The sequence below is a fragment of the Stegodyphus dumicola genome, chromosome 11 (assembly GCF_044657685.1).
Source record: "Stegodyphus dumicola isolate Sdum_Otavi_A_Nest chromosome 11, ASM4465768v1".
In the NCBI taxonomy this organism is placed as follows: domain Eukaryota; kingdom Metazoa; phylum Arthropoda; class Arachnida; order Araneae; family Eresidae; genus Stegodyphus; species Stegodyphus dumicola.
Window position 1 is genome coordinate 25,399,213 of NC_140778.1, and position 576,716 is coordinate 25,975,928.

General features: G+C 35.5%; 3 protein-coding genes and 2 long non-coding RNA genes across 5 annotated transcripts; all 5 read right to left on the reverse strand.

Annotated features, from left to right (window-relative positions):
* Positions 1-24,842: 24,842 nt before the first annotated feature.
* On the reverse strand, positions 24,843-31,085 carry LOC146993850 (uncharacterized). Its single transcript, XR_015043920.1, has 3 exons — positions 30,815-31,085; positions 27,986-28,075; positions 24,843-24,978 (listed from the first exon to the last, which is right to left on the reverse strand). It is a non-coding gene; the product is annotated as an uncharacterized LOC146993850 (long non-coding RNA).
* A 9,049-nt stretch (positions 31,086-40,134) lies between these two features.
* On the reverse strand, positions 40,135-42,344 carry LOC118205091 (uncharacterized). Its single transcript, XR_015043816.1, has 3 exons — positions 41,942-42,344; positions 40,507-40,584; positions 40,135-40,269 (listed from the first exon to the last, which is right to left on the reverse strand). It is a non-coding gene; the product is annotated as an uncharacterized LOC118205091 (long non-coding RNA).
* Positions 42,345-54,136: 11,792 nt separating this feature from the next.
* Positions 54,137-399,199, reverse strand: LOC146993851 (uncharacterized). The gene is made up of 5 exons (XM_085826601.1): positions 398,990-399,199; positions 153,930-154,018; positions 105,485-105,617; positions 94,895-95,137; positions 54,137-68,098 (listed from the first exon to the last, which is right to left on the reverse strand). The coding sequence occupies exons 1-5, from the start codon at positions 399,060-399,062 to the stop codon at positions 67,914-67,916; spliced, it is 723 nt and encodes a 240-aa protein (XP_085682727.1). The 5' UTR covers positions 399,063-399,199; the 3' UTR covers positions 54,137-67,913.
* Positions 399,200-453,574: 54,375 nt separating this feature from the next.
* On the reverse strand, positions 453,575-464,220 carry LOC118199559 (uncharacterized). The gene has a single exon (XM_085826602.1). It carries the CDS (start codon positions 463,507-463,509, stop codon positions 462,184-462,186), a length of 1,326 nt encoding a protein of 441 aa, XP_085682728.1. The 5' UTR covers positions 463,510-464,220; the 3' UTR covers positions 453,575-462,183.
* A 17,596-nt stretch (positions 464,221-481,816) lies between these two features.
* Positions 481,817-493,236, reverse strand: LOC118184946 (uncharacterized). Its single transcript, XM_035354704.2, has one exon. It carries the CDS (start codon positions 492,548-492,550, stop codon positions 491,174-491,176), a length of 1,377 nt encoding a protein of 458 aa, XP_035210595.2. The 5' UTR covers positions 492,551-493,236; the 3' UTR covers positions 481,817-491,173.
* Between the last annotated feature and the right edge of the window lie 83,480 nt (positions 493,237-576,716).

Consider the following 576,716-nt stretch of genomic DNA (forward strand, 5'->3'; position numbering starts at 1 on the left):
GGTAAACACGCACTACTAAGGACTCATAAGCTCTTCTGCTGAAGTTTTAAGTGGAACTTCCTTTATATACTCTTTTTACCTCATTTACATGCAACACAATACTAAAAACTCATTCTGGTAGGGAGTTGTTAAGTGAGAAGAATTTAGAGGAAAGGGTTTCAAAATTAAAAATAACCCTTTCAACCAAATAAACTTATTTCAAATTAAACTGCTTGATAATGCATGTAAATGGTCAATAATATTTTCTATTATAATAAAAGTTATTCCATCCCTTTTTTCACTACTTGTAGATTAACCATATTTTGAGTTAATTGTGACTATCATCCTTCCTTATGTACGAGTTCATTTTAGTTCAATTTCATAAAGAGCAGTTTTGCTAAAGATGGTTTCTTCAACAAATACTACAATATTCCATTTACAATACAAGGCAGATCCATTTGTGGCTGAGTAGTAAAGTTGCTGATCATTGGTAATTCTGCTCCAGGCAAATGATCTGGCTGCATGAGCATTTTCATGGTTTTCCATATGTGTAACATGGACATGAGCCAGTTTCGCTCTAAAAGAAGGGAAGGGAAACTGGGTCCTCCATCAATGCATCCTTCCTCTTTGGCAAATAGCTCTTATATGCTTTGCTATAATCAAATAAATGAAACCAAACCCATTTGCAAAGCAGTCTGCAAGAAGAAAAACAAGATAAATACTGATTGCAATTCGAGCAAAATTGGCAGATTTGTTCATTGTAGAAATGTTTTGTTGTCTTAAGAATGGAAGACATCTCCAATAGTAGATTGCAGAATCAACTGAAAAGTCTTCTGTTGTAAGGTGTTATAAGCTGTAAAATTTAAACCCTGTTCTTTTATGCATTATAGAATAAAATCTATTTTGGAAGATTAAATACCTTGATATTTATATGTGTAATTATCAAATAGTCTGCAACTTTCACTCAGTCATACATTAAGTCATCCATTTTGGCATAAATGTCTGTAGTCATTTCTTCAACTAAGGCATAACAATATCAAGGCATAAGATGATTATAGTTTTAAATATATATATAGTAATTAGTAGTAATGGTAAATAATACAGTAATTTTGTTCTGAGCAGGAAACATGAAAAATCTGAGGCTTTACTGGGATTCAAACCACAAATCTTCTAGTTGCTAGTTGGATGTACTATCATTTACACCTCCAGGTCATGTACAGGAGACTTAATAACTCATTATATTCACTCCAGCTTAAAGAGTGACTAAGAAGAGGCACAAGATACAATAGACCATATCCAATTGTTGAATTCTTGTCCTCAATATTTTAGTTCAACTGCCGTTATACAGACTCGCCCCCCTATTTGTGGTTGGTGATGGCAGGAAGGAGAAAAAAAATCAGGTTTACTGTGACTGGGATTGGATCTATGAATCTTCTAGTTGGTTATTGGACTTGCTACCCCTTGCATTTTGAGAGCATTTATGAGGAAATCGTGTAATGTACTTCAGTTGAGAAAAAAATTGTGATTTTTAATGAGGCATAGAAATGGCAAGTCTTGGTTTTGCCAATTAGCATGACACTTTAGCACTGTACAAAGTAGTACAGTGCCACAGTACTACAAAGTACTATAGTGGCTATTTAACACTTTACTACTTTGTAATTTATATCATTATTTAATTTTTAATATTACATCTGAGTGGATGTGTGATATTTTTTGCTGAATGTGACGTTTGATAAATACTATGAAATTGATTGCTTTCCCTTAATGCTAGAGCAGGGCTTCTTAAACTTTTTTCAGTCGCGAGACCCTTTTTATCACTGAGATTTTTTTCGTGACCCCAGGACCTCCATAATATTTACGAAAATTTTGTGGGACCCCGTAAGCATTGCGTAAATCCGACACACGCTAGTGAAACTGTTTATTTTTTCACTTGTGCTGTACTATACTATTGGTCACGAACTTTAATTTCTAATTTTAAGACATAGAACAATGTGAAAATTTTAAATAAGCAACAGACGAAATGACAGCGTCACATGCAAAGCAAGTAAAACGAACGTATATATTATAAAAAGGCGTTGTCGAAATGTTTTAGTTTTTCTTTGTCTATATTGTCTTATCTTTATCTATTTTCAGATACATCATGTAAAAATATTTGGTAGTTGTAAAATTATTATTATAAGTTAAAGAAATATCAAAACTACTCAAATTTTTGCTGACCCCCTGCTGCAGGTCCCGTGACCCCCATGGGGGTCGCAACCCGCAGTTTAAGAAACTTTGATATAAATAATGAAACCAAACCAATCACTATTATCAAAGTTTTTTTTTTTTTTTAAATGTTCTTTCGGTTTAAGAAACTGTGCTCTTTCAAAATGGCATTTTCTCCATTGTTAGAAATAGGTATGTATTTATAATCAGTAGTTCTAGTGATGAAGTTTACTACGAAAAAGCCATGAAAACTTTTTGAAGAATATCCTAATTAAAATGAGAACACAGTTGAAGGATTCATTGCAAAATTTAAAAAAAAAAATTCTGAAGAAATGATTGTAATTTGTAGAAGAAACCTTTTTTTTTTTTTTTTTTTTTTTTTTTTGTAGTGTCAATACTGCAGATGATTAAAAATTGAGATTTAAGTAATGGTAGGTTCTGTAATCTAAGAACTGGATAGATTGTTTCACAACTTCTACTTTCTTGAACTCTATGTGTGGAATAATGTGTTAGACTTAGTTAGGTGTATTGCTAAAAACTTATGCAGCATTGCAACTTTACATTCAAGATTTACCATTTCATAATTTCTATAGAGAAAAGTCAACTATATACAAGGTGAATCTGAACAAGTGGCCAAAAGTTTAGGAGCTGACCGAAGGCAGCTATATGAGCAATATTCATCACGGAGCATAAAAGACTAGCTGCTAGGTGGCATTGTAAATAAATGGTATAAAAGGGATTTACAGTGGTCCTATCAATATTCATCACGGAATGCAAAAGACTAGCTGCTAGGTGATGTATGATAAAAGGGGTCAGTCCTGGCACCCAATGGCTTTGCCTGCCGTGGATTGCTGGTTACACGAACTACAAAATTTCCAGGGATTGATTGAGGTGGCCCCATGGCTTGGCCGCTAAGATCACCGGATCTCTTATATTTGGACTATTTTCTGTGGGGCCATATGAAAAGACTAATCTTTGAGTCTTCCATTGAAACCAATATTGATCTAATTGCGATATTCGGGAAATGCCTGATGTCTTTGCAAATCTGAAGCAATCTCTCCTATCCCGCTGGTGTGAAGCCTGCATTACAATGGGCAGAAGGTTTTTTGAGCAATTTCTACGAGTATGTTCTGTTAATAAAATGTTTTCTGGAGTATCTTCTCTTATTCTTGTGTTAATTCTTTAAATATGTCAATTGAAAACTATCTTTTAACTTCTCACCGCTTCTACGAACGATAAATTATAAATATTGCTTGTATAGCTGTCTTCTATCACCTCCCTAAAATTTTGCCTTCTTGTTCAGATTCAATCTGTAAATGCATATTTTACATGTGTAGGAATGTAATGTGGGATCAACACTGCATTGAAGTGACAGTCTCTGCTGAGGTTCAAGAATACAGCTCAGAAAATAGTTTGTTCTGGTATTGGTTCTATACAGATATCCTATAAAAGAAATAATTTAATGGAATTCTTTCCCCATTGGACGCACCAACGGCCAAGCGGTACAGTCGCTGAACACTTGTAGGTTACCAATCCTGGGAAACAAGTTGGCTGTGAGGGTGTTATCTCCATGTGTATATGAGTCAGTTTCCCTTAGAAAGACCTTCACAAAATCATTCCTCCCCTTAGGCAGGTAGCTTTCAAATGCTACCAGACCATGTCCTAACCATCCTTACATGGTGAGTACAATTAGGTACAAGTGTGTGGGGCACCAGAGTTTCACCATTGGAACACTACATTGAACATCTTTTATGACTTAAAATATTGCTAATTCAGAACAAAATGTACTTTTTTAATTGTTGGCTGCTAAAGCAGCTTAACAGGGACCCTGGGGAACTGTATATTTTACCTGGTTTTTCAGATTTCAAGGTTGGCAGGGATTGAAATTTGCTAATTACATGGATTATCCTCACCCTCCAACTAATTCAAACTTTCACGTTTATTTTGCAATAAAATTCTTTCCTCAAGTGTTTTCTTTTAACAGCTTAAAAACAGGCCAATTTTTGTTGACCCTGCATCACAAATGTTATTTTGGTACTTTTCGGTTTCGAGGGCCGTAAAAAATCGCCAAACTATTGTTGATGCCAGTGCTGCCAAAAATAATTGCAGCAGCCCTAATAATTACGGCAAGAAGGGAAGTATAATAGTAAATATCTATCTAAGATTGATAGGTTAATTTCATATAATGCTTTTTAGTCCAAATGGACTTGAGTCCCGAAGGACTATTGCTTTCGTTTTGGCATTTTGCGTCGGACTCATAAATGTCGGTTCACTTTTCAAACTGTTGCCACAAAATGTTAGAGTCCTGCATTATATTTGAAGAAATTAAATAATGAAAAATCTGCATAAATGTATGTATATTTCTCGTATTGTGATAAAACAACGGTACATAGAACAATCGAATTTTGAATGACGTAATCCTACTACGAATATGGGCATCTGGAATCCCAAATTTGAAATTTGGAATTTGTTTTATTATCGATTTCATATTTTGTAAAACTTTAACGAATTTTTGAGTAACAAACTCAACTATTTAAAAGCGAGCAATGGCAACGTTGTGCAGAAAAAACATATCTCCAGCGCGTGAGTCTCTGTATCGGAAATTCTAAAGATATGCTCGTTTTAAAACTATTTTGCGATATTGCTGTTGCACTGGATCTTATGGTTTAAGTGCGAAGAACATGATATTTAATAAAGAAAGGTAACACACAAAATGTTAAAAAACGCCCCTTTGGACGTAATTTAAAATCTGAAACATTTCAGATTTTTTTTTTATTACTTTAATTTATATAAAAATTGCTAAACATAGCTCTGAATGAATAACATCGCTATTTCGCTACTGGCTTATCACTAAAGCATAATTTCATCTCGTTGGTTGTTGAAACGTAAATTTCAATAATGAATGATGCCTTTTCTTTGAAAATATTCTCTGTAAAGTGCAGAATCGCTCACTTATTTGTTTGCCGGTTTTTACAAGGATAAAAACAATTGAATTTTTGTCCATTTTCTTTTACTTTTTAAGTGAAAATAGGTCGATGTGTACATAGATAAATTTCGAGGGGAATTTACTATTGGGATTACCAGACTTGAATCGATGGTACGGAGTTTACCCATGGCGTTATATACAGGGTACGTCAGAAAAATGTATACACACGTCATTGAACTGTCGTAGAAAATTTATTTTACAACCTACAAGGTTACGTTTCTAGGAGAAGTAAGGCTGTAGTCCAGTTTCAAAAATAAATGTTCTTTCTGGTCAAACTGAATGTTGTAAATGGTATTTAAAGTAAACGTTCAAAATGGTGGCCTTTTGCAGTTTTGAGTACGCGTCAGGACTGATTCCATACTCCCCACTCAAGTGTCCAATAGTATTTCTGCGCACACCCCTTGAATCTCGTCCCAAAGTTTGTCAAGGTTACGTGGTTGACGAAAATGCATTTCATCTTTTACTGTGACCCATAAAAAAGGACAAGCGTCATAAGGTTTTGAGTGGTAGTCGGGTATAATTTTGTGAATGAGTTCAGAAGATGATTACACATGAACCGGGATTTAAGGGTAGCATTATTTAGTTGGATGCAGCACAATTTAAACTTAATTGAGCTGTCAACAGGGATAATTGTGTGTACTGGGTTGAAGATGATCCCTACATTACTTGTGGCAATAATTAGATTCATGGCATAGTAACGAGTCGGCATAGTGACGAATCGCTCATAAGCTCGGAACAACAATTATTATATTTTTGACTTTTGAGTTTGTGCCATCATGATAAGTTTCCTTCCTGTACTTAGATATATTTAAATGCTAATTGAGTCATAATTTAAATACTTATCTCTACCTCCCAAATTGGTTGACTCGGATATAGACGTCATGTTAGAATGATGACCAACGGCAAAATAGAAACCAGTTAACCGCGTAAAATATAAATAATTAGTTTGAATGTAACTCACAAATATTTTTAATAATTATAAATGTTTAATTTGCATAATGTTGTATTATCGTTTTTGACAACAGTTTTTATCTTTGGAATACAATTTCTTAAAAATAACAGAAGATGAGTTTTTGACTACGGAGTTGTTGAATAAAATTACATTTGGTGTGGATATGGCAATCTTTTTATCTTTCGTAATTCAGTCAAACATCCTTGAAATAGTAAAATTTTGACTGCATCTAATTACGTTGTATCAACTGAGGATTCATAACAGGTGTATTTAAACAACTTTGATGATCGCCAATTATTATAAAAGGAAGATCAATAATAATTTATCGGTACTTTTCCGTTTTGCCGGCGCAGGCGATAAAGCCGCCAATAATGGTACAACTGATGCCAAAAGGAATATCCTCGCTGGTAACCTTTTAGGCTGCTATCACACGTCGGTTTGTTTCGAAAGAACAACTGTTTGGAACAATTTTTCTGCTTTGTCACAACAGCCAATCACCACAGCTCGCTTTGCGGTTAACACAGGGGAAACTGGTTCTCCATTACAAACAAGCTAACAGCATTCGGCGCTGATAGCTGATTGGTTGAAAACGAACAACTTGCAACTTTTTTCGAAAGGAAGGAAAAAGTCGCACGTCTTTCTTTCAGTAGTAAGCCAGGCAGAAAAATTGTCCGAAACAGTTGTTCGTGTGAAACAAACGCCGTGTGCTATGGGCCTTACGCATCATTTTCAAAACAAATCGCAGCCATTTCTTATCAGATTGATTGTTTCTTTCAATACTAGTATACAGTTACATAGAATTTTTATTGGATAGTTCAATTTTAAGGCCATTCGCGGTAAATAAGTTAATTAGGATGCAATCACACCGCTGACCCGAAGGCGAAAATATAGAAAAGGCGAAGTCAAGGGTTTTAAATTCGTTAATTCTAATAAGAATGCACTACCGAAGTAAAGACTACGGTTTTACATAATTTCTGAGTAAGCTATTCGTACGAATTGAAATAATTCTTGCATTAAAACTTGCATTCCAAATTAACATTTAATTTCAAATTAATGTAAATAATTACTAAGAGAATTACATTTTTGTAGCGTAGTTTACGCGAGATAAGGTTACTTTATGAACCGGCGAATCAGGATGTTGAACCATGAAAGCATAGTAAATTCTTAAATGTCATTTTACAAATGTATTGTTTTAATTTATTGGCTTTTTACAAAATTTTAAATGATATTAAAATGCTTATGCCTTCAAAATCAAAAATTCTTAGAACTAACATTTTTTATGTGTATACTGTATGTTGTCGCCAATAAAGTCTGCTTGGCGAGATTTGCGCGGCGAAACGGAAAAGTACCTATCTTACAATTTTTAACTGCTCAACTCTTGCGCTTTGTTTTATATTTAATTCTGTTCAGTAAGTTAAAGTTTTTTGAAAATTAAATGCCGCATAACAGCGAAACTCAAACTGTCAAACTCGTATTGTTTCCGTGCATCTTCATTTTGGGAAAATAACCCAGAATTACAGTTCATGCAATTAGAATAAAATTTTAATTTATCAGGTATCACTTTAGATCAAACAAGATTTCACTCAGTTAGAGCTACATTAGATGCAAAAGTTCTGACGTTTGTATCTCATATTGTGCGTAAACATCCGGACAACCAACATGTATAATCAACTAAAAGCAAGAATTTTAGAGTAGTTTTCTCTCAGAGAACTCTAAAATGCGTATAATTTTTACAAGAATTGGTGAATCTTCGGATTATGATAACGGCGATTTTTTGGCGAAAATTTGGCGACCAACCCTTCTAGAGCAACCTGCTAGTTTTTTTCTTTTTGGACGCCATTTTGTTTTCACGAAGTAAAGGCGTGTTTTTGTTTTTACTCAAAATTTTTCCCAACAATCTGCTAGCCGAATGACGCTTATGCTAGAACTTTTATGGAACAAAAGTGCTTAATCATGACGAAGATTAGGTGCGAAATTGTTTCTAAGTGATTATTAGCTGAAATCACGATCGGAAGTTTCCCGTAAGTAGTGGAACAAACGTGCACAGAAATTTGTTTTTACAGGGAAAATTTATATATAAAACATGTAAATAATTTTTCTCATAAAATAGAAAAATTTGCACGAAAATTTTGTGAATCTTTGAAGTCGGTAAAAAGGACATGTATGAAATTACCTGATCGCTAAAAAGTATGTACACTTGCATATATCCTTTCCAAGGATGAACAGTTGCATGTATAAAATAAATAAAATATGCAAGAAATTACATTAATTTTCTTTTCGCTCTAAATTATCCATTATAAAAGTCACAAAATAATCTGTGACTGGGACTGTGTACTTCTCAGATTATTGCTAAAGTCCTAGCTAGTAACCTGTATCGCCTTACCAAAATGTCGCCAAACTACCTGTTTACCATATTCCAAAGATTAGCCCAAAAATTACTGTTGGGAGATAAAAGACCGTCACTTACTTTTATTTGAAATGCGCAGTTTATGAGACGGCAACGTAAGCGAGGAATTATTAAAATCCATTTGGCTTAAGACTTCCAATTTCAATTCAAAAAGATGTTATCAGTAGCAGGGATACATTAGATGGTTTGGCTAAACTACACTCATGTCCATAAATTAAGGATAATGCAAAATCAGGCAAAGGAAGAGTTAGAAGCAAAACAAATTTGACTTATTTGTAAAGCTTATTTATTAAACAAAAGGTAAAGAGCAAAAACAGATGCTATATGTTTGATATTAAAAAATTAGCGATTTTTTCTCCCTGGAGCAAATTACAAAAAACAAAAAAAAAAAAAAAAATTGCAAAAAACCAATATTACATGCTTGGTATGATTGTTAATACATTGTATGTCTCCCAGACGATGCAATACAGTCCGTACAACGCCTAGGCATGCTGAGTATCAAATTATCGATCTGATCTTGGGGGATATTACACCAATCAAAAAGCAATGCTCTCCGAAGTTCCGGTAGACATGTAGGAGGAGGTTGAAGGGCTGCAACTCGTCGGCCAAGCATGTCCCACACGTGCTCTACTGGATTCAAGTCCGGTGAGAATGCTGGCCAGTCCATACGGGTGATATCCTCCGATTGAAGGCATTCGCTTACGATGTTTGCACGGTGAGGACGGGCCTTGTCAACTATAAACACAAATTGTGCGCCCATGGCGCCCCGAAACAAACGTACATGTTGTTCCAGAATGACGTCCCGATAGATTTGGCTTGCCATGGTTCCAATTTGAACATGCAGGTCAGTTCTGGAACCCAGAATAATTCCACCCCAAACGAGCACTCCTGCACCACCGTAACGGTGTCGTTCAGTGATGTTTTGTTGATGGTAACGGGTACCTGGAGCTCTCCATATTAAAGTCCGGCGAGAATCAGACTGCAAGCTAAACCTGGACTTGTCGGAAAACATCACACAAGCCCACTGTTGCGGTGTCCACAGTGCATGCTCTTTACTCCAGGCTAACCGCAGGCGACAGTGAGTTGCAGTAAGTGGAACGCATCTGATAGGTCTACGAGCATATAGACCAATCTGCCCTAAGCATCTGTACACGATCTGCCTTGAAATTGTCGTACCAGTGGCTGAAGAGAGCTGACGAGACAGGTCTGAGGCTGTGCTCCGCCTGTTTCTTTTGGCAGTAAATGCCAAATACCGGTCCTCATTCGGCGTTGTAACTCTGGGGCGACCTGTACTGTAACGTCTACTCATATTACCATCATCTTGGAATCGTTGCCAAAGCCTGGAGATGACACTCTGGGCAATTCCAAGTTCATCTCATACTTCCAGTTGGGTACGCCGATAATTCTACCAAGTAAAAAATTATCCAAATGCGTCCTTTATGTCATAACTATTCGGTTATTGCACTGAAATGCTTATAAAGAGCCTGAGAGGAATTTTACTTCTTTGCCTATATTCCTTATATATCACTCTCTTACACTCTCGTCATTGTGACGTACCATCGGTGTCATCTGGTTACTTCTTGAAATTTGCATATGATTCTTGAAGATGTGTGTAGTGATTTTACAGGTGATATATTTATTTTTGAGTTCTATTTCCGCGTGACTCTGAATTATCCTTAATTTATGGACATGAGTGAAGTTAATGAGATATCTGGTAACTCACCTGAAAAACAGCCGCTGTAAGTTGTGATGCACTTTCTCTTCAAACTTTAAAAGATGAAATCATGGCATTGAAAGCAATAGTAGAGCGCACATCCCGTAGTAAATTTCGGTAACGTAGCGAAAGCAGAAAGAGAAATTCTAGCAAATCAAGAGGTCAAAGTCATTATATTACGCTAAATCGCAAACTCAAGATTTGTGCCGGTATCATAGCCGTTTTGCTTAAAAAGCTAAAAAATGTATTTCCCCATGCAAATGGCAAGAAAACTTCCAGACGCCTCCATATCAGCGGCGACGGTTGGTAGTCAAGCGCTACGTCGCTTATTCATTTTGGATAGAAGTACAGGTTTTCGATTCTTGAGTGATAGCGGCGCTGCAGTACGTGGCATTCCTAAAAAATTTACAAAATGTAAGTCGACTCAAGATTTGACTTTATATGCTGCCAATGGTTTAAAAATATGTAGTTATGGCACAAAAATCCTCGAACTCGATCTTGGTTTCAGACGATTTCCCTGGCATTTCATTATTGCAGAACCCAACCTCTCATTGGGGAAGATTTTTAAATAAATTTGGAATTTTGGTAAATATTAAACATCGAAGTTTGATGGAGAACCTCACCAATTTGACTTCTAAAGGATACAGGGCCTTAGGACCTTCTTTGGGATTAGCTGTCATTTGTGATAATGCTCCTTGTAGTGAAATTTTAAACAAATTTCAGGAATTATTTTATCCCAGAATAAGCGCAAGCTCAATTATTTATATTGTACAACACAGTATCGAAACTAAAAATCCGCCTGTCTGTTCGAAAGTTAGACGATTATCACCTGAAAAATTAGAATCTTTAAAAAAGGAATTCAAAGCCTTAATGCAACATTCAACTACTCGGGTTACCATACATGAACAACAATTTGGCGATAAATGAAGCAATAACAACAATTTAGCGATAATCCAAGGAGCATTAAGAGCGTTTAATACCCCTTTCTCATGTCGATTTTTAATAACAGATGGCGCTACGAACGTTGAGCGATAAAGACTCAAATCTGTAAGACTACCTACAGCCTGGTTACTATGGCAACGACGCTTCCTTCCTCTGTACTCGTTTGGCGGGAAAGTGAGTAAGCCATAAAACACATCCCCTCAGTTGAACAAAAGACCTGCTGTCATTTCTTCCGTCTGTGACTCAGACTGCAGGGTATGTTTTGAACAGGAATAGAACTTTTCCACCTTTGTGTTGAATGAAAGATATCTGTGAGATACGTGCAGCAGTCGCTATTTCTTTTCGCAAAATTTGTTCATCACGCTTTTCAATGTTGCGTAATGTTTCATAATTTGCCGTTATTTTGCGGAAGAAAACAAATTTCATCGCGACATAAAAATTATATAAAATGATTTTATACTTGATGATATGTGTATACATATATAGCACGCACATAATATTCCATTTACTCATCCATCCATAATATTTCATAAATTACCATCCATAATATTCCATAAATATGTGTTAGCACTTTCCAGAGCTTTATATATATTTTTTACTTGTATTATAAAATCGTATAACACTCCTAACTATTATTTTTTTACTTCAAAAGTGGATAAATCATTATCAAATTTTTCTAGTACACGAGAAATGGTCTATGTATCCACACACATAAACGTAGTAAAAGATACTATTGTTGATTGAATATCTTTTGGCAGCAATATCAAGATGCAACGAAAATTCGAAATCAATTAATAACATGCATTTTATTACAAAAACACTAGCAGGGCGTATTATTTGCACAAAAAACTTAGTGTGGAAATAATTTGCGGCACATTACCTGAGATCCGCTTTGAATGAATACATAAAGTGTTATAATGAACAATCAGTTTTAATATTTCACTTGATACTGAAATGCATAAAATCAAATTGCGTTTCTATGTTTCAGGTTTATAAAATACAGCTGATAATTGAAGGGGTATCAGGTTTATAAAGTACAAGCTGATAATACATGATAAGGGAGAAGAAATTCCTAAATTACAAAATTGAATATTATATTTTAATAAAGTAAAATGATACATATTATAGATACATCCTAAAAAACGATAATATATATATATATTGTATATCGTTGTATACCGTATATATATATTATGTATTTATATGTATATCTACTCTTTTCCGGATGTAACTGTAATTACGTACTGTGCTGGTTTATCATCTTCCTGTAGCGATGCATTTGGATTTGCTGTGTATGAATCTGTTTCATTGAACAGGAACAAATAGGAAACAGAATATTGAAAATTGAATTTTTTTAAAGCATTAGTAATTTATATATATTAGATTGACTAAAAAGAGTATATTCATGCATAACGTATAAATATGCGAAGTGAATACTTTTTGGCAATCACCTTTCTAGGATGATCATTTTTAAAAATAACCAGTACTGTTGATAACATAAACACCGGTACGATCTATCTGCCTAAGGGAAAGGATGCCTTCGTGGAAGACTTTCTAAGGGAAATTGGCTCCTAGACACGTTACACAGGGTAAAACCACGAAAGCGCAACCAGTCCCTTCGCGTGATTCGAAACTCGGACCGAAATACTGGTGTTCAGCTACTTTACCGCTTCGTGCCTCATTTCAGAGCGGATTCGCTATATATGAAACAGAGTAATGTGCTGTTACCGTATTTAGCAGCCTGCCTTTTTCCTTGACCTACCATAAAAAAATAAAATAGCAAAATTATAACAGCGTCTCTAAAAAGATGCTTTGCTATATTCTCATTAAATCTTTATCATTCTGCGCTACTAAAAACGAAGTACGATTGTTTCAAATTCAAAATTTTATAACATTACTTTACAGAAAGCGATCTCATGTCTTCTAAAAATAAAACCCAACATCTGTTTCTACTCAAGCGCTTACTTTCTAGACAAAGTAATTTCAGTGTAACGTACGTTCAGTTTTATCTAACTTTGAACGGAAAAAAAAAAAAAAAAAAAAAAAAAAAAAAAAAAAAAAAACTATGTACATAACAGGCAACGATATTAACAGCACATAAATTTACTCAATTATATTGGATTACCAGAGGAGGAAAAAATAATTCGATGAGATAATTCTCTGAGAATTCATAAACGTTAAATTAAGAATAAATTTTATAAAGTGTTTACTAATGAATACATGTATTTGCATAGTAAGTTTCCTTTTTTAAAAAATTTTTCATCTTTATCACGTTTATCGGAGTGTCGTATTTAACTTCACAATTATGCTCCGAAATTTCATTGCTGTAGATTGGATTATTACCAATATATAATTCTACTAGTAACCAGAGCCAGTATTAGAGGTTTTTGCTGCTCACTACAATATCTGTGGCTCTTACTTCTGCCACGCGCCGCCAGTGGCTGAGTGTTTAAGAATATTGATTACTGGAAGTTCGACCTGGTTTCTGTTCGATCCCAGGCGAACCAGCTGGCTGCATGGTTTGTTTTCCTGTTGTGCAACATGAATACGACCCAGTTTCCTTCAGCAATTAGGCTCACCCGCGGCCGAGCGGTTAAATCGCTGAACACTGGTAGTTCCGACCTGTGTTCGAATCAAGACGAACGGGCTGGCTACATGGGCGTTTTCATAATCTTCCCCGTGTGTAACGTGTATGGGGAGCTTTGCTATAAACTAAACTAAGCCTTCAGAAACTTCCTCCACGAAAGCATCTGCTATCTGCCACCTCGTGGCTTTGCTATATTCAAAGAGCCTAACCCAATTCTAGCACTCAGTTCCTCTCTCAATTCTAGCGGGCGAGCGCTAAAGTCGCCTATTACTGGTAGTTCAACCTCGGCACATTATCTGAGTTCAGCTTTGAATGAAAACAACATAAAGTGTTATAATGAACGATTAGTTTAAAGATTTCACTTGATACTGAAATGCATAAAATCAAATTGCGTTTCTACATATCAGGTTTATAAAGTACAGCTGATAATTGTAGGAATATCAGGTTCATAAAGAACAGTTGATAAATACATGAGAAGTGGGAAGGAATTCATAAATTACAGAATTTAATGGTTGTAACGAAAATTTTAAGCACGAACGTTCTTCATAAAGTTATGAAAAAAAAGCAGTCAGTACCTTTAGTGCGGATAGTAATCACTACCAAAAATCTATGCTTTTCTGCCAATTTTTTGGTAGTTTTTCAAAACCTTCGGCTCGGAAACTTGGTGGCCCGAGTCCAAACACAGGTCAACCTCATTTCGGACGTCTTGTGCAGAAGTGAAGATAGGACCAGCAAGATGTAGCTGAAAGTCCGAACGTGCGATGTCGGGGTTATATGGTGGATGTGGTGAAAGATCCCTTTCGAGTCCGTACAGAGGCCAGCCGGTGAATGCAGACACGTATGGTATTATCTTGAGGGAACGTTACCTTTCTGCGCCGGAACTCAATTCGACTCTTTTCCTTGATAGCAGCGTCAACATGCACTAACATCTCGTTGTATCCTTTACTGTCAAGGGTTTTACCTTTTTCCATATACTATTTGTGATTAATACCACGGCAATCCCACCAAATACAAAAGAATGATCTTTTTGTTAGTCAAATTACGCTTTACGATGCTGCCGACGGACTCACGGGCGCAGATCAACTAAATTTTTGGCCTATGTTGTTGAAATAAATTTATTTTTCAACACAAGTGACTATCCAGATCACTAGATCCAAAGCATGATCTTTTCGTTAGTCAAATTACGCTTTGCGACGCTGCCGACAGGCTCACCGGGCGCAGACCAGCTCCCTTTTCGACCTATATTGTTTGTGTAAACTTGTCTAACTTTGAAAGAAAAAAAAAAAAAAAAAACTATGTATATAACACGCAAAGATATTACAGAACATAAATTTACTCAATTTTATTGGATTACCAAAGGAGGAAAAAATACTCAGATAAATCTCTTAGAATTCTTAAACGATAAATTAAGAATAAATTTTATAAAATGTTTACTAATAAATACAAGTATTTTAAATAATAAATTTTTCCATCTCTACATATACCACGTTTATCGGAGTGTCGCATTTGACTTTACAATTAAGCTCCGAAATTTCCTTGCTGTAGATTGGATGATTACCAATATACTTACAATCCTACTAGTAACCAGGGCCACTATTAGGGATTTTTGCTACTCAGTACATTATCTGTGGCTCCTACCACACGCCACCAGTGGCCGAGTGGTTAAAATTACTGAATACTGGAAGTTGGAACTGGTTTGGGTTCGATGCCAGACGAATCAGCTGGTTGCATTGTTTGTTTTCACCGTGTGTAACATGAATACAAGCCAGTTCCCTTCAGCAATTAGGCCCTCCCGCGGTAGAGGAATTAAATCGCTGAACACTGGTAGTTTCGACCTGTATTCGAATCAAGGCTAACGGGCCAGCTGCATGGACGTTTTCATAATTTTCTGTATGTGTAACGTGTATGGGTTGTCAATTTCTCTAAGAAAGTTCAACATGAAGGCATCCTACTGTGCTTTGCCATAATAACCTAATCTAAGCCTTCAGAAAACGACTCCACGAAGGCCTGCCATCTTAAGAAGGTAACCCTCGTGGCTTTGCTACATTCAAAGAGCCTAACGCAGTTCTAGCAAGCGAGCCGCCGAACACTGGTAGTTCATCCGGAGTTCAAGCCTCGATAACGAGTTGGATGCATGACCGATTTTGGTGTTTTCCAAATTCACCTGCTTTGGCGTAATCAAACTCTATAATTCTAAACAAACTGACGTTCGGTTCGGCTCCAACGGCTCTAGCACCACGTTCCAAATTATAACTACAGTTCAACAAATAAATGTCTGGCGTATATATTCGAATAACCTAAGTAAAAAAAAAGGGGGCTTTTTAATTTCTTCCACAACCAAGCATGCATGCACATAAAGTGAATAAAGAAAAACTTATGGAGTGCAATAGGGTTCTAATCCATAACATATTTAGTTAGTGATCGCCATCATTGGGAGCTATAAATATGCTATATTGACGGGAAGGAGAAAATTTTACTTCCTGAGTGAGCTAATTCAGAACTAGTCATTATTTCATCTGTCATCTTAAATTTAGGATGTCAAATTACGTGACTAACAAAAACCTAGTATTTATATGAAGCTTGATAAAAATCAAAGTTTTGAAGACGGTATATGTGATCATGTTCGGTTGATTACCATTATGATCAGCAAATAACAACAGCAATTTACTGATGTCTTTCTTATCTTTATATTCAGATGTAGTTTTCAGGGCAACTAGAGAAAATTTATTAATTACTTTTATTATTTTTGATACTTTATACGTACGAAGATACATACTTGTAGGAAGAGAGATATAAATATCATATTCGAACAAATAAAAATAAATCGTGACGTGAAGACCCTAGAGATACGGCTTCTGATTGCTTTTCAAATTTTTACCATATTAGTAACGATATAATCGAATAATCTTTCAAAGATTATTGTTTACCGATTTTAGGTAACAACTAGAAAACATTTTTTCGAACTTATCCTCAAACAAGTTTGCTATTGGTAATGAATACTGCTGTATCATGAATCAGGTACGGCGCTATGCATTTTGCTGACTTTGTACGCAATAAATTCTGTTGTCAAGTGCCCTTCCCACAAAATTCTAAAATTTTATTGCTTGATGCTTCGCTGAATTTTACAATTTTGCTGTACCTAAATTCTGCCGTACCGGCAGTGATCATGATTTCAAATTCCCCCTCCCCGAGATTTACTGTGTTATCTGAACAGCTCACAAGTTGCTAAAAATAGCTATAAAACTGGTTCCACAGCTTTTAGCAACGGCCTCCCGTTGTGCGTTTGGAAACTCAGCTTTTGAAAGAAAAGGAAGGGGAATAATTTCTCTCTGACTACAGTATAGATGAGGTCCGTGACTTTGTTTGAGCTACTGCAGAATGTTCTGAAGTACACTTTTTTCTGTTTCGGCAACATTCATCTTGAGAATTCAACACTTGTTCATTAGCCCTTAGTAATTGACAGAAATGCTTTTAGAAAGTAGTGGGTTCATTGATACCAACAAAATGGTTGGTATCAATAAACTGGGGATACGTTAGTTTCAGTTGTTGGGTTCAAATGAACCTTTCAAATACTAAAAAAGTCCTTTTGCATAATCGAAAGAATTTCATCTGAGAATAATTTTTCTACTTAAAAATGAGTTTTGCAGTACTTTTTAAATACTACTTGTATTTTTATTTTCGAAAATTTTTATAAATATTGTAATTAATTATTTCCAATTTTAATAACTCGCAGAAAAAACACAATTTTCAAGAAATTTTTTTATTATGGTTATTCAAACTTATACTAATATACAGCATCTTTTATATTCCTTATACATTTGACACTGCATGCTTCAACCTGCATGTAAGTTTCTCTTCCTTAGTAACTCCTGACCCAGAGACGTCTCAATGAAAGCCAAATCATGCACAAAATTTTCACCTGAAAAAAAAAAAAAGAAAGAAAATGATAAAATATTTTTAACACCATATTCTCGACCCCCCCAAAAAGAAATTGCAAGAAATACAAATTTCTAACAGAAAAATGCATTTTCAAACAGCTGAAATTGTTTCACAAATTAATAATGCAGATAGCAAATGTAACATATGGCACTATTGCCACTCAGTGCAATCTCTGCATATCCTAAATTCTGCTGGCTGATGTCTTCGTAAGTTCTGAACATTTTTTTGCCTCTAAATTTTGCTGCTCAGTGCCCTCTGCTAAATTATAAAATTTTGACTACCACTGGTTGCATAGGCCCTGATCAAAGCAAAGAGGCAAGATGCTACCTGCTATTGATAAACTGCCTTATGAATACCACAAATCTAAATAAATATCAGTTTTATTTCCAAAACAGAATTATCTCACAGCTAAAGCATTGCCTTTGCAGAAAATCTTCTAAATGGAAATAGAATTGCATCCACATTACATGTGCAGAATCCCAATAATTCATTATAAACAGTTCCAAACCATAGTTAGGCTTAGAACTCACAACAGTATTCTTCTTGGAAGTCTTCCTAAGGAAATGGTAGTATATTCAGGGAACATGTGGGCAAAATCATGACAGTATATCACAAGCCTAATTCTTGACCATACATACTAGAAAGATCACAGAAATTCCTCACAGGAAGCTAGATTCATATAACAAAATTTCATGCAACATATGGCATATGGGAAAAAGCAAGGACATTATAATCACTAGCATAGTTTATACCCAAATGAGCTGCAGATGGTGCACTATGTGCTCACAGCTGATTATCACTAATGCAGATATATATTTACTAATATTTAGAAGATGATGTCAGAGGAATGATGAAGTATAGCAAAATATACAAAACATTAGTCCTTAAATCCAACACATTTTCTGATTTTCATACCATCTAGAATAATAGATTTGACGTTAGGTACAGTATCAGAATTTTGGGTACATGAAATGTGAAATGGTTTTTTATTTTCAGTCACTGTTTCTAGTAATTTGTTCGAAAGTAACAAATAAGCTGGTTTCAGTCTGTCAATGAAATGTTAACTTGTCTGTCCTTAATTAAGACTCGGAAATATTTATCATATTTTTTCACCACAAAAAAATGGTCCCTCAATAAGCAAATTCAAGTGCCTTTTTCACACGATCAGTTCTCACAAACACATGAGAACATGATCTCAAGTCTTTATGCATAAATATTTTATGTTTGTTAGCAGTTGATAAACTGGTGCTGATCCATAAAAGACAGTAAATTTGTTACAAATGGTTCAGGTTTAGTTTTAGTGGTAGGTAGTCGAAAAACTCACATGGTAACCTTATTTGCATAAAATATACCATTTGAGCTACAGAGTGATTAGTATCAGGACATATTGCAACTCTGAATCCTAGAAGGATTTCTGTCCGTCTGATGTTGCTGTGAGCCTTTATTGCATTTTTTTAAGTTCTGAGAAACTGCTCAATTTTCCCACTGCAATGTGGGTGGTATGGAGTGGAACGTAAAACTTTAGCACCACATACTTTTGCAAGGCTCTTGAAAGGCTGCGACTCAAACTGTCTTCCTTGATCTGAGATTATGGAACTAGGCACAACAAATCTGCTAATCCAATGATTGTAAAATGCTTTGACAACCATTTCTCTTGTGATATCTGGTAAAGAAACTACTTCTCCCTAACAGGAAAAATGGTCAATAAATGTCAGATAATACGTCCTACCAGCAGATGGTGGTAATGGCCCAATCAGGTCAACTTGCACAATACTTAATCTAGCATGAGGTGCTTGGAACTCGGCTATTTTAGATTTTGTATGCCTGTTGACTTTGCTCCTTTGACAATTAACAGGACTTTAAGTCTATTCGTGAATTTCTTTCTTTATATTTGGAAAGATAAATTTTTCAGTCATCTCGTTGACAGTTGTCCTGATACCAGAGGAGCAAAATTATGAATTTGATGAAACATTTGTTGTCTAAATTGCTTTGAAATAAAAGGCCTGATACTGGTTGTTGAGCTGTCACATCTTAATGTTTTCCAAAATGCTAATGTAGATGATTTAAATTTCAGTGAAGCACTACCTGTCATTAAATGTTGCAATTCTTCATTATATTCTTGAGCATCTGCTACTGCTTCATAGCCAGTAACTGAGACTACTTCAACTGCAAATAAATTTTCTTTGGCATCAATATGCTGAATATCAGTTGAAAATTCCGATATATACTGAAGTTGGTGTTGTTGTCTGGGTTATGCCTTCCCATTCTTTTGCTTCTACGCATATGACAGTGGCTTGTGATCAGTAAGTATGATGAATTTGCGTCCTTCCGATACATGTTTAAAATGCTTGACAGAAAGATATATTCCTAAGAATTCTCTGTCATAGGTACTATAAACCTTCTGTGCATTATTTAATGTTTTAGAGTAGAACACAATAGGTTTTCAGTCTTGTTCTTGTTCTTCCAATTGCTGCAATACTGATCCTATAGGAAAGTCTGATGCATCTGCACACAAAGGGTAATCCATTGGGAAACACAAAAGGGCACCATTGACTAAATCAGATTTGCACTTCTCAAACTGGTGAATTCCTTCATCTGTGCAGGCCTACCAGCGGCAGAGCGGTAAAATCGCTGAACACTGGTAGTTCGGTCCGAGGTTCGAATCCCGCGAACGGACTGGCTGCATGGACGTTTTCGTGGTTTTCCCCATGTGTAACGTGTATATGAGCCAGTTTCCCTTAGAAAGTCCTCCACGAAGGCATCCCTTCTCTTAGGCAGATAGCCCTAGTGTGCTTTGCCATAATTAAATACACTAAACACCTTCATCTGTGCATGGAACTTTACAATGATCTTTTTTTTATCACCCTTTAACATTTCGTGTATGACTCCTTGAGTTTCTGCAGCATTTTTCAAAAAGCATCGATAAAATTTTATCATGTCCATAAATGAACAAAGCTCATGTATTGTCGGTAATTTACATTGCAGATTACTTCAACCTTTTCTGGCAGTGAACAGGAACCTTCTGTAGTTATGAGGTAACCCATAACTTATGTTTAATATGTAATACATAATGTAATATCCCACCACATTACCCATTTCCAATCCTCAGATGTCCAGTGTCTTTTCTCGACACCACTGAAAATGAAGTCTTGCATGTCGGCAGAACTGAGTGATTTTCTTACAGGCACCAAAACTATGCATTCCTATCCCTCTGCAATTCGCTGCGCATAGTTCTAGCTGAAATTTGTTGGGAAGAGCCTTGGTTGACGATTTGTGATAGTTGAATCCGTGTTCTGCCGTACAATTCATCGGAGATACCGTCGATCACTGTCTTTGAAAACTATGCTCGAACTGCAGTTACATTTTTTAGAGAAGGATTCGAAATCGATGCCCCCACTAAATGTGCACCAACAATAAGCCCCTTTTTCAAATGGTGAACGATCTGCCGCCTTTTTTTCCCCATTTTACTTCATTCATCATGAAAAGCACTCTTACACCTTACTTATACTGGCATTTTAACCAAGTATAATCCACATCATAGAAAAAATTTGGATATTTCATCCCTAGCATGCATTCAGATGAAAATCTGAAAGGTTTCTTATTGATTGGCCAGTGTGTGTATTATTATATTATGCAACATGAGGCAGCATTAACATGTGGAGCTGGGAAGGCTTCTAATGATCACCTTTCTCTCTTGTGAGAGCAGGATGCACTGAAATTTGATGTCCTCATTTTTTAGCATGGTTATGAGTTTTGTAGACAAGTGGATCATCCACGTTCAAGATATAAGCAATCATCTTTCCACGATACTCAATTTTGTATATCTTCTTCTCAAATATCATTGTATGGATGTCCTTCCAGCTGAATCAGGAGTCCTGAATTGTGATAGGATTAATGCAAGCCACTTGTTTGGTGTAGCAGAATCTATCTTGATTCTCCTGGGTTGTATCGTTGTCAGTGTACATGTCAGGCTGGGTAAGTAAGTAAGTAAGTTTTAGGCTTCCCTGCTCCGTGAACTAAATCACACTGCAGGCCTACTCCCCCTTTGGGCACGTCGTGGAGGTTCACCCTCCACTATTATCCTCCAAGGGAGCAGCGCACCACCTGGATAAGACACCAGGCAGCACCGGTCGTCTAATGCTCCTACCAGTCACTTGGGCGAGCCCGTCGCAGCGGGACATTACCCAGCGGACCTGGGGGAAACCCCCGGGCTACTAGTACCACGCTGCGCTAGGACGTGCCAGACTCCGAGGCCGGCCAATAAGTGACCTTTCCCAGAGCCTTCAGAACCACTAAGTTCATAAATTTTATACCCCCGTGGCCGAGACTGCCTAGGTACAGATCCTAGCCAGTAGCTTCGCAGAGTTCTCTACGTCAACCCCCGAGGGGGAATGTCAGGCTGGGTACTGGCATTTCTATTTCCATCAGCTTTTTTGCAGCATCAAAAACCTTCCCACATAGCACAAAAACATCCTTGGGATATCCCAAGGATGTTGCTCGCGGGATATGCGCACATCCTCAGGACATCCCGCAAACCTCCTAAACACCTCCTCCTGAGTGCTTAATGTCACATCCCGGGATATCCTCAGGACATCCTAACTAAGTCCCATCGACAGCGTGCGGGATGTTATTAGGATATGAACTCCTACTTACTACATCCTCAGGACATCCCACAAACCTCCTAAGCACATCCCATTATATCCTAAAAACATCCTATCTATGTCCCATCGACAGCATATGGGATGTTATTAGGATTTAAAGTCCTACTTACTACATCCTCAGAACATCCCGTAATATCCCAATTTCCTCCTAAACTCATCCTTCTGAGCGCTTAATGTCACATCCCAGTATACCCTTAGGACATCCTATCTACGTCCCACCGACAGCGTATGGGATGTTATCAGGATTTGAAACACTAGTTACAATATCCCTTTAACCTCTTAAATACATACTCTCAACTGCTTAGTGTCACATCCCAGTATATATACAGAGGAAAATTCCAGTGAAAGTATGTGAAGGTGCGATGATCTAAAACCTACTTTTTTTTACACAGATAGTCTCAAATCGTTCTCCTATGGTTACTATGGAAAAATCAGAAATGTTGAAAATATTTATACAACTTATTTTGTTTTTAAATCTGAATTTGTGAATATATTAAAACTGAGCAAAGAAATTAAAATGAATTATTAATACAAAATATTAAAACTGAAAATTTTGCTTTTAAGATATTAAAAATCTTTTGATCATTTTTAAACATCCAATAGCCCCCAAATTGAATTATTCATAATTAAATTATTTTACAAAATCAGTTTCTAATTTCAGTTAATTTGTATTAAAAATTGAATAATAAAATTACCCATTTAATAATCTTTACATAAATGAATCATCTTTCTTTAAAACATGTAAGGAATTTATAGTGTTTTGATGACACTGTTGGGAAATTGTTAAAAGGAATAAATTGTATTTTTAAAACTAAATCAATTCCTAGCCTCAGAATAAATAAATATGTTTTCATAACATGAGAATGCTGCAGGCTTTTTTATATATTTAATATTTAGTTGTAAAAATTTGACATTATGTTAACAATTCTTTATATCATTCAAAAGGTAACTCAAGAAGCTCTTCTAAAATTCTATCTTTCTGCTCACACAATTAAAAAAAAGCCCTCAGATTTTAGCATTCACTCAAAGTGGCTAAAAGTTTATGAATGCATAGATTATCAATACAGATGGGGCAGTGGAAATAGCAAAACATTTTATAAGATACTGACACCAGAAAGTTATATATCTTCTATATATTTGAAAAATGAAGAAATATATCATGTAATTATGTAGAAATATTAAAATGTTTTCAATTAGATATATCATGAATTAAATGCATTTTAAATCAATCGGATTAAAAATTAAAGGATTGTTAAGAACTGTGTGTAATGCTTTAAATAGCTTGGCTTGTTAGTCAATAATATATTAGATTTTAAAGGTAAATATGTTAAATTTTGCCAAATGGCAAGACTTGAATGAAAAGCGAAACAAGTTTACGACTGACGATATGAAGTCACATTTCAAAACTAATAGCCCTTTTAGGTTAAAAAAAAAAGTTCTGAAAATAATTTGCAATGGTTCATTGGTATTATTTTATGCAAAATTCAGTAAAATGAAATTTACCCGTTGAAATCAGCACCAAATTAAACTTTGTAAATTCTAGCGCATGTTAAAGGTTGTCTCATCCAGAATTTTATTACTAACCATTCATTTCAGAGCAAAATAAAACAGTAATTGCCATTTATATGACAATCAACATAAAAAATTTAAATCTGCATTTTATGAAACATAGAAAAACTTCAAAAGATCTACTGTTTACCATGCAATTAAGGCATTTTATTCTGCTATCAACTCTACCAATTATTAATCCATGAAGTATATTCAGTTTACTCTTTCTGCTCAATATATTCAATGTAAAATTTTCCATAAATTTATTAATTCATTTTATTTTGAGGTGAGCTTTTATTCAACTTTCAATGTCAACGAGAAATGTTTAGTTCATTTTTTATTCGGTCTCAAAAGAGAAATCCAAATACGTTGATTTATGTACGTGTATTTATGAATCAAAATACATGAGAAATCACAGTGAGAAAAGCACTGTGATTATATATAACAAATAATTTAAACTGTGATTATATATAACAAATGCAGTGAATTATAGTTAAAAAATAATGAAAATATTTATATTTCTGAACTATTTCATATATAACATTTTCAGTTTCGCATATGTGGCAATTTAAGAACTTTTTTACGTATACCAATTTTTTGAAATATCTGCAAATTTTTGTATCTTCAAGGAAAGCTTATTCTTTCACCTTTAGTATATAAGTAATGGTAATTTACCAGATAAAATTACTTAATGGGGAATACAGAAAAATATCTAACCACTTACCTTTGTGACTTCATCTGCAAAGAGACTAAAAAAGTAGTTCAGCTAAATCTGCTATAATAAATATTTATAATAATGCTAAATTATGCAATATCTATTAATATGACAAATTTTTGTAAAGCTATTTATTTGGATGAAAAATAAACACATTCAGAAATTTATGGCACTATATTATGATTAACAGAGGAAAAACACTTTTCAAAATTCAAAATAGTTTTTATTAATCCAATTCATCACATCTTATTTGAATTCATGAAAAACAATATTATATCCATGTATTCTTATGTATATAAGAACTCTTGATAAATTGGATCTCTGTCATTGCCTTTCACAGCACCTAAAATAAAAAAACACTCACAATTACTATATGTGAATATAATTCATAATTAAATTTAAACAAATTACTATTAGAATGCAAATTAAAGGAAGCATTTAAAATATTTTAACGTTTAGTACCTATAAACAGAGTAGCAATTATTTGATTTTTCGATTATAGTAAAATAAACATGGGGGATGCCTTTTAAAATTTTTTATGTCAGAAAATAAACTCAAACCACCAGCTGAACATATGAGCAGTTTTATCAATCAGCCACTGGTAGGTAACCTGGATACTGAATCAACATATAAAGTTGCCAAGATAAAGAGAGAAACAAAATTATGATAATCACATCTTACCTATTCATAAAACTATTTTAAATTTAATGTGTAGGCAAGTCCAAAAAGAGTGAGAATGAATTTATTTTGCAACATAAAGTAAAGTCTTGCAGGAGCAAAAAAAAAACTTGTCTCATGAGATTGGCAAGTAAAAAATAATTAACTGCATCTGCTAACATTTATCTGACAACACATAAGTAATTGTTAGCTACGTGCAGAAAATAAAATCTGATCAGGGGCGTAGCTAGAGGGGGGAAAGGGGGGCATCTGTCCCCGGGTGCAGAATCCAAGGGGCACCAAACTGATGTTAGAACATTTTAGAATTAAATGTTTTCCATCCTTGGCAAGCAGTAGGGGGTGCGAAATCTTCAGTTGTCCCTGAGCGCTGAAAACCCTAGCTATGACTCTGAATCTGATCATGTTAATGCAATTTTAAACTTTTGAATTTAACTGCAGAAATTTACCAAAGAAGTACTTGTAACAGTAGTAAATGAAGATGTAGCTAATCTTTACTGTATGGTACACCTTGGTTTCTGTCTGAAAAAAAAAATCGCAAAGTGGTATTGGTTGTTTGTGAAATGTGGAAGCCCATTGTGTCAAATAAGTTTTTCAGTAACCCTAATGTTGATAATGTTGGCGAAAGTAGCCTTTGGGGGAAAAAAAAAAAAAAAAAAAAAAAAAAAAAAAATTGTCAATAAAAAGGAGTTATTTCTGCAAATATTGCCAACATGCTGTGATAAATTTAGTTTTGGGCTACTTTTTTTAATAGTAAACCTTTTGTACGGTCCCAGGTTTTTGGTTCTTACCATTCTTTTCAATTGCTGTGTTTGGTTGCACGGAAGTGGTATGGTCTTGTATTTTGAACGTGCTATTTATTATTTTGGTGTGGGTACCATCGTTTGAGTATGTCTGAGGTGACTAAGAGACGAAAAATTTAATTGAATTGCTTACCTGGAGGATGGTGGTGGGAAGCCTAAACATATGCCTGTGAAAAAAAAGGTATGTTAAAAAAATGACGTTTCATTTATTTTTTGTCTCTGTGTGTTAATTTTTGTTAGAAGATTTGTTGTTTAATGTTTTTATGTTACGAAATATGTATTTTTGGTAACTTATTCCTCTCTGTTTGTGTATTTTTGGTTGTCTGTGTGTTAAGACAGTGGCAAATTTTTTCTGGTAACTATGATATTTTTAACTTTCTGATTTTCTTAAAGTGAAAATAGATCAATGTGTACATGGACAAAGTTAAGGCAGTGCACAATGCGCAGTTTGTGCAGTTCTCTGTTTTAATAGGTCGATGTGTACATGGACACAGAGTTTGTGTATGTCTAACTTCTTATTTTGGTTTTGTGTAGCGGCCACCTTGAAATTGGTGCCGATCCTCTCAGGTGACGATCTTGATATAAAAAAAAAGAAACGATTCGCCAAGGGTTACAGTAGAGTAAATTTTTACCAAAGATGTTCTACCATAATCACCATTTCAGTGGTTTAAACACTAGTGGAGCAGTATGCAGAGATGAAGATTTGAGTTTTGTTTACAGAGCATGATGGTTTAGGCACTCCAGCCATTACAGTGAACAAAATTATAATAAACATAGCTACAATAATTGATGTATAACACTGCATTAACTAATATATTTTTTATGCTAGTATATACAGAATCCTTAATCGAAGGGAAAATCAGAAGACTGTGCATGCATTTTCCTTTAACTGAAACATGGATTTGACCATACAAATCTCAGTCTTACGGGACATGCCACACTATGCAGATAGACAGTAAAAAGTGCTTGTGTTGTTTTTATTTGTTAGAGGTATGAAATAAATATACTTCTAGATTTTAATTTTTTCTTTTCTTGTTTTACATTTGGATTACCTATCAAAAAGTAAGGAATTTTGATATTATTACAATATCGGAGTTAAAATAACAATTATTGGACATGTTAAAGTAATGAAAATTTTAAATTAGGTTAAAAAGTAACCCTTAATCTGGCATATTTTTTAATTAAACTCTATCGACATTAAAAACAACAAAATGTCCCTCTTTATTAAGGACTTTAATTAACTAATTTTAAATACGGAGCTATGAATGAATTTTTTTCCTTGCATGTTATAATAACTGAAACAAAATTACTCTGATACAGTCAAAATTCCTAAATGCAAGTACATAAAATTTACTTTAGCAATTTAAAGAAATGAGACACACTGAACACATGAATAAATTTCTATCAAAGAATAATTTATTAAATTTGGCCCGTTCCATAGTAAACTTTAACTATTAGCTTACATTATTACACCATGTTATCAGTTTGAAAAGCAAGTAATATGCCAGATCTTGGATGTAAAAGAAATGCACAAAATAATATACAGATTATTGAAAAATGATGTATACCAATGTTTATAGATATGATTAAATATAACAGAAAATTTACTGTCACAACCACATTTTTAAGTGAAATGCATTATTTTAACATTTTACAATATTTAAGGTATGGCATTAAATGCAACATTATGTGCCTGGATATAAGTTAGTAAATTAAAAAAAAAAATAATAATAATCAAAGAATGAATGTCATAAAAAATTTCAAAAACAAGCAGAATTTAATTTAGAAGACCTTTAGACACTTATGATAAATAAATTTGAGAATTCTTAACCCAAAATTAAATTATAATTAACTAAAACCAGTTTGACTGACCTTCTACAAAATTCTTCAGCTGCAATTTTTTCTAGCTTGAAAACCAAATTCTTCTCCACATGGTAATAACATCTTAACCAGTTGAAATTCCTGCAGAAAGTTTGATCAGTAATAGAATTAATAGAATAGAAAAATTAACACAAAAGTATAGAACATCATTTAAACTTAAAATTATTACAAATTTTGGTGCTTTCTGACTATCTGCAAAGCTGTGAAAATTGGCAAAATGGTTAGTTTATGGTTCATATCTACTGCTCTGTTCACAAGTAGTAATTCATATAAGCACTTTATAAGAAACAAGAAATTTTAGGATGCACACACACAAAAATATATACATTGGGTCAATATTCACATATTTTTCATCCAATGGAATACTATTCAGAAATAAAGATAAAAATATAAAGCATGTAAATACATGTGTGTGGTATGCATATTCATAGTTTGCTATTATAGTGTGCATACTCTTGCTGTTGTAGCATAAGTTGAAGCTGTGAGGGCAGATGATAAGAAAGTATCAGAATTTTTCATGTATAAGAAAAGATTGCCCTGACAATAGTATCTCAATTATTTAGCACTGACATTTACATAGTGCATTAGAAATATATAGTAACATATGTATAATAAAAAGGTAATTGCATATTATTAATTCATTTTTTTAAATGCCAAACTTTAACAATTCTTTCACATGAACATCTAAAATCCATTCTTAACTAAAGAATAAATAATAAAACCATGTAAATTTCTTATCAAGCCCATCATTTCCGAAATGTCTACTTCTGAAAGTTCCCAGCATTTCTCAATATATTATTAAATTACTAAACTAAGCATCAATGATCGTCATGTTCGCTAATGTGGCAATATCTTTCACACTTCTTTGTAACCACAAGTAACAAGTAGGCTTCAATAAATCTTTAACTGTTACATGCTACTTTTGTCTAAAATTTGTACAAATAATAAAATGAAATGAGCTCTTTATAATATGCTCAAAGAAATAATTTTGTATGAAAATTTGTATGTTATATATTGGCCTGATTAATGATTCAGGAAATAATTCGGGTTTTCAAAGTGCTTCCAATAATTCAAATTTCAGCTTATGTCAAAATAAAATCTATAACACAAAGATAAGCAAATTTCCTTATGAACAAATGGCCCACCAGCGGCTGAGCGGTAAAGTCGCTGAACACTGGTAGTTCGGTCCGAGGTTCGAATCCCGCGAACAGGCTGGCTGCATGGGTGTTTTCATGGTTTTCCCCATGTGTAACGTGTATACAAGCCAGTTTCCCTTAGAAAGTCCTCCACGAAAGGCATCCCTCCTCTTAGGCAGATAGCCCTAGTGTGCTTTGCCATAATTAAATACACCAACACCTTATGAACAATGCATTTTAACATTATTCAATCACTGGCAATCACACAGTACTGATTGCTTCAATAAACATTACTGTAACTGTGTTATTTAAAAGACTGTAATGTTTTAATTATTTCCTTAATTAAAACATTACAGTCTTTTCCTCCTTCTAACACCAAAAGAAAACCCAGATAAGAAATATAAAAATATCAGTAAAAATAAATTATATTACTGAATGACACTTTACATTAATTACACTTATGCATATATTATTTTATTATAAATTATTTCAAAATCAAAGAAGAGAAGGGGAGAAACTTTAATATTGACATTTCTAAAATAATATAAACATTAATCATTTAGTACAGTTTGTTATTTCAGGCAAAAAGAATTCACTTTTCTGGATAGCATTTATATTTCCATCTCACTTTCAATGAAACATTAAGAGAAATGCATATAATTTAAACACCAGTTTATTTTATTTATCAGATAGATTATGTCAACTCGAAAAAACCTATCAGTAAAATTCGGTAGTAATAATTCTGAATGTTAGGCAACTTGCAAGATTCAACAAAAATTATCAATACTTTTATTATAATGACAATACTACAGTAACATGAACATAAAATTAAACTGCATATAACTATAAAATAAGCCAACATATAATAATGGTGCATTGGTTTCTAAAACAATGGGCTCGATGAAAAAATACATGTATTATGGTAGCTATTCATATTCTTCAGCTTTCCTAATATTCTCATGTTCACTTTACATAACTAAAGTATCTAAAATACAATAAAAATTCAAACAATATTTATGAGAAAATGTTAAAAGCAATCATAAGCATTTGATTGAATGACCATATTTTGTCTTCCTGCAAGTCGAATCTTAAAATGATATGCAGTTTGAAAAATGCTTAATCCTTTTATAAAATATTCAAAAAAGATTAAAAAAAGGTACTGTTCTGTTATCAGGACCGGGTTCAGAATTGTATTTATGTATACTTGTATATTTGTATGTTTGTGTGTCTACACATACACATCTATGCACATACTTACGAACACAGGTTCATACATTTCCGATTCTGGTCCCAATAACAGAACAGTACCCCCAAAAAAACTTGAATTACAAACTAGATTAAGATAATGTTTCAACCATACATATTTTGGACAAAACAATGCAAACTCTTATTTTTATACAATTGTTCAAACTATTTAACATAAATTTATTGCTGCAATAAAATAATAAGCAATCTGATCACACATATTATTTTGAAACTGAATGCATAAACTAGACTAAAAAAAATTCAGTCATAAACATTATTAGATATTTGAAAAGACAGCCAGCCATTGAGATACACGTAATTCACGACAGAATGGTAACAATTCATAAAGCTGTGAAACACTTAACTGTCAAAATGACATAAATAACATAAATTCGAAAAGCAAAAAAAGTAAACATACAAGTATTGCAACTGAACTTACCTTTCATGCAACAAAAATTATCCATACAAGTTAACCTCATGGCGCAGCCATTTTGGATTTCGTTTCAAATCAGACAGATGTTTACGGATTTGCGGAAGAATACGAGGAACTAGTAGTTTGCCGGATACAATGTGCAATGACGCGAAAGAATATAGTTCTGTAGAACTTCCTACATTATTCCGTAATAAACAGTACTATTTCTAATTTTTTCTTTATCTAATTAATTAATTAATAGGGAAATAGTTAAATAATGCCGAGTTCATTTTTAATGAAATGTAAAATTTTGCATGTATGGGACGACCACCTTCCATCCAATATTTCTGAGAATATAAACAAATTTTGGAATCTGAGAGTATCAGTAAATAAATATATAGAATATCGCCTCTCAAACGACCACTTCTGAAAGTGACCAATAGTTCTGAGATTATAAATAAATATTAATATTAAGCATTATTTCTATAAGACGACCATCTCTATATAAGACCAAAGTTTCCAGAATCTTGGATAGTCATCAGAGATGTATCTTTACTGCGAAATTATTGCACGACTGTAATTCAATATCAATATACTTTTATTATAATGACAATACTACAGTAACATGAACATAAAATTAAACTGCATATAACTATAAAATAAGCCAGCATATAATAATGGTGCATTGGTTTCTAAAACAATGGGTTCGAATATCAATAACAGATCGCGCGATTGAAAAACATTTTCTGTCCTGTAATTAGAGGAAAAAATTTTCCTTATGAGGTATTTCTCCCGCTTTTCTAGCGTGCCTTCGTGGTGTAATAGTTCTGCACGCTGGGCCGGTATTTTAGAGGTCCATGGTTCGATTCACGGCGAAGGCGGTTGCTAATTTTTCATCTCTACGGCTTCCCAAAAAATCCTAATGTCTCTACAGTGGCGCCCGAACTAAAAAGGTGTTGGATGAGGTATATCCACACCCAGGATTTAGTGATTGGATCCCCTTAAAAAAAAGTCGGCCTTTAAAAAGAGAAGTAATATAAGGTATTTCTCCCGCTTTCCTAGCGTGTCTTCGGCCCACCAGCGGCCGAGCGGTAAAGTCGCTGAACCCTGGTAGTGCAATCAGAGGTTCGAATCCCGCGAACGGGCTGGCTGCATGGGTGTTTTCGTGGTTTTCCCCACGTGTAACGTGTATACGAGCCAGTTTCCCTTAGAAAGTCCTCCACGAAGACATCCCTCCCCTTAGGCAGATAGCCCTAGCGTGCTTTGCCATAATTAAATACACCACCACCACACCTAGCGTGTCTTCGTGGTGTAGTGGTTCTGCACACTGGGCCGGTATTCCAGAGGTCCGTCCTTCGATTCCCGGCGAAGGCAGTTGCTAATTTTTCATGTTTCCTGCTTCCAAAAAAAATACCTAATGTCTCTATATCCAAATTTAAAAAAAAAAAAAATCGTTTCCGTAATTAAATATATCTATATCTAATTTTACCTTTATTTGTAGTAGGGTTTGTAATCTGTAAGTAATTATACATGTAATTTACACATTTTTTATAAAAAAAATATATGTTATTTAGAATTTTGCAAATATTCTAGAAAATGCTAATCCATTGAAAAAAAAATCTTTTCCATGACTAAATAAATTTTTAAAAACGTCAGAAAAAGTAGCAGTTAAAATTAATAACAAAATAACAAGAATAAATCATCAATCATATCAATATTTTTAATGTACAGCATTTAGAAACAACTTAATAAAATACATATGAAAAATAAAATAATGTCAAGTTTCAGATGTGCAATGTCAAAAAATTAAAACTGGTAAATTTGAGAACAAATATCCTCAAAATGTTTGACAACGAAAGTCCTCCGGACAATGCAGAATGAATGTCCTCAGGATGTGAAATTGGTGAACTCCTCAGGACATCTGAGAATCAACATCTTCAGGACATCCTGTCATATCCCGGGACATAGCGACTTAAATAAGACATCCTCAGGATGTTAAATTACAATCTCCTCAGGACATCTGAGAATCAACATCCTTAGGACATCCTAAGTATGTCCCGGGATATTGCGACTTAAATAGGACATCCTGAGGATGTTTTGTGCTATGGGGGTTCATTCTCATGTTAGCAGACACTTTCCTTACTCTTTCTGGCTGGTGACAAATAGTTTTATTTCTTCTTGGCTCATTGCCGGAATCTGAACTTCCGCCGATCGGCTTATAGCAGCTATCATCATTTAAATTTTCTTGCCTGCGGGGTCACCAGATTTTATGACTTTCATCATCCCCAGGTTGCTGTTCAATGCTATCCGCTTGCTTTGAAGAGTTTGGAAACTTTCATCTCTGGATGCTCATTTTTGCTTCTGCAGGAAATCGTTATGAGCAAGCATTTTAAGGTGTTTGAAGAAATTAAGGTCACATTCTTCAGCAGCAGTGAGAGGAACCACTACTTTCGAATATATATTCCAAGTTTGTGATCTCAGAAACAATAAACTGGAAAAAATTGCTCATTAATAATGCAGAAATCAGCAAAAAATTCAATAAAACCATATGGCACGCTAGGCCTTCCTACAGTGCTCCTAACTGAAGTTGGCGCACCAAACTACTATAGCAGTATCAGGCGAAACACAAAGCGAGGGGAACTAGCAACTTAACGCTCACTGTCTCGGAGTCCTCTCCGCAAACGATATCTATACCCTCTTAAGCAATGTCCTTGCCTTATAAAGCACAAGTTGTAGCATACAGGAAAGTCCCTCATGTCCAATAGAATTCCTGTAAATCCAACGTATCTTTTTGCTTTATAAAGCACATGTTGTAGCATACAGGAAATACCCAATGTCCAATAGAATTCCTGTAAATAAAACGTGTCTTTTTACTCAGTACAATTGTAATTTCACTTTTGATGCTAAGTTATTAATTTCCAATACTTTCAAAAATTTCTAAAGCCTATCAGAATACACAATGTAAATAATTGTATTGGAGATCTTTCTTTGTGGAGCTTTTCCTTGGAGAACTGGAGTTATACTGAAATTACTGATGAATGAAACCAAAATATTTCATTGCAGACAATGTTTACATTGAAAAGTATAACACTTGGTGCAGAAAATGCTCACAACAAGTTAGCAGCTATAAATGAAAGCACACAGGAATATTTGGAAGCATAACTGGATGAGGAAACATTCGGAAAGAGATATCTTCTGCAATGGGAATGAGCACAGGATATGTAATCTTCAAAAGTTGATTACTGAAATAAGGCAGAGTTCATCAGACACATTTTTTTACAGAAACAGTGACTTTGTGGAGGTCATTATAGAAACGTGGTTATACTTAAATTACATATGAATAAAACCAAAATACTTCATTGTAGGCACTGTTTACTCTGAGAAAAACATGGTGCAGAAAATGTTCAAGTTAGCAGCTACGGGAAAAGCACACAGGAATATTTAGAAGCAGAAGTGGATGACAAAACATTTGGAAATGATATCAATTTAATTTTCTGCAATGGCAGTGCAGCACTGGAGATGCTCTCTTCAAACATTGATTACTGAATTATGGTACAGTTATCAGACACATTTTTCTACAGAAGCAGTGACTTTGTGGAGGTCTTTCTTGGAGAAATGGAGTTATACTGGAATTACAGAAGAATGAAACCAAAATACTTCACTGCAGGCATTGTTTTACATTGTGAAGTATAACACGTGGTGAAGAAAATGTTCACATGTTAGCAGCTATGGAGAAAGCACACAGGAATATTTAGAAGCAGAAGTGGACGTGGAAACATTCGGAAACGAGATCAGTTTAATTTTCAGCAATCGCACTGCAGCACAGGAGATGCTATCTTCAAAAATTGATTACTGAATTAGGGCAGAGTTCATCAGACATATACTTATTTCTTGTATTCAAATTAAGTATATGTAGATGTACATCACTTAATGGCTATCACTGTTTACAAGCAGGTGTATACAGTATGGTGGAGAAAATGTTCACAAAAAGTTAGCAGCTGTACAGAAAATATACAGGAATGTTTAGAGAACAAGCATATCAGGCCACATGAGTACTAGAACAAATTCAGAAAAGAAAAGATTTTCATTTTCTGCAACGGTAGGGCAAAAGAAACGATGCTATCTTTAATAATTAGTGGCAGTGCAGCACAGGAGACTATCTTCAAAAAATGACTGCTGAATTATGGCAGAGTTTATCAGACTTGTTTTGCTTTCTACAGAGGCAGTGACTTTATGGAGGTCTTCTTTACAGACATGTGGTTATTCAGAAGTTACTGATGATTGAAACCGAAAAACATCATTACAGGTATTGTTTACATAGCGAAGTATAACATGTGGCGCAGAAAATGTTCACAAGTTAGCATGGATCAAAAGCTATGGATCAAAGCACACAAGAATACTTAGAAACAGAAGTGGATTCGGAAACGAGATGACTTTAATTTGCTGCAATAGCAGTGCAGCACAGAAGATGTAATCTTCAAAAATTGATTACTGAATTGTCAGAATTCATCAGGCTTATTTTTCTACAGAAGCAGTGACTTTGTGAAGGTTTTCCTTGGAGAAATGGACGTATATTGGAGTTACACATGATTCAAACCAAAATACTTCTTTACCGCAATTATTTAAGTTCAGAGGTATAACATGTTGTGCAGAAAATATTCTCAACAAGTTATCAGCTATGGATCAAAGCACACAAGAATACTTAGAAACAGAAGTGCATGAGGAAACATTCAGAGATGACTTTAATTTTTTCCAATGTTAGTGCAGCACAGGTGATGCTATTTTAAAAAATTATTTATTGAATTATGACAGAGGTCATCAAACTTATTTTCTTTTTCACAGAAACTGTGACTTTATGGAAGTCTTCTTTGCATAAATGTAGTTTTACCAAAGTTACTGATGATTAAAACCAAAATATATGATTGCACGCATTATTTACACTGCAAAATATAACATGTGGTGCAGAAAATGTTCACAACAAGTTAGCAGCTATAAATGAAAGCACACAGGAATAATTAGAATGAGAAGTGGATGATGAAACATTCAGAAAAGAGATGCAATGGCAGTGCAGCACAGGAGATTCTAGCTTCAAGTATTGATTACAGAATTATGGCAGAATTGATCAGACGTATCTATTACTGAAAGCAGAGACTTTTTGAACATATTTTTTTTAGAGAAATGGGGTAATATTCTAATTAGGTATGGATTTAATCATAATGCTTTGTTGCAGGCATAGTTTTTATTCAGACGTAGAAAATGTTACGGTGTGCTGGCTTGGCTTGTTACTGATTACAAATCAAAAATAATTTTTGGTTTCCTGATTCTTTTCTCTCCTGCATTCTTTCTAGGAGATGAAATAATTTTATCTGCTTCTGAAATTTCAATTTCTCTTTTTTCTTGTGTTTGTTTTACAGAAGCAGTGGCCTGTTTTTGTTTCTCATTCTGTGCTCTAGCATCAACAATATACTTCGGTTCTCTAAGAGACATTTTTCTTGGTGCTCTTGGATCAACAAGCTCAGGAAGAATACAATTCACGTAAAATTTTTCGAGTTTTGGAACTAAACTGATCCAGAAAGTTTTGTCTTCGGGTATTCTTAATGTGATTGCATCTCCTCTGCACCATATATGTAAATCACACCAATTCCTCTCTGTTATGGCTAACTGCCCTTGAATTTGAAAATAATATTTGTGGCTTTTCGGTAAATAAAGATTATTATCAGCATCCATCCGAAGACCAACAGAATTAGGCTTGCTGAAAAAGTCTGACAAGTCTGCTGAGAATCTGGCTGTATAAGGACATTTTATTTCAAGTAATCCATCTTCGTCTATCAATCCATCTGGCGAAGTACAAAGAAAGGGATATTTAGGATCAATAAAAAGGCCACAACGTCTGATGTTTTTTCCCATGTGCTTTTCCTTGTATTGATTTAAGGCTACTGCTTCGTTAGTCAAGCCATACTTTAATGCTTTAGTTGAAACGTTATCATTATATATGATACGTTTCACTAAAGCAGCACTGAGTGTTGTTGGACGCCTATCAGCAACATCTTTGAAAAAGGATGATGATATTCTTCTTGATCTTTCGTGACGCCATCTTTCAGATGATGACTGTCCACGTGTTACGGCCTCAAGAGAATCTTTTTTTGGAACTTCAATTGATATAAAAAAATTTTTAGCTGCCAATTCATATGCTTCATCGGATAGGTCTGGTTTCTCAGGAAAATCACCATAAGAAATATCCCCACCTTGCTGAATATGTCCTGCTTTCCTCGTATTTCTCTTTTTGTTCTCAGTGTCAAAAAGTCTACGTCTCTCAAGACGTTTTACATGGCGCTTATTTCTGGAAGCTAAGAATTTCAAAGTTGGAGTCCTGGGGCTACTTCCTGTTACAGCTTTTTGTGCATTTTTTTGCCACTGCTGTGCTGGATTTTGATAGGCCATGACAGCAATATTCGCATGCCTGTTCATGCCACCAGCTTTGGAAAAATCAACTCTTTTTCCACCAGATGTTTTACACAGTTGACTCATGAAGCTTTCAACAGGATTATTTGTGGCATTCCAAATAAGAGTACTGCTACACGATATCAGTACTCTTCCCACTTCTGCTTCAATAGCTTGCAACATACCCGAGGAAAAAATTTCATTGTATGTGCTGTCCAACTCTGCACCTTTCTTTGCACAAAAAGCACCACAAGCATCATGCTTGCCAAATACATGATGTGGCCCATTTCTCAAGTCAGATACTAATGCATCAATAGCTTCTTGTGTGTGCTGATAATGGCTAGGTAAAGCATGAGCTTTTATAGCTACTCTAGCACCTCTGACTAACAGTGGCATTTTAATTTTCAGCAATTTACGGGCAGCAATTCCTTTAGCCCCGGGGAAGCGCGCAGTATTTTGCTGAAGTTTCTCAAGAGCTCTGCGATATCTTCGAACAGCATGGTTAGCACATTCTACTTTGATCACCCGTCCTCCATATGAAACGCTTTCGTTCACTTTGGCCATTGTGTTAGCATCTCCATCTCCAACAAGTTGAGTACAACGTATTTTGTGAACACACTGGAGATAATTCAGACCTTCCACAATGGCACTGCTTTCCATACCTGTAGAAGGCCCATTCCAATTTCGCCAACAAAGGTGCACTTTATTTGGCATCTTGCCATCTTCAATAGCACTGCATATAAGGCACACTTTGTTGCGAATTCCAACAAACAAAATTTTCTGGGTGACCATGCCTATAATAACAGATATGCCACTTGAAGCATTGTAACCATGCCCAAAGCTTCTTTTACACCAACCTCCATCAACAATGATAGTTATACAGTGATAACCATCATTATCTTTATCATTGCGAAGTTCTGCCTGCCTTTTCTCCTCTTCTATAGCAGCACACATAGTTTCCTGTGCACATCCCTGTATTATTTTGCCAGTAGTTCGCTCACAAGAAGCAAAGGTCGAGTTGCTCATATACGGAATTTCCATGATGCTAAACTTTTCCTCCTCTTGTGAAAATCCACTGCCAGTAGATAACGCACCTAATACTGCAAGCTGATTTAGGCTGCTTTTCTACATATCAGAACAAATTGTTGCCATTTCCCCACATAAAATTTTATCACATACAAGGTTATATGTAGTGACAAGACCACGTCGAATCACTTTGTTAAAAATAAATGATCCTCCAAGTTTACAATTTAGGGAATGTTGCTCTAATGTCCTAGCCTGCACTATTACAAAAGACATATTGCAAATTGTTCTGCCAGATGGTAATGGATTTGCCTTTCGTCGATCTTCCCTTTCGATAATTAAAGGTGAATCAGGACACAGAAATTCATCATTAAGGTTCTCCTGAAGAGGCTCAGACTCCAAGCTAATATATATATATATATATATATATATATATATACACAATATATATACATATATATAATTAATATATATAAATATTACAAATTAGGTTTAAATTTGGCTTATTTGATGACAGCAAAGCACTTGATCTTCCTAAGAGGAGGAATGCTTTCATGGAGGACTTTCTAAGGGAAATGGCTCATATACACGGGGAAAACCATGAAAACGCCCATGCAGGCAGCCCATTCGCAATTAGGTTTAGGAAATTTAGGCAACAGATAGCAAATAAATTAACAATAATAATACACTGGATTACCAGTATATTACTACAAGAAGATGAGTCATCTTCACAACTGCTGCTTCCATGCTCGCAGTGTCATTTGCTCGTGCAATATTAGTCAGTACTTTGTGTGCCGGAGGTTTCACATGAAGGGCCTCTACACCTGAGTATAAAATGTTCGTGTTCCAGTAAACACTGAATTCAGAGGGGCAAGAATAACTCTTTCATGGTGGATAACTCAGTTACCAAATGACTTTCTAAGGCTCTATTCAAGCCGTTGTATAAATGTCATAATTCCCAACTAACAACGCTTTGTAGTCAGACCTTGCTATGTCACAAAAACTAGTTTGGGCATTAAGCTTGAAGTTTTCAACTTTGTTCCGACTTGATATAAGAGTCGGCCAATCAGAGCATATACATAAAACCTATTGAGAGAGAAAGCTGTAGACACATACATGCATGCACAAATTTAGCTTCTCTAATTGGCTATGGCTTAGACCCTCTCTCGCAGGTGTGAATGGAACTCCCACATTTTGTGCCTTATGATTATGCGTCTATGACATTTATACCATCATGTGAACGGAGCCTTAGGATGGCATACTAAGAAGATGCACTGTCTTGTGGGGATAAGCAATTTATACTCCTAAGCCTAAAAAAAAAACTTGGAAAAAAAAAGATCACGACTTAAATTTGTTGTCTAATTGCTCTAATTTGAGGCACATTACGAGAGGAAAGCAAAGGTAGTAATCAGAATTATTTAAAAAATTTTATCCTTATATTTTTCTTAAAAATTCTGTAAAATAATAAAATTTTTGGTTTTCCTCAAATAAATATATATGGAAAAAATAATAGCCACATAATCACAGATTTCATTTTGTTATATTTTATTAACAAAATTTAAATTATTAAAAATCTCTTTCATGAAGGGAACATAAAACATCATGAAAACAATGAAAAAGAAGCAATATTTAAAAAAGATAGTAGGCTTATTGATGAGGCTCCCATCAAAAGAATCAAACCCCAAAATATTTTCATTTGCTTCAGTGTCCCGTCTCAAAATTTCACTGATTTCAATGAATATATATTTAAAAAAATCTTTTATTTTCAAGTTCTTTCATGCAAAACGTCCAAATTTGGTACAAATCAAATTCATCCCCCTCTTTTTGATAGCTACAATATTATATTTAACAGTTTTAATAGCTATCAGTATGTAAACAACATAATGTAACACCATAAAAGAAAAACATACATGATGACATTTTAATTTTGGCATAGAGAAATACATATTTACCCCAAAAGAGAGCTTGTATTTCTACCTTCTACGTCAGAGTCAATAACTGAAATGTCCAGATCAGAACTGAGAAGAAAAGAACCATAATTAGTTTAATTAAGATACAATAACACACCGACCAAGTATTAATTTGAGAGTCAAGCAACAAAAATCAGCATGATATTTTGAAATATTCACTATTTGAAAATATAACGCTGATTTTGGTTGCTTGACTTCTAAATTAATACATAATTAGTTAACCATAATTAAGTAACTGTAATATAATGCACAGCTAATATCTATTTTAAAAATAAACCAACTTACCTCAGGAAAGCCTGGTTTGTCTTAGGAACATTAGCTGTAACTTCTGACGTAGAAAAGTCAAATTTTTCACTTCCGGACCTAAGAATGAAAGAAATAAACTGCTATAACATAATTAAAAAAAAAAAAAAACATGAATAAATAAATAACACATAACAAATTTAAGCATTAAGCTATGTATGACTACCACCCATCTCAGACAGTGCGACAGATATTGCTGTATACTGTTTCGCCATACCCTGTGTAGCTATTATATCATGCTGTATAACCACAGTTTAGAAAAATTACAAAATGTGTTATTTATATCTATCTAAAATGGTACATTACTACATGATTTGTAAGAATAAATTAGAGGGCTCTGCGAATGAAATTCCTTCCAATTAAAAAATGTAGGAATAAAGAAAATGCAGGAATTGCAAATGCAGAAATGAAAAAGGGATTATATTTTTTGTACAGAATCCAGATGACATATTTTTCAACATTTTAGAAATTTCAATATTAATTTTAGGGGCATAAAATATTAGGCCCCTAAAAGCAGAATATAGTTTTTAAATGTTCAGATAATCTTCCTATGAGAAGAATTCCTTTGAGAAGTACACATCTGAACCACAATTAAAAAACATGTACAAGAACAGAGCTGAGGACTTTTGTTTGCAGAAAGTCTGTCACATAACATATGAAAAGTTTCTTATTGGTAGATTTTTGATCAGACAGATATTTTATTGTGATACAGAGAAAGCATTCACTCCCTTTATACTGGAGATAATTCAATTTGTACAATGGCAAAAAGGCTAAGCAAGCCTGAGCGTATTGGTCCCATTCTTGGCACTAGTTTGGTTTACGCTCAAAATACACAGCAGATATTTTCTAATTACCTGCATCCCATTATCAATTCAATTCAGCTTTTGGTGGAATTTACCATTTGTGACATATTTTTCAAAAACTACACTTCACAACATGCATACATGACAAATACACAGAACCATAAATAAACAAGCAATAATATATATTTATATATAAATTTTACTAAATGATCATAAAATGTTCCAACGCTAAAAGAAAGTTTTAACATCCAAGTAAATGACATAATAAGAAAAAGCAAGTTGAACAGCGAGCACATGAATAAATGTGCATACACCTGTAAAAATATACCATAGGTAACTGACAAAGCATTTCGTAGCAAACATATGACTATAAAATTTCCAATAATACATGTAATGATGGTGAATTCAATTTAGATCGCAAGAACATGCTCATACTTTTGAAAAGATTCAATTATTTCAGCAATTCCTTGTGAATTGGAATTTACCCTTTCAATATTTCCCAACAATTTAGTGTGAATGGAGGAATAAATTGTTATAACAGAATTGAACAATTATTAGCATCCCCTCATACACACACATACAAAAAAAAAAAAAAAAAAAAAAAAAAAACTTACTTTGTAAAAAAATCATCCGGGCAATGATTCTCCTTTGACACAGATGCAGTTGTATCAATAATTTCTGACCTTCAATAAAAAAAATACGCATATTTTACTTCGGAATTAACTTACTACGAAATCATAAACACGGGGTAGTCGATATAAAGAATAAATTATTTCTCACCTTTCGAAAACATCCGCTTGTTCGGAATCTTCCACATCTCGGGAATTTAATTTCATATTTTTTTCTTGAGCTCGACGTTTACGCTGAATTCTGGATCTTTTATTAAAACCAGGATGTTTTTTCGGTCGTCCTTGATATTTTCGCATATTTTTTGCAAACTGACCACAGTACAAATAAATGTAAACAAAACGAGTGCGGAATAGCAATGCAATAGGGTTGCCGTAAACGTCATTCTGCTGACAGTTGACAATGTTTAGTGAAAACTGTGTATAAAGGAATATATGAAACGCTTCTAAATATTATTTAGAAAAAAATATGATTTATAACTGATATCAAAATCAATTACTTCGTGAATTTTTGCAGAAATAAGATTACAATGTTAAATTTTAACTCGTAGCGCCATCTATTGATGGCTTTCCAAACTACACATTAAAATTACGTATTTCAAACTAATTTTTTTAAAATATAATATTTAAGTAAATTTCATTTCAAACCTGATTCTAACATTGTGATTCGAAAACTGACCTATTGCTTTATATTTCTGCCAAATTTCACGCAACATAGTTTCTTAATTAGCGATTCTGCGTGTAAAAAAATTTTTAGTATTGTAATGCTGCTGTAGTAGACCACCTTAAATGTACGCTAAGTTTTTTTTTGGGGGGGGGTTCCCTGGCTGTTAAATCAATGCATTAAAACTTTTTTTATGATCAAAACACAGTGTACACGTTTATAGATTGTGGAAATTACCTTAAAATTCTGTTTTTTTTTTTTTTTTTTCCAATTATTTCGCTTATTTAAGATATTCGGATGATTTTAAGCTACAGAGGTTGTTCGCACGTTTTCAAGACGATTTTGCTTTGTTTAAATAAAACACATCTGATTCGGTATTTTTTCAGCAGCAAATATATTTTTGAAAGTGTAAATTATCGTCTGCTGCTCGACAGTTTTGTTTTCATGCAAAAGACGCTTTTACAGAAGCAGTGAATGGAAGGCTATGCTTGTGGTCTTTCCGAAGAAAATTATTCGAATCTAGTTATTAAAAAACGCCATGAAAGGCATGAGGTTTGGATATCTAACTCTCTATAGCTAATATTGTCAACAACAACAACAAAAAAAAAAAAAAAAAAAAAAAAAAAAAAAAAAAAGGGTCAAAATATATTTTCAATTGGAAAAATTGTTCCAAATACACAATCCAAATAAAAAACGAAATGTTTCGAATGTTGCAAGGGTAAGATCTTTAATGTTAAAAGAAAATACGTGAATTCAAAGGGACAGTTGCAAAATCATTACAATGCTCTGTATCAAGTGTAAAAAAGCGATTAATGCCGATTTGAATCTTAAAAAGGCGAAACAATAATATGCACGAAAAAATTCATATCGCCGAGCGCAGAACGCCCTGCAGAATTCTTCATGAAAAACATTTATCTGAACAAAAATGGAAAAATGCTATCCCGGTAGATGAATTGAAGGTTTATTTAAATGACTTCAATTAGAAGAGATCCATTTATTATCATCAAAGAGGGAAAAAATTCTCTTAAAACATGGTAAGGGTTTCAAAATCGATTTATGATTATTGCTTGTTTTTTCATGTAACGGTAAATTACAGAGTGGAGAAAAATGTTAAAAATCAGTTCCACATATTATCAGGAACAGATATTCAAACCCAGTTTTCATTACTATTACCAGTTTCTGTTTCCTGTAAGCTAGTTTCCGTTAACCATTACCAGGTTTTGTTAACTATTACCCAGTTTCTATTAACTATTCTCATTTTTTCTTAACAATTACCAATTTCTGTTAACTCTTACTAGTTGTTGTTAACTTTTACCAGCTTTACTTGACTAATACCCAATTTCTGTTGTCTATTAGGAGTTTCTGTTAACTAGTACATAGTTTCTGTTAACTATTACCCAGTTTCTGTTAACTATAAGCAGCCTCGGTACAAATTCGGTATCCATGGACCTATTTTAACTTAAAAAAAGTCAGAAATTTGAATAATCTTGAAAAACCTTCTCTTTAAGCCACAGTGCTGGCCCACCAGCGGCCGTGTGGTAAAGCCACTGAACACTGGTAGTTCGGTCTGGGCTTCGAATCCCTGGAACGGGATGGCTGCATGGAAGGTTTCGTGGTTTTTCCCACGTGTACCGCGTTAATACGAGACAGCTTCGTGCTCCACGAAGGCATCCTTCCCTTCCGCATACTGCTTTAGGGCAGAATACGTAAATAATAATAATAAACCCATAGTGCTATCAATCAATAGAGCTGCATAAAGACAAAGCAAACAAACGTACGTTAAAATCTTCTGTTAGTTTCCTAGAGAAAATGGAACAGGAAACGAGTATCAAGTGCCTTTCACTAATATCCTTACTAACTCTCCTGACAAACGCCTCATATCCTTACTAACGCTTTTGGACTTTTAAAAAGCGAATTGTCCAAACGTCGACCTACAAGCTTCCTTAGACTGTGTAGAACAGTGATTCTCAACCACTGTGCCTTGGCACTTTTGTGTGCCGCCAAATTTTAGAAATTTATATAGTAAAAATTATAATGGGTTTAATCCTAGTATACGGTACACATGAGAGTTGGCGAAATTCGGTTTTTAAGACATTAATAAGCGGCCCATTCGTGGTTTTCAAGCCGATTTTGGTGCCGAGGACTTCTGTATTTGAATTGACTTTGACCGAAGAGGAAGAGCTAATTTCGCTTTCTAATAATCGAGAATTTAAATTTAGAATATTTGGAAGAATCAATTAATTCATTTTGGATTAACATTAGATGTGATTATCCCATGATGGCCAAAAAAGCTTTAAAAATATTATTAAAGTTTTCTACATCTTGTTTGTGCGAATTCGGATTTTCAGTACTAACCAACATAAAAACGAAAAAAAGGTCGAGACTGTTAAATATAGAAGACGATATCAGAATAGCATTGTCATTTTTACGACCAAATATTAAATGAAATTATCAAATACATCAATCTCAAAGTTCTCATTAAAAGTATTCTTATTATTAATTTGTAATTAATCCCTTAATAAACGCACTGCTGTTTTTGTAGTACATATTATTTTATTTTACGTTCAAAATTATTATCATAAACTATTTTACTCAGTGTATTACAGGTAAGTAGAAAACTTTTAAACTTATCTTTTTCTTTGTGTGTCGCCAAATTTTGAAATTGTTAAAGTGCGTCGCGACAAAAAAGGTTGAGAATCACTGCTCTAGAAAGATGTTCAAGAGAAGTGGGATAAAATATCGCTTCCGATTCTACAAAGTGCCAGAGCCTGACTAAGGCAGGGGCATACGAAGCAGTTGCCCCGAACCCCCACTTCAGAGGGGGCCCCCAAATCAAATACTAGAAAGTTTATTTTACGTTTGCTTCTTTAATGAACTTTTTCTAAACAAAATATCAGTATAGTGTAAAATCCGTCAGTTTTATGTTAACTTCTTCATCAGTCTATCGTATGAACACAAAAAATCTGTATTTCGCAAATCTATGGTTTTCTAGGGCATAAATCAGAATTTTTTTCCATATTTTTTTACGGCGGAATTCAGCTAAAGTTTTGCAATTACGATGGACAAATTTGGACAATCAAAAGCCTGTATTTTTACATATCGCAAAGTACGATATGTTCACAAAAATACGGGCTTCTGATTGGCTTAACTGAGCCATCGTAATTGCGAAAATTTACCTGAATTCCGTCCTAATATCAGCAAAGAGATAGGAATTTTTTGCAGCTGTAATTATCAGAAAATCAATGAAATAGGCAGAACGATATTTCGTCTGACCATTGGAGGGGGGAGGACTTTATAGCTATTTTAGGTTCTAGTCAGTTTTCTTCCTATATATCTATAATGAGATGAAAAATTTAAATACCCCCATAAAGTTCAGTTCTTCATTCCTGAAGTAGTGAAGCAGAGGCGGGGGGGGGCAAAGACGTTTTTGCGCCGGACCCCAATTAGGCTAAGTCGGGCCATGCAAAGGGCTATAGCCTTGGAAATTATAATGTATAAAGGTAGTGAAAAATAACAGTTATCAAATAGAAAATTTAAAACACAAAGAATTTACCTAGAATATTTCTGTAAATACAATGAAAAATCGTCTGAAAAATATGCTAACAGCCTCTCTATTTCACCATCTAGTATCATGTATTTCCATACATGCTACTAGATGATGAAATAGAGAGTTTACGTGAAATAGAGAGTCTGTTTTCAAAAGTGTTGCAACATAATTTTGCCTCCATCCCAATGAAAGTGCTAAACAGTTACTGGGCTAATATTTGGAATATGGTAACAGGTAGTTTGGCGACATTTTGGTAAGGCGATAAAGGTTACTAGCTAGGACTTTAGCAGTGTACATGGATAAAGTCAAGAGTGTGCGCAATGCTATTTTTGTGCAATTCTGGAATGTTTTTTTAAGTGAAAATAGGTCGACGTGTACATGGATGATACCGTGTATGTGCAATTCTTAAAAACGCGGCAAGCAGTGGGCGATTCTGCACTTTCTCCCTATTTCGCACCTAATCTTCGTCATGATTAAGCACTTTTGTTCCATAAAAGTTCTAGCATAAGTGTAATTCGGCTAGCAGATTGTTGGAAAAAAATGTTGAGTAAAAAAAAAAAAAAAAGTTTTTACTTCGTGAAAACAAAATGGCGTCCAAAACAAAAACTAGCAGGTTGGTGTACCAGGGTTGGTCGCCAAATTTTCGCCAAAAATCGCCAAGTTACCATAATTCAAAGATTAACACAGTTACTGTTTTTACCCGATAATTTTTCCAATTATTAAAAATCACAAAAGCTTAGAAATGTGTAGTAAGGAAGCTTTGATACTGATATTTACTGTGTAAAATCGACAGCTTGGAAAAAATCTTATTTTCCTTATAATTAAACATTAAATTAATTAAAAATGCTTTGCATGATAGTTTAAAGAAATAGAATTTTCATTTAAAAATTGAAAATTTACTAGGGCGGATTTTTTTTATACGTATTTAATTTGGCGAATATTCGTCACCGTATAATGGAATTGAATAAATATTTATTGTTTGTACCTGTCATTTAATTAAGTTTAACAAGAGATTGTGGTGTGCGAGAATATGTAAATTATTACTTATGTCGTGTTTTGTGAGGATTACATATTGTATTATTACAGCTGGGTTTGTTTGTCACCCAAAGTATCGTTGTTTTTTTTGAAAAATCTGTATAGTGCTGCCATCTGTCGGGGACACGGGAACATTTTTTAAATAAGTCCGAAACGAGATTAGATGACTACGTGAAACCGAAGAAATTCTGATAAATAATTAGTAATAGATATACCACAATTTTTATTGTACTAGAAAGTTTAATTACTTTTGAATTTCAACAATGAAGTTTCAGTGCCAAACCGTTACTTTAGTATTAAATTCTTAAGTAAATTATAAGGAAACATTCGGAAAAACTAAGGAATGGTTATTCGAATTCTACAAATTTTCCGAATGCAAAAGCATTCTAGATTCGGTAATTCCAATTTTTTCTTCCTCCTCTCATCATTCGAGTATTTGAATTCTATTTTAGAAGTGTTAAACATTTTAACTTAAAACTTTAGGGGGAAAAAAAAAAAAAGTGTGAAAGCTTTCAGATTTTAACGGTTACTTAAAAGGTTTTTTTAAAGTTTTTTTAACGTTTTTGCTGAGCTTGTAGTGTACCAGTCTGCTGTACACTCACTCCTACTAACCACTCTCTTTTTTCTTTCTTTTTTTTGTTTTATTAAGCATTATTTTCTTGTCACCTACGCAATATACAATTCAACAAGAAAATTACAATAATTTCAAAAGCAGCATAGAAGTATATGTTGAGAATTCCTGATATGCAGCGTTAAGTGTTAGCATAACAATTCTTCTGTTTTTCCGAGTCTTTTTTTCAGCTCATCATAATCAATGTTCAGTTTTCTTACTAAAATGGTTTTACAAAACTTGTCTTATTATTAACGTTTTGTGTGTTTTCTTTATTTATTAAATATCACGTTCTTGGCGTTTACTCCACATAAAATTGGATTCGAAGCAAAATCACGAAATATTTAAAAACAGCATATCTTTAGAATTTCCAATAAACTGTCTCGCGCGCAGGATATATTATTTTTTTTTTTTTTTTTTTTTTTGTGCGGTGTTGCCACTGATCACTTTGAAATCGTTGAATTTCTTAATCAAAAATTCGTTACAGTTTTACAAAATACGAAATAGGTAATAACACAAATTCGGACTTCCTAGTGGTGATGTTCGGATGGAGGACTACGTTCTTCAAAATTTAATGGCTGTGAGTACCGTTGTTTTTTCACAGTGCGAGAGCCATACATACATTCATGCAGATTCCTCATTACTTAATTTCTTTAAATATAATACAGGACGATAATACTTAGTGGCAACAGTTTGAAAAGTGATACAGCATTTATGGTGATTCAACTCAAAATGCCGTTTTGAGACGAATGGAGACTGACGTCTCTTTTGGGCTAAAACTTATTGACATCCACTGAGCTACAGCACAACTGATGCGGTTTCAGGGATCTCGTGACGGTCGTAAAGTGTAGGAATTTGAGCAAGATATATTTCCTGCTTGGCCGAAAGAAGTCTATAGTGCAAAGGGGGTGTAGCAATTTTGTTTACATTGATTAACTCTTTATTTTGATAAAAATGCTTCCTGTGTGATAATTTTCTTCGTATTTCTTTATTTTTATATATTGTAAAGGCCCTTATTTTCGCGGGCCGTAATTTTCGCGAAAATGAACGTATCGGTGATTTCGCGAGTTGAAAATTTCGCGAATTTTATACGAACAGAACCGAAAGTTGAAAAATTTCAAAAGTAAAGTTGAGAAAGTTGAAAAATTCGATTGAATTGTTCGACGTTTTTAAGGCACACCAAGATCCTCTTTTCTAACTGAACTAGAGCAGAGAAATATTCCAGTTTTTGCGCCCGCTAGAGCTCCAACCTTTGGACTTAACTGTAAATGGCGAGTTCAAGCGTTTTCTCAAGAATGAGTTTATTGAGTGGTATTCTAATGAGCTTCAATTTCTAGAGGAAAAAGAATCTGTGAACTTGCGAATATCACGACTAAAACCGATTCATGCTTCTTGGCTTGTGCGCGTATTTAACGGTACTGAAGCCAAACATGAGATAATTTTGAATGGCTTCAAAGAAGCTGGTATAAAGAGTATTCTAAGTGAATGAGCTGCCTTCTATTAATTTTATTGTTTTATATTCGAGAAATATAGTTGTATATTATTCAAAAAATAGTTATAAGAAAGAAAGTTGTCAAGAAAAACCTTGTAACTGTGAAATAAATCATTAAATTTTGGGTACCGTATATACCCGCGTATAAGTCGAGATATTTTGGACAAAAAACAGACTTCAAAGTGGGGGTCGACTTATACGCGGCGCCATAAAAAATTAAAAGAATCGGAAGTTCAAAAATTTCTTTATATAATGCAGTTGTTTTCTTCCCGCACTCAAATTGGACGACTTATCAAATAAGTCACTTACTTGAAGTAATTTCATGATTTAAATTATGTGACGAACTAATCACAGAGCTTTCAAAAAACCTTCTCTTTTAGTATACGATTCTTTTCATGGACACTTTTCTGAAGAAGTGACAAAAGTGACAAAACACCTAAAAACGACTGTGGCTGTAATTCCGGGAGGATTGACATCCGTCATTAAACCCCTAGATGTCTGCCCCAATAAGCCCTTCAATAAGTAAATGTTAGAAACTATTGGGCAGAGTGGATTATTTCCGGTCGACCAACATTTACAAAGGGAGGCAACATTAAAAAGCCCGATATTACATTAATTGCTCAGTGGCTTAAAGATGCTTGGAACGAAATACCCTCTGAAATGATTATCAAATCATTTAAAAAATGTTGTATTAGCAACGAACTAGAGGGCACGGAAGATGATGCTGTTTTTGAAAGTGAAAATGACGACGAAGGCTTTAGTAGTGATTGTAACAATACAGAGTTCGAGACTGAAAATATGTATGATGACGAGCCAATGACGACAGAAGAATTCTATGAAATGTTTGGCGAATCTGACCATGAATCGGACGTTGAAGGATTTTGATTTTGTTTATTTACCAAGGTATTTTTTATCGTATATTTACTTTTTCTTTTCTCAGATGATTTTGAATAAATGTAGTATTTAAAAATTTTTTTTCGAAGTTTCTCGATCGATTTCGGAAGTGGGAGGTCGACTTATACGTGGTATCGACGTATACGCGGGTATATACGGTAAGTGAAAAAATTTCTGATTCTTTAATTATTATTTGAGGCCAGAAAAAAAAAGTATTTCGCGAGGCTTAAATTTTCGCGATTACGACGGGCTCGCGAAAATTAAAGCCTCGCGAAAATAAGGGCCTTTAAAGTAATATCTTCTTCTTTATCATCTTCTTCATCAGCTCCACAGCCTGTTACAGGCCAAGGCTGTCTCTCCAAGTTTCCTCCACCTGACCCCATTCGGTGCAATAGTTAACTCCAATCAACCTCAAATCTTGCTCGACATCATCTATCCATCTAGCGGGTGGTTTTCCTTTTCGTCTTACTCCCTCAGTTCTCGAAAAGGTTATCTTTTTGGTTGGGAAATGCATCATCATATCTAAACATATGTCACAGCCATCTAATACGAGATGCCTTTACGATTCTCACAATATCAGTTTCAACATATTTCCAATATTTTCCATATAGTTCATCATTATAGAGAATCCATTACATGCCATTTTGTTGTACCGGTCCAGAGATCTTTCTCAGGATTTTTCTTTCAGAAGTTGATATCAGGACTTTCTCTGCTCTGTTAAGTGTCCAACATTCACTTCCGTAAATGGCAACAGGCCTTATTAAAGTTCTATATAAATTTAATTTAGTTTTTACGTTGATTAGTTTGGATTGAATCTATTAGCCATAAATATTCTGTTCTTTATTTCAATTTTTATATTATTGCAACTTGTGATCAATGTGCCCACACATTTATATTGTTTTACGGTTTCAAAGATATAACTGTTTACCTTTTTATATAATATTCGATAGTTAAAATTATTTCTAAGAAAGATATCTAATTTTATTATACACCTCTTCCTTCGAAGATTTCAAATTAAAATTTCTCAATCGAACAGGTAACAACGTTTCCTACAGAAAACCCAAGAGGAGTGTTTCTCAAACTGTGTTCCACAAATAGTCACTGAATGTTTCATAAAAAATTATGACACTGAGGTTAGAGAACAACAAAACCTGTTTATCTTACCTATTTACGGGAATAAGGTTTGAAGTCTTTTTGTTCATCTGAATGAGTTATTTGAAAAGATTCTTTGAACTGGTAGCTCGAAGTAATATCTTATTTCCGCGGTGCATAAGAAACTTCTTATATTAATTTCATAGATATATGAAAGTTGCTATTTATATTTCTGGTTTTGGCAACGTAAGTTTTGTTAGGCGACCGCAGACGATTCCAATCGAAATTTTGATATTTTTAACCGTAACTTCTTTAGAATTTTGCCATTTTTGCGTGATGTTTGTTGTTTACAGTAAATTTAAAAATACATCTGGGGCCAAAAATGGAATTGACTCGTGTACATTATCCTGCAATTATTTTTCATAAATTTCGACGTGGATCATCAAGACAAAGTACTTGGACGAACTTAATTCTTTATACAGCGATAAAGCACCATCCTACAGCACTGTAAAACGCTGGTATAACGAATTTAATCATGGTCGACGTTCGCTCCAGGACGAATTCCGTGAAGGTCGTCCAAAATGGGTTGTTGTGCCAGAAAATATCGATGCTGCGCGTCAACTGATAAAGCAGGATAGTCATGTAACATACCGTGAGATTGAGGATCTTTGGGCATTAGTATGACAAGCATCCATAAGATATTACATGTACATCTGGGCCGTAAAAAAGATCTGTTCGTGTTGGATCTTGCATAATCTGAAAACCGCTCAAAAGAAGCTCGTGTCAACTAGTGCAAGGCAATGTTGGAAAAATGCGTTCAAAGTGCATCAAAGGCTGTGTGCTGTAATCACGGATCTATGCATATGAGGTCGAAACAAAGCAGTAGTCGATTGTATGGGTCTTCCAAGACAAGCCAAATGCAACAAAAGTTGTTCGTGGAAGAAGCCAAATGCAATAAAAGTTGTTCTTGGAAGAAGCCAAATGCAACAAAAGTTGTTCGTGGAAGCACATCCGAAGCAAATGGTTGCCTGCTTTTTTGCCATTGCCGATCACGTGGCAACAGTAGCGTTAGAGCAACGCAGAACGGTCAATTCCGAATGGTATAAGTTCATTTGTCGCCCAGACGGTATAGTGGCTAGGGAAGCCTACTACGTACGGTACCTAAGGGCCGGGATTCGAATCCCGGTGAGTGAGTGAGTGAGTGAGAGTGAGAGATTATGGCGCAAAAACCAAGGATGATTATAACGCGCCAAACACGAGATGGGTCGAATCCCGGAGAAGACATGGATGTTTGTAAATGCATAGTGTCGGTGCGGCATTGCGGCACTCTAAATAAAAAACCGAAAGTATGGATTGATGGAAGGGGAGAGGGTTGGGAGACCCCGGATCTCTCCCCCTCAAAATTGGGGGGGGGGTCTGCCTTTCTTTGGAGTAGGCTCTGGCAACTATTGTTCCATGTAATATGGACAAGACAACAACAACAAGACCATTTGTTTGCCAGAAGTCATCGGAGAAATTCGGGGAAAAAAAAAACAACAGAAGAGGCGAATTATTTTTCATCATGACAATGCGATCTCTCACATATCGGCTCAGAAAAAGAATTTTTGACAGGTCAAAACATCGAATTCATGGGTTGTCCGCCGTACAGCCTTGATTTGGAACCCAATGCGTTTGCTTTATTCCCGCACATCAAAAATAAATTTCTTGGTAAGCGATTTGTGACACGCGAAGAAGCAGTTGATGCATTCAAAAGGCATGTTTTGGACTCAATCGGAGTGGAAAAAGTGCTTCGAAAATTGGTTCAGAGGCATGCTGTAGTGTTGTAAGGATTATGTTAATTTATCTTACAGTTATTTTGAGTTACTCTCCTATCTTTTCTTAATTCCAAGCTTACAACTTCCGGCCAGAACGTATTTTTAGAACCGCGTTTGAATGCAAATGAGGAGAAGTATTTAACTATGAAGTTCTACTAACCTCTTGAGAGAGAACCAGTGATTAGGACTAGCGCGCGTCCTCCCTTTTAGGCTACTCTCTCTTAAGCTATTATTACTCTCGGCCGTACCCTTGATAGCTTCGCCGTTATTTAACATTAAGGGGCCAACTTTGTTAGAATTTAGCTTCGGCTATATCTTTTTAGTTAAGTTTTAGTTCTTAGTCTCCTAAGTTCAAGTACGAGTGGAGTATTTATTGTAAAACTCCAAGAAGGAGTTCTGTTAAATTTTATTGGAATAATAAATGGCAATTTCACCCTTCGTACGTTTTGTTCTCTGTCTGACGAACTCGAGCGATTATTCGCTTAGTTCTTAAGGTTTTTCAACTTATACTGTGACTTAAAAGTGCACAGGTTAGAATCTTACAGTGTATTGATCTTCATGAAGAATATTTTTAAAAACAATAGAACCAATTTCGATCATAAACATTCGTTTTTTTCTTATTAGGCCAGAAATATGAATAGCAACCTTCATACGTTCATTTGCGTTGCCACCTACGAATAAATTATCTTACGCAAATTTTACTTAAAATGCTCAGATAATCATGGTTATTTTGCAGAGGTTACTTTGGAGAGAAATCTGTGTGGAAAGTGTCACTTTTCATTTTTATGTTGATAAAGTTATCAATTATACTCACGAGTAACTGGGGGGGGAGGGGGGAGATAAATATGCATTTGCTGTTTTTTTCCTTTTTTAATGAGTAAAATGTGTGCAATTTCTGATACTTTACTGTCTTGGGAAACTTTGTGCTGGCAACAGTTCTTGTTACCGTGAGCGAAATAAAAATAAAAATTTATGAATGTTCAGGCGTTTTGGAAAAAAAAAGAAAAAAAAAAAAAAGAGAGAGAGAGAAACCAGTAATATATTACATTTTTATTGATAAATTGCATAATAAATTACACTCATATCAATAAAAAACTATTCTATTTAAATATATATTCAAAGTAATTATGAGTACCAAAAAATCTGTACAATTATTTGACAGTAAAAGCTTCTATTTTATTTTCGTGCTGTATTTCAGCGAAATGGGAAGGTATGCCTGCTTTCAGAGCTTGTACATGTCTAACCACGATAAGCGCGATCTTCGTAGACGCCTTGGCAAAGCACGCGCTCCCGTTTAAAAGACACATCAGTAGAAAAGCGAGGACATGATTGACTGAATAAAGTGCTCCTACTGATAAATTTGTCATGGTTATGAAAGTCAGAAAATTTTAGTCTACTGTGAGCTATTTTAAACTACGCCAAGTTGAAATAGGGATGAAGTTATGCAAGATACATCAGCATCTATATTGTTTCGCAGCTAACACCATTCATGACTGCGCATGCGTGTCTCGGTTCAGGGGCGGGTGGCGTTTGGCCCCCAAGGACAAATCATTGAGGTAGGAAAGTCTTATTTCCTACCTCCATGGGACAAATGTCCAGAACCGACCGCGTAGCGGGAGGCTATCTGGCGTTTGATCAAGGCCCGAACGCCGGTTCCTGACCCGGGGGTCGGATGTCCGGAACCGGCTGGAAACCACTGTAGGTGGCGTGAACCTTGCAGATCGTCGTAGGCAGTGGAGGAAGGTAGAAGACCCGGCGTTTGATCGATGGGCAGGGACTGTGGGAATTGCTTCAGGGCTTGCATGTTAGCGCCTCCCCCAGCTCAGCGTCAGCCTCCTCGTGGCCTCGCTGGAAATTATACGGTGCCTTGGCTTGTATAGGCTAATGACGCTGAGTAAACCAATCCCAAGGGATCGACTGGTGGGAATTTCTGGAACCGACCATTTATGGAAGGAGAGCCGGGGTTCTCCCAGACCACTGGCTGGACTTGTGTCCTGACAGCTTCGATTTGTTGGGTATATAATCACACTTCACAGGACTAGAACCATAAGTCCATCCTATGGTAGGCGCAGACTTGGCAGGGACCGTACTGGTACTGTCGTGTCTGTTGCCTTCGCTGTGGGAACGCTCTCATGTAGATATTAAGCGCCGTGCCGGAGGGAGGGGACTGCTCCCCGCGCAGCCCTCAGTGTGGTGGATTGTGGCGATGAACATGAGAAGTCCCTGCGGGCTGTTCGGGGGGTTGGCGCCCCGCCGGCACAGTCGTCCGAGGGAGGCTGTGAATCATGTTAAGGTGCTCTAGAAGCTGCCAGATAATGTAGCCCGACTTGGTGTTAATGTCTCGGTTCAGATCGCGAGTACCGTAGAAAGATAATAAAGGCCTTACTTCATTGCCTTTGTGTCTCAGTTATCCTCTAAATTCATTAACAAACAGCTCAAACTGCAAACACAGGATGCTTCTTTTCTTTTATGCCTTTATTGTACATATAATAAAAGAAAGAGTCTGCCTGTGTGTGTGTGTCTTTCGTTCGTGCTGCGCGTAAACTAATAGACCCACAGCTACGAAATTTGGTACATAGTTGCATCTGGACAAGAGTCAATGCACCTCGAAGTGATTTTTTCAAAATTAGAATGAGTTTTTTTATTTGTTTTTTGATGAAAGCGCATCAAATCTATAAGTCTCTCTCATTATATCAGCAACAATGGCTATTGCTGATATATCACTGTTGCCGTTGTTGCTGATATCAGCAGTGTTGCCATTCAGAAAAATAAGGGCAATCATTCTGTGCAGTTTTTAAATTTAATGTTTCTGTTGGATTCTGGACGTTTGTCGATAGAAGGCAACGCGAAGCCTGTTAATTTATTTGTGCATTGGCTCTTGTTATGATAATTAATATTTATATTAAGGGATATTTCATAGTATTTTTTTATATGTAATAGATTTTTATTGAATTTTTTTTTATAAAAATGTTTTACAGAGTAAAATTCGGCGCCCTTTTTAAATTTAATGTTTGTTGTTCCCTTTAGGCATTTTTCCTGTACATGTGAAAGCCAGACGAATGCTGGTCGCGTAGCGACTAGTATTTCAATAGAGTGAGGTATCACTTATAAATTATCATAAGAAATCATTTATAAATTATATTGTTATGAAATCATAATACTATAATTTATAAACGATTTCTTATGATAATTTATAAGCGATACCTCGCTCTATTGAAATTATTATGATTTATAAATCATTAATAAATGATTTATAAACTAGAGGGGCTAACCTAGTTTGGGTAATAAAACTTAAACAAGTTTTTTTTCAGGTAAATTCTTACCTAATATGCAATACTATTAAAAGGAATAAAAAATAAACATCCGTACTTTTGAGTTATGCACCTGCCAGGCATTTTAGCGTCTGTTGAAAGAGAAGCCAAAAGCTCGCCAAAACCCACCTATGTGTACATGCACACAGCGTTGCAGGCACACACAGTGGTAACACACACACACAGTGGCGCACTTGTCAAGAATTGTTTTTAGGTTTTCTATGGGTCTCATGATTTTGAATTAACCGTGGATATCATTTCACGCATTACATCGATTAATAGGTAGTTTCATTCCAAGAAGAAATGGCTAGAGGTGTTAAACATTGTCCTCTTAGACCGCGTCGTCACACTGCAGAAACCAAACGAAGTGTTATAACGAAGTTAAGCTGTAATTCGACGGCTATTGACTGTACTTCGACGGCTATTGACAACATTGTTGAGGCTGTTACATCTCTGACTGACACATCAGGTCCCTCAAGTTTTGGTTCTTGGTAGAGTGAAATCTGTGAGGCACTACGAGGCTCGTGAGGCACTACTAGGCATCTTCGGAGGAGAGTGAGGCACTACGAGCACCTTCGGAGGGTAACGAAAAAAAAAGAGGCACTAAGCTAAACGTGGCAGAAAGCTCATCGTGTGCAATATTTCGAATGAAGCCACTGTTTTCCAGTTCAGCTGTTGGCAGCGAATAAATATCTAATGTAAACAGTACATGATTTCCTTCTACAGCCAATTGAAATATACACATTTTTTGCTGAGTGACACATAAACTTGTTTCCTCGAATTTCATTAGAGATATATTTCGCATTCAATTTATTTAGTTCTTATTTCGCGACAAGGTAAAACTAACTAACTAACTAAATAAATAAATAAATAAAAAACCCTCAAAACATCAATAATATATTCATTTACACATTTTTTTCCTATTAATATCTTCTTTTATATATCTTAACTGGAAGAAATATCGATAATTTTTTATTTTTACAATACTATGAGTGTCGTGGAATATTTTTTTCTAAAATAAGGATATTGTCTAATTCAGTTCTTAACGTATATCTAAAATTAAGAAGTTCTTACTCATTTTCAGTTTAGACTTTTTTTTTTTTTTTTTTTTTTTGCGATAAAAACATTTTTTGACTTAAGTAGACCAATATCTTTCTAATAATTGAGTATGTTCTTCAATTTTGTAAAATTACTAATTTGATCCTAATTTGAAAAAAGACAAAACACTCTCACTTAATTTGGTTATTGTTAATTGACAGTATATTGGCTTGTTCCTCTTGACAAGTCAATTATTCTACGGTCAATAACAATGCTACTTTGGCAGTACTTTGGAATTTGAATTTAATATTTGGAATTTTTACTGCCAACGGATTTTTCTTCACAGATTTTAAATAATTTTTACTAAAATAAATCTAGATAACTTTCTAATTTCTCAGTTTGTCAAGGAGACGGTATAAATATGAAATATAAGTTAAAGGTGCTATGTTTCACCGAATAGCTATACTTCCGTAAATATCTGTGCAAGAAAAATTTTAAAATCTTTGTTTTGACGCAATGCAGCTTTTCAAAGGAGAGGATATGGTAAATGGGTGACAACGTAACGTAAGTGCTTTTTTTTTTTTTTTTTTTTTAGCTTCTAATCCACTAAAAGACATTTGACCACAGGAATACAGTAAGACCGCGCTTAACGCGGGGGATACGTTCCATCAAAGTAGAGCGTAATGCGAAACAGCGCTAAACGAGGCTATCTTTACATGTAAATATTGGGGTTAGGGGAAGATGGTTAAGAAATTGGATAGGTATTAAATTTAAAAAGTATGTTTTTTAAAAAAAAATAAAACCAAACATTTATTTCTTAAAGCCCAAATTAATACCACATTATTATTTCTTGCAAAAATAAAAACAAAATATAAATAACAAAACGAATATTCTTAAAAAAAACAAATAAAATTCTAAGTCAGTGATATTTAGTTAGCCTTCCGCGTTTTCAGTGTTCTGCCTTTTTGTGACAAAAGCATCTAATGTTGTTTGCCTTTTTCTTTTGCGTTGTTCTCTTAAAAGTTCTTCATAAACGGATAGAGCATCTCTAACACCACGCCTTACTTTTGAGCTCCTGTCAAAATTCGGATCATTTTCAATGAATTGATCCATTATTTCAGTTATGGTAGACAAACTCCTTTTTACAAACGCCATCGAAAGTTCTTTTTGCTCTTCTTCTGAATCACTGCTGTCAACATTTTTGTTTTCTTCTTGTTCAGTTAGTTCCTTGAGCTCATCATTAGAAAGACTAGCTGCTGCTTCTTGAATTGAATGTTTCCAATAATAAAAATATGTCTGTACAATACCGCACCAAACAAGAAATACAAGTACACTCTTTCGGATATGTATTTGAAACCTATCGCTGCATAATATTTCGGGGAATCCCCGTATGCTGCGAGCGATTCCGTGGAATCCCCGGGTTGAAATAAAAGAGCGCTAAACCGAAATAGCGCTAAACGAAACAGCGTTAAGCGGGGTCTTACTGTATAGCCCATAAAAGTTACTCTTTCTGCATTTGGACTAGGAGGATTTTTTCCCCCTAAGCTGCTGAAGATTTCCTACCCATTTTGCTCTTCCTAGGGAAATTATAAGTAATTTATTCTGTATCTAGTACCAATATTAATTATACTAACTGCCAAATGAACCGTGGTATTAATATTTTCGGCTAATATTGCAATTCAGTTTTAAAATGGAGTTTGTCTTGTGAGTTTTAACTAATAGTTCATTTTAAGTTACCACTTTCATACTAGTCTCTTCAACCCACGTTTTTCGTGCCAGAACGCAAATGAGACATCGAGCTTTTATTCAGATTAAAGCAAAAAGAAATGCTATTTAAGCAAGAGTTTCATAAGTTAGTTTCAGAGCGATTCTGCCTATTCCAGGCCACGTTGTCCAGTTATTATTAGCGACTTGATTTAAGGGCGTTGAGTGCTTCTAGCCATTCGGTTTTGTCTCGCCGGTTTTCTACAAACCAGAGCATTGCCTCTCCGTTCAATTATTCTCTGAGCCGTCAGGCTAATCTACCACATTATGAATTTGTTCAACATTACGTATTTCTGTTCTTTCATTTCGGAAAGAAATGGTATAAATAAAGCAAAATATTAGAAAGCCCATCACAATGCATATCGTTTTGCATTTTTAGTTACGGTAAGGTTCGTGTTGTTCACACCATACGAAAATTACAGGTCACGAAAATACCTATTTTGAGAAAAAAAGCATTTAAAAAAATATTTAAGTATTAGAAAACATATTAAAATGAATTTCATTTCTTTCTTTTTCTTTTCTTTTTGCGATAAAGTTCGGATTCTGGCTAGTGCTGATGCTATGTTCATACCATGCCAAAATCACGAAACTGCAAATTATTATTTTTATAAAAATATATTTAGAAATACAATAATACCCCGCTTAACGCGGGGGATCCGTTCCATCAAAGTAGAGCGTAATGCGAAACAGCGCTAAACGAGGCTATCTTAACATGTAAATAATGGAGTTAGGGGAAGATGGATAGAAAATTGGTTAGGTATTAAATTGGTTAGGTATGTTTTTTTAATAAAAATAAAACCAAACATTTATTTCTTACAAAAATAAAAACAATATAAACGAATATATTTATAAAAACAAATAAAATTCTAAGCCAGTCAGATCATTCAGTCTATTCTGTGTTTCCAATTTTCTGCCTTTTTGTCAAGAAGGCTTTATGATAGATTGGCTTAATGGCATACTGCGTTCAATTTCGTCGTCAGTCCATATAGACAGTCGTTTTTCCACTTCCTCTATAATGTTATTTCTAAAACGGGTAATCCTAGTTGCAGAGCTTGACGTATTTGCAGTTGCCGATGACAGTATTTTTTCTTTATTCTTAAGAATTGTTCTTATTGTTGAAGTTGCCAAATTCAATGCAGCACTAATTTGAGATTGACTCTCACCAGAATCTAATCTTCTAATCACTTGCATTTAAGTTTCCAGTGAAATGCTTTTTCTGGTTGCTTTCTTTTCTTGTTTTTTATTATCACCCATGATAAAAACTACAGATCATAATATTTGTCACTGTATTAATCGTTATAGTATTATATAAATTTATACTTACAATAATGTCAACAAATGTTTCAAATGATAAAAATGCGTCCACAAAGCAAGAAACACAACTACACTGTTTCGAATATGTTATTTGGAAACCTAGCGCTGCGCACAATTTCGGAGAATCCCCGGGTTGAAATAAAAGAGCGCTAAACAGAAACAGCGCTAAACGAAACAGCGTTAAGCGGGGTCTTACTGTATATAAAATTATTAAAAACATATTAAACCCAAATCGGTAAAGCTGCAAAATGTTTGCTTTAAGAAAAATTCATTTAGAGGCGAACGTTAGAAAAACCGCTTGAGAAAATTTTGGATTTTGTTCTTAGAATATAATAAAACTAGTTTGAAACTACACTTTTTTATTATTGTTATCGGCTATAGACTCCTTAACAGAATATACTTTCAAACTTTTGACCGTCTTCAATACTTTTCCAAAATATCAACAAGATCATTGAGAATTTCTTTGAATTTACGCGAGCCGAACCACTTGAAAAAGGTGACAATTTAAACAAAACTAAAAGAGGATGCAAGAAAAAAAAAAAAAAAAAAAAAAAAAAAAAAAAAAAAAAAAAGTGTAAAGAAAAACATTCTATTTTTAATCTTTTTTGTTTCTTTACCTGATATTTCGTAGGACGGCATACCGAAATAACGAAGTTTGTTGCCTTTTTTTAACACAGCGAAATTTCATTTTTGCTTTCTTCCCCCCCTTTTCTACTTGTTTCATTTTCCTTTGCTGTTTTCTTTCTCGAGTTTTTCTGTCGTAGATGCATTCAAAATTTCTGACTGCTTTCTTGAATCAACAACGTAATTACCTGATTTAATGATTTTTCCCGCCTCCCTATCAACGAATGAATGCTACTGTTGCCAACAGCCGAATAGAAAACACTGGCGTTTAAATTTTGTATTAACCATAACTTCTACACAAATATTATATTTAGGAAAAGTAGATTTTAAAATTCATACACACTATTTATGTAGCATACAAAATATTATGAGTGTAATTGATCTGAAAAAATAACAATACTTCCTCTTTCAAACTCCATTAACGAGCAGCTTTTTTTGTCATCGAAAAATCGTTGATAGTCAAAATCGTTTCTTTGATGTCGAAGAAAATATCACTGCTTTTGCTGAAACTTGTATTTTTTACATGGAAACATTAGGAATCCTTATAAGCAGACTGAGTTCATTGGTCCACGATATCATAACACTGATACAACGTGAAAATTTTCTTGTTTAAGATAAAAGCTTTTTTTGTTGAATGAAGACATACGAAAATGGTTGTTTAGTTTAACCCTCCAAGTGGCAACATTTGCTTTATTTATCTTCTTCTGAGAATGCATTTTATTTTGCTTTCTTAAATATCGGAAGCTTTTCGATTAGCTTAAATGGTATGCCCACACCTAGCCAAAAGCACTGAACTGCAAAACATTACGTTCACACTATGCCAAAATCTCGAAACTGCGGGACTGTATATTCACACTACGCTAAAGTAACGAAACTGCAACATTTTTGGTTCGAAGAAAACAAGCATCTCCCTCTTTTATTTCCACATTTATAATATAAATAGAGTCAGATTTCCTCGGATAGCCCGTCACGAAGGCATTCCCCTTAGGAAGTTAGATTTCCTGTGTTTAGATACTTAGATGACCAATTATTCGCACTTTTTGTGTAAATAATTGGATATATAGGAAGATTTTGGATTTGGTGACTACTCGAGTTTTAAATTTGGGTTACATTTTTGAACAAAATTTTATCTCTTGGTTTATACATGGATACGCTTATATCCGAAATTATGCATTAAAAGTACAATTTTGTTTGATTTGGCATTAAGAAAAAATATAAAATCACTTTCTTGAAATTACAGTAAAGGAGAAAATTCGGTATTTTGGCATAGTGCAACGAAATTATTACAAAACTGAATCATCAATCTTTATAAATAATAATCTTAATGTCATTCGAAATAATACATGTTTTCTGCCTAAATCTTTTGAAATCCCTAGCGATCTCTACGAAACCTTAAGACTGGTCAACGTAGGCAAGTTATTTTTCTAAACTGTATTTCAGTTTTTCTTAACTATTTTGTTCCTACGAAACTCTAGAAATAATATTTACGCATTAGCTAGCTATCACATAAAACGTGCTGTATATAATAATTAATACCATCTTTTTCACCCTCTAAAATTAAAATTCTTGAAGAAAATTGATTTTTTAAAATCGTGGTTTAAGCAAAAAATAATTATTTCTTTCCTTCAAATAAAAGTTATAACGAAATGCGTGATGCATGTCATTACAAACATCTTTCGTTAACTATTGCCAAAATTAACTCTTAACTATTAATTGAAAGCATTAAAATTAAATGTATTTAATTAACATCAATTAGATATACTGGGCTATCCTGAAAGAAATGCTCGAATTAAATGCTTTCAAGCTGAATATGCTTGTTTATATCACAAAGCATTTAGCACCTTCTCGTAGAAGAAGTCTTCAAGTTACAACTTACTTCTTTCGTTTGTGTTTCGTGATGTCAGCATCACGTGAGCGGTGTTCTTGACGTCAGTCAAACAATATTGCTTTTCTGCCTTTGCTTGCTTTGATTAGGGAGTGATCAGAGAGCAAAAGTTTTTATGTGTTTGAATATACAAAATCTAATAAAATACGGTATAGACGAAAATCTGCTTCGGCGTTCGATTGGCCATTAAGCAGACCGAAACATAGCTCTGCCATGTTGGCAACCACGAGGACTGGTTTTAAACACCGTGTAACTATTTCCTGTATGCTCAGTTCAGACGGTGGTATAAATGTCGCATAGTCATGAGTCATAAAATGCGTGAGTCCTGTTCACACCTGCGAGACAGGGTCTGGGCCCTAACCAATTAGAGAAGCTAAATTCACGCATGAGTGGATTGTGTCTACAGCTTTCCTTCTCAATAAGTTTCGCGCGTTCTTCCTGATTGGTGAACACTTATATCCAGTCGGCATAAAACTGAAAACTTCGAACTTTATGCCCAAACCCTTAAACCAGTTTTTGTGATGTAGCGAAGTCTAGTTACCTAGCAACGAAGCTCGTCATAAACCAGTTATGACATTTATACCACTAAATCTGAACGGAGCCCTAGAGATCAGGGAGGTTAGAATAAATGGCGTAAACATGACATCACGAAAGTTAACGCAAGGGTAAGTCAACAATGTGACGTCACGTCTTATCATGGCCGCCGTGTAGCATTTCATTTTCTATGTACTGAATAGAATAATGATTCGGATTAAGCATTAAAATTAGAACGAGAGCTTTATTAACCTTCAGTTATGAATATATGACATAAATAACAGCAATTAGAATGTAAACAAAATCAAGAAGGTGCCGGGCAATGACTACGACACAGTGGCCATGAAGTCGTGACGTCATAGCGTGGTGTTTCACGGCTTCACTTTTATTGCATGAGCCATATGGCATCGTTCAGAGGGTGGCATAAATATCACAGAAACATAATCGTAAGGCATAAAATGCGGGAGTTACGTTCACACCTGCAAGACAGGGTTTAAACTGTAGCCAATTAGAGCTAAATTCGCGCATGCGTTTGGATGTGTCTACAGCTTTCCTGTTCAATAGGTTTCGCGCGTTCGCTTTGATTGGTTGACTCTTATACCAAGTCGGCATAAAGTTGAAAACTTCGAACTTTATGCCAAAGTTCCTAAACCAGTTTTGTGACGTAGCAAAGTCTGGTTACCTAGCAACGAAGCTCCGCTTAAACCAGTTATGACATTTATACAACCGTGTGAAGGAAGCCTATAGAAAGACTTTGTGGGACAAATTCTTCTAGAATAGAGTTTCTGTTCTAAAAGTTTGGACTAGCTTAAACAATGTATCATGGCAGCTAATGTGATTGTTGGCGTGGACATGTTCAGATGTGTTTGGGAACACCTTGGCTGTGACACTGATATTTGGCAGTGGCATCACAAAAAGGTCAGATATAGAATATTTGCAATTGTGACATGGAAACTTCAGAAAATACTATTTCAAACTTTCAAACTACTTCAGCCGTGCAATTAAAATTCTTCTTCCTATAAAACTTTGTGTGTGGCAGTTTCTTTCAGGCTAACCCTATATATTTGGACATTCGATGTTCACATTGGAATCATTGAATCCTATGAATTTTGAGAATGAAGCTTTACTCATATTTTTTCATCTTCCGAATTATGACCTAAGAAGCCGTTCAAGCATTCTAATTGAACAAAAAGTTTAGAACAACGATTCTCAACCGGTGGTACGAAAGCGGAAAATAGGTGGTACACAAAAAAAAAACAAAAAAACAAAAAAACAAAAAAAAATATTTTTAACAATTAAATTCAAAATATATTTTGAAGAAAAAGAACATTTGATAAAAATTTTCTGTGATCGAACTCTAGCAGACGATTTCAAAAATAACACACTTCTTTACTTCTGGCTGAACCGAAAAAAGAATCTTTTCGAAAGAATCGAAAAAAGGCATTTCAAATAAAGCTATCAAATTTTTATTGCTTTTTTGCACAATCTATTTGTGTGAACAAGGATTTTCTTCCATGTTATATTTGAAAAATAGATACACAACAAAAATTAAAAGTGGATCCTGATTTATGGTTAGAGTCAAGTGAAATAAGATCACACATAAAGAAATTGATCTCTCTTAAGCAGACCCAAATTTCGCACTAAATTTTAAGATAAAACTATTATAACTTGAATTTTGATAATTAAAATGGTAACCAATTTTTAATCTAATATTTTTTACGTGTACATGTTACGGTGAAACACCGAAATCTGGAGAATGTCGACTTTCACCGGTGAATGTCAACATTCACATAGTCTCTTGGTGTATGTCCGAAATTTTTTCCAAATACTCTTATTTCTGACTTACACCGGTGAATGTCGACATTCACCATGTACTAATGGTGAATATTGAACATATAAGAATATTATATTTCCTTCTCCGTAATTCATTAGCGAAAAAAACGCACTTGAAACTCAGAATAAGAAGTTAAGAACATAAGAACTTAAAACACACAGTACATTCAAAATGAGAAAGGAAAATAATAGAATTTATAAACTTACCAAATTATGTGATTCAAATCTTATTTATTGCAACAACTTAAACTATTATGACACTTAGAATTGCACAAGAGGCCCTTGCTTTTACGACTGCATTTATTTGTGGAGCACTTCCTTTTGGAATGGCAGCGTGTACATATACTCCTCTCTTTTCGACCTACACCAGAGCATATCTGTGATTGTCGACATACACCGGTGAGGGTCCGAATGTACAAGAATGTAGAGAAATATTCGATCTTTCACCGACGTATTTGGTGAATGTTGACATTCTCCGGTGAAAGTCGACATTCTCCAATTTCTGTCTTTCACGGTAACATATATATGTTACTGGCAAAGTGTGAAACGCCTGCATTCTATAGAATGCCTACGGATTGTATATAAATATTTAATGCAAACAGCCAATAGGTTGTGCAAATGGCAAAATATTTTTTAAAAAATATTTCTTTTGGGAAATTGAAAAATAATCGTTGTATAATATAGTGGTGGTACTAAAATTTTTCAGTTTTTGTTTAGATGGTACATGTTAGTCAAAAGGTTGAGAACCGCTGTTTCAGAACATTAGGCAAAATATAGAAAAATAGTGTTTGATAGTTACAGGATTTGTAGAACAATATATATGAATTCTGATAGCAGCTTAAGATTGACTGAAATTCTTCAATTGTAGTACATTTCTCGAAAGACGAAAATTTTAATAATCCTTTGTCTAAGGAATTCATGGAACATGCATGAGGAGAATATGATAAGAGTTCAATAAATGGTTAGATGTACTGTGCTGCCATCTTGAATCTTGAATCTTCAGTTTCACTTTTAGTGTTAACTACAGAGAGTTTTTACTAATACCTCTGGTGTGCCAATGGCCTTTCGTAAAAATTTTTAAAACATCAAAGGTGCATGAGCACCACGCACGAAGGCGAAAGTGGTCTGAGTGGCAAGTCATTCGAAGGCAAGAGTTGGATCCAGTTCAAAATCTACCTATTTCTTCTTTCAATATTTTTCGTCATGGAAAATTTTTTGAGTAGGTGCTGGATGCATGTTATGTCTGTGGTTCTAAAGGACTCTTAATCCTTTAATCCACAATTCTGTTAAACAAAAAGTGGTGAATAAATTTTTTTGTTGTTCCGCGGGGGAGAGGGTTAAAGGTAGTGATAAATGCTAAAGATTGATCTGATTACAAAATATAAGCTGCATTGCCAAATAAAAGAATGGGAAAAGGCACTCTAAAAAATTTCAAATCTTTCAAACAAATGGTGACTAAAAATTTATTTTTTTCGTAAGCAATAGAATAAAGATAAAAGTTTAAGGTTGGTTTGATATCCAGATAAAACGAGTGCTGCCATTTGGAGAATTATTAACTAGTAAAAATGAATTTTTAAAACGTTTATCCACAAATCTGTCAAACAAAAATTGGGTTATAAATGCTGGGAATTGTTCTGTCAAACTGAAAGTGGTGACAAATTCTATTAAACAAAAAGTGGTGAATAAACTTTTTTGTTGTTCCGCGGGGGAGGGCGTTCAAGGTAGTGATAAATGCTGAAGATTGATCTGATTACAAAATACAAGCTGCATTGCCAGTTAAAAGAATGGGAAAAGGCACTCTAAAAAATTTCAAATCTTTCAAACAAATGCTGACTAAAAATTTTTTTTTTTCGTAAGCAATAGAATAAAGATAAAAGTTTAAAGGTGGTTTGATGTCCAGGTAAAACGAGTGCTGTCATTTGGAGAATTAGTAACTAGTAAAAATGAATTGTTAAAACGATTATCCACAAATCTGTCAAACAAAAATTGGGTTATAAATGTTGGGAATTGTTCTGTCAAACTGAAAGTGGGGACAAATGCCGGCGGATGATTTGATCTGGCGTTCGACAGAAGCAACTCTGCCACTTGGAGAATTATATAAAAGGAAAGAAATTACACTGTTGAAACTTCCACAAGCAATTCTGTGAAACAAAATGTGGTAATTAAAACTTTTTTCTTTCTTTTTTTTCATACGAAGTGTTCAAGCACTTCATTTTTGTCCTTGGAAATATTTCTTCTCGGGGTTCCACATTTTCCCGTTCTGTCTTTAATAAATTACACTTAAAAATATCTTTCAAAATAAACTATATATATATCTTCATTTCGGCCGCTCCTTTTGTAATCTAAGAGCAAAAATAACGCAACGGCCGGAAGGCGAAAAATCTATTTTATAATGGCGACGACAAAACTCATTTAAAATTCATGCATGCAGGAGGTGGAGGAGACTAAAATCTCCGATTGGTGAATCCAAAAGGGTGGAAGAATCCCTTCCGTTGAGGGTTCCGGCGGATCAGTAGCTGATGAAGAAGGGTTCCTCCCTGTAACCCTCGTCTTCCGGTCGTTCCACCGCGTACCGTGATCGGTAGCCCAGTTTGAGGATGATGTAAAAGGAGATGAAAAGCGGTGGCAGCATTCCTACGATGAAGCCCGTGACGTTGAACGGACGACGTTCTTCGGGTGCCTCACTGATGTCACCTGCAAATAAAGACGATTTTTTTTCTATAACCGCAAAAATTACTAAAGAAGGGGTTAGGGAAGGAAAAGTTCTTTAGGGATTTCTAGTACTTCTGTATTAGTTGGTATTCTCCGATACATCATTAAGAATACTATTCTGATTCATTTAGAGCTATTCTGGATTATTCTAGAGATATGAGATTTTTCCTTTTTTCTCTTCTTTTCCCGTTAATGTTCCCTCTTTTCTTGTTGGTTTTTTTTCCGATTAGGTGGATTATGAGATGTGAGTGATATTAAATTTAGATAGCCAAAAAATTCTATCATTGAATTGAGTCATCATATAACTTTAATGTAGCCATACCTTTTAGGCTTGCCGATTTCTTCCAGAAGATCAAATAAACATTTCTGGGTTATAGGAAAGGCGTTTTCTGGAATCTTCTAGAATATCGCCAATTTAGTGATAAAAAATTGCTGCCAAACCCAGTAGGAAGATTTCTGCTCATACTTCAGGTTTTGAGTAAGATATTGTTATAATTCAAACCGTGACTGCGTCATAATTGCAAGATGAACATCATAATACGCAAAATAAGTACTTAGACACATAGGTTTCCACAAAATCGAATAAAAAAAAATAGATAAAATCTTTACATAAAATGCCCCAAATAATCAACTAAACAAAGAGAATATCTTACAAATACCAATATAAAAATATATAAAAACCGAATTATAATAAACATAAAAATTTACAACAGTATATGGCATAAATGTATAATGCAGGGCATATAAATACTTACGTATTATTTAGAAACATTTCTGTTAGTACTATTATGTCGTTAAATATTCATAACCATTTTAATTTTTATGTACAAATATGTGTACTTTAAATTATATAAACTAGTAATTTATGCTTTTAAACTCTTTGTTTTTTAGTAACTACAGGTCAATTAAATTTCAGTTATGAATTAAAAATCCTATGCTTCATTCAGAGAATTAGCTATATGCGAGAAAGATACATTAAATATAAGTTGCGTTCATTTTTTAATATCAAGTCTTACAGGATATGAATGCGTCGTAGCATAATGTAACGTAAAAGACGAAAAAGTTTGGAAAACAATAAAGATGTTTCCTAACATCAGAAGAATCTCTAAGGATGTTTCTAACATCAGAATGGGGGAAGCATGTCACATGTTTATAGTTAGTAACAAGAATATGTTCTTTATACATACAATTTAAGTTTGTATATATAACTGATATACGAGAAGGTAATTCTCTAATAATAACATAGTTGATGACAGCCATAAACAAACTGTATAAATCAAACTGAAACTGCTCTCATTAACTATATTAAAGACCTTATGTTTCGCCTTATTCGAAGGAGAAGTGATGATGTACCCTGCTAAAAAAACGGGACAGTTCTATATCTGCCATTTTACTGGGACGATTCATGAAATTCAATTTGTGTTTTTCATGTCTCGAAAGACGAACTTAGTATTAGATTAGGTATCAGCTGATCGAACATGGTCGAACTGGCTTAAATTGGCTCAAACAGATCTAAACCAGATCAAACTGTTTAAACCGGTTTTAACTAGATTAAACCTATTTGAACCGTATCAAACCTAATTAACCCGGTTCAAATCGGTCTAACTGGAACAAACTGATTTAAAATGGCTTATACTCGATCAAGGAAGATCAAACCTTTTTATACAGGTCCAATCCGGATCAACATATTAAACAAGTTCAAACTGGTCTAAACCGGATCAGACTGGTTTCAACTGGTTCAAACAAGATTAAACCGATTTGGACGCTATTAAAACCGGATTAAACCGGTTAAAACCGGACTAAATCGGTTCGAACCAGATAAAGCTGGGTTGAACCTGTTTCAACCGCCTGAAGCTGGATTAAACCGCATCGAACCGTAACAAACTGTTTTACATCGGATTAAACGAGCTCAAATCGGTTTAAACCGGCTAAAACTGGTTTCATCCATTTCACTAAGTGGATTAAGCCGGTTTGAATCGGATTAAACTGGTGGAAACCGGTGAATCGTATCGAAACGGATTATACGGTTCAAGCAGCTCTACACCAGATTGAACCAGATCAAAATAGATCCGAAATCAGATCAAACCGGATTAAACTGGTTCAAACTGGTCTAAACCGGATCAGACTGGTTTCAACTGGTTCAAATAGGATTAAACCGATTTGGACGCTATTAAAACCGGATTAAACCGGTTAAAACCAAACCGGACTAAATCGGTTCGAACCAGATAAAACTAGGTTGAACCTGTTTCAACCGCCTGAAGCTGGATTAAACCGCATCGAACCGTAACAAACGGTTTTACATAGGATTAAACGAGCTCAAATCGGTTTAAACCGGCTAAAACTGGTTTCATCCATTTCACTAAGTGGATTAAGCCGGTTTGAATCGGATTAAACTGGTGGAAACCGGTGAATCGTATCGAAACGGATTATACCGGTTCAAGCAGCTCTACACCAGATCAAAACAGATCAAAATAGATCCGAAACCAGATCAAACCGGATTAAACTGGTTCAAACTGGTCTAAACCGGATCAGACTGGTTTCAACTGGTTCAAATAGGATTAAACCGATTTGGACGTTATTAAAACCGGATTAAACCGGTTAAAACCGGACTAAATCGGTTCGAACCAGATAAAACTGGGTTGAACCTATTTCAACCGCCTGAAACTGGATTAACCGCATCGGATTAAACGAGCTCAAATCGGTTTAAACCGGCTAAAACTGGTTTCAACCATTTCACTAAGTGGATTAAACCGGTTTGAATGGGATTAAACTGATGGAAACCGGTGAATCGGAAATATTTCTGGCGAAGCCTATTAAAACATGGACACTCAATTAAAATATGACGAACAGATAAACAAACATTACAGTTAAAACAAACAGGCTCATTTTCATCTTTTAAAAGGTAGCTATGTGTCACTCTAGTGTGACCAATTCTGAGGCGAGTCAAAAGAACTTCCTCCTTACGATTTTTGGTTAATTCCCAGTGCTCAATTCTAGGTTTTACATGTCTTAATTTATTCTGAAGATGAACATCCCAAAGTTGCTGCCATTTTTTTCGGATCTTTTGTTTCACAACACAACAGATGTCTGCAAAAGGGATGAGACGACTGGACGGTTCAACAGCACATTTTGCTGTGATATCTGACAGCTCATTCCCTTTTATTCCAACATGCCCGGGAACCCAGTAGTACAGGATTTCATATCCACGATTCATTAAGTTTATATGTATTTTGAGAATATCCACTATTACTGGATTTTGAGTATTAGGAAAAGCTTCTATTGATTTAAGAGCGCTATACGAATCTGTATAAATTATAAACTTTTTGTAGCAGAGCCTTGAGATGTATAAAAGACTATAATATATCGCAGTTAGTTCGGATGTTAAGACAGAGAAAGCATTGTGCAAGCGTCTGCGCTCCATGTGGTCTTTAATTACAAATGCCATCCCGACATGATCTTTTGACTTGGACCCATCTGTATAAACTGGAAGATAACTGCTATATTTGTTCCTGTGCTCCGCGAAGAGTTGTCTGTAAATAATCTCGTTAGTGCTTGCCTTCACATGATACTTAAAAACATCAAGAAGCTGAATCCGCGCATTTTCCCAAGGTGGGATATCAAAATTCTGTACTGCTTGGGGGTGCATATCAGAGAGGGAAAGTTCCTCAATGACAGGGCGAACTCTTAAAAGAAATGTAGGAACACAAGATGGACGTGTTTCAAATAACGCGTTACACACATCATCAAGTAAGCACAGCTTATTGGGATGTTCAGATTGGAATAGAATATTAAAATATTGCAGAAGGGACAATTGTTCACGCCTCGATAAAGTGATGGTTCATTACAGTCAACATACAAGCTCTGGACAGGAGAAGTCCTGAAAGCTCCTGAACAGATCCGTAGAGCTTGATAATGAACAGGATCCAGTTTTAACAATACTGATGACCGGGCGGATCCGTAAACAACTGAGCCATAGCCCAGTCTAGAGCGAATTAGAGCTCTGTAAATGCGAAGCATGGAGCAACGCTCTGCACCCCAGGAGGTGTTCGCCAAGACTTTTAGAATATTTAAAACTTTGGTACACTTTCTTCTCAAGTTTAAGACATGAGGAAGGAAAGTCAATTTTCGGTCGAACATCACCCCTAAAAATTTTACTTCCGGTGCAACTGGAATTACAGACCCATTGAGGTATAATTCAGGCTCAGGATGCGGACCTCGCTTTTTACAAAAATGCACGCACACAGTCTTCTGTTTTGAAAACGTAAATCCTTGTCTTTTTCCCCATTCCTGGATCCTGTTCAAAGCGATCTGGAGCTGCCTCTCTACATGTCTCATATCCGCACCCCGACAGCTAATTTGTAGATCATCAACATATAAAGATCCTGAAATGGTGGGAGGAAGTAGTTTTAATACAGAATTTATTTTTAGGCTGAACAGAGTTACACTAAGCACACAGCCTTGAGGCACACCCTCTTCCTGTTCAAAAATATCTGAAAAAACAGAGCCAATCCTTACTTGAAAAGTCCTAGTGTTCAAGAAATTCTGAATGAAAATTGGTAGGTTGCCGCGCAAGCCACTCTCGTGAAGATCCCGAAGTATACCGTATCTCCAAGCCTTATCATAAGCTTTCTCAATATCAAAGAATACCGAGACTAGGTGACTTCTTCTTACAAAAGCTTTTCGAATGGATGTCTCTAAGAGGAGCATATTATCTACGGTAGTCCTCCCCTTTCGAAAACCACTTTGATAAGGCGATATAATATTATTTATTCTTTTCCAAGAAGTAGACTAGGCGGCTGTTTACCATTTTTTCAAACAGCTTGCATAGGCAACTCCTAAGGGCAATTGGCCGATAGTTGGAGGGATTCCCTGGATCTTTCCCTGGCTTGGCAATAGGAATTACAACAGCTCTCTTCCATGCACTGGGAAAAGTATGCTCCTTCCACACTCTATTGTAAAGCGTGAGAAGGGCATTCAGTGACGTATAGGACAGATGCTTTAGCATATCGTAATTCACGCCATCGAGACCCGGAGACGACCTATGTGTCTGTAACAAAGCTCTCTTTAACTCTAGCACAGTAAAATCTCTATTATAAGGCTCAAATTTGGAAGAGTTGAAAGCGATGGGATTTTTCTCAGAGCGTTGCTTGATAGAAAGAAATGCAGGTGAGTAATTTCGGTTGGAAGAAACGGCAGCAAATGTCTCACCAATAGTATTTGCAATTTCTTCTATGGAGCTAATCATTCGGCCATCTTTTTCCAAAAAGGAAAGTGAGTGGTCTTTATATATGCCGCATGCTTTACGAACTCTTTCCCAAACCCGCTTACTAGGCGTGGAGAATGTTATTGACGACACATATGAAATCCAGGAATCCCTCTGGCTCTGCCTTCTTACTTTTCGTGCATTTGCTTTGGCTCTTTTAAAGGCTATGAGGCTTCACAGAGTAGGATATCTACAAAAAATACCCCGTGCTTTTTTCTGTTTTTTCAGTGCTTCATGACAGTCGCGATTCCACCACGGTTTCGAATATTTTAGTATTTTTCCTGATGTTCTAGGAATCGAAAGCATAGCTGCCTGAATAATAGTATTAGTAACAGCTTCCACAGCGTCATCGATATGCACATCTTCTACCATTTCCTCTGTGAGCTCTGCGGAGGAAGAGAAGAGTTCCCAGTCTGCCCTGTCCAGTATAAACCGAGGGAGTCTCGACATGGGGTTTGCTCCTCTTCGTGCAAGAGATACAAAAATGGGATAATGATCGCTGTTGTACAGGTCATTTCCGACACTAAAAGTGCAAAATGGCAACAGAGATGGTGAACAAATGGCAAGGTCGAGAGCGTGGAAAGTCCTTGAAGGCTCATGGAAGTACGTATCCTGCCCATTATTTAGGAGACAAAGGCTATGATCTTCGATCATCTGCACAATTTGTCTTCCTCGGCAATTTGTATCTTTACTACCCCAGAGTGGACTATGGCCGTTAAAATCTCCTATTATGATGAAAGGCTCAGGCAGCTGCTCTAAAAGACCATTTAAATCTTGCTGATCAATATGCTCATTTGGAGGCAAATACAGAGAAACGACTGTAACAACAATATCAAAATTTGTTTGAATAGCGACGACTTGGAGGGATGCCGTCAAAGAAAGCACATTTGAGGAATAATCCAGTGAGGTGAGGAGACCTACAGGCATGCTCACCTGCAAGGTTATCTTTCCTGACGAAGGAAAACCTCCGAAGTTTTGCCTGTTGTTCTGGTTTCAGATTTGTTTCCTGTATTGCGAAGCATACAGGATGATAAGCATTAATTATGGCTTTGATGTCGAGCAAATTTCGGTGGAAACCGCGACAGTTCCATGAGACGAGGGTGGCCATTATGACTGGTTTTTGTTCTTTCTGTGCTCTTGATTGGTTTTTCGTGGAAGTAGATGTCTGGGAACTTCTAGACCCTCTTCTACTTCCATACCGTCTGAATCCGCAAATTCAGAAATCATATCGTCAAGAGAGCTATTGTTAGGACTTCTATTTTTATTAATTATTTTGTGACTTTCAGTTTTAGGTTTACTTTGAACGACTGTTTCTTTTTTTGTATTAAATGAGTTGCATTTTCTGTTTTCTTGGTGGATGTAGTCGGTTGGGTTTTATTTGGTTTAGTCTGCGTTCCTATTGAGGTTTGGGTGGCAATGCTACGTGTTGTTTTAACTGCACTGGCATAAGATTTGTTTGATTGGAGCTGTGTGCTTTGAACTAGTTTTCTGGCTTCAGCATACGAGATGTTCCTGGTAACTTTAAGAGTCTGTACTTCTTTTTCGGATTTCCATTTTGGGCACAGGCGTGAAAATGCTGGGTGCTGACCCTTGCAATTTATACACGAAGGCGCAGCGGTACAATTTTCGGAATCGTGGCCAATCTGTGAGCATCGGGCGCATGTGAGGCTGCCACGACAAGTCATCTTAGAATGGCCGAAACGCTGGCACTGGAAACATCGCATAGGGTTAGGAATATAAGGTCTTACAGAAAGATTTAGATATCCAGCCTTAATATTCTTAGGAAGATCAGGCGTGTTGAAGGTAAGGACTTGTTTTGTATCGATCAACTTACCTTCCTTTCGCATCTTGATCTGCCTAGCACCACAGACATTTTGGTCAGCTAACTCGGAGACGAACTCTTCTTCTGAAACACACAGAAGGTCGACCTCCGAGATCACACCTCTACAAGAATTAAGTGTTTTGTGCGCTGACACAGTTATAGATATTTCTCCAAATTTGGTTTGTCGGGAAAGAGAAGCAGACTGGGTGGCCGACATGGTATCAATAAGCAGGTCTCCTGACCGGAGACGCTTTATGTTCCTTGGCTCACTTATACATGAATGTATACATTTATTTACGAGAAAAGGAGACATCTTTTGCAGTTTACCAGAAGGACTAGAGATAACAAGGAAGCGTGGATAATCAGTAGATTCTTTGGCATTTGCATCGGTTCGGATCTTCTTGGTAATGGATTTGTCAATAGTTTCAGTATCTTTGGCATTTTCATCGGTCCGGATCTTCTTGTTAATTGATTTGTCAACGATTTCTATATTTTGGTTGGTGTCATTTGAATCGGGTTTTTTAAGAATGAAAAGGGAAGCCATAATTGAAAGAGAAAAAATTCGGGTCCGACGGCCCCGCCCACCACGGAGCTCAACAAGGGAACACAGATTCCTGTAATTAAGACACAATAACACGCCGAATAAATACTAATTCAGAAGTCAAACAACAAAAATCAGCGTTATACCTACAAAATTTTCACAGGACTAGTTTCGATGGTTTTACCGAACCATCATCTTCAGCTGCAAAACCGCAAATGAACAAGATAGGAAATAATGATTAGATAAGATAAGAAAGCCTGGAGTGGCGCCATCTGTTGGCGAAACCAGAACTAAAACATAATTACTCTAAAAGCCGAAGGCAAATTTAGATTGGAATTAGGATCGTTAACTAGAACAGAAAGATTTTTATGAATGTGAAATGCCTCTAGAAAATCCAGTTCTCCAATGGAAGATGTTTTTTGAATAATTTTGGCAGCAGAAAAATTGAAAGTGTGATTTTCGGACCAACAATGTTGAGCAACAGAAGATTTCTGTGTTTCCTTTTTTCTAACATATGCCTCATGTTCTTTGACGCGAAATTTTAAGGCTCTCTTAGTTTGGCCAATGTAAATTAAACCACACTGGCAAGGAATCCTATAAATACCCCAGGAATTCATATCCGGAATGGGGTCCTTGAGTATAGAAGTTGGAATTTTATTGATGGGAGAATAAACAACCCGAAAGTTAAATTTCTGCAAAATATGTGCAACTTTATAGCTAATTGATGGAAAGAAGGGAATGACAACAGAATTTTTATAATCTCCTAAAATAAGAGTGTGGCTTTTAGTGTGTTCAGATGAGAATTTTTTAACTGCTTGGTTAATAATGTTGGGTGAAAAGCCCCTGTCAATAGCTATTGCTTTTAAATAATTTAGTTCTTCATCAAGGGCTAGTTTGGAGGAGCAAACTTGAAGAGCACGGAAAACATAGGAATAAAATGAAGCTAACTTTTGTTTAGTCGGATGACATGATTTAAAGTGTGGTGGAAGGCAAACCGATGAAGGTTTACGGTAAACTGTAGTACTGAAGTTGGATGTGTTTGTTACGTGTGACCAGAATGTCGAGAAACGGAAGAGAATTGCAAGTCTCAAGTTCAAAAGTGAACTGAATAGCAGGATCAATAGAATTCATTGTTGAAAGAACTTTATTTAAATCATCTTTATTACCTTCAAACAGGGTAAAAGTATCGTTTACGTAGCGGAACCATGCCGGGAAGTTTAAAGTTTCAAACAATCATAATAATGCATGTAGATATCAGCCAGGATGGGACTGAGGGGGCTTCCCATGGCTAATCCCCCAGTTTGTTTGTAATATTTATTTTGGAAAACAAAATGTGTTTGTTTCAAACAGAGTTGAGTGAGAGAAATTAGCTCCTCAATTTCGATGCAAGAGAAATGAAATTCGCGAAGTCTGGTTTCTAGACATCTTAATGCACCCTCCACTGGGACATTGGTGAATAATGATTTTACATCAAAAGAAACCATGAGTAAATTACTAGGAGAAATGTTTTTAACCTTTTTTACAAACTCTATTGAATTTTTTATGGTGTAAATGTTATTGTCTAATAGAGTGGAAAATCTAGAAACTAAATATTTAGCTAAAGGATACGAGGCAGTACCTAAATTTGATACAATAGGGCGGAAAGGAATACCACTTTTATGAATTTTGGGAAGAGCATATAATCTGGCACAATTCGCAACAGATGGGATAAGCGAATGTTTTAAGTTGCTTGAAATGATTTGCGAAGATTTGATCGCAGTTTTTATTTTGGATAAGTCCGAAGGTGAAGGATCTTTAGGGATCGGATTATATGGTCCTTCGTTTAAGAGTTTAGTGACACCATCGATGTAAGTGTTCTTATCCATGACGACTATCTGGCCACCTTTGTCGGCCTTTGAAATGATAATATCCGGGTTAGAATGAATTTCGCGCATTGTAGCTCTTTCTCTCGCAGTTAGATTTGGTTTCAAAGGTTTATTATTGAATTTCACATTATGAGCGATAAGATGCCTAATCATTTCTTTCTGTGAATCTGAAACTTTACTGAACTTGAAAGCTTTTTCGATAGGAGCCAAAATCTTTGGAATCGAGGGTTTACAGGTTTGTGAGAAGTTAAAATTATATTTTAGAATTCTCTCTTGTTCTTCTGAAAGACTAACATTAGAAATATTAACTATTGGCTTGATGTTTACAATGGGAAGATTTTTTGAACTACTTGAACTGGAAGACTGTAAAAGAAGTTTTTCGAATTTAACTGCAAGGGTGTTTTTATGACGGTTAACTGTATTCTCCGTTCTAGACCAAGACTTTTGTTCAAGGGCAGTGAATTTTGGATATGATTTAGCGAGTTCCAGATGAAGCTTATAGAGTTCATGTTCAATTTTGGACAATTGTTGACGTGTATCCCTTATCACGGACCGAAGTAAGGCAAGCTTGCAATTTAACAGAATTACAGATTCCTGTGTTAGGGCTAGCCGGACCTATACGCAAACTGAAGCCCCACAGTCGGCTTTCCCGAAAGCAGGTACTCCCGAGAGCTTGACCCCAAGCCACTGACACAAGGCCGATTGACACCCGTGAGGACGACTAAGGTGCCTCCCGTTTAGCTGAAGCAGAGGCCAAAACAGTGTGTTGGGGACAGTACCTCGCCCCTCAACTACCAGGACCCTCCTTTCCAGCGACACGGGTCTCCACGCACGGCAAACACGTGGGCAGTTTTCTCGCCACTCAAAAACTAGAAACAAGGTCTGTTCCAGCCTCTCGTGACGAGCCCAAACTCCGTAGAGAGAAACCACAAGGGAGAAGGGAAGGGAAAAAGTTCCAGCCAAGAGGAGAGGAGACGGAAAAGAGGATAGATCACTGGGGCTCCAGGATCGTGCCACCCGTCTCATCAAGATGATCCCCTGAAGGGCTAGGGTACCTCGGGATTGCCACACCCGTACTCACAAAAGTGAGCCCCCTGAGGGGAATTAGATTTTCGGATAGATTAGGCAGGTTGTTTCGGATAGATTAGATTTCGGTTGATTTTCTATCCGATTTTCTTTCCTTTCTTTAGGTTAATTTCCTTTCTTAGGATTTCACTCAGGTTTCTGGGCTCATCACCCGAAAATGCTGAATAGATATTTCATGAATTTATTTATGCAAAGCATAAGTAAGGGTCACTTTCTCTTAGAACATCCTCCCTGAAGGCATCCCTTCTTTAGACATAGTCCTGTTGGGCTTTGTCATTAGTGATAAATAATCTGTGAATTTTGATGCTAACGTATGGTAGTAAGTTAAATAAAGTCATCGCATTGAGCAAGAGGGAAAATGAACTTTAACTTTTCTACCTCGCAAATAATTTGAAATGTGTTTATATTTTTTTTTAATTTCTAAAATATTTAGAAGTTTTATTATGACTGTGATAAATGTGGTTGTAATATTTAACAAAAATAAGTGGCAACAGTAAGACAGAGTTCTAAAAGTTTTTAAAGTGTATGGAATTAAAGAATTGTAGTTTTATAGAGTTCGATGAAGCGAATGTAATGTCCCATTATGCAGCAAAATTTCTCCCCATATTTCTGTGTGAACGTGATAATAATATATGTTTAAAATATAACCATTAAAATGTCCCTTGCTTCACAAACGGAGAATGCGAAAAGAAACTACAACACAAGCGACGATTAGAGAAAGAAAAACATAAGCGTCAAGAAAAGCTCCCTACGAAAACAGTCTTCGCAGTAGGTCAAGCATATGTCGTGTGAAACCATTAGATGGAATATTAATTGAAGAACTAGACAGCTCGAAACTCACTGGAAAGGTGCCTTGCAATAATGAAGCATTACAAAAGATGGATGGAATGAGAAATTATAGACCACCATCAGCTTCATAAATCAAAAAGGAAAAAATTTTAATAATGTTAATAAAAAGTAACTAAAATAAAATTTTTCGTTGTTGATCTAAGTAGGAATTGACTTTAAATATATATATATATATTACTTGTTTTTTTTTCACAGCAGTCATTGCCATAGTTATGAGTGATGGTTTGAGTAGGGGGGAGAGGACAGTTCTATTATTTCCCATTCTGCTCGGTCGATTGACGAAATTTAACTTGCGTTTTTCATGTCTCGAAAGCGCGACCTAAAATTATATATTAGATTTATATATAGCATTGTTTTAAGGGGACTCATACACCTTAAAACCCATAAGATGTTCGAATAGGTGACAGTTGCAAGAAATGGGATAACTTATTTATTTTAAAAGCAATTACTACCAACGTTTTACAGCTGACTATATAATATGGCTGCTTTCTGAAATAGTAATCAGAAAGTTTGTGTTGCCACAAATATTTTTATAATTTAATCCGCTTTGTGACAAAATTTTTCGTCATGTTTCCAACTTGCGCGCACAGTTTAAAACATTTTGTTACATAATTTAATTCCATATTTTATATATAGCTTTTATAACATTTGAAAACTACTGTGAACCTAAAATTCTATAAATTTCATGTTAAATTTTTATTTTATTTTGAGTTGAGTTTATAAAATGTATTTTATTAAAAAATGTTTTAATGTTTTCGTCCATAAAGTTTTTCAGTATTAAAATATTCATCAGATTTTTGGTTAAGTTAGAAAATAGTGCCCATATAAAGAATTCCATCAAATTTCAAGTATGTACCATTAGCCATTTTTAAAATATCATGTGCGCAAGGTGGAAACATGGCGAAATATTTTGTTACGAAGAGGATTAAATTACAAAAATATTTGTGGCAACACAAACTTTCTGGTTACTAGTTTCCAAAGCAGCGATATTATGTAGTCATCTGTAAAAAGTTGGAAGTAATTGCTTTTAAAACAAATAAAATATCCCAATTCTTGCAACAGTCACATATTCGAAGATCATAAGGTGTTTAAGGTGTATGAGTCCCCTTAACATAGTTATTCTGACACAAAATTGGACTTTTTCAGAAATAAGATACCAATTTTTGTCCATATTTCCATTCTACGACTCAACTTATGCCAAAGCGTGCTTATGTTATAGTTTTGTAAAAATCACACGAGTAGATTTTAAAAAGTTAAATCTCAAAATTTTAGCTCCTCAATATTAATTTAATTTGATATATGTTTATTACTATCTCCTTTTTTTATTAAACTGACTTGATTTTTTCTTTCACAATTCAAAATTTCGGTTTAATCCAAATAAAATCCCGGTTACTTTCTGATTTGTTTCTAAAATTTGTAATTTTTATAAATTTTTCGAAAAATTTTTGAATTATAAACTATAAAATTTTTACAATCACTTTAAAGTAGACGTATTTCTAGCCATACATGCTAAAAAACTGAGAATTTTTTGTTCAAAATTTCTCAAGAGATACGTGAATTTATATATAGGCGCGTTTCGAAAGTTGACACATTTGTTATAAGCGTTAATTACTCAAATGTGCCTTATGTGTTTTGCTAAGATTATTTGAAAGAATGAATGAGGCCCTCTTTTTTCCGTCCCTGACAACGAAAGGAAAAGTAAAATAGGTTACCAAAAATTAAGAATTTCGACAAGAGAATTGAAATAAGTGCGTGAAGGTTAATTTATTTTTTTTTTTTTTAATTTCACTGTAAGTTTCTCAATTTTCAAAATTTAATATTTAGGACTAATTTGAGTCGTAGAATCAAAATATGAAAAAATAAAAATCGATATATTATTTCAGAAAAAGTCCGATTTCGTATCAAAATACAATGTTATTCAATTGTACCAAAATACATTGTTAGAAGAATTTCATATATAAATCTAATGTATATCCTAAGTCATGCTTTCGAAACGGAAAATACGCAAGTGAAATTTCGTAAAAGGGCTCAGTGGAACGGTAAATGTCCCCCCCCTTTTTCGTGCAGAGAGTATCTATTTTAAAATCGGTACAGGTCAGTTCGCCTGATCGGAACAGGTCAGTTCGTAAAATCGGTACAGGTCAGTTCGATGCCAACGTTTCGACGCCAACGGTTCGACGCCAGCGTTTCGACGCGTGGTCAGTTCGACACGAGGTCGTTTCGACGTGGGGTCAGTTCGACTCCATACTTTTTTTGCTTTTGTTTGACGCCATACTTTTCGTATTTTTATTTATTTTTAGAATAAGTATGCATCATCATTCAAATAAATTTGGTGTCATCATCATTTGATGTTTCACACCCCACATTATGGGAATTCATAGATGGTCTCAGGCGTGTTTGAAAATCAATTGATCAATGTTATGAAGAACTGTACGTGGAGATGAACCGCCGCACAAGCGGAACAGGTACCTACGAGCTAATATGAGAATTAAAGTAATAGTTGAAGATTTTGAAAATCGAGAAATAATGGAATAGCTGAAAGGTGTGGCGCATAATTTTGCAATGGATTAGTATAATAACAGTTCTGTGATGTAATATTATTTATCTTTAATTTTATTTATATGTTATCTTATTTATCTGTAATTATATTTGTCTGCAATATAATATAACTACTTTGTAGCCTTACGTTTATTTACCATTTGTGTATTTTGGCTTTTTGATGCTGTTTTGAGAAATAAATAAAAAAAACCCTCCCTCCTTGTCCTGGGGCCTGGACGTTGGCGAGGGGCATTCTCACGAATCTGGGACACAAACAAAAATCTAGAACACTTTCACACACATACACACATACATTTATTTCAAATATGCATACAAATAATCGCTTATTCAATAAATAAAAATCAGTCATATTCCGTATTAAAACTATTGACTATTATTGACTGATTTTTATTAAATCATATTACTTAATCAGTCATATTACTTCATATTTATTCTAAAAACAAATAAAAATACGAAAAAAATATGGCGTCGAACTGCCCCTGCGTCGAAACGTACGGCGTCGCACTGCGCCGGCGTCGAAACGACCTGCTTCGTTTTAAAATATCATACTATAATGTTGTACTGAACAATGAGTTTTATTCGTAACGGCAAGCTGGCTCGGAAATGGAGCAGACGTAGGAATCGGATTAAACTGGTGGAAACCGGTGAATCGTATCGAAACGGATTATACCGGTTCAAGCAGCTCTACACCAGATCGAACCAGATCAAAATAGATCCGAAACCAGATCAAACCGGATTAAACTGGTTCAAACTGGTCTAAACCGGATCAGACTGGTTTCAACTGGTTCAAACAGGATTAAACCGATTTGGACGCGATTAAAACCGGATTAAACCGGTTAAAACGGTTCGAACCTGATAAAACTAGGTTGAACCTGTTTCAACCGCCTGATACTGGATTAAACCGCATCGAACCGTAAACCAGATCAAACCGGATAAAACTGGTTCAAACTGGTCTAAACCGGATCAGACAGGTTTCAACCGGTTCAAAATGGATTAAACCGGTTTGGACGTTATTAAAACCGGATTAAACCGGTTAAAACCGGACTAAATCGGTTCGAACCAGATAAAACTGTGTTGAACCTATCTAACCGGCTAAAACTGGTTTCATCCATTTCACTAAGTGGATTAAACCGGTTTGAATCGGATTAAACTGGTGGAAACCGGTGAATCGTATCGAAACGGATTATACCGGTTCAAGCAGCTCTACACCAGATCGAACCAGATCAAAATAGATCCGAAAACAGATCAAACCGGATTAAACCAGATTGGTTTCAACCGGTTCAAAGTGGATTAAACCTGTTTGGACATTATTAAAACCGGATTAAACCGGTTCGAACCAGATGAAACTGGATTATACCGGTTTGAACAGGAGCAAACCTTAAACTGAGTTTTGGAACGGCTAGTTGGAACGGATGTACCACCATTTGAACCGGCTCGATCCGATTGGAACCGGTTTACCAGTAACCAGATCCGATTGGAACCGGTTACCAGATCCGATTAGGCCAGTTTAGTCCGGTTATATAAGGTTGAAACAGGTTTATACCTAATTTAATCCTGTTCGATCCGTTTCAGACAGATTAAGACAGGTTTAATCCGGTCTCATGCGGTCTACACCGATTTCAACCGCTTTATTACGATTTGATATTCGATCTAGATCAGACCGTTCATGAACCGGATCGAACCTGATTAAACCATGTGTTAGAGTTGGAATCTATGTTCCACGGTTTGATCCGCTTCACTCAACCGGTTTCAACCAGAAAAAAAGGCGGTCTTAACAGGTTGAAATTTGATGAAACAGGTTTGAACCCGATCAAACCCTATTAAACCGTTTCGATCCGTTTAAATCCGGTCCAGACCGGTTTCATTCAGTTTAATCCGATTCAGACCTTTTTCACCTTGTTTAATACGGTTTGATCCCGTCGAGTCCGATTCGGTCTAGTTCGGTCTAATCCAGTTGAATCGAGTCCAATCTGTTCCTCAAAACAGATTCCTTCAAACTGGTCTAAACCGGATCAGACTGGTTTCAACTGGTTCAAAGTGGATTAAACCGATTTGGACGCTATTAAGACCAGATTAAACCGGTTAAAATTAATTAACCGCCGTTGAAACTAATTAACAGCCGTTGTTAGGCAGATTTGATTTTCGGATAGATTAGGCAGGTTGTTTCGGATAGATTAGATTTCGGTTGATTTTCTATCCGATTTTCTTTCCTTTCTTTAGGTTCCTTTCCTTTCTTAGGATTTCACTCAGGTTTCTGGGCTCATCACCCCAAAATGCTGAATAGATATTTCATGAATTTATTTATGCAAAGCATAAGTAATGGTCAGTTTCTCTTAGAACATCCTCCCTGAAGGCATCCCTTCTTTAGACATAGTCTTGTTGGGCTTTGTCATTAGTGATAAATAATCTGTGAAATTTGATGCTAACGTATGGTAGTAAGTTAAACAAAGTCATCGCATTGAGCAAGAGGGAAAATGAACTTTAACTTTTCTACCTCGCAAATAATTTGAAATGTGTTTATATTTTTTTTAATTTCTAAAATATTTAGAAGTTTTGTTATGACTATGATAAATGTGTTTGTAATATTTAACAAAAATAAGTGGCAACAGTAAGACAGAGTTCTAAAAGTTTTTAAAGTGTATGGAATTAAAGAATTGTAGTTTTATAGAGTTCGATGAAGCGAATGTAATGTCCCATTATGCAGCAAAATTTCTCCCCATATTTCTGTGTGAACGTGATAATAATATATGTTTAAAATATAACCATTAAAATGTCCCTTGCTTCACAAACGGAGAATGCGAAAAGAAACTACAACACAAGCGACGATTAGAGAAAGAAAAACATAAGCGTCAAGAAAAGCTCCCTACGAAATATCTTCGCAGTAGGTCAAGCATATGTCGTGTGAAACCATTAGATGGAATATTAATTGAAGAACTGGGCAGCTCGAAACTCACTGGAAAGGTGCCTTGCAATAATGAAGCATTACAAAAGATGGATGGAATGAGAAATTATAGACCACCATCAGCTTCATAAATCAGAAACGAAAAAATTTTAATAATGTTAATAAAAAGTAACTAAAATAAAATTTTTCGTTGTTGATCTAAGTAGGAATTGACTTTAAATATATATATATTACTTGTTTTTTTCTCACAGCAGTCATTGCCGTAGTTATGAGTGATGGTTTGAGCAGGTTCTATTATTTCCCATTCTGCTCGGTCGATTGACGAAATTTAACTTGCGTTTTTCATGTCTCGAAAGCGCGACCTAAAATTATATATTAGATTTATATATAGATTTGTTTTAAGGGGGCTCATACACCTTAAAACCCATAAGATGTTCGAATAGGTGACAGTTGCAAGAAATGGGATAACTTATTTATTTTAAAAGCAATTACTACCAACGTTTTACAGCTACTATATAATATGGCTGCTTTCTGAAATAGTAATCAGAAAGTTTGTGTTGCCACAAATATTTTTATAATTTAATCCGCTTTGTGACAAAATTTTTCGTCATGTTTCCAACTTGCGCGCACAGTTTAAAACATTTTGTTACATAATTTAATTCCATATTTTATATATAGCTTTTATAACATTTGAAAACTACTGTGAACCTAAAATTCTATAAATTTCATGTTAAATTTTTATTAGTCCAAAGGGATTTGAATCCCGAAGGACTATTAGTTTCGTTTTGGCATTTTGCGTCGGACTCATAAATGTTGGTTCACTTTTCAAACTGTTGCCACAAAATGTTAGAGTCCTGCATTATATTTGAAGAAATTAAATAATGAAAAATCTGCATAAATGTATGTATATTTCTCGTATTGTGATAAAACAACGGTACAAAGAGTCATCGAATTTTGAATAACGTAATCCTCCAACGAATATAAGCATGTGGAAGACCAAATTTGAAATTTGAAATTTATTTTATGATCGATTTCCTATTTTTTAAAACTTTGACGAATTTTTGAACAAACTCAAGGATTTCAAAGCGAGCAATGGCAACGTTGTGCAGAAAAAACATTTTTATCTCCAGCGCGTGAGTCTCTGTATTGGAAATTCTAAAGATATGCTCGTTTTAAAACTATTTTGCGATATTGCTGTTGCACTGGATCTTATGGTTTAAGTGCGAGGAACATGATATTTAATAAAGAAAGGTAACACACAAAATGTTAAAAAACGCCCCTTTGGACGTAATTTAAAATCTGAAACATTTCAGATTTTTTTTTTATTATTTTGAGTTGAGTTTATAAAATGTATTTTATTAAAAAATTTTTTAATGTTTTCGTCCAAAATTTTTCAGTATTAAAATATTCATCAGATTGTTGGTTAAGTTAGAAAATAGTGCCCATATAAAGAATTCCATCAAATTTCAAGTATGTACCATTAGCCATTTTTAAAATATCATGCGCGCAAGGTGGAAACATGGCGAAATATTTTGTTACAAAGAGGATTAAATTACAAAAATATTTGTGGCAACACAAACTTTCTGGTTACTAGTTTCCAAAGCAGCGATATTATGTAGTCATCTGTAAAAAGTTGGAAGTAATTGCTTTTAAAACAAATAAAATATCCCAATTCTTGCAACAGTCACATATTCGAAGATCATAAGGTGTTTAAGGTGTATGAGTCCCCTTAACATAGTTATTCTGACACAAAATTGGACTTTTTCAGAAATAAGATACCAATTTTTGTCCATATTTCCATTCTACGACTCAACTTATGCCAAAGCGTGCTTATGTTATAGTTTTGTAAAAATCACACGAGTAGATTTTAAAAAGTTAAATCTCAAAATTTTAGCTCCTCAATATTAATTTAATTTGATATATGTTTATTACTATCTCCTTTTTTTATTAAACTGACTTGATTTTTTCTTTCACAATTCAAAATTTCGGTTTAATCCAAATAAAATCCCGGTTACTTTCTGATTTGTTTCTAAAATTTGTAATTTTTATAAATTTTTCGAAAAATTTTTGAATTATAAACTATAAAATTTTTACAATCACTTTAAAGTAGACGTATTTCTAGCCATACACGCTAAAAAACTGAGAATTTTTTGTTCAAAATTTCTCAAGAGATACGTGAATTTATATATAGGCGCGTTTCGAAAGTTGACACATTTGTTATAAGCGTTAATTACTCAAATGTGCCTTATGTGTTTTGCTAAGATTATTTGAAAGAATGAATGAGGCCCTCTTTTTTCCGTCCCTGACAACGAAAGGAAAAGTAAAATAGGTTACCAAAAATTAAGAATTTCGACAAGAGAATTGAAATAAGTGCGTGAAGGTTAATTTATTTTTTTTTTTTTTAATTTCACTGTAAGTTTCTCAATTTTCAAAATTTAATATTTAGGACTAATTTGAGTCGTAGAATCAAAATATGAAAAAATAAAAATCGATATATTATTTCAGAAAAAGTCCGATTTCGTATCAAAATACAATGTTATTCAATTGTACCAAAATACATTGTTAGAAGAATTTCATATATAAATCTAATGTATATCCTAAGTCATGCTTTCGAAACGGAAAATACGCAAGTGAAATTTCGTAAAAGGGCTCAGTGGAACGGTAAATGTCCCCCCCCTTTTTCGTGCAGAGAGTATCTATTTTAAAATCGGTACAGGTCAGTTCGCCTGATCGGAACAGGTCAGTTCGTAAAATCGGTACAGGTCAGTTCGATGCCAACGTTTCGACGCCAACGGTTCGACGCCAGCGTTTCGACGCGTGGTCAGTTCGACACGAGGTCGTTTCGACGTGGGGTCAGTTCGACTCCATACTTTTTTTGCTTTTGTTTGACGCCATACTTTTCGTATTTTTATTTATTTTTAGAATAAGTATGCATCATCATTCAAATAAATTTGGTGTCATCATCATTTGATGTTTCACACCCCACATTATGGGAATTCATAGATGGTCTCAGGCGTGTTTGAAAATCAATTGATCAATGTTATGAAGAACTGTACGTGGAGATGAACCGCCGCACAAGCGGAACAGGTACCTACGAGCTAATATGAGAATTAAAGTAATAGTTGAAGATTTTGAAAATCGAGAAATAATGGAATAGCTGAAAGGTGTGGCGCATAATTTTGCAATGGATTAGTATAATAACAGTTCTGTGATGTAATATTATTTATCTTTAATTTTATTTATATGTTATCTTATTTATCTGTAATTATATTTGTCTGCAATATAATATAACTACTTTGTAGCCTTACGTTTATTTACCATTTGTGTATTTTGGCTTTTTGATGCTGTTTTGAGAAATAAATAAAAAAAACCCTCCCTCCTTGTCCTGGGGCCTGGACGTTGGCGAGGGGCATTCTCACGAATCTGGGACACAAACAAAAATCTAGAACACTTTCACACACATACACACATACATTTATTTCAAATATGCATACAAATAATCGCTTATTCAATAAATAAAAATCAGTCATATTCCGTATTAAAACTATTGACTATTATTGACTGATTTTTATTAAATCATATTACTTAATCAGTCATATTACTTCATATTTATTCTAAAAACAAATAAAAATACGAAAAAAATATGGCGTCGAACTGCCCCTGCGTCGAAACGTACGGCGTCGCACTGCGCCGGCGTCGAAACGACCTGCTTCGTTTTAAAATATCATACTATAATGTTGTACTGAACAATGAGTTTTATTCGTAACGGCAAGCTGGCTCGGAAATGGAGCAGACGTAGGAATCGGATTAAACTGGTGGAAACCGGTGAATCGTATCGAAACGGATTATACCGGTTCAAGCAGCTCTACACCAGATCGAACCAGATCAAAATAGATCCGAAACCAGATCAAACCGGATTAAACTGGTTCAAACTGGTCTAAACCGGATCAGACTGGTTTCAACTGGTTCAAACAGGATTAAACCGATTTGGACGCGATTAAAACCGGATTAAACCGGTTAAAACGGTTCGAACCTGATAAAACTAGGTTGAACCTGTTTCAACCGCCTGATACTGGATTAAACCGCATCGAACCGTAAACCAGATCAAACCGGATAAAACTGGTTCAAACTGGTCTAAACCGGATCAGACAGGTTTCAACCGGTTCAAAATGGATTAAACCGGTTTGGACGTTATTAAAACCGGATTAAACCGGTTAAAACCGGACTAAATCGGTTCGAACCAGATAAAACTGTGTTGAACCTATCTAACCGGCTAAAACTGGTTTCATCCATTTCACTAAGTGGATTAAACCGGTTTGAATCGGATTAAACTGGTGGAAACCGGTGAATCGTATCGAAACGGATTATACCGGTTCAAGCAGCTCTACACCAGATCGAACCAGATCAAAATAGATCCGAAAACAGATCAAACCGGATTAAACCAGATTGGTTTCAACCGGTTCAAAGTGGATTAAACCTGTTTGGACATTATTAAAACCGGATTAAACCGGTTCGAACCAGATGAAACTGGATTATACCGGTTTGAACAGGAGCAAACCTTAAACTGAGTTTTGGAACGGCTAGTTGGAACGGATGTACCACCATTTGAACCGGCTCGATCCGATTGGAACCGGTTTACCAGTAACCAGATCCGATTGGAACCGGTTACCAGATCCGATTAGGCCAGTTTAGTCCGGTTATATAAGGTTGAAACAGGTTTATACCTAATTTAATCCTGTTCGATCCGTTTCAGACAGATTAAGACAGGTTTAATCCGGTCTCATGCGGTCTACACCGATTTCAACCGCTTTATTACGATTTGATATTCGATCTAGATCAGACCGTTCATGAACCGGATCGAACCTGATTAAACCATGTGTTAGAGTTGGAATCTATGTTCCACGGTTTGATCCGCTTCACTCAACCGGTTTCAACCAGAAAAAAAGGCGGTCTTAACAGGTTGAAATTTGATGAAACAGGTTTGAACCCGATCAAACCCTATTAAACCGTTTCGATCCGTTTAAATCCGGTCCAGACCGGTTTCATTCAGTTTAATCCGATTCAGACCTTTTTCACCTTGTTTAATACGGTTTGATCCCGTCGAGTCCGATTCGGTCTAGTTCGGTCTAATCCAGTTGAATCGAGTCCAATCTGTTCCTCAAAACAGATTCCTTCAAACTGGTCTAAACCGGATCAGACTGGTTTCAACTGGTTCAAAGTGGATTAAACCGATTTGGACGCTATTAAGACCAGATTAAACCGGTTAAAATTAATTAACCGCCGTTGAAACTAATTAACAGCCGTTGTTAGGCAGATTTGATTTTCGGATAGATTAGGCAGGTTGTTTCGGATAGATTAGATTTCGGTTGATTTTCTATCCGATTTTCTTTCCTTTCTTTAGGTTCCTTTCCTTTCTTAGGATTTCACTCAGGTTTCTGGGCTCATCACCCCAAAATGCTGAATAGATATTTCATGAATTTATTTATGCAAAGCATAAGTAATGGTCAGTTTCTCTTAGAACATCCTCCCTGAAGGCATCCCTTCTTTAGACATAGTCTTGTTGGGCTTTGTCATTAGTGATAAATAATCTGTGAAATTTGATGCTAACGTATGGTAGTAAGTTAAACAAAGTCATCGCATTGAGCAAGAGGGAAAATGAACTTTAACTTTTCTACCTCGCAAATAATTTGAAATGTGTTTATATTTTTTTTAATTTCTAAAATATTTAGAAGTTTTGTTATGACTATGATAAATGTGTTTGTAATATTTAACAAAAATAAGTGGCAACAGTAAGACAGAGTTCTAAAAGTTTTTAAAGTGTATGGAATTAAAGAATTGTAGTTTTATAGAGTTCGATGAAGCGAATGTAATGTCCCATTATGCAGCAAAATTTCTCCCCATATTTCTGTGTGAACGTGATAATAATATATGTTTAAAATATAACCATTAAAATGTCCCTTGCTTCACAAACGGAGAATGCGAAAAGAAACTACAACACAAGCGACGATTAGAGAAAGAAAAACATAAGCGTCAAGAAAAGCTCCCTACGAAATATCTTCGCAGTAGGTCAAGCATATGTCGTGTGAAACCATTAGATGGAATATTAATTGAAGAACTGGGCAGCTCGAAACTCACTGGAAAGGTGCCTTGCAATAATGAAGCATTACAAAAGATGGATGGAATGAGAAATTATAGACCACCATCAGCTTCATAAATCAGAAACGAAAAAATTTTAATAATGTTAATAAAAAGTAACTAAAATAAAATTTTTCGTTGTTGATCTAAGTAGGAATTGACTTTAAATATATATATATTACTTGTTTTTTTCTCACAGCAGTCATTGCCGTAGTTATGAGTGATGGTTTGAGCAGGTTCTATTATTTCCCATTCTGCTCGGTCGATTGACGAAATTTAACTTGCGTTTTTCATGTCTCGAAAGCGCGACCTAAAATTATATATTAGATTTATATATAGATTTGTTTTAAGGGGGCTCATACACCTTAAAACCCATAAGATGTTCGAATAGGTGACAGTTGCAAGAAATGGGATAACTTATTTATTTTAAAAGCAATTACTACCAACGTTTTACAGCTACTATATAATATGGCTGCTTTCTGAAATAGTAATCAGAAAGTTTGTGTTGCCACAAATATTTTTATAATTTAATCCGCTTTGTGACAAAATTTTTCGTCATGTTTCCAACTTGCGCGCACAGTTTAAAACATTTTGTTACATAATTTAATTCCATATTTTATATATAGCTTTTATAACATTTGAAAACTACTGTGAACCTAAAATTCTATAAATTTCATGTTAAATTTTTATTAGTCCAAAGGGATTTGAATCCCGAAGGACTATTAGTTTCGTTTTGGCATTTTGCGTCGGACTCATAAATGTTGGTTCACTTTTCAAACTGTTGCCACAAAATGTTAGAGTCCTGCATTATATTTGAAGAAATTAAATAATGAAAAATCTGCATAAATGTATGTATATTTCTCGTATTGTGATAAAACAACGGTACAAAGAGTCATCGAATTTTGAATAACGTAATCCTCCAACGAATATAAGCATGTGGAAGACCAAATTTGAAATTTGAAATTTATTTTATGATCGATTTCCTATTTTTTAAAACTTTGACGAATTTTTGAACAAACTCAAGGATTTCAAAGCGAGCAATGGCAACGTTGTGCAGAAAAAACATTTTTATCTCCAGCGCGTGAGTCTCTGTATTGGAAATTCTAAAGATATGCTCGTTTTAAAACTATTTTGCGATATTGCTGTTGCACTGGATCTTATGGTTTAAGTGCGAGGAACATGATATTTAATAAAGAAAGGTAACACACAAAATGTTAAAAAACGCCCCTTTGGACGTAATTTAAAATCTGAAACATTTCAGATTTTTTTTTTATTATTTTGAGTTGAGTTTATAAAATGTATTTTATTAAAAAATTTTTTAATGTTTTCGTCCAAAATTTTTCAGTATTAAAATATTCATCAGATTGTTGGTTAAGTTAGAAAATAGTGCCCATATAAAGAATTCCATCAAATTTCAAGTATGTACCATTAGCCATTTTTAAAATATCATGCGCGCAAGGTGGAAACATGGCGAAATATTTTGTTACAAAGAGGATTAAATTACAAAAATATTTGTGGCAACACAAACTTTCTGGTTACTAGTTTCCAAAGCAGCGATATTATGTAGTCATCTGTAAAAAGTTGGAAGTAATTGCTTTTAAAACAAATAAAATATCCCAATTCTTGCAACAGTCACATATTCGAAGATCATAAGGTGTTTAAGGTGTATGAGTCCCCTTAACATAGATATTCTGACACAAAATTGGACTTTTTCAGAAATAAGATACCAATTTTTGTCCATATTTCCATTCTACGACTCAACTTATGCCAAAGCGGGCTTATGTTATAGTTTTGTAAAAATCACACGAGTAGATTTTAAAAAGTTAAATCTCAAAATTTTAGCTCCTCAATATTAATTTAATTTTATATATGTTTATTACTATCTCCTTTTTTTATTAAACTGACTTGATTTTTGCTTTCACAATTCAAAATTTCGGTTTAATCCAAATAAAATCCCGGTTACTTTCTGATTTGTTTCTAAAATTTGTAATTTTTATAAATTTTTCGAAAAATTTTTGAATTATAAACTATAAAATTTTTACAATCACTTCAAAAAAGACGTATTTCTAGCCATACATGCTAAAAAACTGAGAATTTTTTGTTCAAAATTTTTCAAGAGATACGTGAATTTATATATAGGCGCGTTTCGAAAGTTGACACATTTGTTATAAGCGTTAATTACTCAAATGTGCCTTATGCGTTTCTCTAAGATTATTTGAAAGAATGAATGAGACCCTCTTTTTTCCGTCCCTGACAACGAAAGGAAAAGTAAAATAGGTTACCAAAAATTAAGAATTTCGACAAGAGAATTGAAATAGTGCGTGAAGGTTAATTTTTTTTTTTTTTTTTTTTAATTTCGCGGTAAGTTTCTCAACAAATTTTCAAAATTTAATATTTAGGACTAATTTGAGTCGTAGAATCAAAATATGAAAAAATAAAAATAGATATATTATTTCAGAAAAAGTCCGATTTCGTATCAAAATACAATGTTATTCAATTGTACCAAAATACATTGTTAGAAGAATTTCATATATAAATCTAATGTATATCCTAAGTCTTGCTTTCGAAACGTAAAATACGCAAGTGAAATTTCGTAAAAGGGCTCAGTGGAACGGGAAATGTCCCCTCTTTTTTGTGCAGAGAGTATCTATTTTAAAATCGGTACAGGTCAGTTCGACGCCAACGTTTCGACGCCAACGGTTCGACGCCAGCGTTTCGACGCGTGGTCAGTTCGACACGAGGTCGTTTCGACGTGGGGTCAGTTCGACGCCATACTTTTTTTGCTTTTGTTTGACGCCATATTTTTCGTATTTTTATTTATTTTTAGAATAAGTTTGCATCATCATTCAAATAAATTTGGTGTCATCATCATTTGATGTTTCACACCCTACATTATGGGAATTCATAGATGGTCTCAGGCGTGTTTGAAAATCAATTGATCAATGTTATGAAGAATTTGTACGTGGAGATGAACCGCAGCCCAAGCGGAACAGGTACCTACAAGCTAATATGAGAATTAAAGTACTAGTTGAAGATTTTGAAAATCGAGAAATAATGGAATAGCTGAAAGGTGTGACGCATAATTTTGCAATGGATTAGTATAATAACAGTTCTGTGATGTAATATTATTTATCTCTAATTTTATTTATATGTAATCTTATTTATCTGTAATCTTATTTATCTGTAATCTTATTTATCTGTAATTATATTTGTCTGCAATATAATATAACTACTTTGTAGCCATACGTTTATTTACCATTTGTGTATTTTGCCTTTTTGATGCTGTTTTGTGAAATAAATTTAAAAAAAACCCTCCCTCATGTCCCGGGGCCTTGACGTTGGCGAGGGGCCTTCTCACGAATCTGGGACACAAACAAAAATCTAGAACACTTTCACACACATACACACATATATTTATTTCAAATATGCATGCAAATAATCGCTTATTCAATAAATAAAAATCAGTCATATTCCGTATTAAAACCATTGACTGATTTTTATTAAATCATATTACTTAATCAGTCATATTACTTCATATTTATTCTAAAAATAAATAAAAATACGAAAAACATATGGCGTCGTACTGCCCCGGCGTCAAACCGTCGGCGTCGAAACGACCTGCTTCGTTTTAAAATATCATACTATAATGTTGTACTGAACAATGAGTTTTATTCGTAACGGCAAGCTGGCTCGGAAATGGAGCAGACGTGGGATCCGTGCAATTTTGTGCCTACAAAAAGAGGAAAAGGATCTTACATTGCACGACGAGGGTCACGAGCAAGCAGAGCCTCTCTCCGCGCGCGCTGTCCGCTTCACAGTAGTACCTTCCTCCGTCGACATGCCGGATGTTGTGCAGCTGCAATGACGGGCCTTGGAATGTCTGGTTGTCCTTTGCCCTCGTCCAGGACACGTTGTGGCTGCACGAGACATTGCACAACAACCGCAGGTTGGAGCCAATATAGGACAGGAGACGGTAGGCCATACGAGGGCCCGATCGAGCTGCAAAAGAATAGAACTTAGTATACTCAGTAAGTAATATGAGGAAGCGTTAGTAATGTTTTTAAATTGACTCACGTTATAATTGCTAATAATTTTAAAAAGTTTAGTTTTAGTTTTCTAATCGCTCAGCTTGACAAAAGATACAGCCAATACCAAATTAGCCTAATTAACCGATTAAATTTAACTAAAATAAGTTCAGTTTGTTTGCAGCGGGGCGATAAGAAATGGCAACCACAAACTCTCAGCATGAAACATTGAAAATACAAAAATGTGTACATCACATGACTTCGTTGTACGGAATATTAAAATATACGCATTTTCTGCTGTATTTCATTTAAACTTATAGTGGAACCTCGACATACGAGCACTTCTATATTTGAGATACGAGGAAAGTATGAGCTAAAATTTTGTCTCTCAATACGAGTATTGACTCGAGTAACGAGCAATGAGCCAGGCTGTTGGTTCCCGATCCGTCTCGACTCGGGGAATACCTCGTCAGATCACTCGGTGTTCTTTAGTCTACGTGTTTGTAAGCTCGTGAGTCAATGGTTTATTACATTCAACGTGAAAATAATGGTTAATCTTTAGATTATGGTAACTTGGCGATTTTTTGGCGAAAATTTGGCGACTAACCCTGCTACAGCAACCTGCTAGTGTTTGTTTGGACGCCATTTTGTTTTCACAAAGTAAAACCATTTTTTACTCAATTTTTTCCAACAATCTGCTAGCGGAATTACGCTTATGCTAGAACTTTTATGGAACAAAAGTGCTTAATCATGACGAAGATTAGGTGCGAAAGTGGGAGAAAGTGCAGAATCTCAAACTGTTTGCCGCGTTCTTAATAATTGCACATAGACGGCATCCATGTACACGTCGACCTATTTTCACTTAAAAAAGCATCTCAGAATTGCACAAAAATGGCATTGCGCACACTCTTGACTTTATCCATGTACACTGCTAAAGTCCTAGCTAGAAACCTTTATCGCCTTACCAAAATGTCGCCAAACTACTTGTTACCATATTCCAAAGATTAGCCAAAATAATTATTTCAGGATGCCTCCCAAAAAGATTGTTGCCTCAGATAGTGCTGCAAAGAAAAATAAGGAAGCCATAGCCGTTAAAATTAGGAATGAAATCATAGATAAATAAGCAGGGTTTCAGAGTGACAGGATTGGCGAAAACATACGGCCAACTTAAGAAACAATGGGAATTTTACAATGAGATTTTTTGAATTTTGTTAAAAAATAATTTACATATTCAGAAAATGTCAAAATTTATTTTTTAAGGATTAAAGGTTCTATATGCTTGAAGAAATGTAAATAACATGCATTAGAATCAAATAAAATGAAAAGCAATATTTTTTAATTGTTTAACCTATAGAGCGGGCTGCCGCCAAAGAAAAATTTATCCGTTCTATGTACATCTAAAAAGAAAATGAAAAAGAAGAAAAAAAAAAAAAAAAAAAAAAAAAAAAAAAAAAGAATGAATGAAATCAGTTCATTCCTTTTAACTAACAAATAATTTGCAAATATTTTTTTTTTTTTTTTTTTTTGTTGTCAAACCATGAAAGAAAAATTTATAACTCTTTAGGTTAATACGTATACGTATGACGTCATGACTTAATTTAATGTAATACAAAGAGTTTTTCTCAGCATCAATAAAATAATTAACGTGGTAACAACATATCTTGTCAACTATCATAACCTGAAACAAAAAAAGTTGCCAACAGCAGCTTTATATTTAAAAGGCTGACATTAAGGAAATATTTTCGACGTGATACAATGACGCTATGTGCAATCGCGTGCTTTCTTGAGTGTCAGAATGTGACCTTATATAATAATAATAATGTATTTAATGCTTGGCAATGCTATTGTATTTCATATTTTTTTTTAAACTTACAAATTTTTGATTAACAAATTCTACAATTTGAAAGGGAGCAGTGGCAACACTTTTCGAAATAGAGCAGATTTTTATCTCCAATTCGCGAGACTGTTGCCACACGGAAAAATGAGTACAAAAATTAGCGTTTTTCCGAGTTTTTAATTAATATCTCGGCTAATTAAAGTCGTACGAAGATGAGAATGGCCGAAATGGCTTCCTACGAATTTTCGGAATCCCGGGGAGGGGGTACCTTTCTCGAAGCTTAACACCCCGCCGTCGCGGAGGAGATAATGTCTCAAATAGATGCGCACTGATTTTAATAGTATAGATTATTTGTTAAACATTTTGAACTCGTTTATAAAACGACTTCCAAACTGTAGTAGTAACACAGCTATTAAAATTCTGCCGCTTTTGCATAAAAATATACAGTAAATCCGAGAAATTATAACGAAATACAAAATTCAAAACAGATACGTAGCAGATTTTAGTATCCTGTATAAAAACAGGGATGTCCCTATTAGCTTAAAACTGAAAGACCTGTGCATCTATTCTATATTTCTAGGCACGTTTTGGGTGAAACAAAAGCATGAGTGCTTTTCTGTTTTATGCAAAAACATAAAATTCGAAATTTGGGACGTAGTCAATCGGGCATGAAGATATTCTACCGGAAAAGGCTTCGTACATGTAGGAAGCATAGTCCTGATATGAACTAATGGAAAAAGTCTGATTAATTTATGCTTTTGCCTTTTTTGATACCACTATTCATTTTAGGACTTTTTAATGAACTCATTTATTTTATATTCGTTTCTAGTGTCCGAGATTTTTTTCATTTAATTCTTTTTTACTTGCTTGTAGGAAGTAAAGGAAGTACTGCAATCGAGAAGTATTTCGGGTATTTATTTCAACATCATTTTGACCACTCTCGAATCTATTTTAATGATGTTTTTGCGTGATATATGTACGTACAAACAGAATAAAGAATGCTTTTAAACCAAAACAGATTGTAAAATGGATTTAAAATGGATTGAAATGAAATTTTCGTCTGCACGTATGCACGTACGTACGTATGTATCCTGTAGAACTCGAAAACAAGTAGCCGTAGAACATTGACTTTTCGTATACGGGACTGATGTAACATGTAGCTGTGTTCCTCCCTTTTTGGTTACAATGTGTTGCTCCCTTTTTGGTTACAATCGGCCGCACCAAACGCATATATACTTATACCCACTTTGTTACTTGTTTGGTGAGGTCAGATTTTTTTAATTCTTATATGTTGGTATTTTGTGTTTTTTTGCTTTAAAAGTGATTGAATTATGCTGTTCTTATGTTCCGGTTAAGGGTTTTATGCCTTTAGTTAATCTCTGTGCGATAGTTGTAGAATTATCAACAATTTAAAAGTTTAAGTAGCTGTTAAGCCTAACGTGGTCACCATTTGTTTACGTTTGAAACTTTTAGTAGAATAGTGAATTCAGTTGGGGCGCCAACTTCAGTGTCTTTTTGCCGAGTGGGACCAAAAGTAAACTTTTAGTTTTTTTGCACCGAAAAAAATATCTTCTTGCCCGTTGGTCGAACTGCTTATTTTGGCGTAGAAACTCTAATTTTTACTGTAAAATTTTTGCTTGAACGTTTTTATATGTATTTGGTGTTTTATGTTTTCCTGTATTTTACAATTTTTAATCTAAATCTTTTAAGTTTTTATATATCTTTGCCTTGAAGCGAAGTGAGAACTGAACTATTGAATGAGAAATATACCTCTAATGAAATTCGAGGAAATAAATTTAAATGAAATCCAGGAAAAAACTTGTATAATCTAATAGGCTGTACAAAGAAATCATCAGGTTTTTTTCCCATTATTTTGCGAATAACGTTTTAACTAAATGCAAAAAGACACTGGCAGTGGCACAAGAGACAAAGTACACCTGTGACTCACAAGAGTTCACAAATTTCACAAGAGACAAAGAACTCCTGAAGAAGAGACAAAGTACTCTTCTTCAGGTACGGTAATACAAGGTATTAGCAATCTGTGTTAGCAATACTTTAGTGATAAGGAATACTTTTAGTTTCAGAATATTGTCTATAGTCCCTTCAGAATGTGTCTGATTTGAAAAAAGTTGCTTGTGGACGGTAATAATCGAATGCATCGGTAGTTCCGAATGGCTGATTTTTACTTCCTTGTACGAAGTAAAAAGGAAGTATTGTAATCGCGAAACGTTTCAGGAAGCATATTTCAACGAAAATATCAATTTTGACAGCTATCAAATGCAATTTAACGATGTTTTTGCGTGATATCTGTACGTAAGGACAGAATAAAATATAAAACCTAAAAAAAAAAAAAAAAAAAAAAAAAAAACTGCTTTAATATTAATTCTAAAGAGAATTTTTCGTGGCGTCTGTACGAACGTATGTACGTACGTGCGTGCGTACGTACCTACGTATCTCGCATAACTCAAAAACGAGCAGCCTCAGAAAGTTGAAATTTTGTATATAGGACTGCTATAACATGTAGATGTGCACCTCGTATTTTGGTTGCAATCGGCCGCATTTATATATATATCCATTCTGTTACCCGGCTCAGTGATCTCAGTATCTTTACTCTTATATGTTTGAAAATTGTACATTTTTTACTTTAAAACTGATTGAATTATGTCGTTCTTATCTTCCGGTTAAGGTTTTTATGCCTTTAGTAAATATTGTATGCAATATTTTTAGAATTATCAACAATTTTAAAGTAGTTTAAGTGCCGCTAAGCCATTTTTTATGGCGGCCATTGATTGTTTACATTTGAAACAGCAGACTAGTGAATTTGTTGCCAATCTAGAGAAACTTAGTTTCGCAACAACAAAGATAACGCCTTCATTTATTACTGCCAATTAAATCATGCTTAATCCTTTCTGGAATTTTTTCGAGGAAATAAGTGTTTAAAGATTTACTTAATTTTTATTTTTAATATAGATATTTTGAGTTTTTATGTATTTTTGCCTTCTCGCGAAGTGAGAACTGAATTAATTGAATGAGAAATACTCAATCGTCTGTGAAAAACTGTTTCTTTTTAGTTTTATTTGCTTAATTTCTTTTATACATCATTCTAGCTTTATTATAGTATTTGAATAGAACATGTGGCAACGATTAGATAATTCTATTCTTTAAATGATATAAATTTTGTGCATTATGAGTTATAATATGAACGAAGTATAATATTGTTAAGTGAATCTAGCGCCAGAGTGTCGCTATGGCAAACAAATACTAGAGTGAATTTTAAAGAATGCATTTATTCTGTTGTGGTTTATGCGCTGTCGGCGAAGTAAATTTAATTAAATCCAATAAATTTAAACGAAATGCAAGAAAAAATGTGTATAATTCAATATTCCATACAAGGAAGTCATGTGGTGTACACATCAGATTTTTTTATTTTCGAATGGCTGATTTTTTTGATTTTGATCAGCAGTTCCGAATGGCTTAGTAATACGTAAAATTTTTAATTACTTTTTTAGAAAAGTGTTCTTCTGTGAGTCGAAGACGAAATTTACTAGTAACTGATTCAATATGCTCTTCATTAAACACCTGTTTTTCTGAAAGGACAAAGTTAAACGCTTATCAAGTTTTCAACAACACAATCGCTTCCAGAGACGCGCTCTTTGTGGAATCAGTTTGAAAGACCAATATTTTACTCTTAGCTATGAAATATTGCTCCAAGGCTGGTACTGCAGATACCTCAACCAGTTAGAAGAAAAGTAAATAATGAACTAAAAACCTCTTTTGCAGATGTCAGTGCTAACGGATAACTACTCCCCATCCGACTTACCATCTATGGCGATTACCTTAGCTATGTACCAAGACTTCTTTTAAAAGTTACGACTGATTCTGAGTTGAAAACTGTTTGCGAATCCGATAGGCCTTTTTATTTCATAATAACATTTTTAAAATGCCTTTAATAACTCATAAACGTATTCTTCAAATGTCGGTTCCTTGCGTCTGTCATTTTCAATATTTCCAAACTAAGACTGAAGTACACGATGGCGTATTCGAATTCATTTGCATTGCGACATTAGCGATCAATGATTTTGTATTCAACGCACATCATTCGTTTAAGTGTACCATCCCTGTGTATGTATGTAAAACCTTGTAGAATAACACAGGATTATATGTTATCACTAATCGTCATATATCGTTTTACTGTACAAGTACCATTTTCAGTGCATCTTCTGTAGTAATGTATCAGTGTCTAAGCGTATCATTTTTACTATTGTCTATATTGCCATGTAGGATAACACACGAGTATGTATAATCATTAATTGTCATTTTTCGCATTAATACACAATTCAATATATCAGTTTTTTTAATGTATAGGTGTTAAAGGTTTCATTTCTAATAATGTATACATAGCCATGTAGGATAATTTATGTTCATGTATTTTTATTAATCGTCATCTTTCATATTTATCCACAAGTATCATCTTCAGTGTGTCGTTTCTAGTATTAATGTTTAAGTGTAGCACTTCTATTAATGTATGTATATCCACGTAGGACGCTACACGATTATGTGTATATATTAATTGTCATCTCTCGCAATGATGCACAAGCATTACACTCAGTGCAACATTTCTGTCAAGTAGGTGTTTAAAATGTCTTATTTCTATTCATATACGCATAGCGCAGTAGGATAATACATGATTATGTGTTATCATTAATCGTCATCTTTCGTATTAATGTGAAAATTTCATTGTCAGTGTACCATTTCTATTAATGTATAAATGCATCATTTACCATGTTATAAATGTATATTAATGTATAAGTGTATCATTTCTATTACTGTATGTATAGCCACTTTGATACACGATTACGCGTTACCATTATTCTTCATCTATCGTATAATGTACAAGTGCCATTTTCAGTATTTTATTTCCATTAATGTATAGGTGTTTAAGTGTATCATTTGAACTAATATATATGTACAGACAAGTAAGGTAATACACGAATATGTGTAACCATTAATTGTCATGGTTCACGCTGATACACTATTGTCATTCTCAGTGTATCATTTCTGTCAACGTATAGGTGTGTATGTATCATTTTTATCGATGTGTGCATAGCCCAGTAGAATAATGCATGATTATGTGTTTTCTTTTATCGCCATCATTCGTATGTGCTTATGCATATCATTTCTTGTAGTTTATGTATAGTCATACAGGATGACACACGATTACGTGTATTCATTAATTGTCGGGCCCACCAGCGGCCGAGCGGTAAAGTCGCTGAACACTGGTAGTTCGGTTCGAATCCCGCGAACGGGCTGGCTGCGTGGGTGTTTTCGTGGTTTTCCCCATGTGTAACGTGTATACGAGCCAGTTTCTCTTAGAAAGTCCTCCACGAAGGCATCCCTCCCTTAGGCAGATAGCCCTCGAGGCTTTTCCATAATTACACACACACATTAATTGTCATCTTCTGCATTAATGCGCCAGTTGCATTATCAGTGTTTCATTTCTTTTAATGTATAAGATTAATAATGTATATTGTAATATTGTGTAATTTTCATTTCTTTTAATGTATATTTTTAATGTATAAGTGTTTATTGTTTAGACTAGAAGAGAAACACGCTAATGTGACAATCAAAGTCGTAAAAACAACCTTGTATTTAGCGTATGTATAATGAAACACTCAGTCGATTTCGAGGGCAGCTAAAGGTCCCTCCTCATCAGGAGAAAGAAATACCTAGAAAGAAGAAAATAAAGGAGAAGGAGTCACAGAAACACGTGGTCCTTATCAGCACTGCACGTGGTTATAACTAGATTTTTAATCAGAGTTGCACTGGCCGCCTACTTTTACTAAACCAGGCTATCTGATCAAGCATAAAGGACAAGAAAATTAGCGAAGTTAAAATAGGGAGCGAGGGCAATGCACCTTACGCTCAAAATCTGAACTTCAAATAATGGAAAGCAACCACTGAACGGATTTTTAATTGAACGGATTTATGCTATCAAACGACATTTTCGAGGAAATTCTATTTTTTATCGGTTTACCACGTGCACGATTTTGACTTTCGTTTCTTCTTACCACGTGGCTATTGGTTTTCAGGATTGGATGTTTCTCTCCTTTTGGAATCAAGGGCGGACAGATCGTTGTTATGGACAAACACACATATATTACTGGAGTCTCTAAACTGATAAATGAAGGCCCATACTACTCGATCCCTAAAGATCCTTCAACTTCGGACCTCACGAAAGTAAAAAGTGCTATTAAATCTTCCCACATTCTGCCAACTCAGTTGAAGAAATCACTTATTCCACCTATTACTAATTACGCTAGACTTTATGCTCTTCCAAAAGTCCACAAAACCGGTATTCCTTTTCGACCAATTGTTTCCAACATAGGTACTGCTTCATATCCTTTGGCCAAATATTTAGTTTCCAGATTTTCTCCTCTACTTGCTAACAATATTCACACTGTAAGAAATTCTGTTGAAGTTATTGATAAACTTAAAAATATTTCTCCACTTCGTTCCATTATGGTTTCATTTGATGTTAAATCTCTGTTTACTAATGTTCCGGTCGGAGGAGCACTAAATTGTCTTGAAACTAGGCTTCGGGAATTTCACTTCACACATACTAAAATTATTGAGTTAGTTTCGCTTACTAAAGTTTCTCTGAGTCAAACCCACTTTGTTTTCCAAAATGCATATTTTCGTCAAGTTGAAGGATTGGCTATGCGTAATCCTTTCAGTCCGGTACTTGCTGACATTTATATGCACTATTTTGAGATGAAATTATTTGATAAACTATGTTTTCGTCTTTGGATTCGGTATGTTGACGACACTTTCGCACTTTTTGACGGTTATAAAGATGATTTATCCAGATTCTACCTATTATGAATTCAATTGATCCAGCCATCCAATTCACTCTTGAAATTGAATCCAACATTTCCCTCCCCTTCCTCGATATTCTTATAATACGCAATGAAACTGATTTTAGCACCACTGTGTACCGTAAACCCTTTGTAGTTTGTTTACCACCCCATGCCAAGTCATGCCACCCTGTTAAGCAAAAAATGGCTTCTTTTTACTATTATGTATTCCGCGCGCTTAAAGTTTGTTCCTCTGAATCTTTGCTTACCAATGAACTTAATTATTTGAGAGCAGTTGCGATTGACCGTGGATTTTCTCCCGTGATTATTGATAAAGCCGTTAAAAAATTTTCAGATTCCCATCAAAGAAGACATTCCAGTGTTAGAAATAATATTAATGACCTTGTCGTGCTTCCATTTTATCCTTCTGTTAGCTATAAAATTGCACGGATTCTCCAGAAATTCAATTTTGAAGTCGGTTTCTCCCCTATTAATAAAATTCACCCTTCGATTCTAAAAGATTGCATTTCTGTCTTGAATTCTTGGGGAATTTATAGTATATCGTGTCAGTGTGGTTTAAGATGTATTGGCCATACGAAAAGAGCGTTGAAGTTTCGTATCAAGGAACATGAATCTTATGTCAGAAAGGGCGAAATTAACATGTCTTCAATAGCGTATCATAGTTGGACTTTTAACCATAATTTTGATTTTGGGTTTGCAAAAATTATCCAAAAGGCTTCTTCCATAGGTGAATTGGATTTTCTTGAGGCGTTTCACATTCACAAAGATTTAGCAGGTTTAGTTAATGATTTGAAGTCCAATCCAGTCCTTCCTAATGCCTTTAAAATTCTACTATCTTAATTCAGTTATTTTTGCCGATAGATGGCGTTGCCTCCTCGCGTTTGGTACTACCAGAGGGTAAAAATCCGTTCAGTGGTTGCTTTCCATTATTTGAAGTTCAGATTTTGAGCGTAAGGTGCATTTGCCCCTCGCTCCCTATTTTAACTTCGCTAATTTTCTTGTCCTTTATGCTTGATCAGATAGCCTGGCTTAGTAAAAGTAGGCGGCCAGTGCAACTCTGATTAAAAATCTAGTTATACCCACGTGCAGTGCTGATAAGGACCACGTGCTTCTGTGACTCCTTCTCCTTTATTTTCTTCTTTCTAGGTATTTCTTTCTCCTTATGAGGAGGGACTTTAGCTGCCCTCGAAATCGATTGAGTGTTTCATTATACCTACGCTAAATACAAGGTTGTTTTTACGATTTTTATTGTTTATTGTTTGCCTATCTTATTAACCACTTAGACCAATATACATATGTATTCAATGTACCTATACCACCAATGTACCTGTGTATGAAACTTTTTATTAATTGTATACTGAAGCATATATATGCACATGCCCTTGTCTGGCTACGTCAATACCTTATATTCTCCATTAATATATTCCCGATGCAGCCCTTTCAGGAAATCGCCTGGGTTGTGTTGTTCTAAATAGGTGCGGGTGCCGGACGACACCCGATTTGTCATATTAAGCCGTCCGGGCCCTGTATTCACCTGTCACCTGTCCGACATAAACTTGTAAGGTTTCAATCTGAGTCCAGCTAATTCTTCGACTAATAGGAGACTAACCTGTTATGGAGGTGTTGTCTTCCGCGGCGAGTCCGCAGAGGTTCCCACTGGAATGGCTCGAATTGTCGATGCCCAGATAACAGAGCATGGATCGGTTGCTGGAGTCTGGCTCCTGAGCTGTATGGCACTTCACCTGCAACGAGAAAAAAGATATTCATTAGAAGCCAATTTTATTGCCCATTCCAGAAATACATATTACCTAAACGATATTCATTAGAAGCCAATTTTATTGCCCATTCCAGAAATACATATTACCTAAAAGATATTCATTAGAAGCCAATTTTATTGCCCATTCCAGAAATACATATTACCTAAAAGATATTCATTAGAAGCCAATTTTATTGCCCATTCCAGAAATACATATTACCTAAAAGATATTCATTAGAAGCCAATTTTATTGCTCATTCCAGAAATACATATTACCTAAAAGATATTCATTAGAAGCCAATTTTATTGCCCATTCCAGAAATACATATTACCTAAAAGATATTCATTAGAAGCCAATTTTATTGCCCATTCCAGAAATACATATTACCTAAAAGATATTCATTAGAAGCCAATTTTATTGCCCATTCCAGAAATACATATTACCTAAAAGTTTAATGGTATGGGTTGTTGTTGTCTTGTCCATATTCCACGGAATGATGGTTTCCAGAGCCTACTCCGAAGAGAGGTTGGACTTCTATTTTCCACCCCCAATTTTGAGGGGGGATCCGGGGAGCCTCCTACCCCTCTCAACTCCCACAAACCCGCACGAGAGGACTTTCGGCTTCCCGCATATTTAGAATGCCGCCATGCCTCACCGACACTACACATTTACAAACATCCATGTTCTCTCCGGGATACATACGAACCCGGGAACTTCGGTAAATATCATCCGACGATTGCCGAAGACTCCTCTTGCGAAACTCCCGCTGAATGCGCCTCCACGTGCCTTCAATGGTGTTGGCATTCGCGCCAGTTTCGAGTATCTTTCTTCCTTCAAACCCACTCATAGCCATCCGATTGACCTTTTAAGTCGGACTAGACCCATATCTTCCGCACAAACCTGACATTCACAGCGAGAACTAATTAACCTTCATTTATATACCAATAAATTATAACCAGGTCTGTGGAGTCGGTAGGCAGAAGGACTGACTCTGGCTCTAACTCCTGGAATTTTAAAGACTTCGACTCTGACTCCCGACTCCCTCATATATATGTAAACATATGCACCTGTGTTACAGCTTATTTTTTTAAACATATGTAAGGATTATGTTAATTTTATGAACAGTTAAATTTTAAGTTAAAGTTCCTTTCCTGTGAAATTCTTAACTTCAACTTACTACTTCCGGCCAGAACGTAGTTTTGGAATCTTGCTGAATAGTTAATGAGGAGGAGCGGTATTTAAACCACGAAGTTACTTACAGAGGCAGAGAGAATCAGAGTTTCTGATTTACGCGCGTCTGCCCTTTTTGGCCACTCTCTCTCTCAAAGCTGTTATTGCGCTCGGCCGTACTCAGACCCTTGCTAAGATTTGTAGTCAAATAAGTTAAGGGGCCAACTCGATTTGAATCTTGATAGCTTCGGCTATATTTCTTTAGTTAATTCTTAGTCTTTTAAGTTCAAGCCCAAGTGCGGGCTTTGTTTGTACACTCCCAGGCGGAGTTTTGTTAAATCTTATTGGAATAATAAAGGGTTAGTTACCCTTCTATCTTCTTGTTTCTTGTCACCGAACTTAAGCGATTATTCCCTTATCAGTTCTTAGATTCTTCACTTCCAACATTAACTTAGAATTACGAAGGGAGGAACTCTACACATAAAAGAAGCAATAGATGTTACAGAAAACATTGATGGCGTAGCAGATTGTTTATATTAATTAGCATTTGTTATGAAATGGAAAACATAGCACTAGTAATTTCTAAGAAACAGTACAGCTTCGGAAAGATCTTCTTTGATAAAGGACCATTGATCCGATTTGATAAACCTCAGTGCTAAGAATAATCTTTCCACAAGAACTTCAATAACAGGAAGAGCTGTTATTGTTAGGGCTACTTCTTTTAACTTTTATGGATAGATTTGTATAAGTTCTAAAGAGGTGTCTTGCAATATTTCTCTGTTTCTTCAAGGACTGCGTAGAAATCTTGATTGTATTTTTTTCATTATAAAAAAAAATGTTTCTTTATTTTTCATTCGCCTTGTCTTAGCCTTTTCAATATTATCCTAATGTTTCTCAAAATCTAATTCACTGGAAGAGGATGGCAGAGGCTCAGTTGCAATGTCTGCAGTCTAACTATCTTGATTTGAATATACCAGTTGTTCTGAGAACAATTTCACTTTTAGTGAAAGTTCATGGATGGCTTTCTTTGCCTTTTAATTTGTTAGTCATTCAACAAAATTCGGTGTTTTGGATCTACATATATTGAAACCAGCATGATCTCATTGTCTAGCAAACTACATAGTTTCACTTTTACTAATTGAGAAAATGATTCCTTCTGCAATAAGCCGTCCCATTTTAGAGAGAACATTTTCCATTCTTGCAGAAACAAGCCTCCTGTTAAATGCACTTCTCCGTCGCGCTGATTGATCAATAATTGCTCCTTTTCCTGCTCGCCTTCTAAGAATGGCACCACTTTTGGGAGTCCTTTGATGCTATTGCTGCTTGCCTGAATTTAACAATGAGATTTGTAGCCTCTGATGAATTTTGCGCCATGGGCTCCTTTTTCTTGTTGTGAATTAATTAACCTTTTCTTGTTGTGAATTATGCTACAATAATGCCATCTATGAGCTGAAAAAGTACTAAATGAATCAGTTTGCACTTCTCCATCGCGCTGCTTGATCAATAATTGCTCCTTTTCCTACTCGCCTTCTAAGAATGGCACCACTTTTGGGAGTCCTTTGATGCTACTGCTGCTTGCCTAAATTTAACAATGAGATTTGTAGCCTGTGATGAATTTTGCGCCATGGGCTCCTTTTTCCTGTTGTGAATTATGCTACAATAATGCCATCTATGAGCTGAAAAAGTAACTAAATGAATGAGTTTAATGAATAATGAATAATAAATAAATATAATCTCTTATATTTATTTATTAATATATGTCAATCAAAGGGAAATATATGTCGCCATTTGTTAGAAAGCTCTGCCACATAAATTTTGCAATTATGTAAATTAACTGAGTTATACTGTATTTCATCCAGCTTAATATCTATCTTGATTTAATTCCATAGAAGTAACTCTTGTTACCTTCCATGATCCTTTCATTTTTACTTCAAAATAAACTCACACCATTCAATAATATTGTACATTATGTTATTACTTTAACCCCTTCCCCGGCCAATGCCTGTCTTGCAAGTGGATGCACTTCCTTTTCAGATTCACCATTGGTAAAGACGACCAGTAGCTTCGCCCACTTCACTAAAGTACCTCCAGAGACAACGCCTTCAACTCAGACGAGCTCTCGCCATTCTGACGCTAGCACGCAGCATCTGCATTTACACCGCCGGACATCTATCGAACTAGCTCAACGCCTGCTGTATCTGAAGACTCTAAAATTGCACCTTCACGAGATATTTTTTATCTCAATTACGAACTTTGTCACGTTAGGATAGAAAAAGATATGCCTTTTTCGTACGAGTTCTACACAGGATGTGGCTTTTATAACCCGGGTGCCTGCTGACAAGTGTTTCTAACACCCGAGTCTTCAAATTGAAACTGTCCGAGAAAAACTGGAGTCGTTGTGTTTCTAGTGACTCCAGCTTCGACTCCTTTCACCCCAAAATCTGCCAACTATGATTACGACTCTGTGACTCCTATTCGGACTCCACAATCCTGATTATGACTTTCTTACCGATTCGCCCTAAATTATGAGGCGGTAAAGGGAGATTATTTATTTTGCCACACATATTTCTTCGTAGAAATGATGGGACAACGATTAATTGGAATCAGCCATCATCGGAAACCAAACGGCAATTAAAATTCCAATAATTCAAAACAAGTAACTTAAAGTACACGATACACGCACTACAAATTACATAGTCCTCGGTCATTAAACTAAGAAGTTCCAATCAGATTAAAACTTGAGGAAAACATTGGCTGGCTGCCATAACGTTGAGGAAACAAAGTCTGGGTTACCAGAAAACAGGTAGCAGCGTCGGTATTTGGGGCCAAATCAAAGGGCACCCTTTTCTACACTACATCCAAAGAAAAATATAAACAAATAACCTAAAAATGTTAACAAAAATTTACAACACAATTTAAACATAATATTGTTATGAATTTTGTACTTACGTAGATGATTTTAGTGCAATTATGAATAAAATTGTATTTTTCTGTGTACTGTATCCCGAAATAAATTTTAAAAGAAAGGTATGCCGTAAAAGTAAGAATACAGGGGCAAGTGCATTTAATATTCAGTAAATTGTTATCTCGGTAATTTGGCGTAATATCGCCAACAGCTTTGGCGATTTATTTTGTCGCCAAAAGTGGCGACTATTTGGCGACATTTTGGTACGGTCCCTGCATCACCGTAATATGCATTGAAATTGAATAAATGTAATTGATAATTATGTTAACTGTAACCTTTATTACACACTCTTATTGCTTTTCAGTAATTTTGAGAAGCAGAAAGCACTGGAAATATCTCGGCGGATATATATAAAACTATACATGATCGAAGAGAGAGCATCTGCGCTCAGTCAGCCCGTTAGTTGTGTTATGAAGAAATGTTTCGACACCAAGGTTAAATAGTTTTACTTCTAGGTACCATGTTATATCTGAAATTCCTATATTGTTAAATGTTAATTATGAAACTACTTGCCGTTAAAGGTAGTAATCGTATAGTGAAACGTGTACAGCATTTTTGCGTTGTGAAAAAAATGCATTCCGGGACCGCGCCGTGAGAGGATCGAAAACATAAAACGTATACAAGATATAAAGGAAAAGTTCATATTAAATATATAAAGAAAACATACTGTAAGAGGTTCCAGATTAAATATCAGTTTATTCAATTACAACACAATAAGAAAAATCTTAACCTCATCTGAGAGTCTGTTCATTTAAATTCATAAAAAAAACTTAAGGTTTGTCTGGTGATTTAAAAGAAAGGAAAGGGAAACAATTTAAGGCCTGAGAGTTAAATTTTAGATTTGACGTTGTTTTTTTTTTTCTGCTAAGGACGTTTTTGAAAAGCTTGCCTAAAGTTCAAACACACCAAAAAAAATAAAACTTATCTTGAAGGGACATCTTGAAGCGGAGGACTCTCATCTTATCCCGCGTTGATGTCGGCCGGGCTCATCTTGACACTGGTTCTAAAAATGTAGACTCCACTTCACTACTGTAGAACAGAAACAGGAGCACTGCTGCCCAGGACGGCTATCCGCTTGGTCCTGAAAGTCCTATGTCAACACGCAGGTAACTCGTTCAAATTTCGCCGGTCAGAAACGTTGTTGCTAGGAAATTACTGCTCGCCTGTTCTTACTCATCCCAAGAGCAAGCTTCACGGGTAACGTCCCAAGTAAGTTCCACCCACCAGTCAGTAAGGGAGAGAATCCAACTCCAAGTTTCTTCAAGCCAGTTTTCAAGAGCAACGTCCACAAGTCCAGCAAACCCGAAAGTCAGCGAGTCCAAGCGTAAGTGAGTCCAGAGAAAGTGTGTATCCAACTCGAATTTTCCTTCGTCTCCTTCACAAAACGGGCTCCCACTATGGCTTCACTTATCGCCCCCTTAATTATCGCAAAATCTTCGTTTTCAACTCCAGAATGCGGAAATAAGGGTGATCGCGCATGCGCGCCCTTCTTCACTTAGCCAACAACCGGACCCTCAATCGCCAAAAACCTGAATGACTTACATTGAAAGACAAGTAGCAACCTTTGACCTTTCCGTCACGTACTTTCCTCTCTTAAGGTCAACTAACAATGAAAATTCTTTCTCGAACATTCTAAAGCGCGCGAAATCATGACTTGGCGAAAATTGCCTTCCTTTCCCTGCTTCTTTCACAATGAATAAAAGTTTGTACAAGATTTACAAATAGAGGAAAATAAATAATACTCTTTTAAACTACATAATATTTCCAGAAGCATCTGTTTTTCCCCAAAATTAAAGCCTTAAATTAAATAATTCAGAATCAAAATAAAATTTAAATTTCCATAAATCATAAAATCATTCACCTAGTTTTTACAACGCTATCAGATAATTTCTCTACATAACATTCCTTTCCCCTAAGGAATTAAATTTTGGTTTACCAAAATTTAGCAGACAGACACTTCTTGAAATACCATGACTCATACTGTGCAATAAGGCTAAAGGACAACATAATGTAACAATATTTCACACGACTACTTGGTACAGTGACATTACTGACACATTAAATTTAAAGTCCAAAATGTGCAAGTAAAACAACAAGATTAATCAAAGCAATTACTAATTAAATACTCAAGGAAGATCATTAAAAAAACAATTAATCAAAACATCAATTAAATCACTTAATTAATTAAACCTAGAAATACTCAGAACACATACAAAAATAAAAATAAAATATAAGGCGTTAATCACAAACAAAATATGTCTAAGATCAATCAATAATTTTATGACAAAAAGAATTTCTCTTTTTTTTTTCAGTTCATTGCATCACATTAGTGTTGCAGTCTCTGTGTGGCCACATTTCTGAACGTTTATTTATCTATTCATTCCTTTTCAGTCCATTAATGTAAACAATTTCACCTGAGGTCGAACACATTCTACTATTGTGACAATTTCTGCTGAGCACAATCATGGAATACATTAAATGAGTACGGAGTTGTCAATGCAAGCGAGGGAAAACCCTGTCGTTAGAAATCATTGTGTTAACAACTCCCCCCTGCAGCCTTCAACGCGAGAAAATGAAAGCAACCAACCCCGGAATGTGAACTCAGCACCACAATACTCCTTAGTAGAGGAACTTGACCTTAAAAGAAACCAGATTTCACCCTCCTACGTCTCACCTTCGACCAAGGAAGAACAATCACTCTTTCAAAGTTGAAGAAGACTTTATCTTTCAATTTTTCCCTTACGATAGATAAGCCACTGAATGTGTTCGAATACACACACCTGAAGAAAGAAATAATCTAATCCAATTGTTCACACCAAAAAAAAATGAAATAAATAAAAATAAGATAAGTAACGCGCCGCAGATACATAAAATAAATTCCTGAGAAAATAAACACACTAATAATTCAAACAATTCCAAATAAAATATGTCACATGAACGTATTCAAATAAGGAGTAAAGACCCCTAAGTACTACGAAAATGAATAACTTCCAGGAATGAATCCCAAACAATCACGTCTAAGAACAGAAGCGGCCTGATCAGGGCCAAGCATTAGAAAAGAAAGGAACGTTACAACACAAGGAACCTCGGAACCAGCCGAAAATACCCCACACAAAGATCAGAAAGAAGGAAAACGTGATTGTCCAAAAATTCAATTCAACCAAAATCACTTCCCAAAATAGCATAACGAATACGCTGAGCAAATACCAATTAGAATTTTATCCAAGACACACAAAAATAATAGTAATAATACAACCTAATGCATATACAAAATAACGTTTGGCCAAACTGAAAAAGTCAAACTATATACAACAAATATATATATATATATATATATATATATATATATATATATATATTTCGCTAAAGTCTGATTTACTGAGTCCAAAAATAAATGTTTGCAAAGCCCTACATTAGTAAGCAACAAAACCCTGCGAATCCCTACGTCTCAGGTTATAAGGAATATCAGCACATTGATTATGAATTCTCTCTGGAGCATCAGAGTTGCACGCCTGCAATGAAGGAAAGTTTATACGTTCAGGTACCTTTGTCAATCTATCCACATGTACTACCTGCGACTGCTGTGGGCTCGTAACTGACTCAATTTTAAAATTCACTTTAGTGACCTGTTCGACCACTCTAAATGGACCCTTATTAAACTTCGCAAATTTCTTAGTCAATCCAGGCCGCAACACAGGAGTATAAAGATACACCATATCCCCTATTTTAATATTTTTTGAAAAAACAACCTTGTCTCTAATCTTTTCCTGTCTTTCAGCCGCTTCCGTTAAGTTTTTATTTACTAAAGAGAAAACCCTGCGGAGTCTTAAAATTAAATCCCTTGAATAAGTGTCTGTGTCACGATAAGTCTTAAAGTCTGTTTGTGTCAACAAATCAATAGGTAAATTTAAATCTCTTCCATAAAGAAAAAATGCTGGGCAGTCCAGTAATGCGCCATGCCGTCCAGTTCTGTGCGCTAAAAGTGCGAAAGGCAAATGTCTGTCCCAATCTTCCTGCGTCTCACTCACAAGGTGGCTGAGAGAATTTATTAGAGTAGCATTTAAGCGTTCAACGACTCCGTCAGACTGCGGGTGGTAACTGGTGGTGGTGTGCTTAGTGATGCCTAATTTCTGATATACTTCTTTTATTGCATGTGAAATAAAATTCGAGCCCCTGTCAGTAACTACATGTAAAGGCACACCGTGAGCCGAAATAAAAAGTTCCAGTTTTTCTATGATAGATTCAGAAGTAAAGTCTTTCAAAGGATAAGCCTCGGGCCACCTCGTAAAATAATCAGTGATAACTAAGATGTATTTATTTCCCTGTAAAGTAATGGGTAAGGGACCAACAATGTCCATGGCTATTCTTTCTATCGGACGGGAAGCCACAGGCATTCTCAGAAGAGGAGCCTTGTGAGAAGGCCGGTGACCCCTCCTTTCGATACAGGAATGACAAGATTTTACATAATTATGAAAGTCCCTATACATGCCTTTCCAATAAAAGGATTTTTGAATACGTTGCAGTGTGCGATGGAACCCGGAATGTGCCGCCACCGGCGAATCGTGGTGCTCTTGCAGAATACGTGAAACTAAAGATCGTGGAACAACCAACCTGTGCAGTTTTTGCCAACGGGTACGTTGCTTAGCATATTCACAATATAAAATGCCATTACGCATAAAAAATTTCAAAAAACGAGGACTAGGAGTCAAATTTTTTTTTATATCTGAAATAATCTGCTTACAATGCATATCTGAACCCTGCTCTTCTTTGAACGTCTGTAATAAGTCTGGACTGACAGAATTTTGAACAAGGTGCGTTACATTTACTGCTCTAGACAAGAAATCAGCTGTTACGTTCAATTTCCCTGGTTTATGTATTATTGTATAGTCAAATTGGGACAAGCTCATAATCCACCTAGCTATCCGAGAAGTGGGATCCTTCAATTTTAGCACGTGGGACAGCGACGCCTGATCTGAATAAATTGTGAACCTTTTCCCTAAAAGGTACTGGCGAAAAAAGGCAGTAGCCCAAACTACTGCTAAAACTTCCCTTTCAACTGTACTGTATCTGGTCTCCGGATCTTTTAACTTCCGGCTTGCGTAACAAATTGGATGCAAGAACCCAGTATCATCCTCCTGACAAAGAACAGCTCCTAAGGCTAAATTGGAAGCGTCCGTACAAAGCGAAAACGGTTTGGAAAAATTGGGTAGAGTTAAAATAGGTTCCTTTAAAAGTTCACTTTTAAGAGTGTCAAAGGAATTTTGAGCTTCATTGGTCCATTTAAATACAACTTTGTCTTTTGTTAGCTGTGTAAGAGGAAGAGCCTTCTGTGTGAAATTAGGTATAAATCTTCTATAAAACCCTACAAGCCCGAGAAACCTTCTAACTTCTTTTCTATTCCGAGGAGGAACAAATGCTTGTACAACTTTTAAATTTCTGTCATCTGGTTGTAAGATACCTTTTGATACCTTAAATCCTAGATAAGTTATTTGGCTTTTGAGAAAATGACACTTGGACGGTTTCAACTTAAGATTATGATTTCTGAGTCTGTCAAAAACTATTTTAAGCTTTTCAAGGTGTTCGTCAAAAGTACTCGAAGCTGTCACAATGTCATCTATGTATATGCCTATTTTTAACGGGGACAGATTGGCTAAGACAACAGACATGAGCCTTTGAAAGGAACTGGGTGCATTGCGCATTCCGAAAGGTGTCCGAAGCCATTCGTAATGCCCGGAAGGGGTCGAAAAACCACTTTTAAATGTGTCATCCGGGTGGATCTTCATTTGGAAAAATCCCAAAGTTAAGTCCAACGTTGAAAACAAATTCGCATCACCCAATTGTTCCACAAGCTCGAGCATATTAGGAAGAGGAAATGAATCTTCAACAGTTTTTTCATTAAGTTTCCGAAAATCCGTCACTAATCTATACGTATTATCAGCTTTCTTTACAAAAAGAACCGGCGCACTATATGGACTATCGCTTTCTTGAATAATATTGGAATCCAATAATTCTGTTATTTGCCTATCTAATTCCTCGCGATGATGAAAAGGCACTTTGTATGGCTTTTGTCGAACCGGAATACTATCCTTAAGGTTAATATTGTGTAGAATTGTATCGCACCCCGTTAGCTGAGTTACAGAAGAAGCGAAAATGTCATTGTAATGGCTTAAAAGCTTAGTCAGGTGCTGCTGCTGATCCGGTGACAAGTGAGAAAGGTCAAATTCTCCCCCCCACGACTCAAAATCCTCTCCTTTCTCCATGGTCGTCGTGTTATTCACGCAAGCAGTTTCTATTGAAGACACAGTAACAGGAAGAATAGATGCTAACTTAGTTCTTTTGTTAATATGAATAGTCTGTGGAGTAAAATTTGCTATCTTAACGTTAAAAGTCTTAGAATCATTATTTAAATTAACTGATCTTGCCACAGAGAATTTACTATGAGAGTTTTTATCAATCGGCTCTAATAGGACTGTGTCATGCGAATCATAAAACGTAGGAGCAATTACCTTTACTATATTCTCAGAAAACGGCAAAAGTTTATGTTTACGAACTGCATAGCAATAATCCAAGGAATCTATCGGTCTCGAAAAGAGACAATTTGAACTGTCACACCAACGTAAAGCAAAATTTTGTCCAAGTAATTGTTTAGTACTAAAATCCAGCATGAGTGCATTATCAAGTAAAAACTGTGTTCCTAAAATGGCACCATAGTGCAAAGAAAAATCCTTGTCCTTAATGAGAAAATCAACAGGAAAAATCCTGCCTTGCAATACTACGGGAAGTGAAACTTTTCGTGTGATTAGAACATTCTGATTAGAAATTCCTTTTAAATAAAGTTTACAAGGAGAAAATGAAACTTTATCCCCTAACCCTGCAATAATTTTTTCCTCTATAATATTAACCGTTGCCCCCGAATCTATCAAAAATTTAATTTCTGTCTGTAATATAGAACCCTCTACTATTGGTAATGAATACTCTCCTGTAGTGACTACAAAGACGGATGGCACCTCCAAAAGGGCATTCGAGGAAGAAATGGAAGCGTGTTTCTCCCCACCCTTTTCTAGTTTAAATTAAATGTCTGAGCTTGGTGATTCAATTTGCTACCAGTTGCACCTCGATCCTGAGATGCTACCGTCAAATGTTCGGGTGCCATATGAGAATTAAGTGTATTCGCCGTTCCTGCCTCTCTTTGTCGAAATCTGTGATCTGATCTACCCTGCTCGTTATTAGACCTGCCATTTACATAACAATTTCTGCTTATGTGTCCTACCCGGTTACAACGGAAACATCTAGGCTGTAAGGATCTCGACCGAGGATTATGCACCATCAAAGATTGCATTTGGCTCTGCAAAGTATTCATCATCTGTGTCAACTGGGTTAAGTTCTGTTGTTGCAATCGAATAGCCTCTACAAGCTCTACATTATCACCCGAAACACAAAGAGTGTCCTTGGAATTTACCGTACCCGTAGTATGGACCGCCTTAACTTCCGCTGACTGAAAATCTGCCTCAGCATGGTTTTTTATCCACATCTCTTCCTCCAAAACTGCGTGGTTTTTCGCTGCTACAAATGATTTATGATTATGGGGCAAAAGCAGACGTCTAAGGTGCAAATGCAATCCTTCTAGAAAAACAGATAATAGCAATTCCTGTCTCTGAGTCTCTGCCTGTATAAGGGAGCGAATATGGGAATGTAGACTTTGAACTGTTGTAAACCTGTCCTTCAAGGCACCTACCAGGTAGGAAAAATCAGCTTCGCTCCTCAAACGCGGATTATTCCTAACAAATTCCGCGGCTTCCCCCCCCAAGTTTAACCCGAATTACCGTAACTTTATCTGACTCCGTCCATCCTACATGTGATGCTATCAGTTTGAGTCTATCTAAAAATCAGCTAGGCTAATGCTATTTTCTCCTCCCGTAAAAATAGGAACTGACTCCAGTGGGTCCAAGCCAAAAACTGAAGTACCCTTTACGCCCGGGGCTGTCTCTTCCAACATCTCTACTGATGGGTCAGGCTGTCTAGTAGAACGGCGCGTTTTCTTCGACATATCGCCCTCTAATAGTTTTGAATCATTCAAAAAGTTTCCAAATTGTCAAGTTAATTTAATCAGCTGCCAGTTACGCGCAAAACTTAAAAGAACCTCCACTCATTGACAACTCCGGTACTTTTACAGAAAACATAAGTATCGATCATTACATCTAAAACATACTGAGTATTTCGAAAGCCTCAAAATTTGAAATTCACAAGCCTTCTTAAAACCTAATACTTTTGTACTAGTAAACAACCTAACAGGCACAGTATGAAATCATTGAATCACACGTACTAAAACACTATCTTTTTGGTTAATATTATACCAAAACAGTTTAACTAATCTTAAATTCAAGTCTTAAATTAAATTAGAGAATTAATATCCTGCAGTAACCAGTAAGCAAACATAATTCAAAGCAAAACCTTAATTAGTCCTCACACATAAAATTTAACACTTTCATAAAACAGTAAGTTATACAAAGTAAATAAATTCAAAAAATAAGTTACTGATTCGATGCTTCACTAAGCAGAGGTCACGGCACCAATGTTATGAAGAAATGTTTCGACACCAAGGTTAAATAGTTTTACTTCTAGGTACCATGTTATATCTGAAATTCCTATATTGTTAAATGTTAATTATGAAACTACTTGCCGTTAAAGGTAGTAATCGTATAGTGAAACGTGTACAGCATTTTTGCGTTGTGAAAAAAATGCATTCCGGGATCGCGCCGTGAGAGGATCGAAAACATAAAACATATACAAGATATAAAGGAAAAGTTCATATTAAATATATAAAGAAAACATACTGTAAGAGGTTCCAGATTAAATATCAGTTTATTCAATTACAACACAATAAGAAAAATCTTAACCTCATCTGAGAGTCTGTTCATTTAAATTCATAAAAAAAACTTAAGGTTTGTCTGGTGATTTAAAAGAAAGGAAAGGGAAACAATTTAAGGCCTGAGAGTTAAATTTTAGATTTGACGTTGTTTTTTTTTTCTGCTAAGGACGTTTTTGAAAAGCTTGCCTAAAGTTCAAACACACCAAAAAAAATAAAACTTATCTTGAAGGGACATCTTGAAGCGGAGGACTCTCATCTTATCCCGCGTTGATGTCGGCCGGGCTCATCTTGACACTGGTTCTAAAAATGTAGACTCCACTTCACTACTGTAGAACAGAAACAGGAGCACTGCTGCCCAGGACGGCTATCCGCTTGGTCCTGAAAGTCCTATGTCAACACGCAGGTAACTCGTTCAAATTTCGCCGGTCAGAAACGTTGTTGCTAGGAAATTACTGCTCGCCTGTTCTTACTCATCCCAAGAGCAAGCTTCACGGGTAACGTCCCAAGTAAGTTCCACCCACCAGTCAGTAAGGGAGAGAATCCAACTCCAAGTTTCTTCAAGCCAGTTTTCAAGAGCAACGTCCACAAGTCCAGCAAACCCGAAAGTCAGCGAGTCCAAGCGTAAGTGAGTCCAGAGAAAGTGTGTATCCAACTCGAATTTTCCTTCGTCTCCTTCACAAAACGGGCTCCCACTATGGCTTCACTTATCGCCCCCTTAATTATCGCAAAATCTTCGTTTTCAACTCCAGAATGCGGAAATAAGGGTGATCGCGCATGCGCGCCCTTCTTCACTTAGCCAACAACCGGACCCTCAATCGCCAAAAACCTGAATGACTTACATTGAAAGACAAGTAGCAACCTTTGACCTTTCCGTCACGTACTTTCCTCTCTTAAGGTCAACTAACAATGAAAATTCTTTCTCGAACATTCTAAAGCGCGCGAAATCATGACTTGGCGAAAATTGCCTCCCTTTCCCTGCTTCTTTCACAATGAATAAAAGTTTGTACAAGATTTACAAATAGAGGAAAATAAATAATACTCTTTTAAACTACATAATATTTCCAGAAGCATCTGTTTTTCCCCAAAATTAAAGCCTTAAATTAAATAATTCAGAATCAAAATAAAATTTAAATTTCCATAAATCATAAAATCATTCACCTAGTTTTTACAACGCTATCAGATAATTTCTCTACATAACATTCCTTTCCCCTAAGGAATTAAATTTTGGTTTACCAAAATTTAGCAGACAGACACTTCTTGAAATACCATGACTCATACTGTGCAATAAGGCTAAAGGACAACATAATGTAACAATATTTCACACGACTACTTGGTACAGTGACATTACTGACACATTAAATTTAAAGTCCAAAATGTGCAAGTAAAACAACAAGATTAATCAAAGCAATTACTAATTAAATACTCAAGGAAGATCATTAAAAAAACAATTAATCAAAACATCAATTAAATCACTTAATTAATTAAACCTAGAAATACTCAGAACACATACAAAAATAAAAATAAAATATAAGGCGTTAATCACAAACAAAATATGTCTAAGATCAATCAATAATTTTATGACAAAAAGAATTTCTCTTTTTTTTTTCAGTTCATTGCATCACATTAGTGTTGCAGTCTCTGTGTGGCCACATTTCTGAACGTTTATTTATCTATTCATTCCTTTTCAGTCCATTAATGTAAACAATTTCACCTGAGGTCGAACACATTCTACTATTGTGACAATTTCTGCTGAGCACAATCATGGAATACATTAAATGAGTACGGAGTTGTCAATGCAAGCGAGGGAAAACCCTGTCGTTAGAAATCATTGTGTTAACAACTCCCCCCTGCAGCCTTCAACGCGAGAAAATGAAAGCAACCAACCCCGGAATGTGAACTCAGCACCACAATACTCCTTAGTAGAGGAACTTGACCTTAAAAGAAACCAGATTTCACCCTCCTACGTCTCACCTTCGACCAAGGAAGAACAATCACTCTTTCAAAGTTGAAGAAGACTTTATCTTTCAATTTTTCCCTTACGATAGATAAGCCACTGAATGTGTTCGAATACACACACCTGAAGAAAGAAATAATCTAATCCAATTGTTCACACCAAAAAAAAAATGAAATAAATAAAAATAAGATAAGTAACGCGCCGCAGATACATAAAATAAATTCCTGAGAAAATAAACACACTAATAATTCAAACAATTCCAAATAAAATATGTCACATGAACGTATTCAAATAAGGAGTAAAGACCCCTAAGTACTACGAAAATGAATAACTTCCAGGAATGAATCCCAAACAATCACGTCTAAGAACAGAAGCGGCCTGATCAGGGCCAAGCATTAGAAAAGAAAGGAACGTTACAACACAAGGAACCTCGGAACCAGCCGAAAATACCCCACACAAAGATCAGAAAGAAGGAAAACGTGATTGTCCAAAAATTCAATTCAACCAAAATCACTTCCCAAAATAGCATAACGAATACGCTGAGCAAATACCAATTAGAATTTTATCCAAGACACACAAAAATAATAGTAATAATACAACCTAATGCATATACAAAATAACGTTTGGCCAAACTGAAAAAGTCAAACTATATACAACAAATATATATATATATATATATATATATATATATATATCTATATATTTCGCTAAAGTCTGATTTACTGAGTCCAAAAATAAATGTTTGCAAAGCCCTACATTAGTAAGCAACAAAACCCTGCGAATCCCTACGTCTCAGGTTATAAGGAATATCAGCACATTGATTATGAATTCTCTCTGGAGCATCAGAGTTGCACGCCTGCAATGAAGGAAAGTTTATACGTTCAGGTACCTTTGTCAATCTATCCACATGTACTACCTGCGACTGCTGTGGGCTCGTAACTGACTCAATTTTAAAATTCACTTTAGTGACCTGTTCGACCACTCTAAATGGACCCTTATTAAACTTCGCAAATTTCTTAGTCAATCCAGGCCGCAACACAGGAGTATAAAGATACACCATATCCCCTATTTTAATATTTTTTGAAAAAACAACCTTGTCTCTAATCTTTTCCTGTCTTTCAGCCGCTTCCGTTAAGTTTTTATTTACTAAAGAGAAAACCCTGCGGAGTCTTAAAATTAAATCCCTTGAATAAGTGTCTGTGTCACGATAAGTCTTAAAGTCTGTTTGTGTCAACAAATCAATAGGTAAATTTAAATCTCTTCCATAAAGAAAAAATGCTGGGCAGTCCAGTAATGCGCCATGCCGTCCAGTTCTGTGCGCTAAAAGTGCGAAAGGCAAATGTCTGTCCCAATCTTCCTGCGTCTCACTCACAAGGTGGCTGAGAGAATTTATTAGAGTAGCATTTAAGCGTTCAACGACTCCGTCAGACTGCGGGTGGTAACTGGTGGTGGTGTGCTTAGTGATGCCTAATTTCTGATATACTTCTTTTATTGCATGTGAAATAAAATTCGAGCCCCTGTCAGTAACTACATGTAAAGGCACACCGTGAGCCGAAATAAAATGTTCCAGTTTTTCTATGATAGATTCAGAAGTAAAGTCTTTCAAAGGATAAGCCTCGGGCCACCTCGTAAAATAATCAGTGATAACTAAGATGTATTTATTTCCCTGTAAAGTAATGGGTAAGGGACCAACAATGTCCATGGCTATTCTTTCTATCGGACGGGAAGCCACAGGCATTCTCAGAAGAGGAGCCTTGTGAGAAGGCCGGTGACCCCTCCTTTCGATACAGGAATGACAAGATTTTACATAATTATGAATGTCCCTATACATGCCTTTCCAATAAAAGGATTTTTGAATACGTTGCAGTGTGCGATGGAACCCGGAATGTGCCGCCACCGGCGAATCGTGGTGCTCTTGCAGAATACGTGAAACTAAAGATCGTGGAACAACCAACCTGTGCAGTTTTTGCCAACGGGTACGTTGCTTAGCATATTCACAATATAAAATGCCATTACGCATAAAAAATTTCAAAAAACGAGGACTAGGAGTCAAATTTTTTTTTATATCTGAAATAATCTGCTTACAATGCATATCTGAACCCTGCTCTTCTTTGAACGTCTGTAATAAGTCTGGACTGACAGAATTTTGAACAAGGTGCGTTACATTTACTGCTCTAGACAAGAAATCAGCTATTACGTTCAATTTCCCTGGTTTATGTATTATTGTATAGTCAAATTGGGACAAGCTCATAATCCACCTAGCTATCCGAGAAGTGGGATCCTTCAATTTTAGCACGTGGGACAGCGACGCCTGATCTGAATAAATTGTGAACCTTTTCCCTAAAAGGTACTGGCGAAAAAAGGCAGTAGCCCAAACTACTGCTAAAACTTCCCTTTCAACTGTACTGTATCTGGTCTCCGGATCTTTTAACTTCCGGCTTGCGTAACAAATTGGATGCAAGAACCCAGTATCATCCTCCTGACAAAGAACAGCTCCTAAGGCTAAATTGGAAGCGTCCGTACAAAGCGAAAACGGTTTGGAAAAATTGGGTAGAGTTAAAATAGGTTCCTTTAAAAGTTCACTTTTAAGAGTGTCAAAGGAATTTTGAGCTTCATTGGTCCATTTAAATACAACTTTGTCTTTTGTTAGCTGTGTAAGAGGAAGAGCCTTCTGTGTGAAATTAGGTATAAATCTTCTATAAAACCCTACAAGCCCGAGAAACCTTCTAACTTCTTTTCTATTCCGAGGAGGAACAAATGCTTGTACAACTTTTAAATTTCTGTCATCTGGTTGTAAGATACCTTTTGATACCTTAAATCCTAGATAAGTTATTTGGCTTTTGAGAAAATGACACTTGGACGGTTTCAACTTAAGATTATGATTTCTGAGTCTGTCAAAAACTATTTTAAGCTTTTCAAGGTGTTCGTCAAAAGTACTCGAAGCTATCACAATGTCATCTATGTATATGCCTATTTTTAACGGGGACAGATTGGCTAAGACAACAGACATGAGCCTTTGAAAGGAACTGGGTGCATTGCGCATTCCGAAAGGTGTCCGAAGCCATTCGTAATGCCCGGAAGGGGTCGAAAAACCACTTTTAAATGTGTCATCCGGGTGGATCTTCATTTGGAAAAATCCCGAAGTTAAGTCCAACGTTGAAAACAAATTCGCATCACCCAATTGTTCCACAAGCTCGAGCATATTAGGAAGAGGAAATGAATCTTCAACAGTTTTGTCATTAAGTTTCCGAAAATCCGTCACTAATCTATACGTATTATCAGCTTTCTTTACAAAAAGAACCGGCGCACTATATGGACTATCGCTTTCTTGAATAATATTGGAATCCAATAATTCTGTTATTTGCCTATCTAATTCCTCGCGATGATGAAAAGGCACTTTGTATGGCTTTTGTCGAACCGGAATACTATCCTTAAGGTTAATATTGTGTAGAATTGTATCGCACCCCGTTAGCTGAGTTACAGAAGAAGCGAAAATGTCATTGTAATGGCTTAAAAGCTTAGTCAGGTGCTGCTGCTGATCCGGTGACAAGTGAGAAAGGTCAAATTCTCCCCCCCACGACTCAAAATCCTCTCCTTTCTCCATGGTCGTCGTGTTATTCACGCAAGCAGTTTCTATTGAAGACACAGTAACAGGAAGAATAGATGCTAACTTAGTTCTTTTGTTAATATGAATAGTCTGTGGAGTAAAATTTGCTATCTTAACGTTAAAAGTCTTAGAATCATTATTTAAATTAACTGATCTTGCCACAGAGAATTTACTATGAGAGTTTTTATCAATCGGCTCTAATAGGACTGTGTCATGCGAATCATAAAACGTAGGAGCAATTACCTTTACTATATTCTCAGAAAACGGCAAAAGTTTATGTTTACGAACTGCATAGCAATAATCCAAGGAATCTATCGGTCTCGAAAAGAGACAATTTGAACTGTCACACCAACGTAAAGCAAAATTTTGTCCAAGTAATTGTTTAGTACTAAAATCCAGCATGAGTGCATTATCAAGTAAAAACTGTGTTCCTAAAATGGCACCATAGTGCAAAGAAAAATCCTTGTCCTTAATGAGAAAATCAACAGGAAAAATCCTGCCTTGCAATACTACGGGAAGTGAAACTTTTCGTGTGATTAGAACATTCTGATTAGAAATTCCTTTTAAATAAAGTTTACAAGGAGAAAATGAAACTTTATCCCCTAACACTGCAATAATTTTTTCCTCTATAATATTAACCGTTGCCCCCGAATCTATCAAAAATTTAATTTCTGTCTGTAATATAGAACCCTCTACTATTGGTAATGAATACTCTCCTGTAGTGACTACAAAGACGGATGGCACCTCCAAAAGGGCATTCGAGGAAGAAATGGAAGCGTGTTTCTCCCCACCCTTTTCTAGTTTAAATTAAATGTCTGAGCTTGGTGATTCAATTTGCTACCAGTTGCACCTCGATCCTGAGATGCTACCGTCAAATGTTCGGGTGCCATATGAGAATTAAGTGTATTCGCCGTTCCTGCCTCTCTTTGTCGAAATCTGTGATCTGATCTACCCTGCTCGTTATTAGACCTGCCATTTACATAACAATTTCTGCTTATGTGTCCTACCCGGTTACAACGGAAACATCTAGGCTGTAAGGATCTCGACCGAGGATTATGCACCATCAAAGATTGCATTTGGCTCTGCAAAGTATTCATCATCTGTGTCAACTGGGTTAAGTTCTGTTGTTGCAATCGAATAGCCTCTACAAGCTCTACATTATCACCCGAAACACAAAGAGTGTCCTTGGAATTTACCGTACCCGTAGTATGGACCGCCTTAACTTCCGCTGACTGAAAATCTGCCTCAGCATGGTTTTTTATCCACATCTCTTCCTCCAAAACTGCGTGGTTTTTCGCTGCTACAAATGATTTATGATTATGGGGCAAAAGCAGACGTCTAAGGTGCAAATGCAATCCTTCTAGAAAAACAGATAATAGCAATTCCTGTCTCTGAGTCTCTGCCTGTATAAGGGAGCGAATATGGGAATGTAGACTTTGAACTGTTGTAAACCTGTCCTTCAAGGCACCTACCAGGTAGGAAAAATCAGCTTCGCTCCTCAAACGCGGATTATTCCTAACAAATTCCGCGGCTTCCCCCCCAAGTTTAACCCGAATTACCGTAACTTTATCTGACTCCGTCCATCCTACATGTGATGCTATCAGTTCGAGTCTATCTAAAAATCAGCTAGGCTAATGCTATTTTCTCCTCCCGTAAAAATAGGAACTGACTCCAGTGGGTCCAAGCCAAAAACTGAAGTACCCTTTACGCCCGGGGCTGTCTCTTCCAACATCTCTACTGATGGGTCAGGCTGTCTAGTAGAACGGCGCGTTTTCTTCGACATATCGCCCTCTAATAGTTTTGAATCATTCAAAAAGTTTCCAAATTGTCAAGTTAATTTAATCAGCTGCCAGTTACGCGCAAAACTTAAAAGAACCTCCACTCATTGACAACTCCGGTACTTTTACAGAAAACATAAGTATCGATCATTACATCTAAAACATACTGAGTATTTCGAAAGCCTCAAAATTTGAAATTCACAAGCCTTCTTAAAACCTAATACTTTTGTACTAGTAAACAACCTAACAGGCACAGTATGAAATCATTGAATCACACGTACTAAAACACTATCTTTTTGGTTAATATTATACCAAAACAGTTTAACTAATCTTAAATTCAAGTCTTAAATTAAATTAGAGAATTAATATCCTGCAGTAACCAGTAAGCAAACATAATTCAAAGCAAAACCTTAATTAGTCCTCACACATAAAATTTAACACTTTCATAAAACAGTAAGTTATACAAAGTAAATAAATTCAAAAAATAAGTTACTGATTCGATGCTTCACTAAGCAGAGGTCACGGCACCAATGTTATGAAGAAATGTTTCGACACCAAGGTTAAATAGTTTTACTTCTAGGTACCATGTTATATCTGAAATTCCTATATTGTTAAATGTTAATTATGAAACTACTTGCCGTTAAAGGTAGTAATCGTATAGTGAAACGTGTACAGCATTTTTGCGTTGTGAAAAAAATGCATTCCGGGATCGCGCCGTGAGAGGATCGAAAACATAAAACATATACAAGATATAAAGGAAAAGTTCATATTAAATATATAAAGAAAACATACTGTAAGAGGTTCCAGATTAAATATCAGTTTATTCAATTACAACACAATAAGAAAAATCTTAACCTCATCTGAGAGTCTGTTCATTTAAATTCATAAAAAAAACTTAAGGTTTGTCTGGTGATTTAAAAGAAAGGAAAGGGAAACAATTTAAGGCCTGAGAGTTAAATTTTAGATTTGACGTTGTTTTTTTTTTCTGCTAAGGACGTTTTTGAAAAGCTTGCCTAAAGTTCAAACACACCAAAAAAAATAAAACTTATCTTGAAGGGACATCTTGAAGCGGAGGACTCTCATCTTATCCCGCGTTGATGTCGGCCGGGCTCATCTTGACACTGGTTCTAAAAATGTAGACTCCACTTCACTACTGTAGAACAGAAACAGGAGCACTGCTGCCCAGGACGGCTATCCGCTTGGTCCTGAAAGTCCTATGTCAACACGCAGGTAACTCGTTCAAATTTCGCCGGTCAGAAACGTTGTTGCTAGGAAATTACTGCTCGCCTGTTCTTACTCATCCCAAGAGCAAGCTTCACGGGTAACGTCCCAAGTAAGTTCCACCCACCAGTCAGTAAGGGAGAGAATCCAACTCCAAGTTTCTTCAAGCCAGTTTTCAAGAGCAACGTCCACAAGTCCAGCAAACCCGAAAGTCAGCGAGTCCAAGCGTAAGTGAGTCCAGAGAAAGTGTGTATCCAACTCGAATTTTCCTTCGTCTCCTTCACAAAACGGGCTCCCACTATGGCTTCACTTATCGCCCCCTTAATTATCGCAAAATCTTCGTTTTCAACTCCAGAATGCGGAAATAAGGGTGATCGCGCATGCGCGCCCTTCTTCACTTAGCCAACAACCGGACCCTCAATCGCCAAAAACCTGAATGACTTACATTGAAAGACAAGTAGCAACCTTTGACCTTTCCGTCACGTACTTTCCTCTCTTAAGGTCAACTAACAATGAAAATTCTTTCTCGAACATTCTAAAGCGCGCGAAATCATGACTTGGCGAAAATTGCCTCCCTTTCCCTGCTTCTTTCACAATGAATAAAAGTTTGTACAAGATTTACAAATAGAGGAAAATAAATAATACTCTTTTAAACTACATAATATTTCCAGAAGCATCTGTTTTTCCCCAAAATTAAAGCCTTAAATTAAATAATTCAGAATCAAAATAAAATTTAAATTTCCATAAATCATAAAATCATTCACCTAGTTTTTACAACGCTATCAGATAATTTCTCTACATAACATTCCTTTCCCCTAAGGAATTAAATTTTGGTTTACCAAAATTTAGCAGACAGACACTTCTTGAAATACCATGACTCATACTGTGCAATAAGGCTAAAGGACAACATAATGTAACAATATTTCACACGACTACTTGGTACAGTGACATTACTGACACATTAAATTTAAAGTCCAAAATGTGCAAGTAAAACAACAAGATTAATCAAAGCAATTACTAATTAAATACTCAAGGAAGATCATTAAAAAACAATTAATCAAAACATCAATTAAATCACTTAATTAATTAAACCTAGAAATACTCAGAACACATACAAAAATAAAAATAAAATATAAGGCGTTAATCACAAACAAAATATGTCTAAGATCAATCAATAATTTTATGAAAAAAGAATTTCTCTTTTTTTTTTTTCAGTTCATTGCATCACATTAGTGTTGCAGTCTCTGTGTGGCCACATTTTTGAACGTTTATTTATCTATTCATTCCTTTTCAGTCCATTAATGTAAACAATTTCACCTGAGGTCGAACACATTCTACTATTGTGACAATTTCTGCTGAGCACAATCATGGAGTACATTAAATGAGTACGGAGTTGTCAATGCAAGCGAGGGAAAACCCTGTCGTTAGAAATCATTGTGTTAACAACTCCCCCCTGCAGCCTTCAACGCGAGAAAATGAAAGCAACCAACCCCGGAATGTGAACTCAGCACCACAATACTCCTTAGTAGAGGAACTTGACCTTAAAAGAAACCAGATTTCACCCTCCTACGTCTCACCTTCGACCAAGGAAGAACAATCACTCTTTCAAAGTTGAAAAAGACTTTATCTTTCAATTTTTCCCTTACGATAGATAAGCCACTGAATGTGTTCGAATACACACACCTGAAGAAAGAAATAATCTAATCCAATTGTTCACACCAAAAAAAAAATGAAATAAATAAAAATAAGATAAGTAACGCGCCGCAGATACATAAAATAAATTCCTGAGAAAATAAACACACTAATAATTCAAACAATTCCAAATAAAATATGTCACATGAACGTATTCAAATAAGGAGTAAAGACCCCTAAGTACTACGAAAATGAATAACTTCCAGGAATGAATCCCAAACAATCACGTCTAAGAACAGAAGCGGCCTGATCAGGGCCAAGCATTAGAAAAGAAAGGAACGTTACAACACAAGGAACCTCGGAACCAGCCGAAAATACCCCACACAAAGATCAGAAAGAAGGAAAACGTGATTGTCCAAAAATTCAATTCAACCAAAATCACTTCCCAAAATAGCATAACGAATACGCTGAGCAAATACCAATTAGAATTTTATCCAAGACACACAAAAATAATAGTAATAATACAACCTAATGCATATACAAAATAACGTTTGGCCAAACTGAAAAAGTCAAACTATATACAACAAATATATATATATATATATATATATATATATATTTCGCTAAAGTCTGATTTACTGAGTCCAAAAATAAATGTTTGCAAAGCCCTACATTAGTAAGCAACAAAACCCTGCGAATCCCTACGTCTCAGGTTATAAGGAATATCAGCACATTGATTATGAATTCTCTCTGGAGCATCAGAGTTGCACGCCTGCAATGAAGGAAAGTTTATACGTTCAGGTACCTTTGTCAATCTATCCACATGTACTACCTGCGACTGCTGTGGGCTCGTAACTGACTCAATTTTAAAATTCACTTTAGTGACCTGTTCGACCACTCTAAATGGACCCTTATTAAACTTCGCAAATTTCTTAGTCAATCCAGGCCGCAACACAGGAGTATAAAGATACACCATATCCCCTATTTTAATATTTTTTGAAAAAACAACCTTGTCTCTAATCTTTTCCTGTCTTTCAGCCGCTTCCGTTAAGTTTTTATTTACTAAAGAGAAAACCCTGCGGAGTCTTAAAATTAAATCCCTTGAATAAGTGTCTGTGTCACGATAAGTCTTAAAGTCTGTTTGTGTCAACAAATCAATAGGTAAATTTAAATCTCTTCCATAAAGAAAAAATGCTGGGCAGTCCAGAAATGCGTCATGCCGTCCAGTTCTGTGCGCTAAAAGTGCGAAAGGCAAATGTCTGTCCCAATCTTCCTGCGTCTCACTCACAAGGTGGCTGAGAGAATTTATTAGAGTAGCATTTAAGCGTTCAACGACTCCGTCAGACTGCGGGTGGTAACTGGTGGTGGTGTGCTTAGTGATGCCTAATTTCTGATATACTTCTTTTATTGCATGTGAAATAAAATTCGAGCCCCTGTCAGTAACTACATGTAAAGGCACACCGTGAGCCGAAATAAAAAGTTCCAGTTTTTCTATGATAGATTCAGAAGTAAAGTCTTTCAAAGGATAAGCCTCGGGCCACCTCGTAAAATAATCAGTGATAACTAAGATGTATTTATTTCCCTGTAAAGTAATGGGTAAGGGACCAACAATGTCCATGGCTATTCTTTCTATCGGACGGGAAGCCACAGGCATTCTCAGAAGAGGAGCCTTGTGAGAAGGCCGGTGATCCCTCCTTTCGATACAGGAATGACAAGATTTTACATAATTATGAATGTCCCTATACATGCCTTTCCAATAAAAGGATTTTTGAATACGTTGCAGTGTGCGATGGAACCCGGAATGTGCCGCCACCGGCGAATCGTGGTGCTCTTGCAGAATACGTGAAACTAAAGATCGTGGAACAACCAACCTGTGCAGTTTTTGCCAACGGGTACGTTGCTTAGCATATTTACAATATAAAATGCCATTACGCATAAAAAATTTCAAAAAACGAGGACTAGGAGTCAAATTTTTTTTTATATCTGAAATAATCTGCTTACAATGCATATCTGAACCCTGCTCTTCTTTGAACGTCTGTAATAAGTCTGGACTGACAGAATTTTGAACAAGGTGCGTTACATTTACTGCTCTAGACAAGAAATCAGCTATTACGTTCAATTTCCCTGGTTTATGTATTATTGTATAGTCAAATTGGGACAAGCTCATAATCCACCTAGCTATCCGAGAAGTGGGATCCTTCAATTTTAGCACGTGGGACAGCGACGCCTGATCTGAATAAATTGTAAACCTTTTCCCTAAAAGGTACTGGCGAAAAAAGGCAGTAGCCCAAACTACTGCTAAAACTTCCCTTTCAACTGTACTGTATCTGGTCTCCGGATCTTTTAACTTCCGGCTTGCGTAACAAATTGGATGCAAGAACCCAGTATCATCCTCCTGACAAAGAACAGCTCCTAAGGCTAAATTGGAAGCGTCCGTACAAAGCGAAAACGGTTTGGAAAAATTGGGTAGAGTTAAAATAGGTTCCTTTAAAAGTTCACTTTTAAGAGTGTCAAAGGAATTTTGAGCTTCATTGGTCCATTTAAATACAACTTTGTCTTTTGTTAGCTGTGTAAGAGGAAGAGCCTTCTGTGTGAAATTAGGTATAAATCTTCTATAAAACCCTACAAGCCCGAGAAACCTTCTAACTTCTTTTCTATTCCGAGGAGGAACAAATGCTTGTACAACTTTTAAATTTCTGTCATCTGGTTGTAAGATACCTTTTGATACCTTAAATCCTAGATAAGTTATTTGGCTTTTGAGAAAATGACACTTGGACGGTTTCAACTTAAGATTATGATTTCTGAGTCTGTCAAAAACTATTTTAAGCTTTTCAAGGTGTTCGTCAAAAGTACTCGAAGCTATCACAATGTCATCTATGTATATGCCTATTTTTAACGGGGACAGATTGGCTAAGACAACAGACATGAGCCTTTGAAAGGAACTGGGTGCATTGCGCATTCCGAAAGGTGTCCGAAGCCATTCGTAATGCCCGGAAGGGGTCGAAAAACCACTTTTAAATGTGTCATCCGGGTGGATCTTCATTTGGAAAAATCCCGAAGTTAAGTCCAACGTTGAAAACAAATTCGCATCACCCAATTGTTCCACAAGCTCGAGCATATTAGGAAGAGGAAATGAATCTTCAACAGTTTTGTCATTAAGTTTCCGAAAATCCGTCACTAATCTATACGTATTATCAGCTTTCTTTACAAAAAGAACCGGCGCACTATATGGACTATCGCTTTCTTGAATAATATTGGAATCCAATAATTCTGTTATTTGCCTATCTAATTCCTCGCGATGATGAAAAGGCACTTTGTATGGCTTTTGTCGAACCGGAATACTATCCTTAAGGTTAATATTGTGTAGAATTGTATCGCACCCCGTTAGCTGAGTTACAGAAGAAGCGAAAATGTCATTGTAATGGCTTAAAAGCTTAGTCAGGTGCTGCTGCTGATCCGGTGACAAGTGAGAAAGGTCAAATTCTCCCCCCCACGACTCAAAATCCTCTCCTTTCTCCATGGTCGTCGTGTTATTCACGCAAGCAGTTTCTATTGAAGACACAGTAACAGGAAGAATAGATGCTAACTTAGTTCTTTTGTTAATATGAATAGTCTGTGGAGTAAAATTTGCTATCTTAACGTTAAAAGTCTTAGAATCATTATTTAAATTAACTGATCTTGCCACAGAGAATTTACTATGAGAGTTTTTATCAATCGGCTCTAATAGGACTGTGTCATGCGAATCATAAAACGTAGGAGCAATTACCTTTACTATATTCTCAGAAAACGGCAAAAGTTTATGTTTACGAACTGCATAGCAATAATCCAAGGAATCTATCGGTCTCGAAAAGAGACAATTTGAACTGTCACACCAACGTAAAGCAAAATTTTGTCCAAGTAATTGTTTAGTACTAAAATCCAGCATGAGTGCATTATCAAGTAAAAACTGTGTTCCTAAAATGGCACCATAGTGCAAAGAAAAATCCTTGTCCTTAATGAGAAAATCAACAGGAAAAATCCTGCCTTGCAATACTACGGGAAGTGAAACTTTTCGTGTGATTAGAACATTCTGATTAGAAATTCCTTTTAAATAAAGTTTACAAGGAGAAAATGAAACTTTATCCCCTAACCCTGCAATAATTTTTTCCTCTATAATATTAACCGTTGCCCCCGAATCTATCAAAAATTTAATTTCTGTCTGTAATATAGAACCCTCTACTATTGGTAATGAATACTCTCCTGTAGTGACTACAAAGACGGATGGCACCTCCAAAAGGGCATTCGAGGAAGAAATGGAAGCGTGTTTCTCCCCACCCTTTTCTAGTTTAAATTAAATGTCTGAGCTTGGTGATTCAATTTGCTACCAGTTGCACCTCGATCCTGAGATGCTACCGTCAAATGTTCGGGTGCCATATGAGAATTAAGTGTATTCGCCGTTCCTGCCTCTCTTTGTCGAAATCTGTGATCTGATCTACCCTGCTCGTTATTAGACCTGCCATTTACATAACAATTTCTGCTTATGTGTCCTACCCGGTTACAACGGAAACATCTAGGCTGTAAGGATCTCGACCGAGGATTATGCACCATCAAAGATTGCATTTGGCTCTGCAAAGTATTCATCATCTGTGTCAACTGGGTTAAGTTCTGTTGTTGCAATCGAATAGCCTCTACAAGCTCTACATTATCACCCGAAACACAAAGAGTGTCCTTGGAATTTACCGTACCCGTAGTATGGACCGCCTTAACTTCCGCTGACTGAAAATCTGCCTCAGCATGGTTTTTTATCCACATCTCTTCCTCCAAAACTGCGTGGTTTTTCGCTGCTACAAATGATTTATGATTATGGGGCAAAAGCAGACGTCTAAGGTGCAAATGCAATCCTTCTAGAAAAACAGATAATAGCAATTCCTGTCTCTGAGTCTCTGCCTGTATAAGGGAGCGAATATGGGAATGTAGACTTTGAACTGTTGTAAACCTGTCCTTCAAGGCACCTACCAGGTAGGAAAAATCAGCTTCGCTCCTCAAACGCGGATTATTCCTAACAAATTCCGCGGCTTCCCCCCCAAGTTTAACCCGAATTACCGTAACTTTATCTGACTCCGTCCATCCTACATGTGATGCTATCAGTTCGAGTCTATCTAAAAATCAGCTAGGCTAATGCTATTTTCTCCTCCCGTAAAAATAGGAACTGACTCCAGTGGGTCCAAGCCAAAAACTGAAGTACCCTTTACGCCCGGGGCTGTCTCTTCCAACATCTCTACTGATGGGTCAGGCTGTCTAGTAGAACGGCGCGTTTTCTTCGACATATCGCCCTCTAATAGTTTTGAATCATTCAAAAAGTTTCCAAATTGTCAAGTTAATTTAATCAGCTGCCAGTTACGCGCAAAACTTAAAAGAACCTCCACTCATTGACAACTCCGGTACTTTTACAGAAAACATAAGTATCGATCATTACATCTAAAACATACTGAGTATTTCGAAAGCCTCAAAATTTGAAATTCACAAGCCTTCTTAAAACCTAATACTTTTGTACTAGTAAACAACCTAACAGGCACAGTATGAAATCATTGAATCACACGTACTAAAACACTATCTTTTTGGTTAATATTATACCAAAACAGTTTAACTAATCTTAAATTCAAGTCTTAAATTAAATTAGAGAATTAATATCCTGCAGTAACCAGTAAGCAAACATAATTCAAAGCAAAACCTTAATTAGTCCTCACACATAAAATTTAACACTTTCATAAAACAGTAAGTTATACAAAGTAAATAAATTCAAAAAATAAGTTACTGATTCGATGCTTCACTAAGCAGAGGTCACGGCACCAATGTTATGAAGAAATGTTTCGACACCAAGGTTAAATAGTTTTACTTCTAGGTACCATGTTATATCTGAAATTCCTATATTGTTAAATGTTAATTATGAAACTACTTGCCGTTAAAGGTAGTAATCGTATAGTGAAACGTGTACAGCATTTTTGCGTTGTGAAAAAAATGCATTCCGGGATCGCGCCGTGAGAGGATCGAAAACATAAAACATATACAAGATATAAAGGAAAAGTTCATATTAAATATATAAAGAAAACATACTGTAAGAGGTTCCAGATTAAATATCAGTTTATTCAATTACAACACAATAAGAAAAATCTTAACCTCATCTGAGAGTCTGTTCATTTAAATTCATAAAAAAAACTTAAGGTTTGTCTGGTGATTTAAAAGAAAGGAAAGGGAAACAATTTAAGGCCTGAGAGTTAAATTTTAGATTTGACGTTGTTTTTTTTTTCTGCTAAGGACGTTTTTGAAAAGCTTGCCTAAAGTTCAAACACACCAAAAAAAATAAAACTTATCTTGAAGGGACATCTTGAAGCGGAGGACTCTCATCTTATCCCGCGTTGATGTCGGCCGGGCTCATCTTGACACTGGTTCTAAAAATGTAGACTCCACTTCACTACTGTAGAACAGAAACAGGAGCACTGCTGCCCAGGACGGCTATCCGCTTGGTCCTGAAAGTCCTATGTCAACACGCAGGTAACTCGTTCAAATTTCGCCGGTCAGAAACGTTGTTGCTAGGAAATTACTGCTCGCCTGTTCTTACTCATCCCAAGAGCAAGCTTCACGGGTAACGTCCCAAGTAAGTTCCACCCACCAGTCAGTAAGGGAGAGAATCCAACTCCAAGTTTCTTCAAGCCAGTTTTCAAGAGCAACGTCCACAAGTCCAGCAAACCCGAAAGTCAGCGAGTCCAAGCGTAAGTGAGTCCAGAGAAAGTGTGTATCCAACTCGAATTTTCCTTCGTCTCCTTCACAAAACGGGCTCCCACTATGGCTTCACTTATCGCCCCCTTAATTATCGCAAAATCTTCGTTTTCAACTCCAGAATGCGGAAATAAGGGTGATCGCGCATGCGCGCCCTTCTTCACTTAGCCAACAACCGGACCCTCAATCGCCAAAAACCTGAATGACTTACATTGAAAGACAAGTAGCAACCTTTGACCTTTCCGTCATACTTTCCTCTCTTAAGGTCAACTAACAATGAAAATTCTTTCTCGAACATTCTAAAGCGCGCGAAATCATGACTTGGCGAAAATTGCCTCCCTTTCCCTGCTTCTTTCACAATGAATAAAAGTTTGTACAAGATTTACAAATAGAGGAAAATAAATAATACTCTTTTAAACTACATAATATTTCCAGAAGCATCTGTTTTTCCCCAAAATTAAAGCCTTAAATTAAATAATTCAGAATCAAAATAAAATTTAAATTTCCATAAATCATAAAATCATTCACCTAGTTTTTACAACGCTATCAGATAATTTCTCTACATAACATTCCTTTCCCCTAAGGAATTAAATTTTGGTTTACCAAAATTTAGCAGACAGACACTTCTTGAAATACCATGACTCATACTGTGCAATAAGGCTAAAGGACAACATAATGTAACAATATTTCACACGACTACTTGGTACAGTGACATTACTGACACATTAAATTTAAAGTCCAAAATGTGCAAGTAAAACAACAAGATTAATCAAAGCAATTACTAATTAAATACTCAAGGAAGATCATTAAAAAAACAATTAATCAAAACATCAATTAAATCACTTAATTAATTAAACCTAGAAATACTCAGAACACATACAAAAATAAAAATAAAATATAAGGCGTTAATCACAAACAAAATATGTCTAAGATCAATCAATAATTTTATGACAAAAAGAATTTCTCTTTTTTTTTTTCAGTTCATTGCATCACATTAGTGTTGCAGTCTCTGTGTGGCCACATTTTTGAACGTTTATTTATCTATTCATTCCTTTTCAGTCCATTAATGTAAACAATTTCACCTGAGGTCGAACACATTCTACTATTGTGACAATTTCTGCTGAGCACAATCATGGAGTACATTAAATGAGTACGGAGTTGTCAATGCAAGCGAGGGAAAACCCTGTCGTTAGAAATCATTGTGTTAACAACTCCCCCCTGCAGCCTTCAACGCGAGAAAATGAAAGCAACCAACCCCGGAATGTGAACTCAGCACCACAATACTCCTTAGTAGAGGAACTTGACCTTAAAAGAAACCAGATTTCACCCTCCTACGTCTCACCTTCGACCAAGGAAGAACAATCACTCTTTCAAAGTTGAAGAAGACTTTATCTTTCAATTTTTCCCTTACGATAGATAAGCCACTGAATGTGTTCGAATACACACACCTGAAGAAAGAAATAATCTAATCCAATTGTTCACACCAAAAAAAAAATGAAATAAATAAAAATAAGATAAGTAACGCGCCGCAGATACATAAAATAAATTCCTGAGAAAATAAACACACTAATAATTCAAACAATTCCAAATAAAATATGTCACATGAACGTATTCAAATAAGGAGTAAAGACCCCTAAGCACTACGAAAATGAATAACTTCCAGGAATGAATCCCAAACAATCACGTCTAAGAACAGAAGCGGCCTGATCAGGGCCAAGCATTAGAAAAGAAAGGAACGTTACAACACAAGGAACCTCGGAACCAGCCGAAAATACCCCACACAAAGATCAGAAAGAAGGAAAACGTGATTGTCCAAAAATTCAATTCAACCAAAATCACTTCCCAAAATAGCATAACGAATACGCTGAGCAAATACCAATTAGAATTTTATCCAAGACACACAAAAATAATAGTAATAATACAACCTAATGCATATACAAAATAACGTTTGGCCAAACTGAAAAAGTCAAACTATATACAACAAATATATATATATATATATATATATATATATATATCTATATATTTCGCTAAAGTCTGATTTACTGAGTCCAAAAATAAATGTTTGCAAAGCCCTACATTAGTAAGCAACAAAACCCTGCGAATCCCTACGTCTCAGGTTATAAGGAATATCAGCACATTGATTATGAATTCTCTCTGGAGCATCAGAGTTGCACGCCTGCAATGAAGGAAAGTTTATACGTTCAGGTACCTTTGTCAATCTATCCACATGTACTACCTGCGACTGCTGTGGGCTCGTAACTGACTCAATTTTAAAATTCACTTTAGTGACCTGTTCGACCACTCTAAATGGACCCTTATTAAACTTCGCAAATTTCTTAGTCAATCCAGGCCGCAACACAGGAGTATAAAGATACACCATATCCCCTATTTTAATATTTTTTGAAAAAACAACCTTGTCTCTAATCTTTTCCTGTCTTTCAGCCGCTTCCGTTAAGTTTTTATTTACTAAAGAGAAAACCCTGCGGAGTCTTAAAATTAAATCCCTTGAATAAGTGTCTGTGTCACGATAAGTCTTAAAGTCTGTTTGTGTCAACAAATCAATAGGTAAATTTAAATCTCTTCCATAAAGAAAAAATGCTGGGCAGTCCAGAAATGCGCCATGCCGTCCAGTTCTGTGCGCTAAAAGTGCGAAAGGCAAATGTCTGTCCCAATCTTCCTGCGTCTCACTCACAAGGTGGCTGAGAGAATTTATTAGAGTAGCATTTAAGCGTTCAACGACTCCGTCAGACTGCGGGTGGTAACTGGTGGTGGTGTGCTTAGTGATGCCTAATTTCTGATATACTTCTTTTATTGCATGTGAAATAAAATTCGAGCCCCTGTCAGTAACTACATGTAAAGGCACACCGTGAGCCGAAATAAAATGTTCCAGTTTTTCTATGATAGATTCAGAAGTAAAGTCTTTCAAAGGATAAGCCTCGGGCCACCTCGTAAAATAATCAGTGATAACTAAGATGTATTTATTTCCCTGTAAAGTAATGGGTAAGGGACCAACAATGTCCATGGCTATTCTTTCTATCGGACGGGAAGCCACAGGCATTCTCAGAAGAGGAGCCTTGTGAGAAGGCCGGTGACCCCTCCTTTCGATACAGGAATGACAAGATTTTACATAATTATGAATGTCCCTATACATGCCTTTCCAATAAAAGGATTTTTGAATACGTTGCAGTGTGCGATGGAACCCGGAATGTGCCGCCACCGGCGAATCGTGGTGCTCTTGCAGAATACGTGAAACTAAAGATCGTGGAACAACCAACCTGTGCAGTTTTTGCCAATGGGTACGTTGCTTAGCATATTCACAATATAAAATGCCATTACGCATAAAAAATTTCAAAAAACGAGGACTAGGAGTCAAATTTTTTTTTATATCTGAAATAATCTGCTTACAATGCATATCTGAACCCTGCTCTTCTTTGAACGTCTGTAATAAGTCTGGACTGACAGAATTTTGAACAAGGTGCGTTACATTTACTGCTCTAGACAAGAAATCAGCTATTACGTTCAATTTCCCTGGTTTATGTATTATTGTATAGTCAAATTGGGACAAGCTCATAATCCACCTAGCTATCCGAGAAGTGGGATCCTTCAATTTTAGCACGTGGGACAGCGACGCCTGATCTGAATAAATTGTGAACCTTTTCCCTAAAAGGTACTGGCGAAAAAAGGCAGTAGCCCAAACTACTGCTAAAACTTCCCTTTCAACTGTACTGTATCTGGTCTCCGGATCTTTTAACTTCCGGCTTGCGTAACAAATTGGATGCAAGAACCCAGTATCATCCTCCTGACAAAGAACAGCTCCTAAGGCTAAATTGGAAGCGTCCGTACAAAGCGAAAACGGTTTGGAAAAATTGGGTAGAGTTAAAATAGGTTCCTTTAAAAGTTCACTTTTAAGAGTGTCAAAGGAATTTTGAGCTTCATTGGTCCATTTAAATACAACTTTGTCTTTTGTTAGCTGTGTAAGAGGAAGAGCCTTCTGTGTGAAATTAGGTATAAATCTTCTATAAAACCCTACAAGCCCGAGAAACCTTCTAACTTCTTTTCTATTCCGAGGAGGAACAAATGCTTGTACAACTTTTAAATTTCTGTCATCTGGTTGTAAGATACCTTTTGATACCTTAAATCCTAGATAAGTTATTTGGCTTTTGAGAAAATGACACTTGGACGGTTTCAACTTAAGATTATGATTTCTGAGTCTGTCAAAAACTATTTTAAGCTTTTCAAGGTGTTCGTCAAAAGTACTCGAAGCTATCACAATGTCATCTATGTATATGCCTATTTTTAACGGGGACAGATTGGCTAAGACAACAGACATGAGCCTTTGAAAGGAACTGGGTGCATTGCGCATTCCGAAAGGTGTCCGAAGCCATTCGTAATGCCCGGAAGGGGTCGAAAAACCACTTTTAAATGTGTCATCCGGGTGGATCTTCATTTGGAAAAATCCCGAAGTTAAGTCCAACGTTGAAAACAAATTCGCATCACCCAATTGTTCCACAAGCTCGAGCATATTAGGAAGAGGAAATGAATCTTCAACAGTTTTTTCATTAAGTTTCCGAAAATCCGTCACTAATCTATACGTATTATCAGCTTTCTTTACAAAAAGAACCGGCGCACTATATGGACTATCGCTTTCTTGAATAATATTGGAATCCAATAATTCTGTTATTTGCCTATCTAATTCCTCGCGATGATGAAAAGGCACTTTGTATGGCTTTTGTCGAACCGGAATACTATCCTTAAGGTTAATATTGTGTAGAATTGTATCGCACCCCGTTAGCTGAGTTACAGAAGAAGCGAAAATGTCATTGTAATGGCTTAAAAGCTTAGTCAGGTGCTGCTGCTGATCCGGTGACAAGTGAGAAAGGTCAAATTCTCCCCCCCACGACTCAAAATCCTCTCCTTTCTCCATGGTCGTCGTGTTATTCACGCAAGCAGTTTCTATTGAAGACACAGTAACAGGAAGAATAGATGCTAACTTAGTTCTTTTGTTAATATGAATAGTCTGTGGAGTAAAATTTGCTATCTTAACGTTAAAAGTCTTAGAATCATTATTTAAATTAACTGATCTTGCCACAGAGAATTTACTATGAGAGTTTTTATCAATCGGCTCTAATAGGACTGTGTCATGCGAATCATAAAACGTAGGAGCAATTACCTTTACTATATTCTCAGAAAACGGCAAAAGTTTATGTTTACGAACTGCATAGCAATAATCCAAGGAATCTATCGGTCTCGAAAAGAGACAATTTGAACTGTCACACCAACGTAAAGCAAAATTTTGTCCAAGTAATTGTTTAGTACTAAAATCCAGCATGAGTGCATTATCAAGTAAAAACTGTGTTCCTAAAATGGCACCATAGTGCAAAGAAAAATCCTTGTCCTTAATGAGAAAATCAACAGGAAAAATCCTGCCTTGCAATACTACGGGAAGTGAAACTTTTCGTGTGATTAGAACATTCTGATTAGAAATTCCTTTTAAATAAAGTTTACAAGGAGAAAATGAAACTTTATCCCCTAACCCTGCAATAATTTTTTCCTCTATAATATTAACCGTTGCCCCCGAATCTATCAAAAATTTAATTTCTGTCTGTAATATAGAACCCTCTACTATTGGTAATGAATACTCTCCTGTAGTGACTACAAAGACGGATGGCACCTCCAAAAGGGCATTCGAGGAAGAAATGGAAGCGTGTTTCTCCCCACCCTTTTCTAGTTTAAATTAAATGTCTGAGCTTGGTGATTCAATTTGCTACCAGTTGCACCTCGATCCTGAGATGCTACCGTCAAATGTTCGGGTGCCATATGAGAATTAAGTGTATTCGCCGTTCCTGCCTCTCTTTGTCGAAATCTGTGATCTGATCTACCCTGCTCGTTATTAGACCTGCCATTTACATAACAATTTCTGCTTATGTGTCCTACCCGGTTACAACGGAAACATCTAGGCTGTAAGGATCTCGACCGAGGATTATGCACCATCAAAGATTGCATTTGGCTCTGCAAAGTATTCATCATCTGTGTCAACTGGGTTAAGTTCTGTTGTTGCAATCGAATAGCCTCTACAAGCTCTACATTATCACCCGAAACACAAAGAGTGTCCTTGGAATTTACCGTACCCGTAGTATGGACCGCCTTAACTTCCGCTGACTGAAAATCTGCCTCAGCATGGTTTTTTATCCACATCTCTTCCTCCAAAACTGCGTGGTTTTTCGCTGCTACAAATGATTTATGATTATGGGGCAAAAGCAGACGTCTAAGGTGCAAATGCAATCCTTCTAGAAAAACAGATAATAGCAATTCCTGTCTCTGAGTCTCTGCCTGTATAAGGGAGCGAATATGGGAATGTAGACTTTGAACTGTTGTAAACCTGTCCTTCAAGGCACCTACCAGGTAGGAAAAATCAGCTTCGCTCCTCAAACGCGGATTATTCCTAACAAATTCCGCGGCTTCCCCCCCAAGTTTAACCCGAATTACCGTAACTTTATCTGACTCCGTCCATCCTACATGTGATGCTATCAGTTCGAGTCTATCTAAAAATCAGCTAGGCTAATGCTATTTTCTCCTCCCGTAAAAATAGGAACTGACTCCAGTGGGTCCAAGCCAAAAACTGAAGTACCCTTTACGCCCGGGGCTGTCTCTTCCAACATCTCTACTGATGGGTCAGGCTGTCTAGTAGAACGGCGCGTTTTCTTCGACATATCGCCCTCTAATAGTTTTGAATCATTCAAAAAGTTTCCAAATTGTCAAGTTAATTTAATCAGCTGCCAGTTACGCGCAAAACTTAAAAGAACCTCCACTCATTGACAACTCCGGTACTTTTACAGAAAACATAAGTATCGATCATTACATCTAAAACATACTGAGTATTTCGAAAGCCTCAAAATTTGAAATTCACAAGCCTTCTTAAAACCTAATACTTTTGTACTAGTAAACAACCTAACAGGCACAGTATGAAATCATTGAATCACACGTACTAAAACACTATCTTTTTGGTTAATATTATACCAAAACAGTTTAACTAATCTTAAATTCAAGTCTTAAATTAAATTAGAGAATTAATATCCTGCAGTAACCAGTAAGCAAACATAATTCAAAGCAAAACCTTAATTAGTCCTCACACATAAAATTTAACACTTTCATAAAACAGTAAGTTATACAAAGTAAATAAATTCAAAAAATAAGTTACTGATTCGATGCTTCACTAAGCAGAGGTCACGGCACCAATGTTATGAAGAAATGTTTCGACACCAAGGTTAAATAGTTTTACTTCTAGGTACCATGTTATATCTGAAATTCCTATATTGTTAAATGTTAATTATGAAACTACTTGCCGTTAAAGGTAGTAATCGTATAGTGAAACGTGTACAGCATTTTTGCGTTGTGAAAAAAATGCATTCCGGGATCGCGCCGTGAGAGGATCGAAAACATAAAACATATACAAGATATAAAGGAAAAGTTCATATTAAATATATAAAGAAAACATACTGTAAGAGGTTCCAGATTAAATATCAGTTTATTCAATTACAACACAATAAGAAAAATCTTAACCTCATCTGAGAGTCTGTTCATTTAAATTCATAAAAAAAACTTAAGGTTTGTCTGGTGATTTAAAAGAAAGGAAAGGGAAACAATTTAAGGCCTGAGAGTTAAATTTTAGATTTGACGTTGTTTTTTTTTTCTGCTAAGGACGTTTTTGAAAAGCTTGCCTAAAGTTCAAACACACCAAAAAAAAATAAAACTTATCTTGAAGGGACATCTTGAAGCGGAGGACTCTCATCTTATCCCGCGTTGATGTCGGCCGGGCTCATCTTGACACTGGTTCTAAAAATGTAGACTCCACTTCACTACTGTAGAACAGAAACAGGAGCACTGCTGCCCAGGACGGCTATCCGCTTGGTCCTGAAAGTCCTATGTCAACACGCAGGTAACTCGTTCAAATTTCGCCGGTCAGAAACGTTGTTGCTAGGAAATTACTGCTCGCCTGTTCTTACTCATCCCAAGAGCAAGCTTCACGGGTAACGTCCCAAGTAAGTTCCACCCACCAGTCAGTAAGGGAGAGAATCCAACTCCAAGTTTCTTCAAGCCAGTTTTCAAGAGCAACGTCCACAAGTCCAGCAAACCCGAAAGTCAGCGAGTCCAAGCGTAAGTGAGTCCAGAGAAAGTGTGTATCCAACTCGAATTTTCCTTCGTCTCCTTCACAAAACGGGCTCCCACTATGGCTTCACTTATCGCCCCCTTAATTATCGCAAAATCTTCGTTTTCAACTCCAGAATGCGGAAATAAGGGTGATCGCGCATGCGCGCCCTTCTTCACTTAGCCAACAACCGGACCCTCAATCGCCAAAAACCTGAATGACTTACATTGAAAGACAAGTAGCAACCTTTGACCTTTCCGTCACGTACTTTCCTCTCTTAAGGTCAACTAACAATGAAAATTCTTTCTCGAACATTCTAAAGCGCGCGAAATCATGACTTGGCGAAAATTGCCTCCCTTTCCCTGCTTCTTTCACAATGAATAAAAGTTTGTACAAGATTTACAAATAGAGGAAAATAAATAATACTCTTTTAAACTACATAATATTTCCAGAAGCATCTGTTTTTCCCCAAAATTAAAGCCTTAAATTAAATAATTCAGAATCAAAATAAAATTTAAATTTCCATAAATCATAAAATCATTCACCTAGTTTTTACAACGCTATCAGATAATTTGTCTACATAACATTCCTTTCCCCTAAGGAATTAAATTTTGGTTTACCAAAATTTAGCAGACAGACACTTCTTGAAATACCATGACTCATACTGTGCAATAAGGCTAAAGGACAACATAATGTAACAATATTTCACACGACTACTTGGTACAGTGACATTACTGACACATTAAATTTAAAGTCCAAAATGTGCAAGTAAAACAACAAGAATAATCAAAGCAATTACTAATTAAATACTCAAGGAAGATCATTAAAAAAACAATTAATCAAAACATCAATTAAATCACTTAATTAATTAAACCTAGAAATACTCAGAACACATACAAAAATAAAAATAAAATATAAGGCGTTAATCACAAACAAAATATGTCTAAGATCAATCAATAATTTTATGACAAAAAGAATTTCTCTTTTTTTTTTCAGTTCATTGCATCACATTAGTGTTGCAGTCTCTGTGTGGCCACATTTCTGAACGTTTATTTATCTATTCATTCCTTTTCAGTCCATTAATGTAAACAATTTCACCTGAGGTCGAACACATTCTACTATTGTGACAATTTCTGCTGAGCACAATCATGGAGTACATTAAATGAGTACGGAGTTGTCAATGCAAGCGAGGGAAAACCCTGTCGTTAGAAATCATTGTGTTAACAACTCCCCCCTGCAGCCTTCAACGCGAGAAAATGAAAGCAACCAACCCCGGAATGTGAACTCAGCACCACAATACTCCTTAGTAGAGGAACTTGACCTTAAAAGAAACCAGATTTCACCCTCCTACGTCTCACCTTCGACCAAGGAAGAACAATCACTCTTTCAAAGTTGAAGAAGACTTTATCTTTCAATTTTTCCCTTACGATAGATAAGCCACTGAATGTGTTCGAATACACACACCTGAAGAAAGAAATAATCTAATCCAATTGTTCACACCAAAAAAAAATGAAATAAATAAAAATAAGATAAGTAACGCGCCGCAGATACATAAAATAAATTCCTGAGAAAATAAACACACTAATAATTCAAACAATTCCAAATAAAATATGTCACATGAACGTATTCAAATAAGGAGTAAAGACCCCTAAGTACTACGAAAATGAATAACTTCCAGGAATGAATCCCAAACAATCACGTCTAAGAACAGAAGCGGCCTGATCAGGGCCAAGCATTAGAAAAGAAAGGAACGTTACAACACAAGCAACCTCGGAACCAGCCGAAAATACCCCACACAAAGATCAGAAAGAAGGAAAACGTGATTGTCCAAAAATTCAATTCAACCAAAATCACTTCCCAAAATAGCATAACGAATACGCTGAGCAAATACCAATTAGAATTTTATCCAAGACACACAAAAATAATAGTAATAATACAACCTAATGCATATACAAAATAACGTTTGGCCAAACTGAAAAAGTCAAACTATATACAACAAATATATATATATATATATATATATATATATATATATATATATTTCGCTAAAGTCTGATTTACTGAGTCCAAAAATAAATGTTTGCAAAGCCCTACATTAGTAAGCAACAAAACCCTGCGAATCCCTACGTCTCAGGTTATAAGGAATATCAGCACATTGATTATGAATTCTCTCTGGAGCATCAGAGTTGCACGCCTGCAATGAAGGAAAGTTTATACGTTCAGGTACCTTTGTCAATCTATCCACATGTACTACCTGCGACTGCTGTGGGCTCGTAACTGACTCAATTTTAAAATTCACTTTAGTGACCTGTTCGACCACTCTAAATGGACCCTTATTAAACTTCGCAAATTTCTTAGTCAATCCAGGCCGCAACACAGGAGTATAAAGATACACCATATCCCCTATTTTAATATTTTTTGAAAAAACAACCTTGTCTCTAATCTTTTCCTGTCTTTCAGCCGCTTCCGTTAAGTTTTTATTTACTAAAGAGAAAACCCTGCGGAGTCTTAAAATTAAATCCCTTGAATAAGTGTCTGTGTCACGATAAGTCTTAAAGTCTGTTTGTGTCAACAAATCAATAGGTAAATTTAAATCTCTTCCATAAAGAAAAAATGCTGGGCAGTCCAGTAATGCGCCATGCCGTCCAGTTCTGTGCGCTAAAAGTGCGAAAGGCAAATGTCTGTCCCAATCTTCCTGCGTCTCACTCACAAGGTGGCTGAGAGAATTTATTAGAGTAGCATTTAAGCGTTCAACGACTCCGTCAGACTGCGGGTGGTAACTGGTGGTGGTGTGCTTAGTGATGCCTAATTTCTGATATACTTCTTTTATTGCATGTGAAATAAAATTCGAGCCCCTGTCAGTAACTACATGTAAAGGCACACCGTGAGCCGAAATAAAATGTTCCAGTTTTTCTATGATAGATTCAGAAGTAAAGTCTTTCAAAGGATAAGCCTCGGGCCACCTCGTAAAATAATCAGTGATAACTAAGATGTATTTATTTCCCTGTAAAGTAATGGGTAAGGGACCAACAATGTCCATGGCTATTCTTTCTATCGGACGGGAAGCCACAGGCATTCTCAGAAGAGGAGCCTTGTGAGAAGGCCGGTGACCCCTCCTTTCGATACAGGAATGACAAGATTTTACATAATTATGAATGTCCCTATACATGCCTTTCCAATAAAAGGATTTTTGAATACGTTGCAGTGTGCGATGGAACCCGGAATGTGCCGCCACCGGCGAATCGTGGTGCTCTTGCAGAATACGTGAAACTAAAGATCGTGGAACAACCAACCTGTGCAGTTTTTGCCAACGGGTACGTTGCTTAGCATATTCACAATATAAAATGCCATTACGCATAAAAAATTTCAAAAAACGAGGACTAGGAGTCAAATTTTTTTTTATATCTGAAATAATCTGCTTACAATGCATATCTGAACCCTGCTCTTCTTTGAACGTCTGTAATAAGTCTGGACTGACAGAATTTTGAACAAGGTGCGTTACATTTACTGCTCTAGACAAGAAATCAGCTATTACGTTCAATTTCCCTGGTTTATGTATTATTGTATAGTCAAATTGGGACAAGCTCATAATCCACCTAGCTATCCGAGAAGTGGGATCCTTCAATTTTAGCACGTGGGACAGCGACGCCTGATCTGAATAAATTGTGAACCTTTTCCCTAAAAGGTACTGGCGAAAAAAGGCAGTAGCCCAAACTACTGCTAAAACTTCCCTTTCAACTGTACTGTATCTGGTCTCCGGATCTTTTAACTTCCGGCTTGCGTAACAAATTGGATGCAAGAACCCAGTATCATCCTCCTGACAAAGAACAGCTCCTAAGGCTAAATTGGAAGCGTCCGTACAAAGCGAAAACGGTTTGGAAAAATTGGGTAGAGTTAAAATAGGTTCCTTTAAAAGTTCACTTTTAAAAGTGTCAAAGGAATTTTGAGCTTCATTGGTCCATTTAAATACAACTTTGTCTTTTGTTAGCTGTGTAAGAGGAAGAGCCTTCTGTGTGAAATTAGGTATAAATCTTCTATAAAACCCTACAAGCCCGAGAAACCTTCTAACTTCTTTTCTATTCCGAGGAGGAACAAATGCTTGTACAACTTTTAAATTTCTGTCATCTGGTTGTAAGATACCTTTTGATACCTTAAATCCTAGATAAGTTATTTGGCTTTTGAGAAAATGACACTTGGACGGTTTCAACTTAAGATTATGATTTCTGAGTCTGTCAAAAACTATTTTAAGCTTTTCAAGGTGTTCGTCAAAAGTACTCGAAGCTATCACAATGTCATCTATGTATATGCCTATTTTTAACGGGGACAGATTGGCTAAGACAACAGACATGAGCCTTTGAAAGGAACTGGGTGCATTGCGCATTCCGAAAGGTGTCCGAAGCCATTCGTAATGCCCGGAAGGGGTCGAAAAACCACTTTTAAATGTGTCATCCGGGTGGATCTTCATTTGGAAAAATCCCGAAGTTAAGTCCAACGTTGAAAACAAATTCGCATCACCCAATTGTTCCACAAGCTCGAGCATATTAGGAAGAGGAAATGAATCTTCAACAGTTTTGTCATTAAGTTTCCGAAAATCCGTCACTAATCTATACGTATTATCAGCTTTCTTTACAAAAAGAACCGGCGCACTATATGGACTATCGCTTTCTTGAATAATATTGGAATCCAATAATTCTGTTATTTGCCTATCTAATTCCTCGCGATGATGAAAAGGCACTTTGTATGGCTTTTGTCGAACCGGAATACTATCCTTAAGGTTAATATTGTGTAGAATTGTATCGCACCCCGTTAGCTGAGTTACAGAAGAAGCGAAAATGTCATTGTAATGGCTTAAAAGCTTAGTCAGGTGCTGCTGCTGATCCGGTGACAAGTGAGAAAGGTCAAATTCTCCCCCCCACGACTCAAAATCCTCTCCTTTCTCCATGGTCGTCGTGTTATTCACGCAAGCAGTTTCTATTGAAGACACAGTAACAGGAAGAATAGATGCTAACTTAGTTCTTTTGTTAATATGAATAGTCTGTGGAGTAAAATTTGCTATCTTAACGTTAAAAGTCTTAGAATCATTATTTAAATTAACTGATCTTGCCACAGAGAATTTACTATGAGAGTTTTTATCAATCGGCTCTAATAGGACTGTGTCATGCGAATCATAAAACGTAGGAGCAATTACCTTTACTATATTCTCAGAAAACGGCAAAAGTTTATGTTTACGAACTGCATAGCAATAATCCAAGGAATCTATCGGTCTCGAAAAGAGACAATTTGAACTGTCACACCAACGTAAAGCAAAATTTTGTCCAAGTAATTGTTTAGTACTAAAATCCAGCATGAGTGCATTATCAAGTAAAAACTGTGTTCCTAAAATGGCACCATAGTGCAAAGAAAAATCCTTGTCCTTAATGAGAAAATCAACAGGAAAAATCCTGCCTTGCAATACTACGGGAAGTGAAACTTTTCGTGTGATTAGAACATTCTGATTAGAAATTCCTTTTAAATAAAGTTTACAAGGAGAAAATGAAACTTTATCCCCTAACCCTGCAATAATTTTTTCCTCTATAATATTAACCGTTGCCCCCGAATCTATCAAAAATTTAATTTCTGTCTGTAATATAGAACCCTCTACTATTGGTAATGAATACTCTCCTGTAGTGACTACAAAGACGGATGGCACCTCCAAAAGGGCATTCGAGGAAGAAATGGAAGCGTGTTTCTCCCCACCCTTTTCTAGTTTAAATTAAATGTCTGAGCTTGGTGATTCAATTTGCTACCAGTTGCACCTCGATCCTGAGATGCTACCGTCAAATGTTCGGGTGCCATATGAGAATTAAGTGTATTCGCCGTTCCTGCCTCTCTTTGTCGAAATCTGTGATCTGATCTACCCTGCTCGTTATTAGACCTGCCATTTACATAACAATTTCTGCTTATGTGTCCTACCCGGTTACAACGGAAACATCTAGGCTGTAAGGATCTCGACCGAGGATTATGCACCATCAAAGATTGCATTTGGCTCTGCAAAGTATTCATCATCTGTGTCAACTGGGTTAAGTTCTGTTGTTGCAATCGAATAGCCTCTACAAGCTCTACATTATCACCCGAAACACAAAGAGTGTCCTTGGAATTTACCGTACCCGTAGTATGGACCGCCTTAACTTCCGCTGACTGAAAATCTGCCTCAGCATGGTTTTTTATCCACATCTCTTCCTCCAAAACTGCGTGGTTTTTCGCTGCTACAAATGATTTATGATTATGGGGCAAAAGCAGACGTCTAAGGTGCAAATGCAATCCTTCTAGAAAAACAGATAATAGCAATTCCTGTCTCTGAGTCTCTGCCTGTATAAGGGAGCGAATATGGGAATGTAGACTTTGAACTGTTGTAAACCTGTCCTTCAAGGCACCTACCAGGTAGGAAAAATCAGCTTCGCTCCTCAAACGCGGATTATTCCTAACAAATTCCGCGGCTTCCCCCCCAAGTTTAACCCGAATTACCGTAACTTTATCTGACTCCGTCCATCCTACATGTGATGCTATCAGTTTGAGTCTATCTAAAAATCAGCTAGGCTAATGCTATTTTCTCCTCCCGTAAAAATAGGAACTGACTCCAGTGGGTCCAAGCCAAAAACTGAAGTACCCTTTACGCCCGGGGCTGTCTCTTCCAACATCTCTACTGATGGGTCAGGCTGTCTAGTAGAACGGCGCGTTTTCTTCGACATATCGCCCTCTAATAGTTTTGAATCATTCAAAAAGTTTCCAAATTGTCAAGTTAATTTAATCAGCTGCCAGTTACGCGCAAAACTTAAAAGAACCTCCACTCATTGACAACTCCGGTACTTTTACAGAAAACATAAGTATCGATCATTACATCTAAAACATACTGAGTATTTCGAAAGCCTCAAAATTTGAAATTCACAAGCCTTCTTAAAACCTAATACTTTTGTACTAGTAAACAACCTAACAGGCACAGTATGAAATCATTGAATCACACGTACTAAAACACTATCTTTTTGGTTAATATTATACCAAAACAGTTTAACTAATCTTAAATTCAAGTCTTAAATTAAATTAGAGAATTAATATCCTGCAGTAACCAGTAAGCAAACATAATTCAAAGCAAAACCTTAATTAGTCCTCACACATAAAATTTAACACTTTCATAAAACAGTAAGTTATACAAAGTAAATAAATTCAAAAAATAAGTTACTGATTCGATGCTTCACTAAGCAGAGGTCACGGCACCAATGTTATGAAGAAATGTTTCGACACCAAGGTTAAATAGTTTTACTTCTAGGTACCATGTTATATCTGAAATTCCTATATTGTTAAATGTTAATTATGAAACTACTTGCCGTTAAAGGTAGTAATCGTATAGTGAAACGTGTACAGCATTTTTGCGTTGTGAAAAAAATGCATTCCGGGATCGCGCCGTGAGAGGATCGAAAACATAAAACATATACAAGATATAAAGGAAAAGTTCATATTAAATATATAAAGAAAACATACTGTAAGAGGTTCCAGATTAAATATCAGTTTATTCAATTACAACACAATAAGAAAAATCTTAACCTCATCTGAGAGTCTGTTCATTTAAATTCATAAAAAAAACTTAAGGTTTGTCTGGTGATTTGAAAGAAAGGAAAGGGAAACAATTTAAGGCCTGAGAGTTAAATTTTAGATTTGACGTTGTTTTTTTTTTCTGCTAAGGACGTTTTTGAAAAGCTTGCCTAAAGTTCAAACACACCAAAAAAAATAAAACTTATCTTGAAGGGACATCTTGAAGCGGAGGACTCTCATCTTATCCCGCGTTGATGTCGGCCGGGCTCATCTTGACACTGGTTCTAAAAATGTAGACTCCACTTCACTACTGTAGAACAGAAACAGGAGCACTGCTGCCCAGGACGGCTATCCGCTTGGTCCTGAAAGTCCTATGTCAACACGCAGGTAACTCGTTCAAATTTCGCCGGTCAGAAACGTTGTTGCTAGGAAATTACTGCTCGCCTGTTCTTACTCATCCCAAGAGCAAGCTTCACGGGTAACGTCCCAAGTAAGTTCCACCCACCAGTCAGTAAGGGAGAGAATCCAACTCCAAGTTTCTTCAAGCCAGTTTTCAAGAGCAACGTCCACAAGTCCAGCAAACCCGAAAGTCAGCGAGTCCAAGCGTAAGTGAGTCCAGAGAAAGTGTGTATCCAACTCGAATTTTCCTTCGTCTCCTTCACAAAACGGGCTCCCACTATGGCTTCACTTATCGCCCCCTTAATTATCGCAAAATCTTCGTTTTCAACTCCAGAATGCGGAAATAAGGGTGATCGCGCATGCGCGCCCTTCTTCACTTAGCCAACAACCGGACCCTCAATCGCCAAAAACCTGAATGACTTACATTGAAAGACAAGTAGCAACCTTTGACCTTTCCGTCACGTACTTTCCTCTCTTAAGGTCAACTAACAATGAAAATTCTTTCTCGAACATTCTAAAGCGCGCGAAATCATGACTTGGCGAAAATTGCCTCCCTTTCCCTGCTTCTTTCACAATGAATAAAAGTTTGTACAAGATTTACAAATAGAGGAAAATAAATAATACTCTTTTAAACTAAATAATATTTCCAGAAGCATCTGTTTTTCCCCAAAATTAAATAATTCAGAATCAAAATAAAATTTAAATTTCCATAAATCATAAAATCATTCACCTAGTTTTTACAACGCTATCATATAATTTCTCTACATAACAGTTGCTGTTGTTGCAAGTTCAGCGTGAGATCGGATTAGCTTTTCCTTCAAATGCACTTTGCAGAGCGTTATGTTTAACGTTTTAAGTAGTTTGAAGTGTAGCTAATAGTTATACTGTGTGTTACTAAGAATATTTTTGTGTAAAATTCCAAAGTTCTAAAATAAGTTATTTGATAAAAATAAATTTTATTAACCTATTTTGGAACTTGTGCATTCAATCTTTTACGAATCCTTAAATACGCAACAATATGCATATTACATATAGACAAAGCTTCTAAAAAGTTTCAAAACTAAAAAAATCGAAGAAAGTTGAAGGAAGCGATATTCGTACTTTTCGCCCTGCAGTGTGTACAAATAAATCTACACAACGCTGGGCACAATCACACGAAAAAAGTTAGAAACCTAAAAAAGAATTTCTTTGAAGATCTCATCTTTTGGAACACTAGTCGTTGTAGACTGAATGATATGAAACTCATGATTTTTCAGAAGATACTTCAGTGAAGGGAAGAAAATATAGTGTACAGGTTCCAAGTGTTGTGAATAAGACAGGTGGTTGAAAAAAATGGAAACCATTGCTTGCTAAAAACTGCTTGATGGGAATGGAATGGAGTGACGTCACATTCTCGTGCAGCGGAAACTATTATACTAATTCAATTGAGCTTTCTTAGAGTTAAGGCGCTGTGTTTTTAGCTTCGCTCAGTTCCAGTTTTAGATGATTAGTTGAGGTTCCTTAGTTAGTTTGCTCCTAATTTAACTAAGTTGATACTCTTCGTTTTGATACTTTGACAATAGCTGTATTTACGTTATATCGCGGCTGATTTGCAATGTGATCTCTTTTACAAGATGTAAACTTTAACGAAAACAACAGACATTTATAACTTTTCAAAACGCCATTTTGCGTCGATTCACTTTTCAAGCTGTTGCCACCAAATATTATCGCCATGTTTTATATTTAAAGAAGCTAAATAATAAAGAATCTGCATGAACGCATGAATGTTTCTCGCGTTGTGAAGAAACAACGGTAATTCCTAGAAAAAAAAGAATTCAATTTTGAATTCTTTTTTTCTAGGAATTGTCCTCCAACCGAATATGGTGACTCGGAAGCCCAAATTTTGAATTAATTTTATTACCTATTTCATATTTTGTAAAACGATAACGAATTTTTGATTAAAAAACTAAACTATTTCAAAGTGAGCAATGGCAATACTGTACGAAAAAAAAATTTTTTTTAGTCTCAAGTGCGTGAGACTATGTATCGGAAATTCTAAACATAGGCTGTTTTTAAGTATTTTGTGATACTGCTGTTGAATTGAATTTTATGTGGTTTAAGTGCGAAGAACATGATATTTAATCAATAAAGGTAACACGTAAAACGTTAAAAACACGCTCTTTTAGGCGTAATATAAAATCTGAAAGCTTTCAGAATTTTTTTTTTTAAATTTTATTTTGGCTGATACTCACTGTGATGGAAAGCTCGTCCTCTGAGCAGTCAGCAGCTCGTGGAATCTCTCGCTGACGAACGGCTTCGGCTCGACGAACAACAGACGGATCTGTAACAAAGTAAAAAAAAAATATATTGCAGTAAAATCTTCGTATTGTTGGTTTCTACTCTTTCGGAGAGATCTCTTTAATACACATGCCAAATGAGCAGGAAATAATGGCACATTATTGAAAGAAACTATGGTTCGATTAGGAAGGTAAATAACTATAAGTAGCTTCAAGGACTTTTGACTGAACTCAAATCTTTGCCTCTGGACTCATTGCAACCGACCGTTTATATGATTGCCAAAGCACTTCTTGAAACTTCCAGAGAAAATTGCTACTAGAATTTGGGAAATGTCTTTTTGGGAAAGTCCCAAAGTGTCACCTAGTTGATGGTACATTTCCAAAGTGTCGCCAGGTTGATGATGCATCGAAATGTGGACAACTTGGGGACAAATATTGTTAGCGAGTCCTCATAAGAGTTTTTTTTTTTGAAGGGGGGCGCAGTATGTCCGCTTCTGTCTGTGCTGTCTTTACAAGTCAGAAGTTGATCGAGTTTGAGTGTCTTACTTACCACCAGTTGAACCTGTTATATGACTATCAGCATTTGTACTCAATTGGTGGAGCATTCTATTGTTGCTAGGCCCAGTAAAAAATCTCTACGGATTATTAAAATTTGTACCGGAATTTATAAAGATACTTTGGAAGTTTTGTATTTGCGACCTATGGTTATTAAAGAGACCCTTTCAAGACTTTGCTGAATCGCAGCAGTGCTTTATGTGATGTGATTCTGAATTTACAAAGAATATTTACCCTAGAAATTTGCGTGTCTGCAATCTAATTATTAACAAATGAAATAAACACTTACAAGCACAGCAAGGAGTGACATATTTGATTAAACGAAATTATGCAACAAAATTACCGCACAAAACGCGTTAGTTAAATAAAAACAACCCATAACGCTACAAAATGCATAAAACTTGAGTTAATAAATAAATAAAAATATTTAGAAAAAATTACCACAATATTTAAATTCAAGTTTAAGACCTGGGGAAAAAAACATCCCGTAATAAGCTTTTTATTTATTTATTTTTTTTTTCTTGGCAACAGAAACCGAAATGATATAGTTGTTTATTACCAAGCCTTAAGAATTACGCCTAGAAAGGCCTAGAGATGCAACTTGAAATCTGAAACCGCATTAGCGACTGAAGTCTGTTGGCCGCTGCCAGCCTCAAGTTAACGATCATAATCCAGTAAGTTATGGTTTGAAGGTCATTATACAATGATTACGGGTAGACTGGTAATTGTCCAGTGACTCCCTTCCGAGTTCCTACCTCCATGGAGTGTTTGTGTGGACGCGGTGGAGAGTCTTAACGCTTAGCTTGCTTCACGCTCATATGGCTAATGGCCAGAAATGGCCCCGCCCCTCCTCTAATCTGTAGCTGCACCTGCACGTCTTGGGTGACTGGTCACGAAGCTGATTCCAAAGTTACTAGAACTATCGTTTATACGGTGATCCTTTTGAGAAAGGCAGGGGCAGTAGGGTACCGTAAAGTTCGTCTCACACTATATATGTCGCTATGTAAAAATTTAGGTAAAATCTAATGCGTATGTCTTCTAAATCCTGAGATGGAAAACTTGGGTGTATAGGTCATGAATATGTTGACTGGAGTGTTGTCCGGTGACTTGGAGATTGAGAGTCATTATCCAGTGACTTAGAGATCCAGAAAGACTTAATTATCCAGTGACCTAGAGGCCAAGAGTCATTGTCCAGGGAACTTTGAGCTTGGTGTTATTCTTCAATGGCCTTGAAGCTGACATTCAATATCTAGTGACCTAGAGGTTGATGGTGAATATACAGTGACCTAAAGATTCATTGTCATTCTTCAGACGCAACTTGAAATCCCAAATTGAATTAATGGGTCTGCTAATGAGGTCTGTTAGTCACTGCTGGCCTACAGGTTGACTGTCATTATATAGTGACCATCAGACTGATAGTCACTTTCAGTGACTTACAGTTGATGGTGATTCTCTAATGACCTAGAAATTGATTATCCAGTGACCTAGAGGTAGAGTCATTGTCCAGGGAACTTTGAGCTTGGTGTTATTCTTCAATGGTTTAGAAGCTGACATTCAATATCTAGTGACCCAGAGGTTGATGGTGAATATACAGTGACTTAAAGATTCATTGTCATTGTTGAGACGCCATTTGAAATCTCAAATCGCATTAATGGGTCTGTTAATGAGGTCTGTTAGTCACCGCTGGCCTACAAGTCGACGGTCATTATCCAATGACCATCAGACTGATAGTCACTTTCAGTGACTTACAGTTGATGGTGATTGTCTGATGACCTAGAAATTGATTATCCAGTGACCTAGAGGTTAACAATCATTGTCCAGTGATAGAAGTTCTTTCGAACCCCCTAAAGGTTGTCGGTGAATGTCCAGTAATTTAGATGTTGATGATCATTTTCCAGTCACTCTTAGTTTCTATTGAAGAAAAAAGTATATTTTCTTGTGCAACACAAAGTATTACACGAGGCTTACAAACACGTAAGTCAAAAATACACATCAACGGGTTAAAAGACAGATCAACGTAAGTAAAAAACTCATCACTCTTAGGTTGACGGTCATTTTCCAGTGACCTAGAAAATCATGATTATGCCGTAAACAGTGAATCGACAGTGTGGATCAGTGCGGTAAAGCCGATGAACACTGGTAGTTCGACACGCATTCAGATCTGAGAGAATGAAGTGACTCCCTGAAAATTTTCGTGGATGTACCTTTCAAGTTTCTTCTTAAAGAAAACGGTGCGCGTTGTACGGTGAATATATTCAAAAACTAAAAAATGCAGTTTGAAATTATTGTTGTGCGGTATACGCCGGAATACACGGTAAATATATGATACGAATTCGAATTCGAAAAAATGCAAAAATAAAAGATTAGCTTACGCGTGTATTTCAAAGCTTTTGAAACTGTTATCACTTTCGCATTAATTTCCGAACAAATTGATGTATCGTAATAGGTTCACTAATGGCTGAGCGGTAAAACCGATGAACACCGCTAGTTCGACACGGACTCAAAACTCAGAGAATGGAGTGTCTCGATACAAATTTTCGTGGTTTTCTTCACGAGGAACCCCAATACGAGTTAGTTCCCCTAAGAAACACTTCCGTGGAGTTATCTTTTTATTTCAGACATATGGTTCTAACGTTTGGGCAAAGGCTCTAATCTAAACAATTCAGTCGAGTTGAGCACGTTACTAGGAAGACAGTTTACATTTTCCTGGAGTTTGTAGAGTTCCTCACTTTTATTCTACTAAAGTAAACGTCGAGGAACCTAATGAACTGTTAAGCGAATTATCGCTTAGTTCAAATAACAGAAATCGTAAATTTACGAAGGGTTAACTACCTTTTATTTCACTCAAAATGAGATGAAAAGTCGGCTCCTTTCTTGGGGCTTACAATAAAGCCTTCACTCGGGCTTGAAATCAAAAATAAGAAATAAGAACTAGTTAAATCTAACTAAGTGAATTAACCGAAGCTAACACAAATCTAACGTAGCTTAAATTTAAACTAACAGGCGACTATCCGAAAGGCACGTAATATACGCCCGAGCGTAATAGCTTCAATGAGTTAACCCGAAGGCAAACAAGTGCTACTTAAGATTCCTAACTCCCTCTCACGATGTAAGTGGAACCTTCCTTTAATACTTCTTCTTACTCATTTGCATTCGACGCGATTCTAAAAACTCATTCTGGTTGGGAGTTGTAAGTTGAAACGAGGCAAAATAGGAAAGCACAATTAAATTAAAATACCTGTAATAAAATTAAGATATACCTTACGAGTTTGCAATGAAAACTTTATTAGCAGAAAATAATCTTGGCAAGAATTTGATCAACGAAAGCAAGTACATAATTAAAAACAAAGGTAACAATTCTCCTTAAAAGGAAATGAAATGTGGTATTTGATTTGAACAATTTCTATTCGTATTCCACACGCAGCGACAGCTAAGCGATGGACTTCATTCTCCGGATAACTTCGATATTTTTGCTGCCATCTCTTGGGACTTAAAACATCTTTTTCCGTAGATAAAAGCACTCAGAGTTTAAAAAAAAAAAAAAAAAAAAAAAAAAAAAAAAAAAGCGGAAGTGGCGTCGACTACTGAGTGCGGCCATTTACTACCTCAATCTCGAATTACTTATTTATCCAAGAATCGCCGAGTAATGCTGCAGACTTTCAGTTTTTTTTTTTTTTGTTGTTGTTGTTATTTTTAGTTTTTTTTTCTTGAAGCAGAGTTTATTTATTTATTTACCACGCATATTTTTTTCGTGGCACTACAGTAAAATTCTTATTATCCCAGCTAAATGTAATCGTAGCTTATCTGAATTGTCTTTTTCCATGTAATATATTTACTGTAACATGAAACGTAATACTATTTTTCTCTTAATAGTATTTTATTTCAGCAGAAGATTTGAGAATAAGAAGAAATTTCCTTTTCATTGAAGCAAAACGATGAGTACAAACAAGCTTCAATTTTTATTTTTTGACAAAATCCGAAATAAATTTTTCTGATTTTCCTACAATACCTTCCAGTTTTGATGAAAATAAAACAACGTTGTTCCGGTTTGAATAGAAACTTTTCCCTGAGTCGGAATGGCAACAGTCTGAACTTGAGAGCTTGAGTTTTCGATTTGTTTTGACGCAGCTTGAATGCTACCGATAAAATGCTAGATTAGATATTAGAATTTCAGATATTCAATTAAATTTGTTTTTTTAAACTATGTAGATCTATGTAGATTGTATATTTTGAATGTAGAGTTGTTACTGAATCACTACTTATAGAAATTTAGATGTTGCTTGTCTCAAATAGAATTATTGTAGAACTTCGGTCATACGGCAGCGCCATTTTTCTATTTGTTCTAGCGTACAAACGTAATTAATGCTTATTTACGTTCCCAAGTATAAGTTTTCTTTATGACAGCAGCAATATTTGACCCCATTTTACCAGGGCCATATGATCCTAGTATTAAGTACAAATGTAATAAAGGTGTAATAAAGCAATCTATGTAATTAAGTAATTACTTTGGTTTCAAAACATACCGCAACCAATTTTACATGAAATGAATATCATACAATAACATACAACAGTCAAAATGATTGTTCTGCCATACCTTTGAAAACACCTAAACAATTCTATCTCAAGTTGTTTTAACAAAATAAGTATGTTTTTTACATATTTTGTAGATAAGACAGACTCTAAACAAATACAGAAAAAACGAAAATCATCACAAGTTTCTAAACTAAATGTACGTTTTCACTTCCTTGTACGAATTAAAGGAATTATTGTAATCTCGAAAATTTACGGGTATCGTTTTTGAACGAAAATATCAATTTTGACGGCTATCGATTCCATTTGAACGATGTTTTTGCATCACATCTGTACGTACAGACAGAGTAAAGGACACTTTGCCCAAAATGGATTGTGAAATGGATTCAAAAGAGAATTTTACGTGACGTCTGTACGTATGTCCGTACGTCTGTATGTACGTATACAGTGGAACCTCGAGATACGAGCACCTCTATATACGAGAAATTCGAGATACGAGGAAAGTATGAGCGAAAAATTTGTTTCTAAATACGAGCATTGACTCGAGTAACGAGCAATGAGCCAGGCTGTTGGCATGCGTGACGCTATTTGCCGATCCGGCTCGACTCGGGGAATCTCCTCGTCACATTGTAAGGATCCTAAGTTTTACTAACGTTTATTTTATTTTAAAACTGTACTATCACTTCTTATTTTCTACTTCCGGCCAGAATTAAATGCTTTAACTTGTTTATGCAAATTGTCTTGCTAACGCTAAGTGCTTAAGTTGTGGCTTTTTGCCAAGAGAGAGAGAGGAAGGAGTTATAGGAAGCAAGCTGCTTGCCACTGTAGTTTTACGAGTTTTCACTCTGTTGCTGGTTGCCTTTAAGGCCAGAGGTTTAGCCCTCTTGTTATTTGCAAACGTATTGTAGTTTAAGCAGCTCGGCGTACTACATACGTACCTTTCGTTAAATAAAGGCCAATCTTAGTGCTAGGCATTTGTATACTAATTCAAAGTTAGTTTTTAGTTAGAGTTTTAGTTAGTAGTTTTTATATTCTTGCGTTCAGACCACAAGTGGTTGCTTTTTGTATTCCGAAGCTCGGAAGATCCTGTAAAAGATAGAAAATAAAGGGTTTCGTATACCCTTCCGGCTTGTGTTGTCTACTTCACACTTTCTTGGAGGTAGCTTGAGTAAGCTCCCTGTTCCGATTCAGGACCATTCATGTTTCCAACGCAAGTCAAGAGAAACCCAAGTCCTGATAACATCAACCAGTGTTCTTTGATCTACGTGTTTGTGCGCTTGTGAGTTAATTGTTTATTTCATTTAACGTCAAAATAATTATTTCACGATGTCTCCCAAGAAGATTGTTGCCTCAGATAGCACGGCAAAGAAAAATAAAGAAGCCATGGCCGTTGAAATTAAGAAAGAAATCATAGATAAGCATGGTGTAAGAGTGACGGAATTGGCGAAGAGTTGCGGTCTTTCGACATCGACGATCTACACTATTCTGAAGAAAGAAATAGAAATTATGAAACTTGATTTAGCCAAAGGAGTTGCGGTCTTTCGACATCGATGATCTACACTATTCTGAAGAAACAGGTAGAAATTAAGAAGCTTGATGTAGCCAAAGGAGTTGCGATCTTTCTACATCGACGATCTACACTATTCTGAAGAAAGACGTAGAAATTAAGAAACTTGATTTAGCCAAAGGAGTTGCGGTCTTTCGACATCGATGATCTACACTATTCTGAAGAAACAGGTAGAAATTAAGAAGCTTGATGTAGCCAAAGGAGTTGCGATCTTTCGACGTCGACGATCTACACTATTCTGAAGAAAGAAATAGAAATTAAGAAACTTGATTTAGCCAAAGGAGTTGCGGTCTTTCGACATCGACGATCTACACTATTCTGAAGAAAGAAATAGAAATTAAGAAACTTGATTTAGCCAAAGGAGTTGCGGTCTTTCGACATCGACGATCTACACTATTCTGAAGAAAGAAATAGAAATTAAGAAACTTGATTTAGCCAAAGGAGTTGCGGTCTTTCGACATCGACGATCTACACTATTCTGAAGAAACAGAAAGAAATTAAGAAACTTGATGTAGCCAAAGGAGTTGCGGTCTTTCGACATCGACGATCTACACTATTCTGAAGAAACAGGTAGAAATTAAGAAACTTGATGTAGCCAAAGGAGTTGCGGTCTTTCGACATCGACGATCTACACTATTCTGAAGAAACAGGTAGAAATTAAGAAACTTGATGTAGCCAAAGGAGTTGCGGTCTTTCGACATCGACGATCTACACTATTCTGAAGAAAGAGGTAGAAATTTAGAAACTTGTAGCCAAAGGAGTTGCGGTCTTTCGACATCGACGATCTACACTATTCTGAAGAACCAGGTAGAAATTAAGAAACTTGATGTAACCAAAGGAGTTACCGTTGCTTCCAAGCACCGTCCGAAACTCCTAGACGATGATGAGGAGCTGTTGTTGGTGTGGATTATAGTGAAGCGGTTAAAAGGCGATTAGGTATCGGAAGCTTTCAGAAACGTAAACTACGGTTATATTATTTACCAGTGTTATTTATTAGAAAAATTGATTTTTATGTTGATAGATTTGGGGGTTCGGAACGGATTAACTGGATTTCCATTATTTTTAAAGGGAAAGCTTGTTTCTAGATACGAGAGTCAAGTCGCTATACGGGCTCAATGCTAAAACGAATTAAACTCGTATCTCGAGGTTCCACTGCATATGTATCAGTAGGCGCTCAATCCCGGAACGAATTCTATTGTTTGCCGGAAGAGTCGAAGATTTGTAGGTATGGTACGTGAAAGTAGGGATGAGCTAAGAGGAGAAAGAGAAAGGGATTTTGAGTATAGGAAATTTCACTCTTTCCTTGATTGAGCGCCTACTATGAACGGGCTCCTGCTTTGTGAGGGTAGCTAGCGTTTCGATAGTAAGTGTATTATTTATTATTCTTATTTATTGTCTGCCCCTTTTTTTACAGTTGCAATTTTCTACAATACGTTAAGTAAATAAAAACTTTACAGTTACGTATTGTAACTTCATGTAATACTCTGTTACTTTACAGTAATAAGAGTTCGAATAAATATTAAATTTCGTTGGAATAAACAAAATTATGTAATTTCGCCAAAACGTTATGCCTTTAAGAAAATTTTAAATAAGCATACAGTTTAACATTGCAAACACGTATTTTCTACGAAGTATTTTTTTTTGTTTGTTTCATAAATTGATAAAAATTAATTTGTCCTACAACAAAATGTTCAATAACACATGGAGCATAAAAATAAGCAGTGAAACTCCTTCCACGGTTCGGGAATAAGTCAGCGAAAATATCCCTTTTTTCCGTAGTACCCACTGAAAGCCATTCCACGATCTAATTATTTCCGTTGGAAACCATTCCTGAACCTTTCCTTTCTATTCCTCTCACCTGCGTATATTGAACTCGCCCAGCTAACAATAGCAGGCGTTCCGAGATTGACGGTCTAGTCATATGTATCTCTCATAACTCAAAAACGAGTAGCCTTAAACGTTGAAATTTGGTAAATGGGACTGCTAAAACATGTAGCTGAGCGCCTACCTTTTTGATTGCAATCGGCCGCAACAAAAGCATATAAATATACTGTTACGGATTTGGTATTTAAATAGCTAATGTTAGTTGAATTGTAAATTAAATGGTTTTATTTCCCGCACAGTGCAGCGCGGGACGAATATTAAAAGAAAGCTAAGCCGGAAAATTGAAAATACAAGAGCACGTGCGTTTTAACATTTAATAAATATCTCTTTTTGATTTCGAGAAAGTTCCAGAAAATTCTCGCGCGCGATTTAAAATCTTATAAAAGGAGGAAAACCTCTCACTTCGGTATGAAAAATATTTGAGAAAGCTTTAAACAACAGAATTACAGACCACCTAGAAAGATTGGATCTGATAGACCGGGCCCAATTTGGTTTCCGGAAACACCACAGTACAACCCATCAAGTACTAAATATCGTTGAGATTACCACGAGAGCTTTTTTCCACAAGACTGGTGTGGCAGCATGCTTCACAGACCTTGAGAAGGCCTTCGACAAGGTCTGGCACGAAGGACTGATTTACAAGCTAAATAACTTTCTTTTTCCTGTCAGCCTTGTGAAGTTAATCATCTCATACCTAAAAAGAAGAACCTTCCAGGTGAGAGTTGGAGACTCCCTTTCCGGAAGGAAAATCATTGCCAGAGGCGTCCTGCAAGGGTCTGTTATTGGCCCAAAATTATTCAACACTCTCGTTAATGATTTACCCAACCCACTGAATGCTAAAACCCTGAAATATGCAGACGACACGGTGATTTTATCGGAATCTAAAAGCCCTCAACTTGCTCTTACTAACCTACAGTTTCACATCAACATAGTAGCTGCTTGGTGTCAACTTTGGAGAATTAAAATTAATAATGTAAAAAATTGTCCAATTCCGTCGCTACAGAAGAAATGTCACTACGAACACGGATATCAAGATAAAGAATGATGTGATTCCAGTTTGCTCGTCCGCAAAGTACTTGGGAGTTACCCTAGATGATAGGCTCACCTTCAAAGAGCATGTAACCAATCAAGTAAATAAAGCAAACGTAATTTTCATGTCGCTTTATACAGTTACAGGTAGGAAATCGAAATTGAGCTTAAAAGCTAAACGCATGATCTATCTCACTATGATTAGGCCAGTAATGCTCTACGCCGCCCCAGGGTGGGGAATTGCCAATAAAACGGACAGGAGAAAACTAGAAGTCCTTCAAAACAAAATTTTGAGAGCCATCACTAATGCGCCCTGGTTTATACCAAATAGCGTCATTCATACAGACTTGAAAATAAAGCCCATTCCTGAACAAAACCTCATGGAGGCGCACAACTTCTTCGAAAAAATGGATAATTCTCCAGTGCACACTCTAAGAGAACTCGGTAATCATGACCCTACGGTGGACAGCGTGGTGAAGAGACCTCGGTCAATTCACCATAATGCGCGGTGGTGATGTAAGTATGTAAATAGTGTACATATGAAGTTGTGTTTTGTGCTATATCTAACCTTATTTAACCAAGTACTGTGTTATTGCTAAAATTAGCTATTTGCCTGGAAGCAGGCTAGAGACTCTGAATTAATTATTATGTGTTAAGGACTGTGTATTCTGTGATCTCACCACGCCCACTGCTGTGGTTCTACTCCTGATTACCAGCTGGACTGCGCACCCTATCTCAGTAACCTTACGCTACTATCCTGACCGAATGCATCGCCCACCAGCGGCCGAGCGGTAAAGTCGTTGAACACTGGTAGTTCGGTTCGAGCCAGTTTCCTTAGAAAGTCCTCCACAAAGGCATCCCTCCTCTTAGGCAGATAGCCCTAGTGTGCTTTGCCATAATTAAATACACCAACACCTGACCGAATGCATCATGCAAGGACTGGAATGCTGGATGATTTTGTTTTCCAAGTACTAATTTCCCAATTTTCGTATATTCAGCTTAACTTCGCCACGGAATGATTGCACCTTGTTCTAATGTCACGCCCCGCCCCCGGGCGAGGTGCAGTAGAACTTTAATGTACTAAAAACCGTGAATGGCCTTCATAGGCTGCACAGATTGAACAGGTGAAAACTCAAAGTAGTTGTATACCTGAGGTGAATCAGAAATAAATAAATAAATAAATAAAGTTCGGTATGATTTTAGTTAGTCAGTTACTTAGTTTGTTGTTGTTTTAAGAGTTTGTTTAGAAAACTGCTCTTGTTAATTGTAGCGAATTCGCGGATTAGCTTTCTTTAGCTGTTTTGAATTAAGTTCTCTTGAACGTTTGAGTTGTTAGAAGATAACTACTGTGATATATTGTGATACTGCACGATTATTTGAGGACATTTAATCATATTTGTTGTGATAATAATAAATTTTCTTCATATTTCATCGGACTTGTGCATTCATTTCGTAACGAACCTAAGGATGGGTGAGCTAAGTTTTTTATTTTTATATGTTGGTAAATTGCGCATTTTTTGCTTGTGCGAATTGTGAAAAAACGACGTCATCAAATTTTGAATAACGTTGTTCTCCATCGAAGCATACGCCCATGGGGACCCGAGTTCTGATTTTCGAATTGTATATTTCATATTCTGTAAAACTTAAATAAATTTTTGGTTAACAAACTGAACGCTTTGAAAGCGAGCAGTGGCAACACTGTACGGAATACAATATTTTTTTTTTTGCGAGACTTCTGTCAGAAAATGTCAGATAACGCCGTTTTTAAATATTTTGTGTTTTGTTGTTGAACTGAAGTTTGTCACGTGATTGCGAGACTGCTGTCAGAAAATGTCAGATAACGCCGTTTTTAAATATTTTGTGATTTTGTTGTTGAACTGAAGTTTGTCACGTAATTGCGAAGACCGTGATATGCAATAAATATAGTTAACACACGAAACGTTAAAAGATAAAAAAAAATTGTGAAGACATCTTAATAAGAAAACTGAGCATTGTTAAGATAAACTGAGAGAAGACTGAAGAAAATAGAAAAATGTTATGCCAACATTTAGCATAGCATCATTCATTCTAAACATATCCTGTTTTTAGAATTTTCGCAATTTCCTTGTTGAACTGTATATGGCATAATTGCAAAGAAAATGATGCTTCACAATAAAGCTAAAAAGACAAAAATAAATGGGGAAGACGTAGACTGATAGACTGCAAACTCAGCGAAAGAGTAACAAACCCTAACAAATCCTTTTGGGCGATCGTTTAAATTTGAACCTTTTCAGATTTGTTTGTTTTACTTTGAGTTAGAATATAAAGACACAAATAGTTTAAATTTTAAAATAATTTAAATTTTTTGAAATGCTTAATTGTAAATTATTTTTTGACGCTGGACACTGTAACCTGAATTTTCAGTTGCAGATCTGTTTTACCCTTCTAAAAGTCAGTTTAAAAGATCGGCCGACAGCATTTCTTAAAGCGATAAATTGGGAATGGCTAAGGTAATTTACAGTTTTCGAAAGCGGTTAATATTTTTCCTCTTTAAAAATAAACAGTAATGCAGTATGGAGTAAATTCATCTGGCAAATAAACACCGACGCGAATGAGGTGGTATACCACCGTGAGCCAAAATATTTGTTTATTTACAGTATCGTTTTAAATACGCCATAAAAATAGCTGCTTTGAAATATGTGCACTTTCGTCCAATGCGTCCTTCAACACTGAATACATTACACTAGCGCGCAAGCCAAAGCACAATTTGTAAGTTCTATGCAACCCTGAAAAGCAAATGTATGAAAACATAGCAATATGAATCAAATCAGTTCATTCTTCCCAAGCAACAACCAATTTGTAAATACTTTTTTTTACTGCCGAAACAAAAAACAAAAACTTTTGACGCCTCAAGTTAATATGTATGACGTCATGATTTAAATCTAATGTAATATAAAAACATCTTCTCAATATTAGTAAGAGAACTAAGGGGGCAATAAATGTATCCTGTCAATACTTAAAACAAAAATGTTGGCAACAGCAGCTATTTATTTAAAATGCTGACATTAACGGGCAATTTCGACATATAGTGACGTCATATGCAATCGTCTGCTTACTTCAACGTCAGAATATGACCTTATATAATAATAATAATTAAAAAAAAGTCTGAAAGGTTTTAGACTTTAAATTACGTCCAAAGGGGCGTTTTTTTAACGTTTTGTGTGTTACCTTTATTTATTAAATATCATATTCTTCGCATTTAAACCATAAAATTCAATTTAACTTCAATATCGCAAAACAATTTTAAAATGAGCCTATCTTTAGAATTTCTGATACACAGTCTCGCATGTTGGAAATAATTTTTTTAAAATTTTATTAATTTTATTTTATCTCGTACAGTGTTGCCATTGCTCGCTTTGAAATCGTTTAGTTTGTTAATCAAAATTCGTTGAAGTGTTACAAAATATGTAATCGATAATAAAACAAATTTCAAATCCAAATTAGGCTTCCACTTGCCCATATTCTGTGGTAGATAACGCTATTCAAATTTTGATGGATCTAGGTACCGTTGTTTTATCACAATGTGAGAAAAATACATATGTTTATGCAGATTCTTCACTATTTAATTTTTTTAAATATATTACAGGACCATAATATTTGGTGGCAACAATTTGAGAAAGTGATTTGCCGTTTATAGTTTTGTACGCAAAATACCAAAACGAAATTAATAGTCCTTCAGGGCAAATTGTCCCTTTGGTGGCATAATAATGTGGTTATTTGTTATTTTTATTTTACATTTTCTGAAACATACGAATTTTTTAATTAACAAACTGTACAGTTTTAAAGCGAGCAGTAGCCACTTTCACAAATAAAGCATCTTTAACTCGTGAGACTGTTGCCACTCGGAAAACTGTGTGCGAAAATTAGTATTTTCAGACTTTTTAATTAATATCTCGGCTGATTAATGTCGAAGATGGGAACAGTCGAAATGGTTTCTCACGAATTTTTAGAATCGGGTGTAATATATTTAATGTTTGGCAATGCTGTTTATTTTGTAAAACTTAGAAATTTTTTATTAACAAAATTTACGATTTGAAAGCGAGCAGTGGCTACACTTCTAGAAATAAAACAGGTTTTTATCTGCGGCGTGCAAGACTGTTGCCACTAGGAAAAATGCGGGCGAAAATGAGCGTTTTCAGAGTTTTTAATTAATGGGGGTTATTAAAGTCGTAGGAAGATGAGAATTGTGGAAACGGCTTCCCACGAATGTTTGGAAACCGGGGGTACCTTTCTCGAAATTCAACTCCCCGCCGTTCTGAAGAAGATAATGCTGAAAACAAACAAACAAACAGACGGGCACAGAGTCGGATTTATAAACACATTTTTTTTAATTAACTGAATTAAAAATGAGCATGCGAATTCATTTTAGAAGGTTCTTGACTACTTTGAGCTGGGCTTATACCCTAAGACAAAATCGCTTTTAAATATTTTAGATTATTAAGTTACGTTAAGTTACGCTACCATGCATTTATCATCTATACCAACAAGCCTAAAGTATTTACCGGGTGGAGCATAATATGTTTAATTTTATATTTTACGGAACCTGGCAAATAGCCAGTTGTCAGAGTGGCAGAATAAATAACGCTTAATTTAACGAAAATAACGTTTAATTTAACGATACGAAGATTTAAGATACGAAGATATACATAGATATGAAAAATAAATGTCAGTTTTATAGCAAGTATTTTACTGTGTAATGAACTAATAAAAATGAAAGACCACGCAGAATCTTCTTACGATAATTTATCACAGAAGTAATCGATACAAATGTAAACATATAATCATTAACGAAGTAGGTATAAAAAGTGAAAGGTTCTTTTTTTACCGTAAATATCATTAACCAACTATGAAAAAAATTCAACCTCTTAAAAAAATAAAACGCTTTTTGAAACCACGCCAGTCGTAATTTCTACATCTATTTTGTGTGAATTTCCAGTTGCTCTACGTAATAAATGAAAGCAATAAGTTTTCTCGACAGTTTCGCATAGCGTCATCACGGCACAACTTATTTTTTCTTCGAAATTTTATCTTTTTATGCAGTCAGTAAACAATCGGAAAATTTCCATTCGCATTTTTTCACCCATCCCATACAGCCGCAGAAACACAGGTATCCCAGATATCCTCAAATCTTCGCTACTTGCCGAAATTAGAAAAAAACAACATTTCAAAGTTACAACTCAACCCTTCTGCGCGACGTTTTGCACGGGAAAGTGAAATCTGCTGGTAATTGAGCGTGCAGTTGCAAAAAGAGATTGGGGGGGGGGGTAGTTTCCATGACAGACGATTGAGAGATTTTTATAACCCAAAAACACACGGAGGAAGTCTTTGAGATTGAAAAAGTGGTCATGTTTCCTAACCAAATCGACTTGTATCGCCAAATTTTCTTCCGAACGCTCGAGAGGCGGTTGTGCTAGAACATGGAATAACACAGTTAACTGTAACCAATTCCTAATGAATACTATATTATATCTTGTATACTACATTTGTTAAAACTATATCTTGTAAACTATATCTTACACAACTGTTAATATTACAGTAAGACCCCGCTTAACGCGGGGGATACGTTCCATCAAAGTAGAGCGTAATGCGAAACAGCGCTAAACGAGGCTATCTTTACATGTAAATATTGGGGTTAGGGTAAGATGGCTAGGAAATTGGTTAAGTATTAAATTTAAAAAGTATGTTTTTTTAATAAAAATAAAACCAAACATTTATTTCTTAAAGCCCAAATTAATACTACATTATTATTTCTTGCAAAAATAAGAACAAAATATAAATAACAAAACGAATATTCTTAAAAAAAAAACAAATAAAATTCTCAGTCAGTCATATTTAGTTAACCTTCCGCGTTTTCAGTGTTCTGCCCTTTTGTGACAAAAGCATCTAATGTTGTTTGCCTTTTTCTTTTGCGTTGTTCTCTTAAAAGTTCTTCATAAACGGATAGAGCATCTCTAACACCACGCCTTACTTTTGAGCTCCTGTCAAAATTCGGATCATTTTCAATTAATTGATCCATTATTTCAGTTATGGTAGACAAACTCCTTTTTACAAACGCCATCGAAAGTTCTTTTTGCTCTTCTTCTGAATCACTGTTGTCAACATTTTTGTTTTCTTCTTGTTCAGTTAATTCCTTGAGCTCATCATTAGAAAGACTAGCCGCTGCTTCTTGAATTGAATGTTTCCAATAATAAAAATATGTCTGTACAATACCGCACCAAACAAGAAATACAAGTACACTCTTTCGGATATGTATTTGAAACCTATCGCTGCATAATATTTCGGGGAATCCCCGTATGCTGCGAGCGATTTCTTGGAATCCCCGGGTTGAAATAAAAGAGCGCTAAACCGAAACAGCGCTAAACGAAACAGCGTTAAGCGGGGTCTTACTGTATATTATATCTTGTATACTACAACTGTTAAAACTATATCATGTCATATGCACATCTATTTTAAACTGGCATAATAGTTTCAATGTATTTTACCGCAAACATATTAGTCCATACCTTTGCATTCATCATTACTGTAATCTGCTGTAAACTACTGTACTTTTGTCATCCTATACTGGATTTTTATCATACTGAACCATATTTTTATCGCATTATAATCTCTCTATAGTTATATGTTTGACTTCTCCTCAGGAGTTTATCCTCGCGCTGTGTCATGTATTAAGTATAATGATATATCACTTGTCAGAAGTCTTATGCAATAACACATACCATTTCTTAACTGCATCGTATTATGTTAAATGAATCGTAACCTGTTATTTACACAAATGCAACAATTTTACTGCCAAGGTATACCACAATTGTTTGTAATCAATCATTCATTTTCAATTATGTACTCACGTATTTTAATTAGTGTTGTCCTAAGGGCTCTCTAGATCATGGTGGACGTGGTGCTATACTAATTAACCGTATGGTAGAGGGATAGTGCCCACGTTCCCCGTTCCTTATCCTTATCCTTATATTATATCTTGCCCTAAAGAGGGAATCCTGAGAAAGTTCGTGCCCATATTTGATTGGAAAACTAGCACTTCCTAAGTGCTAGGAATAACACAGTTAACTCTCGGGTTGCGAATTTTTCTAATTGAACACTTTTTTTGCAGCAGTGGGAAAGATTTCGAACATTGGATCAATAGATTTGCATCAATCGTCTGTGAGAGCTCGTTGTTTCTTGAACATTTTGAAGTCTGTTTATAATCGAAAGTTTTATTTTTAGCACCAGCGTTGCTATATTAGACTCAAAACTCACTTTTGTGTTCGAATGAGGTTTCAGATTGTTGCCACCAAATGTTACCACCATGTATTATTTAAAAACAAATTCAAATAATGAATAATCTGTATACACACCAACCATAAAATTCAATTCAACAGCAGTATCATAAAATATTTCAAAGAGCATATTTTTAAAATTTAAAATTTAAATAATAGTAATAAATGCTCAACTATATTGTCTATCCTTAAAAAGTGACTTTTGTTCTAGTATTAGTGAATGCGAAATAATAATAATTATTATAATAAATAAGCACTGCCACTGTTCAGGAAGATATCCAATCCATAGAAACTTTTCTTCTCTTATTACATATATATATATATATGTGATGTACCAGCTTAAGTCGTAGCTTAAATTATCAGACGATAAGTTTAAAAAAACAGGATCCATTTATTATTATTCAATAGAAATAGCAGTTACAAAATCAGATATCCGGAGTAAATAAAAAAAAAATTACTAATAACGTTTTGTATGAAGTTTACTGCATCGTGACATTTAAGAAAAAGCCCCCGATATTCTTTTATAGCCTCTGGAAAGGCGGAGCTTCCAAGAAATGACGTCAGCCTCGTTTGCCAATCCAGTTCGCTTTAAATATCTCCAGAACATTCTATAACTGTACGTGTAGAAAAAGGCGAGAAAAACAAATTGACTACGGGGCTGTGGATTTAATTCCACGTACTTTCAAATAAGAGAACGTCGCCATTAAAAATGAAAAGAACATACAGTTAGAATTTTAAGTGTATTCTTGACTATGGAATTTTATTATTACAAATATATATATATATATATATATATATATATGTTACCTTTATTTAATAAACATCATATTCTTCGCTCTTAAACCATAAAATTCAATTCAACAGCAATATCGCAAAATAATTTTAAAACGAGCATATATTTAGAATTTCCGATACACAGTCTCACGCGCTGGAGATAAAAATGTCTTTTTCTCCATTGTCTTTGTTGCCATTGCCTGCTCTGAAATCGTTGAGTTTGTTAACAAAAAATTCGTTAAAGTTTTACAAAATATGAAACAGATAATAAAACAAATTCCAAATTTTGGCTTCCAGATGCCCATATTCGAGTGGTGGAGTATGTTATTTAAAATTTAATGGCTCTAGGTGCCGTTGTTTTACTACGATGCGAGAAACATACATACATTTATGCAAATTCTTCATTATTTAATTTCTTTAAATATAATACAGCACTCAAATATTTGGTGGCAAAAACTTAAAAAGTGATTCGCCGTTTATAGGGAATCGACGCAAAATGCCACGGGTTGCACCAAACTTGTATGTGTACCTACCCTTTTACCAGCCTCGATAAGCCCAGTATTTTTATTCTCACATGTTGTAAAATTGTGCATTCTTTTGCTTTAAAAGTGGTTGGATTATGTTGTTCTTACGTTTTTGTTAAGGTTTTTATGTCTTTACTTAATCTGCAAGCAATAGTTATATAACTGTCAACAATTGAGATGGTACTAGGCTTAACGGGAGTTGGAACCCCAAAATTTTCAAAAAATTGTGATTTCGGATTTTTGCATTTTCAAATTCTTTACACTTTTATCTTTCTAAAAATACCATTCTTTAATCTCTATGAAAATTAGAACTGTAAAAAATCTAATTTTAATTTGTCACCTACTGCTTTGATCAATGAGGATTTTTACCTAAAAACGCATTTTTCTCCAAATGTGATTTTTCTATACTCGTTGTACCCTTTCTCAGGAACTACTGCTCACAGGTATCTAAACTTTTTATGGCTTATTTATTAGGTTCCCTAATATTTACTGAAATGAGCTTTTTGTAATAAACTTAGAAAAAAAAAAATTAATTTTTTTTTTTTGTGTGTGAGAAAAGGGCTAAATTTTATTATGCCTAACAAAATATCCTGTAATTTACTCTAAAATTCAAAATGTTTCAAAAGCTCATTTCAGTATAATAAGATAGGTATACTTTAATTACAGAAAAAATTTAAAGCTTGTATGTACAGCAGACTTTGAGAAAAGGTACATCGAAAATGGCCAATTTAACATTGTCGGTATAGGGGTTTCTGATACCCCTTAACGAGGCAGCCTTCTGTATTTTAGAGTACTTAATGAAGAAGTTTTTAATTTTTCTGTATTTTTGCCTTGCCGGGGAGTGAGAACCGAGTTAATCGAATGACAAATATTTCTCGATGAAATTCGAGGAAATAAGTTTAAATGAAGCGCGGTAAAAATGTGTATAATTTAATATTTCGTACAAGGAAGTCATATGGTGTCAACATCAGATGTTTTCAAAAAGAAAAACAGTTATGTAGCTAACATTACCAAGCAATCTTTTCTGTTATTCTTTGCTCAACTTTTCGAATACAACACCAGAATGTTTACTAGATGAAAGCAAACGATTAACTGCTTAGAAAATTCCATCCATTAGTAGATAATGTTACGAAATTTGTAATTTTTTATATTTGTAATTTATGTAAAATGGCTAATTTTAGTAGAATTATAATTAAAATTGTTTTATTTCCCTGTGCAATGTAGCACGTGATAAATTTCGAGAGAAAGCTATGCTGTGAAAAGTAAAATACAGGAGCACGTGCATTCAACATGGAATAAAAGTTTATCTCAGTAATTTATACTTAAATTGAACAAATGTAACTGAACACTATGCTAGCTATAACCGTAATTCCTTTTTTGCTTTCCAGAAATCTCGAGAAGCAGAAATTACTAGAAAGATCTCGCGCGGCCGGTTGCAAGCTATAAAAGGCCAGGGAGAGAACATCTCAACTCAGTTGTTTAGTTAGCTGCTTTTGGTATTGTTGATTGGATTAGCTTTAAATGCGCTGCACATTGCGTTCTATTTAACGATTTTAGTAGTTTGGAGTACAAGTACTGATTTTATTGCGTGATATTGTGTACTTGTACGAGTTTTGTGTTTAGATAGATAATTTTAGTAGAATTAAAATTAAAATTGTTGTATTCCTCTGTCGAAAGCAGTGCGACACCAATTTTAAAAGAAATCTACTCCAGAAAAGTAAAATATACGAGCGCTTGCATTTAACATTGAATAAAGGGATATCTCGGTAATGAATTTTAAACATCTATGTATTTAAACTATTCTAAACTGTATTATGTCATCTGCACATTTATTTTTAACTGGCATATTATTTTCAATGTAATTTACTGCAAACATATTAGATCATACGCATGTATTCATCATTATTGTAATCTACTGTAAACTACTGTATTTTTATCATCCTATAATCTCTCTATAATTATATGTGTGACTTGTCTATCATGTATTAAGTATAATTATATATCACTTATGCAATAACATGTATCACTTCTTAATTACATCGTATTATGTTAAATGTATCGTAACCTGTTATTTACACAAATGCAATAATTTTTACTGCCAAGGTATACTACAATTGTTTGTAATCAATCATTCATTTTCAATTATGTATTGACGTATTTGAATTAGTGTTGTCTTAAGGGTTCTCCAGATCATGGTGGACGTGGTGCTATACTAATTAAGAGGCATAATGCCCACGTCCCCCGTTCCTTATCCTTATCCTAATTAGTACTGAAATTGAATAAATGTAATTAACTACCTTTGTTAGCTGTAACCTTAATTACATACTCTTATTACTTTCCAGAAATCTCGAGAAGCATAAATTGCTAGAAATATCTGGCGACCGATTGAAAGCTATAAAAATTCTGATGTGTACACCACATGAATTCCTTGTACGGAATACTAAATTATACGCATTTTTTCTTGCATTTCATTTAAACTTATTGGATTGAATTAAATCTTCTTCGCCGACAGCGCATAAACCACAACAGAATAAATGCATTCTTTAAAATTCACTCTAGTATTTGTTTACCATAGCGACACTCTGGCGCTAGATTCACTTAACAGTATTATATCTCGTTCATATTATAACTTATAATGCACAAAATTTATATCATTTAAAGAATTATCTAATCGTTGCCACATGTTCTATTCAAATACTATAATAAAGCTAGAATGATGTATAAAAGAAATTAAACAAACAAAACAAAAAAAGAAACAGATTTTCACAGACGATTGAGTATTTCTCATTTAATTAATTCAGTTCTCACTTCGCGAGAAGGCAAAAATACATAAAAAACTCAAAATATCTGTATTAAAAATTACGAAGTAAATCTTAAACACTTATTTCCTCGAAAAAATTCCAGAAAGGATTAAGCATGATTTAATTGGCAATAATAAATGAAGGCGTTATCTTTGTTGTTGCGAAGCTAAGCTTCTCTAGATTGGCAACAAATCCACTAGTCTCCTGTTTCAAATGTAAACATCAATGTCCGCCATAAAAAAAATATCAATAAAATAAATATAGCGGCACTTAAACAACTTTAAAATTTTTGATAATTCCAAAAATATTGCATATATATTTACTAAAGGCATAAAACCCTTGACCGGAAGATAAAAACAACATAATTCAATCATTTTTAAAGAAAAAAACGTACAATTTACAAACATATACGAGTACAGAAACTGAGATCACTGAGCCGGGTAACAAAGTGGATATATATATAAATATATTTATTTACGTTTGGTGCGGCCGATTGCAACCAAAATACGAGGCGCACATCTACATGTTATAGCAGTCCTATATACAAAATTTCAATGTTCTGCGGCTACTCGTTTTTGAGTTATGCGAGATACATTGTCTTCAGAATTCATTTTAAAGCAGTTTTATAATTCTTTTGGAGGAAGAGAGTGTTGTAGTCTGTCCTTACATACAGATATCACGGAAATATATCATTAAATTGCATTCGAAAGAGGTCAAAATGGGATATTTTCGTTGAAATATGCTGCCTGAAACTTTTCGCGATTACAATACTTCCTTTTTACTTCGTACAAGGAAGTAAAAACCAGAGAGATGCTTTGTTAGCTGCTATTGTTATTATTGCGAGTTCAGATTGAGATAGGATCAGCTTTCATTTTGTATTGCGTTGCATTTTAACACTTTTAGTAGTTTGATGTATAACTACTGATCATATTGCGTAATATTGTGAACACTTTGTACGAATATCTCTAAAGGAAATGTCAGTGTTCTGTTATATTTTTTTTATAAGAATAAATTTTATTAACCTTTTATCGGATTTGTGTATTCAATCTATTACGAGCTCGTACACACACAACAATAATATTTTAATAAAGCGAGCTGAGATGTCGTAATAAATGCTGTCAATGATTGTCTGGAAGGCTTGCGGGAATTTGCCAAATAAAGTAATTCTAAAACTTTCTAGTTACATTGTGCATGTATGTATGAAAAATTTAAAAAATACGGATGAATCAAAAATTAATTGAAAGTTCTGTATACAGAAGTGCCAATTTGAGATACGTTTGGGCGCCACATACTGTTACCTGTTATTTAGGAAATACGCTCTAAAACAGGGTTTCTTAAACCTTTTTCAGTCGCGACCTCTTTTAATCAATGAGAGTTTTTCGCGACCCCCAGGACCCCATAATATTTACAAAACGTTTGTGGGATTGCGCAAATCCGACACACACATGAGTGAAACTGTCAATTTTTTCACTTGTATTGTAATATACTGTTACGGATTTGGTATTTAAATAGCTAATGTTAGTTGAATTATAAATTAAATTGTTTTATTCCTCGTGCAGTGCAGCGCGTGACGAATATTAAAAGAAAGCTAAGCCGGAAAATCGAAAACACAAGAGCGCGTGTAGTTAACATTTAATAAATATGTCTTTCGAGAAAGTTCCAGAAAGTTCTCGCGCGCGATTTAAAATCTTATAAAAGGAGGAAAACCTCTCAATTCGTGTGATTTTAGCTAGTTTGTTGTTGTTTTAAGAGTTTGTTTAGAAAACTGTTCTTGTTGACTGTAGCGAATTCGCGGATTAGCTGTTTTGAATTGAGTTCTTTTGAACGATTGAGTAGTTAAAAGATAACTACTGTGAGATATTGTAATACTGCACGAATATCTGAGGAGATTTAAGCATTTTTGCTGCGATAATAATAAATTTTGTTCATTTTTCATCGGACTTGTGCATTCATTTCGTAACGAACCCGTACGCACGCAACAATACTACTGCAATTTTAGGTCATTAACTTTAATTTCTAATTTTAAGACATAGAACAATGTGAAAATTTTAAATAAGTAACAAACAAAACGACAGTGTCACGTGCAAAGCAAGGAAAATGAACGCTTATATTATAAAAAGAATGCGTCGAAACGTTTTCGTTTTTTTGTTTGTCTGTATTGTCTTATCTTTATCTTATTTGCAGATAAATTGTGTAAAAATATTTGGTAATTGGAAAATTATTATAATAAGTTAAAGAAATATCAGAACTGTTAAAATTTTTGGCGACCCCCTGCTGCAGGTTCCGTGATTCCCTTGGGGGTCGCGTACCTCAGTTAAGGAAACTCTGCTCTAAAATAATAAATGCGGTTTATTTTGGGATAGTGTAGTCATATGGAAAGAAAGAAATACTTTGTTTACTTGTGCAACATTTTTGCTTCACTTTAAAATAACTGCTCGTTCGAATTTTGTTACTTCTGGAACTTTCCCCAAAATTTGATGGCATCTAATATTCGCTTGCTTTAACCACTAGTGACCAACTTAATGCTTGCGGGCCAGGCGCTTTCATTTCCTGTTGCAAACAGCAAATTTAACAAACTAATATTATTACTGAAACATAATTATTTTAAGCTATGTATCTTACTGATGGGTATATTTCTTAGTATATGCAGTTTCTTGTGTATGCAGTGTATGCAGTTCTAAACTTTTTTTTTTAGCCCAAAGAGCATTAGCTCGAAGAGCATTAGCCCGAAGAGCATTAGTCCAAAGAGCATTAGCCCAAAGGGCTATTAATTTCGTTTTCGCATTTTGCATTGATTCACTATGTACGACAGACAAGTCACTTTTTAAATGGTTCCCACCAAGTATTAGAGTCCTGTATAATATTTAAAGAAACTAAATAATGAAGACTTTGCATAAATGTATGTATGTTTCTCGCATTGTGATAAAACCACAGTACCTAGAGCCATAAATTTTTGAATAATGTACGTCTCCACCCGAATATGGGCATGTGAAAGCCCAAATTTTAAATTTTGAATTTGTTTTAATATCTATTTCATTTTTTGTAAAGCATTTATGAGTTTCTTATTAAGGAACTCTATGATTTCCAAGCGAGCCATGGCGACACTGTAAGGGGAAAAAAAATCTGAAAAATTTCAGATTTTAAATTACCTCCAAAGGGGCGTTTTTTTTTTAACGTTTTGTGTGTTGCATTTAACTTTTTTTAACGTTTTGTATGATTTATTAAATATCATGTTCTTTGCACTTAAACCATAAAATTCAGTTCAATAGCAATATCGCAAAATAATTTTAAAATGAGCCTATCTTTAGAATTTCCGATACACAGTTCCACGCGCTGGAGATAAAAAATGTTTTTTTCCTTTCGTACAGTGTTGCCATCGCTTGCTTTGAAATCCTTGAGTTTGTTAATGAAAAATTCGTTAAACTTTTGCAAAATATGAAATAGATCATAAAACAAATTCCAAATTTCAAATTTGGTCTTCCACATGCCCATATTCGTAGGAGGATAACGTCATTCAAAATTCGATGGCTGTATGTACCGTTGTTTTATCACAATGCGAGAAATAGACATGCATTTATGCAGATTTTTCATTATTTAATTTCTTCAAATATAATACATGACTCTAAGATTGGGTGGCAACCGTTTGAAAAGTGAAACGGACATTTATAGTGATTCAGCGCAAAATCGCAAAACGAAAACAATAGTCCTTCAAGAACAAAGCCCCTTTGGACTAAAAACATTTTTATCTCCAGCGCGCGAGACTGTCTATAGGAAATTCTAAATATATGTTCTTTTATATATTTTGTGAATTAAGTGCGAAGAACATGATATTTAATAAATAAAGGTAACACATAAAACGTGAAAAAAAAAAAAAAAAACCTTCGGGCATAATATAAAATCTAAAAGATTTTTTAAAAAAGATATTTTCAGATTAAAAAAAAAATCTTTCAGTCTTTTCTTAGTTCAGCAAACAATGGTCAGTTTTCTTACTAAGAGGCCTTTACAATTTTTTTTTTTGTATTTTTATATTAACGTTTCGTGTGTTTATTTTATTTATTAAATAACATATTCTTGTCTCGCCACATAACATTCGATTCAACTTCAAAATCATATATTATTTAAAAACTGCATACCTTTGCAATTTCTGGCACGCAGTCTCTCGCGCTAGGGAGAAAAATGTTCGAACACTGTTGCCGCTGCTCGTTTTGAAATCGTTGAGTTTGTTACTAAAAAATTCGCTTGTAAAATTTTACAAAATATGAAAGAGATAATAAAAAATATTCGAAATTCAAAATTCGGGCTTCCAGGAGCGCATACTTTATGCAAAACTTGATGGCTACAGGTACCGTTGTTTTTCCACAGTGCGAAAAACATACATATTTTCATGTAGATTCTTCATTATTACTTCCTTGTACGAAGTAAAAAGGAAGTATTGTAATCGCCAAAAGTTTCAGGCAGCATATTTCAACGAAAATATCCATTTTGACCGTTATCGAATGCAATTTAACGATGTTTTTCCGTGATATCTGTATGTAAGCACAGAATAAAACACTCTTTTCCTCCAAAAAAATTATAAAACTGCTTTAAAACGAATTCTGAAGAGAATTTTTCGTGGCGCCTGTACGAACGTATGTACGTACGTACCTCGCATAACTCAAAAACGAGTAGCCTCAGAACGTTGAAATTTTGTATATTGGACTGCTATAACATGTAGATGTGCACCTCGTATTTTGAATGCAATCGGCCGCACCAAACGTATATAAATATATTTATATATATATCTATCCACTCTGTTACCCGGCTCAGTAATCTCAGTTTCTTTACTCTTCTATGTTTGTAAATTGTACATTTTTTGCTTTAAAAATGATTGAATTATGTTGTTTTTATCTTCCGGTTAAAGTAATTCCTTTCGTAATTCTTTCGTAAGCCATATTTGTACAATTATCAACAATTTAAAAGCTGTTTAAGTGCGGTTAAGTTTTAAATAACATGGCGGACATATTTGTTTACATTTGAAACAGCAGAATTGTAGGTTTGTTGCCAATCTAGAGAGACTAGGCTTCGCAACACAAAAATAACGCCTTCATTTATTATTGCGAATTAAATCATGCTTAATCCTTTCTGGAATTTTTTCGAGGTTATTTCCTCGAAAAAATTCACTTATTTGTGTTTAAGATTTACTTCGTAATTTTTAATACAGATATTTTGAGTTTATGTATTTTTGCCTTGTCGCGAAGTGAAAACTGAATTAATTGAATGAGAAGTACTCAATCGTCTGTGAAAAACTGTTTCTTTTTTGTTTTGTTTGCTTAATTTCTTTTATACATCGTTCTAGCTTTGTTATAGTATTTGAATAGAACATGTGGCAACGATTAGATAATTCTTTAAATGATATAAATTTTGTGCATTCTGAGTTATAATATGAACGAACAATAATACTTTTAAGTGAATCTAGCGCCAGAGTGTCGCTATGGTAAATAAAGTAAATTTTAAAGAATGCATTTATTCTATTGTGGTTTATGCGCTGTCGGCGAAGTAGGTTTAATTCAATATAATAAGTTTAAATGAAATGTAAGAAAAAATGCGTATAATTTAATATTCCGTACAAGGAAGTCATGTGGTGTACACATCAGATTTTTTGATTTCTATAAATATAATACAGGGCGATAATATTTAGTAGCAACAATTTGGAAAGTAATACGCCGTTTATAGGGATTCACCGGAAAATGTAGTTTTTGTGACTAATATCCCATTCGCGAGTACCCTTCCCATTTGTGCTAATAAAGACACAAATTATTACACAGTGTCGTCTGTTTTGCTCTTAAAATTATTTTTTGTCATGACTTTTAGCTCTGAAGTACTGGCACCAGTTATGAACAGCGTACTGGGCTGGTCATAAATAAGAACACAAAGAGCACAGATTCAAGACCCGGTGATATATTGACGGCGCGTGTGTATAAAATAGGAGAGAGGGTAAAAAATATAAAAATTCAAAATTCGCTGTTGAAAAATAACACTTCTTTGGAAAACTTTTTTCCTTTGAATTTGCGAAAAATAAAAACCTAAATAAAATGATGGGAAAAAAAAAAAAAAAAAAAAAAAAAAAAAAAAAAAAGAAAAAGAACGAAACGAATTAAGCAAAAAAGAAATGCAGAATTCAAAACACATTCTTCCTTTCTATAAAAGAAAACTTGAAAAAAAATTCTTTTTCGGTTTTATTGTGGGCAAAAAATAAGAGTCTTCCTTCCATCTGGCGTTCCAATTAGTTCTTTTATCTGACTACCACCTCCTTCCCGCTAAACCACAGACGAAATTTGGCAACAATACAGAACTGTCCTGCTTTCGGATTGATAGCAGCAGTTATTCCTGGGACGGGGGGGTGGCGACGTTCTTCTCCATCCTCTCAGCTTTCAGTTATCACAGAAAGCCTCTTTGAGTATGCGCACTTACGGTGGAGGGGGGTGGACAGGGAGCATTTGGAGTAGAATACGAGACGAAGAGTTATACCATTGCCAGGTTTGCTTAGAAATATTCATCGCTTGGAGAATCTGTAAACAGTCAACCAAGGGAATAATGAGGAAGACGACCACGGTTAATTCAAAATCACGGTTAATTCGAGCGCAGATAAAATAAAGAATAATGGGTCGTTGTCTTTTCAAGCAGGTTAGTTCTAAGAATAAGTAAGTTTAATCGATATTCAAAATAAAATAAACACAAAATAAATAACGGAAAATAAACGTAATTAGAAACGAAGAAACTGTGTTACATATTGCACTGAAAACAATATTTGCAGGAGAATTTGAACATTGTTATTGAGCAGCGGTGCTATCGTGGTAGTACGGAAGCCGTCTACTGTAGTCTTTGGCACAGATTCGAATTCGAGAGGTATGGATGTGCTATAGGTGTAAAATATTTTTGCAGTATGCGGGCACTTAAAGTCTTGACGATCTGAAAGCTCTTTCGAGAGGTTGATGATAAGGAAAGGTAGACGGTGCACTTCCGGGATGTTTTGCATTAAAAATGGAAGAGCTTCCTCTTTCTCGCGAGTGTAATTCGGTCGCTTCCTGTGGAGCACCCTGGGCAACATTCTCGGAAAAGGAACGGTTGAATGATCGGTTGATAAGCTTAGCTATCCCGAGGATTGCTCAACTAGCAGATTGCTTGGCCGTTAGGAGATAAATAGCGTCACTGACTTCAAACTTGCGTGTATGGTTATTCGAAATTTTTATTTTTTTAACAACTTAGTAATTTACTTTTAAAGAATAATTTAATAATATTTATATATTTCAGATTAATAAAAAAATTACAAACAACTCAAAACTGCCTAATGCTACGACACTGTCACTATTATTGCTACTATACTATCTTCTTAAAAAAAAATCCAAAAGGCACGTTAGTCGGGAATGGGTATTAGTTTCGAAACGACATTTTGCGTTGAATCACTAAAAGCGTTGCATAACTTTTCAGATTGTTGCTACCAAATGTAATCGCCATGTGTTACATTTAAAGAAATTGAATAATGAAGAATTTGCATGAATGTTTGAATGTTGTTCCTCGCACTGTGATAAAAGCGACGTTACCTAGAACCATCCATTTCTGAATAGCGTAGTCCTCCACCCGAACATGACCACCTGGAAGCCCGAATTTTGAATTTCGAATTCTTTTTATTATTAGTTCAAAGGGTCACTTTGTCCAGAACGACTATTAGAACCACTTTTTAATTGTTACCACCAAATGTTATCGCCTTGTATTATATTTAAAGAAATTAAGTAATGAAGCATCTTCATAAATGTATTGTTATGAATTTGGTATTTAAAAAGCTAATATTAGTTCAATTATAAATTAATTGGTTTTATTTCTCGCGCAGTGCAGCGCGTGACGAATATTAAAAGAAAGCTAAGCCGGAAAATTGAAAATACAAGAGCGCGTGCATTAAATAAATAAATATCTCTTTTTGATTTCGAGAAAGTACTGGAAAATTCTAGCGCGTGATTTTAAAATCTTATAAAAGGAGGAAAACATCTCAGTTTGTAGTAGTTGCTTAGTTTGTTGTTGTTTAAAAAAAACTACTGTTGTTGATTGTAGCGAATTCGTGGATTAGCGTTCTTTAGCTGTTTTGAATTACGTTCTATTGGACATTTGAGTAGTTAAAAGAAAACTACTGTGAGATATTGTAATACTGCGTGATAATTTGAGAAAATTTAAGCATTTTTGTTGTGATAATAATAAATTTTTGTTCATTTTTTTTCATCGGACTTGTGCACTCATTTCATAACGAACCCGTACGCACGCAACAAATTTTGGTGTCAGAAGTGGGATTTGAATGCCAATAACAAGAGCGATGGAAGAACAATTCAGGCAAATGATGACTGCATTTGCTGCTTTCCAAGAAAAGATGGAAGGGGCCGTCAAATCCGTTAAGGAAGAAATGAAATTGGGCCAGGAATGCGTTAAGGAAGAAATGAAATTGGGCCAGGAATCCGTTAAGGACGAAATGAAAGCCGTTCAAGCTGGTCAAGAAAAGATTGAAGCATGTCAAGAAGAAATGAAAAGAGAAATTACCTGCATAATAGAAAATAAATTTGAAGCTATGGAAGGCAGAATTGACACAGTTGAAAATAAAGTTGGACAAATTGAAGAAAAAGTTTCTTTCGTAAAAGATCAAATTGAAGAAAGAGTTTCTTCGGTGAAAGAAGAAATAGAAAAAAAAGTTTCTTCTGTAAAAGAACATATAGAAGGGAGAGTTTCGGCTGTGGAGGAACGAATTGAAGGAAGAGTTTGTGCCGTCCAACACCAAGTCGAACAACAAATTGATGAGAGAGTTTCTGCAGTTGCCAAAGAAATGGAAACGTTAAAGAAATTCGTAGTGACGGCAGGGAGCAAGAATGATGATTTTAAATTCTTACCGATGCCTGCTCGTCCATTTCTGAAGCTATCCACATATGATGGGAAGACATCCTGGCAAGTGTACAAGACCCAGTTTTCTATCGTTGCGGATGCGAATGGATGGGATTCCCAAGCTAAGGCCTGTCATCTCGCCGCTTCTTTAAGAGCCGACGCAGCGGATATCCTTCAGACTCTTCCCGAAAACAAAAGGTTAGATTTCGAAGCTCTGTCCGGCGCTTTGGAGCTGCGCTTTGGCGAGAAATGTTTAAAAGACTACAGCAGGCTTCAATTAAAATCCCGTCAACAGAAGCCCACTGAATCACTTCAGGAGCTCGCCACGGATGTTGAAAGGCTGTCACATCACGCCTTTTCGGAGTGCTCGACAGAAACAAGGGAAATCCTGTCCTTGCAATACTTTATCGACGGTATCCGGGATACTGAAATACAAAAAGCTCTACGAATGGCAGATGTAAAGGAGGTAAAAAGCGCTCTGTTGTACGCCGTGAAATTGGAGGCAGCCCAGCAAGCAACTCTTAGAGATCGCTACCCAGTCAGAGCTGTGCGAGTCCACGACCCAGGGGACCAATTGCTGGCTCGTTTAGATGATTTATCCAGACAAGTCGATGCTTTGATACGGAGTAGCAGTGAGAACAAAGTGGCTGTAAGATGTTGGAGATGTGGTTCTGAAGGTCACCTACGACGGCATTGCAGAACACTCCAGGGCACGGATAATAAAACGGATGAGTTGACAAGACCAGTGAATGCTTTAAGACGGAATAGTGGTGAAAGAAAACCGACCCTAAAGTGCTGGAATTGCGGTGTTGAAGGCCACCTACGAAGGAACTGCAGAACTCCCCAGAGCACGGAAAGTAAGGCATACGATTTAAACAGACAATTAAATGCCACGGGAAGGAAAAGGACTGACAAGAAACCAAAGTGCTGGAACTGTGGAGCTGAAGGCCACGTACGAAAGAATTGCAGAACACCCCAGGGTACGAAAATTGAGACAATTTCTGAGCAACGACGCAGGAAACAAATTAATGACCATATCAAGGAACGGAGGTTGCCATATAATGAAAAACGCTGTTTTAAAGCGCTTAAGATCTCTATAGTGAGTGGCAACAATAACGGACTGTCCATCAATGGGAATATCGATGGAGTTCCTTGCAATATGATCATTGACACAGGAGCTAATGTTACCATCATTAGGAAAGATTTAGCTGAACAGTTTAAAGATAAACTTATTTGGACGCCATCCTGTGTTACCCTTGAGACTGCGTCTGGTGACAAGATCGACATAACTGGGAAGTTAAACGTAACCATCACGTTTGGAAGTGCCGCCTACCATCACACGGCATATGTGGCGGATATTACAGATCCATGCATACTCGGATTGGACTTTTTAAGGAAATACAATTTTTCCTTAGATTTCAAAAACAATAAGCTGCTTTCAGCATCTGATGGCATGATTATCCATCCTCAAAAGGGATCCTCGCCTGGAAATGTCGACGCCTTGTCCGAAAGATCGAGCTCGGGAAGCTGCCGAAATCATACCAGGGTCGAAAGGAAACTCAAGACTACCAGCTATTCTCCATCCCAGAAGCTCTTCGGTCGAGATCTTCGTCTGCCTTGTGACCGCCTGTTTAGTCGCCCTACGGATGCGCCTTCATCGCCTGAGGAACACATCCAAGATGCCCAGACCCGGTTTGAGGGGATGCACCGTTCTGCACGAAAGCGAGTCAACTTGGCGACGGAGAAAATGAAGACCAGATGCGACACAAGAGCTACTAGACAGAGATCCAACAAAGGAGACAAGGTGTGGTTGTGGAACCCAATTCAACGAAAAGGACTGAGTCCTAAATTACAGTCACCTTCGGATGGTCCATATACAGTGCTGAACACGAATGACGTCGTGGTTCGGATCCGTGAGTCTTCGAACTCTTACGACAGGTTAGCTTATTACTATGGCCATAGTACATAATGTAAATAATTGTAAATAGTACCAGACCATGCTCCTTTTTGTTTTTAAATGTGTATTTGATTTGTTTTGTATTTAGTATTTGATAGTATTTGATTTGTTTAAGTTAGTTATTGCATTTATTGTTCATGTTGTTTGATATTGTAATGTAATGTTTATGCCTCAGTTGCATTTATGCCACAGTTGTAAGTTTAGCTTCCTGTCCAGGGATTGTACTGCCCGGGACGTGCAGTCCTTGGGAAGGGGGCAGTGTTACGAATTTGGTATTTAAAAAGCTAATATTAGTTCAATTATAAATTAATTGGTTTTATTTCTCGCGCAGTGCAGCGCGTGACGAATATTAAAAGAAAGCTAAGCCGGAAAATTGAAAATACAAGAGCGCGTGCATTAAATAAATAAATATCTCTTTTTGATTTCGAGAAAGTACTGGAAAATTCTAGCGCGTGATTTTAAAATCTTATAAAAGGAGGAAAACATCTCAGTTTGTAGTAGTTGCTTAGTTTGTTGTTGTTTAAAAAAAACTACTGTTGTTGATTGTAGCGAATTCGTGGATTAGCGTTCTTTAGCTGTTTTGAATTACGTTCTATTGGACATTTGAGTAGTTAAAAGAAAACTACTGTGAGATATTGTAATACTGCGTGATAATTTGAGAAAATTTAAGCATTTTTGTTGTGATAATAATAAATTTTTGTTCATTTTTTTTCATCGGACTTGTGCATTCATTTCATAACGAACCTGTACGCACGCAACAGTATGTATGTTTCTCGCACTGTTATTATACAAGGGTATCTAGAACCATCAAATTTTGAATAATGTAATCCTCCTGCGAATATGGGCATCTGAAAGCCCAAATTTGGAGTTTGTTGTACTATCGATTTCATATTTTGTAAAACTTTAACGAATTTTTGATTAACAAATTCAAGGATTTTAAAGCGAGCAGTAGCAATGCACGAAAAAAGAAAACATTTTTATAACCAGCGCGCGAGACTGTGTATCGGAAATTCTGAAGATAGGCTGTTTTTTAAATATCCAAAGGAACATTAGCCCAAATGCTCTTGAAACGTGAATGTATATGTAAATAAAATAAAGAAAATGCTCTTTTGGGAGTAATATAAAATCTGAAAGCTTTCAGATTTTTTAAAAATAAATCTTTTTACATATTTTTTTCTTTTCTATGATAAATCCTTTATGCGGCTGGTCGCTCCAGCGGCTAGTTCTGAAGGGAATAACATAGCGAATATAAAAAATTTATGTGGCAATCCTACCACTAAATTGGGAATTCTGAAGATATGCTGCTTTTAAATATTTTATGATTTTGCTCGTGAATATTTATTATGTTGCGTAAGTGAAAAAAAAAAGCGATACTTAGCAATAAAGCTAAAGAGAAAAAAAAAAAAAAAATGTGTTAGCAAGTAATGAGTTGAAGAACAAACAGGTAATCTGCCATGTACAACGAGAGCATAAAAAAGCTTATCATATCCTCTGGTGCGACGTTCAAAATCTGAATCTTTTCAGATTGTCTTTCTTTATTCTATTTCTTTCTTTTTTTCTTTTTTTTTTCTTTCTGTGGCTTTGCATAAGGTTCCGATGTCTTTAACTTTGGAAATCCAATCCACATCCCCAGCTACAAATCCATATAACAGAACGACATTGAGAAACCAAGCTGTGTTATTACGAAAATAAGCAACAAATAACCAAAGGAAGTTGCTTCAAAACTGGAAACATATTTGTAAACATGTTGCGAGAAGTAAGGACGGGCGGCTATGACCATTAACTTTGCTATCTTTATCACCACGTTTTGCAAATACACTTAATTTATTCTAGTCTTTATCTATCGACTTACGATAAAATAACAGTCGTTTATTTATTTTTATGGCAACAGAGTGCATAGAAATGGTCAAAATTCCCCTTTTTTTATCATTTATTAAAATTTTATCTCTGATATTTTAAAATATATATAGAACGCATAAAAGCTGCACGTTTAGTATTCGAAAGTTATTGCAGTTTTTATGTTCATGGCAGCCGTTATAAAGATAGCTTCTTTAAAAGGTGTCATATCCTAATGGAATATTAAATTAGTTTATTTCCTTCTGCAGAAAGGTGATTTACTATAATCTCCTCATCCAATGTTCGCTTGTAAGTAAATACCATTTAAAGCTTTAAAGCTTCCAGAAACCGATATCTAAGAATATATCGACTATGCAATGAAAACCTAACAATTAGGGAGGAAAATATAGACGCGATTTTCAATTATCTCTTAAGTAAGAAACTACGTGAACCAAACTAAACAAACACGCATATATATATATATATATATATATATATATGTGTGTGTGTGTGTGTGATGTACCAGCTTTTGTCCGGAATAAATAGACTGGTGAAGAATCATAAATGTAGTCGCAGCTTAAATTATCAGACGATAAGTTTAAAAAACAGGATCCATTTATTATTATTCAGGAGAAATAGCAATTACAAATATCTGATCTCCGGAGTAAATAAAAAGAATTACTAATAACTTTTTGTATGAAGTTTACTGCATCGTGACATTTAAGAAAAAGCTTCGATATTCTTTCGCGAGTCCTTTTATAGCCTCTGGAAAGGCGGAGCTTCCAAGAAATGACGTCAGCATCGTCAGCCAATCCAGTTCGCTTTAAATATCTCCAGAACATTCTATAATAGTACGTGTAGAAAAGGCGGGAAAAACAACTTGACTACAGGGCTGTGGATTTAATTTCACGTACTTTCAAAATAAGAGAACGTCGCCATTAAAAATGAAAAGAACATATAGTTAGAATTTTAAGTGTATTCTAGACTATGGAATTTTATTATTACAAATATAACACGCATATATGTGTATATATGATCGAAACAGAAATTGTAAAGCTAACAAGTAATGAAACGTAAGACCTATTTGGTCTTAAAAATTTTTTGCGCAGAATGCTGCAAAAATATATATGAAACAATGTATATATATGTATATATGTATATACATATATATATATATATTTAATGGCGACGTTCTCTTATTTGAATGTACGTGGAATTAAATCCACAGCCCCGTAGTCAAGTTGTTTTTCCCGCCTTTTCTACACGTACAGTTATAGAAGGTTCTGGAAATATTTCAAGCGAACTGGATTGGCTGACGAGTCCGACGTCATTTCATAGAAGCTCCGCCTTTCCAGAGGCTATAAAAAGACTCGCAAAAGGAATATCGGGGATTTTTCTTAAATGTCACGATGCAGTAAACTTCATACAAAATGTTATTAGTAGTTCTTTTTTATTTACTCCGGAGATCAGATTTTTGTAATTGCTATTTTCTCCTGAATAATAATAAATGGATCCTGTTTTTTAAAACTATCGTCTGATAATTTAAGCTACGACTACATTGATGATTCTTCAACAGTCTATTTATTCCTGATAAAAGCTAATACATCACATATATATATATATATAAATATATATATAGACCAAATTGGTCTTACAGTATTGGACTAACTACCTTGCTTGTTAATATATATATATTGTATGATCTTAAATTCACTTAATGCGAAATCGAGTTATTCTACTACTTGCGCAATTGCTGCAAAATAAGTTAATAATAATTTATTTACTAAAGAAATATTGATTATATTATCTCCTGAGATTAATTTCAGTAGAATTATCTTAAAAGAGTGAATCCATAGAGAGTAAGTTCAATTTCGAAAACTGTTTTAAAGTAACTTGAATGTAAATTGTTAAAAATGTTTAACGGGGACTTGAATTAAATCATGAATAACAAAATTTCAATTGTAAGAAGAAATAAATGAAAAGCAAGTAATTAAATTAAATGCAAGTAATCATTGCCATTGATCGGAAATTAGTTCACTTTTCAAGGGGAACAAACCAACTCCCGTTTAATGATAACTATGGATTCACTTTTTTAAGATAATTCTACTAAAATTAATCTTAGGAGATAATATAATCAATATTTCTTTAGTAAATAAATTATATATATATATGTAATAATAAGAGCACAAGAAAAAGCGGGATCAGTGTTGATGTTTGCTTAGATCCATATTGAAGAAGAATTTTGATTGCGTAGCATCTAAAGAACTTGGCAGTCGAGGTAGTTTTAATTCCATTTTTATTTGCAATTGATGTTTGTTGCCACAATCACTTGGCACTCTAGTCCTGTTCCACAGAAGATTTACATTTTTACTTCCTTGCACGAAGTAAAAAGGAAGTATTGTAACCGCGAAAAGTTTCAGGCAGCATATTTCAACGAAAATATCCATTTTGACCGCTATCGAATGCAATTTAACGATGTTTTTACGTGATATCTGCACGTAAGGACAAAATAAAAGACTCGTTTCCTACCAAAAAAAAAAAAAAAAAAAAAAAAAAAAAAAAATTATAAAACTGCTTTAAAATGAATTCTGAAGAGAATTTTTCGTGGCGTCTGTACGAACGTATGTACGTACGTGCGTGCGTACGTACGTACGTAATTTTCTCGCATAACTCGAAAACGAGTAGCCTCAGAACGTTGAAATTTTGTATATAGGACTGCTATAACATGTAGATGTGCACCTCGTATTTTGGTTGCAATCGACCGCACCAAACGTATATAAATACTATATTTATATATATATCCGCTCTGTTACTCGGCACAGTGATCTCAGTTTCTTTACTCTTCTATGTTTGTAAATTGTACATTTTTTTGCTTTAAAAATGATTGAATTATGTTGTTCTTATCTTTCTGTTAAGGTTTTTATGCCTTTCGTAATTCTGGAAGCAATATTTGTACAATTATCAACAATTTAAAAGCTGTTTAATTGCGGTTAAGTTTCAAATAACATGGCGGACATATTTGTTTACATTTTAAACAGCAGAATTTTAAAACAGTAGATTTGTTGCCAATCTAGAGAGACTAAGCTTCGCAACAACAAAAATAACGCCTTTATTTATTATTGCGAATTGAATCATGCTTAATCTTTTCTGGAATTTTTTCGAGGAAATAAGTTTTTATCATTTACTTCGTAATTTTCAGTACAGATATTTTGAGTTTTTATGTATTTTTGTCGCGAAGTGAGAACTGAATTAATTGAATGAGAAATACTTAATCGTCTGTGAAAATCTGTTTCTTTTCTGTTTTGTTTGCTTAATTTCTTTCATACATCGTTCTAGCTTTATTATAGTATTTGAATAGAACATGTGGCAACGATAAGATAATTCTTCAAATGATATAAATTTTGTGCATTCAGAGTGTCGTTATAGTAAACAAATATAGGGAATTTTAAAGAGTGCATTTATTCTATTGTGGTTTATGCGCTGTCGACGAAGTAGATTTAATTCAATCCAATCAATTTAAATGAAATTGAAGAAAAAAATGCGTATAATTTAATATTCCGTACGAGGAAGTCATGTGGTGTACACATCAGATTTTTGATATTGTTGAGATAGAAAGCAAGTCAGCGAAATTACATCTTAGCACAGTAGAGAGCAAAAGCTGAAGTGCATCATTATGAAAGATGGAAGGACGCGAAGAGAGAAGTTTTGGTTTGCAGTTGGGTGATTGGTCAAGAGGCATCTGCATTAAGGGTTACGTAAGATCGCACGATTCATTTGAGTGACTTACAGGGCTATTTTTAGAACAGATAGATGAAGTTCCCAAATGAAATAGAAAATAAAAGGGGTTATAGTGAATTAAATTTAGAAGTTTGATTTCATATTTTTCAGGATCTTCCACCTAGACCAGTATCTTCCAGAACATTCGCGCCTGTTACATAACCGCTACTATAAAAACTGAGTGCGCGCCATTTTGCGTCAGAAGCTTCTCTTTTCCTGTGCTGCTATCCTTCTCATCTGTATTTCTTTGTTAGAATGTTATGACGCAGAAAGTCAAAATTTAATCGTACTTAGTAACTCATTATTGAATATGTAATTTGGAGAACTTCGTCGGAAAAGGAAACTGATCTGCTATTTGAATTAAATAAATATGTGCAATTAAAAGTGAAATTCCTCTGTGTTTCGTCATTAGATTTACCACTCTGTAAAAAGCCCTTACCTTACCGCTCTGCAAAAAGCCATGCCTCAACTTTGATGCCAAGCCTCACCACGACTGCTAAAATATATGTAAGATAAAAAAATATGCTAGCAAACTTCTAAATTTAATTCATCTCTTTGCCACTTTAATTTAATATACCTCTTTTATTTTCTATACACCATTTCCCCGTGAAACATAGACGTCGTGGTTCGAATCCCTAAGTCATCGAACGCTAAGCCTAAAGTCGTTAAGTCGTTCATTACGATAGGACTTTGTTTTTCAGTTAAAAGGTACAAACAATAAGGACTCACTGTTAAAAACAATAAACATGTAAGTTAAACAAACAAGCATGTTAAAAACAATAAACACGTAAATTGTTTATTGTATTGTTTAGACTTCTGTTTCACTGTTAAAAACAATAAACATGTAAATTTCTCTGTGCGATTTACATTTAATAATTAATGACTGTAATTTCAAATAATAATTATGTCTTATTTCGAATTTCTTTTCCTGTATATTTTTATCATTTAAAAACTATTTCGGTTTTAAGAAAATATTTGTTTATTGTATTGTTTAGACTTCTGTTTCACTGTTAAAAACAATAAACATGTAAATTTCTCTGTGCGATTTACATTTAATAATTAATGACTGTAATTTAAAATAATAATTATATCTTATTTGGAATTTCCTTTCCTGTATATTTTTATCATTTAAAAACTATTTCGGTTTTAAGAAAATATTTGTTTATTATATTGTTTAGACTTCTGTTTCACTGTTAAAAACAATAAACATGTAAATTTCTCTGTGCGATTTACATTTAATAATTAATGACTGTAATTTCAAATAATAATTATGTCTTATTTGGAATTTCTTTTCCTGTATATTTTTATCATTTAAAAACTATTTCGGTTTTAAGAAAATATTTGTTTATTGTATTGTTTAGACTTCTGTTTCACTGTTAAAAACAATAAACATGTAAATTTCTCTGTGCGATTTACATTTAATAATTAATGACTGTAATTTCAAATAATAATTATGTCTTATTTGGAATTTCTTTTCCTGTATATTTTTATCATTTAAAAACTATTTCGGTTTTAAGAAAATATTTGTTTATTGTATTGTTTAGACTTCTGTTTCACTGTTAAAAACAATAAACATGTAAATTTCTCTGTGCGATTTACATTTAATAATTAATGACTGTAATTTAAAATAATAATTATATCTTATTTGGAATTTCTTTTCCTGTATATTTTTATCATTTAAAAACTATTTCGGTTTTAAGAAAATATTTGTTTATTGTATTGTTTAGACTTCTGTTTCACTGTTAAAAACAATAAACATGTAAATTTCTAGGTGCGATTTACATTTAATAATTAATGACTGTAATTTCAAATAATAATTATGCCTTATTTGGAATTTCGTTTCCTGTATATTTTTATCATTTAAAAACTATTTCGGTTTTAAGAAAATTCTGCTAGCTTCTTTATACATAAGTCTAATGATTTCAGTATTTGATCGTTTTGTTCTTCTGGGCATGCATTCCATTCAAAATTCAATGCATTCCATTCCATCTTTAAGCTTCTTAAAACTGTTAGTAACCTTACCATTGATCCCACACCCTCCCTCTGGCAACGCATTAAACGGCGCATTCGAAAATAAGCTTCGATTTAAGTTTGATTCGAACAGTTCGTTATTTAGATAACACAACTTGAGAAGAATCCCACCAAATGCCGCGGATTAAAAGCATTTGCAGTAAACAGAAATGCGGTCATCGATACGCGGGCATTATTCATCGATATTTTACTAAGAGGATTAGAGCTCCTGGAAGACCGTCGTCGTTCCAACGTTCTTTCCGCCTTCCAAAATGGAAAAGAGGAACAAGCAGGAACCAAAAGATGGATGTCACTCCCATTCCACGTCGTGAGGGGTATCGTTTTACATGGAAACCTCCCCGGCACATTTCCTGCCTTAATGTTCGCTCCCCTTTTCTTAATGCGTCTTCTTAATGCATAGTTTGTCGTAAAGTTATACTGTTCATGCCCTGTTTGTATATGAACTTTGTATTGAGTTGAGAAGGAAACTCCCGTCCGCTGATCCTGCTCTGCAGATTTATCATCATCTTTATATGATTTTTTTCCCTCGCCATTTATTCTTATCGGCAGAAAAGAATAAATGAATAATAATAATGTACTATCCTGTAACAAGCAATAATAATACAATCCTGAGATAAACAATAATAATACAATCCTGAGATAAAGAACAATAATACGATCCAGAGATAAACAACGCTAATGCGATCCCGAGATAAACAATACTAATACAATCCCGAGATAATAACAATAACGATGCAATCCTGAGATAAATAATAATAATACGATCCTGAAATGAACAACAATAATACAATCCCGAGATGAACAATATTAATGCAATTCTGAAATAAACAAAATGCAATCCTGAGATATACAATAGTAATAAAATCCTGAGATAAACAATAATAATACAATCCGGAGATAAACAATAATAATACAATCAGGAGATAAACAATAAATATACAATCCTGAGATAAACAATACTAAAGCAATCCCGAGATAAACAATAATAATGCGATTCGGAAATAAACAATAATAATACGATCCTGAAATAAACAACAAGAATATAATCCCGAGATGAACAATATTAATACAATTCTGAAATAAACATTATACAATCCTGACATATAATAATATAGGCCTGAGATAAACAATATTGGGTTCGTGTGCACGGTTTCGTAATAGATTGAATGCACACAGAACCGATGAAAGCTTGATAAAATTAATTTTGTTAAAAGAATCACTTCCCAGTTCTGGAACTTTCCACAAAAATACTCGTGCAACTAACTTTTCACAGCCTAATAGAATGCAATCAGTAGTTACTCTTCAAACTAACAGGAACGTTAACCCCAACGAAATGCAAAGTGCATCTAAAAAGCGAAACTCTCATGGATATCTCAATACTCCGAAGTCTCTGAACTAACCACTACTCATAAATTGATGTTCTACCCTGTCTCATATAATTTTCTCCCGCCCGCTGAGAAATGTCTAGCACATTCCACTTCTCGAATTTACTGGAAGGCACATGAATACCAAAAAGGTTGTAGACGTTCATTAGGTTATTTCGAAGCAAGAGACTTGAAAACTGAGCAATGCCCCCCCCGCCGGGAATCGAACTACGGACCTCTCGAATACGCGTCGAGCGTGCTACCTACTACACCACGAAGGCATGTTAAGAAGGCGGGAAAAATACCTTATAAGGTTACAGTTATCACTATACCTATTACGATTATACGGGAACCAAACAAAAAAAAAAAAAAAAAAAAAAAAAAAAAAAAAAAAAAAAAAAAAACCAAAAGATCGCCAAGTTTGGCGACTTTTGGCAATGTTTCGCCAAATTTGGCGGCAAAAATTAGTTTCTAAAAGCATTTCCAGCTGGGCGATGATATCTCGTCAATTTAGATACATTACAATTTCCGATTCATTTTCGCAAGAATTATTTACATAAGTACAAAATTCGTAGTAATATAATAAATAAATAACCCTGAGAAAGGAATGTTGTTACTCACTAAGGGTTCTTAAAGATCTCCTTGATAATTATACTAAATGAATATCAAGAACTTTACACTTTATAGAAAATAAATATTATATCACGCAAATTAAACAGTTATAAATAACTGAAGGTGAATAGCAGGCCTGAGGCAAGTTCTCCTTTACACGCGAGGTGTACTGCACATATATAACATAAGAAAATATATACGTAAGATATAACAAAAGAAAGGAGAGCTACAGGACAGATATAACATAAAATATAACTCGTTAATTAAAATAAACATTATAGGGTTGAGATATAGAAAGATTAGCATTTTTCGGAGCAGCAAATATGGAAAATCAGCATTTCTCTGGACGGGCTTCGAACCACGGATCTCTAGATTATAGCTCGATATGTTATCATTTGCATCAAATGCAACAATTCCTTAGAAGGATGTGTAAGATTCTAATGTGTCGAAAGAAAAATACTCGACAGATATAACATAAGATACTGGACAGATATAGATATAGATATGTGTAAAAATCTATATGCGTCGAAAGAAAATACTGCGCAGATATAACATAAGATACTGGATAGATATAGATATATATTAGCTAGATTCTAGCTCGATATGTTATCATTTGCATCAAATGCAATAATTCCTTAGAAGGATGTGTAAGATTCTAATGTGTCGACAGAAAAATACTCGACAGATATAACATAAGATACTGGACAGATATAGATATAGATATGTGTAAGAATCTAATGTGTCGAAAGAAAATACTGCACATATATAACATAGATATAGATATATATTAGCTAGATTCTAGCTCGATATGTTATCATTTTCATCAAATGCAATAATTCCTTAGAAGGATGTGTAAGATTCTAATGTGTCGAAAGAAAAATACTCGACAGATATAACATAAGATACTGGACAGATATAGATATAGATATGTGTAAGAATCTAATGTGTCGAAAGAAAATACTGCACAGATATAGCATAGATATAGATATATATTAGCTAGATTCTAGTTCGATATGTTATCATTTGCATCAAATGCAATAATTCCTTAGAAGGATGTGTAAGATTCTAATGTGTCGAAGCAAAAATACTGGACAGATATAGCATAAGATACTGAACAGATATAACATTAGATACTAGACAGATATAGATATATATTAGCTAGATAGCTCGATATGTTATCATTTGCATCAAATGCAATAATTCGTTAGAAGGATGTGTAAGATTCTAATGTGTCGAAAGAAAAGTACTGGACAGATATAACATAAGATGCTGGACAGATATAGATATAGATATATGTAAGATTCTAATATGTCGAAAGAAAAATACTGGACAAATATAACATAAGATACTGCACAGATATAGATATGTATACTGGATAGATATAACATAAGAAAATATATACGTAAGATATAAAAAAGAAAGGGGAACTACAGGACCGATATAATATAAAATAAAACTCGTTAATTAAAATAAACGTTATAGGGTTCAGATATAGAAAGATTAGCGTTTTTCAGAGCAGCAAATATGAAAAATCAGCATTTCTATGGCCGGGATTCGAACCACGGATCTCTAGATTCTAGCTCGATATGTTATCATTTGCATCGAATGCAATAATTCCTCATAAGGATGTGTAAGATTCTAACGTGTTGAATGAAAAATGCAAATATCCCACTATTCAGATTTCATATCTTTCAAGATTCAAGTTGTAGTGCAGTGGACGCCCATTGTTTCACCGTTGGTAATGTGGGTATTGTCCAACTGCACTGTCTATCTCTATTTAAACATTATTATTATTTTTTTTGGAAGAATTTTGGACATATTTGCAATGTGACATATTATGACATATTTAAGGTTACAGTACAATTGTGACATATGGTGTCTTTCGTACTCGAATACATAATGGTAAATATAGAACATAATGATAAATACATAACGTAAAGGTAAACACAGAACATAAAGGTAAATACCTAGCATAAAGGTAAATATATAACATATTAATACATAATTGCATACATATAACAATACATTTACAAACATATATATAGCATATGATTATATGCATAAATTCAAAGAGCATTTTTTCCCCTGTATATGCAGAGAGTATATATTGAGTACATGCAGAAATCATTTTGTATATAAATTATTTTTCAGAAGAAAATAGTAAAGTTAAATTAAATTTAAATAATTCTCTCGTGTCATTGCTGCAAGGAATGAAATTTGAATTTAACAAATATTCTGTTCGTATGAAGTAAATATAAAATTCTCTATTCGTATAAAGCATATATAAAATTTAAATTTAAAATTTAATTAAGAAATTTTAATTGCAAAGAAATAAAAGTAATTATTGCTGCGAACTACTTTACGATATCATTTACCGTATATACCCGCGTATAAGTCGAGATATTTTGGACCAAAAAAAAAAAGACTTCAAAGTGGGGAGATCGTCTTATACGCCGCGCCATAAAAAATTAAAAGAATCGGAAGTTCAAAAATTTCTTTATATAATGCAGTTGTTTTCTTCCCGCACTCAAATTGGACGACTTATCAAATAAGTCACTTACTTGAAGTACGGTAAGCTTCGTCCGTTGATCATTTTTAAAAGAAAAACTTTACCGAAAAACCAACCGTGTTTCCATCAGGTGTGCTGGTTCGCGCCCATGAAAAGGGATGGATGGATGCTGACGGAACAGTCGATTGGCTTAAAATTGTGTGGGATAAAAGACCGGGAGCAGCTTTCAAAAAACCTTCTCTTTTAGTATACGATTCTTTTCGTGGACTCTTTTCTGAAGAAGTGACAAAAGTGACAAAACACCTAAAAACCACTGTGGCCATAATTCCGGGAGGATTGACATCCGTCATTCAACCCCTCAATATACCCTCTGAAATGATTATAAAATCATTTAAAAAATGTTGTATTAGCAACGAACTAGACGGCACGGAAGATGATGCTGTTTTTGAAAGTGAAAATGACGACGAAGGCTGTAGTAGTGATTGTAACGATACAGAGTTCGAGACTGAAAATATGTATGATGACGAGCCAATGACGACAGAAGAGTTCTATGAAATGTTTGGCGAATCTGACCATGAATCGGACATTGAAGGATTTTGATTTTGTTTATTTACCGAGGTATTTTTTATCGTATATTTACTTTTTTCTCTCAGATGATTTTGAATAAATGTAGTACTTAAAAAAAAATTTCGAAGTTTCTCGATCGATTTCGGAAGTGGGGTCGACTTATACGCGGGTTTCTTATTTTCTACGAATTTTTTATGTCGAAGTGGAGGGTCGACTTATACGCGGTATCGACTTATACGCGGGTATATACGGTAAATTCTAAGAGCATATGTAAATTAATTGGACTTATCTAAAACCATGAAAAAATATAAAAATTGAAAAAAAAAAAAATTTATCATTCCTAAAAATTGCATAGGTGAGTAATTTTTGAGCAGGCAGGAGACAGACTTATCAAGGGAAAGTTGCCCCTAAACCTAATTCTTCAATTACTCAATTCGTGTTTTTTCATCCATATAGGCAAGGGTAAAAGTAAAATTCAAACCAAAAGTAAAATCAATGTTATGAATTACAAAAGAGAGAAATTTAAACAGCGAAATTTTGAGGAAAAAAGCAAGTAAATAATTAGATTTAACATTAATTAAATTAATTAAAAGGCTACTGGGGTTTTTAGAGAACCTAATCACCAAATCCTGGGTGAGGAGAATCCTCGTCCAACATCCTTTTAGTTTGGGCGCCACTGTAGAGTCATTAGGTATTTTTGGAAGCAGCTAAGATGAAAAATTAGCAAAGCCTTCGCTAGGAATCGAGCCGCGGACCTCTCAATTACGCGTCGAGCGTGCAGACCACTATACCACGAAGGCTCGCTAAGAAGACGGAAGAAATACCTTATAGTTTATTCGGATTCGAGATAGAGATGTTATAGATATCTTGAGTGATCGGAGAATTATGCTTAATATTTTTCACAGCTAGAATCATGGATTGACTATCTGTATATATTTGAATTCTTTAATTTTTTTCAAAGATTTGCAGAATTCGAGGATTCGAATGTTCCATTCTTAAGGGGTATCAGAAACCCCTATACCGACAATGTTAAATTGGCCATTTTCGATGTAGCTTTTCTCAACACCTGCTGTAGATACAAGCTTGAATTTTTTTCTGTAATTAAAGTATACCTATCTGATTATACTGAAATGAGCTTTTGAAACATTTTGAATTTTACAGTAAATTACAGAATATTTTGTTAGGCATAGTAAAATTTAGCACTTTTCTCACACAAAAAAAATTTTAAAATTTTTTTTATAAGTTTATTACAAAAAGCTCATTTCAGTAAACATTAGGAAACCTAATAAATAAGCCATAAAAAGTTTAGATACCTGTGAGCAGTAGTTCCTGAGAAAAGATACATCTGTAGAGACATTAGGATAATTGGAAGCAGAAAAGATGAAAAATATGCAACCGCCTTCGCCGGGAATTGAACCACAGACCTCTATAATACCGGCGCAGCGTGCAGAACCACTACACCACGTAGGACGCTAGGAAAGTGGGAGAAATATCTTACATATCAAGTATAAAAAAAAATCACGTTTGGAGAAAAACGCTTTTTTATGTAAAAAATCCTCATCGATCAAAGCAGTAGATGACAAATTAAAACTGGATTTTTTTACAGTTCTAATTTTCATAGAGATTAAAGAATGGTATTTTTAGAAAAATAAAAGTGTAGAGAATTTGAAAATGCAAAAATCCGAAATCACATTTTTTGAAGATTTTAGGGTTCCAACACCCCTTAATAATTAAACAAAAACGTATTTTAGAATTTCTTTTATGGCCCATCGCGAATAGTCTCCCGAACCATACTTTAGAAACGAATTCTATAGAAATTTTGAACGCTGAGGACTATTCCATTTCCCATGAGCACCACCCTGGAAAATCTCGCAGTGTGTTTTGTTGCTCCGGAATTTTCGGAAAGATCCCCCCCTCGAACGAGAGATGCAACAATTCCGGTAAGCCCTGGATATCGTCTAGCACGCGATCCGCCCATTTCGGATTCTGCCCCCATGAATTTTGGAAGGGACGAGAACACGGACCACGCCCTTTCGAGAATGAGAGACAGGATTAATTGATTGCCCATTGACTTGTTTCGCCGACCGGACAGACATTGCAGGTGATTCCATGCGATTTCGACTTTCGGCAAAGTACTGTTAACCAGTAATTTTAAAGAAAGAGAAATAATAGTAAACGCAGCCTGCTTATATTTAAGAAAAATCAAAATTAGCTGCGACCGCAGCTCATTCGGATATCCCAAAAATTCCGAACATTTCAGTTATTTTTCTTCTGTAGTGTAAGCATGTACTTAGTATAAAACAAATCAACGAATTCAAGTGAGATTGTTCATTTTTTGGTACCGCCATTTCACGAATTTTTACGCTACACTAGCATTTATCATCTTTGAGGCATAACAATTGTTACCAATCCGAAACATAAGATCTTTAATTAGTCATCTGCACGCTGCAGAAACCTGGCAAATAGCTTAGCCAAAAAAGGAATACGTTATAAGAAAGAAAAATTGAGTTAATTACTTTAATTTAATTATTTTAATTTCTCCCGCCTTCCTAGCATGCCTCCGTAGTGTACGCTGGGCCGGTATTCCAGAGGTCCGTGGTTCGATTCCCGAAGGCATATTTCACAAGTGCACATCTGTGTAGCCACCGAAGGAGGTGGCTTCTAGGATGGACCAATGAGCATCCAGTAATATTTCTGTCATGTCCCATGACCTTTCGCGTGCTTTAAGATTTAAGCAAGATGGTTGAAAATATTCTGCCACGCAATTTTCTGAACAAAATAATTAAAGCATCCTCGATTGCTTCTGAAACATTTCATTGCGAAGTTGGATCAAATATAGGAAATTATGAAGATTTCACTATCTGGTTGAAATAAATACAAACACATGTTGGATACTTCGCAAAAATATCGAGGTGAAATATTACTTAAGTAGTAAATCAGATGAAGAAAGAAATATGAAATAAATATCTGAGCCCAAATGCAATCTTTACATAAAAATATGCGTATGAGAAAAATATTTACACTAATTATATATGTAAATAGTAGTCAGCACTTTTTATTGCAGTCTATATGAAAAAGATGTTTTATAATAATAACCAGTGCACAGTTTTATTCAAAGTGAACTTTTCTAATTGCATTCGTATATATTTAGTGTGTTAAATTTCGCATTTAATAACTCTTCGCTCTTTAAATGTACTGTCTACACAAGAAATACTCATCAAACAGAGTGAATTTACAGTATTCACAACGACTATATTCAATTTATTCATATATAATTTTTAATGTTAACAATGGATATAATCATATCATATTTGTTCTGAATCTTACACTTTATAAATCAAAAGAATGCAAACACTGAAATAAGAAAACACTAAATTCATTGTAACCCTTTCAGTCATTCTCAGCTCAATTTAAAAAAATATACACTTGAATTCTCTTAATCCACATAATATGCCGTGAACATCAATCCTAATATTTATGAGCGATAAAAATCGCGAAAGTGAAATGTCAGCAATTAATCAAACTCAGAAAACGAAAGCACTAGGAGATTATCTACTATTACGCCATATATTTATAACTGCGAAACAAACGCAAATTAAAAACGTACGAATATATACGCTCACATGCACGAAGATTTAGCGTCACAAAAGCTATAGCAGCTCATTGGTTCATTTTCGAAACCCCTCCCTCAGTGGCTACGCTGATGTGCACTTGTGAAATATGCTTCCCGACGAAGGTGGTTACTAATTTTTTATCTCTCTTGATTTCAAAAAATCCTAATGTCTCTACAGTGGCACCCAAACTAAAGTGCTGGTGATGATTGTCCTCACCCAGGATTTGGCGATTGGGTCCCCTAAAACCCCAGTTGCCTTTTAAAAGGGGGAGTATATAAGGTATTTCCCCCGCCTTCCTAGCGTGCCTTCGTGGTGTAGTGGTTCTGCACGCTGGGCCGGTACTCCAGAGGTTAGTTGTTCTATTCCTGGGGAAGGCGATTGCTAATTTTTCATCTCTCTTGATTTCAAAAAATCCTAATATCAACATAATGTCTATTTTGAAGTCTAATATTTTTGCAGTTTTTCTTAATAATTCTGGGATTTGAAAAATATCCTGCCATGATGGTACAGAATAGTCATTTCCAGATTCAGCGTTAAAAATACATAATCAGATATTAAAAATTAAAAAACACAGCTATTGCAGGCTTGCTTAATTTAAGCAATCTGGTTTTTAAATTTATTCCGTAAATTATTTTAAGCAGTACACAAAAGAGATTTGCTTTCTGAAATTCTTAAACTACCTAGCAGAAAACCTAGCAGTTAGAAATTCAGAATACCAAAGAATTCGAAATTTTTTAAACATCGTTAATTTTTCATATTGAATAGGCTTCTAAATGAGGTATTTTTTAATAATTACTGTGTCATAACACTAGGTAAAGTATTTAAATAAAAGCAATAGAAGCAATAAATATTGCTTATGTCAAGAGTGCTCCACCGAAAAGAAAATCCACAGGATTTTTTGCTCCTGATAAAGAGGGACCTTGTACCTGTTCAGCCCGAAAATAGATAGAGGCTTGGATAAAATATAGAAGGTTGTTGCTTTGCCTAATTGTTTAATTAATTGTTGCTTTGCCTAATTGTTTAATTAATTGTTGCTTTGCCTAATTGTTTTACATAGGCACGTTTCTCTTCTCTTTTTTAAACACGTGCAACAGCATTTCTTGTCTATACCCAAAACGTTCCCCACTCAGTGCGATAAGAAATCTTTAACTTAGTTTGTAATTAAAAACTGTTATTACCCTAGAAACGGAAGGATACATGGTACAGTAATATAATAATAGTATATATAGTAATATAGCATTAATGGTTGTAGAAAAACATAAATCACCAAGTACAGTTTAAACGATTAAAAACATTATAATTAAAATTACAATTTCTACGAAAAAACAAGCAATTTGGGGAGCAGAAAAGAAGGCCGATTTTTTGCTGCACAAAACTCAAAAGTTATCCTCTTGATCCCACTCGACAAAAAGATACTGAAGGTGCAGCAAAATTTAATTCACTTTTCTGCAAAGTTTCAAATGTAAACAAATATGGCCGCTATGGTAAGAAAAACTAGGCTTTGCGTCACCTAAACAACTTTTAAATTGTTGATAATTCTATAAATATTGCATGCAGATTAACTAAAGGTATGTAAGCCTTAAAATATATATTTATTTATATACTCTTGGTATATATAAATATATATTCGTTTATATACACGTGGGGCGGCCGATTGCAACCAAAACGGATGGTGCACAACTACATGTTACTACAGTCGTATATAGAAAGTTTCAACGTTCTGCGGCTACTCGTTCTTGATCTATAGCAGCTCATTGGTTTGCGAGATACATACATACGTACAGACGCCAAGAGAAAATCTCTTCTGAGTCCATTTTAAATCAGTTTTATGATCCATTTAGGGAAAAAAAAGAGTCTTTATTCTGTCCTTACGTACAGATGTCATGCAAGAACATCGTCAGATTGCATTCGTTAGTGGCCAAAATGGATATTTTCGTTAAAATACGGTACCCGGAATTTTTCGTGACTACAGTACTTCCTTTACTTCGTACACAGAACTAAAAACTCTGGTTTGAAAAAAAAATTAACTACTACTATATTTTTTTAAGTGTTTGTTTTTGTGCAAAATCTCGCTTTTGAAGAAGAAATGCATGCAAGGCGATGTTTGTGCTCTTTCCGAAGAAAATTATTCGTATCTAATTATTAAAAAACGTTATGAATCCATGGCGTTTCGATATATAAAGCTACGATAGGTAATATTGTCAAAAATAGCAGAAAAAAAAGTCAATGTTTGGCTTCAACTGGAAAAATTGTTCCAGATACATACCCAAGGAAAAAATAGAGTGTATCCAATTTTGCAAAGGTAACAACATTTAAGTTAAAAGAAAATCTAAAGTCAAAGGAAAGTTGCAAAATGGTTAAAAAGCTCGATGTCGGCTATAAACAAAGTACTTAATGTTAATTCGAATCTTAAGAAGCGAAAAAACATAACATGCATCGTCTTTTTCCAAGACAGATCGCGCTGCCGAATGCTTTATGAGAAACATTTATCGGGACAAAAATGGAAAAATGATATCACGTAGAAGAAATATCAGGTGCATTTAAATGACTGCAATAAAAAGAATCATCAAAGAGGGGATTTCAAATACGAAATATCTTCCTTTACCCACAGTGCCATCAAATCAGAGAAGCTACATCAAGACAAAGCAAGTAGCCAGGGCCGTCCATTGGCTGCCTGCCCACATACTATCCTAAGATTGCTCTCCCAAATTTAAAAAAAAAAAAAAAAAAAAAAAAAAAAGCTGAATGATTAATAAAATTTGTATTTCATACTCACTGAATACTTACATGACAAATTGTATAAAACGTAGCTACATATGACAAGTACTTACAATGAATTTAAGGGGACTCATACACCTTAAAACCCGTAAGATATTCGAATATGTAACTGTTACAGGAATTGAGGTAACTTATTTATTTTGAAAGCAATTACTTCCAACTTTTTTACAGCTGACTACATAATATAGCTGCTTTCTTAAATAGTCATCAGAAAGTTTGTGTTGCCACAAATATTTTTATAATTTAATCCGCTTTGTGACAAAATTTTCATAATTTGATTCCATATTTAATACGAGTATATAGCTTTTATAACATTTGGAAAATACTGTCAACCAAAAATTCTAAGAATTTCATATTAAATTTTTATTTTATTTGGAGTTGAGGTTATAAAATGTATTTTTTATTAAAAGATCTGTAATATTTTTGTCCATAAAATTTTTTAATATTAAAATATTCATCAGATTTTTGGTTCAGTTAGATTATAGTGCCGATATAAAGAATTCCATCAAATTTCAAGTATGTACTACGAGCCATTTTTAAAATATCATGCGCGCAAGGTGAAAACATGACGAAACATTTTGTCGCAAAGCGGATTAAATTACAAAAATATTCGTGGCAACACAAACTTTCTGATTACTATTCAAGAAAGCAACTATATTATGTAGTCAGCTGTAAAAAGTTGGAAGTAATTGCTTTTAAAATAAATACAATATCCCAATTCTTGCATCAGTCACATATTCGAAGATCAGAAGGGGTTTAAGGTGTATGAGTCCCCTTAATGAATTTAACATATTTAAGCGTGGTATCGCGAGAGTCCGGCCGCCCCTGATTTTGGCCGCCCGCGTATTTTTACACGCTGCGCACTGCTAGGAACGGTCCTGCAAGTAGCCACACCTGGAAAAAATAAGAAACAAGTGTCAAGGCACGGTCTCATTTCAATTATATCCCTAATCTTCTGATTTATAGCTCCGTGGAGTTTTACGTTTCTAGACTTTTAAATAGCTGATTGTCAACACCGACCTACAACCATCCTTGGTCTTTGGAAAACTGTTCAAGAGGCATGGGATAAAATATCTCTTCCGATACTACAAAGGGCTTTATTGTCTTGTAAATTATGGTGTATAAAAGAATAAGGGTTAAGAAATAGAACACCCGAAACAAAAAAATTAGGTAAAACATTTCTGTAAACACAATAAAAGTCGTCTAGAAATGAGCAAAACGCCTCTGTATCTAATTAACATAATTTATAACTTTGTAGAGACATTAGGTATTTTTTGGAAGCAGGCAAGATGAAAAATGAGCTAACGCCTTCACCGGGAATCGAACCATGGACCTCTGGAATACCGGCCCAGCGTGCAGAACCACTACACCACTAAGGCACGCTAGGAAGGCGGGAAAAATACCTTATATACCTCCCCTTTTAAAGGGATTTTAGGGTACCCAATCTCCAAATCATGGGTGCGGAGAATCATCATTCAACACCCTTTTAGTTCGGGCGCCACTGTAGAGATATTAGGTATACTTTTTGGAAGCAGGCCGGATGAAAAATGAGCAAACGCCTTCGCCGGGAATCGAACCACGGACCTCTGAAATACCGGCTCAGTATGCTGACCACTACACCACGAAGGCACGCTAGGAAAGCGGGAGAAATGCCTTATATACTCCCCCTTTTAAAGGGTGACTGGGGTTTTTAGGGGACTCAATCGCCAAATCCTGGATGTGGAGAAACCTCATCCAACACCCTTTTAGTTCGGGCGCAACTGTAGAGACATTAGGCATACGTTTTGGAAGCAGGCCAGATGAAAAATTAGCAACCACCTTTTCGGGAAATCGAACCACGGACCGCTGAAATATCGGCCCAGCGTGCAGAAGTACTACATCACGAAGGCACGCTAGGAAGGCAGGTGAAATACCTTATATCCTCCCCCTTTTAAAGGGCGACTGGGGTTTTTAGGGGACACAATCGCCCAAATCCTGGATGTGGAGAAACTTCATCCAACACCCTTTTAGTTCGGGCGCCACTGTAGAGACATTAGGTATTTTCTGATGCAGGAAAGATGAAAATTTAGCAAATGCCTTCACCGGGAATCGAACCACGGACCTCTGGAATACCGGCCCAGTGTGCAGAACCACTACACCACGAAGGCACGCTAGGAAGGCGGGAGAAATACCTTATAACTTTATAAAAATTTAACAATATATCCAGTTTATAACTTTAGAAAAATGTGCATCATTTTTATATTTAATGAAAGGAGCTTTTAACGGCATGTGTTAGGTGATTAGAATATTTTTTTTAATAAATTATCTAGCTGAAGTAATTAAAAGAACATTTTGTAACAAATGTAGTAATTTATGCTTAACTATTAATTTATACTACAGACAATATAGCTATCTATAGTGATAATATAATTTTAAGTTTGATCTATGTAATATATGTAACTATGCGCGTAACTTGAAACACGTTAAACTGATATTGTATTCATTTGATAATTTGCGGACATCTATTTTTTATGCATTTACTCAGAAGGAAATACTCAGCTTGACTCGTTAAAAATACCAAATTAGCGAAGCTCTTATCTATCTTGTTATTTTATCTTGTTATTATATTTATTTTATTATTATCTTATTTATCTTATTATTATTTATCTTATTTATTTTTATTATAACTCTTATTTATCTTGCATTATTTGCATTTTTATCTTGCATTCTTTATCATATTATAACTTATTCATCTTGTTATTTTATCTTGTTATTATACTTATTTTATTATTATCTTATTTATCTTATTATTAGCTTATTTATCTTATTATTATTTATCTTATTTATTTTTATTATAACTCTTATTTATTTTGCATTATTTGCATTTTTATCTTGCATTTTTTATCATATTATAACTCTTATTTATCTTGTTATTTTATCTTGTTATATTTATTTTATTATTATCTTATTTATCTTATTTATTTTTATTATAACTCTTATTTATCTTGCATTATTTTCCATTTTTTATCTTACATTGTTTTTTCGAACGCATTCGGTAGCGCACAAAAGAAAATTAATCCCAAGAAAATGGAAGAGATAAAATCTCCGAAGAAATTTCGACACATTTTCATAGCTGCCGAGGTTGTTATTGTTTGGAGGGATCATTCAACTCTCGCTGCTGATCAATAAGTTTAATTTTGCGTAATAACACGATAGCGATCTTATTGTCAAAAATTTTGGACTTTCCGATAAACGCTTTTTAACCTTTTTCTTCACAGAATAAATATTTTGAGTCTTTTAAGGCAACTTATACACCTTAAAACCCATAAGATGTTCGAATAGGTGACTGTTGCAAGAATTCGGATAACATATTTATTTTAAAAGCAATTACTACCAACTTTTTACAGCTGACCACATAATATAGCTGCTTTCTGAAATAGTTATCAGAAAGTTTGTGTTGCCACAAATATTTTTATAATTTAATCCGCTTTGTGACAACATTTTTCGTCATGTTTCCAACTTGCGCGCACAGTTTAAAACATTCTGTTTCATAATTTAATTCCATATTTAATATATACCTTTTATAACGTCTGGAAACAACTGTGAACCTAAAATTCTAAAAATTTCATGTTAAATTTTTATTTTATTTTGAGTTCAGTTTATAAAATGTATTTTATTAAAAAAAAAAAAATTGTAATGTTTTCGTACATAAAATTTTTCAATAGTAAAATTCATCAGATTGTTGGTTCAGTTAGAAAATAGTGCCCATATAAAGAATTCCATCGAATTTCAAGTATGTACCATTAGCCATTTTAAAATAGCATGCGCGCAAGGTGGAAATATGGCGAAATATTTTGTCACAAAGAGGATTAAATTACAAAAATATTTGTGGCAACACAAACTTTCTGGTTACTAGTTTCCAAAGCAGCTATATCATGAAGTCAGCTGTAAAAAGTTGGAAGTAATTACTTTTAAAATAAATAAAATATCCCAATTCTTGCAACAGTCACATATTCGAAGATCATGAGGGGTTTAAGGTGTATAAGACCCCTTAAAGATATTCTATCTTTTCCGTAATATATCAAACATGAAATGCCTCGCAAATTTCTAAAAATACCATTTTTAATCTCTATGAAAATTTGAACTGTAAAAAATCTAGTTTTGATTTGTCATCGAATGCTTTGATTAACGAGGATTTGTACATAAAAACGCGTTTTTCTCCAAACGTGATTTTTTTTTATACTTGATGTATAAGGTATTTCTCCCACTTTCCTAGCGTCCTACGTGGTGTAGTGGTTCTGCACGCTGCGCCGGTATTCAAGAGGTCTGTGGTTCAATTCTCGGCGAAGGCGGTTGCATATTTTTCATCTTTTCTGCTTCTAATTATCTTAATGTCTCTACAGATGTATCTTTTCTCAGGAACTACTGCTCACAGGTATCTAAAAATTTTATGGCTTATTTATTATGTTTCCTAATATTAACTGTAATGAGCTTTTTTGTTATAAACTAAGGGAAAAATTTAAAAACAATCGTGTGAGAAACGTGCTAAATTTTACTATGCCTAACAAAATATTCTGTAAATTACTGTAAAATTCAAAATGTTTTAAAAGCTCATTTCGGTATAATCAGTAGGTATACTTTAATTACACAAAAAAATTTGAAACGGTATGTACAGCGGATTATGAGAAAGGATGCATCAAAATTGGTCAATTAAATATTGTCGGTATAGGGGTTTCCAACACTCCTTTTAAATCTAAGCTCTTGTGTTTCAGCCAGTCCCATACATCTGATTAAAAATATACGATGTGTACCAAATTGGACAAGCAGAAAAAGATGTCTTGTTCGTTGTTGAGATTCATCTTCTTTGACTGAGAGAAATATTTATAAAAAATGTGATTTGAACACCACGTCACTTCCTTGAACGATCTGTTCTCGAGAAGGTTTTCAGACCAACGGATTTTAAGTGCCGCCATTCTAAAAAGGCACTGTAGTTTCATGCGTACAAGCCATATACTAGAAGTTTTAAAAACGTTCTGCCCCATGCACACCTTTCGCTTTTGCTAGATGATCATTCCCCCTTTTCAAAATTCGAAATATATATATGTGATGTATCAGCTTTTGTCCAGAATAAATAGATCGTTGAAGAAATGTAGATGTAGTCGTAGCTTAAATTATGAGACGATATGTTTACAAAACAGGATCCATTTATTATTATTCAGGAGAAATAGCAGTTACAAAATCAGATATCCGGAGTAAATAAAAAGAATTACTAATAACTTTTTGTATGAAGTTTACTGCATCGTTATATTTAAGAAAAAGCCTTCGAAATTCCTTTGCGAGTCCTTTTATAGCCTCTAGAAAGGCGGAGCTTCCAAGAAATTACGTCAGCCTCGTCAGCCAATCCAGTTCGCTTTAAATATTTCCAGAACATTCTAAAACTGTACGTGTAGAAAAGGCGGGGAAAAAACTTGAATACGGGGCTTTGGATTTAATTCCACGTACTTTCAAATAAGAGACCGTCGCCATTAAAAATGAAAAGAACATACAGTTAGAATTTTAAGTGTATTCTTAACTATGGAATTTTATTATTACAAATATATTGTTGCGTTCTACGGGTTCGTGGATTTGGAGTGATTGATGACAACACTCGATGAAGAACCAAAACACAGTTTATTCGTTTGTATTAAAGGGTTGTCACATCTAGCGACGGACCCTGCTAGACGTGACTTTTCTGAGAAACGAGATTCTTTTAGCATTGGTTTAAACGGGAGGGTTCCTAGAAGAAAAAGCTCAGCTGGAAGCGAAGTCCAAGCCTAGCTGCGGAAACAGTATCCCAGCTACGCTGGATATTTTGAAACTTCGCTTAAAATGTACCGTCTGCAGCTCTGTCTCGCGTAGAGATCAACCAATCAGACGAAAGTTCTGCTTTTGAAGGATCACGTGATTCCAATCTGAACATAATCGATTACTGTTTGGCGTTCAAGTCTTTGTATTAAGTGAAAATGGTAACCTAGTTACGTGGGTTTCTTGGAAATGTGCGGGTTATGACAAATGTCCCTTTTTGCGTTCACTCACGCGTGATAAGGATATGTGATAGAGGCTTTATACAGGAGAGCTACACAGGAGCGTCGAAAAACTACGATAAACACCCTGAAGCAATCAGCAGCACAGCTATCAGGCTATAACGGTTAACCTTTTGCGGCACAGTGTGTCCCGTGTGGACACACCTAAAAATTTCCTTCTGTACGCACAGAAAAATTCAATGAAAAAGGATTTATAGGTTACTATAGGTTACTCTAAACCTTCTTTATTTATAGTAGATGGCAGCTCGACACAAACCAGTCCGTATATTTTAGCCATGTTTAGTTTTTTAAGACCCTCATTTTACAAAGAAATCTTCCAGTTTTTTTTAGGGGTATAAAAGGAATCGTTTGAAAAGAAATTTCTATGTTAGTTTTTTGGCTGTATGCTAATCCCCTTATTCTATATTAGTTTTAAATTTTTACCTCCAAATCTTGCCTAAAATCAAACGGCGAATTCTAGGTGTGCCAAGACCGGGCTCACTGATAACCTAGGACAACTGAGAGTCTGTATTCTGTAACAGATTTAAATAATATTAAAATCTTGTAGTTTAAATAATTTAAATAGATGAACATTCAGGTATTTGTGAATGGCAATATTTGAAACCAGACTCGAGTGCCTCGTGCGACTCTCGCACGAAGAATGTAATTTATTTTTAAATATAGAATATGTTTTCTCTTCTTGTTTGTATGTCGCCATTTTTTGAATGTTAAATAAAAGTTATTGCTGTGTTCCATCATTGGAGTTGCTTCATATCGCCAAAGAAGTATCACAGTCTTAATTATTTTGGAGGCACCGATGAGATCGAATAATCGTGCGTATTTTTATTTTATTAGTTCATCACTGAACATAATATTAGTGATACCAGATTACTACTTCCTTTTCATATAGAATTGCTTTATTTTATTAGTTCATCACTGAACGCAATATTAGCGATACCAGATTATTATTTCCTGTTAATATTAAATTGTCTTATTTTATTACCGTATTTGATATTATATTTAATATTCATTTTAGTTGTGCAGACGGTAGATATTTATATTGCTCTATGTTATTATTCTTATTTTAATCACAATTAATGTGGTAGAGAGAATGAACTTCATATAATTTAAATATTTCATTTTTGAGCTATTTTGTGGAAATATAAGGAACACAGTGTTCGTTAATTTTAAACGTAAAAACAATGTCTTACTTAGGAAGAGCTCGTAAGGAAAATTTGCAAAATATCGCAGCTGAACTGGGAGTTCATGTGACTGCAGATTTGAAAATAGTTGATTTAAAACAGAAAATTGTTGAAAGTAGAGATTATGATGAAGTCTTCGTCAAAGGAGTTTTAGACACAATAATAGAAGAACGGAAAGAGAGGGAGGAAAGAGAAGAACGGAAAGAGAGGGAAGAAAGAGAAGAACGGAAAGAGAGGGAGGAAAGAGAAGAACGTAGGAGACAGGAAGAAGCAGAAGAGCGGAGAAGGAACGAACAGTATGAATTAGAGAGATTAAGACTTGAAGCAGAGACAAAGTCTCAAAATACCGGACAGATCCGGCCGAAAACGGAGCTGCGTCACCTTATGCAGAAATTCGATGACAAAAAAGGAGATATCAGTCTATATTTGCTATTGTTTGAAAGGCAAGCAGAATGGGCTAAAATTGATAAAGAAGAATTTGTATCTCATTTACTAGGACTACTTCCTTACGAAGTAACCCAGTTAATAGCTAGAGAACCCTCCGATAAAGCTAAAGACTATGAACACGTGAAGAATTTATTGTTAAGACGGTTTAAACTAAGCCCGGAAAAGTTTAGGCAGAAATTTATGAAACATCAAAAGAGTACCGAATCCACATGGGTGGATTTCAATTATGAAATAAAAAGTTATTGCAAAGAATGGGTGACTGGTCTAGGAGTTAAGACTTTTGATCAGTTGCTAGATTTGATGGTGCTTGACCAACTTAAACGTCGAGTTCCTCCTGAAATTCGAGATCATTTTCTTGATGAATGGGTAGAGATGATTTCATCTAAAAAATTAGCTGAAAAACGTGATGCCTATGAAAACGTTTGCGTAAACTTTCAAAAAAAGCCTGTAGTGGATCGGCAGAAAGAAAGATACAATGCACTAACTCAAGGTAAATTGAGTTCAGATAATAAAAATAAAACTGAAAAAAAATTGTCATCAGGATTTAATTCGCAAAGCTGGTTTCATAGACCTAGAAGTCCACGTCCAGACGATAAATATGAGAAACGAAAAACGCCACAATGCTATCAGTGTAGGTCCTATCAACATTTAAGACCCCAATGTCCAAAACTTAAGAATAGTACTGAATCTCCTGCTAATCTTAACAGAATTAGTGCAAAATCAGAGGATAAATTTCTATTACCTTATACTAGTATGGGTTACGTAAATGGTCATAAAATTCCTATATTAAGGGATTCAGCTGCTAGTATTGATATAGTTTGTCGCAAATACATCACGCCGGAAATGCTGACAGGTGAAAATGTGTGGGTGCAACAGCCATTAGATTTGAATCCAACCTGTTTACCATTGGCTGAGATCGAACTAAATTGCGATCTTGGGCGAGTAATAACTAAGGCTGCTATTATTAGAAATGAACTCGACAAAGGAAGGTATTTATTAGGCAATCGAACTTTTGCACTGTTGAATAAACAAAGAAAGGAACTTGATAGTCATCCTTATAAGGTTAATGCCGTCTCTACTAGATCTCAAAGGAAAAGAAAAATAGCTGAAGAGAAGATCTTGGAACCGATGAAGGAATCCAGAGATGTCTTTGAAGAAGTAAAATCACCGGAATTAAACGTGGAAGATGTTCACGAAAAATTGAAAAACGATAAAGAAATTAATATTGAGAATCATTTTGCAATGCAGCGTTATCATCATCTTTCGGCTTTTGATTTAATATCAAAGCCGCTACTAATAGACGAAGAAAACAATTGTCGAAAGCAAATGACAAATGAATATTATCCGAAAGGCACAGATGAACTGAGGAAAGGCTGTGCTGTGAATATGTGAATTATAGCCGAGGAACTGGTCCACCATGGAAGAGATCTAGGCGCCGACAAGAAAAAAAAAAAAAAAAAAAAAAAAAAAAAAAAAAAAAAAAAGAAAGAAAGAAAAGAAGACTAATTTGAACACTGTCCATTTTCTTCCTATTTAAATGTGGTGTAAAAATATTTGTTTAAAACTTAAAATTTTCGGCCTGAAAATTTGGAAACTTATGAGAGAAGTTTTCTTTTCTCTTTAAGCAATTGAGCAAGCCGAGCTTATAAACTTTCGAAATTTACAGAACTTTTCCCTTCGGTAAAAGTTTCTCCGTTTGGGGAGAGGATGTAACAGATTTAAATAATATTAAAATCTTGTAGTTTAAATAATTTAAATAGATGAACATTCAGGTATTTGTGAATGGCACTATTTGAAACCAAACTCGAGTGCCTCGTGCGACTCTCGCACGAAGAATGTAATTTATTTTTAAATATAGAATATGTTTTCTCTTCTTGTTTGTATGTCGCCATTTTTTGAATGTTAAATAAAAGTTATTGCTGTGTTCCATCATTGGAGTTGCTTCATATCGCCAAAGAAGTATCACAATTCTTTGTTTCTCCGAACCTCATCGGTCAGTTCATTGATAACAATGCTCGTTTCAGCACTCTTTTCGAAGCTCTATTCAATCAGTGTGCCACTTTGGGCACACCCATAGAATTAAAACAAGTGCCATCTTCACAAAATTTTACTTGTGTACTCCTCTAGGCCTAATTAGACTGCCTACCTTTTTTTTTTAAATCAAAACTCCGACTTTAAAAGGTGGCATGCCGGAAAGGGGTTATGACAGTGTGATATTTTATTATTTAACAAATAACTATATTTATTATTGGAGTGGCAACGCCATATTTGTGTGATGTAACCGTTGCTCAGTAACGTAAGAAATTATTAAAAAGTGTAATTCTAAAAGTTTTACGAGCTAGTAGATGTATGAAAAATTTGCAACTAAAGGACTGTGTTCAAATTATCTGTCTCCGTAAAATAAAAATAAAATTTATGTTTTACTAAGCTCATCTGTTATTTTCTTAAATACTGCAAAATACCTTACAACAGCTTCACGGCAAAGCACTAGACTACAGCTCGCTCTCCAGCTAATCTTTTTACTCAGTACACTACTACTGAACTCAACGTACTCTCTATCCGGGTATAGGCAGGTTATATATAGCTTTTGACCTGGGTTCGAGAACATTCTCGGGAAAACCGGTAAGAATTCGTTCTGGAATTTTCTCACTCCGTCTGGGCATATCATCAATTTTTGTCGCCAAAATGGGCAGTTCCGAGCCAAATCGGGCAATCCTGCCTTTCCCTGCCACTTTCTGGCAACCGTAACCCCGCTTTACGGGGGAGCTATCTAACCGCAAGTGGGCATTTCCCAACAATATGTTTACTTAAATATAGATTGTTTTAATTTATTTTAAAAAGTAAGCGAGGAAAAATCTAGGATGCTAATAAGTACCAAAACCAATGATAAGTACCAAAACTTCAATATTTTTTTTATATTCATAAATTAAATACTTAAGAGATAAATAAAAGACTGATAGCATTAGTTGCTGAAATTATGAAATACCTTCCCCCCCCCAGTGGAGAATTCCCTCTCGGGATGCCATGGAGGTAGGAAGTAAGATGGAGTCGCCCTAAACAGGGTTACATATAAATGTATATATTTTCTTTTTCTACAACACTTCAGAATCCTAAGTATGTGAAAACAACATATTTTTAAATAACATTTCATTCTGAACGGAATTAAATGCTATACTTTTCACAGGACAGTTTTCTCAGAATGGTTTAATTTGAATGAAATATTTTTACAAGTTTTCGTTAATTACATTAGAAAAAAAAATTAAGGTAATTCGATTTTATTCGGTTAAGGTACAAAAATTAAGATCAAAGTTTATTGTATTATTAATATTAAAATTATGCATTATTTCTTTTCTATTTGTAGAGCTTCTTCCTAAAATACTTTCTTAAATATGACATGATTTTTTGGCTTCTGAAGCATCTTTTAAATCGAAAAATGCAAGTCAATTTATAATTAATGCTCTATTCGGTTCATTTTAAATTAGAGAATTATTAGGAATTAGCGAAATACTTTAAATAAGTATTTCGCTAATTCCTAATAATTAAATAGGTATAAAATAGTACTTGACTTTCTCTGAACATTTCTGAAAGGGAATAAAATAAGTTTTTTTTTTTTTTTTTTTTTTTTTTTTTTTTTTTTTTAAGTATTATTTAAAACTTGTATTTTTTTTTACCCTTCATTTCAACAATACATATTCCAAAACTCTTTATTACGTTCTTAAGTGCGCATCTCATAGCATGTGCTTTACAATACCTTTTAACAGATTGCTTTCCAATACGAACAATTCTTGCTTAAATAGTTTTATAACGTATTTGTCAACAGGATTTCAATTTATGTTTACAATTCAATATTAAGGTTATTATATATTTAGATAACATTTATAATCATTATAAATTAGATACATTTAATCATTAGATTTCTTCACAGTACTTTCACAGTTGTTTATAAGTGAATAAATTCTTCATTTCAAATGCATTTATAAATAATTTAATGAATATTTAAGTATTTTGTCAAAGGCAGATACATGCTTTTTGCAAGCACATGCATAAATACCCATACATATTTCCTATTTTTCATTTCCGGCATGTGCAAATCTTTAATTTCTGTGCATTCACTATATTTTTCGTGTAAAGTAATTTACACTAATTTAGCATACACCCGAAAGTTTTACATAAAAATTATATATGAATATAATTTGAATGAAAATTATAAGTATTATTTTTAATACCCACTCAAAGGTCAGTTTTTCTTCAAAATTCTTCCACGATGGCATCTCTCTCTTTAGGCAGATAGCCCTTGCATGCGTTACTCTATTTAATCTGACCTATGTGCCTAATTACAAATATTTTAACGTACATAATTTTATATTTATAAAACGTGTAAGCCAAAAGTGATTATTTTTCAGATATATAAAATTAAAACGATGGGTTTAAAATGAGCAGCAGTAAAGCCTCTCCTCTAAAAAATTTTGAAAGGTACATGTTACAATAATATATGGATGTGAAAAAAATTTGTTTTATTTAAAACATTTTGACGTTTGGAAAATAAAATCAAAGTAGCGAATACTCTATCAAGGGTATCGAAAGACGTATACAATTTTAAACGTACCGTAAGGTATTTTTCATTCTTTAAGCATAACATTTTTCTTAAAATCTATATTTTTGTAGTGCAACAGCTTATAATTTTTTAAAACAAATTCATAATCAAAATCGCTGTTGTTAGTTATCGAAAAATAACCAAGATGTGATTTTTGCGTAAATGTCACTAAACTATGCAAATCCATCACACTATGAATGTTTCTTTCATGCGAAAGTGTCCCTTTTTCGATTTGTATGGAACTGTCGTGTGTCGAAATACTATCAGAATCTTGTCAAGCGAGCTTCTGAATGTAAACAAAGAACACCCCATCTGGTGACCCAAGCCTCAAAGCAGTGCTTCACTTTTAGCGCGGGTTTGCCCCTCCTCCCTTTCCTACCTCCATGCGGGATGCGTAATGGCAGACCGCACATTGAGTTGAACAGTGTTAAGCGAATTTCGCTTACTGCGCATGCTTGATGGTGTGCCTTTGGCGCGGGGAGAAATATTGGCGACTAAGCAACTCTACGTTAGCTTATTCGTGATCTCCATGGCTGTCGAGTGTGTTCGAGTGATGTTTAAAATTGCAATGTTGTGGAACTTTGCTTATTAGTTATTTTAACGTCTATCCCGATTGCACTTGCTTATTTTTCTAATATATGTTTCATTTTAATTTGTCATTAAGTGCATTTAATATTTGTTAACATATGTTCGTAATAATTCGTTATTTAAATGTAATTTGTTTACATGTTATAATTCATTAATTGTAAACTGGAGTATCTCGCTTAATTTGTTAGCGTATATTCGCGGTTTTATTTTCTCATTTCAAAGAATTTAATAACTAGCATTAAAGAATTGTAAAATTTCTTCCGTGTTATTTGCAAGCACTTGTTATATTCCTGCGTGCTTCTTTATGTATGTACGAAGGGAACGTATGGTAAATCTGAATTGTTTTTATTGCTTAAAAGTATAATGAATAAATTTTCAACTACTATATCCTAAATTTCAGTCTTTTTCTGAACGAAAATGTGTACAGTTCCAAAGGAATGTGCAGAATTTCATAAGTATTATATTTTACATTTTGAATGTAAACACTGCTTCACATTACTTCGCAATAATTTCAGCTTTCTAGTTGTTTGAGCAGTGCAGAAAAAAATAGTATTTTAACACAGTAATTAATTTACATTTACATTATACTCTACGAAGATTTAAACGCCAGATTTGTTTACTATTAGATGGCGATACATCTACCATATACCGTATTTATCTTCTTTTCAAATCGCGCCAATATAGTAATTACGCCAAATTGTTTTCTGGGCATGCGCAGTACGCCACATTCGTTTAATACTGTTCAACTCAATGTGCGGTCTGCCATTACGCTCCCGGCATGAGAACCCTTGCTCTATACAGATTTCAATCCAAACGCGCTGACTTAAGACCGTACCTTGGTAAAATCAGCAATTTGCTTATGAATGGAAATTAAGCAATTCTTGTCTCTTAGAATGGCTGCATTTTGAAAATTTGCATCTGCCAAGCAACGTAAACATTTGGCCCAATAGCGACCGAACGGTTAACCCTTTCCGGCACGCTACCTTTTGAAGTCGTAGTTTTGATAAGAAAACAAAATCTGATGTGTACAAAACATGACTTCCTTGTACGGAATATTAAACTATACGCATTTTTTTTTAAATTTCATTTAAACTTATTGGATTGAATTAAATCTACTTCGCCGACAGCGCATAAACCATAATAGAATAAATGCATTCTTTAAAATTCACTCTAGTACCATAGCTCTCGTTTACCATAGCGACACTCTGGCGCTAGATTCACTTAACAGTATTATCATATTTCGTTCATATTATAACTCATAATGCACAAAATTTATATCATTTAAAGAATTATCTAATCGTTGCCACATGTTCTATTCAAATACTATAACAAAGCTAGAACGATGTATAAAAGAAATTAAGCAAGCAAAACGAAAAAGAAACAGTTTTTCACAGACGATTGAGTATTTCTCATTCAATTAATTCAGTTTTCACTTCGCGACAAGGCAAAAATACATAAAAACTCAAAATATCTGTATTAAAAATTACGAAGTAAATCTTAAACACTTATTTCCTCCAAAAAATTCCAGAAAAGATTAAGCATGATTTAATTCGCAATAATAAATGAAGGCGTTATCTTTGTTGTTGCGAAGCTAAGTTTCTCTAGATTGGCAACAAATTCACTAGTCTGCTGTTTCAAATGTAAACAATAAATGGCCGCCATAAAAAAAGGCTTAGCGGCACTTAAACAACATTAAAATAGTTGATAATTCTAAAGATATTGCATACAGATTTACTAAAGGCATAAAAACCTTAACCGGAAGATAAAAACAACATAATTCAATCATTTTTAAAGCAAAAAATGTACAGTTTACAAGCATATAAGAGTAAAGAAACTGAGATCACCGAGTCCGGTAACAGAGTGGATATACGTTTGGTGCGGCCGATTGCAACCAAAATACGAGGTGCACATCTACATGTTATAGCAGTCCTGTATACAAAATTTCAGCGTTCTGAGGCTACTCGTTTTCGAGTTATGCGAGATACGTACGTACGTACATACGCTCGTACAGACGCTACGAAAAATTCTCTTCAGAATTAATTTTAAAGCAGTTTTATAATTTTTTTTGGAGGAAACGAGTCTTTTATTCTGTCCTTACGTACAGATATCACGCAAAAACATCGTTAAATTGCGTTCGATAGCGGTCAAAATGGATATTTTCGTTCAAATATGCTGCCTGAAACTTTTCGCGATTACAATACTTCCTTTTTACTTCGTACAAGGAAGTAAAAAGGTAGGCAGTCTAATTAGGCCTAGCGGAGTACACAAGTAAAATTTTGTGAAGATAGCACTTATCGTTTTAATTCTGTGGGCGTGTCCAGAGTGGCACACTGATTGAATACAGCTTCTAAAAAAGTGCTGAAACGAGGATTGTTGTCAATGAATTGACCGATGCGATGCGGAGAAACTAAGAATACAGACTCTCAGTTGTCCTAGATTATCGGTAAGCCCGGTCTGGGCGCACCTAGGGTTCGCCGTTTGATTTTAGGCAAGATTTCAAGGTAAAAATTTAAAATTAATATAGAATAAGGAGATTAGCATACAGCCAAAAAATAACATAGAAATTTCTTTTCAAACAATTCCTTTTATACCCTGAAAAATCTGGAAGATTTCTTTGAAAAACGACTGTCTAAAAAACTAAATATGGCTAAAAAATATGGACTGGTTTGTGTTGAGCTGCCATCTACTGTAAATAAAGAAGGTTCAGAGTAACCTATATTAACCTATAAATCCTTTCGTATTAAAATTTTTCTGTGCGTACAGAAGGAAATTTTTAGGTGTGTCCAGACACACTGTGCCGCAAAGGGTTAACAGTCATTAAACATTGGTAGCTCATTCCGGGCTTTCAATGCCGGCGAATGGGCGGTTTTGTTGTTTTCGCCATGTTTAAGGTGTGCACGAACTAATTTTCCTTAAGACGTCGTCCACGAAGTCATCCCTGCTGTAAGGTAGATAGCCCTCGAGTGCTTTGTCATAATCATATAAACGATTTTGAATTTACACTGGTATGTGGAATGTGATGAGATAGAGCACATACACAGAAAAATATACAAAGTATAACGTTGACAACTAATGAAAAAGAAAAACTAAAAGGAAAAAGAAAATCTACTTCTTCGACAACACTTATGGAAGAAGTGAATTATAAGTGCATGGTACCGTAACGTAACGCTTCAAAATCTTCGGAAAGATTTTTCCAAAGAGATTTCTGATGTTAAACCTGTGTCGATACTCTAATACGAGTAAGTTGAAAGAGCACTTTACTCGTTGCCATATCCTGAAATTAAATATTTTTAGAGTCTCTTCAATTCCCGTTATTATCCAATCCTTTATTCTTGCCTTCTGATAAACTTTTATTTTATCGCTCAATAAAAACGATTTTTCATCATTTTCCGCCTTTAATTTCATTATCGATGTTAGTAGTCTCAGAATCATAATCGCATTATCGTTAGGTAATTTCTTTTTTTTTGGGAATCATTGAAAAAGAAAATTATTTTCACTTCTAACGAATTATCTTTTATCTTCTTTACGAATACGGAAGATTTGTAAATGTAATCAATACAAAAATCATTTCCGTATGTGGCACTAATAAATACATTTATTTAAAAGAAGTTTCTTAATATTTGATATATAAATGGCTTCTTAATATTCATGTGCATTTTTAGACTTTGACCTTGCTTGTGAGGTTCTGGGTAGAAGAAATATTCCAATTTTGGATGCTAAAAACTTTGCGGACAATGTTTATGTACTCAGTACTTCTATTGTTACAATATGAATGTTAAAGCTAAAAATGGGCTGTAATAAATCTCAAGTAGAAGTGATATATTGAGTTGTTCGGAAAGTAATTTCGTTTTTTTTTTTTTTTTTTTCCAACGAAGGGCTTATCAGGTTCAATGTTCCGCTTTACTTTCTTTAGGAACATTCAAAGACCTGACTCGGAACAGGGAGCTTACTAAAGCTATGTTCAATAAATGTGGGAAGTAGACAAGATACACAGGAAGGGTATACGAAACCCTTTATTTTTCACTCTTTACAATGATTTCCGGACTTCGGAATACAGAGACCAACCACTTGTGGTCTGAATGTAAGAATATAAAAATATTAACTAAACTCTAACTTAACTTTGGAATAATAAACAAGGGGCTACGTGGAAGATTGGCCGTATATTAACAGGAAGCCGTATGTAGTACAGAGAACTGTTAACACTACAATACGTTTAAAATTATTAAGAGGATTAAACCTCTGGCCTGGAAGGCAACCAGCAACCAGAACTGTTAACACTACAATACGTTTAAAATTATTAAGAGGATTAAACCTCTGGCCTGGAAGGAAACCAGCAACCGAGTAAAACTGAGTAGGCGCTCAATCCCGGAACAAATTCTATTGTTTGCTTGAAGAGTCCAAGATTTGTAGGTATGGTACGTGAAAGTAGGGATGAGCTAAGAGGAGAAAGGAAAAGGGATTTTGAGTATAGGGAATTTCAGTCGTTCCGGGATTGAGCGCCTACTATGAACGGGCTCCTGCTTTTGTGAGGGTAGCTAGCGTTTCGTTAGTAAGTGTATTATTTATTATTCTTATTGATTTTCTGCCCTTTTTTTACAGTTACAATTTTCTACAATACCTTAAGAAAATAAAAACTTTACAGTTACGTATTGTAACTTCATGTAATACTCTCTTACTTTACCGTAATAAGAGTTCTAATAAATATTAAATTTCGTTGGAATAAACAAAATTATGTAATTTCGCCAAAACGTTATGCCTTTAAGAAAATTTTAAATAAGCATACAATTTTACATTGCAAACACGTATTTCTCTTCGAAATATTTTTTTGTTTTGTTTCATAAATTGATAAAAATTTATCTGTTCTTAAACAAACTATTCAATAAAACATGAGCATAAAAATAAGCTGTGAAACTCCTTCCACGGTTCGGGAATAAGTCAGCGAGCATATCCCTTTTTTCCCTGGTACCCACTGAAAGCCATTCCACGATCTAATTATTTCCGTTGGAAACCATTCCGGAAGCTTTCCTTTCTATTCCTCTCACCTGCGTGTATTGAACTCGCCCAGCTAACAATAGCAGGCGTTCCGAGATTGACGGTCTAGTGTAAAACTGCTAAAGCAAGCGGCCTGCTTCTACTAACTCCTTCCTCTTCTCTCGCTTGGCAAAAAGCCACAACTTAAGTACTTGGCGTTCGCCAGACAAATTTGCATAAATAAGTTAAAGCTTTTAATTCTGGCCGGAAGTAGAAAATAAGAAGTGATAGTAAAGATTTAAAATAAAATAAACGTTAGTAAAACTTAAGATCCTTACAGGCTTAACTGTATTTTTCACAGTCAACTTCATACTTAAGCCGCCTAGTCACTATGTTTTTTTTTTTTTTGGCTTATTACGTGTTTTGCCCTTGGGCACTACACGGAAAGGGAGGGATGCTCCGTGGAACCGAATTACAAGTGTTCAGCGGCTTTTACCGTTCGGCAGTAAAAGCATATTTTAGGGTACCCCTTGGTGAAACTTGGCGATTTTCGGCGGTACATGGATACCGAGTTTGTGCAATGCTTTGACTTGTTATTTTGATCTGCGTAGTGGCGATTTTTGGCGCAAAAATTGCCGCTACGCAAACCAAAATAACAAGTCAAAACATTGCACAAACTCGGTATCCATGTACACATCGACCTATTTTCACTTAAGAAAAAAATACCCGAATTGCACAAACTATGCTTTACGCCCACCCTTGAGTTAGTCCATGTACACATCGATATATTTTCACCTAAAAAGTCAAAGGAGCACTACAGTACAGGAAAACAAACACCAAGTCTACAGTACAGGCAAACAAAAGATACATAATTTTAATAAATTACATTTTAAACCAAACAATAAAATAACAGAAAAAAGGTGGTGTGGTGTATTTAATTATGGCAAAGCACACGAGGCTTATCTGCCTAAGGGGAGGAATGACTTCGTGGAGGACTTTTTAAGGGAAACTGGCTCGTATACGCGTTACACATGGGGAAAGCCACGAAAATCCCCATGCAGCCAGCCCGTTCGCGGGATTCGAGCCTCGGACCGAACTACCAGTGTTCAGCGACTTTACCGCTCGGCCGCTGGTGGCCCCCACAGAAAAGAAAAAAGGAAAAACCTGTTATGTATTTTAGCATTGCACAAAGCAAAAATCCCCTTACCTTATTTAGAAATCCGTTCGTCTTCAGTCTGTGGCACACAAAATTCCTTAACAGCATCCAGAAACTTCCTAAAATTATCTGAACTACAATCCGTATATCCGCGTCGCCACAGAAATTCACAAAAATAAAAGTCAAAATATATACTACGTAGTTCCGGACTATGGCTACTAAGTAAACCTTCTTTTACACAATTAAATTCACTCAATTAATGCACTCTTCCCCTTTCGTTCCAAATCGTACAGAAACTTCAAATTAATCCTACTACATTCAGCCATTGTACCGTCTAAACAATGAAACAAGCAATGTACTTCCTAAGCAACACACACCACAAAAGCCCTTGCAAAACATCCCATGATTCAAAATTTCCCAAAATAATGCAAACGATTACGTCATAATAGGGTTTCTATAACATTCATACACAGAAACCATAAATGATACCATAAATGATACAACAACTTGGCGATAATACAAAGGGTACCTTAAAGTCAACTCAACCCCCGTTCGGCCACTGGTGGGCCGTCATTATGTATTTGGACAGCTAATACAGCAAGCCCTGTTTGCGAAAATGTTCGATTGATTCTGCGCAGTAGTTTTTGGTCGGTGCCTTTTTAAATATGGAAAGTGAAAAAGCAGCATTTTTTATTATCTCTACTTCTTCTAGTATAAGAAGAGTCTGTTTGTATGTGTGTCTTTCGTTCGTGTTTCGCGTAAGCTAATAGACCCAGCTGTACAAAATTTGGTACATAGGGTGCATCTAGACATGAGTCAGTGCACTCCGAAGCGATTTTTTCACGAATAAGTGTTTTCTTTATTTTATGTTTTTTGATGAAATTCCGTCAGACATAATGGGCATGTCATCAACAATGGCACGAAGTCATGGTTGCTGAATTATCACTGTTGCCATTGTTGCTGATAGCAGCACTGTTGCCACTCGAAAAAATGAGAGCGAAAATTGGCGGTTTAAAAGTTTTTAATTAATATATCTGATTTTAGCTATTTTCCTTTTTCTTGGAAAAAGTTGACATCGACCTGTTCAAGGATCCAGAAAAGAATTGTAGAAAGTTTTGTGACTATAGTAGTGACTGAGTTGTCAGCGAACAAACATCTTGGAAAAAGTGGACATCGACCTGTTCCAGAACCCAGAAAAGAATTGTAGAAAGTTTTGTGACTACAGTAGTGACTGAGTTATTAGCGAACAAACATCTTGGAAAAAGTGGACTTCGACCTGTTCCAGAACGCAGAAAAGAATTGTAGAAAGTTTTGTGACTATAGTAGTGACTGAGTTATAAGCGAACAAACACACACACGTTCTCGCTATGCTTTGTACACTGACTACCAATAAGTATTTGGACACCTATGCAAATGACGATATCTGCGGTCCTAAGGTATTTCACGGATTCCGCCGCTATATATCGTGTAGGAAACAGCATCGGCTTTAATCTCATGCAAGATTCCTCGCAGTTCGGAGCTCTCTGATTTCGAGAAAGGTATAATTATACGGTATCACAAATGTGGCCGATCCTTAAGGGACATATCTAGCGATTTGAAGTACCCAAAATCGACAGTGGCCTATGTGATTAAGAAGTGGAAGGTGAACGGTGATTGTCGAATGTGCCCCGAGTCGGCAGATAGAAACTAGGAGATAGAGACCGACCAGTGCTGTCCAGAGAAATTCGGAAGAACCGCACCCAACCGATGGCCCTCATCCGCGAGGAGTTTCAACAGGCATCCGGGAGTATTGTTTCAATGAATATCATCCGTAAGGAAGCATATCTGCTTGGTTTTCATGGTCGTGCTGCTGCCCATAAGCCTTTGATCACAAAGTCCAACCGCGCTGCTCGGTTAATATGGTGCAAAGCACATCGAAATTGGACCGTACATTAGTGGAAACGGGGTCTTTGGAGTGACGAATCAAGGTTCACCCTTTACCGTTCGGATACCAGGGTGTGGGTCTGGCGTCTACCTGGAGAATGTCTCCTGCCAGAATGCATTGTGCCAACATTCAAGTTCGTCGGAGGTGGAATTACGGTCTGGGGGTGTTTCTCCTGGTATGGGCTGGGACCCTTGATCCCCATTTATAGTAAGCTCAACTCCGATGCCTACTGCACTATTTTGGATGACAATGTGTTTCCTACGATGTGGCAGTTTTAAGGGTTGGACCCCTGTTACTTTCAGGACGACAATGCCAGTTGTCATGTTTCGACGTTAACCAAGGCTTAGTATGGTGCCAATGGAGTTCATCGAATGGACTGGCCTGCCCAGAGTCCAGACCTGAACCCTATCGAGAACCTCTGGGACGAGTTGCACCGCCGAATTCAGGGGTGCACTACCCGTGCAAAATCGGTGAAGGAACTTCTATGTCTTCTCCAAGCCGAGTGGAAGAAAATACCACTAGCTGTCATACAAAGACTTGTGGAAAGTATGCCCCGGAGGGTCTACGCTGTAATTACCTCTCGTGGAGGCTCTACCAACTACTGATTTTGAATTAAAAGTTAGTTTTTCTTTTCTATCACAGGTGTCCAAATACTTATTGGTAGACAGTGTATACTGGACTGCTGGCTGTTTTCTCTTGAAAATAGGAGATAAACTATTGTTACGGATTTGGTATTTAAATAGCTAATGTTAGTTGAATTATAAATTAAATTGTTTTATTCCCCGTGCAGTGCAGCCCGTGATGAATATTAAATTAAAGCTAAGCCAGAAAATTAAAAATACGAGAGCACGTGCATTTAACATTTAATAAATATCTCTTTTTGATTTCGAGAAAGTTCCAGAAAATTCTTGCGCGCGATTTAAAAATCTTATAAAAAGGAGGAAAACCTCTCAGTTCGTGTGATTTTAGTTTGTTGTTTCTTTAAGACTTTGTTTAGAAAACTGCTCTTGTTGACTGTAGCGAAATCGCGGATTAGCTTTCTTTAGCTGTTTTGAATTACGTTCTCTTGAACATTTGAGTAGTTAAAAGATAACTACTGTGAGATATTGTTATACTGAACGAATATATGAGGAAAATTAAGCATTTTTGTTGTGATAAAAATAAATTTTGTTCATTTTTCATCGTACTTGTTCATTCAATGCAAACGAACCCGTACCCACGCAACAATATTATTAAATATACCTGCCTTTTCAGAAATTATTTTTTTGTGTTTCTTTCCAGTTATTGCTTATTTCACTTTTTTTAAGATATTGGAAAGTTTTTTAAGAAAACAAAGTTAACTTTCTTTGTACCATTTGAATTGTTACGATTTTGCGACGAGAAGAATTTATTTATTACGATATTAATATTTGTATTAAGTAATATTGCTTACATCATTGTTATTTTTTATAGAGTACATTTTTATTGAAATTTATACTTTTTCTTGATAAAGTTGTTCTGCAAAGTGAAATTCTGTGCAGTTTTTAAATTTAGCCCTCTGAGCAAGTACAAATTTCCCAAAATTACTATGAGAACAAATAATTTTTTTTTTTTTTATTTTAATGTAAAAACTGTCCTGTTATTTCATACCTGGATTTGTTTTCTTTTGATATATTGCCTTAATTTCTTTGACATATTTTAATATGCACGTATATATATATCACAAATATCACAAAAATATTCTATTCCGTATATATACGGCCTTGCCGCTTAGAGGGTTTTAATAGAATGGTAAAAGTATGTACTAAAATATCAGAAATACTGTGGTGTATAGTTCTCAAGTAACTAATTGGTACTCTTGGTTTAAAATGCAATGACGGTGTTCAAGTATCGATAGGTTAAAGAAGTTAATAGTAATGATTAATAGGAACTTTGCTTATGGTGTGCTGTAAATCTAACTTAATTCTGAAATCTTACGGTAGAATGGATTTAAAGGTTTTTAGAATTAAATCTCTACGTCTTATATAGCTATTTAGGAAGTTCTTTTTGAAAAAAAAATTGTCTTAAAATTGACTGGTGTGCGAATGTTTTCCTTTGTAGCCCTAAGATTCTAATGTTAAATTGTATATAATTGTCTGAATAAGAAATGTCTTATAATTGTATATCTAAGATGTATGTTTAAGTAGACTATTTATTTTTCTGAAAACAGTAATTGTAACCCTGGTCACAGGAATTTTTATAGAACTGTGTTAAATTGCATGTCTGAAATCAATATTAATGGCTGAAGTATGTCGCATAGGACTGATTGCAAATAAGCTGTGATAAATGTCTGACGTATGTATTAGAAAAAAATCGTAAATCCAGACTATGTATTGAAACCTCTGTTGCACACTGGACTTGTTTGCCCATGTATCTCTTCGTTTTAAGACTCAGTAATTGCCGTCTGACCCATGGAAGTAGGAAGTAAGATGGAGTAGCCCTAAACAGGTTTCTCCCGTACTTTGCACTGAAGCACCGGCGATCCCTACGTGGTGACCAAAACATTGGGTCATTTACCATTAAGTTCAATAGGTTTTGACACGATCGGATGCAAATATTTCGTAATTACGTCGTAAATATACATATAAATGTATATATTTTCTTTTTCTACAACACTTCGGAGTCCTAAGTATATGAAAACAACACATTTTTAAACAACATTTCATTCCGAACGGAATTAAATGCTATACTTTTCACAGAACAGTTTTCTCAGAATGGTTTAATTTGAATGAAATATTACCGAAGGTACCGTAAGGTATTTTCATTCTTTAAGCATAACATTTTTGTTAAAATCTATATTTTTATAGTTCAACAGCTTAGAATTTTATAAAACAAATTCATAATCAAAATCGCTGTTGTTAGTTATCGAAAAATAACCAAGATGTGATTTTTGCATAAATGTCACTAAACTATACAAATTGCTATTATCCATCACACTATGATTGTTTCTTTCATGCGAAAGTGTCCCTTTTTCGATTTGTATGGAACTGTCGTGTGTCGAAATACTATCAGAACACTGTCAAGCGAATTTCTGAATGTAAACAAAGAACACCCCATCTGGTGACCGAAGCTTCGAAGCTGTGCTTCGCTTCTAGTGTCGATTGGCCTCTCCTTCCTTTCTTACCTCCATGGTCTGACTTGCCACCCACCCTGGTTGGGGTGTAGCGGGTAGAAGATAGCTTCCGGAGGCAGAGGCTTTAATCTGTGTAAGGCAGTCTGGTAGACTGCAAGGCGACGGAGCCCCTGTTCTCTGGCGTAATGGAATAATAATATTTACTATCGAAAAGGTTAAAATATTGTTCAAGAAAGAAAAAATTATCCGACGTGAATTGGAGACGACCTATTGACAGAACGCCAGTGCCAAAACGGGTTTGCAAATTTCGATCCCGCACTTTCGATCTTGTTGGTGTATTTAATTATGGCAAAGCACACTAGGGCTATTTGCCTAAGGAGAGGGATGCCTTCGTGGAGGACTTTCTAAGGCAAACTGGCTCGTATATACGTTACACATGGGGAAAATCACGAAAACGCCCATGCAGCCAGCCCGTTCGCGGGATTCGAACCTCGGACCGAACTACCAGTGTTCAGCGACTTTTACCGCTCGGCCGCTAGTGGGCCCAGTTTCGATCTTGAAGATGCATTTTGTTCTAGAAAGCCAGTTGAAGGTAAAGAAGAGCTTAAGAACTTGAGAAACCCATATGTCGAGCTTTGAGATTAAACACAGGCGTTTCAAATGATCATGACCGGTCATATTCGATAAATTTAATCTCTCAACCATCTCAAGAGTCGTTGCTTTCCGGTTTGCATCAATTAAAACCTTTGTTGTGTCTTCATCAGCTTTAACTGGACTTCCAGAACGTGGTGCATCTTCAAGATCAAAATTGCCGTATCTTAATTCTGCAAACCAGTTCTGGCAGTGGCCTTCTGTCATCACATATTCTCTATAGACATCGGATAACCTTTTTTCTTGCTTTGTAGAGTCATGAGGATATTTTTATAGCAGGAATGCTGAAAAATGAGCAACGGTCTCCCCGGGAATCGAACAACGGACCTCTGGAATACGTGCCCAGCGCACAGACCAATACACTACGAAGGTATGCTAAGAAGGGGAGAAATACCTTATATACTCCCCCTTTTAAAGGGCGACTGGGATTTTTTAGCGGATCCAATCGCCAAATCCTGGATCTGGAGAATCATTATCCACCACCCTTTTAGTTCGGGCGCTACTGTAGAGTCATTAGGATATTTTTTTAGCAAGAGTGATGAAAAATGAGCAGCGCATTCGCCGGGAATCGAACCACGGACCTCTGGAATACGCGCTCAGCGTGCAGACTACTACACTACGAAGCCATGCTAAGAAGGAGGGAGAAATACATTATAGCTTGACCAGCATTTATGATGATATAGATTATGATTTATGGATTATGGGACTGAATCGGTAAATCCTTGTGGTGGAGAATCATCATCCACGAGCTTTTTAGTTGGGGTGCCATTGTAGAGTCATTAGGATTTTTGATACTGAGAGACGGGAAAAATAAGCAATACCCTCGAAGAAACTCGAACCACTAAACCTATCGAATATGCGCCAAGTGTGCTGACCACTACACCACGAAGGCATGCCAAGGAGGCGGGAGAAATACCGTGTAAAATAAAAAAATAAAATTAACAACCGAATGTTTTATCGAATGACCATACTCTGAGAACCCATTGTACGCAAATACTCGAAAAGATAACGATGTTACGTTTTTCCAGGTAGTATTACTTTCCAAAGGAAGTCATTAGCATACTTAATCTAGCCGCACAAAAAATTTTGAAAATATTTCTAAAGGCATTTTTACTTTGAATATACCGAGATGCATTCCTCACAGAAATTACGACAAACGAGGGGGATAGGTAAGGAAACTGAATCAAATATTGACTCAATGAAATATTAAACCCTTCTTAAAAAGTAAACAAAAGAACAAATGTTATGCGAATAGAGTTACATTTACATTTTTTCTGCGTCATTTGAATGACTTGATTGACGCATTATATTCTAACGACGTCGATTTAATCCATAAATTTAACGATTCGTCTCGTTTGCAAATTCTTTCATATAAAAAAAGTTTGTTTTCCGCTTATTTTTCTTCTGCTTTTAATGGATCTTCTTATTTCTCAAAGTACCTATTTAATCATCTGAGGTCGCAACCATTATCGTACTATTCAATTAAATCGACAGGTTCGTTTTTTCTTTCCAGTCTTTAATGGCATTAACCATTTAGATTGTTTTATTTATATTCAAGTGAAGTAATTAACATTGAAAGGTAAATAATGTTGAGGATGAATGTTTATAAATTTCTAAAATTTTTTAGCAACACTATTTAAGAAATGTAGTAATTATTGTTGAGCGCGTTGGCTTCGGTTGCCTAAAATACTCCATCTTTTGTTTATTTTTTCGAAAAAATTAGAAATGGTTCTACTGATGTACAAATTATGCATGGCGATTAAAATTGTGCGCAAGTGATTGTTCTGCACAAAGATACACAATACATAACGATAAAGATAAAAGAAATAAAGGAGAAAGATAAAAGAGATTTTTTAACATAAAAGAGAAATACGCCGAAGTAAAAAATAAAAAAAAATTAAAGCTTTCAGACTTTAATTTTTTTATTTATATATTTAATTTTTTTATATATTTAATTAATTTATTTTTTATATATTTCATAAATTTAATTATTTTTTATATATTTATTTATATATTTAATTTATTTATTACGATATTAATATTTGTATTAAATATTGCTTACTTCATTGTAATTTTTTATATAATACATTTTTATTGAAATTTATACTTTCTTGTTGATAAAGTTGTTCTGCAGAGTGAAATTCTGTGCAGTTTTTAAATTTAATGTCTCTTGCTCCCTTTAGGCATTTTTCAGGTACATTTAAAAGCCAGACGAAGGGTGTCCGTCTGGCTTATACGTACAAAGGGGCGTTTTTTAAAGTTTTGTGTGTTACTTTTATTTATTAAATATCGTGTTTTTCGCACTTCAATCACATAACATACAATTCATCAGCAGTATCGCAAGAAAATTTAAAAAGAGCATATCTCTAAAAATTTCTGGTACACAGTCTCGCGTGCTGAAGATAAAAATGGTCTTTTTTTTTCTCGTACAGTGCTACAATCGTCGAATTTCTTAATCAAAAACTCAGAAATGCTTTACAAAATATGACACAAATAATAAAACAAATTCCAAATTTGGGCTTTCAGAAGCCCATACTCGGGTGGAGACGTACGTTTTTCAAAAGTGGATGGCCGTTGTTTTATTACAATGCCGTTGTTTTATTACAATGCCGTTGTTTTATTACAATGCCATTGTTTTATTACAATGCCAGAAGCATACACACACTTATGCAGATTCTTCATTATTTAATTTCGCCCATCAGCGGCCGAGCGGTAGAGTCGCTGAACATTGGTAGTTCGGTCCGAGGTTCGAATTCCACGAACGGGCTGACTGCATGGGCTGCGTGGTTTTCCCCCATGTGTAACATGTATACGAGCCAGTTTCCCTTAGAAGGCGCCCCCCCTTAGGCAGATAGCCCTCGTGTGCTTTGGCATATTTAAATACACCAAAAACACCATTATTTTATTTCCCTAAGTATAACACAGGGCAAAAATATTTAGTGGCAACAATTTGAAAAGTGAACTGACATTTAAAGTTTATAACGTAAAATACCAAAACGAAATTAATATCCTTCTGGGCTAACGCCTTTTAATATAAAATAATAAATAGAAATAATAAAAAGAAAATCTGAAAGCTTTCAGATTTTATATTACAAAATGGCGATTTTTTTTCTAACGTTTTGCGTGTTACCTTTATTTATTGAACCTCATTCTCTTCTCACTTAAATCGCATAAAATTCAATTCAACATCAAAATCACACAATAATGAAAAACAAGCGATAAGCGACGGAGGACGTGGGCACTGACCCTTTACCATTTGAGTTAATCAGTACAGCACCACGTCCACCTTTATCTAGAGTAGCCTATACATTCGCAATTACATTATACTATGAAGAGTTAAATAATTAAAAACAGTAAAACTGCATATCTTTAGAATTTCCGATACACAGTCTCGCTCGCTGGAGATAAAAATGTTTTTCATCGTACAGTTTTGCCATAGCTCGCTTTGAAATCGTCGAGTTTGTTAACCAAAAATTCGCTGAAGCGTTACAAAATTTGAAATAGATAATAAAACAAATTCGAATTTCAAAATTCGGGCTTCGATGTGCTCGTATTCGTTTGGAAGACTATGTTATTCAAAATGTGATGGCTCTAAGTACCGTTGTTTCTTCACAATGTGAGAAACATTCATGTGTTCTTGCAGATTCTTCGTTATTAATTTCCTTTAATATAATACATGGAGATAACATTTGGTGGCAACAGTTTTAAAAGCGAAACGACGCAAAATGTCATTTCGAAATTAATAGCCTTTCTGGGCTAAAAAATGTCCACTTCTAACCTCAGTATTAATTACAATTCGGCAAATTCGTTATAAAAGTGGGTAATAGTTTCTATATTAAACTTCTGCATTTTTTGAGATGAATAATTTTATTCGCCAAGACGTTACTAACCTGAAAAAGCACACGCGCTGTCGGTATTTTTTAACCCCCCTTCCCATCCCGTGATGAGCCTGATTAAAAAGCAGAGCTTCTTTAACGAGTACTGCTGTCGTCGATGCGTTGTGGACCAATTTTTAGTCAACTCAACTCCTCTCTTTCTTTTGCCCTGCCAACCATGAGAGGGGGGACGGGAGGGGTAGAACTCGAAGCCCGTGGCAGAAGTGGATGCTTATCGCAATATCGTCCCACAGGGAAGACCTAGAGATCGATTCCTGCCTGTAAAACCGCGTTTGCTGTCTCGCGGTCATTAGAGAGATGTTTGTTTTCATTTACCGCGAGCGGTATTTAAAAAATAAGCGAAAGGAAAATGGGAAAAAGCCATTAATGGCTGCCATCGGTCACAGTGGCAGTGACGTCACTGCTAGTGGGCGAGGAGTGGAAAGTGTTTTTCTGGCAGGTAAAAAAATAAATAGAAGTGATAAAATAACAGTCTCGGTTCTCGTAAGTTTTGCTGTTTGGTGTTAGTTTAGCGATAGAGATTTACTCCCACTTACGATTTGGCAACGAATTTTCTACTTACCGACTTCTAAGGCAATGGTCATCAAATTTACGAAGCTTTTGAGCTACTGCGCCAATTTTAAATCCTATTGTGATCTACCAACCAAAAGAACTAGCAATTAAAAAAAAGGGGAAAAAAAACTGAGAGTAGCCTAATTTGAACCAATTTTGTATTTTTCACTATATAGAAGGACGGAAGAAGTGCCAATAAAACTTAAGTAGTAGAAAATAACTCACTAAGTGTACCTTCAAAATAGAACCATTTATTAAATTTTAAAAATTATTTATAACGGTGAAAAATGAATTAAAATAATCGTGTCATCGGTTCAATTTAGGAAACCGGTTTCCTAAATTGGACCATAAGCTTTCTAAACGGCAATTACAACAAAAGAGCCTTTTAACGGCAGCACTAACTCCAGCACACCGAGTATGTATCCAAGCGTGACATTTCATGCACTGTATAATTTATTCTTCCTTAGTTTCTTCACATAATATACAAAACCATGAATCACCAGTTTCTTTTTTATAATTCTGCATTTTGTTAAACTTTGGTGAATTGATTTTTACTTCCTTGTACGAAGTAAAAAGGAAGTATTGTAATCGCGAAAAGCTTCAGGCAGCATATTTCAACGAAAATATCCACTTTGACCGCTTTCGAATGCAATTTAACGATGTTTTTGCGTAATATCTATACGTAAGGACAGAATAAAAGACTCTTTTCCTCCAAAAAAAACTAAAAAATTGCTTTAAAATGAATTCTGAAGAGAATTTTTCGTGGTGTCTGTACGAACGTATGTACGTACGTGCGTACGAACGTACGTACGTACGTATCTCGCATAACTCAAAAACGAGTAGCCTCAGAACGTCGAAATTTTGTATATAACGACTACTATAACATGTAGATGTGCACGTAGTATTTTGGTTTCAATCGGCCGCTCCAAACGTATATAAATATATTTATATATATATATCCACTCTGTTACCCGGCTCAGTGATCTCAGTTTCTTTACTCTTATATGTTTGTAAATTGTACATTTTTTGCTTTAAAAATGATTGAATTATGTTGTTTTTATCTTCCGGTTAAAGTTTTTATGCCTTTCGTAATTCTGGAAGCAACATTTGTACAATTATCAACAATTTAAAAGCTGTTTAAGTGCGGTTAAGTTTTAAATAACATGGCGGACATATTGGTTTACATTTGAAACAGCAGAATTGTAGATTTGTTGCCAATCTAGAGACACTAAACTTCGCAACAGAAAAATAACGCCTTCATTTATTATTGCGAATTAAATCATGCTTAATCCTTTCTGGAATTTTTTCGAGGAAATAAGTATTTAAGATTTACTTCGTAATTTTTAATACAGATATTTTGAGTTTTTATGTATTTTTGCCTTGTCGCGAAGTGAAAACTGAATTAATTGAATGAGAAATACTCAATCGTCTGTGAAAAACTGTTTCTTTTTCGTTTTGCTTGCTTAATTTCTTTTATACATCGTTCTAGCTTTGTTATAGTATTTGAATAGAACATGTGGCAACGATTAGATAATTCTTTAAATGATATAAATTTTGTGCATTCTGAGTTATAATATGAACGAAATATAATACTGTTAAGTGAATTTTAAAGAATGCATTTATTCTATTGTGGTTTATGCGCTGTCTGCGAAAGTAGGTTTAATTCAATCTAATAAGTTACATGAAATGCAAGAAAAGATGCGTATAATTTAATATTCCGTACAAGGAAGTCATGTGGTGTACACATCAGATTTTTTTAAAGTTTTGGTATAACAGCGATTTGTAAGGGTTTGTTATTTCCACTGCCTTCTGGGCTATTGATACACTGCGAGAAGATGCAGTGCCAGTTGGATTTAGATTTGTCTTTGCTCGCGGTGATATTTTTTCAAGAACTGTCCTAAATCGTTTATTTTCGTTATTACTTCTATCTTCATCATCATCACTATTAGAAAGTGAAGCAGGGGTTTTGCAATATTTCTGCAATTAGCTTCTAAAATAAGTTTTAAGCACACTTACGCATACTTCGTCTCGGAGACGAATGGTTGGCCATTCCCGTAAGATTTTCGAAGGATAGCATTCTAGGGTTAATTATAATTTATCCATGAAAAAAAAAATGTCGTTGCCGAAATTGGACCGGCAACTGTTTTCGGTCCAACTTGGGAAACTTGAATATTTAATGCTTGGTAAGGTACAGAAACGTCAAACTAACATAACCTCGCAAAATTATAGTTGCAAATTGTAGATAAATAAGCAAGTTTTGTGATGGTATAATAAGACATGTAATTACTTACGTTTAGACGAAGTAACTGCTTTCCCACTTATGTCGAAATAACAGATTTTCTTCTTAGGAAAACGAATAACACTTCTCTCAATTTAACCACGAGGCATTTCATTACAAACACAATTGCATTAACCTCTTCTACATCTACGTATAACAAAAGGCCTATCTCAAATCTCGCAGATATCATCAGTCTTTGTATATCATAGCGGTCCAAATTAGGCTACCTTCCCCTACATTTGTTTATTGCCTATAAACTTATATTGTTGTTCAATCAGCAGACAGTGTTCCGACCAGCCCGCATACTAGGAGTATTCTCACTCAAATTAGTTTTCCTTTCGGTAAAGCTCTTCGTTATTCAGTGCCTATTAATTGGAGGTATTTTTCCGAACATTTTGACATACCGTATGCATATGCTCTGCAAAAAATGTGCAAGTATGAACTCTATAGCTTATTTCACTGCTGCAACGTAAGTATTGGAAACAAGACTGTTACCCATGTGAGCTACACTGAAGTGACAAAAATCATGGGATACCTAGAAATATTTTGTTGGTCCTCCGTTTGCCCGGCGAAGTGCAGGAACTCGACGTGGCATGGACTCAACAAGTCGTTGGAAGTCCCCTGCAGGAATACTGAGCCATGCTGCCTCTATAGACGTCCATAATTGTGAAAGTGTTGACGGTGCAGGGTTTTGGGCACGAACTGACCTCTCGATTATGTCCCATAAATGTTCGATGGGATTCATGTCGGGCGATCTAGGTGGCCAGATCATTCGCTGGAATTGTCCAGAATGTTCTTCTAACCAATCGCGAACAATTGTGGCCCGGTGACATGGCGCATTGTCATCCATAAAAATCCCATCGTTGTTTGAGTACGTGAAGTCCATGAATGGCTGTAAGTGATCTCCAAGTAGCTGAAGGTATCCATTTCCAGTCAATGATCGGTTCAGTAGCACCAGAGGGACCGAGTCCATGCCATGTAAAAACAGCCCAGACCATTATGGAACCACCACCAGCTTGAACAGTGCCTTGTTGACAACTTGGGTCCATGGCTTCGTGGGATCTGCGCCACACTCGAACCCTACCATCAGCTCTTACCAACTGAAATCGTGAGTCATCTGACCAAGGCACGGTTTTCCATTCGTTTAGGGACCAACCGATATGCTCACGAGCCCACGAGAGTCTCTGCAGGCGATGTCGTGCTGTCAGTAAAGGCACTCGAGTCGGTCTTCTGCTGGCATAGCTCAAGGAAGACAAATTTCACCGCACTGTCCTATCGGACACGTCCCTCGTACGTCCCACATTGATTTCTGAGGTTATTTGACGCAGTGTTGCTTGTCTGTGAACATTGAAAACTCTACGCAGACGTCGCTGGTCTCGGTCGTTAAGTGCATGTGGTCGGCCACTGCGCTGTCCATGGTGGGATGTTATGCCTGAAATTAGATACTCTCGGCACACTCTTGACACCGTGGATCTCGGAATGTTGAATTCCCTAACGATACCCGAAATGGAATGACCCATGCGTCTAGCTCCAACTACCATTCCGCGTTCAAAGTGTGTTAATTCTCGTCGTGCGACCATAATCACGTCAAAGCCTCTTCACATGAATAACTTGAACACAAATGAAAGCCCTGCCAAAGCACTTCGCATTTATACATTTTCTACGCGATACTACTGCCATCTGTATATTTGCGTAATGCTATCCCATGACTTTTGTCACTTCAGTGTATGTAACTACGCTGATTGGCCAGTGCTCAATCTTAAAATGCTGAGAATTGGCTTTACTTCACATCTTTGTAAATATTGTACGTAGCGTTATTATATTGCTTGTATTGCTTTACTTGTATTGAGGACGAACTACTTTTGATGTTTGCGTAGTAGGATTCAAATGATTATTTTCTCGCTCCTGATTGGACTCGAGCCCATCACACTCTCACCGCCAGTGAGTCTGCAGAGACAAGGTGTCTCATTTTATTAATCTGAAGTGTTCACATCTTTATGATGAAACAATTAAGAAGAACCGTTATGTGTGAGGCCCCTTGTGAGATTCGATTCCGTGATAAGCTCTGCAAAGAGCAGGATAAATTCCTGTTAAACACCAGAATACGCTGTAGAGTCACTAGGTTAATTGGAAGCAGAAAAGATGAAAAAATATGCAACCGTCTTCGTATCGAACCACGGACCTCTGGAATACCGGCCCAGCGTGCTACCGCTACACCACGAAGGCACGCTAGGGAAGTGGGAGAAATACCTTATATACTCCCCTTTTTATAGGGCGACAGGGGTTTTAGGGGACCTAGTCGCCAAATCCTGGTTGCGGAATATCATCATCCACATGAAAAATATGCAACCTCCTTCGTCGGGAATCGAATTACGGACTTCTGGAGTACCGGCCCAGCGTGCTACCGTTACACCACGAAGGCACGCTAAGGAAGTGGGAGAAATACCTTATAACGCAACTAAAGCAGCAAAACATTATGTTGTTGTTCTTCTTGTTGCTTATGCTCACTTGTCTGACATAACTCAGCTCAACACCCAATTTTGATGGAGAGCATCCCGGGGGGGAAACGGGTCCAAGGGTCTCCCTCTCCTTCCACCAAACCACACGAGAGAACTTTCGGCTCGCCGCATATTTATAATGCTGCCATGCCTCACCGACACTATACAATTACAAACAACCACGCCTTCTCCAGGATTCGAACTTTGGCCCTTCGTCACGGCAGCCGGCGACGCTAACCACTTTACCGGTTGGGAGGCTGATAAATTTACATTTTTAGTAAATATGAAATAAATTTTTACATTTTTAGTAAATATGAAATAAATTTTTACATTTTTAGTAAATATGAAATAAATTTTTACATTTTCAGTAAATATGAAATAAATTTTTACATTTTTAGTAAATATGAAATAAATTTTTACATTTTCAGTAAATATGAAATAAATTTTTACATTTTTAGTAAATATGAAATAAATTTTTACATTTTTAGTAAATATGAAATAAATTTTAACTAAACCGTATATAACAAAATGAAACTGAAATTGAATTGTACTGTAGGGTTTATATTTATTTTAACTAACATTTATTTTAAGTTTAAACTATCTTTCCTGTCAAGCCTTACTTTTCCCTGGAACTGCCAATGCCAGAGTATGTAAATTTTAGTAGAAAGCGCAAGGATTCAAATTATCAGCGGAAGTATTCTGAGTTAAATAGAATGGAAACGAGTTCGAGATGTGCTGTTCTTACTTCACGAGCGCGGAGTTAGTTAGCCAGAAATTGAAGAATCCCGCGTTTCGGCCTGTGTGCTTGCCTTGGAGAATTGTTAATCGTTCAACGTGATATTCAAAGTTTGCTGAATTAGCAGCGGTATTGTAATACGCGGTGAGGTTAGTTACTTTTAGAGAGCTTCGTAGTTAGATTCTTGTTATTATTTCTTTTCAGGTTCTTATTTTTATTTTACCGCCGTGTCGGCGTAGTTTGTGAGCGTCAAGAGCACGCAATTGTAATTTCTTAAGTTGAATAAAAAGGGACTTAAACCCTTAGCAAGACTCTGTCTAAATTCCAGTTTCAACAGTCACCTCTTGGTTGCGTGCAGGTTGGAGGCGCGCAACTCTACAGTACTAAGAAAGAAAATGAAGTTTAGTCACTTATAAATAACAAATGTAATAAGAGTTTTTTTAATCAGACTTATTAACTTAAATCAGATGGATGGAACGTTTTAGTGTCAACAACAAGCTTTTTAGTGTTGGGAGAGTAGGTAGTGGCTGCCATTCGAATACAGTTGTCCAAGTGTTCATCAGTGAGTCTGTTTCTGTATTTATTTTTAATAAATTTCATACTGGAAAAAGAAATCTCACACAGATATGTAGAGATGAATATTGCCTTCACTTTGAGACAAACCTGGACCAAAATCGGGTATTTTTCTTTAGGAACAAGAAGTCACATATTTTCAAAACTTTTTAAAGTTTTGAAAGCGATTTTACAGATAAATCATCTTGAAAATTAATCAGTTACAACTCCACTGCAGTATTATCCTCTTGAAAATCAAAATGCTCCCTAACACAGGCAAGGCTCAATCAAAATGCTCCCTAACACAAGCAAGGCTCAATCAAAATGCTCCCTAACTCCAGCAAGGCTCAATCAAAATGCTCCCTAACACAAGCAAGGCTCAATCAAAATGCTCCCTAACACAAGCAAGGCTCAATCAAAATGCTCCCTAACACAAGCAAGGCTCAATCAAAATGCTCCCTAACACAAGCAATGTTCAATCAAAATGCTCCCTAACACAAGCAATGCTCAATCAAAATGCTCCCTAACACAAGCAAGGCTCAATCAAAATGCTCCCTAACACCAACAATTGAAATCTTATAAGTGTTTTCTGAATTCACTATTTTCTTGCCAACTGATACACTTACATAGCACAGTAAACACACACATTTTTCCTTTACCTCGGTAATGAAGTTGTAAGGTTTATCTTAAGTTGTTAACAGTTACTTTTACTTAAAGCCACTTTCCTGTGGTTCCTAATTTCAGCTTACAATTTCCCACCGGAATGTGTTTTAATGGTTAAATGCAAATGAAGGAAGAGCAGTATTCAAAGTCCACTGACTTTTTTAGAGAGCCAGAGATTCTGACTAGCGCGCGTTCCCCTTTTAGATACACTCTCTCTAAGCTATTACTACGCTCGGTACGCAAGATTGTACGCAAGATTTCAGGCCTTTGATAGCTTTGCCGTTTAGTTAGCGTTTAAGGGGCCAACTCCTGTAGAATTTCGATAGCTTCGGCTATATCCTTTTAAGCATTAGTTGAGTTTCAGCTATTAGTATTCTTGAGTTAAAGCCCAAGTGGTGGCTGTTCTGTGTGTCTTGAGAAAGGGCCATCTGTATATTTTATTTTGAGCAATAAAGGATAATTAAATTTATCTTCTTGTGTTTCTGTTCTCTGAACTAAAGAGATTATTCGCTTACCAGTTTTCAAGGTTCCTCACATTTAGCTGCGAATTCTAGGTTGCAACTTATAAAGTAATCAGTTTCAGTATCGAATTCAGAATAAAAATAAGGAAAATGTAGTTTATTGGATTTGCATAAATGAAAGAATTAAAAGCTGCAAAAGCTCAATTAAGACCAAAGACGTCGTCATTTTAGACGAAAGAAGCCGTTTTAGAACGAATATTTATTGTGAAAGATTTTATTATAACTCACCTATATGCAAAAGTTTGAAAGAATAATGTTTTTACTTCTTTGTACGAAGTAGAAAGGAAGTATTGTAATCGCGAAAAGCTTCAGGCAGCATATTTCAACGAAAATATCCACTTTGACCGCTTTCGAATGCAATTTAACGATGTTTTTGCGTAATATCTATACGTAAGGACAGAATAAAAGACTCTTTTCCTCCAAAAAAACTAAAAAACTGCTTTAAAATGAATTCTGAAGAGAATTTTTCGTGGCGTCTGTACGAACGTATGTACGTACGTGCGTATCTCGCATAACTCAAAAACGAGTAGCCTCAGAACGCTGAAATTTTGCATATAGGACTGCTATAACATGTAGATGTGCACCTGGTAATTTGGTTGCAATCTTCCGCACCAAACGTATATAAATATATTTAATTACATATCCACTCTGTTACCGGACTGAGTGATCTCAGTTTCTTTACACTTATATGTTTGTAAATTGTACATTTTTTTCCTTTAAAAATGATTGAATTATGTTGTTTTTATCTTCCGGTTAAGGTTTACCGGTCACTAGTATTGTAATATACTGCTACAGATTTGGTATTTAAACAGCTAATGTTAGTTGAATTATAAATTAAATTGTTTTATTCCTCGTGCAGTGCAGCGCGTGACGAATATTAAAAGAAAGCTAAGCCGGAAAATTGAAAAAACAAGTGCGCTTGCAGTTAACATTTCATAAATATCTCTTTCGAGAAAGTTCCAGAAAGTTCTCGCGCGCGATTTAAAATCTTATAAAAAGAGGAAAACCTCTCATTTCGTGTGATTTTAGTTAGTTTGTTGTTGTTTTAAGAGTTTGTCTAGAAAACTCCTCTTATTGATTGTAGCGAATTCGCGGATTAGCTTTCTCTAGCTGTTTTGAATTGAGTTCTTTTGAACGATTGAGTAGTTAAAAGTTAACTACTGTGAGATATTGTATAATACTGCACGAATATCTGAGGAGATTTAATCATTTTTGTTGAGATAATAATAAATTTTGTTCATTTTTCATCGGACTTGTGCATTTATTTCGTAACGAACCCGTACGCACGCAACAATACTACTGCAATTTTAGGTCATTAACTTTAATTTCTAATTTTAAGACATAGAACAATGTGAAAATTTTAAATAAGTAAGAGATAAAATGACAGCGTCACGTGCAAAGCAAGGAAAATGAACGTTTATATTATAAAAAGAATGCGGTAAAACATTATCGTTTTTTACTTCCTTGTACCAAGTAAAAAGGAAGTATCGTAATCGCGAAAAGTTTCAGGCAGCATATTTCAACGAAAATATCCACTTTGACCGCTTTCGAATGCAATTTAACGATGTTTTTGCGTGATATCTGTACGTAAGGACAGAATAAAACTCTTTTCCTCCAAAAGAATTATAAAACTGCTTTAAAATGAATTCTGAAAAGAATTTTTCGTGGTATCTGTACATACGTACGTATGTATCTCGCATAACTCAAAAACGAGTAGTCTCAGAACGTTCAAATATTTTGTATAGGACTGCTATAACATGTAGATGTGCACCTCGTATTTTGGTTGCAATCGGCCGCACCAAACGTATATAAATATATTTATATATATATCCACTCTGTTACCCGGCTCAGTGATCTCAGTTTCTTTACTCTTATATGTTCGTAAATTGTACATTTTTTGCTTTAGAAATGATTGAATTATGTTGTTTTTATCTTCCGGTTAAGGATTTTATGCCTTTAGTAAATCTGTGTGCAATATTTTTAGAATAACTTGTGTATGTGCAGTTTCCTTTTCTCTTAATTATGTGTCATTGTTAATCAAAGCGTACGCTAGGCAATGTCGGGTTGAATACTGGTATTGATGTTGCGCAGCGTCGGTTGTACGCAAGATGATCTTATGCCACTGTAGACGGACTGTACATTGTGCTGATCTTTTGAGTTTGTGGATAGTATGCAGTTTTCTGTACACCATATTGGTCTTACGGCTGCGTCGATCCAATGCCAATGTCGATTTCACACCCTGAATCGATTCTACGCCATGTCATGTTGATAGTATACCGATGTCAATTCTGCGCCGACCCGGGTTTATAACTGTGTCGATCCTATGCCAGTGCCTTGTATACCGCGTGAGAAATATGCTATGTCGATCTTATGTTGATGTTTATACTTTATGGCTATGTCTATTTTAAGCCGATATTGATTATAATATAACGTATCAGTCTTATGGTTTTACGATCTTATGCAGATGTCGTTTCTCAATCGTGTCTCTTTCATGCTGGTATTCATTCTATTGGGTTGTTCAGAAATGTTTTTCCCAACAGAGGGCTTTTCACAGCCAACGTCGCTTTTAAGCCGCGTAGTCATCATATATTTTGACAGCTGATATGGCAACTCTTGTTTGTGAAAAGGTTTGATTACTTCCAGGCAGTAGATTTTGGTCGGTGTCCTTTTAAATATGGAAAGTAAAAAGCAGCATTATTGGTATATTTTACTTTTTTTTACTATCGAAAGGTTTAAAATGATATTCAAGCAACAAAAAATTATCCGTTGTATATAGAGAAGATGCATTGACAGGACGTCAGTGCCAAAGCTGGTTTGCAAAATTTCAATCCGGCAATTTTGATCTTGAAGATGCACCTTGTTCTGGAAGACCAGTTGAGCTTGTTAAGACACAGCAAAGGCATTGGTTGATACAAATCGGCAAATATAACTCGTGAATTCTCCCAAAAGTTCTTTGTCTAATCTTATTTGTTTTAGGAAGAAAGAGGGAAAAATTGTTACTTCTTGTCATTTGAAAAATAGTTAATTCTTCTTTAAATCTACAAATAAATTCTTTATTCGAATGAAAAGTTTTTTACTATGTTGTAAACAGTGCTGTTTTTTGTACTTTCCTTTTTACTTTCTTGTACGAAGGAAGTATTGTAATCGCGAAAAGTTTCAGGCAGCATATTTCACCGAAAATATCCATTTTGACCGTTATCGAATGCAATTTAACGATGTTTTTGCGTGATATCTGTACGTAAGGACAGAATAAAAGACTCGTTCCCTCCAAAAAAATTATAAAACTGCTTTAAAAATAATTCTGAAGAGAATTTTTCGCGGCGTCCGTACGAACGTATGTACGTACGTGCGTACGTACGTATGTATCTCGCATAACTCAAAAACGAGTAGCCTCAGAACGTTTAAATTTTGTATATAGGACTGCTAATACATGTAGATGTGCACCTCGTATTTTGGTTGCAATCGGCCGCACCAAACGTATATAAATATATTTATATATATATCCACTCTGTTAGCCGGCTCAGTGATCTCAGTTTCTTTACTCTTATCTGTTTGTAAATTGTACATTTTTTTGCTTTAAAAATGGTTGACCTTTTTTGTTTTTATGCCTTTAGTAAATCTATGTGCAATATTTTTAGAATTATCAACAATTTTAAAGTTGTTTAAGTGCCGCTAAGCCATTTTTTGAAGGCGGCCATTGATTGTTTACATTTGAAACAGCAGACTAGTGGATTTGTTGCCAATCTAGAGAAACTTAGCAACAACAAAGATAACGCCTTCATTTATTATTGCCAATTAAATAATGCTTAATCCTTTCTGGAATTTTTTCGAGATAATAAGTGTTTAAGGTTTACTTCGTAATTTTTAATATTGATATTTTGAGTTTTTATGTATTTTTGCTTTGTCACGAAATGAGAACTGAATTAATCGAATGAGAAATACTCAACCGTCAGGGAAAAACTGTTTCTTTTTGGTTTTGTTTGCTTAATTTCTTTTATACATCGTTCTAGCTTTATTATAGTATTTGAATAGAACATGTGGCAACGATTAGATAATTCTATTCTTTAAATGATATAAATTTTGTGCATTATGAGTTATAATATGAACGAAATATAATACTGTTAAGTGAATCTAGCGCCAGAGTTTCGCTATGGTAAACAAATACTAGAGTGAATTTTAAAGAATGCATTTATTCTATTGTGGTTTATGCGGTGTCGGCGAAGTAGATTTAATTCAATCCAATAAGTTTAAATGAAATGCAAGAAAAAATGCGTATAATTTAATATTCCGTACAAGGAAGTCATGTGGTGTGCACATCAGATTTTTTCATTTTACTTTTCTTAAAACAAGTTGACAGTTGTAATAAGAAAACGGAAAAATATATATATATATATATATATATATATTAGGGAACCTGATTTTTCTTACGTGTATAAACTTCTATTAGTCATATATTCTGAAGTAAAATTTACTTGCAATTCCCGAATGACAGCGTGGAGAACCATTCATTTTTGCAAAAGAAATTTCAAAATGGCTTTTCTCGAGAGAGAAGTCGAGAAAGTTGGATCATCCAAAGACGTGTCAGCTGGAGACGATTATAACAGCAGGAAAAAAGAGAAAATTTAACAGTTGAACACGAGAAAAAATCTTCAAACGTGACTATGTATGGTACTGAAAAAAGCAACAAAGCACCGTATAGAACTCAATAGAAAATTCCGTAAAATGGAAAAAGAATCATCTGCAACTCTCTTCCTTTTCCGAAGAACTCCTCAATTATTTAAGAAAATGGAATGAATTTTTATGCACCCAGCATTACACTTAAAGCTTTCTTAAACTCTCGTTTAGTAGTTTCTGAGAAGTTTAAAAAAATAACGCAATATTTTATTTTGTCTAAAAGTCTAGAGTATATCGTTACCCTATGGATTTCTAGTGGAAGAATGTTGTGGCTAAAAGTATTTAAAATTCACAGCTGTGATATTTTGAGAACGTTGAAATAGACCAAATATCGAGAAAGAATCTCTTGAGAAACTTTTATCGCTTGTAACGCTAAAAATAAAAATGTCTAGGTATTTATATTTATTCTTAGGCATATATCTAAACGTAACAAGTAATATAAATTTTTTTATTAAATTCCCACTTAGGTCAACAAAGAAAAATTCTATTTTAGTTACTTTTTATGAACATTATTAAAATTTTTTCATTTCTAATTTACACTTGTAGCGTTGCGCGCCTCCAACTTGCACGCAACCAAGAGGTGACTGTTGAAACTGGATAAACGACAGACTTGTGAAGGGTTTAAGTCCCTTTTTATTCAACGTAATAAATTACAAGTGCGTGCTCTTGACGCTCACAAACTACGCCAACTCGGCGGTAAAATAAAAATAAGGATCTGAAAAGAAACTAATGACAAGACTAATGACTAAACTAATGACTAAAGTGTTAGGGAGCATTTTGATTGAGCATTGCTTGTGTTAGGGAGCATTTTGATTGAGCATTGCTTGTGTTAGGGAGCATTTTGATTGAGCCTTGCTTGTGTTAGGGAGCATTTTGATTGAGCCTTGCTTGTGTTAGGGAGCATTTTGATTGAGCCTTGCTGGAGTTAGGGAGCATTTTGATTGAGCCTTGCTTGTGTTAGGGAGCATTTTGATTGAGCCTTGCCTGTGTTAGGGAGCATTTTGATTTTCAAGAGGATAATACTGCAGTGGAGTTGTAACTGATTAATTTCAAGATGATTTATCTGTAAAATCGCTTTCAAAACTTTAAAAAGTTTTGAAAATATGTGACTTCTTGTTCCTAAAGAAAAATACCCGATTTTGGTCCAGGTTTGTCTCAAAGTGAAGGCAATATTCATCTCTACATATCTGTGTGAGATTTCTTTTTCCAGTATGAAATTTATTAAAAATAAATACAGAAACAGACTCACTGATGAACACTTGGACAACTGTATTCGAATGGCAGCCACTACCTACTCTCCCAACACTAAAAAGCTTGTTGTTGACACTAAAACGTTCCATCCATCTGATTTAAGTTAATAAGTCTGATTAAAAAAACTCTTATTACATTTGTTATTTATAAGTGACTAAACTTCATTTTCTTTCTTAGTACTGTAGAGTTGCGCGCCTCCAACCTGCACGCAACCAAGAGGTGACTGTTGAAACTGGAATTTAGACAGAGTCTTGCTAAGGGTTTAAGTCCCTTTTTATTCAACTTAAGAAATTACAATTGCGTACTCTTGACGCTCACAAACTACGCCGACACGGCGGTAAAATAAAAATAAGAACCTGAAAAGAAATAATAACAAGAATCTAACTACGAGGCTCTCTAAAAGTAACTAACCTCACCGCGTTTTACAATACCGCTGCTAATTCAGCAAACTTGAAGATCACGTTGAACGATTAACAATTCTTCCAGGCAAGCACACAGGCCGAAACGCGGGGTTCTTCAATTTCTAGCTAACTACCTCCGCGCTCGTGAAGTAAGAACAGCACACCTCGAACTCGTTTCCTTTCTATTTAACTCAGAATACTTCCGCTGATAATTTGAATCCTTGGGCGTTCTACTAAAATTTACATGCTGTGGCATTGGCAGTTGCAGGGGAAAGTAAGGCTTGACAGGAAAGTTAGTTTAAACTTAAAATAAATGTTAGTTAAAATAAATATAAACCCTACACACTGCAAAACACTTGGAAGGGCTATATTTTAAACATATATTATTATGACGTTCACATAGAAATACGGGGAGAATTTTCGTTACATAATGGGACATTACATCCGCTTCATATAACTCTATAAAACTACAATTCTTTAATTCCATACACTCTTTCTTTAGAACTTTCTTTAGAACTTTGTCTTACTGTTGCCACATATTTTTGTTAAATATTACAGTCCCATTTATCACAATCATGTGCAGAGTATGTATTTATAAGTTGTTATAAAGTTAATTTTTACATCACGTGAGAATTCCCAATAAACGGTCATTATGTGTAAGTATTATAATACAGGGTGTTTATAAAGTCCCGGACCCACTTTGATGTTTAATAACTCATAAAATAATAAAGACAGATTAAAATTAATAACATAAATGGTTAGATAGACTCAAAACGTTTCATGACCCTTGTTATTGAACTTCCACGTGTGCCCCCTTTGTTGCACGGAGAATATCAAGTCGATATTCAATTTCACGCCAGGTACCCCAAGCATGTCGGCATCCACAGAGGCTATTGCGGTTGTAATTCTGGCTTTTAGGTCATCCATGTTCGACACTCTCCTCCTGTAAAAGTAGTCCTTTACAAATCCCCAAAGGAAAAAGTCCAGCGGCGTTATGTCAGGTGATCTGGGTGGCCAAGGAATTGGACCTCCTTGCCCAATCCATCTTCCTGTAAAATGGTCATTCAAAGAACTAGGAACGATGGTACCCCAATGAGGTTGTGCACCATCTTGTTGCAAAAAGACATGTGGTTGAAGCTCTTCTACGTAGCGTATTCGGAAACTAAGTACCGTTTCATTCTAGCGCCGTCGCAGCGCTGTGGTAGGCGTCCCGCGCATGCTCACTAGTCTTTCTTGTTCACTGACTTTCAATAGTCGCCATTTTGGTTGCTCTATGTTGTGTTTTCAGTTTGCTGTGCACATTCAAAATGTTTAAGACAATTAGTTCTCCCGCTGACTGTGAGATTCGTGCCGTGATTAAATTTTTGAACGCGAGGAATGTTAAACCGGCCGAAATTTATCGTCAAGTGACAGAAGTTTACGGTGAATACGCGATAAGTGATGGAATGGTGAGAAAGTGGGTAAGAATGTTTAATGCAGGTCGAACAAATGTCCACGCCGAGGCTCGGAGTGGTCGGCCTTCTGTTGTCACCGATGATTTGGTAAGGAAAAGTGATGAAGCAATTCATGAGAACAGACGCTTCAGAATGACAACTCTTTCAGAGGCATTTCCAGAAATTTCACGTACTGTTTTGTTCGAAATTGTGTCCGACTATCACTTGTTCCTGCACATGAAGCGCGAGCTTGGTGGCAAGCACTTTGGATCTGACGATGACACGAAAAATGCTGTGGAGTCGTGGTTATCGAAACTGGTGGGAAGTTTCTTTGACGATGGTATACAAAACCTGGTCACCCGCTATGACAAGTGTTTGATCATTGGCGGAAACTATGTTGAAAAATAGTTTAAGACATGTATTTTCATGTAAAAATTAAATTGGATTCGAAAAAATTGCTTCACTATTTTTTTTTTTTTTCAAAACGGTACTTAGTTTCCGAATACGCCTCGTATTTGTGGAAATACGAAGTTTTCCAAACATGTCTAAGTATACGACTGATGAGACCGTCTTTTCTGTAAAAAAGAAGGGCCCAATGACTCGGTCGTGCTTTAGTCCACACCACACATTAACCTTTGGGGAATCTCTTTGTGCCTCACGGTATTCATGAGTGTTTTCCGACCCCCATATGCGTACATCATGGCGATTAACATTGCCAGAAAGATGCCAAAAACAAAAGAGAGAAAAACTCAATTAATAAGCAAACGATATTTAGAAAAATACAGATATTTAGACTGGAAAATGAAATTATCTGAAATTAACCCCACGCGCAGACGATTTTAACAAAGGTAAAGCTATTCAAACCTGAAAAGGAAAATATATAAGTTATTCCATCAATAAATGCCGTAATTTTGTTTATATCTTCATTATTTTATAGGAATTGCCTTTAATATGTGAAGAAACTGTATTAACATCAAGTGTTTTGCTCTACAAGTTGAAAAAAATGTATGTGAACTTGAGTGGATGAATAAAAAGTATTTTGTTAACGACTGAAAATTTGAACAAGATCAAGGAGGGCGGGATCTAATACTAGGAATTTAAAATAAATGGCAAACACAGAGTAATACTTGAAAGTACATGTGTACGGTGTTTATTTTTTCATATTAATTACGTAAGTATCGTATTTTTAATTTTGTGCATTGTTTTAATATTATTATCCCAACGGGCGTTAACCCAGAAAGGCTACTAATTTCCTTTTGGCATTTTGCGTGGATTCACTATAAACGGCGAAATATTTTTTAAATTGTTGCCGCCCAATATTAGAGCCCTGTATTATACTTAAAGAAATTCAAATTATGAAGAATCTGGATAAGTGTATGTATGTTTCTCACATTGTGATAAAGCGACATTACCTAGAGCCATCAAAGTTTGAATCAAGTAAATTTCCACCCGAATATGGGCATCTGGAAGTCCAAATTTGGAATTTGGAATTTGTTTTATTATCTTGTAAGATTCCTTTCTTTTATGTTACAGCTGAAGTTGAGGAACCTTAAGAACTGGTAAGCGAATAATCGCTGTAGTTCACTAGATAGAGAACAGATACTCGAGAAGGGTTAAACACCCTTTATTATAAAAAAAAATTAATAAATAAAAATAAAATAAAATTATATAGTCGTATGGCAACCTTGCTGGATGCATAATTATTATTTTCTTTAGTTGATTATACTAACATTTTTAGTTACTCAGAATGTGGTGTGAATGGGACGCCCCCTTTTTGGACCATAAGATCACTTTGTGATCAGGCGGGTTGAAGCGTTCTATCAAAAACAAAACAAAAACAAAACCCTTTATTATTAAAAATAAAGTTTAAAGTCTACTTCTTCTTGGAGTTTACAGTAACGCCTCCACTCGGGCTTGAACTCAACTAAGCTAAAAGGATATAGCCGAAGCTATTAAAATTCTAACCTCTAGTTGGCCTCTTAACGCTATCTAACGACGAAGTTATCAAGGGCCTAAAGTACGGCCGAGAGTAATAATAGTAGAGAGAGTAGCCTAAAAAGGCGTACGGGCGCTAGACAGAATCACTAGTCCTCTCTAACGAAGTCAGTAGAACTTCACAAAAATTAGTTGCAGCATTTGAAACATGTGTATTTTTATGGTATGATGATTGGTATATAATATGTGCTGAATAATTACACTGGTGTGCAAAAATTAAGGATGAAGTCGAAAAATTAGCATATCAGCTGAACGAAGAGGCAGAGCGGACAGAAAGACCAATCAGGAGATTAAGTAAGGTGATGTACGGTAGCACATGCGCAGATATGCAGGTAGACGTAATGGGGGAGTGTCTGAGTAGTATAAAGCATGTTGTCGGTGTAAGATCAGTATTTCTGGCAAAGAGATTGCATGCCGTATAGCAGTTAAAATCACACCGAGTTGCTGCCTCAGCGAGAAATGGCGAATAATCAATCTGTTAGACGACATCTGGATGCTTTTACCCGAGGTCGAATCATTGGGAAGTTGGATGAAGGCCGCAGTGTGACAAGTGTGGCTGCAGAGTTCGGAATTGCTCACAGCATCGTTTCACGACTTTGGAGACAATTTCAAACTACAGGAACAGCTATCCGGGGGGTTAGTAGTGGTCGTCCACGAGGAACCACACCCGCAGATGACCAGTATATTGCCTTACAGGCCAGAAGAAACAGGCGGCAGACAGCGGGAGAAATCGCTAGACACACGACACAGGTGACTGGAAGACCGATATCGCGTTTTACCGTGGCCAGAAGACTGCACTGTGGTGGTCTGTTTGCACGACGCCCTGTACGGTGTGTACCTCTAACGCCTGTCCATCGGAGAAGGCGTTTTCTGTGGTGCCGGGAACACCGGAATTGAGAGACAATGAATGGGGACGAGTACTCTTTACAGATGAGAGCAGATTCAGTCTGAGTAGCGATTCTCATCGCATACTCATCTGGAGAGAGCGGGGAAGCCGCAATCATCCCTCGAACATCATTGAAAGGGACAGGTATGGAGGTGGCGGTGTTCTCGTTTGGGGAGGCATCATGCTTGGTAGTCGTACAGACCTTCACATCATCGACGCAGTTTCATTCAACGGGACCCGTTATTGTAACGAGATTCTTCTTCCATATGTGCTTCTTTTTAGAGGCGCTATGGGCCCGCAGTTCCTTTTCATGGACGACAATGCACCATGTCATCGCACAATAGCTGCCGAACAGCTCTTAGAGAGTGAGGATATTGAACGTATGGATTGGCCGGCACGATCTCCGGATCTCAATCCCATCGAGCATGTATGGGATTTTCCAGGCAGACGCTTGGCAGCTCGTACCTTACCACCAGTAACGATTCCGGAGCTTCGATTGGCGCTGCAAGACGAATGGGCAGCAATGCCTCAACAACTCATTGACACCCTCATTCTCAGCATGGGCAGACGCTGTGAAACCTGTCTAGCAGTCAGGAGAGATCATATCCCCTATTAAAGACCGGATGTTTCTTGCTGGACACCCATCACAGGGATGTTTCGGCCTTCAGTCGCATTGCGCTCCATGCTATTTTTTCAATAAAGCTTCTTTTTATCCCTCTGATTTCTCTTTTAGTAAGTGTTGCTTACATTACTCTGTAAGGATCTTAAGTTTTACTAAAGTTTATTTTATTTTAAATCTTTACTATCACTTCTTATTTTCTACTTCCGGCCAGAATTATAAGCGTGAAGGTTTTTATGCAAAGTTTGTCTGGCGAACGCCAAGTATTTAAGTGTGGCCTTTTTGCCAAGCGTAAGAGAGGAAGCAGTGAGTTCGAAGCAGGTCGCTTACCTTAGAAGTTACGCAGTTGCTATTTGCCTTCCAGGCCAGAGGTTTTAATCCTCTTGATAAATTAAACGTATTGTAGTGTTCACAGTCTCTGTGCTACATACGCTTCCTGTTATTATAAGGCCAATCTTCCACGTGTATTATTCTAAAGTTAAATTAGAGTTTAGTTTTATTTTTATACTTTTTTACGTTAGACCCCGAGTGGAGGGTCAGTGTATTCCGAAGTACGGAAGTTATTGTATATAGAGAAAAATAAAGGGTTTTGTATACCCTTCGTCTGTATCCTGTCTACTTACCACAATTAGTGAACATAGCTTTAGTAAGCTCTCTGTTCCGAGTCAGGTCCTTGTATGTTCCCGAAGAAGGTTAGAAGGAGCATTGAACCTGATAGTGGCGCCCAACGAAGAAAAATAACCATGGCCGAGTTTCAAGAAGAACCTGTGCTGCCTGCAGAAACGGCTGAGAATCCAGAACTGCCAGCTGCCGCCCTGGAAGGATTCGGTTACATCGTCCAGACCATGCGCGCTTCGATGAAACCAGAAGCAACATTTAACGGAAACTCACCGGTAACCAGTTTTTTGGAAAAATTGGATGACCACTTCATGCTCTACCCCGTGCACGAGTTTCAAAAAGTTACCTTAGCTACCAGCGCTTTGAGGAGCCAAGCGCTTAACTGGTTCAAATGTATCGGCAGAAGTCTCTTGGGTCAAGCAGGAAGTCCCACCTATACTTACGAAAATTTCAAGACTGCCCTACTAAAAGCCTTCCCTGTTGTAAGGGATCGTGCGAAATTAGAAACGGAACTTTTTAGTATATATCAACAAAGAATCGAAAACCTCTCGAGCTTTATTTTAAGAAAAATTCACGTTTTCAAGCTCTTGTATGGAAACCGTCCGGATCCTGAAATAATTCAAGTGATTTTGCCGAGGTTACTGCCCCAAGTGCAAGACTTTATTGAATTAAGAAATCCGACTACACTGGAAAAGTTATTTGAGCTAGCAATCCAGTTTGAAAGTAGAAGAACGGCGGACGTCGAAAGAAGACGCCAATATCAACAGCGAAACCAATTTGGTACGCCAAGACTACAACAAACTCAAGCATACGGCTACGGAGAAAAAGCGAATCAGTGGGCAAGGAAACCCGAGCATTCAAAAACAGCCGGCGAACGTCGACAGTTCAATAGCAATCCAGGAAAAAAGTCTCAAGGCCAGTGGAGAAAGAAGGAAAGCACCGAAAGGAAAAATAATTTAAACTAAAACGGATTTCTGCTGACGAGAGGGTGCGGAAATCTGAAGGCCATGAAAACCCCTCTTCCTACAAGTTAAATACAGTAATGGTGAAAAATTTAACTCTTCCGAAGATTGAAGTCTTGGTGAATAATATCCCGGCCACCGCACTCCTGGATACCGGCGCGCAGTGTTCCTGTGTGGCAGAAGTCTTTTTTAGAAAGTATTTTCGCAAATACCGCATATATAATGCGGATAATACGACAGTATTAGCGGCGCAAGGAGAGCAATGTAAGTGCGTAGGTAAAGTACCTTTGTATATCCGTATCAAGGACGAACAAGTAAAGGTGATGTTTTTTATAGTAAAGAATTTGCAAGCACATTTGATCTTAGGAATAGACTTTCTTTCAGGCGCACAAGCTACACTGGATTTTAATGAAGCGTCCCTTAAGCTGACAATGAAACCAGTGCGTGTAGAAAAGGTTGAACCGCCAAGGTTAAATCTTGACCACCTGCCTAATGACGAGCAAGATAGAATCCGACAAGTGGTAAGTGAATTTGCTTCGTTATTTAGTGATATTCCAGGATTTACTCAGGTTACTAACCATAGTATTGACACCGAAGATGCATTGCCAGTTCGTCAAAAACCATACCGGTATGATAAGAATAAGGAAAAAATTATAGAATGGCATATTACCGATATGCTACGTAAAAAGATCATAACGCCCATCTCAAGTAGTTATGCTAGCCCGGTGGTTTTATGTAAGAAACATAATGATTATCCTTTGGAGCATCCAAAAAGGTGGAGATTCGCTATTGATTACCGTAAATTAAATTCCATAACGAAATATCCGGTATATCCGTTGCCGATCATAGAAGAAATTTTAAGGAACATAAAATCAACCAAATTTATGACGACTTTAGACTTAACGACTGGTTATTTTCAAATAGGGGTGAGGTCTGAGGACGTGCCTAAGATTGCTTTTATAACCAAGTCTGGCACTTATGCATTTTTGCGTATGCCGTTTGGCCTTTCAGGCGCCCCGGCAACATTTCAGCGATGCATGGACATTGTGTTAAGACCTGTTCTTGGAAAGTCCACATTTATCTATTTAGACGATATCATTATTACTAGTGATAATCTCGACCAACATATACAGGATTTAAGACAGGTGTTTTCTTTATTAAATGAGGCCGGTCTAAAAGTTAATGTCGAAAAGTGCAAATTTGCAGCCCCTGAATTAAAATATTTAGGTTACAAAATATCGCAAAAAGGGATCGAGACAGATGAATCAAAAATAATCGCTGTACAAAAGTATCCGACTCCAAACACGGCAAAGAAGCTCTCTTCTTTTCTAGGACTTTGTTCATATTATAGGTCCTTTATAAAAGATTTTGCGGCTATCGCTGAGCCATTGTTAAAATTAAAAAGGAAAAAGGCAAGATTCTCGTGGACGGCCGAAGCCAATAGTGCTTTCGAAAAATTAAAACAAGCATTAACGCAAGCCCCTGTGTTAAAATTTCCTGAAAAGGATGAAAATTTAGAAATTTCAGCGGATGCTTCGGATTATGCGGTAGGAGCGATACTTTCGCAAAATCAGCAGCCCGTGGCATTTTTTAGCCGAACTTTAAATCAAACACAAAGAAACTATTCCGCGACCGAGAGAGAGGCACTTGCAGTTCTGTTAGCAGTGCAAAAGTTCCGAGTCTATTTTGGAAAGGCGCCGATAACAGTATACTCTGATCATGCGGCGGTAACTAGATTGTACTCAGGGAAAAATTTATCCCCAAGGTTAATAAGATGGGCACTCAAGCTGCAAGAATATAATCTGGTAATCAAGCATACCCCCGGAAAGGAAAATATCGTAGCAGATGCCCTATCACGAATTAAATTAGACGAACAGGGTAATACCGTAAAAGTTGCAATGCTTATAGTGTGTACAATAAATTCCCGAGAAACTGTAATAACAGAACTGGGTAAGGATCCTGAGTTTGGAAGTATTTATGAGTATTTGAAGGATCCTGAAAATTTTAGCCAACAAGATATTGTGGCGATAAGAAATAGGGCGGCCCATTACGAACTAATAGATGGTCTATTATTTTATACAAAAACTACAAATTCCAACAACGAATTTCGACCTGTTATCCCAGCTAGTCTTAGATTAAATATCCTGCAGGAGCTCCATGACAGCCCTTTAGCTTCTCATGCTGGTATTCGAAAAACTATCCAACGCGTACGCGAGGCAGTCTATTTTCCTGAACTGCAAAAGTTAACAAGGGCGTATGTCCAGTCCTGCCCAACATGTCAAGCCGTTAATTATATTAATTTCCGCCCGGCCGGGTTTCTAAATAGTATTAAATCCGAATTTCCAAATGAAATAATTGGCATCGATTTATTGGGCCCTTTCCCAAAAAGTCAGTTAAATAAAAGTCGCTATCTCCTTGTTATGGTTGATCATTTTAGTAAATGGACCGAAATTGTTCCCTTAAAACGAGCCTCCGCGAAATTGGTTACCGATTCTATTTTAAATAAATATATTTTAAAATACGGGGCGCCCCTAAAAGTTATATCGGATAATGGTCCTCAATTTGTAAGTAATATATTTGAAGACATGTGCCAAAAACTGGGCATACGTCATTTGAAACGACGGGGAGTAACTTATAAAGTAGGGGCTGAAGTTTTAAATATTAAGCATTCACTTTCTTCAGCACCAGAAGATAAAACTGCCAAATTTTTTCCACGATTTGAAGGACCATATGTTATAGAAAAAATAACTCACGCTGTTGTAGTGTTAAAAGCCAGAAATGTTGAAACCTGTTCCGCAAACATTGATCAAATCAAGCCCTACTTCGATCGTAATAAAATGCAAATCTTTTCAGATCTTTTGCAGGATCCGGCACGGCAGACACCGCAGGTACAAGTTCCAGAGGTGAAAAAACGACAAGTACAAGGGCAAGCCAATGAGAGACAGAAGCAAGTGAAAAGAAAATTGCCCCGCGGAAAAATGGAAGGTAACAAGAAAAAGAAGCCGTTCCACCGTCCAGAAAACAGAGTTCACGAACACCCCCAGAATGAAGAAGGGAGAAGGACGACGTATATGAAGAGGACCAGGAGAAATGACGGCAACTATAACCCGGCTTTAAAACGGAAGATCTACTCATCCGACAGAACTCTCTGCAGCAAAAGTCGCCGAACTGCGGAAGGGCCATCAGCGGCGGAGGAAAAAGTACAAGAAAAATTTGAACGGCCAACAACGAGGTCCAAGCAGGATCACGACAGAAGTTTCCCGGTTCCGCCCAGACCAGCTGCCATCAAACGGCAAAGACCACAAGCAGAGGAGAAAAGGAAAGTATTCAAGGGTGGCCGTAAGCTTCCAGAGGAAAGCACTGAAGGGCGAGCCCGTACAAGAAGGAGGATAAACCAAGCTACTATTTGCAGTACCTTTAAAGACTGGGCCCAGAAAAGGATGTCCGAATATTACGAAGATAAGTAAAATTTTATGTTACTTTGCAAACTTAAGTTAATCTTTCATTCTTACTGCAAGTGGCAGATTTCAAGAAGTTTTACCTCATGCGAGGTCTACCTTTATCGCCAAAAGGACGAGAAATGAGTTGTGACCGATTTTCTTATTATGTTTTTCAATTACTCGTGCGTAAAACTAAAGCTGATGTATAATAGCGTTGTGTAAAGACTTAAATATTGTAAAAAGTTATTGTAAAAATTTTATTTAAAACATTCTAGCAAGAAACAAGTTTTAGTCTGAAAGACTTTTTGAAATGTAGTATTATTTCAATGTAGAAAGAATTGGCACTTGCTTTGAAAAGAATAGAAGTTAACAATGTACTACTAATGTATGTTTTCAAATGTGTAAAATTAACGGCATGTTGATATGTTCTTATATACATGTGAACTGTTATTTTAAATGTTAAGAAATACCGTGATATGGTAAAAGTGAAAGTAATGTTAAAAATTTGTTATTCGTGTGACTGTAAAGATTAAATCATGGCGAATATGTGGTAAAGGTTGAATGATGTAGTTAGGCTCTCTGACGCTACACTTTAGAGTTAGCCACTTTTAGAATAGTACCTCAGGGTTTAGAGTTGAAAGTAGGGTGTGTTAAGAGGTCTCGTTATGTTGAATTTTAACACGTTAGTGTTTTGATTGTAGGAGGAAGTGTGGCACACGTAGACAGAAACACATTCGTGTTTGGTGTTCTTTTACAACACATGTCAGAGAGCACGGGGAGAGATAATTAAAATAGTCATGAATGAAATAAGAATGTTAAGAGAAGTATATTCTATATGTTATTTGCAATGTCATTGTGTAACATTTCATTAAACTAGTTTTCCTTCCAGATCTCTGGAAGGAACCAGAATTGAATAAAGCTCCTGTTTAGATGCAGTACAGATGAAAAAAAAGATTGTTGTATATCCTGGGAGCTGCTATTGTAACAAATTTCTTTCTTTTAAATTTTCTAGTTTCTAGTTAAGTTATGGTTGTAAAAGGTTGGCCTCGCGTTAGATTCTAGAGCTAAAAGTTTTCAACAAGGTCGTTTTAGACCTCAGTTTCAAACTAATTAACTCTGGCGGGAAGTATGTAAGGATCTTAAGTTTTACTAACGTTTATTTTATTTTAAATCTTTACTATCACTTCTTATTTTCTACTTCCGGCCAGAATTATAAGCGTGAAGGTTTTTATGCAAAGTTTGTCTGGCGAACGCCAAGTATTTAAGTGTGGCCTTTTTGCCAAGCGTAAGAGAGGAAGCAGTGAGTTCGAAGCAGGCCGCTTACCTTAGAAGTTACGCAGTTGCTATTTGCCTTCCAGGCCAGAGGTTTTAATCCTCTTGATAAATTAAACGTATTGTAGTGTTCACAGTCTCTGTGCTACATACGCTTCCTGTTATTATAAGGCCAATCTTCCACGTGTATTATTCTAAAGTTAAATTAGAGTTTAGTTTTATTTTTATACTTTTTTACGTTAGACCCCGAGTGGAGGGTCAGTGTATTCCGAAGTACGGAAGTTATTGTATATAGAGAAAAATAAAGGGTTTTGTATACCCTTCGTCTGTATCCTGTCTACTTACCACAATTAGTGAACATAGCTTTAGTAAGCTCTCTGTTCCGAGTCAGGTCCTTGTATGTTCCCGAAGAAGGTTAGAAGGAGCATTGAACCTGATAACTCGTCCTTACGTATTGGGGATCTTACGGTATTAAATGTGTTGATTTGGAAAGCTTTTGTACAAAGTTATATTGAAAAAAACCGTCTCGTCCTTAATTTTTGCACACCAGTGTATGTATTTTATGTCTATTTTAATTGGGAATTAGTTCCTGTTTTCCATTAGACGTTTTATTTTAGAATATGTGCTTTATATTGTTGGAATACCGGTCAATTTGTATTGACTGGAACTGTTTAACAAATCTGTAGTTTTGCACAATTTAGAATTGTATTGAAAAAGTTAAGAATTAGTTTCCTTCTTTTTTTATCATCTGGGAGCCAAGTCATTATTTACAAAACATTTGCTTCTGTGGATAATAGTAAAATAGCGTACATATTACAATGAAATTCCCAATTGCAATTTCCTGTTTGTCTTATGGATTATTGCGACACAGTGTGTAAATTGCTATGGACGCACATAATGAGGTGTGCTAACTGTTAAGGACACGAAGTTATGATGTATCAAAGTAGACAAGTAGTATTTACTTGAACGATGAACTTAACAAAAGTGAACATAGAATAGCCTACACAGCATCATATACTTTGAGCTATGGAACTATCAATTGCCTGAACTGATGTGACTGGCTTACTCTGTGGATAAATGCAAAAATAATACGGACACACATCATTAGGTGTGTAACAGATAAGAACATGAAGTAATTATGTATTGAAGAAGACATAGGTTTAAAAACTGGTCAATATATAAGTTCCACTCTCCACAACATAGATCCTATCCATGACAATGTAATTATTAATTGATCGTATATTTATTTTCATACGGATTATTATGTAACAATTATTATATAGAGGACACTGTCAGTTTAGCATTGTACTATTATTATCATTGATTCAGTGAATGCCGCTGGCGGTGGATGGTAGATTCCTTTCCGTCGAATGGACATATAACTCTGATTGGTGTAGAGCCTTAGGTCGGAGGTCCATGCGACTACGTATCAGTAGAACTTCACAGTTAAATACTTCTCCTCATTTGCACATAAACGCGATTCTAAAAATACGTTTTGGCCGGAAGTTGTAAGCTGAAAGTCAAATAGGACAGGAAATTAACTTTTAACTAAAAATTAACTGTTGGAGAAATTAAGATATACCTTACAACCTATTTCATATTTTGTTAAACTTGAACGAACTTTTGATTATTAAACTCAACGATTTCAAAGCGAGGAATGGCAACACGAAAAGAAAAACTTGTTTATCTTCAGCGCGCGAGACTGTGTATCGGAAATTCTAAAGATATGCTCATTTTAAAATTACTTTTAGATATTGTTGTTGAACTGAATTTTATGGTTTAAGTGCTAAGAACATGAAATTTCATAAATAAAGGTAACCCGCAAAACGTTAAAAAAATACCCCTTTAGACGTACTGTAAAATCTGAAATCTTTTAGATTTATTTTTTAATGTTATGTATTGTTTTCACGTTACGTTTCGTTATGTTTCATGCAATAATTTTACGTGTATTTTTAATGAAATTAGTGGTCATATATTGCGCGTATAACTGCAAATTTCGTTTATAGAATTATTGGTCTGGATATCTGAATTGATCAAAGTTAAAATTATAAATAGCTCATTTCTATATAGAGATATAGACAAAAACTCTTCCGATGTACTTTGTCAACATTTAAAAATTTCTCGCCAAGTTGGTACTTCCTGACAGTTTTTAGAGACGCATTTTCGATGCCGATATCTTTTCCCCAAAGTTCCCAAAAGTTAGAGAAACCGTATGTAACTGCCGTATGAAACTAAACACTTGCAAGCTCAAAGTGGCTAAACATTTCTTGTGTATTCTAAATAGAAATGTCCTACAAAATTACTATATAAAACACACGAAAAAACAGTTAATATCTTTCATAAACACACATAAAAGCACGCACAGGAAAAAAATTCTAGAGCAGGGGTTGTCAAACTTTTCAGATGTTACAAAATACACTGACTACCAATAAGTATTTGGACACCTATGCAACTGACGATATCTGCGGTCCTAAGGTACATCACAGACTCCGCCGGTATATCGTGAAGGAAACAGCATCGGCTTTAATCGCTTGCAAGATGCCTCGCAGTTCGGAGCTCTCTGATTTCGAGAAAGGTATAATTATCGGGTATCACAAATGTGGCCGATCCTTAAGGGACATATCTAGCGATCTGAACTACCCAAAATCGACAGTGGCCTATGTGATTAAGAAGTGGAAGGTGAGCTGTGATTGTCGGAATGTGCCCCGAGTCGGCAGACCAACGAAACTGGAAGATAGAGACCGACGAGTGCTGTCCAGAGAAATTCGGAAGAACCGCACCCAACCGATGGCCCTCATCCACGAGGAGTTTCAACAGGCATCCGGGAGTATTGTTTCAATGAATACCATCCGTAAGGAAGCAAATCTGCTTGGTTTTCATGGTCGTGCTGCTGCCCATAAGCCTTTGATCACAATGTCCAACCGAACTGCTCGGTTAATGTGGTGCAAAGCACATCGAAATTGGACCGTATATCAGTGGAAACGGGTTCTTTGGAGTGTCGAATCAAGGTTTACCCTTTACCGTTCAGATGGCAGGGTCTGGGTCTGGCGTCTACCTGGAGAACATCTCCTGCCAGAATGCATTGGGCCAACAGTCAAGTTCGGCGGAGGTGGAATTATGGTCTGGGGGTGTTTCTCCTGATATCGGCTGGGCCCCTTGGTCCCCATTCATGGTAAGCTCAACTCCGATGCCTACTGAACTATTTTGGATGACAATGTGCTCCCTACGTTGTGGCAGTTTTACGGGTTGGACCCCTGTTACTTTCAGGACTACAATGCCAGTTGTCATGTTTCGACGTTAAGCAAGGCTTGGTATGGTGCCAATGGAGTTCATCGAATGGACTGGTCTGCCCAGAGTCCAGACCTGAACCCTATCGAGAACCTCTGGGACGAGTTGCATCGCCGAATTCAGGGGTGCACTACCCGTGCAAAATCGGTGAAGGAACTTCACCGATTTGCACTAGTGCAAATCTTCTTCAAATGTCTTCTTCAGGCTGAGTGGAAGAAAATACCACTAGCTGTCATACAAAGACTTGTGGAAAGTATGTCCCGAAGGGTCCACGCTGTAATAACGCTCTCGTGGAGGCTCTACCAACTACTGATTTTGAATAAAGTTAGTTTTTCTTTTCTATCACAGGTGTCCAAATACTTATTGGTAGTCAGTGTACAAATACAAATATCTGTGCACTACGGGAGGGGGGGAAAGACAGTTTTATATCTCTCTTCTACTGCGCCGATTCACGAAACTCAACTTGCATTTTTTATATCTCGAAAGTGTGACTTAGGATATCTATTAGATTTATATATAGTAGCTTTGTTCTAACATAGGCTTTTTGACACAAAATCTGACTTTTTCTGAAACGACACGCCAATTTTTTTCCATATTTCGATTCTGCGATTCAAATTATGCCAAATTGCCACGTTCTGTAAAAATCGCACGAGTACGTTCTAAAAATTAGCTCTCAAAATTTTAGCTCCTCAATGTTAATTGAATTTGTTGTATATTTATTAATATCTCTTTTTTATTAAATTTATTTGATTCCTCCTTTCATATTTCGAAATTTAGTTTCCTTCCAAATAAAATTCGCCCATTTTTCATGATTTGTTTTTTAAATTTGTGTTTTTAAATAAATTTCATAAATTTCTAGAAAAAAATTTTGAATCATAACCTATAAAATTTTTAAGCAAATGCATGTCTGCAAAAATACCTGCCAAAAAATTAGAGTTCTTTATCAAAACTTTCCTAGGATATATGCGAATTTACATAATGGCGAGTTTCAAATTTGGCATATTTGTTCTAAGTGATAATAACGTTAAGTGTGGTTTACGCATTTTGTTAAAATTATTTGAAAGCATGAACGATGACTTTTCCCCCGCTCGTCTGCAATGAAAAAAAATCTTATCTGTACACCACATGACTTCCTTGTACGGTATATTAAATTATACGCATTTTTTCTTGCATTTCATTTAAATTTATTGGATTGAATTAAATCTACTTCGCCGACAGCGCATAAACCACAATAGAATAAATGCATTCTTTAAAATCCACTCTAGTATTTGTTTACCATAGCGACACTCTGGCGCTAGATTAACTTAACAGTATTAATAATTATATAACAGTTAACTTATATAATAATTATATAACGGAAACTAAGTTAACTGTTATATAATCCAATATTTATATAACAGTTAACGTATATATTTCGTTCATATTATAACTCATAATACACAAAATTTATATAATTTTAAGAATAGAATTATCTAATCGTTGCCTCATGTTCTATTCAAATACTATAATAAAGCTAGAACGATGTATAAAAGAAATTAAGCAAACAAAACAAAAAAAGAAACAGTTTTTCACAGACGATTGAGTATTTCTCATTCAATTAATTCAGTTCTCACTTCGCGAGGAGGTAAAAATACATAAAAACCCAAAATATCTATATTAAAAATTACGAAGTATATCTCAAACGCTTATTTTCTGGAAAAAATTCCGGAAAGAATTAAGCATGATTTAATTGGCAATAATAAATGAATGCGTTATCTTTGTTGTTGCGAAACTAAGTTTCTCTAGATTGGCAACAAATCCACTAGTCTCCTGTTTCAAATGTAAACATCAATGGCCGCCATTAAAAACAGGCTTAGCGGCAATTAAACAACTTTAAAATTGCTGATAATTCTAAAAATATTGCACACAGATTTACTAAAGTCATAAAATCCTTAACCGGTAGATAAAAACAACATAATTCAATCATTTTTAAAGCAAAAAATGTACAATTTACAAACATATAAGAGTAAAGAAACTGAGATCACTGAGTCGAGTAATAGAGTGGATATATATAAATATATTTATATACGTTTGGTGCAGCCGATTGCAACCAAAATACGAGGTGCACATCTACATGTTATAGCAGTCCTATATACAAAATTTCAACGTTCTGAGGCTACTCGTTTTTGAGTTATGCGAGATACGTACGTACGCAGGTACGTACGTACGTTCGTACAGACGGCACGAAAAATTCTTCTGAGAATTCATTTTAAAGTAGTTTTTTAGTTTTTTTGGAGGAAAAGAGTATTTTATTCTGTCCTTACGTACAGATATCAAGCAAAAACATCGTTAAATTGCATTCGATAGTGGTCAAAATGGATATTTTCGTTGAAATATGCTGCCTGAAACTTTTCGCGATTACTATACTTCCTTTTTACTTCGTACAAGGAAGTAAAAAGGAAAAGAAAATTGGTTGCTATAAATTAAGAAGTTCGCCAAGTAAATTATTCTTGGCGCAAACTGAAAGAAAAAAAAAAAAAAATACGCCAAGATAAATTTTTGAATTTCTCCGTAGATTTCTCACCAAATTTTACAAAATTTAATATTTAGTCAGAATTTGAGTCGTGGAATCGAAATATGGAAAACCTTGCTATGCCATTTCAGGAAAAGTACGATTTTGTGTCAAAATACCTATGTTAGAACGAGGCTATATATAAATTTAATATATATCCTAAGTCGAGCTTTCGAAACATGAAAAACGCAATATGAATTTCGTCAATCGGCTCTGTAGAACGGGAGATATAGAACTGTTTGCCCTCTTTTTTCCCGCAGTGTACCACCAGAAAAGCATTTCGCCATTAAAAATCAATGCATGTAAATGGAGTGTATATAACAAACACCCTTTAAATTTATATTATTTAATTATATTCGTAATTGGAACTTTTACATCATAATAAAATATATATAAGCATAATATGAGTATACTGCAGTGCCGCTACGATTCTTGGAAATAATAACGTCGGGAAATCGTTGAAGCTTTTGGGAAAGTGGTCATTTTAACATTAAATCTAGAGTTGTAAAAGAAAAAAACTTGAAAAATACATTGTAGAGACATTAGTTTATTTATTTATTTATTTTTTGAAACGGGCAACATGAAAAATGAGCAGACGCCTTCGCCGGGAATCGAACCACGGACCTCTGGAATATCGGCCCAGCGTGCAGAACAACTACACCACGAAGGCACGCTAGGAAGGCAGGAGAAATACCTTATAATATGCGTTTCTGTATAATGAAGATTAAAACAAAATGTTAAAAGAGGCGAAATTTTACATTCATTTAATTTTTTTTCTGTAAAAATGGTACCACTAAAAATATTATAATGTACCAGCAGTGGTACGTGTACCAAAGTTTGAAAAACGGTGTTCTAGTGTCATTAGGTTTTTCTGAAGCAGGAGAAGTGAAAAATATGTAGTGTGCTACCGTCACACCACGAAGGCATGCTGGAAGCAAATAGAAAATACCTTATATACTCCCCCTTTTAAAGAGCAACTGGAGATCAGGGAACCCATTTGCCAAATCTTAAATGTATTTCATAGGGATATATGATTTTCATAGGGATATATGCCCCTCCTCAGACTTTAATATCAAGGCATAATTTTTTCAACCCTAAGTCACAAATAATAAACTTCACAAATAATAAATCCCTTGGGGCACCCTTTTAAATTTATAGAGATGATGGTTTGTACTTCTGACAATAAAATTCAGTTATTATATTTCTTTACTTATCCGCCGAAGCTTTTATTACTCGTGATATAAAATTATAGATGAATTTTTAAAGAAAGTTTTTTAATCTCTTGTTCCCATTAAATTAAACGATAAATTTATGAGTTTTATTTTACAAATAATACAAGAATACAAGAATTATCGTTCACCGTTTTTTTGTTCGGGCGCCACTGTAGAGTCAAAAAAATTTTTTATGAAGCCGGAGACTTGAAAAAAGTGCATTGCCCTCGCAGGGACACGAACCTGGACCTCTCGAATACGCGCCGAGTGTGGTACTGCTACACCACGAAGGCATTCTGGAAGACGGGAGAAAATACCTTATAAAGTAAAATTATTAAACGAAAATATTTAGATAATCTCCAGCATCATTACTAAATACTGGTTTAACTTATTATTTTATATCACACCATCTAAATGTATCTCTAACGGGGCATTTTATGTTTCGCCCGTCCTTTGCGGTAAGAATTTTTAAGAGCGCCGGTTCGAGGGTTAATGTTGTCACGACAACGGATAAAATATGATACATTTTATCCGACGTGAAGGACACAAACACCTGTCCTTCAGACTTCAGACCCAAAGTAACCTACAGACATCAGGGAATCCTGATTTAGGTTTTTAGACGAAAAAAGCATCCTAAAAGCATCGATGAAAGAGAAAAGAATAAAACAAACAACCCACAGATTTAGAAATCACTGCACCAAGGGCACTTCCAGAAGAAACGAGATCGGCAAATCTCGGGTATTAGAAAAATGGGAGGAGAAAAACCCTCTTTCTGGAATCAGATCACGCAAAAAGGCTCTTCCACAAGCACGACAGAAGTGGGTCCCTGGGTGACGTCATAACACCGAGCTATCGGTGCTGTATGGAATAAATAAAACGATATTCGTTGAAAACGTTAAACTTTGCACGAATAGACCAAATGGATTATGTTGACACAGGGCGTGATTTTCACAGGGATATTCCACCCCCCCCTCAGACTTTAATATCAAGGCGTAATTTTTTCAACCCTAAGTCTTACGAAAGAATTTTTAGCCCAATAGAACAACTGGCCCAGAAGGGCTATTAATTTTCTTTTAGCATTCTGCGTTGATTAACTATAAACGGCGAATCACTTTTGAAATCGTTGCCACAAAATATTAAAACCCTGTGTTATATTTAACGAAATTAAATAATGAAGAATCTGCATAAATGTATGTATGTTTCTCGCATCGCGACAACACAATGGTACCTAGAGCCATCCAATTTTGAATGATATAATCCTCCTGCGAATATGGGCATCTGGAAGCCCAAATTTGAAATCTGGAAATTGTTTTATTATCGATTTCAAATTTTGTAAAACTTTAACGAATTTCTGATTAACAAACTCAAGGATTTCAAAGCGAGTAATGGCAACGCTGTAAAGAATAAAACATTTTTATCTGCAGCGCGCAAAGCTGTGAATTGGAAATTCTAAAGATGTGCTCATTTTAAAATTATTTTACGATATTGCTGTTTAATTGAATTTTATGGTTTATCTGCGAAGAACATGACATTTAATAAATAAGGGTAACCCACAAAACATTAAAAATGCCCCCATTGGGCGTAGTATAAAATCTGAAAGCTTAGAAATTTTGTTTTTATTTAAAATTTGTAAAATAATGAGAAAAAGAGGAAGAATGATCTTGCTTGTTTGAATCAGCTGTACATAAGTCACGTGATCTCTGAGGTCATCTGCATTGTTTGTTTACAAAAGGTTATACATAAGACACGTGATCAATGAGGTCATCGGAATGTATCTCATTAATGAAGTAAAAGAAGAAAATGATTTATCATGTGTTTTCGTGGCAACAAGTAGTTGAATGATTCCCTTCATAAACATTCATTTACAATTTTACTTCACAAATAATAAATCCCTTGGGGCACCCTCGTTAAATTTATAGAGATGATGGCTTGTACTTCTGACAATAAAATTCAGTTACTATATGTCTTTACTTATCCGCCGAAGCTTTTATTACTCGTGATATAAAATTGTAGATGAATTTTTAAAGAAAGATTTTTAATCTCTTGTTCCCATTAAATTAAACGATAAATTTATGAGTTTTATTTTACAAATAATAAATCCCTTGTGGCACACTTGTTAAATTTGTAAAGATGATGGCTTGTCCTTTTTACAATAAAATTTGGTTATTATATTTCTTTATTTATCCGGAGAAGCTTTTATTACTCATATAAAATTATAGATGAATTTTTAAAGAAAGATATTTAATCTCTTGTTCCCATTAAATTAAAAGATAAATTTATGAATTTTATTTGACAAATAATAAATTTTACTTCGCAAATAATAAATCCCTTGAGGCAACCTGGTTAAATTTATAAGGATGATGGCTTGTACTTTTGACAATACAATTCGGTTTATGTATTTCTTTATTTATCCGCCCACGCTTTTATTACACGTGATATAAAATTGTAGATGAATTTTTTAAAGAAAGATATTTAATCTCTTGTTCCAATTAAATTAAACGTCAAGTTTATGAATTTTAAGTAAAATCTTATTTTATTAAAACTTTTTTTAAAAATCTTTTTGGTGTCAATACCACGTGATCAATAAAATCATTTAACTTCAATCATCAAGATCCTTTTTTAACAATAAATAATGTCTTTTTTTCCAACAGTTCCAGTGCGAAGAACATATCTCTAATAAAAGAAAGAGTCTGTGTGTGTGTGTGCGTGCGTGTGTGTGTGTGTGTGTGTGTGTCTTTCGTTCACGCTGCGCGTAAGCTAATAGACCCACGGCTACGAAATTTGGTACATAGGTGTATCTAGATTTTTTGTAACAAAGGGAGCTTAACATCTTTTCAATGGGATTTTTTCTAAAAAAGTTTATTTTTAAAAATGTACAGATTATTTTTCTTTGATTTTTTGACACGTTAAACTTTCATCCTTGCGACTGCTTTTACAAAACGAATTTTGGAAAAATGATAATATTTTGTATTTTTTAAAAACATTTTAAATGAAGCTTATGAGTACACTTCTCACATATTTAAAAATGTGATTTTGGCAACAATTTTCCTGTCTTATTGTTGTTGATAGATTTTTGATGAAATCGCGTCATTTTGAGTAGTTTCATTCTTTTAGAAATATGGGTTTGGCAACAATTTTTCATCGTATTTCTTATGCCACTGTTTTTAAGAGATTGCCATTTTTATATATATCGTCATATTTCATTGTCATTTATATATATATATATATGTGTGTGTGTGATACATTTTTATTGATTTTTTGTTTGATAAAGTTGTTCTACAGAGTAAAATTCTACGCGGAATTTTATGTTTTTTGAGGTTCTTTCATGTTATTTTTTGCCTATTTTACTATTTGTAAGATATTGAAAAGTTTTGCATGAGTTTTTTTCTTCAACGGAAAGTTAGTTAATTTTTATTAGGATAATTATTATTTGTATTTAGGGATATAGCTTATTTCATTGTAATTTTTCCTCTTGAATATATATGATAAAATATCATTAATTATACTTTGCTTTTCAGAATTTTTTTTGTATTCTTTTATATTATTTATTGCTCATTTCACAGTTTTTAAGATACTGAAAAGTTTTGAGTGATTTTTTTAGGAAACAAAGTTCTTAACCTCCTTTATACCATTCGAGTTCTTAAGATTTTGCAAAGGGAAGTTGGTTAATTTATTTATTAGGCTAATTAATATTTGTATTAAGGGATATTGCTTATTTCATTGTAATTTTGTTATACGTAATAACTTTTTTTATGAAGTTCTTCTGCAGAGTAAAATTCTACGCAGTTTTTAAATTGAACGTTTGGTGTTTCTTTTAGTCATTTTTCCGGTATATTTGAAAGCCAGACGAAGGCTGGCAGAAGCTTCTAGTTATTTAATAAATAAAGATGACAAAGAAGACATAAAATGTTAAAAAACTCCCTTTTGGGCTAATATAAAATCTGATACCTCCCAGATTTGAATTTTTTATTTTTGTGTGTGTGTGTGTGATTATGGCAAAGCCTCGAGGGCTATCTGCCTAAGAGGAGGGATGCCTTCGTGGAGGACTTTCTAAGGGAAACTGGCTCGTATACACGTTACACATGGGGAAAACCACGAAAACGCCCATGCAGCCAGCCCATTCGCGGGATTCGAATCTCGGACCGAACTACCAGTGTTCAGCAACTTTACCGCTCGGCCGCTGGTGGGCTTTTATTTTTGTGTGTTCAGTGTTATTAACACAGTATGCATCGTTACTCTAAAATTTGTCAGATGTTAAAGTCATTATAATCTCGATATGTTTTTTTGTCTTAGCTCTAGATTTAAAATATGGTGGTTTCACTGTCTTCGGTTTTTTCCTATTTTATCAGACCAGGTGAATTCTAAAGAACAGTGTTTAACAAACGCAGGCGACATTTGCGAAAAGCTTTTCTCTTCTTAAAGGGGAAAGATAATTCATCAGGTAACTTTATATCTATTTTTTTTTCTCCCACATCGCTTAACGCGCTTAGTCGCTACGCTGCACTGATTACAAATGGTTTTCTTCAGCTGGTAAGAACACTCATTTCTCTCCAGCTTTTTTCCTTTGCTTTTCAAGGAAACCATTTTGAATCTTTTGAACGAGGAGAATTATCACGTTCACTTCTCCGACTCCTTCCTTCCGAAAAGGCTTTAGGCCTTCCTGTGGATCTCCGGATAAGAGAACAGATCTCCGTTAAATCCGGGAACAATGTAATGTAATGTGTTCATAAAATTCAAAAATGGTATTATGAAGTAGTGTAAGTGAATGTAAAATATCAAACAACGTTTTGCCTAGAACGTAATGTATGCTGTTAGAAATATGTTTTAAATTACATTTCTACAGATATTTCGATAATAGCATAGATATTCTTTAAATCTGGGAACACTGCACTTAAAACACTCATAAAATAAGGAATATTTATATTTTCGTTTAAGCTCCTAAGGTTATATTAGTTCCAAACCTAACTTTTTTGTTCATATTCCTTTTCAAATGTTGCCTCTAAATGTCATCTGTATGTATTATTTTTAAAGAAATGATACAGCAAATATCAAACTGAGTTTCGCAAAAAAGATAAAAGGATGTTACCAAGTAATGGAATATAATGAAAGTGTTCATAAAGTTAAAAATGGTATTATAAAAGCAGTAAGTTAAAATACTATTTCTGAAGAAATTGTTTAGCGATTATAAAAGATTACGTGGCAACATTTAACACTTCATCGAGAATTCTGTAGATAGACATAAAATAACGGGTTTTAACGAAAGAATCTCATGCATCTCTCATGTATTTAGAATGGAGTCTAATGAAAATGATGGAAGTTCTCAAGTACTTTTTGAGTGTTCTTAATGGTTTTTTCAACTGAATCTTAATTCATTGGATTATCTGTTTGGGTGTAAGCATTTTGATTTAAAATTTTTCACTGAAGTATATTGTTGTTCACTTTCGTTTTCAATTTTTTTTAACTTACGTTTTCAATTCTTTAAAAAAGAAAAAGAATTTTTTTTAAAGATTATTCTGAATTTTCTAATTAGAAATATTTTTACTATTTAATTAGAATTTACTTTTTTTTTCTCTTGCTTTGTGGGGCCCACCAGCTGCCGAACGGTAAAGTTGCTGAACACTGGTAGTTCGGTCAGAGGTTCGAATCCCGCAAACGGGCTGGCTGCATGGGTGTTTTCGTGGCTTTTCCCATGTGTAACGTGTATACGAGCCAGTTTCCCTTAGAAAGTCCTCCACGAAGGCATCCCTCCCCTTAGGCAGATAGCCCTAGTGTGCTCTGCCATAATTAAATACACCATACCACCACCACCACCTCTTTGTGGAACGGCCAGAATTGTCGGGTGAACTGTTATAATTATAATTAAAATACGTTGAAATGGTTCATCGGCTAATTCTGGATACAGAAAAGCAAGGATTTTTGCAGAAGAGAGATTTCAATTAACTGATGTTGATTGAATTCTTCTTCTGTGTCTGTTGATTTTTCATTAAATTTCATAAATTTTTCGAAGTGGAATTTTGCTTGTTTGAAATGTTTTGGTTTCAACATTTTAAAATTCTTTGTTGCATTTATGTGGTTATTTGAAACATATTAATTATGAATTTCAATTTCTGGTTTTTTGTGAAATATTAGTTCTTAATTTATTATTTTATATCTTTAATGATAATTTTTCTGCAGCTTAATGCGCAAAAATACTAGGCATGCTTGTTTGTGTTTTGTTTTTAAAAGCACTGTTTTGTAATTTTACACACGCACACATATATATATATATATATAAATTTTAGTAAGCACGCCAAAAAGTTCCCAAAAACTGTGGCTCCGAGAAAAACTTCAACATAAGCGTACTTAGTTGCTATTAAAAGTGTGAAACAGGAGAAAAAATATTTGAATATTTACAAGTAAAATTAATAAAAAAGCTTGCAAAGTTATAATTCTTTAAGCTCGCAGGTCCAGCCCATAAGTTCTTGTATATTTTGACTAATAGCATACCGCTAGTTATTTATTTATTTTTTCTGTACATCGGAATTGCCTTTCCATTTTTTACACCTTAATGTGTCAATATATGCGGACGCGTCGAGAAATTGAAACAGAGAATTGAGACTAAAGTTTTTTAGACATAGTTTATTTAATTCATTAAAAAATTTGTCGCGCAAGGTTTCAATTGTCTGTTTCGGCGAATCGCGTAATGGAGTTAGCTTGGTTCGAAATTCATTTTAAAAAATTTCCCTTGAAAAGCCAAAATGGGCTTCGAATTGAGCTAATTAACCAGTTTCCGTTTCTTAATTTTTTATATATTTTTTATATTTTTATATTTTACCTTGGTCATTTGATTGGTACTTTACTGTGTTTTATAATCTATCTTTTTGTTTAGCATATAGCCTAATATCTTTATTTTACCTCATTCAATTGATTTGTTTTTTTACTGTGTTAAAAATTTCCTAATTTGTTTAGCATATAGCTTTTTTATTAATTTTACTTGTAAATATTACATATATATATATATATATATATATATATATATGTATGTGTGTGTATTGAAATTCAGTAATATTTTCAAGAAATTTTAAATTATTTGATGACCATTCAGACAGTTTACGTTCTTTAAACTGCGTTTTCTCAGTTGTAGTTATTCAATAAATCCATTTACTTAAAATCCTATACAGATATGGAGTAAATTATTTAATACTTTTACTGCTTGTTTGAAATTATATACGTAATAAAAACAAGTATGGGTTTTGCAAGGTAGTGAAAAAAAAAAAAAAAAAATATTGGAAGTGAAAATGTGGTTGAGATAAGATTTTCTTCAAAGTTTTTATATAAAAATGCGCTTCTCATTTTTTTCTCAAAAAGTAATTCATTATTTTCAAAATCGATCCTTAAACTTATTAAGAATACTCTAATATATACAATAAAAATTTGGGGTAAAAATATTGAAAATTATAGGAGACATTCTAATTGTTAAATTTTTTTGACACTGTAATTGTTAAATTTTTCGAAGAAAACTTTAAATTAAAAAAAAATACTGGAAAATTATTTTTTCAGCTTAAAATTATTTTTTTATAAGAGTACTTAATAATATTCATAAAAAGCAGATGAAAGTTCTTAAATAAAAATTAAAAAAATCATTTAAAATGTACAGAGTTCTCTTAAAGGAAACGGACAGTTATCCCTGTATATCCAGTTTCTTGTCAAGTATATTATATAAGCAGGAAAGAGTACTAATCAGGCGCAGAGTAAATCCTTGAGCAAGTTTAAATGCAAGTTAAGCAAGTTTAGAAGAAAGTCCTTGAGCAAGTCAAAATACTTATGTTAGAACAATGCTATATATTAATCTAATACAGCGTTTCTTAAATTATACGTCGCGAACCCAACTGGGGTCGCAAATCGAAATTTTGGGGTCGCGAAAATTGAGTTTTGTTGAAGAATCTGCATTCATAAGACTTTTAAAGAAGTTATATTAATTGATATTAATGAGATTACACTTCTAAAGATATTACATTAATGGATATTAGTGATATTAATTACCTATTATATAAAGTGTAAAAGGAATTTGTAAAGCTATCTAGCGATTCAAACTTAAAACTTGAGTTTTCACAAAAGTCCTTGATGAATTCTGGGTCGGAGGTAGAACCAGATTTCTCACTATTTCTGAAATGGCATTAAATGTTCTTCTCTCATTCAGCATAACATATTTTTATAAAACTACTTTTTCAGATTTAATGCTAATTAAAACCAAATGTCGTTCAACGTTGAAAAATATTTGAAGATGCTTTATGTACAGCAGCGTCAAATATCGCCCCAGTGTTTGGTTTGTTATGCAGCAGAAAACAAGCACATCTTTCACATTAGAATCTTCTTTCATTTTTGTTTGCTTAAGATAAATCCTAAAAATACTTCATTTTATATGTACATTGCTTACTAAATAAGTAAATTATTTCGGGGGATATTTATTTTATATCTTCTTTTCTATATTTAATAGCTGGAGTCGCAAAAAAAAAATCTCAGTGATAAAAGAGGTGCTATTGAACAAAATTTAAGAAGCACTGCTGCTTATTGCATTTTCTGGATGTTACAAATAAATTAATAAAGCAGTCATTATTGTTAAATTATGAGGAGTCGTGTAGCATTGCCGGCATAACGTATAAGATTGGAGAGCGCTGGATATAATTTTTTCGCCCTTTTTTTAGCAAAGACCGGATATTTGTATGGTTAAAGAGATAGCAAAGTGAGGTTTGAGGAGAGTAAGAACTTACTGTTACTTCTTCCCATTCTTAAACCTCATTTTCCTATTACACAGAGGTAAAAAATAAATTATTTCTTACTTCAGTCGCTTTAAAAGACTAATTCTCATTATTAAAGAACTTATCAGAAAATGAACGAAGAAACCGCAAAGAATTTTTTAACCCAATAAGATGATTCTTCTATTTATAAATTCAAATTAAAGCAAGTTAAACCTCGTACAGACTAGTTTTTAACTGAGTTAGTAAACTAAAATTTCGTTTGTTAAAAAAATTTATTGTTACTTATTACTGCAGAGCACAAAATAACATTTGGGTTCAAAGATATTAGAAAAATATCTAAAATAATGTTTACAAAATATATTATGTAGCAATTAGAATTTAATCTTAAACACACTTCCAATATGAAACTCAAAACGGCTGAAAACACGTGCCTATAATTTAAAAGAAAGTGTTCTGATCACTAGGCACTGTGAAACAACAACAAAAATTTGAAAATATTATTACTTAATATTTACAGCCAACATATACAAGACGAAATCCAGTGTAAGCATAACAATTAAATTTTCATATGCAGAATAGGTAATCCATAGAGTAAGATTTCGATTCTTATAACATGACTTGCGTGTGGTACAAGGTTACTTTAATATTTTCAGATATGAGCTTCCATAAAAAGTAAGTACTGAAGATATCTGAGAAACAACATCCTCAGGAGATCTTCACATATCCCGGGACATTACAACTTGAACAGGACATCCTTAAGATGTTGATTTACGAAGTCCTCAGAATATCTGAAAATCAACATCCTGAGGTGATCTTCATATGTCCCGGGATATTGAGATTTGAACAGGATATCCTCAGAATGTTGACTTAAGAAGTCTTCAGGTTATCTGAGAATCAACAACCTAAGGATATCCTAACTGTTTCCCGGAACATTGCGACTTAAATAGGATATCCTAACTGTTTCCCGGGACATTGCGACTTAAATAGGATATCCTAACTGTTTCCCGGGACATTGCGACTTAAATAGGATATCCTGAGGATGTCTTGTGTTATGGGGTTTAGAACGAGGCTGTATATAAATCTAATATATATCCTAAGGCATGAAAAATGCAAGTTCGTCAATTGGCCCAGTAAAACGGAAGATATAGAACTGCCCTCCCTTTTTTGTGTGTGCAAGGTGTACTAAGGACGTTTCGTAGGAATAGTTGACTGTGTAAACCTAGTTCCGAACAACCATATTAAATACGTAAAAAAGTTTTGCTTACGAGAAGCTTAAAATGTTCTTGATCATGTGTGAGTTTTGAGTAACTGGGGTATCACGTTTGCTGGTGTATACTTACTAGACTTATTACTAGTATACTTACTTAGATCGACCGCCACTGTAGAGATATTAGGTTATTTCGAAGCAGTTGAGAGGAAAAATGAGCAGTGCCCTCGCCGGGACACAAAGCACGGACCTCTTCATTACGCATCGAGCGTGCTGACCACTACACCACGAAAGCATGCTAAGAATGCGGGAGAAATGCCTTATAGGATATATATTAGATTTATATACATCATTGGTCTACATTAGGTATTTTGACAGAAAATTAGACTTTTCCTGAAATTATATGGCTATTTTCCCCATATTTGGATTCTACGACTCAAATTATGCCGAAGTGCCAAGTTATGAAGTCAAGAATCAATATCTCAAGTATATGAATTTCAAATTTTGGTCTTTGGGAAAACTTGATTCTAAATTTCTTACTTTATGACTTTATATATATGTGTGTGTAAGATATAACAAAATATGATAGCTGTTTCAAAAAAATAATTGGCGACCTCAAAATTAACATTCAAATTTTGGTGATCTAGCCCTAAATTTATCTCTTCTCACTTCCAGATTTTTCTATCTTACGTAATGTTTTAATGCAGTTACCTCTTGTCCAATCAAATTAATTGTAAACCAAAACCCTGAACTGAAACTTTTCCGATACCCTCCCTTCTTCGTCTGAAGTTCTATGATACTCTTCCCTTTTTCGCATAAGCTCTCCTACTGGCAATACGCTTTTCATCCATGCTTACATGCGACGATGACGTCATACTTAAATGCAACTTCTGTATTCAAATATAATTAGGAAACATCTTGTCTGAAAAAAGAATGATTTGATATACGTAAAAAAATAAAGATTGTGATTTTTCAAAATAAGTTGTGCTAAAATGCGTCATCCCACTCATCCACCTTCAAGTCACTATGGTCTTCTCGGTCATCTACGAAGTATCTATGTTAAAAGTTCCACTATTTTCATTTACGCATTTTAAAATCCTTATATATATATATATATATATATATATATATATATATATATGTAATAATAAAATTCCACAGTCAAGAATACACTTAAAATTCTAACTGTATGTTCTTTTCATTTTTAATGGCGACGGTCTCTTATTTGAAAGTACGTGTAATTAAATCCACAGCCCCGTAGCCAAGTTGTTTTTCCCGCCTTTTCTACACGTACAGTTATAGAATGTTCTGGACATATTTAAAGCGAACTGGAATGGCTGACGTCATTTCTTGGAAGCTCCGCCTTTCCAGAGGCTATAAAAGGACTCGCAAAGGAATGTCGGGGTCTTTTCTTCAATGTAACGATGCAGTAAACTTAATACAAAAAGTTATTAGTAATTTTTTTTTATTTATTCCGGACAAAAGCTGGTACATCACATAAAGAAACATAAAAAGAGGCTAAAAATTAATTAAAGTAAATTTTTATACTTTTCCTGAGCTATAGCTGCAGGATTGAAGTAAAATAAACTTAAAGCGTCTAAAGTTAAAACCAAATTAATCGGGGACCACCCAATTTTTGAGTGTTGCTTAAATGTCAATTTGGTTTTAAGTATATTTGGTTTGACTTTTATATTTATTAGCTCTTGAATTTCGGATTTGCATATAATAATTTTAGATTAAGATTTTTTTGAATGGTCTTTCTACATAATGAAATTTTTTTTTTTTTTTTTTTCCCGAGTACTCAATTTAGCACTACGTTAGGTTTTATTCGTTTTTCGAAGTGCTTCGAAGGTGCGTAGGGAAAATCCTGGTACATTGGAGATTCGATTTTTGGGTTTTATATGAATTTTAATGTCTTAAATGAAAATGTAATAGGTTCGTTTTTCAGTTTTCGATCTCAAATGAACCAAGAGAAGGAAACACATTTGCGAAACATATTAATCGACTTTTATGAGGCTTTAATTCATTTTCCCCTGATGAGTTTCGAATTGGAGTTTCGATAAAGGGAGATTAATTTATATTTGTATATTTTTATTATCTTGTATATTTTTCCCTTTTGCATTTTAATTTTTATTTTTTGAGTTTGTACTACTATCAATTCTTATTTTAACTTTGATTTGTTTTAGATTATTGTGTTAAACCTCTTATACACGGTTGCAATTATTAATGTTGCTCAGGAATTGCCTTGCTTTGAGTCCAACTTACTTTAGATGCTTTAATTTTACATATATATATATGTGATGTACCAGCTTTAGTCGTAGCTTAAATTATCAGACGATAAATTAAAAAAAAAAAAAACAGGATCCATTTATTATTATTCAGGAGAAATAGTGTGTATGTATGTACCTCGCTTAACTCAAAAATGCACAGCCTCAGAACTTTGAAATTTTGTATATAGGACTGCTGTAACATGCAATTTTTCACCTCCCTTTTTGGTTGCAATCGTATAGTTTCGTTGCAAAAGTATATATATATATATATATATATATATATATATATATGTGTGTGTGTGTGTGTGTGTGTGTGTGTGTGTGACGTACCAGCTTTTGTCAGGAATAAATAGATTGTTGAAGAATCATAAATGTAGTCGTAGCTTAAATTATCAGACGATAAGTTTTAAAAAAAAGGATCCATTTATTATTATTCAGGAGAAATAGCAGTTACAAAATCAGATATCCGGAGTACATAAAAAGAATTACTAATAACTTTTTGTATGAAGTTTACTGCATCGTGACATTTAAGAAAAAGCCCCCGATATTCTTTTGCGAGTCCTTTTATAGCCTCTGGAAAGGCGGAGCTTCCAAGAAATGACGTCAGCCTCGTCAGCCATTCCAGTTCGCTTTAAATATTTCCAGAACATTCTATAACTGTACGTGTAGAAAAGGCGGGAAAAACAACTTGACTACGGGGCTGTGGATTTAATTCCACGTACTTTCAAATAAGAGAACGTCGCCATTGAAAATGAAAAGAACATACAGTTAGAAATTTAAGTGTATTCTTGACTTTGGAATTTTATTATTATAAATATATATATGTAAGGGAGACCGGAAAGTAATGTCGTTTCTGCACATGTCGACAACAACATGCTAAGGGCAGAAAAGAACATTTAAAGCAGAATGGAAAAATAAGCAAAGCAAGTGTTTGAGTCCCCCATAATCTGTCCGAAAAGAACAAAGCCAACGTATCCGTCACATGCAACGTATTGCTTCAACGGCACCATACAGAACCGGTTTTTGATCGTTTGATGAGTGGAGAGAAAAAAATACGTCCTTTATGATAATCCAAAACTTAAAAGGTAGTTTTAATAGGGGTTACAAAGGGTTTACATCCCGAAAAGGCGCTTCTGGATGTTTGATGGAGTATTCGCGGTATTGTTCATTTTGAATTGATGAAACCTGGACAAACTGTTAATGCAGACCTTTATTGTGATCAACTGGATGGAGTGAACCAATCTTTAATCGAAAAATATCAATTGTCAACAGAAAGGGTGTCATTCTGCAATACGACAATGCAAGACCGCACTGTGCAAGACGAACACTGGAAAAAATGAATGAATTGGGGTAGGAGGTATTGCCATACTCACCCACCATACTCAGCCGATATCGCAGCATTGGATTTCCATTTATTCGGATCCCTACAAAATTTTCTTAGTGGCAAGAAATTTGAAAATTTGGATGATGTTCAAAATGTCCTCTCGAAATATTTTACTCAAAAACCAATTGAATTTTATCGGTTCGGGATTGAAAATCTGCACATTAGATGGCAATAGATTGTTGCTAACGAGGTTGTAACGAGGGTAACGAGGGCAATAGATTGTTGCTAACGAGGATATTATTGACTAGCAGCTTCGCTGCCAGCCTTCATCTCGCTTTTAAATGTACCGGAAAAATGGCTGAAGGGAACATCAAACGTTAAATTTAAAAAACTGCGTAGAATTTTACTCTGCAGAACAACTTCATAAAAAAAAGTGGTACTTTTCCGTTTTGCCGGCGCAAGCGATAAAGTCGCCAATAATGGCACAACTGATGCCAAACGGAATATTCTCGCTGGTAACCTTTTAAGCATCATTTTCAAAACAAGTCGCAGCTTTTTCTTATCAGACTGGTTGTTTCTTACAATACTGGCATATAGAATACACAGAATTTTTATCAGATAGTTCAGTTTATGTCTAAAGCCATTTTCGGTAATTAAGTCAATTGGGATGCAATCATAGCGCTTATCCGAAGCCGAAAATAAAGAAAAGGTAAAGTCAAGGGTTAAATTCATCCATTCTAATGAGAATGCATTAGCGAAGTAAAGCACTGCAGTTTTACATAATTTCTGAGTAAGCTATTCGTACGAATTGAAATATTTCTTGCATTTAAACTTGTGTTCCAAATTAAGATTTAACTTGAAATGAATGTAGATAATTACTGAGAGCATTAGATTTTTGTAGAGTAGTTTACGTGAGATGAGATCGCTTGGGGTCACGTGATATGAACCGGCGAATCAGGATGTTGAACCATGAAAGCATAGTAAATTCTTAAATTAATGTCTTTTTACTAATTTATTGTGTTTATTTATTGGCTTTTTATAAAATTTTAAGCGATATTAAAATGTTTATGCCTTCTTTTTTAAAAGAATTCTTAGAACTGATATTTTTTATGTGTATACTGTATGTTGTCGCCAATAAAGTCTGCTTGGCGAGATTTGCGCCGGCGAAACGGAAAAGTACCAAAAAAGTTATTACGTATAACAAAATTACAATGAAATAAGCAATATACCTTAATACAAATATTAATTATTCTAATAAATAAATTAACCAACTTACCGTTGAAGAAACAAAATCATGCAAAACTTTTCAATATCTTACAAACAGTGAAATAAGCAAAAAATAACATGAAAGCAACTCAAAAAACATAAAATTCCGCGCAGAATTTTACTCTACAGAACAACTTAATCAAAAAAAAAAATCGATAAAAATGTATTATATATATATATATATATATAATACATTTTTATTGATTTTTTTATCAATAAAATGTATTATTACAGTTTAGATTACTTTTAGAAACAGTGACATAAGAAATACGATGAAAACTGTTGCCAAACCCATATTTCTAATAGAAGGAAACTTTTCATAAATGAGAATGAAATATGCGAATCTTTTAAAAACAGTGACATAAGAAATACGATGAAAAATTGTTGCCAAACCCATATTTCTAAAAGAATGAAACTTTTCATAAATGAGAATGAAATATGCGAATCTTTTCAAAACAGTGACATAAGAAATACGATGAAAAATTGTTGCCAAACCCATATTTCTAAAAGAATGAAACTATTCAAAATGATGCAATTTCATCAAAAATCTATCAACAACAATAAGAAAGGAAAATTGTTGCCAAAATCACATTTTTAAAGATGTGAGATGTGAGAAGTGTACTCGGAAGCTTCATTTAAAATTTTTTTATAAAAAACAAAATATTATCATTTTTACAGAATTCTTTTTGTAAAAGCAGTCGCAAGGATGAAAGTTTAACGTGTCCAAAAATCAAAGAAAAATAAACTGCACATTTTAAAAAATAAACCTTTTTAGAAAATATCCCGTTGAAAAAGTGTTAAGCTCCCTTTGTTAAATAAATTCGTATTGAATCGATTTATTGAAACACGAAATTTATTTTAAATTCGTACAATAGCTAAGTGCCGACGTTTCATGACGATGTGAAAATGGAGTGTGTAGAGTAAAATCTCGCATTCCTATAGTCCATTATGTCTCAAAATGACGCGATTTCGTCACAAAACATAAAATAAAAAAAAATTCGAATTCGAATTTCGAAAAAAAAACGCTTCGAGGTGCACTGGCTCTTGTCTAGATGCACCTATGTACCAAATTTCGTAGCCGTGGGTCTAATAGCTTACGCGCAGCGCGAACGAAAGACACACACACACACACACAGAGAGACAGACAGACTCTTTGTTTTATTATATGTAGAGATTAAAAATAAAAACTTGTTAAAAAATGTATTCGTTTGAATTTAATGTAAAAAAGCGACATTACTTTCCGGTGCCCTTATTATATGTAAGGAGTAGCTTTTATGGGTAAAATGTGAGCTAAGAAGTCACTTATGTTGCAATTTCGTTTTCATAATATCTGTAGATAACCTGAAACAGAAACAAATATTCATTCACAAGAGTTCTACCACTTTCCATAATGCAATATTTTCAATACCGTGAGCATAAACTATGTGTTCCGGACCCATTTTTCTCTGCATTCTTAAGCAATAAAGGAACTTCAACTCTCTAAAGTGCAATGAAAATAGCTTCGCGAATTTTAGCTGATGACGAAATATGCAGAATTCATTACACTCCAGTTTTTTACTAGAAATATTTCCTCGTGCGTGAACTCGGAAATGAGATAATAAATATTTCGTTTTCTACGCTCGACCTTGATCGTGTTATCATTCGATTTTGCGTATAACGAGCAAAGTCAAGTTTATTATTTAAAACAAAGGAAGAAAATTTTGTTCTGGACAGAAAATGCGTATATTTAACTAACTGCCATGATCCACGTCTGGGGATCTATCTTTGCAGCGGAAATTTGGTAACTTTAATTAGGTTGGCAACAATTGTTACTTTTTTTCACTGTTGTTTAAACTTTTCTCAAGCTTTTGCATGTTGAGTAGTAGTTGTTAAATGAGTGAGCTGGATACTGTTACTTGTGAGTTTCAAGATTTCAACACTTTCAAATCGCAGCAAAGTCATATTATTATGTACACTGCGGGAAAAAAATGGCACATTTCTGAACATCCCATTCTACTGGGCCAACTGACGAAACTCAAATTGCGTTTTTCATGTCTCGAAAGCGCGACTTAGGATATATATTAGATTTATATGCAGCCAATTATTCTAACATAGATATTTTGACACAAAATCGGACATTTCTGCAATGACATACCCTGTTTTTTTTCCGTATTTCGATTTCACGATTGAAGTCATCCCAAAGTGCCAAGTTTTGTAAAACTCACACGAGTAGTTTTAAAAAAATTAGCTTTCAAAATTTTACCTCTTCAATCTTAATTGAATTTCCTATGTATTTATTAATGTGACTTTTTTTTTATTAAACTTACTTACACATGGATACGATACACTGACATATGTAGACACTTACACTAAGATACGTAGACATTTACACTATATTACGATATATATAAAATTAAGTATTGGTACACATAGATACTGCGTAAATTCGATGTATTTTAAAATGCACTTTTGCGTAAATATTAATAATACACCACTGTAAAGACATTAGGTTATTTCGGAACAGGAGATATGAAAAGTGAGCATTGCACTCGCCGGGACTCGAATCTTGGACCTCTCGAATACGCGCCGAGCGTGCAGACCACTACCCCACGAAGGCATGCTAAGAAAGCTGGAGAAATGCCTTACAATTTTCAACTATTTAATTTGGATTTTTTTTTAAATTTGAAAAAGAAAAAAAAAAACATTTTTATTACCAGCGAGGGAAACTGTTTATCGGAAATTCTAAAGATATGCTCATTTTAAGATTATCCTGTGATATTCCTGTTGAACTGAATTTTATGGTTTAGGTGCGATAAAGCTAACCCACAAAATGTTAAACTTTTGCGGCACAGTGTGTCCGGTCTGGACACACCTCAAAGTTTCCTTCTGTAGGCACAGACAAATTGAATGAAAAAGGATTTATAGGTTAATATAGGTTACTCTGAACCTTTTTTATTTATAGTAGATGGCAGCTCAACACATACCAGTCCATGTATTTTAGCCATGTTTAGTTTTTTAAGACCTTCATTTTTCAAAGAAATCTTCTAGATTTTTTTAGGATATAAAAGGAATTGTTTGAAAAGAAATTTCTATGTTATTCTTTTGGCTGTGTGCTATTCACCTTATTCTATATTATTTTTAAATTTTTACCCTGAAATCTTGCCTAAAATCAAACGGCGAACCCTAGGTGTGCCCAGACCGGGCTCACCGATAATCTAGGACAACTGAGAGTCTGCATTCTTTGTTTCACCGCATCTTATTGGTCAGTTCATTGACAACAATGCTCGTTTCAGTACTCTTTTCGAAGCTCTATTTAATCAGTGTGCCAATTTGGGCACACTCACAGAATTAAAACGATAAGTGCTATCTTCACAAAATTTTACTTGTGTACTCTTCTAGGCATAATTAGACTGCCAACCTTTTTTTTTTTTTAAATCAAAACTCCGACTTTAAAAGATAGCGTGCCGGAAAGGTTTAAATAAACACTCCTCTGGAAGTAATGTAAAATCTGGAAGCTTTAAGATTTTTTTTTCTTTGCTTGTATTGCCTAGCTTCTGTAGATAAATTTATTTTCAACTAGCTGTTACCCGGCATGCGTTGTAGGGAAAAAGGGAAAACTTAAAGGGAAAATTTTTTTGTGTTTTAATTCTGTTTGTTGAAATGCTTTTGGATATACAATATTTTTTCCCCCACCTGGTGCGGGAAATATCACTTTTCTACCCACATAGTAACATTAATGGTGCTTCATTCTTAAATTTGAAGGCTCTGCAATACATTATAATTTATTCACCTTTCCAATGACCACATCTGGATGAAGACTATAATCATAATTAGCATAGTAATGGAATGCACCAGAATTTAAATCATCGTGCAGTGTTCGTCTCGATCGAGCAGTGCGTACTCGAATGTTTTTTCAATCTTGCTTCCCCTTGTTCGTTTGTTTCACAAGAACGGGCTCGAATAGTACGTACTCGAACGTTTTCCTTCCCGTTGCCAGTTGGTTTCTGAAGCTCGTGATGCCCTTTTTACTTCCTTGTACGAAGAATCGCGAAAAGCTTCAGGCAGCATATTTCAACGAAAATATCCACTTTGACCGCTTTCGAATGCAATTTAACGATGTTTTTGCGTGATATCTGTACGTAAGAACAGAATAAAAGACTCTTTTCCTCCAAAAAAACTAAAAAAACTGCTTTAAAATGAATTCTCAAGAGAATGTTTCGTGGCGTCTGTACGAACGTATGTACGTACGTGCGTACGTACGTATCTCGCATAAGTCAAAACCGAGCAGCCTCAGAAAGTTGAAATTTTGTATATAAGACTACTATAACATGTAGATGTGCACATCGTATTTTGGTTTCAATCGGCCGCGCCAAACGTATATAAATGTATTTATAAATATATCCACTCTGTCACCCGGCTCAGTAATCTCAGTTTCTTTACTCTTATATGTTTGTAAATTGTACATTTTTTGCTTTAAAAATGATTGAATTATGTTGTTTTTATCTTCCGGTTAAGGGTTTTATGCCTTTAGTAAATCTGCATGGAATATTTTTAGAATTATCAACAATTTTAAAATTATTTAAGTGCCGCTAAGCCTAATTTCATTTGGCCATTGGTCTTGTTTACATTTGAAGCAGCTGAGTAGGGGATTTGTTGCCAATGTAGAGAAACTTAGCTTCGCAGCAGCAAAGATAACGCCTTCATTTATCATTTAAATCATGCTTAATCGTTTCTGGAATTTTTTCGAGGAAATAAGTGTTTAAGATTTACATCGTAATTTTTAATACAGATATTTTGAGTTTTTATGTATTTTAGCCTTGTCGCGAAGTGAAAACTGAATTAATTGAATGAGAAATACTAAATCGTCTGTGAAAAACTGTTTCTTTTTTGTTTTGTTTGCTTAATTTCTTTTATACATAGTTCTAGCTTTATTATAGTATTTGAATAGAACATGTGGCAACGATTAGATAATTCTTTGAATGATATAAGTTTTGTGCATTCTGAGTTATAATATGAACGAAATATAATACTGTTAAGTAAACCTAGTGCCAGAGTGTCGCTATGGTAAACAAAGTGAGTTTTAAAGAATGTATTTATTCTATTGTGTTTTATGCGCTGTCGGCAAAGTAGGTTTAATTCAATATAATAAGTTTAAATGAAATGCAAGAAAAAGTGCGTATAATTTAATATTCCGTACAAGGAAGTCATGTGGTGTACACATCAGATTTTATTTTATCGTGCTTAAGGTGAAAATCGAGCAACCGATTTTCACTCTATTGGCATAACTGATTTTATAGCAAAAGTAACACATTGTGACGTCTATTATAAATTCACTTTCAAAAGCAAAAAGAAAATGAGTGTGCTGCAATATTTTAATACCTGAAAACTTAATTATTTTACGCTTTGCCGAACATAACATACATTAAAATATTTTAACTTGGACAGTGCAACACATTTATCATAAATAGCAATTTTTTTAAATTAAATTCGAGATAAATTAATATAATTGTCTTTTCCCGAATGGAAACACAAGTTTTTTTTAAATCGCCGAATATTCTGATTAAATCTGAAATATATATATCTTAAGCTTTCGCAGAGTGGAAATGCAAAGCTTTTAGATCACTGAGTTTTTAATCAGAAGTTCGTTAAATTCTCGTAAAGTGCATGTGTATTGAATTTTTTTTTTTTTTTTTTTTTGAAAAAAAGTCGACATTGACCTTTTACAGGACCCATAAAAAATTGTTGAACGTTTGGTGGCGACAGCTACAGTAGTACTAAATGTATTGCGAATAAATACACAAACGCACAGACATTCTTCTTTATGTATAGAGACTAGCGGAAGTCATCGATGCCAGTTTACTTAGATTGAGAGTGATGTATCAAACAAGAGAGATCGATATCGCTGCAATCATTCTCTAATAACGATGCAAAAGACACGATTTATAGTCATACATTTCTCAGTCTCATGCGATATGGGACCCACATAAAAAATTTCGATAAAAAATAAACTAATTCGCTCTCATATAACAACAAAAATGGCACACAGATTTTAATGATTTTCGGTTTTCTAATCAAATGGTCGTAAAAGCTCAAGTTACGTCCAATATTTAACTTATATTCAATTTTAATCGCTTCAATGTGGCAAAACATTGATCAGAATTAATCAAAAATCAGTAACACAAACAAACACACATTCTTCTTTATACATATATGTATATAAGTATATAGATTTTGTAAAACTTACAAATTTTTGATAACAAACTCTACGATTTGAAAGCGAGTAGTATGAATAATTTTCAAAATAAAGCAGATTTTTATCTCCAGCATGCGAGACTGTTGCCACTCGGAAAAATGAGTGCGAAGATTAGTATTTTCAGAGTTTTTAATTAATATCTCGGCTGATTAAAGTCGTACGAAGATGGGAACAGTCGAAATGGCTTCTTACGACTTTTTGGGATCGGAAATAATGTATTTAATTTTTGGCAATGCTACTTTTATTTTATTGTAAAGCTTAGAAATTTTTGATTAACAAACTCTACGATTTGAAAGCGAGCAGTGGCAACACTTCTCAAAATAAAGCAGATTTTTATCTCCAGCATGCGAGACTGTTGCCACTCGAGAAAATGAGTGCGAAGATTAGTATTTTCAGAGTTTTTAATTAATATATCGGCTGATTAAAGCCGTACGAAGATGGGAACAGTCGAAATGGCTTCTTACGAATTTTTGGGATCGGAAATAATATATTTAATTTTTGGCAATGCTATTTTTATTTTATTGTAAAGCTTAGAAATTTTTGATTAACAAACTCTACGATTTGAAAGCGAGCAGTGGCAACACTTCTCAAAATAAAGCAGATTTTTATCTCCAGCATGTGAGATTGTTGCCACTCGGAAAAATGAGGGCGTGAAATAGCGTTTTCAGAGCTTTTAATTAATATCTCTAATTTTAGCTATTTGTTTTTTTTAAATAATTAGACGTCGACCTTTCCCAGGACTCAGAAAAGAATTGTAGAAAGTTTGGTGACGATGGCTATAATAAAAACTGAGTTAATTTTGAACAAACATACAGAGATTCTTCTTTATATATTTAGGTTGTTGGATTGTGACAGCAATCTTTCCACCATTCCGCAAATAAACAGACTTACTTCTAACTATCTTTCACGTTGAATGGCCTGCAACAATACGTGGACATTTGTTTGACTATAATTGAAGCTTAGTATTTCAAATCCGCGTCTTCAGAACATTAGTCCGGGAAAATAAAAATATTCACAAGCGCGGAAAAATGTTGCGATACTCTGATTGTTAAGAGATGCCCGACAAAAATACGAGGTTAAAGTAACCCATCTACTTGCTAAAGATACAAAAATAAAAGATTATTCCCGCAATCGATACAATTATGTCCAGAATGGACAGCGAGGAAAAAATGAGACAGTTCCAGCTATCACAGCTGCCAGTCGAAGAGATCAATTCTGGCAACGAAAATTACATTGTGTCACTTCATGATGACACCGTCACAGAACAGTCCCGCCCCCAGAACTTCGAACTTTTTTTCCGGTGTCGTCGCTTCATTTGTATCAGAGACATATAATTCCAAGAAATGTATCTTTTTAAGGGAACTTCGAATTAAAATCACAGTGTACACAGTGTTTTTCCATAATTTTAGAACGACGTTTTTAGCCTATTTTGCCAAACCTGGCGTGCTATAATTAAAAGCATTTATTGCTATGATATCTCAACTCGCGTTTCTTAAAGAATTGCCTCTATGCTTAAATCTAGAGAAAATCTGCTGCCATGAATTCAGAATTTAGCACAAAACTGTAATTATTATTATTATCATTATTATTATTTTTAGCATTTATTTAATTTCGTTTTGGCGTTGGTTCGCTATAAATGTCGGTTCACTTTTCGAATTGTTGCCACCAAATATAAAAGCCCCGTATTACATTTAAAGAAATTAAATAATGAAGAATCTGCATAAATGTATGTATGTTTCTCGCATTGTGATAAAACAACGATACTTAGAGCCATCCAGTTTTTTTTAATAGCCATTCACTATTATTGGGAGACTATTACTCGAGCAATATCAATTTTACTGCAGAAATTGCTTTTCACTCAAAATTGAATTAGCTAAAATGCTTAATCGGAATGAGTTCTTTGTTTCTCTGCATTGGATCTTGATCCCTTCTATTCACGAAAGTACGGGAGTTGGTTTGTTCCCCTTGAAAAGTCAACTAATTTCCGATCAATGGCAATGATTACTTGCATTTAATTTAATTACTTGCTTTTCATTTATTTCTTCTTACAATTGAAATTTTGTTATTCATGATTTAATTCAAGTCCCCGTTAAACATTTTTAACAATGTACATTCAAGTTACTTTAAAACAATTTTAGAAACTGAATTCACTCTTTTAAGACAATTCTACTAAAATTAATCTTAGGAGATAATATAATCAATATTTGTTCAGTAAATAAATTATATATATTTGTAATAATAAAATTCCATAGTCAAGCATACACTTAAAATTCTAACTGTATGTTCTTTTCATTTTTAATGGCGACGTTCTCTTATTTGAAAGTACGTGGAATTAAATCCACAGACCCGTAGTCAAATTGTTTTTCCCGCCTTTTCTACACGTACAGTTATAGAATGTTTTGGAGATATTTAAAGCGAACTGGATTGGCTGACGAGGCTGACGTCATTTCTTGGAAGCTCCGCCTTTCCAGAGGCTATAAAAGGACTCGCAAAAGGAATTTTGGGAGCTTTTTTCTTAAATGTCACGATGGAGTAAACTTCATACAAAAAGTAATTCTTTTTATTTACTCCGGATATCTGATTTTTGTAACTACTATTTCTATTGAATAATAATAAATGAAACCTGTTTTTTAAACTTATCGTCTGATTATTTAAGCTACGACTAAAGCTGATACATCACATATATATTAAGAGAATAAAACGTTTCCACGGATTGGATATCATCTTGAATAGTGGCAGTGCTTATTTATTATAATAATTATTATTATTTTCCATTCACTAATACTAGAACAAAAGTCACTGTTTTTAAGGATAGTTGAGCATTTATTACTATTATTGTTTATTCATTTAATTTTATGTTATTTTTTTTTCGTAATTCAATAACTGAGACAAAAATCCTCGTTTAAAGACAGAGGGTCTATCACAGCAGTTGCAAATATTCTTTTTATTAGCCCTAAACTTTCTAATAATCTCGATCCTCATATTTTTGTCGTTATCGCTTTTCAAATAAAATGATGGTGCCATTAAATGTTATCTTCACGTAATATGTGCAAAGAAATAATACAGCAAATATAAAAAAATATGGCAACACAAATAAGGGATGTTGCTACCAAATATTATCGTCATGTGTTATCCTCAAAGAAATAATATAGTTAATATACAAAAAGAATATATAGCAGCATTTACCACTCTATCGAGAATTCAAAGATATGCTAGTTTCAAATACCTTGTGAGTCTGTTGTTGAATTTTTTGCGGCTTAAATACAAATACAGTGGTGGCTAAAAAATAAAGAAGTTTTAAAAAAAGTTGAACATTCATTTGATAAACTGAGAAAATACCGAAAATAAAAATAATGGCAAGGTTTAACCCTCTAACGAAACATCTAAACATATGCTGCTTTACAAAATTTTGTGATTTCGTTATTAAATTTTATACGACGTAAGTGAGAAGAACGTGATGTTAAATAATAAAGTTTAAAAGGCTAAACATGTGGTGTATGTATTCTTAGCAAAAAACTTGTAAGATTCTGACTTGTGTACTTTTAAGTTACAGTTGTTAAGTTACAGAATCTTAAGAACTGGTAAGAGAATAATCGCTTGAGTTCGTGAGACAGAAAATAAAACTTGGGTTAAATACCATTTATGATTCCAAATTAAATTCGCAAAACTCCTTCTTGGAGTTTACAATAAAGCCTCCACTCGGGTTTGAACTCAGGAAACTAAGAAATTAAACTTAACTGATCTTAACTAAAACGATATAGCCGAAGCTATCAAGATTCTAACAGAGTTGGCCTCCTAACGTTAACTAACGGCGAAGCTATCAAGGACCTAAAGTATGCCTAGCGTAATAATAGCTTAAAGGAGAGTAGCCTAAAAAGGCGAACGCGAGCTAGTCATAATCACTGGTTCTCTCTAACGAAGTCCTCCAGTGGAACCGTGTAGCACCAGGGTGCCTGGGTTATCGTGAACCCTAGTACGCTGTTGCGAATTATATCAAAGGCAATAACTACAGTTAACATAGATCAAATGAGTACATATGTTACGGTGAAACACCGAAATCTGGAGAATGTCGCCTTTCACCGGTGAATGTCAACATTCACATAGTCGCTTGGCGTACGTCCGAAATATTTTCCAAATACTCTTATTTCTGACTTACACCGGTGAATGTCGACATTCACCATGTATTAATGGTGAATGTTGAACATATAAGAATATTATATTTCCTTCTCCGTAATTCATTCGCGAAAAAACGCACTTGAGACTCAGAATAAGAACTTAAGAATATAAGAACTCAAAACACACAGTACATTAAAAATGAAAAAGGAAAATAATAGAAGTTATAAACTTACTAAATTATGTGATTCAAATCTTATTTATTGCAACAACTTAAACTATTATGACACTTTGAATTGCACAAGAGGCCCTTGCTTTTACAACTGCATTTATTTGTGGAACACTTCCTTTTGGAATGGCAGCGTGTACATATACTCCTCTCTTATCGACCTACACCAGAGCATATCTGTGATTGTCGACATATACCGGTGAGGGTCCGAATGTAGAAGAATGTAAAGAAATATTCGATCTTTCACCGACGTATTTGGTGACGGTGAAAGTCGACATTTTCCTATTTCGGTCTTTAACGGTAACATATACATAAGATTTTTTTCCTTTTCTTTTCTTTTTTTTAAATATGTATATTTTTTAACATTTTTTTAAAATATTTTTATTTTTATTTTTATTATTATACTTTTTTATTTTTATCACAAACTAGAAAAACTGACAAAATACACTTAAAACTAGCAAGGCACAAGACATAGAGTAAGTGTGAGTCTCACGGAGCATAACAGAATGAGTAAGGAAAAGCAAATTAGCAGAAGTCATACAATAAAAAAAATACAGTAAAAGAATTAATCAATATTATTAGCCAGTATGGCCATCGGCCGCTTGAAGTTTTGTTCATTATTCACGTCATAATTGTAGACCCGAATAACTGGGTTGTTAATATTAGAAAGGTTATCAAAAAAGTTCGGGACAAGCTCTAACAAAGTCAGTAGAACTTCACAGTTAAATACTTCTCCTAATTTGCATTTAAACGCGATTCTAAAAATACGTTCTGGCCGTAAGTTATAAGCTGAAATTAAGAAAAGATAGGACAGTAACTTTGTCAGGACTTGTATGTCTTTTAATTTGTTTCGGGAATATTGCGTGTGCGGTATAGGAACAGGGAGTTTACTCAAGCTATGTTCAAATATGTGTGGAATGGACGACACAAGCAGGAAGGGTTAACTTATCAGGACTTGTATTCCTCTTCACTTGCTTTGGAAACATGAACTGTCCTGACTCGGAACAGGGAGCTTACACAAGCTATGTTCAATAAATTGTGAAGTAGACATTACAGACAGGAAGGGTATACGAAACCCTTTATTTTTGTATCTTTACAGAGATTTCCGGAACTTCGGAATACAGAGAACAACCACTGTGGTCTGAACGTAAGAATATAAAACTACTAACTAAAACTAACTTTGGATTAATATACAAGTGCCTAGCTTTAAGATTGGCCGTTATTTAACAAAATCCGTATGTAGTACAGAGAGCTGCTAAAACTACGATACGTTTAAAATTATCAAGAGGACTAAAGCTCTGGCCTTGAAGGCAACCAGCAACCAAGTAAAACTACTATGGCAAGCGGCTTGCAATAACTGTTTCCTCTCTCTTGCTTGGCAAAAAGCCACAACTTAAGTACTTGGCGTTAGCAAGACAAATTTGCATAAATAAGTTAAAGCTTTTAATTCTGGCCGGAAGTAGAAAATAAGAAGCGATAGTAAAGATTTAAAATAAAATAAACGTTAGTAAAACTTAGGATCCTTACAAACTTTAGCCTTTATTGTTATTACACACGATATTACAGGTGCTTCCGCACTTCGGGATACAAAGACCAACCACTTGTGGTCTGAACGTAAAAATATAAAAACTACTAACTAACTATAAATAAAAGTTAGCCAATTGATTCATGATAAGACTGGCCTTTTATTGCGTATGTAGAACTGCCCAAACTACAATATGTTTTTAAATATCAAGAGGACTAACCTCTGGCCTTAAAGGCGGACAGCACCTATTGAAAACTCGTGCGGAATGCAGTGGCAAGGCGGCTCACTTCCTCTTTCTCTAACTCTTGGCAAAAAAGCCTCCACTTAAATACGTGGGCGTTAGCAAGTATAATTTGCATAAACAAGTTAACACATTTAATTCTGGCCCGAAGTGGAAAATAAAAGAGTATAGTAAAGTTTTAAAATAAAATAAACGTTAGTAAAATTTAAAATCCTTACAACTTTAACTCAAAATTTAACTGTTAGATAAATTAACATAATCTTTAAAAACTAAACAGGGGAACTTAGGGAAAAACTCGTGTTTTTCCCTAAGTTTTTCCCTAACCCTTTGCGGCACAGTGTGTCCGGTCTGCATACATCTAAAAATTTCCTTCCGTACGCACAGAAACATTTTACGAAAAAGGATTTGCAGGTTACTATAGGTTACTCTGAACCTTCTTTATTTATAGTAGATGGCAGCTCGACACAAACCAGTCCATATATTTTAGCCATGTTTAGTTTTTTAGACAGTCATTTTTCAAAGAAATCTTCCAGATTTTTTAGGGTATAAAAGGAATTGTTTGAAAAGAAATTTCTATGTTATTTTTTTGGCTGCATGATAATCTCATTATTCTATATTAGTTTTAAATTTTTACCTTGAAATCTTGTTTAAAATCAAACGGCGAACCCTAGGTGTGCCCAGACCGGGCTCACCGATCATCTAGGACTACTGACAGTCTGTATTCTTTGTTTATCCGCATCTCATCGGTCAGTTCATTGACAACAATGCTCGCTTCAGCAACTCTTTTCAAAGCTCTATTCAATCAGTGTGCCACTTTGGGCACATCCACAGAATTAAAACGATAAGTGCTATCTTCACAAAATTTTACTTGTGTACTCCTCTAGGCCTAATTAGACTGCCAACCATTTTTTTTTAAATCAAAACTACGACTTTAAAAGGTAGCGTGCCGGAAAGGGTTAAAAACGTTTTTTGGCGGAAAAGTTTCGTTACAGCTAGATATATGAGGACAATAGTTAGAAAGTCTTCCGAATTTTAAGTTTAAAAAAAATAAATAAATAAATAAAACAAAAAAATCTGAAATGTTTCAGATTTTAAATTACGTCCAAAGGGGCGTTTTTTAACATTTTGTGTGTTACCTTTCTTTATTAAATATCATGTTCCTCGCACTTAAACCATAAGATCCAGTGCAACAGCAATATCGCAAAATAGTTTTAAAACGAGCATATCTTTAGAATTTCCGATACAGAGACTCACGCGCTGGAGATAAAAATGTTTTTTCTGCACAACGTTGCCATTGCTCGCTTTGAAATCCTTGAGTTTGTTAATCAAAAATTCGTCAAAGTTTTAAAAAATAGGAAATCGATCCTAAAACAAATTTCAAATTTCAAATTTGGTCTTCCACATGCTCATATTCGTTGGAGGATTACGTTATTCAAAATTCGAAGACTCTATGTACCGTTGTTTTATCACAATACGAGAAATATACATACATTTATGCAGATTTTTCATTATTTAATTTCTTCAAATATAATGCAGGACTGTAACATTTTGTGGCAACAGTTTGCAAAGTGAACCGACATTTATGAGTCCGACGCAAAATGCCAAAACGAAACTAATAGTTTTTCGGAATTCAAATCCCTTTGGACTAAAAAAAAAAAAAAACTGTGCTCCGAAAAGCTCCTGTACATTATTTATGAGATGACTTAGCGTTATGAGATGACAACAATGCAAACATCAACACTGGGAAAATTAAAAGCGCCCAACATGGACAAAACTGTGACGGAAATAGTCACGCTCTGTAAGAGTAAACAAGAAGTCACCTCACGTCCTGGGGCAGAGAAAACTTTTACGCAATGAGAAAAGAGCCCCTAGGGGCACAGGTGTGGTCGTGAGGTTCGATCGATATTCGAAGAAATGAAACGAACACTTCCCTCTCCCCACCTCCGCCGACATAACATTTCTCTACATCCCTCAGCGTCCCCTCCACCTCCTGACGGCGCACGTGTGTTCGAAAGACTGTTCGAAAGTTCCATCAGAATGAGCCCCCGAGAGAAAGGCATGAATAGGCAAGATTGAAAAAAGGAAATGTTCAGACGAACGTAAAACTGACGTTTGAAAATTTTAATTCCTTTTCTCGAAAGTCCAGAACATTTTTGTTAGACTTTCGGTTTTGCTATATTCTTTTGGCCACTGACACGCTTCTGGGACAATGGAAAACTGGAATAATTTTCATAATTTTTTGTGTGTGCGTCGAGTTATAGATCTTGTAACTTCTGAATTGTGAATTTAAACTGAATATTCATTGTAAAGGCTGACATTTTTACCTGTTGCTCTTTGCACTTAACAGTTATTTCACTGTAAATATAAAACATCCAAATTCAATTCAATTCTCGTTTAACACGAATTTCAAGCACGAAATGATGTGCGGTCGATCGCCAAATGGCTTAACTGCAACTGTAGTTACTTGCAGTTAGATCTTCAGTCTTTAAACAGAGATTTTATTTCTACAAATTTTACACTTATTTCTTCTAAAATAATACAAATAATAATATAAAAAAATTCTAAAAGCTTTCAGATTTTATATTACTCCCACAGAGGTGTTTTTTCAACGTTCTGTGTGTTATCTTTACATACTAAATATCATATTCTTCGCACTGAAAAATAAATAAAACTCAATTCAGCAGTAACATCGCACAATATTAAAAAAGAGCATATCTTTAGCATTTCTGACACACAGACTGGCGCGCCGGACATAAAAATGATTTTTATTCGTACAGTGCTGCCATTGTTCGCTTTGAAATCATTGAGTTTGTTAATCAAAAATTCGTTAAAGTTTTACCAAATTTTATATAGATAATAAAAAAATTCGATTACTTTACATCTTCACAATGCGAGAAACATACATGAATTCATGCAGATTCTTCATTATTTAGTTTCTTTAAATTTAATACGTGGCGATATTATTTGGTGGCAGCAGTATGAAAAGCGAATCGACACAAATGCCGTTTTTAAATTAATAGCCCTTCTGGGCCAACTCCTTTTAAGCTAAAAAAAGGAGCAAGCAATTGAAAACTAAACTTTAAATAAATTAAACTGCTCTGTTTGAAGTTCACACCTTAAATAGGGATTTAATTTTTTAGTAGCAAATGTAAAACACTGATAATAATAACAATAATAATAAAATGAAAGCTTTCAGGCTTTACATTATGCCTAAGCTTTTTTTTTTTTTCACTTACACACACATACACATTTGGAGAACATTTGTGCTAGTTGCCCCTTTGAGCTAAAAATATTTAAAAACGGCATATCTTTGGAATTTCCGATACAGAGTGTCCTGCGTTGGATATAAAAATACATTTTCTATATAATATTGTATATAGATATTTATAATGTTGCTTAAAAAATACATTTCTATATAATGTTGCTCGGCCCACCAGCGGCCGAGCGGTAAAGACGCTGAACACTGGTAGTTCGGTCCGAGGTCCGAATCCCGCGAACGGGCTGGCTGCATGGGCGTTTTCGTGGTTTTCCCCATGTGTAACGTGTATACAAGCCAGTTTCCCTTAGAAAGTCCTCCACGAAGGCAACCCTTTAGGCAGATAGCCCTCGTGTGCTTTGCCATAATTAAATAATCCAATCCTATATAATGTTGCTATTGCTGACTTTCAAATTGTTGACAAGCATTTTTTTTTTATTTTACAAAATATGAAATCGATAATAAAACCAAATTCCAAATTCGTTCTTCCAGGTACCCACATTCGGGTGGAGGACTACGTTACTCAATATTGGATGGCTCTAGGTACCGTTGTTTTTCCCTAGTGCAAGAAACATACATCCATTCATGAAGATTCTTCATTATTTATTTTCTTTAGATATTTACGGAGCAATAATATTCGGTGGCAATAATTTCAAAAGCATAAAGGACTTTTAAAGTGATTCGCTACGAAATGCAATTTTGAGACTAATAGCCCATTTGGGGTTATTAAAAAAAAAATCTGAAACCTTCCGAATTCTACATTAAACTCAAAGAGGCGTTTCTTTCACAGGGATTCAAAACGAGATTTGAAAAGTGTAACAGGCATTCACAGTCTTCGACGCAAAATACTATTACAGATTGTAACGTCTTTGCGTTACTATGCTACCAAGATGATACCAGTAAGAAATGTAAAAAAAAAAAAAAATTCGCGCATAAAATATCCTTGCTTGAAGACGTACGCTATGTTAATGTTAATGGAAGGCTTTGAAATCGTTAAGTTTCTTGATAAAAAATTCGTTAAAGTTTTACAAAATATCAAAGAGATAATAAACGAAATTCCAAATTACGGCTTCCAGATGCCCATATTTGGGGGAGGATTACATTATTCAAAACTGGATGGCTCTAGGTACCGTTGTTTTATCAGAATACGAGAAACTTGCATACATTCATGCAGGTTCTTCATTATTTAATTTCTATGAGTATAATACAAGGTGATAGTATTTGGTGGCAACAATTTAAAAAGCGATTTGCCGTTTAAAGCGATTCCACGCTAAATGCCGTTTCGAGACTAATAACCCATTTCGGGCTAAAAATAATTGCATAGCGAATTTATTACGTAATAAAAAAATTTTCAATTACTATTTATTTCGTTTTTCTTTCTTTTTAATTACAACAATATATTAATACTCTTAAATTATGCATACTATCTTAATCTAAATTATACGTAACACATTTTTTTCATTTAAAGGCAACTCTGCAGAACGCCATTTTGCCTTACGCCTAATATAGTAATTTCGTAACCCCGCCCCCCCCGTTCGGCAAGGATGTATTGTATATGTTACCGTGAAAGACCGAAATTGGAGAATGTCGACTTTCACCGGAGAATGTCAACATTCACCAAATACGTCGGTGAAAGATCGAATATTGCATTACATTCTTGTAAATTCGGACCCTCACCGGTGTATGTCGACAATCACAGATATGCTCTGGTGTAGGTAGAAAAGAGAGGAGTATATGTACACGCTGTCATTGCAAAAGGAAGTGTTCCACAAATAAATGCAGTTGTAAAAGCAAGGGCCTCTTGTGCAATTCAAAGTGTCATAATAGTTTAAGCTGTTGCAATAAATAAGATTTGAATCACACAATTTGGTAAGTTTATAACTTCTATTATTTTCCTTTCTCATTTTGAATGTAGTGTTTTAAGTTCTTATGTTCTTAAGTTCTTAATTTAAATCTCAAGTGCGTTTTTTCTCGACCGAATTACGGAGAAGAAAATGTAATATTGTTATGTGTTCAACATTCACCATTAGTACATGGTGAATGTCGACATTCACCGGTGTAAGTCAGAAATAAGATTATTTGGAAAATATTTCGGACATACCACAAGCGACTATGTGAATGTTGACATTCACCGGTGAAAGTCGACATTCTCCAGATTTCGGTGTTTCACCGTAACGTATATATTATTACTACATGAATGCAGGCCTCCATCCGTTAAATTATAAAGGGGGAAGAAAATTATACGCTTTACTCCTCGAAAAGTTGCAATAAACTTCGGGATGAGTGAGAATATATGTATATGTAAGAAAAATAAAGAATATGTGAAAGATTAAATTAGCAGCGTAAATTAATTTCCCTTCTCTATTCTAAAAACAGCAACATCTATTTGTACTGCGTCATTTCGATAATAATCTATGTCATATGACTCTTACGTAATTCTGGTGACGTAAATGGAACTAAAACTCAAGCAACCAATAATAATTTTACAGCAATATTAACTGTCCAATCAGAATGCTTTGAGAACCAAAACTAACTCAGTTTGACTTCAGATTTCATCCTGAACATTACGCACTTTCTTACCACGCTTTGGCCTAGCCGCACAGCTGTCTGTCTGCTACTTTCTTGCTACAAAGTTATCAAAATTGTAACCTTTTGAAACAGGCACATTTAATTTGCCGACTTGTGTGTAGCCGCAACATGTTGCTGAAAATAAAGCTGAAGATTTAATCTGCCTTCGCCTCCAATTTCCTAGTCATTATGGATCAACACTTTTACGCCAGTGCAATATACATATATACACTGGCGAGCAAAAATTAAGGACGAAGTCGAAAAATTAGCGTATCAGCTGAACGAAGAGGCAGAGTGGACAGAAAGACCAATCAGGAGATTAAGTAAGGTGATGTACGGTAGCACATGCGCAGATATGCAGGTAGACGTAACGGGGGAGTGTCTGAGTAGTATAAAGCATGTTGTCGGTGTAAGATCAGTATTTCTGGCAAAGAGATTGCACGCCGTATAACAGTTAAAATCACACCGAGTTGCTGCCTCAGCGAGAAATGGCGAATAATCAATCTGTTGGACTACATCTGGATACATTTACCCGAGGTCGAATCATTGGGAAGTTGGATGAAGGCCGCAGTGTGACAAGTGTGGCTGCAGAGTTCGGAATTGCTCACAGCATCGTTTCACGACTTTGGAGACAATTTCAAACTACAGGAACAGCTATCCGGGGGTTTAGTAGTGGTCGTCACGAGGAACCACACCCGCAGATGACCGGTATATTGCCTTACAGGCCAGAAGAAACAGGCGGCAGACAGCGGGAGAAATCGCTAGACACACGACACAGGCGACTGGACGACCGATATCGCGTTTTACCGTGGCCAGAAGACTGCACGGTGGTGGTCTGTTTGCACGACGCCCCTGTACGGTGTGTACCTCTAACGCCTGCCCATCGGAGAAGGCGTTCTCTGTGGTGCCGGGAACACCGGAATTGGAGAGAGTATGAATGGGGACGAGTACTCTTTACAGATGAGAGCAGATTCACTCTGAGTAGCGATTCTCATCGCATGCTCATCTGGAGAGAGCGGGGTAGCCGCAATCATCCCTCGAACATCATCGAAAGGGACAGGTATGGAGATGGCGGTATTCTCGTTTGGGGAGGCATCATGCTTGGTAGTCGTACAGACCTTCACATCATCGACGCAGGTTCAGTCAACGGGACCCGTTATTGTAACGAGATTCTTCTTCCATATGTGCGTCTTTTTAGAGGCGCTATGGGTCCGCAGTTCCTTTTCATGGACGACAATGCACCATGTCATCGCACAGTAGCTGCCGAAGAGCTCTTAGAGAGTGAGGATATTGAACGTATGGATTGGCCGGCACGATCTCCGGATCTCAATCCCATCGAGCATGTATAGGATTTTCTAGGCAAATGCTTGGCAGCTCGTACCTTACAACCAGTAACGATTCCGGAGCTTCGATTGGCGCTGCAAGACGAATGGGCAGCAATGCCTCAACAACTCATTGACACCCTCATTCTCAGCATGGGCAGACGCTGTGAAACCTGCCTAGCAGTCAGGGGAGATCATATCCCCTATTAAAGACCGGATGTTTCTTGCTGGACGCCCATCACAGGGATGTTTCGGCCTTCAGTCGCATTGCGCTCCATGGTACTTTTTCAATAAAGATTATTTTTATCCCTCTGATTTCTCTTTTAGTAAGTGTTGCTTACATTACTCATGTCCTTACGTATTGGGGATATTACGGTATTAAATGTGTTGATTTAGAAAGCTTTTGTACAAAATTATATTGAAAAAACCGTCTAGTCCTTAATTTTTGCACACCAGTGTATATATATATATATATATATGCGTGTTTGTTTAGTTTGGTTCACGTAGTTTCTTACTTAAGAGATAATTGAAAATCGCCTCTATTTTTTCCTCTCTAATTCAATTGCAAATAAAAATGGAATTAAAATTGCCTCGACTGCCAAGTTAACATTATTGGCATACTGCGCAATCAGAATTCTTCTTCAATATGGATAAGCACGCATTGACACTGCTCTGGGTTTTTCTTGTGCTTTTTTTATTATTACATATATATATGTGTGTGATATACCAGCTTTTGTCCGGAAAAAAAAACATTGGTGAAGAATCATAGATGTAGTCGAAGCTCACAGTATCAGACGATATGTTTAAAAAACAGGATCCATTTATTATTATTCAGGAGAAATAGCAGTTACAAAAAATCATATCTCCGGAGTAAATAAAAAAGAACTACTACTAACTTTTTGTATGACGTTTACTGCATCGTTACATTAAAGAAGAGACCCCGATATTCCTTTGCGAGTCCTTTTATAGCCTCTGGAAAGGCGGAGCTTCCAAGAAATGACGTCAGCCTCGTCGGCCATTCCAGTTCGCTTTAAATATCTCCAGAACATTCTATAACTGTACGTGTACAAAAGGCGGGAAAAACAGCTTGACTACGAGGCTGTGGATTTAATTCCACGTACTTTCAAATAAGAGACCGTCGCCATTAAAAATGAAAAGAACATATAGTTAGAATTTTAAGTGTGTTTTTGACTATGGAATTTTATTATTACAGATACATATATATATCTATATATCTATATCTATCTATCTATATAATAATTTATTTCCTAAACAGTATTGATTAATGGATTATATTATCTCCTAAGTTAAATTAAAGTAGAATTATTTTAAAAGAGTGAATCCATACTGGTAAGTTATATTTTGAAAGATGTTTTGAAGTAATTTGAAAGCAAAATGCTAATAATGTTTTAACGGGGACTGGAGTTAAAACATCATGAAGAATAAAATTTCAATTGTAAAAGGAAAAATTAAAAACATGTAATCATTGTCATTGATCGGAAATTAGTTGACTTTTCAAGGTGAACAAACCAACTCCCGTTCAATAAGCAATAATTGATAAAAATACGTAAATACGAAAGTGTTTCGTCTTTACTCGAGTTATAAGTTAAAGCCAAACCGGCAGTTCTAGTCAGGCCAAAAATTTCCGGGAATAGAAGGGATTATGAACCAATGCTGATACTCAAAGAACTTATTCTTATGAAGCATTTTAGTCAATTCAATAAGGAGTAAAAAGCAATTACTGTAGAGAAATCCTAATTAACTCGAGTAACCGTCCCCGACACTTTCATGTTTATGTATTTGAGTTCTATATTATTTGAAAAAATTAAACATTAGAAATTGTCATTATGAAATCGAAATCAAAGTAAAGTTGAAATAAACATAGAAGATATATATATATATATATATAAACTAATTAAAATAAAACGAACGAACGATAAAAGACGTATGTGGTCAAAAACTTTGCGCATTGAGCTGCAAATATACACATTTCATTGTACCTTATTTTATTTATGTTAATATTTTCACGAAACCACAGTATCTAAGCAACTTTTTAGCGTTTGTCAAAGTCTAAAGTAATGATCAGCAAGAATTTTGATGACGTAGAAGTGTTGATCGATATTGAATAAGAAACTGGAGGCGAAGGAAACTAAAGGCTTCATTTTTTTTATTTCAGCAACATGTTGCGGCCAGAAACAAGTTCGCACATTAAATATGACTATCCCGAAAAAGCTTACATTTTAGATAAATTTGCAGTAGGAAAGAAGGAGCAGACAGACTACAGTCCGGCTAGGCCAAAGTGTAGAAAGAAAGTGCGTTATATTCAGGGTGAAATCTTAATTCAAACTGAGTTAGTTTTGGCTCTCGATGCATTTTGAATGGATACGAGTTTTAGTTCCATTTACAACATCAGAATTATGAGGGAGTCATATGACATGGATTAGTCTTGAAGTGACGCAGTGCAGAGAGAAGTTACTATTTTTAGAAAAGAAAAGGGAAATTAATTTACGAATTTAATCTTTTACATATTATTTATTTTTCTTATATATATGTTACCGTGAAAGACCGAAATTGGAGAATGTCGACTTTCACCGGAGAATGTCAACATTCACCAAATACGTCGGTGAAAGATCGAATATTATACTAAATTCTTGTATATTCGGACCTTCACCGGTGTATGTCGACAATCACAGATATGATCTGGTATAGGTCGAAAAGAGAGGAGTATATGTACACGCTGTCATTGCAAAAGGAAGTGTTCCACAAATAAATGCAGTTGTAAAAGCAAGGGCCTCTTGTGCAATTCAAAGTGTCATAATAGTTTAAGTTGTTGCAATAAATAAGATTTGAATCACATAATTTAGTAAGTTTATAACTTATTTTCCTTTCTCATTTTGAATGTGTAGTGTGTTTTAATTTCTTATGTTCTTAAGTTCTTATTCTGAGTCTCAAGTGCGTTTTTTCGCGAATGAATTACGGAGAAGGAAATATAATATTCTTATATGTTCAACATTCACCATTAGTCCATGGTGAATATCGACATTCACCGGTGTAAGTCAGAAATAAGAGTATTTGGAAAATATTTCGGACATACACCAAGCGACTATGTGAATGGTGACATTCACCGGTGAAAGTCGACGTTCTCCAGATTTCGGTGTTTCACCGTAACATATATATATATATTATAAGAAAAGTTGTGAGAACAATAGAAAAAAGACCAATTTTGGTCAAAATTTTTTGCGCAATATATATATGTCATAATAAAAGCAAAGGAAATGACGGAACACTGTAGATGCGTGATTAGACCCATATTGAAGAAGAATTTTGATAGCGTAGTATGCTAGTAATGCTAACTTGGTAATATCTAAATAATTTGGCAGTCGAAGCAGTTTTAATTCCACTTTTATTTCCAATTGATATTTGTGGCCACAATCACTTGGCACTCTAGTCGTGTCTTTGCAAGTGCTTCAAAAAAATAATCACGCGTAGTATTTACAGATTGAAAGTAATATCTCGATAAATTGAGAAGTTCGAATGCCTAGTGAAAAGGAAATCATCAGTGAATTACCGTTTAGGAATTAAGCATTACAGCGGGTTCAAGGTCGATCCGAGTTAGTGTTTGCAAGTATGTGCGACAGAAAATTATTTGCACTTCCGCTTTTTCAACAGCTCAAAAATTATTCCATTCGTGTGAATCTAGCTCAGGAACTAAATTATTGAATGTGCTGCGGATTCTATAGTTTTCATTTCAACTTTGGTTAAAATTTCTGCAATTTGTTTTGAGAAAATCTGAAATTCTTGTTCATTAATTTTTCTAATTTTTCATAATTATGTGTGAGCAAATTAAGTAACGAATTTTAAGCTATTTAAATTATTCATAGGGAAGGATATTAAGATAAGTTTTTATGTTTTTGAAATTTTGTTGAGAATTTTGAATACGAATTTTATAATTATTCTAAAAATGAAGTTGGTGTAAAAAATAAGTGAAATTATTACAGATACGTAATATGAAATTATGGTAAATGCATGTTAAAATTTATGGCTTATTGTGTGTTAAGTGTAGTATGATGAGGGTGTACTGGTTCCTTCAACAGAGGCCTGTAATTACCTCTGTACAGTTGTTCCTTTTACGCTCTTCATGCAAGATAATGTTGGAGGCTCTCACTTTATGAATGCATGTAAATTTTTTTATTATTATATTTTTTTATTATGGAATGTATTAGTGCAGTTCTCATAGGCCAGTTACCTTAATGAAAGGAACGGAGGCCTTTTCAAGTAACTGTCTAGGCACCCTGGGCCACCAGTGCAGAGAAAATACTGGTTAGCTCAAGAGGACAGCCCTGTTGATGGATATGTTCGTTTAGAAGTATTGCGAGGCTTCCAGTTTGGTAAAATCAGGAATTGTAAATGAAAGATGATAACGGTGAACCCATAAATTCTGAAAATCTTAATCCTATTATTTATGATGTTAAATTATAATTTATCAGTATAGAAATAAATATCATAAGTCTTTATGTGGATTACATTTAATTATAAGTAATGATTATGTAAAAGTTTATTTTGTGATATTCTGCGATAACAAGAACCTTCCCTGAAGAATTATGATTATGTGAACTCTCAAACAAAAAGACTTTTGGACTGAAATGTTGAAAAATTCAATAGGACTCTAAAAATTAAGAATTTATTTTTAAAAAATTGATATTTATAAATAATACATTACAGGATCAAAATTTTATTATTTATTTATATATTTTTTTAAAATTTGCTTGTGCTTTAACTCTTTCTCTTTAAAAAGGCTTCTCTGTCGCTACGCCTTTTTCTTTTTGAAGGGGGGAATATGTAAGATAAAAATATATGAATCAGAATTATAATATAACTATAAACATTAATTCTTCCTCTCTATTCTAAAATCGTAATAACTTCTCTGCATTGCGTCATTTCTAGATCATTCTATGGCCGGCGCACATCTGATGACGTAATAATTAAGAACTGAAACTGTCGTTGTAAACCAAAACTTTTCTCTTCGCGTGCTTCCATCTTTCATAACTACGCACTTCAGCTTTTGCCCTCTACTCTGCAAAGATGTAATTTCGCTGGCTTGCTTTCTATCCCAACAATATCAAAAATGTAAATCTTCTGTGGAAAGGCACGACTAGAGTGCCAAGTGATTGTGGCCACAAATATCAATTGGAAATAAAAAGGGAATTAAAACTGCTTCGACTGCCAAATTCTTTAGATATTACCAAGTTAGCATTACTAGCATACTACGCAATCAAAATTCTTCTTCAATATGGGTCTAATCACGCATCTACAGTGTTCCGTCATTTCCTTTGCTTTTATTATGACATATATATATGAAACCCAAAGCTTGACACATATAGAATTCATGTATAGCCTCACACATGTTTTTTCATACACTAGGCTTTCAGATTTGTTTTAATGACAACATGTTCAAGGTTATTCACGAACAGGCTACTAGCGGGATATACGTCCATACCTTGCACGTGCCTTTCGTTTGGAGGGCAAATACAAACGCTAAAAGCGAGTTCTCCCTTTTGCCGAAAATATTTCTCGAAAGCCAAGCATTTTTAACCGATAAACACGCATGGCAGATGCGGCCTCTCGCGCAGCCCCGGAGAGTCCTTCCGGCCCCGGCGCTGGGGCGAAAGATAAACACGTCCACCGGGGCGCGGGGCCAGCAGCGCTTTCCTCTTATCTCTCCCGAGCCGATGGCCTCTTTTGTTCGACCGTCACAGTAGTCGCGGTCTGGACATTAGCGCCGTTGACACGGGGCAGTCATCTGCCCGGGTAAAAGATGTCACGCAAAAGTGATAGAAGCTGACTCGTAGGCACGGAGTGACATTTTTTTATTGTATCGCCTGAAAGAAACGAGTTCAGTAGGTTACAGTTAAAGGTTGCAGTCATATCTCGCTCGGTGAGGCGAGGCAATAAATACTCTACCGCATGTGAATGGTCGATGGGAACTTCGGTGTTGAATATGAAATGATATGCGTTTAAGGAATCTTTGTATATGCGTTGGTTTTTCACAGAATTTTATTCATTTCAGAAAAACGTTTAACCGTAAATCGATTCTTCATATATTTCATTCAAAATATTCACCTGAGGCGCGTATCTTGCAACGTTCTTCTAGCCGCAAGTGCTGAAAGCACTGAGCGTGTTATAAAGCTGGACCCTCACCTTTTTCATCCGTATCACTTTTCAAATAAAAAAGACAGTACCCATAAATGTTATCGCCACGTATTATATTTAAAGAAATAACATGGCGAAAATATAAAACATGTATGGCAACATTTAACACATTGTCGGGAATTCTAAAGACAGGTTTTTTTTTAGAAGCTATTAAAGGCTATTAATTTCGTTTTGGCATTTTGCGTTGATTAACAATAAAAAGCGAATCACTTTTTAAATTGTCGTCACCAAATATTAACAGCCTGTTTAGTTTAGTTTAGTTTACGAGTATGCTGCAACCCTCCTGGCCGACAATAATCGGCCTCATGGTTAACGCAGCCCACCCGACGCAGACAAACAAAACAAACAAACAAACAAATTTAAAAGATTAAAATATTTAATGCCCTATTCCTATGATAGTCTTGTTTTCATTCACAATCCTCATAATTTCTGTTGCATAGCTATTCAAGAATTTCTTTTTTCAATTACATTCTGCTCATTTATTTTTCCAGATCTCGTCCTCACACTCTCGGTCAGTTTACATTCTTCCCTAAAATGAGCTGCATTTCCGTACTTCCCACAAGCCAAGTATTGATCATTGTCCTGGAGATCAAAACGTTTTAAATAGGCCGGGAATCTACCATGATTCGTGATAACTTGAATAGTATCTATATTATTAAATAGTTCCATTTTTCTTTTTATGGTCAAAATCCTCAAGTAACCCTTCTTTTTATTTGAAACATTTCATTCCCGAGCCCATTTCTCAATTATACTTGCTTTCATTTTTCTCAAGGTAATTCTTCTGGAATCATTAATAGCGTCATAAATATCATCCTCTCCCAGGGCAGCCTCTTTAGCTAGCATATCCGCCCTTTCATTCCCGATAACACCAAATTGTGCCTTGACCCAATGAAAATATACACCATTTTTCTCTATTATTTTGTTATAAATGTTTTTTATATCCAAAAGAAGTCTATTGCTTGGTTCGGGATTTGCCAAGCCTTGTAGGCCCGACAGAGAGAATCAGAATAAATATATATTGTAAAGTACTATTTTAAGTTTTTATAACTCCACCGCAGTGCCTCTCTCAGCCTGTGTTATATTTAAAGAAATTAAATAATGAAGAATCTGCATAAATGTAGGTATGTTTTTCGCATCATTATGAAACAATGCTACCTAGAGCCATCCAATTTTGAATAACGTACGTCTCCACCAGAATATAGGCATCTGAAAGCACAAATTTGGAATTTGTTTTATTACGGATTTCATATTTTGTAAAACTTTAACGAATTTTTCATTAAAAACTCAACGATTTCAAAGCGAGGAATGGCAACACTGTACGGGGGGGGGAGGGCATTTTTATCTTCAGCGCGCAAGACTGTGCTTCGAAAATTCTAAAGATATGCTCATTTCAAAATTATTTTGCGATATTGCTGTTGAATTGAATTTTATGGTTTAATTGCGAAGAACGTGGTATTTAATAAATAAAAGTAACACGCAAATCGTTAAAACAACACCGCTTTGAGTGTAATATAAAATCTGAAAGCTTTCAGTTTTTCTTAATAATATTTTTTAATTTTATTGTATTTCATGCGGCGTAAGTCTATTTAGTAATAAAACGTGATGTTTGAAAGAATAAACAAGTTTGCCAAAGTTTGCTAAATTGAAACAAGACAACAAAACAAAGTTTGCTAATTTGCAAGAATAAAACAAAGTTTCAACAAAACAAAGTTTGCTTTGTTTGAAAGAATAAACAAGTTGCCAAAGTTTGCCTAAGTTTGCCAAGAATTGCGGCTCCGGTCCTATCACCAACTCTTTGCCAGTTTGAAAGATATTTGATAGCGCTACGACTGTCAGACAAAATCCTGTCATGAGTCATGAGACATGTTTAATAATAAAATATTTAAGAGGAAATAAAAAAAGTCATGTCATCTTGCTAAGAAAGTTTAACACTGATATCTTAAATTGGCAAAAGATTGAAAGGAAATAGAAAAATGTGTTGCAACACTATGACAATGTAAATGAAATCCTAAACAGATTCTGCTTTTAAAAATTTTGTGATTTTACGCTTGAATTTTATAAAAAAATGCTGTTTTAATAATAAACCAATAAACTTGCGTTAGCAGGAGTGAGTTTAAGAACAGATAGTAGAGTTATTTTGAAGCAGAAGATGCGAAAAATGTGCAGGTATGTCGCCGGGACTCGAACCTTGGATGCCTCGAATACACGTCGAATATGTTTTCAATCACTCCACGAAGAACATAAGAAGAATCACGCGGAACAGAAGTAGAAAATACCTTATAAGATTAATAAACTCAAAGCTCCGGAAGAGAACAGCTGCCCACCAGCAACCGAGCGGTAAAATCTGTGAACACTGGTAGTTCTGTCCGAGATTCAAATCCCGCGAACAGGCTGGCTGCATGTGCGTTTTCGTGTATTTCCCCATTTCTAACGTGTGTACTGGTCAGTTTCCCTTAGAACGTCGACCACGAAGGCATCTTACTTACGATTATACCTCAAAGTCCAAGGAGCAATAATCGTAAAAATTTTATTTACGATTATACCTCAAAGTCCAAGGAGGGTTGTAGCTTAAGAGTGTGTGTGTGTGTGTATGATTATGGCAAAGCCTCGAGGGCTATCTGCCTAAGGAAGTGATGCCTTCGTAGAGGACATTTTAAGGGAAACTGTCTCGTATACACATTACACATGGGGAAAGCCACAAAAACGCACATGCAGTGTAGCTTAAGAGAGAGTAGCCTAAAAAGGGGGACACATACTATCCAGAATCTCTGGTTCTCTCTAACTAAGACAGTAGAACTTGAACAATCCGCATTTAAAATACCAAAAGCTAAAAACTCCATGGGTGATATGTCAGGAGATTTAATAGCGGTATGAGCGATGAGTATGGCCTTTATACTCGTTTCTTATCCTGTTTTTTGCAGGTATTTTTGTGGGTAAGATAAGTATGGCCTTTATACTCGTTTCTTATCCTGTTTTTTGCAGGTATTTTTGTGGGTAAAGAGAAGATATTTCATATTTGAAATCTAGGTATAAAACATGTTCCTGATTATGTATGGAGTTAATCTTAACATTTTTCTCCACCCCCTTTATTTTAAATTCGCCGTTATATGAAAAACCAGCAACAATTCATAAATGATTTCTAAAATGTTTCTTTAGATTCTTTGAGCCATGTTTTAAGATTTTTTTCCTCCTCTTTAATGATAATAAATAGATCTCTTTTTATTGCAGTCATTTAAGTACACAAAATATTCATCTAATGCGGCGACACTTTCCCACTTTTGTCAGGATAAATTTTTCACCTTAAGGATTCCGCAGCACGTTCTGCGTTCGGCGATGTGTCGTGGACAAAGATAATGAAACATCTTGTGAGAACAGAAACAGATTTTTTTTTGGGTACATTTATGTTCAGAGCTTGTTCTTTTTATTAGAAAATGAGAAATTGTCTTTGAGTTGCTTTTCATGCGTATTTGGGAATTAAGGAATATTACCTTACGCCATTTATATTTTGAGTGTTGTTTGAGATGTCAAAGCTACAGTTGTCCCTTGTTGGATTTGTAAAATAAAGTGTTTATGAATTTATGTTTTATGTTTTTGAAATCTAGCCTCTCTAGCCGTCAGAAAGAATTATCTTTAAAAAAGAAAAAATACATAATAATTTTAACAAGTGCTGCTGGTGTTCCAATTAGCAAAATTATTGTATGGAGGGAAAAACATCAGGTATAATTTCAACACTTAAAAAAATCCGAAAGTTTTCAGATTTTATATTATGCCCAAAGGAGCTCTTTTTTAACGTTTTGTATGTTACTTATTAAACATCGTGTTCATCACACGTAAACCATAAAATTCCACTCAACAGCAATATTGCAAAATAATTTAAAAAGAGCATATCTTTAAAATTTCCGATACACGGTCTCGGGCGCTGGAGATTAAAATATATTTTCTCGTACAGTGTTGCCATTGCTCGCTTTGAAATCGTTCAGTTTGTTAATGAAAACCTCGTTAAAGTTTTACAAAATACAAAATAGATAAAAAAAAAAAAAAAAAAAAAAAAAAAAAAAAACTAATTTCCAAATTCGGGCTTCCAAATACCCATATTCGAGTGGAGGACTTTACTATTCAGAATTGGATGCCTTCTAAGTACCGTTGTTTTTATTACAGTGCGAGAAACATACATACTTTCATGCAGATTCTTCGTTATTTAATTTGTTTAAATATAATGCGGGGCTCTCAGATTTGGTGGCAACAATTTGAAAAGTGAAAAGCCGTTCTGAGCAAATTGTCTCTTTGGGCTAAAAAAATCCGCCTTCTGCTAATGGATACTTTGTGTATATCCTGTGTATCCCGAGAGGCTTGGGACTCGAACAGATGACGTCAGCAAGAGTAACATATTGCGTCTCGTGGCCTTGAAGTTTCCATAGTCAGAGTTTTCTTTGTTTTGTCAGCAAACTCGAATAACATTTGAAAAGTGGGCTGATTGAGTCAAGACCACATTTAATTTGAATAACAATTCATTTCTTCGCCCCCTCCATTGAAATACCGATATTTCTAAACATAGAATCGTCTTCAAAACGATGGGGGCATTCAAACGTTCATGAAGAACAATCAGCGAAAGTGAATAGAATTTTCGAACGATCGAAATATCGTTCCATTGATTACCTGCTACGCTCCGAAAGTCGTTCCGAATGCCTTTCCAAAGCCATCCGCTTATATATGTACATTTTTCTTTTGTCTTGAAGAAAACAAACTTATACTTCTAACGCTGGGCTTCGGAGTTTCTGAAATCTCAAAGGGAATATCAATATGAAATACTGACTTTAATAACGATGGGAAGGATGAGCATTTGGAATGCTAAAAAGCGTTCAAAAAGCAGCAATATAGAGGGAAGAGTTAGCAGAAACCTCTTAAAGATGACCTCAAAGGATTCATAAAATCTGACCTTTTTAATATAAGAATTTCTTGGATGAAAAATTTGATGCTAATTTATGTATTACCTTTTTAACCGTTAGAAAACAACCTTTGTGCAATTTTATTCCAAAGCTTGCCCGGTCATGTCTGCGATAATTACTGTTAAGTTTAATTGACTCTTAGATTTAATTTAAACTCTATCCTATACTGCTTGGCTCTTGTCTAAATATTCGCTCAGATTAGAACACTTAAGCACATTTAATGACAAGTGGTATAATTTAAAAGCGGAAGCTTAATCTTAACTGTGAGCTGCTATGAGGCCATTGAGTTGTCAAAAGAATAAACTTGTTATTTTTGTTGCTTCGAATTCTCCTGCTCCTGATTTTATCGCCGTGAAGAAGCAAGAACTGCACGTATCGTTAACTTAGGCCGTGGACCCGTCATAGATGATTTGATTTATGTGGTTACGGCAAAGCACTCGAGGGCTATCTGCCTAAAGGGAGGGATACCTTCGTGGAGGATGTTCTAAGGGAAACTGGTTCATATACACGTTACGCATGGGGAAAACCACGAAAACGCCCATGCAGCCAGCTCGTTCGCGGGATTCGAACCTCAGACCGAACTACCAGTGTTCAGCGACTGTGCCGCTCGGCCACTGGTGGGTCGGAATGCTTCTATGTGTAATGATATTGTGGAAAATGTTTACAGACAATCACAACATTTACTGCTAACTCTCGTAGCTTGTATCACATCTCTCGGTTTGACGAGAGATCATCAAATTTCCCAGTTTTTAATTTTTAATCTTTACAAAGGAAAATATTTTCCCGTAATTATTAATTCTATTTAGTATCTACATTTCGAATTTTACTTATTTCATGTCAAGTTTGACACAAATAATCCTTTGAGAGACGAAACTCAGGATTTTCCCATCCACCAACATATTGGCAACATATCCTACAACATATTGTCCTCTACCACCAACATATTGGCAACATATCCTACAACATATTGTCCTCTACCACCAACATATTGGCTACGTTCTGCGGATTCGTGGATTTGGAGTGACTGATGGCAACACTTGATAAAAATGAAAACACAATTTATTAGCCAGTATTACTTAGGAAAGGATCCAAAAACACGTTTGCAGTCGTCGAAAAACTACGACAAACACATTGAAACAATCAGCAGCACAGCCTTCGGGCTACAACGGTGATGACAGCTTCACGACAAAGCACTAAAGTACAGACCCCGACACAGTCGATCGCTCTCAAGCTGTTTTCTGAACTAAAGATACTACTACTGACTCAACATACTCTCAAAATACATTCTACTCCGCGTGCAAGCAAGGTATATAAGGTATATGCAGCTTTTGACCTGCTTTCGAAAGCATCCTGGGGCAAACCGGTGATGATCGTTCCAGAGTGTTCTATCTCTGTCTATGGCAAACCTCCAATTTTGCCGTCTATGGCATAACGCCAATTTTGGTGTCTATGGCATACCACCAATTGGGAGATTTCTCACCAGATCTAACAACCCTGCCTTTAATTGCCATTTTCTGGCAACCGCGAACCCGCTTTGCGAGGAAGCTGTCTCACCGCAGCTGGGTATTTCGTAACAGTATAAAACTGAAGTGAATTTAAAATAAGTTTAATTTATGTTATGGCAAATGATCATTTTTATGAACATTCGTAGCGTTGTTATAAGTAAAAGAAAGTGTTTCTAATTCATATAGTACATAAAGGCATGTTTGACAATGTATTTAATTTACATACGGTAAAAAGTTTTTACAAACATTGGCAACGATTTTGTAACTAACAAAAAATAATTCTTTTTGGAGTTATAAAAATAAACTATAGAGTTCCAGCTTTTAGTTACTTAAAATGTAAATAAATATGAAATTGCTCAGATTTTAATGGTCGCCCGAAAGGGTTTGTTACAGTTTTTTTTTATTCTGTCACTTAGCTCGCAGTCTGCCGGACTACTGTTGCCCTCACTCGTGCTAAACGCATTTCTTTTTTGTCTTTTTAGCTTTATTATTAAGCAGCATTTTCTTCGTACTTGCGCTGTATACAATTCAACAGCAATGTTACGAAAATTTTAAAAGCAGCATTACAGCATATATTTTTCTCGATGCAGTGTTAAGTGTTGACATAGTTTTCTATTTTTTTTTTTTTTCAATATATTCTTAGTTCATTTTATTAATTTTTAGTTTTCTTAGTACGGCTTACAAAACTTTCTTCTGTCTTTTTATTATTAACATTTGGTGAATTAACTTTATTTAAGAAAACGTTATTCGCAGTTACCCCGTATAAAATTCATTCAACAACAAAATCATAAAATATTTAAAAACAGCATATCTTCAGAATTTCCGATATGCATTCTCTCGCGCTGGAGCTAAGAACGTTTTATTTGTGCAGTGTTGCCACTGCTGGATTTGAAACCATTGAGTTTTATAATCAAAAATTCATTAGAATTTTACGAGATATGAATTAGATAATAAAATGGTAATTCGAATTTGTCTGGATGCAAATCTTGGAGTGAAAACTGCGTTATTTAAAACTGTATGGTTCTAGGTACTGTTGTTTTTTTACAGTGTGCAAAACATACATACATTCATGCAGATTCTTCTTTATTTAATTTCTTTAAAAATTATACAGGGCGACAATATTTCGTGGCAACAGTTTGAAAAACTATGCAGAGATTTAAAGTGAGAATGCCGCAAAATCCCGTTTCGACACTACTAGACTTTTCGGATGTAAAACCAGGGCTGTGGAGTCGGGCAGATTTTGGGGTAAAAGGAGTCGGAGCTGAAGTCGCTAAAAACAGGTCGACTCCGACTCCATGTTTTGTTGGACAGTTAGAATTTGAAATGAAATTAAAATGAATTGAAAAAAAATTAATGACAAGCTAAGTTATTATTTTTATTTATGAACTGTATACATTAATAAATAGTTATTTTCTATTTTATTGGCATATTAATAAATATATATAAGGGGGAAGCATAGATGTGATATTTACCATTAGTGATTAAACTGATTCATTTAGTTACAAATTTCACTGGTAAATTTAGGTAAGCAGCAATAGCAGCAAGAACTCCCAAAATTGATGCCATTCTTAGGAAGCGAGCAGGAAAAGAAGCAATTATTGATCAAGCAATGCGATAAGGAAGTACATATTTGATGATAAAGAAGTTTTTAGAATTAAGAACTTTTTAGAAGATGTAGATAACCCTAATGTTTCACTAACAGAAGAACTGTGGAATGATCTTGCAGAATTGGAAACTCTTCTTTCTACACCGTATATAGCCACAAAGAAGCCGCAATCTGAAGAATTGGCAGGAGGCGAAAATGGAAGAATGGGGTGATTGTTCTTTCTGTAATGAAGGGGTTTATTACAGGTTCAGGTGGAAATGTAGTGGGACACCCAATATTTACTATAAGTAATGTAGGTATAGTCCCACTACACTTCGGTTTATTTTTAAAGTTAATATTAAAAAAATACATAGTATAATATAACACATAATATAACAGTATAAATAGTATATCGCTATTTTGATTGATATCATATCTATAATTATAGAAGTTATAATAGGTATAATAAAAGTAGGCTAACAGTCATAATTTATAACAGTTCATAATAGTTCCTTGAGATAAAGTTTTCTGCAGATAAAGGGGTTTATTGCAGAAGTAATCATTTCTTCAATGACGAAAAGGTGTGTATGGTGTGTTGGTGTATTGAGGATACGGCAAAGCACACTAGGGCTATCTGCCTAAGGGAAGGGATGCCTTTCGTGGAGGACTTTCTAAGGGAAACTGGCTCGTATACACGTTACACATGGGGAAAACCACGAAAACGCCCATGCAGCCAGCCCGTTCGCGGGATTCGAACCTCGGACCGAACTACCAGTGTTCAGCGATTTTACCGCTCGGCCGCTGGTGGGTTCAATGACGAAAACGAGAAACTAGTTTGCTAGACAATGAGATCTGGGTTCAATATATTCAGATCCGAAACACCGAATTTTCTTGGATGACGAACAAATTAAAAAGGCAAAAGAAAGTGAGCTATGAATTTTCATTAAGAATGAAATTATTCTCAGAACAATTGGAGAATTCGAATCGTTGCGATTGAGTCTCTATTATCCTCTTCTAGTGATGAATTAGATTTTAAGAAATATGTGTGGATAATATTGAAATGGCTAAGGCAAAGCGAATAAAAATAAAGAACCAAGAGCCTTTAAATCTAAAAATGAAACAATACAAACAAGATTTTTACACAGCCTTTGAAGAAATAGAGAAATACGATTGCGCTTGCAAGACACCTCTTTTAGAACTTATAAAAATCTATCCTGAAAAGTTAAAAGAAGTAGCCCTAACAGTAACAGCTCTTCCTCCTACTCAAGTTAGTGTGGAAAGACTCTTTTCAGCTCTGAAGTTTATCAAATCGAATCTATGGCCCTCCAATAAAGAAAATCTTGCCGAAGCTGTACGTATCTAAGAAATAACTAATGCCAGTTTTTCTATTTCATAATAAATGCTAATTTATATAAATAATTTGCCATGCCATCAATTTTTTGTAGCATCTATTATTTCTTTTATATTAAAAAAATAAGCTGCAACCCATGTGTATATGTTTATATGTATATATATATATATATATATATATGTAATAATAAAATTCCATAGTCAAAATTACACTTAAAATTCTAACCGTGTGTTCTTTTCATTTTTTAATGGCGACGTTCTCTTATTTGAAAGTACGTGGAATTAAATCCACAGCCCCGTAGTCAAGTTGTTTTACCCGCCTTTTCTACACGTACAGTTATAGAATGTTCTGGAAATATTTAAAGCGAACTGGATTGGCTGACGTCATTTCTTTGAAGCTCCGCCTTTCCAGAGGCTATAAAAAGACTCGCAGAAGGAATATCGGGGCTTTTCTTTAATGTAACGATGCAGTAAATTTAATACAAAAAGTTATTAGTAGTTCTTTTTTTTATTTATTCTGGAGATCTTAACTTTTGTAACTGCTATTTTCTCCTGAAATATAATAAATGGTTCCTGTTTTTTAAACTTATCATCCGGTAATTTAAGCTACGACTACATCTATGATTCTTCACCAATCTATTTATTCCAGACAAAAGCTGGTACATCATATATATATGAGGGAGTCGGAGTCGGTCATTTTCCCTACCCACTCCACAGCCTTGCTTAAAACCCTTTTGTACTAACAAAAGATTTAAACTGCTAAAAAATACGATCATCTATCTCATATCGCCTATTTATTTAAGCAATAAATAGTTATAATTTGAAGCATAAATCAGAATTACCTAGAGACAATCATATCTACGAACAAATCAAAATTATCTAAGAATTATCTGTAAGGGCTAAGAATTTATCAGCCTTCACAGAAAAATGATACTTCTGCCTAAGAGAAGGGATGCCTTTGTGGAGAACTTTCTAAAGGAACGTCGCTCGTACACACGTTACACGTGGGAAAACCATGAAAACGCCCATGCAAGCTAACCCGTTCGCGGAATTCCAACTTCGGACTGAATTACCAGTGTTCAGCGACTTTACCGTTCGCTATTGGTGGGCGAAATTTCTTGTAAATCGTAATGATTTCTACGCTTCGTAGATGATAAATGCCCCAGCAGTGTAACGTTAAGTAATGGCCACGCCAGGAAGGTTAAATTAATAGACATTTCTAACTCCAGTGTTGAAAGGAATGGGAGTTAATTTTTAATAGTTAATTTCTAATAGTTTATCCGCCCCCAAAATTTTAAAATTTAGTAAATCAGTATACAAAATTTATGTATAATATTCTTTGCAAAACATATTTTCATTCATTATTAATAATCTATCATTTTACGTTTCTCATCCGTTATCATTTTTTTTTTCTTCGAAGCCAAAGCAATGAGGTTCAAATTCCAAATCCTCCTTCCGAAAGCTTCAAAGAAACCTTTCACAAACCCGCTGTGGCAGCCAGCATCTCCTCTCCACCCCCAACATAGTTCCACGTGGAAGCAATTTCCAGAGCTCAAGGCGTTATTTTAAAATTTTCGAATAATTGAAAGAATTTTAAACTGTTAAATGTGTCTTCTATTTCTTTCAAAGAGGATCGACACGAACAAAGAGGACGAAAGAGGGAAGTTGCATGAAAGATTGACACTGCATTTCAAATTCAGTGCTCTTATCAACAATCAATAATTAAAAGTTTTATCAAAATCTGGATTTTATTCCAGTATCGATTATACGTCCTGATGTTAGTATCGAAACTGCATGAAAGATTGACATTCTATTTCAAAACTCAATGCTCTGCCTATGTCAAACATACGCAATAACGCTAAAAGTGATAATTTAATAAAATTTTATCCACTTCTTTATCAACAATCAATAATTATTAAGTTTTATCAAAATGTTGATTTTATTCCAATATCGATTATCCGTCCTGATGTTTAGTATCGAAATTGCATGAAAGATCGACACTGTATTTCAAAACTCAATGCTCTGCTTATGTCAAACATATGAAATAACGCTGAAAGTGATAATTTAATCAAATTTTATCCACTTGTTTATCAACAATCAATAATTAAAAGTTTTATCAAAATCTGGATTTTATTCCAGTATCGATTATACGTCCTGATGTTTAGTATCGCAACTGCATGAAAGATCGACACTGTATTTCAAAAATCAATGCTCTGCTTATGTCAAACATACGCAATAACGCTAAAAGTGATAATTTAATAAAATTTTATCCACTTCTTTATCAACAATCAATAATTAAAAATTTTATCAAAATGTTGATTTTATTCCAGTATGGATTACACGTTCTGATGTTAGTATCGTAACTGCGTGAATGATCGACACTTAGTTTCTTTAAATATAATACAAGGTGATAATATTTGGTGGCAACAGTTTGAAAAGTGAAGAACGCAGAAAGTGAAACGACGCAAAATGCCGTTTTGAGACTAATATCCCTTTGGGTTTAACGGCCCTATGGGCTAAAAACTTCACAAATTTAGGAATTTGACTCCATTTCGGTTTTTCTTATTTAAATCCTTACTCCGAATTGTAGCATTTTCTACTCTGACTTCCATGTTAACTTCCGCTGAAAAAACTACTTTTTCAAACACCGAAACTTAGCTTTTATCAACTAAAATTAAAGATGGTACCTTCGAATCTTCAAATCATGGAAGAGGTACCCGATATGAAAATTCGAATCTTCTTGTTTCCAACATTTTTCACTATTGTAATCTTCTGAGTACTGGCCAAATACCCCAATCAATCAATGAGTGGTTAAGATCATGGAATGCTGAGAATTCGGCCCAGATTCGATGTCACACGAACGGGCTGGCTGCATGTTTGGTTTTCGTAGTTTTTCGTATGTGCGACATGAATATGAGCTACCCCCGTTATAAAGTCCTCCACAAACGCATCCTTCCTCTTAGGCAGATGGCTTTCTTTTTTTTTTTTTTTTTTTTTTTTAGTCCGAAGGGATTTGAATTCCGAAGGACTATTAGTTTCGTTTTGGCATTTTGCGTCGGACTCATAAATGTCGGTTCACTTTTCAAACTGTTGCCACAAAATGTTACAGTCCTGCATTATATTTGAAGAAATTAAATAATGAAAAATCTGCATAAATGTATGTATATTTCTCGTATTGTGATTAAACAACGGTACATAGAGTCATCGAATTTTGAATAACGTAATCCTCCAACGAATATGAGCATGTGGAAGACCAAATGTGAAATTTGAAATTTGTTTTAGGATCGATTTCCTATTTTTTAAAACTTTGACGAATTTTTGATTAACAAACTCAAGGATTTCAAAGCGAGCAATGGCAACGTTGTGCAGAAAAACATTTTTATCTCCAGCGCGTGAGTCTCTGTATCGGAAATTCTAAAGATATACTCGTTTTAAAACTATTTTGCGATATTGCTGTTGCACTGGATCTTATGGTTTAAGTGCGAGGAACATGATATTTAATAAAGAAAGGTAACATACAAAATGTTAAAAAACGCCCCTTTGGACATAATTTAAAATTTGAAACAGTTCATATTTTTTTTTTTTTTTTTTTAGTCCAAAGGGATTTGAATCCCGAAGAACTATTAGTTTCGTTTTGGCATTTTGCGTCGGACTCATAAATGTCGGTTCACTTTTCAAAGTGTTGCCACAAAAGGTTAGAGTCCTGCATTATATTTGAAGAAATTAAATAATGAAAAATCTGCATAAATGTATGTATATTTCTCGTATTGTGATTAAACAACGGTACATAGAGTCATCGAATTTTGAATAACGTAATCCTCCAACGAATATGAGCATGTGGAAGACCAAATGTGAAATTTGAAATTTGTTTTAGGATCGATTTCCTATTTTTTAAAACTTTGACGAATTTTTGATTAACAAACTCAAGGATTTCAAAGCGAGCAATGGCAACGTTGTGCAGAAAAAACATTTTTATCTCCAGCGCGTGAGTCTCTGTATCGGAAATTCTAAAGATATGCTCGTTTTAAAACTATTTTGCGATATTGCTGTTGCACTGGATCTTATGGTTTAAGTGCGAGGAACATGATATTTAATAAAGAAAGGTAACACACAAAATGTTAAAAAACGCCCCTTTGGACGTATTTTAAAATCTGAAACATTTCAGATTTTTTTTTTTCCTTTATTCCAACAACTGTTACGTAATCTAGGAAACTGTTAACCACTTTAACTTTGGGAAAATTACATTTATTGGTTCAACACAAGCATTAATTTAGAACCGAGTTTCTTAAACTATGGGTCGCGACCCCAAATGGGGACACAAATCTAAATTTTGGGGTCCCAAAAATTCAGTATTTGAATTTAGAGAAACTGCGTTCGTTAGGAATTTTAAAGTTTCAAATTAATTGACATTAATCAGATTAGACTTTTAAAGGCATTACATTAATTAATATTAATGAGATTAATTACGTACTATATAAAGTGCAAAAGGTATTTGTAAAACTGTAATTTCTGGCATTGTGATAAAACAACGCTACCTTGAGCCATCCAATTTTGAACAACGTACACTTCCACCCGAATATGGGCATCTGGAAGCCCAAATTGGGAATTTGGAGTTTGTTTTATTACCTATTTCATATTTTGCAAAACTTTAACGAATTTTTGATTAAAAAACTCGACTATTTGAAAGCGAGCAATGTCAACCCTGTACGAAAAAAAAAATAATTATCTCTAGTGCTGGGGGATAGTGTACAGAAATTCTAAATATATGCTCGTTTTAAAATTATTTTGCGATATTGATGTTGAATTCAATTTTATGGTTTAAGTGCGAAAAACATGATGTTTAATAAATAAAGGTACCACACAAAACGTTAAAAAAAACCCTTTGGATGTAATGTAAAATCTGAAAGCTTTCAGACTTTTTAATTTTTTTTTATACCTTTATTTTATATTTAAAATTTGGGGTTGCGAAAAAAATCTCAGTGATAAAAAGACAAAAGTTTAAGAAACTTTGATTTAGAAAATAATGAGAATGATGATTTTGATTTTAATTAACTATTTTAATTAATTCATGATTTAGCTGAATGATTTTAATTTTACTAACACAAGTATAGATTATCGTGAATGCTGATTTGCGAGTAGCTTTCATTAGACATTTCATTTCATTTCTACATAAAGAAGTTTTCTGCAATTTCTTCATTTTCTGAATAGAAATTATTGCTAATTGATGCTAATTCTCAAAATAATCCTCCCCCTACTTTTATATAACGACAAATCTGGAAGTTAGAAAACATTTTGTATCTTACCCCAAATACTTTTGCCAAGTTAAAAGAAGAAGATTAATTTTAAGAGCTCAGTTTTAAGGATGTAATTCGTTTATTGAATTTCATTTGCATCTTCTTAATAAATGCGGAAATGTTTTTAAAAACTGTACTCTGATTTTTTTTTAACTAAACGTAGATTTCAAAGCTTTCGTCTTTAATATAAGGTGAAGATTACTTTTTTTTTTTTTTTTTTTTTTTTTTTTTGCTTTATATTTTTATAGGAAGCATGTGAAAGATTCGAGAACCTTTCACGATTCGGATTCAATAAAAGTCAGTATTCGTTCTCTAATTAATAATTCAGTTAAAATATGTTACCTCAATTTTACCTAATTGCTGTAACTAATTGCCTTAGGTTTTAATTTCAAATACTTATTAACTACTTCCTTTTGGTAATTTACTCTATGCAAATAATGAGTTTGAAGCATGCGCAAAACGCATTTCAGTCTTAATTATTGGTGGTGGTGGTGTGGTGTATTTAATTATGGCAAAGCACACTAGGGCTATCTGCCTAAGGGGGGAGGGATACCTTCGTGGAGGACTTTCTAAGGGAAACTGGCTCGTATAAACGTTACACATGGGGAAAACCACGAAAACACCCATGCAGCCAGCCCGTTCGCGGGATTCGAACCTCGGACCGAACTACCAGTGTTCAGCGACTTTACCGCTCGGCCGTTGGTGGGCTCTTAATTATTGAAAAGTTTAATTTAATTTGGTTATTTAATTTTTACTTCCTTTTACTATTAATTTGGTTATTTAATTTTTACTTTCTTTTACTATTAATTTGGTTATTTAATTTTTACTTCCTTTTACTATTAATTTGGTTATTTAATTTTTACTTTCTTTTACTATTAATTTGGTTATTTAATTTTTACTTCCTTTTACTATTAATTTGGTTATTTAATTTTTACTTTCTTTTACTAAGTAAGAACGAAAACTTTCCTGCATTATATTTCAACGAAAATATCCATTTTGACCGATCTCGAACCCACTTGAACGATTTTGTGAGTAAGAGCTGTACATATGTACAAAATAAAGCACTCTTTTTCCAAAACGGATCGTAAAATTAATTTAAAACGGATTCAGAAAAGATTTTTTTCTGTTACGTCCGTGCAATCGTACAGGTACATACTACATACGTACGTACGTGTGTATCTTGCATAACTCAAAAACTAGTGGTCTTAGAATGTTGAAATTTTGCCTACGGGATTGCTATAACATGCAGTTGTGCATCTCCTCTTTTTCGTTGCAATATGCGGCTCCAAACGTATATATACCCGCTCTGTTACCCGTCTGAGTAAGCTTAATTTTTTTTTTATTTGTTGACATATTTTGTGTACTTTTTTCTTTAAAAGTGATCGAATTGTGTTGTTCTTATGTTCCGGTTAAGGTTTTTGTGCCTTTAGATAATCTGCATACAATAGTTATAGAATTATAAACAGTTGAAAGGTTTAGTGACGCTAAACCTAACGATGGCTTCATTTGTTTACATTTGAAACTCATAGTAGAACAGCAAATTAAGTCAGTTGGTTCACCAACTTAAATGTCTTTTTCCACGGTGGGACCGAACGTTAACTTTCAATCTAGTGCACCGACCATTTAGTCTTTCTACCCGTTGGCCGAATTGCTTGTTCTTCTGTCAAAACTCTAATTTAAATTGGGGAAAAAATTGATGGTTTTTAACTGTATTTCGTGTTTTGAGTTTTTACGTATATTACAATTCTTAATGAAGATATCTTGGGTTTTTCTGCAGTTTACAATTTTTAATGACGACTTTTTGAGTTTTAATGTATTTTTGTCTTTTCGCAAAGTGAGAACTGAACTAAATGAAAAATTATTTCATAACTCGAATGAAATTCGAAGAAATACGTTTCAATGAAGTGCAGCAAAAGATGTATAGAATTTAATAGGCCGTAAAAGGGAGTCACGTGGTGACCACATCAGGTACTTGTATTTGTTGTTTGCAGGTTGTTTTTTTATTAAGTTAAATTTTGAAATGAATTTTTTATTACCTTCACCAGATATGAATTTTGTAAACTTTTTGCAAAAACGTATTCGCGATGACAATAAAATATAACTAGAGTAAATTTTTCAGAATTTATTTAGAATTTGGAGTTATGTCAGAAATGATGACATAGAAATAACATATATAAAAATTATTACACTTAATGAGAGATTTTAAATGTTCTTAATTTTTTTACAAATTTTTGTATAAAATTTACGATTGCTAGCATTTGAAGGATTTTATTTTTAGAATATGATCTAGAATATTATGACAAAAAAATCATATTTTACTTTGTTATGATAATTTAATATATCTTTCATAATTTTTAATACATAATTTAGAAATATTTTCGCAATCGCAAAAAATTTTGGGTGTCCTATTTCAACGAAAATATCCATTTTGATAGCTCTCGAATTCATTTGGACGCTTTTTGTTTTGCTTGACATCTGTCTGTAAAGATAGGATAAAGGACGCTTTTTCCAAAACGGATTGTCGAATGGATTTAAAATGGATTCAAAGGTAACTTTCTTCGTGAAGTCTATACGAACGTATGTCTCTCGCATATCTCATAAACGATTAGTGGTAGAACGTTGAAATTTTGTATATGAGACACCTGTAAAATCTAGTTGTGAATCTCTCTTTTTTGTTGCATTGGTCGCACCAAGCATTTATATATATATTTATAAATGCTTGGTAATACTTGGTTGACTTAATTCACTACTAAGGTGGTACTCTTAGTACTGAATTAAGTCCAGTTGGTGCACCATCTTCTGTGCCTTCTTGTCCAATAGGTCCAATAGGTGCATATATAATTGAAATAGAAATTGAAAAGCTATACATATGAGATGTACCAGCTTTTTTCCGGAATAGATAGATTTATGAAGAATCATAAATGTAGTCGTAGCTTAAATTATCAGACGATAAGTTTAAAAAACAGGATCCATTTATTATTTTTCAGGAGAAATAGCAGTTACAAAATCAGATATCCGGAGTAAATAAAAAGAATTACTAATAACTTTTTGTATGGAGTTTACTGCATCGTGACATTTAAGGAAAAGCCCCGATATTCTTTTGCGAGTCCTTTTATAGCCTCTGGAAAGGCGGAGCTTCCAAGAAATGACGTCAGCCTCGTCAGCCATTCCAGTTCGCTTTAAATATTTCCAGAACATTCTATAACTGTACGTGTAGAAAAGGCGCGAAAAACAACTTGACCACGGGGCTGTGGATTTAATTCCACGTACTTTCAAATAAGAGAACGTCACCATTAAAAATGAAAAGAACATACAGTTAGAATTTTAAGTGTATTCTTGACTATGGAATTTTATTACTACATATATATATATACGTATATATAGATTGTTTCATAAGAATAAATAGTAAAGTTAAATTAAATTTAAATAATTCTCTTGCGCTATTGCTGCAAGGAATGAAATTTGAGTTTAACAAACATTCTCTATTCGTAAAAAGCAAATTTATAGTTAATTAAAATTTAAATTTTAAATTATGAAATTTTAATTACATATAAATAAATAATTAATTATTGCTGCGAATTAATCTACAATATCATTTAAATTCTGAGAGCATATGTAAATAAAAAACTGGGAATTTTGGGTAATAATTTTATGCACTTATCATCCACTTTTAGAACATTGAAACTATCATTCCACTGTCCACTTTTTAAATAGTCATCCGCTTTTAGACCATTGAAACTATCATTCCACTGTTCCACTTTTAGAAAAATCATCCACTTTCAAAACATTGAAACTATCATTCCACTGTTCCACTTTTTAAAAAATCATCCACTTTTAGAAAATTGAAACTATCATTCCACTGTTCCACTTTTTAAAAAATCATCCGCTTTTAGAACATTGAAACTATCATTCCAATGTTCCACTTTTTAAAAAATCATCCACTTTTAGAACATTGAAACTATCATTCCACTGTTCCACTTTTTAAAAAATCATCCGCTTTTAGAACATTGAAACTATCATTCCACTGTTCCACTTTTTAAAAAAATCATCCACTTTTAGACCATTGAAACTATCATTCCACTGTTCCACTTTTTAAAAAAATCATCCACTTTTAGAAAATTGAAACTATCATGCCTCTGTTCCACTTTAAAAAAAAAATCATCCACTTTTAGAACATTGAAACTATCATTCCACTGTTCCACTTTTTAAAAAATCATCCACTTTTAGAACATTGAAACTATCATTCCACTGTTCCACTTTTTAAAAAAATCATCCACTTTTAGAACATTGAAACTATCATGCCTCTGTTCCACTTTTAAAAAAAATCATCCACTTTTAGAACATTGAAACTATCATTCCACTGTTCCACTTTTTAAAAAATCATCCACTTTTAGAACATTGAAACTATCATTCCACTGTTCCACTTTTTTAAAAAAATCATCCGCTTTTAGAATATTGAAACTATCATTCCACTGTTCCACTTTTTAAAAAATCATCCACTTTTAGAACATTGAAACTATCATTCCACTGTTCCACTTTTTAAAAAATCATCCGCTTTTAGAACATTGAAACTATCATTCCACTGTTCCACTTTTTAAAAAAATCATCCACTTTTAGAAAATTGAAACTATCATTCCACTGTTCCACTTTTTAAAAAAATCATCCACTTTTAGAACATTGAAACTATCATGCCTCTGTTCCACTTTAAAAAAAAATCATCCACTTTTAGAACATTGAAACTATCATTCCACTGTTCCACTTTTTAAAAAAATCATCCACTTTTAGAACATTGAAACTATCATTCCACTGTTCCACTTTTTAAAAAATCATCCACTTTTAGAACATTGAAACTATCATTCCCCTGTTCCACTTTTTTAAAAAAATCATCCACTTTTAGAACATTGAAACTATCATTCCACTGTTCCAGTTTTTAAAATATCATCCACTTTTAGAAGTGTTTAAGGGAAACTGGCTCGTATACACGTTACACATAAGGAACACCATGAAAACGCCCATGCAGCCAGCCCGTTCGCGGGATTCGAACCTCGGACCGAACTACCAGTGTTCAGCGTCTTTACCGCTCGGTTGCTGGTGGGCCTCCGGGACTCGAACCTGGACCTCTGGAATACGTGCTGAGTGGGTTGCAGAAAGGAGGGAGAAAATAACTTATGAAGTATATACTTTAAAGGTCATTGCTCTCCCACAGCTAATGGAATTAATGTAATACAAATTATTCTAAGAGTGTTCTCACCTAATAAGCGTTTACATACAGTATAACTGAAACATTGCTTTCGTAATCAGCTGTCATAGAATTGCAGCTTTTTCTATAGACAGATAGACAGCAGACTGGTAAACTGTGTGTTCAGTGTAAGCGTAAACAGCTTTAACAAACTCTGGGGCAACTGTTAAAATCTGGAACCTTTCAGATAATTTTTTTAATTGTTTCGTCTTGCTATAGTTCACCAATTCGTTTTAAATTATGACAATAGTTTGTTTGGTAATATTCCGTTTTGAGGACCGAAAAAAAATTGCAGCGAAAATGCATGCGCAAAAGCGCCAAACCTAGCAAACGCGCCCACTTAACAGTGCGCCAAATCTAGCGTACGCGCTGATTTCATATTGCGTTAATTTATATAGTTCTATATTTCTTTAAGTATGGCCACGTCCTCCGTCACTATCACTACTATCACTATTTAAGACGCCATTTAAATACTAGTTTAATTTTTAAATCCTTTTTTTCATTTTAAATTCTTTTTTTGATAACCTATAGATTTAACAATTTTGGGAATTGCCCATGACGAAAAGTGTGCAATAGAATTTTGGGTAAAGTGCAGAATCACCCATTGCTTGACGCCTTTTTAAGAATTGCTCGTACTCGGTATCCATGTACACATCGACTTATTTTCACTTTAAAAAAAATCCTAGAATTGCACCAAAATGGCATTGCGCACACTCTTGACTTTATCTATGTACACATCGACTTATTTTCAGTTAAAAAGTAAAAGAAAACTGACAAAACTCCAATTGTTTTTACCCTTGTAAAATAATTTATTTTGCCCCCCCCCGCAATTATTTTTGGCAGCACTGGCATCAACAATAATTTGGCGATTTTTTACGGCTCAAACCGAATAGTATCGTTTGTTTTAACTAAACATTCTAGCGCACAGTCCCGCTAACACTGCTGAAATTTTAATAGTGGCTGTCCGGTCTTTTTCCTCTGTTGCCACCCTGTATCACAAACTTGGATGGCAGGCGATTGTATTTTTCTAGTAAACAGCCAAGAAAATTCCCAAGATATCTCGACGCTATCGAAATAACCGTGACAGAGTGGAATGTCAGGCTATGACGTCAGAGAACTTTCATCCTGTAGATACTCAGAGACTCCCTTCTCACTTTTCTGCATAGAGTGGTGAAATGTTCGACATTCTCGAGAGACGCCCTCTTCATAATTCTTACGTCGTAGGCTGTCAGCCAGTCGTTTGAGTATATGTTCCAGAAATTCGGATTTCTGGAATGAATTGATTTTCCTTATAAGTTGTAGGTTTTTGATTACGCAAAGATATAAGATTTGTCTTAATTAGACTCGTTATGGCTTATGTTAAATCTTTCTTGGATTTCTATAGCTTCGACAGCTTCATCAGAATATGCAAATGAAATGAATTTTAGGAAGAATTGTGAGAAAGTTAATATTAGAGTTATATGTTGATGAAATTATTTCAGAAATGCCCAAAATTGCAAGCAATTTTGTAAAGTTGTAGTGGAGCCTTTTGCCCCATTTTGGGATGTTAAGTTACGTTACCAAGCCATTTATCACACGCATAACTTATAAGGTATTTATCCCACTTCCCTAGCGTGCCTTCGTGGTGTAACGGTAGCACGCTGGGCCGGTAATCCAGAGGACCGTGGTTCGATCCCGGCGAAGGCGGTGTCATATTTTTCATCTTTTCTGCTTCCAATTAACCTGGTGACTCTACAAACTTAGCAAGTGTTACTAAAGTAGAAGAACATAACGTATAGCCCGAAAACTTTAGAAAGATTCCACAAAAGTCGTTTCTAATGTCTGAATCCAAATCTGAATTTTTCAATTTATATTTAGTTATTGTGTTTTTTGGCGTCAACCTTCATAAGTCTAATGAGTCATATTAGACTATTAGACCTTCATCTCTGCATATAAAATAAAACAAAGAGTCTGTGTGTGTGTGTGTGTGTCTTTCGTTCGCGTTACGCGTAAGGTGATAGACCCACGGCTACGAAATTCGGTACATAGGTGCATCTAGACAAGAGCCAGTGCACCTCGAAGCGATTTTTTCAAAATTCGAATTTTTTTTTAATTTAATGTTTTGTGACGAAATCGCGTCATTTTGAGACATAATGGGCTATAGGAAAGCGAGATTTTACTCTACACACTCCATTTTCACATCGTCATGAAACGTAGGCACTATTTTACGAACTTAAAATAAATTTCGTGTTTCAATAAATCGATTCAATACGAATTTATTTAATCAAGGGAGCTTAACACTTTTTCAACGGGTTTTTTTTTTCTAAAAACGTTTATTTTTTAAAATGTACAGATTATTTTTCTTTGATTTTTGGACACGTTAAACTCTCATCCTTGCGACTGCTTTTACAAAACGAATTTTGGAAAAATGATAATATTTTGTATTTTTTTAAAAAATTTTAAATGAAACTTCCGAGTACACTTCTCACATCTCACATCTTTAAAAATGTGATTTTGGCAACAATTTTCCTTTCTTATTGTTGTTGATAGATTTTTGATGAAATCGCATCATTCTGAATAATTTCATTCTTTTAGAAATATGGGTTTGGCAACAGTTTTTCATCGTATTTCTTATGTCACTGTTTTTAAGAGATTGCCATATTTCATTGCCATTTTTATATATATGTATAATACATTTTTATTGATTTTTTTTTGTAAAGTTATTCTGCAGAGTAAAATTCTGAGCGGAATTTTATGTTTTTTAAGTTGCTTTCATGTTATTTTTTGCTTCCAGAATGTTCACTGTAGGCGTAGTAATTAACGCCAAGCAAACCTTGTGAGCTTTCAGTACAGCGAGGAGAACATAGTTTATTTCATTCGATAATTTTTTCTTTTATGAATGAAAGCTAAGGGGAATTGTGTGGAATATATTTTAAATAACCTACTGATCTTATTAATAGTTTATTTGTATTTGAATTTAAACAATTAAAAGTACGATAATTGTTTTGCAAGAAAAAGTGTTTACATGGAAATGGCAAATGTACTTTTTCGTCATTTCTGTTAGAAGGAGTCTGTTGTGTAAATTTTCCATAGAGCATAAATTTATACAAATAAAGGAATATTAAAAAATTAACCAAATGAAAACACTCAGTAAACATTTAAGGGCGTCAGTTATCTATTCTTTTTACCCAAATTATAACTAAAAATATATTTTATTCCATTATGCGCTATTTCTATTGAAACGCTTTTCGGGATCTTGGATTGTAATCTTACTACTGGTACCTACTACAAAGAATACAAACCAGTAAATAAAAAAAATCTGATGTGTACACCACATGACTTCCTTGTACGGAATATTAAATTATACGCATTTTTTCTTGCATTTCATTTAACTTATTAGATTGAATTAAACCTACTTTCGCCGACAGCGCATAAACCACAATAGAATAAATGCATTCTTTAAAATTCACTTTGTTTACCATAGCGACACTCTGGCGCTAGGTTTACTTAACAGTATTACATTTCCTTCATATTATAACTCAGAATGCACAAAATTGATATCATTTAAAGAATTATCTAATCGTTGCCACATGTTCTATTCAAATACTATAACAAAGCTAGAACGATGTATAAAAGACATTAAGCAAACAAAACGAGAATGAAACAGTTTTTCACAGACGATTGAGTATTTCTCATTCAATTAATTCCGTTTTCACTTCGTGACAAGGACAAAATACATAACTCAAAATATCTGTATTAAAAATTACGAAGTAAATCTTAAATACTCATTTCCTCGAAAAAATTCCAGAAAGGATTAAGCATGATTTAATTCGCAATAAAAAATGAAGGCGTTATTTTTGTCTTGCGAAGCTTAGTGTCTCTAGATTGGCAACAAATCTACAATTCTGCTGTTTCAAATGTAATCAAATATGTCCGCCATGTTATTTAAAACTTAACCGCACTTAAACAGCTTTTAAATTGTTGATAACTGTACAAATATTGCTTCCAGAATTACGAAAGGCATAAAATCTTTAACCGGAAGATAAAAACAACATAATTCAATCATTTTTAAAGCAAAAAATGTACAATTTACAAACATATAAGAGTAAAGAAACTGAGATCACTGAGCCGGGTAACAGAGTGGATATATATATAAATATATTTATATACGTTTGGCGCGGCCGATTGAAACAAAAATACGAGGTGCACATCTACATGTTATAGTAGTCTTATATACAAAATTTCAACGTTCTGAGGCTACTCGTTTTTGAGTTATGCGAGATACGTACGTACGCACGTACGTATATACGTTTGTACAGACGCCATGAAAAATTCTCTTGAGAATTCATTTTAAAGCAGTTTTATAATTTTTTGGAGGAAAAGAGTCTTTTATTCTGTCCTTACGTGCAGATATCACGCAAAAACATCGTTAAATTGCATTCGATAGCGGTCAAAATGGATATTTTCGTTGAAATATGCTGCCTGAAGCTTTTCGCGATTAACAATACTTCCTTTTTACTTCGTACAAGGAAGTAATAAGAAAACTTAGCATTATATAAATAGGGAAAACAAAGGCGTTAAATTTTTAACACTGCACCCGACGACGAAAGGACAAATAATGACGAAGTCATTCAGTAAATTTAGGATAAAAATAAATCCGTGCAGGACAGAGTTAATAAAAGTCAGCAACGAGGATAGAACCGGCGATCTAGAAGTCCGAGAATTTCTTCTGTGTTCGTTACGGCTGAGCTGCGATTTCTCCGACAGCTTCTGCACACTTTCAGGTCAGGTCGTAGCATTAGACTTCAAGTTTCGTACTACTGAAAGTGCATTTCTTGATCTGTGTATAGATATCCATTTAAGGCTTTAGTAATTGGTGAAGTTTTTGTCCATTTAAGGCGTATATAAGTAATAAGGAGGAATTTTTTGAAGTGAGTATTAGGCAGAAAAGTACCATCTAGGTGCAAGAGAGTCAACTACAGAAGGATGTTTATCTTCTAGTCGTAGTATAGGTCACGTGGGCCTATTCCATGATGTTAGTTGGTCAATGGAAAAAGAGCTGTAGAATACATATTTTGCGTATTTTTTTAAATAATTGATGGCTATATACAGGTACAGATGCATTTAAGTTGAATAATGAAGAGTATAATACTTGGGATAAATAGCAGTTTTGAAAACTGATGCATAACAGATAAAATAAAAATAAATAACTTGGATATATAGGTGTGCCCTCCTGGACCAATAGTAATACTTGTAACAAAAGAACATTTTCTTGACTAAATAGGTGGTTTAACCAATGCTTCTAAGTTCAAAAGTTCAAGTTCATAAATTGAAGCAAAAGTTAATCTGGATAATAAAATTAATAAAAATGAATATATACAGATGAATTTGGCACACAATGCTCATATACAAATAGCAAAGGCGATGAAGCAAAAGTCGCCAAGCACAAGATTCTGTAACCCTGTTCCTTTTTAACCAATCGGAGCAAACAGTAGCAGAAACGGTCTGTAGGCTTTGTGAATATGCTGGGGACTGCTGAGACTAACTTTTCACTATTATCGTACATGTTAGGCATACAGTTATATTAAGGATGTGCTATAAAAACCAGGTACAGATGTGAGAGAGAGAGAGTGGGGTTTTTGGCGAAAAACCAAAGATGATTATGACGCGCCAAACACAAGGTGAGATGATCAAAATTTATGAAATTAAAATACAATAAATAAAAACAAGTGGACAAATGTACCAAATCCAGAGGATGCAGTCATATAAAAACAAGGTAAAAGCACACATTAAAATTCAAGACACAATCCTCAAAACAAATTAAATTAGGTAGTAAAAGCCAGTCTCCTTTAAATAATGAAATAAATTACAATTAGCCTCTCTTCCGATTAAACTAAAGTCACAGCTACTAAAATGTTTCTGACGAAGACTATTAAAATACGGACACTCAATTAAAATATGACTGACAGTTAAACAAACATTAGAATTTAAACAAACAGGCTCACTCTCAGCTTTTAAAAGGTAATTATTTGTCACTTTAGTGTGACCAATTCTGAGGCGAGTCAAAAGAACTTCCTCCTTACGGTTTCTAGTTAATTCCTAATGCTCAATTCTAGGCTTTACATGTCTTAACTTGTTTTGAAGCTGAACATTCCAAAGTTGCTGCCATTTTTTTCGGATCTTCTCTTTCACAACTCAACAGATGTCTCCAAAAGGGATGAGGCGACTGGACACTTCAACAGCACATTTTGCTGTGATATCTGCCATTTCATTCCCTCTTATTCCCACATGGCCGGGAAACCAGCAGTACAGGATTTCATGTCCACGACTCGTTAAGTTTATATGTATCTTGAGAACATCCACTATGACTGGGTTTTGAGTGTTAGAAAAAGCTTCTAATGATTTCAGTGCACTATAGGAGTCTGTATAAACTATAAACTTTTTTCTGGCAGAGCCTTGATATGTACAAAAGATTATAATATATTGCAGTTAGACGCACAGATGTGAAGATGATCAAATACATTACAAATTGTGGAATATATTAAATAAGTGTCTAATATATAAAGAAGTCTCGTGTAATATATAAAGATGTCTCGTCTAAATATATAAAGAAGAAAGTTTGCGTACTTGGTCGTTCTCTAATAACTCAGTCCGTACTAGAGTTGGATTAATCATAATATTAAATATAATTAAAAACAACAAAAACGAAGCAAAAACAAACAACAACAAACAAACAAAAACACAAGACATTAAGTAAATTAATATTATGTACGGAGCGGTTACTGACGGCACGGTGTCCAAGGAAAGAAGTCGCTCCAGGCAATCAGCAATGCTATTAGCAATGATAGTGCGGTCTCTAATGCGGCTGAGCGCATATTGATTCTTAATTGTGTTCTTGAACCATGTCGGCATGTTGATTGCAATTGGTCTGTTTAAATGTGAATTCCCTGTGTGCGAGCAGTCAAACAGATAGTGATCTGGGTCACCAGTACAGCCACAAATACATTGGTCACTGTCTCTTAGGCGAAATCTGTGAAGATAGGACATTCTCTTGAAGATTAGAATCTGTGAAGATAGGAACTCTTCAGCAAAGTTCTACTTTCTTTCTTTCCACCGGCCCACAAGCGGCCGAGTGATAAAGTCGCTGAACACTGGTAGTTCGGTCCGAGGTTCGAATCCCGGGAACGGGCTGGCTGCATAGGTCTTTTCATGGTTTTCCCCATGTGTAACATGTATACGAGCGAGTTTCCCTTATAAAATCCTCCCCGAAGGCATCCCTCCCCTTAGGCAGATAGTCCTGGAGGCTTTGCCGTAATTAAATAACCTAACCTAACCTTTCTTTCCACCGCCAGCGAGGCAGCCGGTCGACTGAGTAGTTAGCATATCGTCCACGTAGCCCCGTTGACGGAAATAACTTGATCAACACACTTATATATACATACTGTGTACAAGGCTTGGCAAATCCGGAACCAAGCAATAGACTTCTTTTGGATATAAAAAACATTTGTAACAAAATAAAAGAGAAAAAATGGTATATATTTTCATTGGGTCAAGGCACATATTGGTGTTACCGGGAATGAGAGGGCGGATATGCTAGCTTAAGAGGCAACCCTGGGAGAGGGTGATATACACTAGTGTGCAAAAATTAAGGACGAGACAGTTTTTTCAATATAACTTTGTACAAAAGCTTTCCAAATCAACACATTTAATACCGTAAGATCCCCAATACGTAAGGACATGAGTAATGTAAGCAACACTTACTAAAAGAGAAATCAGAGGGATAAAAAGAAGCTTTATTGAAAAAGTAGCATGGAGCGCAATGCGACTGAAGGCCGAAACATCCTTGTGATGGGTGTCCAGCAAGAACCATCCGGTCTTTAATAGGGGATATGATCTTCCCTGACTGCTAGGCAGGTTTCACAGTGTCTGCCCATGCTGAGAATGAGGGTGTCAATGAGTTGTTGAGGCATTGCTGCCCATTCGTCTTGCAGCGCCAATCGAAGCTCCGGAACCGTTACTGGTGGTTAGGTATGAGCTGCCAAGCGTCTGCCTAGAAAATCCCATACATGCTCGACGGGATTGAGATCCGGAGATCGTGCCGGCCAATCCATACACGTTCAATATCCTCACTCTTTAAGAGCTCTTCGGCAGCTACTGTGCGATGACATGGTGCATTGTCGTCCATGAAAAGGAACTGCGGACCCATAGCGCCTCTAAAAAGACGCACATATGGAAGAAGAATCTCGTTACAATAACGGGTCCCGTTGACTGAACCTGCGTCGAAGATGTGAAGGTCTGTACGACTACCAAGCAAGATGCCTTCCCAAACGAGAACACCGCCACCTCCATACCTGTCCCTTTCAATGATGTTCGAAGGATGATTGCGGCTTCCCCGCTCTCTCCAGATGAGTATGCGATGAGAATCACTACTCAGACTGAATCTGCTTTCATCTGTAAAGGGTACTCGTCTCCATTCATTGTCTCTCCAATTCCGGTGTTCCCGGCACCACAGAGAACGCCTTCTCCGATGGGCAGGCGTTAGAGGTACACACCGTACAGGGCTTCGTGCAAACAGACCACCACCGTGCAGTCTTCTGGCCACGGTAAAACGCGATACCGGTCGTCCAGTCGCCTGTGTCGTGTGTCAAGCGATTTCTCCCGCTGTCTGCCGCCTGTTTCTTCTGGCCTGTAAGGCAATATACCGGTCATCTGCGGGTGTGGTTCCTCGTGACGACCACTACTAAACCCCCGGATAGCTTTTCCTGTAGTTTGAAATTGTCTCCAAAGTCGTGAAACGATGCTGCGAGCAATTCCGAACTCTGCAGCCACACTTGTCACATTGCGGCCTTCCTCCAACTTCCCAATGATTCGACCTCGGGTAAAAGCATCCAGATGTCGTGTAACAGATTGATAATTCGCCATTTCTCGCCGAGGCAGCAACTCGGTGTGATTTTAACTGCTATACGGCGTGCAATCTCTTTGCCAGAAATACTGATCTTACACCGACAACATGCTTTATACTACTCAGACACTCCCCCATTACGTCTACCTGCATATCTGCGCGTGTGCTACCGTACATCACCTTACTTAATCTCCTGATTGGTCTTTCTGTCCGCTCTGCCTCTTCGTTCAGCTGATATGCTAATTTTTCGACTTCGTCCTTAATTTTTGCACACCAGTGTATATGACGATATGAATGATTCCAGAAGAATTACTTTGAGAAAAATGAAAGCAAGTATAATTGAGAAATGAGCTCGGGGGGAATGGTTCAAATAAAAATAAGGGTTACTTGAGGATTTTGACCATAAAAAGAAAAATGGATCCATTTAATAATATAGATACTATTCAAGTTATCACGGATCATGGTAGATTCCCATCCTATTTAAAACGTTTTAATCTCCAGGGCAATGATCAATGCTTGGCCTGTGGGAAGTACGGAAATGCAGCTCATTTTATGGAAGAATGTAAACTGACCGAGAGTGTGAGGACGAGATTTGGAAAAATAAATGAACAAAATGTAATTAAAAACGAAAACACTTGAATAGCTATGCAACAGAAATTATGAGGATTGTGAATGAAAACAAGACTATCATAAGAATAGGACTTTAAATATTTTAATCTTTTATTTATTTGTTTATTTATTTCATTATTATTATTATTATTATTTGTTGTTGTTGTTAGCGTCGGGTGTGCTGCGTTAACCATGAGGCCGATTATTGTCGGCCAGGAGGGTTGCAGCATGCTCGTAAACTAAACTAAACTAAACTGTGCTCAAGACGAGTGCTGGGGGCAGTGCAAACAAATGCTAGACGAGACGATAGTGCAGTGATGGAAGAAGGGTGCATTGCGGGTGAGAAGAACAATATCAGTTACATATTTACAGAGTTATGGATAGGTGGTTACGAAAGGCATCCACAACGTGAACAATAAAATGAGTACAGTGCAATATATGAGCAATTAACAAAGTGACTGATAAAATAGTAAAAGTTATATCTAAAATAGGGCTAAATACTAAATAGCAATACTAAAACTAATTCAGTTGGCTGTTCAGTAGTAACCCTCAGCCACCGCTGTGTGTCGTCCGCGTCACGCGGCAAAACCTCAAATGTCACGGCGAAAGCCAAGTTCCACAATTAAGATAGCCATGCTGTATACGGCAAAGTTCTACTTTCTTCATATGTAAGTATATTAATGTGTAAGGTAATGTGTATATGTAATCATGTATCATATTAATATGTAAGTAGTATCTTCTGTGCAAGCAGCTTATGTGTAAGCAGTAATTAATGAGTATCTATTTAACATAATGTGCAAGCAGTATTTCATATGCAAGCAGTAACTTATGTGTAAGGAGTAATTTATGAGTATTTATGTATCATACTAGTCTGTAAGCAGTAACTTATGTGTAAGCGGGAACTTATGTATCATCAGTAGGCAGCAATTCATGAGTACGTAGTAATTTATGTACAATGCAACAGAATATGTATGTAATGCAATGGTATAACGCAACTATGCACAATGCAGCTATGTAATATAATCCCTGACTGAAACAGCATGCTGTTTCATACTCCGCACTGAATAACCAAATACGTGTAAACTGTGATCCGAATGTTCCCATATGTACAATGCTATATGTAATAATGTATCATATTAATGTGTAACCAGAATTTTAAGTGCAAGCAGTAACTTATATAAGTAATAATTTATGTGTCATCAGCAGGCAGTAAATTATGTGTAAAGTAGCAGTTATGTATAGTGCAACAGTATATGTGTGTAACGCAACGGTGCATTGCAACTATGTAGTATATTCTTTAACTGAAACAGCTTTTTGTTTCATACTCCGCTCTGAATAACCCAATATGAGTGAACTGCGATCTGAATGTTGCCATATGTACAATGTATTATGCAATTGTGTATCATATTAATGTATAAGCAGTATTTCTCAGTATTTGTATCATAATAATGTGTAATTATCTATCAAATTAACGTGTAATGTAGCATGTATATGTAACTGAGCATTGTATTAATACACCATATTAATGTAAGCAGTATTTCATGTGTAAGCAGTAATTTATGTGTAAGCAGTAATTCAGGTACAAGCACAAGCAGTAACTTATGTGTATGCGATAATTTACGAATAAGCAGAATTTATATGTTATCAGTAGGCAGTAATTTATGAGTAAGTAGTAATTTATGTTGAAGTATCCATAAACTCCCGGTGCGCCCTTATGGGGCCACAGGGAGTTGTTGCGTCTGGATAGGGGAGGGTGTGGGACATATGCCTGTTTACCTCTGTTAGACGCCGGGCGTCCCCGTCCTCCGTCACCTGTCACCTGTCTTAGTCATGTATGTAATGTCATGTTTCATGTATGCATTATGGCCTATGAACACCCAGGTCAACCATTAACATAAGAATCTGTACAGAACCAATGTCAAACTAGAATAGCCCCTATATGGCCATGTAAACTTTCTCATGAAGGCTCAGCAACTCCAGGTGCGCCCTTGTGGAACCCCAGGAAGTTGTTGCATCTAGATAGGGGAGGGCGTGGGACATATGCCTGTTTACCTCCGTTAAACACCAGGCGTCCCCGTCCTCCGCCACCTGTCACCTGTCTTAGTCAGAAAGTTACCAGATATTCTGGCTAGCACGCGTCCGCCTTTTTAGGCTACTCTCTCGTAAGCTATTATTACGCTCGGCCGTACTTTAGGCCCTTGATAGCTTTGCAGTCAAATAGCGTTAAGCAGCCAACGCTGTTAGAATTTTGATAGCTTCGGCTATATCTTTTTAGTTAAGATTAGCTTAGTTTATTTCTTAGTGTCTTAAGTTGAAACCCGAGTGTCTCGGGTTTGTTGTACAACTCCAAGACGGAGTTTTGTTAAACTTTATTTCGAATAATAAAGGGTTATTTCAAACCTTCTCACTTGTTGTTTTCTACCTCACGAACTCAGGCAATTATTCCCTTACTAGTTCTTAACATCCTTCAGATTTAACTGTAACTTTAAAGTACACACTGGAGAATCCTACAAGCTATTTAAAAGCAATAAATTTAATTCTTAAGAGTAGTACCATTTTACTTCCTCGTACGAAGTAAAAAGGAAGTATTGTAATCGCGAAAAGTTTCATGCAATATATTTCAACGAAAATATCCATTTTGACCGCTATCGAATGCAATTTAACGATGTTTTTGCGTGATATCTGTTCACAAGGACAGAATAAAACACTCTTTTCCTCCAAAAAAATTATAAAACAGCTTTAAAATTAATTCTCAAAGAATTTTTCATGGCGTCTGTACAAACGTATATACGTACGTGCGTACGTACATATCTCGCATAACTCAAACACGAGTAGCCTCAGAACGTTGAAATTTTGTATATAGGACTGCTATAACATGTAGATGTGCACCTCGTATTTTGGTTGCAATCGGCCGCACCAAACCTACATAAATATATTTATATATATATCCACTCTGTTACCCAGCTCAGTGATCTCACTTTCTTTACTCTTATATGTTTGTAAATTGTACATTTTTTGCTTTAAAAATGATTGAATTATGTTGTTCTTATCTTCGGTTAAGGTTTTTATGCCTTTCGTTATTCTGAAAGCAATATTTGTACAATTATCAACAATTTAAAAGTTTTTAAGTACGGTTAAGTTTTAAATAACACGGCGGACATATTTGTTTACATTTGAAACAACAGAATTGTAGATTTGTTGCCAATCTAGAGAGACTAAGCTTCGCAACACAAAAATAATGCCTTCATTTATTATTGCGAATTAAATGATGCTTAATCCTTTCTGGAATTTTTTCGAGGAAATAAGTGTTTTAGATTTACTTCATAATTTTTAATGCAGATATTTTGAGTTTTTATGTATTTTTGCCTTGTCGCGAAGTGAGAACTGAATTAATTGAATGAGAAATACTCAATCGTCTGTGAAAAACTGTTTCTTTTCTGTTTTGTTTGCTTAATTTCTTTCATACATCGTTTTAGCTTTATTATAGTATTTGAATAGAGCATGTGGCAACGATAATTCTTCAAATGATATAAATTTTGTGCATTCAGAGTGTCGTTATTGTAAACAAATATAGTGAATTTTAAAGAGTGTATTTATTCTATTGTGGTTTATGCGCTGTCGACGAAGTAGATTTAATTCAATCCAATCAATTTAAATGAAATTCAAGAAAAAAATGCGTATAATTTAATATTCCCTACAAGGAAGTCATGTTGTGTACACATCAGATTTTTTAACTTTGGCATCTCATTCAGTAAAAAAACACATTTAATTCATGATATATCTAACTGAAAATATTAAATATTTTTTATAGAATTACGTAATATATTGTTGCACGCGTACGGGTTCGTGATAAATTGAATGCACAAGTCCGATGAAAAGTGAATAAAATTTATTCTTATCACAATAAATAAATACAAAAGGCTTAAATTTCTTCAGAGATTTTCGTACAATATCCCAACATCTCACAGTAAATGTATTTTAAACTACTAAAACATTCAACAGAACTCAGCTCAAAATACTGAGAAATCTAATCCGATCTCATCGCGAATTCTCCACTATAAACCACAGCAATAAGTAAACAACTGAATTGAGATGTTTTCTTCCCGCTTTTATAAGCTTTTGAAATCTATTACGAGAAGCTTCTCTTCATTTCTGGAGTTTTATGTAAAGCAAAAGAATACAAGTACGAGATATCTATTTATTAATTGCGCATGCTCTTGTATTTTAACTTTTCTGGCTTAGCTTTTTCTTCAGGTATGTCTCGTGCGACATTGCACGGGGATATAAAACAATTTTAGTAGCTAAATAAATAAAAAACATAGCTAAATAAATACAAAAACCGTAACAATATTTTCTCACTTTTCAAATATATACAAGATACATAACGTTCCCATGTTATTATAAAACATTTCGCTATTCCACATGGACAATGTCTGTTCATAATCTCTGCTTATAAACAAATATGAAACCTTTGATATTTTTTTTTCTTTAATATAAGTTCGAAGTTCTGTCCTTCTAATTCATTAAGGATTTTTAAACTCATATCACTATTATTATTATTTAAGTGTTTCTCCCTAAGGCAGTACACGGATATGGATGCTTTCGTGGAGGACATTCTAGGGGAAACTGGCTCGTATTAACACACTACACATGGAGGAAACCACGAAACGCCCATGCAGCCAGCCCATTTGCAGGATTCGGACCTCGGACCGAACTACCAGTATTCAGGGACTTTATCGCTGTGTCGCTGATGGGTAGGTATTTTTAAAGACATAGGATATATTTTACAAAAGTTATTGGTATTTTGCTAAAACGTTTTGTTATGCGCTTTCATACAAATATAAAAACATTGTTTTTATAGTTTTATGGGATAATCTACTTTTCTTATATTATATAAATCAGTTTGTAAGGTATTTCTTCTGCCTTCGTTGTGTAGTGGTCAGCACGCTCGACGCGTATTCGAGAGGTCCGTGGTTCCAATCACGGCGAGTGCATTAATCATTTTTCATGACCTTGTTTAAAAAAAAAAAAAAAAAAAAAAAAAAACTTATGTCTCTACAAGTTTATAAAAGGATCGCCTTAACATTCAGAAATCAGAATTACGATTATTTTTCCAAAGATTTCATTTAAAACATCACTAGATTTTTAGATTAGGATTCAAAAGTTCCAAAAGCGAAAAAAAAAAAGTTTTTAATTTTCGAGTGTGGAATCCTTTTCGAGATTATCACGATTTTAAAATACGAATGTGTCATCCTTAATTTTAAACTGCATTTAAAAAAAAACATGCTCTGCTAATTAGGAAATTAAAAAAGAAGTCAAATTTACGTTTGCTTTTTTATAATTTCATCATTCATTAGCGCCCAGACATCTCAACTCAGCCACACACTTATCCCAAAGAGGGGGAAATACTTGCACTCCCTCCTCAAATTTGCAAACGAGTTTTGGCATCCACCCTCCTCGGGTGTTACTGGAGCTTAAAAGAAAATTATTTAATTCAAACTCGACATAAAAATGGTCTCGCGCAGGCGAACAAATGGCGAAAGAAGAGACTGACTTTCATTTATTAAAAACTTTTTCGCTAGATGAAGGAATCGCTTGGAGGGAAGCTATAGGCCTGGAACGACCGATGACTGGGTGATGATGATAATCGACTCCAGTCTCATCATCGTTCCTGCGCTTGCAACTCCCCTCTCCCTTGATGAAGCAGACGATAGTGGGGGAGAAGGAGAGAAATTTCATTTTCTGGACAAGAAACATGTCCGAGTCATTTCGCGCGTTCTGCAATTTCGTTCGAAGAGGGTTGGGATAGTAATTATTCGATGTTCGATGTGCGTAAATTAACGAAAAATAAACGAAACTATTTTTCTCACGTGACGGGTTTAAAAAACCTGCAAATTAGATTGAAACAGCGACGTTTCTAATGGGAAATCTTGATATAAATTAAGAAACAATAAAAAGGCAAAAATGTGTTATTTTCATTTTTTAAGCGTCTGGTTCATGATTCAACATTTTCTGAAAAAAAAAAAAAAAAATTCTGAAAGGTTTCAGATTTTGAATTACTTCTAAAAGGTCGTTTTTTCTGTATTACATTTATTTATTAAATATCACGTTCTTCGCACTTAAACCATAAAATTCACTTGAACAGCAATATCGCGAATAATTTTCAAATGAACATATCTTTAGAATTTCCGATACAGAGACTCACGCGTTGGAGATAAAAATAATTTTTCTGTACAGCGTTGCCATGGATCGCTTTGAAATCCTAGAGTTTGTAAATCAAAAATTCGTTAAAGTTTTACAAAATAGGAAATTGATAATAAAACAAATTCCAAATTTCAAATTTGGTTTTCCACATGCCCATATTCGTAGGAGGATTACGTCATTCAAAATTCGATGGCTCTATGTACCGTTGTTTTATCACAATGCGAGAAATATACATACATTTATGCAGTTTTTTCATTATTTAATTTCTTTAAATATAACACAGAGTGATAATACTTTGTGGCAACAGTTTGAAAAGAGATTCGCCGTTTTTAGTGAATCGACGCAAAATCGCAAAACAAAAACAATAGTCCTTCAGTGACAAAGCCCCTTTGGACTAAAAAAAAACTCAAAGCTTTCAGATTTTAAGGGACTTTTTTAATGTTTTCTGTCTTACCCTTAATTATTAAATAGCACGTTCTTCGCACTTTACGTCGCAAACCATAAAATTCAATTCAACAGCAATATCGCAAAATAATTTTAAAAAATCTGATGTGTACACCACATGACTTCCTTGTATTGGATTATTAAATTAAACGCATATTTTCTTGCATTTCATTTAAACTTATTGGATTGAATTAAATCTACCTCGCCGACAGCGCATAAACCACAATAGAATAAATGCATTCTTTAAACCTCAAATAAAAAAGTATTTGTTTACCATAGCGACACTCTGGCGCTTGATTCACTTAACAGTATTAATAATTATATAACAGTTAACTTATATAATAATTATATAACGGAAACTAAGTTAACTGTTATATAATCCAATAATTATATAACAGTTAACGTATATATTTCGTTCATATTATAACTCATAATGCACAAAATTTATATCATTTAAAGAACAGAATTATCTAATCGTTGCGACATGTTCTATTCCAATACTATAATAAAGCTAGAACGATGTATAAAAGAAATTAAGCAAACAAAACAAAAAAGGAACAGCTTTTCACAGACGATTCAGTATTTCTCATTCAATTAATTCCGTTCTCACTTCGCGAGAAGGCAAAAATACAAAAAAACTCAAAATATCTCTATTAAAAATTACGAATTAAATCTCAAACACTTATTTCCTCTAAAAAATTCCAGAAAGAATCAAGCATGATTTAATTGGCAATAATAAATGAATGCTTTATCTTTGTTGTTGCGAAGCTAAGTTTCTCTAGATTGGCAACAAATCCACTAGTCTCCTGTTTCAAATGTAAACATCAATGGCCGCCATTAAAAAAAGGCTTAGCGGCAATTAAAAAACTTTAAAATTGCTGATAATTCGAAAAATATTGCACACAGATTTACTAAAGGCATAAAATCCTTAACCGGAAGATAAAAACAACATAATTCAATCCTTTTTAAAGCAAAACATGTACAATTTACAAACATATAAGAGTAAAGAAAAGAATATAAGAGTAAAATATAAGAGTAAAGAAACTGAGATCACTGAGCCGGGTAACAGAGTGGATATATATATAAATATATTTATATACGTTTGGTGCGGCCGATTGTAACCAAAATACGAGGTGCACATCTACATGTTATAGCAGTCCTATATACAAAATTTCAACGTTCTGAGGCTACTCGTTTTTGAGTTATAAGAGATACGTACGTACGCACGTACGTACATACGTTCGTACAGACGCCACGAAAAATTCTCTTCAGAATTAATTTTAAAGTAGTTTTATAAGTTTTTTCAAGGAAAAGAGTATTTTATTCTGTCCTTACGTACAGATATCACGCAAAAACATCGTTAAATTGCATTCGATAGCTGTCAAAATGGATATTTTCGTTGAAATATGCTGCCTGAAACTTTTCGCAATTACAATACTTCCTTTTTACTTCGTACAAGGAAATAAAAAGCATAAAATTTCCCATAAATCTTTAGAATTTCCGATGCACAGTAGATATTTTTTTTCCTTACAGTGTTGCCATAACTCTCTTTGAAATATTTGAGTTCCTTAGTGAAAAACTCATAAATGATTTAAAACTACGAAATCAATAAAAAAAATTCAAAATTCCAACTTTGGGCTTCCAGATTCCAATATTCGGGTGGAAACGTACTTTATTTAAAACTGGATGGCTCTAGGTACCATCGTTTTTTTCACAGTGTGAGAAACATACATACATTCATGCAGATTCTTCATTATTTAATTTCTTTAAATATAATGCAGGTCTCTGATATTTGGTGGCAACAGTTTGTAAAGTGATTCAGACATTTCAAGTGATACGCCGCCAAATCCCGTTTCAAGACTATTATCCCATTGAAGATGGCGATTAATTCCCATTGATTGGCGATTAATTTTATTAATTTAATGGCGATTTCCATTGATTGGCGATTAATGTAATAATTTTTAGCCCTTTTGGGCTAAAAAATTATTACATTAATCGCCAACCGGTGTTAGATATACAGCATTTAAATGAAGTTAACCCAACTGAATGTTCTAGAACCACGTTCTCTAGTAAGTCACATAGTATAAGACATTATTGCACTTCAGATACCAATAACTTTCGTTTTCGGCGAAGTCTGACAATAATAAGCGTTTTTATTAACAGATTTATTGTTAAAGCTCATCATTAAAGTATATCAAAGGGAATTTTTCAGCAGATTATGGGAAAAAAATACGTCTTAATAAATCAAGATTTAATCACCAAGAATTTAAAAAGTTTTTATTGTTGAAAAATTAGATAAAAAATAAAAAAAAAAAAATATTTCCTAGTTTGAAAAATTATTTTTAAAGAAGAAAAAGAAAAATTTTTTAGGGAAGTTAAAAAGTAAGAAATGATTGCTGTGCCAATTAAATAACAAACGCATTTTTATACAAAAAAACCTGCAAACATATCAATTTCTTAAATACAATAAACCTTCATAACAATAATCGAATGCATTTTAAATTAAATTCATTTTAGTTAATATCAATTATTAATTAATAAAATAAAGACATAAAATTTAAGAATTAAGTTTGTTGCTTTTATATAGTTCAATTCGTCAGTCTACTATACATTAATAAAATTTGAAAGTTAAAGATCCTATGCTTTGCTGAAAGGCAGTATTCTGAGAACTGAATAGGTGCGAGGCCGCGTGGAAGATAAAGTTGCTATTATTGTTATTGCTTCTGCTCACTTATCTGACCTATAGGCAGACAAAGCCTAGCGAAAGTTTACGCCACTCGTTGACAACAGGCTTAAGGGTATCAGAAACCCCTATACCGACAATGTTAAATTGGCCATTTTCGATGTACCTTTGATCAAAATCTGCTGTAGATACAAGCTTGAAATTTTTTCTGTAGTTAAAGTATACCTATCTGATTATACTGAAATGAGCTTTTGACGCATTTTGAATTTTAGAGTAAATTACAGAGTATTCTGTTAGGCATAGTAAAATTTAGCCCTTTTCTCACACAAAAAATTAAAAAAAAAATTTTTCTAAGTTTATTACAAAAAGCTCATTTCAATAAATATTAGGGAACCTAATAAATAAGCAGTAAAAAGTTTAGATACCTGTGAGCAGTAATTCCTGAGAAAAGGTACATCGAGTATAAAAAAACCACGTTTGGAGAAAAACGCGTTTTTCTGTAAAAATCCTCATTGATCAAAGCAGTAGATGACAAATCAAAACTAGATTTTTTTACAGTTCTAATTTTCATACAGATTAAAGAATGGTATTTTTAGAAAGATAAAAGTGTAGATAATTTAAAAATGCAAAAATCCGAAATCACAATTTTTTGAAGATTTTGGGGTTCCAACACTCTTTAAGCACCTTAAGCCCCGTTCACATGCAACGCTCCTTCGCACAGCTGCCGTTAGCAAGGGGAGAAAAAGGAGACATGAAAGAGTTTCGTCCTTAGGACCCGTTCAGAAGACCGCCGTCTTCCCCTTTACATCTAAGCCTCTGTGAACAATCACGTCTCCGAATTGGCAGATTTCTAATACTGTTTACACATTTTTAATGCTGTTTACTGTTGTTAATTTTGTAATCTGTACTTTCGCAACTGGTGCCTGAAATTTCGTAATAGTTCCTGAAAAATATATGCTTTTTAATTATTATTATTATTTTATAAGCTGTTATTTAGTTCACTCTTGGTGCTTGTCGCTATGTTTAAAAGATGGTTATGGATTTTTAAACTGCTCCCCGATAAGATATACAACTCAAAAACTTTGTACATACACTGCTTGTGGATGTGGTGTCACGTTTTTGATTTTTAGAGGATTAGATTTTTTTCAAATTTAAAGTTGAAACGACTTTCTGCAAATATTAACAAATAAACTGAGAATCTCAGAATATTACAGTTTGCACCATAACACACTGTGGAGGGAAAAAAAAAATTAAATGAAATTTTTAGCGTAATTTTTTTTTAAATATTTTGGGAGAATTTTTGAAAATCGTTCATATTTTTAGACTTTTTGACTCCCATTAGTTTTAAAATTTCATATCTAAAAATATATCTGTTACAAACTTTCATCATTTTCACAGCTTATAAAACAAACTTTTCGCATTTAAAAAAATGATAAAGGAAATTAATTGAATGATTTTATTACTTTTTTGAAAGATATGCAAGGAAGCAGAATGGGAAATATTGGTTTTTCTTGGGCATTAATTCGAAACATCGGTTTCAAAGTAATAATCTCATTATACCACAATATTTTTATGACATTATTTATGCTATATAAGTTGTTATTGTTGCCAGCTGTTAGTTCAGCGCGAGACTGGAGATATTCCTGAGTTAACTTTCTCTTAAGATGCGTTTTGCATTCCGTTGTGTTTAACGTTCTTATTAGATTGAAGCATAACTACTGATTATACTTAGTGATATTCTAAACACTTGTACGAGTATTTCTGTGGAAAATTCCAGAACTTTGAAGTGTTTATGTGATAAAATAAATTTAATTAAGCTATCATTGGATTTGAGTGCAATGACAATCATTTACGTACTATTATCAACCTATTACAAACCCGCACGCACGCAACAATATTATAATTAATTAATGTATTAAAATTGTTTTGAACGTGTTTTACAAAACAAAAACAGGTAAAGAAAAATTATGCTTGCGTTTTATGAGATTTTGCAATTTTTCTGGCCACATAAGGTTTTAAAAAAAGGTTTGTAATTTATGTTTATATTTATCAATTGAATAAATAGCACTAGGTTTGATTTATATACATATGTGTGTTCTGAAATTCAGTAATAAAATTTTAAAGATTTGAAATGATTAAATGTCTATTTAGACAGTTTGTATTCTTTAAACTGCAAATGCAAACTGAGAAACCTTTTGCATTTTTTTCAATAAATCCTTTTACAAGTCCTAAAACATATACAGGTAGGGACTAAATTTTTTATTATTTGTACTGCTTACTTAAAATTATATACTTTATATAAACAAGGATGGGTTTTTCAAAATACTGAAAGGAAAAATTATTTGAAATGAAAATGTGACTGAGATCATATTTGTTTTAAAGATTTTAGATAAAAGTGTATTTTTCCCCCTCAGAAACTAATTCATTAATTGCAAAATCATTCCTTGAAGTTATTAAGAGCACTCTAATAAATACAATAAAAAACTGGGGGGAGACATTGAAAATTGTAGGAGAAGAAAGACATTTTAAAAGTTTTCTTTAAAAATTTAAATTAAAAAAATACTAGCAAAAACGTTTTTTTCAGCTTAAAATTATTTTGTCTCACAAAACCATTTAATAATATTCATAAAAAGTAGATGAAAATGCTTAAATTAAAAAAAAAAAAAAATCATTCAAAGGTACCGAGTCCCTTGTTGCGTTGAAGCCGATATTCACTTGTCTTAACTTTAGTTTTAATTTGAACGAACCTTGTCTGTATTTGTCTATAATTTCCGTATCTTGTACAGTTCTATCTAATTTTTAGGGGCATGCTATCACATCCCCAGACATCTATCAGCGCGATTGTTTCGCTGACAGTCCAGCGAGCAGTAACTAAAATTAAGTGAACCGCGCAGTATAGTACGGAAAATCTCCCCATTTGCCCTGCTCCCGAGAGGTAAGGGACATTCAACCAAGTTCTACCTCCAATTCGGCGAGGCAGTTAATGCTTGTCCCATGTTAACGGGGCACATTGGAAGAACCGGTTTTCGCTACCGGTCGAATCTGCTCTTGTGAACGGGGCTTTACAGACGATTTAGCTCAATTCCCCCCCCCCCACTTTTGATGGACAGCAACCTGGGAGGGGAAGGGATCCGCAGACCTCCCACCCCGCTTCATCTACCACCAACCTCTCGAGAGGAATTTCGGCTAACCGCATATTTAGAGTGACCCCCATGTCGCACAGACACTATACATTTACAAACGTCCATGCCTACTCCGGAAATCGATCCCGGGGAAGATAAAATAAACATATTATGTGTCTTGAAATAGCAATATTTACTACAGCGAGTAAACGGTACGTATATACTGTACTGTAATGTATCGATTAAAATATTTTTGAAAGCTTAGGATAGATTATTTGAAAAAGGCGAAGGCTGTTTGCCTTATTCGAGATATACTTTTGTAGAGGAATTTCTAGTGTAAACTGGCTCACATTTACGTTACATATGGGTCAGCCCTGTGCTAAGCCTTTTTAGGCTTGGGGAAATGTTTTCGGGTCCTAATTGCCGATGCGTTCTTAAATTCTAAAATTGTTGTAACCCCTAACTTCTGTCACTTGAAGCGACTGCATCGGTTGTACTGGATCTGAAGCTAACAGTGCGTATGTGCAAAACCAACATACACCTAGCCTGCTCGCCAAGGTTCGAACCCGACTCTGAGTACCGGTATTCAGAGGATTATTATCACTCAGCCTCCGGGAAGGAGTCTCGAAACTCCGCTAAGAGATCGTAGAGATATTAGGATCTTTTAAGCAGGAAACGTGAAGAAAGAGAAACTACCACCGCGGGACTCGAACCCTGAACCTCTCGAATACGCGCCGAGTGGGCTACCATTTACACCACGAAGACATGCAGAAAGGGAGATATCTTAAATACTCCCCCTTTCAAAGGGCGACTGTGAATTAAGGCATCCAATCGCCAAATCCTGGTGGTGAAGAATCATCATCCACCCTCTTTTAGTTCGGGCGCCAGTGTGAAGAGATTAGGATTTTTTTAAAAGCAGAAGATGTGAAAATGTGCAGTGCCCTCGAATCGAATCTTGACCTCTCGAATACGCGCCGAGTGTGCTACCGTTACACCACGAAGACACGCAGAAAGGAGGGGGGGATACCTTATAAGGCATAGAACATAAGGTATATTATTAGATCACGTGGATCAGGTCGTATAGCCTTATCATTTGTATCTTATACAAGACATAGAAATATTAAAAGACTTCCGCTAAGAGGGTTTCGAATATCGAAATAGAGTTCTGTCTCTATTGCAAGGGTCATTTTCGAACACGTTTTTCCAAAAATAAATCGTTCACGTTTTGCTTATCATGAGAAGATATGAAAGTTTGCCGAAAGGGATTTCGAACGATTTTACATAAATGGAATCGACCACTAAGTGATGTAAGACAGGAAAACTTTCTTCTGACAAGAGAGAAAGAGAGAGAAATTCGCGGTCGCAGCTATCGATCGGCGGGGCGGAACAGGTGGAAAAAGGGCGTTTGGGTCGCAGGGGCGCCACTTTAATCGCAAAAAGTGACTTTCGAATTTCAGGTGTGCAGCAGAGATGACAGCTGGCCCGATCAGCGGGTTAGGGGGCCGGGTATTCTTCGCGACACACCGATGGCTAGGTCCAGTTCCTCACCGGTTTCAAAATACAGGAAAAAACGGAGATTTTCTGTAAAGTATTCAGTAAATGCTGATGGAAAACACAGTAAAATTTCAGACTATTTGGTGTGTTTGATTGTGACAAAGCACTCGAGAGCTATCTTCCTAAGGGTAGGGATGCCTACGAGGAGGACGTTTTAAGAGAAACTGACTGGTATACACATTACATATTGGGAAACCCACGAAAACGCCCATGCACCCAAACTCGTTCGCGGGTTTCGAACCTCGGACCGAACTGAAGAATAAAGATAGCAAATTCAGCTTACTTTTTGTGGACTCAGTAGCAGCAGTTGAGTCTCCGAAACTATTGATGATGATGATTATGAGGGAATTATCCATAAATAACACGATGCAGCTTTAAACACTAATAACATATTTATTGCACTGCAACTAAAATAATATAAGTGGTAAAAACATTATTGTTAAAACAAGCACATACAGAAGCTTAATAATATCTAAAAACAAGAGGATGATGGGATATATTAATATCACGTGATTAACATAGTTGACGTATTTGACGCCCGTGTGTCTTGGCATTTTTAGGATTGCCAGAAGTGAGTTACAAAACATTTTATTTATTTATTTATTCTCAAATGCTTGATTAATTTACAACACGAACTGCCAGTGTTCAGCGACTTTACCGCTCGGCCGCAAGTGGTCCCGTAAAATTTCAGACATGCGGACTAATGCGATTAATGTGGAAAAAAATTATACTTTATCGTGCATTAATAAATGATGTAAAAGCAAAATGTAGAAATGACTTAAAAAGAACAGGCTGTTTTCTAGTGTAATTAATAAAAATGCGGTGGTAATAAATAATAAAAATGTGGTCAGGAAAGATGAGTGTATTTTTCATCTTTCCTGACCACACAGCGCATTTTTATTTTAACTAAAATGAAAGAAGTTAATTTTTTTATAAGCCCAAATTTCCCAAAGACAAAATGTTGTTTTTCTTTTTGCTAACAATAATCTAAAGGTAAAATGGTGTTTTTATTTAAACTTACAATAATTTAAAAACAGCACTAGTTTTTTTTTTTTTTTTATTTTATTATTATTTTATTTTTGCTAACAACAACTTAAACCAAAGAAAAATTCTGAAAGGTTTCAGATTTTAACGGTTACCCAAAAGTGTTTTGCTAAGGTTTTTCTACACTCTCCCTGAGCTGGCAGTCTACTACTCTGCTGTTACAATCAGTCTTACTAACCCTTCTTTCTTTTATTTTTGTCTTTTTAGCTTTGTTATCAAACTTCATTTTTCTTCATTTGCGTCATAAACAGCAAAATTGCAAAAGAATTCCAGATGCAACAAAAAGTGTTGGAATAAAATGCTAGTTCATCCCATCAATGTTCAGTTTTCTTAATATGCGTGTCATTATGGCAAAGCCTCGAGGGCTATCTCCTTAAGGGGAGGAATGCCTTCGTGGAGAACTTTCTAAGTCAAACTGGCTCGTATATACGTTACACAAGGGGAAAACAACGAAAACACCCATGCAGCCAGCCCGTTCGTGAGATTCGCACCTCGGACCGAACTACCAGTGTTCAGCGACTTTACCGCTCGGCCGCTGCTGGGCGTTTTCTTAATAAGATAACTTTACAAACCTTTTTTCTTTGTGTGTGTGTTTTTAATATTAATGTTTTCTGTGTTTGCGTTACTTATTAAATATCACGTTTTTCTTGGTTACGCCACATAAGCTACGATTCAGCAGCAAAATCACAATATATTTAAAAACAGCATATGTTTGGGATTTCCAACAGATAGTCCCACCCGCTAGAAATAATATTTTTTTTTTTTTTTTTTTTTTTTTCGTACAGTGTTGAACCTGCTCGCTTCGAAATCGTTGAGTTTGTTAAGGTATTTGCCTACGTTCGGAGCACTTTTTTTAAAAAACATAGAATTCTGATGAAATGTATATTTATTTAGTCAAAATATGATATCAAATCATGAAAACAGGTAAATTTTTAGGAATATTTTCATAATTTTTTTAAATATATGCAATTTTATGCACATTTTTAGGAGAATTTAACACTTACTTTAAATGTCGTATATTTTTTCCCACAGCATATATTTTGATTTTATTTATACTGTATACTACTACAACACTCATCTGTGTTATGAACTAAAATGTTTATGATATTTCTAAAATTTACTAAAATATGTGTAATTACATGAAAAAACACAGTTTTTTGTAAAATATTTCTTATCGTTTTATATAAAAATACTTATAAAGCAATCAAATTAATAAATATAACTTAGATTGTAGCTTAAAACCTAGTAAATAATATAGAAAACATTTTAGTGGAATTTAATAGAGATACCTTTAGAAAATTTTGAGTAATTACATTTCTTGTATGTAAAAACACTAGAAAAATTAGTTTTCCAGAAAACGCATTTAAAGATTTCACATTAACAGAAAAACTGTTCTGTTGTATTTATACACTTAAAATTCTCCACATTTGTATATCACATACTCCATAGCTTTATACTTAAGTAATTTTGATTTCCTATTTGATTTTAATTTTTTGCTGGCTATTTTCGAAATGAGCGACGAATGACGTTTCGAGTTCTTTATTCTTTCGTTATCAATTCCAAAGTAATTTTTAATCATTTCTTGTTCAATTGATATGCCTAAATGTTCAAACACAGGAGGTAATCCGAGATACCCTGAATCAAAATTTAAAACTGCTATATATGCGCCCAGCAACGTAGTCTTTATACTTAATCGCAATGTTGCCAGTCCCAGTTCAAAAAATTAAGGCATATAATTATTGCCAGAAACAAAAAAAGTACCCAGAATTAAAATTAAATGTTTGGGCATAATTTTTTACACACAAACAGGTTAAAAAAAAAAGCACGGATAACAACATTGTTTACCTTTAAGTTGAGCTTTTTAAATGGCACTTCCGTCTTTCTGCTTTCACTTCCAATGCAGTTAATTGGCTATATCTTCTCTTCTAATTATCACAAAAGTAAAAATGAACCATTTTCGGAATCCTACAAAACTGACCTTTCAAACTGGGCAATTAAAAAAAAAACGAACTTTCGCCGAAATCGTGTTTTTAAAGTAGGCAGATACCTTAATCAAAAATTCCTTAAAACTTTATGAAATATCAAATAGGTTATAAAACAAGTTCGAAATTCAAAATTCTGTCTTCCGGGTACCCAGGTTCGGGTATAGGAAAACGTTATTCAAAGTTTGATGGCTCTAGGCACTATAGTTTTTTCACAGTGCATACATTCATGCATATATACATGCATACATTCATACAGGGCATACATTCATGCATATTCTTCATTATTTAATTTCTTTCAGTGTAATAAGCCAAAGGCAACGCATTATTTTCCCCCTTTCTAGGAATTTCGTTCTCCTGATGAGGAGGGACCTTTAGCTGCCTTCGAAATCGAGTTCCTGTTTTAATGCAATATCGGGTATCAATTTTGCCATGATACTTACAGATTCATTTTAACCCTTAAATCCCCGTAGTTGCCATTTGGCAATATACTCATATTTAGTCATGTAAATCAAATAAAAACACAAATTTTAGCTTACTGCATAGTGTAACCAATTGGATAGGTACTGCTTACGCATGCAGTTTTGAAAGTTTCAGCGTGGTTCCACCCACTAACGGTGTAACGGTCATTATAGTGTGAGTTGAGTTAATGTGTAGGGTGTGGACATTATTTGTGTTTACAACTTTTTCATTTTGTGTCTGTTGTTAGTTTGACATACTCAAAATTTAAAAATTGTTTGAACAACTTTACAACGTTGTAGAGACATTAAGTACATTTTTTGGAAGCAGGAGAGATGAAAATTTACCATCGCCTTCGCCGAGAATCGAACCACGGACCTTTGAAATACGCGCCCAACATGCAGACCACTACACCACGAATGCACGCTAAAAAAGCGTGCGAAATAGCTTATACCCCCCGTTTTAAACGGCGACTTGGGTTTTAGGGGACCCAATCGCCAAATCCTGGATGTGGAGAATCATCATCTACCACCCCTTTAACTCGGGCGCCACTGTAGATGCATTAGGTATTTTTGGTTTGGTTTGGTTTATTTAATTATGGCAAAGCACACTAGGGCTATCTGCCTAAGAGGAGGGATGCCTTCGTGGAGAACATTCTAAGGTGAACTGGCTCGTATGCACGTTACACATGGGGAAAACCACGAAAACGCCCGTGCAGCCAGCCCGTTCGAGGGATTCGAACCTCCGACCGAACTACCAGTGTTCAGCGACTTTACCGCTCCGCCGCTGGTAGGCAGATATTTTTGGAAGCAGGAGAGATCAAAAATGAGAAACACCTTCGCCGGGAATCGAAACATGGACCTCTGGAATACGTGCCCAGCCTGTAGACCACTACGCCACGAAGGCACGCTAAGAAGGCGGGAGAAATACCTTATACACTAACGGCGTAACGGTCATTATTGTGTGAGTTGGTGCGTAGGGTGCGGACATTATTTGTGTTTACGAATTTTTCAATTTGCGTTTGTTGTTATTTTGATGTATTCAAATTTTTTAAATTGTTGGAACAAAATTATAAGGTACGTATTATTACATAAAATGGTTATTACACCTTTGCCTGTCATATTTGCTTTTTGTAAAAGTTAATAATATTTTTTCAAAAATTGAAATGAAAACTTAGTTTAGATTTTTTTTAGTACTTTTCCTATTTTATTTTTTATCAATTCTAACGTATTATTGACTTGAATAAAAATAAAAATAATTAAATAAAAAATTTTTAATTAAAATTAAAATTTTTAACAAACTTAATTAAATTATTAATAAACTTAAATTAAATAAAAATAAAAATAAAAATTCATGCATTTAAGGGTTAAGTTTCGACAGTAGTATAAGTTATCGTATTTAATGTTTAATGTTGTAAATTATCGCTCGATCGTAATCACAAAATTGCTTTCATCCAAATACAAATCACTGTTTTTTAACACAATCAACTTAGAGACATTTAGTTTCTTCGACAGCCATTAGCAAAACATAACTTAATTCAGAAGTCAAACAACAAAAATCAGCGTTAATTTACAAAATTTTCACAGGACTAGTTTCGATGGTTTTACCGAACCATCATCTTCAGCTGCAAAACCGCAAATGAACAAGATAGGAAATAATGTTTAGGTAAGATAAGAAAGCCTGGACAAGAATAAGCAAGTGGCGCCATCTGTTGGCGAAACCAGAACTAAAACATAATTTCTCTAAAAGCCGAAGGCAAATTTGGATTGGAATTAGGATCGTTAACTAGAACAGAAAGATTTTTATGAATGTGAAATGCCTCTAGAAAATCCAGTTCTCCAATGGAAGATGTTTTTGAATAATTTTGGCAGCAGAAAAATTGAAAGTGTGATTTTCGGACCAACAATGTTGAGCAACAGACGACTTCTGTGTTTCCTTTTTTCTAACATAAAGTCCTGTGAAAATTTTGTAAATTAACGCTGATTTTTGTTGTTTGACTTCTGAATTAGTATTTATTCGGCGTGTTATTGTGTCTTAAAACATAACTTGCTTCAGAATTATTCGAACGTTTCGATGTATGGCTGTGAGGGCATTGCACCAAAGATAGTATTAAGAAATGTTTGACTTTTATTCCGAATATTTTATTAAAAAAGTTATTGTTCTAAAAGAAATGACTTACACAAAAGCGAACTGCAAAAAAAAAAAAAAAAAAAAAAAAAAAAAAAAAAAAAAAACGAAACTTTCAGACTTTTAGAAACATCAGTACGTTGCAGTATTTACCATAATGGATATATTCAATAACAATACATTCCAGTAAGAGCATTATTCAAAAGCATTACCTTTCGGTAAATTGATTTAAAATGCATTATCATAATGGATATAAACTTAATGCTTTATTTATTTTTATACATTCCATTGTTTTCTTAGCCATACGTTTGCTTTTTACGTACGGTAGATGTAGCAGCCTGCAGACAATTTTAATGTTATTGGAAACAATTCTTTCTGATCGCATTTTAGTGATTGAGCTATCAGCATGCTTTTGAAATAAAAACTTATCAAAATCGTGGGATGTTTATTTAGACAATTTATCATGAAAAGAGGAGAATGAAACTAAAGAAAAAAACTTAAATGTTTTAACCCTTCCAGGGGCGCAATGTTATGATTTTTTAAAAATTATGTAAAAGTAAGCGTAACGACATGCAATGGTCCTATAGACAACATAAATGAGTTTTAAAAAAATTTTTTCGTCAAATGCTCTAGACGGGCGCCGGTTTCGCCTTGAAACCAGCTCCCGTCTAGAGCATTTAAGACTAAACATTTGCTTATTTATCTTTACTTTGCTGAAAAGTATCTGAACGTAACCCAAATTGCAGATTACACTAGTAAATTACTGAACAACTAATGAAGTAAGTAATATTTGCATAAACACGCATTTGAATTATAAATAAAAAATTTAAAACAGGAAACAAAAAATTATGAGGCAAAAAGTAACTAATAATGCACTAAATTGCTTGCATAAAACTAGGAAATATTTTAAAAAATTATGTTTAAAACTAAGGAAATTACTGAACAACTAATGAAGTAAGTAATATTTGCATAAACACGCATTTTTAATTATAAATAAAAAATTTAAAACAGGAAACAAAAAAGTATGAGGCAAAAAGTAACTAATAATGCACTAAATTACTTGAATAAAACTATGAAATATTTTTAAAAATTATGTTTGAAACTAAGAAAATTACTGAACAACTAAAGAAGTAAGTAATATTTGCATAAACGCGCATTTTTAATTATAAATAAAAAATTTTAAACAGGAAACAAAAAAGTATGAGGCAAAAAGTAACTAATAATGCACTAAATTACTTGCATAAAACTATGAAATATTTTTAAAAATTATGTTTAAAACTAAGAAAATTACTGAACAACTAATGAAGTAAGTAACATTTGCATAAACTCGCATTTTTAATTATAAATAAAAAATTTAAAACAGGAAACAAAAATGTATGAGGCAAAAAGTAACTAATAATGCACTAAATTACTTGCATAAAACTATGAAATATTTTTAAAAATTATGTTTGAAACTAAGAAAATTACTGAACAACTAATGAAGTAAGTAACATTTGCATAAACTCGCATTTTTAATTATAAATAAAAAATTTTAAACAGGAAACAAAAAAGTATGAGGCAAAAAGTAACTAATAATGCACTAAATTACTTGCATAAAACTATGAAATATTTTTAAAAATTATGTTTAAAACTAAGAAAATTATATGTAAAAATAAAATAACTTAAGATGCATACAATTATTTTACTAGGAACTAGAAGCATGAGAAAAGCGACCGCTAAGAGAAGCATAATAAAAACGCAACTGTGAGTGTTTCTCAGTGTGGTCTGTGTCTCTGTAAAAAATAAGAAATGTTTTCCCTCTTTCAAAAGCTCCATAAATCCTCATCTTTGAAGCCACTCAAATGAAGATATTGTGCAGCTGTTTACAGCAGTGATCCGAAAGCAATAAACACAACTGCAAAAAATCTCTCGACTGCGTCATTTGATCCTTTCTTCGATGTCCCAGAGGGGCAGTGGTTAATGAAAACATTCAAAATTAAAAGGGTTCCATTACTTTTTTTTTTTTTTTTTTTTTCTTTGAACTAAGGACATTTCATTACTCATTGATGCCTGCTTATAAAATATATTGTGGAAAAATTTAAAATTTTTGGGTTTTTTTGTTTTTAAAATGGGTCAAAAAGAGTAGTGTGCAAAAGAAGCTATTTTTGAATGATTCGTATCAATTAATGAATGCCCAGAAAGGTTTGCTGCTGCCACCTGTTATCAGCTTTAAGACGTAATTTAATTTTAGCAACAGTTTTGAGAAAAAAAACCAAATTTTCTAAATTAAAAAAAAAATTTGAAAATGCGGTTTCAAAGCAAAACCACCGCCTCTGAAAGAGTGATGTTGTGTAATTAATTATGGCAAAGCACACTAGGGCCATCTGCCTAAGGGGAGGGATGCCTTCGTGGAGGACTTTCTAAGGGAAACTGGCTCGTATACACGTTACACATGGGAAAAAGCACGAAAGCACCCATGCAGCTAGCCCGTTCGCGGGATTCGAACCTCGAACCGAACTACCAGTGTTCAGCGACTTTACCGCTCGGCCGCTGGTGGGCGCCCCTGAAAGGGCTTTAACTCGAAATTTTTGAAGGATTAGTTTGGCTGAAGTCGAACAAAAATGTTCATTAGATTATTATTAGGTGATTCAATTACGGCAAAGCCTCGAGGGCTATCTAAAGCAGGGATGCCTTCGTGGAGGACGTTATAAGGGAAACTGGCTCGTATACACGTGACACATGGGGAAAACCACGAAAACACCCATGCAGCCAGACCGTTCGCGGGATTCGAACCTCAGACCGAACTACCAGTGTTCAGCGACTTTACTGCTCGGCCGCTCGTGGGCGCAAATGTTCATTAGAAAAGAAGATAATGTTGCAGTATCAGTGAATCTAAATAATGAGTATCACTCACTTGGTGATGTCCTTGAAATGCGCACTTTTAAAATTTGCGGCAGAAATGAAGCGCTTTCTACGCTTCGTGATTATCTATATTAATTTTTAGCCCCAACGGATACGCGCCGAGCGTGCTGACCATTACACAACGAAGACATACTAAGAAGGCGGGAGAAATACCTTATAAGGTTAGGTTAGTTGATGAAGGCAAACCTAGTCCGGGGTTGTCCGCGTATAGGAAAGAAAGCCTTTCAATTAGCTATTGCTTAGCCCTGAAATTGCACAATATCTTTCCAATCTTATTATTATTAGTTCAAAGGGCAATTTGCCTAAAAGGATATTAATTTCGTTTCGGCATTTTCCGCCGAAAACCCTAAATGTCCGTTTCATTTTTCAAATTGTTGCCACCGAATATTATCGCTTTGTGTTACATTTAAAGAAATTAAATAATGAAGAATCTGCATAAATAAATGTAGGTGTGATAAGACAACGATACTTAAAGCCATCCAGTTTTGAATAGCGTAATCGGCCACCGAATATGGGCATCTGAAAGCCCTAATCTGGAACCTGGAATTTGTTTTATTATCGATTTCACATTTTGTAAAGCATTTATAAGTTTTTGATTAAGAAACTCAACGATTTTTAGGCGAGCAATGGCAACACTGTACGGAAAAAAAAAAAAAAAAAAAAAAAAAAAAAAATTATCTTCAACAGTGCGCGAGACGGTGTATCGGAACTTTTAAAGATATGCTCATTTTAAAATTACTTTGCGATACTGCAAAATTGAATTTTAAGGTTTAAGTGCAAAGAACATGATATTTTGTAACGTTTTGTAACTTTAATTAAAGGTAAACCTTTAGTTAAAGCTACTTTTCTGTCCATTCTAATTTCAGTTTACAATTTTCTGCCAGAGTGTGTTTTTAGAAGGCAGAGTTGTACTTAACTCGAAGTTCCACTGACTTCGTTAGAGAACCAGACATTCTGACTAGCGCGCGTTTATCTTTTGGCTACACTCTCTCTATGCCAGTGGTGCAGAACCATTGGCCATTTTGCACATTTTGGCCTATTGCGAGCACGTTTTGGCCTATTGCGAGCACATTTTGGCCTATTGTGTGCCCATTTACAAAACATCAACATTTTTGTTAAAGATATTTCCAATCTTATGTGATACATCTTAAATATTAATTTCGGCAAAGAGTTTTGAGATGAATAATAATATTGGTTGAAATTTATGAAAATCAGAGAAGCAGACTTCAAAATTATTTTTCAGTGCATTTAGGTTTTCCGAGTATTTCTCTGCTTCAATTGCCTTCTGGTTATTAATATAGCTTGATAAATTTTGAAAATGGGAGAATTTTTTTTTCTTTCATCTGATTTATCCACAAATTTAACTTTATCTGAAAAGCAGTTACAGTGCCAGTCAATTGAAAAAGGGTTTTTTTTTTCTTTTTTTTGGAGATCTTCGTTCAGTTTGTTCAGTTTAGCTGTTATATCCGTGAGAAAATACAAATCTAATAATCAATTAGTATCGTCCAATTCTTTATAACTTTCGTTTCCGGATTCCATAAACTGTTTTATTGGTGAAAGAAATTCTACAAATCGTTTAAGTACTTCTCCCCTGCTGAGCCATCTAACATCGGAATGAAGCAATAAGATTCCATGTTCGCCATCAACTTCACCAGTCAGCAATCAATTATTTTATAACGTCTTGCAAGATATCGCTTATGAATATAAATGCTTATTACATTTTAACAATTAAGAAATATAAAAGAATGGTTATTTAAAAAATATTTTTTGCTCGTAGTACCTAATCGGGCTGGCGAGCAAATACAAAACGATCAGCGAGCGCAAGGTTGAGCACGGCTGCTCTACGCTATTACTAAGCTCTGCTGTATTCCAGGCCCTTGATAGCTTCACCGTTTAGTTAACATTTAGGGGGCATCTCCTTTAGAATTTTAATAGCTTCGGCTATATCTTTTTAGCTAAGCATTAGTTAAGTTTGATTTCTGAGTAGAGTTCAAACCCAAGTGGAGGCTTTCTGTATGCTCTAAGACAAGAGCCGACTGTAAATTCGTATTTTGAGAAATAAAGGGTAATTAACCCTTCTTGAGTTTACTTGAGTTTCTTGAGTTTTCAGTTTCTTGAGTTTTCTTGAGTTATCTTGAGTTTTCTTCAGTTTCTTGAGTTTACTTGAGTTTCTTGAGTTATCTTGAGTTTCTTGAGTTTGCTTGAATTTTTTGAGTTATCTTGAGTTTCTTGGGTTTTGAGTTTTTTGATTTTTCTTGAGTTTTCTTAAGTTTACTTGAGTTTCTTGAGCTTTCTTGAGTTTGCTTGAATTTTTTGAGTTATCTTGAGTTTCTTGGGTTTTGAGTTTCTTGATTTTTCTTGAGTTTCCTTGAGTTTCTTGAGTTTTCTTCAGCTTCTTGAGTTATCTTGAGTTTACTTGAGTTTCTTGAGTTATCTTGAGTTTCTTGAGTTTGCTTGAATTTTTTTAGTTATCTTGAGTTTCTTGGGTTTTGAGTTTTTTGAGTTTTCTTGAGTTTCTTGAATTATCTTGAATTATCTTGAGTTTCTTGAGTTTTCTTAAGTTTCTTGAGTTTTCTGAGCTAAAGCGATTATTCGCTTACCAGTTCTCGAGGTTTTACACACTTAGCTGTAATAGAAAAGGTTGGAACCTTATATTATAATAAATAAAGGTAACACAGAAAACTTTAAAAAAAAGCCTCTTTGGGTGTAATGTGAAATCTGAAAGCATTCTGATTTTTTTTTTTTTTTTAATAATCCTCCCTTCTCTATACACTTGCTTTCACTTAAAAAGATATTGTAAAATTGCAAATAATTAAGCTTTTATTTTATATTTTTATCAAATTATGTTCAGGAATTAACCTTCATTTCTGACAGTTCTATGTTCTTCGTTTATTAAATTTCATTTATATCTTTTTATTTAATACTAGACACACAAGCGGCTGTGGTCTAAATTAGTTATTATGACACAGGGAAAAATAATGATTTTAATGAATTCAGCTAGTGGATATAACGCGTCCAGCTAGTAGTTAGTCTAGGCTATGGCCACATAACGTGCGTGGCAGTTTAAGATGTTTTATTCCGGACAGTGGCAATATATTTCTTTTAACCCTTTGCGGCACAGTGTGTCCGATCTGGACACACCTATAAATTTCCTTCTGTATGCACAGAAAAATTGAATGAAAAAGGATTTATAGATTACTCTGAACTTTCTTTATTTACAGTAGATGGCAGCTCAACACAAACCAGTCCATATATTTTAGTCATGTTTAGCTTTTTAAGACTCTCATTTTTCAAAGAAATCTTCCAGATTTTTTTAGGGTATAAAAGGAATTGCTTGAAAAGAAATTTCTCTGTTATTTCTTTGGCTGTATGTTAATCTCCTTATTCTATATTAGTTTTAAATTTTTACCTTGAAATCTTGCCTAAAATCAAACGGCGAACCTTAGGTGTGCCCAGACCCGGCTCACCGATCATCTAGGACAACTGAGAGTCTGTATTCTTTGTTTCTCCGCATCTCATCGGTCAGTTCATTGACAACAATGCTCATTTCAGCACTATTTTCGAAGCTCTATTCAATCAGTGTGCCCACAGAATTAAAACGACAAGTGCTATCTTCACAAAATTTCACTTGTGTACTCCTCTAGGCCTAATTAGACTACCTACCATTTTTTTTTTTTTTTTTAAATCAAAATTCCAACTTGAAAGGGTAGCGTGCCGGAAAGGGTTAAATATCGGAATTTTCTTATTTAATTTGAAACATATTGTTCAACTAACTTCAGTCTCGTTTCTGCCAGTGGAAGCTGGTGTTAAAGGATTTTCCGTATTTTACAATTTTTAATGAACATGTTTTGAGTTTTTTGTATACTTTAGCCTTACTGCGAATGAGATGTGAATTGATTGAATGAGAAATATATCTCTAAATGAAATTCGATTAAACATGTTTGAACGAAATGCAGCAAAAAAATATGCGTAATTCAATGTCGTAAAAGATATGCGTAATTTAATGTCGTAAAAGATATGCGTAATTCAATGTCGTAAAAGATATGCGTAATTCAATGTAATGCGTAAAAGATTCTGGATCAGATTTTTTTTTTTTTTTTTTTTTTTTTTTTTTTTTTTTTTTTAACGGAGCTAGCTCTCAAGCCTTGCTTTAATTAAGAACTTCACCATTCAATAAAAGTTCTTTTCCACTCTTACATTAAGGATTTGACAAACTCAATAATTTTTTTAGATTTTATATTTGAATTCGATAATATTTACAATTCATCCCATCAGTACTAAAGAACAGGTACATTAGAACCCATTAAAATATCCTTTTAAAAGGCTATAGATTATGTTCCTACAGCGGCAAAGCAATTTATGAAGTCATCGAAGTGCAGTTCAGAGTTTAAGATAATTAGGATGTAAAGTCTTTTTTCTCTTCGATTATCTAATGAAATAATCGATTTATTTGAATAACATCAGTTATCGATTTTTAGGAACTCATCAACCAAACGCTTCTGGGAGATAAACACAAAAATCGATTTTAGTTTACTTTATAATGGAAAAACACATGCAGCTCAGCTGTTTTATTGTTTTCGAAGGAAAATAAACACTGCGGGACAGTTTGTAAAAGTGAAATACATTTTTTTTTTTTTTTTTTTTTGTTAGAAAAAGTAAACAGTTGGTTATAACAAAACTACGCTAAAAAATTTTTTTTTTTAAATTTCTGATTTTATATTACGACCAAAGAGAAGTCGATCGATCAAAATAAATTAAAATTAAAAAATCCAAGCTGCGTAACATAAGGTGTTAGAATACTATTTACGATTACTTAAATTTGTAATATCTTGCTTATTAATTACAGTAGATGCCGCTTAACATAAATTTGTAATGATTTGCTTAGTAATTACAGTAGATGCCCGCCTTAACTTAAATTTGTAATGATTTGCTTAGCAAATACAGTAGATGCCGCTTTTGATGATGATCGAAAATCGATTTTAGTTTACTTTATAATGGAAAAACACATGTAGCTCAGCTGTTTTATTGTTTTCAAAGGAAAATAAACACTGCGGGACAGTTTGTAAAAGTGAAATACTTTTTTTTTTTTGTTAGAAAAAGTAAACAGTTGGTTATAACAAAACTACGCTAAAAAAAAAAAAAAATTTAATTTCTGATTTTATATTACGACCAAAGAGAAGTTTTCTAATGTTTTGTGTGTTACCTTTATTTATTGTTCTTTGCACTTAAAGTATATAATTCAATTCAACGACATATAGCAAAATAATTTTAAAATGAGCATATCTTTAGAATTTCCAATACACAGTCTCCCAAGCTGGCGTGTTTTTTTTTTTTTTATTTTTTATTTATTTATTTATTAATTTTTTTTCCCCTATAGTATTGCCATTGCTCGCTTTGAAATCGTTTAGTTTGTTAATCAAAAATCAAAATTTCGTTAAAGTGTTACAAGAAATGAAATCGGTAATAAAACGAATTTATAACTCCAAATTAGGTCTTCCGGAAGTCCATATTCGGTGGAGGATTACATTATTCCAAACTGGATGGCTCTAAGCACCGTTGTTGTATCACAACGCAAGAAACATACATACATTTATGTAGATGATTCTTTATTATTTAATTTCTTTAAATATATAACACAGGGCGATAATATTTCGTGGCAACAACTTGGAAAGTGAAACCGACATTTAAAGTTTTCGACGCAAAATGCTAAAATGAAATTAAGAGACCTTCTGAATTGACGCCCTTTAGCTTAATAATTAAATGAATTAAAATAAATAAATCCAAGCTACGTAACATAAGGTGTTAGAATAGTATTTACGATTACTTAAATTTGTAATATCTTACTTATTAATTACAGTAGATGCCGCTTAACTTAAATTTGTAATATTTGCTTAGTAAATACAGTAGATGCCGCTGAAGTTAAATTTAGTAATGATTAGTTTATTGATTACAGTACATGTCGCTTAACTTAAATATGTAATAATTTTCTTACAGTAAATGCCGCTTAACTTAAATTTGTAATCATGTTCTTACAGTAGATGGTGCAATTTTCTTATTACTTAAAGCAGGTGCCGCTTAAGTTAAATTTGTAGTAATTTTATTATTAATCACAGTAGATTCCGGTTAACTTAAATTTGCAATAAGTGTCTTATTAATTACAGTAGATGCCGCTTAACATAAATTTGCAATAATCTTCTTACAGCAAATGCCGCTTAAATTAAATTTGTAATAATATTCTTACAGTAGATGCGGCTTAACTTAAATATGTAATAATGTTCTTACAGTGGATGCCGCTTAAATTTGAAATAATTTTCTTATTACTTAGAGTAGGTGCCGCTTAACTTAAATTTGTAGTAATTTTCTTACTAATCACACTAGATACCGCTTAACATAAATTTGCAATAATTTTCTTACAGTAAATGCCGCTTAACTTAAATTTGTAATAATGTTCTTACAGTAGATGCCGCTTAAATTTGAAATAATTTTCTTATTACTTGCACTAGATACTGCTTAACTTAAATTTGTAATAATGTTCTTACAGTAGATTCCGTTTAACTTAAATTTGAAATAATTTTCTTATTACTTGCAGTACACACCGCTTAACTTAAATTTGTAATAATTTTCTTATTAATTAGAGCAGATGCCGCTTAATTTAAATTTGTAATAATCTTCTTACAGTAAATGCCGCTTAACTTAAATTTGTAATCATGTTCTTACAGTAGATGCTGCAATTTTCTTATTACTTAAAGCAGGTGCCGGCTTAACTTAAATTTGTAGTAATTTTCTAATTAATCACAGTAGATGCCGCTTAACTTAAATTTGCAATAAGTGTCTTATTAATTACAGTAGATGCCGCTTAACTAAAATTTGTAATAATGTTTAACAGTAAATGCCGCTTAACTTAAATTTGAAATTACTTTCTTATTACTTACAGTAGATGCCGCTTAACTTAAATTTGTAGTAATTTTCTTATTAATCACAGTAGATGCCACTTAACTTAATGCACTAGATACTGCTTAACTTAAATTTGTAATAATGTTCTTACAGTAGATTCCGTTTAACTTAAATTTGAAATAATTTTCTTATTACTTGCAGTACACACCGCTTAACTTAAATTTGTAATAATTTTCTTATTAATTAGAGCAGATGACGCTTAATTTAAATTTGTAATAATCTTCTTACAGTAAATGCCGCTTAACTTAAATTTGTAATCATGTTCTTACAGTAGATGCTGCAATTTTCTTATTACTTAAAGCAGGTGCTGGCTTAACTTAAATTTGTAGTAATTTTCTAATTAATCACAGTAGATGCCGCTTAACTTAAATTTGCAATAAGTGTCTTATTAATTACAGTAGATGCCGCTTAACTTAAATTTGTAATAGTGTTCTTACAGTAAATGCCGCTTAACTTAAATTTGAAATTACTTTCTTATTACTTACAGTAGATGCCGCTTAACTTAAATTTGTAGTAATTTTCTTATTAATCACAGTAGATGCCACTTAACTTAAATTTTTAATAATTCTCTTATTAATTACAGTAGATGCCGCTTAACTTAAATTTGTAATAATCTTCTTACAGTAAATGCCGCTTAACTTAAATTTGTAATCATGTTCTTACAGTAGATGCTGCAATTTTCTTATTACTTAAAGCAGGTGCCGCTTAACTTAAATTTGTAGTAATTTTATTATTAATCACAGTAGATGCCGGTTAACTTAAATTTGCAATAAGTGTCTTATTAATTACAGTAGATGCCGCTTAACATAAATTTGCAATAATCTTCTTACAGCAAATGCCGCTTAAATTAAATTTGTAATAATATTCTTACAGTAGATGCGGCTTAACTTAAATATGTAATAATGTTCTTACAGTGGATGCCACTTAAAATTGAAATAATTTTCTTATTACTTAGAGTAGGTGCCGCTTGACTTAAATTTGTAGTAATTTTCTTACTAATCACACTAGATACCGCTTAACATAAATTTGCAATAATTTTCTTACAGTAAATGCCGCTTAACTTAAATTTGTAACAATGTTCTTACAGTAGATGCCGCTTAAATTTGAAATAATTTTCTTATTACTTGCACTAGATACCGCTTAACGTAAATCTGTAATAATGTTCTTACAGTAGATGCCGTTTAACTTAAATTTGAAATAATTTTCTTATTACTTGCAGTAGACACCGCTTAACTTAAATATGTAATAATTTTCTTATTAATTACAGTAGATGCCGCTTAATTTAAATTTGTAATAATCTTCTTACAGTAAATGCCGCTTAACTTAAATTTGTAATCATGTTCTTACAGTAGATGCTGCAAATTTCTTATTACTTAAAGCAGGTGCCGCTTAACTTAAATTTGTAGTAATTTTCTTATTAATCACAGTAGATGCCGCTTAACTTAAATTTGCAATAAGTGTCTTATTAATTACAGTAGATGCCGCTTAACTTAAATTTGTAATAATGTTCTTACAGTAAATGCCGCTTAACTTAAATTTGAAATTACTTTCTTATTACTTACAGTAGATGCCGCTTAATTTAAATTTGTAGTAATTTTCTTATTAATCACAGTAGATGTCAATTAACTTAAATTTGCAATAATTTTCATATTAATTACAGTAGATGGCGCTTAACTTAAATTTGTAATAATTTTCTTATTAATTACAGTAGATGGAGCTTAACTTAAATTTGTAATAATTTTCTTATTAATTACAGTAGATGGCGCTTAACTTAAATTTGTAATAATCTTCATACTATAAATGCCGCTTAACTTAAATTTGTAATCATGTTCTTACAGTAGACGCTGCAATTTTCTTATTACTTAAAGCAGGTGCCGGCTTAATTTAAATCTGTAGTAATTTTCTTATTAATCACAGTAGATGCTACTTAACTTAAATTTGTAAAAATTTTCTTATTAATTACAGTAGATGCCGCTTAACTTAAATTTGTAATAATCTTCTTACAGTAAATGCCGTTTAACTTAAATTTGTAATAATATTCTTACAGTAGATGCGGCTTAACTTAAATATGTAATAATGTTCTTACAGTAGATGCCGCTTAAATTTGAAATAATTTTCTTATTACTTACAGTAGGTGCCGCTTACCTTAAGTTTGTAGTAATTTTCTTACTAATCACACTAGATACCGCTTAACATAAATTTGCAATAATTTTCATACAGTAAATGCCGCTTAACTTAAATTTGTAATAATATTCTTACAGTAGATGCGGCTTAACTTAAATATGTAATAATGTTCTTACAATAGATGCCGCTTAAATTTGAAATAATTTTCTTATTAATTACAGTAGATTCCACTTAATTTAAATTTGTAATAATTTTCTTATTAATTACAGTAGATGCCGCTTAATTTAAATTTGTAATAATCTTCTTACAGTAAATGCCGCTTAAATTAAATTTGTAATCATGTTGTTACAGTGGATGCTGCAAATTTCTTATTACTTAAAGCAGGTGCCGCTTAACTTAAATTTGTAGTAATTTTCTTATTAATCACAGTAGATGCCGCTTAACCTTAATTTGCAATAAGTGTCTTATTAATTACAGTAGATGCCGCTTAACTTAAATTTGTAATAATGTTCTTACAGTAGATGCTGCAATTTTCTTATTACTTAAAGCAGGTACCGCTTAACTTAAATTTGTAGTAATTTTCTTATTAATCACAGTGCACCATGTCATCGCACAGTAGCTGCCGAACAGCTCTTAGAGAGTCAGGATATTGAACGTATAGATTAGCCGGCACGATCTCCGGATCTCAATCCAATCGAGCATGTATGGGATTTTCTAGGCAGACGCTTGGCAGCTCGTACCTTACCACCAGAAACGATTCCGGAGCTTCGATTGGCCCTGCAAGACGAATGGGCAGCAATGCCTCAACAACTCATTGACACCCTCATTCTCAGCATGGGCAGACGCTGTGAAACCTGCCTAGCAGTCAGGGGAGATCATATCCTCCCCTATTAAAGACCGGATGGTTCTTGCTGGACACCCATCACAGGGATGTTTCGGCCTTCAGTCGCATTGCGCTCCATGCTACTTTTTCAATAAAGCTTCTTTTTATCCCTCTGATTTCTCTTTTAGTAAGTGTTGTTTACATTACTCATGTCCTTACGTATTGGGTATCTTACGGTATTAAATGTGTTGATTTGGAAAGCTTTTGTACAAAGTTATATTGAAAAAACCGTCTCGTCCTTAATTTTTGCACACCAGTGTATAAACTGAGAGTAAAATGTCGCCAAATAAGTGAGAAAGTCGCTAAATATGGTCAAAAAAGGATATAAAAATTGTCAACCGACAGGAAAATGTTGCCGAATAAGTGATAAAGTCGCTAAATATGGTAAAAATAGATTATAAAATATTGTCAACTGATATGAAAATGACTCCAAGTAAGTGATAAAATCGCTAAATATCGTCAAAAGAGATTATAAAAATTGTCAACTGACATGAAAATGTCTCCAAGTAAGTGATAAAGTCGGTAAATACAGATTATAACATGTTGTCAAATGACATGAAAATGTCGCAAAGTAAGTGATAAAGTCTGTAAATATGGTCAAAATAGATTATAAAAATTGTCAACTTATAAGGTATTTCTGCCGCTTCCCTAGCGTGCCTTCGTGTGTAGTGGTCAACACACTGAGCCGGTACTTCAGAGGTCCGTGGTTCGATTTCCGACGAAGGCGTTGCTCATTTTCCATCTCTCTGGCTCGAAAAATAATCCTAATGACTATATAAGTGGCGCTCGAACTGAAAGGGTTGTGGATGATGATTCTCCGCACCCAGGATATTTCAGGATACCCTTCCATATTTATCTTTTTCTCTTTTCTTTTCACATTTTAATCAACCATTTAAAATTAGGCCTAGATTTTAACAATAACCGGTTTGGGCGTTCTTTAAAATCTAAACTCTTCCATATTTATCTTCTTCTCTTTTTTTTTTTTTTTTTTTTTTTTTTTTTTTTTACATTTTAATCAACCATTTAAAATTAGGCGTAGATTTTAAATAATTTTATCGATTTTGAGTGTGATCAGGGTGATTGTGATAGTTACGTGTGTTTATTCCTGAACATTTCTCATTTTTCATGTTTTTTAGCGTAGCAGTATTTTAGGAAATTAAATTATTGGCATAATTTTCCCCTCTCCATTTACTTACACTAAAATTACAAAGAGGGTCGGAAATAATAATTAGAAAAGCATTAAAAATATTCTTATCAATATAATATGTTAAAAGTTCAATATAAAATAAATTAATTCCATAGGTTACTAAATATATAATATAAAATAAGCATTTGCATTAACCAACTGTATCTTTACAGCTTTTTAATTACTCAATTATCGTATTAAATCTAGAAAAGAATTTAAAATCTTACGTTTTGACAAATGGCAATGCTGTGAATTTTTTGAAGATGTTTGAAGCAAAATCATTTCTTCCTTTAGAATAGGATAGAAAATAAATGATTAGCCCGAACGGCTATTAATTTCCGTCGAAAACTTTAAAAGCTTGAAACACGTTCCAAACTGCTGCCACCAAGACTATCGCTCTGTATTATATGTAAAGAAATTTAGTAAAGAGTCTGCATTTGTATGTATGTTACTCGCATTGTGATAAAACAACGGTATCTAGAGCCATCCGATGTTGAATAACGTAATCCTCCAGCGAATATGGGCATTGAGTAAGCCCTAATTTTTAAATTGGAGTTTGTTTTATTACCTATTTCGTAGTCTGTAATGCATTCGTGAGTTTTTGATTAAGAAACTCGACGATTTCAAAGCGAGTAATGGCAACAAGTTGGGGAAAAAAATTATCTCCAGCGCGCGAGACTGTATATCGGAAATTCTAAAGCCATATCGGAAATTGTATGTTCTTTTAAAATTATTTTTCGATTGCTGTTGAATTGAATTTTGCGGTTTAAGTGCGAAGAACATGATATTTAATAAATAAATATAACACAAAAACGTAAAGAAAACGACCTTTTGGGGATAATATAAAATCTGAAACCTTTCCAATTTTTTTTTTTTAATTTTGTTCAATACTGAAGTCAGAAAATAATTGCATGATATGATTGAAATGCGATGTTATTATTAAATTTAAATGGAAAAATATGCAATCGTAAAAAGTTTGTGCAAATGGAATGCCGGATTATCATTTTACCGACGAATAGACTCCAGATTCCGTTAGTAAATTCCAACGAAGATATTAAAGTTTTCCGAAAACTTTAGCACATTTTGCTTTCTTAGAAATGAACAAGTTTTACAGACAAGCTGTTTTATAAAAACTTTTGCAGTAAATTTGAGTTCTTTACTTTTCCTCAAAGAATACTGGTTTTAATTTCCGGTTCTTTCTTTTTCAGACTGAGAGGTAAATAATTTCAAAACCAAATGGGAATTTTTACTTCCTTGTACCAAGTAAAGGACGTATTGTAATCGCGAAACTTTTCGGGTCGTAATCGGTTTCGGGTATCATATTTCAACGAAAATATCCATTTTGACCGGTATCGAATGCAATTTAATGTTTTTGCGTGACATCTGTACGTAAGAACAGAACAAAGGACTCTTTTCGAAAAACGGGTTGCAAAAATGATTTAAAATGGATTCAGAAGACATTTTTGTGACGTCTTGTACGTACCTCGCATAACTCAAAAACGTGCAGCCTCAGAACTTTGAAATTTTGTGTGTAGGACTGCTATAACATGTAATGGTTCACCTCCCTCTTTCGTTGCAATCGTATATTTTCGTCGCAAAAGTATATATATACAATTTCTTATTAGAAACCACTCTGTTACTCGGCTCCGTGAGCTCAGATTTTTTATTCTTATATGTTGGTAAATTGTGCCTTTTTTGCTTTAAAAATGATTGAATTATGCTGTTCTTATTTTCCTGTTAAGGTTTTTATATCTTTAGTTAATCTGCATGCAGTAGTTGTAGAATTATCAACAATTTAAAAGTTTTTAAAGTGCGGCTAAGCCTATTTTTTTACTATAGCGGCCATAGTTGTTTACATTTGAAACTAAGCAGCATAGTGAGTTAGGACTTTCTGCACCTTCAGTGTCTTTTTTCCAAGTGGGGCCGAAAGGAAACTTTTAGTTTTGTTCATTGAAAAATACGCCTTCTTGCCCGCTGGCCTAATTAGTTGTTTTTGCTTAGAAACTATAATTTTAATTGTTAAAACTATTTTTTATCGTTTTAACTGTATTTGGTGTTTTATGTATTCAATGAAAATATTTTGAGCTTTTATGTATTTTTGCCTTCCCGCGAAGTCAGAACTGAAGTAATTGAATGAGAAATCTATCTGCAATGAAATTCGAGGAAGTAAGTTTAAATGAAATGCATGAAAAAATGCGTATAGTTTGAAATTTCGTGACATGAAAGTCATGTGTTGTACACATCATATTTTTTTTTTTAAACTCGACGAAAATAAAATTATTTATTACAGTCAGAACAATATGGACGGCTTTTATGCTATCCATTTCACTTTGAAACCTAACACTTTTGTTCAGCTAAGAGAAGGCTTCCGAAATGTCTAGAGCTTTCCAAATCTTATTGCTGTAAGTTTACGTCGCGTTGTGTGGTGTATCTCATCCACACAGACTATGTGGTGTTGAAACAAGCCATAAAACGCATTTCACTTCTATGAGGTATAGACAGTTATATGAAGAGTGCTCTCCAATCTATTAATTGGTAAAAATACATTTCAGGTTACACCTTGGCGAAAATTGGCGATTTGTTGGCGCCATTCCTGTTTACGTATTAAGTTCAAAATGGCATCCAAAACATAATGTAATAAAATATAATTAAAACAAAAAATAAATAATCTCAATAAACTGTATTTTAAATCAAACAAGGAAATAACATAAGAATGGAAGTACATGTTATCCAATCTACGCAGTACAAAAAGGAAGAATCGAAATACATGTACTACACAGTACAAAAAGGAAATATCGACTTATCCTATTTAAAAATTTCTGTTTCTTCAGTATATATGGCACAGAGGATTCCTTAACAGCATCCAAAATCTGTCTAAAATTATCTGAACTAGAATCTGCATACTGCCGTCGCCGCATAAATTCACAAAAATACGAATTAAATTTAATTCACTCTTAATCATTTTAGTATTAGCTTCATACATGTAAAAACAAAAAAAAAAAATCTCCCAAATTTGAAACCAAAGTCTCAATAATACAACCAAAATCTCAATAATACTCAAACCAAAATCTCAATAATACTCAAACCAAAATCTGAATAATACTCAAATGACTCTCCTCAAACCATGTCCTTTTCTAATTGAACACTTTATATAGTGAGCATTTGGACTTTCCTTGAGACAAACCCATTTAAAGCCATCTGAACGATCTTTACGTTCGAACATACGCATTTCCTTCGTACAAGAAGAACATTTAAAGTGATTGAGTAAACCTTCATTTACACACCAGTTAATTAATCCTTTTTTTTCCCATTCATTCAAAATCGTATAGAGACTTCAGATTAATCTTACCACAGACAGCCATTTTATGATGTGCAGCACAAAATAAGCAACGTACTTCCTACGTTGTTGGAAGTACGTTGCTTATTTTGTGCTTCACACGCAAACCACTATACTTGTAACCACTTTAGTGGTTTGCGTCGCTGACTGCCGTGGTCAAAGAATATGTATTCTTAAGAAGGAAAACTTCTCCGCAAGTGACAAGTGACGGAGGACGCGGGCACTGTCCCTTTACCATTAGGTTAATCGGTATAGCACCGCGTCCACCCCTGTCTAGAGACAACACCAAAAAGAGGAGATCTACACATGAGAGCCCCCCCGGCGCCGAAGCCCAACGTCGGTATATAATAGAATATATATATATAATAGTATATTCTTGTATTCCATATTTACAAGAATATACTATTATATATATATTATAGTATATTCTTGTAAATATAGAATACAAGAATATACTATTATATATAAACTTCTCCGCAGCAGGAGTGGCTCCTTCCCAACTTAGAGGAAATCGGCTGCGCATACGCGAAATATCTGTCGGCAAAGCACCACAGTTCGAAGCCGGCGTCGAAGTTCGAAGGTCACGTTTATCAAGAGTCCATAAAAGAATATCATTTAAAATTTCTTTAAACTTTAAAGGAAAAGAAAAGGTACTATTCGGTTTCGAGGGCCGTAAAAAATCGCCAAACTATTGTTGATGCCAATGCTGCCAAAACTAATTGCGGCAAGAAAAGAAGTATAATAGTAAATAACTATCTAAGATATATGTTTTAATTTAGATCAAAGGTTAATTTCATATAATACTTTTTTATTATTATAATTTATATGAAAAAGGCTAAACATGACTGAATGGAAGCAAAAGAGTAAATAACTATTTCAGATTATTATTATAATTTATATAAAAATTGCTAAACATAACTGAATGGATGCCTGTATCGCTATTTCGCTACCGAGTTATCGCTAAAGCATAATTTCATGTCGTTGGTTGTTCAAACGTAATTTTCTATAATGGATGAGCCCTTTTCTTTGAAAATAAAGCGCAGAATCGCTCACTTATTTATTTGCCACTTTTAGAAGTGTAAAAACAATTGAATTTTTGTCAATTTACTTTACTTTTTAAGTGCAAATAGGTCGATGTGTACATAGATAAAGGCAAGGGTGTGCGCAGTGCCATTTTTGTGCAATTCTAGGATTTTTTTTTAAAGTGAAAATAGGTCGATGTGTATGTACATGGATACCGAGTATGTGCAATTCTTAAAAACGCGGCAAGCAGTTTGCGATTCTGCACTTTCTCCCAATTTCGCACCTAATCTTCGTCACGATTAAGCATTTTTGTTCCATTAAAGTTCTAGTATAAGCGTAATTTGGCTAGCAGATTGTTGGAAAAAATGCTGAGTAAAAAAAAAAAAAAAAAAAAAAAAAAAAAAAAATGCCTTTACTACGTGAAAACAAAATGGCGTCCAAAACAAAATTAGCAGGTTGCTGTAGCAGGTTTGGTCGTCAAATTTTCGCCAAAAAATCGCCAAGTTACCATAATGTAAAGATTCACCTTAATTTTTCATTTTGCCTTCTTCCAAATAACCTAATGTTTCTATATCTTTAATGCGAAAGTTCATTTGTGAACTACGCATAGTATTTCTGGAAATCATTTGACCATTGCTGTATCTATAATATAAATATTCGGGGAGCTTCCATATTTCAGAGGAAGAAAACTCGCAAGTGTAAAACTTAAAATTAGGCTAAAAAAACCACCCTTATTTTGGCATAGATACTTTCTGTGGATTTCGTCCCCCTTCATGAGCAGGGGGAAAATATCTGAAGAAATTTGTTTTGCTTCTGAAGAAGAGGAACTTCTGTCTGATCACATTTTAAAAAAAAAATCTATAACATCTATAAAAACGCGTCAAGCGATGGGTGATTCTGCACTTTACCCAAAATTCTATTGCCGACTTTTCGTCATGGGCAATTCCCAAATTGTTAAATCCATAGGATATCAAATAAGTATTTAAAATCAAAAAAGGATTTAAAAATTAAACTAGTATGCCAGTAAACTTACGCAATCTGAAATCAACGCGTACGCTAGATTTGGCGTGCTGTTAAATGGGCGCGTTTGCTAGATTTGGCGCTTTTGCGCATACATTTTCGCTGCAATTATTTTACGGCCCTCAAAACTGAATAGAACCAAAGAAAATATATTTTCGAGCTAGTAAATTAATTAATGGATTAGTTATTTTGAGGAGAAAAAGTGCGAAACACCGAATCTAAATTAGCACGAAAAGTCAAAGAAGAAATGTTTTGTCAAAGAACGTTTCTTCTTAACACGTGTTCCTTAATTTCCTGTTCACATCGCAGAGTGGGAAATTCTCGCCGCCAGGTTCCGTCGCCAAATTCCTTGGCGAATTTTCCCTCCGCTTTCCAGCGCCGTAAAAGCAAACTGGTTTACATTACGTCTATGGAACCTTTCCTTCTTTACATAGAATCTTTTCGTGTGTAGAATTTTTTCGTTTTTTTGTTGTGTGATGTAGATTCCTGCTAGTTTTCCTTCAAAAGTGCTCTGGGAAGGCTTTCTTACCTATAGGCGGATAACCCCGTACTACGTTTGCCAGGTTTGCCTTAATCGACTAACCTAACCTTATAAGGTATTTCTCCCGCCTTCTTTGTATGCCTTCGTTGTGTAATGGTCATGGTGGTGGTGGAGGTAGATTTATGGCGCAAAGCTCTATAGGCCTTATGCGCCAAACGCAGGATTCGTATTTCAGCATAAAAAGGTAGTGAAATGGTGGGATGAAAATGTTGATTAGGATTCAGATAATGACATATGCAATATAGATATAAAATCTTAAAATATCCGATTCATTAAAATTTTAACATAAAATCTCAAGACAAAAATCAAATTAAACAATAGAAACCTGTTTCTTTCAGGTAGTGAAACAAATTGGTATTGACCTCTCTTCCGATTAAACGGTCGAGAGTCAGGTCGCAGCTATTAAAATACTTCTCACGAAGATTATTAAAATATGGACATTCAATTAAAATGTGATAGACAGATAGACGAACATTACAATTTCCACAAACAGGCTCGTTTTCAGCTTTCAAAAGGTAGCTATATGTTACTCTAGTGTGACCAATTCTAAGGCGAGTTAAAAGAACTTGTTCCTTACGATTGCAAGTAGTATGCCAATGCTCTATTTTAGCCTTTACCCTTCTCAACTTGTTATCTATCTGAATGTCCCAAAGTTGTTGCCATTTATATCTGATCATCCCTTTGATGACACAACAGATATCTCTAAAAGGGATGAGGCGGCCAGACGTTTCAACAGCAGATTTTGCTGTGATGTCTGCCAGCTCGTTGCCTTTTATTCCTGTGTGTCCAGGGACCCAGCAGTACAGAATTTCATATCCACGACTTCTTAATTTAATATTTAGCTTCAATACATCCACGATCACAGGATTCTCGGTGCTTGAAAAGGATTCTAAAGCTTTCAGTGCACTGTAGGAGTCTGTATATATTATGAAATTTCTATAACATAGCGTTGACATGTACAAAAGCGCATAATAGATAGCAGTCAGTTCAGTGGTCAAGACCGAGGAGGCGTCGTGTAAACGTCTGCCCTCCAAGTGGTCACCAATTATACAGGACATCCCAGTGTGACAAGTTGACTTTGATCCATCCGTATATACGGGAAGATAACTGCTGTAATTACGCCTGTGCTCAGCAAAAATTTGTCTGTATATGATGTCATTAGTCGTTGTTTTTCCGTACCTGTGGAAAATGTCAAGAAGCTGGATTTGTGCATTTTTCCAAGGTGGGTGTGTAATGGTCAGCACGCTCGGCGCGTATTCAAGAAATCCGAGGTTCGTGTCCCGGGGATGGCATTGCTAATTTTTTAACGTCTCCCTGCATCAAAATATCCTTATATCTCTACAGCAGTGCTCCGCAACCGGTGTGCCGCGGCACACTGGTGTGCCATGAGCAGGATATAGGTGTGCCGCAATCAAATACATGTATTTGACATTTTGCAATTTTTTATCATGTATTTAATACACAATGACAATTTTTTTTCTTAATAATGTCTATTTTAAATGTTTTTATATATTTCACTGTTGTGTGGCTGTGTGTGTGATTGTAAGTGTGTCAGCATTTGAATTTTTTCGGCACTTCCTTGATAACTCGGAACTCTTTGGTGTGCCACGAAATTCCAGAAAGATTTTTTGTGCGTCGCAAGTGAGAAAAGGTTGCGGAACACTGCTCTACAGCCTTACCTAATTATTGACAGTGGTGAAGTTGAACCCAGGAAGACTCATTGTCGAAGTTCCAGAGCATTTATTAAAGGAGCGTATTTTAAAAAACACTTCCAAGCGTAATCACAAAAGGCAGTAAACTGAGAAGATTTTCCAGCCTATTAGACCCTTATTCGGTGAATGATTTCAGGATCAGCATTAAAAGAGGAGCAACTGTTAAGCTTCCTGACTTCCCTCGGTCAGTTTCGCTGAGAATTTAATAACCCTGTTTCATATTCCCAAGAATGCACGACCCGAAGAGTATAGAAGCGGGAATAAAATTCCCGACCATCATAACAGCTGGCCCCTTCTCCGTACAAAAGGAACTATCAAACGACTGGTCCATGACAGAAAGCGCAGGGGAATCGACAAATCGGATTAACGACACTGTATTCATTATGCATGATGATGAACTCGCAGTGCGCAACGCGATTGAAAAGTTTGATACTTCCAGAGCGTGGCTGTTTATTATGCATCATAGAATGGCAACTTTTATGTTGATGCCCTCGACGGTTTTGTATTAAATATATCATGAGAGGATAAAATAATTTTGGACCTTCTGAGCCTGTAACATATGCGATTAGTCATAACTCGTTCGAAGCTTCCATTTTTATATACTTAGCCTGAATTGAGGATCTCTCAAAACGTATACTGCAACCATTAAAAATGATGATTCTAAATATATGTTGCGGTGAAACACCGAAATCTGGAGAATGTCGACTTTCACCGGTGAATGTCCGAAATATTTTCCAAATACTCTTATTTCTCAATTACACCGGTCAATGTCGACATTCACCATGTACTAATGGTGAATGTTGAACATATAACAATATTGTATTTTCTTCTCCGTAATTCAGTCGCGAATAAACACACTTGAGACTTGAAATAAGAACTTAAGAACATGAGAACCTAAAACACACAATACATTCAAAATGAGGAAGGAAAATAATAGAAGTTAAAAACTTACTTAATTATACAGTACGTTCTAAATGAGAAAATAAAATAACAGTAATAAAAAACTTACTAAATTATGTCATTCAAATCTTATTTATTGCAACAACTTAAACTATTATGGCACTTTATGACCTCTCTTTTCGTCTTTCACCAAAGCATATCTGTGATTGTCGACATACACCGGCGAGGGTCCGAATATACAAGAATGTAGTGAAATATTCGGTCTTTCACCGACGTATTTGGTGAATGTTGATATTCTCCGGTGAAAGTCGATATTCTCCAATTTCGGTCTTTCAGGGTAACATATATATGTTACTGGCAAAGTGTGAAACGCCTGCATTCTATAGAATGCCTACGCATTGTATATAACGCCGGACGTTTTTAAGCAAAATATGAAATACGAGAATTATTATATACTTTCCGTAGGCATTGCATATAATACCTAGGCTAGCGATGTCCACCCTAGGGCTCGCCGATCGTTTTGTATGTGCTCGCCAGCCAGATTAGGTACTACAAATAAAAATATTTTAAAAATAACCATTCATTTACATTTATTAATTGTTAAAATATAATAAGCATTTACATTCATAAGAGATATCTTGCAAGACGTTATAAAATAATTGATTGCTGACTGATCAACTTGATAGCGAACATGGAATCTTATTGCTTCATTCCGATGTTTAGATGGCTCAGCAGGGAAAAAGTACTTCAACCATTTCTAGAACTTCTTTCTCCAGCATAGCAGTTTTTGGAATCCGGAAACGAAAGTTATAAAGAATTGGACAATAATAATTGGTTATCCGATCTTGTATTGTTACGTTTTTCTTTCTTCTGACACCAGTTGTTACGTTATTTTCTTCCTTCACGTTCGTACGGGGTTCGTAGATTCGGAATGAATAACGACGACACTTGATGAAGTATCGAAACACACTTTATTTAGCTAATATTAATCAGAGACAGCTCCAATAACACTACAATTAATAATACAGTCATTGAAAATCTACTATAAACACGCTGGAACAATCAGCGACACAACCTTCACACTGTCAGGTAATAACGGTGGAGACAGCTTCACTGCAAAGCACCCGAGTACAGCTCCCGACTGTGCTTGGTCGTTATCGGAACTCCACGTACTCTCGAGACTCTCCACGCGATGCACTAGATGATACACAAGAGTATATATAGCTCTCGACTCAGCACAGTCTAAGACAAAACTTGACGGTGCACTAATTCGCGATGCACTAAAAGACTCTCTCGATGCACTCGACGACCAACTCGGCGCTAGACTTCGAGGCAGTCGCTCAATGACTGACTATCAGCTCGCTAGACGAGGCACACACACTAACTGACTGCGGACCAGCAGGGTTTATATAGCTTTCGGCTTGTGTTCGGGAACATTCTGGGCTAAACCAGTAAGAATTCCTTCCAGAAGGTTCTCCAACCGTCCATGGTATATCGCCAATTTTGTCGCCAAATGGGCGATTTATCGCAAAATGTGGCAACCATGCCCTCCTTTGTTATTTTATGGCAACCCTAAAACTGCTTTGCAAGGAAGCCATCTCACCGCGCTTGTACATTTCATAACAGTATTTTCTCATGGATATAACAGCTAACTAAACTGAACAAACTAAACGAAGATCACCAGGGGAAAGAAAAACACCCTTTTTCAATTGACTGGCACTGTAACTGCTTTTCAGATAAAGTTAAAGTTGTGGATAAATCAGATGAAAGAAAAAAAAATTTCACCCAATTTTCAGAATTTATCAAGCCATATTAATAACCACACGGCAATTGAAACAGAGAAATATTCGGAAAACCTAAATGCACTGAAAAATAATTTTGAACTCCGCTTCTCTGATTTCCATAAAGTTCAACCAGTATTATTATTAATCTCCAACCCACTTGCCGAAATTAATATTCCAGATGTGTCACATAAGATTGGAAATATGTTTAACAAAAATGTTGATGTGTTGGAAATGTGCTCGCCACAGGCTAAAATGTGCTCGCGAGAGACCAAAGGTTGGACACCACTGATCTAGGCATTCTATAGAATGACTAATGCTCTTTAATCAAATTATGAAAAAAATATTATGATAAGGCTATTATTTAAAAAACGTTCATTCGTCAAAAGTGGAAATGTTATTTTGAATAATTAACGAAAAATTGCCATTAAGAAACTGTTATTCAAAATATGTAAAACAAAATACTGAGATGATCTTGATACAACGTAATAAATTTGTATTTTCTATATGGCTGAGACTGGGAATCGAGAGGATCTATTTGGCAACGGAAATTAAATTCAGAAACAGTCATAAATTTCACAACAATTCCCATTTTAGTAATAACTCTTTGTTTTTTCTGGCAGCGCTCAGAAATGTGATTATACAGTTCAATATCCTCCGGTGGTACTAGCACCACTTCTCAACCTTTAAGAGTAATTTTTCAAACCACTTTCAACATTCTCGTGTCCATTCTCATTTCAAACCATTCTCATGTCCTTATATTTCATTTGATTCTCAAGTAACTCCTTACCATCAACAGTTATTCGGACCATATAATATTTCGTAATAATCGATCAGTTTCGATGTAAGTTGGACGTCGAGTTCGAGTTCTCCGGTGGTAGTAGCACCATTTCTCCACCTTTTAAGAGCAGTTTTTAAAACCTTTCTCAACTAAATCCCTGAACGTGGTTAGATGCGTATTTTCATCGCATTTGCGTATTTCATTTTACGAGCTGTGGTTCTAACGTGTTTAGACCCAGAGCTCGTAAAACGCCCAAAAATTTTCTTTCGCTCTTCAGCAAACTCTTTTCAACTTCTCCCTTTAGTGATAGTGATAGTGACGGAGGACGTGGCCACCACCCCTTTACTATTAAGCTAATTAGCATATAGGGCCACGTCCGCCCTTATACAGAGTAAGCCCAGAGAGGCCACATGGGAGGCTTGCACAAGGCGCCCAAACCCAACGCCTGGGCCATCCGGTTGGCAGTTCCGCGAACCAAATGCCACCGGGTAGACGCCCGTCCAAAGTGCCCGGGTCCAGTGATTTTGAATCTTCAAGAATAGCATTGTACATGGCTAAACAAGGGCAGATATACATTAGTAGTTATTTACATGCTTCTGTTAATACAAATTTGCTGACATGCAATCCAGCACTGTTACATACATATACTTTCTAAATACCTACATGACATTACCTTAATTTGCTGTGGAATAATAAGACAGAGCTAGTATATACACTTAGCACAATAAAAATAAAAATAGAAATAAAATTTTAAAAAAATCTGAAATGTTTCAGATTTTAAATTACGTCCAAAGGGGCGTTTTTTAACATTTTGTGTGTTACCTTTCTTTATTAAATATCATGTTCCTCGCACTTAAACCATAAGGTCCAGTGCAACAGCAATATCGCAAAATAGTTTTAAAACGAGCATATCTTTAGAATTTCCGATACAGAGACTCACGCGCTGGAGATAAAAATGTTTTTTCTGCACAACGTTGCCATTGCTCGCTTTGAAATCCTTGAGTTTGTTAATCAAAAATTCGTCAAAGTTTTAAAAAATAGGAAATCGATCATAAAACAAATTTCAAATTTCAAATTTGGTCTTCCACATGCTCATATTCGTTGAAGGATTACGTTATTCAAAATTCGATGACTCTATGTACCGTTGTTTTATCACAATACGAGAAATATACATACATTTATGCAGAGTTTTCATTATTTAATTTCTTCAAATATAATGCAGGACTCTAACATTTTATGGCAACAGTTTGAAAAGTGAACCGACATTTATAGGAGTCCGACGCAAAATGCCAAAACGAAAGCAATAGTCCTTTGGGACTCAAGCCCCTTTGGACTAAAAAATAAAAATAATAATAATAATAATAATAATAATAATAATAATAATAATAATAATAATAACATACATTTGGACACGCTTGCCCACACTATATACACACATCGCAGACATACCTAGATTACTTATGCTTGAATGATACTGATTTACATTGAAATTTGCTGACATACTGACCAGTTATATTTACACATGGCATAAGTCTGGATCCATGTCCATTAGCTTATCAAGTATATGAGTAATTTTGTTGGTCTGGTGTCGCTGCTTGACCATAAATCTGTTGAATGCCTCCCTGTTCGTCTGCGGGAACGGAATGTGCATTCCCTCCGTGAGAACTTCTCCCTTTAAAAAAAACTCCACCATTTTTGCTGCACTTGTAAGGTATTTTGTCTCTCCTTGCAGAATACTTTCGTGGTGTAACAATAGCTAACTCGGCGCACACTACAAAAATCTAAGTTTGAATTACGCCCATGGCATTGCACATTTTCTCATCCTCTGCCTCAAAGTAACGTAATGGTTCTACACTGGCACGCGATCTAAAAAGTGGTGGACAGTAATTCGTCACCACCAGCGATTGGTAACTGGGTCCTCGAATCCCCAGTCGTCCTTTAAAAAGGTGAGTATATAAGGTACCAGAAGTGGGCGTAGCCCAACCCACCTAACCAAACAAGTTGGTCTAACCAAACAGGCCACGCCCAATTCAACAAAGGAAAATAAGTAAAAAATAAAATAACTAAATGAAAATAATCATGTGTTAATAATAATTAAAAGTATAAAACTGAAAAAGGTATTTTTTCCTTCCTTCTAGCATGCCTTCGTGGTGTAAATGTAGCACACTCGGCGCGTATTCTAAAAGTCCAGGTTCGGGTCCTGGCGAGGACATTGCTTATTTTTTATGTCTCATACTTCAAAAAAAAAAAACCTTATGGTTCTACATACTTTCTAATAATAGACCTCACTGTTTATAAAAGTTCTATCAGCTTACAGAATATACAGGCAACAAGCAGCGTTTCCTCGAAACCCGCTCTCTGTTTCCAGCTGTAACAATCAGCAACAACACATGGTCTCAAAATGTTACCCTTATCATGGTATTGGGGGTACGTTAGTCAATCAGACGCTAACTATGGATGATTACATCGATAACGAACTTCTTGGTGTCTCACTGGAACTAACGACAACTGTGGGCAATCTAACTAAGGTAAGCAGAATTTTTAGAAATGCTGTGGCAGACTTGCTTGAATCTGATAACAAGTTAATACTGGCGAAAACACATCTTATCTATTAATCCGTAAACTTCCAACATAAACCATAATCATAATCCATAAAACATAAACCATAATCCATAAACCCTAATCCAACATAAACCATAATCCATACACTTCCAACACTTTTAACTTGGTGTTATTATCGAATTCATGCCACTTTAACAGCATGCATCGTATTGATACCACTTTAAGAACATGCTACTTTAACATGGAATTATCATCGCATTCCTTCATTCCTGCTGCTGTTGTTATTGCTGCTGTTGTCTTGTCCATGAATTTCACAGAAGAATGGTTGCCAGAGCTTCAAGCAGGTTGGACTTCTATTTCTACCCCAGAATGTAGAATGACTCCATGCTGCAAAGACACTATACATTTAGAAACATCAATGCCATCTTCGGGATTTGGACCCGGGACTTTCGGTACCGCAAATTGACTACGTTACTAGCAATTACTCTTCTGACGTTGGAAGATAGTAATCATAAAAGTCTACATAAGCTAGTTCAATATGTCAGCAACAGAATATGTGATATGTATGTTTAAAATGTAATTTTGTATTTAAGCTGTGCCAGGTTCTGATACATAAAGTTCGTACTGTATCTGAATGCTGTAACGTATCTGTACATGTTTAAATCTTTTATTTATGGTACCTAATTTATACTAAGGATCACCCGTACCACAATGGCATGCTTCTTGTAAACTTTAACTATCATGATAACGTATATGTGTGGGTGTATATATCAATATGAGTGAGAGTATGTATACTTTTATTTGTTTCGGAATATATATGTATGTAACTGTGTATATATCTGTATCTGAGTTGGTATATATCTGTGTGTATATATCTGTATCTATATGTATATACATACATTTTAATTGTACTCTTCTTCAAGTGGCTTGTATGCACATGTATATTTCTTTGTACATTGCTGTATTCTTCTTCAAGTGCCTTGTATGCACATGTATATTTCTTTTTTGCATTTTATAAATGTCGTCTGCTCAGCCGGGGCTGCGGCCTGGCAGCTAGTGGTTGACTCCCGCTGAGTTGGTAACCAATTCTGCATGGATATCTATACCTAGGTCGGAAGCCAACTCAGCGGTTTACCTCACTCAACCACTATACCGTCTGGGCGGTCTCATTTCTGCGCTTGGGCACAAACGGTTAGAACAGGAATGGCAAACCTATGGCACGCATGCTACCGTAGTACGTGACTGGTATTTCGGGATACGCAAGAAGGTGCATATTAAATTACTTTTCTTCACTTACATTCGCTTTAAACAGCATTTAAAAAAAAAGTGATGTGTACACCACATGACTCCCATGTACGGAATACGGAATTATACGCATTTTTTGCTGCATTTCATTTAAATTTAATTCCTCGAATTTCTTTAGAGATAGATCTCTCATTCAGTTAATTCAGTTCTCCCTTCGCGGTAATGCAAAAATGCATAAAATCTCAAAATATCTCCATTAAAAATTTACAAATATATAAAATAAAACACCAAGTACAGTAAAAAGAATTAAAAAAAAAATTATTTTTACAATTAAAATAACGGGTTCTACGCAAAACAAGCAATTCGGCCAGCAGGCCATAAGGTTAGGTTATAGGTTAGGTTATTTAATTACGGCAAAGCTTCGAGGGCTATCTGCCTAAAGGAAGGGGTGCCTTCGTGGAGGATTTTCTAAGGGAAACTGGCTCGTATACACGCAGGCAGGCCATAAGGTAAATTTTTCGGTGACAGAAAACTGAAAGTTTTGTAGAATGAGACCCACTCGGCAAGAATGAGACTTTTCAATTCAATTTGACTTGAGACTGAGACTTTTGACTTGAATTGAACATGACTTGAGATTCAGACTTTTGAATTCTGAAGACTTTGAGAAAAGAATGAGACTTTTCAATTCAGTTTGACTTGAGACTCAGACTTTTGACTTGAATTGAACATGACTTGAGATTCAGACTTTTGAATTCTGAAGACTTTGAGGAAAGAAGGAGACGTTTGGTCCCCTTCGGCAAAAACACACTGAAGATGCAGAAACTGATTTATTTCACTATTCTGCTGAGTGTCAAATGTAAACAAATATGGTTGCTATGGTAAAAAAAAATTAGGCTTAGCCGCTTTTAAACAAATTTAAAATTGTTGATAATTCTACAACTATTGCATGCAGATTAACTAAAGGCATAAAAAACTTAACCGGAAGATAAAAGTAACATTTATCAATCCTTTTAAAACCAAAAAAAATGCACGATTTGCTAAACATATAAGATTAAAAAAAGTGATCTCTCCAAGCTGAGTAACAGAAGGGATATATATAGAGAAAGATATTTAAATTAAAAACATTAATAAATCGAAATAAATTTTCTAATTATACTTTTGGTGCGGCCGATTGCAGCCAAAAAGGGAGGTGCATAACTACAGATTATAGCAGCCCTATATACAAAATTTCAACGTTCTGAGGCTACTCGTTTTTGAGTTGCGCAAGATGTATACATACATACGTACATACGTGCGTACAGACGTTACGAAAAAATCTCTTTTGAATCCATTTTAAATCAATTTTATAAAGTGTTTGGGGAAAAAGAGTCCTTTATTCCGCCTTTACGTACAGATGTCACTTAAAAACATCATTAAACTGCATTCGATAGCGGTCAAAGTGGATATTTTGGTTTTAAATATAATCCCCGGAATTTTTCATGATTAGAATACTTCCTTTACTTCGTATGAGGAAGTAAAAATGATTTTTATTTTAACATAATTAATCTTGCTTTTTTTAATTTAAAAAATGACGTAGCGTGAACATTTTCTGTCAACTAAAATATTTTTGTTTTTGAAAGTATATGTCTCCAGTACGAAAAATAAAGTTGGAAATTAATATAAAGACTTTTGTAGACACAGTGTGTGTTGTTACGAACTTTGTACATAGATAGATAATTTTAATGAATTTATATGTGAAACTGTTTATTTTTCTGTATAAAGTAACCTGAGAGAATTGGTGCTTTGCCGGAAAAATAAGAATATAGGAGCAAGTCTGTTTAACATTGAGTAAATGGTTTTCTGGCTAATTTGGCGAGATATCGCTAAACTTGCAACGGATTTAGTGATCGATTTTTATCGCCAAATATGACAATACATCACCAAAAGTCGTCGAACCTGGCCATTATTTGGAGACGTTTTGTTGCGGTTCCTGTATCACCGTAATAGTCATTGTAATTGAATATCCGTAATTGATTCTATACGTAACTGTAACCGTACTCCGACCTTATATGATTTCTAGTAATTTCGTGAAGTGCTAGACATTTCTCAACGGCCGGGTGACAACTATATAAAGCCGAAGACAGCACCTGCTTTCAGTAGTTGCCACTTGTCGTTGTAGTTGTTTAGTCCAGAGTGAGTTCGGAGTATTGAGAGAGCTACGGGTTAGCTTCGCTCTTTAGATGCGCTTTGCTTTGCATTGTGTGTAACGTTCTTAGTAGTTAAGCGTAACTACTAATTGTGTAGAGACATTACGTTATTTCGAAGCAAGAGAGATGAAAAATGAGCAGTGCTCTCGCAGGGACTCTAACCACGGACCTCTCGAATACGCGCCGAGTATGCTGACCACTACACCACGAAGGCATGCTAAGAAGGCGGGAGAAATACCTTAGCTACTCCCCCTTTTAAAGAGCAACTGGGGATTAATGGATCCAATCGCCAATTTCTGGTGGTGGAGAACCATTATCCACCACCTTTTTTAGTTCGGGCGCCACTTTAGTGACATTAGGTTATTTTGAAGCAGGAGAGATGAAAAATTAGTACTGCCCTCCCAGGGACTCGAATCACGGACCTCTCGAATACGCGCCGAGTGTGCTAACCACTACACCACAATGACATGCTATGAAGGCGGGAGAAATACCTCATAATTTTACTCTGTGGTACTGTGAAGAATTGTACGAGTATTTCTCTGGAAAGTTCCAGAACTCTGAATTGTGTAGAGCCCTGTATCATCGGACGTGTGTGCATTGAATCTAATATGAACCAATACGCACTTAACAGTGTAATAAACTATACTTCGGTGTATTTTTCATGCATTACGAATGCTTTTGCAGCATAATTTTAGCTGTAATACTCCTGAGGTACTATAAATGCCTCGATAACATAACGGCCTTGAAAATTACAAAACGTAAGCTATAGCGATATCAAAATGGCTCAGAGGTACATTGAATGGTTAGAAAAATCCGAATCGTGTTTTGAGATTATTCGCAGAAGTAATCACTTGATTGTGTTTTTTTTTTTTTTTTCCTCTAAATGGTCTCCTTTTCATGTTGCCATTTTCTTATTCTCAATATAATCCGTTAACCTAGTTTTGGGACGAAATAGTTTTCGATTGGTTTCTTCTGGATGTAATCTGCATTGCAAAGCAGGTAAAAATCGATGAAATTACACATAAAACGTGAAATCTCTGCGGATATTTTTCATAATTCCCCCGAGAACGAGGTTTAATTAAAATGGACTGTCGTTTCCGTATTCAACTGAGCTGCGACATTTAGAAGCAATGGAAACGGCGGAATGTAATTTTCTGCCTAAAGAACACGAGGGCTTGCTTTCAAAAGATCGCAGTTTAATTTTATAGCAATCGAGAAATACGAGAAAACTAATGAAGCGGCTCAAGTGCTGAAGTTTGCAATGCGCGACTGAGGATGAATGCATTCAGTTTTGTCGTCGTTAAGTTGGTTTTATGCACTGCTGATTGGCCTCGATGTTTTATTCGAATCGTCTGACAGCATGTTACGCTATTACCTAATATAAAATGAATGAAGGCATAATTTTTACTTCCTTGTACGAAGTAAAAAGGAAGTATTGTAATCGCGAAAAGCTTCAGGCAGCATATTTCAACGAAAATATCCACTTTGTCCGCTTTCGAATGCAATTTAACGATGTTTTTGCGTGATATCTGTACGTAAGGACAGAATAAAAGACTCTTTTTCCTCCAAAGAAAACTAAAAAACTGCTTTAAAATGAATTCTGAAGAGAATTTTTCGTGGCGTCTGTACGAACGTATGTACGTACGTGCGTACGTACGCATCTCGCATAACTCAAAAACGAGTAGCCTCAGAACGTTGAAATTTTGTATATAAGACTACTATAACATGTAGATGTGCAATCGGCCGCGCCAAACGTATATAAATATATTTATATATATACCCACTCTGTTACCCGGCTCAATGATCTCAGTTTCTTTACTCTTATATGTTTGTAAATTGTACATTTTTTTTTCTCATTCAATTAATTCAGTTCTCACTTCGCGAGAAGGCAAAAATACATAAAAACTGAAAATATCTATATTAAAATTTACGAAGTAAATCTTAAACGCTTATTTCCTCGAAAAAATTCCAGAAAGGATTAAGCATGATTTAAATAATAAATGAAGGCGTTATCTTTGTTGTTGCGAAGCTAAGTTTCTCTAGATTGGCAACAAATCCACTAGTTTCCTGTTTCAAATGTAAACATGAATGGCCGCCATTAAAAAAGGCTTAGCGGCAATTAAACAACTTTAAAATTGCTGATAATTCTAAAGATATTGCACACAGATTTACTAAAGGCATAAAATCCTTAACCGGAAGATAAAAACAACATAATTCAATCATTTTTAAAGCAAAAAATGTACAATTTACAAACATATAAGAGTAAAGAAACTGAGATCATTGAGCCGGGTAAAAGAGTGGATATATATATAAATATATTTATATACGTTTGGTGCGGCCGGTTGCAAGAAAAATACGAGGTGCACATCTACATGTTATAGCAGTCCTATATACAAAATTTCAACGTTCTGAGGCTACTCGTTTTTGAGTTATGCGAGATACGTACGTACATACGTTCGTACAGACGCCACGAAAAATTCTCTTCAGAATTCATTTTAAAGGAGTTTTATAATTTTTTTGGAGGATTATTTCTGTCCTTACGTACAGATAGCACGCAAAAACATCGTTAAATTGTATTCGATAGCGGTCAAAATGGGATATTTTCGTTGAAATATGCTGCCTGAAACTTTTTGCGATTACATACTTCCTTTTTACTTCGTACAAGGAAGTAAAAAGCAGAATTCTCTGACTCGTTTTTATAGAGGCTTTATATAAGGCTGTATGCAGAATAAACAGACTACCTTATGTTTCTTTCGCACGCAACCTTTGTTAACGTTTGCAGATGGTACATGCATGGAAGCGTAACGTAAATAATGTAACGATCGTAACGGGCCAAAAATTTTCAGAACACTCCGTGTAATTGGAGTGTTACTCGTCGAAATTTCACCGAAACGAATTTTTGAACCCGATGCTCTAATAACTCCACAAAAAGTTATCGATTTCCTTTCTTTCTTTTCCCCTTTGTTTTAACTGGGAGGGGAAGAAAGAAGAAAAAGGAAGGAAACGTAGGCTAGGCTGAAGAAAAATTGGTATTTCGAAGATTGGTTTTGATTTCAGAGAAATCCTTCTCCGCTTAAAGTTCCCCGGTTAGAAGTGAGGCTTTCGTGCAATGTGAAATGTTGCCATCGGAGACTGAATTTTAGTTTCTGCTAAGTCCACAAAGTTTAATATTAGTTTACAATAACGAATCTGACGTGTTCAAATTCGTCGCATTCGAATTAAGTCGAATTTTCTCTCTGTGATTAGTTGGTATAAAAAATTTTGTTACTCCGTTGGTGTAAATAAGAGGCAACTTTGAATTTTTAACTCAGTTAGGACATTTTTATACGCTTTTGCTATGTTAGGTTACGTTACCCTATTGATACCGTTTATTAGGAATTAATTTATAATTAGAAAGTTCTATTATTGCACTAAATTTTATTTTCTACTAGCTTTCGCTCACAGTCAGTTCCTAAAGTGCTGCCATTTAGCAAAATAGGAATTTTACTTCTTTCTGAAATTTTTTCAAGAATTACCTCATATAAACGTTTTATACGAAACACTAAATTTTTGCGAGAAAATTAAGAATATGATGTTCAAGAGGAAATATATATATATATATATGTGTGTGTGTGTGTGTGTAATAATAAAATTCCATAATCAAGAATACACTTAAAATTCTAACTGTATGTTCTTTTCATTTTTAATGGCAACGTTCTCTTATTTGAAAGTACGTGGAATTAAATCCACAGCCCCGTAGTCCAGTTGTTTTTCCCGCCTTTTCTACACGTACAGTTATAGAATGTTCTGGAGATATTTAAAGCGAACTGGATTGGCTGACGAGGCTGACGTCATTTCTTGGAAGCTCCGCCTTTCCAGAGTCTATAAAAGGACTCGCAAAAGAATATCGAGGCTTTTCTTTAATGTCACGAAGCAGTAAACTTCATACAAAAAGTTATTAGTAATTCTTTTTTATTTACTCCGGATATCTGATTTTTTAACTGCTATTTTCTCCTGAAATATAATAAATGGATCCTGTTTTTTAAAACTTATCGTCTGATAATTTAAGCTACGAGAAAAGCTGGTACATCACTTATATATATATATATATATAACTAAAATAACTCTGAAAGTTTTCAGATTTTAAATTACGCCTAAAGGGCGTTTTTTTTTTTTCCTCCATTTACGCATATATACAAGTTTCAAGAGCATTTGGACTAACGCCATTTTGGGATAAAAGTGTTTAAAAACAGAATGTCTGTAGAATTTCCGATAGAGAGTCTCGCGCGCTAGAGATAAAAATATTTAATCCGCACAGTGTATTGCCACTGCTTGCTTTGAAATCGTCGAGTTTCTTAATAAAAAATTCATCAGAGTTTAAAAAATAGGAAATAGATAATAAAACAAATTCGAAACTCAAGATTTGTCCTTCCATGTGCTCGTGTTCGGGTGAAAGACTACGTTATTCAAAATTTGATGGCTCTGGGTATCATCGTTTTTTCACAATGCGAGAAACATACATACATTCATGCAGATTCTTCATTTAGTTAAATATAATACAGGGCGTTAATATTTGATGGCAACAATTTTAAAAGTGATACAGCCGTTTATAGTGATTCGACGCAAAATGCCGTCGGTCTCAAAACATCAGATTATAACACTTTCTGTGGGCTCTAAATAACTTATCCAGGTTCATTACAATACCAAATATATATATATATATGATGTATCAGCTTTTGTCCAGAATAAATAGATCGTTGAAGAAATATAGATGTAGTCGTAGCTTAAATTATCAGACGATAAGTTTAAAAAACAGGATCCATTTATTATTATGCAGGAGAAATAGCAGTTACAAAATCAGATATCCGGAGTAAATAAAAAGAATTACTAATAACTTTTTGTGTGAAGTTTACTGCATCGCTGCATTAAAGAAAAAGCCCCGATATTCCTTTTGCGAGTCCTTTTATAGCCTCTGGAAAGGCGGAGCTTCCAAGAAATGACTAGAAAGTCCTCCACGAAGGCATTCCTTCCCTTAGGCAGATAGCCCTAGTGTGATTTGCCATAATTAAATACACCACCACACCACACCAAGAAATGACGTCAGCCTCGTCAGCCAATCCAGTTCTCTTTAAATATTTTCAGAACATTCTATAACTGTACGTGCAGAAAGGGCGGGAAAAACAACTTGACTACGGGGCTGTGGATTTAATTCCACGTACTTTCAAATAAGAGAACGTCGCCATTAAAAATGAAAAGAACATACAGTTAGAATTTTAAGTGTATTCTTGACTACGGAATTTTATTATTACATATATATATATATATATATATATATATATATATATAATAAGTAAAAAAATCTGAAAAGTTTTAGATATTTATAAAGCTTTGCGTGTTACCGTTATTGATTAAATATCATGTTCTTCGCACTTCAAACACATAAAATTCAATTCAACATCAATATTACAAAACAGGATATCTTTAGAATTTTCTGATACACACGTTAGGGATAACTTTTTTTCCCTCCTTCGTACAGTGTTGCGATTGCTCACTTTGATATCGTAGAGTGTATTAACCAAAAATTCGTTAACCCTTTCGCCGTCCTCTCCTGTCCGCGAAAATCCCCCCCTCCCCAGCGGCCGTCTGTTTTTTGTAGCGTGTCATGTTGTTTTCTCTATACATCATAACTTTCCATACATGACTTTCGTAGTGGACGAATGTCAATGAATGTTAAGTAAAATTATAAGGAAATAAAGCATAATGGAAAAATAATAATATCTCTGCTTATTTCTAACAGCAGGATAATTTGATAACGTCTGATCCAGGCGGTCCACTCCTCCCAATTTGTTGTTGTAATCTTTTACAATTATTGTTTTTTTACAGTTCTTTTCCGTATTCCAACATCAATCATCGAGTTATTATGGACTGTACTCATCAAACGTATATCCTTCTTGTCTCTCCAATTCACAACCTCATTTTTTCTCTTTTTCTGCTGAGTAGACGTTGAAGCCATCTCTCACTGTCTCGTATCTTATGTAAAATGGCGCGAGTATTCGTAAAATCCGGGTCAAATTCAATTAGAAATAGAATGCCTGATGAGTGCTGCCCTCTAGGAGGTATTAGAACAAACAAAAATAAAAACTCAAACAAGTAAACATTTAGATAACGTTTTAAACGTTTAAAAGTTTTAAAATGTAGAAGAACGCTGGAGGCGCGTTACGGCCGCCCTGCGGAAGTTTCACTTGAACGCACTACACGCGTTACGGACGACGAAGAGGTTAAAGTGTTACAAAATCTGCTACATATAATAAAACAAGTTTGAAATTCAAAATTCTGGCGTCCAAGTGTCCATGTTCGGTTGGAGGACTACGTTATTCAAAATTTGACGGCATAAGGTACCATTGTTTCTTCACAATGCGAGAAACATTCACGCATTTATGCATATTCTTCATTATTTAATTTCTTTAAATATATGGCGATAATATTTCGTGGCAACAATTTCAAAAGTGAATTATTTATTTTGAAAGAACGTAAAATGCCGTTTTGAAATTAATAACCCTTCTGGGCTAACGCCCTTTGGGTTAGTAAACTTTTATCCAAGTTCTGTGAGATGAATTATTGCCAACAAAATTATGTAACCATCAACTGAATAGACACAGAATCAAAACAATCTAAATTAACTCTATCTCACCATTTTTGAATGATAGAATTAAAATATACAAACACAAATTTACCAAACGACTTGGGTGTGGTTCAAAACTCAAAGCATATTGTAAAAACAATAGCAATAAATTCAACAATCTAAATCTAAGCTAACTTAACCCTTTGAGTCCCAATGGGGTATATAAGTCCCGGTAGAGGTTTAAGGAAGCTTATAGGTAATTTATTACGTATAAGGTACACGCATCGATTTACTACGTAGTTGATGTTCCACTAGTAGTATGCATCATTTCTAACATCCCCACTGCAAAATTGTATATGGTACGAGGGTAAGTTGAAAAATAAGTTTCCCCTGTCGACTGTGGTCAGAGTTGTGTATGAAAGTCAAAAAATAGAATGAGACATTAAAGATATGACATACCTTTATTTTTCCCCATAGGTACCAAGTACATTGAGACATTTGTCATATCGCTTGATAAGCTTCAAAAAGCCCTCCAGGAAAAAATCAGGGCTTTGCATATGGAAGAATCGAAGGCCGCATCTATGGAGAGGAAACATCCTCATCACCTGTCCGAAAGAAGTTCAAGACAGCTCCCTCTACAGCTAAAGTGCTCCTCACAGTTTTCTGAGACGCCCAAGGAGTTTTGTTGCTGGACTTTTTGGAGGTTGGAAGCATCAATGCTACCCGCTACTGTGACACCCTCTCGAAATTGAAAGAGGCGATTCGGAAAAAGCGGCCTGGCCTTCTCACATCTGGCGTTCTGCTGTTGGATGACAATGCCAGACCACATTCGGCGACGGCAACGCAAAACCATATTTCAACTATTGGTTGAGAGCGCCTACACCATCCGCCATACAGTCCTGATCTCGCACCAAGCGACTTCCATCTGTTTCCGGCTTTGAAGAAAAATCTCGGGGAAAGGCGCTTTGGAAGCAATACTGAAGTGAAACAAGCCGTTCAACGCTTCTTCCATATGCAAAGCCCTGATTTTTTCCTGGAGGGCTTTTTGAACCTTATCAAGCAATATGACAAATGTCTCAATGTACTTGGTACCTATGTGGAAAAATAAAGGTATGTCATATCTTTAATGTCTCATTCTATTTTTTGACTTTCATACACAACTCTGACCACAGTCGACAGGGGAAACTTATTTTTCAACTTACCTACGTACACCATACACTACCGCTACAATATAGTAGGTAGGTAGGTGACGGAAGACGGGGACGCCTGGTGGCTACCAGAGATAAACAGGCAGGTGTCCCTCGCCTTCCACTATCTAATGGCAACAACTCTCAGTGGCCTCAAGAGTCCACACCGGGAGCTTATTAAGAGTACATGGCCAAACAGGGGCGACTTATCAACATTGCTTGACTAATTACATAATTACAGGTATGGGACTTTGGGGCGGATTTACAGATGAGGGGCTCAGAGCTAAGTACTAAGCTACAATATGGCAGACCACCAGTACGATATGGTACACCATCATCCAGTCCAAGGTGTTGAATATAGAAGATCCCTTACCATCGAAGGGCTCACTAGAAGAAGGTGTTACAGTTGGACCAAGGAAAAACAAGAGAAAAAAACTAAAACAATTTGTGTGGCATGCAATCTACCACTATGCAAAAACTGTCTTACCTCTTATCACACATAAATTATGAAAATTAAAACCTTTTCGGTACTTTTCCGTTTTGCCGGCGCAGGCGATAAAGTCGCCAATAATGGTACAACTGATACCAAACGGAATATTCTCGCTGGTAACCTTTTACGCCTCATTTTCAAAACAAGTCGCAGATATTTCTTATCAGATTGATTGTTTTTTTCAATATTGCATATAATTACATAAAATTTTTACCAGATAGTTCAATTTTATGCCCTAAGACCATTCTCGGTAATTAAGTTAATTAGGAAGTAATCACACCGCTCACCCGAAGACGAAAATATAGTAAACGAAAAGTGAAGGGTTAAAATCGTCAATTCTAACGGAATACATCAGCGAAGTAAAGCACTGCGGTTTTACATAATTTCTGAGTAAGCTATTCGTACGAATTGAAACAATTCTTGCATTTAAGGGGGCTCATACACCTTAAACCCCTCATGATCTTCGAATATGAGATTGTTGCAAGAATTCGAATATTTTACTTATTTTAAAAGCAATTATTTCCATCTTTTTACAGTTGACTACATAATACAGCTGCTTTGGGAACTAGTAACCAGAAAGTTTGTTGCCACAAATATTTTTGTAAAATAATCTGCTTAATTTTGTAAATAATCTGCTGACAAAATTTTTCGTCATGTTTCCACCTTGCGCGCATGATATTTTAAAAAAAAGCTAATGGTACATTCTTGAAATTTGATGAAATTCTTTATAGGGGCACTATTTTTAACTAAACCCAAAATCTGATGAATATTTTAATATTAAAAAATTTTATGCACAAAGATATTACAGATTTTTTGAATAAAATACATTTTTTTAACTCAATTTCAAATAAAATAAAAATTTAACATGAAATTCTTAGAATTTTTGGTTCACAGTAGTTTCCAAATATTTTAAAAGCTATATATTAAATATGAAATTAAATTATGCAACAGAATGTTTTAAACTGTGCGCGCAATGTGGAAACATGACAAAAACTTTTGTCACAAAGCGAATTAAATTATAAAAATATTTGTGGCAACACGAACTTTCTGGTTACTATTTCAGAAAGCAGCTATATTATGTAGTCAGCTGTAAAATGATGGAAGTAATTGCTTTTAACGTAAATGAGTTATCCCAATTCTTGCAACAGTCACATATTCGATGATCTTAAGGGTTTTAAGGTGTATGAGTCCCCTTAAGCTTGTATTCCAAACTAATATTTAACTTGAAATTAATGTAAATAATTACTGAGAGAATTAGATTTTTTGTAGCGTAATTTACGTGAGATGAGTTCCTTGGGGTCACGTGATACAAACCGGCGAATCAGGATGTTGAACCATGAAAGCATAGTAAATTCTTAAAGCAATGTCTTTTTACAAATTTATTGCCTTTATTGATTGGCTTTTTTACAAAATTTTACACGTTATTAAAATGTTTATGCCTTCAAAATAAAAAATTCTTACAACATTTGTTAACATTTTTTATGTGTATACTACATGTTGTCGCCAATAAAGTCTGCTTGGCGAGATTTGCACCGGCGGAACGGAAAAGTACCATTGTTTCTTTTGATTTTTTTCTTTTATGGTTAGGTTATTCAATTACGGCAAAGCCTCGAGGGCTGTCTGCGTAATGGGAGGGATGCCTTCGTGGAAGACTTTCTAAGGAAAACTGGCTCATATACACGTTACACATGGGGAAAACCACGAAAACCCCCATGCAGCCAGCCCGTTCCCTGGATTCGAACCTCGGACCGAACTACCAGTGTTCAGCGACTTTACCGCTCGGCTGCTGGCGCGCTTTTCTTTTACGTGTCACCAAGTTAGTACTAATGGTACACATATATACCACCATTGCCACCCAGCGTGAAATATTTGTCCCAGGCTCCTGGAATTCTCCCATTTTAAAATAAAATGATTAAAATGATGTTTTTCAGTTCTTTGTGATAAATATTATTTTCTACATATTTTTCAGTTCTTTGTTTACCAAGAGTGCATTAAAAAAAAAGCAGTTAATACAAACAAATAAATTGGAACTGAAACAGTTAAGACTAACCCAACAACGTCAGCATCGGTAACAGACTTTTTTTTAATTGGCAAGAAAGCGGAGCGCAGTCCACACTCTTGCACACCTATTCGTAAACTTCTAAAATTTTCTCTACCACTCAAATCAACATAAATTCTGGAGTGACCAAACTTCACTGCGAAAATAGGCAGAAAGGAAAAAATAAACTAATAAACTAAACAGCTTTTCGTTAGTGAAACTTAAAACATAAATTCCGCAAGATAACAGTCTAAAACCTTGCAGAGTTCGTAACTAAAATTTGAAAGTTTTTTAAAAAAATTTTCCGAGGAATTAAAAAAAAAAAAAAAAAATATGAAAGCTTTCAGATTTTATCACAAAGGGACTTTTTTTTAACGTTTTCTGTGTTACCTTTATTTATTAAATAACATGTTCTTCGTACTTAAACCGTAATATTCAGTTCGATTGCAATAACACAAAATAATTTAAAAAGAGTATATCTTTAAAATTTCCGATACTCGTGTGCTGGAAATATATTTTTCTTTCCTTACAGAGTGGCCATTATTCACTTGGAAATCGTTGAGTTTCTAAATCAAAAACTGATAAATGCTTTACAAAATATTATATCGATAAAAAAAATTCCACATTCGAAATTTGGGATTTCAGATGCCCATATTCGGGGAGACAACTACGTCATTCAAAATTCGATAGCTCTAGGTACCGTTGTTTTTTTCACAGTGCAAGAAACATGCATACATTCATGCAGATTCTTCATTATTTCATTTTTTTCAATATAATGCAGGGCTCTAATATTTGGCGGCAACAATCTGAAAAGTCAGACGCCATTTATAGTGAAACGCCACAATATTAATAGCCCTTCTAGGCTATCGCCCTTTCGGCTAATAAATAAAATGAAACCCGCTTAATAGATTTTGCCTTATGTTCCTAAATTTACAAACTGCACCCTGTTCAATGTTTATATTATGCAAAGGATATTTTCTAACTGGTACTAGCTATTGTGAATAATTAATCGTGGGCTCTAGTTTTGTAAATTCTCGCTTTAGTTGTAGCCCATCAGGAATGGATCAAATAAAGTTTAATGAATTTTAAATCTCTGATTGTGTAAGTAATTATAGTCAACACAATAACCCCCTGAGAGTCGAGACATACATTTATAGTGAAATATCGTTAGGCGAACACTTCTGTAGGCATAACTGAGCACTAAAATTTTAATGTAACTGATAGAGTGTCTGTTTGTTTTAAAAAATTCAGTAATTTTTTTTATTTTGTTTCATAGTTTGATTTTTTTTCTTATTTTATTTCTAGCTCAAAGGGCCAGTTTGCCCTGAAGTGCTATTAATTTCGTTTTAGCATTTTGTGTTTTTCTTTTGAAATTGTTGCCACCAAACATTAGAGCCCTGCATTATAATTAAAGAAATTAAATAATGAAAAATCTGCATCAATGTATGTATGTTTCTCGCACTGTGAAAAATACGACGATAACTACATACATCAAATTTTGAATAACGTAGTCTTCTACTCGAATGTGAGCACCAGCGAGCAATGGCAACACTGTACGGGGAAAAAAAAAAAAAAAGAAAAAAAAAATCTCCACCGCGCGAGACTTCGGAAATTCTAAAGATATGCCCATTTTAAAATTATTTTGCGATACTGCTGTTGATTTGAATTTTATGGTTTAAGTGCGAAAAACATGATATTTAGTAAATAAAGGTTAAAAACGTTAAAAAACAAAATGTTAAAAAAAAGGCCTGTTTGAAGCGTAATATAAAACCTGAAAACTTCCAGATTTTTTATATTTTTAATTTTTCAGTTTTATAATTTTAATCATTAGCTGTAAAATAACCATTAACAGTTTCATACTTCATTAATAATTATAGTTCATCAGATTTAATGTTATAATTAACAGAAACACTTTTTTTTTTACGCTAAATTTTCAATTCACTACTTTTAAAATCCCCTAATTTTTTGACTGGATCTTGGGTAGATGAATTAGATCTTGGATAGATTCAACTTAGGAATTTTTTTTTCCCTAGGTTGGATCTACCCAAGATCTTAGGAAATTTTTTCCCTAGGGTCTAGAAAACCTAGGAATTTTTTTTTCAAAATTTCTTAGGTTGTTTTGCCCGTCCGGTGTAGAACGAAAATTTTCACTCACCTGCCGGGGGGATGACCTGGAGGAAGAGGAGAGGGAGGGCGACTCCAGCAATTGTAATCGTCCATCCATACATGCAGAAGGTGGCGGTCTGGGCAGGCAAGAGACATAACCGCAAACCGCTCGCGGGCACGGCACGGAGAGTTCTCACAGGTGTGTGCCGCAAGAACTCGGAGAGAGTTGCGTTGGACGGAGCGCCACCTGTCGGCCTCCTTTCCTCTTTCCAATCTCCTCGGGATAGTTATCTCCGTCGGCACCCGCGAAACCGTGACGAATTGAAGCCAGGTAAGACCCACCCCCTGTGAAGGGGGTGGAGGGATGAAAACTGTCCAGCTGCAACCCGCCAAAAATGAAAAACTCGTAGTCAGATGATGCGCAGGCGATTTTCCTGTGTCGCGGTATGCAAGACCACTTTCGAACGATACCTAATAACTTTTACATATCTCAAATGTCAATATTCTCATAGAAAATGTAGTATTTTCTTCTTTACGAATGATAACAATATTAATAATATCACCAAGGTTAAATATATACCTTTCACTTTTAAATACGCTGTAAGCATTTAATCCGTATACCTTATTTTTATAACGTTTATAACATTACTTTTAAAACTAACTTATTAAGATGAGAAATATCGTGCTGTGGAATGTTTGCTTTTCTGAGTGACGATAACATTATAAGGTATTTGTCCCGCTTGCCTAGCGTGCCTTCGTGGTGTAACGGTAGCACGCTGGGCCGGTATTCCAGAGGTCCGTGGTTTGATTCCCGACGAAGGCGGTTACATATTTTTCATCTTTTCTGCTTCCAATTAACCTAATGACTCTACAACATAGTGTTATGAATTTTGTATTTGGATAGCTAATTTTAGCAGAATTATAATTAAAATTGCTGTATTTCCCTGCGCCATTCAGCGTGTAGGGTTTATATTTATTTTAACTAACATTTATTTTAAGCTATCTTTCCTGTCAAGCCTTTACTTTCCCCTGGTATTGCCAATGCCAGAGTATGTAAATTTTAGTAGAACGCGCAGAGTATTCAAATATGTCTAGCAGAAGTAATTTGAGTTAAATAGAAGGGAAACGAGATTAAAAGGTGTGCTTCTTGATTCACGAGCGTGAAGGTTGCTTGCTAGAAGTTTAAGAACCGCGCGTTTCGGCCTGTGTGCCTACTTCGGCAGTTAGTTGAATTCTTTCAACGTCTTAATCAGAAAGTTTGCTGAGTCTCAGCTGTATCTTAGAACGCGGTTACGATAGTTACAATTATAGAGCCCCGCAGATAGTGAGTTCGTTAGTTATGCATCCTGTTATTTATTTTTAGTTGTACTTTTTCTATTTTTAGTTACACCACCGGGTCGGCGTAGTTTGTGAGCGTCAAGTGAACGAAACTGTAAGTCTAAAGTGAAATAAAAAAGGGATTAAACCCTTCTTACGAGTTTGTGTAACTTCCAGTTCATAGCAGTCACTACTACTGTTGCGGACAAGTTGGGGCCACGCAACATCACAAGCGCAAAACGCAAAACAGAATTTACGAGAAAGCTATGCCGGAAATTAAAAAATACAGGAGCACTTGCATTTAATATTGAATACAAGTTTATCTCGGCAATTTATATTGAAATCGAATAAATGTAATTGACCCCTGTGTTATCTGTAACTGTAATTACGTCCTCTTTTTTTTTTTTTTTTTTTTTTTTTTTGTTTGTTTGTTTGTTTGTTTGTTTTCCACAAATGTCGAGAAGCAGAATTTACTAGAAAAATTTCTCGCGACCGGTTGAAAGCTATCCGCGATTCCAGCGCTTTACGCCATCTAGTGGCTAAAAGGTCGAAACATTAAAAATCGGTATTTACGTTTGACAATACTATTTAGTTTGTGAAGCGTGTTGTGCTCGAAAAGTAATTAAACGTTTATTTTTTATTGTTATGGGCATTATGTGTTCAGTCGTTTTAACTACGTGTAGGACAAATCTAAAGAAAATGCTTGTAATATCATGTAATCAAAAGTTAACTACATGTTATATGCCAGGATTGCTTCCTCAAGTACTGAGGGGTACGTAATACTTAATCTGCTCCGTTTTTTTTTTTTTTTTTTTTTTTTTTTTTATGTTTGGTCATGGCATTATTCTTTGCATGTATTTTCTATAATACATATAGAATACTAATATTTCTATTACAAGTGTCTTTTTTTAAGTGCTTTGCTTGTTGATATTCTGAAATTGCATCTGATAATTAGTGCTATTATGTATATAATAGATATAAATACAATAGGCGAATATAATAGATCAATATATTTTTATGGAAAAGACACTTTTGACTGCACAGATTTTATGGAAATTCCAAGTTAAACACATATGAAATCATTTATTTACAATCAGTGAAGGTTAAAATCAACTACCTGTCGCAATACAATAAAACAGCGACACAATTTCCTACAACAGCCAGCAGTTCCTCCTTTACATGAACAAGATTTTTTTTTTTTTTTAAATTTTATTTTTCCTTTTTAACAATGAAATGTCCTTCGATTTCATGCGATCAGAACACTATACAACCTATCCTTAAATAGGAAGCCAAAATTTGTAAATTGGATTTTTCAAGTAAAATTCCGTGCATTTCTAAATAATCCGCTTTTTAAAATTCTCTCTGCTTCAGTAGCATACATACAGCGAGAATTTACGCCTCCTGGAACAAAATCAAACATTTCGGCAAAGCTAAGCAACTCCATTTTTGAATGTACGAAGTCAGATCACAAATCAAAATACCGGTTTTTTCCGCCACACTAATGTGTGAAAGCGCCACCTATAGGTGAATTGAATCGCGGATAAAAAGCGAGAGAGAAAACATCTCAGCTCCTTAGAGTTGTTTAGTTAGCTGCTGCTGCTATTGTTGTGAATTCTCGGTTAGATTGGATTAGCTTTCTCTTTAAATGCGCTGTGAATTGCGTTCTACTTAACGTATTTGCGTTCTACTGATTACTTTTGCCTGATATTGTGAACACTTGTACGAATATCCCTAAGGAAAATTCCAGTGTTTCTTTATATTTCTTGTGATAAGAATCCATTTAATTAACCTTTTATCGGACTTGTGCATTCTATTACGAACAATTACGCACACAACAATATATTAGTTATATCGCATATAAATCTTAAAATGTTTTCACTTTTGCGCTTTATCCCTTTTCAAGTCAAGCTTATAATTTATCCTCACATTTGCATCGAATCAATTTTGAGGTCTATAACTTATTTTTATAACACTTATAACGTTTATAATTATTTTTATAGCATTTAAAATGCATGGACTCTGACAAAGGTAAAATATATCAGGTTGTTGAATGTTTTTTTTTTTTTTTTTTTTTTTTTTTTTTCAGACACTAACGTATATTGCTTATAAGACAATATACGTTAAGGACAAACGGATAATATACGATAATGATAAGGAACGGATAATTATCCGTGAGGCGAATCGCTATTGCGATGTGTAACTTATTTTGATAACACTTGTAAATGCGTTTTTTGAAGCCTTTAACGCACGGACGTTTATAACGCTCAAAAATATCATGCTATCGAACGTTTGCTTTTTAGACCAGCGGTCGGCAACCGGTGGTACACGGACCACTAGTGATCCGTCAAAACTTTTTGATGGTCCGCAGAAAAATTGGGACATTATTTATATTTTTATGAAGATTCTGTTTCAAAAATGAAGAGTAACAAAACTTATTAATAGAATATGGATTATACGTTTTTTCCCTAAATTTTAGCTACTATTTTTAGAGAAATTTCTTCTGAATTTAACGACTTTTTAGCTACTTTTGCCGGTGTATCTAGCGACATTTGAAAGTGAGAGTTGACATCCATGGATATGCTGCTGTTATCAATAATAGCGCGAACTGAAATTCTGTTTTCTTTTGCATTTCAAACATATGCTATTGTAGTCGTTAATAACACAGTTTTTCTCCGTGTCAATAGGGCAACTTGATGGATTTTTAATGAGAACCATCTGCATTCTTGTTTATAATTGCATCACTGGAAGTTTCCGTTTTTGTTTTGTCTAACTGTTGAAGGATGACGCCATTGCTGAGTAAGCTATGGTTATTATGTTTACAATAATTAAAAACTGGCGGCATAACACTTTCCGCTTGTTGATATTGCTTTGCGTTTGCCGGTTTGTTCTTGCTTTTCGTGAAGTTCCTTCTCAGTGAGCCCACAAGCGGCCGAGCGGTAAAGTCGTTGAACACTGGTAGTTCGGTCCGAGGTTCGAATTTAAACGGGCTGGCTGCATGGATGTTTGTGGTTTTCCCCATGTATAACGTGTATACGAGCCAGTTCCCTTAGAAAGTCCTCCACAAAGGCGTTTTACCCCTTAGGCAGATAGCCCTGAAGGCTTTGCCGTAATTGAATAACCTAACCTTTTCAGTGATATGGAAATGCAATGCTTTCTATACAAAAGGGTAAGATTTTTGTACTTTTCATCTAATTTTTCAATGTGAACGAAATATGTGTATCAGTGAGTATAATATTATTTTAATTGTTACTCATAATCAGGGGCGTAGCGTGAATTTCCATAAAGGGATGTTGCTGAACACCAAAAGTTTCGAAAATTATATTAACAAATGAAAATTAGAATTACATGTATTGGAAAGTTGAATATTGTTTTTGCGTATTAATATGTTGTTTCTAAAGTCTTATTTAGGTTTTTTTTTTTTTTTTTTTTTTTTTTTTTTTTTTTTTTTTAAATTTATATTAGTGGTTTGCCAAATATAAAATTATATTTGTGTTGGTACGTGAAGTTCTAAGGGTTGACGACCGCTGTTTTACACGATAACATATGTTTCTTATAACACACTTCTTTTGATCCTGTTAAAAATGTCATTGTACTGTTCTTCTTTCTTTCAAATGTGGTTCTTTAAATACTAAAAACATTTCCTTTGGAACAAGTTAAAAGAGATTTGTTAATTTTTTTTTTTTTTTAATTCTGAGCTAGTTTGCTTTTATTCTTAGTAATAGTAATTAGTTAAGATAGGACTTAGAAATAGGAAGATACTGAGAAAAATAAAATTTCAAATGAAAATTTTCAGTGTGATCTTTTAAATAATAAATGAATTTTTAAAGGGATTTTTAATTTTGGTTACATTTTAAAACTATTAACCATATTTACTTGCATATTTTCCCCCTTTTTAACTAATTTTATACATGAAAATCGGGAGAGGAAAATTATGCGAATAATTTAATTTCTGAAGGACATGGGTTACAGCAAAAACATAACAAATATAACTTTGTAGGGTTTATAGTTATTTTAACTAACATTTATTTTAAGTTTAAGCTATCTTTCCTGTCAAGCCTTACTTTCCCCTGGAATTGCCAATGCCAGAGTATGTAAATTTTAGTAGAACGCGTAAAGTATTCAAATTTTTAGCAGATGTAATTTGAGTTAAATAGAAGGGAAACGAGTTTGTAGGTGTGCTTTCTTGATTCTCGAGCGTGAAGGTTGCTAGGTAGAAATTTAAGAACCGCGCGTTTCGGCCTGTGAGCCTACTTCGGCAGTTAGTTGAATCTTTCAACTTCTTATTAAGAAAGTTTGCTGAAATCTCAGCTGTATTTTAGAACGCGGTTAAGTTAGTCACGTTTATAGAGCCTCGTGGGTAGTGACTTGTTATTTATTCATTTTTAGTTGTACTTTTCGATTTTTAGTTAACCGCCGGGTCGGCGTAGTTTGTGAGCGTAAAGTGAACGCATCTGTAACTTTTAAAGTGGAATAAAAAGGGAGTTAAACCCTTCTTAAGAGGTTGTGTAATTTTCAGTTCATAGCAGTCACTACTACGGTTGCGGGCAAGTTGGAGCCACGCAACACCATAACTTATTCATAGATTAACAACTGATAACTATCGCAGTATTATTTATTTAAAAGAAGCCCACATTTCAAGAACAGTACATACTAATATTAGCATAAGAGTGTCTAATAAGATATCTTCATTTCCACTTCCCTATATCTTGATTTATTTCGGTTAGGTTTGATTATGGCAAAGGGCTGTCTGCCTTCGTGGATGCATTTCTAAGAGAACTCGCTGATATCCACATTACGCATGAGGAAAACCACAAAAGTGCCCTACAGCTAGCTTCATCCCAAATCCAGTTCGAATCATCTACAGCTTCATCCCAAATCCAGTTCGAATTACCAATGTTCAACGACTTTAGCACTCAGTCACTGGTGAGCTACCTATACCTTGAATCTCACCTTGTAAGGATTTTAAGTTTTACTAACGTTTATTTTATTTTAAATCTTTACTATCACTTCTTATTTTCTACTTCCGGCCAGAATTATAAGCGTTAACGTATTTATGCAAAGTTTGTCTGGCGAACGCCAAGTATTTAAGTTGTGGCTTTTTGCCAAGCGAGAGAGAGGAAGCAGTTAGTCGAAGCAGGCCGCTTACCTTAGAAGTTTTACTCAGTTGCTGGTTGCCTTCCAGGCCAGAGGTTTAATCCTCTTGATAACTTTAAACGTATTGTAGTGTTCACAGTTCTCTGTACTACATACGGCTTCCTGTTAATATAAGGCCAATCTTCCACGTTTATTATTTCAAAGTTAAGAGTTTAGTTTTATTTTTATATTTTTACGTTTAGACCACAAGTAGTGGGTCTTTGTATTCCGAAGTACGGAAGTTATTGTAAATAGAGAAAAATAAAGGGTTTTGTATACCCTTCTTGTGTATCCTGTCTACTTCCCACAGTTATTGAACATAGCTTTAGTAAGCTCTCTGTTCCGAGTCAAGTCCTTGCATGTTCCCGAAGAAAGTAAGACGGAACATTGAACTTGAGAGTGGCGCCCGAACTAAAAGGGTTGTGGATGATGATTCGCCACACCCAGGATTTGGCGACTAGGTCCCCTAAAACCCTAGTCGCCCTTTAAAAAAAGGGGAGTATATAAGGTATTTCTCCCGCTTTCCAAGCGTCCTTCGTAGTGTAGTGGCTCTGCACGCTGGCCCGGTATTCCAGAGGTCCGTGGTTCGATTCCCGGCGAAGGCGTTGTTAATTTTTCATCTCTCCGGCCTCCAAAAATATCCTAATGACTCTACAACCTAATTTATATGCTGCTACTCCCTATGGCCTGTAGTTTGCAAGTCATTGCTGTTGTCATCTGTCATCGTGTTTATCACCAGCAGATGACACAGTCAGCAATTCCAGCACACGTAACGCTTATAACTTGGCCTCACTTTTACGGCGTATCAGTTTTCAAATAACGCATAAACGATTATAATGCTCAAAAATATCATGCTATTGAATGTTTATTTTTCGGACATAACATATTGTTGCGTGCGTATGGGTTCGTGATAGATTGAATGCACAAGTCCGATAATAGGTTAATCAAATATATTCTTATCAAAAGATATGAATAGAACGCTGGAATTTTCCTCAGAGATATTCGTACAAGTATTCACAATATCACACAGTATAATTAATAGTTATACTTCAAACTAGTAAAGCTAGTTCAGATATCTCAGGTTCAGGCGGAACTAAAAGCACTCGCAGAAACCAGCAACTAGACGCTTTCTCTTCGGCTTTAAATAGTTTTTAACCGGCCGCACGAGAACTTTCTAGTACTTTCTGCTTCTCTAAATTTCTGGAAAGCAAAAGGAATATGGAATTACGGTTATAGCTAATATACTGGTCAATTACATTTATTCAATTTCAATACAAATTAACGAGATACTCATTTATTCAATGTTAGAATGTTAGAATTTTTACTTTTCTGGCATAGCCTTCTCTTAAAATTGGTCTCGCGCTGCATTGCACGGGGAAATACAATAGTTTTAATTATAATTCTACTAAAATTATCTATTTAAATACAAATTTCTTATTATATACGTAACATTCGTAACGTTCATAACGCTCAAAATATCATGCTGTCGAATGTTTAGTTTTTGGACGATAGCATACAGTGTCTCACAAAAGTGATGGGACACTTGTGCTTTACAAAAGGAAACTGTAGTAAAATAAATTAAAATAACATATAAAAATGTTTTGTGGGTGTGTTTCATATTTAAATTTAGTAACAATTATTACATAACATACATTTTCTCAAAATATTAAAATATTAATTTAAGAAAAATACAATTGTTTAGAACGGAGCAAAAAATGGCTCACATAAGTGATGGGACATTTACTTTTCCATCAAATATTTATCCAAACATTTTACTTTTTAAAAGGTTTTAATATTTTATTGGATTTCCTTTTACTTTTAAAACATGATTTAATCTTCTTGGAATGGATTCGACTATTTTTTTTTTTTTTTTTTTTTAATTTCTGGAGTGGTTTTACTCCATTCTTCTTGAAGCACCGATTTTAATTGTTGTTTTGAAGAAATGGTGTGTTTGCGAATTCTTGATTCCAATTCTTGCCAAATATTCTCTATGGGATTTAAGTCTGGAGATTGTGGTGGTGTTTTTATTATTTCAGGAGAGTTATACAGCAGCCAGAGTCTAACGTTCAAAGCAGTGTGCTTGGGGTCATTGTCTTGGCAGAATTTAAAATCGTCATGAAGGTTCAATTTTCGTGCTGAAGATTTCAAATTTTGATTTAAAATGTCAATATACTTGTACTGATCCATTATACTGTCAATAAAAACAAGATTACCAACTTCAGCGGACAACATACACCCCCATAGCATAACTCCTCCTTGCGAAATTCTTCCCTGGGTTTTCTCCACACCAAGAATATACCGTCAGAACCAAATATATTAAATTTACATTCATCAGCAAATATAACTTCATTCCAGTAATCAGAATTCCTATTTATGCTGGATTTTGCGAAAGCCAGTCTGAGTTTTCTATTCTTTTCACTTACGAATAATTTTTTCCTGTCTGCTCTACCGTGATATCCAGCAGATCGAATTACTCTTCTAATAGTCTCAGGATTAACAATTACTCCATATAATGCTTGTAAATCAGCAGCAATTTTAGGAGCACTCATTCTTGGATTTTTTTTAATATTTTGAACAATAATTCGCTTTATTCCATTGGATAGTTTTGATGGTCGGTCAGGTCTTCTTTTATCCTGAATCATATGATTCTTTTTATATCATTTAATGATATTGAAGGCTATTGAATAACGCAAGTTAACTGTTTCAGCGGTTTCTCTAATAGATTTTCCACGTTCAATATGCAAATTAATAACTAATTTTCGAATTTCAGGCAAAGTTTCTTTTCGTTTAGCATTCATGGCTGCACAGAGCTAAAAAACACAAAAATTCCAAAACAAACTGGAGAGAAATACTGCAAACGATTTTATAAATTATTGCCAATTGCTTTTGAGTAAAAATAAAAACCCAAAAAATATTTTTATTGTAGTACGTAGTAGTATCTAATGGTGTCCCATCACTTATGTGAGCCATTTTTTGCTCCGTTCTAAACAATTGTATTTTTATTAAATTAATATTTTAATACTTTGAGAAAATGTATGTTATGCAATAATTGTTACTAAACACCCACAAAAAATTTTTACATGTTTTTTTTAATTTATTTTATTACAGTTTCCTTTTGTAAAGCACAAGTGTCCCATCACTTTTGTGAGAAACTGTATATTTCTTATAACGCACATAACACTTATAACTTGTCCAAACTTCTATGATGTATCACTTTTCAAATCACATATGAACGCTTAAAAATATCATGCTCTCGAATGTTTTCTTTTCGGACGATAATGTATATCGCTTATAGCGATGCTTAATATATAACATATATGTGGGATTTTAAATCCATAGCTTAATATTTTTCCTCGCACGCTGTTTAATTTTTAGCTATTGACTGCACGAGTGAAATTGATAGAACACTCGCCAGTTTGTTTTATGAGAAGAGATGCAAGATGATATAGATGTTGTATTAATAGATGTAAGATGCTATAGATGTCATGTTAATAGATATACGATGTTATAGATGTTGTATTAATAGATGAACTATTATATTATGGATGTATTAATGTTTTATTAAATGTGTTTTGTTTGAATATGAATTGTGATTTCGAAACTAAGGAACCCACCTCGAGCAATATAAATTTTACTGCAGAAATTGCTTTTCACTCAAAATTGAATTAGCTAAAATGCTTAATCGGAATGAGTTCTTTGTTTCTCTGCATTAGTTCTTAATCCCTTCTATTCACGGAAATGCTTGGCCTAGCTTGAATTGCCGGTTTGGCATCGCTCTCTTACTCGAGTAAAGGACGAATTCGTATTTATTTCTTAATTGTTGTTCATTGAACGGGAGTTGGTTTGTTCCCCTTGAAAAGTCAACTAATTTCCGATCAATGGCAATGATTACTTGCATTTAATTTAATTACTTGCTTTTCATTTATTTCTTCTTACAATTGAAATTTTGTTATTCATGATTTAATTCCAGTCCCCGTTAAACATTTTTAACAATTTACATTCAAGTCACTTTAAAACAATTTTCGAAATTGAACTTACTAACTATGGATTCACTCTTTTAAGATAATTCTACTTAAATTAATCTTAGGAGATAATATAATCAGTATTTCTTTAGTAAATGAAATATATATGTGTGTATATATATATATATATAACATGTATGTGTGTATACATATATATAGTTAAAAGAAAATTCCTAGTTCGTACGCTAAAAAGTTGCTTAGATACTGTAGTTCTTTTATCGTTTGTTCTCTTTTCTTTAATTATATATATATATATATATGTGTGTGTGTGTGTGTGATGTATCAGCTTTAGTCAGGAATAAATAGATTGTTGAAGAATCATAAATGTAGTCGTAGCTTAAATAATCAGACGATAAGTTTAAAAAACAGGATCCATTTATTATTATTCAGGAGAAATAGCAGTTACAAAAATCAGATATCCGGAGTAAATAAAAAGAATTACTAATAACTTTTTGTATGAAGTTTACTGCATCGTGACATTTAAGAAAAAGCCCCGATATTCCTTTTGCGAGTCTTTTTATAGCCTCTGGAAAGGCGGAGCTTCCATGAAATGACGTCAGCCTCGTCAGCCAATCCAGTTCGCTTGAAATATTTCCAGAACATTCTAAAATTGTACGTGTAGAAAAGGCGGGAAAAACAACTGGACTACGGGGCTGTCAATTTAATTCCACTTACTTTCAAATAAGAGAACGTCGCCATTAAAAATGAAAACAACATACAGTTAGAATTTTAATTGTATTCTTGACTATGGAATTTTATTATTACAAATATATATATATATATATATATAGGGTGTTCGAGATAAATTTGACATATTTATAATTGATTATATTTTTCCGTAGGTTGGAGGTATTGACACACACTACTCGTCATTTAAAAGTTTGGACCGTTCTTCATTCAGATACAAGACGTCAGAAAGGATGGATGACCGGAACCCACCTGAATAAGAGAAAGGAAGAGAATGACTTGCACTTGCATCATGATGATTCGCGCCGGCCATCAAAATAAGGATATTATGACTGCTGCCCAATGCTCCCTGAACACAGTAAAAACTATCAGGCATGAACTAGAGACTTGCAATGGTGACGACGAGGATGTAGCAAGAAGAAAGGTCCATAGCAGACGATCTGATTGCGTTCGTACAGCAGAATTCCTCGCAAATCTGCGGGAACAGGTGTTGAAGAACACTGGCATTGGAATTCGGTCTTTGTCACTTGAAATGAATGTTGCAGCCTCTACTGTGAAGCTTGCACTCAATGAAGACCTTCGCTACTACTCATACAAGCGCCACAAAGGTCAAAACTGTCAAATTTATCCCAATCACCCTGTATATGTGTGTGTGTGTGTGTGATAAAAACTTGGATAGACTGCTGCATAATTAGGAAGATCACATTCGAAGGAGAGGCTTGTAGATAGACGTAGCCAATTCAACATTATCCTTGTTGCTGGACACGAACTGATTATTGACACCATACTTCTCATTACACATTATCATGAGCGCAATACGCAAACCATACTTCTCATTACACATGATCATGAGCGCAATACGCATACCATACTTCTCATTACACATGATCATGAGCGCAATACGCAAACCATACTTCTCATTACACATGATCATGAGCGCAATACGCAAACCATACTTCTCATTACACATGATTATGAGCGCAATATGCAAACCATACTTTTCATTACACATGATCATGAGCGCAATACGCACACCATACTTCTCATTACACATGATCATGAGCACAATACACAAACCATACTTCTCATTACATATGATCATGAGCGCAATACGCAAACCATACTTCTCATCACACATGATCATCAGCGCAATACGCAAATCATACTTCTCATTACATATGATCATGAACGCAATACGCGCACCATACTCATCGTTACATATGATCATGAGCGCAATACGCACACCATACTTCTCATTACACATAATCATGAGCGCAATACGCACACCATACTTCTCATTACACATGATCATGAGCGCAATACACTTACCATAATTTTATATAGAGTATCACATTTTAAATAACGGCTCAGTACGGCAATGCACAGCAAAATGAAACAGCGTCCAAGCAGCAACAGAGCTGCAAGCTAACTGCGCATTTAAACCCAATGTGCCAGTCTGTTAAGAGAAAGGTTTTGGTTTAAGTCAGAAAGTTTTCAATTGTAAGAGTTACGTCATTAGCGTTGCGCAAGCCATGCAATTTGGATTGATCTAGAAATGACACAATCCAGAGAAGTTATTACTATTTTTCGAATAGAGAGAGAGGGAGATTGGTTACCATTAGTTTAAATTATAATTTCCATTTACATACTTTTATCTTACATGTGAATGAGAATTATTTTTATTATTTATTACATATTTTTATCTTGCATATCTTGCAAGAATGCCGTATCATATGGATTATGTAAATACATATTTATGTATAGTGCATACCAGTAGTGGCCAGACTTCGCGTCAGCAAGATAAGGGATCGCAACATTTTCTGAAAGCTACACGTCCATATATACATCACATTAAAAGCAGTGAAGCAGGTTTCAAATGGAAAGAAACATGTAGTTCTAAAGAATTATTCAGTGTCACTTTGGGTATTCTATTTCATACATCTAATGTTGTTTGGATAAACCTCTGCAAAGTTGTTTTTGTTTTTCTTTATTGGATTTTCACTCAGTTTTACTTTACAATATCTTTATTTTTGCTGTTCGGTAGAAATGTGTTTTAAAAATTGAGTATCACAATAATTCTTCTGTTATCTCTAAATATCCTGAACTTTCAGCATGTTTTTAGATACTTATTAAAACGCTACAACTTTATTTTTATCTTATATTTATTGCCCAGCTTTTAGCGTGTTTTAAGATACATTCGTTTTTAACTTTTCAAAACACTATGAATCGTTACAGTAGTGACGTACAAGTTTACCATTTTCGAAATTAAAAAACTTTGGCGCGAAAGTAATTGCTCAAAAGGCTAAAATTTGAAACAAAAGATGGAATTTGAAACCAAAAGAAAAACTTTTAATGATTTATTTTATTTTATAAAGAAAAAGATTATTTTATTAATTGAATGAAATTTAAGTAAATTCTGACTCTTTTAAAACAAAAATGGGAATAAAGAATATCATTCAGTGTAAAATTTTAATTAAATTTTAAAATCAATCAATCTTTAAAAAAATAGACTCAAAAAGGTGTCGAAAAGTTTTTAATAATTGTTTTGTAGCTATGAATAGAAAAATCTATAAAGTTAAATTTTACATTTTTTAATATTGTTATTTAAAATTACAGAAAATGATTGAAAAAGGAAGTAAAGGAACTATGTTAGAAAAGTGAAATGTCTTCAGGTCATGAGCTTATCATGACGACTTTGAATATATAAGGCCCTTGTTTAGTAACAGAATAATGGGTAGAGTAGACTTAAAGGTACCCCTTGTATTACGGCGAAGTTGTTGTTTGATTTATCGCCAAGTTGTTGTTTCATTTATGGTAGCCTGAGTAGTTGAACGTTATGGAAACCTTATTGTGACGTAATCGGGTGCATGATTCTGGGAAATTTTGAATCATGGGATGTTTTGTAAACGTTTTTGTGGTGTGTGTTGGTTTGATTCTTTAGACGGTAGAATGGCCGAATGTACTAAGATTAATTTGAAGTTTCTGTACGATTTGGAGCGAAAGGTGGAAAAGAGCTTGTGTGACTGGTGTGTAAATGAAAGTTTACTGAGTAGCCATTATAAGTGTCCTGTATGTAGGAAGGATATGCGTGAAGTCGAACGTAAAAACCGTTTAGATGGATTTGAATGGGTTTGTAGGAAGAAAGGTTCAGATGGTCACTATGTGAAGCGTTCGATCAGAAAGAGTACCTGGTTTGAAAAAAGTCATTTGAGTATGATTGATATTTTGATTTTTACGTGGCTCTGGGTGTACGAAGCGAACTCGAAAATCATGGTAAATGAATATTTGCTTTAGGTAGTGCTTAAATGTATAACATGTTTTTCCTTTTTTATGTTATTTTATTGTTTGTTTTAAAATGTATTTTATTGAGATTATGTATTTTTTGTTTGCCTATATTGTAGAAATGGGTGCTCCTTTGACTTTTTAAGTGAAAATATATCGATTTGTACATGGACAAAGTAAAGGGATAGCGCAATGCAAGTTTGTGCAATTCTGGGATTTTTTTTAAGTGAAAATAGGTCGACGTGTACATGGATAAAGTTAGAAGAGTGCGCAATGCCATTTTTGTGCAATTCGGGGATTTTTTTTAAGTGAAAATAAGTCGATGTGTACATGGATACCGAGTTTGTGCAATTGTTTGTCTTGTTATTTTGGCTTTGTGTAGCGGCGATTTTTGAAGCAAAGTTGGTATCCATGTACCGCCAAAAATTGCTAAGTTTCGCCAAGGCGTAACCTAAGCTATACTGTTACCCAGAATAATAATTAAAAGAAAATAATAATAAAAAATAAATAAATAATTCGAGCTTTCAGGTAAAAATTCGTACTTTAAAAAAGTATTATAGGGTGTAGACTACTCCAGATTTCTTTAATAGACTATTAATTAATCTTAAAGGATTTCATTATCTTTTAAAATTTTGGCGAGAATTAGAATTTCTTCATTTTGCGTTTCTATTTCAGTGCAAACTTGTTTAATTCTACTAATTTGGTTAATAATAGTATTTGCAATAACCTTTTAGATATGTTAGAGTTCCAATTTATAAGTATATTAGTAGAAAAATTTAAATCTTTTCTTTTATCAAAAAGTTTAAATTCTGTTAGATTATGAGTACTTAGATCAAGATAAACTATTTCTATTCAGTTTTTATTGGTCTTATTTAGTTTTAGACAATTTGGGTAGATGTTGCTGTTTCCGGTGAGATTAAAATTTTTGAAACTAATAACGTCATCAATATATCTCTATAAGTGTGTTCAAATTTACTGAAATCGTTATCAGAAAGGCTTTTTTTAGAAATTTGAATTCTTTAGGAAATAGAAATAAGTTACACATATTGTAGAGTTATTAGGTTAATTGGAAGCAGAAAAGATGAAAAATATGCAACCGCCTTCGCCGGGAATCGAACCACGGACCTCTGAAATACCGGCCCAGCGTGCTACCCTTACACCACGAAGGCACGCTAGGGAAGTGGGAGAAATACCCTATATACTTACTCCCCTTTTTAAAAGGCGACTAGGGTTTTTTTAGGGGACCAAGTCGCCAAATCCTGGGTGCGGAGAATCATCATCCACAACCCTTTTAATTCGGGCTCTACTTGTAGCAGAAAAGTTAATTGGAAGCCATTAGGTTAATTGGAAGCAGAAAAGATGAAAAATATGCAACCGCCTTCGACGTGAATCGAACCACGGACCTCTAGAATCCCAGCCCAGGGTGCAGAACCACTACACCACGAAGGACACTAGGAAAGCGGAAGAAATACCTTATAATATGAGTGAGTGAGTGAGTGATTATGGCGCAAAAACCAGAGATGGTTATGACGCGCCAAACACAAGATGGGATGATTACAATTGATGACATTAAAATTCAATCAATAAAAACAAGTAGATAAATGTACCAAATCCAGAGGATGAAGTCATATAAACACAAGTTAAAAAGCACATATTAAAATTCAAGACACAGTCTTCAAAACAAATTACATTTGGTAATAAAAGCCAATCTCTTTTAAATAATAAAATAAATTACAATTCACCTCTCTTCCGATTAAACGGTCGAGAGGTAAGTCACAGCTATTAAAATATTTCTGGCGAAGACTATTAAAACATGGACACTCAATTAAAATATGACGAACAGATAAACAAACATTACAATTAAAACAAACAGGCTCATTTTCAGCTTTGAGAAGATAGTTATGTGTGACTCGAATGTGACCAATTCTGAGGCGAGTCAAAAGAACGTCCTCCTTACGATTTCCAACAATATCCCAATGCTCAATTCTAGGCTTTACGTTTCTCAACTTGTTGTGATGCTGAACATCCCAAAATTGCTACCATTTTTTTCGGACCTTTCCCTTGATGACATTGCAGATATCTCTAAAAGGGATAAGGCGACTGGACAGTTCAACAGCAGATTTGGCTGCGATATCTGCAAGCTCATTTCCTTTTATTCCAGCATGTCCAGGAACCCAGCAGTACAGGACTTCATAACCTCGAATTGTTAAATTTATATGAATTTTGAGAACATCCACTACCACAGGATTCTGAGTGTTGGGAAAAGCTTCCAAGGATTTAAGAGCACTATACGAGTCTGTGTAAACTATGAACTTTTTGTGGCAGAGCTTTGAGATGTACAAAAGACCATAATATATAGCAGTCAGTTCAGATGTTAGGACTGAGAAAGCATGGTGCAGGCATCTGCCCTCTATGTAATTTTCAAATACAAAAGCCATCCCAACATGATCATTTGTCTTTGATCCATCTGTGTATATCGGATAATAACTGCTATATTTGTGCCTGTGCTCAGCAAAGAGTTGTCTATAAACGATCTCGTTAGTGCTTGCCTTCACGTGATGTTTGAAAACATCAAGAAGCTGAATCCGTGAATTTTCCCAAGGTGGGATTTCAAAGTTCTGTACTGCTTGGGGGCGCATATCAGAGAGGGAAAGTTCCTCAATGATAGGGCGAAGTCTTAAAGGAAAGGTAGGAACGCAGGATGGACGTGTTTCAAATAAAGTGTTACACTCATTATCAAGTAAGCACAGCTTATTGGGATGTTCAGGTTGGGATAAGATATTAAAATATTGTAAAAGGGACAATTGCTCACTCCTCAGATAAAGTGATGGTTCGTTAGAGTCAACATATAGGCTGTGTACAGGAGAAGTCCTGAAAACTCCTGACCAAATCCGCAAACCCTGATGGTGAACAGGATCCAGTTTTAACAAAACAGATGAGCGAGCAGATCCATAAACAGCTGAGCCATAGTCCAGTCTAGAGCGGATCAGCGCTCTGTAAATGCGAAGCATGGAGCAACGCTCTGCACCCCAAGAGGTGTTCGCCAACACTTTTAAAATATTTAGTGTTTTGAGACACTTCTTTCTCAGGTTTAAAACATGAGAAAGGAAAGTCAATTTTTGGTCGAACGTCACTCCTAAAAATTTTACTTCGGGCGCAACTGGAATAATTGTACCATTTAGATATAACTCAGGTTCAGGATGGAGACCTCGCTTCCTACAAAAGTGCACGCACACAGTTTTCTGTTTCGAAAAAGTAAATCCCTGTTTGTCTGACCATTCTTGGATCTTATTCAGAGCCATCTGCAATTGCCTCTCTATGTATCTCATGTCTGCTCCTCGACAGCTAATCTGTAAATCATCTACATATAGTGATCCCAAGATGGTATGAGGAAGTTCTTTTAAGACAGAATTTATTTTTAAACTGAACAGCGTTACACTAAGCACACAGCCTTGAGGCACACCCTCTTCCTGTTGAAAAACATCCGAAAAAACAAGGAGTTCTAGCGTTCAAGAAATTCTGTATGAAACTTGGTAGGTTGCCGCGCAAGCCACTCTCGTGAAGATCCCGGAGTATACCGTATCTCCATGCCTTATCATAAGCTTTCTCAATGTCGAAGAATATTGAGACAAGGTGACTTCTTCTGACAAAGGCTTTTCGAATAGATGTCTCTAATAGAAGCATATTGTCTACGGTCGTTCTCCCCTTTCGAAAACCGCTCTGATAAGGCGATATAATATTATTCTTTTCCAAGAAGTAGACTAGGCGGCTGTTTACCATCTTTTCAAACAGTTTGCAAACACAACTGGTAAGGGCAAGTGGCCGATAGTTCGAGGGATTCCTCGGGTCTTTCCCTGGCTTCGCAATAGGAATGACAACAGCTCTCCTCCATGCACTGGGAAATGTACGCTCCTTCCACACTCTATTGTAAAGTGTGAGAAGGGCACTCAGTGACTTATAGGACAGATGCTTTAGCATTTCATAATACAAGCCATCTAGACCAGGACAAGACCTATGTGTCTGCAACAAAGCTCTCCTTAATTCAACCATAGTAAAGTCTCTATTGTGCGGCTCAGATTTGGAAGAGTTGAATGCGATGGGATTTATTTCAGAGTGTTGCTTGATAGAGAGAAATGCAGGTGAATAGTTTCTGCTGGAAGAAACGGCAGCAAATGTCTCACCAATTGTATTTGCAATTTCTTCTATGGAGCTAATCACTCGGCCATCTTTTTCCAGAAAGGAAAGTGAGTGGTCTTTATACATTCCACATGCTTTTCGAACTCTTTCCAAAACCCGCTTACTAGGCGTAGAGGATGTTATTGAGGACACATATGAAATCCAGGAATCCCTCTGGCTCTGCCTTCTTACTTTCCGTGCATTTTCTTTGGCTCTTTTAAAAGCTATGAGGTTTCGCAGAGTAGGATATCTACGAAAAATACCCCATGCTTTTTTCTGTTTTTTCAGTGCTTCATGACAGTCGCGATTCCACCACGGTTTCGAATATTTTAGTGTTTTTCCTGATGTTTTAGGAATCGAAAGCATAGCTGCCTGAATAATAGTATTAGTAACAGCTTCCACAGCGTCATCGATATGCACATCTTCTACCATTTGCTCTGTGAGCTCTACGGAGGAAGAAAAGAGTTCCCAGTCTGCCCTGTCCAGGATAAAACGAGGGACTCTCGACACGGGGTTTGCTCCTCTTCGTGCAAGAGACACAAAAATAGGATAATGATCGCTGTTGTACAGGTCATTTCCGACACTAAAAGTGCAAAATGGCAACAGAGATGGTGAACAGATGGCAAGATCGAGAGCGTGGAATGTCCTTGAAGGCTCATGGAAGTACGTATCTTGCCCATTATTTAGGAGACAAAGGCTGTGATCTTCGATCATCTGCTCAATTTGTCTTCCTCGGCAATTTGTATCTTTACTTCCCCAGAGTGGACTATGGCCGTTAAAATCTCCTATTATGATAAAAGGCTCAGGCAGCTGCTCTATTAGATTATTTAAATCTTGCTGATAAATGTGCTCATTTGGAGGCAAATACAAAGAAACAAATGAAACAACAATATCAAAATTTACTTGAGTAGCGACAACTTGGAGGGATGTCGTCAAAGGAAGTACATTTGAGGGATAATCCAGTGAGGAGAGGAGACCTACTCCTCCACTGGCACGCTCACCTGCAAGGTTATCCTTCCTGTCGAAAGAAAACCTCCGAAGTTTTGCATGGTGTTCTGGTTTCAGATTTGTTTCCTGTATTGCTAAGCGCACAGGACGGTACACATTTATTATAGATTTGATGTCAAGCAAATTTCGGTGGAAACCGCGACAGTTCCATGACACGAGGGTGGCCATTATGAATGGTTTTTGTTTTTCCTGTGCTGTTCTTTTGTTTTTCCTGTGCTGTTCTTTTGTGGCATTCCACGAAGTAGATGCCTGGGAAATTCCAGACCCTCTTCCACTTCCATAAAGTCTGAATCCGCAGATTCAGAAATGATGTCATCAAGAGAGCTATTGCTGCGACTTCTATTTTTATTTGATATTTTTTGTGTGGCAGTTTTCGGCTTACTTTGAATAACTGTTTCTTTCTTTTGTACTATATGGGTTGCATTTTCTTTTTTCTTGTTTTATGTAGACGGTTGGGTTTTATTTGGTAGGGTCTGTGTGCCTATTGATGTTTGGGTGGCAACTGTACGATATGATTTAACAGCACTGGCGTATGATGAATTTGGTCGAAGCTCTGTGCTCTGGACTAGACTTCTGGCTTCGGCGTAAGAGATGTTCCTAGTAACTTTTGTAGTCTGGATTTCTTTTTCCGATTTCCATTTTGGGCACAAGCGAGAAAATGCTGGGTGGTCACCCTTGCAATTTATACACAAAGGCGCAGCGGTACAATTATCAGAATCGTGGCCAATCTGTGAGCATCGGACGCATGTGAGGCTGCCACGACAAGACGTCTTAGAATGGCCGAAACGCTGGCATTGGAAACATCGCATAGGGTTTGGAATATAAGGTCTTACAGGAATATTTAGATATCCGGCCTTAATATTCTTAGGCAGATCAGGCGTGTTGAAGGTAAGGATCACGTGTTTCGTGTCTATCAACTTAGCTTCCTTACGCATCTTGATCCGCCTTACACCGCAGACATTTTGTTCGGATAACTCAGAAGCGATCTCTTCTTCAGAAACATACAGAAGGTCGAATTCTGAGATTACACCACGACAATAGTTCAGTGACTTATGGGGTGTTACAGTGACATTGGCTTGACCAATTTGAGTAATCTGAAGTAAAGAAGCAGACTGGGTGGCTGAGTTTGTATCAATAAGCAAGTCTCCGGAGCGGAGACGCTTTATGTTTCTCGGCTCACCAATACAAGACTGGATGTATTTGTTTATTACGAAAGGAGACATCTTATGCATTTCGCCAGAAGGACTACAGATTACTAGGAAACGGGGACTATTGTTATGATTTTTTTTATTTGCATCTGTCCGTAATTTTTTTGCAGAATTTTCAGAACTAGGTTGAGCGACAGTTTGAGTGACTGGTTTAGTAGGAGACGTTTCAGAACTAGGTTGAATGATTGGTTTATTAGTAGATGTTTCAGAACTAGGTTGAGTGACTGGTTTAGTAGGAGATGTTTCAGAACTAGGTTGAATGATTGGTTTTAGTAGTAGATGTTTCAGAACTAGGTTGAGAGACTGGAGTGACTTCAAAGTTTTTTAATAAAAAAATATGTGTATTTGCCATATTGAAAATAGAAAAGATTCGGGTCCGACGGCCCCGCCCACCACGGAGCCCAACAAGGGAACACAGATTCCTGTGTTAGGGCTAGCCGGACCTATACGCAAACTGAAGCCCCACAGTCGGCTTTCCCGAAAGCAGGTACTCCCGAGAGCTTGACCCCAAGCCACTGACACAAGGACTAGTGACCAGCCGATTGACACCCGTGAGGACGACTAAGGTGCCTCCCGTTTAGCTGAAGCAGAGGCCAAAGTAGTGTGTTGGGGACAGTACCTCGCCCCTCAACTACCAGGACCCTCCTTTCCAGCGACACGGGTCTCCACGCACGGCAAACACGTGGGCAGTTTTCTCGCCACTCGAGAACTAGAGACAAGGTCTGTTCCAGTCTCTCGTGACGAGCCCCAAACTCCGTAGAGAGAAACCACGAGGGAGAAGGGAAGGGAAAAAGTACCAGCCAAGAGGAGAGGAGACGGAAAAGAGGATAGATCACTGGGGCTCCAGGATCGTGACACCCGTCTCACCAAGAAGATGATCCCCTGAAGGGCTAGGGTACCTCGGGATTGCCACACCCGTACTCACAAAAGTGAGCCCCCTGAGGGCTATAATATGAGTGAAATATGAGCTTCCCATTGGAATTCCTTGTGTTCATATATATAGATATAAGATTAAAAAGAGTGTAAAACAGAATTCTAATTTAGAGTTGCAATAGCCTCTTAATTCTTTATTTTAATTTGGGTATTTCTTCTTTCTATTCTGGAAACAGTAATTGCTTATAATGAACTTCTCTGGATTGCGTCATTTCCAGATTAATGAATATCATAGGACCTTTCACATAACCCTAGTAGCTAGACTGGATGATCCACTCTGGTACTGGTTCAAAGAAGCGATTCACTTTACAAACAGAAATTACTCCGATTCCATAAAACGGAGTTGTAACTCGTGTGCAGCTCACAAACAGCATACATTTAGAACATAGCAGCATACATTTAGAACTCCCGATGCAGCGTTAAGTGTTGGCATACGTTTCCATTACGCCCAAAGGGGCTGTTTTTTTTATCGTTTTCTGTGTTACCTTCATTTATTAAATACCATATTTTTCGCACTTAAAACATAAAATTCAATTCAATGGCAATATCGCAAAATAATTTTAAAATGAGCATATCTTAAGAATTTCCGATACACAGTCTCGCGCGCTAGACATAATTTTTTTTTTTTTTTTTTTTTTTTTTTTTTTTTTTTTTTTGCAGTGTTGCCATTGCTCGCTTTGAAATCGTTGAGTTTCTTAATTAAAAATTCGTTAAAGTGTTACAAAATAGAAAATCGATATTAAAACAAATTTCAAATGACAAATTTGGGCTCCCAGATGCCCATATTCAATTAAAGATTGCGTTATTCAAAGCACCAATGGCGGTACAGGTAGTTCAACCAGTCATCAAAGCTGTTACTTGCTTGACTGCAGTTTTATTCAGCAAATGCCGATATCAGTTCATGAATGTAGCTAGTAGGATGTATAAAATATGTGTGTTTAACTATTCTTGTTTACATACACATACAATCAATCACCTGATGGTGCAGTTGGACCTTGGCATGTGTTAGGCTACTTTTTAACAGTTAAAACCCCAAAACGCATGGCAGATACATAATGGAGGTTAGGTTAGATTATGTAATTACGGCAAAACCTCGAGGGATATCTGCCTAAGAGGAGGGATGCCTTCGTGGAGGACTTTCTAAGGGAAACTGGCTCGTATGCACGTTACACATGGGGAAAACCACGAAAACACCCATGCAGCCAGCCCGTTCGCAGGATTCGAACCTCGGACCGAACTACCAGTGTTCAGCGACTTTACCGCTCGGCCGCTGGTGGGCCAGATACATAATGGAACAGGACAGAATATAAAATTAATAAACAAATAAATGATAATATTGTGATTACCTTCATCATATAAACTATAATTTATAAGTAGTTGCTGATGTATTTACAAGTACCTCTTTCATTTGCTTGGATATTTTGGTAAGCCAACCACACATAAAAACAGTTTGGTAACTATATTTTCATGTACAATACCCTGTTACTAAGTAGAAATGCATCTCGAATTTCCAATTTTCTCCATTATTGTTTCTAACATCTTACTTTATACACTCTTTGAAATAATTACGAGTTGTACTCGTACTTCTAATAATTACTCGTACTTTAATAATTTTCTTCATGCTTACTTCATGCTTACTTCATGCTTACTTCATGCATGAGTACTCGTACTTCTAATAATTTTCTTCATGCTCCCACTGAAATTATAAAATTACAGCACAATTTAGGCTTAAGAAACGGAGGCTTTTGAAATTAGGTAAAATATACTTTATTTTAACATAGATTTTGAATGCTATTGAAGGCAAAATTTTCCAGTTCCTTAAGATTTGCGAAAAAATGTAGTGAAGTGAAAAAACTATCCTACTGCGATGACAATGCGCATATCAGCAATCAAATAATGGATGGCAAAATGTGTCATATGGTTTTAAATCCAGAAAATAATAATGCCAATAGTGAAGAAACTGACAAAGGGGTTTTTGAGAATGAAAATAATCTGACTGATAGTTTAGTGGAAGTTTCCAACATATCATCTACAAAAACTTTGAAAGGGAACAAGAAATTATATATATCAAATAAAACAGAAGGTATTGGCACAAAAAACAAAACAGCTTAAACAACTGACATTGTAAGAAACGTCGAATAAAACACACAAATATATACTTTACGCCCCCCCCCTTTGTAAATTTTGAAACTCTTAAATGCTTCCTCATGTCATAAAAAATATTTATTAGTTCTAATTGTATAAATTTTACATATAATTTAAAATGCATATACAGATTTAAATTGATGATCTAAAATCTTCAAATATCTGAAATGGCAAAGTCTGACAGTAACACATATTGGTCTCCATATTGCATTAAAATAGAAGCTTTGTAATCAAAATTTAGAAATATTTCCACATTTGTGCAGTTTTAAGTCACTCAACTAAATGGATTTTGAGAATTTACAGATGTAGAATATAAAAAGGTTTGACAACATTGCAACACCCATTCCCTTTCACTATTGATAAAAATATCCTTTCTATAAATAAAAATATATTATTCCAAATATTGGTCAAAATATTTTAAATCTATTAAGGACTGATTTTATTTCAAAAAAAGCACAATCCAGTCACAATAAAATAGTTTCTTAATAATGAATCTGGTGAAATGTGCAGTCTGTCAGAGATTATGGCGCAAAAACCAAAGATGATTATAGCGCGCCAAACACGAAATGGGATGATTACAATTGATGACATTAAAATTCAATAAATAAAAACAAGTAGAGAAATGTACCAAATCCAGAGGATGAAGTCATATAAAAACAAGTTAAAAGCATACATTAAAATTCAAAAGACACAGTGTCCAAAACAAATTACATTTGGTAATAAAAGCCAGTCTCTTTTAAATAATAAAATAAATTACAATTGACCTCTCTTCCAATTAAACGGTCGAGAGGCAAGTCACAACTATTAAAATGTTTCTGACGAAGACTATTAAAATATGGACACTCAATTAAAATATGACGAACAGATAAACCAACATAACAATTAAAACAAACAGGCTCATTTTCAGCTTTGAGGAGATGGTTATGTGTTACTCTAGTATGACCAATTCTGAGGCGAGTCAAAAGAACTTCCTCCTTAACATTTTCCAGCAAAATCCCAATGCTCGATTCTAGACTTGACATTTCTCAACTTGTTGTGATGCTAAACGTCCCAAATTTGCTGCCATTTTTTTCGGACCTTTCCCTTGATGACACAGCAGAAGTCTTTAAAAGGGATAAGGCGACTGGACAGTTCAACAGCAGATTTTGCTGCGATATCTGCAAGCTCATTTCCCTTTATTCCAGCATGTCCAGGAACCCAGCAGTACAGGATTTCATATCCTCGAATCGTTAAGTTTATATGAATTTTGATAACATCCACTACCACAGGAATCTGAGTGTTGGGAAAAGCTTCCAAAGATTTAAGAGCACTATACGAGTCTGTATAAACTATGAATTTTTTGTGGCAGAGCTTCGAGATGTACAAAAGATCATAATATATTGCATTTAGTTCAGATGTTAGGACTGAGAAAGCATTGTGCAGGCATCTGCCCTCTATGTAATCCTCAAATACAAATGCCATCCCAAAATGATCTTTTGACTTTGATCCATCTGTATATATCGGATAATAACTGCTATATACGTGCCTGTGTTCAGCGAAGAGTTGTCTGTAAACGATCTTATTAGTGCTTGCCTTCACGTGATGTTTGAAAACATCAAGAAGCTGAATCCGTGAATTTTCCCAAAGGGAATTTCAAATATCTGTACTGCTTGGGGGCGCATATCAGAGAGGGAATTTTCCTCAATGATAGGGCGAACTCTTAAAGGAAAGGTAGGAATACAGGATGGACGTGTTTCAAATAATGTATTACACTCATTATTAAGTAAGCACAGCTTATTAGGATGTTCAGCTTGAGATAGAATATTAAAATATTGCAAAAGGGACAATTGCTCACGCCTCAGATAAAGTGATGGTTCGTTAGAGTCAACATATAGGCTCTGGACAGGAGAAGTCCTGAAAGCTCCTGAACAAATCCGCAGAGCTTGATGGTGAACAGGATCCAGTTTTAAGAAAACAGATGAGCGAGCGAATCCATAAACAACTGAGCCATAGTCCAGTCTAGAGCGCATAAGCGCTCTGTAAATGTGAAGCATGGAGCAACGCTCTGCACCCCAGGAAGTGTTCGCCAACGCTTTTAAAATATTTAGTGTTTTTAGACACTTCTTTCTCAGGTTTAAAACATGAGAAAGGAAAGTCAAATTTTGGTCAAACGTCACTCCTAAAAATTTTACTTCGGGCGCAACTGGAATAATTGATCCATTGAGATATAACTCAGGTTCAGGATGGAGACCTCGCTTCCTACAAAAGTGCACGCACACAGTTTTTTTTTTTTTTTTTTTTTTTTTTTTTGGAAAAAGTAAATCCCTGTTTGTTTGACCATTCCTGGATTTTATTCAGAGCCATCTGCAACTCCCTCTCTATGTATCTCATGTCTGCCCCTCGACAGCTAATCTGTAAATCATCTACATATAGAGATCCCAAGATGGTAAGAGGAAGTTCTTTTAATACAGAGTTTATTTTTAGGCTGAACAGCGTTACGCTAAGCACACAGCCTTGAGACAAACCCTCTTCCTGTACAAAAACATTCGATAAAGCAGAGCCAATTCTTACTTGAAAAGTTCTATTGTACAAGAAATTCTGAATAAAAATTGGTAGGTTGCCGCGCAAGCCACTCTCGTGGAGATCGCGAAGTATACCGTATCTCCATGCCTTATCATAAGCTTTCACAATGTCAAAGAATATTGAGACAAGGTGACTTCTTTTGACAAAAGCTTTTCGAATGGATGTCTCTAAAAGAAGCATATTATCTATGGTCGTTCTTCCCTTTCCAAAACCGCTTTGATAAGGCGATATAATATTATTCTTTTCCAAGAAGTAGACTAGGCGGCTGTTTACCATCTATTCAAGCAGTTTGCAAACACAGCTGGTAAGGGCAATTGGCCGATAGTTGGAGGGATTCCTTGGATCTTTCCCTGGCTTAGCAATAGGAATGACAACAGCTCTCCTCCATGCACTGAGAAAAATACGCTCCTTCCACACTCTATTGTAAAGAGTGAGAACAGTGAGTGACTTATAGGACAGATGCTTTAGCATTTCGTAATTCACGCCATCAAGACCCGGAGAAGACCTATGTGTCTGCAATAAAGCACTCCTTAATTCAAGCATAGCAAAGTCTCTATTGTAAGGCTCAGATTTGGAAGAGTTAAATGCGATGGGATTTATTTCAGAGTGCTGCTTCATAGAGAGAAATGCAGGTGAATAGTTTCTGCTGGAAGAAACGGCAGCAAATGCCTCATCAATAGTATTCGCAATTTCTTCTATGGAGCTAATCACTCGGCCATCTTTTTCCAAAAAGGAAAGTGAGTGGTCATTATATATGCCGCATGCTTTTCGAACTCTTTCCCAAACCCGCTTACTAGGCGTAGAGGATGTTATTGACGACACATATGAAATCCAAGATTTCCTTTGGCTCTGCCTCCTTACTTTTCGTGCATTTGCTTTGGCTCTTTTAAATGCTATTAGGTTTCGCAGAGTAGGATATCTACGAAAAATACCCCATGCTTTTTCTGCTTCTTCAGTGCTTCATGACAGTCGCGATTCCACCATGGTTTTGAATATTTTAGTAGTTTTCCTGATGTTCTAGGAATGGAAAATCATAGCTGCCTGAGTAATAGTATTAGTAACAGCTTCAACAGCGTCATCGATATGCCCATCTTCTACCATTTCATCTGTTAGCTCTGCAATGGAAGAGAAGAGTTCCCAGTCTGCCCTATCGAGCATGAATCGAGGGGATCTCGACATGGGGTTTGCTCCTCTTCGTGCAAGAGATATGAAAATGGGATAGTGATCGCTGTTGTAAAGATCATTTCCCACACTAAAAGTGCAAAATGGCAACAGAGATGGTGAACAGATGGCAAGGTCGAGAGCATGGAATGTCTTTGAAGGCTCATGGAAGTAAATATCCTGCCCATTATTCAGGAGCTGCTCTATAAGGCCATTTAAATCTTGCTCATCAATATGCTCATTTGGAGGCAAATACAGAGAAACGACTGTAACAACAATATCAAAATTTGTTTGAGTAGCGACAACTTGGAGGGATGTCGTCAAAGAAAGCACATTTGAGGGATAATCCAGTGAGGTGAGGAGACCTAAACCTCCACTGGCACGCTCACCTGCAATGTTATCTTTCCTGACGAAAGAAAACCTCCGAAGTTTTGCCTGTTGTTCTGGTTTTAGATTTGTTTCCTGTATTGCGAAGCATACAGGATGATAAGCATTAATTATGTCTTTGATGTCGAGCAAATTTCGGTGGAAACCGCGATAGTTCCATGAGACGAGGCTGGCCATTATGATTGGTTTTTCGTGTAAGTAGATGCCTGGGAACTTCTACAGCCTCCTCTACTGCCATACTGTCTGAATCCGCAGATTCAGAAATCATTTCATCAAAAGAGCTATTGCTGGAACTCCTATTTTTATTTGATACTTTTTAGTGGCAGTTTTTGGTTTACTTTGAATGACTGTTTCTTTATTTTGTATTAAATGAGTTGAATTTTCCGTTTTCTTGTTGGATGTGGTCGGTTGGGTTTTATTTGGTACAGTCTGCGTGCCTATTGATGTTTGGGTGGCAATGCTACGTGTTGTTTTAACGGCACTGGCATATGATTTGTTTTGTTGGAGCTGTGTGCTTTGAACTAGTTTTTTGGCTTCAGTATACGAGATGTTCCTGGTAACTTTTGCAGTCTGCACTTCTTTTTCGGATTTTAATTTTGGGCACAGGCGTGAAAATGCTGGGTGCTGACCCTTGCAATTTATACACGAAGGCGCAGCGGTACAATTTTCAGAATCGTGGCCAATCTGTGAGCATCGGTCGCATGTGAGGCTGCCACGACAAGACATCTTAGAATGGCCGAAACGCTGGCACTGGAAACATCGCATAGGGTTAGGAATATAAGGTTTTACAGGACAATTTAAGTATCCGGCCTTAATATTCTTAGGCAGAACAGGCGAGTTGAAGGTAAGGATCACGTGTTTCGTGTCAATCAACTTACCTTCCTTTCGCATCTTGATCCGCCTAGCACCACAGACATTTTGGTCAGCTAACTCGGAGACGAACTCTTCTTCTGAAACACACAGAAGGTCGATCTCCGAGATCACGCTTCTACAAGAATTAAGTATTTTGTGCGCTGACACAGTTATAGATATTTCTTCAAATTTGGTTTGTCGGGAAAGAGAAGCAGACTGGATGGCCGATATGATATCAATAAGCATGTCTCCTGATTGGAGACGCTTTATGTTCCTTGGCTCACCTATGCATGAATGTATATATTTGCTTACGAGAAAAGGAGACATCTTTTGCAGTTCACCAGAAGGAATAGAGACAACAAGGAAGCGAGGATTTTCAGTAGTTTCGTTGGCATTTGCATTGGTACGGATCTTTTTGCTAATCGTTTTGTCTACAATTTCAATATCTTTGGCATTTGTTTCAGTTCGGATCTTCTTGTTAAGAGATTTGTCGACAATTTCGATATCTTGGTTGGTTTCATTCGAATCGGGTTTTTTAAGAATAAATAGAGAAGCCATGATTTAAACGGGAAAAATTCGGGTCCGACGGCCCCGCCCAACACGGAGCCCAACAAGGGAACACAGATTCCTGTGTTAGAGCTAGTCGGACCTATACGCAAACTGAAGCCCCACAGTCGGCTTTTCCGAAAGCAGGTACACCCGAGAGCTTCACCCCAAGCCACTGACACAAGGACTAGTGACCAGCCGATTGACACCCGTGAGGACGACTAAGGTGCCTCCCGTTTAGCTGAAGCAGAGGCCAAAGTAGTGTGTTGGGGACAGTACCTCGCCCCTCAACTACCAGGACCCTGCTTTCCAGCGACACGATTCTCCACGCACGGCAAACATGTGGGCAGTTTTCGCGCCACTCGAAAACTAGAGACAAGGTCTGTTCTAGTCTCTCGTGACAAGCCCCAAACTCCGTAGAGAGAAACCACAAGGGAGAAAGGAAGGGAAAAAGTACCAGCCAAGAGGAGAGGAGACGGAAAAGAGGATAGATCACTGGGGCTCCAGGATCGTGACAGCCGTCTCATCAAGAAGATGATCCCCTGAAGGGCTAGGGTACCTCGGGATTGCCACACCCGTACTCACAAAAGTGATATTCGTAATTAACTTATATGTGATGGCAAAACGATAAGTAAACAAGGGGAGGGGGCATGGCTAGCTCTCCATGGAAAAGAAAACAGTTTACTTTAATGTCTGATCATAATTACATTGCAGGTCTTACCTTTTATGAGTTTAACTACATTTTATTTTGTGCTCAAGTAAATATATAATAACTGGATTTGATCTTTAGTCACATTTGTTGTGTGAGTTTTAAAATAACAATGCAAAATTTACATATTTCTATCACAGTTTATTCAAATTAATTTTTTTCGAAACATAAGTAATATTCATATTATGAAAAATTCGAGAATTATATATACTTATTAAAGTATAATCAAATTATAGTTTGAGTACATGGTTACTGTTTCGTGTTCACAATACTTTTAATGCTAGCATTCATTAATTACAGGATGCAATTACATAATGTAGAAATTATTGCAATTACATAATGTAGAAATTATAGCAATTACGTAACGTACAAATTATAGCAATTACATAATGTAGAAATGAAATGTCGAGAAAAGTAAAGAGGGCATGAAGAATCTGTGATCCTGTACGACTACCTTGAACAAAATTGGGTGTGGTTATGAGTACGTAAATCTTTCTAAGCCACGACTACTAAGGGCATGCTTCCCCCCTTTTTTGGCTTCACTTGGACTGTGTGGAGACAGACGATTTTCACAGACGATTGAGTATTTCTCATTCAATTAATTCAGTTCTCACTTCGCGACAAGGCTCCCTCAGGGGGCTCACTTTTGTGAGTACGGGTGTGGCAATCCCGAGGTACCCTAGCCCTTCAGGGGATCATCTTCTTGATGAGACGGGTGTCACGATCCTGGAGCCCCAGTGATCTATCCTCTTTTCCGTCTCCTCTCCTCTTGGCTGGTACTTTTTCCCTTCCCTTCTCCCTTGTGGTTTCTCTCTACGGAGTTTGGGGCTCGTCACGAGAGGCTGGAACAGACCTTGTTTCTAGTTTTCGAGTGGAGAGAAAACTGCCCACGTGTTTGCCGTGCGTGGAGACCCGTGTCGCTGGAAAGGAGGGTCCTGGTAGTTGAGGGGCGAGGTACTGTCCCCAACACACTGCTTTGGCCTCTGCTTCAGCTAAACGGGAGGCACCTTAGTCGTCCTCACGGGTGTCAATCGGCTGGTCACTAGTTCTTGTGTCAGTGGCTTGGGGTCAAGCTCTCGGGAGTACCTGCTTTCGGGAAAGCCGACTGTGGGGCTTCAGTTTGCGTATAGGTCCGGCTAGCCCTAACACAGGAATCTGTGTTCCCTTGTTGGGCTCCGTGGTGGGCGGGGCCGTCGGACCCGAAACTTTTCTCTTACAAACATGGCAAATACACATATTTTTTTATTAAAAGATTTTGAAGTCACTCCAGTCTCTCAACCTAGTTCTGAAACGTCTACTACTAAACCAGTCACTCAACCTAGCTCTGAACCATCTACTAATAAACCAATCATTCAACCTAGTTCTGAAACGTCTACTACTAAACCAGTCACTCAACCTGTCACTCAACCTAGTTCTGAAAATTCTGCAAAAAAATTACGGACAGATACAAATAAAAAAAATCAAAACAATAGTCCCCGTTTCCTAGTCATCTCTAGTCCTTCTGGCGAAATGCATAAGATGTCTCCTTTCGTAATAAACAAATACATCCAGTCTTGTATTGGTGAGCCGAGAAATATAAAGCGTCTCCGCTCCGGAGACTTGCTTATTTATACAAACTCAGCCACCCAGTCTGCTTTTTTACTTCAGATAACTAAACTTGGGCAAGCGAATGTCAATGTAACACCACATAAGTCACTGAACTATTGTCGTGGTGTAATCTCAGAATTCGACCTTCTGTATGTTTCTGAAGAAGAGATCGCTTCTGAGTTATCTTAACAAAATGTCTGCGGTGTAAGGCGGATCAAGATGCGTAAAGAAGGTAAGTTGATAGACACGAAACACGTGATCCTTACCTTCAACACGCCTGATCTGCCTAACAATATTAAGGCCGGATACTTAAATTGTCCTGTAAAACCTTATATTCCAAACCCTATGCGATGTTTCCAATGCCAGCGTTTCGGCCATTCTAAGACGTCTTGTCGTGGCAGCCTCACATGCGCCCGATGCTCACAGATTGGCCACGATTCTGAAAATTGTACCGCTGCGCCTTCGTGTATAAATTGCAAGGGTCAGCACCCAGCATTTTCACGCCTGTGCCCAAAATGGAAATCCGAAAAAGAAGTACAGACTCTTAAAGTTACCAGGAACATCTCGTATGCTGAAGCCAGAAAACTAGTTCAAAGCACACAGTTCCAACAAAACAAATCATATGCCAGTGCCGTTAAAACAACACGTAGCATTGCCACCCAAACATCAATAGGCATGCACACTGTACCAAATAAAACCCAACCGAACACATCCAACAAGAAAACGGAAAAGTCAACTCATTTAATACAAAATAAAGAAACAGTCATTCAAAGTAAACCCAAAACTGCCACTAAAAAAGTATCAAACAAAAATAGAAGTTCCAGCAATAGCTCTTTCGATGAAATGATTTCTGAATCTGCGGATTCAGACACTATGGAAGTAGAGGAGGGTCTAGAATTTCCCAGGCATCTACTTCCAAGAAAAACCAAAAAAGAGCACAGAAAGAACAAACACCAGTCATAATGGCCACCCTCGTCTCATGGAACTGTCGCGGTTTCCGCCGAAATTTGCTCGACATCAAAGCCATAATTAATGCTTATCATCCTGTATGCTTCGCAATACAAGAATCAAATCTAAAACCAGAACAACAGGCAAAACTTCGGAGGTTTCACTTCGTCAGGAAAGATAACCTTGCAGGTGAGCGTGCCAGTGGAGGTGTAGGTCTCCTCACCTCACTGGATTATCCCTCAAATGTGCTTTCTTTGACGACATCCCTCCAAGTTGTCGCTACTCAAACAAATTTTGATATTGTTGTTACAGTCGTTTCTCTGTATTTGCCTCCAAATGAGCATATTGATTAGCAAGATTTAAATGGTCTTTTAGAGCAGCTGCCTGAGCCTTTCATCATAATAGGAGATTTTAACGGCCATAGTCCGCTCTGGAGTAGTAAAGATACAAATTGCCGAGGAAGACAAATTGAGCAGATGATCGAAGATCATAGCCTTTGTCTCCTAAATAATGGGCAGAATACGTACTTCCAAGACTTCGAGGACTTTCCACGCTCTCGACCTTGCCATCTGTTCACCGTCTCTGTTGCCATTTTGCACTTTTAGTGTCGGAAATTACCTGTACAACAGCGATCATTATCCCATTTTTGTATCTCTTGCACGAAGAGGAGCAAACCCCATGTCGAGACTCCCTCGGTTTATACTGGACAGCGCAGACTGGGAAATCTTCTCTTCCTCCGCAGAGCTCACAGAGGAAATGGTAGAAGATGTGCATATCGATGACGCTGTGGAAGCTGTTACTAATACTATTATTCAGGCAGCTATGCTTTCCATTCCTAGAACATCAGGAAAAATACTAAAATATTCGAAACCGTGGTGGAATCGCGACTGTCATGAAGCACTGAAAAAACAGAAAAAAGCATGGGGTATTTTTCGTAGATATCCTACTCTGCGAAACCTCATAGCCTTTAAAACAGCCAAAGCAAATGCACGAAAAGTAAGAAGGCAGAGCCAGAGGGATTCCTGGATTTCATATGTGTCGTCAATAACATCCTCTACGCCTAGTAAGCGGGTTTGGGAAAGAGTTCGAAAAGCATGCGGCATATATAAAGACCACTCACTTTCCTTTTTGGAAAAAGATGGCCGAGTGATTAGCTCCATAGAAGAAATTGCAAATACTATTGGAGAGACATTTGCTGCCGTTTCTTCCAGCCGAAATTACTCAGCTGCATTTCTTTCTATCAAGCAACGCTCTGAGAAAAATCCCATCGCTTTCAACTCTTCCAACTTTGAGCCTTATAATAGAGATTTTACTATGCTAGAGTTAAAGAGAACTTTGTTACAGACACATAGGTCGTCTCCGGGTCTCGATGGCGTGAATTACGATATGCTAAAGCATCTGTCCTATAAGTTACTGAATGCCCTTCTCACGCTTTACAATAGAGTGTGGAAGGAGCATACTTTTCCCAGTGCATGGAAGAGAGCTGTTGTAATTCCTATTGCCAAGCCAGGGAAAGATCCAAGGAATCCCTCCAACTATCGGCCAATTGCCCTTACGAGTTGCCTATGCAAGCTGTTTGAAAAAATGGTAAACAGCCGCCTAGTCTACTTCTTGGAAAAGAATAATATTATATCGCCTTATCAAAGTGGCTTTCGAAAGGGGAGGACTACCGTAGATAATATGCTCCTCTTAGAGACATCTATTCGAAAAGCTTTTTTAAGAAGAAGTCACCTAGTCTCGGTATTCTTTGATATTGAGAAAGCTTATGATAAGGCATGGAGATACGGTATACTTCGGGATCTTCACGAGAGTGGCTTGCGCGGCAACCTACCAATTTTCATTCAAAATTTCTTGAATACTAGGACTTTTCAAGTAAGGATTGGCTCTGTTTTTTCAGATATTTTTGAACAGGAAGAGGGTGAGCCTCAAGGCTGTGTGCTTAGTGTAACTCTGTTCAGCCTAAAAATAAATTCTGTCTTAAAACAACTTCCTCCCACCATTTCAGGATCTTTATATGTTGATGATCTACAAATTAGCTGTCGGGGTGCGGATATGATACATGTGGAGAGGCAGCTCCAGATCGCTTTGAACAGGATCCAGGAATGGGCAAAAAGACAAGGATTTATGTTTTCAAAACAGAAGACTGTGTGCGTGCATTTTTGTAAAAAGCGAGGTCTGCATCCTGAGCCTGAATTATACCTCAATGGGTCTGTAATTCCAGTTGCACCGGAAGTAAAATTTTTAGGGGTGATGTTCGACCGTAAATTGACTTTCCTTCCTCATGTCTTAAACTTGAGAAAAAAGTGTACCAAAGTTTTAAATATTCTAAAAGTCTTGGCGAACACCTCCTGGGGTGCAGAGCGTTGCTCCATGCTTCGCATTTACAGAGCTCTAATTCGCTCTAGACTGGACTATGGCTAAGTTGTTTACGGATCCGCCCGGTCATCAGTATTGTTAAAACTGGATCCTGTTCATCATCAAGCTCTACGGATCTGTTCAGGAGCTTTCAGGACTTCTCCTGTCCAGAGCCTGTATGTTGACTGTAATGAACCATCACTTTATCTGAGGCGTGAACAATTGTCCCTTCTGCAATATTTTAATATTCTATCCCAACCTGAACATCCCAATAAGCTGTGCTTACTTGATGATGTGTGTAACGCTTTATTTGAAACACGTCCATCTTGTGTTCCTACATTTCTTTTAAGAGTTCGCCCTGTCATTGAGGAACTTTCCCTCTCTGATATGCACCCCCAAGCAGTACAGAATTTTGAAATCCCACCTTGGGAAAATGCACAGATTCAGCTTCTTGATGTTTTTAAGTATCATGTGAAGGCAAGCACTAACGAGATTATTTACAGACAACTCTTCGCTGAGCACAGGAACAAATATAGCAGTTATCTTCCAGTTTATACAGATGGGTCCAAGTCAAAAGATCATGTCGGGATGGCATTTGTAATTAAAGACCACATAGAGGGCAGACGCTTGCACAATGCTTTCTCTGTCTTAACATCCGAACTAACTGCGATATATTATAGTCTTTTATACATCTCAAGGCTCTGCTACAAAAAGTTTATAATTTATACAGATTCGTATAGTGCTCTTAAATCAATAGAAGCTTTTCCAAATACTCAAAATCCAGTAATAGTGGATATTCTCAAAATACATATAAACTTAATGAATCGTGGATATGAAATCCTGTACTGCTGGGTTCCCGGGCATGTGGGAATAAAAGGGAATGAGCTGGCAGATATCACAGCAAAATGTGCTGTTGAACTGTCCAGTCTTCTCATCCCTTTTGCAGACATCTGTTGTGTTGTGAAACAAAAGATCCGAAAAAAATGGCAGCAACTTTGGGATGTTCAGCTTCAAAATAAATTAAGACATGTAAAACCTAGAATTGAGCACTGGGAATTAACCAAAAATCGTAAGGAGGAAGTTCTTTTGACTCGCCTCAGAATTGGTCACACTAGAGTGACACATAGCTACCTTTTAAAAGCTGAAAATGAACCTGTTTGTTTTAACTGTAATGTTTGTTTATCTGTTCGTCATATTTTAATTGAGTGTCCATGTTTTAATAGGCTTCGCCAGAAATATTTTAATAGCTGTGACTTGCCTCTCGACCGTTTAATCGGAAGAGAGGTCAATTGTAATTTATTTCATTATTTAAAAGAGACTGGCTTTTATAACTTAATGTAATTTGTTTTGAAGATTGTGTCTTGAATTTTAAATGTGTGGTTTAAACTTGGTTTCATCTGACTTCATCCTCTGGATTTGATACATTTGTCTACTTGTTTTTATTTATTGTATTTTAACTTCATCACTTGTAATCACCTCATCTCTTGTTTGGCGCGTTTTAATCATCCTTGGTTTTGCGCCATAATCTCTCACTCACTCACTCGCGACAAGGCAAAAATACATAAAAACTTAAAATATTTGTATTAAAAATTATTAATTATTAAACATTAAATTACTAATTACTAAAAATTAAATTATTAAAAATTAAGTAAATCTTAAACACTTATTTCCTTGAAAAAATTCCAGAAAGGATTGAGCATGATTTAATTCGCAATAATAAATGAAGGCGTTATCTTTATTGTTGCGAAGCTACGTTTCTCTAGATTGGCAACAAATCCACTACTCTGCTGTTTCAAATGTAAACAAGCAATAGCCACCATCAAAAAAATTATTAGGCTTATCGGCACTTAAACAACTTTAAAATTGTTGATAATTCTAAAAATATTGCATACAGATTTACTAAAGGCATAAAAACCTTAACCGGAAGACAAGAACAACAAATTCAATCATTTTTAAAGCAAAAAATGTACAATTTGCAAACATATAAGAGTAAAGAAACAGATCATTGAGCCGCCTAACAGAGTGGATATATATATATAAATATATTTATATACGTTTGGCGCGGACGATTGCAACGAAAATACGAGGTGCACATCTACATGTTATAGTAGTCCTGTATACAAAATTTCAACGTTCTGAGGCTAGTCGTTTTTGAGTTATGCGAGATACGTACGTATGTACCTACATACGTTCGTACAGACGCCACGAAAAATTCTCTTCAGAATTTATTTTAAAGCAGTTTTATAATTTTTTTTTTGGGGGGGGGGGAACAAGTCTTTTATTCTGTCCTTACGTACAGATATCACGCAAAAACATCGTTAAATTGCATTCGAAAGCAGTCAAAATGGATATTTTCGTTGAAATGTGCTGCCTGAAACCTTTCGCGATTACAATACTTCCTTTTTACTTCGTACAAGGAACTATCGTGATTGTGAAAGCACAAAAGCAAGCGCAACTGATACTGTCAATGAATTTGGAAAATTAAAAAAATATTCTTGGGGAAAAGCAATGTAGGGTTTTACTTTGTTTTTCTAACAGTTATTTTTATTCTAAGACAAGCCTTTCTGTACGCTTTCATTTTTCTACCCATGTTTCCCTTCCAGAATGAGTTTTTAGTATTACCCTTTATGCAAATAAGGCAGAAACTGGTACTTAAACTGAGGTCTGAGTTACTTCAGTAGGAAAGCGTGTTCTGCCTTTTGGCCACGTTATAGCCAAAGAAAGTCTATGTAAAGAAGGAAAGGCTCCATATACGTAATGTAAACCAGTTTGTCTTCTACGCCGCTAGAAAGAAGAGGGACAATTCGCCAAGGGATTAGCGCCAAGGGAACCTGTTGGCGAGAATTTTGTCCTTTGTGATGTACCTGGCCGAGATTTCCCACCTTCGCCACGTGTACAGGAAATTGAGGAACACGGGTTACGATGAATCGTTCTTTGACTTTTCGCGATAACTTAAACTCGAATTTTCTTTACTAGTTGAACTTGTATTATCCATATCTTTTGTATGGCGATAACTTGTATTATCCTTGTATCTTTTGCTTTACTAGTTGAACTTGTATTATCCATATCGCAGTTTGATGTCTGATTTTATATCTGTCAATATGTAGAGGGGAAAAAATGAAGTCACACAGCTTTAAACTCTTGATAAACGCGACCGTCGAACCTGTTCGAAATTCGACATCAGCTTCGAGCTTTGGCGACTGATATTTCACGCATGCGCAGTTGTGTCCCTTTTCGTTCGGAGGGAGCCACTCCTGCTGCTGCTTTCTTTCTTAACAATACATATTCTTTGTTATAGTCATTAGTTAAAGCTTGCTGTTCTACAGCCGTATTTATTACGTGCTCGTTAGTTTATAACAGTGACTTTTTAGTTAAGGGCCAACAACGCGAGTTTGATTCTGTACAACTTCGACTGAACAAATTTATTTAGCAATGGTTAGTTTTATATTTTCTATTCTGAGTTAAAGCCCAAGTGGGGGCTTCTTGTATGCCCAAGAGGGCCATCTGTAAATCTATTTTGAGTTAGTATAAAAGGGTATTTCAACCAGTCTCTGGAGTTGTTACTTACACAAAAGAACTCTGCGAATAGTCACTACACAGTTCTTTGATATTCTGGCTTTCAAAAGAGGACGATTTTAGCTACGATATTATAGCATGACAGTAAATTTGGCTAATCTTTGGAATATGGTAACAGGTAGTTTGGCGGCATTTTGGTAAGGCGATAAAGGTTACTAGCTAGGACTTTAGCAGTGAACATGGATAAAGTCAAGAGTGTGCGCAATGCCATTTTTATGCAATTCTGGGATGTTTCTTTAAGTGAAAATAGGTCGACGCGTACATGGATACCGTGAATATGCAATTCTTAAAAACGCGGCAAGCAGTTTGCGATTCTGCACTTTCTTCCAATTTCGCACCTAATCTTCGTGATGATTAAGCACTTTTGTTCCATAAAAGTTCTAGCATAAGCGTAATTGGGCTAGCAGATTGTTGAAAAAAAATTTTTAGTGCCTTAACTTCGTGAAAACAAAATGGCGTCCAAACAAAAACTAGCAGGTTGCTGTAACAGGGTTGGTTGCCAAAAAATCGCCAAGTTACCATAATCCAAAGATTAACCTTAAATTTTAGCCTGAGAAGCAAAACGATACTTGAAATACAATACTAGAAAATAATGAGAGTATTAATAGTAGTGGTAGTGGTAGTGGTAGATTTATGGCGCAAAGCTCTATAGGCCATATGCGCCAAACGCAGGATTCGTATTTCGCATAGAAAGTATAAAAGAAAAAATCTAAAGCAACAGCACACTTTTAAAATGGAGGCAAGTAAAAAGATGGTGAAATGGTGGGATGAAAATGTTGATTATGATTCTGATAATGAAATATGCAATATGGATATATAATCTTAAAATATCTGATTCATTAAAATTCTAACAAAAAATCTCAAGACAAAATCAAATTAAATAATAGAAACCTGTTTCTTTCAGGTAGTCAAACAAATTGGTATTGACCTCTCTTCCGATTAAACGGTCGAGAGGCAAGTCGCAGCTATTAAAATACTTCTCACGAAGACTATTAAAATATGGACATTCAATTAAAATGTGATATACTGAGAGACAAACATCACAGTTTGCACAAACAGGCTCGTTTTCAGCTTTCAAAAGGTAGTTATGTGTTACTCTAGTGTGACCAATTCTAAGGCGAGTTAAAAGAACTTGTTCCTTACGATTGCAAATAGTGTGCCAATGCTCTATTTTAGCCTTCACTCTTCTCAACTTGTTATGTATCTGAATGTCCCAAAGTTGTTGCCATTTATATCTGATCTTCCCTTTGATGACACAACAGATATCTCTAAAAGGGATGAGGCGGCCAGACGTTTCAACAGCAGATTATGCTGTCATGTCTGCCAGCTCATTGCCTTTTATTCCTGCATGTCCAGGGACCCAGCAGTACAGAATTTCATATCCACGACTTCTTAATTTAATATTTAGCTTCAATACATCCACTATCACAGGATTGTCGGGGCTTGAAATGGATTCTAAAGCTTTTAGTGCACTGTAGGAGTCTGTATATATAATGAAATATTTATAGTAAAGCGTTGAGATGTACAAAAGCGCATAATAGATAGCAGTCAGTTCAGTGGTTAAGACCGAGGAGGCTTTGTGTAAACGTCTGCCCTCCAAGTGGTCACCAATTATACAGGACATCCCAGCGTGACAAGTTGACTTTGATCCATCCGTATATACGGGAAGATAACTGCTGTAATTATGCCTGTGCTCAGCAAAAATTTGTCTGTATATGATGTCATTTGTGGTTGTTTTTCTGTAATTGTGGAAAATGTCAAGAAGCTGGATTTGTGCATTTTCCCAAGGTGGGATCTCAAAATTCTGTACTGCTTGTGGGGACATATCAGATAAGGAGAATTCTTCAATGAGCAAACGAACCCTTATAGGAAATTAAGGCACACAGGTTGGACGTGCTTCAAATAAATGGTCACAGCTATCATCAGATAAACACAGTTTGTAAGGATGGTCAGGTTGAGACAATATATTAAAATACCGTAAAAGAGACAACTCCTCACGTCTCAAACGGAGTGGTGGCTCGTGACAGTCAACATAAAGGCTCTGCACAGGAGATGTCCTGAAGGCTCCAGAACAAATCCGCAGAGCCTGATGATGAACAGGATCTAGTTTTAACAACACTGAAGACCGGGCAGATCCGTAAACAACTGAGCCGTAGTCCAGTTTAGAGCGAATTAGAGCTCTGTAAATGCGAAGCATGGAGTAACGCTCTGCACCCCAGGAGGTGCTCGCCAGGACTTTTAAGATATTTAGAACTTTGGTACACTTTTCTCTCAAGTTTAAGACATGAGGAAGGAAAGTCAATTTTCGGTCGAACATCACCCCTAAAAATTTTACTTCAGGTGCAACTGGAATTACAGACCCATTGAGATATAATTCCGGCTCAGGATGGAGACGTCGCTTTTTACAAAAATGATCGCACACAGTCTTCTGTTTCGAAAACGTAAATCCTTGTCTTTTTGCCCATTCCTGGATCCTGTTCAAAGCGATCTGGAGCTGTCTCTCTACATGTCTCATATCCACACCTCTACAGCTAATTTGTAGATCATCAACATATAAAGAACCTGAAATGGTGGGAGGAAGTTGTTTTAATACAGAATTTATTTTTAGGCTGAAAAGAGTTACACTGAGCACACAGCCTTGAGGCACACCCTCTTCTTGTTCAAAAACATCAGACAAAACAGAGCCTATCCTTACTTGAAAAGTTCTAGCGTTCAGGAAATTCTAAATGAAAATTGGTAGATTGCCGCGCAAGCCACTCTCGTGAAGATCGCGAAGTATACCGTATCTCCATGCCTTATCATAGGCTTTCTCTATATCGAAGAAAATTGAGACAAGGTGATTTCTTCTTACAAAAGCTTTTCGAATGGATGTCTCTAAGAGGAGCATATTATCTACGATTGTTCTCCCCTTTCGAAAACCACTTTGATAAGGCGATATAATATTATTCTTTTCCAAGAAGTAGACTAGGCGGCTGTTTACCATCTTTTCAAACAGTTTGCAAACACAGCTGGTAAGGGCAATTGGCCGATAGTTCGAGGGATTCCTTAGGTCTTTCCCTGGCTTCGCAATAGGAATGACAACAGCTCTCCTCCATGCACTGGGAAATGCACGCCCCTTCCACACTTTATTGTAAAGTGTGAGAAGGGCACTCAGTGACTTATAGGACAGATGCTTTAGCATTTCATAATACACGCCATCCAGACCCGGACAAGACCTATGTGTCTGCAACAGAGCTCTCTTTAATTCAACCATTGTAAAGTCTCTATTGTACGGCTCAAAGTTGGAAGAGTTGAAAGCGATGGGATTTTTCTCAGAACGTTGCAACACCCATTCCCTTTCACTATTGATAAAAATATCCTTTCTATAAATAAAAATATATTATTCCAAATATTGGTCAAAATATTTTAAATCTATTAAGGACTGATTTTATTTCAAAAAAAGCACAATCCAGTCACAATAAAATAGTTTCTTAATAACGAATCTGGTGAAATGTGCAGTCTGTCAGAGATTATGGCGGAAAAACCAGAGATAGTTATGACGCGCCAAACACAAGATGGGATGATTACTATTGATGACATTAAAATTCAATCAATAAAAACAAGTAGATAAATGTACCAAATCCAGAGGATGAAGTCATATAAACACAAGTTAAAAGCACATATTAAAATTCAAGACACTGTCTTCAAAACAAATTACATTAGGTAATAAAAGCCAGTCTCTTTTAAATAATAAAATAAATTACAATTGACCTCTCTTCCGATTAAACGGTCGAGAGGTAAGTCACAACTATTAAAATATTTCTGGCGAAGACTATTAAAACATGGACACTCAATTAAAATATGACGAACAGATAAACAAACATTACAATTAAAACAAACAGGCTCATTTTCAACTTTGAGAAGGTAGCTATGTGTGACTCTAGTGTGACCAATTCTGAGGCGAGTCAAAAGAACGTCCTCCTTACGATTTCCAGCAAAATCCCAATGCTCTATTCTAGGCTTGACGTTTCTCAACTTGTTGTGATGCTGAACATCCCAAATTTTCTGCCATTTTTTTCGGACCTTTCCCTTGATGACACAGCAGATGTCTCTAAAAGGGATAAGGCGACTGGACGGTTCAATAGCAGATTTGGCTGCGACGTCTGCAAGCTCATTTCCCTTTATTCCAGCATGTCCAGGAACCCAGCAGTACAGTACTTCATATCCTCGAATCGTTAAATTTATATGAATTTTGAGAACATCCACTACCACAGCATTCTGAGTGTTGGGAAAAGCTTCCAAGGATTTCAGAGCACTATACGAGTCTATATAAACTATGAACTTTTTGTGGCAGAGCTTTGAGATGTACAAAAGACCATAATATATTGCAGTTAGTTCAGATGTAAGGACTGAGCAGGCATGGTGCAGGCATCTGCCCTCAATGTAATCTTCAAATTTCTCAATAATGAATATCGTATGGTCTGAAGAAAGAGGTAGAATATCTGAATCTTTAATAAAACGCTTTACAAAGCCTCAAAATTAGATTGGAATTACTATTTAATTAATTTTCCAGTGTTAATAAATTCAATAAAGAAGTTTTATAGGAAGTTCACACTAATAATAAATATTACCAATTTTCCAAAGACTAAGGTAAGTTTAGTTATTAAAAATTGCTTTTAACTCATTTTTTGCTACCAACTTCCTTATTTAGCTTTTTCAGTTATAGGGACTTTTCCTAATTCATTTCATATTCTGAAATTTTTCTGGCTTGAAGGAAAAACATTTTGCGAAACCTACATATAATATAGTAAGAGCAAGCAACTACCCAGCATTCAAGTAAATGGAGTACTTTAGAATTTTAGAACAAAAATTTTTCTTCCCAAATTAAATATATGAGAGATTTATAACACCATTATAGAGTTTGTTATAGTATTAGCACGTACACATTATCGCCATACAGTGTGATTTTGTGAGTGACTGAGTGAGAGTGAGGTTTTTGGCGCAAAACCAAAGATAATTATAATGCACCAAACACTAGGTGAGATGATCAAAATTTATTAAATTAAAATACAATAAATAAAAACAGGTGGACAAATGTACCAAATCCAGAGGATAAAGTCATATAAAAACAAGGTAAAAGCACACATTAAAATCCAAGACACAATTTTCAAAAGAAATTACATTAGGTGATAAAATCCAGTCACTTTTAAATAATAAAATAAATTACAATTAGCCTCTCTTCCGATTAAACGGTTGAGAGGCAAGTCACAGCTATTAAAATGTTTCTGGCGAAGATTATTATAATATGGACATTAAATTAAAATATGATGGACAGATAGACAAACATTACAATTTGAACAAACAGGCTCATTCTCAGGTTTGAAAAGGTAGCTATGTGTCATTCTAGTGTGACCAATTCTGAGGCGAGTCAAAAGAACTTCCTCCTTACGATTTCTAGTAAATTCCCAATGCCCAATTCTAGGTTTTACATGTCTCAACTTGTTTTGAAACTGAGCATCCCAAACTTGCTCTCATTTTTTTCGGACCTTTCCCTTGATGACATTGCAGATATCTCTAAAAGGGATAAGGCGACTGGACAGTTCAACAGCAGATTTGGCTGCGATATCTGCAAGCTCATTTCCTTTTATTCCAGCATGTCCAGGAACCCAGCAGTACAGGACTTCATAACCTCGAATTGTTAAATTTATATGAATTTTGAGAACATCCACTACCACAGGATTCTGAGTGTTGGGAGAAACTTCTAAAGATTTAAGAGCACTATACGAGTCTGTATAAACTATGAACTTTTTGTGGCAGAGCTTTGAGATGTACAAATGACCGTAATATATTGCAGTTAGTTCAGATGTTAGGACTGAGAAAGCATGGTGCAGGCATCTGCCCTCTATGTAATCATGAAATACAAATACCATCCCGACATGATCATTTGACTTGGATCCGTCTCTATATATCCGATAATAACTACTATATTTATGCCTGTGCTCAGCGAAGAGTTGTCTGTAAATGATCTCCTTAGTGCTTGCCTTCATGTGATGCTTGAAAACATCAAGAAGCTGAATCCCTGCATTTTCCCAAGGTGGGATTTCAAAATTCTGTACTGCTTGGGGTCGCATATCAGAGAGGGAAAGTTCCTTAATGACAGGGCGAACTCTTAAAAGATAGGTAGGAACACAGGATGGACGTGTTTCAAATAAAGTGTTACACACATTATCAAGTAAGCACAGCTTATTAGGATATCAGCAACCATGCAACGAACTTTTAAATTAAATGTTAACAGTTTGTGTTTCCATGTATAGAAGTGCTGCAACAAAACTCTGTACTTTTCTCTCGTGTGAAGTGAGCTGATTTGTTGTAAGTTAGTCTTCCTCGTGCTTGTGCTGTTATCGTTAGCGTGCATATCCGCGGCATGATATGTTTTTGTAGAATGTTCTTTTCTTTCGCTATGTAAATTAGAAATAAATGTGATTGATTGAATAGGTAGCTTATTTGTGAATATGCAGAACCAACCTGCCGTAATTGGTGACGTATGGACGAAAAATAAGTTATGTTAATTGGTTACATGCTTCGCTAAGCCTTGCTGTGATAAGCCTATCCGACTGTGGCGACTTTCTGGATAATTACGATTATTTTGTTTCTGCTCTCCGGAACTATTTCCGCATACTAGCGATGCCACCACCCGATCAGCAGAGCCAAGTAGCGAAAGTTGCACTTCGCATTCCACCTTTCTGGAAGGCTAACGTGCAGTTGTGGATCGCACAATGTGACAATGCCTTCATGTATGGAGGAATTACAAGTGATGAAACGAAATTTTCTGCTCTCATAGCGAATATAGATGCGGAAACTCAATCGCAAGTCTCGGATATCGTACTAAGCCCTCCGGACTCGGACAAATATAAAAAACTGTCTGAGAGGCTCATCTGTGAATTTGAAGATTCTGAACATCAGAAAATTAAAAAACTCCTCACTGAACTTCAGTTGGGGGATGAACGGCCTAGTCATCTCCTACGGAAAATGAAAGAGCTTTTTGGGAAACAGCTTAATGATGACTTTTTGCAAAATTTATGGATGCAACGGATGCCAGCGCATATCCAAACAGTTTTGTCTGCTCCTTCTGAAACAAATGATCATCTAGCAATTACAGCTGATAAAGTCGCTGAGGTTGTTCAACCTAGTGCAATCTGTGCTACGTCTGGAGCTGGAACGTCCTTGGATCCCAATGCCATCACAACTGAAATCCTAGCCAGGCAGATCGAAGAACTTACATGCCAAGTTTCTGAACTTTCCCATGCTCGGAGGACAACTAGGTTCCGGAGTCGCTCAACCTCTCGCTCCAGGAAAGGCAATACTTCCAGTAATGTGTGTTTCTATCATAACCGTTTTGGTGATAAGGCACGCAAATGAGCTAAGCCTTGCGCGTACCAACAGCAAAAAAAACCTGTAACTTCCGTCATAGCTGGGATGACGGAAGTATTCAAAAAGCCCAGTCGATTATTTCTTCACGACAAGAATGGCCAAAACTTTTTGATTGATTCTGGTAGTGAGATCTCAGTGTTACCTCCTTCTCCTAAAGATAAGAGAAACTGTTGTGAAACATTTGCCCTTTTTGCTGCCAACAATTCTAAAATTCCTGCATATGGATTTGTGCGCAGACAGGTCGACTTGGGTCTCCGGAAGCCCTTCTCATGGACATTTGTGATTGCTGATGTAACTTCTATCATTGGTACAGAATTTTTGAAACATTTTAATCTTCTTGTTAATCTGAAACGACAGTGTCTTATAAATCCTGAAACTTCACTGTTTACTTATGCCAATGTTGCTCACAAAAGCCAACCTTCTATTGTCACTGTTTCTATTAATTCAGATTATGACTCCTTGCTTTCTGAGTTTCCAGATATAACAAATCCTACTCTAATTAAGTAGACTGTTCCTCATAATACAGTGCATCATATCTTGACCCGTGGACCACCTGTGACTTCAAAACCGAGACGACTCCATCCCAAGCTGCACGAAGCAGTGAAATCTGAGTTCGAATTCCTCCTGGATCAAGGGATAATTCGTCCTTCCAAGAGTCCATGGAGTTCACCATTGCATGTCGTCCCTAAGCAGGATTCTGCAGTTCCTCCGGTTGGAGATTACCGCAAGCTGAATTCTGTGACTGAATTTGATAGTTATCCTATTCCGTACCTTCAAGACTTTGCTCATTCACTCTACGGTAAATCCATTTTCTCAAAAGTAAACATCTTTAAAGCATTTCACCAAATTCCTGTTGCAGATGCTGACATTCCTAAAACAGCAGTGACAACACCATGGGGTCTCTACGAGTATACTCATCTGTATTTTGGCTTAGTGAATGCAACCCAAAGCTTCATGCGCTTTATGCACCAGGTCCTAAGGGGTCTCCCATTTTGTTATGTTTATCTTGATGATATACTATGTTTTTCAAATGATGCAATGGAGCATAAGAAGCACTTGCATGCTATATTTCAAAGACTGAGTACTTATGGTCTCAAGTTAAATGTTTGAAAAATGTGTGTTTGGTGTCACTGAGCTAGTTTCTTGGTTACCATATAAGTCCAGAAGGGGTTAAAACCTTGCAAAATAAAGTCCAAGCAGTCCTAGATTTTAAGTTGCCTGAAACTATTGGTATTTGCGTCAGTTTCTAGGCCTAATGAATTTCTATCGTAGGTTTTTGCCTCATGCAGCAGACAACCAGGCTTTGTTAAGTGACGTTTTAAAGGGGTCTTCTGGCAAGAAAAATTCAAAGAAACCAATTATTTGGACTTCGCTTGCAACCAAGGCTTTTAAAAAAATGCAAACAAGCACTAGCTAATGCCACGTTACTTGCCCATCCTTCTCCAACTGCCCCACTTGCTTTGCATGTAGATGCATCTAATCATACTATTGGTGGTGCATTGCATCAGGTTGTGGACTCCAAATTGCAGCCCTTAGGTTTTTTCTCGAGAAAGCTCAGTACAACAGAAACTCGGTACAGTGCTTATGACCGGGAGCTCCTTCCTGCTTATGCATCCATTCGCCATTTCAGACATATGTTGGAGGCTAGAGAGTTTGTCTTCTTTACTGATCATAAGCCTCTAATATATGCTTTTCGTCAAAAGAATGACAAGTGCTCTCCACGCCAGATGAGGCATTTAGATTTCCTCTCGCAATTCACAACTAACATACAGCACATTCCAGGGCCTGAGAATATTCCTGCAGATGTCACGTCCCGTATAGCCTTAACTCTTCCTGCATCAGTTGATTATTCTGAAATAGCTAAAGCACAAACATTGGATGATGAGTTGAAGTCCTTACTGTCATCAGACACATCCCTGCAGTTAAAAAAATTACTCTCCCGGAATCAAACATTGATCTATTCCGTGATGTATCGACTGGCAGAGTTCGTCCCTATGTCCCAACACAGTTTCGCCGGGATGTTTTTGCCTCATTACACAACATGGCTCACCCTGGTGTACGCAGAACACAACACATTGTGTGGTCACGATTTGTTTGGCCTAAAATGTATATAGCTGAATGGACCAGGTGTTGCATCCCATGTCAAAAAGCTAAAATTCATCGCCATACAAAAGCACCTTTGGCAAGTTTTAAGGAGCCTTGCCAAAGATTTGACCATGTTCACTTGGACCTTATAGGCCCTCTCCTTCCCTCAAATGGTTATTCTTATTGCTTAATTTTAATTGATCGTTTCTCTCGATGGCCAGAAGCTCAACCACTCAAGGATATCTCTGCTGAAACTGTTGCAGAAGCATTTTTCACATGCTGGGTCTTCAGGTATGGAGTGCCATCTACTGTGACAACTGACCAAGGACGCCAGTCTGAAGCTTTACTTTTTTGCTCTCTCACTCATCACCTGGGAATTCAGAGATCCAGGACGACTAGTTACCACCCCCAGTCGAATGGGTTAATAGAGGAATTGCATCGACCTCTTAAGACTGCTATCAAGTGCCATGCCACTGAGCGGTGGACTGAAGTCCTTCCTGTGATTCTTCTTGGTTTTCGAGCTGCTTTGAAAGAAGATTTGGGTTCCACACCAGCAGATTTGGTTTTTGGCACCACCATTCGTCTGCCTGGGGAGTTCCTGGTTCCTGCTCAACAACCGGTTGATACCACAGATTTTGTCAGCCACTTACGTGAACATATGCAAACACTTCGCCCCATACCAACCAAGAGACATGGTGATAGCAGAACCTTTATACACCGTGATTTAGCCACAGCTACCCATGTTTTTCTTCGTCATGATATGGTGAGACGCCCACTTCAGCCTCCTTATGATGGACCGTTTTTAGTTGTTCGTAGAACAGAGAAGGTCTTTTACCTAGACATAAATGGCAAAACTGTACCTGTATCCATTGATAGTGTAAAGCCAGCTTATGTTCTGAACAGGGATAAACCAATTGCTCCACCACCAACTTCACCTCACCGTTTGCAAGGCACTGTGGTACATGATTTGCCACTTAACCCAGATACCCCATCCAGATACCAACATTGTCCATCTGATTCACAACTTCAGCACAGACTGCAACAAAGGTGTATCCTAAGACTACACATTCTGGGCGTCATGTTCATTTCCCTGTACGATATCGTTTAAATGTTAACTGTTTGTGTTTTCATGTTTAGCAGTGCTGCAACTATGTACTTTTCTCTCAAGTGAAGTGAACTGATTTGTTGTAAGTTAGTCTTCCTCGTGCTTGTGCTGTTTATCGTTAGCGTGCATATACGCGGCGTGATATGTTTTTGTAGAAAGTTCTTTTCTTTCGCTATGTAAATTAGAAATAAATGTGATTGATTGAATAAGTAGCTTATTTGCGAATATGCAGAACCAACCTGCCGTAGGATGTTCAAGTTGCGATAGAATATTAAAATATTGCAAAAGGGACAATTGCTCACGCCTCAGATAAAATAATGGTTCGTTACAGTCAACATACAGGCTCTGGACAGGAGAAGTCCTGAAAGCTCCTGAACAAATCCACAGAGCTTGATGGCGAATAGGATCTAGTTTTATCAATACTGATGACCGAGCGGATCCGTAAACAACTGAGCCATAGTCCAGTCTAGAACGGAGAAGCGCTCTGTAAATGCGAAACATAGAGCAACACTCTGCAACCCAGGAAAAGTTCGCCAACACTTTTAAAATATTTAGCGTTTTTAAAACTTTCTAAGGTTTAAAACATGAGAAAGGAAAGTCAATTTTCGGTCGAACGTCACTTTAGTGTGATTTCGGATCAAACATGTGTAATTATGATGTCACAACACAGGCATATGAATTTCATGCGAGTTTGATGTAAAGGCAATTTAATTCTTCATCAGCCAGTTTAATTTCTGTTAAGAAAGATACAAGTTCTGATTTTAAATTAAATTTTGAAAAAATGATTTATATTTGGGGCTACCTTTCATGAGAAAGTATGCAGTTGGGTAGTTTCTAAAGTTTCACAGATCCTGGCATATAAAGAGACACAATCCGAAAGCAGATAAACAATGGGGTTCTTACGGATAATCCCGTCGACCACAAGAGACAGCACCAAACCAAAAACACACAATTACTAAATACAAGAAAAACATTCTATTCTTATTTTTCTTTCAAATTTATAGCCTCGATAAAAGGCTGTGTGCACAAACATTCTTCTATTAACTCTCAGGTAATTATTCCAATTTATAACAGTCGTGTCACTTAACTCTAATTCCTTTTTCCCCCATGCAATATTCGTCAATTCTCTGCGCCAAATATAAATGGAGTGCAGTCAAAAATGAAATAGTAGAACCCTCGAACCACGTTCCCTTTCGAATTGACACTCGCTTTGCACAAGCCTTAACATGGCAACGCCATTACTTCAGTTTTTAAATAAAGCGCCATTTTGTAGCCATTAACACATTTTTTTGAGGCTGGTAAGGTTCCATAACTTTGGAAATATTCAGCAGCATGCTCTTCTGTAGTAGGCAGGTCCCAAATTTTAATCAATTTTTTTTTTCGAAAACACGTGATAAAGGGGAAGAGTCTTTACTCAAAAATAATAACTAACACGTGTAATCAAGGTTACACCAAACCCATCCTGTTTGAAGACTTCCCATTTTTGGCGAAAAATTGCGTAGTTTGGTGTCTTTTCTTTAGGCAAAAATGGTCGACAGGATTTTCCGTAAGTACCAACAATGGTATTCCTAATCTGAAAACGATAAGCGATTAAGTTTTTATACCTTATACTCATAATTTGCATCTCTTTGCGTAAATTATGATCTTTACTACTAAAATTCTGCTGGAATGGCTAGTGCAAGCTTCCTAACATATCTGTCAACTTTCATGCCTACGAAATACATCAACTTTTATATCTGAAATGCATTCTCTCCCCACCCCGGAAATCTTAAATAATTTAAAATGTAAGCAGTTGATATTAGAGTTCGTAACAAATAAGGTTACCATTTTTATAATTTTAAACCGAGAATTTCTTCTATTAACTTTTCGACGCTAAATACCAATTTTCATATGCTCGACTATCCGAAATATTCGAGTGTTCAGAATTCGGCATTTTCCGACTTTTCCGGATGATTGAGCTTACTTGTACATATTGTTACGTATTTAGTATTTAAATAGCTAATGTTAGTTGAATTAAAAATTAAATTGTTTTATTCCCCGTGCAGTGTAGCGCATGATGAATATTAAAGGAAAGTTAAACCGGAAAATTAAAAATACAAGAGTACGTGCATTTAACATTTAATAAATATCTTTTTTTGATTTCGAGAAACTTCCAGAAAGTTCTCGCGCGTTATTAATCTTATAAAAAGGAGGAAAACCTCTCAATTCGATGAAATAGTTTGTTCTTTTAAGAGTTTGTTTAGAAAACTGCGCTTGTTGAATGTAGCGAATTCGCAGATTAGCTTTCTTTAGCTGTTTTGAATGAAGTTCTGTTGAATGTTTGAGTAGTTAAAAGATAACTACTGTGAGATATTATAATACTGAAAGAATATCTGAGGAAATTTAAGCATTTTTATTGTAATAATAATAAAATTTTGTCCATTTTTCATCGGAATTGTGCATTCAACTCAAACGAACCCGTACGCACGTAACAATATACTGTTTAATGCATCATGTAATTTTTATTTAATAAATGAAATCTGTATTTTAAGTTGCTAAAGTATGTGTATGTGTATATTTATATAGAGAGAACATAAAATTTGTATAAATTATAATTTTTAAAAAGACGATAGTTAAATATAAAGTCTCTGTAAATTGTATTAGATTAAAAAGAACTGTGTAATTAGTACATACGCCCATATATGCATAGTTGATATTGTTTGCCAACATCTTCAAACTTATCAGTACTTGAGGTAAATAATTACTGACCAGTATTTGAGGTAAAAAAACACTTACAGGTCTGTGATGTTTTTAGATAACTAGTTTGTATCAAACAAGTAATTCTAGGTTTACAACCGCAGATAATCCACTAGCGACAATGCACTTTTTATTCATCAAGCTTGCCAACGAGAATGATTTTAGCTGTATATTTTATATTAGCAGATGATATATGTCAAATTTATGTTAACTCTTTGTGTGATGTGTTTTTGTTTGATGTGTGCGATATAATTTTTAACTCAAAAATTCTAGAAATTGAATATTATGATTCTAGAGACAAATAACATATGAATTTTAAAAAATCTACTCTTGCACATTGATCTGTGGGTAGTAGTCACATTCCGAATACAGAATGCGTATAGGACTTGAAAAACTGACCGAGGTAGTAGGGGGGGACTTACCTTCTTGTGTGCGCGTTTCCAATAAATGACGAAATATGCGAATTCAAAAAAATGTATGCAAGAATTCCATTTATATGTCAATTTTTTACAATATTTTACAAAGTAAATCATCAGAAAAAATTAAAAACTAAACATTTATGTAATTTTTCTATAGCAGTGGAAACATAAGAACATACATAATAAGGACGTTCAAATAAAAAACTCACTGTTTTTTTTTTAACGTCAAAGAACAATTTTTTTGTGACACTCCTTAAAGCATGTTTTCTCTTTTTGATATATGCATACCTCCGCATTCCAGGTTTCGCACAGGTATCTTGTTCTATGAGGTTTCTCTCTTGTGCTACAAAATGTACACTGCCTAGATTTGCAATTTTCCAGTGTTATTTAGTCCCTTTTCGTCTGGAACATGAAATTTGTGGTTTTTTATGTTAATGCGGGGGGTTGGTCCTTTTGGCTTTGCTAAGGATCTTTCGTTTCCCATTAGCATTTATTTTATTTGTATTTCGTCCCAAAATATTTATAAAATAATTTTAATTTAATTAAAACTTTTATGCGACTTCTATTTTTAAATATAACAAAGTATACTTCCATTATATTTAAATCACACAAAATAATTTATATAATCACAATATTAGTATAGGAAGCATTGAGGCGAGAGAAAAATCTCTGGAAATGAAAGACCTTTTCACTGGGCACGTGCATGTATTGTATAGTAATAAAATAGCTCTGTGGTTTCAAAGCCCCTTATCTATATCCGGGTAAAAATAAGCATTTTTATTTGAAAAGTAGTAAACAGCATTGTGAAGAGCAGTGGTTTCAAGACCCGACCACTGAGCCTCTTCTAGAGGATTGTGAGCATTGAGACACAATGCTCTAGTGGCTCAGTAGTCAAATGTCAGTCGTCAAGTGGTCAAAGCAAATGCCATAAATATACGTAGGATTTTTTATATATGCAGTTTAATTATTGCTATTTTTTTCATTGTTTGTGATAGAAATAACGATGTGTGATGAATAAATTTTGAAATTTAAAGTTGTTTATGTTAATAAAAGGAAGCTATTTTGTCTCATTGAAAATGAAGTTTAAAAGTTATCCAATTTGAAGCACTAAGACCTAAAAAATCTATAATTCTGCAGTTATTTTGTGTTATTTAGAGATAAAAGATCAGCAATCAATCGCTTTTCGCTCAAAAAATTCGGAAACAGGAGAAGAAAAAAATTCAAAATTCGGTGGTTTAAAAGTGCAACCACCACGTGTCAAAGGGTTAAGTATGCTAATTTAGAGCATAGAATGATATCAAGCATATGTAAGTCAAATTTAGCTACAACTTAGTTGATTAAATATGCTGTTAAGCACATGTAAGTAAAAATTAGCTGGTTAAACATGATACTTTAAGAAAAATCAAAATCAAGTTAAAGAAAAGCATGGCATTAAGCATATGTAAGTAAACATTAGCAAGCTAAGCATATTTAGTAAAATTCAATTCAAGCTAGTAGATAGTTAGGTTATTTAATTATGGCAAAGCATCGAGGGCTGTCTGCCTAAGGAGAGATGCCTTCGTGGAGGACTTTCTAACGGTAACTGGCTTGTATACAAGTTACATCTGGGGAAAACCACGAAAACACCCATGCAGCCAGCCCGTTCGTGGGTTTCGAACCTCAGACTGAACTACCAGTGTTCCGTGACTTTACCGCTCAGCCGCCGGTGGGCCTCAAGCTAGTAGAAAAAAACATATAAAGCATGTGTATGTAAAATTTAGCATAAAAAATTAATGTTAATATTATTGTTTTAAAAGACTTCCAGTTAATACTATAATTATAAAACTGATGAAAAACCTATACTTACATACAGCAAGACTTCGTTTCTTTTCCTTCATACCAAAGAGTGAAAGAGTAACAAACTCATTATGAATGTCAAGTTTGTACCAAAGATATGTGTCTGGTCAAGCTTAACAATTAATCAGATGGCTATGAGTGGGTTTGCCACCAGAAAGATGCCCAAAACTGACACTCATATCAATACCATTTAGGGTAAGTGGTGCCAAATTAAGTTCGAGTTTCACGAATAGGCTCTTTGGCAGTCTTCGGATGACATTTTTGTAATCCTTCTAGGTGCAGTTTATATGACATTGCCAGTACTGGGATTACAAAAAAAGAGAATCAATTCCAGAACTACAAAATTTGCATTATGTATGTGCAGCAGTTATCTGAAACTGATAATAAGTCATTGCCAAGAAAACATCAGGTGAATACTTTTGTTGCTTTTGTAACATATATTTTCGATGTTATTATTATTATTTTTTTTTTTTTTTTTTTTTTCAATGACAGCTAATATGGGAAAACTGCTTTTTAGTGCCATTAAAATTAGCAAAACTATCATGGAGCACCTGAATGTAAACTTTTACTAACATTAAAATTAAGATATATAACAGTAAACACCATATGCATGGAGCCAAGAGGAACTAAAACCTTATTTGATAAAGAAAGTTTGGTTTTGGCTCATAGAAAATAGGAGCTGTATATCAGTAGGAGTTGTTGCACTGGTAACAGTTTAAACTCTTCTTACTGCACACAAAACCTAGATAGGCAAGCGAAAAATGCCAAACTGCAACGCTAAAGAGGATATCATAAATCATAAAAAAGGAAGAATTCAAGTTTAGGAGGTAGAAAAAATTAAAAACTCATCATGCCATCTAATTTGCAGGCGGATTCTTAGTCTAAAAAATAAGGAGTTTATTAAGCATTGCAATAAGATGGTAAACTCCATAACACAGCTTCTTTGGTGCAAGTCCACATGGCAATCGTTAAGTAAATTTTTATTAAATTAACATTTCCTCAAAAAAAGATAAGGCTTCACTGTCTGTGGATAAAGATAACTTTGATTGAAATCACTTGTTTCAACAGAATTTATTACATATATATGCTAATAAAAAATGCAGAGATTTTATTACATGTGTAATTGACTCATTACATACCTTACACACACGACATATCTCTTGGGGTTTCTTCAGCAAAGAACCCATTGGCGACAGTGTTTTTCTGTTGCCAAGTTTACCAACAATAATGGTTTTAGGGATATACAGTTCAGTTTTGAAATAGAACATGATATAAAGCATATATGAGACCAAATTTAGCATTTTGAACATGATATTAAGCATATGTGACTTAAAGTGAGCTAAAAATTAACTGATTAAACATATTAAGCACATGTAAGTCAATTTCAGGTTGTTAAATATAATAATTAGTACAAGTAAATTCAGTTAGAAATGCATGCTTTTAAGCAGATGAAATTAAAAATTAGCTGATTAAACATCCTATTTAATATAGTACAAAGTCCGAAACCCGGAATGATCTAAAATCCAGACCTCAAAACCACCAACAAAATATTTCTCATAGGCTTTATGCATACACATTTGATTTTCCCCTCCACGCATAATAAAACATCTGGAGAGTCTCAATTCTTAATTTCACTTGAACACTAAACAAAATACCTTCTTACTGAAGAAACAACCATTTTAGCATAAATTTGCACGATCAGTAATTTGGCTCCGCTGCTGCATATCTGCTTGGCACGAATCTCAAACTGAAACATTCCACATAGGTACATCGTTAATCTGATGCCAACCTGGCGAATAATTATTTATTATACAATCAAAAGTTTTTAATCCGTACTCGTCGGGACTTTGGCTATTCCGGATTATAGATCATCAGTTTAAATCTGGTAAGATGGCATGCAGAAATTATAAAATTAAAAATCTGAACCGGAATTTATGAAAAGCTTAATATTTATTTGTTTACTTTATTAAATATTTCTCTCAACGTGTGCATGCGTACAGCATACATTACACATAGTCGAATTTAGAAAATTGCAACCAGAAAACTATTTGATGTGTATTCGTGATATTTATAATGAATTTGATTTAAATCATATCAAAGATGGAGTACATCAAGATGAAATACTACATTTAGTAAGGAATTATAAACCGAATAAAATAAAAACATCTGCCCTGAAGATAAGGATAGTGCTGACAGATCAACTTCCAGTTCATTGGCGCTACGAAGTTCCCCTCCCCCCACAGAGCAGCGTGAAATTGATAAACAGATTTTGGAATGGTTACAGAAACAAGGATATGCCTTTATCCATTTTTTGCAGCAATTCCACTTTTTGTTTGATGGACATCGAAACGTGCTTTTGCTTTGTAGATATATTTTGGCAGCTCCAGAATCGGAAATTCTTTTTGACATAATCGAAAATTCAAGCTTACTTTTATAAAATTGCTCTAACTATCTGCAAAAAATAATAAGCTGGATCCAATTAGAAGATTAAGGAACAACGCAATCTGCAAAATTAACTGAAAAAGATAATTTTATCTTAGCTTATACCATCTGTTATACATTAAATGCACATGCGTAAACATATTATGTGCATGCGTTCACGCATATGGGCATGCGTGAAGGTATTACGCATTGGCACATGCGCAGAAATTTTGTAGCTTTGAGGTCCGGATTCTTGATCATTCCGGATTATGGGCGTCTGGATTAACGACTTTTGACTGTACTTTCCTTTCATTACCGCATATTTACCAAAACACGACAACTTCAGTAATGACTCATGTAGCGATACCTAAAAATATTTTATGTTAGAATTTGAATAAAAAAAGAGTCTGGTAACCTTTAATGTTGGCATTACGCTTGACGATGACTACAGATTTCAGTTGCACTAAAAAATGTTGGCATGGAAAAATTTACCAAAAATTTCTTTCCATATGCTAAAAATAGATTTTGTCGATGATACACATAGACCCAAGGATTACATTTAGGGATATTTGAATCAAGAATAACTAACTTGTTATTCGAATAAGCCGAGAACCACCGCCAGGGCTCGTATGGCCACACCGAGTCGCATATTTTGGACCCACAGAGACTGCATCAGGTGGTAAGATATCTAGTGCCGGCCATCAATAAGGCTTAAGTATATGTGGAAATTTATTTATCTGATAAGCATGTGTAAGAAATAGACATAAGTATTATAAATAATTAAACTAATACAATTCAATCTTAATTGTCTCAGTGAGTGATAGAAGCAAGATAAAATTTAACAGAACAACTCGTCGTTAGTCGCCAATCTAATGATGCAAGGATAGCTAAATTTGCTGAAGACAGCTGCTAATTTTAAAGGTTTTCAGATATTTCAAAACAAAGGTGAAAATTTCCTTTTAACGGATTTTGTAAAGAAATGTGGAGAAGGGGTAATAAATGAAGGTGATATAAAAAGTTTTTCATTGGTATGACAATGCTTCTCAATCATCAATTAATGAATGAATGGAGAAATCTGTAGTATAGTTCTAGATCCAGAAAATACGCTACTGATAGTGAAGAAAGTGACAGAGAAGTTACTGAAAACGAGAAAATTTCAAATGAAAAGTTAGTAGGAATTCTTGAGACAGCAGTTACAAGACTTCAACAATATAACTAAACAAGAGATTATCTCTGTCTACAGAATTAAAGGAAAAGTATTAGCACAAAAAATGAAGTAACTTAAAACAATTTACATTGAAAGAAATGCTTAATAAGGTAAACAAAAAATATTAAGCTTTTTTTTTTTTTTTTTTTTTCTTTTTTTTAAATTTTGATGTACTTTAGATCATAAACACCTAATTTTTTCATAAATTGCAATTTCATATTTTTATTTTTATAATTTCTACATGCCATCTTACTAGATCTAAACTGATGATCTATCATGCGGAAAAATCCCAAATCGCCGAACTCCCGACGAGTCCGGATTTCGGACTTTGTACTGTACAACTAAATTCAGGTTGGTAGAAAAGCATGATATTAAGTATATGTAAGAAAAGATCAGCCAAAAAAAAAGTAAAATATTAGTATTACTATTATAATATATTTATGATTCATAATATGGGGATACTCAGATAACTGACACTTGGCAAGGTTCCTGAAATCACATTCGTCAACTTGGTCAACAGGCGCCAAACAGAGGGAAGACTGTTTAGGTTGCTAGCACAAATGTTAAACTAAGATAAGGAAAAGGATATTTTCTTTTTATATGTGGATACTCTGAGTTGGGTGTTGTGACTTTGCAGATAAATCTTTGTCCTGATGATCACATGACTTTGTCAGTAGATGTTTTTGAATTAGCTGTTTAAATATTTTCTAAATAAATTAATTACACATGTAATCAGAATAAGGTAATTTTATTTTTATTCAAGAAAATTACAAAATATGCTCCCTTTCCGTACTTATATATAGTTCACATTATAACATGTGTTTATATAATTAATTTCTAAATAAATTAATTTAAAAAAATGTACTAAAAATTTTAATTATAGACTTAAATAAATTAATTACACTTCCAATCAGAATAAATTGTTTCTTATAGGATAAAATATACTCTTTTTCTAACTTATCAATTGTATTTTCAGATAATTTTTAATTAGATTGAAAAATTTTCAATTATTTACTTAATATTTAAATATATAGGAGTCTAGCCATAAAAACACAGGAATTAATTGTACTTCTAATACGAATATATACATATTTATTCATTTATGGAAGTTATTTGTTTAATCTAACCAAATGAATTTTTTCTAATTTTAGACGCAAGATAAGATTTAGCAAAACAACTTGTCTTTAGTCACCATAGTGAACAATAGCTAAATTTTATGATGACAGCGGCGAATCTGAAGGTTTTCGGATAACGCAAACCAAAGGTGAAATTTTCCTATTAGCAGATTTTGTAGAGAAATATGGAGAAGTGGTAATAAATGAAGAGGACATAAAAGAAGTTTTTCACTGTGCTGACAATGCTCCTCTATCATCAGTCAATTACGGGATGGCGAAATCTGTAGTAGAATTCTAAATCCAGAAAATACTAGACAGAGTGACAGAGAGAATAAAAAATTTTGATTGACAAGTTAGTCAGAATTCTAGACAGCAATTACAAAACATTAACAATGGAACTTTGTAACTAAATAAGAAATTATGTCTGTCTATAGAATTGAAGAGAAAGTATAGTCAAAAGTCGTTAATTCGGACATCCATAATCCGGAATGATCTATAATCCAGACCTCAAAGCTACAAACTTTCCGCACAGGCATTTACGAGTGCGCATAAGACCTTTACGGCTGCGAATATTTTTGTGCGCATGCGCGTTTAATGTGTAACGGACGGTATAAGCTAAGCTAAAATTATTTAATTTAGTTAATGTTGCAGATCGCGTTGTTCCTTAATCTTCGAATTGGATCCGGCTTATTATTTTTTGCAGACTGTTAGAGCAATTTCATAAAAGTAAGCTTGAACTTTCGATTATGTCAAATAGAATTTCCGATATATATTTACTAATATGTAATTTGTATCTACAAAGCGAAAGTATGTTTCGAAATCCAAAATCTGTTTATCAATTTCACGCCGTGGATTGGAAGTTGATCTGTCAGCACTGTCCTTATCTTCAGGGCAGATGTTTTTATTTTATTTGGCTTAATTCCTTACTAAGTGTAGTATTTCATCTCGATGTACTCCGTCTTTGATATAATTTAAATCAAGTTCCTCGTCATTATGATTCGCTTCCGATAGTGAAGAAAGTGACCCACAGCTTATTGAAAACGAAAACATTTCTATTGATAAATTAGTCGGTATTCTCAACACAGCAATTATAAGACTTAAACAGCAGAACTTTGTAACTAAACAAGAAATCATGTCTGTTTAATAGAATTAAAGAGAAAGTATTATCACATGAAACGAAGCAACTTACATTAAAAGAAATGTTTAATAAAGTAAACAAATAAATACTAAGCTTTTTCTTTTTCTAAATTTTGATACCCCTTTAGATCATAATTGTTCTTTATTTCATAAATTACGGTTTCATATTTTTAATTTTGTAATTTCTGCATGCCATCTTACCAGATTTAAACTGATGATCTATAATCTGGAAAAATCAATAATCCGGAATCGCCGAAGTCCCGACGAGTCCGGATTAACGACTTTTGACTGTATTAGCACAAAAATGAAGCAACTTAAACAACATTAAAGAAATGTTTAATAAAGTAAAAAAATAAATATTAAGCTTTCTTTGAAAATTTTGATATCCTGTAGATCATAAATACTTCATTATTTCATAAATCATGATTTCATATTTTTAATTTCATTATTTCTACATGCCATCTCACTACATTTAAACTGTTGATTTAATATCCGGAAAAATTCTAAATTTGGAAACGTGCAAGTCCTGACGAGTCCAGATCTGAGACTTTGTACTGTATTACATTTTCGTGATCATTACTGTACTTATATAAAGAATATGTCTTCAAACATATATAATCATTATTACGGTCAATTGCTCAAAGTAATGGTAAGAATTAAAAAAGAGAAGTATAAAAGTTAATGCTGGAGTTATATAAATCATAATCTAATATAATATGATGAAAAAAGTACATAGATTTACTCAATTTTTGGCAAAAATTTGGCGGCGAACCCTGCTACAGCAACCTGCTAGTTTTTGTTTGGACGCCATTTTGATTTCACGAAGTAAAGGCATGTTTTTTTTTTTTTAATTTTATTTTTACTTTTTTTTTACTTAACATTTTTATCCAACAATCTGCTAGCCGAATTACGCTTATGCTAGAACTATTATGGAACAAAAGTGCTTCAACATGACGAAGATTAGGTGCGAAATTGGGAGAAAGTGCAGAATCGCAAACTTCTTGCAGCGTTTTTTTAAGAATTGCACATACACGGTATCCATGTACACGTCGACCTATTTTCACTTAAGAAAAACATCCCAGAATTGCACAAAAATGGCATTGCGCACACTCTTCACTTTATCCATGTACACTGCTAAAGTCCTAGCTAGTAACCTTTATCGCCTTACCAAAATGTCGCCAAACTACCCGTTACCATATTCCAAAGATTAGCCGGGGAAATTTTTGGAAACTGCCTCTTGAAGTCACTTCCCTCTCAACATCAAAAAACTTCTCCTTTGGATATAGCCATTTTTCGCGATTCAAGATGGTGCAAAAAATAGCGCCAAGTGCCGCTTATCTGAATTTCCCAATTATATTATTATAAAAGAGTTTTAAAAAACTTGAACAAGAAAAAGACTATGCAATTCCTTAAACTGCCAGAAACGTATTATCCTAAAAGGATAAAATCTTTTAACAGTGTTTAAAATTATGGTGAATAAATCTTGCCATTATACAGATCAACTTTTTGTGTGTGTGTGTAATTTTACTTTGACTGAATGTTCGATTCTTTGGACTGGATATGTGAATCAGTTGACAGATTAACGAAATCTGTGGAGTGATTAACAGCCCAATGCACCCATCCCTGCCTAAGAATGAATATGTCCACCATTCATCAGTTATAACAGTTGTTCACCATTCATCAGTTATAACACATGATTCTTAATCAGCACCATCAGAATCTCTGCTCATCTCTTGTTTGCCGAGAACATGTTTTCATTGAAGGCAATAATCTTTCTGAGATGCACACAACTTCTTTAACTGAACAAAAACAATTCCATCTATCCATAATTAAAAAAATTCAGAAAACAAAGTGTGGAAATTAGACAAAATAAAAAATAAGTGAATAGGTAAAGAATAAATGACACATGCAAAGCTAAACAATCAATGTGACGCTACAACATGCAGAATTACAAACAGTCAAAAGTTGTTAATCCGGACTCGTTGGGACTTCGGCGATTCCGGATTATAGATCATCAGTTTAAATCTCGTAAGATGGCATGCAGAAATTCTAAAATTAAAAATATGAAACCGTAATTTATGAAATAAAGAACAATTATGATCTAAAGGGTATCAAAATTTACAAAAAGAAAAAGCTTAATATTTATTTGTTTACTTTATTAAACATTTCTTTCAATGTAAGTTGTTTAAGTTGCTTCGTTTTATGTGATAATACTTTCTCTTTAATTCTATAAACAGACATAATTTCTTGTTCAGTTACAAAGTTCCGCTGTTCAAGTCCCGTAATTGCTGTGCCGAGAATACCGATTAACTTGTCAATCGAAATTTTTTTCGTTTTCACTAACCTCTCTGCCACTTTCTTCATGTCTTTATACATTTTTTGCAGCAATTCCACTTTTTGTTTGATGGACATCGAAACATACTTTCGTTTTGTAGATCCTTTGTGATCTCCAGCATCGGAAATTCTATTTGACATAATCAAAAGTTAAGTTTACTTTTATAAAATTGCTCTTACAGTCTGCAAAAAATAATAAGCCGGATCCAACTCGAAGATTAAGGTACTATGCAATCATGAACATTAACTGAAATAGATAATTAGATAATTTTAGCTTATACCATCCGTTATACATAAAACGCGCACGCGAAAACGTATTCTGCGCTTGCGCACACGCATATGCGCAGTCATAAAGGTCTTACGCGCACGCGTAAACGCCTATGCGCTTGTGACAACACGGCGCATGCGCAGAAAGTTTTTAGCTTTGAGGTCCGGATTATAGATCATTCCGGATTATGGGTGTCCAAATTAACAACTTTTGACTGTATAAGGAACCAAAACCAACAGCAATGGTTGTTACCTCCGGACATGCAAAACCATGGTAGAACTATTATCACCATTGTTGGCAGGGTTACTGGGTTCTTTCCAGAATTGCTTCCCTTCTCTTTGCTATGAATAACTTACATTTGTTTCGGTGACTTTTTATGCTATAGGAGGTAAACTCTTAGTACTTTACACACTTCACGTGATTTTGAAATTTATTGCCAACCCCAAAACGACACATTGACAACTCATCATAATGTCAGCAAATCCTGCGTGTAAATTAGACTAGGATTAAACTCTATACGACTTTACACACACTTCATACGAGATTTCGGTTGTATGTAAATAAGCACATGCTCATTTAAAAACTGCTATTTCTTTTAAATGACTTGTTACACATCTTTCTTGCATGGACAAGAGCATGCTTGTTTAATTGACCTTTTTGTCTAAATGACTTGCTACATACGTCACACACATAAGGTTTCTCTCCTGTGTGAATAAGCATATGATTCCTTAAATGACACTTTTCTCTAAATGACCTGCTGCACAGTTCACACACATGGTGTTTCTCACCTGTATGAATACGCATATGGATTTTTAAACCACACTTTGCTCTAAATGACTTGTTGCATACCTCACATATATAAGCTTTCTCTTCTGCATGAATTTGCATATGATTGTGTAAGTGATCCTTTCTTCTAAATAACTTACTACATAACTCACACAAGTGAGATTTCACTCCTCTGTGAATATCCATATGACTGTTTAAGTGACCTTTAAATCTGAATGAAATGTTACATAGCTTACATAAGTAAGGTTTTTCTTCTGTGTGAATAAGTAAGTGGTACTTTAAATACGACTTTAGTCTGAATGTCTTGTTACACACTTCACAAACATGGGGTTTCTCACCTGTATGAATAAGCATATGCAAATTTAAATTATTCTTGATTTTAAATGACTTGTTGCATACCTCACACATATGAGGTTTCTCTCCTGTGTGAATAAGCACATGCTTATTTAAATAAGACTTTTGCCTAAAAGACTTGTTACATATTTCACATACATAAGGTTTCACTTCTGTATGAATATTCCTATGCCTGTCTAAATCACCTTTTAGTGTGAATGACTTGTTACATACCTCACATACATGCGGTTTCTCGCCTGTGTGAATACGCATATGCTCCTTTAAAACATAGTTGACTCTAAATGATTTGTTACATATCTCACACACATGAGGCTTCTCTCCTGTGTGAATAAGCATATGATTGTTTAAGTGGCTTTTACTTCTAAATGAGGTATTACATACCTGACACATATGAGGTTTGTGTCCTGTGTGAATGAATATATGCTTCTTTAAATTACTCATAAGTGCAAATGATCTGTTGCATACCTCACACACATGAAGTTTCTCTCCTGTGTGAATAAGCATATGCTTTTTTAAATCGTCCTTTACTTTGAATGAATTGCTACATACTTCACACACATAAGGTTTCTCTTCTGCGTGAATACGCATATGCTTGCTTAAATAACATTTTTGTGTAAATGACTTGCTACATACATTACATATATGAGGTTTTTCTTCTGTGTGAATAAGCATATGCTTGCTTAAATAACATTTATGTGTAAATGACTTGTTACATACATTACATATATGAGGTTTCTCTACTGTGTGATTAAGCGTATGCATGTTTAAATTGTTTTAGTCTAAAGGATTTTTCAGAAACAGCAGACAAAGTTTCTCTATTGTGTGGTTTTTGAGCACACTTTTAAAATGTTTCTTTTTTTAAATAACTTGTTACATACTTTCTAGACACACACTTAGTCCCCCGTACAGCTAAGTACAGTTTGATGTCACAGCTTCGTATATACCTTACACTGGAGGTCATGCCTTGTATACATGAAAAAATGGTTTGGTAAACTAAATTTTTACCAAAGTAGTTCTTGGATGCTTCACATTGGCTTCCGTGTCTTCGCAAATATACACCTGATTATTTGCATAAAAATATTAATGAATACTGTAGGTGACGCTTACCTTTTTCGTGATATAAAACACTGTCATGGTTTCCAGGACCATTTCATACAAAGTACTATTACATATCGAACAAATATGATTTTTTTTGTCCGAGTGTAAACTTGAATTCATGCAACAATATCATAACATAAGTTCTGACTTTCTGGAGCCCTTTCACATTTAAGGATTTCAAATTACTACAGTTGAATGGCTCAACAGAGTTCGCACTACATATTCGCTAGACATAATGAAAAGTCAATATTAATTTGGAACAATCTGCTCTTTCATTGCTTCGACATACTGTTGGTATTAGAACCATTCAAAACTACCGCAAGAGCACAACAACTAACGCAAGAGCGTCTACATCCCAAAACGGCAGCCTATGAGAGAGGGAAGTGTCTACCCGTACGACGTCACAAGCGTCTAGCCCCTCAGACGCTAATTTCCTCCTGGTTCCTCCCTGAACATCTGCGCAGGTTACTGCGCAAGTCGTCATTTTCCTGAAGGCGCCTTGTATTTGCTATTATTTACTCTGCTCTTTGACTGTTGTGATAGCGTGTAATCACTGATACAGTTCTCTTTTTTTTATTTTGCTTCGATTATTATATCTTCTGCACAAAATCAAGAAAAACTGCCCATTTCAGGGCCAAATACTTCTGTTTCCTCAGAAGGTGTTTTTTATTCTAAATCGAATCAAAATCAGGAAGGAATAACCGTGTGCGATAATACCAATTGTGGTATGTCTGATAATTCTGATTGTGTTGCGAGTGATATGGTTCATTGTGCAAATGATTTTAGTATAGCTGAGAGTAATTTTGGGTATTTTTCCGTTTGGCCGGCGCAATTTCCCATTTCGCCGGCGCAAGCGATAAAGTCGCCGAAAATGGTAGAACTGATGCCAGAGCGAATATCTTCGCTGATAACCTTTCGCGGCACTTTTTCAAAACAAGTCGCTGAGATTTATTATCAGATTTACCTTTTTTTTTTTTTCAATATTGGCATACAATTACATAGAATTTTTTTAATTATAATATTGAAATAATTCTTGCATTAAAACTCGTATTCCATACTGAGATTTAACTTGAAATTAATGTAGATAATTCCTGAGAGAATCAGATTTTTGTAGCGTATTTTACGTGAGATGATATCGCTTGTGATCACGTGATATTAACCGGCGAATCAAGAGGTTATACCATGAAAGCATAGTAAATCTAATTTAACGTCTTTAAATTCTTAAATTAACGTCTTTTACAAATATGTCAAAAATGGATGAAAAACCAATGAAAATTCGGGATTTGCCCAGGACAGAGGAAGAATCCGTCAGATTCTTTCAAGCGAAAGGCGTTTTGCCTAACATTGCTTATTTGTGAAAATAATCATGAAATGAAATTATATTTCGGAGACGAAATTCAATGGCGTTGCAACCTTTTAACTTGCCGCAGTAAAAGAAGTTTACGGAAAGGCACATGGTTTGAATCATCGAGATTGAGTTTCTTGAAGTGTTTAAGATACATTTATGGTTGGAGTGAAGAATTAACTTCAGTTAAATGGTGTGAAAAGCAGTTGGAAATCAGTCAAGGAACAGCTGTGGATTGGAATAACTACATGCGAGAGGTTTGTGTGGATTCTTTAGTCAAACGTCAACAACGCAAAATAGGAGGACCTGGTATGATCGTTGAAGTGAATGAAAGTATGTTCACGAAGCGCAAAAACAACACGGGACGGATTTTACCACAACAGTGGATCTTTGGTGGAGTTTGTCGTGAAACAAACGAATGTTTCCTTGTGATGGTTCCAAACTGATCCATGAGTATTATATCAGAGGCAATAAATGAAAACATCGAAAAAGGAACTACAATGTATTCCGATTTATGGAAATAATATTGCACTGAAAAATATTAGGAAGAGGAAAGAGAATCAATTTTGTAGATCCGGAAACTTTGACGCACACGCAAAAAATTGACAGACTATGGGGAAGGCAAAATGGCGGAATAAGAAACACAGAGGAACTGCTCGGCATCATCTGGAAAGTTACCTCGCCGAATTTATATGGCGAAAGGACACAAAAGACCCATTTGAAAAAATTCTAAACGATATTAAAATATTTATGCCTCCAAAATAAAAAAATAATAAAAAAATTCTTAGAATTAACATTTGTTAACATTTTTTTATGTGTATACTGTGTGTTGTCGCCAATAAAGTCTGCTTGGCGAGATTTGCGCCGGAGAAAGGGAAATGGCGAGGTTTGCGCCGGCGAAACGGAAAAGTACCTAATTTTGTTTGCTGTGATTGCTTAAAACTTTCAACTATAGATACAATTTGAAACGCCATGCATATAAATTTCGTTACAATAATACTACATTAATTGAGTCTCTGAAAACTAAGTTCTAATAGTATGGTCGATTGTGCAAATAATTTTAGTGTGGCTGAGAATAAGTTTGTATGCTCTGATTGCTTAAAAAGTACCAAAATAAATGCAGTTTGAAACGCCATACCAACACATTACACTCTAATAATACTACATTATTTATTCTTTAAAACGTGGTCGATCACCAAGCTACAAATGTGAGGACTGCCATCTGAAATTTAGTAACCTAAAAAATTGGAAATATCAACAAAATAAAATTCATACTTCTAACAGGTAATTATGTGTGTCCTGTATGTTATGCTAATTTTGAAAAGCGAAAAATAATATTTCATTTCAGTAACGTTCATCATGTTGATTTGAATCATACTGAGCTGGAATTTAATTCATTTGATGATTTTTTGGCATAGAAAGCAGAAATTGAAAATAATACAAAGTCAAAATTTCTTATGGAGTAAGCATATTTAATATACATGGTGTAATGCCACTGTTCAGGAAATTTTATATCAGAAAGTAAAGGTTTGCGTCACTTAAAAATCCTTGATAGCAATAAAATAAATGCATATTGCCCAGCTGAATTAAAAGTAACAGAACATACAGATGGCAAATGTGTAGTGTCATATCAGAAAAATAGGGCCCACCAGCGGCCGAGCGGTAAAGTCGCTGAACACTGGTAGTTTGGTCCGAGGTTCGAATCCCGCGAACGGACTGGCTGCATGGGCGTTTTCATGGTTTTCCCCATGTGTAACGTGTATACGAACCAGTTTCCCTTAGAAAGTGCGGTAAAATCCTAGTATACGGTGCAGCCTTGGCGCAACTTTGAAAATTATCGCCAACACCAAAAATGATCCAAAGAACGTCTATATATATACTATACACACATACTATATATACTATATACATAGTATATACTATGTTTAACTGTATATTTTCTTTGAATGACCCGTTAACTACTCATCGTATATGTCCCGTTTTTACTGCTCATCATAAAGTCACCAAAAGTAGCCAAATTCCGTGTGCACCGGATACTAGGATTAAACCGAAAGTGCTCCACGAAGGCATCCCACCCATTAGGCAGATAGCCCTCAAGGCTTTGCCATAATCTCACGCACACACACATATCAGAAAATACATATTGGGCATCGGAATGATTTATGTCACTTATTTTTAACAACAGATGAAATAAAAAATATTGCATCAAAGATAGCAGCAAAAATTTCTCTGGATAATATTTTAGATGAAATTAGAAATTCTCTATGAGATGCTGGGCTTGAGAAGGTTCATTTACTTACAAAACAAGATTTACATAACATCAAAAAATCTTTCAATTTGTCTTCTAATTCTGTTAAACATGAAAATGATTAGGTTTGTGTAGATACGTGGGTACCTGAAATGCAAAATTCTGAACATCCATGCGTTTCATTTTATAAAACCCAGGGATCAACATAGCATGAGTGAATATTGTACACAATATTCATTTCTAAAAGGAAATGATTTTGTTTTGATAATGATGACAGAAGCACAAAGAGAGATACTGAAAAAATTTAGTTCTGACTTGTATATGTATTGATGGTACACATGGGGTGAATGCATACAGAATTGAACTCATAACTTTACTTACAATAGATGATTTGTGCCAAGGATTCCCGTGTGCATTTTTAATTTCTAATCCATGTGATCAGCCAGTGCTGTCATTTTTTTTTTCATGTATTAAAGAAAATGTTGGGCAAATACAACCACAAATATTTATGTCTGAAATGGGTTCACTACAGAAGCGTCTTTTTTGTGCATGGCATATTGATAGAGCCTGGACAAACAATTTAAAAAAAAAAGAAAATCAATGGTGTTGAAAAACAGGCAAAAACATATAAAATTATTAGATCTCTCTTAGAAGAACAAGACATTCATACTTTTCATACACTGACAGAAGCAGCAATAAAATTACTTAAAGAAGATCCTGACACTATTGAATTTGTAAATTACTTTGAAACGTATTATTTATAAAATACATCTAGCTGGGCATACTGTTATAGACTTCACAGTGGTGTTAACACAAACATGCACATCGAATGAATTCACTGAACATTAAAACATATTTATCTTCATGGAAAAAATGTTAAGAGATTGGATAACACCATACATGGTATTATGAGATTTGTAAGAGATAAAATGATTAACTGCTTAATTACAGCAAATAAAGTTAAATTAACAAGTAAGATTTGGGTTTTAAGAATCAGACATAAAACAATTGAAACACTATGTTTATAAGTAATAGAGAATGAGAATGGGTGGTTTGTTTCATCAACACATACAGAAATATACACTATAAATAAAAGTAACAAAACTTGTACATGTCACATACAGTGCACTGTGTGTAATCTATGCATTCAATGACATATATGCAGCTGTATCGATTCATCAGTTTGTAGAGACATTAGGTATTTTTTTGAAAGCAGGCAAGATGAAAAATATGCAACGCCTTCACCGGGAATCAAACCGCGGACCTCTGGATACATATCACACCATGAAGGCATGCCAAGAAGGTGGGAGAAATACTTTACCTAATCGCCAAATCCTGGGTGTGGAGAACAATCATCTAACACCCTTTTAGTTTGGGCACCACTGTACAGACATTGGAATTTTACATTGGAAGCAAGAGGGATTGAAAAATTAGCAATGCCTTCGCCGGGAATCGAACCACGGACCTCCGGAATATGCGCCCAGTGTGCAGACCACCACACCAAGAAGGCAAGAGAAATACCTTATAAGTTAGGTGGAGTATGTGCAAGCACACTAGAAATACTGCTACTTATTAAATACATTGCTTACATCAGCACACTAGAAATACTGCTACTTATTAGATACATTAATTACATCAGCACACTAGAAATACAGTTACTTATTAAATACATTACTTACATCAGCACACTAGAAATACTGCTACTTATACTACAATACATAATGAATTATCCACTTATTATAGATGATGAAAATGAATTTTGAATTAAGTAGCCGAAAAAAAAATCACCGACCCTCTCACTGGAACACACAGAGTCGTAGCTAGGGTTTTCAGCGCCCAGAGACAACTGAAGATTTCGTTCCCCCTACTGCTCGCCAAGGATGGAAAAGATTTAATTCTAAAATGTCGTAGCATCAGTTTGGCGCCCCTTGGATTCTGCGCCCGGGAACAGATGCCCCCCTTGCCCCCCTGTAGCTATTCCCCTGAGAACACAGAAAGAATGAACTAAAACAAATATGTTTAGAATTAGTAGATTCATTAAAATCTGACAAACAATGTGATGTGTTAAACAAGATTCTTAAGTTAGCACCACTACAACTAGAAGCGGTTGATATGTTAAATGCACAAGAAATACATTTCTAAAGTGCTAATAAAGATATTCCACCTAATAAAAATATAATACCCAAAAGATTCTCAAATACAAAATGAAAAGGGAACTGACAAAATAGTAACTTATAGTAACACAGAAATATAATGAAAATTATTTTGTCCATTTTAATTTTTTATTTATTATTAATAAATGACAAAATAGTAACACAGAATGAAGATAATAATACAATTCTAAAAATTATTTTGCATCACAAAAATTTTACACATAATAGCACAGAAGAAACTTAACATATCTAGTGAAAAATATATATTTTAACAATAGTCATTAGTACCTATTCACAATTCCTTTTGTCCATTTTTATCATCTAAATCATCTTCTTTCAACTGCCTGTAAGTGTTTTATATGTGTCAGATGATATTTTTTTTTCTTATTTATATAATATTTCTCTCATTCTTCAGAACTTCTCTTTAATAATAAGATAAATTCCCACTCTGATCCTTAAAATGATCAGGAACAGATGTAGAAGTTCAGAACAGGGTTTTAAACCTTTATCTGAGGTCCTCGTGGTAGGCTGAGGTATTCTGTGATTAATGAGGAAGTCTATTTTTCTTCATCCTCCTTGCATTACTGTCTTCCTTCCTCCCCCCCCAAGTCCAACAGTACCAAATATTGTCCATACAATCAATCATTCATTGACTTTTATACTGTTCAGTCAATAGATTATTACCAAACGTTTTAATGTTGATAAATATATTTTGGTGAAACTGAGTCAATTCCAAATTTGAACAGTAAGCAATATTTTCTACTATTTAATATTTGTCAAGTTTTCTATTTTCTAATTATTCAACCCCATGTACATTCACATGTTGTGCACTGGCCATTTTATAATGTGTAGAATTGTTTAAAACTAACTGAACATTGTAACAATCTCATCACAGTTTTGTGAATTGCCACATGCTGCTACATTTTTATTTTGGGGTTTTAATTATTAATAACATTAAATGGTAGAAACCTTAATTTTTTAATGCTAACTAGCTTTACATACCTGGTAAAGGTACCTGGTACTCCTGTACCTTGAATAAGGCTTACTTGTACATTATGTAAACTTGTATTTTATCCCCACACATGTTGATGTCAGCATTTATTCACATTCCTTACATTTTACAGCAATAATTCATAAGTTTGTCTTATAGATATCTGAGATATGAAGGAATATGTAAAGAACACGTTTCCCCTCTTCGGGGCCGAATTTTGAAAACGTTTGAAATTGGTTTTTAGGTATTCATATTCCATACATTTTAAAGCATTCCTTATATGAAAAAACATAAAAACACGTTTTGCCCGTCGAATCTTAAAAATCGCTTCTTAAATAACATCTTCGGTAAAGAAGGAATAAGCTCCTAAGTTTTGATATCTCTAATAGCTTTGGGCGATGATCTGTAGGTGAATCAATCAGGAATTCTTCCTTTATGTATAGATTTATAATAAAACATCTGAACAAATAAATATGTATACCAATTAAAAAGAAAACTATTTCAGATAAACTAATAAAAGAGATTAATTTACACTCAGTAATGCGCACCAAGTTTGCAACGTTTTAAATGAGTGTCGTTTTAAAAAAACGGCTTTGACCATTCCAAGCTTTTTCGAGTAAACACGCTGCGCGTGAACCTGCACAAATGATCAGGAGGAAACTAGCATCTGAAGAGCTAGACGCTTGTGCCTCGTGCCAGTAGCGTGGTTGCAGTGGTCCGAGATGGAAGCTCTTATTCCTTCTCCTGCCGCCTGCGAGGTTGGGTCAGTGATAAAGTTCTTGAATGCAAGTACTGCGCCAATTGAAATTAATTGTCAGGTCTATGGGACAAACATCATGAGTAAAGCAGATGATGCATCGTTGGTGTAGGCAGTTTTCAGAAGGTCATCAAAGTGCTCATAATGAAGAGTGCAGTGGCAGACAGTCCCTCATAAATGATGATCTTGTTCAGCTTGTGCGGCAGCTCGTGATGGAGAACCGTCGCTTCACGATTACGAAGCTGAGCAGCCATTTTCTGCAGATATCACAATCCTTGTTGCAAGAGATTGTCACTAAGCACCTGCTGTTCAAAAAATTGTGTGCCAGGTGAGTGCCGAAAAACCCGACATCTGAACACAAAATTGAACGCTCAGGAGCAGCACTGACATTTCTGTAACGGTATCACGATGACGGCGACAAGTTCCTCAATGGGATCGTCACAGGCAATCAGACTTGGATTCTGCACTTCGCCGCGGAAACCAAGCAGCAGTCAATGCATTGGCAGCATAGTGGATCTCCTGTCGGGACGAAATTCAAACAGACGCTATCGGTACATAAAGTGATGTGCACTGTGTTCTGGAACAACAAGGGCATTCTGCTCATTGAGTTCCTTCCACGTGGTGAAACAGTAAACGCTGACCATTATTGTGAAACATTGTGGAAATTGTGACGCGCCATTTGAAAAAGATAAATGGCTTCGAAACGTTTTGGGGTGAGTGAGTGAGTGAGTGAGTGAGTGATTATGGCGCAAAAACCAGAGATGATTATGACGCGCCAAACAAAAGATGAGATGATTACAATTGATGACATTAAAATTCAATAAATAAAAACAAGTAGATAAATGTACCAAATCCAGAGGATGAAGTCATATAAAAACAAGTTAAAAGCACATATTAACATTCAAGACACAGTCTTCAAAACAAATTACATTTGGTAATAAAAGCCAATCTCTTTTAAATAATAAAATAAATTAGAATTGACCTCTCTTCCGATTAAACGGTCGAGAGGTAAGTCACAGCTATTAAAATATTTCTGGCGAAGACTATTAAAACATTGACACTCAATTAAAATATGACGAACAGATAAACAAACATTACAATTAAAACAAACAGGCTCATTTTCAGCTTTAAGAAGATAGCTATGTGTGACTCTGGTATGACCAATTCTGAGTCGAGTCAAAAGAACGTCCTCTTTACGATTTCCAGCAAAATCCCAATGCTCAATTCTAGGTTTGATGTTTCTCAACTTGTTGTGATGCTGAACATCCCAAATTTGCTGCCATTTTTTTCGTATCTTTCCCTTGATGACACAGCAGATGTCTCTAAAAGGGATAAGGCGACTGAACAGTTCGACAGCAGATTTTGCCGCGATGTCTGCAAGCTCGTTTCCCTTTATTCCCGTATGCCCGGGAACCCAGCAGTACAGGATTTCATATCCTCGTATCATTAAATTTCTATGAATTTTGAGAACATCCACTACCACAGGATTCTGAGCGTTGGGAAAAGCTTCCAAGGATTTAAGAGCACTATACGAGTCTGTGTAAACTATGAACTTTTTGTGGCAGAGCTTTGGGATGTACAAAAGAGCATAATATATTGCAGTTAGTTCAGATGTTAGGACAGAGAAAGCATGGTGCAGGCATCTGCCCTCTATGTAATTTTCAAATACAAAAGCCATCCCGACATGATCATTTGACTTTGATCCATCTGTGTATATCGGATAATAACTGCTATATTTGTGCCTGTGGTCAGCGAAAAGTTGTCTGTAAACGATCTCGTTAGTGCTCGCCTTTACGTGATGTTTAAAAACATCAAGAAGCTGGATCCGTGAATTTTCCCAAGGTGGAATTTCAAAATTCTGTACTGCTTGGGGGTGCATATCAGAGAGGAAGAGTTCCTCAATGACAGGGCGAACTCTTAAAGGGAAAGTAGGAACACAGGATGGACGTGTTTCAAATAATGTGTTACACTCATTATCAAGTAAGCACAGCTTATTGGGATGTTCAGGTTGAGATAGAGTATTAAAATATTGCAAAAGGGACAATTGCTCACGCCTCAGATGAAGTGATGGTTCGTTACAGTCAACATATAGGCTCTCCACAGGAGAAGTCCTGAAAGCTCCTGAACAAATCCGCAGACCTTGATGGTGAACAGGATCCAGTTTTAACAAAACAGATGAGCGAGCGGATCCATAAACAACTGAGCCATAGTCCAGTTTAGAGCGGATAAGCGCTCTGTAAATGCGAAGCATGGACCAACGCTCTGCACCCCAGGAGGTGTTCGCCAACACTTTTAAAATATTTAGTGTTTTTAGACACTTCTTTCTCAGGTTTAAAACATGAGAAAGGAAAGTCAATTTTCGGTCGAACGTCACTCCTAAAAATTTTACTTCAGGCGCAACTGGAATAATTGTACCATTCAAGTATAACTCAGGTTCAGGATGGAGACCTCGCTTCCTACAAAAGTGCACGCAGACAGTTTTCTGTTTCGAAAATGTAAATCCCTGTTTGTCTGACCATTCTTGGATCTTAATCAGAGCCATCTGCAGTTGCCTCTCTACATATCTCATGTCTGCTCCTCGACAGCTAATCTGCAGATCATCAACATATAGAGATCCCAAGATGGTGGGAGGAAGTTCTTTTAGTACAGAATTTATTTTTAAACTAAACAGGGTTACACTGAGCACACAGCCTTGAGGCACACCCTCTTCCTGTTCAAAAACATCCGAAAAAACAGAGCCAATTCTTACTTGAAAAGTTCTAGTGTTCAAGAAATTTTGAATGAAAATTGGTAGGTTGCCGCGCAAGCCACTCTCGTGAAGATCCCGGAGTATACCGTATCTCCATGCCTTATCATAAGCTTTTTCAATGTCGAAGAATATCGAGACAAGGTGGCTTCTTCTTACAAATGCTTTTCGAATAGATGTCTCTAAGAGGAGCATGTTATCTACAGTTGTTCTTCCCTTTCGAAAACCACTCTGATAAGGCGATATAATATCATTCTTTTCCAAGAAGTAGACTAGGCGGCTGTTTACCATCTTTTCAAACAGTTTGCAAACACAGCTGGTAAGGGCAATTGGCCGATAGTTCGAGGGATTCCTCGGGTCTTTCCCTGGCTTCGCAATAGGAATGACAGTAGCTCTCCTCCATGCACTGGGAAATGTACGCTCCTTCCACACTCTATTGTAAAGTGTGAGAAGGGCACTCAGTGACTTACAGGACAGATGCTTTAGCATTTCATAATACACGCCATCCAGACCCGGACAAGACCTATGTGTTTGCAACAAAGCTCTCTTTAGTTCAACCATAGTAAAGTCTCTATTGTACGACTCAAAGTTGGAAGAGTTGAAAGCGATGGGATTTTTCCCAGAGCGTTGCTTGATAGAAAGAAATGCAGGTGAGTAATTTCGGCTGGAAGAAACGGCAGCAAATGTCTCACCAATTGTATTTGCAATTTCTTCTATGGAGCTAATCACTCGGCCATCTTTTTCCAGAAAGGAAAGTGAGTGGTCTTTGTACATTCCGCATGCTTTTCGAACTCTTTCCCAAACCCGCTTACTAGGCGTAGAGGATGTTATTGAGGACACATATGAAATCCAGGAATCCCTCTGGCTCTGCCTTCTTACTTTCCGTGCATTTGCTTTGGCTCTTTTAAAAGCTATGAGGTTTCGCAGAGTAGGATATCTACGAAAAATACCCCATGCTTTTTTCTGTTTTTTCAGTGCTTCATGACAGTCGCCATCCCACCATGGTTTCGAATATTTTAGTGTTTTTCCTGATGTTCTAGGAATCGAAAGCATAGCTGCCTGAATAATAGTATTAGTAACAGCTTCAACAGCGTCATCGATATGCACACCTTCTACCATTTCCTCTGTCAGCTCTGCAACGGAAGAGAAGAGTTCTCAGTCTGCCATGTCCAGGATAAAACGAGGGACTCTCGACACGGGGTTTGCTCCTCTTCGTGCAAGAGACACAAAAATAGGATAATGATCGCTGTTGTACAGGTCATTTCCGACACTAAAAGTGCAAAATGGCAACAGAGATGGTGAACAGATGGCAAGATCGAGAGCGTGGAATGTCCTTGAAGGCTCATGGAAGTACGTATCTTGCCCATTATTTAGGAGACAAAGGCTATGATCTTCGATCATCTGCTCTATTTGTCTTCCTCGGCAATTTGTATCTTTACTTCCCCAGAGTGGACTATGGCCGTTAAAATCTCCTATTATGATAAAAGGCTCAGGCAGCTGCTCTATTAGATTATTTAAATCTTTCTGATCAATGTGCTCATTTGGAGGCAAATACAAAGAAACAAATGAAACTTCAATATCAAAATTTATTTGAGTAGCGACAACTTGGAGGGATGTCGTCAAAGAAAGAACATTTGAGGGATAATCCAGTGAGGAGAGGAGACCTACACCTCCACTGGCGCGTTCACCTGCAAAGTTATCCTTCCTGACGAAAGAAAACCTCCGAAGTTTTGCATGGTGTTCAGGTTTCAAATTTGTTTCCTGTATTGCTAAGCACACAGGATGATACACATTTATTATAGATTTGATGTCAAGGAAATTTCGGTGGAAACCGCGACAGTTCCATGACATGAGGGTGGCCATTATGAATGGTTTTTGTTTTTTCTGTGCTGTTCTTTTGTTTTTCGTGGAAGTAGATGCCTGGGAACTTCTAGACCCTCTTCTACTTCCATAAAGTCTGAATCCGCAGATTCAGAAATCATCTCATCAAAAGAGCTATTGCTGTGACTTCTATTTTTATTGGATATTTTATGTGTAGAAGTTTTGGGCTTACTTTGAATAACTGTTTCTTTCTTTTGTACTATATGGGTTGCATTTTCTTTTTGCTTGTTGGATGTAGACGGATGGGTTTTATTTGCTAGGGTCTGTGTGCCTATTGATGTTTGGGTGGCGACTGTACGAGATGATTTTACAGCACTGGCGTATGATGTATTTGGTCGAAGCTGTGTGCTCTGGATTAATCTTCTGGCTTCGGCATATGAGATGTTCCTCGTAAACTTTGCAGTCTGCACTTCTTTTTCCAATTTCCATTTTGGGCAGAGGCGTGAAAATGCTGGGTGCTCACCCTTGCAATTTATACAAAGAGGCGCAGCCGTACAATTTTCAGAATCGTGGCCAATCTGTGAGCATCGGGCGCATGTAAGGCTGCCACGACAAGACGTCTTAGAATGGCCGAAACGCTGGCATTGGAAACATCGCATAGGGTTTGGAATATAAGGTCTTACAGGAATATTTAGATATCCGGCCTTAATATTCTTAGGCAGATCAGGCGTGTTGAAGGTAAGGATCACGTGTTTCGTGTCTATCAACTTACCTTCTTTACGCATCTTGATCCGCCTTACACCGCAGACATTTTGTTCGGACAGCTCAGAAGCGATCTCTTCTTCAGAAACATACAGAAGGTCGAATTCTGAGATTACACCCCGACAATAGTTGAGTGACTTATGTGGTGTTACAGTCACATTCGCTTGCCCAAGTTTAGTTATCTGAAGTAAAGAAGCAGACTGGGTGGCTGAGGTTGTATCAATAAGCAAGTCTCCGGAGCGGAGACGCTTTATATTTCTCGGCTCACCAATACAGGACTGGATGTATTTGTTTATTACGAAAGGAGACATCTTATGCATTTCGCCAGAAGGACTAGAGATGACTAGGAAACGGGGAATATTGTTATGATTTTTTTCATTTGTATCTGTACGTAATTTTTTTGCAGTAGACTTTTCAGAAGTAGGTTGAGTGAGAGGTTGAGTGAGTGGTTTAGCAGTAGACGTTTCAGAAATAGGTTGAATGACTGGTTTAACAGTAGATGTTTCAGAACTAGGTTGAGTGACTGGTTTAGGAGTAGAAGTTTCAGAACTAGGTTGAGTGACAGGAGTGATTTGAGTGACAGGATTGACTTGAGTGACTGGAGTTACCTCGAAATCTTTTATTAAGTAAATATGAGAAGCCATAGTGAAAGAATAAAGATTCGGGTCCGACGGCCCCGCCCACCACGGAGCCCAACAAGGGAACACAGATTCCTGTGTTAGGGCTAGCCGGACCTATACGCAAACTGAAGCCCCACAGTCGGCTTTCCCGAAAGCAGGTACTCCCGAGAGCTTGACCCCAAGCCACTGACACAAGGACTAGTGACCAGCCGATTGACACCCGTGAGGACGACTAAGGTGCCTCCCGTTTAGCTGAAGCAGAGGCCAAAGCAGTGTGTTGGGGACAGTACCTCGCCCCTCAACTACCAGGACCCTCCTTTCCAGCGACACGGGTCTCCACGCACGGCAAACACGTGGGCAGTTTTCTCCCCACTTGAAAACTAGAAACAAGGTCTGTTCCAGCCTCTCGTGACGAGCCCCAAACTCCGTAGAGAGAAACCACAAGGGAGAAGGGAAGGGAAAAAGATCCAGCCAAGAGGAGAGGAGACGGAAAAGAGGATAGATCACTGGGGCTCCAGGATCGTGACACCCGTCTCACCAAGAAGATGATCCCCTGAAGGGCTAGGGTACCTCGGGATTGCCACACCCGTACTCACAAAAGTGAGCCCCCTGAGGGAGAAACGTTTTGGGGATCGAGAAGTGATATGTCTTCATACAAATTCCTATGCCCTTTAAACCTACTATTCATCGATTAAATGGCGTTATCCAATATAAAAGTAAAGACAATAACTTGTTTGATAGAGCAATTTAAATTATAGTCGGCCGATTCTTCATCGTCTAATTCTTTCACTTTTGGTATCTTCTAACAGGTAGCTCTTCTTTTATATCACAACCCAGCCTTTCTATATATAATATTTCTATATATAATTTCTATAATAGTTTATTATTGTAATCCGTTGCAAACAATTTTGATGCATTAAATGTTAAATTGAAGTTTCTAGAGATGGCTTTTAAAGAGCTTGCAATCTCCCCTAACTATACTATATGCTAGCATGTAATCTAATCCTTTAGTCTGCAAATATTTCATTACTGGCTCAGTATATTGAAATATTTTCAAATATACACGAGCAGACAAAATTATTCTAAAAGTTGATGTTTTATCCAGAATAGATTTTGCCATTTGTCGTATCTGTGCATTTTGTATAAAATTGGAAGATATACTTTTCAGAGAAAGTATTAATTCTACGCACATACCCTCCCTCGCAGGGCCGTCTCGCCGAGTCATCTGTGTCAATTCGATTGTTCGAATTTCTTGATCAGCCCATAACCGCACCAGCCTTATCCACCACTGAATCTTACGGATATCTAAAGTGTGAAGAAATATGTGAAAACATGTTTTGCCCCTGTGGTGACTTGCCTATTACAATGCTGCCAGTCTGGTAACCTATAACAATGAAAGACAAAATAATATTTATTCTATTCTATTGTTATGATTATTACGATCTGTCTCAATTATTGTACTACCTTAATAAAAATTTTATTACCACAGCCCCCTACCCCCTCGGGGGCCGAATTCTCAAGGGTAGGGGTCCTTGGGGGGTCGAACTTCTGAAAGTGGTTTTTAAGTATTCATGTTCCATACATTTTAAAGCAAGACTCTTGTGTACATCTGTTTCTTCCTTATATGAAAAAACGTAAAAACATTTTTTGCCCTCCCCTCCCCCCATTGGGTGCCGAATTTTTAAAAATCTCTTCTTAAATGACGCCTTCAGTAGACAAGAAATGAGCTCCTAGCTTTTGATATCTGCATCTGTAATAGCTTTGGACGATGATGTATAGATGAATGAATGAATAAATATCAGGAATTCTTTTATACACAAATCAAAATAATATATTATTTGATAGAAAATGAGAAACAACCAAAAATCAATATCAACATGTAAATATGTATTCGACTTAAAAAGAAAAATACTGCAGAAAAACTAATAAAAGAAATTAATTTGCACCGAGTAATGCGCAGCACTTTCGTAACTTGACGGCACGGCGTCGGTGCCAGCTGATTCCTTTCTGCATGCCGAGCTCCCTGACATAAACACGCTGCGCGTGAATCTGCGCAAATGATCAAGGAGGAATCAGGAGGAAACTAGCATCTGAGGGGCTAGACGCTTGTCATCCCGACCAGACTGTTCAACGTCTTGTACCCTATTGGGATACTTAGTCATAGAGCCGGCAACGTCGCTTGCTCTACAGGGACAGCCCGGCATAAGAGTAACAAAAAAAAAAAAAAAAAAAAAAGAGAGAGAGAGAAGAACACCAGTTTGTATCAAACAAGTAATCCTGGGTTTACAACCGCAGATAATCCATTCGCGACAATGCATTTTTTCTTCATCAAGCTTGCCAACGACAATGATTTTAGCTGTATATGTTATATTAGCAGATGATATATGTCAAATTTATGTTAACTCTTTGATGTGTGCGATATAATTTTTAACTAAAAAATTCTAGAAATTGAATATTATGATTCTAGAGACAAATAACATATGAATTTAAAAAAATCTACTCTTGCCCACTGATCTGTGGGTGGTGGTCACAATGCGAACCCAGCATGCGTATAGGACTTGAAAAACTGACCGAGGTAGTAGGGGGGGGGACTTACCTTCTTGTGTGCGCGTTTCCAATAAATGACGAAATTTGCGAATTAAATAAAATGTATGCAAGAAATCCATTTATATGTCAATTTTTTACATTATTTTATAAAGTAAATCATCAGAAAAAAAATTTAAAACTAAACATTTATGTAATTGTTCTATATCAGTGGAAACATAAGAACATACATAATAAGGACGTTCAATTAAATAACTCACTGTTTTTTTTTAAACTCCAAAGAACAATTTTTTTTGGACTCTGTTTAAAGCATGTTTTGTCTTTTTGATACATGCATAGCTCCGCATTCCAGGTTTCGCACAGGTATCTTGTTCTATGAGGTTTCTCTCTTGTGCTACAAAATGTACACTGCCTGGATTTGCATTTTTCCAGTGTTATTTAGTCCCTTTTCGTCTGGAACATGAAATTTGTGGTTTTTTATGTTAATGCGGGGGGTTGGTCTTTTTGGCTCTGCTTCGGATCTTTCGTTTCCCATTAGCATTTATTTTATTTGTATTTCGTCCCAAAATATTTATAAAATAATTTTAATTTAATTAAAACTTTTATGCGGTTTCTATTCTTAAATATAACAAAGTATACTTACATTATATTTAAACTACACAAAATAATTAATATAATCATAATATTTGCATAGGAAGCAAGCATGCTAAGGCGAGAGAAAAATCCCTGGAAATGAAAGACCTTTTCACTGGGCACGTGCATGCATTGTTTAGTAATGAAATAGCTCTGTGGTTTCAAAGCCCCTTATCTATATCCGGGTAAAAATAAGCATTTCTATTTGAAAAGTAGTAAACAGCATTGTGAAGAGCAGTGGTTTCAAGACCCGACCACTGAGCCTCTTCTAGAGGATTGTGAGCATTGAGACACAATGCTCTAGTGGCTCAGTAGTCAAATGTCAGTCGTCAAGTGGTCAAAGCAAATGCCATAAATATACATAGGATTTTTTATATATGCAGTTTAATTATTGCTATTTTTTTCATTGTTTGTGATAGAAATAACGATGTGTGATGAATAAATTTTGAAATTTAAAGTTGTTTATGTTAATAAAAAGAAGCTATTTTGTCTCATTGAAAATGAATTTTAAAAGTTATCCAATTTGAAATACTAAGACCTAAAAAATCTATAATTCTGCAGTTATTTTGTGTTATTTAGAGATAAAAGATCAGCAATCAATCGCTTTTCGCTCAAAAAATTCGGAAACAGGAGAAGAAAAAAATTCAAAATTCGGTGGTTTAAAAGTGCAATCACCACGTGTCAAAGGGTTAAGTATGCTAATTTAGAGCATAGAATGATATCAAGCATATGTAAGTCAAATTTAGCTACAACTTAGTTGATTAAATATGCTGTTAAGCACATGTAAGTAAAAATTAGCTGGTTAAACATAATACTTAAAGAAAAATCAAAATCAAGTTAAAGAAAAGCATGGCATTAAGCATATGTAAATAAACATTAGCAAGCTAAGCATATTTAGTAAAATTCAATTCAAGCTAGTAGATAGTTAGGTTATTTAATTATGGCAAAGCATCAAGGGCTGTCTGCCTAAGGAGAGATGCCTTCGTGGAGGACTTTCTAACGGTAACTGGCTTATATACAAGTTACATCTGGGGAAAACCTCGAAAACACCCATGCAGCCAGCCCGTTCGTGGGTTTCGAACCTCAGACTGAACTACCAGTGTTCCGTGACTTTACTGCTCAGCCGCCGGTGGGCCTCAAGCTAGTAGAAAAATACATATAAAGCATGTGTATGTAAAATTTAGCATAAAAAATTAATGTTAATATTATTGTTTTAAAAGATTTCCAGTTAATACTATAATGATAAAACTGATGAAAAACCTATACTTACATACAACAAGAATTTTTTTTTTTTTTTTTTTTTTTTTTTGTCCTCAAATGCTACACCATTGAGGAAATTTATATCATGAATATATAATGAAACAATCTTTAATTGAAATTAAAATTTCTGTTAATGGATCTTAGGCATAATGGACCACCTTCCTTCATACCAAAGAGTGAAAGAGTAACAAACTCATTATGAATGTCAAGTTTGTACCAAAGATATGTGTCTGCTCAAGCTTAACAATTAATCGGATGGCTATGAGTGGGTTTGCCACCAGAAAGATGCCCAAAACTGGCACTCATATCAATACCATTTAGGGTAAGTGGTGCCAAATTAAGTTCGAGTTTCACAAATAGGCTCTTTGGCAGTCTTTGGATGACATTTTTGTAATCCTTCTAGGTGCAGTTTATATGACATTGCCAGTACTGGGATTACAAAAAAAGAGAATCAACTCCAGAACTACAAAATTTGCATTCTGTATGTGCAGCAGTTATCTGAAACTGATAATAACTCATTGCCAAGAAAACATCAGGTGAATACTTTTGTTGCTTTTGTAACTTATATTTTCGGTGTTATTATTATTATAATTATTATTATTATTATTATTATTATTATTATTATTATTATTATTTTTTTTTTTTTTTTTTTTCCAGTGACAGCTTATATGGGAAAACTGCTTTTTAGTGCCATTAAAATTAGCAAAACTATCATGGAGCACCTGAATATAAACTTTTACTAACATTAAAATTAAGAAAAATAACAATAAACACCATATGCATGGAGCCAAGAGGAACTAAAGAAACCTTATTTGATAAAGAAAGTTTGGTTTTGGCTCATAGAAAATAGGAGCTGTATATCAGTAGGAGTTGTTGCACTGGTAACAATTTCAAATTCTTCTTACTGCACACAAAACATAGATAAGCAAGTGAAAAATACCAAAATGCAACGCTAAAGAGGATATCATAAATCATAAAAAAGGAAGAATTCAAGTTTAGGAGGCAGAAAAAATAAAAAACTCATCATGCCATCTAATTTGCAAGCGGATTCTTAGTCTAATAAATAAGGAGTTTATTAAGCATTACAATAAGATGGTAAACTCCATAACACAGCTTCTTTGGTGCAAGTCCACATGGTAATTGTTAAGTAAATTTTCATTAAATTAACATTTCCTGAAAAAAAGATAAGGCTTCACTGTGTGTGGATAAACATAACTTTGATTAAAATCACTTGTTTCAACAGAATTTATTACATATACAAGCTAATAAAAAACACAGAGATTTTATTATATGTGTAATTGACTCATTACATACCTTACACACACGACATTTCTCTTGGGGTTTCTTTAGCAAAGAACCCATTGGCGACAGTGTTTTTCTGTTGCCAAGTTTACCAACAATAATGGTTTTAGGGATATATAGTTCACTTTTGAAATAGAACATGATATAAATCATATATGAGACCAAATTTAGCATTCTGAACATGATATTAAGCATATGTGAGTTAAAGTTAGCTAAAAATTAACTGATTAAACATATTAAGCACATGTAAATCAATTTCAGGTTGTTAAATATAATTAGTACAAGTAAACTCAGTTAGAAACGCATGATTTTAAGCAGATGAAATTAAAAATTAGCTTAATATACATCCTACTTAATATACAATAAAGTCCGAAATCCGGAATGATATAAAATCTGGACTTCAAAACCACCAACAAAATTTTTCTCGTAGGCTTTATGCATGCACAATTGATTTCCCCCTCTGTGCATAATAAAACATCCGGAGTGATTCTTAATTTCACTTGAACACTAAATAAAATACCTTCTTACTGAAGAAACAACCATTTTAGCATAAATTTGCACGATCAGTAATTTGGCTCTGCTGCTGCGTATTTGCTTGGCACGCATCTCAAACCGAAACATTCCACATAGATAAATCGTTAATCTGATGCCTACCTGGCAAATCATTATTTATTATATTTTCCTTTCATTACCGTATATTTACCAAAACATGACAACTTCAGTAATGACTCATGCAGGGATACCTAAAAAATTTTTTAAGCGTGTGGTAACTTTTAATGTTTACATTATGCTTGGCGATGACTACAGATTTCAGTTGCAGTAAAAAATGTTGGCGACGAAAAATTTACCAAAATTTTCTCTCCATATGCTAAAAGTAGATTTTGTCGATGGTACACATACACCCAAGGACTACATTTAGGATTATTTGAATTAAGAATAACCGACTTGTAATTCGCATAAACCAAGAACCAGTGCCACGGCTCGTATGGCCGCACCGAGTCGCATATTTTGGACCCACAGAGACTGCATCAGTTGGTAAGATATCTAGCGCCGGCCCTCAATATGGCTTAAGTATATGTGGGAATTTATTTATCTGATAAGCATGTGTAAGAAATAGACATAAGTATAATAAATAATTAAATTAATACAATTCAGTCTTAATTGTCTCAGTGCGTGATAGAAGCAAGATAAAATTTAACGTAACAATTCGTCGTTAGTCACCAATCCAATGACGCAAGGATAGCTAAATTTGCTGATGACAGCCGCTAATTTTAAAGGTTTTTGGATATCGCAACACAAAGAAGAAAATTTCCAGTTAACAGATTTTGTAAAGAAATGTGGAGAAGGGGTAATAAATGAAGATGATATAAAAGAAGTTTTTCATTGGTATGACAATGCTTTTCAATCATCAATCAATGAATGAATGGAGAAATCTGTAGTATGGTTGTAGATCCAGAAAATACGCTACTGAAAATACTTTCTACTGACTAAGAAAGTGACAGAGAAGTTACTGAAAACGAGAAAATTTCAATTGAAAAGTTAGTCGGAATTCTTGAGACAGCAGTTACAAGACTTCAACAATATAACTAAACAAGACATTATCTCTGTCTACAGAATTAAAGGGAATGTATTAGCACAAAAAATGAAGTAACTTAAAACAATTTACATTGAAAGAAATGTTTAATAAGGTAAACAAAAAATATTAAGCTTTTTTTTTTTTTTTTCTTTTTTGTAAATTTTCATATACTTTAGATCATAAATTGCAATTTTATATTTTTAATTATATAATTTCTACATGCCATCTTACTAGATTTAAACTGATGATCTATCATGCGGAAAAGTCCCAAATCGCCAAAGTCCCGACGAGTCTCGATTTCGGAATTTGTACTGTACAACTAAATTCAGGTTTGTAGAAAAGCATGATGTTAAGGATATGTAAGAAAATATCAACCAAAAAAAAGCAAAATATTAGTATTACTCTTGAAATATATTTATGATCCATAATATGGGGATACTCAGATAACTGACACTTGGCAAGGTTCCTGAAATCACATTCGTCAACTTGGTCAACAGGCGCCAAACAGAGGGAAGACTGTTTAGGTTGCTAGCACAAATGTTAAACTAAGATAAGGAAAAGGATATTTTCTTTCTATATGTGGATACTCTGAGTTGGGTGTTGTGACTTTGCAGATAAATCTTTGTCCTGATGATCACATGACTTTGTCAGTAGATGTTTTTGAATTAGCTGTTTAATTATTTTCTAAATAAATTAATTACACCTGTAATCAGAATAAGGTAATTTTATATTTATTCAAGAAAATTACAAAATATGCTCCCTTTCTGTACTTATGGCTCACATTATAAAATGTGTATTTACATATAATTAATTTCTAAATAAATTAATTTAAAAAATTTACTTACAAATTTTAATTATAGACTTAAATAAATTAATTACACTTCCAATCAGAATAAGATGATTTTTATAAAATAAAATATACTCTTTTTCTAGCTTATCGACTGTATTTTCAGATAATATGTAATTAGATTAAAAAATTTTCAATTATGTACTTAATATTTAAATATACAGGAGTCTGGCCAAGAAAAAACAGGAATTAATTTCTAAATGAAAACAGATTTTGGAATGGTTAAGAAACAAAGGATATGCCTTTATCCATTTTTCGCAGTAATTCCACTTTTTGTTTAATGGACTTCAAAACAGACTTTCGCTTTGTAGATCCTTTACATATTAGTAAATATATATATCAAAAATTCTATTTGGCATAATCGAAAGTTCAATCTTATTTTTATAAAATTGCTCTGACAGTCTGCAAAAAGTAATAAGCCGGATCCAATTCAAAGATTAAGGAACAACACAATCTGCAACATTAACTGAATTAGATAATTCTTATCTTATACCGTCCATTATACATTAAACGCGCATTCGTAAACGTATTTTGCACATGTGCACATGCATATTCGCAGCCGTAAAGGTCTTACGTGCATGCGTCAACGCGACGCATGCGCAGAAAGTTTGTAGCTTTGAGGTCCGGAAAATTTTAAAAAGCTACATGTACCAAATCCAGAGGATGAATTCATATAAATAACGTGGTAAAAGCACACATTAAAATATAATACAAAATCTGCTGAACAGATTACATTAAGTAATAAAAACCGGTCTCTTTTAAATAATAAAATAAATTACAATTGACCTCTCTTCTGATTAAACGGTCGAGAGGTAAGTCACAGCTATTAACGACTGACGAAGACTGTTAAAACAGGGAGACTTAATTAAAATGTGACGGACAGATAGACAAACATTACAATTTGAACAAACAGGCTCACTCTCAGCTTTTAAAAGTTAGTTATGTGTCACTCTAGTGTGACCAATTCTGAGGCGAGCCAAAAGAACTTCCTCCTTACGGTTTCTAGTTAATTCCCAATGCTCAATTCCAGGCTTTACATGTCTTAACTTGTTTTGAAGCTGAACATTCCAAAGTTGCTGCCATTTTTTTCGGATCTTCTCTTTGACTACACAACAGATGTCCAATATCCGAACCTCAAAGGACATTACTAACTCTTTTTTTTTTTATTATTATTTTATCATTTTATTTTGTGTGTGTGCACTGTATGCATGTGCATTTGATTCCTTCCCCCTGCACATAATAAAACATGTGGAAGGTCCCGATTCTTAATTTCACTTCGTACTAAATAAAATACCTCACTATCGAAGAAACAATCATTTTAGCATAAATTTGTAAGATCAATAATTTGGCTCCGTAGCTGCCGGTCATACATCTCAAACTGACCCATTCCAGATACATTGTTGAATTTACACCTACTAATATTTTATATCCCCGACGTGAACCTGGCAAATCATTATTTATTATATTTTGCTTTCATCACCGCATGTTTATGACAACTTGAGTAATGACTCATGGAGCAATACCTGACCATTTTTCTTTTTTTTATATTAGTAATAGAGAAACAGCATCGTAGCCTTTTACGTTGACACTACGCTTGGTGATGGTTACAGATTTCAGTTAAATGTGCTAAGAAATGTAGATAGGAAAAATTTAATAAAAATTTCTTTCCATATGCCAAAAGTAGATTTTGGTAATGATACTCATAGACCAAAAGATTACATTTAGTGCTATTTGAATTAAGAATAACTGATTTGTTATGTTGTTGCTTTGTCCGCACTGGGCGACAAAATTTAGGGAAAACAAAGAGAGGAGCTTGGTATAACAGAATGTAGGACCCACAGAGACTGCATCACAGACCACAGAGGCGCCAATCCTCAATAAGCCTTAAGCAAAGAGTATGCATTGTTCTTTGCCTAAGTATATGTGGGAATTAATTTATTCAGGGCTCAGACAAGCGTTAAGCAAGGCATAAGTATAATAAATAACTAAAGTAACACAATTCAGGCTTAATTGTCTGGATAAAATTTAGCAGAACAACTTGTCTTTAGTTACAAATCTCACGATACATAACCAAATATGTATAGCGAACGATAGATAAATTTTACGATGATAGCGGCGAACCTGAAGGTTTTCCGATAACGCAAACCAAAGGTGAAATTTTCCAATTAGCAGATTTTGTAAAGAAATATGGAGAAGCGGTAATAAATGAAGAGGATATAAAAGAAGTTTTTCACTGTGCTAATGCTGCTCTATCATCAATTACCAGATGGCGAAATCTGTAGTACGATTCTAGATCCAGAAGCTACTGCTACAGACAGAGTGGCAGAGAGAATAAAAAATTTCGATTGACAAAGTTAGTCAGAATTCTAGACAGCAATTACAAAACATTAACAATGGAACTTTGTAACGAAATAAGAAATTATGTATGTTTATAGAATTGAAGAGAAAGTATTAGCACAAAAATGAAGCAACTTAAACAATTTGAAAGAAATGTTGGTTGATCTTTAGAATATGGTAACTGGTAGTTTGGCGACATTTTGGAGGCGATAAAGGTTACTACCTGGGACTTTGGTAATAATGTGAGCAGTACTCAGTTCCGATTACGCATTATTTTGTGTGAGGGAAATGAGAGATCATGGGATATGTCATATGATATTAATGGACGAATTACGGTTCTTTAATCGGAAAAGGGGGGAAATTGGGAAAAAATCTGGAAGTTTTGTATTTGGCTTTATTCTGTGTTGTGTGAAACAGTGTTCGTGAACTTTTGGATCCCATGGCCGTAACTAAAGTGAATTCGAAATGGGTATTTATGTATGTATTAATTTAATGTATGTGCTCATTTATATTTTAAGTAGTGTTTTTGAATTTAATTACATTTTAATTAAATGATAGTTATTTTGTGAATTTTATGTTTGTAGGAATTTGGTATACGTTTTAGTTGAAGTAAACGTGCATGGAAATAATTTAAATATCTGACACTAAGTATTTGTAATGGTTGCGGTATGAATTCGTTGGTGATGTGTATAATGTAATAGATGATTTAGAGGTAAAAGTTTTTGGATATTTTATTTATTTTATATGTGGAAATGTTCATATTTGGAAAGGGTAAATACTTTTTCGCGATCAGGTAATTTCATATATGTTCTTTTTACCGGGTTTAAAGATTGAGAAAATTGTCATGTATTTTCGTGAAATTTTTCTAATTTATGAGAAAAAAGCAGTGTACATGGATATAGTGAAGAGTGTGCGCAATGCCATTTTTGTGCAATTCTGGGATGTTTTTTTAAGTAAAAACAAGTCGACGTGTACATGGTTTAGTGATATTTTAATTAAATGATAGTTATTTTGTGAATTTTATGTTTGTAGGAATTTGGTACACGTTTAAGTTGAAGTAAACGTGCATGGAAATAATTTAAATTTTTGATACTAAGTATTTGTAATGCTTGCGGTATGAATTCGTTGGTGATGTGTATAATGTAATAGATGATTTAGAGGTTTTTGGATATTTTATTTATTTTATATGTGGAAATGTTCATATTTGGAAAGGGTAAATACTTTTTTGCGATCAGGTAATTTCATATATGTTCTTTTTACCGGGTTTAAAGATTCAGAAAATTGTCATGTATTTTCGTGAAATTTTTCTAATTTATGAGAAAAAAGCAGTGTACATGGATATAGTGAAGAGTGTGAGCAATGCCATTTTTGTGCAATTCTGGAATGTTTTTTTAAGTAAAAATAAGTTGGCGTGTACATGGTTTATGTGTATGTGTTATTTTGAAAAACGCGTAAGGAGTATGGTATTGTGCACTTTTTCCCAATTTTGCAGTGAATATTTGTCATGATTAAGCAGTTTTGTTAGATAAAATTTCTAGCATAAGTGTAATTCGGCTAGTAGATTGTTGGAAGAAGTGTTCAGTAGATAAAAAGAAAAGAAACATGTCTTTACTTCATGAAGACAAAATGGCGGCGGGAAAAAAAAATAGAGGGTTGCTGTAGGAGAGTTGGTCGCCAAAAAAACGCCAAGTTACCATAATGTAAAGATCAACCGAAATGTTTAATAAAGTAAAAAAATAAATCTTAAGCTTTTTTTTTTTTTGCAAATTTTGATATTCTTTAGACCATAAATGCTTCATTATTTCATAAATCATATTTCATATTTTTAATTTTATTATTTCTACATGCCATCTTACTACATTTAAACTGATGATTTAATATCCGGAAAAATTCTAAATTTGGAAACGTGCAAGTCCTGACGAGTCCGGATCTGGGACTTTGTACTGTATTGCATTTTCGTGATCATTAGTGTACTTATATAAAGAATATGTTTTCAAACATATATAATCATTATTACAGTCAATTGCTCAAAGTAATGGTAAGAATCAAAAAAGAGAAGTATAAACGTTAATGCTGGAGTTATATAAATCATAATCTAATATAATATGACGAAAGAAGTACGTAGATTTACTCAATCACAACAATAAATAATCGTTCACAATTTGTTCCAAGTGTATGGTTTACCTTCACAACGCACATGCTACACTTCGCCTTATGCGGTTTTCATTCAGCAGAGCTTTTCCCCATGTATTGGGCCGAAGGGTAAATTTTTGGAAACTGACTTTTGATGTCATTTCCCTATCGATATCAAAAAATTTCTGCCAAGGATATGGCTATTTTTCGCGATTCCAGATGGTGCAAAAAATTGCGCCAAGTGCCGCTTATCTGAATTTCCCAATTATATTATTATAAAGCGGTTTTATAAAAAATTGAATAAGAAAAAGACTATGGAATTACTTAAACTACCAGAAACGTATTACCCTAAAAGGATAAAATCTTTAACAGTGTTTAAAATTAGGGAGAATAAATCTTGCCATTATACTGATCAACTTTTTTTTTGTGTGTGTGTAATTTTACTTTGACTACAGGTTCGATTCTTTGGACTGGATATGTGAACCAGTTGACAGATTAACGAAATCTGTGGAGTGATTAACAGTCCAATGCACCCATCCCTGTCTCAGAATGAATAAGTCCACCATTCATCAAGGTTAAAAGTTATTTCTTATGCCACATGCTTCTTAATCAGCACCAACAGAATCTCCGCTCATCTGTTGTTTGCCAAAAACATGTTTACATTGAAGGCAATAATCTTTCCGAGATGCAGGCAATTTCTTTAACTGATTGAAAACCATTCCATCTATCCATTATTAAATAAATTCAGAAAACAAAGTTTGGAAATCAGACAAAATAAAAAATAAGTGAATAGGTAAAGAATAAATAACACATGCAAAGCTAAACAATCAGTATGACGCTACAACATGCAAAATTACAAACAGCAATATAAGGAAACAAAAACAACTTAAGAGCAGTGCTTGCTACCTCCAGACATGCAAATCCATGCTTGTTGGCAGGGTTGCTGGGTTCTTTCCAGAATTGCTTCCCTTCCCTTTGCTATGAATAACTTACATTTGTTTCGGTGATTTTTTGTATTCTATAGGAGGTAAAATCTTAGTACTTTACAGACTTCACATGATTTTGAAATTTGTTGCCAAAACCAAAATGACACATTGACAACTCATCATAATGTCGTCAAATCCTGTCCGTAAATTATACTAGGATTAAACTCTATACGACTTTACGCGCACTTCATATGAGATTTCGGTTGTATGTGACTAAGCACATGCTCACTTAAAAACTGCTATTTCTTTAAATGACTTGTTACACATCTATCTTGTATGGACAAAGACATGTTTGTTTAAGGCACATTTTAGTCTAAATGACTTGCTGCATACGTCACACGCATAAGGTTTCTCTCCTGTGTGAATAAGCCTATGATTCCTTAAATGACACTTTTCTCTAAATGACCTGTTGCACAGTTCGCACACATGGTGTTTCTCACCTGTATGAATACACATATGAATCTTTAAACCATGCTTTGCTCTAAATGACTTGCTGCATACCTCACATATATAAGCTTTCTCTTCTGCATGAATTTGCATATGCTTGTGTAAGTGATCCTTTCTTGTAAATAACTTACTACATAACTCACACAAGTGAGATTTCACTCCTTTGTGAATATCTATATGACGGTTTAAGTGACCTTTAAATCTGAATGAAATGTTACATAGCTTACATAAGTAAAGCTTTTCTTGTGTGTGAATAAATAGGTGGTACTTTAAATACGACTTTAGATTGAATTTCTTGTTACACACTTTACACACATGAGGTTTCTCACCTGTATGAATAAGCATATGTGACTTTAAATTATTCTTGATTTTATATGACTTGTTGCATACCTCACACACATGAGGTTTCTCTTTCACTTCTGTATGAATATCCCTGTGCCTGTCTAAATCACCTTTTAGTGTGAATGATTTATTACATACCTCACATACATGAGGTTTCTCGCCTGTGTGAATACGCATGTGCTCCTTTAAAGCATAGCTGAGTCTAAATGATTTGTTACATATCTCACACCAATGAGGTTTCTCTCCTGTGTGAATAAGCATATGCTTGTTTAAGTCACTTTTTCTTCTAAATGACATATTACATACCTCACACATATGAGGTTTGCATTCTGTGTGAATAAATATATGCCTCTTTAAATTACTCATATGCACAAATGATCTGTTACATACCTCACACACATGAGCTTTCTCTCCTGTATGAATAAGCATATGCTTTTTTAAAGTGCCTTTTAGTCTGAATGAACTGCTACATACCTCACACACATGAGGTTTCTCTCCTGTGTGAATAAGCATATGCTTTTTTAAACTGCCTTTTAGTCTGAATGAACTGCTACATACCTCACACATATGAGGTTTGCATCCTGTGGGAATAAATATATGCCTCTTTAAATTACTCATATCCGCAAATGATCCGTTACATACCTCACACACATGAGGTTTCTCTTCTGCATGAACACGCATATGCTTGCTTAAATAATATTTTTGTGTAAATGACTTGCTACATACATTACATATATGAAGTTTCTCTTCTGTGTGAATAACCATATGCTTGCTTAAATAGCATTTATGTGTAAATGACTTGTTACATACGTTACATATATGAGGTTTCTCTACTGTGTGATTAAGCATATGCATGTTTAAATTGTTTTAGTCTAAAGGATTTTTCAAAAACAGCACGCACAGGTTTCTCTATTGTGCGGTTTTTAATCACACTTTTAAAATATTTCTTTTTCTAAATAACTTGTTATATACTTTCTAGACACACACTTAGTCCCCCGTACAGCTAAGTACAGTTTGATGTCACAGCTTCGTATATACCTTACACTGAAGGTCATGCCTTATATACATGAAAAAATGGTTTGGTAAACTAAATTTTTACCAAAGTACTTCTTGGATGCTTCACACTGGCTTCCGTGTCTTTGCAAATATACACCTGATTATTTGCATAAAAATATTAATGAATACTGTAGGTGACGCTTACCTTTTTCGTGATATAAAACACTGCTATGGTTTCCAGGACCATTTCATACAAAGTACTATTACATATCGAACAAATATGATTCTTTTTGTCCGAGTGTAAACTTGAATTCATGCAACAATATCATAAGTTCTGACTTTCTGGAGCCCTTTCACACTTAAGTATTTCAAATTAGTACAGTTGAATGGCTCAACAGAGTTCACATTAAATATTCGCTAGACAGAATGAAAAGTCAATATTAATATGCTCCCTCTTTCATTGTTTTGAAATGCTGTTGGTGTTAGTACCATTCAAATGTACCGCAAGAGTGCAGGAAATTACAAGCATCTAGCCCCTCAGACGCTAGTTTCCTCTCCTTGTTCCTCCCGGTTCCTCCCTGAACATCTGCGCAGATTACTGCGCAAGTCGTCATTTTCCTGAAGGCGCGTCGTATTTACTGTTATTTACTCTTACTCATTGCAGTGCTGTAGTAAAGTGTGATTGATGATACAGTTCTCTTTTTTTTTTTTTTTTTTTTTTTTTATTTTGCTTCGATTATTATATCTTCTGCATAAAATCAAGAAAAACTGCCCATTTCATGGCCAAGTACTTCTGTTTTTCCAGAAGGTATTTTTGATTCTGAATCGAATCAAAATCAGGAAGGTGTAATCCTGTGTGATAATTCTGATTGTGTTGTGAGTGATATGGTTCATTGTGCAAATGATTTTAGTATAGCTGAGAGTGATTTTGTTTGCCGTGATTGTTTAAAACTTTCAACTATAGATACAATTTGAAACGCCATGCATATAAATTTCGTTACAATAATACTACATTAATTGAGTCTCTGAAAACTAAGTTCTAATAGTATGGTTGATTGTGCAAATAATTTTAGTGTGGCTGAGAGTAATTTTGTATGTTCTGACTGCTTAAAAACGTACCATAATAAATGCAGTTTGAAACGCCATACCAACACATTACACTCTAATAATACTACATTAATGATTCTTTAAAAAGTGGTCAATCACCAAGCTACAAATGTGAGGACTGCCATCTGAAATTTAGTGACCTAAAAAATTGGAAATATCATCAAAATAAAATTCATACTTCTAACAGGTAATTATGTGTGTCCTAAAAGCGAGAAATAATATTTCATTTCGATAATGTTCATGATGTTGATTTGAATCATACTGAACTAGAATTTAATTCATTTATATGATTTTTTGGCATGGAAGGCAGAAATTGAAAATAATACGAAGTCAAAATTTCTTATGGAGTAAGCATATTTAATATACATGGTGTAATGCCACTGCTCAGGAAATTTTATATCAGAAAGTAAAGGTTTGTGTCACTTGAAAATCCTTGGTAGCAATAAAATAAATACATATTGTGCAGCTGCATTAAAAGTAACAGAACATACAGATGGCAAATGTGTAGTGTCATATCAGAAAATACATACTGGGCATCGGAATGATTTAGGTCACTTATTTTTAACAACAGATGAAATAAAAAATATTGCATCAAAAATAGCAGCAAAAATTTCTCTGGATAATATTTTAGATGAAATTAGAAATTCTCTATGAGATGCCCGGCTTGAGAGGTTTCCTTTTCTTACAAAACAAGACTTACATAACATCAAAAAATCTTTCAATTTGTCTTCTAATTCTGTTAAACATGAAAATGATTAAGTTTGTGTAGATACACGGGTACCTGAAATGCAAAATTCTGAACACCAATGCATTTTATTTTATAAAACCCAGGGATCAACATAGCATGAATGAATATTGTACACAATATTAATTTCTAAAAGGAAATGACTTTGTTTTGATAATGATGACAGAAGCACAAAGAGAGATAGTGAAAAAATTTAGTTCTGACTTGTATATGTATTGATGGTACACATGGGGTTAATGCATACAGATTTGAACTCATAACTTTACTTACAATAAATGATTTGCATCAAGGATTCCTGTGTGCATTTTTAATTTGTAATCGATGTGACCAACCTGTGCTATCAATTTTTTTTCCATGCATTAAAGAAAAAGTTGGGCAAATACAACCACAAATATTTATGTCTGATATGGCTGAATCTTTTTTTAATGCTTGGAAGTCTGAAATGGGTTTACTACAGAAACATCTTTTTTGTGCATGGCATATTGATAGAACCTGGAGAAACAATTTTAAAAAAAAAATCAATGGTGTTGAAAAACAGGCAAAAACATATAAAATTATTACTGTATTTGATGGCATATAAGACGCACCCTTATTTACACGGCCACACACAAGGAAAAAAAAGTTTCAATAGCATGGTTTCTTTTAGTTCTCACGTTTCGTAAAAGCCAAATAAACAATTATTGAATGCAATTACCTTCACGTATAAGACGCAGGTAACTTTTTAGAGACCAAATTTAGGAAAAAAAGTGCGTTTTATATGCCGTCAAATACAGTAGATCTCACTTAGAAGAACAAGACATTCATACTTTTCATACACTGAAAGAAGCAGCAATAAAATTACTTGAAGAAGATCCGGACATTATTGAATTTGCAAATTACTTTGAAACATATTATTTACAAAATAGATCTAGCTGGGCATACTGTTATAGACTTCACAGTGGTGTTAACACAAACATGCACATCAAACGAATGCACCGAACATTAAAATATATTTACCTTCATGGAAAAAATGTTAAGAGATTGGATAACACTATACATGGTATTATGAGATTTGTAAGAGATAAAATGATTCATCGCTTAATTACAGCAAATAAAGGTAAATTAACAAGTAAGATTTGGAATTTAAGAATCAAACATAAAACAAATGAAACACTGTTTATATGTAGTTGAGAATGGGTGATCTGTTTCATCAACACATAATACAGAAATATACACAATACATGAAAGTAACAAAACTTGTACATGTCACATCCAGTGCACTGATATGCATTCATTGATATATATGCAGCTGTATTGATTCATCAATTTGTAGAGGCATTAGGTATTTTTTTGGAAGCAGGTAAGATGAAAAATATGCAATGCCTTTGCCAGGAATCAAACCACGGACCTCTGGATACACATCACACCATGAAGACATGCCGACAAGTTGGAAAGACATGAAGACAAGTTGGGAGAAATACTTTATATACTCCTCCTTTTAAAGGGCGACTGAGGTTTTTAGGGGACCTAATCGCCAAATCCTGGGTGTGGAGAACAATCATCTAACACCCTTTTAGTTCGGGCGCCACTGTACAGACATTAGAATTTTACACTGGAAGCAAGAGAGAATGAAAAATTAGCAATGCCTTCGCCGGGAATCGAACTGCGGACCTCTGGAATATGCGCCCAGTGTGCAGATCACCACTCCAAGAAGGCGGGAGAAATACCTTATAAGTTATATAGAGTATGTGCAAGCACACTAGAAATACTGCTACTTGTTAAATACATTACTGACATCAGCACACTAGAAATACTGCTACTTATACTACAACTACAATACATAATGTATTATCCAATTATTATAGATGATAAAAATGAATTTTGAATTAAGTAGCCAAAAAAAAAATCAGAGACCCTCTCACTGGAACACAAAGAATGAACTAAATCAAACATGTTTAGAATAAGTAGATTCGTTAAAATCTGACAAACAATGTGATGTGTTAGACAGAATTCTAAAATCAGCACCACTACAACTAGATAATATATGATATGTTAAATGCACAAGAAATACAGGTAAAAGTATATTTTAGGGTGACCCTCGGCGATTTTTGCTGGTACATGGCTACCGATTTTGTGCAATTCTTTGACTCGTTAATTTTGGCTTGCGAAGCGGCGATTTTTGCCGAAAATAACAAGACAAACAATTGCAGAAACTCGGTATCCATGTACACATCGACTTATTTTCACTTAAAAAAAAATCCCTGAATTGCATAAAAATGGCATTGAGCACTCCACTCCTTTGACTTCATCCATATACACGTCGACCTATTTTCACTTAAAAATAATTCCCCGAATTGCCCAAAAATGGCATTGCGCACTCTTTTAATTTTATCCATGTACACATCGACCTATTTTCACTTGATAAAAAATCTCAGAATTGCACAAACTTGCATTGCGCTGTCCCTTTACTTTGTCCATGTACACATCGATATATTTTCACTTAAAAAGTCAAAGGAGTACCCAATTCTACAGTATAGGCAAACAAAAAAGACATAATCTCAATAAAATACAGTTTAAACTAAACAATAAAATAACATAAAAAAGGAAAAACATGTTATACATTTAAGCACTACCAAAAGCAAATATTCACTTACCATGATTTTCAAATTCGCTTCGTACACCCAAAGCCACGTAAAAATCAAAATATCAATCATACTCAAATGACTTTTTTCAAACCAAGTACTCTTTCTGATCGAACGCTTCACATAGTGACCATCTGAACCTTTCTTCCTACAAACTCATTTACATCCATCTAAGCGTTGTTTACGTTCGACTAGACGCATATCCTTCCTACAGGGTGATCAGCGAATAAGCCCTGATTTAAAAATTAAATAACTCTACAACAAAGATCCATAGAATTATGCGGTAAACTGTACGTTTATTAGAAAAACTGTAAAAATGGTGTACAAAAGTTTATAAAATTTAGTTATGAAAATCGCTAACAGATGGCGCTGTAATCGCAATGACCTAACAATAGCCTTTAAAATGTGCTTCGAAGTCGAAAGTGATCAGTACAACTGCTGGCTAGTGAAAAGAGGCTAGCGTAGAAAGTGAAATAATGTATTTCATTGAACAATGTGTATTTTGGTTCTGGAATTTCGCCCATTAGAACACAGTCCTATGGCAACACGTCGTAGATTTCAAAACCGATTCAATGTTCCAGTTGGACCCGATGCGAAAACAATTCTCATGCCCTTCACGAAATTCGAATGGACTGGCAGCATGGCTGATAATCGAAAGGGAAATGTTGGGCCTAAGCAAACTATAGTCACTCCTGAAAATGCAACCAAAGCTTCTGGATTTGTTCAGCAAAATCCTAGGAAAAGCATCAGAGACAGTTTTGAACGGGCACACAAAAAAATATTTAAAAATAGCCTACGGCTGTTTCCATACAAGATCCAAAGTCATCAGGCCATACCCATGAAAGCTGTGCAACAAAGTGTTGACTTTGCGAATCAGATTCTAACAATGATCGACAACGACAGATTTGATGGGAGCTGCATCTGGTTCACAGATGAAGCACATTTTCATTTGAATGGAATCGTTAATAAACAAAACTGGAGCTTTTGGTGTACTGAAAATCCTCATTTTTGTGAAGAAAAAGCACTGCATTCGCCTAAAGTTATAACATGGGCTGTGGTATGCACCAGAGGCATTATCGGACCCTTTTTCATATGAGAAACGATAACTACTGAACGTTACGTTACAATTTTAGAACAATTTGTCAGCACTCAACTAGTGTTGGAGGGTCGACCAGGTATCGACTGGTTCCTGCAAGATGGGGCTCGACCACATCGAACAAATAAAGTTTTTCACTTTCTTCATGAATACTTTGAGAATAGAGTAATTGCTTTAGATTATCCTCAATTTACTGACACAGGAATAGCTTGGCCTCCACATTCTCCCGATCTGAGTCCATGTGACTTCTTTCTGTGGGGCGCATTGAAAGACGCTGTCTATCGAAACAATCCTGCTACTCTAGATGAGCTTGAATCGTTCATTAGTGTTGCATGTTATTCCATTTCCGTCGAGACATTGCAAGACGTGATGTCAAATTTCATTGTTCATTTACGCCACCTCATTGTTTCGAATGGTGAACATTTTGAAAGAATTGTAGTTTGATTGCAAGGGCTGCTTTATTTTTTTAATTATTTTTTTGACTCCTTTCAGAAAGAATTTTCAATGCAGAGCGCCATCTGTTAACGATTTTCGTAACTAAATTTTCTAAACTTTTGTACATTATTTTTACAGTTTTGCTAATAAATGTACAGTTTACCGCCTAATTCTATCGATTTTTGTTGTAGAGATATTTAATTTTGAAATCAGGGCCTATTCGCTGATCACCCTGTACATACAGGACACTTATAATGGCTACTAAGTAAACCTTCATTTACACACCAGTCAATTAAAGCTCTTTTCCCCTTTCGCTCCAAATCGTACAGAAACTTCAAATTAATCTTACTACATTTGGCCATTCTACCGTCTAAACACACACCACAAAAACGCTTACAAAACATCCCATGATTAAAAATTTCCCAGAATCATGCATGCACCCGATTACGTCACAATAGGGTTTCCATAACATTCAACTATTCAGTCTACCATAAATGAAACAACAACTTGGCGATAAATCAAACAACAACTTCGCTAAAATACAAGGGGTACCTTAAAGTCTACTCTACCCGAAATACATTTCCCAACTGCTAATAAAGATATTCCACCTAATAAAAATATAATACCCAAAAGATTCTCAAATACAAAACGAAAAGGAAACTGACAAAAACTTCTACAATAACTTCACAGAATGAAGACAATAATACAATTCTAAAAATTATTTTGGATCACAAAAATTTTACACATAATTCCACTGAAGAAACTTAACACATCTAGTGAAAAATATATATTTTAACAATAGTCATTAGTACCTATTCACAATTCCTTTTGTTCATTTTTATCATCTAAAACATCTTTCAACTGCCTGTAAGTGTTTTATATGTGTCAGATGATATTTTTTTTCTTATTTATATAATACTATCTCTTTCTCATTCTTTAGAACTTCTTTTTAATAATAAGATAATTCCAACTCTAATCCTTAAAATGATCAGGAACAGATGTAGAAGGTCAGAACAGGGTTTTGAACCTTTAACTCAGGTCCTCGTGATAGGCTGATATATTCTGTGATTAATGAGTAAGTCTATTTTTGTTCATCCTCCTTGCATTACTGTCTTCCTTCCCCCCCAAGTCCAACAATACCAAATATTGTCCATACAATCAATCATTCATTGACTTTTATACTGTTCAGTCAATAGATTATTACCAAACATTTTAATGTAGATAAATATATTTTGGTGAAACTGAGTCAATCCCAAATTTGAATGGTAAGCAATATTTTCTACTATTCAATACTTGCTATTTAATATTTGTCAAGTTTTTAATTTTCTAATTATTCAACCCCATGTACATTCACATGTTGTGCACTGGCCATTTTATTATGTGTAGAAATGTTTAAAACTAATTGAACATGGTAACAAACTCATAACAGTTTTGTGAATTGCCACATGCTGCTACATTTTATTTGGGGGTTTTAATTATTAATAACATTAAATAATAGAAACCTTAAGTTTTTTTTAATACTAACTAGCTTTACATATCTGGTTTGCACCTTTAATAAGGCTTACTTGTACATTATGTAAACTTGTATTTTATGCCAGTCAGTCCCCCTCCCCACACATGTTGATGTCAGCATTTATTTGTATTCCTTACATTTTACAGCAATAATTCATAAGTGTGTCTTATGGATAGAGGTATGAAGGAATATGTGAAGAACACGTTCTCCCCCCCTTCGAGGCCGAATTTTGAAATTGGTTTTTATGTATTCATATTCCATACATTTTAAAGCAAGAATCTTATGTACATCTGTTTCTTCCTTATATGAAAAAACATAAAAACATATTTTGCACGCCGAATATTAAAAAATCGCTTCTTAAATAACATCTTCGATACAAAAGTAATAAGCTCCTAAGTTTTGATATCTGTATCTCTAATAGCTTCGGGCGATGATCTGTACGTGAATAAATGAATAAATCAGGAATTCTTCCTTTATGTATAGATTTATAATAAAACATCTGAACAAATAAATATATATACCAATTAAAAAGAAAACTATTTCAGAAAAACTAATAAAATTAATTAATTTACATTCAGTAATGCGCACCAAATTCGTAAAGTTTTACACGCGTGGCGTTTTAAAAAAATCGGCTTTGACCATGCCCAGCTCCTTGGAGTAAACACGCTGCGCGTGAATCTACGCAAACGATTAAGGAGGAATCAGGAGGAAACTAGCATCTGAGGGGCTAGACGCTTGTCAGGAAATTTTGTGATTAGCTCTGTGTTGCCAAATACAAATTTGGAATATCTTTTATCAATGGTATATCTTTCACATTATCGGAGATCTGACACATCTTACAGTAAAAATGGAAAATAATGTATACAAGTTTCAGAAATTTTTGTGCTTTCGTCGGAGGCGAAAGTACCTGTAGGCTGTCACGTGATATACGAATTTAATGATGATAAAGTCAGCAGCCTTGGTGTTAGAACGCAGCCTCATTTTGTTATTTTCTTTTCATAGTTCGTCACTGCAAGACTGGCAACCATCTCATCTTTGTTGTAGTTTGTTGCAGTTCTATGGATTTTGAAAATAAATATGACGCTGTAGAATTTTATATGGGTAAAATCCTAGTATACGGTGCGGCCTTGGCGCGATTTTTAAAATTGTCGCCAACACCAATATGATGCGTTTACGTTTGTCGCCAAATTTTTGGCTACCTCAAAGTAAAGCGTCACCACAGGTTTGAGTTGGCAAAAAAAGTAAACAAAATGATAATCATAAGATAATAAATCCTAAGCATACGGTGAGACACAAGAAAAAAAGCAAGCATTTAGAAATTGAAAATAATTTTTAACAGACTTTATAACAAATAAAAATATAATTTTCAACATGCATCGCAACAAATACAAAACATTCACATATCAAATATAATAAATTAAATACCATGGATCAGTGTCACATATGTTTTAGGGTCTATATCATAACTCAAATGCTATGGCTCTCAAACTCGTGTGGCGGATATATTGCTTTTATTGCAAATATAAAGTCTTTCATTTTTTTGGATGACGATTTATTATTTTTCAGGCGCCGCCACATATATTCTACCAAATAAGAGTCAAACTCTTCGCTTACCTCTTTCGTCCCCTTCATCCCACGCTTAACAGCACTCTACGTTCCTTCCAAATCCTAGTATACGGTGCGGCCATGGCGCGATTTTTAAAATTCGGCAGCAATCCGGCATCTACTGCCCATTGAATTACAGCAAGCTATCCTTCCAGTTCTAACTTCCAAAAAAATTTCGTGTTTAAATATTCGCCATTCATAGCACTGCACATCATAATCGAAAAGTAACGTTATCCAACTTTAGAACAAAATATGTTAGCAAATAGAACTTTAGAACAAAATACGTTAGCAACTCGAATTGTAGAATAAAAGACGTTATCAAACTAAAATCATATTCAGTATCTGACCAAAAACTGATTAATTAAAAAATATTTACCAATTAGAAACTCTGCGGAACTACTAATGTTATTTTAAAAAATACAAAAAATAAAAGATAAATAAATTTTACCTGAACATACGTTATCCTTTCTCATTCAGTTCAGCCGAAGACAGAAGATTAACGGAACTTCAAACAATGGTTTGAAATAATTCTTCTCTTCCATCTGCACCAATCAAAACTTCTCAATTTAAAATATTTAATGAGCATGCGCGAAAATGCTCCCAAATGCACTCTCCTCCAGAGCATTCAAAATCGGCTTGGTTACCACAATTAGCGCGCTTATTAGTCTCTTAAACCCGAATTTCGCCAACTCTTCTGTGCACCGTATACTAGGATTAAGCCTTTATATTTTATTTTAAGTTTATTAGAAGAAAGGAGAACGGTTAGTTCTTGCAAATCTCGAACAATTTTGGTGACGACGGAAGTGATCGGTAAAACAAGTCAAGGTAATTTTGTTGGTTTTATCGAATTTAATTCTATTTGAGTTTATTGAATTTATTTTTATTGACATGGAATCGTTAATTGAGAAACGAAAACCTGTCAGAGCGTCTTTTACGAGAACAATTAATGCAATTTTGCAAGAATTAGAAAAAGAAATTCCTGATGCAAAATCTGTAAAAACGAAACTTGTTGCTTTAGAACCTTTATCTGTTGAACTTAATGCATTTGATACTCAAATATTAAATTCGGAATTTTCTTCAAATGATCAGTTTGAAAGTGAATGGGCGAAAATTGAAGAATACAAAGAAAAATTAGATTTAATACGAGTAGAAATGGAATTATTCTTCAATCGCCAAACGACACTATCCATAGGCAGTGTTCCGCCGAATTCGAACAAACATAACCATGAAATTACCTAAAATTGAGTTAAAACAATTCGGTGGCGAAATTAAAGATTGTTTACCGTTTTGGGGGCAATTTCGGCGAATACATGAAGATAAAGAAATTCAAAACGAGGATAAGATGCATTATCTAGTTCAAGCTACCGTACCCGGTACGAGACCACGGGATATTGTAAACAGCTTCCCTGCAACTGCCGAAAATTATGAAAAAGGTATAGAAAGCTTAAAAATAGGTTTGGCAGGGAAGAATTGTTGGTAGAATTCTATATTCGGGAATTATTAGGTTTGATTATTAAAAATGTCACTGATCAAAAGGGAAAATACAGTATATCAGAATTGTATGACAAGTTAGAGTCGTATTTGCGTTTGTTGGAGTCAGTAGGAACGACAAGCGATAAATACGCTGCAATGCTGTTTCCGCTCGTGGAATCTTGCATTCCCGAGGAAATTTTACGAGTTTGGATTAGAAATTATGCATCAATAATTACAGCAGAAAATTCTCACTCTGATAAATTGAAACAATTATCATTGTTTTTAAAGAATGAAGTGGAAGGAGAGCAGAGAATTTCTTTGGCAAAAGCTGGATTTAAATTAATTGATTCGGGTGCCAAGAGAGAAAGTAGAAAAGATAAAAGGTACCAGAGTGAACATTTCGTGCCTACAGCAAATGATTTATTCTCAGGCCATAATAAAGCAACCAATTATAGTGAGAAGAATTCTTGCATATTTTGTGAAAAATTTCATGAAAGTCGAGATTGCTTTGTTGCTCAGAAGATGCCTCTGAGCCAAAAGAATGATGAAATTAAGAAAAAGAAGAGTATCTCATCTTCTGCCTCAAAATTGGACACAGGGCCAAGCAATGTAAGACAAATGTACGATGCATGATATGCTCGAAACGACATTGGGGTGTCATGTGTCCGGATTTGCCCACCAATCAAAAGAGCAATGATGTTGAAAAGAATAAAGAAGAGGAAACACAAAACGTATCACTTGCGAGCACTAATTTCCTAGATGAAGTGTTTCTTCAAACACTATTAATTAATATAGACGCAAACAAAAAGCAGAAGACAGTAAGAGCACTTATCGATACAGGATCGCAACGTTCATACATATTAAAGGAGACTGCTGTAGACATAGGGTGCCACGCAATTGGATCTCAATCTTTAATCCATGCACTTTTTGAAGGAGTAACAACAAAGAGAGAAATTCACAAACGCTATGAAGTGAACGTTAGAAGCCTAAGAGGTGATTTTTCTAGACGACTAATCTTGTTGGAACAGTCAAAGATTTGTGGACCAGTAGTCAGTTTACAGCCTGGACCATGGATAGAAGAACTAAGACAGAAGATGCATCTGATGTAGGAAAAAAGGATTTGAAAACAGAAGTTCTTATTGGAGCTGAAGTCGCAGGTGTTCTGTTAACCGGAAGAATTCAGAAATTAGAAAATGGGCTGACTGCTGTGGAATCACTACTTGGATGGACAATCCAGGGAAAGATAAAAGATAACGGTTCAGAAAGAAACTCCTCGTCCATGTCTTCAACCATAACATCGATGTTGACTCACAGCAGTGACATAGAAAACTTGTGGAAGCTAGAAGCACTGGAAATTACAGATGCCGAAGAAAGTAAAACTGACTCAGAGTTAGAAGAAGCAGTGTGGGATCACTTTCACGAGACTCTGAAGAGGGTGGATGATCGCTATGAAGTCAGTTTACCTTGGATCAACGATAAAGAAGCTTTACCAAGTAATAGAGAAGTTGCTGAAAAGCGATTGATTTCCACGACAAAGAAGCTCATGTTAAAAGATAAATTTGAAACATACAATGCAGTGTTCGAAGAATGGCTCGAATCTGGGGTAATAGAAGAAGAGGAACGAGTTAACAATCATTGTCTTCCCCACTGACCGGTCTTCAAAGATAACTGTACAACAGGACTGTATTTGACGCTTCGTGCAAGCAAAAAGATTTCCTGTCACTTAATGACTGTTTAGCAAAAGGTCAAAATTTAATTGAATTAACACCTAGATTGCTTCTTGAATTTAGGCAAGGAAAAATAGGGATTATCTCAGATATTAAAAGAGCTTTTCTTCAAATATCTGTTCAAAGATCTTATCGTAATTTCCTAAGATTCCTATGGTGGAAAAACTCGGAACAAAAGGAAATAAGAAAATTTCGCCATTGCAGAGTAAGTAGTCTTTGGACTAAAATGCAGTCCGTTTCTTTTAGGAGCAGTGATAAACTCTCATTTAGACCAATGTGAACCTTATTTGAAGGAAGTGGCTACAAATTGAAAAATTCCTTCTATGTTGACAACTGTGTCACTTCAGTGAATTCGAATGAAGAAGCAGAATACTTTATTGCAAAATCAACTCAGTTAATGGCAGGTGCTAACTTTGACTTAAGAAGGTGGGAGCAAACAGAACTGAACAGTGGAAAATCTACAATGAGTGAACCATTGAAAGTACTTGGTCTTCTGTGGGATAAATATGAAGATTCTTTGTTTTGTAACATCCCTAATATCTGACTGATCTGTCAGTGACAAGACGAAACGTACTATCAGTTGTACAGAGAGTTTTTGACCCAATAGGTTTCACATGCCCTTTTACTCTCCTTCCAAAGTTATACTTGCAAAAGAGCTGGGAAACTAAATTGAGCTGGGATGCAGAGCTACCTGAAGATATAAAAAGAAATTTCTTGAAGTGGGTTAAAGAATTACCCTTGTTATACTCTGAGAAGATTCCCAGACTACTTTCATTGACAGAAGGACAATCTTTTGGTTTGCACACGTTTGCCGATGCTTCACAGGGATCTTATGCAAGTGCAGTATATTTGAGAAGTCAAAATAAAGAAGTCAAAGTGACCCTAGTACAAGCCAAAGCACGAGCGGCTCCCTTGAAAAAAATAAGTACACCACGACTTGAATTGCTTGCTTGTCTTATTGGGGTGCGATTAGCATCATTTGTCAAGAAGAACCTTAAGGTCGAAATTTCAAAGGTAGTAGTAGCAGTAGTTTTTATGGCGCAAAGCTCAATAGGCCATATGCGCCAAACACAGGATTCTTTTTTTAACATACAAACTAAAGGAACAAAAAATATAAAGACAACAGCACACTTTTAAAATCGAGGCAAGTAAAAAGATATTTAAATGATGGGATGAAAATGCTGGTTATAACTTTGATAATGAGAGGTGCAGTATAGATATAAAATCCTAAAACATCTGATTAATTAAAATTCCAACATAAAATCTCAGAACAAAAATCAAATTAAATAATAGAAACCTGTTTCCTTGAGGTAGTGAAACAAATTATTATTGACCTCTCTTCCGATTAAACGGTCGAGCGGCAGGTCGCAGCTATTAAAATACTTCTCACGAAGATTATTAAAATATGAACATTCAATTAAAATGTGATAAACTGAAAGACAAACATTACAAGTTGCACAAATAGGCTCGTTCTCAGCTTTCAGAAGGTAGTTATGTGTCACTCTACTGTGACCAATTCTAAGGCGAGTCAAAAGAACTTCCTCCCTGCGATTGCTAGTAGTATCCCAATGCTCTATTTTAGGCTTCACCCTTCTCAACTTGTTATGAAGTTGAAGGTCCCAAAGTTGCTGCCATTTCTTTCGGATTTTCTCTTTTATGACACAACGGATATCTTTAAAAGGGATGAGGCGGCCGGACATTTCAACAGCAGATTTCGCTGCGATGTCCGCCAGCTCATTGCCCTTTATTCCTGTATGTCCGGGGACCCAGCAGTACAGAAGTTCAAATCCACGACTTGTCAATTTAATCTTCAACTTGAGAACATCCACTATCACAGGATTCTCAGTGCAAGAAAAGGATTCTAAAGCTTTCAATGCACTGTAGGAGTCCGTATATACAATGAATTTTCGATGGTGCAGCGTTGAGATGTACAAAAGCGCATAATATATGGCAGTCAGTTCGGAGGTTAAGACAGAGGAAGCGTCGTGTAAACGTCTGCCTTCCATGTGGTCACCAATTATACATGACATGCCAACATGGCAAGCTGACTTAGAGCCATCCGTATATATGGGAACATAACTCCTGTAACTCTGCCTGTGATCAGCAAAAATTTGTCTGTAGATGCTCTCATCAGTAGTTGTTTTTCCGTAATTGTGGAAAATGTCAAGAAGGTGGATTTGTGCATTTTCCCAAGGTGCAATTTCAAAATGATGTACTGCCTCTGGGGAAATATCAAACAGGGAGAATTCTTCAATGAGGGGACGAACTCTAACAGGAAAAGAAGGCACACAGGATGGACGTGCCTCAAATAAAAGGTCACAGCTATTTTCACATATACACAAGTTATAAGGATGGTCAGGTTGAGATAAAATATTAAAATAGCGTAAAAGAGACAACTCCTCACGCCTCAAACGGAGTGATGGCTCGTGACAGTCAACATAAAGGCTCTGCACAGGAGATGTCCTGAAGGCTCCAGAACAAATCCGCAGAGCCTGATGATGAACAGGATCTAGTTTTAACAACACTGGAGACCGGGCAGATCCCTAAACAACTGAGCCGTAGTCCAGTTTAGAGCGAATTAGAGCTCTGTAAATGCGAAGCATGGAGCAACGCTCTGCACCCCAGGAGGTGTTCGCCAGGACTTTTAAGATATTTAGAACTTTGGTACACTTTTTTCTCAAGTTTAAGACATGAGGAAGGAAAGTCAAATTTCGGTCGAACATCACCCCTAAAAATTTTACTTCAGGTGCAACTGGAATTACAGACCCATTGAGGTATAATTCCGGCTCAGGATGGAGACCTCGCTTTTTACAAAAGTGCACGCACACAGTCTTCTGTTTCGAAAACGTAAATCCTTGTCTTTTTGCCCATTCCTGGATCCTGTTCAAAGCGATCTGGAGCTGTCTCTCTACATGTCTCATATCCACACCTCTACAGCTAATTTGTAGATCATCAACATATAAAGAACCTGAAATGGTGAAGGAAGTTGTTTTAATACAGAATTTATTTTTAGGCTGAAAAGAGTTACACTGAGCACACAGCCTTGAGGCACACCCTCTTCTTGTTCAAAAACATCAGACAAAACAGAGCCTATCCTTACTTGAAAAGTTCTAGCGTTCAGGAAATTCTGAATGAAAATTGGTAGATTGCCGCGCAAGCCACTCTCGTGAAGATCGCGAAGTATACCGTATCTCCATGCCTTATCATAGGCTTTCTCTATATCGAAGAAAATTGAGACAAGGTGATTTCTTCTTACAAAAGCTTTTCGAATGGATGTCTCTAAGAGGAGCATATTATCTACGATTGTTCTCCCCTTTCGAAAACCACTTTGATAAGGCGATATAATATTATTCTTTTCCAAGAAGTAGACTAGGCGGCTGTTTACCATCTTTTCAAACAGTTTGCAAACACAGCTGGTAAGGGCAATTGGCCGATAGTTCGAGGGATTCCTCGGGTCTTTCCCTGGCTTCGCAATAGGAATGATAATAGCTCTCCTCCATGCACTGGGAAATGTACGCTCCTTCCACACTCTATTGTAAAGTGTGAGAAGGGCACTCAGTGACTTATAGGACAGATGCTTTAGCATTTCATAATACACGCCATCCAGACCCGGACAAGACCTATGTGTCTGTAACAAAGCTCTCTTTAGTTCAACCATAGTAAAGTCTCTATTGTACGGCTCAAAGTTGGAAGAGTTGAAAGCGATGGGATTTTTCTCAGAGCGTTGCTTGATAGAAAGAAATGCAGGTGAGTAATTTCGGCTGGAAGAAACGGCAGCAAATGTCTCACCAATTGTATTTGCAATTTCTTCTATGGAGCTAATCACTCGGCCATCTTTTTCCAGAAAGGAAAGTGAGTGGTCTTTGTACATTCCGCATGCTTTTCGAACTCTTTCCCAAACCCGCTTACTAGGCGTAGAGGATGTTATTGAGGACACATATGAAATCCAGGAATCCCTCTGGCTCTGCTTTCTTACTTTCCGTGCATTTGCTTTGGCTCTTTTAAAAGCTATGAGGTTTCGCAGAGTAGGATATCTACGAAAAATACCCCATGCTTTTTTCTGTTTTTTCAGTGCTTCATGACAGTCGCGATTCCACCACGGTTTCGAATATTTTAGTGTTTTTCCTGATGTTCTAGGAATCGAAAGCATAGCTGCCTGAATAATAGTATTAGTAACAGCTTCCACAGCGTCATCGATATGCACACCTTCTACCATTTGCTCTGTGAGCTCTGCGGAGGAAGAAAAGAGTTCCCAGTCTGCCCTGTCCAGGATAAAACGAGGGACTCTCGACACGGGGTTTGCTCCTCTTCGTGCAAGAGACACAAAAATAGGATAATGATCGCTGTTGTACAGGTCATTTCCGACACTAAAAGTGCAAAATGGCAACAGAGATGGTGAACAGATGGCAAGATCGAGAGCGTGGAATGTCCTTGAAGGCTCATGGAAGTACGTATCTTGCCCATTATTTAGGAGACAAAGGCTATGATCTTCGATCATCTGCTCTATTTGTCTTCCTCGGCAATTTGTATCTTTACTTCCCCCGAGTGGACTATGGCCGTTAAAATCTCCTATTATGATAAAAGGCTCAGGCAGCTGCTCTATTAGATTATTTAAATCTTGCTGATAAATGTGCTCATTTGGAGGCAAATACAAAGAAACAAATGAAACAATAATATCAAAATTTATTTGAGAGCGAGAACTTGGAGGGATGTCGTCAAAGGAAGTACATTTGAGGGATAATCCAGTGAGGAGAGGAGACCTACACCTCCACTGGCACGCTCACCTGCAATGTTATCCTTCCTGACGAAAGAAAACCTCCGAAGTTTTGCATGGTGTTCGGGTTTCAAATTTGTTTCCTGTATTGGTAAGCACACAGGATGATACACATTTATTATAGATTTGATGTCAAGCAAATTTCGGTGGAAACCGCGACAGTTCCATGACATGAGGGGGGCCATTATGAATGGTTTTTGTTTTTTCTGTGCTGTTCTTTTGTTTTTCGTGGAAGTAGATGCCTGGGAACTTCTAGACCCTCTTCTACTTCCATAAAGTCTGAATCCGCAGATTCAGAAATCATCTCATCAAAAGAGCTATTGCTGTGACTTCTATTTTTATTGGATATTTTATGTGTAGTAGTTTTGGGCTTACTTTGAATAACTGTTTCGTTCTTTTGTACTATATGGGTTGCATTTTCTTTTTGCTTCTTGGATGTAGACGGATGGGTTTTATTTGCTAGGGTCTATGTGCCTATTGATGTTTGGGTGGCGACTGTACGAGAGGATTTTACAGCACTGGCGTATGATGTATTTGGTCGAAGCTGTGTGCTCTGGACTAATCTTCTGGCGTCGGCATATGAGATGTTCCTCGTAAACTTTGCAGTCTGCACTTCTTTTTCCAATTTCCATTTTGGGCAGAGGCGTGAAAATGCTGGTTGCTCACCCTTGCAATTTATACAAAGAGGCGCAGCGGTACAATTGTCAGAATCGTGGCCAATCTGTGAGCATCGGGCGCATGTAAGGCTGCCACGACAAGACGTCTTAGAATGGCCGAAACGCTGGCATTGGAAACATCGCATAGGGTTTGGAATATAAGGTCTTACAGGAATATTTAGATATCCGACCTTAATATTCTTAGGCAGATCAGGCGTGTTGAAGGTAAGGATCACGTGTTTCGTGTCTATCAACTTACCTCCCTTACGCATCTTGATCCGCCTTACACCGCAGACATTTTGTTCGGAGAGCTCAGAAGCGATCTCTTCTTCAGAAACATACAGAAGGTCGAATTCTGAGATTACACCCCGACAATAGTTGAATGACTTATGTGGTGTTACAGTGACATTCGCTTGCCCAAGTTTAGTTATCTGAAGTAAAGAAGCAGACTGGGTGGCTGAGTTTGTATCAATAAGCAAGTCTCCGGAGCGGAGACGCTTTATATTTCTCGGCTCACCAATACAAGATAGGATATATTTGTTTATTACGAAAGGAGACATCTTATGCATTTCGCCAGAAGGACTAGAGATGACTAGGAAACGGGGACTATTGTTATGATTTTTTTTATTTGAATCTGTACGTAATTTTTTTGCAGTAGAGTTTTCAGAACTAGGTTGAGTGACTGGTTTAGCAGTAGACGTTTCAGAACTAGGTTGAGTGACTGGTTTAGCAGTAGATGTTTCAGAACTAGGTTGAGTGACTGGTTTAGCAGTAGAAGTTTCAGAACTAGATTGAGTGACTGGTTTCAGAACTAGGTTGAGTTACAGGAGTGACTTGAGTGACAGGAGTTACCACGAAATCTTTTATTAAGTAGATATGAGAAGCCATAGTGAAACAATAAATATTCGGGTCCGACGGCCCCGCCCATCACCGAGCCCAACAAGGGAACACAGATTCCTGTGTTAGGGCGAGCCGGACCTATACGCAAACTGAAGCCCCACAGTCGGCTTTTCCGAAAGCAGGTACTCCCGAGAGCTTGACACCAAGCCACTGACACAAGGACTAGTGACCAGCCGATTGACACCCGTGAGGACGACTAAGGTGCCTCCCGTTTAGCTGAAGCAGAAGCCAAAGTAGTGTGTTGGGGACAGTACCTCTCCCCTCAACTACCAGGGCCCTCCTTTCCAGCGACACGGGTCTCCACGCACGGCAAACACGTGGGCAGTTTTCTCGCCACTCGAGAACTAGAGACAAGGTCTGTTCCAGTCTCTCGTGACGAGCCCCAAACTCCGTAGAGAGAAACCACGAGGGAGAAGGGAAGGGAAAAAGTTCCAGCAAAGAGGAGAGGAGACGGAAAAGAGGATAGATCACTGGGGCTCCAGGATCGTGACACCCGTCTCACCAAGAAGATGATCCCCTGAAGGGCTAGGGTACCTCGGGATTGCCACACCCGTACTCACAAAAGTGAGCCCCCTGAGGGCCGAAATTTCAAAGGAATATTACTGGACCGATTCGTCAACTGCACTGTTCTGGATAAAGAACGTAGACGTTTGGAGCGCTTTTGTGAATAACAGAGTTTCAAAAAATTAGAATCCTATCTGATCGTGAAAATTGGCATCATGTACCAGGTGCGGAAAATCCAGCCGATATGCCATCAAGAGGATGCTCTGTGAAGAAACTCATTGAATCAAGATGGTGGGAGTGCCCACCTTGGTTGGCACTGCCGGAAGAAGAATGGCCTCATTCTATCCCAATCGATAATAAAGAAGAGGTTAATACTGAAAAACGTAAAGCAGTTATAGTTTCGTTAAGCAATGTTAGCGATATGTCTTCCGAATTCTCTGGCTATTTTTCAAAGTATAAGAAAATACTTAGAATGATTGGGTGGATACACAGATTCATAGTAAATACCCGAAAGAGGAAAGAAGAAAGAGAATGAGGAGAGTTAAAAGTTTATGAATTGATAAGGGCTGAGAAATCTATTGTGAAGATTATTCAACATGATTCTTTTTCATCTGATGATATTAAGAAGCTGAAGTCAATAAGTGTGTTCAAAGATGACGAAGGCATTTTAGGTGTCAGGTCTAGGTTGACTGAGAGGAAAGACCATGAAAATTTTATTTATCCGATGTTACTTTCGAAGAATCATAAGATTGTGGAGAAATTGATAATTGATAAACCTCTCTCTATGTCTCATGCAGGAATTCACGTACTGATGTCAACACTTAGAGAGACGTTTTGGATCCTGAAAAGTAGAGCTACGATTCGAAAAGCTTTATATGCATGTGTCAGGTGCAAGAGACATGGAGGTAAACGACTACAGACTGTGCCTGCTACTCTACCAGAAAACAGAGTTAGAGAGGCGCGTGTTTTCGAGATTGTCGGCGTTGATTTAGCTGGCCCATTAATTTTGAAGGATAAAAGAAAAGCTTGGATTTTACTTTTCACATGTGCTGTTTTCATGGCGGTCCATTTGGAACTGATTTTGTCCCTTTCAACTCAAGGATTTTTACTTGGTCTTAGAAGATTTATTGCCCGTAGAGGGAGGCCATCGATAATTTATAGCGATAAGGGAAGCAATTTTGTCGGATTCAATAATCTCTTGAGATCGATTAATTGGAATACCATTGAGATAGAAGCCGCCACAAACAAGATCGACTGGAAGTTCAGTCCACCCGCAGCACCATGGTGGGGTGGCTTTTGGGAACGACTTGTTCAAATGATAAGGAAGCTTTTGCGTCGAGTCCTAGGCCTGTCATGTCTGAGTTATGAAGAATTGATGCGTGTGCTGTGCGACTGCGAAGCAACTGTGAATGCCAGACCACTCACTTATGTGTCAGAGGACTCTGATGATCTCATCCCTTTGACACCGTCCTTGGTTTTAGGTGAAATTCCAGTCTTGGAGTTCCTGACTTGGATCATCTTGATAAAGTTGATTTCAACAAGAGACTGAGACATTTACAGAATTTACGAGAGCTCTTGAGAAAGAGATTTAGAAATGAATATCTCAGCCTGCTAGTGCAACGTCCATCTACAGTGACGATTTCTCAACAGATAAAAATCGGTGATATAGTTCTTATCGAATGTGATCACAAACGCAAGGTGTTGTGGCCTCTAGCAAAAGTAATTGAACTATATCCCGGAAAGGACGGCAACATTCGAGTAGTTCGTGTCAAACCCATGTCTGGAGAATTAGTTCGACCAATCCAGAGAATATTCCCTCTCGAAATACCTTCATCTTTGGAGTCAGATGAGGCAAATGAAACTGAGACGCAGGGTGAAGACAGTTTAGTCTCAAAATTACCAAAGAATAATTCAGCTGCAGATTTATCAAAGGACATTAAGACTGTCGTGACTAGAAGTGGACGACAAATCAAAATTCCATCTAAATTTCTAACCTGAACACTACTTGAGTTATTTTAGAGTAGAAATTCAAGAACTTAATTTTTTCTTTTGTTTACTATTTAGCCTTAATATTTGTATGGACAGTATTTTTTATTATATTTTGTTTTGATTGATTAAGCATATGTCATCAATCAAAAGGTGGGTGTGAAGTTGAACCTCTACCTGATTATTATCTTAGTTTTCATGTGATTTAGTAAATCGCGATTGGCAATAGTTGAGTTTTTACATCTACGTTTTCGAGTTTGTTCTATTGTTTACTTTCGTTTTATGTAATGAGAATAATGACTTTTTGAGATGTTTTTCACGAGTATTTAGAAACTAATGAGTAATATTTTATGCCTTTTATGTTCTGAGTATTGCTTTGAGGTGTCAAAGCTAAAACTAACACTTAATTAAACTTGTAAATACAATTGTAATATTAAACTGTTTGTGTCGTGACGAGATGTCTTTCATTGGATAATTGATTGTATACTCATTTTCCATCATAATTCTTCTGATATCGAAGAAAACGGGATATCTGGCGTCCACGACAGAACAACGGCTGCATTTTTAACAAGTGAGTGAGTGAGTGAGAGATTATGGCGCAAAACCAAAGTTGATTATAGTGCGCCAAACGCGAGATAGGGTGAGTACAATTTATGAAATTAAAAATACAATAAATAAAAACAAGTAGACAAAGGTATCAAATCCAGAGGATGAAGTCATATAAAAACAAGTTAAAACCACACATTTAAAATTCAAGACACAATCTTCAAAACAAATTACATTAGGTGATAAAAGCCAGTCTCTTTTAAATAATAAAATAAATTACAATTCACCTCCCTTCCGATTAAACAGTCGAGAGGTATGTCACAACTATTAAAATACTTCTGACGAAGATTATTAAAATATGGACACTCAATTAAAATATGACGGACAGATAGACAAACATTACAATTTGAACAGACAGGCCCATATTCTGTTTTTAAAAGGTAGCCATGTGTCACTCTTGTGTGACCAATTCTGAGGCGAGTCAAAAGAACTTCTTCTTTACGGTTTCCAGCAAAATCCCAATGCTCAATTCTAGGCTTTACATGTCTTAACTTGTTTTGACGCTGAACATCCCAAAATTGCTGCCATTTTTTTCGTATCTTCTTTTTCACAACACAACGGATGTCTCCAAAAGGGATGAGGCGACTGGACAGTTCAACAGCAGATTTGGCTGTGATATCTGCCAGCTCATTCCCTTTAATTCCCACATGACCGGGAACCCAGCAGTACAGGATTTCATATCCACGACTCGTTAGGTTTATATGTATCTTGAGAACATCCACTATGACTGGGTTTTGAGTGTTAGTAAAAGCTTCTAAAGATTTCAGTGCACTATAGGAGTCTGTATAAACTATAAACTTTTTGTGGCAGAGCCTAGAGATGTATAAAAGACAATAATATATTGCAGTTAATTCAGATGTTAAGACAGAGGAGGCATGGTGCAAGCGTCTGCCCTCCATGTGGTCTTCAATTACAAATGCCATCCCGACATGATCTTTTGACTTGGAACCATCTGTATAAACTGGAAGATAACTGCTATATTTGTGCCTGTGCTCAGCGAAGAGTTGTCTATAAATGATGTCATTCGTGCTTGCCTTGACGTGATGCTTGAAAACATCAAGAAGCTGAATCCGTGCATTTTCCCAAGGTGGGAATTCAAAATTCTGTACTGCTTGGGGGCGCATATCAGAGAGGGAAAGTTCCTCAATGATAGGGCGAACTCTTAAAGGAAAGGTAGGAACACAGGATGGACGTGTTTCAAATAAAGTGTTACACACATCATCAAGTAGGTACAGTTTCTTGGGATGTTCAGGTTGTGATAGAATATTAAAATATTGCAATAGGGACAATTGCTCACGCCTCAGATAAAGTGATGGTTCGTTAGAGTCAACATACAGGCTCTGGACAGGAGAAGTTCTGAAAGCTCCTGAACAAATCCGCAGAGCTTGATGGTGAACAGGATCGAGTTTTAACAAAACTGATGACCGAGCGGATCCGTAAACAACTGAGCCATAGTCCAGTCTAGAGCGAACAAGGGCTCTGTAAATGCGAAGCATGGAGCAACGCTCTGCACCCCAGGAGGTGTTTGCCAACACTTTTAAAATATTTAGTGTTTTTAGACACTTCTTTCTCAGGTTTAAAACATGAGGAAGGAAAGTCAATTTCTGGTCGAACGTCACACCTAAAAATTTTACTTCGGGCGCAACTGGAATAATTGAACCATTGAGATATAACTCAGGTTCAGGATGGAGACCTCGCTTCCTACAAAAGTGCACGCACACAGTTTTTTGTTTGGAAAAAGTAAATCCCTGTTTGTTTGACCATTCTTGGATCTTATTCAGAGCTATCTGCAACTGCCTCTCTACGTATCTCATGTCTGCCCCTCGACAGCTAATCTGCAGATCATCAACATATAGAGATCCCAAGATGGTGGAAGGAAGTTCTTTTAATACTGAGTTTATTTTTAAACTAAACAGGGTTACACTAAGCACACAGCCTTGAGGCACACCCTCTTCCTGTTCAAAAACATCTGACAAAACAGAGCCAATTCGTACTTGAAAAGTTCTAGATTTTAGGAAATTCTGAATGAAAATTGGTAGGTTGCCGCGCAAGCCACTCTCGTGAAGATCGCGAAGTATACCCTATCTCCATGCCTTATCATAAGCTTTCTCTATATCGAAGAAAATTGAGACAAGGTGATTTTTTCTTAAAAAAGCTTTTCGAATGGATGTCTCTAAGAGGAGCATGTTATCTACGGTTGTTCTCCCTTTTCGAAAACCGCTTTGATAAGGTGATATGATATTATATTTTTGCAAGAAGTAGACTAGGCGGCTGTTTACCATCTTTTCAAACAGTTTGCAGAGGCAACTCGTAAGGGCAATTGGCCGATAGTTGGAGGGATTCCTTGGATCTTTCCCAGGCTTCGCAATAGGAATGAAAACAGCTCTCCTCCATGCACTGGGAAAGGTACGCTCCTTTGACACCCTATTGTAAAGAGTGAGAAGGGCATTCAGTGACTTATAGGACAGATGCTTTAGCATTTCGTAATTCACGCCATCAAGACCCGGAGAAGACCCATGTGTCTGCAATAAAGATCTCTTTAATTCCACCATAGTAAATGCTCTATTGTAAGGCTCAGATTTGGAAGAGTTGAATGCGATGGGATTTATTTCAGAGTGCTGCTTCATAGAGAGAAATGCAGGTGTATAGTTTCTGCTGGAAGAAACGGCAGCAAATGTCTCACCAATAGTATTCGCAATTTCTTCTATGGAGCTAATCACTCGGCCATCTTTTTCCAAAAAGGAAAGTGAGTGGTCTTTATACATGCTTTTCGAACTCTTTCCCAAACCCGCTTACTAGGCGTGGAGGATGTTATTGACGACACATATGAAATCCAGGAATCCCTCTGGCTCTGCCTTCTTACTTTTCGTGCATTTGCTTTGGCTCTTTTAAATGCTATGAGGTTTCGCAGAGTAGGATATCTACGGAAAATACCCCATGCTTTTTTCTGTTTTTTCAGTGCTTCATGACAGTCGCGATTCCACCACGGTTTCGAATATTTTAGTATTTTTCCTGATGTTCTAGGAATCGAAAGCATAGCTGCCTGAATAATAGTATTAGTAAAAGCTTCCACAGCGTCATCGATATGCACATCTTCTACCATTTCCTCTGTGAGCTCTGCGGAGGAAGAGAAGAGTTCCCAGTCTGCCCTGTCCAGTATAAACCGAGGGAGTCTCGACATGGGGTTTGCTCCTCTTCGTGCAAGAGATACAAAAATGGGATAATGATCGCTGTTGTACAGGTCATTTCCGACACTAAAAGTGCAAAATGGCAACAGAGCCGGTGAACGGATGGCAAGGTGGAGAGCATGGAATGTCCTTGAACGCTCATGGAAGTAAGTATCCTGCCCATTATTCAGGAGACAAAGGCTATGATCTTCGATCATCTGCTCAATTTGTCTTCCTCGGCAATTTGTATCTTTACTACCCCAGAGCGGACTATGGCCGTTAAAATCTCCTATTATGATGAAAGGCTCAGGCAGCTGCTCTAGTAGACCATTTAAATCTTGCTGAACAATATGCTCATTTGGAGGCAAATACAGAGAAACGACTGTAACAACAATATCAAAATTTGTTTGAGTAGCGACAACTTGGAGGGATGTCGTCAAAGAAAGCACATTTGAGGGATAATCCAGTGAGGTGAGGAGACCTACACCTCCACTGGCACGCTCACCTGCAAGGTTATCTTTCCTGACGAAGGAAAACCTCCGAAGTTTTGCCTGTTGTTCTGGTTTTAGATTTGTTTCCTGTACTGCGAAGCATACAGAATGATAAGCATTAATTATGGCTTTGATGTCGAGCAAATTTCGGTGGAAACCGCGACAGTTCCATGAGACGAGGGTGGCCATTATGTCTGGTTTTTGTTCTTTCTGTGCTCTTGTTTGGTTTTTCGTGGAAGTAGATGCCTGGGAAATTCTAGACCCTCCTCTACTTCCATAGTGTCTGAATCCGCAGATTCAGAAATCATTTCGTCAAAAGAGCTATTGCTGGAACTTCTATTTTTATTTGATACATTTTTAGTGGCAGTTTTGGGTTTACTTTGAATGACTGTTTCTTTATTTTGTATTAAATGTGTTGACTTTTCTGTTTTCTTGGTGGATGTAGTCGGTTGGGTTTTATTTGGTTTAGTCTGCGTGCCTATTGATATTTGGGTGGCAATGCTACGTGTTGTTTTAACTGCACTGGCATAAGATTTGTTTGATTGGAGCTGTGTGCTTTGAACTAGTTTTCTGGCTTCAGCATACGAGATGTTCCTGGTAACTTTAAGAGTCTGTACTTCTTTTTCGGATTTCCATTTTGGGCACAGGCGTGAAAATGCTGGGTGCTGACCCTTGCAATTTATACACGAAGGCGCAGCGGTACAATTTTCGGAATCGTGGCCAATCTGTGAGCATCGGGCGCATGTGAGGCTGCCACGACAAGTCATCTTAGAATGGCCGAAACGCTGGCACTGGAAACATCGCATAGGGTTAGGAATATAAGGTCTTACAGGAAGATTTAGATATCCGGCCTTAATATTCTTAGGCAGATCAGGCGTGTTGAAGGTAAGGATCACGTGTTTTGTATCGATCAACTTACCTTCCTTTCGCATCTTGATCCGCCTAGCACCACAGACATTTTGGTCAGCTAACTCGGAGACGAACTCTTCTTCTGAAACACACAGAAGGTCGATCTCCGAGATCACACCTCTACAAAAATTAAGTGTTTTGTGCGCTGACACAGTTATAGATATTTCTCCAAATTTGGTTTGTCCGGAAAGAGAAGCAGACTGGGTGGCCGACATGGTATCAATAAGCAGGTCTCCTGACCGGAGACGCTTTATGTTCCTTGGCTCACCTATACATGAATGTATATATTTGTTTACCAGAAAAGGAGACATCTTTTGCAGTTCACCAGGAGGACTAGAGATAACAAGGAAGCGCGGACAATCAGTAGACTCTTTGGTATTTGCATCGGTTTGGATCTTCTTGGTACTGGATTTCTCAATGATTTCAGTACATTTGTCATTTTCATCGGTACGGGTCTTCTTGTTAATTGATTTATCAACAATTTCAATATTTTGGTTGGTGTCTTTTGAGTCAGGTTTTTTTAGAATAAATAGAGAAGCCATAATTGAAAGTAAAAAAAATTCGGGTCCGACGGCCCCACCCACCACGGAGCCCAACAAGGGAACACAGATTCCTGTGTTAGGGCTAGCCGGACCTATACGCAAACTGAAGCCCCACAGTCGGCTTTCCCGAAAGCAGGTACTCCCGAGAGCTTGACCCCAAGCCACTGACACAAGGACTAGTGACCAGCCGATTGACACCCGTGAGGACGACTAAGGTGCCTCCCGTTTAGCTGAAGCAGAGGCCAAAGTAGTGTGTTGGGTACCGTACCTCGCCCCTCAACTACCAGGACCCTCCTTTCCAGCGACACGGGTCTCCACGCACGGCAAACACGTGGGCAGTTTTCTCGCCACTCGAGAACTAGAGACAAGGTCTGTTCCAGTCTCTCGTGACGAGCCCCAAACTCCGTAGAGAGACACCACGAGGGAGAAGAGAAGGGAAAAAGTTCCAGCAAAGAGGAGAGGAGACGGAAAAGAGGATAGATCACTGGGGCTCCAGGATCGTGACACCCGTCTCACCAAGAAGATGATCCCCTGAAGGGCTAGGGTACCTCGGGATTGCCACACCCGTACTCACAAAAGTGAGCCCCCTGAGGGCCGAAATTTCAAAGGAATATTACTGGACCGATTCGTCAACTGCACTGTTCTGGATAAAGAACGTAGACGTTTGGAGCGCTTTTGTGAATAACAGAGTTTCAAAAAATTAGAATCCTATCTGATCGTGAAAATTGGCATCATGTACCAGGTGCGGAAAATCCAGCCGATATGCCATCAAGAGGATGCTCTGTGAAGAAACTCATTGAATCAAGATGGTGGGAGTGCCCACCTTGGTTGGCACTGCCGGAAGAAGAATGGCCTCATTCTATCCCAATCGATAATAAAGAAGAGGTTAATACTGAAAAACGTAAAGCAGTTATAGTTTCGTTAAGCAATGTTAGCGATATGTCTTCCGAATTCTCTGGCTATTTTTCAAAGTATAAGAAAATACTTAGAATGATTGGGTGGATACACAGATTCATAGTAAATACCCGAAAGAGGAAAGAAGAAAGAGAATGAGGAGAGTTAAAAGTTTATGAATTGATAAGGGCTGAGAAATCTATTGTGAAGATTATTCAACATGATTCTTTTTCATCTGATGATATTAAGAAGCTGAAGTCAATAAGTGTGTTCAAAGATGACGAAGGCATTTTAGGTGTCAGGTCTAGGTTGACTGAGAGGAAAGACCATGAAAATTTTATTTATCCGATGTTACTTTCGAAGAATCATAAGATTGTGGAGAAATTGATAATTGATAAACCTCTCTCTATGTCTCATGCAGGAATTCACGTACTGATGTCAACACTTAGAGAGACGTTTTGGATCCTGAAAAGTAGAGCTACGATTCGAAAAGCTTTATATGCATGTGTCAGGTGCAAGAGACATGGAGGTAAACGACTACAGACTGTGCCTGCTACTCTACCAGAAAACAGAGTTAGAGAGGCGCGTGTTTTCGAGATTGTCGGCGTTGATTTAGCTGGCCCATTAATTTTGAAGGATAAAAGAAAAGCTTGGATTTTACTTTTCACATGTGCTGTTTTCATGGCGGTCCATTTGGAACTGATTTTGTCCCTTTCAACTCAAGGATTTTTACTTGGTCTTAGAAGATTTATTGCCCGTAGAGGGAGGCCATCGATAATTTATAGCGATAAGGGAAGCAATTTTGTCGGATTCAATAATCTCTTGAGATCGATTAATTGGAATACCATTGAGATAGAAGCCGCCACAAACAAGATCGACTGGAAGTTCAGTCCACCCGCAGCACCATGGTGGGGTGGCTTTTGGGAACGACTTGTTCAAATGATAAGGAAGCTTTTGCGTCGAGTCCTAGGCCTGTCATGTCTGAGTTATGAAGAATTGATGCGTGTGCTGTGCGACTGCGAAGCAACTGTGAATGCCAGACCACTCACTTATGTGTCAGAGGACTCTGATGATCTCATCCCTTTGACACCGTCCTTGGTTTTAGGTGAAATTCCAGTCTTGGAGTTCCTGACTTGGATCATCTTGATAAAGTTGATTTCAACAAGAGACTGAGACATTTACAGAATTTACGAGAGCTCTTGAGAAAGAGATTTAGAAATGAATATCTCAGCCTGCTAGTGCAACGTCCATCTACAGTGACGATTTCTCAACAGATAAAAATCGGTGATATAGTTCTTATCGAATGTGATCACAAACGCAAGGTGTTGTGGCCTCTAGCAAAAGTAATTGAACTATATCCCGGAAAGGACGGCAACATTCGAGTAGTTCGTGTCAAACCCATGTCTGGAGAATTAGTTCGACCAATCCAGAGAATATTCCCTCTCGAAATACCTTCATCTTTGGAGTCAGATGAGGCAAATGAAACTGAGACGCAGGGTGAAGACAGTTTAGTCTCAAAATTACCAAAGAATAATTCAGCTGCAGATTTATCAAAGGACATTAAGACTGTCGTGACTAGAAGTGGACGACAAATCAAAATTCCATCTAAATTTCTAACCTGAACACTACTTGAGTTATTTTAGAGTAGAAATTCAAGAACTTAATTTTTTCTTTTGTTTACTATTTAGCCTTAATATTTGTATGGACAGTATTTTTTATTATATTTTGTTTTGATTGATTAAGCATATGTCATCAATCAAAAGGTGGGTGTGAAGTTGAACCTCTACCTGATTATTATCTTAGTTTTCATGTGATTTAGTAAATCGCGATTGGCAATAGTTGAGTTTTTACATCTACGTTTTCGAGTTTGTTCTATTGTTTACTTTCGTTTTATGTAATGAGAATAATGACTTTTTGAGATGTTTTTCACGAGTATTTAGAAACTAATGAGTAATATTTTATGCCTTTTATGTTCTGAGTATTGCTTTGAGGTGTCAAAGCTAAAACTAACACTTAATTAGACTTGTAAATACAATTGTAATATTAAACTGTTTGTGTCGTGACGAGATGTCTTTCATTGGATAATTGATTGTATACTCATTTTCCATCATAATTCTTCTGATATCGAAGAAAACGGGATATCTGGCGTCCGCGACAGAACAACGGCTGCATTTTTAACAAGTGAGTGAAAAAATATTTTATATTTTCTTTTATTCTTTGTGCATTATGGATACTGTTTTGAAAGATAGAAAGCAACTTAGAAGGTTGTTTACTCGAGCATGTAATACTTTTGATGAGGAAGAAATCAAATTAAATCGTGCTGATAAAATTAATAAATTAAAGCTAATTGAAGAGAAAGCTTTATTAATGATAGCATGTGAAGAGAAATATAAACATTTGATGTATTCTGAAAATACTTCCGATAGCGAAATTGAGAAAGCGGTAGATGAGTCAGAAATGTATATTGATCGATGGAGATCTTTAAAACAGAAGCTAGAAACACTAGTGAGTGAACAATTATCTTCTAAAAATGAAAATTTGAACATTGTTTCGCAGCCGAATACTTTATTACGTTACCCAAAAATAAAATTACCTACTTTTGACAGTAGTGTAAGAAATTGGCTATAATTTTGGGGTCAATTTCAAAAAATTGATGAGGACATTAATATCGATTTTCACGATAAATTTTCGTATTTATCTCAAGCAATGGAAAAAGGCAGTCCTGCTGAAGAATTAATTAAGAGCTATCCCCCAGGGAATAATAGTTATGAAAAAGCTTTAAAACAGCTGAAAATGCGTTTCGGCAGAGAGGAACTATTGATTCAGGTATATGTCAGAGACTTATTAGTATTAGTTCTTCAAAAACAGAACACTTCTAAAAATTCATTAAGAAAATTGTTCGATCAACTTGAGAGTAAACTGCGATCACTTGAATTATTAGGTGTTACTACGGAAAAATATGCTGCAATGCTTTTTCCACTAGTTGAATCATCATTACGTACTTATCATTAGAAACTCTTGTTGCTTGGCAAAGCTATAGATCTGCTCATCGTAGAATTCGAGAAGTGAATTTAGATGATTCAGACGAAATAAAACTATAATTGAGAAAAGTGATTTAGAATGCATTTTAGAATTTTTACAAGCCGAAGTCGAAGCTGAAGAACGCATTTGTTTAGCCTCTCAAAGTTTCAACACATCGAAACCAAAAGCAGAAGTAAAACATAATCTTTCATATGAGAAAAGGTAATAGAGAACAAATGTAAGAGTAAAAAGTTTTCAAATATACCTAGTGCAACACACCTTCTAACTTCATCTCAAGTATCAAAACACTGTATATACTGTTCTAATTCACACTTTCTGAAGACTGTCTAAAAGTAAGAAAAATACCTTTAAGGCAGAGGGAGTCACTGGTTCAACAATCTCACAAGTGTTTTTTATGTTTGAAATCTGGACATTCAGTCAAGGATTGTAACTTGAAAGCTGGTTGCTTGTGTTGTGGTAAAAAACACCATATTCTTCTGTGTAGAAAGATGCACCAAATAACTATATCAAAAAACGAAGAATCACCTGAAGTTGAAAAGAAAACTGAGATCAGTGCTGAAGTGGATCAAGCTCTTTAAAATTTATCTTCTACTCCGGACGTAATGCTTCAAACATTCAAAGTTATAATTAGAAGTAATGGGAAAAACGCGTCGCAAGAGCTATTATCGATACTGCTTCACAGCGATCATATTTATTAAGAAGTACAGCTAAAGAAATGAATTATGAACCTCAGAGTTGTGAATATTTACAACACTCTTTATTTGGACGGAAGGACTCAGGGATATGCAAGCATGATGTATACACTTTATATTTATCGAATGTGCATGGGAATTATAATTGCAACTTTAAAAATCTTAGTCAACAAATTATTTGTAAGTCAGTGCCACCTACTGTCAACAAGATTTGTCTGAAAGAGTTAGCAGCCTGTAATATAAATATTGTGGATGATTGTCGAAATCCTATTGAGATTCTTATTGGGGCTGATGTAGCTGGAAAACTCATGACAGGTGGTCGTCGTGAGTTGCCTTGTGGTCTCGTAGCTATTGAGACCAAATTGGGATGGTCAATTATGGGACGAATGCCGAATACTTCGAAAGGTGAGTTTTCATCATCGTTCTTAGTTACATCCTTGTTATCTACTGTGGAGACCATAACAGATCTATGGACTTTGGACACATTTGGGATCACTGACCCATCAGTCAAGAAAAACCAGACTGAACTACAAGAAGCTACTCGGTTACATTTTCCAAATACAGTTCGTATAGTCGATGATCATTTCGAGGTTGATTTGCCCTGGTTGGAATATCATCCACCACTAACAGACTATTTTGACTTAGCCGAGAGAAGACTGAACAAAACTGTTAAACGTCTTAAAATCGAGTCCAATTATGAAGCTTATGGGGATGTTTTCAAGGAATGGCTAGAAGAGAGAGTAATTGAAGAGGCTGATAAAAATTATCAAGGGCAAGTTCTTTACTTTCCTCATCGAGAAGTTATCAAAAAGAATAGCTCTACAAAATTCCGACTGGTATTTGATGCTTCGGCCAAAGTAAAGGGATTTCCTAGTCTTAATGACTGCTTAGAAAAAGGCCCAAATCTAATAGAACAGCTTCCGAGTATTTTAACACGCTTTCGAAAAGAAAGGATTGGTGTTATTGCTGATATACGAAGAGCCTTTCTTCAAATAAGTGTTTCACCTACTGATAGAGACTTTTTGCGGTTCTTATGGCTTGATAGTGATGCTCAACTGAAAGTGTACAGGCACTGCCGTGTAGTTTTTGGTGTAGCAAGTAGCCCTTTTCTTCTAAACTCTACTATTCAGCTTCACCTACAAACTGTTTTAGAGAAAATAGAAACCGGTGAATCCTTATATACGAAAGGTGTCATTCAAAAACTTATGCATAGTTTTTATGTTGACAATTGTATCAGTTGTGTTAAAAATGAAGAAGAACTCAATCATTTTATTAGTGTATCAACTGAAGTAATGGCTGAGAGAAAATTTGAGCTTAGAGGGTGGGAGTTCAATGATATTAATGCTGATGCTTTTCGTCTGTTTTATAAAATTTATCTCTCAGATTTTCAAAACTGTTTTTAAAACCCACTTTGAAATTACCATCTGTCTGCATGGAATCGTTAACATTTCTTTGTCTTGAATACTGATTATAGGATCCTTCATGAAATTTAGAACCAGATTTGGGCTTAGAATTATGCCTAAAATTTTATTTTCTACTTGAAGTACTTTTATCCCTGGCCGAATATTTTCATATTCATCTAGTTTTTCAGCCAACTCTTCAGGATTAATGAATTTAGACCAATCATCAATGAAATGGTCTCGGATAGCAGCGGGGACCCTCTTCTTTAATTGATCAGTAATAATAAGTTGTTTTAAAACGTCAAAATCTGTTACATTTAATCCAGCAAGCCACTCTTCAAAATAATTTTTTAATTCAAACGTGAAATCCTTCCACGTATTACGCAACTTTTTAATATGATCAACGAACTTTTGCCGAAACTGTTCAGGGCTTAAATTTTCTCGGTAGCAGTTGTTTAACGTGCTTATAGTCGTTCGCTTTCTCTTCTGATTCACGGGCAATTAATTGAGTTGTTTCATAAGGCAATAGATCCAACAGCTGAGAAACCCAGTTTTGTTCTTCTAACCCAATACGTCGTGCCTGTCTCTCAAATAAAACTAAATAAAAACTTATATCACCTTCATTCAAATCATACTTATGCATTAATTTACTCATATCACAAATATTACTTCTACTAACATTAGAAGAAACAGAATCATTTACATTACTACTTCTGATTTCCGCTTCTATTTTCAATTTTTCAAGTTCAAAAGTTCTTTGCTTATCTTTTTCTATAATTTCCATTTCAAATGCTCTTTGATTATCTTTTTCTATAATTTCCATTTCAAATGCTCTTTGCTTATCTTTTTCTATAATTTCCATTTCAAATGCTCTTTGCTTATCTTTTTCTATAATTTCCATTTCAAATGCTCTTTGCTTATCTTTTTCTAAAATTTCTAACTTTTCCCTGTCTAAACGATCATTTATAATTCTATCTAGCATTTGTTTAGTAAAGTCTTCGTTATAATTCTTACTATTCAAAATCATATCTCTTAAGCCCACAATTTTAATATCAGAAGGGACATCTACATCAAGTTCCAAAGCAAGTTCTTTTAAATACCATTTTTTGCCTCTTGCCAAATAAGTCATCTTAGACTTCAATTTTCAAATACTAATAAAATAATTATACTTAAGTTCTTTCTGTTTTATACTTAGACATAACATAAACAGTTTATAAATTCACGTACCTTTCTACTTTCAGTTTTGGCGAGCTTCCGCATTCAGTTTAGGCTTAGCGTACGTTAAGGCAATACGTTGTTAAATCTAGATAATAATTCTAGTTTATCCCACTTCTGAAATGTTAGCATTTAATTAGTTCCTTTATTAAAAACACATTCCGTCAAACATTAATTGTTAAATACTTGCTTTATTTAGAAACATTACCGTCAACATTACTGCTCAAAAACATTACATTTCAAAAATATTATCGTTCTGAAAACAACTGTTGTTGCCAATCGGCAAAATACATTTTAAATAAAATTAATACGTTGCGTTTACATTCTGCTGATACAAATGTGCTCGGTTTAATATGGAATAAAAAATCTGACACTCTAAGAATAAATACTGGTAGTATAAAAGAGTTATGTTTTGATAAAGTGACTAAGCGCTTAATCTTATCTACAGCTCATAGATTGTTCGATCCTCTTGGTATATGTTGTCCTGTTATCCTTATCCCTAAGTTATTACTTCAAGAAACTTGGAAGCAGAAGATAACATGGGATGAAGAAGTTGATACCTGTACGAGAACTACATTTTTAAAATGGTTGAAAGATATTGACTATCTGGAAAAGATCCATTTTCCAAGATATTTTGGTTCAAGGAGTACGAGTGAAAATATTTCAGTACATATTTTCTGTGATGCCAGTAAGCATGCTTATGCCGTGGTTGCTTTCATTCGTAGAAAAACTTTTGATTCTACTAAAGTACAACTGATACAAGCCAGGACTAGAGTTACACCAACTGGAAAGGAAGAACTGCTATTGCGAGATTGGAATTACTTGCTGCTACTATAGCGTCTCGCCTTTCGTCCGCAATTTTGTCTGAGATACAGAGTGAAGAAGTTTACTTCTGGAGTGATTCTTTTACTGTTTTAGGATGGATAACGAGAGAAGAAGCCTGGAGTGTATTTGTCCAGAATAGGGTGAAGGAAATAAGAAGACTAACAAATAAAGATTCTTGGAGACATATTCCTGGTTGCATGAATCCAGCTGATCTTCCGAGTAGAGGTTGTTCAGCTCTCTCTTTATTGAAATCTCAGTGGTGGTTAGGTCCAATTGGCTTTACTTGCCTGAAGAAGATTGGCCTAAAGGTGACTTAAATTTAGATGAGACTGAGATTGTTAGAGAAAAGAAAAAGAGCATAGTTTCTTCTGTAACTAAATGTTTAGTTTCTGCATGCTTGGTTACCAAGAGAGACTGGTATTATAGATATTTTTCCCAATACAAAAGGATAGTTAATCTAATTGCCTGGATCCTAAGATTCACCTCCAATTGTAGGACTGAAAAAACATTGAGAAAGCATGGAGACCTTGATTCTGATGAAATTTTTGAGGCTGAGAATGTATTGATCAAAATGGTTCAAGAAGATTGTTTTGTGAATGAAAAGGATGAGAAATTAAGAACTTTAGGAATATTCAAGGATCAAAGTGGAATCCTCAGACTAAAAACTAAACTTACCTTTCGTGAGGATACAGAAGACTTTAAAACGCCAGCTATTCTTCCATCCAATCATGAGGTTGTCAAGAGACTAGTGCGATACTATCATGAGAAAAATGCACATGCTGGTACTCAAATTTTAATAAATATTCTACGCGAGAGACTTTGGATTCTGAATGCTCGTAAAACTGTGAGATCTATCATCAATCAATGCACCGTGTGTAGAAGATTTTCTGCAAAAAACCTAGAAACTTGTACTGGGGCTCCTCCAGAAGATAGATTACGAGAAGCAGCTGTATTTGAAATCTGTGGAGTTGATCTTGCGGGACCAGTAATCCTGAAAGGCAACAAGAAATCTTGGATTTGTTTATTTACCTGCGCCATTTATAGAGCAGTCCATTTAGAGTTGGTTGAATCCATGTCTACTGAGAGTTTTCTACTAGCTCTTAAAAGATTTATAGCTCGTAGAGGACGGAGCAGAATCATATACTGTGACAATGGAACCAATTTTGTTGGTGCTTCAAATGTACTTCAAGACTTAAACTGGAAGCAAATCACTGAAGACACATCTATACCACAAATTCAGTGGAAGTTCAACCCACCAACTGCCTCCTGGTGGGGAGGCTGGTGGGAGAGATTGATAGGATTTCTTAAGAAATTGCTGTGACGAGTATTAGGAAGAGCTTCGTTAACTTCTGAAGAAATGAACACGACTCTCTGTGACTGTGAAGCAGTAATTCATTCCCGTCCATTGACATATGTAACTGAAAGTGATGCTACTTTAATGGCTTTAAGTCCATCTTTATTTCTGCAAGATAATCAAATAAGTGGTGTTCCAGATCTTGATGACATTGGGCATAAAAGTCTTAATAAACGAGTCAAATATAGAGAAAACTTGCAAAAGGATTTGAGAAACAGGTTTAGGTCTGAATATTTAGGAGCACTTATTCAAAAAGCAAGAAACAAAAAATCTATGAAAGTGAATATTGGTGATATTGTATTGATAGGAAGTGATAACACCAAGCGAATCAATTCGCCATTAGATAAAATAATTCAGATTCTTCCAGGAAGAGATGGAATTACAAGACTTGTCAAGCTTAAAACAGCTAATGGACACTTGCTAAGACTTCAAAGATTGTATCCACTTGAAGTTTCCAACGATGATCCCATTATTGAGAAATTTTCAACCGCGAAGGTGAAACCTGTGTCAATTCTGCCTTTGATAACGTGTGTGGACTTGAACCTCAGATTCAAAAGACTAGAGCAGGTCGTACAATCAAAGTACCTAAGAGACTAGACTTATGAACTACTTATAATTTTCTTTTTGTAACTTATGAACTATTCACAATTTTCTTTTGTAAATTAAATTTTTGAGGTAAAATTATTAACTTAGGTGGGAGGATGTGAAGTTAAACCTCTACCTGATTATTATCTTTGTTTTGATGTTATTTAGTAAATCGCGATTGGCAACAGTTGAGTTTTTACATCTACATTTTCGAGTTTGTTCTATTGTTTACTTTCGTTTTAAGTAATGAGAATAATGACTTTTTGAGATGTTTTTCACGAGTATTTAAAAACTAATGAGTAATATTTTATGCCATCTATGTTCTGAGTATTGCTTTGAGGTGTCAAAGCTAAAACTAACACTTAATTAGACTTGTAAATAGAACTGTAATATTAAACTGTTTGTGTCGTGACGAGATGTCTTTCATTGTATAATTGATTGTATACTCATTTTCCATCATAATTCTTCTGATATCGAAGGTAAAACGGGATAGTGGGAGTATTGTTAGAACCCAGCCTCATTTTGTTATTTTCTTTTCATAGTTTATCACTGCAAGAGTGGCAACCATCTGATCTTTGTTGTAGTTTGTTGCAGTTCTATGGATTTTGAAAATAAATATGACGCTGTAGAATTTTATATTTAAAGTTATTTTATTTTAAATTTATTAGGAGAAAGGAGAACGGTCAGTTCTTGCAAATCTCGAACACTTGGTACCGGGCAAAGTCCATAGTAAGATGAAAATGATGATAAAGATGAAACAAAATCTAGAATAAAAAGTTGAAAATAATAAATTATATACAAGAACTACCATCTAACATTATGATGTATAGTTCTGGGCTGTTTATGCGGCTGTTCGATTAGATAGTCGTACTCCCCTAAGTTTTTAATAACTTCGTTTGTGGAGGAATCCCATTTTTCGTAGAGCAAAATTTCGAGAAAGGACTTAATTGAGTAGGTCACGTAATACAGGCGCTTGGACGTAGTGTGTGTAATATTACGATAAATTATGACTAGCATTTCAAAGTTGATGATTTAGAGCATTAGTATACACTTGATGCAGGGAAAAGCACGAAGTTACAAAATTCCGATGAGTTAGTAAAGATGTTGAGGGCTTAGGTGAATGGGGACTCTTGTAACAGGACCCTGGGTATCAGCCACATCCTGGACGCCTATTCTACGGTTACTCTATCCATCTACTATTTGAGCGAACAATATTGACTCAAAAAAAGGCATCAATCGATCAATGCAAATTATGCCGGGAGGTCGCTGTGAGCTCGTGACGCATCCGGGATTCAGTTGACCTATAAGTGGCACTTTCGCACATTAACGTGGCGGATAAAAACCGGTATTTTGATTTGTGATCTGACTTCGTATATCCAAAAATGGAATTGCTTAGTTCTTCTGAAATATTTGATTTTGTTGAAGGAGGCGTAAATTCTCGCTGTATTACTGAAGCAGAGAGAATTTTAAAAGCAGATCATTTGGTTATGCACGGGATTTTACCTGAAAACTCCAATGTGCAAATTTTGCCTTCCTTTTTGAGGACAAGTTCTCTAGCGTCCTCTGCGTATGAAATAGAAAGACATTTCGTTGTTGAAAAAGCAGAACTGAAAATTAGAAAAATTTCTTGTTCATGTAAAGGTGAAGCGGCTGGCTGTTGTAAGCATTGTGTGGCTGTTCGCAGTGGCTAATCGCACCGACTGTGAGAATAGCTAACAGGCTATTCACACCACCTACATTCGCGCATGCGCACAAGCAGCCCAGGTACAAGGCAGGCGGTAGTGAGAGCGAAGGTTGTTAACCCTAACTCAGCAATAGAATAACTTGCAAGTAATAATTATCAGTTACAAAGATGAAGTCAATCTATATACATGATAATGTTCAGCAAATGATTAGATAAAATAGGGATTTAATGATGTTTCTAATTGCAAGCGAGGACGAGTAATTAGTTAAAAAATCTTTAGTGTATTGACAAAAAGACTACAGAGATTACTTAAATTCTTTTATTTAACAGAGGAATTTTTATGCAAACTTAGACCCTCGTCTTATAGCATTGGGCTGTCAGAATTTATTATTCAGTAAGAAAACTTGGTGAAAATTATAATATTCTTATATATTCATCACTTTTTCAGTATCCACTCATGTTTATAGGTTAAAATGCCATGTTCAATATCAAAGTTATTTATGAAATAAAACCTTACAAAATCTGATAAATCATTTATGTGTGCAAATTTTTAAATCTAAATCTCTTACATTAAATTATTTCTGTCTTTTAAATTACATCCCATTATTTATTTCAATTCAACTGATTAATGTGTTTGTACTAATATTTCAAAGTTCTTTGAAGCACTTTTTGTGTCCTGAAAATGCTAAGTATTTCCATAAAAAAAATAAGCAGGCATACACAATAATTCATTTAATAGTTCATATAATCGCTTTTAACTTATTTCATGTCTAACTTTTCTACATAGAAATCCGCTGTCTAATTTTTAGTATCTTTTATCGGACGAAATTTTTCAAAGAGGAATGAATTAAAGGCTTGATTGAGCAAAACACATCTTTAAAGCTAAATGTATTCGGTGCTACTTTGGTAGACGGTTGCACGGATTTGGGCGATTTTTCTTTTGGCGAGTAATACAACTTATGGTGTAAACCCATTGCTGGATGAGTTATTTATGGGTGAGTGAGTGAGTGAGTGAGTGATTATGGCGCAAAAACCAGAGATGATTATGACGCGCCAAACAAATGACGAGATGATTACAATTAATGACTTAAAATTCAATAAATAAAAACAGGTAGATAAATGTACCAAATCCAGAGGATGAAGTCATATAAACACAAGTTAAAAGCACATATTAACATTCAAGACACAGTCTTCAAAACAAATTACATTTGGTAATAAAAGCCAATCTCTTTTAAATAATAAAATAAACTAATATTGACCTCTCTTCCGATTAAACGGTCGAGAGGTAAGTCACAGCTATTAAAATATTTCTGGCGAAGACTATTAAAACATGGACACTCAATTAAAATATGACGGACAGATAAACAAACATTACAACTAAAACAAATAGGCTCATTTTCAGCTTTAAGAAGATAGTTATGTGTGACTCTAGTGTGACCAATTCTGAGGCGAGTCAAAAGAACGTCCTCCTTACGATTTCCAACAAAATCCCAATGCTCAATTCTAGGCTTGACGTTTCTCACCTTGTTGTGATGCTGAACATCCCAAAATTGCTGCCATTTTTTTCGGACCTTTCCCTTGATGACACTGCAGATATCTCTAAAAGGGATAAGGCGACTGGACAGTTCGACAGCAGATTTTGCCGCGATGTCTGCAAGCTCGTTTCCCTTTATTCCCGTATGCCCGGGAACCCAGCAGTACAGGATTTCATATCCTCGTATCGTTAAATTTCTATGAATTTTGAGAACATCCACTACCACAGGATTCTGAGTGTTGGGAAAAGCTTCCAAGGATTTAAGAGCACTATACGAGTCTGTATAAACTCTGAACTTTTTGTGGCAGAGCTTTGAGATGTAAAAAAGACCATAATATATAGCAGATAGTTCAGATGTTAGGACTGAGAAAGCATGGTGCAGGCGTCTGCTCTCAATGTAATCTTCAAATACAAAAGCCATCCCGACATGATCATTTGACTTTGATCCACCTGTGTATATCGGATGATAACTGCTATATTTGTGCCTGTTCTCAGCGAAAATTTGTCTGTAAACGATCTCGTTAGTGCTCGCCTTTACGTGATGTATAAAAACATCAAGAAGCTGGATCCGTGAATTTTCCCAAGGTGGAATTTCAAAATTCTGTACTGCTTGGGGGTACATATCAGAGAGGGAGAGTTCCTCAATGACAGGGCGAACTCTTAAAGGGAAAGTAGGAACACAGGATGGACGTGTTTCAAATAATGTGTTACACTCATTATCAAGTAAGCACAGCTTATTGGGATGTTCAGGTTGAGATAGAGTATTAAAATATTGCAAAAGGGACAATTGCTCACGCCTCAGATAAAGTGATGGTACGTTACAGTCAACATATAGGCTCTGCACAGGAGAAGTCCTGAAAGCTCCTGAACAAATCCGCAGACCTTGATGGTGAACAGGATCCAGTTTTAACAAAACAGATGACCGAGCGGATCCATAAACAACTGAGCCAGAATCCAGTTTAGAGCGGACGAGCGCTCTGTAAATGCGAAGCATGCAGCAACGCTCTGCACCCCAGGAGGTGTTCGCCAACACTTTTAAAATATTTAGTGTTTTTAGACACTTCTTTCTCAGGTTTAAAACATGAGAAAGGAAAGTCAATTTCTGGACGAACGTCACTCCTAAAAATTTCACTTCGGGGGCAACTGGAATAATTGTACCTTTTAGATATAACTCAGGTTCAGGATGGAGACCTCGCTTCCTACAAAAGTGCACGCACACAGTTTTCTGTTTCGAAAAGGTAAATGCCTGTTTGTCTGACCATTCTTGGATCTTATTCAGAGCCATCTGCAATTGCCTCTGTATGTATCTCATGTCTGCTCCTCGACAGCTAATCTGTAAATCATCTACATATAGTGATCCCAAGATGGTAGGAGGAAGTTCTTTTAATACAGAATTTATTTTTAAACTGAACAGCGTTACACTAAGCACACAGCCTTGAGGCACACCCTCTTCCTGTTGGAAAACATCGGAAAAAACAGAGCCAATCCTTACTTGAAAAGTTCTACTGTTCAAGAAATTCTGAATGAAAATTGGTAGGTTGCCGCGCAAGCCACTCTCGTGAAGATCCCGGAGTATACCGTATCTCCATGCCTTATCATAAGCTTTTTCAATGTCGAAGAATATCGAGACAAGGTGGCTTCTTTTTACAAATGCTTTTCGAATAGATGTCTCTAAGAGGAGCATGTTATCTACGGTTGTTCTCCCTTTTCGAAAACCGCTTTGATAAGGTGATATGATATTATATTTTTCCAAGAAGTAGACTAGGCGGCTGTTTACCATCTTTTCAAACAGCTTGCAGAGGCAACTCGTAAGGGCAATTGGTCGATAGTTGGAGGGATTCCTTGGATCTTTCCCTGGCTTGGCAATGGAAATGACAACAGCTCTCCTCCATGCACTGGGAAAAATACGCTCCTTCCACACTCTATTGTAAAGAGTGAGAAGGGCAGTCAGTGACTTATAGGACAGATGCTTTAGCATTTCGTAATTTATGCCATCAAAACCCGGAGAAGACGTATGTGTCTGCAATAAAACTCTCTTTAATTTCAGCATAGTAAATGCTCTATTGTAAGGCTCAGATTTGGTAGAGTTGAATGCGATGGGACTTATTTCAGAGTGTTGCTTGATAGAGAGAAATGCAGGTGAATAGTTTCTGCTGGAAGAAACGGCAGCAAATGTCTCACCAATAGTATTCGCAATTTCTTCTATGGAGCTAATCACTCGGCCATCTTTTTCCAAAAAGGAAAGTGAGTGGTCTTTATATATGCCGCATTCTTTTCGAACTCTTTCCCAAACCCGCTTACTAGGCGTGGAGGATGTTATTGACGACACATATGAAATCCAAGAATTCCTTTGGCTCTGCCTTCTTACTTTGCGTGCATTTGCTTTGGCTCTTTTAAAGGCTATGAGGTTTCGCAGAGTAGGATATCTACGGAAAATACCCCATGCTTTTTTCTGTTTTTTCAGTGCTTCATGACAGTCGCGATTCCACCACGGTTTCGAATATTTTAGTATTTTTCCTGATGTTCTAGGAATCGAAAGCATAGCTGCCTGAATAATAGTATTAGTGAAAGCTTCCACAGCGTCATCGATATGCACATCTTCTACCATTTCCTCTGTCAGCTCTGCGGAGGAAGAGAAGAGTTCCCAGTCTGCCCTATCGAGTATGAATCGAGGGGATCTCGACATGGGGTTTGCTCCTCTTCGTGCAAGAGATATAAAAATGGGATAGTGATCGCTGTTGTAAAGATCATTTCCCACACTAAACGTGCAAAATGGCAGCAGAGATGGTGAACAGATGGCAAGGTCGAGAGCATGGAATGTCCTTGAAGGCTCCTGGAAGTAAGTATTCTGCCCATTATTCAGGAGACAAAGGCTATGATCTTCGATCATCTGCTCAATTTGTCTTCCACGACAATTTGTATCTTTACTACCCCAGAGTGGACTATGGCCGTTAAAATCTCCTATTATGATGAAAGGCTCAGGCAGCTGCTCTAAAAGACCATTTAAATCTTGCTGATCAATATGCTCATTTGGAGGCAAATACAGAGAAACGACTGTAACAACAATATCAAAATTTGTTTGAAAAGCGACAACTTGGAGGGATGTTGTCAAAGAAAGCACATTTGAGGGATAATCCAGTGAGGTGAGGAGACCTACACCTCCACTGGCACGCTCACCTGCAAGGTTATCCTTCCTGACGAAAGAAAACCTCCGAAGTTTTGCCTGTTGTTCTGGTTTTAGATTTGTTTCCTGTATTGCGAAGCATACAGGATGATAAGCATTAATTATGGCTTTGATGTCGAGCAAATTTCGGTGGAAACCGCGACAGTTCCATGACATGAGGGTGGCCATTATGTATTGTTTTTGTTTTTCCTGTGCTGTTCTTTTGTTTTTCGTGGAAGTAGATGCCTGGGAACTTCCAGACCCTCTTCCACTTCCATAAAGTCTGAATCCGCAGATTCAGAAATCATCTCATCGAGAGAGCTATTGCTGCGACTTCTATTTTTATTTGATGTTTTTTGTGTGGCAAATTTGGGCTTACTTTGAATAACTGTTTCTTTTTTTGTACTATATGTGTTGCATTTTCTTTTTTCTTATTGGATGTAGGCGGTTGGGTTTTATTTGGTAGGGTCTGTATGCCTATTGATGTTTGGGTGGAAACTGTACGAGATGATTTAACAGCACTGGCGTATGATGTATTTGGTCGAAGCTGTGTGGTCTGAACTAGTCTTCTGGCTTCGGCGTAAGAGATGTTCCTTGTAACTTTTGTAGTCTGGATTTCTTTTTCCGATTTCCACTTTGGGCACAAGCGAGAAAATGCTGGGTGGTCACCCTTGCAATTTATACACAAAGGCGCAGCGGTACAATTATCCGAATCGTGGCCAATCTGTGAGCATCGGGCGCATGTGAGGCTGCCACGACAAGACGTCTTAGAATGGCCGAAACGCTGGCATTGGAAACATCGCATAGGGTTTGGAATATAAGGTCTTACAGGAATATTTAGATATCCGGCCTTTATATTCTTAGGCAGATCAGGCGTGTTGAAGGTAAGGATCACGTGTTTCGTGTCTATCAACTTACCTTCTTTACGCATCTTGATCCGCCTTACACCGCAGACATTTTGGTCGGATAGCTCAGAAGCGATCTCTTCTTCAGAAACATACAGAAGGTCGAATTCTGAGATTACACCCCGACAATAGTTGAGTGACTTATGTGGTGTTACAGTGACATTCGCTTGCCCGAGTTTAGTTATCTGAAGTAAAGAAGCAGACTGGGTGGCTGAGGTTGTATCAATAAGCAAGTCTCCGGAGCGGAGACGCTTTATATTTCTCGGCTCACCAATACAGGACTGGATGTATTTGTTTATTACGAAAGGAGACATCTTATGCATTTCGCCAGAAGGACTAGAGATGACTAGGAAACGGGGACTACTGTTATGATTTTTTTCATTTTTATCTGTACGTAATTTTTTTGCAGTAGACTTTTCAGAACTAGGTTGAGTGAGTGGTTTAGCAGTAGACGTTTCAGAAATAGGTTGAATGACTGGTGTAGCAGTAGATGTTTCAGAACTATGTTGAGTGACTGGTTTAGCAGTAGACGTTTCAGAACTAGGTTGAGTGACTGGTTTAGCTGTAGACGTTTCAGAACTAGATTGAATGACTGGAGTGACTTGAGTGATTGGAGTTACCTCGAAATCTCTAATTAAGTAGATATGAGAAGAAGCCATAGTTGAAGAATAAAGATTCGGGTCCGACGGCCCCGCCCACCACGGAGCCCAACAAGGGAACACAGATTCCTGTGTTAGGGCTAGCCGGACCTATACGCAAACTGAAGCCCCACAGTCGGCTTTCCCGAAAGCAGGTACTCCCGAGAGCTTGACCCCAAGCCACTGACACAAGGACTAGTGACCAGCCGATTGACACCCGTGAGGACGACTAAGGTGCCTCCCGTTTAGCTGAAGCAGAGGCCAAAGTAGTGTGTTGGGGACAGTACCTCGCCCCTCAACTACCAGGACCCTCCTTTCCAGCGACACGGGTCTCCACGCACGGAAAACACGTGGGCAGTTTTCTCGCCACTCGAGAACTAGAGACAAGGTCTGTTCCAGTCTCTCGTGACGAGCCCCAAACTCCGTAGAGAGAAACCACAAGGGAGAAGGGAAGGGGAAAAAATTCCAGCCAAGAGGAGAGGAGACGGAAAAGAGGAAAGATCACTGGGGCTCCAGGATCGTGACACCCGTCTCACCAAGAAGATGATCCCCTGAAGCGCTAGGGTACCTCGGGATTGCCCCACCCGTACTCACAAAAGTGAGCCCCCTGAGGGCAGGTTATTTATGGTAACCGATACTTTGTTGACATTTTATTTAAAAAATAATGTCTGTTATTATGCATAAAATCTGTGTTTTAAATATTATTTATGGCTTCTAAATATTAAAAATCAATTTAATTTTGCATTTTTATTTCAAATAAAAATTTTATCCTTTATCATATTTTATGGAATTTTATGCTGTGGATGATGTAATCAGTGACGTCACCTTACTTTAAAAGTAATTGGTTTTAATATCTATAAATTTAATCTAATGTTTTAAACATTATTTATGGCTGTTAAATATTAAAATACAATTTAATTTTGCATTTCTTTTTTAAAATGATTTTATTATGTATGATTATTTAAATAATTTTAATTCTAGACGTGATGTAATCAGCTCTCTGATTGGTTATAGAATATTTGTGCATTAATGAGCTGTAATCAGCTCCCTGATAGGTTGCTGAAAATATGTGCATTACCGCGCCATTTTAAAATTTAATTCATATCTTCGAATTCCAGATTCCAGATTTGGGATTTTTCCAGATAATAGATCATCACTTTACACCTGGTAAGATGGCATGCAAAAATTATACAATTCAAATTTTGAAATCGTAATTTATGAAATAAAGAACAATTATGATCTTAAGGGTATCAAAATTTACAAAAAAAACTTAATATTTATTTGTTTACTTTATTAAACATTTCTTTCAATGTAAGTTGTTTAAGGTGCTTCCACAAAAAATTCAAAAATTTCCTTTTTTTTTTTTTCTTGTGTCATATACAATGTACTTTCCAATGCCATACACCTCGTATAATTTCGAGACGGATATGCCTTTATCCATTTTATGCAGCAATTCCACTTTTTGTTGAATGGACATCGAAACATGGTTTCGCTTTGTAGATCCTTTGGCAACTATAGAACTACAGAATTTTCGACATAACCAAAAGTTCAAGCTCAGTTTTTATAACAATGCCGTAAAAATAACAGTCTGCAAAAATTAATAAGCTGGATCGAATTAGAAGATCAGAGAGCAGCGCAGTATGCTACAGTAATTGAAATGCCTTTGAATCAGTAAAGAAATTTAGCCAATTTATAGCGTCTCTTATACACTACTGGCTGTGTATCACTAGATTGCGACGAAAGCCAAGTTGTTTCGCTAAATTTTGTCTTCCTCCTATTGCGTGCTGAATTAAGCCTGAATTGTATTAGTGTAGTTGTTTACTATACCTACGTTTATTTCTTGCACATGCTTAAAAGTATTCTAAGTCCTGAATAAATAAACTCTCATATATACTTAACGCTTTATCTAGGGCCGGCGGGAAATACCGCCTCGTGCAGCCTCTACGGGTCCTAAATTCTGCTATAAAGCGCTTTTAAGTTCTAAATTTTCACCGCGCGTAAACTTTGGACCCCAGTGCTTCAGGGTTTAGGGTAGAAGTTTTCTTGAGTTCTCCGAGCCTGGAGAATTCTTTAAACATTTGCAGTAGAAAAGCCATCTTTGTTCACACTTGTAAATTATCGAAGTCGCGAAAAATAAAATTAAATCAGTACAAAAGAACTAAGGCCGTTTTACAACACGTCGGTCACTGAAGACCTATGTGAAAACTTTCTATGTGCTAACACTGGTACTGAACAGAAATACAGGACCTACGCACCTTCGCGCTCAGAGTCTGAGATCCAAGACTGACTGACTGCGGACCAGCAGGGTTTATATAGCTTTCGGTTTGTGTTCGAGAACACTCTGGGCTAAACAGGTAAGAAAACGTTTCAGAAGGTTCTTTATTCGTCCATGGGATATCGCCAAATAGACGATTTTTCGCCAAATGTGGCAACCCTAAAACTGTTTTGCGGGGAAGCCATCTTACCGCGCACGTACATTTCGTAACACTGCCTTTTCCCAAGGATTGCACGTCCCGGGCAGTACAACCCTTGGTCAGAAGCGTAATTCGATACAAAGAAAAGGTATTAAAACAAACAAATAACATAACTAAAGAAACAAATATTTACTAAAACAATTATTTATTATTTTATTATTGCATATCACAGTCTAAAGATTCAGTCCTTTCAGACATTTCATCCACAAGGAGATCTGAAACAGTTTATTCACCGCTCTGCAGTTCATTCACAGCATACATACAGTTCACCTCGGTATTTTTAGCAGCTGGTACATACTGGTTTTCCCCCGTTTCCTGGGAACCAGCTTCAAATTCTGCATCAGAGTCATGACGGAGCCCGGTTCTCCACAAACACAAGTACCCAGGTTTAGAATCAAGTCCTTGTCTGCACAACCTACACTATGAGACACACACATAGTTTGCGAAGTGAGTGAATTTTTTTGCAATACTGGAGCGCACTGCTTAAGCTGCACATCAGCTTCTCCCATCTCTGCATCACATGCACTTTCAAATGGTTCAACACCTTTTGCCTGCGACTTCGTAACCTCACTATCATTTTTGACGAACTTAACAGTCGCATTTTCACTTTCTTCCACTTCAGGCACTTGTGAATCAAAAGCTTCTTTTCCCGTTTTTTTATTTCTTCATGTTTTCGTTGTTTTCCTTTAATCCCGTTAGATGTTTCATCCATCGCGTCTTGATCTTTCTCAGGCAGTTCATTAGCTACTTCCTTCATTTTTCATCCTTTGATTCTTCAGATGCCACTTCTTTCATTTCCACATCGTCTTTTATGGCCCTAGATTCTTCTGTAAGCTCCCCTTTCACCTGTCGGAGTCGCTCTCGCACCTTTTCTTGGCCGACATTTATTTGTTCTCGTCGGGTTTTCTTCTCTTCCAGTCCGGTTTTCATCTCTTTTAGTCCGGCTTTGATCTCAGCTCTCATCTCTTTATATCCAGACTTTATCTCATCATACCCGGCTTTTATCTCAGCTAGGCCGGCCTTCATTTCAGCTCTCATCTCGGCTAACAAGTCCAACAAAGTTTTCGTTTCTTCTGCCATGTCTTTCCTCCGCAGGCGAGTCACTAGCATTCACTCGCAAACCCCACTCTTGACACAAGTTGTTAAGTTCTTTTCTTCCTTCACTTTCGTACGGGGTTTGTGGATTTGGAGTGAATAACGACGACACTTGATGAAGTATCGAAACACACTTTATTTATCAATATTAATCAGTACAGCTCCAAAACACTTTTACAGTCGTCTAAGATCTACTATAAACACGCTGGAACAATCTGCTACACAGCCTTCACACTGTCAGGCAATAACGGTGGAGACAGCTTCCTGCAAATTACCCGCAGTATAGCTCCCTACTCTTCGGTTTAGTTGTTCCCGGAGCTCAACACGCTCTCTCGACGATGCACTACCCGCGCTATACTAACAGACTACTTCGGTGCACTCGACGACCCACTCGGCACTCGCTGCCCGGCTGTCACTCGATCGACTCCGCAGAGATTGACTCGCTAGACGAGACACGCTGACTGACTGCGGACCAGCAGGGTTTATATAGCTTTCGGCTTGTGTTCGAAAACATACTGGGCTAAACCATTAAGAATACGTTCCAGAAGGTTCTCCATCCGTCCATGGGATATCACCAATTTTATCGCCCTGATGGGCGATTTCTGGCCAAATGTGGCAACCCTGCCTTCCCTTGCCATTTCATGGCATTCTTAAAACTGCTTAGCGAGGAAGCCATCTTACCGCGCCTGTACATTTCGTAACAATATGAATTTCATGTGGGTTTGGTGTAAAGCCAATTTATTCTTCATAAGCCAGTTTAATGTTTGTTAAGAAGGATATAAGTTCTGGTTTTACATTACATTTTGAGAAAATGATTTATATTTGGGGCCTCCCTTCATGATAAAGTATGCAGTTGTGTAGTTTCTAAAGTTTCACAGATCCTCGCATACAAAGAGACACAATACGAGACTTTGAAAGCAGATAAACAATGGGTTTCTTACGGATAATCCCGTCGACCACAAGAGACAGCACCAAACCAAAAGCACCCAATTACTAAATACAAGAAAAAACATTCTATTCTTATTTTTCTTTCAAATTTATAACCCTGATAAAAGGCTGTGTGGGCAAACTTCTCTCGGGTAATTATTCCAATTTGCAACCCCATTCAATAGTCGTCAATTCTCTGCCCCAACTATAAATGAATTGAAGTGCAGTCAAAAATGAAATAGTAGAACCCTCGAACCACGTTCCCTTTCGAATTGACACTCGCTTCGCACAAGCCTTAACTTCGCAACACCATTGCTTCACAGATTTTTAATAAAGCGACATTCTGTGGCCATTAAACACAATTTTTTGAGGCCGGTAAGGTTCCATAACTTTGAAAATATTCAACAGCATGCTGTTGAATATTTCCAAAGTCCCAATTTTTTCGAAAATGCCTATCATGCCTGAATGGCTGGTGCAAGCTTGCTAACATGTCTGTCAACTTTCATGCCTACAAAATACATCAACTTTTATATCTGAAATATATTCTCCCACCCCCAGAAATCTTAAATAATTTCAAATGCAAGCAGTTGATATTCGAGTTCGTAACAAATAAGGTGACCATTTTTATAATTTTAAATCGAGAGTTTCTTCCATTGAATTTTCGACCCTAAATACCAATTTTCATATGCTCGACTATCCGAAATATTCGTAGTCATCAGAATTCGGCATTTCCCGACTTTTTCGGACGATTGAGATTTTACTGTACATATACTGTTTAATGCATCATGTAATTTTTATTTAATAAATTAAATCTGTATTCTAAGTTGCTTAAGTACGTGTATGTGTATATTTATATAGAAAGAATATACACTCACGTTTGTGAAAATTGCAACACCAAGAAGGAATCGTCATAATTGAATGCAATTTAATACACAGTTGAGTGGTAGTGGTACAAATAAATGATTAAATGTTCAAAGCAAACAAACAAGAACAAGAGATCAGAATCAGTATTTTGTGTGGCCACCACGCGCCGAAATAAGTGCTGCTACACGACGTGGCATGGAGTCAAACAAAGTTTGAATGTCTGACTGAGGAAGAGCATTCCATATCGTTTGTACGCGTACTCAAAGTTCGTCTGCAGACGCAACAGGACGAGGATCACGAGCAAGACGCCGACCAATGACATCCCACACATGTTCAATTGGCGACATATCCGGGGAACACGCAGGCCAAGGAAGAAGCTGTACCTGCTGCGCTGCAAAGAAGGATTTAACAATCCGAGCAGTATGAGGGCGGGCATTGTCCTGTTGAAATACAGCGCCTGGCAAGCTTTGAAGGAAGGGAACAGCTTCGGGCTGTAGAACTTCACGGACATACCGGTTGCTGTTCAGATTGCCCACAATTCGTAGCAATTGAGATCGTCTATGATATGCTATGGCGCCCCAGACCATAACTCCGGGTGTTCGTCCACTGTGGCGTTCGATAATGCACTCCGGAAGGTGGCGTTCACCGGCATAGCGTCTGACACGAATGCGGCCATCATGGTACCACAAATTAAAGCGGGATTCGTCAGAAAACACGACATGCTGCCAATCAGCACGCCAGTCTCTATGCTGATTGGCCCATTGTAGCCGCAGGCGGCGATGGTCGTGCGTTAAGGGGATCCTGTATAAAGGAGTCCGTGCGCGCAGTCCACACTGCAGCAGACGTCTACGAATTGATGAAGCACACAATGAAACACCTGTAGCTATTGACCACAGTGCTGCCAATTGTCTAGAGGAAGCTGTACGGTCCGTCCGCGCCATGCAGACCAGGTGTCTATCATCGCGAGCTGACGTCACATTTCGGGGTCCACTCCCGGATTTCCGAGTTGTCCGACACTCGTCCGTCCACTGCTTCCAAACGCGCATCACTGTGCTGCTGTTACGCTGCACACGAGAGGCTACTGCACGATACGACAATCCAGCTTCACGAAGGCCGATGATTCTCCCTCGTTCAAACTCTGTAAGTTGTTCAAATCTCGCTCTCTTTCGTCGACGAGGCATAAGTACAGATTGAGTTAACGTTTACCACTAGCAGATAACCACCGATAACCATACACGCCTCGCTACAGCCGTCTATTTATTCGGATCCATCAGCCGTTCAGAGGGCGCTGCTCAGCATACGCATGCGCTACGGATTTGCAATTCTAATCATTTGCATATCATGCGCTACTTTGCATTTCCTGAAAATTTCAGCTCACTCGCGTAAGTCCTTCATGGTGTTGCAATTTTCACAAACGTGAGTGTATATGTTAATTGATGTTGAGAGAATAAATATTCTTTAAGCTTAAATTAATAGCAAAGAGGCAAAAAATATTTCTTTAGCAAACAGAGGAAAAAACTTGTATAAATTATAATTTTTAAAAAGACTATAGTTAAATACAATATCTCTCTAAATTGTATTAGATTAAAAAGAACTGTTTAATTAGTTTACATACACCCATATATGCATAGTTGATACTGTTTGCCAACATCTTCTAACTTATCAGTTTTTGTGGTAAATAATTACTGACCAGTATTTGAGGTAAAAAAACACTTACAGGTCTGTGATGTTTTTAGAAAAGATCACAGAGACCTTAAACTGGATACCGTTGAAAAATACTTCCATAAAATGAACAAAAACGTTTTCGACAAAGCCTTAGAATGCGACTTTTTACGTCATTTTAAAGTTTTTGACTATCTTACCCTTGTTGCATCAGACCTTACGCGGCGCACCTCACCCGTGACGATAGCTTCACTGCTTAGTTCGCTTTCACAGATTTTCCTGTAAATAGTGTAATGTTGTATATAGTGTATATATATTATATTCTATCATTTGTATCTTTTATTTATGTGTCTTGTATTTATATTGTATGTTATTTCTTACGATACCTGATTAAGATAATAAAACTTTTCTCAGACTTATTCTCATGTTTTAACCACTCACTTATCATGCTACAACATTACCAGACACCCATTTGTCTTTAGCCTCTCCATGCGCGCGGCTTTCTTTCTTCTTGTGACGCTGGTCACTCCCCTTTTCCCACGCTTTCTCACATCCCGACCGGACTGTTCAACGTCTTGTACCGTATTGGGATACTTAGTCATACAGCCGGCAACGTCGCGTGCTCTACAGCGACAGCCCGGCATAAGAGTATTAAAAAAAAAAAAGAGAGAGAGAGAGAGAGAAGATCACCAGTTTGTATCAAACAAGTAATTCTGGGTTTACAACCGCAGATAATCCATTCGCGACAATGCACTTTTTCTACATCAAGCTTGCCAACGAGAATGATTTTAGCTGTATATATTATATTAGCAGATGATATATGTAAAATTTATGTTAACTCTTTGATGTGTGTGATATAATTTTTAACTAAAAAATTCTAGAAATTGAATATTATGATTCTAAAGACAAATAACATATGAATTTAAAAAAATCTACTCTTGCCCACTGATCTGTGGGTGGTGGTCACAATGCGAACCCAGCATGCGTGTAGGACTTGAAAAACTTACCGACGTAGTAGCGAGGTAGACTTATCTTCTTGTGTGCGCTTTTCCAATAAATGACGAAATTTGCGAATTAAAAAATGTATGCAAGAAATCCATTTATATGTCAATTTTTTACATTATTTTATAAAGTAAATCATCAGAAAAAAAATTAAAATCTAAACATTTATGTAATTTTTCTATATCAGTGGAAACATAAGAACATACATAATAAGGACGTTCAAATAAATAACTCACTGTTTTTTTTTAAACTCCAAAGAACAATTTTTTTTTGGACTCTGTTTAAAGCATGTTTTGTCTTTTTGATACATGCATAGCTCCGCATTCCAGGTTTCGCACAGGTATCTTGTTCTATGAGGTTTCTCTCTTGTGCTACAAAATGTACACTGCATGGATTTGCACTTTTCCAGTGTTATTTAGTCCCTTTTCGTCTGGAACATGAAATTTGTGGTTTTTTATGTTAATGCGGGGGGTTGGTCTTTTTGGCTTTGCTTCGGATCTTTCCTTTCCCATTAGCATTTATTTTATTTGTATTTCGTCCCAAAATATTTATAAAATGATTTTAATTTAATTAAAACTTTTATGCGGTTTCTATTTTTAAATATAACAAAGTATACTTACATTATATTTAAACTACACAAAATAATTTATATAATTACAATATTAGCATAGGAAGCAAGCATGCTAGCGCGAGAGAAAAATCCCTGGAAATGAAAGACCTTTTCACTGGGCACGTGCATGTGTTGTTTAGTAATAAAATAGCTCTGTGGTTTCAAAGCCCCTTATCTATATCCGGGTAAAAATAAGCATTTCTATTTGAAAAGTAGTAAACAGCATTGTGAAGAGCAGTGGTTTCAAGGCTCGACCACTGAGTCTCTTCTAGAGGTTTGTGAGCATTGAGACACAATGCTCTAGTGGCTCAGTAGTCAAATGTCAGTCGTCAAGTGGTCAAATCAAATGCCATAAATATACATAGGATTTTTTATATATGCAGTTTAATTATTGCTATTTTTTTTCATTGTTTGTGATAGAAATAATGATGTGTGATGAATAAATTTTGAAATTTAAAGTTGTTTATGTTAGTAAAAAGAAGCTATTTTGTCTCATTGAAAACGAATTTTAAAAGGTATCCAATTTGAAGTACTAAGACCTAAAAAATCTATAATTCTGCAGTTATTTTGTGTTATTTAGAGGTAAAAGATCAGCAATCAATCGCTTTTCGCTCAAAAAATTCGGAAACAGGAGGAGAAAAAAATTCAAAATTCGGTGGTTTAAGAGTGCAACCACCACGTGTCAAAGGGTTAAGTATGCTAATTTAGAGCATAGAATGATATCAAGCATAAGTAACTCAAATTTAGCTACAGCTCAAATTTAGCATATGTAACTCAAATTTAGCTAGTTGATTAAATATGCTGTTAAGCACATGTAAGTAAAAATTAGCTGGTTAAACATGATATTTAAAGAATAATCAAAATCAAGTTAAAGAAAAGCATGGCATTAAGCATATGTAAGTAAACATTAGCAAGCTAAGCATATTTAGTAAAATTCAATTCAAGCAAGTAAATAGTTTATTTAATTATGGCAAAGCCTCCAGGGCGATCTGCCTAAGGAGAGATGCCTTCGTGGAGGACTTTCTAAGGGAAACTGGCTTGTATACAAGTTACACATGGGTAAAACCACGAAAACACCCATGCAACCAGCCCATTCGTGGAATTCGAACCTCAGACCGAACTACCAGTGTTCCGTGACTTTACCACTCAGCTGCCGGTGGGCCTCAAGGTAGTAGAAAAAAACATATAAAGCATGTGTGTGTAAAATTTAGCATAAAAAATTAAAGTTAATATTATTGTTTTAAAAGATTTCCTGTTAATACTATAATTATAAAACTGATGAAAAACCTATACTTACATACAGCAAGTTTCTTTTTTATTCGATTTGTATGATCCACAAAAAGACGACTTTTTTTTTTTTTTTTTTTTTTTTTTGTCCTCAAATGCTACATTATTGAGGAAATTTATATGATGAATATATAATGAAACAATCTTTAACTGAAATTAAAATTTCTGTTAATGGATCTTAGGCATAATGGACCACCTTCCTTCATACCAAAGAGTGAAAGAGTAACAAACTCATTATGAATGTCAAGTTTGTACCAAAGATATGTGTCTGGTCAAGTTGAACAATTAATCGGATGGCTATGAGTGGGTTTGCCACCAGAAAGATGCCCAAAACTGGCACTCATATCAATACCACTTAGGGTAAGTGGTGCCAAATTAAGTTCGAGTTTCACAAATAGGCTCTTTGTCAGTCTTTGGATGACATTTTGTAATCCTTTTAGGTGCAGTTTACATGACATTGCCAGTACTGGGATTACAAAAAAAGAGAATCAATTCCAGAACTACACGATTTGCATTATGTACGTGCAGCAGTTAACTGGAACTGATAATAAGTCATTGCCAAGAAAACATCCGGTGAATACTTTTGTTGCTTTTGTAACATATATTTTCAGTGTTATTATTATTATTATTATTATTATTATTTTTCAATGACAGCTAATATGGGAAAACTGCTTTTTAGTGCCATTAAAATTAGCAAAACTATCATGGAGCACCTGAATGTAAACTTTTACTAACATTAAAATTAAGAAAAATAACATTAAACACCATATGCATGGAGCCAAGAGGAACTAAAGAAACCTTATTTGATAAAGAAAGTTTGGTTTTGGCTCATAGAAAATAGGAGCTGAATATCAGTAGGAGTTGTTACACTGGTAACAATTTCAAATTCTTCTTACTGCACACAAAACCTAGATACGCACGTGAAAAATGCCAAAATGCAATGCTAAAGAGGATATCATAAATCATAAAAAAGGAAAAATTCAAGTTTAGGAGGTAGAAAAAATTAAAAACTCATCATGCCATCTAATTTGCAGGCGGATTCTTAGTCTAAAAAATAAGGAGTTTATTAAGCATTGCAATAAGATGGGAAACTCCATAACACAGCTTCTTTGGTGCAAGTCCACATGGTAATCGTTAAGTAAATTTTCATTAAATTAACATTTGTTGAAAAAAAGATGAGGCTTCACTGTGTGTGGATAAACATAACTTTGATTAAAATCACTTGTTTCAACAGAATTTATTACATATACAAGCTAATAAAAAACACAGAGATTTTATTATATGTGTAATTGACTCATTACATACCTTACACACACGACATTTCTCTTGGGGTTTCTTCAGCAAAGAACCCGTTGGCGACAGTGTTTTTCTGTCGCCAAGTTTACCAACAATAATGGTTTTAGGGATATACAGTTCACTTTTGAAATAGAACATGATATAAAGCATATATGAGACCAAATTTAGCATTCTGAACATGATATTAAGCATATGTGAGTTAAAGTTAGCTAAAAATTAACTGATTAAACATATTAAGCACATGTAAATCAATTTCAGGTTGTTAAATATAATAATTAGTACAAGTAAATTCAGTTAGAAACGCACGATTTTAAGCAGATGAAATTAAAAATTAGCTGATTATACATCCTACTTAATATACAATAAAGTCCGAAATCCGGAATGATCTAAAATCCGGACTTCAAAACCACCAACAAAATTTTTCTCGTAGGTTTTATGCATGCACAATTGATTTCCCCCTCCGCGCATAATAAAACATCCGGAATGATTCTTAATTTCACTTGAACACTAAATAAAATACCTTCTTACTGAAGAAACAACCATTTTAGCATAAATTTGCACGATCACTAATTTGGCTCAGCTTCTGTGTATTTGCTTGGCACGCACCTCAAACCGAAACATTCCACATAGATAAATCGTTAATCTGATGCCTACCTGGCAAATCATTATTTATTATATTTTCCTTTCATTACCGTATATTTACCAAAACATGACAACTTCAGTAATGACTCATGCAGCGATACCTAAAAAATTTTTTATGTTAGTATTTGAATAATAAGAGAGTGTGGTAACCTTTAATGTTTACATTATGCTTGGCGATGACTACAGATTTCAGTTGCAGTAAAAAATGTTGGCGAGGAAAAATTTACCAAAATTTTCTCTCCATATGCTAAAAGTAGATTTTGTCGATGGTACACATAGACCCAAGGATTACATTTAGGGTTATTTGAATTAACAATAACCGACTTGTTATTCGCATAAACCGAGAACCAACGCCAGGGCTCGTATGGCCGCACCGAGTCGCATATTTTGGACCCACAGAGACTGCATCAGTTGGTAAGATATCTAGCGCAGGCCCTCAATAAGGCTTAAGTATATGTGGGAATTTATTTATCTGATAAGCATGTGTAAGAAATAGACATAAGTATAATAAATAATTAAACTAATACAATTCAGTCTTAATTGTCTCAGTGCGTGATAGAAGCAAGATAAAATTTAACGTAACAATTCGTCGTTAGTCGCCAATCCAATGATGCAAGGACAGCTAAATTTGCTGATGACAGCCGCTGATTTTAAAGGTTTATTGGATATCGCAACACAAAAACGAAAATTTCCAGTTAACAGATTTTGTAAAGAAATATGGAGAAGGGGTAATAAATGAAGATGATATAAAAGAAGTTTTTCATTGGTATGACAATGCTTTTCAATCATCAATCAATGAATGAATGGAGAAATCTGTAGTATGGTTGTAGATCCAGAAAATACGCTACTGAAAATACTTTCTACTGACTAAGAAAGTGACAGAGAAGTTACTGAAAACGAGAAAATTTCGATTGAAAAGTTAGTCGGAATTCTTGTAACTGCTGCTCTTGAGACAGCAGTTACAAGACTTCAACAATATAACTAAACAAGAGATTATCTCTGTCTACAGAATTAAAGGGAAAGTATTAGCACAAAAAATGAAGTAACTTAAAACAATTTACATTGAAAGAAATGTTTAATAAGGTAAACAAAAAATATTAAGCTTTTCTTTTTTTTTTTTTTTTTTTTTTTTTCTTTTTTGTAAATTTTGATATACTTTAGATCATAAATACCTAATTTTTTCATAAATTGCAATTTCATATTTTTAATTATATAATTTCTACATGCCATCTTACTACTAGATTTAAACTGATGATTTATCATGTGGAAAAATCCCAAATCGCCAAAGTCTTGACGAGTCCCGATTTCGGACTTTGTACTGTACAACTAAATTCAGGTTAGTAGAAAAGCATGATGTTAAGCATATGTAAGAAAATATCAACGAAAAAAAGCAAAATATTAGTATTACTGTTGAAATATATTTATGATCCATAATATGGGGATACTCAGATAACTGACACATGGCAAGGTTCCTGAAATCACATTTGTCAACTTGGTCAATAGGCGCCACACAGTGGGAAGACTGTTTAGGTTGCTAGCACAAATGTTAAACTAAGATAAGGAAAAGGATATTTTCTTTCTATATATGGATGCTCTGAGTTGGGTGTTGTGACTTTGCAGATAAATCTTTGTCCTGATAATCACATGACTTTGTCAGTAGATGTTTTTGAATTAGCTGTTTAATTATTTTCTAAATAAATTAATTACACCTGTAATCAGAATAAGGTAATTTTATATTTATTCAAGAAAATTACAAAATATGCTCCCTTTCTGTACTTATGACTCACATTATAAAATGTGTATTTACATATAATTAATTTCTAAATAAATTAATTTAAAAAATTTACTTACAAATTTTAATTATAAACTTAAATAAATTAATTACACTTCCAATCAGAATAAGATTATTTTTATAGAATAAAATATACTCTTTTTCTAGCTTATCGACTGTATTTTCAGATAATATGTAATTAGATTAAAAAATTTTCAATTATCTACTTAATATTTAAATATATAGGACTCTAGCCATAAAAAAACAGGAATTAATTTCTAAATGAGCGAGTGAGTGAGCTTTTTGGCGCAAAAACGAATGATGATTATGATGCGCCAAACAAATGGTGGGATGACCTAATTTAATGAAATGAAATACTTATTAATAAAAAATTTTAAAAAGCTGCACGTACCAAATCCAGAGGATGAATTCATATAAATAATGTGGTAAAAGCACACATTAAAATATAATACAAAATCTGCTGAACAGATTACATTAAGTAATAAAAACCAGTCTCTTTTAAATAATAAAATAAATTACAATTGACCTCTCTTCCGATTAAACGGTCGAGAGGTAAGTCACAGCTATTAACGACTGACGAAGACTGTTAAAACAGGGACACTCAATTAAAATGTGACGGACTGATAGACAAACATTACAATTTGAACAAACAGGCTCACTCTCAGCTTTTAAAAGGTAGTTATGTGTCACTCTAGTGTGACCAATTCTGAGGCGAGCCAAAAGAACTTCCTCCTTACGGTTTCTAGTTAATTCCCAATGCTCAATTCTAGGCTTTACATGTCTTAACTTGTTTTGAAGCTGAACATCCCAAAGTTGCTGCCATTTTTTTCGGATCTTCTCTTTGACTACACAACAGATGTCTCCAAAAGGGGTGAGGAGACTGGACAGTTCAACAGCACATTTCGCTGTGATATCTGCCATTTCATTCCCTTTTATTCCCACATGGCTAGGAACCCAGCAGTACAGGATTTCATATCCACGACTTGATAACTTTATATGTATCTTGAGAACATTCACTATGACTGGATTTTGAGTGTTAGAAAAAGCTTCTAATGATTTAAGCGCACTATACGAGTCCGTATAAACTATAAACTTTTTGTGGCAGAGCCTTGATATGTACAAAAGACTATAATATATTGCAGTCAGTTCAGATGTTAAGACAAGGAAAGCATGGTGCAAGAAGCGTCTACCCTCCATGTGATCTTCGATTACAAATGCCATCCCAACATGATTTTTTGACTTGGATCCATCTGTGTATACTGGAAGATAACTGCTACATTTGTGCCTGTGCTCAGCAAAGAGCCGTCTGTAAATGATCTCGTTAGTGTTTGCTTTCACGTGATGCTTGAAAACATCAAGAAGCTGAATCTGCGCATTTTCCCAAGGTGGGATTTCAAAATTCTGTACTCTGGGGGTTAATTTCTAAATGAATTAATTTTACTTCTAATACGAATATATATATATATTAATTTATGAAAGTCGTTTGTTTACTGTAACCAAATGAATTTTTTTCTAATTTTATCCATCTATAAATAGGAAGAATATCAAAAGCACTCTCGAGCTATTTGCTCAAGGAGAGGAAAGTCCGTTAGCCAAGGCTTGACTCAAAGACGAATACCAGTGTAAAACAGTTTTATTCTTATGCCACTGAAATACACCTTGTATCCCAAAAGTAGTTCCTTAACTCCTCATAATAAAATTTATATTCAAATATAACTACAAAAAGTGCAATAAAATTACAATCCGACTTTGAAATGCTAATAAGTTAGTCGAAAATATTAACAAACATTATTATCTTATTTTTGTATGTCAAACATATTTCACTGATTTCTTTATATAGAGGATTTTGTGGATTAAAAATTGGGTATATGAATAAAAAATCTAAACCATTAGCCAAAACATGAGCAAAAGTTTCTTTAGTTTTTCACAAAAGGCGAATGCAGTACAAAGTCTGAGATTCAAAAGTCCAATATCCGAATCTCAAAGGACATTACTAACTCTTTTTTTTTTATTATTTTATCATTTTATTTTGTGTGTGTGCACTGTATGCATGTGCATTTGATTCCTTCCCCCTGTACATAATAAAACATGTGGAGAGTCCCGATTCTTAATTTCACTTCGTACTAAATAAAGTACCTCACTATTGAAGAAACAATCATTTTAGCATAAATTTGTAAGATCAATAATTTGACTCCGTAGCTGCCGGTCACACATCTCAAACCGACCCATTCCAGATACATTGTTGAATTTATACCTACTAATATTTTATATCCCCGACATGAACCTGGCAAATCATTATTTATTATATTTTGCTTTCATCACCGCATGTTTATGACAACTTGAGTAATGACTCATGGAGCAATACCTGACAATTTTTTTTTTATATTAGTAATTGAGAAACAGCATGGTAACCTTTTATGTTGACATTACGCTTGGTGATGATTACAGATTTCAGTTAAATGTGCTAAGAAATGTAGATAGGAAAAATTTAATAAAAATTTCTTTCCATATGCCAAAAGTAGATTTTGTTAATGATACTCATAGCCCAAAAGATTACATTTAGTGTTATTTGAATTAAGAATAACTGATTTGTTATGTTGTTGCTTTGTCCGCACTGGGCGACAAAATTTAGGGAAGACAAAGAGAGGAGCTTGGTATAGCAGAATGTAGACTGAGACATTCTGCTATACCAAGCACAAGAATGTAGGAGAGACTGCATCACAGACCACAGAGGCGCCAATCCTCAATAAGCCTTAACAAAGACTATAGATTGTTCTTTGCCTAAGTATATGTGGGAATTAATTTATTCAGGGCTCAGACAAGCGTTAAGCAAGGCATAAGTATAATAAATAACTAAAGTAACACAATTCAGGCTTAATTGTCTGGATAAAATTTAGCAGAACAACTTGTCTTTAGTTACAAATCTCACGATACATAACCAAATAGGTATAGCGAACGATAGCTAAATTTTATGATGATAGCGGCGAACCTGAAGGTTTTCGGATAACGCAAACCTAAGGTGAAATTTTCCAATTAGCAGATTTTGTAAAGAAATATGGAGAAGCGGTAATAAACGAAGAGAATATAAGAGAAGTTTTTCAGTGCTGACAATGCTCCTCTATCATCAATTACCAGATGGCGAAATCTATAGTATGATTCTAGATTCAGAAAGTACCGCTACAGACAGAATGGCAGAGAGAATAAAAAATTTCGATTGACAAGTTAGTCAGAATTCTAGACAGCAATTATAGAACTTTAAGAATGGAACTTTGTAACTGAATAAGAAATTATGCCTGTCTATAGAATTGAAGAGAAAGTATTAGCACAAAAAACAAAGCAACTTAAACAACTTGAAAGAAATATTTAATAAAGTAAAAAAAATAAATCTTAAGCTTTTTTTTTTTTTTTTTTTTTTTTGTAAATTTTGATATCTTTTAGATCATAAATACTTCACTATTTCATAAATCATATTTCATATTTTTAATTTTATTATTTCTACATGCCATCTTACTACATTTAAACTGATGATTTAATATCCGGAAAAATTCTAAATTTGGAATTGTGGAAGTCCTGACGAGTCCTGATCTGAGACTTTGTACTGTATTACATTTTCGTGATCATTACTGCACTTACATAAAGAATATGTCTTCAAACATATATAATCATTATTACGGTCAATTGCTCAAAGTAATGGTAAGAATTAAAAAAGAGAAGTATAAATGTTAATGCTGGAGTTATATAAATCATAATCTAATATAATATGACGAAAGTACGTAGATTTACTCAATCACAACAATAAATAATCATTCACAATTTGTTCTAAATGTACGGTTTACCTTCACAACGCACATGCTACACTTAGCCTTATGCAGTTTTCATTCAGCAGAGCTTTTCCCCCTGTATTGGGGCGAAGAGGAAATTTTTGGAAACTGACTTTTGAAGTCATTTCCCTATCGACATCAAAAAATTTCTCCCAAGGATATGGCTATTTTTCGCGATTCAAGATGGTGCAAAAAATTGCGCCAAGTGCCGCTTATCTGAATTTCCCAATTATATTATTATAAAGCAGTTTAAAAAAATTGAATAAGAAAAAGACTATGGAATTACTTAAACTACCGGAAACGTATTACCCTAAAAGGATAAAAAAAAAGTGTTTAAAATTAGGGTGAATAAATCTTGCCATTATACAGATCAGCTTTTGTGTGTGTGTGTGTGTAATTTTATTTTGACTACAGGTTCGATTTTTTGGACTGGATATGCGAACCAGTTGACAGATTAACGAAATCCGTGGAGTGATTAACAGTCCAATGCACCCATCCCTGCCTCAGAATGAATATGTCCACCATTCATCAAGGTTAAAAGTTATTTCTTATGCCACATGCTTCTTAATCAGCACCATCAGAATCTCCGCTCATCTGTTGTTTGCCAAAAACATGTTTTCATTGAAGGCAATAATCTTTCTGAGATGCAGGTAATTGCTTTAACTGAATGAAAACCATTCCATTTATACTTTATTAAAAAAATTCAGAAAACAAAGTTTGGAAATTAGACAAAATAAAAAATAAGCGAATAGGTAAAAAAAAAAATAACACATGCAAAGCTAAACAATCAATATGACGCTACAACATGCAAAATTACAAACAGCAATATAAGGAAACAAAAACAACTTAAGAGCAGTGCTTGCTACCTCCAGACATGCAAATCCATGCTTGTTGGCAGGGTTGCTGGGTTCTTTCCAGAATTGCTTCCTTTCTCTTTGCTATGAATAACTTACATTTGTTTTGGTGATTTTTTTTGTATTCTATAGGAGGTAAAATCTTAGTACTTTACAGACTTCACATGATTTTGAAATTTATTGCCAACACCAAAATGACACATTGACAAGTCATCATAATGTCGTCAAATCCTGTCCGTAAATTATACTAGGATTAAACTCTATACAACTTTACGCACACTTCATATGAGATTTCGGTTGTATGTGACTAAGCACATGCTCACTTAAAAACTGCTATTTCTTTAAATGACTTGTTACACATCTATCTTGTATGGACAAAGACATGTTTGTTTAAGGCACATTTTAGTCTAAATGACTTGCTACATACGTGACACGGATAAGGTTTCTCTCCCGTGTGAATAAGCCTATGATTCCTTAAATGACACTTTTTTCTAAATGACCTGTTGCACAGTTCGCACACATGGTGTTTCTCACCTGAATGAATACGCATATGTGAGTTTAAATTATTCTTGATTTTAAATGACTTGTTGCATACTTTACACACATGAGGTTTCTCTTTCACTTCTGTATGAATATGCCTATGCCTGTCTAAATCACATTTTAGTGTAAATGGTTTGTTACATACCTCACATACATGAGGTTTCTCGCCTGTGTGAATACGCATGTGCTCCTTTAAAGCATAGCTGACTCTAAATGATTTGTTACATATCTCACACACATGAGGTTTCTCTCCTGTGTGAATAAGCATATGCTTGTTTAAGAGACTTTTTCTTCTAAATGACATATTACATACCTCACACATATGAGGTTTGCATCCTGTGTGAATAAATATATGCCTCTTTAAATTACTCATACGCGCAAATGATCTGTTACATACCTCACACACATGAGCTTTCTCTCCTGTGTGAATAAGCATATGCATTTTTAAAGTGCCTGTTAGTCTGAATGAACTGCTACATACCTCACACATATGAGGTTTCTCTCCTGTGTGAATAAGCATATGCTTTTTTAAAGTTCCTTTTGGTCTGAATGAACTGCGACATACCTCACACATATGAGGTTTCTGTTTCTCTACTGTGTGAATAAGCTTATGCATTTTTAAAGTGTCTTTTAGTCTGAATGAACTGCTACATACCTCACACACATGAGGTTTCTCTCCTGTGTGAATAAGCATATGCTTTTTTAAAGTGCCTTTTAGTCTGAATGAACTGCTACATACCTCACACATATGAGGTTTGCATCCTGTGTGAATAAATATATGCCTCTTTAAATTACTCATACGCACAAATGATCTGTTACATACCTCACACACATGAGCTTTCTCTCCTGTGTGAATAAGCATATGCTTTTTTAAAGTGCCTTTTAGTCCGAATGAACTGCTACATACCTCACACATATGAGGTTTCTCTCCTGTGTGAATAAGCATATGCTTTCTTAAAGTGCCTTTTAGTCTGAATGAACTGCTACATACCTCACACATATGAGGTTTCTGTTTCTCTACTGTGTGAATAAGCATATGCATTTTTAAAGTGTCTTTTAGTCTAAATGAACTGCTACATACCTCACACACATGAGGCTTCTCTCCTGTGTGAATAAGCATATGCTTTTTTAAAGTGCCTTTTAGTCTGAATGAACTGCTACATACCTCACACATATGAGGTTTGCATCCTGTGTGAATAAATATATGCCTCTTTAAATTACTCATATGCGCAAATGATCTGTTACATACCTCACACACATGAGGTTTCTCTTCTGCGTGAACACGCATATGCTTGCTTAAATAATATTTTTGTGTAAATGACTTGCTACATACATTACATATATGAGGTTTCTCTTCTGTGTGAATAACCATATGCTTGCTTAAATAGCATTTATGTGTAAATGACTTGTTACATACGTTACATATATGAGGTTTCTCTATTGTGTGATTAAACAGATGCATGTTTAAATTGTTTTAGTCTAAAGGATTTTTCAGAAACAGCAGACACAGGTTTCTCTATTGTGCGGTTTTTAATCACACTTTTAAAATATTTCTTTTTCTAAATAACTTGTTATATACTTTCTAGACACACACTTAGTCCCCCGTACAGCTAAGTACAGTTTGATGTCACAGCTTCGTATATACCTTACACTGAAGGTCATGCCTTATATACATGAAAAAATGGTTTGGTAAACTAAATTTTTACCAAAGTACTTCTTGGATGCTTCACACTGGCTTCCGTGTCTTTGCAAATATACACCTGATTATTTGCATAAAAATATTAATGAATACTGTAGGTGACGCTTACCTTTTTCGTGATATAAAACACTGCTATGGTTTCCAGGACCATTTCATACAAAGTACTATTACATATCGAACAAATATGATTCTTTTTGTCCGAGTGTAAACTTGAATTCATGCAACAATATCATAAGTTCTGACTTTCTGGAGCCCTTTCACACTTAAGGATTTCAAATTAGTACAGTTGAATGGCTCAACAGAATTCACACTACATATTCGCTAGATAGAATGAAAAGTCAATATTAATTTGGAACAATATGCTGCCTCTTTCATTGCTTCGAAATGCTGGTGGTGTTAGTACCATTCAAATGTACCGCAAGAGTGCAGGAAATTTTGTGATTAGCTCTGTGTTGCCAAATACAAATTTGGAATATCTTTTCGCAATGGTATATCTTTCACATTATCGGAGATCTGACACATCTTACAGTAAAAATTGAAAATAATGTATACAAGTTTCAGAAATTTTTGTGCTTTCGTCGGAGGCGAAAGTACCTGTGGCTGTCACGTGATATACGAATTTAATGATGATAAAGTCAGCAGCCTTGGTGTTAGAACGCAGCCTCATTTTGTTATTTTCTTTTCATAGTTCGTCACTGCAAGACTGGCTACCATCTGATCTTCTTTGTAGTTTGTTGCAGTTCTATGGATTTTGAAAATAAATATGACGCTGTAGAATTTTATATGGGTAAAATCCTAGTATACGCGCGATTTCTAAAATTGTCGCCAACACCAATATGATGCGTTTACGTTTGTCACCAAATTTTTGGCAACCTCAAAGTAAAGCGTCACCACAGGTTTGCGTTGGCAAAAAAAAGTAAACAAAATGATAATCATAAGATAATAAATCCTAAGCATACTGTGAGACACAAGAAAAAAAGCAAGCATTTAGAAATTGAAAATAATTTTTAACAGACTTTATAGCAAATAAAAATATAATTTTCAACATGCATCGCAACAAATACAAAACATTCACATATAAAATATAATAAATTAAATACCATGGCTCAGTGTCACATATGTTTTAGGGTCTATATCATAACTCAAATGCCATGGCTCTCAAACTCGTGTGGCGGATATATTGCTTTTATTGCAAATATAATATCTTTCATTTCTTTTTTTGGATGACGATTTATTATTTTTCAGGCGCCAAACATATATTCCACCAAATAAGAATAACTCTTCGCTTACCTTTTTCGTCCCCTTCATCCCACGCTTAACAGCACTCCACGTTCCTTCCAAATCCCAGCATACGGTGCGGCCATGGAGCGATTTTTAAAATTCGGCAGCAATCCGGCATCTACTGCCCATTGAATTACAGCAAGCTATCCTTCCAGTTCTAACTTCCAAAAAAAATTCGTGTTTATATATTCGCAATTCATAGCACTGCACATCATAATCGAAAAGTAACGTTATCCAACTTTAGAACAAAATACGTTAGCAAATAGAACTTTAGAACAAAATACGTTAGCAACTCGAATTGTAGAATAAAAGACGTTATCAAACTAAAATCATATTCAGTATCTGACCAAAAACCGATTAATTAAAAAATATTAACCAATTAGAAACTCGGCGGAACCACTACTGTTATTTTAAAAAATACAAAAAATAAAAGATAAATAAATTTTACCTGAACATAAGTTATCCTTTCTCATTCAGTTCAGCCGAAGACAGAAGATTAAAGGAACTTCAAACAATGGTTTGAAATAATTCTTTTCTTCCATCTGCACCAATCAAAACTTCACAATTTAAAATATTTAATGAGCATGCGCGAAAATGCTCCCAAATGCACTCTCCTCCAGAGCATTCAAAATCGGCTTGGTTACCACAATTGGCGCGCTTATTAGTCTCTTAAGCCCGAATTTCGCCAACTCTCCTGTGCACCGTATACTAGGATTAAGCCTTTATATTTTATTTTAAGTTTATTAGAAGAAAGGAGAACGGTTAGTTCTTGCAAATCTCGAAAAATTTTGGCGACGACGGAAGTGATCGGTAAAACAAGTCAAGGTAATTTTGTTGGTTTTATCGAATTTAATTCTATTTGAGTTTATTGAATTTATTTTTATTGAAATGGAATCGTTAATTGAGAAACGAAAACCTGTCAGAGCGTCTTTTACGAGAACAATTAATGCAATTTTGCAAGAATTAGAAAAGGAAATTCCTGATGCAAAATCTGAAAAAACGAAACTTGTTACTTTAGAACGTTTATCTGTTGAACTTAATGCATTTGATACTCAAATATTAAATTCGGAATTTTCATCAAATGATCAGTTTGAAAGTGAATGGGCGAAAATTGAAGATTACAAAGAAAAATTAGATTTAATACGAGTAGAAACGGAATTATTCTTCAATCGCCAAACGACACTATCCATAGGCAGTGTTCCGCCGAATTCGAACAAACATAAACATGAAATTACCTAAAATTGAGTTAAAACAATTCGGTGGCGAAATTAAAGATTCGTTACCGTTTTGGGGGCAATTTCGGCGAATACATGAAGATAAAGAAATTCAAAACGAGGATAAGATGCATTATCTCGTTCAAGCTACCGTACCCAGTACGAGACCACGGGATATTGTAAACAGCTTCCCTGCAACTGCCGAAAATTATGAAAAAGGTATAGAAAGCTTAAAAATAGGTTTGGCAGGGAAGAATTGTTGGTAGAATTCTATATTCGGGAATTATTAGGTTTGATTATTAAAAATGTCACTGATCAAAAGGGAAAATACAGTATATCAGAATTGTATGACAAGTTAGAGTCGTATTTGCGTTTGTTGGAGTCAGTAGGAATGACAAGCGATAAATACGCTGCAATCCTGTTTCCGCTCGTGGAATCTTGCATTCCCGAGGAAATTTTACGAGTTTGGATTAGAAATTATGCATCAATAATTACAGCAGGAAATTCTCACTTTGATAAATTGAAACAATTATTATTGTTTTTAAAGAATGAAGTGGAAGGAGAGCAGAGAAATTCTTTGGCAAAAGCTGGATTTAAATTAATTGATTCGGGTGCCAAGAGAGAAAGTAGAAAAGATAAAAGGTACGAGAATGAACATTTCGTGCCTACAGCAAATGATTTATTCTCAGGCCATAATAAAGCAACCAATTATAGTGAGAAGAATTCTTGCATATTTTGTCAAAAGTTTCATGAAAGTCGAGATGGCTTTGTTGCTCAGAAGATGCCTCTGAGCCCAAAGAATGATGAAATTAAGAAAAAGAAGGGTATCTCATCTTCTGCCTCAAAATTGGACACAGGGCCAAGCAATGTAAGACAAATGTACTATGCATGATATGCTCGAAAACACATTGGGGTGTCATGTGTCCGGATTTGCCCACCAATCGAAAGAGCAATGATGTTGAAAAGAATAAAGAAGAGGAAACACAAAACGTATCACTTGCAAGCACTAATATCCTAGATGAAGTGTTTCTTCAAACACTATTAATTAATATAGACGCAAACAAAAAGCAGAAGACAGTAAGAGCACTTATCGATACAGGATCGCAACGTTCATACATATTAAAGGAGACTGCTGTAGACATAGGGTGCCACGCAATTGTATCTGAATCTTTAATCCATGCACTTTTTGGAGGAGTAACAACAAGGAGAGAAATTCACAATCGCTATGAAGTGAACGTTAGAAGCCTAAGAGGTGATTTTTCTAGACGACTAATCTTGTTGGAACAGTCAAAGATTTGTGGACCAGTAGTCAGTTTACAGCCTGGACCATGGATAGAAGAACGAAGACAGAAGATGCATCTGATGTAGGAAAAAAGGATTTGAAAACAGAAGTTCTTATTGGAGCTGACGTCGCAGGTGTTCTGTTAACCGGAAGAATTCAGAAATTAGAAAATGGGCTGACTGCTGTGGAATCACTACTTGGATGGACAATCAAGGGAAAGATAAAAGATAACGGTTCAGAAAGAAACTCCTCGTCCATGTCTTCAACCATAACATCGATGTTGACTCACAGCAGTGACATAGAAAACTTGTGGAAGCTAGAAGCACTAGAAATTACAGATGCCAAAGAAAGTAAAACTGACTCACAGTTAGAAGAAGCAGTGTGGGATCACTTTCACGAGACTCTGAAGAGGGTGGATGATCGCTATGAAGTCAGTTTACCTTGGATCAACGATAAAGAAGCTTTACCAAGTAATAGAGAAGTTCCTGAAAAGCGATTGATTTCCACGACAAAGAAGCTCATGTTGAAAGATAAATTTGAAACATACAATGCAGTGTTCGAAGAATGGCTCGAATCTGGAGTAACAGAAGAAGAGGAACGAGTTAACAATCATTATCTTCCCAACTGACCGGTCTTCAAAGATAACTGTACAACAGCAGTAAGGCCTGTATTTGACGCTTCGTGCAAGCAAAAAGATTTCCTGTCACTTAATGACTGTTTAGCAAAAGGTCAAAATTTAATTGAATTAATACCTAGATTGCTTCTTGAATTTAGGCAAGGAAAAATAGGGATTATCTCGATATTAAAAGAGCTTTTCTTCAAATATCTGTTCAAAGATCTGATCGTAATTTCCTAAGATTCCTATGGTGGAAAAACTCGGAACAAAAGGAAATAAGAAAATTTCGCCATTGCAGAGTAGTCTTTGGACTAAAATGCAGTCCGTTTCTTTTAGGGGCAGTGATAAACTCTCATTTAGACCAATGTGAACCTTCTTTGAAGGAAGTGGCTACAAAATTGAAAAATTCCTTCTATGTTGACAACTGTGTCACTTCAGTGAATTCGAATGAAGAAGCAGAATACTTTATTGCAAAATCAACTCAGTTAATGGCAGGTGCTAACTTTGACTTAAGAAGGTGGGAGCAAACAGAACTGAACAGTGGAAAATCTACAATGAGTGAACCACTGAAAGTACTTGGTCTTCTGTGGGATAAATATGAAGATTCTTTGTTTTGTAACATCCCTAATATCTGACTGATCTCTCAGTGACAAGACGAAACGTACTATCAGTTGTACAGAGAGTTTTTGACCCAATAGGTTTCACATGCCCTTTTACTCTTTTTCCAAAGTTATACTTGCAAAAGAGCTAGGAAACTAAACTGAGCTGGGATGCAGAGCTACCTGAAGATATAAAAAGAAAATTCTTGAAGTGGGTCAAAGAATTACCCTTGTTATCCTCTGTGAAGATTCCCAGACTACTTTCATTGACAGAAGGACAATCTTTTAGTTTGCACACGTTTGCCGATGCTTCACAGGGATCTTATGCAAGTGCAGTATATTTGAGAAGTCAAAATAAAGAAGTCAAAGTGACCCTAGTACAAGCCAAAGCACGAGTGGCTCCCTTGAAAAAAATAAGTACACCACGACTTGAATTGCTTGCTTGTCTTATTGGGGTTCGATTAGCATCATTTGTCAAGAAGAATCTTAAGATCGAAATTTCAAAGGAATATTACTGGACCAATTCGTCAACAACACTGTTCTGGATAAAGAATGTAGACATTTGGAGCGCTTTTGTGAATAACAGAGTTTCAGAAATTAGAATCCTATCGGATCGTGAAAATTGGCATCATGTACCAGGTGCGGAAAATCCAGCCAATTTGCCATCAAGAGGATGCTCTGTGAAGAAACTCATTGAATGAAGATGGTGGGAGGGCCCACCTTGGTTGGCACTTCCGGAAGAAGAATGGCCTCGTTCTATCCCAATCGATAATAAAGAAGAGGTTAATACTGAAAAACGTAAAGCAGTTATAGTTTCGTTAAGCAATGTTAGCGATATGTCTTCCCAATTCTTTGGCAATTTTTCAAAGTATAAGAAAATACTCAGAATGATTGGGTGGATACACAGATTCATAGTAAATACCCGAAAGAGGAAAGAAGAAAGAGAATCAGGATAGTTAAAAGTTTATGAATTGATAAGGACTGAGAAATCTATTGTGAAGATTATTCAAAATGATTCTTTTTCATCTGATGATATTAAGAAGCTGAAGTCAATAAGTGTGTTCAAGGATGACGAAGGCATTTTACGTGTCAGGTCTAGGTTGACTGAAAGGAAAGACCATGAAAATTTTATTTATCCGATGTTACTTCCGAAGAATCATAAGATTGTGGAGAAATTGATAATTGATAAACATCTCTCTATGTCTCATGCAGGAATTCACGTACTGATGTCAACACTTAGAGAGACGTTTTGGATCCTGAAAAGTAGAGCTACGATTCGAAAAGCTTTATATGCATGTGTCAGGTGCAAGAGACATGGAGGTAAACGACTACAGACTGTGCCTGCTACTCTACCAGAAAACAGAGTTAGAGAGGCTCGTGTTTTCGAGATTGTCGGCGTTGGTTTAGCTGGCCCATTAATTTTGAAGGATAAAAGAAAAGCTTGGATTTTACTTTTCACATGTGCTGTTTTCAGGGCGGTCCATTTGGAACTGATTTTGTCCCTTTCAACTCAAGGATTTTTACTTGGTCTTAGAAGATTTATTGCCCGTAGAGGGAGGCCATCGATAATTTATAGCGATAAGGGAAGCAATTTTGTCGGATTCAATAATCTCTTGAGATCGATTAATTGGAATACCATTGAGATAGAAGCCGCCACAAACAAGATCGACTGGAAGTTCAGTCCACCCGCAGCACCATGGTGGGGTGGCTTTTGGGAACGACTTGTTAAAATGATAAGGAAGCTTTTGCGTCGAGTCCTAGGCCTGTCATGTCTGAGTTATGAAGAATTGATGCGTGTGCTGTGCGACTGCGAAGCAACTGTGAATGCCAGACCACTCACTTATGTGTCTGAGGACTCTGATGATCTCATCCCTTTGACACCGTCCTTGTTTTTAGGTGAAATCCCAGTCTTTGGAGTTCCTGACTTGGATCATCTTGATAAAATTGATTTCAACAAGAGACTGAGACATTTACAGAATTTACGAGAGCTCTTGAGAAAGTGAGTGAGTGAGTGAGAGATTATGAGAGAAAACCAAAGATGATTATAGTGCGCCAAACACGTGATGGGGTGAGTACAATTTATGAAATTAAAATACAATAAATAAAAACAAGTAGACAAATTTATCAAATCCAGAGGATGAAGTCATATAAACACAAGTTAAAACCACACATTTAAAATTCAAGATACAATCTTTAAAACAAATTACATTAGGTTATAAAAGCCAGTTTCTTTCAAATAATAAAATAAATTACAATTGACCTCTCTTCCGATTAAGTGGTCGAGAGGTAAGTCACAGCTATTAAAATATTTCTGGCGAAGACTATTAAAACATGGACACTCAATTAAAATATGACGAACAGATAAACAAACATTACAATTAAAACAAACAGGCTCATTTTCACCTTTGACAAGATAGTTATGTGTGACTCTAGTGTGACCAATTCTGAGGCGAGTCAAAAGAACTTCCTCCTTACGATTTTTGGTTGATTCCCAATGCTCAATTCTAGGTTTTACATGTCTTAACTTGTTTTGAAGCTGAACATCCCAAATTTGCTGCCATTTTTCACGGACTTTTCCCTTGATGACACAGCAGATATCTCTAAAAGGGATAAGGCGACTAGTCAGTTCATCAGCAGATTTGGCTGCAATATCTGCAAGCTCATTTCCCTTTATTCCAGGATGTCCAGGAACCCAGCAGTACAGGACTTCATATCCGCGAATCGTTAAATTTATATGAATTTTCAGGACATCTACTACCACAGGATTCTGAGTTTTGGGAAAAGCTTCCAAAGATTTAAGAGCACTATACGAGTCTGTATAAACTATGAATTTCTTGTGGCAGAGCTTCGAGATGTACAAAAGAGCATAATATATTGCAGTTAGTTCAGATGTTAGGACTGAGCAAGCATGGTGTAGGCATCTGCCCTCAATGTAATCTTCAAATACAAAAGCCATCCCGACATGATCATTTGACTTTGATCCGTCTGTGTATATCGGATAATAACTGCTATATCTGTGCCTGTGCTCAGCGAAGAGCTCTCTGTAAACGATCTCGTTAGTGCTCGCCTTCACGTGATGTTTAAAAACATCAAGGAGCTGAATCCGTGAATTTTCCCAAGGTGGAAATTCAAAATCCTGTACTGCTTGGGGGTGCATATCAGAGAGGGAAAATTTTTCAATGACAGGGCTAACTCTTAACCTCCTCAGACCCGAGACAAAAATAAAAGCTTGATATTTTGTAAGAGGTATTTAAATAGTTGTTTCGATCACTTTGATGTAGAAAAGTGCAATAAAAATTTTTTTTTAGTTAATGAAAGCTAGGGGGGATGTATCACATGTGATACATCAGGAACAAGTCACTACAATCAGAATTTTCTTAAGTATTAAGCAAGATTGAAGTAATTAATTTAATCTTAGTCTTTAATCACACAATACATACAATTCATAAATTCAACACGAAAATTAAGTTTTATTGGAGTTGTAGGTACATATTATTATTATTTATATTCGTGAAATGCCTTGAAACAATTTCTACTAGTTGTAAAGCATAGAAAAACCTTGCAGTCTGTACATTGTACATTTTTTAAGGCCGAGCAGTTCTCATTCCTGCACCTACTTCAATGAGTTCTATCCCCAGCCATTTCAGGCATGTGCCTAGCTTCATTGTTACGAGCTGCTTGATGTGGAATGCAAGTTGTAACTCTGCGTTTTGGAGGGGGTTCATCATTTTCATCTTCGGCTAGGGAAGGAGTGGGAGATGGCTTCTTCAGTAAGCCGTGGATGAGTGTATTTGCAATACTGAGTCTAAACGCAAAATAATCCAGAATGTTCTTCTTCGGTTCCTCTAATTCTGTCATAGTATTTCTCCTGAAAATCAAATGAAACTGGATTGAACTTATCTGTATGTATTCCCCATTGATTTGGAGCAGAAAAGTCAAAAGTTACATCCTGATCTTCATCAACATCATTCACCTCACATCCATTATCTCTTTGATAATCATCTTCATCTGACAGTGAACTCAAATCAGAATCATCGCGATTCATCAGCTCTAAAATTTCATCTGGTGTCAAATATTTCACTGAAAAAAATACTTATTAAATAAACAATTATCAGGAAAAAATGGGTAAAATGGAATGCAAACACCTCAACTAAAGATTTGAATTCAAGAAATACTTCTATCAATCTTCAAATCCCCCCAAAATATAACTAAAAATTAAAACAGACAGACAGACAAAGTAGACAGATGTCTTGTTAAAATTGACTTAAAAAGTGTGTTCATAAGTGATTGGGTCCCATTGTATCACAAGTGATACAAACAAATTTCACAAGTCATTATGCTTTAATATATCAGTAAAAATTTCTTTTTTTGCTGTTAACTAGTAAAACGTACATATAAAAAGAGAAAGCATATTTTAAAAATAGTTTAATATTTGTATATAAATAAGAAAAAAATACTTACTTCGACGACGTGCAGACATTTTGTTTTGATTCAGAGATGCTACTAGAAATCGCTATCATGGACAAGTACTGCCATCTGTTGACTAAACGAGGAAAATATATGAGGTATTTCACTTTGTATCTTATGTGATACAACCGGTCCCAAATTTGTTTTTGCAGCTCAGCCTTCACAAAAAATTATGAAACTTTTGTATCACATGTGATACAAGGGAACCGAGGAGGATAGAGGAAAAGTAGGAACAGAGGATGGACGTGTTTCAAATAGTGTGTTACATTCATTATCAAGTAAGCACAGCTTATTGGGATGTTCAGGTTGGGATAAAATATTAAAATATTGTAAACGGGACAATTGCTCACGCCTCAGATAAAGTGATGGTTCGTTAGAGTCAACATATAGGCTGTGTACAGGAGAAGTCCTGAAAGCTCCTGAACAAATCCGCAAACCCTGATGGTGAACAGAATCCAGTTTTAACAAAACAGATGAGCGAGCGGATCCATAAACAGCTGAGCCATAGTCCAGTCTAGAGCGGATAAGCGCTCTGTAAATGCGAAGCATGGAGCAACGCTCTGCACCCCAGGAGGTGTTCGCCAACACTTTTAAAATATTTAGTGTTTTGAGACACTTCTTTCTCAGGTTTAAAACATGAGAAAGGAAAGTCAATTTCTGGTCGAACGTCACTCCTAAAAATTTTACTTCGGGCGCAACTGGAATAATTGTACCATTTAGATATAACTCAGGTTCAGGATGGAGACCTCGCTTCCTACAAAAGTGCACGCACACAGTTTTCTGTTTCGAAAAAGTAAATCCCTGTTTGTCTGACCATTCTTGGATCTTATTCAGAGCCATCTGCAATTGCCTCTCTATGTATCTCATGTCTGCTCCTCGACAGCTAATCTGTAAATCATCTACATATAGTGATCCCAAGATGGTAGGAGGAAGTTCTTTTAATACAGAATTTATTTTTAAACTGAACAGCGTTACACTAAGCACACAGCCTTGAGGCACACCCTCTTCCTGTTGAAAAACATCCGAAAAAACAGAGCCAATCCTTACTTGAAAAGTTCTAGCGTTCAAGAAATTCTGAATGAAAATTGGTAGGTTGCCGCGCAAGCCACTCTCGTGAAGATCCCGGAGTATACCGTATCTCCATGCCTTATCATAAGCTTTCTCAATGTCGAAGAATATTGAGACAAGGTGACTTCTTCTGACAAAGGCTTTTCGAATAGATGTCTCTAATAGAAGCATATTGTCTACGGTCGTTCTCCCCTTTCGAAAACCGCTCTGATAAGCCGATATAATATCATTCTTTTCCAAGAACTAGACTAGGCGGCTGTTTACCATCTTTTCAAACAGTTTGCAAACACAACTGGTAAGGGCAATGGGCCGATAGTTCGAGGGATTCCTCGGGTCTTTCCCTGGCTTCGCAATAGGAATGACAACAGCTCTCCTCCATGCACTGGGAAATGTACGCTCCTTCCACACTCTATTGTAAAGTGTGAGAAGGGCACTCAGTGACTTATAGGACAGATGCTTTAGCATTTCATAATACAACCCATCTAGACCAGGACAAGACCTATGTGTCTGCAACAAAGCTCTCCTTAATTCAACCATAGTAAAGTCTCTATTGTACGGCTCAGATTTGGAAGAGTTGAATGCGATGAGATTTATTTCAGAGTGTTGCTTGATAGAGAGAAATGCAGGTGAATAGTTTCTGCTTGAAGAAACGGCAGCAAATGTCTCACCAATAGTATTTGCAATTTCTTCTATGGAGCTAATCACTCGGCCATCTTTTTCCAGAAAGGAAAGTGAGTGGTCTTTATACATTCCGCATGCTTTTCGAACTCTTTCCCAAACCCGCTTACTAGGCGTGGAGAATGTTATTGACGACACATATGAAATCCAGGAATCCCTCTGGCTCTGCCTTCTTACTTTTCGTGCATTTGCTTTGGCTCTTTTAAAGGCTATGAGGTTTCGCAGACTAGGATATCTACGAAAAATACCCCATGCTTTTTTCTGTTTTTTCAGTGCTTTATGACAGTCGCGATTCCACCATGGTTTCGTATATTTAAGCATTTTCCTGATGTTCTAGGAATCGAAAGCATAGCTGCCTGAATAATAGTATTAGTAACAGCTTCCACAGCGTCATCGATATGCCGATCTTCTACCATTTGATCTCTGAGCTCTGCAATGGAAGAGAAGAGTTCCCAGTCTGCCCTGTCCAGTATAAACCGAGGGAGTCTCGACATGGGGTTTGCTCCTCTTCGTGCAAGAGATACAAAAATGGGATAATGATCGCTGTTGTACAGGTAATTTCCGACACTAAAAGTGCAAAATGGCAACAGAGACGGTGAACAGATGGCAAGGTCGAGAGCGTGGAAAGTCCTCGAAGTCTTGGAAGTACGTATTCTGCCCATTATTTAGGAGACAAAGGCTATGATCTTCGATCATCTGCTCAATTTGTCTTCCTCGGCAATTTGTATCTTTACTACTCCAGAGCGGACTATGGCCGTTAAAATCTCCTATTATGATGAAAGGCTCAGGCAGCTGCTCTAAAAGACCATTTAAATCTTGCTAATCAATATGCTCATTTGGAGGCAAATACAGAGAAACGACTGTAACAACAATATCAAAATTTGTTTGAGTAGCGACAACTTGGAGGGATGTCGTCAAAGAAAGCACATTTGAGGGATAATCCAGTGAGGTGAGGAGACCTACACCTCCACTGGCACGCTCACCTGCAAGGTTATCTTTCCTGACGCTCACCCTTGCAATTTATACACAAAGGCGCAGTGGTACAATTTTCAGAATCATGGCCAATCTGTGAGCATCGGGCGCATGTGAGGCTGCCACGACAAGACGTCTTAGAATGGCCGAAACGCTGGCATTGGAAACATCGCATAGGGTTTGGAATATAAGGTCTTACAGGAATATTTAGATATCCGGCCTTTATATTCTTAGGCAGATCAGGCGTGTTGAAGGTAAGGATCACGTGTTTCGTGTCTATCAACTTACCTTCCTTACGCATCTTGATCCGCCTTACACCGCAGACATTTTGTTCGGAGAGCTCAGAAGCGATCTCTTCTTCAGAAACATACAGAAGGTCGAATTCTGAGATTACACCCTGACAATAGTTGAGTGACTTATGTGGTGTTACAGTGACATTCGCTTGCCCAAGTTTAGTTATCTGAAGTAAAGAAGCAGACTGGGTGGCTGAGTTTGTATCAATAAGCAAGTCTCCGGAGCGGAGACGCTTTATATTTCTCGGCTCACCAATACAAGATAGGATATATTTGTTTATTACGAAAGGAGACATCTTTTCCATTTCGCCAGAAGGACTAGAGATGACTAGGAAACGGGGACTATTGTTATGATTTTTTTTATTTGAATCTGTACGTAATTTTTTTTTGCAGTAGACTTTTCAGAACTAGGTTGAGTGACTGGTTTAGCAGTAGACGTTTCAGAACTAGGTTGAGTGACTGGTTTAGCAGTAGATGTTTCAGAACTAGGTTTAGTGACTGGTTTAGCAGTAGAAGTTTCAGAACTAGGTTGAGTGACTGCTTTAGCAGTAGAAGTTTCAGAATTAGGTTGAGTTACAGGAGTGACTTGAGTAACTGGAGTGACCTCGAAATCTTTAATTAAATATATATGTGATGAAGCCATATTGAAGAGAATAAAGATTCGGGTCCGACGGCCCCGCCCACCACGGAGCCCAACAAGGGGACACAGATTCCTGTGTTAGGGCTAACCGGACCTATACGCAAACTGAAGCCCCACAGTCGGCTTTCCCGAAAGCAGGTACTCCCGAGAGCTTGACCCCAAGCCACTGACACAAGGACTAGTGACCAGCCGATTGACACCCGTGAGGACGACTAAGGTGCCTCCCGTTTAGCTGAAGCAGAGGCCAAAGCAGTGTGTTGGGGACAGTACCTCGCCCCTCAACTACCAGGACCCTCCTATCCAGCGACACGGGTCTCCACGCACGGCAAACACGTGGGCAGTTTTCTCGCCACTCGAGAACTAGAGACAAGGGCTGTTCCAGTTTCTTGTGACGAGCCCCAAACTCCGTAGAGAAAAACCACGAGGGAGAAGGGAAGGGAAAAAGTACCAGCCAAGAGGAGAGGAGACGGAAAAGAGGATAGATCACTGGGGCTCCAGGATCATGACACCCGTCTCACCAAGAAGATGATCACCTGAAGGGCTAGGGTACCTCGGGATTGCTACACCAGTACTCACAAAAGTGAGCCCCCTGAGGGTACTCTTGAGAAATAGATTTAGAAATGAATATCTCGGCCTGCTAGTGCAACGTCCATCTACAGTGACGATTTCTCAACAGATAAAAATCGGTGATATTGTTCTTATCGAATGTGATCACAGACGCAAGGTGTTGTGGCCTCTAGCAAAAGTAATTGAACTATATCCCGGAAAGGACGGCAACTTTCGAGTAGTTCGTGTCAAACCCATGTCTGGAGAATTAGTTCGACCAATCCAGAGAATATTCCCTCTCGAAATACCTTCATCTTTGGAGTCAGATGAGGCAAATGAAACCGAGACGCAGGTGAAGACAGTTTAGTCTCAAAATTACCAAAGAAGAATTCAGCTGCAGATTTATCAAAGGACATTAAGACTGTCGTGACTAGAAGTGGACGACAAATTAAAATTCCATCTAGATTTCTAACCTGAACACTAATTGAGTTATTTTAGAGTAGAAATTCAAGAACTTAATTTTTTCTTTTGTTTACTATTTAGCCTTAATATTTGTATGGACAGTATTTTGTATTATATTTTGCTTTGATTGATTAAGCATATGTCATCAATCAAAAGATGGGTGTGAAGTTAAACCTCTACCTGATTATTATCTTTGTTTTGATGTAATTTAGTAAATCGCGATTGGCAACAGTTGAGTTTTTACATCTACGTTTTCGAGTTTGTTCTATTGTTTACTTTCGTTTTAAGTAATGAGAATAATGATTTTTTGAGATGTTTTTCACGAGTATTTAGAAACTAATGAGTAATATTTTATGCCATATATGTTCTGAGTATTGCTTTGAGGTGTCAAAGCTTAAACTAACACTTAATTAGACTTGTAATTATAATTGTAATATTAAACTGTTTGTGTCGTGACGAGATATCTTTCATTGGCTAATTGATTCTATACTCATTTTCCATCATAATTCTTCTGATAACGAAGGTAAAACGAGATATCTGGCGTCCGCGACAGGACTACGGCTGCATTTTTAAGAGTGAGTGAAAAAATATTTTATATTTTCTTTTATTCTTTGTGCATTATGGATACTGTTTTGAAAGATAGAAAGCAACTTACAAGGTTGTTTACTCGAGCATGTAATACTTTTGATGAGGAAGAAATCAAATTAAATCGTGCTGATAAAATTAATAAATTTAAGCTAATTGAAGAGAAAGCTTTATTAATGATAGCATGTGAAGAGAAATATAAACATTAGTTGTATTCTGAAAATACTTCCGATAGCGAAATAGAGAAAGCGGTAGATGAGTCAGAAATGTATATTGATCGATGGAGATCTTTAAAACAGAAGCTAGAAACATTAGTGAGTGAACAATTATCTTCTAAAAATGAAAATTTGAACATTGTTTCGCAACTGAACACTTTATTACGTTACCCAAAAATAAAATTACCTACTTTTGACAGTAGTGTAAGAAATTGGCTATACTTTTGGGGTCAGTTTCAAAAAATTCTTGAGGACATTAATATCGATTTTCACGATAAATTTTCGTATTTATCTCAAGCAATGGAAAAAGGCAGTCCTGCTGAAGAATTAATTAAGAGCTATCCCCCAGGGAATAATAGTTATGAAAAAGCTTTAAAACAGCTGAAAATGCGTTTAGGCAGAGAGGAACTATTGATTCAGGTAGATGTCAGAGACTTATTAATATTAGTTCTTCAAAAACAGAACACTTCTAAAAATTCATTAAGAAAATTGTTCGATCAACTTGAGAGTAAACTGCGATCACTTGAATTATTAGGTGTTACTACGGAAAAATATGCTGCAATGCTTTTTCCACTAGCTGAATCATCATTACGTACTTATCATTAGAAAATCTTGTTGCTTGGCAACACTATAGATCTGCTCATCGTAGAATTCGAGAAGTGAATTTAGATGATTCAGACGAAAGTAAAACTATAATCGAGAAAAGTGATTTAGAATGCCTTTTAGAATTTTTACAAGCCCAAGTCGAAGCTGAAGAACGCATTTGTTTAGCCTCTCAAAGTTTCAACACATCGAAACCAAAAGCAGAAGTAAAACATAACCTTTCATATGAGAAAAAGGTAATAGAGAACAAATGTAAGAGTAGAAAGTTTTCAAATATACCTAGTGCAACAGACCTTCTAACTTCATCTCAAGTATCAAAACAGTGTATATTCTGTTCTAATTCACACTTTTCTGGAGACTGTCTAAAAGTAAGAAAAATACCTTAAAGGCAGAGGGAGTCACTGGTTCAACAATCTCACAAGTGTTTTTTATGTTTGAAATCTGGACATTCAGTCAAGGATTGTAACTTGAAAGCTGGTTGCTTGTGTTGTGGTAAAAAACACCATATTCTTCTGTGTAGAAAGATGCACCAAATCACTCTGTCAAAAAACGAAGAATCACCTGAAGTTGAAAAGAAAACTGGGATTAGTGCTGAAGTGGATCAAGCTCTTTCAAATTTCTCTTCTACTCCGGACGTAATGCTTCAAACATTCAAAGTTATAATTAGAAGTAATGGGAAAAACGCGTCGCAAGAGCTATTATCGATACTGCTTCACAGCGATCATATTTATTAAGAAGTACAGCTAAAGAAATGAATTACGAACCTCAGAGTCGTGAATATTTACAACACTCTTTATTTCGAGGGAAGGACTCAAGGATATGCAAGCATGATGCACTTTATATTTATCGAGTGTGCATGGAAATTATAATTGCAACTTTAAAGTTCTTAGTCAACAAATTATTTGTAAGTCAGTGCCACCTACTGTCAACAAGATTTGTCTGAAAGAGTTAGCAGCCTGTAATATAAATATTGTGGATGATTGTCGAAATCCTATTGAGATTCTTATTGTGGCTGATGTAGCTGGAAAACTCATCACAGGTGGTCGTCGTGAGATGCTTTGTCGTCTCGTAGCTATTGAGACCAAATTGGGATGGTCAGTTATGGAAAGAATGCCGAATACTTCGAAAGGTGAGTTTTCATCATCGTTCTTAGTTACATCCTTGTTATCTACTGTGGAGACCATAACAGATCTATGGACTTTGGACACATTTGGGATCACTGACCCATCAGTCAAGAAAAACCAGACTGAACTACAAGAAGCTGCTCGGTTACATTTTCCAAATACAGTTCGTATAGTCGATGATCGTTTCGAGGTTGATTTGCCCTGGTTGGAATATCATCCACCACTAACAGACTATTTTGACTTAGCCGAGAGAAGACTGAACAAAACTGTTAAACGTCTTAAAATCGAGTCCAATTATGAAGCTTATAGAGATGTTTTCAAGGAAAGGCTAGAAGAGGGAGTAATTGAAGAGGCTGATAAAAATTATCAAGGGCAAGTTCTTTACCTTCCTCATCGAGAAGTTATCAAAAAGAATAGCACTACAAAACTCCGACCGGTATTTGATGCTTCGGCCAAAGTAAAGGGATTGCCTAGTCTTAATGACTGCTTAGAAAAAGGCCCAAATCTAATAGAACAGCTTCCGAGTATTTTAACACACTTTCGAAAAGAAAAGATTGGTGTTATTGCTGATATACGAAGAGCCTTTCTTCAAATAAGTGTTTCACCTACTGATAGAGACTTTTTGCGGTTCTTATGGCTTGATAGTGATGCTCAACTGAAAGTGTACAGGCACTGCCGTGTAGTTTTTGGTGTAGCAAGTAGCCCTTTTCTTCTAAACTCTACTATTCAGCTTCACCTACAAACTGTTTTAGAGAAAATAGAAACCGGTGAATCCTTATATACGAAAGGTGTCATTCAAAAACTTATGCATAGTTTTTATGTTGACAATTGTGTCAGTTGAGTTAAAAATGAAGAAGAACTCAATCATTTTATTAGTGTATCAACTGAGGTAATGGCTGAGAGAAAATTTGAGCTTAGAGGGTGGGAGTTCAATGATATTAATGCTGATGCTTCTGCTGATACAAATGTGCTCGGTTTAATATGGAATAAAAAATCTGACACTCTAAGAATAAATACTGGTAGTATAAAAGAGTTATGTTTTGATAAAGTGACTAAGCGCTTAATCATATCTACAGCTCATAGATTGTTCGATCCTCTTGGTATATGTTGTCCTGTTATCCTTATCCCTAAGTTATTACTTCAAGAAACTTGGAAGCAGAAGATAACATGGGATGAAAAAGTTGATATCTGTACGAGAACTACATTTTTAAAATGGTTGAAAGATATTGACTATCTGGAAAAGATCCCTTTTCCAAGATATTTTGGTTCAAGGAGTACGAGTGAAAATACTTCAGTACATATTTTCTGTGATGCCAGTGAGCATGCTTATGCCGTGGCTGCTTTCATTCGTAGAAAAACTTTTGATTCTACTAAAGTACAACTGATACAAGCCAGGACTAGAGTTACACCAACTGGAAAGGAAGAACTGCTATTGCGAGATTGGAATTACTTGCTGCTACTATAGCGTCTCGCCTTTCGTCCGCAATTTTGTCTGAGATACAGAGTGAAGAAGGTTACTTCTGGAGTGATTCTTTTACTGTTTTAGGATGGATAACGAGAGAAGAAGCCTGGAGTGTATTTGTCCAGAATAGGGTGAAGGAAATAAGAAGACTAACAAATAAAGATTCTTGGAGACATATTCCTGGTTGCATGAATCCAGCTGATCTTCCGAGTAGAGCTTGTTCAGCTCTCTCTTTATTGAAATCTCAGTGGTGGTTAGGTCCAAGTTGGCTTTACTTGCCTGAAGAAGATTGGCCTAAAGGTGACTTAAATTTAGATGAGACTGAGATTGTTAGAGAAAGGAAAAAGAGCATAGTTTCTTCTGTAACTAAATGCTTAGTTTCTGCATGCTTGGTTTCCAAGAGAGACTGGTATTACAGATATTTTTCCCAATACAAAAGGATAGTTAATCTAATTGCCTGGATCCTAAGATTCACCTCCAATTGTCTAACTGAAAAAAACAGTGAGAAAGCATGGAGACCTTGATTCTGATGAAATTTTTGAGGCAGAGAATGTATTGATCAAAA

Coding starts and splice junctions, on each gene's coding strand:
- LOC118199559 (XM_085826602.1), bottom strand. CDS start 463,509: ATGCATACGCTTAATCACACAGTAGAGAAACCTCATATATGTAATGTA.
- LOC146993851 (XM_085826601.1), bottom strand. CDS start 399,062: ATGTATGGATGGACGATTACAATTGCTGGAGTCGCCCTCCCTCTCCTC. Junction 95,138..105,484: donor AGACAACACCTCCATAACAG/GTTAGTCTCCTA, acceptor ATTCTTTTGCAG/CTCGATCGGGCCCTCGTATG. Junction 68,099..94,894: donor CGTGACCCTCGTCGTGCAAT/GTAAGATCCTTT, acceptor CTTTATTTGCAG/GTGACATCAGTGAGGCACCC.
- LOC118184946 (XM_035354704.2), bottom strand. CDS start 492,550: ATGCATATGCTTAATCACACAGTAGAGAAACCTCATATATGTAACGTA.